This window comes from Martes martes, assembly GCF_963455335.1.
Source record: "Martes martes genome assembly, chromosome: 12".
Taxonomy (NCBI): Eukaryota; Metazoa; Chordata; class Mammalia; order Carnivora; family Mustelidae; genus Martes; species Martes martes.
In genome coordinates this window covers 6,309,577-6,886,292 of record NC_137900.1, presented here as the reverse complement: position 1 = coordinate 6,886,292, position 576,716 = coordinate 6,309,577, and the positions used below count along the sequence as shown (strand labels likewise).

Genomic DNA, 576,716 nt, shown 5'->3' with positions numbered 1-576,716 from the left:
ATAATTTTACTGGTAAAAGACTGTAATTTCTGTTTTTTTTCACGTTGTGCATAAATAACTGATTTACTATGTACTTCTGACTCTTCCATCTTTCATCCAACAGTTTGACTATGTTTTCATTTCTCTTGGGAATCAGGAGAATTATATATGTGTTTCTGAAGTTCTCTTTCACCCCAACCCATTCCCAAAGGTAGGTTTGGAGTCAGATGGGAAGCCGAATTGAAATATATGTGAAAATTGAGTAAGAAACTAGCAAGGAAGACAGTCTAGAATATCCATGGTTGTCTTTATGGTTCAACATGGATGTGTCTGCATGTCTTAAAAGGGACACAAGAAGTGTAGACACTCTGATGTGTAGCTCTTTGGAGGCTAAAGTAGGTTAATTAGCTCCTCAACCACTGCCTTTTGGGAGTTTACAGGCTATGGGAGTGCCTCTCAACTAGATAGATCTTAAAAAATGCAGGTAATAGCCAATATTCAACAAGTACAGAGGGGAACAGATACTTGATGAGATGAGGAGGGCTCACAATTCTGAATTCACTTGGTTGGAAAGTGATTCATTCATTTCTTTGGGACATGTTAATTGAGCATCTACTATATGGTGATGTTAAATGGAACACTATGGATTTAGGGATGAACAAGACACGCAAGATCTTTGTTCTTTTATCTGAACTTACATTATGATGGAGGGGAGAGAGAATAAGCACACCCAAGGGCACTACAATTTCGAGTAGTGATAACTGCTAGAAAGAAAAATGAAAACAGCATAAGGGAATGGAGAGTGATGGGGGTGCTACCTTAGTTAGGGGGTCAGACCTGATGAAGTAAGGGAGTAAAGCCATGAAAAAGCACAGAAGAAGAGCTTCCTAGGTAGGGGGGAACTACAAGGTCAAAGGTCCTGAGGCACATAATCACAGCACAGATGCCATTCTGGTAGACAGAACAGAGAAAGAAAGGGACGGAGTGCTAACAAATGAGCTCAAGGAAACAGAGGAAACCAGGACCTCCTAAGCAATGGACAGAAATCTAGATTTTTATCCTCATGGTCCCACAGAAATCCTATGGAGGATTTGATCTGAAGAGTAACATAATCTTATATCCTGTGGGCCTCCCTAGAGGTCCTGGTGAGGACAGAGGGTGACTCCGACTGTGAGGACAGTAAGATGGGTAGAGAGTGGTCAGCAAGATGGCAGGTTTTCAAAGAGTCCATAAAACTTGCTGAGGATTGGGTATGGGTTATGAAGAAGAGTAAGAAGAGGATGAAGCAAAGATTTTTTTTTACTGCAGCAGCTGAGACAACAGTGATGGGACTCACTGAGAGCCCGAAGGGAAGGACAGGTAAAGGGTGGGAGGGAATTAAAAGTTCTATTTGGGCTGTTATATCAAGCTGCCTATTAGACGTGCAGGTGGACCGCCATCTAGGCAGTAAAGGTGAATTTAGAGTTCAGCGAAGACTGTCCCAGACAGAGGTAAAAATTTGTGAGCCATCAAACTATACGTAGTGTCTAAAGCTAGGGGACCGTATGAGATGACTTATAGGGAGAATATGGGGCCAGAAGCAACAAGAGAGAAGCCAGGAGATTTGAAATCCTGGCAGTGTGCCAACATTCAGAGGTCAATGAGAAGCACTGCTGGGATGTTGAGGAATACCGCAGCGAGAAGTGACTGGGAAAGTTTGCAAATGGAGGTCACTAGTAGGATGATTTATAGCCTATGCAATTTATAGTCCAAACCATGACTTGTTAAAGTTATTAGTAATTCTTCCAACACCATACATGTAAACTGGTACTGTCCTGGGCAAACAAGAACATATGGTCACCTTCGCCACGGTGACCTTCATGAGACTGGTTTCAGTGGAGCTGCAGAGACGGCGGTCTGGTTGATGTGGGCTAAGAAGAGATCAAGGAAGAAAAAATGAAAACAGGAAGCACAGGTAACCTTTTTGAGAAGCCAGAAGAAAAATGGGGCATGGCTAGAGGGGATATGAAATCAAGGAAAGGGTTGATTTTTTTTAAAAAATGGAAGATGTTATAGCATCTATGCATGCTAATGTTGAAGGACCTAGGAGAGAGAGAAAGCTTGGCAATGAAGGGGGAAGGAATTGCAGCAGAAGCAGATTCTGCAAGTAGGAGAATAAGGACGGAGTCTGTGTACAAGGGGAGTGGCTGACGCTACACGTGCATTAATGCAACGGCGGCAACATACACTGTGTAGACCTAGGTACACACGGTGGTTAGATTTGGTGGTGGGAAAAGGAGTTAGCTTCTCAGACAAAGCAAGACAGATTCCACTTTTTCTCCTCCCACAAGAAGTCACAGTTTCCCATTCGGGGGCAATTTTCTTCATAGGTGTTAAGAAGAGATATGGGAGCTACTTTTTCTATCAGGAAAATGCTCCAGTACGGAGGCTTTCATAGTTTACCCGCAAATGTGGAAATTCTCTCAGGTCCAATTTAGATCTGGCAGAGAAGATGAATATTACAAGTCAGTCAGCAACTGGCTATAACAGATGTTTTTGTTGAACTGTGAACATTAGCAGTTCTATTTGGCCTTTTCAGAATTTGAATTAAGAAACTAAAGAAATAGCCAAGGAGACCCAGGTAGAAAAAAATCCTGTGGCCAAAGAGGTGAAATGTAACATCTCATGAAAGCTTTAGCACCCAGGAACTGTGTGACTCTGGGGAAATTACTGTGATTGATCTGTAAGAGGGAGAGGGGGAAAAAAAAACTTATGATTAGCAGAATTCAGGGGTTTGTGGATATGGATAGTCTCTGTCAACCATTAGTAGGAATTTTAGGGAAATGCAAGCTTTTTGCAGGGGCAGCATAAAATAAGCCCAGCAAATGAGCGTTTCCAGTGATCTAATGTCTAGGAATAACTCGGTTCAATTGATGAAGCAGAGAAAACCAGAATAAAATGGTGCAGATTCCAAATTATGTTCTCTCCAGACTCAAACACCCTTGAACCTGCTCCAAGGCAGGGATAAGAGCAAGGATCATTTTTTTTCTCTCAAATGAACTAAACTTCCATTTCCCTTTTTGGCCAGATAAAGTTACTGAAAGACAATTTGCTCATCTGGAAAATGGTGAGTAGTCATTTCCATATGTGCCTCCGGTTTCTATAGACATTGGTCCATGGCAATAGAATTATAATGCAAGTCACCTTTGGCCCTCTCTGTAACCATCACACCTGCTAAAGTAACTGCAGGCAGGACCCAGGCCTGTGCACCAGAAGACCCAGCTGCTTGTACTGTGACCCTACCACCTACGCATGCTACTGCCATCGTGAGAAATCGACTATACCTGGGCAAGATTGGTGCTTGGTAAATTAGTGCATTACATGGTGAGACATGGAGTCCCTAAGAAAAGGCCTTTGAGAATGGCACAAATTTAGCAGTTTATAGGTAGCTGAAAGAACCATGGTTGCAAGACAGCTGCAAGACAGTTGAAAGAACAGGCTCATGATGTTCTTGGTTATTGATCCCACAAACCGTTCTGTAGTTCAGCACCTAATTCAACCTTGGCGTACCTCCTATGCATTGCATCCAAAAGAACTTCCCTGTTCACAGTGGGGTAAAGGCGAAGTACATGTCATAATGTACTTTCATTATAGATATAATCAGGTTATCATCCCGTATGGATAACCACCACTTGTGGAGAAACATTTTCTTCGCTACTGTATGCCATCAGTAGTGTTGGTGTTCACTGAAACATGTTTTTTGAACTTCTTTTTTTTAAACGAACACAATGTTAACTGAAGGAAAAGATTAACTAAAGAATGTAGTACTTCATGGCCAGTTCTCATTTAAGGTACTGCTCAGATGCTTAGAAGCCACCGCAATTGTAGCCGTAGCCCAAGGACGTTGACCCACCCTTTAGAATTCACGTGTGAGGTGCAGGGGTAAAGCTCAGTCTGTTGTAAACTATGATCAAGTACATAGATGAGGTTGTTTCCATTGTTCCTAGGCTCTATGAACCCTTACTTTTGGTGGCCACCTGCCTTTTATCATGTATATTAAAATGCACTCACATTCCACATTAAATGTAATACATATATAAACGAAAGAGTTGAGTTGCCCTCAACTAGTTGACCTACTGCCACAATTTAGAGGTATTTAATTAATACTTATTCATTTCAATACTACATTCTTCCTTCTGTATTGTGGAGTCAATAAAATATTTTTTATATTTCCAAATATTTTTTCGGGGGTTTAGTGAAACATTTGCTGGTTTTTCTATTGTAATTTTCTTTTCTGGTTTCAGAGTGAAGAATTTTTGTGGGGGGAGGGTAACATCTCAAACATTTTTATAGGCCCTTGGAAAACTCATGGACCTTGGGTTTGGCACCCTCATGCTTAATGGATATAATGGACTTAGATGTTGACAAAGACCTTGGCCTTGAACAATATCTGAAACTTCAGCTCTACAGAGGTTCAGAAAAATTGGACTGGGGTATAAATTCTTCACCTGGCATCCCACCTTCTAGTTATCAGATGTAATGGAATATTCTTTATAACCACTCCAGCCAGACTCTGCTTTTCCTGTCTTCTTCCACCAGCTCTGAGAAGCCTCTGTCACTTCACAACAAACTATCACAATACATTTTTATTTTGTTTCCCTGCCTGAAGTTGTTCCTTCCTCAACAGAGGGCCAACAAGTTGGGCTTGCTAAAACGACAGTCCACCAAACAATTTTAAGTATAATACAACTAAACAACTAATTAATCCATTACACTGAATGACTTGGATGTTTTGTAAAAATGTACTATGTATTTTTTGCTGTGTAAACATAAATGTTTGGCTTTATCTGAAGTATCTTGTAACTTTCCACCAAAGCATTTTTACTGACTCTTCTTTGAATATGCTTAACACAGTTTTGCTGTTGTTTGTTCATTAATCCGCCCATTCAACTAACGTTATTAAGGACCTACAGAGTCCCAGACATTGTAGAGTAAGACCCTGAGAATTCAGGAATGAGTATGAGCAGTCCTTGCCCTACTCTAGTAGAAGACAAATAGTAAAATACATCTACCCAAAATGCTCCAAAATGTTTCGACAGAGGTTCTCACTGGCTACAGTGAAAAGCACAAGGGAAGCGGGGTCAGTTCTGTCTGAGGAGAGGGAAGAGGAGCGGGTGGTTCAGGAAAAGCTTATTTCTGGAAAATCTATAACCATTATCTGGCATACATTTGGACAAGGGCATTCCACACAGAAATAGTAATAGGAACAAAGGCACTGAAGCAAGAAATAGATCTTGAAAGTATTGTTGAATTGACGAGTTTGTATTTATCAGAGTCAAGATAATAAAATTACAATAAATTGTATCTGGCATATAATTAAAATATTTAAACTTAAAATAATGTAATGAGTTTTAATACACCTGCTATTCAACTTGTCAGTATTTTTTAAAGCTATCTTAATGGTCTAGAAAACAACGATTTAAAAATACATAAAAACCAAACAAAATGCATAAAAACATGGGTCTAGGGGCACACATTTTTATTTTTGTCTCAGACTCTAATACGAGTTAGCATTGGCACAGTCAGATACTGTTTTTATTTAAAATTTTGACACTTTGGGGGTGCCTGGGTGGCTTAGTCAGTTAGGCGTCTGCCTTCAGCTCAGGTCATGATCTCAGGGTCCTAGGATCGAGCCCTGCATTCAGGCTGCCTGCCCAGCAGGTAGTCTGCTTCTCCCACTCCTTCTCTTGTTCCCACTGCTTGTGCTCTCTCACTCTCTGTCAAATAAATAAATAAAAGCTTAAGAAAAAGGCTTCCATTTAAAAAATAAAATAAAAAAATAAAATTTTGACATTTTCTTTAACATGGGTTATTTGCATTACCTTTTACTTAAAATTTCTTTCCAGAGAGGAGGAAGATGGCGGAGGAGTAGGAGACCTAAATTCGTCTGGTCCCAGGAATTCAGCTAGATAGTTATCAAACCATTCTGAACCCCTCCAACTCAACAGGAGATAGGAGAGAAGAATAGCAGCAACTCTATGAACAGAAAAGTGACCATTTACTGCAAGGTAGGATGTCCAGAGAAGTGAATCCGAGGCAATATAAGGGATGATAGACTGCAGGGGGAGGGAGTCTCCATCAGCCATCTCACAGCAAGTGATGGAGCCGCAGAGCACAAAACTGGAACTTTTAGAAGTCTGCTCTATGGAGGGATGTCGCTCCAGAGGCTAAGCAGGGGTGGAGCCCTCACTGGGTCTGTGTAGTCTCAAGTCCCATGGGGTCACAGAAAGATCAGGGGTATCTGAGTGTGGCAGAGCTCCTAGGTATCAGAGCGGGGAAGCCAGCTGCAGAGACGGAGCCGAGGAGGGGCTCTCAACTGCGGGTTACAATAAACCATGATCCAAGGCACAGTTGGGTCACTGCTCTTCAAACAGGGACCCCACAAGTGGCAGATCTGGGGAGACACCCCTTCCTCCTCCGGGAGGAGCGGTGCAGGAGTGCGCTGCAGGAATCGGCTGCATTTGGAGACTCCAAATGGGGCCATGTGCCAGAGATAGAAATGCTCGGTCACAGGCTGGGTGAGCTTGGAGTGCGGTGGGAGACCAGGGAGACAAGAGGGATTCACTGCTTTTCTCCGAGGGTGCACTGAGGAGTGGGGCCACGAGCTCTCGGCTCCTCTGGGCTGGAGATTGGGAGGCCGCCATGTTCATTCTCCTCCTCCAAAACTGTACGGAAAGTATTCAGGAAACAAAAGTTCCCGAGAAGGAACCCCAGCAGATTATTTAGCCTGGCCCCTGGCAAGGGTGGTGCAATTCCACCTGGGGCAAAGACATTTGAGGATCACTGCAACAGGCCCCTCCCCCAGAAGATCAGCAAGAACATCCAGCCAAGACCAAGTCTACAGATCAATGAGAATTGTGGAACTACAGAGCTAGGGTAATACAGCACATGGAATTAACTCATGGCTTTTCCCCCATGATTCTTTAGTATTTTAAAGTTAAATTTTTAAAAACTTTCCTTATTCTTTTTCTTTCTTTTTTTTTTTTGAATTTTTCCTCTTTTCTATTTTATCCAACATCTTATCTTATCAATACCTTTAAAAAAATCTTTTTTAATTTTCATTTTTACAGTCATTTTCTATTCCTTCATTGTATTTAACTTTTATTTTTTGTATATATATGTTTTCTTTCTTTAAAATTTTGGGATACAGCTTTTGGGATACAGTTTCCTCTAACAGACCAAAATATACCCAAAGTCTAGCATATGGCTTTGTTCTAGTCTCCTGCCTCATCACATTATCATCTTTTTTAAGAAAATTTTTTCTTTCTTTTTTCAACCAGCTTATCAATTCTTTTTAAAAAATCTTTTAAAATTTTCATCATTACAGCCATATTCCATGGCTGTATCGTATTTTTCCTTATTTTTGTATATATATAAGTTTTCCTTTCTTTAAAATTTTGGGAGGCAGTTTCTTCTTATAGACCAAAAATACACCTGAAATCTAGTGTGTGGCTCTGTTCTATTCATGAGCCTGATCATATTTTTTTCTTTTCTTTTCTTTTTTTTTTTTTTTTCTATTTCTATCCCCCCCGGTTACATGTCTCTTCTGATTCGTTTAGTGTATGTTTTTCTGGGGTCGTTGTGACCCTTTTAGCATTTTGTTCTCTCATTCATCTATTCTTTTCTGAACAAAATGACAAAATGGAAAAACCTCAAAAAAAAAAAAAAGAACAAGAGGCAACTCAGGGACATAATCAATATGGACATTAGTAAGATGTTGGAAGTAGAGTACAGAATGACGATTGTAAAGATAATAGCTGGGCTTGAAAAAAAGCATAGAAGATACTATAGAATCCCTTTCTGGAGAAATAAAAGAACTAATATCTAACCAAGTTGAAATAAAAAAGACTATTAATGAGGTGCAGTCAAAAATGGATAACTCCTACTGCTAGGATAAATGAGGCAGAAGAGAAAATTAGTGATATAGAAAACCAAATGATGGAGAATAAAGAAGCTGAGAAAAAGAGAGTTAATCAACTACTGGATCACGAGGGGAGAATTCGAGAGATAAGTAATACCATAAGATGAAACAATATTAAAATAATTGGGATCCTAGAAGATGAAGAAAGAGATAGAGGGGCAGAAGGTATATTGGAGCAAATTATAGCAGAGAACTTCCCTAATTTGGGGACAGGAACAACCATCAAAATCCAGGAGGCACAGAGAATCCCCCTCAAAATCCATAAAAATAGGTCAACACCCCATCATCTAAAAGTAAAACTTACAAGTCTCAGAGACAAAGAGAAAATCCTGAAAGAAGTTTGGGACAAGAAGTCTGTAACCTACAACAGTAAAAATATTAGACTGGCAGCAGACCTATCTACAGAGACCTGGCAGGCCAGAAAGGACTGGCATGATATATTCAGAACACTAAACAAGAAAAATATGCAGCCAAGAATATTATATCCAGCTAGGTTGTCATTGAAAATAGGAGAGATAAAAAGCTTCCAGGACAAACAAAAAGTAAAAGAATTTGCAAACACCAAATCAGCCCTATGGGAAATATTGAAAGGGGTCCTCTAAGCAAAGAGAAAGCCTAAAAGTAACATAGACCAGAAAGGAACAGAGACAATATACAGTAACAGGCAACACAATGACACTAAATTTATATTTTTCAATAGTTACCCTGAATGTAAATGGGCTTAAATGCTTCAATCAAAAGACACAGGGTATCAGAATGGATAAAGCAAACAAACTAACTAACTAACAAGACCCTTTGATATGCTGTTTGCAAGAACCTCATTTTAGACTGAAAGACACCTCCAGATCTGAAGTGAGAGGGTGGAAAATCATTTGTCACGCTAATGGGCATCAAAAGAAAGCTGGGGTGGCAATCCTTGTATCAGAAAAATTAAATTTTAAACCAAAGACTATAATAAGAGATGAGGAAGGACACTATATCATACTTAAAGGGTCTGTCCAAAAAGAAGATCTAACAATTTTAAATATCTATACCCTTAACATGGGAGCAGCCAATTATATAAGTTAATTAGTAACAAAATCAAGGAAACACATCAACAATAATACAATAATAGTAGGGGACTTTAACACCCTCCTCATTGAAATGGACAGATCATCTAAACAAAAGATCAACAAGGAAATAAAGCTTTAAATGACACACTGGACCAGATGGACATCACTGTATATGCAGAACATTCCATCCCAAAGCAACAGAATACACATTCTTCTCTAGTGTGCGTGGAACATTCTCCAAAACAGATCACATCCTGGGTCACAAATCAGGACTCAACAGGTACCAAACGATTGGGTTGATTCCCTGCATATGTTCAGACCACAATGCTTTGAAACTAGAACTCAATCACAGGAGGAAAGTTGGAATGAACTCAAATACATGGAGGCTAAAGAGCATCTTACTAAAGAATGAATGGGTCAACCAGGAAATTAAAGAAGAATTAAAAAAAACTCATGGAAACAAATGAAAATGAAAACACAAGTGTTCAAAATCTTTGGGATGCAGCAAAGGCACTCTGAAGAGGAAAGTCTGTAGCAATACAAACTTTTCTCAAGAAACAAGAAAGGTCTCAAATACATAACCTAACCCTACACCTAAAGGAGCTGGAGAAAGAACAGCAAAGAAAGCCTAAACCCAGCAGGAGAAGAGAAATAATAAAGATCAGAGCAGAAATAATGAAATAGAAACCAAAAGAACAGTAGAACAGATCAACAAAACTAGGAGCTGGTTCTTTGAAAGAATTAATAAGATAAACCCCTGGCCAGACTTATCAAAAAGAAAAGAGAAAGCCCCAAATTAATAAAATCATGAATGAAAGAGGAGAGATCACAACCAACACCAAAGAAATACAAACAATTATAAGAACTTACTATGAGCAACTATATGCCAGAAAATTAGACAATCTGAAAGAAATGGATGCATTCCTAGAGATGTATAAACTACCCAAACTGAACCAGGAAGAAACAGAAAACCTGAACAGACCCATACCCAGTAAGGAGATTGAAGCAGTAATCAAAAATCTCCCAGCAAACAAGAGCCCAGAGCCAGATGGCTTTCCAGGGAAATTCTACAAAACATTTAAAGAAGAATTAATACCTATTCTCCTGAAACTTCCAAAAAATAGAAATGGAAGGAAAACTTCCAACTCATTTTTTAAAAAAGATTTTATTTGTTTATTTATTTCTCAGAGAAAGAGAGCACGCACAAGCAGGTAGAGTGGCAGGCAGAGGCAAAGAGAGAAGCAGGCTCCCTGCCGAGCAAGGAGCCCGATGCGCAACTCGATCCCAGGACCCTGGGATCACGACCTGAGCCGAAGTCAGTGGCTTAACCAACTGAGCCACCCAGGTGTCCCCCAACTCATTTTTTGAGGCCTGCATTACCTTGATCCCAAAACCAGACAAAGACCCCATATAAAAAGTGAATTAGAGACCAATATCCCTAATGAACATGGATGCAAAAATTCTCACCAAAATACTAGCCAATCGGATTCAACAGTATGTTAAAAGCATTATTCACCACGACCAACAGGGATTTATTCCTAGACTAAAAAGTTGTTTCAACATCTGCAAATCAACCAATGTGATACAATACATTAATAAAAGTAAGAACAGGAACCACATGATAGATGCAGAAAAAGCATTTGACAAAGCACAGCATCATTTCTTGATCAAAACTCTTTCATGTAGGGACAGAGGGTACATACCTCGGTATCATAAAAGCCGTCTATAGAAAAACCCACAATGAATATCATTCTCAATGGGGAAAAACTGAGAGCTTTTCCCTAAGATCAGGAACATGGCAGAGTCCACTATCACCACTGCCACTCTATATAGTACTAGAAGTCCTAGCTTCAGCAATCAGACAACAAAAAGAAAAAACAGGCATCTGAATCGACAAAGAAGTCAAACTCTCACTCTTTGCAGATGATATGATACTTTATGTGGAAAACCCAAAAGACTCCACTCCAAAACTGCTAGAACTCATACAGGAATTCAGTAAAGTGTCAGGATACAAAATCAATGCACAGAAATCAGTTGCATTTCTATACACCAACAAGACAGAAGAAAGAGAAATTAAGGAATAGATCCCATTTACAATTGTACCCAAAACTGTAAGATACCTAGGAATAAATCTAACCATAGAGACAAAGAATCTGTATTCAGAAAACTATAGAATACTCAGGAAAGAAATTGAGGAAGACACAAAGAAACAGAAAAACATTCCATGCTCATGGATTGGAAGAACAAATATTGTGAAAATGTCTATGCTGCCTAGAGCAATCTACACATTTAGTGCAATCCCTATCAAAATACCATCAATGTTTTTCAAAGAAATGGAACAAATAAACCTAAAACTTATATGGAACCAGAAAAGACCCCAAATAGCCAATGGAATGTAGAAAAAGTAAATCAAAGCTGGCAGCATCACAATTCCAGACTTCAAGCTCTATTACAAAGCTGTAATCATCAAGACAGTATGGTAATAGCACAAAAACAGACACATAGATCAATGGAACATAAAAGAGAGCCCAGAAATGGACCCTCAACTCTATGGTCAACTAATATTCAACAAAGCAGGAAAGAATGTCCAATGGAAAAAAAACAAACAAACAAGTCTCTTCAACAAATGATGTTGGGAAAATTAGACAGCCACATGCAGAAGAATGAAACTGGACCATTTTCTTACACCATGCACAAAAATAGACCAAAACTAGATGAAAGACTTCATTATGAAACAGGAATCCATCAAAATCCTGGGGGAGAACACAGGCAGCAACCTTTTTGACCTCAGCCGCAGCAACTTTTTCCTAGCAACGTCGCCAAAGGCAAGGGAAACAAGGGCAAAAATGAACTACTGGGACTTCGTCCAGATAAAAAGCTCTCGCACAGCAAAGGAAACAGTCAACAAAACCAAAGACAACTGACAGAATGGGAGAAGATATTTGCAGATGATACATCAGATAAAGATTTAGCATCCAAAATCTATAAAGAACTTATCAGACTCAACACCCAAAGGACAAATAATCTAATCAAGAAATGGGAGAAAGACATGAACCGACATTTCTCCAAAGAAGATGTCCAAATAGCCAACAGATACATGAAAAACTGCTCAACATCACTTGGCATCAGGGAAATACAAATCAAGACCACAGTGAGATACCACCTCACACCAGTCAGAATGGCTAAAATTAACAAGTCAGGAAATGACAGGTGTTGGTGAGGATGCAGAGAAAGGGGAAACTTCCTACACTATTGGTGGGAATGCAAGCTGGTGCAGCCGCTCTGGAAAACAGTATAGAGGTTCCTCCAAAAGTTGAAAATAGAGCTATCCTATGACCCAGCAATTGCACTACTGAGTATTTACCTCAAAGATACATAGGTAGTGATCCAAAGGGGCATGTGGACCCGAATGTTTATAGCAGCAATATCCACAATAGCCAAACTATGGAAAGAACCTAGATGTCCATCAACAGATGAATGAATAAAAAAGATGTGGTATATATATACAATGGAATATTATACACCCATCAAAACCTGAAATCTTGCCATTTGCAATGATGTGGACAGAACTAGAGGGTATTATGCTAAGCGAAATAAGTCAATCAGAGAAAGACAATTATCATATGATCTCACTTGATTCGAGGAATTTGAGAAACAAGATAGAGGATCATAGGGGAAGGAGGGAAAAATGAAACAAGATGAAACCAGAGGAGGAGACAAAACATAAGAGACTCTTAACAAACAGGGTTGCTGGAGGGGGGGGTGGGAGGATGGGGTGGCGAAGTAATGGGCATTGGGGAGGTTATGTGCCATAGTAAGTGCTATGAATTGTATAAGACTGACAAATCATAGACCTGTACCCCTGAAACTGATAATACATTATATGTTAATAAAAATTTTTCAAAAAAGAAATATATTCACTAATTAAAAAAAAAATTTTTCCCATTAAAACATCACTTATCTTGATTACTGAATTTTCTGGCAGCCCCTTAAATTCTGCACCCAAGGCAAGTGCTTCACTCAACTCACTGTAATGCCAGGCTGGAAAAAGCCCATAGATCTATCTTTTTAAAGGTCATTCTCTCACAGTGCCAAACAGGAATTGCTAAAGACCCTGGTGGTTAAGACTGGGGAAATGGGGGCAAATTCAAAGTCTCTTGTAAGAGCGTAGGTAGAAAATAATGAAAGCCTGAGCTATGGCAACAAAGAGGGTAGAGTGGAGGGAGGGGGAACAAGGTATCAGGAGTGAAGAACAGGAAGAAATGGATAAAAACTGGATATATAGTAATATTCCCTATTATCAAAGCCCAACAGAGTCGCCCCTCCTCCAGAAAATCTTTTAAAGCCATGGCAAATTCTTCTATCTCCTTATCTTTTTAAGTAGATTATAACCTCTTTGCTGCAAGAGACCATGTCTCCTATTTTTGTTTCTCCTACAGTGTTATGCATACAGTAGATGCTCAATAAATATCTGCTGGAAGAACTAGAATCACCAGGGCTTTTTAACGTGGCTCCAAGGCAGTGCCCATAATAATTAAACCAACAAAAGAAGAGTTTAAATCTTCTTCCTTGGGTATATTTTTAAGGTTAGGATGCTCATTTATCTGTCCAAGATGGCATAAATGATTTCTTAGGGCCCTTTCCAATTACATGATTAACAGTCCTTTTCTGAGAAGAGTTTTATATATGTTACTGCTAATAGCAAGAGAACTTCTCCTGGGGCCTTTTTCCCTTTCATGTGATTACACCGATATTTTAGAGAAAATGAAATTACTGTATCTCAGCTGAGAAGTCCTTTTGAATTCATAAAATGCAGAGATTGCTACAGAACTGTAAAGTTGAGGCAGATCTCTTATCCAATCATCAATAGATGATTTCATTTTTTTTTACCATCTTTCTTACAAAAGTTGTACCATGGTTACCAATGTCCAAATTTGACACTAGTGTTACCCTTGACAACTGAGTCCTAGAGTTTCTGGAAATTATTCCAGTTATAGTAAGAAGATGATTATAGCTGTAGAAAAATTTGAACTTCATACGTCTGAGTGTGGCTTTGTCCGATTTCCATTTGTGGTGATATCTTGATCCATTTTACCAGAAGTTGCTATTTGTCACTATTTATTATTAATACTATTATTTTGAACAAGGGACTTTTAGTAAAGCTCCTTAAAGGCGTTAGATCAATCCTTTGTCCTCTCTCCTCTCTGAGATGAACAAAATGCTGAATGTGGAGTGTCCAGCTGGCATGAAGGATGAAGCTGTCACATTAGCTCTGTATTACTTAAATCTAGGTTTCTCATTTCTTTCTTTCTTTTTTTTTAAGATTTCATTTATTTATTTGTCAGAAAGTTAGAGAACACAAGCAGGGGGCAGGTCAGGCAGAGGGAGAGGGAAAAGCAGGCTCCCTGCTGGGCAAAGAGCCCGATGCAAAACTCGATCTCAGGACTCTGGGATCATGACCTGACCCCAAGGCAGATGCTTAACCAACTGAGCCACCCAGGCATCCCAAGGATTCTCATTTCCTGGGAAAAACAAAATCACTAATAAGTTTATGCTGCTGTTTTCCAACTGTCTTATGATTCAGAGCTGAGTATAACTGATAACAGAATTTGGTATTTAGAAGTGGGGTGTTTTAAGCAAACCTAAAATGTGGGATTGACTTGGTGCAAGAAATGGGGCTTTAAGCAATAAGGACTTGGACACCTGAAACTGTAAAGTTGGTGATCCTTGTTTTGGAGTGGCAGAATAGTTGGTGAAATTGTTGCCTGCTCTAGTTGGAATGCAGGCAATGGCCTGGCTGAGGCCACATGATTAGGAGAAATGGTCGTGAACCTTTGATATATTGGCACGTGCTATTTCTACCACTTTCAGCAAAATCCAACAGAAGAGATAACCTCAGACTAGAGCTACTCAGGCTGCAGACAGAAGAGGAAGGAAACATTATTTTTCCAAGGGAATCTTTCCCTGCCTGTGGTCTATGAGTTATGGTGAAGGGAGTCCAAAAGTCAACTGTTTCTGTTATTTGAACTTGAAGCAGTTATAAACAGTGATGGACAAATGACAGTCTAAATATTGGTGCCCACAGGGAAAGGGAGCAAAGCCTACTGCCACCAGTGGGATCAAGGATGTTGCCCTCTTACAGGAACCTGTTGACTCTAACTGCCTCTTGGCAGTGGTCATGGAGTCTAAGAGGAGGGAGATGGGTAGAACATAGAGACCTGTAATTAAAAGAGATTTCTCAGGCTTAATATCTACATCTGGACAAGCTCTTTGGCTATTATTTCTTAAACTTGGACTTTACAAGAAGCAAACAGAGTAAAACTACACTACGTATAGAGGGAATTTGATATCCAAAGTACTTCCTTCCCTTCAAGACTGGCTTGAAACAGTCTATGGCTAGTAAATCCCTTATAGTCTCTGGCCAGGAAGGGAGCCTTAGTCCCTAAAATTACACCAAGAGGAGGACACCTGGCTGGCTCAGCTGGCAGAACATGTGACTCTTTCTCAGGGTCATGAGTTCAAGCCCCATGTTGGGTGTGGAGCCTACTTAAAATGAATGAATGAATGAATGAATGAATGAATAAATTACACCAAGAGGAGTTTGATTTGAGAGCTCTGTAGCCCCAGGAAGGGCATCTTTACCAAGCCACAGCAGAGGAAGGAAGCAGAGGAAGAGGAGGACGGAGATCCTCCTAGAGAGAATAACCAGGTTCAGCTAGATTGGCCAACTGAGGAACTCATTCCATCCCAAGACAGAGAGTCCTTGCTATTCCTGTCAAGTAGAATGGATTAATTGCTATGGACGACTGATGGTAGGTTTCCCGTCAGTTTGGGAACATCAGATGGATATTTCCCATCCTCTCCCTTCTGAATAAGAGGTCATTATGGTAGCTATCCTGTTCCTTCTTCACTATTGTATAAGGGACACCACTCGCCCTTTGGTTTATACAGTGGTCGACCTATAACAAACCAGACAGATGGACAGCTTTCCCTCTGTATCTGAGGGAAAGACCGCATCTCACCCAAAAAGCCTACACTTTGAGCTGGACTCAAGAAAAGCAAAAGACTTTATCTACTTCAGGTTGTTCTTTTTCTGGAAAGAAATTGATGTGTTGATAAATGTTTAACCACCAGCTGGGGTAGGGTTGAATATATTTACATATATACATAAGTTTATTATAAATTTTACTGATATAAAGGGTTTGGAGCACATAATTTACTACTACTACTAACACTTTACTGTAAATTCCTTACAGTTAATTAATTCTCACAGAATGCTTTTTATGACAAAGCAATTGACGAGTGCTGTTCCAGCATGAATGTTGGTTGAAGAGTTCATGTTAATGAGAAAAATGAAAGTGTAGTGAGGAAGACAAATGTCAGAATTCTACCAGTTCATCAACGAGGTGAGAAACTCTTAAATACTAGAAGAATATTTCCTCAGTATTTTATTTACAATGCAAGGGCTATGATCACAACATATTTTTAAGTTTAATTTGCATTAGTAACATTTTCTTCAGCATTCTTAAGATAGTCAACAAAACAATAAATCAAGCACTGACTTATGGTATATACTGATTTCCAGGGTGTAAATATTCCCACCGTGGCTGATTTTGAGAGAACATCGTGATGTTCCTAAGGGCAGAGTTGGGAACAGATGTGCTACCACGTACCATTTTAAAGTATCTCTACCATATAGATATGACAGATGTAAATGTCAAGAGCACAGATAATAGCAAAATGTAAAAAAAATTAGGAAGTGATCCGTTTTGAGTATATAATACCTTTGTTTTTAGTATAGTTTATTTAATTGCAAGTTCATATAATTCCATTCTTTTTCTTTCTTTTTATTTTTATTTATTTATTTTAAGTAGGCTCCATGCCCAGCACAGAGCCCAGTGTAGGGCTTGAACTCATGAGCCTAAGATCAAGACCTCAGCTGAGATCAAGAGTAAGCAGATGCTTAACTGACTGTGCCACCCAGGTGCCCCTATACTTTCCTTCTTAATAATGACTATCTAATCATGAACTCAGAAAACTGATGAAATGTAACAAGTGGTTTTTGTGAGCTGGTGTAAGTCTTACTTCCACACCACTGGAAATTTCCACACCATCTGAATGATGGGTAACCTGAGGGACAGACTGTGGTAGACAACTGCCTACCCAATAGCTCTCCTTCTAATTTCCCTTACTAACAAAATCTGATTTTATTAAATGAAGCATATGTCAAGTTAAGAAATGACATTTCTTTGTCTTCCATGGAGATGGGGTGGCCCTATCATTCTAGCTAATAACATATAAATGAATGACACTGAATGAGACTTCAAATCTCCTCACAAGTGGGCAGGAGGAAGCTGTGTTTCTTGTTCTTGGACCTTCCCATTGGTATGGGTCCAGTTAGGCTACATAATGCTCCAGTGACACTTTAGAGGCTAACACAATCAAAGTTAACTTCTCACTTCATGCCCCTTGTAGGTTTCTGGGGCAGCTCTGATCTCCGGATCACTCGGGGACCCAGATGTGGTCATTCTGCCATCTTGCAGCCCTGCGATCTAGAACACACAGGCTCTTCAGGGGATGTGACATTTCTGTGTTTCAGCCCAGAAATGAGATACTTCATTTCTGCATCCAGCCTATTGGTCAGAATTATTCTTTTGTTTCTAACTACAGGAGAGACGAGGAGCACACCTTCGTTAAGTAAAAAAAATAAAACACTGAATTCATTTAAGGCCATCATTTCTGGATTTCTGTTATAATCAAATGCGATTCCTGAACAATACCCTTGGTACCAATTTTTGTAAGTGGACTACAGGCCCAGTCAGTGGCATACAGAGAGTGTTCTATTTTAACCCGTTGGAAGCGTACACGATTTCAGCAAGTGAAACAAAGTGGAAGGGCAGGGACCCAACCCCAGCCTTCTTCTGCCAGGAAGAAGGACCCACGTTCTAACAGGAGACCGAGCTCTTGTACACTCCTCAACCAGAGGGAGTCGTAAGGAATGCGACTTCCACGAGAAGTCATTTTCAACATTCATGTGGTTTCCTCTTTTGCCTTTCTGAGAAGACCTTTGCCCTAATCTGCCCCGGGTACCCATCTGTCTGAGAAGAGATTAGAAATTAGAGCAGAAAGCATCCAAAGAGAAAAGGTAGGTAGTATTCAGCTCTTGACATTAGAAATGGGAGGGAGCAACAAGATAGTGTCCCTCGAGCCAGGTTTTTTTCTGGAGAAACAATGTTCCCAAATATCCGGATGCCCCATTTAGCATCTCAAGGCCAAGCCCATGCTTAGGTCTGATCTACAGTCAGAAAGAAAAATGATATGACATAACACTAATTGAAAAACCCCACCCTTGGGGCACCTGGGTGGCCCAGTGGGTTAAAGCCTCTGCCTTCGGCTCAGGTCATGATCTCAGGGTCCTGGGATCGAGCCCTGCATCGGGCTCTCTGCTTAGCAAGGAGCCTGCTTCCCTTCCTCTCTCTCTGCCTGCCTCTCTGCCCACTTGCAATCTCTGTCAAATAAATAAATAAATAAATCTTAAAAAAAACAACAACAAAAAACCCCCACCCTTCTGGTCCCCGAAGATCGTAGGAAGACAGGGAAGGAAAGGAGACGAGAGAGGGAGTGCTGTGACCAGACCTGAATACTTGGGTTTGTCCTCTCCTGGCTTTGGCTGAAAAGCTAGAACAGTGCAGGAACTCAGTGACAACAGATTTGAAGGTAAAGCTGAGAAACATGACAAACAGGCCAGAGAGCCGAGCCCCTGTGGTCTGCATTTCCGAGTCCTTCTTACTTCCTCTGTGGTATAGACAGCAAGCGGAAGCCAGCGGACATTCCAAAGGGTCTGCCGTGGCTGAGTGAGGGGCTGGGGGTGACCCGCCAAGTGAGGGGATGAGCCAGATGATGCAGCTTAAGGGCTCAGTGGGATCTGGAGCTGTACGACCCGACCGAGGGGGTGAGGAGTGCCGGATACCACAGAGCATCCCTTGAGTCAAAAGAATGCATCCCGAGTCACATCGGCCACAGAACGCAGCACTTACGACAGTGGGGCAAGGATCCCACACGTGGGCAAAGAACGCCCCCGCAGCCCCAGTGGATTCCACCCGGCACACGCCAAGGCAGCGAGTGCCTCTTCCCTCACCAGCCTCACATCTAGGAGGACCCGCCAGCTCCCCGGCCCCGAACCACGCGGATGTGATTTCAGAGAAGGGAACAAGAGAGAAGGTAGGCTCTTTGAGGACAACGATTTTGTTTTCCTAGTGAGACTAAATTTAACTGCAAGGGACCATCAAAATGATTGGATTGGACTAAACGGAATCTAGATCCGATTAATTACTAACCCTGCTCGCCAGTTAATTTATATTGATCGTCAGGAGGCGGCACAGATAACTACAGACAAAATAATGGAATGAGCCCGGCCTCCGCTGTGGGATGGGTTAAACGTGGTGACCTCACCACAGAGTGGTTTTGCCATCAGCGTCTCAGGAAGATATGTTTCTTTTAAAGATTTTATTTATTTATTTGTGTGAGAGAGAGAGAGAGAGAGAGCATGAGCAGGGGAGAGAGAAGCAGGCTCCCTGCTGAGCCGGGAGCCCGATGTGGGGCTCCATTCCAGGACCCTGGGATCATGACCTGAACCCAAGGCAGATGCTTCACTGATTAAGTGACCCGGGCGCCCAAGATACCATTTTTTGTTTTTTGTTTTTTTTAAAGATTTTATTTATTTATTTGATGGACAGAGATCACAAGTAGGCAGAGAGGCAGGCAGAGAGAGGAGGAAGCAGGCTCCCTGCTGAGCAGAGAGCCCGACGCGGGACTCAATCCCAGGACCCTGAGATCATGACCGGAGCCGAAGGCAGAGGCTCAACCCACTGAGCCACCCAGGCGTCCGATCTGTTTTTTTATTCTCCTGCCTCATTTTTGAGGGTTCAGACAGATCTGCATGACAGGGCTTTTTTTTGTTTTAAATAACAGATTTCAGTCTAAGATACTGGCAAAGAATCTGTGGACTCTGGTTCAAGTTTCCCTTCACTAGCCGCGGAGTCATGGGTGCATTACTGTTCCTGAGCCTCAGCTTCCCAATCTGCAAAATGGGGCTGTATACCTCACCAAGGAGTTCTTCGGGAGAGTAAAATAAATGAGTTAATCATTGGGGAGTGCCTGGAAGTGTTGCCAGAGGGTCAGCATTACATTTTTGTCAAAGTAAGTATTATGGAGGCTTTATTGTATGAGAACTTCAAGCTAGCTCCCCTCTCCTATTCAGGACTGTGGAGATAGTCATCTTCTCCAGAAGGAACCATTAATGTCCAGAGGCTATCAAGGTCAAGAAAAGCTTACTGATTTGGGGAGCTAATGGATGGGAACAAAGGACTTCCTTTAGGGGAAGCAAAAGATACCCTGGGACTGACCACTCCCCATCTCGCTGATGTTTCCTACTAGGTTTTTGTTTTTGGGTTTTTTTTTTTAAGATTTTATTTATTTATTTGAGAGAGAGAGAGAGAGAGCACAAGCAGGGAGGGGGCAGGGAGAGAAGCAGACTCCCCACTGAGCAGGGAGCCCAACCCTAGGGCTCAATCCCAGGACCCCGAGATCGGGACCCGAGCTGAAGGCAGACACTCAACATCAACCGCTCAACATCCTGGGCCACCCAGGTTGCCCTGCTTCCCACTTCCCACTGCTCCTACACAAAAGGGAAGTCATCAGTGACAACAACACAGCCATCCTAGGGGCCCTCCGGGAAGGACCACAGGGAGGACCCAGCCAGCGGACTCATAAACCCTGAAGTGATTCTGTTGCTGTCGAGGTGCAGGAGAAGGCTGCCGGCCCCCACCCTCCAGAATCTGGCTGAGTTATGTCTCAGCACGTCCAGATGGGGAAGAAGACAGAGAAAGTGAGAGAGGGAGACAGAGAGATTGAGAGAGAGAAGGCCTGAGACGGAGAGGGAGTCTTACAGTCACCGGTGACGGGTGCCTGTGGAGCCCAGACGACTGCCTTGGTCTTTCTTTCTTTAACCCACCAAGCACCCTTGGATCCCACACAGTCGGCCTCAGGTGGGCATCCAGTGTCCTCATTTCTTGTCTCCTCCCTTCGCCCTGGATCTGCAAAATCAACTTTAAAAGGACCCTGTTTCCCCTCAGCCTTCTTCACGGCAATAAAGAACCCATGAAACTACGGTTTGGATGAGTTCATTTTTTTTCTCTAAAAATTATATTAAGATACATACACAAATATTTAAACTTTTTTTTTAAGTGTGTCCATATGCCTCCTAAGATGCTCTCTTCCACGACGAGGATTCCGCTCTAAGAGCAGCTGGCGTCTATGGAGGTTATTACGGCTAGCTGGTACCCCGGAGCAAGGAGCAAGAAGCATCCTGAAGGCATTTAGGAAGGGGCCGCAGGACGACGTGTCAGGTGACAGCCACTGCCTAGCAGTGGGAGGCTGGGCAGGTCACGTCTCCCTCTTCTCCGAGAAGAAAGCAGATGGGCGAATGGCAGGGTGAGAGCTGACTCGGGGCTAAGAATCCGTGGCAGGTGCACTGGGTAGCGATGGCAAATACGTTACAACAACAAACACAGCTGGGCTATGTCCCATCGAACTACCGAGCTGAAAACCTCAGCAGCAGCAACGGGAAAACCTCATATAAATCCTGGCCTTCGGCATCCCTTGCTTGGGGTCCACACTGGACAAGAAGCCCCGGGGACGCACAGGGGGTTGATGGACTCAAGGAAGCTGGAGAGTGTCTGGGTCACCGGGGGTGTGGACAGCACTCAGGGAGAACACGCCGATGAGAATCAATGAAATAAAGTAACGCAGATGCCTTTCTTCTTTCTCAATAAGACAGTTTTTCCTCATGTCTACAGACCTTCCATTCGATTCTAAAATCCCCTCTTTAAAAAATAAAAGGACATCCCCACTTTTGACGTAGGCTCCGGAATGCCTAAGATCCTTGTAAAAATCTACAGTCCATTGTAAAAATTTACAGTCTGTTTGAATGGACGTTTTTAAATATTTTCAATTACAGATTTACGGCAGAATTTTTCATAGGCCTGAATTGTCTGATTAATATTAAAATGATTCTTGTAGGGAGCCATCTGTTATACGATCGGGCATGGAAATTCTTTACAGGGCTTTACATCAGCTCTCGCTCCGATGTTTGTCGTGCTTCAAATGTCCTCGGGCACTTGTGTTTCCGTTCAGAGGAGCGGGGTGAAGGACTTAGAGGCGGGACATCATGTCTTCCTGATTATTCAGTGGCTGTTACTGAAAACACTATGTTCAGCATATGGTTCGCTAAATTGTCTTTTTCCCTAAACTATCTTTTTGACGTTTTCCATTCCTCTGACAAAACGATGCTTTGAAAAAGAGGACCTTTTGATAATATTGGAATCTCCTGTCAGAACAAACTTGGCTCTTTGCATGGATCAACTCATTTTTTTCCTTCAAAACCACTGTTTTATCTTTTTAAACAATAATCCACTTCCGCTCACTTTTCCCCCCGGAGCTACTTCCTCTTTTAAGGAATAGGTTTCACGGCAAGGGCTCAGTCAGGTCCACTGGGTGGGGAGCTGCCCGGAACGGTGTGTTGGGAAAGATTCTGAAGCTGAGTTCTGGCCCATTGGGAAGGAGCACCACGACTGATTATTTACGTCCACCGCGGGTGTAGGAGAAATGGGCATAGGCTACATGAGCCATTTATTTGCCGTCTCTGCCCTAGTCGTCTTCTCTGTTCCCCTGCTACGGTGCGCATTAATAAGCATTGTGAAATGGCTGACCTTGGGCCAAGCGCACAGGGTAAAATTAACGCCTCCATCTGGGAGCCGAACTTGAACGTGACACCAAAGTAATAATGTTAACAACGGCAGTACCGGAAGCTCCATTTGGTGAGCGTTTTCTCCCTTCTAGGCATCTAGGTACTTTGCAATCATGAAATAATTCAGTCTTCACAAACATTCTGCAAGACAGACATCATTCCCCTATTTCAGAGGGGACGAAAGCTCCAAGCGGTTAATAATTTTACCGTGCTCATCCTTTTGCTTAAAACATCCTCATAAGAGGAGAGGCGCCCGGATGGCTCATTCTTGGTTTCTGCTCAGGTCATGATCTCGGGGTTGTGATATGAAACCAGGCCTCAGACGTGGCTCAGCTCGGAGCCTGCTTGAGATCTCTCTCCCTCTCGCCCTGCCCCTCCCCCAGCTCACACATGCTCATGCTCTCTCTCTCTCTCTCTAAACCTGATCCCCTATGGTTGCCTTGGGTTGGCTTTTCAGAAGAACAGACTCTGAAATGAAGATCTGCATGCAGGAGTCTTATCAGGGAGTATTCTAGAGACTCACGGGAGTCAGAGGGGTAGGAGGGGGAAGTGGACCTCTTCGGGAGTTGCAACAACGGCCTCACCCAACCCCACAGGGAGCTCCAGAATTGAAAGGGGCCTGTAGAGATGTCCCAACTTGACATGAGGGGGCAAGGCCTTTGTACCCCTGCATCAACCAGTCGTTGGCCCTGGGTTGTGTCTGAGGAAGGAGTTATCTCGGCTTAGGGCAAATCCCAGATGGCAATAATGCTGTAAGCCCTTGGCAGTTGGAGGAATGAAGGCTACAGTTCTGCAGGGGGAACTGAGAGCCACCCCCCCCCCACAGCACCCACCATACCTGTCTTCCCCATCTTAGTAAGTACTCTGATTCCCTGCTCAGAATCCTAGGAATTGTCCTTTACTTCCCATTCCCAAATACGTACAGAGTGAATGACTCAAACAACGTCCAGTCTTCCCTACCTCAGGCTCTTTATACTTCCTATTCCTGCATCTTGGAATCCTCCAGCCCACCCCTATACACCCTTTTCCTCTACCCAGCCCCCACCTGCCCACCCTCCTTTCCACATTCCAAGGGTCAGCTTCATTGGCAGATCCTTGGGAAGCCTATCCCGGCTCCCTCATCCAAAGTACATCATCACGGTTTGCAATGATTTTACTGTTTGCTCACTGTATCCTCTCTCCCACTAGAACGGTAAGCTTCATGAACATGGGTTTGTTTGTTCATGTAAGCCCGGCACCTAGAACCCTGCTTAAAGCCTATAGACTCACATTATAAGTTTATAGAGTGAATGGCCTGAAGAAACAATTTTGCAGAACAGGCAGAGAAGACAGACAATGGTCATAAATGAACATGACCTGGTGAGGGTGGGCCAAGGTGCTGTGAGACCACAGGGCTGGAACCTGGCACTTAAGGATCAGGAAGAATGTCCCGTAGAGGTACTGGATTAGAGGCAATGGTATACTGAGCAAGCAGTGGACAGAGAAGGGAAGGTGAAAAGATGGGAGGTGACAGAGGATGGCAGAAGCAAGCATCCGTGGCAGAGAAAACAACTGCCTCATTTCTTCCTGTCTCTCCCAGCCCAGTCCCTTTCCTGGGGTTCTGGACACCGAGAGCCCCGTCCCCGCCTCCCACACCTGCGGGGTCATTTTCCTCACTGCATTCAAATCCCAGCTCAGGGTCTCCCTGCCTGCGACTCCCATCACAGAACAAAGAGAAATCCCATCCTGGGCTTGGCTAAGTTGACCACTCCCGGAGTCGTAATAAGCTCCTCTCTGTGGCTAGGAGATATGACCCCATACGATCCATTCTTGGTTAAGTCGGCCAAACCAGCTGTCCATTCAATTCGGCTTAAATAATCCCTTTTTAATGGTCTGGTCAACTGTCTGTGTTTTGAATTTAATTAAATTGTTACATCTCAACTGAGTGGTCAATTCAGAAGAGTGAGGTAGATCCAATCTGAGCTTTTCAATACTTGGTCAAAGTAAATAATCAATGCCGTCTGCCTAATGGTCCTGCCATGAAAATCAGTAGTGATCTTAGTGGTGATAATTTAAAGTGAAATGGCCTGATGATCGTATCCCACTACATAAGAGGGAATTAATAATAATGTTATTGTTATGGTGAAGAGGGAAACAATAAGAATTTTTAAAAGGTGGTTTGCGTCCAGTTCCCTTGGGTAGGTCCTCCTGTCAGGAGAGCCAAAAGCGTGGTGCTGTTCACTGAGGGTTTCAAAATCCTCGAGTGCAGGTGTGAATCAATCATACAGTGATTTATAGACTTGAACATGGCCTCCATTTACGTCTGGTCAGGTGGCCAGTCAGAGTTCACGTCCTCTAGGAAAACATCACCCACAGAAATAGCACAAGGAAATAGTCTCTGCCGGTCAGAGAGGGATGGGATGAGTCGTGCACTACTGTTTATATACGAGTCAAGTAACAGGAGAGAAAAAAATAAGCCTCAGTTAATACTTCAGGTTCTGTTCCCATGTCTGTTTTCAAGGCTGTTCTTGCTATTTTGCCTAAGCAAAGCTTTTGTTTGCCTTTTTAAGGCTTGCTTTGTTTTCAGATGTTAGCACATGAAAGGGTTTGGCAAATGCGTCTCTCTGAGGCAAAACTGAAGAAGTGAGAAATTCAGACACTTGTAAAATGCAAAGATATTTGCCTTTGCTAAAGTCCACTTCCGGCTCTCCGGTCTGTCAGTTCACCCCCTTTTATCCAGCAGTTGCTTGGACAAAAGATGTGCGAACTGATCTAATTCACAACCTGACTCCTACATCCTCAGTATGGATATCTAATGCTTGAGCCTCGGTGCTGACCTACCATTAACCATCAAGGAGTCTCGTTTTTGCTCCTTGTGTGTGTGTGTGTGTGTGTGTGTGTGTGTGTGTGTAAGGAAATTAGTGTAAAGAGGTTTGCATCACTGCTTTTCTGTTCCTCTGCTTTTCTCAGGATAAAAATATCTGTTTTCGTCCACCCCTTTAATGGTGAGTTCAAGTTTGACCACCACAATGACTTTGGCTTGAATTCTCCAACTTACTGAGGGTCTGGCATCTTTTCATCATTTCCCGTTATCTAGCTTAATATAATTCCAAAGGCTTTCCTCTTTCTTCTCCTTTCAGTTCAAAGAGTATGTAATTCTCCTTCCAGGCACACATCAAAGATGCCTAACACGGTCTCTTACCCTTCTGTTGCTTACTTCATATACCTGGGTCCTTAGCAAGGCCAGGGGCTTATTTTCACGTCTAACCAGAGTACTTTTCCCCTTTCTCCTCTGCCCACAGACTCATTTTCCACTTATTCACAAGCACGTCAAGTTCAATCCTCTCTGCTCATGTTCTGCTTCTTCAGCCTATACAGTCAAAGCAGGTTGAAACAAGATTTCCCATCTTTCCTACCACTTGGACTGTGCCGTCATTTTGTAAAGATACCAGTGACCTCTCCAACGGTTTCCATGTGCAAGTCAAATTCTGTGTCTCAGAGTTCTCCCTACTGCCCCTGCCCCCACCACCTGACCCCCAGCGCCCTCTGCCTGCTTCATTTTCCCCTTGACATTTCCACAACCAGACTGTTCCCCTGGACTGGGGGTGGGGGGGGGGGGACATCATTCCCTCCAAATCACCTTGACCTCTCCCAGTATGCATTCTTGCTTACTCGCCAACTGGAATGCTATGAAAAAGATTTTACATGAATGGGGTCTCTCATTCTTTCCAAACTCTTCAAAGAACTACTTATGGTTAAATAAGTTTTGAATGAGTTTAGTGGCTGCCACCACTTAAAGATAGCCTTAGAATCTTTTAATCTATTTTTATCCCTCATTCTTTTCCATTAAAACCTTTGTACAATAGGTTAGCAGACGTTGTACATTTTCTTGACTTAGGAACTAATTATAAATGTTAGAAATCAATTTTGGGTTATGCTGCTCGGGGCTGGTGGCATGTTGTCACTTGATTTTCCACAGTACACGGTAGAATAGAGGCAGTTTCCCTGTCTTGGGAGGAAGGTGGAACACTGTGTCCCTGTCATTTGAGAGTTAAGGAAGAGTCTGCAAATTTCTTCATCCACTACATTATGTACCTGAAAAAAGCAAACATAACTCTCCTCCTTGTAGGTCCACAGAGGAATGTCCCCCCATGTAATTAGCTCACATTCATGGACATTAAGGAACCAACTCGTGCTCATTCTCCACTTTTTGTTTCCTCCCTGTTCCCTACAATTGAAAAAAGAAATTATTCCATAGCTTACAATTCAGTTCATACTCCATCTAACCTACTTGTTAACTCTCCCTGCTAATGCTGATAAACGGTCTTTCTTAACTCATCTTTGGTAACTCTTCCCGTGGGGAGATAGGGGCTAAGAGAGGGAATTAAAAAAACCTTTGAATGTTATCTTTTAGCAGTTTGGTGATCCCAGTTCGACTCAAAAAAAAAAAAAAAAATTAGGTGGGAAGCATTTCCCCATTGGCTGTTTTCAGCTAATCCTTTTAAGCTTTGTCAGGACATTTATCTATAGATTTCTTTCTTTATCTCTTATTTATCTCTCTTTTCAAAGACATTAGTTAGATAGTAAGATACCCTTTGATCTCAAGATAAGTCATCTTCTGAGAATAAAATTAGAGAAAATCAATAGTGTTGTGGGAGAATATTTTAAGACACAAACGCTGTTCATGTTATATTCAGTGGAAAATGTTATAAAGCAACATGTATTGTGCAATCTCATTTTTCCGTCTGTTTATCTATTTATCTAGCATGTATCTTACACACACACACACACACACACACACACACACACAGAGGTACAAAGAAAGCCAGATAAGGTAGTAAACAGAAGCTTAGGGGGAAACGGAATTATTAGTGCTCTTCTTTCTATCTTTTTCCCCCATTTTTTTTTTCCTGGAGATGATGCATTATTTGTATTAAAAGTATTTTTTAATAGCATTTTTAATATCTTAGCACATGTTGTGGACTGTTAGCAGCAGAAACTATATTAGAAAGCTTCTATTACTAAAGACTGAGTGTTAAAGACTGTCCTTTATTGTAGCCATCTCTGTAAAATTTTTTCAACTGGTTATTTACCAAAATCAACAGGAAAACAGGCTAACAGAAGGACAAGAGAGAGTCATTTCACTTTTCAGAAAGCACTAAACAATTAGAGAACACATAGCTCTCAGCCAGCTGTCTGCTCTAGCAAGAGCGGCAGAGACGTGGCGGTTCCGTTCCTGACATGAAGAGAAGGTACATCAGGGTTGGAGAGGATTAGAAGCCTCCTCCCCCATCGTTCTGGAGTCCCAGCCCCCGAAATGCGATAAAAAGCTAATATGTGTTGAGCTTACGGTGTGTATGCACTATTCCAAGAATTCTTTATGTGTTAACTCACTTAATCCTGTATGGTAAACTACTATTATCCTGCTTTTATAGATAAAGGCGCGAGGGCATAAAGACATCGATCTGAGTGGCGAATCGGAGGTTTGAATAAGGCAGGGTGGCTTCAGGGCTCCTGCTCTGCAGGGCTGCACCTTGCTGCTTCTCACTGGTTCCTACTGAATAGGGTCAGGGTCCTTTCATCATAAGAAACACTCCACTTGCAGTGATGGTTGATTCCACCATGAGACTCTATCTGAACTAGAGTTTTCCCAAGAGACATGGGTGCTCCGATAACAGGTAAGTAGAGAGAAGACTCTGGTTGGATCCCCCAATCATATCCTGGTTGGAGGACTTGGGTGCACATAGTTTCTCTGGAGGTGGTTTGGGAAGGGAGGAGTGAGGGAGCAGGGAATGTGAGGCCAGCAAGGAGGACAAGTCAATAAAAGGAGCGTTAAGTTTATTATGGGCAACTGAGTCTCGACTTCCCAGGATCCCCTGACACATTACTAAGAACCTGTCTCAGACTGTCCTGCCCAAGGCTGGGGGAGCATGGGTATCTATCCATCAACAGCATCCTTGGTTGGTCAAGGATTGCTACTGGGCTTGACTTGAGTGCCTCTGGGCTGCTCCACGGGCGGGCTGAGCACGATGCCCTGAGCTGGAGAAGGCCCCGGGGCAGACAAAGAGTGAGGAAGTCCGTGGGTATGAGTGTGAAGCCGTCAGTGTGCACAACAGCTGTGCCCCGGGGAACTCAGGCAGGCCATCGGTTATGGGGGAGGGCCTCGACAGTGCTTCAACGGTGCCCCGTCCAAGCAGTGTTGGCTCTAGATTTCTTCAAAATGTCATTAGAGGAAAGGCAGAGGAATGCTCAGTGAATTTCAGAGTGGTTCCCCAGACCAGCCACATCGGCATCCCTTGGGAGCTTGTTAGAAATGCAGATTCTTGAGTCCTCCCCAGGTGTCCTGAATCAGAAACTTGGGGAGTGTTGCCCAGCAAGCTGTGTTTGTAGAAGACCTCCAGATGATTCTGATGAACATGGAAACTCTGCAAACCACAGCTTTAAAGTGGACAGGGCCCCTGTCCATAAATCAATTTATCTTCTGAGAGGAGGTAGAGACTTGAACTTCTCCAAAATCCCAAACAGCCACGACGCAGGTTTCCAAGCCCTGAGAATCTCACAGATTCAGATACTCCCCAGACCCCCTGTAGTTTCATATTTTTCTTTGTTAGTTACAGCAGGTGTTAGGCTGCTATAACAAAAGAAACCAAAGACAATGGCCTAAACAAATAGAAATGTGTTTCTAATGGAACAGTCTAGCCCACAGAGGCTGGTGGGGATGGTTCTGTTCTAAGGAAATCATTCAGGGACCGGAGTTCCTGCCATCTTGGCACTCTGTCATCTCCTTGGGTGGTGTTGGCATATGGGTAGGCAAAGCCAGGTTCCTGTCTCATCCAAATTCTGCCCATCGGATACTGCAGACAGAGACAAAGCTCAGAGCCAGAAGCTTCTCTTAGTTTGCAAGTAACACAGTCGTTGAACATAACATCGCCTCAAATATTCTACTGTCCCAGCTGAGTCACATGACTGCGGGTGACCACACACAGGGCTGGGCAATGTTGTTGGTAGCTTAGCAGCTTTGATCCCAGGAAAAAGGGATCTGGAGGACAATCCACAGTCGGTCACAGCGTGTGCCACAGTGCAGAACTTCCGATACGAAAGGTGTCCCTGCTCCCGTTCTTTGTTTTGTTTTCTGTTGTATTTACTCATGTCCTGCCTTGTTCCTGGATGGTACTGAGGTGCCTTTAGTGTGTGAGTTAGAAGATCGCATTCGGGTGGCTTATTAAGACTCCGACACCATTTTCAAGCCAGAAAGCACCATCCACTACATCTTTTAAAGAAATCTATGCTCAGGTATATTGGACCAGACATCTGCCATCTGGTAAAGAGTATATTACTGACAAAGGGACTCAGATCAGAACGGTTCTGAGGAAAATAAAGGCACATGACAACATCAGCATTTTTAGATACAAGGGAGAGAGCAGAGAGCGGATGAACTCAGAGGAGGATGATAGTAATAGAAGGCAAGTCTGTTCCTACTGCTATTTAGCCCAGACCTGGCAGGGTCCAGGGATGGATTTCTCTCTCTCTCTCATCTGTGCATTCCAAACCCACCCCACCAGGGCACTTGACCAGCGGGTTAGTTCCCAGGTTTGGCTCACATGGGGCTAATACTGGGGGAGCAGGGAGTCTAATGCACGGCGAGACTGGGAGGCGCTGGGAGGCGCCAGGAGGCGAGGTCGAAGCCAACATTCTGTAGGACTCCAAGCATCCTTGGAAAGGAGCATAATGAACTACAGGTGTAAAAGGGAAAAGTTTGCATTTTTTTTTTTTTAAGAAAAGAGCAAAAAACCAAGTAAAAGAATCGGAGGAATAGAGCAGAATAAAATAAGGTGGAGAGCCAAGTGTGATGAGCCATTTCTGAGTATGGGGCCGGTTGGTGGCGTTTTATGACTGACGGCAAGGTCTGTGGGTGACGTGGGATATCAGAAAGAACCAGGGTTGGTGTGGGAAAGGAAAGTGCAAGAAAAATGGTGTTCTGAACAGCGCAATTCTCAGAGCTAAAGGCAAATCTCTATTATTTATAAAGGAATATGTCACCTCAGCACAATCTGAGAATGGATCTAAAATAACAATTTTAAATAAATCGTAATTAGAAGGTTAATTAACGGACGTGGAGCACAATAAAAGACACAGGCCTTGAACTGTGCCCCGAAGCCCGCTGACTTGTGCTTTTGTATCTTTCCCTCTAGGAGGAGGGCCTATAGATTATACCTGAATATATCTCAGTAAACCTAACAAGTAAGCACGAGCACAATTAAGCCACTCGGCATAAGGCAAAAAGCCTCACCCATGTCAACATGCTGTAGTGTCCTTTTAAATTTAAAGCTTCTGTGAAGCCTAAAAGGAAATACCAACCAGCAGCCCTTCATCCTCTTAATGAAGGCCAGCACCTTCATATTTTTATCTCTTTGCTTTATACTGCACAGAAATAGCCTGAGGATGTTGTCTTCTTCCTGCTCGCCACAGAATTAGCAGAGAATTGTACATGCCAAACTATGACCATTCCCTCATCGTGTCCTCTAACAGGCAAGAGATCTCCAGCACCATTTAATCGTGCTCACCTGCACGTCTAACGTGCGGAGTTTCAGCTACGTGAAAGCGACAGACTTCTCTGAATGGTTCCAAGGTCCTAGCACACCCTGGGGTTCCCTGACCACGCACAGCTTCGCCTCTGCCAAGACATCGAGATGGTCTCTGCACCTCTTTCCTCCTTTTCCCTCGACCTTGCCTCCTCTTCTGTCCTCTGCCCTGGGTCACGATGCTCTCTCAGGGTGAAAGGCACCCGGAGCCACCCCACCTGAGGTCATGTTACAATTCTTCTACCCACAAATTACTTGGGTGAGCTCCCGGAGCTCTCTGAAGTCCAGTTTCCTCATCTATCATCTGAGGACAAACCTAAGAGATGTGTTGGGAGGATGAAGTCACTTGGTAACAGAAAGCCCTTTAGAACAGTTCCTGGCACAGAGCAAGGACTCAGTGTGTTAGATGTTTCTCCATCTCTCTCTTTAAAGATTTTATTTATTTATTTATTTATTTGAGAGAGAGAAATAGCAAGAGAGAGTACAAACAGGGGGAGCTGGAGAAGCAGGCTTCCCGCTGAGCAGCAACCCTGATGTGCGCTCAATCCCAGGACCCCGGGATCATAACCCAAGCCGAAGGCAGACACTTAACTGACTGAGCCACTCAGGTGCCCTAGCCCCACTTCTTTCATTCCAGCTTGTAATACTAAGGAAGGAGATGACACGGTGTCCCCAACCCCTGGTATGGCTATGACCCACCTCCAGGCCAAGGGCAACAGTCCACGAGGCAAGCTCTGGAATTCCTAACTTGAGATTTCAGTTCTGTTATGCACACAGCACAGAATCTCTAACTCTTGACTCTCCTTTTGGCCAGCATTATGGACTTTTCCCACTTCAAAACTTCAAAACTTCTGCTTCTGGCCAAAATGGAGAGCCGTGGACAGTTATTTCCCACCAGAAATGGCCAAACACAGAGACAGACAAAATATATAAAGCGAAGGTATTCGAGATGCTAGAATCGGGCCCAGAGAGTGACGAATTCTTGAGGGAAGGGAAGTAATGAAGTGGCACCTGTGATTGCTACAGCTTAGTGACTTCCTTGAGAGATCGTCCAGGCCCCATGTACGGAGTGAGAACCGGATTGAGCCCAGGAGGCTCCCTCTTTCACCTGCAGAGATAGAGCTGAGAATCCAAGGAGAACTTGGTGGTCCCAGAAAGGAGAGAACTGCATAGAAAGATCTCAGAGCATCTGTTGATAATGCAGATCAGTCTATATGAGCTGGAATCAGATGAAGGACTAGAGGGAAAGAATGGATCACAAAGGAGCACGAGGGAACTTTGGGGGATGACAGATCTGTTCATTGTCTTGATCATGGTGTATACATAGGTCAAAGCTTTTCACTACATACACAATACATGTGGTTTACTGAATGTCAGTTATACCTGACAGTTACAAAACCGTCAAACAAGAAACTTTACCCACAGCCCCGGTTTCTCCTGGCTAACCTTGTAGTTTGGGGTGTTACAAAGATCATTCACAGTTCAGACAGGATTCATTCCATTCTCTTGGTTCTCTAAGCTCTGTTCCTGACGCACGTCTGGTCTCTGAATCTATCGCTTGAAAGCAACTCCAGACTTAACCATTTCACTTCGTTTCTTTGCCTTCAGCAACAGGAAGGATGCCTAGCATCTTTTAAGGAACTGTCATTAGGGAGCCCCATGGAACACCCCCAGAGAGTGAATCTGGTTCTGGCAAAAAACCAACAAAAACCATATTCTTTCTGGCACCCAGGCAAGAGTGGGCTGGTCTAAAAGGTTTGAAACAAAATTAGTGTTGACATACGATGCAGCAGGCCCTGGGCTTTCTTCTGCACGCTTGGGTCCCTGTTATATGTTCTTGCTACACCCCTGCTCCCTTGAGCCCTTAAAGACACTTCCCATTACCTAGTCCCATGAACCCCATGAACCCCGCAGAGAGACAGTGTTAATTCACTCCTAGAGTTTAAATACTGGAGAAAGTTTGTCTCTAGATGAGAAGTTAACAAAAATAAAGGTGTTATTTAATACTGAGAATTAGGGACCTAAACGTGATACCTTTTGCTTCCCTACACCATAAGCATCTGATTTAATTACATATACTGCTATATTCCACTGTTTTCACCTTGATCTGAGCAACCATAACCATCCACATGATTACCCAGCAGCTCCTTAACTAGTCTCTCTGCTTCGACTTTTGTCCCCCTCAGTCTGTTTGCAACACAGCTGCCAGAGCCATCCTTTAAAGATAAAAGCTAGATCATGTCACTCCTCTACTCAAAACCTTGCCTTGGCTCCCTTTCCACTTGGAGCAAAATCCCAAATCTCCCATGTATTCAGGGCCCTTTGTAACCTAGTCCATTGTTACCTGTGACCTCTTGTCCTGCCATTTACTTTATTCTCATTCTTTTCAGTGCCTCTAGCCTCTGTTTCATTTCTGGGACTTATTGGGTAACTTACTGCCACAGGGCCTTTGCATAGTCCTTTTGCCAGTAAAGTTCTTCCTACCATCAGTAGTGTATTTTATTCCTTCACCTACTCTAAGTCTTTGCTCAGATGGTTCAGTCCCAGTGAGACCCATCCTGACCTTCCTATTTTATTTTATTTGAGGGGGAGCAGAGGGAGAGAGAGAGAGAGAGAGGGAGGGAGAGAGAATCTTAAACAGGCGCCACACCCAGTGCAGAGCCCAATGCAGGGCTGGATCTCACAACCCTGAGATCATGACCTGAGCCAAAATCAAGAGTCAGACTGAGCTTAACAGACTGAGCTACCCAGGTGCCTCTGACCTTCCTATTTTAAATTGCAACCCATGCCTCATTTAGTTTATTTATTGTCATTTATTGTTTGTCCACAAGGGCATGGATTTTGGTGTGTTTCATTCTCTAATATATCCCAAGCTGCTAGAAAAGACCATAGCATGTGGAAGAAGCTTAATAAATATCTGTTGAATGAGTAACTGATTTTGTATTCCTTGACCTAGACACGAATTAATACTTGAGTGATCTTGACCTGCCTAAATGCACATATGCCAAGGTGGTCTTCCATTAGGAGAGAGACCCTAGTCTGAATAGAGGCTGGTTAGGGTGAGTACAGGTCACTTCTGGTTGTATTTGTAGCAAGTTGGGCAGTCAAGCTCTTAGTATTTTAACGATTCTCCTAGTATTTAAACGATTCTCCCGAATTGTGTTTACAGTTTTATTATTATGGCTACATGGCTTGTTCTGAGAGAGGCCCATCTGTCTCATACCTCCTCCCCATTCCATCTGTCTTCCCATAGCATGCTCTCTCTCCCACTTTCTTTCTTTCTGACCTTATGATTTAAATAAGTGCAAAAAATCTTTGGCACTATCCAGAGTGAATGAAAAGCTCAAGGCTCTCTCTGTTGATACAACAAAGGGAAGCCAACTAAATCAATTAGAGGAGTGGGGTGGCAGGGAGTGTGGGGTGAGAAGTTTGTTTGCTTGTTTGTTTATTTATTTATGTGTGTGTTTGTTTAAACTTCGCTTCATTCTAAAAAAAGAATTAAAGCTGAGCCAAGGAGAGGGCTGGTTTTTCTTTCTTTTTTTAGTCTAAGGAAGGGAACTAATATTTTTAAACATCTACAAATTGTGAAAGGTGCTGTGCACACATACACACACATACATTAAAATATATGTCATCTATAACATAAACTAAAAATATGTTTAAGTTCAAATTTTTTTACATTTAAAAAAACTCACATACACAGAAATTTAGAAAAATGAACATCCAGATACTCACTATCCATAATCACAATTTTAAACACTTGGGCATATTTGTTTTATCTACCTAGATGACTTTTGGCTGAGGAAATTAAAAAACTATTGACATCATAACACATCACCCATAAATATTTTAGCATCCATTTCTAAATTCCCTACATCACCCGAGACCATTATTCCACCTAAAAATATAATTCCTTAATATCTAATTCATATTTAAATATCTCTAATTGGCCACTGATAATTATGCTTTCTGATGTTCTAATTGTTCCCAATTAGGGCTATGGGAGCCCCTTAAATCTGACTCCTTTTGATGTGATTCCATTAATCTTTAAGTACTTCATAGCTTTGAGGCTCACCGTCTTTAATCCCTGCCACAGACCAGAAATCACATGGTTCTTAAAGGAGCTCTGATTCCTTTTGGGAGAAAAGAGTATTTAGAAACCAAAATCTGGTCACCAGGGTGCTTATTACTCCTGTGATGACATTGCTTCTAATCTAGGCACTTTCAGGGCTTGGACCTAGGAAATGTATTTTCAAAATAACATGGATTAATAATGATATTTTCAATTCTCACTTGAAAGTTCAGAGTTTTTGCTCAACTTACATGATTTTCTACCTGTTTTATTTAGAACATCTTGATTCTTAATATATTGTTTGCTTTATCCTATAATATTTATGAAATAGTTCCAAATCACAATACCAGTATTACCACAAATAACAAAATTATTGAATAAAGTGCAAGATCATTTAGCAGCTTTGTTTTTGTTTTGTTTTTTTGTCCTTAGATATGCGGACACTAATGAACTGGGAATTAAGTACCTTGCTCAGATTTTCATCAGTAAGGGGCAGAGCCAATGTTCTACATAGATTCATTTGACTCACTTCTTCTCAGTCCCCGTCACCAAACTACAGGAAGAACTAGAGGAGACAAACAGTTGAAGGAAATAGATTGACAACAGAGAAAGACAAAAAAAAAAAAAAAAAAGCCAGAAAGGTACTTGAAACAGAAGATGGGTGTGGGGCTGATGAAAAATCTGCCTGGGGGTGGGTATGGTGAAACCAGCCCCCTGATTACTGCCTTTGCCCTAGACTTTCCCTTTTCCCTGTAACTATGGTCCTAGGCCAGCAGTCTCAGGAGCACCTGGGAACTTGCTAGTAATGCAAACTATCAGGCTCCACCCCAGATGTCCTCAATCAGAAACTCTGGTGTGGGACCCAGTCATCTGTGTTTTCGCCAGCCCTCAGGAGACTCTGCTTCAGCCAAAGTCTGACAGCCACTGCTCTCTAAACCTCATGATTTCTGTTCTGGAAAGTAAAATTCCCAGAAGCTTCCTAGGAGAAAAAGGGTTTTTATATTTTTATCCTTCCCCACTCCCCCCACCCTAAATGCATATAAACTTATCCATAAATAATACATAGAATTTTTATGTGAGTATATTAAAAATGAATATATGTGCTATTACTCCATATATCTCATTCCATTTTTTTACTTTTTGAACACAGCATTATGTTCAATATACACAAGAATAGGTATTTTGTGATAATAAAAGGACCAGAAATGGAGGATGAGGAATGAAGAATAAAATAAAAGAGAAACCGACGTGGACCCCCAACAACCACATGCCCCAGACTGAGGCACATGACCACTCTGCAGCCCCCAGTCATGTTCCAGTTCGTAAAACCATGGGGATGCAAGTGTTTCCTCTCAATGCCATCAAGTCACAACACACCTAAAACTCAATCTTCCTATCTTTAAAATGGGAATAATTACAGCCTGCCCCATGAGGTTGCTGAGAGAATCCTGTGAGAGTTTTGTGAGCTGCAAAGAGCTACAGAATTGTGACTATTACCAGGTCCTTTTCCAGTAGACTGACTTGTAGTGAGAGCCATACGGCATGTACACAAAGGTGGTTCTCCACACCACATCAGATCCAAGGACAGCCAAAACTAAAGCATGTGTCTAATGAAGAAGTGTTTCCCTAACTGGAAGTACATCAATGATGACATCACTAATACACTAAGGAGCCTTAGTGTATTAGTGGTGGTGGGAACCTTCCACGCTTATTTTGCTCTTTTAAAGCACCTGCATTTGTGTGTGTGTGTGAGATAAGAAGTTTCTTTTGAGTTATGTTGTCTCAGTTTATCCATATTTATGTTGCCGTGCCCTATGTTCTGCTTTTCTCATACTCAACGACCATCAGCACTCAAAACAGCATGGCTGGGAAGGAAGGAATATGCACCGAAAGTCTCAAATTTATTAGGGATTAAGTGAACCCCCAAGAAAAATCAGCAATCACAAATATTCTGCCTTCACTATGCTTCTTTCTCTATACTTTCTTTTGGGGGGGGGGTCATTTACAATCATTTGCAGAGTGACAACCAACACATCATGTCTGTGCCGATGATCCATAAATTCATGTCTCTTGGCCACACATCCTTATTAGACCCCAGACCCACATAGCTCACAGGTTTGTGGACATCTTTGAGTCCCAGGGATCCACAAACTCAATATATACAACACACACCATCACCTGCCTTCTAGACGACCCCTCTCCCCTGATCCTCTGGTTTCATTATTTCTGCAACATTATTCTTCCCCTATCTGGCAAGGCTAGATGCTTCCGATTCCTCTTTGCTCACCAAACGGTGATGAAATTATTTCCATTTTACCTTTAAAATGTCATTTGAATCATTTTCATGCCTACAGTTTCTTTCTAAATTTAGCACTTGATTATCTTTTATCTAAACAATTGCTGTAGCTTGATTTTTGTCTTGATTTCAATCTCTTCCTACTTCATTTCTTCTTCCAGAAAATATCAAAACTTTAATTACGAACATTTACTGAGTTTTGATTGTTTACCAACACTGTTCAAAGCATTTTCTATATCTTATCTCATTTAATCCACACACAAGGCATGCATTAATATACCACCTCACTCCCCTGCTATGAAACCTTCAACTGCTACCCATTACTTCCTCCATAAAATCCAAGGCTTTCATTGCGTTCCGTCAGGCAGTTTCCTTACCACCCTTTCCTGGATTCACTATGTTCTAGCCAAACTGGACCACCTATCATTTCCCTAACGCACCATGTGCTCATGGCTCTGGTTTCACCCATGCCATCACTCAGCATTTTCCATCTCTACCACTGCTCACCTTTTAAACTCTAGCTTAAATACTATCTCCTTCACCAGACTTGCTCTAGCTCTTACAGTAACCCTCATCATTGCTTTCTTTCTTTTGTTAATTCATTCACTAAACATTTATTCCCTTCATTGTTCTTTCAACCAAAGTTTTATTTTACTGCTAGGCACCCATGCTGCCGTTGTACTTCACATCTCTGGTATGTTTCTTACAAATGGGTCTTAGACAACCGACAGAATGGGAGAAGGTATTTGCAAATGACATATCAGATAAAGGTTTAGCATCAAAATCTACACCCAAAGGACAAATAATCTAATCAAGAAATGGGCAAAAGACATGAACAGACATTTCTCCAAAGAAGACATATAAATGCCTAACAGACACATGAAAAAATGCTGCACATCACTTGGCATCAGGGAAATACAAATCAAGACCACAGTGAGATACCACCTCACACCAGTCAGAATGGCTAAAATTAACAAGTCAGGAAATGACAGATGTTCGTGAGGATGTGGAGAAAGGGTAACCTTCTCACACTGTTGGTGGGAATGCAAGCTGGTGCAGCCACTCTGGAAAACAGTATGGAGGTTCCTCAAGAACTTGAAAATAGAGCTACCCGATGGCCCAGCAATCACACTACTGCATATTTACCCCAAAGTTACAAATGTAGTAACCCAAAGGGGCACCTGGGCCCCAATGTTTATAGCAGCAATGTCCACAACAACCAAACTGGGAAGAGCCAAGACGTCCATCAAGAGATAAATGGATAAAGAAAATATGGTATATACATACACAATGGAATACTACTCAGCCATCAAAAAAATTAAATCTTGCCATTTGCAATGACGTGGATGGACTAGAGTATATTATGCTAAGCAAAGTAAGTCAGAGAAAGACAATTATCATGTGGTTTCATTCATATGTAGAATATATGAAAGAGCACAAAGGATCATAGGAGAAGGGAGAGAAAACTGAATGGGAAGTCATTAGAGAGGGAGAAACCAGGAGAGACTCTTAACCATAGGAAACAACCTGAGGGCTGCTAGAGGGGAGGTAGGTGGAGGGATGGGGTAACTGGGTGATGGACAATAAGGAAGGCACTGATGTAACGATTATTGGGTGTTATATAAGACTGATGAATCACTGACCTCTACCTCTGAAATGAGTAATACATTATATGTTCATTAATTGAATTTAAATTTAAAAAGTAGGAAAAAAAGAGAATCTGTCTTAGAGTAGAGATAAGGTTAACGCGTCTGTTTCATCCTCATGATTATGTTTGAGGATAAAGGCCATCTCTTCATTTTTGTAGCTCAGTCTACCACCTCTTTGACATGGTGCTTAGGATTCATACATGCAAATGTTCATTCATTCATTCACTCATTCATTCCAAAAAAAAAAAAAAAAAAAGGCTTACAAACCTCTTGTGTTCCCAGAACTGGTACAGAACAACAAATAACACAGTGACTGCCCTTTGGAGTTTATAGTCCGAACAGTTATAAAAGTCTGTTTGCAAATAATTAAAATGCAACACGGCATATGCAGGAAACACAGTAATTAATCATGCCTCCCCAGGGCAAAGACAGGTGACAAAGGGCATTTGAGCCAAGTCTTTAAGGATAAATAGAAGTTCACTAAGGGAGAAAGACAATCCAGAAAAAAACAAACTGTATGTCAATCAGCTTCTGGAAGTCCTTAGATACCATGCCAAGTGGACACGATTGTAGGAAACTTAAGGTAACTTTGAATAAATATTTGCTGGATACCCAATGAATGCTTTCTCCCATTTGTGTGGTTCTAGAATCTTATACCACATGGGGAATCACTTCCTTTTATCTACTTACATTTGGGGTAAAACCCAAATTTTGCAACCCCTTTTCTGGCTCCACAGTATTGACCTGCACAACCCACAGGCACTAGCAAAAACTCATGAAATGAAGTGGTCGTTCTGAGACAGGAAGAGACATGTGATGTGCACAGAATATGAAAAGGAGCACCGAACCCAGAAGATTCTGTGCAATGTAACTCGTGTCACCTTTCTATGTGTAAGGTTTGCTTGTCTGGGTGTCTGTTTTAATGTGGGAAGAGTTTGTTTTCAAATTTGTTGGGCTATCAGTACAATCATTAATTTTCATCAGCAGTACAATATGCAAGAAATCTAAGCCTCTGCTAATCTGCTGAGGTCAGCATTATTTTTTCACACCAATGCTTTGACCCCCAAACCTGCCCTTTTAAGAAGAAAATCTAGGATCAGTCATTTGACACGCGCCCATGCCGCTGGTCCCGCCACACACTCATACATAGTGTCCAAGTGCCTCAAAGGCTTTTTCTGACAAAGGAAAGACTTTTAAGTCTTTTACTTCCTAGGTCCCAGGCTTCAGCCAGGTCTACACAGTATGCCACTGAACCCCGGTCCCACCCCGTCCAGGGGATGCTTGGTCACCCCTGTGGAGATGCTCTTGCTTTGACATTTCAGTAGGCTCCACAGTGGGGTCTACTCCCATGTTTGAGCTGGGGCTCCCCACATCACACAGCCCTATAACCAGACCCAGAACAACTATCAGCTGTAGCCCCAAAATATGATGGAACCAATCTGCTTTGGCCCCCATGTTGAGCTCCTTGGGCTAAATAACCTACCCAAGTTTGCACAGCTAAAGAGAGAGCACGTGGTTTAGATGCAAAGTCAATTTTAGACGTAAAACCAAGACTTCTGGGAATGTCTTACTTTCCCCGGGAAGTTCCTCGCCCCAGGTGAGAAGTCTGTGTTGGTTCAAGGGCCTGACAAATGGGACACAGGTTTTATGAGATACTTGAAACTTTGGGATTATCAGCACTCAATGACTAAGAACCTCATCTCATGGCCAGCAGATCTCTCAAAGGAAGGATCCTTGAGTCTGGATGGCTAGACTCATGCTTCGTTTGGTGACTTGGAGCACATGACCTTTCATCTGAAGGTGTTCTGGACGTGTCTTCTCGTGCTTTACGCAAAGCTCCGTGTCTGACCCAGGGGGCTGCTGGCATTACGCAGGGAGCGCCTTTTTCATGCCACGTTTGGTCAGTCAAAATACGAACTCGATACAAACATGAGGGAGCAACAGACTTCAAATATGACCTCAAGATTTCAGAATGCATCACCTCAGGATAAAAAGACTCAGGAAACGGGGGCGCCCGGGTGGCTCAGTGGGTTAAGCCTCCGCCTTTAGCTCAGGTCATGATCTTAGGGTCCTGGGATCAAGCCCTGCATCGGGCTCTCTGCTCAGAAGGGAGCCTGCTTCCCCTCTCTCTCTACCTGCCTCTCTGTCTATCTAAAAAAAAAAAAAAAAAAAAAAAGGAAAAAAAAAGTCTAGAAATGCGTTAAACCATTGAGACATATAGCATATAAACCCACATTTTTGTCCTTCATCCATGCAGTATTAACACACACCATAATCATACCAATAACCCTAGTACGACGTACCCTTCAAACTATGTTATATATATAATAGAACTCTCCATCAAAACAGATAATGAAATAATAAACATACATTTTGACAGGAACACACTGTCTCTCATTCGAAAAAGATCTTTTAAGAATGATAAAAATAAATGTCTCTCCAAAGTGGGCTGCTGATCTCAAGTTCCTATCAACGTTTCATCGTATCCCCTCACCTCACTTTTAACTTGACCCTTTACCCTCTTTGCCCCCGGGGGGGGGGTGGTCCTCTCTGCAAAGATGGTGCACGTGCCCCAAAGAAGGCAAAGCGAATGCAAAGCGTGGAAGGCCGGGCTGGGGGGCACCAGTTCCCTGGGCTTGGCTCTGCCTCAGACATGTCACCCCCTTCCAGGTTTCAGTTCGCTCGCTGGCAAATGGAGCAGGTGGTGGAGGAAGGGCGTTAGGTGACTTCTGTGTCTTTCCGCCTCTGATTTTTTTAGAAGTCTGGCAAGCTGAGGAGAGTCTCAGCGCCAGCCTCCTCCCAACGGTGAGGACCACTCAGATGCCCGAACCCAAGGTCCCGCCGTTTTCTCACGGGATTGCTCACGTCCACAGAAGCCCCTCCAAGCCCAGCGAAGAGAGAAGCCCGGCCACCCACAGGGCTTGAAGTGAACATCTGAAATAGGTAATATTTTTCATTTCAAAATACTTATTCAGTTGTTGTTGTTGTTGTTGTTTTTAGAAATAAAGGCATTCTCTAGTCTGTGGTGATTCAAAAAGGGGGGGGGGTTGGAGGAAATACATTGAGCAATCCAACAGCCGAGTGTACCCATCTTAGAGATGTAAACACCACCTCCGGTTGGCGCCACAAAGACGTCAAAGCCAGCGCACAGCGTCCCCACGCGGCGGGCCACCCTGCGTCCACCGTTGACACTGTTGGATATGCGGCCTGGCGGCAACCGTCGCGCAGCTTCCCTTCTGGGCGTCACGGGGCGCCTGCGTGCACACCCGACACGCCTCCGCTCCCCACGGCCCTCGTCTCCCGCGGGAACACATGCCTCTCCTGCCCTGTCCCCGGGCCGCACGCAGCCCGCCGGCGGCTCTCGGGTGCCCCACGCGGGTCACCCGCAGCCGGTCACCCGCACGCGGACTTCGCGCTGCAGAGAACAGTGTCCCGGCGGGACTCGGGAGCTCCGAGTCTGTGACTACCTCAAGACCCTGATTTTCAAGGTGGGCTCCCGGAGAGGGCTGATCTAGTCTCCCCGACTGTCCCGTAGCAGGATGCTCACGACACGCGGAACCCGACAGGAAGGCGCAGACCTCGCGTGCCGACCGCCCCCGGCTCCCTACATCAGACCGCCGGCGTCTAAGGGGTGCGGTGTCACGGCCCAGATGGAGCGTGCACGGGCACCTATTTCTGAACCTTTCGCGAGGGATCCCCGAGGCCAGATCTGTTGGGAGGCGTGGAGATGTGTCCAGCCCCTGACGCGCGTGTAATGGACATGAAACGGGCACCTGGGGGCGGGGGGGGGGCCCTGCCTCACCCGGGACAGAGGAGTGATGGGGGCTCCCCAGCGAGGCAAGTCTGCGGCTCGAGCTGCATTTCAATGCAGTGCTTACTTTATTCACCAGGGGTCATCAAAGGTCTGGATTTTCTTTGTCTACTTGTTGATTCCTGTACGCACTCTGTACACTCAGGCACCCCTGAGGTCTTCAGCCTTGTCTCTCAGGAAATGCCACTTTGCTGCCCCCTCTCCCCTGCTCCCCACCCTCCCCCGACCGCTCAGCTCCCAGCCGCTCCTCCTTCTAGACCTCTACCAGCACACGACAGGGGGGGGACGTCCCTGGGAAGCAGGGCAGAGATGCCTTTCCTAACTAAACCAACTGATTTTAAAAGGAGAAAGAGGAAACCTGGTATCGGTATTTTTTTTTTTTTTTTTAAGTAATCACTGCTTTGCTTTCATTTTTCAAAGTCGGAAAGGAAAAGGTAAGGCTGACCCACCTACTCTTTTCTAGATGCATGAACTGAACCGTGTGCTTGGAAGGGGATGAATCACGACTCCCACCTGTTCAATTGTGTTCAGGAACTAGGTTCCTCCATGGCCAGAACGGGTCACCAGAAGAGCACGTCCACAGGATTCCCTGAGACCTTTTCAGCCCCCGTGAACACCTAACTAAGGGAAGGCTTCCAAGAAGATTCTGGCACCAGAACGGGGGACAAGGACTGCACAGGTCTTGGTGGGCCTGAGGATGGCTCGACTGAATGTGTCCTTTTGAGCGGCTCAAACTGTTTATCCTAGTTTTCCTGGGATGACACCCTTAAATGTCTTTAGCACGAAGCCTATTTGATTCTTTCTTACCCAGGCCTTCTGAATAAGCCAAATTGTGTCACTGAGAAGCTCTTAAGTGAGGCAGGCATCAGCCACAATGAGGTGTGGATCGGGCTGCTAGAACTCTCCTCCAGGGCTGCGCAGCTCCTACTTCAGAATCAAGCCCACTTGCCTTTCCTCCTGCTCCCAAACAGGCAGAAAACCAGTCTTGTTATTCAAGTGGGAATGTTTCATCTGTTTTCCTTTTATGCTCTATTTTAATGCAATAGTAGGGGGAACTCGGGTGCATTAAGCATCTGCCTTCAGCTCAGGTCACAACCCTAGAGTCCTGGGATCCAGCCCCACATCGGGCTCCCTACTCACTGGGAAGTCTGCTTCTCCCTCTGCCTGCTACTGCCCCGCTTGTGCTCTCTCTTTCTCCGACAAACAAATAAATAAAATCTTTTTAAAAAATGCAATATTACAGGATCAAAAGTTATATATATGAGTCCTAAATATATGAGGTAATAGTGTTGAAAGAGGCAATCAAGGGGCACCTGGGGGGCTCAGTCAGTTGAGCACCTGCTCTCTGCTCCAGTCATGATCTCAGGGTCGTGGGATTGAGTCGTGTTCCCTATGAGTCTGCTTGTCCCTCTCCCTCGGTACCTCACCCAATCCCTGCTCGAGTTCTCACCCTCTGTCTCTCTCTCAAATAAATAAAATCTTAAAAGAGAGAAAGAAAGAAAGGCACTCAAGACCATGGAACGAAGGAGGGGTCAAGTGTGGCAGAGCGCACGGTTGAGAACGTGAGCTCTGAGCAGTCTGAGGGGACCCAGACCACAAGGTCGCACTTGGGACCCTCAACGATCCGGGCTGCTGGCTGTCTTCTTATGGGCTTGTCAACATCGCAATAAGAAGACTATGGGAAACACGGGCATCACAGTGGTGTCAACTAAAGACAGTGACTTGCTAAGTCTTGTCAGAGAGAGAGTTGACAGCCGATTCAAGATGAGGGAACCTGGTTTGGCACAGCCCACCGAGAATCCAGGAGCTTTGGAAACCCTCACACCTGTCTGCAACACACGTTTTGCCAAAATGTCCGATGCCACTGTGCCTGGTTTTTAAGTTACAAAACCACCACCTATGACCTCTTAATTTTGTGACAGAATGTGGATTTACGATCATGAAGAAGGGGGATGGGGAGGGGGATAGAGGCCCAAGGCAAGGCCAGTTGCTGTGTATTTTCTCTTGACACAAAGTCTAGCTTAAGAGAGCAGGACTTGTGCGCTGGCCCCTCTGTTTTCTGTGGACTCCTACAACGCAACACCAACTCCTGCAAAAGTGCAGGTTTTCCCGGCGTCCTCCCAGTAAATAGCAGGGACAGTTATTTCAAAGTGACATTTATACTGCCGACAGGGCGCTGATGGCTGAAGGGGCAGATAGTGATCAAGGGATTTAATCCCAGGACCAAGGGGAGGCAGGTGTCTGTGAAAAAGATAAGAGAGCCCAGAGCTGCCCATGGCCTCTTATATTTAGACAAAGGAAAAATACCGTGAGCACAGAAGGCTTTACCAGCGTGTGTGTGTGTGTGTCAGAGGAATAAAAAACTAAAAACTACTGGCTTTGTCCAATACTTCTTATTTGTGCCTCCATCATGCCCTCCAATGACGGCTGATTTCCTTGTCCTGGGACACAGCAGTGATGCCCCAGTCTCTTCAGCCCCAGAAAATTATCAGTCGGTCAACAAGTATTTGCAGAGCCCCACAGGTCACAGACACTATGGGGCAAGCCCACAAAGTCTATCCCATTCCAGGGGTCTACCCTTTCTCGACCCAAGTGGCTGTTTACTTGCTTGTTTGCTTTTGTTCTCGAGCGTGCCTTCAGGCTCTCTTGCCGGAGAGCTCTAGCACAGGCTGGATGACCAGCTTTCGGGGACGCTGGAGAGGGGACTCCGGAAATAAATAGAGGCTGCACTGGATAATCACGAGGGCTCTTCCTGCTCAAACACCACAGACTCAACATAACAACATCAGATGTGAATCACCAACCCACAGCCTACGGAGTTCGTTCCTACTCCGCGGTAACTCCGACAGCAGACGACGGAATAGGACTGCCTTGCTTGATGTCATTTGACCTAACGTGGAAGCCGAGGCTGGCTTCCTCCCTGCCCCTCCACACATTGCTGATCCATGCCCCGCATCATCATAGTCCAAAGTGATGAGTAAAAATGCACTTCGGGAATCAATAATACATTTCCAGGAAACATCAGAGGGTATATTAGACAGAATTCTGAGGGATATACAGAAAACCCCCAGGTGAAATAGTTTTAATGGGATAATTAGGTATCCATTGTGTAAAGAAATTTGACAATAGACATTTTGAGACCGCTGTGGGAGATCTGTGATCATGTTAGGGACCAAGAGGTCTAACTTTCTATCCCATCACCCTCAGTATGTGCCTTCAACTCATGGCGCAAAATGGCTGCTGGAGCTCCTGCTCTCATCCCAGACAGCCGAATGGAAGAAAAAAAGAAAAAGCATACCTCTTGCCTTTTATGGAACTCCCAGAAAACGTTTTCACTATATCTCATCCACCAGATATAGATTCAAAGAAGGCAGGAAAACATAAGTATGTGGACTGCACTGGCCCAGGCTTCTGTAACTGTGGGAAGAGAAAAGAAGAGCTATCAGAAAGCAGTTGTCAGTTTGTCCTGAAAAGAATTCAGGTACTGTGCAAAACAATGTAATATTATTTATTGTCTTGGTTTCTGTTTTCCTCAAAATTTTAAAGTGAATTTACATATACCAGAGACCCAAGCTTCCAAAATGGTGGGGGGAGAAGTTTCAAGTGCCATCTTACCTTGAGAACTGAAACTAAAATTCTGAAACTATATTTATCTTTATACTTAACAAGATTTAGATTATAATATCAGTTGTTCCTTTCTTTTCCCCAAAGCAGAGCAAATGCTGATTATTTCATCTGATGTTATTAAAAAAAAATTTTTTTTTAAGATTTTCTTTATCTACTTGACAGTGACAGAGAGCACAAGCAGAGGGAGCAGCAGGCAGGCTCCCCACTGAGCGAGGAGCCTGACGCAGGACCCAGGGATCAAGACCTGAGCCAAAGGCAGACGCTCAACCCACTGAGCCACCCAGGTGCCCCTTATCTGATGTCATTTTAATGAGAAAATAATTTGATCTAACAATAGGGCATTATCCGTTTCCATGTCTTTTCTACATGATCGTGGAGAGAATCTCTATGTGAAAATATGTACGCCGCGTTTACCAAGAGTTTCTCTTCAGCTTTTGATATTCAAGCCATTCTCTGGAAGAGCCTATCTTAGCATCCAAATTCCAGATGTTCACTTTGAAATGTTCACTGGCGGCCTTCTGCCGGACCCTCGTCTGTCAGGGACTTGGAGTGACACGATTACTTTTTCAACCTCACTTTAATTAACTTCATGAGATCTTGCCCTGTTGCAAGGTCTCCAAGCTCTATTTACAATGCATGCTTATTACCAGAGACACTCACAGCGTACGACCTGGTAGAGAGTCAGTTACAGATATTTGGGGGCGGGGGGGGGGCAGAAATAGACCCTCCTCTTCAGTGGGGAGAGATGTCTGGGTGAGTGTTAAAATTCTAAGTGGAGGGTTCGTTGGTAAATATTTTTGCATTATGAAGACTTTTGTTTCCACTGAAAATCTGATGAAGACAGGAGTTTAGATAACAGAGCTGCGGATAATGAGGACTTTTTTTTTTTAACTCTGTGTTGTACTTCAGTTAGGAAGTCAGTTAGAAAACATTACATATATATACATACATATACATATATATACACATACATATATAGAAGCGTCTTGCATGTGATCTCATGTAGTGTTCACAGCCTATAGCATAAAGTCTTAATTCCCATTTACAAATCAGAAAACTTGGGGCGCCTGGGTGGCTCAGTTGGTTAACTGTCTGCCTTGGGCTCAGGTCATGATCCCAGGGTCCTGGGATCAAGCCCCGCATCGGGCTCCCTGCTCAGCTGGGAGTCTGCTTCTCCCTCTCCCTGCACCCCTCCACCTGACTTGTGCTTCTCTCTCTCTTTCAAATAAATAAAATCTTATAAAAAATTATAAAACTTAGCAAATCTAAGTAAATTCTAAGTCCAGGACTGTCTTCCTCCAAGGCCTATGCTCTTTAGTCTAGAAATACATTCTGCTTTGAGATTTTGATCACCTTGCTTTTGAAGATTCCCACTGTTGATGGAAAGGACAGGCAGGACAGAATGTTTCTTTCTGGGTAGCTTCACAGAAATCAGGCTTAGAACTTGGAAGGCAGGAGGCCTTTATATCTTTATGGGCTTCGCAGCCCCGTGCATATAAATTAGGGTGTTTTCAGCTGCAACTGAAAGTCTTGCTGAAATTGACTTTGAGAGCAGCGATGATCAAAGTAGGATCCCCGGGCCTGAAGAATCAGCAGAACCTGGGACCTTGTCAGAAATCAGAAATGCAGATTCTCACTTCTACCCCGGGATACCCCAAATCCAAAACCCTGGGGGTGGGCCCCAGTGATCCGTGTTTTAACAAACCCTCCGGGAGATTCCACTGAATGTTCACGTGGGAGGGCTATAGTTTTGGACAATAAAGACATGAATTTGCTCACTGAGCTGGCCGGATGTACACAGTTACCATCAGGAGCCACAAGATTGGCCGTTTCTAGTTCTCTGGGACACTCTCACTTCCCTCCTTCACCCGAGGGCCACACCATCCAGAGGCAGACAGTGAGCCACCTCCTCCTTTGTCTTTTTCCAAGAGTGCAAACGGAGAGCATTTCTAAAAGTCCTCCCGACGGGCTTGCCCTCATCTTTCAAAGGCTGGAATTAGGTCCCCTGACCAAATCTTCAGCCCATTATTGCTAAGTTGAATGGGGCCAACAGGACTGGATGAAACTAAGCCAGACCCACTCCCTGCCCCATGGCCATAACAAGCAGGAGGCATACTGGAATAAAAATGAGGTTCACAGGGCGCCTCAGTGGCGCATTGTGTTAAGCCTCCGACTCTTGGTTTCGGCTCAGGTCTGATCTCAGGGTTGTGAGATCGAGCCCCAAGTTGGGCTCTCCATGCTCAGCATGGCGTCCGCTTGGGCTTCTCTCTCCCTCTCCTTCTACCCCTCCCCCCATCTCTCTCCCAAATAAATAAACTTTTAAAGAAATGAAGATCTCATTGGTGAGGGAGAGCAGTGCAAGAAGGTGGCATGTGGGCGTACCATTCGGTTAACTCACCACAGCAAGTTCTTAGCTACATCACAACTTCAACCTGGAATCTGTAAATTTGTTTCAATAACCTGATCATTCTAAATCGTTAGACTTTTAAAATTTCAGGTCAAAAGCAGCCATCTAGAGATCACGTTTTTCAGTTCTGGTGACTAGAGGCTGACATTTAGAATCAGCTGGGCATCATAATCTACTAAACCAAACAGTCCTTTACTAATTCCAGTTCGAGATCTGTTTCACCCATGTTAGCGGAATGTTTTATAATTTTATACCGGAGCTCTGAGATCATTATAATTGAGAGGACACCAAATGATGATTAAAATAGGTATTTTCCTTCCACAGTCTTTGAACATCTTCAAATGACAGGTGTTTCTTAAGAAAGGAAATTCTACTCACTGCGCTCTTTTCTATAGCAAGAATAAATTTTAAGTAATGACTTTTTAAAAGCGGAAATCTGAAATGATGAGCAGCCTGCTTTGATCCCTGCGCTTTGCTGAACAACACACGTGGTTGTTGGAGGCAGGTAGGAGCCCCACAAACATTTCATTTCTGCTCGATTCACAGATGAAGCTATCGGTCGGGACGACGAGTAATTACCACATCCTCGACTCAGTCACACATGAGCCACGACGCCCTGCAGTCGTTTAGCTGGAACATGGAGGTGATCTCAGCAGACGTAGTGAACGAGCTCTCATACCCAGGACCGTCTGACAACAGGCACACAGCCTGCATTTCATTGTTGCTCTCAACCTCAGCCCTCCCCCGCCCTCCCATTGCTTGAGTTTTTCAATTAAGTGCTTTCCTCATTTATATTCCGCCTCTGATCACATACCAAAAAATGTGGATTAGTCACATTCCTACATAAATTTAAACATTATGTAACAAGTATCCCAGCAGCGTGGAAGGGACCCTCAATGGCGCAAAAAGCCCCGGGCTGGCCCTCAGTGGCTCCGAAGCCCCACCCCTGCCACCGACCTGCCTCGGGGTGATTCAGGGCACACTTCTGGGCCCTCGGTCTCAGCCGGGAAGTGGGAGATGGTCTCCAAATCTCCCGTCAGTTCTACCGTCCGTCTGGAGAAAGATCCGAGGAGAGGTCGCTTGGTGCGGTAGGAGAAAACCTTGGGTTCAAATCTCAGCTGGGCTACTTATTAACCGTGTGACCTTGGGCGAATTATTTAAAATCTCCGAGAGTGTTTTCTCATGGGTAGAACAGAGATAACATCAGCCCCCACGTCTCTGGCTGTTATGACACATTGAGAAAAATATGTTGGACGTGGCTGGCATTGTTGATGCTGTTGTGCTCGTCACTATTGTGATTTAAAGGGAAAGGTTCTCTCCCTACTCTTCCCTACTAAGATTCCTGCGCCCACATCCCCTACCCGCAAACAACAACAACAACAAACAAACAAAAAAACCCCACAAAAATCCCAACCAGAAAACAGGTGGAGCCAACAGGGCCCCTTTCTTCCCACCACACATTCGTTAACCCCTTCCTGTCCAAACACTGACACTTTGAGTTGATACAATGTTACATGTCCATTACATTGCCGCGAAACTGGAAAAAAGAAAAGTCTGGTTGTGTCAGAACATGCCTCGAAATGCTAGGCCTCCAAGAAAAATCTGGAAAGGGCACTATCTGCTCCATTTAGAAACAAACAAACAAAAACAACAGAAGAAAGAAATTGACGGCTGGGCGTTGTTCTTCTCCGCCCTCTACCTGAAGGTGCTTTAGCATCACCTGTGGGGGTTGTTACAGTTCAGACTGTCGGGGCCTTGGCTTCCGAGTCTCTGGCTCAGGAGGCCTGAGAACCTGCCTTTCTTACCCGGTCTCAGGGGCTGCTGGTCTGCGGACCACACTGAGAACCACGGAACTGGTCCGTGCCAGGCTGCTCCTCAGACTTTGACAAGTTCGTGAACCAATATAAGTTTCTAGCCCCACCCCGGAGGGTCTCACACAGTAGGGCTGGGCCAGGTCTTAGGAATCTTTTTTAAAGCCCCTCAGGTGATTCTCTCGTGCTAGCTGCTTTGAAGAAGCCGCTCTAGCGGGTTCCAGGTCTGCAAACACATTTCCCAAACTCGCCTGTGGCTTTGCTGGCGTGGCACTTCCTCCAAAGATCCTTCACCCTTCTGGGCCTCTGCTCCAGTTCCACTGTTCACTTGGCATCATTCACCCCAACTTTTTTTGATTTGTAGACGGGTGCGATTTCTCCTTGTTTTGATCTCTGCTGTTACCGGAAGCTGGAAGTCCCAACGCCTCCTAATATTGTGTTTCTGCCTTGCAAGACATTTATCTTTCTACTTCTCTACCAAAATTTCTTGGTCCTTCGGGGCAATGACTGTGTCCTACTCAAAGCACGCCCAGGCACAAAGCCTTGCACGTATGAGGGATCGAAACAAAGATGTTGAAACAAGCGGATCACCTAAGGCAGCCAGTTGCCGCCACCTCCGCTACCATTATCATGAACCCCTATTTCCCCCCAATGTTTCGGTAGTAATAGCTAACATTTATTAAGCTGATTTTATGGACGGTTCCAAGCACTCAGTCTGCATCAAATCATGTAATTCATTTGATTAGCTCAAGGCATCTTGCAATCATGGTCATGTTGTTCCCCTTTAAACACGCCTTGGAAGGTCTGAGAACCGCAGTCATCTCTAGCAGGTGAGCAAAACTGAAGGGACCGGATGAAAGACAAATGAGGCAAAGCCAGAAGTCCTAGTGCGACACAGAGGCTACGTCCCTCTGCTGTGTGGGAGGAAATCCTACCTTCCACAGTGCTGATTCCCCACCCCGAACACGGTCTGCACAGACGACCACGCTGATGGCCACGTGCCCTGATTTGGGTATAAAGAGGAGCATGGGGGCGAGATCCTACATCAAGTACAAGGATATAGGGGCCAACACCATTAATTATGATATATGTGAATCACGGAACATCGATGGGCCTTATTTTCTTAGGGGCAAAAATGAAAATAATAGGATCCCTTATTGTGATGATCCAGTGAAACAATATCACACTGGAAAGAGCCATTTTGTCACTTACTTCATGAAACTGGTAGAATTCAGGAGTTGAGGCCCCATGAAGGCTGGATTGGGACGTTCATAGGGGCTGTGTTTTATCACAATGATTTTGGACACCTGTGATCTGAGGGGCACCCACTGGCCTGAATCAGAGAGTCTGTACAGCCTGTGATGGGCTCAGACGGCCCCGTACAATCGTCTTGCCTCCACCAGATTTTCTCGTGGCAGACTTGTCAGTTCAAGAAGCCAGACATTTGTGTAAGTGAACAACTTTTTTATAATAATTGAAGGGTCGATCCTTACTCGGGTTAACATACAAACACCAACTAGTTTTGCATGGTTGGAATGTGTGTGGAGTTTTCCAGATGAAAATTACTGTGTACATTGAGGACATACAGAATTTAGTTTTGTTCGAAACGTCTCCGAGGATTGCTTGCCATTTTGAAATTCCTATCCCTGATGCCGGGGCTGTGGTTTGGGTCCCAAATACCACGTGTGTGTTTCAGTTTGTACTGGCAATCGTAGTATCTTGACATCACAAAGAGCGGAGAACCATCTACTACTCTCAGTTAATTCTAGTTCAGTCTCTTGTGCTTGTATTTACATAACCTTTATTTTAAAACGCGAAGTAACTGTGAGGAGGACAAGACTCATTGAATATTATTTCACTTTCAAACTTACGAATTTTAAGTAGGTGCCAGCATCTGGCTACTCCGTGATTCTCTAAAGTGCCCTTGTACCGAAGCATTTACATGTCAAAACACGTATTATTTCATTATCATTTCCTTCTCTCGTCATTGGCCTTTCTACGAAGTCAGAGCACTGTATTGATGTTTTTGAAACCGTGCTTGTAGACAAGCTATTTGAGCCACGAATTTAACTTCGGAAGAGCGAAAATGCAGCGGGGAAAATGTATGCTTTGTAAAGAGAGAGCGCGGACTGAGTAGGCAGAGGACTGGTGATTGCGATTCGTCCTTGGTTTTGCACAAGAGACCGACTGAAGTAGAATTAACTGGGGGTGGATGGTTCTCCGTTCTTTGGGATGTCAAGGCCGTTCTATTAGACATCTCCCTGCTTGCTTCGTTTGTCCTCTAGTGTGCGTCCCTTAGTTACGGTTTGCGAGAGTCATCGTGGGCAGATCAGAGTTTTCTGAGGGGTAAGTCAGCTGTGGGTGTGAGAGGTAATCCTAAGAACAATGGCCGCTGGCACAGCTGGACCCTTAATTTGATATCCACATGTGCATTTGTGCCGGGGGCTTAATGAGAATGCAGAGTGCCTTCTGACAGCGGCTCTGCTAAGTGCCAATTACGCCATTTAGTCTAACGCGGTTATCTCCTGGGCTGTGTTTAAAATATTATTCTCCTTCTGACCACTTACTGAGAAACCTTTTTCCCCTCACAGGTGTCAGTACGTCAAAATGCGCCTGAATATTTGAGGAGAGCTGAGAAGGCTTAACCAAAAGTCAAGAACGAGACTCAGTTTCCAACCTTCGCCTGTGGGCGAAGGCACTTCCACAAACAACACCTTGTTCCCTCTTGATCTATGGACTTTGAATTATCACGTCAATTTATACTTGAGGAAACAGAAATAAGCAGTAAAGGGCCCATGTGGGGCTCATGGATAAGTAGAAAATTGGGGAATCGAACGCGCATGGCCTGATCCCAAAGCTGGTGCAGTCTTCCCAAGATATTTTCCTCCTCTGTACCCGCTTTGCCTTCACAGATCTCCTCAGTTTATCCAGATTGTCTTTGAGGCCCGGTTGTGGGAAGAACACAACCGTGGGTTTGAGCTTGGCTTTGTCTTTTGGGATGCTCGGAGAATTACAGGTAGGCGGATCAATAATAGGAGGAAACCGGGACCAAGACTATGTAGCTGGAGATCTGTAAGGATGGCCGCCATCAGTCCCTTCTTCCCTTTCCGGTCGTGCCACCCCTTCCACCGAGAACGGAAGAGCATCTCCCCTCCCCCGGAATCTAGGCTCTGTTGTGGTCTAGAACGTACAGTGGAGTTCAGTATCTCGGATTTCGGGTCCCTGACAGCTTCCGTTTTCACTCTTCTGGAACCCTAAGCTGCTCTGAAAAGAGGTCCCACTGCCCTTCTGGAGAGTGAGACGGGGCCATCCTCCAGATCTCCCAGCCGCTTCCGCTGAGGTACCCGACATGGGATGAAGCCTCTGGGTCTTCCCTAGCTAATACCACACAGAGCAGAGCTGGGCCATCTCTGCTGGGCCCTGCTAGAATTCCAGACCGACAGAATAATGAGCCGTGAAAAGTTCTGGCTTTAAACCACCATCCTGCGGGTGGTCTATTACATGGAAATAGACATCCCGGGCGGAAACACCACAGAACAACCTGAAGAGAAGGAAGAGACGACGGGGGTGGCGGGGGAAGACTTTGAGCAGGATTCACAGATGTAGAATTTGAGTTGAACCCTGCAGGGATGAGTGGACCCTCGGGGAAAACGTTTTCTACCTTGACCCCGAGAGCACCGGTTCTATCTTGATATCAAAACACAACAAAATGACAAGTCAGCAATACAAGAAAAAGGCTCGAAAGACCAGAGTTTTTGCCTTTGAGATGAAGAAGACCTCCCTTGTGCAGCAATCAGAACAAGACCATCGAGGGGTAAAGACCTTATCGCACACACGTGTCGAGAGACACTTCTGCCACACGGCACTCCAGGCTCCACGTTCATTTTCGAGCCTTCCCCTGTGTTGAGATCCAGCCTCTCTTTCTCTCCAAAGATTGCCCCTCAACCTTACCAAGTGACTTTATTCGCAGCCGTAAAAACATGCCAAGATTTTTTCCTCCTAGTTTCTTAATTTTTATGACTTCCAAAGGAAGCACTTTCCAGTGACTTTTTCGCAGTAGGTGCTCTTGAAACGGGTGTGGAATTAAATGGTACTGAGTATGCAATTAATTGGTCATAAAGAAAAAATTTTTCTTTTTTTTTTTTTGCAAAGGAAGCTATAAAATCCAGTGACTTTTGCTAAACTTCTTCTCCCAATTTCTAATGAGTCAACATGTGTTGAGAAGAAGAAATTAGTCAGAGAAGAACGTCTTCACTTTTGCGAGGGTGACTCAGAGATTCCCCTGTTGTGGTGTTCTGGGCACCTGGCTGGGATGAGTAGGGTTAGGGGTGAAAGAGAAACTCGTTCTTCACAGACTTGAGAAGAGATGCCACCAGAGAATCTTTCATACAGAGTTCAGTTGAGTAAAAGCAAATTGTAGCCAGACTTTGGTTCTAGGACTCTGGAAAAATGGAGGACATTGTTTTCCCCTGGCCTGGAAATCACCTCAGCTTCTGATTGTGTTGGGCCAAGCCACTGCCCCACTACATGAGACAAACAGAAGCAAGATAAGCCTTCAGTGTGGCGATTTCACCGAAGACGTGACTGGATAAACACCTGCCTTTAACCAGAATATTCCACATGTGCTTTGTTTGAGAAATTATTACGGGCAAACGAACTGGGGTGAGGAAGGCCCAGATGAGCACAGCTCAGCCGGCTTCTGAGGCGTTGATACCTCAGTGGATGGGATAAACATGATGATAATATGATGGTGGGAGCGAGGGGGGCACGAGGGCATGAATTTGTGGAACACAGTCTGCGAATGGAATTCGCCAGCCTGTACTACCTCCAACTTGAAGTGAGAGAGTTTTTCACTGGAGATGCTTGTTCTCTTTTAATTGAAGTACAGTTGAGATAGAATGTTACATTAGTTTCAGGGGTACCACACGGTGACTGGACGGGTCTTATGTCGTGCGATGCTTACGCCATGTCACTGTACAACCCGATTATAATACCATTGACTGTATTCCCTACGCTGCGCCTTTCGTGCTATGACTTACTCATCCCTGAACCAGAAGCCTGTACCTCCCACTGGCTGGATATGCTTTTAGACCCCAGCCTGGGAATGGGAACTGAGGGCAAGAGAAAGGAATTCAGGCTACCTTCTCATACTTGGACAGCCCCACTTACATTAGCCATATTTGTGGAAAGCAAGATGGGAAACTATGATCTCATACATTCTGACAAGACAACATCTTTGAGGTATGTGTCATGGACTGAATACTTATGTCCCACCCCCCCCCCCCAAACTGGTATGTGGAAACCCTAATCCTCATGTGATGGTATTTGGAGGTGGGGCCTTGGGGGAGGTAAATAGGTCACGAGGGTGGAGCCCTCAGGAATGGGACAAAGCGTGCTTAGGAGAAGAGGCCGGAGAGCTGGCTCTCTTCCTGCCATGTGAGGGTCCAGGAAGTCTGCAACTCTGGAAAGTGTCCTCCCCAGACCCCCCCATGCTGGCATCCAGAACTGGAACTTGGAGAAGGAAATTTCTGTTGTTTATAGGCCACGAGGTCTAGAGTACTTTTTTCTTTTAAGCAGCCTAAACCAAGAGAGTAAAAGACCCAGGGTTAGAGAGTAGAGTAGCCATAGCACAATGAGGTAGAAACAAAGCCTTCACCCCAAGGCCAAGTTCAGGATCCTTGCCCATCTGTGTGTTACTGCCCACCGTTGAAAATGCTTTTTACAAACTGTTATCTCTCCAGGAATTAATAATATTAGGCAAGGATGTCAGTGTGTTTGAATGGTGCTTTCCCCGCACCCCCCAAATCTTAATTATTATTAATTGTACTAGTAACTGGAAGGAGCAACATATGGGAGGGCACGGAAGTGGTAAGCAATTATTTTTAAGTTGGATATATTCAAGCCTCACTTCGGCAAGGGCCCAACCAGTAAACAGCACTGTGGGAATGCTAACATGGAAACTGGTTTCAGCTTTGTTTATTTCGTATTTAATAAACATTGATGGGGAAGCTGTGTGCAGGGTATCGTGCCTCCTACAGACCTGCTCTCCCATCTGCCTGGTCAACCTTTCCTCAGAGAGAGCCTGCCGGGACAGCGAGCTCCGCAGGTCCCCAACGAAACTCATCTGGCCCCAAACCTGTTCCTCCTCCTGTGTTTCTTATCTCCGTAAATGACATCACCGTCCTCCCAAATGTTCAGGCCCCCACCTTCCCAATCGTCCCCACTGCCTCCTCCTCCTCCTCCTCCTCCCTCACCATTCCCCACATATCACGTCAACTGTCAAATCTGACCAGATTTCCCAGCCATCCCCTTCTGTCCATTTAATTCTTCTGCAACTTCTCATCTGATCTAAATGACCTGCCCATCGTGAATGGGCAGCTTGTCGTTCGTGCCATCCATCATCTCTTTTCTTTCCTTTTCCTTTTCCCCGTAGCGGTGTAGCTGGGGAAGACAGAAAACGCCGTTCTTGGGGATTTGAAGAAGGGAGGGCGAAAAATCAGAGCTGCTGCTGGGGCCTTAGACCACAGCAGAAGAGCTTCATCTGACCCGGGGCTCGCACAGACGAGGGGCACTTGGTCCCCATCCTCTGGTAAGGCTCCAATATCCTTGTGGACCTAATTCTTTCTCTTCCCCTTCCCAGCTGATCCCTATGTCACAGCCTATCAGTGACTCGATCATAAAAGTCACTCCTCTGATTAAAACCCAGGGGGACTCCCTAACAGCTGAAGATAAATTCTAAACTTTTGAGCATTACCGAAAAGCCCTTTACGATCCAGCCTTGATCGGATTTTCCGCCACTTTTTAATTGTCTTCAAAAATATTTGAGGTATCTTCCACCAACATCAGACCTTCAAATAGCTTCTTGACTCTCACACTTCTGTCTTCTCCTCCTCAGGCTTTCCTCTCTATTTGGAATGTCCTTTCTCCCCTATTTCTAGTTGCCAAACTCCTATTCAAGCTGTGAAGCCCATCTCTATTGCTCCTACCCATAAGAAGGCTGCTTTGCTCCCACCTGCCACTGGCAAGTCTAACGAAGAGTTTCCTCCTCTGTGTGTACCAGCCACAACAGCCCCAACCATGTGAGTTTGGTGTTTTGCTGATCTGCGTACCCACCTTCCCTTTAAAGTGAAGGGAGAAACCATGTCTCTCTCTCTCTCTCTCTCTCTATTTTTCAAAAGATTTTATTTACTTATTTATCAGGGATAGAGAAAGAGAGAGAGAGAGAGAGGAGGGAGAGCAGGAGAGGGAGAAGCAGGCTCCCTGCTGAGCAGGGAGCCCAATGCGGGGCTCAGTCCCAGGACCTTGAGACCATGACCTGAGCCAAAGGCAGACGCTCAACCAAGTGAGCCACCCAGGTGTCCCACTCTCTCTCTCTTTCTCTTTAAAAACAAAAACAAAAACCACTTGGTTTTATTAAATCCTTCTAAAAGCTCCAGTGTGTACTTTAAAAAACAACAAATCATATTTCATGTTTACAAAACATCTAATTAAGCGGCACAACTATAGTAAAGGTACAAATGCTGCAAACAATTTTGGAAATACACAAACTCAGCAAAAACACTCCACTGGGGAAAGACAGACATAGACCTCATAGAGAGTTGTGTAGCCCCAGCCCCGTGAGCCTTGGGCGCCCACAGAGCTCTCAGATGAACCGAAGAGTATTCGTGAGTTGGGGACATTAGTGAAGAGACTTGCTGATACATTTGCAAGGTAGCCCGGAGTTCTAACATGTAGTAATTTGGAGTTTTATTTCACACAGTTATTTGGATAAAGTGGCTATTAAAACTTCGTTTCTTTGTGGAAAAAGGGCCTTTGTGAGAGACACTGATGATCAAAGTCAGGTAATAGCTTCACAAATTACTTTAATATTAAATAACAGATCATAAGGGAAAGCATTTAAGTTCTTCTCAGTGTAATTTTATTGCATTTTATAGACAAAAATAATGCCATTATGATATCTGACAATCTAGCCACATGCCCCAAATTCCCAGTACCGAAGTTTTAATTGGTATATCCAATCTGTAGGCACACTTTCATCTATCTGAATAATATTCAATAACCAAGAAAGAACTGAGAGATTTCTTTTCTTTCTTTCTTTCTTTTTTTTTTTTTTGAGAGAGAGAGAGAATCTCCAGCTGACTCCCTGCTAAGTGGGGAGCTCAATGCGGGCCTTGATCTCACAACCCTGAGATCATGGCCTGAGCTGAACCAAGAGTCGCTTTACTGACCACACCATCGGAGCACCCCTCATATGTCTTAGTTTGTATTTTTCAAACACTCAGGAAAGCGTAAGGCCATCATAATCCTCTAAGAGTTACGTAGATTTCTTTATGAATGGAATCTATTTTTAGCAGTTTTAGCCATATATACTTTCAATAATAATATTGATGGAATTAAAAACGGTCAGACTATCCATTGAATTAAAAACGGTCAGACTATCCATTCTAAGTATCTTACAAGTATTAAGTATGAGCTCATTTAATGGGGATACAATGTACAGCATAAGGGATGTTGTTAATAATTGTAGCCACTTTGTACGGGGACCAATTCCTGATGTATATAAACGTGGAATCACTATGTTGTGCGCCTGTACATCACAATGGTCAGAGATCAGACCCCCGACCCCCTTCCTTATGGTGGGTGTAATCTACAAAATCTCGGGGCAAAAGGTCTTTGCTCCTTTCCAAGTGAGTAATACGCTCTTTTCCTTCAGCTTGAAAGGTATCAGATACCTGTTTCAAAAAAAGGCCTCCAGGGCACCTAGGTGGCTCGGTTGGTTAAGCGACTGCCTTCAGCTCAGGTCATGATCTTAGAGTCCCAGGATCGAGTCCCACGTGGGGCTCCCTGCTCAGTGGGGAGTCTGCTTCTCCCTCTGATCCTCTCCCCTCTCATGCTCTCTCTCTTTCTCTCTCAAGTAAATAAATAAAATATTAAAAAAATAAAGAAATAAAAATAAATAAAAAGGGCCTCAGGGCTTCTCTTCATTCTCTAGATAATCTCCAAAGAGTTACAATGTCCTAAGAAGAGAGAGGTGAGGTCTGCTGAAAACCTGGCTGAGCCCCATGGAAGACCGGGTCCGCTAAGGAGAACAGCAGCCCCCGGAAGTGAAGGACCCCACAGGGCAAGCCGGTGCCCAATCCCGTCCCAGCTGATCCCAGAGGTTTCACTCAACCCTGGGTGGCCTCTGTGTGCCCCTGTTTAAATTTGAGTACAGTCAGGGCCGCCTGGGAGGCTCAGTCAGTTAATTGTCTGCCCTCAGCTTAGGTCATGATCCCAGGGTCTTGGGATCGAGTCCTGCTTCAGGCTCCCCCCTCTGCCTGCCGTTCCCCTGTTTGGACGCTCTCTCTCTTTCAAGCTGAAAAATAAATAAATAAATAAATAAATAATCTTAAATAATTTTTAAAAAAGCAAAGAAAGGAGATAAATTGCGCATAGTTGACACAGGATGTTACGTTAGTTTCAGGTGTATAACATAGTGCTTTGACAAGTTTGTGGGTTACCCTGTGCTCACCACAACGTAGTTGCCACGTGTCACCATACAATGCCATTATTATAGGATCACCAACTATATTCCTTGTGCTGTGCCTTTTATCCCTGTGACTTACTCATTCCATAACTGGGTGCCTGTATCTCCCACTCCCTGGCCCCCATTTTGCCCACCCCCCCATCGCTCCACTGTGGCCACCATCCCTCTGTTCTCTGCATTTGTGGGTCTGACTCTGCACCTGATCCCAGACATTCTTTGGCTTTTCTCACCAAAGATGTGCTGCATTATATTTTATGGCAAGCCTTTGAGAGGGCTAATCCCATTTCTAGAAACAAGGGTGGGTTGTGGCCAAGTTGGATGAACACACTGACTGGAAATCAACTGTGAAAACAAGCAAGAAAATAAACACACACACACAAAATAAGACAAAGCTCATTTCATTCTTCCTGTTCCTCTTTAGCAGAGAACAATGAAGCCACAGGCTGGTGACTTCTGGCAACCCTGCCACAGACCAAACCACACGACACATCGCCCTGTAATGCCCACGATTATGGTGGTGGTTGTTTTGAAAGTTGAAACCTGCTGTAACTTTCATTTCAAAATGTTTTTAGGGCTTTTGCTTGTCTTGTCCTCCCTTTCAACAGGAGAATCAAGGAACAACAAAATTCCACAAATTCTTTCATATAAATTATTGACCAGCTTTTAGGGTAACCTTTGTTATGCCAGAGTTTTCTGGTAGAAATGTACTTCCTGGAAGCAAAGAAATCAAGCTCCCATAGTCACAACTTCGGGACAGGCACAGTCCCTGGTCCTTCAGGTGGCCGAGGAGCGGAACTTTCTTTTTCCATTTATTCTAGTAAAAGGGACATAATAACATTGATTCCTAGCACCCCCCTGCCTGCCCCACCCAACCCAAGGAGATCAAGATTGGCTTGTGAGTTTTTAAGAAGATTTTTTTAATTGCTTCACTTTTTCTTCATTTCCTCTTTACTCATTTTGTTCTCCTGTCTTGGGTAAATTCAGCAAGGCATGGCCATATCAAAGAATGAGCACCAAGACAAGGTCATTACTACTTAGAAGGAATGTGATGAGAGAGAATGTGTAAGAGTGGGAGTGTATGAGGCTTATGATTTTCAGATTGTACCACAGAACAGATACAATGATTTTCCAATAAAGATATCCCTCGTTGGACAAATAAGCACAGTTTAGACAGAATGGTGTAACAGTCTTTAAATGATGACAGGTATTATTATGGGAAGAATAGAGATGCATGTTAGCACTGTGGGTTAGTTGTATTTAAAAATGTTTTTTTGAATTGTTTGTATTATAAAAAATGTGTGCACCTTGAGGAATTAGAAAAATATAGAAAAAGAAAAAAGCACATATGAGAATTTTTAAAAATCACTTATTACCCTACTACCTAGATAAACACCTAATACTGTGATATACTTCTCCTCCACAGTATTTATTCTTTCATATTTCAAGTCACATTCATCTACTTTGTTGGTACCTCACCAGAAGTTTCAAAATATGCCTAAATAAAAACTGAAGAGTCCCAAATGTGAATACATTAACTCATCCCATCATAAACTTCACAGAGAGTTTCAGAAGCCTCCAGTCTAGTTTACATTGATAACATGTCAGTCAGACTCCCACAGTCCCACTCCTTAAGCTCTCATTCTGCTCTGCGTCAGCCAGTGAGTTCTCATTTGGGGGCCAGTACGATCGGAGCTCCACCGGACTCTATCCCGATCTATCTCCCACTGGAATGGGCTAAACTCTGCCAGCAGCTCCCAGTTGTCAACCCCCTGGATTCATGTGTTCATAAAGTACAGATTATCAGTAAGACACCCCCGCATACCAGTCAGAATGGCTAACATGAACAAGTCAGGAAACAACAGGTGCTGGCGAGGATGCGGAGAAAGGGGAGCCCTCCTGCGCTGTTGGTGGGAACGCAAGCTGGTGCAGCCATTCTGGAAAACAGTAGGGGAGTTCCTCAGAAAGTTTAAAATAGAAGAAGATCTATCTGTGGAAAGAGCCCAGATATCCATCGACAGATGAATGGATAAAGAAGATGTGGTACACACACACACACACACACACACACACACACAAATATTACTCAGCCAGCAAAAAGAATGAAATCTTGCCATTTGCAATGACATGGATGGAACTAAAGGGTATTACTTACACTAAGCGAAATTAGTCAGAGAAAGACAAGTACCATATGATTGCACTCATGTGGAATTTAAGAAAATAAATGAACATAGGAAAGGAAAAATAAAATAAGATAAAAACAGAGATGGAGGCAAACCGTAAGAGACTCTTAACTCTAGGAAACAAACTGAGGGTGGCTGGACCGGAAGGCAGTGGGGAGAAGGGGTAACTGGGGGTGGGCAGTAAGGAGGGCACATGATGTATGAGCCCTGGGTGTTATTATGTAACCGATGAATCGTTGAACTCCGCCCCTGAAACTAATAATATAATTTACTTAAATTGAATTTAAATAATTTTTTTTTAAATGCAGGTTAATCCTCAACCACTCTAGCAATTAACCTAAACAAAATGATCCCCACCCACATTGTGGGGTCGGTTTGGATCGCAGCAGAAACTGCTGCCATTTGGGGGGAAGGGACTTACAGTTGTGCAAATATTCCCCTCCTTATACTGCTTGCTTTTTCATCTGGCTTACACTGTTTTGGGAAGCATAACTTGTTTTGGTGGTGTTGTTTTAGGTCTATGTAATGAAATCTATAGATATTTTGCTCTGTGATTTTATGCCTTTGCTTCAGGCTTTTTGTACTTAATTTTTAGGCAAGTTGGAAAATGCTTATGTCAGGGGAGTTGTTAATCATGTCTCAGCCCAGGCATTTCCAACTATTCAGTTTGATGCCTTCATCACCCTCAATGTGGGGATCCGATTCAGTCTCACCTCCTATCCCCAGACACAATTTCTTGTGACACCATAAGGAGTGGATATCCACACCGAGCAGTGTGACGAGGACCAAGCCTAGGCTCAGGGACACAGACGGGCACAAGCCCTGATGCTCAGGCACCTGGTGAGCCCAGTGGGGACCAGTTTCCCACCTGCACCCACTGGGGAACTTACTGCCACGGGCCCCTCTTCTGGCAGTTGAGGATTCTTGCTCTTTGGGTCTGCACAGTTGGCAAGTGACCACGAGGCTCTCCTCAGCTTTTGAGCATTGTCCCTCCACGTGGCCCTTCTCCAAGTTGGCCAACTTCCTATCTTTTTATTTGTTCATATTTTTTTGGTTACCTTCCCACCATCAGCTCCTGGAATTATGGGACTCTGTCCGGTGACTCTCCTGCTTGCTCCTTCTGGCCCCAACGCCCCATGTCCCAATTCTCACCTCCCATTCAGAGCAGAGAAACAGATTATTGTACCATCGTGACATCTTCAATGGGAATTATGAGCAAAAGGGAAGCTGTGTCTCCTCTGCCCTCCTCATCTTTATGCCCCTCGGAGGAATATCTCTAGGCCTATTTACAAGGAGTGCCATCCCCTCCTAGAACTTAAAATGGGTTAGGGTCTCCTAACGTTGTAAACAAGAGAAAAAGAAAAGCAATGAAAGCTTATTTCAATATTGAAATTGGTTAAATAAAAATATAAACCTCACCCACACGGTGGAACTGCATGTAAACAGGACTCATTCCTAAAGTCAGCATTCAAAATCCTTAGTCACTCCAAGCAGAGTTTCCTTACATCGAACACACTGAAGTTTGAGGTTCATTTTGTAGACCACAGGAAGGAAGCAAAGGATGATCTCTCTGTGGTTGTAAGTCATTCAAAGTATTCTGCCTGTAAAATAATGATGAAATCCCTAACAAGAAACGGGGGAATGGGTAGGGAATTCCTAAGTATTCCCCTTTCTTTCCGAGTTCGTTCTACTCTATTTTGATACTAAACCTTGTAACCTTGATCCGTGTTAATAGATGTGTTTGTTACTCTGAAAATTGAATGAGAGAGCAGAGTGGTATTGGGAATAAAATTACCAAATAAATAAGCAAGTTATCTATCTATCATCTATCACAATAGAGAGATTAGGTAGATGTACCGACTCTACTGAAATCTTAATAACAATATATAACTACTGTTAACATATTAGTGGCTTTTTCCCCCAGACTTTTACTCAAACACACACACACACATACACACACACACACACACACACACACACACACAGAGCATACATTGTGATGAACCTCTTCAAGTTAAATATTTTCATACTCCCTAATTATTTCTCAGATTCTTTATCTTTGGAATTTTTGTATTTTTGGAATACAAATCTAAAGTTTTTTCTTAATCAAATTAAAAGTTTTAAGTTTGTTCCACTTCTCGTTGTACAATGTTTTTAAAAATGTCTTTGCACAGGAAAATTAAGTTAATATCAATGCATACTTTTTCCCCTTAATTTATTATATCATGTGTTTTTCCATTTATAACCCAGCTTTCTTTTGGTAGAAGATGTGCAACAGGGAATCAAGTCCTTCCCCTGCAAAATGTTAGCTGGTTTTATCACTATTTATTTATTAATCTATTCCTTCTCCACAAATATATTTGAAAGGCCCCCTATATCATAAAGTAAATTCTTTTTTTAAAGATTTATTTATTTATTTGAGAAAGAGTGAGTGGGGGAGGAGAATCTCAAGCACAGAGTCCACACTGGGCTCAATCCCAGGATTCTGAGATCGTGACCTGAGCTGAAATCAAGAGTCAGATGCGCAACCAACTGAGCCACCCAGGTGCCCCTATAAAGTAAATTTTTATTCTATTCTTAGAGTTTTATGACATTCTAGATTTCTCTCTATTCCTACACTGGATCACATTTTTTAAATGGAGTTTTATAATACATTTTATTATCTAGAAAATCTATTTGTCTTTCCTGTCTAAATATTTTCCCTTGGGTTGTAAACTCTTTAAAAACAAGGACTATGTCATTTAAGTACCATATTTATTGAAACTGTACATAGGCCCAACATAGTGTTAGGCAATAAAAATACTTTTTATATGTAGGTTATTTGATTTTCAAGGTTTTCTTCATATATTTTTCACGAGTTCTTCCATATCCCAATTCCCCTGCCAGTATGAAAAAAGTTAGACCAAATGGTCAGAAGCTCCTTTATGCCTCAAATACAGGCACACAGTAGGGTCTCGGAGAATTCTCCTTGATTTCCACACTGCCTTTTGTTCTATGCAACAAGGACAGGTTGGAGACAATGAGAACCATGATTAATGAGAAACAGTGATTAACAGTGACTTCACATTTTGGTGAGTGAAGTGTAAAAGAAGTTCCATCCTGAGCTGAAACAAAATCAGAAACCTTCCGAGATTCTGCTCGAATTGTTGTGCTGAACAGCAACTGCCCTGAGCCATCTGCATGGCAAGTACAATGTTCACAAAGCATCACAAAGACACCAGGATATGTGTATCAGTATCTTATGGCTGCTGTAACAAATTTCTCCCAATCTGGGAGCTCAAAGCAACACACAGTTCTTCTCTACGATTCTGGACATCAGAAGTCTGAAATCCGTTTCACTGGGCTGAAGTCAAGGGCCACTCTCCTGAGGCTCTAGGGGCGAATCCATTTCTTTCCCTTTGTTCCTGTCTCTACAGCTGCACGGTTTACTTTCTTAACTCCCAGCCTCTTCCCCCATCTCCAAAGCCAGCAGAGCAGGATCTCACTACCATCATTATATCGGCAGCTCCTTTTGTGGTTAAATTTCCCTCTGCCTCCTTCTTACAAGGACACCTGTGATTAAATTTAGGGCCTACTGGAGATAACCCAGGATAATCTCATTTTAAAAATCCTTAATTCGCTCACATCTGCACAGTCCCTTTTGCCATATGAGGTAACATTCACAGGTCCCAGAGATTTGGACCTGGATATCTTGTGGGACCATTATTCAGCCTACCACAGTGAGTGAGCCCAAGCTCTCTAGGTCACTGGTTTTAATTCATGGGTCAGGAGAATGCATTGTTCTCCCAGGGAGGCATCTCGATCCAGTAAGATATTTCTTCTTCTTTCACTCATAAAACAAGATACGAGCAGCTATGTAAGTTACAGAAAAGTGACTGCCTTCAAGGGGGATCTACAGGTTTGTTATTGTTGCTGCTGTGTTTTTAAAATGTAGACTATATATCCTGGACAGTAGCATCCATGGATGTTACCTATGTCACAGGGGAAGGAAAAACTTTTCCTCTACCCTCTTAGGTCTGTTGCTGGGGTGTGTAAATTAAACTGACAGAAGACTAACAGAAAAAGTTCATTTCATATGCACATGGAGAGCCTCACAGAAAAGAACTGAAAACCCGAAAAAGGAATTTACCTTTTTGGGAGCTTATATGCCATTTTAACAAAGGGTGCTAAATTTCAGATAAGTGGCAAGTGAAAGGAAAATGGATTTGGGTTTCTATGGGTGGTAAATTTGAGGAAAGCAAATATATGGTGAAAATTCATGGAAGATAAGGGTTACTTTAGTAAGGTTTGTTTGTGCAGTTTGTTTGTCCCTACTGATAGGATTGTTTTTCTTCTGGTACGGGAGAGGGGAGAAGGGAGACCTTCACAAGGGAAAGCTGTTCAACAGATAGGAGGAGGGCAAAGAGCCCTTCTTGCATGTGCTTCATTTTATTACTTTTATTTACTTATTTATTTTAGACAGAGAGAGAAAGAGAGAGGGAATACATGAGTGGGCGGGGCACAGAGGGAGAGAGAGAATCCCAAGCAGGCTCAACACCCAGCACAGAGCCCGATGCAGGGCTTGATCCCACAACCCTGAGATCATGACCTGATCTGAAATCAAAGGTTCAGACACCCAACCAACTGAGCCACCCAGGCACCCCACTCCTGCATTTGCTTCTTAATTGCCTCCAGCTCAAAATAATTCTTATGCAAAAGTGGTGTATCTTGGGGCGGCGTATTGTAATCAGCTTCGATGCGGATGTCTCCAAGTCTTCTAAGCCTTGAAGACTTGTTCTACTGTTGTTCTATTACTAGTCTATTATTTTTATCTGTCTGAGTCCCGTTCCCTTACAATTCTCATTCTATTTGCCAGAGAACACACACACAAACACACACACACACACACACACCCTTAACCAAATAAATACATGTATAAAATAATACTTATTAGAAAGAGCTTTTTAAACAATGTAAAGTAAGGGAGCTGAAAGTGACAGGGCAGAGCTGGTGGCATCATTTTTTGTAGGGTCGTTAGAGAAGAGCTCTCTGATGAGATTATAGTTTAGAAAAAGCCAAAAGGAAATATAAAGGAACAAGGCAGATGGTTAGTTGGGGAAAGAGTATTCCAGACCAGGGAACTAGCTCGTGCAAAGGCCCTGGTACTTTGCTATGTTGCTGTGCTTCAGGAGCAGTAAAGAGTATGACTTCACCCCTGCCACCCCCTTCTCCAGGCTCCTCACCTCCCTCTTCTTGTTCCAGCCAACTCAACCCTTTACACATCGTCAGTTTTGTTTTTCTGAGTTTTTTCCTACAGAGTGTGTTTGTGTTAAGTCATGTTCTAATCTCAGTGACCAATTTAATTCCCTTCAACTGAAGCAGGAAGAGGTTAAAATAAATTGCCCAAAGCCATCCAGCAACTGGGCTGGGATCTGAATCCCGGCGCTTTGGTTCCTAGAGCCGGACCTCCTACATCATTGCCTCTCAGCTCTGCAGATATGGAAACCTTTGCCTTTCCCTAGAATGGTCCCCTCTTCCAGAGTCTTTAGGACTCAGCTTTTGCTGTTTTTCTAACACATTCCTGATTTTCTCCCTAGTCACCTCTTCACGGCAGTTAGCCCTGTCCGTTATGCCCAGATGACTCCTTGTCTTGGTTCCACAGGGGATGGTCTTATCTCCCCCAAAGGAACCACGAGTTCCCTGATACCGGAGCCCATTCTGCACTTCAGCAGTAACGTCCAAAGAGGCTGGCACACAACGTGCTCGGAAAAAAAAAAAATAAATAAAAATTTGAACTATGACTATTTTTCATCAATTTGAAGATACATGCTTTTGTTACACTGAACATCTCTGAAATCAGTCATTCAATTCATGGTGTGTCAGAGTTAATTGGCAGGTTTCTTTTCTCTCCTGGCAGCCTTGTCGATTTGATAAAATACAGTAATTAAAAAGCTTGACCTTGACCCTTCATTTGGGACCTTCGTATTGTGAGGATTTACTCAGCCTGGTGGAAGGAAGAAGAAGCGGCTTCGCTCTTTCCTGACCACACAGTGCGGGAGTGGAAAGCTCTCTGATACTCTTCAGCATAGACTCAGTAAAATTCCACTTATTAGACTATTTATGTGACTCCTGAAATAAAGAAAAAAAAAATCTACAGGTAGAACATGATGGTGAGAGATTTGAGACCTTAAATATTCAAGGCCTGTGTTACAGATGATAAAAAGGGGAGCCCGCCCTCCGGCAGAGGAAGTTTCTGAAGTACGCAGATGAGGTCTTCTACGATTTATGGTCTCGGCTGAAAAATGTAGCTCGTGCAGGAAACGCGTTAAAACCAAATAACTACAAGAGAGATGCCCACACTTTCCTGTAAGTCTGATTATAAGTAGGAGCTCTGCGATCGTGAGAGCCACTCATCTGTCAGCAGCAAGGCCATACCTTGGGAAGCTACCATATCTGGAAGTTCCAGAAACCAGTGGAAGGCAGAGGTTCCTATCAGCCCTTTGAGGGTGGGAAAAAGGCTACGCCTCAGAGGCTCCTTGGGGGCAAATATAGGCTCCTCTGGGCAAAGACTCTGGGTAGAGGAGAGCTTCTTGATCAGAAAAGGTGGGCGTCAAAAAATTATTTGATTTCTCACCTTCTTCCTTCGCCACCCACGCTGGCTCTCCAGTTTTGCCCTATCTGTGTTCTCCAAAATGAGTTCTAATTCCCTGTGCCTAAGAGATAGACTGAAATCTCCCCTTATTGCCGAAAAAGGGCTGTAAACAAACATCAGACTTTTACTGTCCCCTCCTTTACTTTATCAAAAATATCACAAACCAATGCAGACGTTAGCTCTGTTACAAATATTTATGGCTGCCTTCTTCGTCGTCGTCTTTTTCTTCTTCTTTTCATGCCTGAATTATAGGAACATGGATTGGATCTTCAAAGCAATATACGGGGTTTAAGCCGAGCGATTCCCAGGCAAGTCTGTGGGAGGCACTCAGCGAGAATCCTGTAATATCTCAGAGGATTTATTCCTTTTTAAGGTCTTTTATAAGAAGCCTTTGCTAAGGGATTTGCAAGAACTCAAGATTGTTTAGTGATAATGGCTGAGAAACGTTGCTGGAAGTGTAAAAGGCAGTCACATTACCACCCAAAGAATTCCTTATAAATAATGTCACTATGGCACAAAGAATACCAAACGAATTTAATCATTACCTTCTAATTGAAGGGCTCTGCCAAATTTGCTGCTTGTGCTGCGTTCACTATTCTCTGTTCAGTGGGACTCTGTCAAATTAGACAAAGAGTAAGAGAAGGAGAAGGAGCCTGCTTCATCACAAAGCTGGGGAGACAAAGTCTGGACGAGAGGCTTGGTGGTGGGAATCGGATATTGCGTCTCCTATGTCCCAACACTTGCCCCGCTAACTCCCAGAGGGGCCCCGTAATCCACGGGTTTTGGCCAGTGGAAGCGAAATGGAGGCACATTCAGGGATGCAGGGCGAGATCCTCTTAAACAAAACAAGGGCCAAATAACGCTTCCAGACTGAAACAGAATACTCTCTTTGAATAGGTGTTTTCACCGAGAGGGAAAAAATAAAACAGAAAAAAGTAACTCAGTTACATGCCACAGTTTTAAAGAGAAGGACTTGAGTCAAATAAACTTTTCTAGAGTTCTTAAACAGGGCATGCGTATACACAACTTCATATATGAGTTCTCATAAAGTCCTCAATTACCCAGCAAGTCTGTGGCTCAGATCAACTAAATTGTGTAGTTTTTTAAAAAACTGCTGATATTTTACTTATTTATGTAAGTCATCTGTTCACCCAACGTGGATCTCCAGCTCATGACCCGGAGATCAAGACTCGCATGCCCAACCGACTGAGCCAGGCGGGTGCCCCAGGGAACTGAGTAACTAATTAAACAATGACTAAAATATTTTGCATTTAAAATTTTGTAAACATTCAGTGAAAAGTTTTTGTAAATGGTTTTTTCATCTTTCGTGGCTTATTCAGTACAGTAGTAGAAGGACCACTGTTGATTCTTTTGGTAACTGGGGATATTCTAGTTACTTAGAGTTATCGTCTTGACCATCAGTTCTATTTCTACAGAATTAGAGACCTGAAAAGCCAATTAATCCCAAGAAATGTCCTGGAAATTGTTTTAAGATTCTTGATATGAGTTCTTAAAGTATTATGGCCTCTCAAAAAAAGAAGAAAAAAAAAAAAGAAAGAAAAAAAGAAAAGAGAGAGAGAGAGAGAAGTTCCAGTTAATTAAAGACCCTGGTTAAATAGAAACTCAATGTTTTAAATTCGTCACTCTTCCATTCACCCAATTCTTGTCCATACAAAACTACAAATTTAGTTTTACCTCAAGATATTCAAAGGGATAACATCCCCTTAACTGTAAAAGGGAGATGTAAAAACAAAATCACTTAATCACTTAAATCACCCCATATGCAAATACAGCACCTCCTAGGAAATTGTTAGTGAGTGAAAGGGCACACGCCTTCACAGCTGAAGCCAATGCTGGATGAAGATGGTCTGTCGTTCCCCCATTTTGTGAGGCCTACGATGTTGTCTGTGGAAGGCAGACAAGATGGCTGGCTGACTGGCCTGTCAGGGGAGAGCGCTACATGCCAGAGCCCTCTGTTTTGTTACCTCGCCACAAGATAATGGGACCTTCTCATGAGAACACTCACAACTTGACAGACTCTGAGATGAACACAAATCTTTTAAGGGGCTTCATGTGGAGCTAGACAATAGACCTCACTGTGTTCTCAAAGGCAATGAAGTATTACTTACAGGGAGAATTCGCTCAGGCCTGGGCACCGATGGGCTTCTCAGGGAAGTGGCAACATCAAACAAGACAGGGAAGATTTAAACAAGCAATGTTTCTAAAGATTCTAAAGATATTATATATATATATATATATATATATATATATATATATATATCCCCTTTCTAGAAATTTCCATCTAAAGCCACTGCTCTGGGTTCTCTGCCACTCCTCCACAGTCTGGCTTTGCCAAAATAGGCTTAGTCTGTTGAGATGAGAAATAAGAAAAACAAACAAACAAAATACACACACACACACACACACACACACAGACAAACCTGAGAGAAATAAGCTGCCCTCTTATTTCTACTTTCCCTTTTTACTGAGAGCTCAGCAAGATTGAAAGCCGGGAGAGTTAAATATAGAGAGACTTCAGGGATTTCTCAGGCTGTCTTCCCTATACTACCTGTCTCATTTGGTTTCATTCTTCTATTTGACTTGAGCTTCACTAAGGATAGGAGGACCCCATGTAATCTTCATTCCTTCCCTCTTATATGGTGGCCATGATGGAAAGCCGCCTTTTGGGAGCCAAAAGAATTTGGAATCCAAATGGAGTGTTTTCAGAGAGAAAAGATAAGGGAGAAGATTGAAGAAGGTAGGCTGATCCTGGGAAATCATTCATATTTGTGTAGAACTTTCTGTTTTCAAAGCCCACAGGAGTTCAAATGTGGGAAGAGCACACGCAGAAGCCGGGGAGCCAATGGGGTCGACTGTGCCGCTGGCCAGTAAATAATCCCTTTCTTGTCCAGATCCAGCCTGTGTGGTCTGCTTTGTGCAAATGGAACTTGCCCTTTTAAATATTTTTCCTTTCCTTGATGTCGTCACGTCTCTGGTTTGTATGGAGGTTTGTTTAAATTTCAGTGTATGGAGCTGTTTATTTATTTATTTAGAGAGAGAGACAGAAAGAGTGTATGCCAGCGGCGGTGGGGGGGTGTGGGGGAGGGGCAGAGGGGGAGAGAGAATCTTAAGCAGACTCCACGCATGGAGCCAGATGTGGGGCTCCAACCTATGACCTTGAGATCATGACCTGAGCCAGAATCAAGAGTCCAAGGCTTAACCGACTGAGCCACCCAGGCGCCCTCAGTGTATGGAGGATCTTTGTGTGAAACTGTTCCATTCAATTGTTGTGTGGTTTTGTTTCTTGATGATACCCTGATACCTTTGCCATCTCTTGGATTTGCTCCCTTTTCGAGCCACTCAGAGCTGACTCCAGTCGTCTCAAGTCTAGATAAATGCAATACTCTTGTAACATCTCAAGATCTGCAAGTGTCTCATTATGGCTCCTAACCTGTCTTTTACGGGGACGTCAGTTTACTCTAGAATGTTATCCATCTACTCATGACATTGTCTAATTTTAAAGCCCTCAATGGGTAGACGACCCTGAACACGAAGTATAAACTCTGAGGCGTGGAACCCAAGGCTTTCTCTTCTCTAGCCCCTTCTCAACTCTGGTGAACCAAACCCTGCCTCTTGTCCATTTTCTTTCTCCCTTCCTTTTGCACTTCAGCCACAGTAGGCATTTTGGAGTTCCCTGAACAATTGGGTTATTTCTCTTTTTTCGACCATTGTTAAATTGCTCCCTCTGCATAGGCTTCTGTCTCTGACTCCTACCTGTTTGGTGAACGCATCCATTGCTCCTCAAGAAGCAATTCAAGGACTCATTGATTTAGTCTACCTTCATCTCCCAGAATGATAAATTCCCTCAAAGACAGGAGCCATGTCTCACTTGTCTTGAATTTCTAAGTTCTTCCCCAAAGTAGGCAATAAATACTCGTATATTGAATGTTGAATGAAACAAATGAATTTTTTTAAATGTAATTAGTCTTTGTACAACACTATAATGTTGACGTACTTTCTACAAAATAGCTAATGACACAAGAAGGCCTTTTTCTCTTCTCCATGAGGTGACGTGATGGGAGCACAGAGTTTCAAGTTTTGAGGCCAGTTCCTGGCTCCTCTATGTTGTACGTTGAGCATTCTTCTGAAAGCCACCCTGGGAATGATACTTTAATGTCGCAATTACCTGTATGGTGTGGGATCCAACAAGAAACAAAAGGTGTACTCAGTTTGGATTGCAAAGACAATGAATTACCAGAGTCTTTACAGTATGAGGAGGATTAAGGAAACCAACAGGGAGTGCTGGGACACGTTGTAATTAGCAATGGTAATAAGCCATTACCACCTGGTCCTAAAGGGACAAGTGGAGAAAACCATTCCTGGAGCCTGATGAGAACGGGAGCTATCGAGCTATAAAGCTTCCTGACAAGAGGGGGAGGTATAGCGATGCGGTTAGCACCAGAACAAAGCACACTTCAGAAATGAAGCAGGGAAGAATCCTCTTTCCTCTCTTTCCTCCCTCCAAGCTTTCCCTTGGTTGAAGCCAACCAGAAGCTAGATCCAAAGGCATCTGGTGACGCGGTCTGGAAAGTCAGACCCATCCTCGTCCAAGCACAGGGCAGGGTAGAGAAAGGCAGAGAACATCTGGGGGACAATACAAGGGAAGAAAACCCAATAAACCACTTCATTTCTTTGGGGGGGGGTGCACAAAATACATATGAAAGTGATGTATATCTTAGAAATTTAATGCAAAAAAGAATATTTCCCAAATTCAACATTGTCAGAAATACCAAATAATCAACAGTTACTTTTCTTCTCGAAAGGATGATTGGGACAAGTGTGGGAACGAAGGATGATCTGTGCCTAGTCTGTGGTTGGATAGCTCTCTTATGACGAGCCTGGTGTTGATAAAGTCAAATGAAGACACTCGGTCATGTGAGCACAGTGTTACATGGACACAGGGTGCAGCCCAGGCTTTAACCGGTGTCTGGCACCATGAGGAGGCCTGTGAGCATCCGTTACCACTACTCCCCCAGTAATTTGTAGCACTGTGTGTCCTACCATAGGTTTATGTCAGAGGTGAGATAATCAGGCATTAGAAACAATTTTTACACAAAGCTTTTAAAAGCAGATAAGACATTCCTAGTAATTATCCAAAAGTCACCCAACCACCCAATTCGATACTTCCTGTGATAAATACAAAGAACAAAGCCTCACAGAGGGTGTTAGAGTGCAATCCAGACGAGGATTTGAGAAACACTCCAAGGAACTCCCCCCAAAAAGGATTTACTCCGTTTACCATCCTCATATTCCAGTGTGAGAACCCCCATGACTCTTGCATTAATAATCCTCCTGTGGGGCATTTGCAATTGTTTCAGAAGTCCCCTTCTAAAGTAGTCACAAGGTATTTAGGATTGGTGACACATTGGTGTGTATCCCCATAATTTCATTTGTCAGATCGGTCAGATTGCTTGTTCACTCAGGTAGCAAGCGTTTGCTGAGAAGTTACTCTGTGCCAGTCACTATACCAGATGTGTTCATGCAAACCAAGAAAAGCGCAATGGGGTGAGAGATGGGTGGAAAGAGATCACAGAACGTTCAGAGCTGGAGGTCTTATCGGAGGAGACCCATGTGTGCCTCACCAGCCTAAATGAAAGGAGGAAGGGGAGTGAAAGGAGAAAGCTACAGGACTGGGGCACGGATGAATAATGTGGGCTCGCTTTGGCAAAGAGACACATCTGAGGATATCACGTACATTATGATACAATTATGTGAACACTTATTACGTGCCCAACAGAGTTTTCATATGCTAGTAATTTCTTTATCTTTCATTCTTCCCTTGCATGGTGGGCACTGTGATACCCATTCTTTTGATGGGAAAGTTGAGATTCAGAAAGACTATTGTTTCCCCCATAGCCAAGCACCCAGTACATGATAGAGTCAGGAATCGAATCTGATTCTGTCTCCAGAGTCCACGCTCTTTCCACTCTGGATGTCAGCCTCCTGTGGGGCTGAATTAGTAAAACGTCTTCTCCTTCCCCTAAAATTTGGCAATTCTAAAAAGCTGCTTTGACTTTAGTGGTCTCTGGAAAAGGGCAAACTGCTAAAGGGGACCTCGCATCCTTATAGAAAGCTCTTCGCAGCTTTGCCCTCACCGGTTTTGTCTTCTGAGGAAAACACACAGATTACTCAACAGGTCTGTGGTGAGGAAACAGCACCATAATGAAGCAGTTACAACAATAAAGCACAAGAAGACGTCTCAATTCCTTCAGAAGACTCGTTTCCCATCAAATCCCCATTTTCCACTTGAGGAACTGCGGACCCTCCCAGTATCAACAAGGATGAGGCGGTAGGTATTTCCCTGTCAGACTGACGCTGCAGAGAGGCAGACTGTGACAAATGGCGGCGGGACCAAAGAAAAGACCAATACATGAGGACCTCTGCTCAATGACCTTCTGGATTTCTTGGCTCAGCACCTCCCAAAGAGAAATAAAACATGGCAGAGAAGACGACCAAAGGGCTTCAGGAAGTTGTGTCCCCTTTTCTGGGATTCGTCAGTGGAGCTGGTTTCCACGATGACCTGTTCTTTCTCTTAATTGCACATCAGCAGGCTGAGAACCAGGCAGTTTCAAGGAATGGGCGGTCTGCCAGAGAATGTTTCTTCCTTCAATGGGCTCAGTGAAAACCAGCGGGACCCTGCCCACCCAGACCACAGCAGGAGATGAACAAAAGCCTAGGTCAGTTGTGTCTGAGATGTTTCTGTTTCTACACATGGCTGATGTGATTCAGTAGCAAGCGTCCACTCACCGTGAAAGTAATGGAAACAAAGAGAACACAATCCTCCCTCTCCCCACATTAGCAGAGCCTGAAGGATCCTCCAAATCATGTACTTCCCAGAATCAGCTAAAACCATTTCTCCTTCCGCCCGGTGGAAAGCAGCAAATAAATCTGGGGCTACCATCTTATCTCCGCCTGTGATTTCTACCTGTGATGCATCATGGTGAAACGTATTTTGGATCTTGCTTGATTGAAGGTGGGAAAAGAAAGAACCCAGGGCATTCCTACTCCCTGGCTTGCCTTCTGTCTACACCACCATGGCTTCCAGTGAGAGCCGAGTCTCGTCTTTATCTCTAGTTCCCACTGGACACACCCACTATGTCCGAGCTTCTATTAGGTAACCTTGGCTGCCGAGCCCCAAGGTCACTACCGTGGCTCCTGGTGTTGCTAATCTCTGGGTTCCCTCATCATCCCATTTGGGTCCTCCCCTGCTCCATTACCATAACCAATTCCCCAAATAAATCCACTCTTCGGTCAACGCTTGAAGATACTCCTGTTTTTCTCATGAGAACTTGATCCACACAGGCGTGTTCCTCCCTTTACTCTGAGGGTGGTACCCGAAGGCAAGACAGCAAACACAATCTCAAGTTCGGTACCTCCAAAGCCAAAATTGTCCTGTTCTACCTTCCTGCTGGCTAGACTGTGTGTTCGCATCAAGGGGGTGAGAAGTTGAACTTCACTTTGGGGGCTCTCAGAGAGTAACTGGTGAGCGTCTGAGTCTCTCTGACATGTTGTGACCTCCTGAGTTTCTCATGCCCAGGTGGTCAGCCTTTGGCCGGGAGGGAGGGGAGGCCATTCTGGAATGAGGATAGAGGGCTCCGTTCACCTCTGTGACCTGGAGTAATGGAAAAGGTTTGATACAGTGTCAGATGCTCTAGAAATAAAACTTACTCTCGAGCATGTGTCAGGACACTTCACTGCAACAAGAGCTAGAAACCTAATCAAATTAACTTTAACAATAACAAAAACTTAGTGGCTCCCATGACAGGAAGGCACAGAGGTCGCATGAGCTTCCGGGCTGGGCCTGAGGGTTCATATACGGCTTCAGGAATCTGCTCCCTCTCTCTTCACTGCTCGGATCTGCTTTGCTTTGCTTTGGTTTCTGTCTCCAGCAGCTCCTGGTTCCGTGGGATTTTAATGCCTCGATCTCAGGAGAGACATTTCCTCTCTCTCGTGTCACTCCCAGGGCTCAAGCGAGGACTCCGGTTGGTCCTGCTTGGATCTGTTCCCGCCCCCAGAACTATCTGTCACTCCATCCCTGGTGCCCAGAGGTCCTGGGAGCACGCCACTCTTCAGCCACCTGTACCTGGGGCGGCAGAGTCCCAGGCAAGTGACCGCAGCCCACGGGGTGCTGTGAGGCCGTTGGGCACCGAGGGAGACGTAGCTGAAGCAGAAGACGGGCGTGGGGGTCTGAGCCCAGCACCGACTCACTGAGAGCTCAGGCAGGCGTTCTAGCTTTCATCCTTGGTCTCCTCACTCGTAAGACGTGCAGATCAGGTTTAGAATGGTAATTTGTAAGCGCTCTGAGCCCGCAAACTCTCTATTTAAGCGTCACGCAAAACACACATGCAAAACCAGCGACGCTGGCTGGAGAGGTGACGGGGGCTGCGGCCCACCTGCTCTCCTCCGCCTCCTCCCTCCCTACGCGGGGCTCCTCGGAACCCCGCTTGAGAAACCTTGAGGGAGCTGCTCTCCAAGGCCTCTTCCAGCCTGAACTTTGGGGAATTCTACGTAGGTTGTCCAACCCTCTTTAATCTAATTTTTCTCACTTTCCCTCTGTTTATTTTTTGGCTAAAATCATGGACATTGGCTAGGTATGAGAGGCCACTTAGGAAAAATAATCATTTATTTAAATGCCCGGCCAATTTACTTTGGCCTATTTGGAGCTTGTTTTTCCTGACGGAGAGGGAATAAATTTCTCAAAGCCACTTTTAAGTCCGGGCTAGAAAAGGTGAGTGTACAAGTGAGGAAAAGCCGGGAACGGAAGTTGCCAAAGCTGAGCGGAGCCGGAAGCAGTAAATCCAAACCACCTGCCTCCCCTCAGATGTGCGCCCCGCCGCGCGTCCAGGGCCAAGAGCGCTCTCTGGAACGGATGGCAGGGGAGGATGTTGTGGGTGTTGGCTTCGCCGCTTGTGAAAACTTGCTTTCGGGGAGACCCCTTCAGCTCCAACCTGAGTGTCCCTTACTGCCACAGAGTATCAGGCGAGAGGAAGGAGAGAGGCCGGGTCGTGGCCTTCCTCCAGCCAGAGGCCAGGTCCGGGCGGGGTCCTTGGATCCAGGCAGCACCGAGGCTGGGACCTCTGCTTCCCTTTTCCCTGTGATCGTTAATTCAGAAAAGGTCTAAAGAGAGGCTAGAGGTCCGACACGCTTGGGGGGTGCCGAGGTCCATCAGCGGTGGTCTTCTTGCCTGGGGACCTCAGAATGAGCAGGCGAGGTGACGGGTGACACTAGAGGGGAAGGCCAGCCTCCAGCTGTGGTGCGCGGGCTGGTCCTGGCTGGGGTCTGGCGGGATGGGTCAGGCTCCGGGCCATACCAGCTGCTAACTAGTTTAGATAACCGTCCCCGCTTTGCGAGGTGCGGGGAGTCAAACCAGATAGACACGTCCACGCCCGGGGGGAGCGCAGTGCGGGAGGGATGACCCTGGCGGAGCTGAAGGGAGCTTTACGAGAGAAGGAAAGGGAACCTTCTAGAAGACGAGGGGAGTGTGACCACGGCCCGTGGCCTGATGCACCCGCAGAGGTTGGAAGGCTGAGCACACGGTTGCCGGGAGCCGGGCGCGGATGCCGGGGCTTGACTGCCGGACGAGGCCGGAGAGGACAGATGCTGCTTAAAGGTCTGGTCCTACTCGAGCTGCACTTGGGAGCCAGTGACTGGCAGCAGCGGAGGGACATGCGCAGGCCTGTGCTCAAGAAGATTCTCGAGGCTCCCCAGGGGGAAGACCAGCCCGAAGCCGTCCGGCCCAGCCCGCCGACAGCCTGCTCCGCTCTGCTGCATGAGAGCATCTACTCGGCTCCGAGCCCTTACACAGTGCTTGCTCCTGTGTGACCCTCCGCACGTGCCCGCCTCCGCCGAGCCCAAGTGAAAGGGGAGAAGCTGGAGACTTACCGAAGCGGCCACCAGCCGAGTGGGAGGCGGTGGGGGCAGAAGGAAGGAGCGGAGTGGCTCGGATGCTCTTAGCGAGCAAAGGGGCATTCGGGGAGAGCCTGCTGCGCTCCGGTCTCTGTGCGAGGTGCTCGGCACTAAGTCTCCCTGAACGGTCACGCCCCGGTGGACAGCCCCTGCCTCCTTCCCGTTGCTCAAGGCCATAAACCTGGGAGGCGTCCTCCTTCGCTCACACCGCGTGTCCAGGCCGTGAGGAAATCAGGTTAGGGCTCTTCCTTCAAAATCTATCAGGATTCAGCCCCTTGTCTTCCTTCACCGCAGCTAGCCTGGCCCAGCCCGTCGTCTCTCCCAGATCCCGCCCCCGGCACACTGTCCTCCGTCCAGCAGCCTGAGGGACTGACTGAGAATCCAAGCTGGATCACCTAAAGCCTTTGCTTAAAATCCTGCAGCGGCGCCCCACGTCACTAAGGTAAAGCCAACCCCCTACCCTCTGTCTCTAGCAACCACGCTGATTCCATCCTTCCATTACCCCCAACCTCCTGACTTCTGCCCTCATGGCTCACCCTTCCCATCCTGGCTTCCTTCCTCTTCCTCAAACTCATCGCGCATGTTCCTGCCTCAGGACCTTTGCTCTAGCTGTGCCCTCTGCCTGGAACACTCCTCTGGCAGGCATCCCCTCATCTGGGTCTCTCATCTTCAGGTCTTCCTTCTCGAACGTCGCACTCACTACCCTATTGAATTCTGTGACCTGATACTCCCTAGGGCAGTCAGTCAACTGGCCTCGGCCTATGCCTTTTCTCACAGCAATGACCGCTTTCGGTCACAGTACCTATTTCCTTATTCATTCTGTTGATTGTTCATGTTCTCTTGCTAGAAATAATCTCCATGAGGGCAGACAGCCTCCGATTCACTGACAGGTTCCAAGGAGTCAGACCAGTGCCTGACTTTCAGTAGGTGCTCAATAAATTTGCATCCAAGGGCCAGGAGCAGGGATTTGGCCGATGCTCTGAATCAGTGGTAGAGCCAGCAGGGGACTCAGGGCTGCTCAGGGGCAGGTCCTGGGTTCTCGCTGCCCCACATGAGTGGGAATGAGAAGCCAACGGAAGCCTTCGTGGAGGACGGTGTGGCCCTCGGCATTCGACACAGATTTTCCGCTAGTCCTGCCGATGCAGGGCCACACGGCAGATGCCGCTGCAGAGAAGAAAGTGAGCTTTTCTTGCCCCATTTTGTTGCTGCAGTTTTTAAAAATAAATGAATAAAACTGATGGCCCAGAAGACATCCTGCGTATGCTTGCACATGCGCGTGCACACGAGCGTGTGCATGTGTGTAGGCATTGGCCTTCATCCTAGAACCTTACCTCATTCAGCGGGCATTTAACAAAGGCAGCATTATTGAATACCAGCTAATTATCTGGCAACAGAGGAGAGACCGAGAGATGCATGGGGACAGCACACCTGACAGGATGAAACGTTAGTCATGCACAGATGTCTTTCAGAAGGGGGACTAGTCAACAAGTGCTGCTTTACGAGCTCCCCGTGGAAACCCTTTATTTCCTGCAAGGTTTCAGACCCAGAGGCAAGGCTGAATTTGCAAGAAGGAGCCTCAGAAGTCAGCAGTGCTGCCTGGAGGTCTCTGGAGTGGCCGCCCCAGACCTGCTCCTGCCACCACCACCTGCGCTCAGGGGCGGGGGGGGGGTGGCGCTGGGAGTGGGTTAGCTGTCTCCCCGTGCTCTGGGTTAACACTGGGCCCTCAGTGGCTAAACCTAAGGCCCGTTCCCAAGTAGGGAGGGAATGTCACCGCCACCACGATCCTATGGAGAAAGAAGTCTGGGTGGGGAGGAGGCAGGCACCGATACGGGGAAACTGAGGGCAGTCCTCACCCTGAGTTACATCACTCACTCAGCCAGATGCTCGCTCTCAATGTGCAGGCTTGGATATACGCCAGGGAGGGATGTTTTGCTAAAATACAGGGGCTCTACGGAATGCTTTGTTCAGGAGTAAGCCACACCTTCTAGTTGCCTCGATGTATGAGGTGAGCAAGACCACAAGCGCTCTCGGTGATCCAAAGAGGTAAGAGTTTGCTCCAGCTTTCTCCCAAATCACAGGCAGTGGCCTCTGGTAGGGTGCAGCTGGATAAGCTGCCGTTACAACAGAAACTAAATTTATTTTGCACAGAAATCGAATGATGTACCCCTCCCCACCCCCCAAAGAAAACCTTTCCGAACTACTGAAGACACCAGGGATGATATCAAAATGGGATCTTCAGAGAGATGTATTTTCTTATACGATAGCTGCGTTACAAAGTAGTTTCTTCCACAGAAGAAACATCCAAATCTCCCTGCTCCTGTCCCCCCCCCGCCCCCGCCCAAAACCCAGCTCACTTGCCTTGGTGTGCAAAAGAGCAAAGGGGTTCGCTCAGCCCTAACCCTGTTGTGGTCTCCACACTTGACAAATGCCATCTCTGACATGCTAGACACACTGCCCCACCTGAGATCTGTAGGCTCGGTGTCATAAAACACATCTAATAAGATACCCTCCTGGTCTCACCACTGCTTTTCCAAATCTCCTCATTGTAAATGCTGATCGCGTCCGCTCTCTGGTCTATGGTGACTTGGGACATCGTCTATGCCGACAGTTTGGAGGCTTCAGCTTGCACCCAGATCCCCCACGGGGCTGGTTACCATACAGTTCTCCCGGCCACCATCACCCACCCCCTTGACGTCCTGATTCCAGAGATCTGGGTAGGGCTCGGAAATCTGCATTTCCAACAAGGTCCCCGAGGGTGGTGGTGCTGCGTGCTCTGGGCTCACAGACGGACAGGCTCACTCTTTTCTCTGCTTTCTACGTTGATTGTACTTTGAGAAAGAAATAAACAACAATAGACTTGGAACTGAACCCACGTGGAGCTGGCAACGTTGGCCCAGCTCTGAGGCTAAAGAGCTGGAGGATTGGCTGGGAAGTGAGGGCTGGGCCTGAAAATGAAGGTAGGTGTAGTAGTTCATGTTCCTCACGGGTCCTTGAAAGACCCTTCTCCATAGAGGAAAAACCCAAACAGTGAAATGATCAGTATCAGTTTGGATTCCTTCAGTCATAAGGACCACCACCACCAACAACAACAACAAAATATAGGGGGCATTTACTGGCTGTTACAATCAAAAAGTCTAAAGATGGCTGATTTCAGGCATGGCTTGATCCAGAAGCTCAAATGAATTTTTCTCTATACTGCTGTCCTCGGCTTCCTCTCTGTGTGCTGCATTCTCAAACAGACTCTTCCATCCAGGTGATGAAATGAACTAGAGCCAGTCTCTCCCATTGGTCAAACTCTTGGGGAAGCTGTCACAGTGGCTTGGGAAATACCCCACAGGGTTCACACCCTCCCTGTGTTCCAGAATACAGAAGAAGATGGGCAAGGCACGGATGGATCCACAATGTGTGAACCATAATGGCCATTACCACTTGAACACTGAGGAAAGTTTGTGACAATTTAAAAATAGCCCAGTCCTATGTTTATTATCAAAGCTTCGTATTATGCAAACCTACCTCCATTCAACTGAGAAAATGACACCTTTTACCTTGGGAACTGTCACTCTACTTTCATCTCCTTTGCCACCATCAAGTGTGAAGTGGTGGGCTTGATGGTGGAAACCTGTCATTTTAATGGGAGAATTTGCCAGAGGGAGTGGCATAGGCAAAGCAAAATTGTAGCCATCATTCTCCCCTGGATCTACAATAACTTAAAAAAAAAAAAAGCCCACAAAACTTTCCTTCAGCTGAAAAGCACCTGCCTGGCTGCAGAGGCGAACAGGAGACTTTAAGGGGACATAATGGTATTCTACGTGCTATTTTCAGTCCCGTGGAGTTTTCATTTAGTTCTTCATGTAATAGGCACATGTACAAAAGCAATTAAACTAGAACAAAGCGGAAAATAACAGCAGGCAACTTGCTGCCTTCAGTTACAGTGCTCCCAATCTGGAACACTGTCAGTCACCGGTGGGGCCTGCAGAATTAAATTAGTTGAGGGGAAAAAAAAAAAAAATTTTTTTTTTTTTTTTTTGGCTGAGTCAGCATCCAAATATAGGCATCCTTCTGAAGGACTGCAGGTTTCTCAGAGGGCTATGCTGGAGGCAAGGAGTAGATTGATTTCTAAAAGTCTATCCAGGAACAAAGAATTATTACAAAATGTGCTAGTTTCCTGAGTCGGGGTCTGGAAAAACCATTTCTGGGCCCTGGAATCTTGCTTCCCTCTTGGAGACCCTGAACTTCATCTTTATTTCATTCTGCTACACTGTCACAATTATCATGTTCCCGGGACGATAGCTGCTAAGGATGGGCGGGGGTCGTGGTTTCGTTGAGTTAGGTTACAGCTAATGGGAACCCAAACTCACTCACGATTAAGGGGTTTCTCAGAAAGACACTGGAGGTTAATGGGACCAGAGGGTGACTTCAGACCCTGGCGACTATCAACACCCACTTGTAGGCCTTCTCTCCCACCAACTCTCTCCTCCGTCCCCACCTGTTGAAGACAGGTTCCCACAGATGGTGGATGATGGCCACCAAAGGCCTCTGATTCATGCCCTCCAATATCTATGACCTAAGAGGTGAGACACTCCCTCCTCTCTCTGCTTGAGAACAAATCGCGCAGAAAAAGGAGCCCACAGAGGAGGGGAGAGAGGAGCTGAATACCCCAGAAGTCCAGGTCGCAGAAAGCAGAGTGGGAGAGAGCCCCGAGGCGGCGGCAATTGTCCCAAAGGTCGAACGCCACAGAGCGATCAAATAGAAAGGGACAGAAGAGTTCCTGATGAAGTTTGTGACACACCGAAGTCAATGTCACATTCATCGGGGCACATACCTTGCGGAGGTGTACACATGAATCACAGTCCTTCTGACTTTCCGTGCCCTAGTGTTGTCATGGGACGCATTACTGTGGTGAGTGCCGATATATTTGTGGCTGTACGTGTCGGTGGGTCCTATGGTTAATGGTGTTCATCAACATAAGACAAAATTTGATACAGGACCCAGGAACAACAGTGAAATAAATCCCAGAAGCGAGCCATGATGGGCCTCCTTGAGTCATAGGCCCCACCCTCCCTTAACTCATCCCTGGAAAAGATGACAAAGTACAACAGTTGGCCAGGCTGAGCCACGTCACGGGGACTCCTGTGGGCTAGGGGCCAAGTGAGAGCCCCACTGGGGTTACATAGCCGGGTCCCAAGGAAGAGCACAAGAACGGTGTGTGGAGGACCAACAAGAATGGATCCGGGAGCACAGCGAAGATAGACACATTCCCAGTCACCCAATAACGACTACTAGTTGTTCACATCCACATTTCTGTCGCACCGACGACGCATCACGCCTGTGTTCAGTCGCGGGTGTGCAAAGATAAGTGGGACAAGGCCGGAACCCTTCCGAGTTCAGACTGCTGGGTTGACAGGTGAAAATAAATCGGGTACTATGGGATGAGTGCTAACGGGAAAGGATTTGCAAAGTGGTGGAAGAGAAGAAGGGAAAGGGATGAATTCGGCTGCAAAGGATGAATCGGGCTGAGCTTTATGGGGAGTCAAAGTTTCAAGGGGAGCTTTGAAGGAGTGTAAGAGGTTCCCAGCTGGGCAAGATGGATTTCCAAGGAAGTCTTCCCAACTCAACTGACCATTAAGCCCATTTTGTTGGAGAATATTACAGGTTTGCATGACGGAGGACAAGACTTGGGAAATACAGAGCTAGTCCTAATTTCAAACATGAAACTAAAGCTTCTAGAAATCAATTTGACCAAAGTAACCCCGCCAGAGGGGGCAGGACTAGGGCTAGAACCCAGGCTTCTGACTATCCTGAAGGCGCTTCTTCCATTCCCCCACATAAAATCCTGAGTATCAGGGGTCAAGAAGAAGGCTGGGCCCTGTCCTGGTTTGCAGTAGTCAGGTCTGGAGGACCAGCTCTGACCACAGCTGTCGTGTGCCCGGGCATTGCAGACTCAGTAGCCTCGAAGATGTCCGAGTAGCAAGTGCTCCCTGGGCCTTGTAAATTCATGAACACGTTGTCGGAACAAATCTGTTTCAGAAAAACACAACCGGCCCGCACAGACCCATGAATGCCCCTGCATGTTACATCCAACAACCGATGGGTGTTGAATCACTGTTTAATTAAATCGCCCAGGGCCGCGTTTTCACGGGGCCTATTTCCTTATCGGAGCGGTGCCCCACGGTGAAGGCTGGCCCTGTGGTTTCCAGCAGAAAACAAAACGCTGGGCCGAGAGGCCCTGTTTTACTCACATGAACCGGTGGGGCCCACAGCCCAGCGCTGGGGAGAGGCCTGCCTGGAAGCCGCGGGCCGAGTCCCCTGCTGCGGCGTGTTCCCCCTGGAAGGCTGGAGACCCTGTTTCCCGACCAGAGGCCCAGGGCCCCGGGCGAAGCCAGGGCGGGGGCTGGGCCTGGTGAGCCAGACGGGCAAGAGGTGCGGTCTGGAGGCAGGAACCAGAGAGAGCAGGAGCAGCGGCTCGAGCCACCCCAGAACAGGTGCGGGCGGGCTCCGTGTCCCTTCGCCCACGGGCTGCGTGCCGGCCGCCCGGGCTCCCCTAGCGCCCTGCCCCGCCAGCCCCGGGCAACGGGCAGCAGGTGGGCTGTGTTACTGAATATCCGCCTCACCTGTGGGAATGGGGCCCGAGGTGGGCGCAGAGACAAAGCATCCCGAGTCCCTGGATGGCTGGCCAGAGGGCACACGTGCCCCCCAAAGGCTCACTGGAATAGCCTGTCATTCCTGGGGACAGCTCAACACTGACAGTTGTCAACACCGGGGAAACACTGTCCAAGGCACAGTAACCAGCCGTGTTAAGATGTGAAATGAACCTCCACTCTCCGCAGCACAGTAAAGATTCCCAACTGTCACCGAGGGAGAAAGTAAACCACAAAACCTAGGGGTGCCATCTCCCCGAGGGACCTTCCCCACTCGAGCCCAGGCCTCTCGCTTCTGACAACCCGTTCGCTTTCGTGCTGCGCTCACGTCCTTGGTCTGCAGCAGGTCAGAGAACGGAGTCCCTGGCAGGGACCGGGCCCTCCAGTAAGACTCGCTTGGGTGTTTTTTGTGGTTTTAGAGAAAGACTCTCCGTGATAGGATTCCTGGCTCTGCCGTTAACTGGTTGTGTGACCCCGGGCACATTATTTAACCTCTGTGAAACAAAACTCGAGCATCTCAGAAAATGACTGCATGGGATACTGTCTGTGAAATGCTGAGCACAGCACTGGGACGCAGCAGGTGCTCCGAATGGAGGCTGTTAATGTCGTTTTTATTATTAAAACACAGTCCTTGGCTTTGAACAGCTCACAGCCTAATGGGAAAAGCAGACCTAGGTGTGACTCATGCAGGGTATAATAGAACAGTTGTGTAAGTGTAGGTTGTGATTATTTCTGGGTTTAGGATCACTTTTGTATAATCTGTTCGCTCTGGTGGTTTCCGTCCAGCTCGACAGTGACAGCATTTGGAAAAATTCCGGGGAAAAAGCACAGATTCTCATCAGGCTGGGAAGGTGTTCTGGATTTTAAAGCACATCAAGATCTTTGTCTAATAGGGAAGGGCAGGAGGGAACTGGTGATGCCAAGAAGCTTTAGGCAGCTTGGATCTCAACTTTGTACTAGGGGAGCTTTTAAGATTCCTGTGCCCATTCAACCAAGATGCCAAGACAATTCAAAGGAGAAAGGATAGTCTCTTCAACAAATGGGGCTGGAACAATTAGATATCCATAAGCAAAACCCCACATCTTACAGAAAAATGAACTCAAAATGGATCATAGACCTAAATGTAAGAGGTAAAACTGTAACGTTTCTAGGAGAAAACATTGGAGAAAACCTTCATGACTTGAGTTGGTCAAAAAAATGTTTAGATGTGACAAAAAAGCATATTGCATAAGATGAAAAATTGATATTTTGTTCTGCATCAACATTAAAATGTGAATGAAAAGACTTGGAGGCAATACTTTCCAATCATATACCTGATACAAGGCTTGTTTCTAGAATACATAAAGAACTCTTACAAGTCAACAGAAGAAGACAATCTGATGAAAAAAAGGGCAAAAAATTGAATAGATATTTCATGAAAGAAGATATACAAACGGCTAAGAAGCACTCGAAAAGATAGTCAATATTATTAGTCATCAGGGAAACACAAATTAACAATTAAAAACACTAACAGCACTATCTGATCACACGGATGTAGAGAAGACAGAACCCTCAGTCACTGGTATTGGGAATGTAGAATGGTACACACGGGAATGCAGTTTGGTAGTTTCTTAAAAAATTAAACATAAGCCTATCATATGATCCAACAATTATGCTCTGTATATTTATAGAAATACACCAAAGAGACATGTAAACATGTTTCTACACAGAGGCATGCAAACCAATGTCCACAGCAACATTATTTCTAATAGCCCCAAACTAGAAACCACCCAAATGTCTGTCAACTGCAGAAGAGATAAACTAACTGTGGTCTATCCATACAGTGGAATACTGTTCATCAATAAAAAAAGAACACACTGTAACATGAATGAGCCTCACCCTCTTAAGAGACCTAAAAGAAGCCAGATGCAGAAGACTACATATGGTCAGATTCTGTTTAGAGAGAAGATAAATTGATAGAGACAGAAAGTAGATTAGTGGCTATCTGGGCCCAGAGGTAGGAGCAAAGATTGACCGAAAATTTGTAGGAGGGAACTTCTGGGGATCATGGAAATGTTCTAAAACTGGATCATGGTGATGGCTGCACAATTCTATATTTTTTAAGTAACTGAATTTATAAACAATCAGAATGGGTAAATTTCATGCTATGTGAATTAGACCCCAATAAAGCTGGTTTAAAAATCCCAGTGTTTAAACTTCCCTCCAGATCCATTACATCAGAATTTTTGGGGCTGGGACCCAGGCACCAGTATTTTTTGAAACCTCCCCAGGGTGTTTCAATGGGCCGCGAATGAGAACCAACGAGGTAGAGGAAAAAGCACGGATTTGAATTGCTTCTCCATAATTCACCAGCTGTGTGACTTAGTGCATATTATTTAATCTCCTCAAACATTATCTTCCTTGTTTTTGCAATGGAGAAATAGCATTTACCTTGTCAAGTTTTTTTTGAGGCCAAGATGAGATGATGAATGTGAAAGATTGCAGAATGATGTCAAGAGGGACAACTGTTAATGTCTTGTGTGTTCTCTGGGATCAGCAGCCTAGAGATGACAGACATATATGATGTGAGCCGAAGACCTGGAAGTCAGCCACAGGCTTAGCAAGAGACTCTGAGTACCACACATCCTTGCATCAGGATGCCCTCGGAGGCTGGGCTCCAGGGTATAGATGGCCACTCTGTCTAGGCTAATTTGTGATAATTTAAGAATCTCCTAAAGAGCACGCCAATGGGAGGCACCTGGGTGGCTCAGTGGGTTAAGCCACTGCCTTTGGCTCAGGTCATGGTCTCAGGGTCTAGGGATCGAGCCCCGCTTTGGGCTCCATGCTTGGCGGGGAGCCTGCTTCCCCCTCTGTCTCTTGCCTGCCTCTCTGCCTACTTGTGATCTGTCTCTGCCAAATAAATAAATAAAATCTATTTTTTTAAAAAAGCACATCAATGAGACCAGGCTTCTAATACTAATAGACCAAACAATGCAAAAGGTTTTTTTAGATTAAAAATATCTAGGTGTCATCAATAATTCAGGATAGTTTTGCAACTGGAAATAGGGTCAGAGAGTTGAGCTTCTGATCCATCAAAATCCTCAGCCTAGCCTTTCATAGCTGCTATAAAGATATTCACGTTGTATCAATTTGGGTGTGTTCAGCTGTAAGAAACGGAATACTTGATTTGTAATGCCTTAAATCAGGTTTAATTTTTCATTTAGGAGATAGTCTGGAAGGAAGTAATCTGACTTTTCTCTGGAAAGTCAGTAGTGTCATGAAGGACCTAGGCTCTTTAAACTCTTGAGCGCTATCATTCCCCACTGTTGTGGCAACCTCTCTCCTCAGGGTCAGAAAATGGCAGCCAGATCCCCCAACCACTCATTCCCACGTCTCACGTATCAGCATCCCAAGGAGAAAACTGGGTAGGGGATGGGAGGGGGCCAGTGTCACAAAGGTTGTCTCTTCACATACTTCTTTCTGATTAGGAAGGAATGAACACTTTTTCCCAGAAGTCCAAAGATACCCACACTTTATGCTACCTTGGCTGAAACGGGGTCAAATGTCCACCCTGTTCGCAAGGAAGAAGGAGGAATGGTTGTTGGAGAGGCAACCGCGAACATCTGCTATGTCACTTATCTTCATATGGTGTTTTATAGCTATGCATATGTAGTAGACAATGTTCCTAATTACAGGCAACAGAAAATGTTACTGGCTAATTTAACCAGAAAATGACTTTATTCATAGGATTTTGAGTAATTCAGAGTTGTCGGGATGTCTGAAGAATGAAGCTTGAGGTTAAGCTGCCAGAAACAATGTCCAAATACACCCGAGCTATTCTGACGAAGAAGCCTCTGCTGTTCTCCGTCACCACACGCAGAAGCTCCAGCCTGCGCCACTGCTGTTTCCCTGATGAGAACTGCATCTCGCTTTCACTCTTACGGCCACCGCCATCGCAGACAGAGTGCACCCGCTCCCCGATCTTAGCTGTTGTGTCACTAGCTCTCAAGTCCAAGTATACTGTGGGGGCATCTGATTGCTGGAGCCCAGGTCATATGACTTTGCCTGGCTGCAAAGGGGGCTGGGAAGGTATCTGGCGTTTTGGGTACTTCTAATGGAAGCAGGTCTTTGTCCTCCACCAAGACTCCTAAAGTAGAGATCTGACAACTTAGAGCTTTAGACCACAGGCGCCTAGACCGAATTACACATGGCTGCCTCAATGTTAATAATCTCATCTAATTCACAACCCTCTGCAGTCACCCTCGGGTTATAAAAAAAAAAGGTTCAGAGGTCACCTGGCAGGTCCAAAAGTCTAAGCTCTACAGGAACACGCAAGTTAGGGAAGATTAGTGTCCAAAGATGGTCACTGTGCATTGTTACAACACATTAATTGAAGACAAACCAGATGCCCCTCACGGAGGTATCTGTTAATAAATTGTGGTATATTTCCAAAATGGAGTACGGTGTAGCCTTTTTTAAAACGAGGTAGATTTATATGAGCTGATTGAAGAAGATGTACAAGATGTTCCAGAATGAAACGTAGAACATAACTCCACTACTGTTTGGAGAAACTCAAATTATACACATACAGCTCTCCCCGATGCCAAACCCTTAACGGCGCTTGTCCCAAGGGGTGTGAAAAATGGCAGCCTGCACTTTTTCTGTCATATATTTTTGCAGTTTTTAAAACCACAAAACACCTGATACATGCCTTAATTGAACCAAACGGTTTGGCCCTCAGTCATCCACATTGCTCAGTGTCTCAGCTATTGTGAGGACGGCAGGTGGGGGCTTGTCCGTGCTGGAGGGCGGGTGTGCCTCTAAGGTTGAGATACTGAGGGGCGCCTGGGTGGCTCAGTGGGTTAAAGCCTCTGCCTTCGGCTCAGGTCATGATCCCGGGGTCCTGGGATGGAGCCCCGCATCGGGCTCTCCGCTCCGCGGGGAGCCTGCTTCCTCCTCTCTCTCTCTGCCTGCCTCTCTGCCTACTTGTGATCTCTCTCTCTCTCTTTCTGTCAAATAAAATAAAATCTTTAAAAAAAAAAAAAGGTTGAGATACTGAGGTGAAAATTGATGAGTCCCTCAAAAAGCATGGTCAGTGGGAGAGGAAAAAGGGCAGGGAGCTCAGTTTTCCGTGAGAGGCTGGGTCAGCAGCACCGAGGCAGGAGGGGTGGGTCACTGGCTAGAGCTGACGGAGGTCAGGGATCAAGAGTGGGTTCCGGGCAGCCAGGGAGTGGGGTACAAATCCTCAGTCACAGATCAGGATAGGATTCCGCAGGCCCAGGCATGGTCAAGCCTTATTCTTAGGCACAGACAGGCAGCTGCCGGTTACTTTGTGAAATGCTGGTTTTCTATTTAATGGTACTAACAATATTGATGAAAAATATTTCTGGCTATAGGAATCCTACATTCCAACACCATAAAGGGTACAAAGAGGGGGTACAGCTTCGTGGAGAGGAGCATGGACATGGACTTAGTGATTTCTCAGCCAGTGTAGACAGAGTTGTTCTTGGTGGATTCCAGGGGAGAATCTCTAGTTGCATGGCTGGGTTTTTGTCAAGTCCCCTTGAAAGAAGTGACTTCAGTATTGATGGGGACATCCCAACCTAGGCTTCTCCCTGATCTGCCTTTGTCCTGGACTTCAGCTGTGGGAATCATGGCGGGAACCCATCATGCTCCAACTCTGAATTTCTTAGAGGATGCGCAGGCTTTTCTCGTAGGAGAGCAAAGGAAGAACGTGTATGATGAACCAACAGCACTCCAGTGGGTGCTGTGAATCCTGCTGACGTGTCAAAGTGGGCAATATTGCTCGTTAGCAATCAGAATGCGTGACTCATACTGAAGACAGGAGGACAGCTGAGAAAGGAGACCCCGGCTGAAGGGTCCGCCATGTTGTCCTCTTTCCTTTTGTTGGAAGCTTGATGTTGGTAGCTCACACTCCCTAGCACTGTGTGGTGTCTGTCAGTCTGTCAGTGCAGGCATCACAAGTCACTGGTGGTAGGTGTGCGTGCAGAGGCGGGAGTCTAGAAAGATCACTTGAGCCAATTCGGGAGCGTTTCCCCTGGAATGATCCTTCAACCTCCATGTGGACTTCAAACTCAGTCTCCTTGGAAGTCCCCACGCCGAAGACACGACTTCGGGGCACTTTGCAGAACAATCTGGCATGTACCACACTGTTGGGTTTTTGCCCTTCCCCATTTAAAAAAATTACTGGGGCGCCTGGGTGGCTCAGTGGGTTAAGCCTCTGCCTTCGGCTCAGGTCATGATCTCAGGGTCCTGGGATCGAGCCCCACATCGGGCTCTCTGCTCAGCGGGGAGCCTGCTTCCCTCTCTCTCTCTGCCTGCCTCTCTGCCTACTTGTGCTCTCTCTCTCTCTGTGTGTCAAATAAATGAAAAAACAAAACTTTAAAAAATAAAAAATAAAAAAAATTAAAAAATTACTTACTTTTTTATTTTAATATTTTAAAAAATATTTTCTTTATTTGAGATAGAGAGAGAGCATGAGAGGGGAGAAGGTCAGAGGAAGAAACAGAGTCCCCATACGCGGGACTCAATCCCAGGACTCTGGGATCATGACCTGAGCCAAAGGCAGTTGCTTAACCAACGGAGCCACGCAGGCACCCTCGTTCCCTGTTTCTTGTTTTGCTTTGCTTTCCAGCATCAAGACACCCTAAGCCACTAGACAAAGCTTCTGTCCAATAGCTTCCTGTGAACAATCTCCAGGTGTGCTGTTCGGAATCTGTTCAAAATATAAAAGAAACGTCATCAGTCTTCGGAGGCACCACAGCAGAACACTGCAGAGGGCAAGCTCAGGAGCCAGACTGCCTGGGATTGAATCCTGCCTCTACCCTGTGGGCAGACTTAACTTCCTTGTGCCTCAGTTTTCCCATCTGTAAAATGGGATGTTGTGAGGATTAAATTAGTTGTTTTTTTTTTTTAACCAAAGGGTATGCAGTAATGCCTAGCATACAGTAAGTGCTGGACGAATGGTAAGTGTTGTCATCATTCAAAAGTCTTGTTGGCGACCTCTTTAGGACCTCACAGGATGGGAGGAAGGGGATGGATGGCCTCGAGCATCACGGTGGGATGCTCATCTTCATATACGGACAAATGGGCTTGGCTCAGTGCAATCCCAGGTAAGTGGGCCGAGAGGATTATCTCACATAGACTAAACAAGGAAACTCACAAAAGGGTTTATAGCCCCCACACCAGTGTGTTCATTTATAGCAAGATTTCGAATAGGCAAGGGGGGGCACCCAGATATTCATGTCGGCGGGTCAGCATATCCTTCCCTGATTTGAAAGTTCTACGTGGGAAACTGAGTGTTAACGTGAAGGTTAGTCAGTGAGCATGAAAGTGGAAATGATAACCTCAAGTTGTACAGATTTCGTGCTGCGATCCCTACTTGGGAAGAGAATATTGGGGATTTGCCCACAGAAGGGAGGGCATCTTCTAGTCCTCTGGTCGGGAAACTCTTGCTGGGAACAGGATGGACAAATTCGGACTTGTTTCCTTTTTCTCTGCTTGCACCGGGAATAGCCCATTGTGATGATACGTTCCCTCCAGACTGTGCAGGGTATCAAGCGGGCAGGGTCCAAAGCTTCCGCTAGGCCAATACAGCGCTCCAGAACTACCCTTGAGTCAGACCCGGGGTATGTCTGAGACTGTTTCGACACTGTGGATCCAGATGAGTCTCTCTCGGACTGAAGGGGTGCAGAGTGGCGTTTCCAGCCACTGAGGGAGGAGGGGATGCTCTGTGCGGTAAGACGGAGATGTGTATTAAGCTGAGTTCTTCTAAAGGCCTTTACGGAGTGGAAGAGTATTCTGTAAGCCACTTGGTGTCCTTGTGTAGGGTACGCTCAGGGGCAACAGAGGGTCAGTAAGCTGCCTCCTAAGCAGTGTGGTTCTACCCAGCAGAGCCCTCTGGGTTTACCAAGTTGGGAGCAGAGATTAGAAGGGAGCACTGCCCGGGGGGTCAGGAGGAGAAGGAGGAGAAGGTCTCAGACCGGTAGTCAGGAAAACCCGGAGGTGGATGCAGACACTGGCGGGGGTTGGGGATGTAAAGTGAGATCCTTCCATTTTGCTCCAGCGTTCTCCGGGGAAGCCTGCCCCGCAGAGGACGATGTGTGCGTGTGGCTGTGGGAGGGACCAAGGGCTCGCAGTCGGCTAGGACTCGCCCAAGCCTCTGAGACTGTCTTTGGGATAAGAGGATGCCCCACGGTTGGCTTTCCCACGGAGGAAGCAGTGGGGTTGAAAGTGCTGTTTCTTGAAGCTTGAGTAGAACTCTCTCTCTTTTGGACTGGTTCAGTCTGCTTCTGCTATGCTCTCTCCGTCTCTTCCCTTCCTTCCCTCTCCCTCCCTCCCTCCCTCTGCCCCCTCCCGTCCCCAGCAGCATCTTACCTGACTCTCCCCGAAGTGCCCTTAGCCCTTCTCCTCTGGGATTCTGCCTGTTTCCTGAGCCGTGTTCTCCGATCTCCCCAGTAACTGGGTGGGCTAGGCTGATGGCCTTCCCATGAATTCCTTATTTCATCCATGTATTTATGGTGAAGCTAATTAGAGTTGATTTCTGTTGTTTGCAGCCAAGATTTTGGAATGATAAATTCTCATTTTCAAATACCCTCCCTCCTCCTTGGTAATTTACACAAACACAACAGCCACAAGGAATAAGTGAGAAAATCCTGGCCAAGAGACAATTATGGTGAGCGTGCGACAAAGCCAGAGTGACTTGAATACACAAATTTTATGTTATATGTTTCCATGCCTTTGGTTACAGGTGGGTAGCAAATTTGGGTTCAAGCTTCCTAGCAGCCAAAGCAATGACAAGAACAATTTGTTACACAATTCTGTGCTCATAAGAAAACAAAAGCCAAAAACCCAGTAGCTCCAGGAAGGCGTAACTGATACTAACACCTGAGAACACTGTCTTCCACGGGTTCTCCGAAGGAGAGCACGGACTGAAGTCCATCCTGTATGCTACCCACGCAGTAAATAGAACACAGTTTCATAAAACCACAGGTGAGAAAAACAGAAGCCTTTTCACCAGAGAGGAATTCAGAGAAAGCACTTCTATGGAGAGTTAACACCATACAGTTATTGGGATGGGGTCTGGCTTAATTTAGGAACAGATCTTGTAAGAGCCAACTTTCAAGCAGCTCTCCTGTCGCGAGGTATGTTTCTCAACTGATCTTTTGAAGGGTGCCCAGCTGCATTAAATCTCGGATTATACTTTGACAATCACCTGGACTGCAGGTGTCCAGTGCTTTTTTGATTAATTGTAAATTCCTGTGTTTCCACAGTGGGCGGAACTGGGATTGCAGCGAATTACTACTTCTCCTCTTTCTCCCCTTTCTCTTTCTTCTCTTTGGGTGAGATGTTGAGAATCTGACCTGATTATGCTTGGAGGGAAAAGCAGCCTAGCTGTTATCAGAGGTGTTCAAAGAAGTACCCATGAACACAGTCAAATCTTTTTCTTAAAAAATAACTTAGGTACATACCCAGGTTCATAGCAGCGCTATTCACAACACCCAAAAGGGGAAGGCAGCCCAAGTGTCCAGGCACAGATGACTGGATAAGCGAAATGTGATCTGTCCTTACAACAGACTGAAAAGGAAGAAAATTCTGACTCTTGCTATGACATGGATGAACCGTGAAGACATTACGCTGAGTGAAATAAACCAGCCCCCGAAAGACAAGTGTTGTATGTCTCCTCTCCGGTGAGGTTCCCAGAGTAGTCAGTCATCGCATCAGAAAGTGGGAGGGTGATTGGCAGGGGCCTGGGGAGGGGCGAGGGGGAGTTAGTGTTGAATGGGGGGCAGTTTCAGTTTGGGGACAAGGTCTGGAGATGTATGTGGGGATGGCTGCATGACGCTTCATGCCACCAAGCTGCAAACTTTCATATGATTTAAGGGCTAAATTTTATGTCATATATGTTTTACTGTAATTAAGAAAAAAATGGGAAAAAAAACCCTAATTTGGAATACTCTAAAACAATAGGTAAATGGCCTCAAAGTTTCACACCATAGAGCCTAGCCACAGTAATTTCAACTTGAAAATCTTTAAAAGTAGGCATCGCCAAATGCCTACCTTGGCCATTAAAAAAAAAAAAATCCCCCCAACTCTCCTAAGTTTGAAACGTCCAATTTTGAGCAATTGAGTGCCATGGGGAGCCTCCCAAGATAAACTGATTCCAAAACATACACTGGGGTAGATGAATTTATCAGCTTGCTGCCTTAGGTTGTTGACTGTAGCCAGCTGAGGACGTGATCATATTAATTCCCACCAGCCTGTCTAAGCTAGGTTCATTTTGCAGACGAGAAAACCAAGACTCGGAAAAGACCAAATGGCTTTCTTCAGGTCACACGGAGAGTAAGGAGTGGATCTTGGACTTGAACCAACGTTCTCTCCCTGTCTTGTGCACAGAGACCGTAGGACCATCTTGTATTAACACCTAATGACTCCTCAAGCCGTGGCCATATCACCTGTTTCCCTTTGCTGGGTTCTCTGGGCTGCGTGGGGCTCGTACAGGACAACTAGCAAGGCCTCATTCGTGACCGAAGGTGGCCTGCCCTGCATCCGCCAACACCCTCACAACTGACGCAGGGGTTAGAGTGGACACGAAATGCGTGCATTTCCCTCACGAGTTCATTTCCCCTTATTTGCTCCTTGCAAATAAGTCAGTGTTGTGGAACAGCTACTGGGTGTCACACTGGTCCAAAACCAGGGGCAGGGGCTGGGGTTCAAACAGCACACGGAGAATAGACTTGGTGAGTAAGCAAATCTCTGCTTGCTCCGTGCCCCGTCCTCCAGCTTTGGGGCACAGAGCCCCAGGTGGGGAACCCGGTGCAGAAGAAGCGCTCCCTCCACCAGCTGCCTCCCACCGCTCCCGGGCTGGGGGGGGGGGCAGTGATTACCCAATGAAGCCCGTCCCTCGTTCTACCCCGCTCCCCTCCAGCCCTTGCTAATTGCTTCTAATTATACACCTCATGGATCCCTCTCCCCCTGGGGTGTGTGTCCGGAAAACACGCCGTGTTCTGTCTCCTCGTGGGCTAATTAGGATTTGCCGCAGGAAGCCGTGGAGCTCGGAGCCCTCTGATGTTCCAGAGACGCCGCCCGCATTTGTCTTTCTTGCTGGTTTTCCTTGACTCTGTTTGTCTTTCTCTGTTTGGACTCCTCGGCGTCATCAGCAGTCAGCTGCAGCTGGCCCGCGGCCGCATGAAAGGGGTCTCTCCTCTCTTTGTTCAGGTGCCTGGTTGGCTGGCAGCCCCCAAAGGGTGCTTTGCTGAGTGTGCAGAGAGCTCACCTGATGCCGCCCTCCCCCCTCTGCACTTCCTCAGCACAAGCTGCGTGCGAGGAGGGCTCGGGGGCATGTTCCGGAGTGGGAAGTCAGGGTTCTCTGTGGATTCTCCGACTGTGGAACACGAGCACCTCTGACTTTCTGACACTGTGTCTTTGGCCCCGTGGCTATGCGCAGTTGGTAGGAACTTCCGGCGAGTGTGTGTTTCAACCACGCAGTGACGGACCTCCTCGGGGTTCAAGCTAGGATCCCATCTTCAGTATCCTTGGGCAGGTTACTGCCCTGCTCGGCAGCCCCTTTGTGCCACTTCCAAAATGTTTTACTACTAATGATGGACTATATGCTGGCTAATTGAACGTGGTAATAATAAAAATAAGGTGTTTTACTAGGTGTCGGTCTTCATTTCACCAACCCTTTGTTCACTTGGAGTTGCAGAGATTTGATGAGTGTTGTGGGCATACAGATTGTGCAAAGCCCGAGCTGGTCTTTAGTTAACCTCATGCTACCCTCACCAAAGGGTTGCCTGGAATCACCCCCTTCAACGCCCCCGACTTTTAAAGAGCTGACCACAAATGAAATGTGCTCTCAACTGCACCTGGGTTTGCGAATTCCCTTCTCCATCCCCTGCCTCCAAGACTCTCTTGGCTGCCACCTCACTGCCCTTTCTCTTGGAAGGCATGTTCTCTGCTCTTCCTCCTGTGGGGGGTTCATCGTATGCCTTCTTCAATGCGAATATTACTCTCCTCAAGAGCAGAACGCTCAGCCGTGTTGCTTGGGCAGATCTTTAAAATCCAGAGTCGTATATGAAGGTAAAACTTAAATTCTTACAAGCATTTGATATTCATCCCAGGGATCCAGAAATAGACTCCCTTCTCAGAGAAGAGAGGTACCGGCTACCGTGGCACCCCTTGCCTTGGCTTGAAGGGTGCCATTTTGGACAGCAATGCGAGTTTCCTTTCTTCTTTTCTCTTGCCTCTGTGAAGAACGAAGTGCCAGGGACCTGCCCACCCCCTCAGCCAACCCAGTACTCCCTGTTCAGGTGCTTCTGCCAACTAATTAACACCTCCTTCACAAGCTGTAAATTGGACGGCAGATGCACACGAACGCAGAACCCAGTGGGGAGTCTCCTGCTTTCTCTCTACATAGATTTCATAAAAGGCAGGAAGTGAAGTCAAGCCGGCTGATGGGAAATTCATTTTGCCATCATGGCCACCCCCAGAATCTCAAATATATGGATGGGGTTCTAACACAAAATAAATCTCACGTATCTTTGGAGGAGAGGCCCATGTTGGTTGTTTTTCAGACGTAATCCAGTGGGTTCTTGACGTCCCGCAAAAATTACTGAACACCTTTGGGCAGCGCTCGGATGGTACCCGGGTGCAGGCACATTGGCGGACCTGCCCCGGGCCCGCTGAACGTCTTCGTCCCGACCCTCCAAGGACCAGGGTCTTGATCATTACATCCCTGCCTCTGGTCTCAATCTGCTCCAATCTGTCCTTTATTTCACTGCCAGGGTTCTGTCTATGAGCCAAAGAGGATCATGTCACTGGCTTAAAATAGTTTTTTGCCTCTCCAGATCCCAGAGGATGTATTCGAAACTATGGCGTGGGGGCCCACAGCCCTGAGGACGTCTCCTGCTTGCCTCCCCTTCTCTCCCGATGTGCCCTCATACTCCGCGCACCCAAGCCAGACTGAATGGTCTGTGGCCCCGGCCCCGGCAGTCCTTCCCCACAGCTCTGCCTTTTAGATCTCTGTTCCTGTCCCATTCTCGCTCCAGAAGCCATAATTCCTACTTTCTCCAAAGAACTCGGCAAGAACTTCTTCCCCATCCTTCCATTCAGTCCACGTTAACTGAATCCTATTCGGTCCGACAAAGTCTACTGAGTAACTAACTTTTCTGGGTCCAACACTCTGCCGTGCTCAGGAGACAGAAGGGTAAGTTAAGTCACGAGCTCTCTCTCCAAGGAGCTTACAGGATGGTGGAGTAGGGGAGACGTTCGTAAATAACTATAATAAACTCCGGCGGGTCCTCCTGGAGGGCATGCCTCCAGGCCTGGGGGGACACGGGATAATTAATTCTTCAGAAATGGCAGCAGGCATTGGGGAGGGCACACATGTTGGGGGAAAACTTCAGAGCAGAGGCTGACATGGGAATGGAGCAACCCTAGCTTTCTTATCCCTTCATTTGGTTCCATGTTTCCTGGTGCATAGAGGGCAGCGATTTGTGGAAAACGGGGAGAAAGAACACAGAGATGGGCACACCCAGTTACGTGGAATGGGTCCAGAGTGTTGAGAATATTAAGTATAATGGATATTGGGAGATATGAAGAACTAAGCTTTGCAGTATGTCAGAAATTGGCTACCTTCCCTTTAACTAGAGCTCGTCTGCCATTCGGAGGGGGAGACGGTTTTGTACAAACACACAAGAACATAGCTCTAGCGAGTGGCTAAACATAGTCTGTTGTGTGTGCAAGCAAAAATACAGAGGTTCGCAGTGTGTTGCTGGAAGTCTTAACCGAAACTTGAGAAAATTGTGAACGTGTAGGTAACGTGGGATGTAATGAAATAAGCGGGTGACCCAAAATGTAATGGGGAAATAGTCAAGTCTTCGCTTTCTCCTTCCTGAGAAGCAAGTGATGGCCTTGACCAGGATGTGCAAGGGAATAACCAGTGGGCGAGTGTGGCCGCTGCCTGCACGCCCACGCAGCTTGGTCTGTGGGGCCATGTCTGCTTCTCGATGTAGGTGTCTCTGTGTCTGCTTCTCAAAGTGTGGTCCCTGGTCAGCACTGGCAGCATCATCTAGGGGCTGGTTTGAAACGCAGAGACTCAGGTCCTGGCCCAGACCCACTGACTCAGAATGTGTGTTTTCCCAGGATCATCAAATAATTCAAATGCACATCAAAGTCTGCCAATCCCTGTGTCACCTCGTTCAACGTCACAGCAGCTCTGCGGGGTTCTCAACGCTCAGCCTCGGGATTTGGGCACATGGGAAAGGCCTGAGCTTATCTCCACGGGAGTGTGGGCATCATGCATGTAAGCGTCATCATGGAGAGAGGGACCTAGGTTGCATTTACCGCCTTCCCTCCCCAATCACCTATGTGCACCCCGCAGACTTGTGAAATCAATAAAAATAATGCTTTCTCCATGTAAACGTCTCCCCTGACTTCTTGCGCGTGCGCACACACACACTAAACAGCAATAGTAAAGCCAGTAGGCAGGGAGGGGGACATTTGTCCAAGTGGCACTGACTTGTCTGGGAGGAACAGAGAAAAGCTTCCATTGCCCTACGTACGGCAAGAGCGGCAAGAAGGGAAGTCTCATTACCCTGCCCCCTCTGCTGTTTGTTGTTGTTTCTGTTTCAAACATTCCCTCTCAGTGGAAGGGCGATGCCAAACCACTTTCTCGTGGCACTCCACGGACATAACCAGGGAGCACCAGCACCTTCCACTCCGTAGTCCGCAGACGCTTGTGCTCCGGACGCGGTTTAGATAGAAAATGCTAGAGAAGGTAGACAGCCCAATCGACCAGGAGTGAATTTCATGCCCTCTTTCTCCAAACCTTACCCCCTACCCTTTCTCTGAAAGCTGTTTTATTCATCTCCGAAGGGGAGAACTGGGTGTTGAGGAACACCCTGCCGTCGGTGAGGTCAGGGCTCCGAGAAGCACCCCGGTGGCTGCGGGCCAGCACCCACTCACTCGCGGCACAGGTAAGCCTGCAGCTAGGTTCCTCCTGAGGTGACGTCATGATGGTGGCTGTCAGAGCGGCCCCCTTGCTCGGCTTCTGTGGGCCTCTTAGAGCATCTGCCAAGATCAGAGAGGACCCCCCCCCGCCCCGATTGCCCTTCGCTCATCCGGGGAGCCCAGTTCCGGGATATATCAAGGGCCGGGAGTCAGCGATCTGACCCAGGTGGGAACCTGGGCCACGATGGGGATCTCAGAAGCTCTTCTTTGGGGATTTCAAGTCCAGATTGATAGGATGTATCTCCGTATGTCTGTATCTACACATACATGCCCATCTATATTTATCCACTTATCTGTATGTAGAGAGAGACGGGCTGGTGTGCTCTCTCGTCTTGAGGCTGGTGGAGCGCAAGCCTTGGAACGTGGGATGGGCATCATATGCTCCGTGCATGAGAGGAGCAGAGAGGCTGCTTAGACAGGACGGAACAGCCAGGCCAAGATGAGCAGAGATGAAAGGAGAGAGGGGCGAGCGAGAGAATGAACGCCAGAGCCGGGTCAGTGTCTCAGTTCACTCACGCATCTTCTCACACTGGAGCCTGTGTTTTTCCAATCACCTTCCCTTCACCACTTAAGCAAATCCTGGCCCAGCAGAGGTGCCCCTCCCCCTCTGAAGCGGCCCTTCCTGGCCTCCTCCCCCGACTCTGCAAGGGTCCTGAGATTGCAGCCCGGAGAGCGGAAGGCCCAGAGAGGGCGTCCTGGTATCGTGTGCTGGGGGCAGCGGCAGCCCCGTTGTGCCCGCGCGGTCCCCATGGCTCCCATGCTTCAGGGTGGCAGGCCCCCCTCCTGGAACCTGTCTCAGGCAGCACGGGAGGCGGTCCTGTCGCAGGTCCCTTCCTGGATCCGTCTTCTTGGTGAATCATTAACAGGTGGACAGACTCTGGATGCAAAGCCCTTCCTGGCCTGGGAAGGAGAGAGACAGCGGTTTCGTGGCGCGCTTTCCAATGGACCCAGCTGGGCTGAGGAGGGGAGCAACCCGAGAGGGATGCCCGTCATGGACCCTGGAGAAAATGCTGAGAGAGGAAGCCAAGTGAGCGTAGAAGCCCATCGGAGCCATTTGGGTCGTCTGCTTCGACTCTTAGAATTTTACAGGTGGGGAAGGGAAACAACATTTATGACAGGCCTGCCATGTGACAAGTGCCCGAGTTCCCCCAAACCCCGCCATTTCGGTAGGATCCTGATTGAATAGATGAAGAGACCGAGACCAGAGTGGTCAAGTGATTTGCCGAAGTGATGAAGACGGAGTGGATTCCCAGGTCACCTTTCTCCCAAGCTCGAGCTGTTGTTGGAGGGGACCTGGCCACAGTCACCCAGCAGGAGCCTGGTCTTGGACTGCCTGCCCAATGCCCTTCGCCTCCACCATGTGCCAGGCTGAATGGCTGACCCCAGGCAGTCAGAGTCCAGCCAGACAGGCGGACCCCAAAGAGAATGGAGCAAAGACCCATGATCTGTCCCCCACAACCTGCCCCCCGAAGCAGGGCTCTGCCAGGGTCCGTGGGCAGGCCTGTCCAGTGACAGCTCAACACAGATCAGTCAAGTCTCCATGAGGGATGAAGCCCTAGGAAGGGTCAGGGCGGAGGAAAAGTGATGTCAGAGCCAACAGAGGAGCCCAGGCTTCCTGTTCTTGGCCTGGGACAGGCCACCGACACTGTATCCCGGTGGCGCCAGGGCCGGACAGCATTCAGGGGCTGAGTCCTGGATGGTGTAGGCAGCCCCAGGGGCCTGGAGCCCAAAGAGGCTTCTTCCCTCACAGGCCCTTGACCTCGGACATGAGCTCTTTCTGGGGACAGGAATGTGGCCTTTTGAAAGTCGAAGCAGAAGCAAGCCCAGGGCGCCTGGCGGGGAGAAGAAAGATGACGGCGGGCAGCCGCTGGAGCGTCCGGAGAGACAGGAGAGGCTCCTGTTCTCTTTCAAAGATAACCCGTGTCTTTTCTCATGGCCCCAGGAGGATGCCAGGGAGGCATCTGGGAGCACTTCAGGGTACTTTGAGCTTCCGAGAAAGGCCGACCTTGGCAGTGGACGTGCCCAGTACCCTCTCTATGGCAAACTGGGAAATCTAACGACGGGGGACCCATGTTTCCCCCAGTGCCATGCGGCAGGCACGGGGTGTGTGCCGGGCTGACACCCTCGAGGCTCTCCGGAGGGATCTCAGCCAAGGAATGCCGGAGACAGTGGCCACCAAGACACAGTCTTGTCAGGAGGGTGGGGCTTCCGCAAGGGAGTGGTATGATGGCCTTGCTGATTCCCCCCCGACAAGGACCCCCTCTGCTGGGTAAGAGACGTCTTTGTGCCAGAGCACCTGCCGAGCCTCCATCTGGTTGGCATCTCAGGCTGATGGCGCCTTCGCCTGACCCTGCTTCCGGCCCTTTCCTTTCGCAGGTGGCATTCTCCGGGGAACGTGTTGCCCTCCCAGCTCTGTCTCAGCATCTGTGACCAGGAGCACCCGACCCTCGATACTCAGAGCCTCACCCTTCACAGACAACCAAGCTGAAACAGCAGCCTTGAGGACAAGGACGACTGTGTGTTTTTTGCATTATCCCTAGGGCCTCGAATGGTAGCTGGCACCCAGTTTTGGGTCTGGGGCTGAGTAAACACATGTTAAATGAATGAACGACGTCCGGATTTCGGACTTTGCTCACACTGGGTCAGCTAGGTCTGCGCCGGTACTGCTCGTTATCCAGCCTCTAGTTCCCTCGCTTCCTCCTCCTCCAGCTGCGCCAACACCCAGGCCGCTTCCTTCCTCTTCCCTTTCTCTCCCAGACTCCATCCCTGAGAATTAAGGGCAGCACAGTGCTCAGTGCTCAGGACCACCTTCCCCTCTTTCCTTCGGCTTCTCTTCCTTCTCTGTGTTCCCGACCAGCCAGGCGCCATGGCCACCCGTCGGGGGCTCCGCTCCGACCTGTCCCAGAGCCACCTTCCCAACACGTCCTGAAAAACGCTGACACCACAAGGTGCTCCCTTTTTAGATTGTCTTTTAGGTGTCAGGGACCCTCTTAGGTGCTCTGTTTACATCACTGTTTTTATTGTGCTAAAGTAGGCGTAACATAAAGTTTACCACCTTAAACCATTTTTAAGGGTACGGTCTGGTGACATCAAGTACATTCACTCTCTCACCGTATACAGAAAGAAATTCAAAATGGATTAAAGACCTAAATGTGAGACCTGAAACCATAAAACTCCTTAGAAGAAAACACAGGCAGTAACCTCTTTGACATCGACCACAGAAACTTTTTCTAGATACATCTGCTCACACAAAGGAAACGAAAGCAAAAATAAACTACTGGGATGGCACCAAAATAAAAAGCTCTTGTGCAGTGAAGGAAACCATCGACAAAATGAAGAGCCAACCTACTCAAATGGGAGAAGAGACTCAGAAATGATACCTCCAACCAAGAGTTAATATCCAAAATATATAAAGAATTTACACAGCTCAACACCAAAAGAATCATCTGAATAAAAAATGATCAGAGGACCTAAGTAGACTTTTTTTTTCCCCCAAAGAAGACACACAGATGGCCAACAGACACATGAAAAGATGCTCAGCGTCACTCAGCTTCAAGGAAATGCAAATCAAAACCACAATGAGCTATCACCTCACTCCTGTCAGAACGGCTAGTATCAAAAAGATAAGCAGTAACAAGGGTTGGCGAGGATGTTGGAGCAGAGGGAGCCCTCGTGCACTGTTGGGAATGTAAACTGGGGCAGCCCCTATGTAAAGAAGGGTGGAGGCTCCTCGAAAACATTAAAAATAGAAATACCATAGGATCCAGTAATGACACCACTGGGTATTCACCCAAAGAAAACAAAAACACGAATTGTAAAAGACACACGCATCCCTATAGTCACTGCAGCATTATTTCCAGTAGCCCAGATGTGGCAGCAACCCAAGTGTCCATCGACAGATCAATGGAGAAAGATGCGGTGTGCATGTGTGTGTACCACGGAGTATCACTCAGGCACCAGAAAGAGTGAGATCTTGCCATTGTGACCACGCGAACGGACCCAGAGGATATTATGCTAAGTGAAATCAGTTGGACAGAGAAAGACAAGTACTATTTGATTTCATTTATATATGGACTAAAAAATAAAACAAGGAAACAAACCAAAAAACAGAAACCGACTCATAAATACAGAGAACAGACTGGCGGTTGCTGGAGGGGAGAGGGTGGTGGGGAGGGGCAAATGGGGGAAAGCCAGCGGGAGACACGGGCTTCCAGGGACGGCGTGAATGGGTCAGGGGGATGAAGGCACAGCACAGGGAACACCGTCAGTGGTACTGTGGCCGCGTTGTATGGTGACAGATGGCGGTCACGCTGGTGGTGAGCGTCACGGGACCTACAGGCTTGTCAAGTCACTGTGTTGTCCGCCTGAAACTAAGGGGACATCGTGCGTCAACCGTGCTTCAGAGAAAAAGTGCCTTCCCAGAGGTGTGCAACCATCACCACCGCAGGATTTGCTTCATCTTCTCGAACAGGAACACCACACCCACTGAACAGTAAGTCCTCCTTCCCTCTTCCCCCAGCCTTTGGTAACCTCTATCCTACTCTGTCTCTGTGAATCGGCCTGTTCCAGGTACCTCCTACTCGTGGAACCGTACAGTATTTGTCCTTGTGTGTCTGGCTTGTTTTATATAAGGTCTTCAGGGTCCATCCACGCCATGGTACCTGTCAGTTTCCCTCCGAAGCCCGAAGAACCTTCCTTTGTAGGCACAGACCACACTTTGTTTATCCACTCATTAGCTGATGGATATTTGTGTTCTTTCTACATTTTGGCTACTATGAATAATGCTGCCAAGAACACTGGTGTATAAATACCCGTGTTTAGTCTGTTTTCAATTCTTTTGAGCAGATGAGTGGAATTTCTGGATCATATGGTAGTTGTATTTTTCAGTTTTTGAGGGCACACCAAAGTGTTTTCGGCAATGCTAGCGGGCACTTTTCAGAAAAAGGGTCCCATGGTCAATAGACTTCATCCTCAAACTCTGTTAAGACTCACAGTGCACTTAGCAGAGTAAAGGCTCTGACAGGTCCTGAAGTAAAGAATCTAAGTCACTTTGATCCACCATCCTCCTAGCATTTTGGCAGTGGAACTCTTTCTTTGCAGAGTAGCTGGTAGACACACCAGCTTGCTGGTTTGGGAAACAGTTCTCTGAGCTCAGCAGGCTGACACAGGAAGAGCTGGGGCTCCGAGCCAGTGCGGGGTCACACAGACAGGGCCCCCTCCAACTCTCCAGCTAGCCCACGGGGTCCTCTTTGCAAGTTACCTTCCTTCTCCTGAGGCTCTGCACCCACTCTGTGCCCTGCCGGCCCCACCTTTTCTCTGCTTCTTTGCTTCTTGACGGTTCGCTTGGCCTTTAGGACCAGCTCAGGGCACCTACCCCTTCTCTCTCGGGAAGCTCTGGCCCTGCTCTCCTATCTTCCCAAGTGGGATTAGAAGACCCTCTCCTCCTCCGCTCTTGTGCAACCATGTTGCCCTGTTAAATGGCTGCCACTCTATCAAAGGGTCAACACCATGATTCGCTTCCGTAGACCACCACGGGGGAGCTTATTAAAAATACAGATGCCTCCATCTTACTCTACAAATTCCAGCTCAGTAGCTCTGGGGTGTGCATTTTTAACAAGCCCCTCAGGCAATGTTCTTGGGCAGATGATTCTGGAACAGCCCTGGTTGTGAGCTCTGTGAGGAGAAGCACCACTTCCGCCTCTTGTGTCTGGCTCACGATAAATGATAAATACGGAGTCCACTGAATGAATGAATGAATGAATGGAGGAGGGCGTGCCCGCATTAAGGAATGAAACAGCTCCTGTTTCCTCTTCTGTAGAAGATGAGGTTGGAAGAGACGTTCTCTAGGTTTTCTCTTCATAAAGTTCAGGTTATTTTGCCCAAGAAACTTTATCAGAACCGTACACAACACACAAGCCCCGGTACCTGGGACCACTGGGCAGACCTGCCAAAGAGGGTTTAGTCCATGCCGAGATTTACCAAACAACCTGGGACTCATGAGTCACCGTATTTTTGACTCTGTCAATTTTACCGTAAGTTAGAGATGCAAAGGGTAGCAGACGCTTTTGTCTGGGCGAATTTGGTCTCATTCTCTCTTAGAGCAAGTAGCTGAGAGGCAGCACCGTGAGAGGCAAGAACCCTTAAGTCTGATGATTAGGGAGGGAGGCATAGGGGAACCAGGGGCTAGAGCTGGTGCAGCAGCCCTCCTTGCTGCTTGGAGGGGGCACAGACCTTTAGCAAGGGGAGGAGCTCCCACCATTTCCTGGCACAGTCTTTGAACATAAAACCCCAACTCCCCTCTCCCTGAGGACCCTGCAGGTTTTGAGAGACAGCACTGGCTTCTCATAAGAGCTACGGCCTGAGAAAAATGAAGTCTCCCATCGCTTATAAACTCTCACCATTGCAGAGGAAAAAGTTGGCTAGGACTGCCAAGAGCCAGCAAATATTTGGTTAGCCTGGAAAGAATGGGTGCTCATTTTCCAATTCCCACAGACGTCTGTATGCCCGGTTCCTTTTATTAAAAACTTCAAATCCAGAGATAAAGTCGAATGGCACTCCAGGCTCTGAGCCTTCATCTGTATCCCGGGGAGCAGGACCCAGAATCTAAACAAAGAAAAGCTTCATCAACAGAGCTCATGAATTTCCTCTAGGAACAGGAGCCGGTGTAATGCAAGGATCAGCGGAGGGTCTGAATTGCGGTTTTCTTTGCGAGGGTGTTTATGGAAAGTGCTGGAAGACACACCTCTGTCCGCGAGGGTCAGCAAACTACGGCCCACAGGATGAATCTTGCCTGCTGCCTTCCCTGTTTCTGCACAGCCTGGGAATTAAGAATGTTTTTGATTTTTACAGTTTTAAATAGTTGAAATAAATCAAAAGAAGACAAATATTTCATGACATCTGAAAGTTGTGTGAAATTCAAACTTGTGCCCACAAACACGGTTTTATGAGAGCACAGCCACACCCATTCGTTTGCATGTCATCTGTGGCTACTTTCGAGCGACAGGACGGAGCGGCTGAGACTGAGACCATATGGCCTGCAAAGCCTAAAGCAGGTCCTATCTGGCCGTTTGCAGAAAAAGTGTGCAGACCCCTGGAGTAGGGGATGGGAGGCCTGGCTCTCATTGGAATTTGAACTAAAAGCTAGCAAAAAGAAAAAAATATATATATGTATATATGTACACACACACATACATGCACAGTTAATTATAAAAGCAGATACCTTTTTAACCTAACAAGTGGGTCAACAAATAAAACAGTGCTGGTCAGCTCCCCAGAAGGTCTCATGTGTCCTTTCTTCCTGACCGCAGTTTATCAGTACCTGGACCTTTGTGATAATGTGTTCCTTGTTGTTTGTGATACTTCTACCAGCTAAGCCCTGTAAATGAGTCACGCTTGCTCTTGAACGAACCACACAGAAATAGAAGAACACTGTGCGTTTGCTTTGGTGTATTGCTTCTCTCAGCCTAGTCCGTGAGACTCAGCTCTGAGAGTGTGTGTAACCACCTTTGCTGCCTGGCCTGTTGCTCTATGGCTTTAGCGAAGTCCCTCTCTTAGTTTTACTGTTGCTGGTGGACAGGTGGGGTGTTTCCAGTTTGGGGCCAGTTGAGACGAGCCATGCGGCGAACACCTTGCGTCTGAACCATCGTTGACTTAAGCAGGAGTCTCTCTGGAGAGGGAGAGGAGTGGAATTGGTGGATTGTGGGCAACCTGTGTCTTCAGTTCTACCGGTTAATGCCAAACTGTTTTCCTAAGACGCTTGGCCAGATCGCACTCCCACCAGCGCCTCCTTGTTGAAGGAGCAGAGAAGCTCCCTGAGTCTGGCAGTCAGCTCTCTTTCCATCTTCAAACCCTGAACCACAGGGATCCGCTGCCTCTCAACCCCCCATCCTTGAAGGGCCAGACGAGGTGAGGGAGACTCGTCTCTACTGCTTCGTAGCTTAGGTCTTAAAAATGTAGCAAAAGACAGTCAATATCCCCAGAATGATCCTTGGGAGAATGTGATCTTTTCTAGGCTCATGGGCTTGGCTGTGGGTCAGCCAGGTGTGAGGATGCCCTGACCACCCTCTCCCTGGCTCCGGCACTGGCTCCGGTGACGGGAGCTGGGGAAGGAGGCTCCTGGCAGCCGGTGGGTCAGGAGGCCTTCCAGAGCCTGCGGAGTGCACGGTGGGGGCAACTGCCCCTTTCTCCTTCAGGCAATCAGAGGACTTCGAAGATCGGGTTATCAGCTCCCGGGAAGACGGGAAGACGTTTATGTCTTTTTCTGCAGGGTTTTGGGAAAGCAAGGCTGAGAAGGCCTAATCCCCCTTAGCCAGTGGGTCGTAACGCCCTCACCTGAGGGACCCAGCACTTAGCGACATTTCTGAGGCATGATGTAGCACGGCACTGAGAAGGCACGAATAAACCCCAAACCCTAGCACACATTTATCCAGTTTGTGAAGCGGATTAATAGAATAACCAATAAAACATGTATAAAAGCTTTAATTAAATCTGATGAAATAAAACTTCATGTTTTATTTATGGACACTCCCAACATGTAAAGGATTCGGGGACACATTCATTTTTACTGCCATTTTGTCCTCATATCTGTAATTAAATCCAGGCGGCAGTTCTGGCCCAAAGCAACGCGGCATTTTAAAGCTGGCCCTGGACGTGCCCTCCCCCCCAATCTGCTTTTCATTATAATTACCATCCCAACAGGAAGGAGGCTTATGGTAAAACAAAACACAATAATCAAACAAACAAACAAACAAACAAACCCCCCAGGGTGTTCCCATTGTGTTTCAGGAGGCCAGGCTGAAGGAGCATTTCAGGCAGGTGGGCGGTTTTCTCCAGTTCCAGTTTTATTCTGTACCAAGGGCACAATCCCTTCATTTTACTTTTGACATTAAAAAAAAAAAAAAAAAAAAAAAGGACTTCATGAAACAAGACAAAATAACTTATGATTATACGAAACATAACTGTGACAAATCACAAAACTATACATATTAATAGAAAAAAAGTGTACCTAATTCTTTAAAAGATTTATGACAATAAGCACCAGATGTGCCCCGAAAGAAAAATCGGCCCCATATCCAGTATGATATATGCAGTTCATTTCTCTACGTGAGTGTATAGCCATGTACAAGAGTCTGTGTGATTTATGGAAACCAGATTTCCACTTTTCCCCCCCAAAGTGCTTTATGTCAGCAACATTACACAGGATGGTCTTCTGTCTGTACACAATAAATCTCGTCTTTTTTACATTCGCCATTTCTCCAATGACTGGTTTTTGGTGTTTTTTTTTTCTTTTGCTTTATCCATTGCAAGAAAAAAAGAAAGAAAGGAAAAGAAAAAAAGTAACCGCAGAAATCCCGCACCACCAACAAAAAGTGCCATTCCAAAATGCTGCTAGAAGACATCACGGTCAAACAGTCAAATAAAATACCAAATAATTAGACTGGACATTTACAGTCACTATTCCCGGTACTTCAAGGCGACTTGATGATCAAGGTTCTTGGGCGGGGGAGCTGGCCCTTTACCTCTGCTCTAACCTAGTAACGTGCCTGACAGCGGGGAATTTAAAAACAACACAACACCACCAACACTCTGTTCTATCAGTGGGTCCTCTGAAGGCGTTCTGCTTTTGAATCACCTATGCAACCTGGGGGAGATGGGGTTTAGTAAAGGGAGACACCCCACAGGACCAGTACAATCCTTAATAATGTTTAGCAGCTGATGGGCGGCTAAATTACAGCTGACATTTTGAGGCGGTCCCTTTAGGGAATTAAGACGATGCCACAAACGAAATGTCTCTCGGCAGACTGTTTTTTTTTTTTTTTTTTTTTAACTGTAATAGGATAATTGGCTTTGGGCTGTGTGTATTTTCACAAGCACCAGTTTTGTTTTGTTTTTTTTTTTTTTTTTTTTTTCCAAAAAGGGGGAATGACAATCTCTGCTCGGATGTTTTTTGAAAATGGCTGGTTACATACCAAGTAGAAAAGGGCCAGGAAATGGAAGGGAATGAATTTTTTGAAGCTTCTACTTTCACCGCTGCACACACGATGATGAATGCATCTCTGAATCCTGTGCCATGTGAAAGCCAGCAAGGGACACATCGGAAGGTCAGGTGAGATTCTGGAAGCAAAGGACGGCCTGTGCCGTCTCCAAGGAACCTGAACATGTCAGGCCCTGAGAGCTGAGCTCAGAGCCGCAGCCACCAGGAAACACTGACAGCCACGTGAGGGGACACGAGCTTGCAGGCTGCACTGGGCCCTGCTTCTGGTGTGCTCCCTCTGCCCACGCCAGTGCCCTTCGGGGCTGGTCTCCATTCCTGCTGAGGAAGGAGGCCCTGCAGGTGCAGCTCCCCCCCCAACGCCCCCGGAAGCAGCAGTGAGGGGAGAGAGGGGCGGGGCCGCCACGAGGCCACGGTCAGACAGACACTGGGGCAGGACATCTCCTCCAGCCAGAGAGGGAGTGACATCCGGAATGCCTGAGGCTCCGCTTCTGTCTTTGTCCTCCGTCCCCCTGTCCACTTCACGCGATACAAAGCCACAAGGCAGCGCTCCCGCCACTGCAGTAAACCCCTGGCTTTTCATCTTTTTCCTCCCCGTCACCCAAAATACGAAGTACGTTCTGAGCTCCTCAGAAAGGCTTCCCTATTTAAGGACCGGCACGTTGTCTAAGGCTACCGGAACTCGCCTCCCTTTCGGGGGGGGGGGGGGACACAGGACACAAGAGGGATGGCAGCATTAGCATGCCGTGTCCTGGTTTAGACCAAGGGGCAGAACCGAGTCTGCAAGGACGCTGGCGGCCCCCCGCAGACTGGGAAGCCTGGGGAGCCTTCTCTCGCAAAGCGGAGCAGAGTTTTGTAAAGCGAGTGACCTCCCTCCTATGCAGCTCAGGACGCCTGCACGGTGGCCTTTCTCAGATCAGAGCTCACGAGTCCGAGGAGTGGACTGACGGCGGGTCCTGGAAAAGCGGCCCCCACGCGTGGCTCGTTAGTCCCCTCGCTCTATGGCACATGGGGATCAGGTCCAGCCGTGCAGCCCGACTGCAACGACTTGCCTGTCAGGAGACAAATGGTCCCCAGATCCCAAGTGTGACACCGCACCCGTGAACTCTCCCTGGAGACTGTAATGATCTCAGTGGGGCAAATAGCACTGTTTGATTTTACGAGAGGAAAGAAAATGAAACGTGACAGTCCTGGAATATCAGGCTTTACCCCGTGTCTTTGGGGTCTGGCTACTTTTTAGGGCCTACGTGTCAGACTTTAGATCTTTTTAACAGCTTTGTAAACACATCCCAGAAAGTGGCTTCCTATTCAGGGTTGCTATCAAACGACCAAGAGCTCTGTGAACATTCCAGGCCCTCAAATTAGAGTTTCAGGAAAAAAGTTAACTTCTGCTTACCTTCCCTGAACTCTCCCTCTACCTGCCTCAGGGCCGACCTTGCGAGGGCTGATCAGGCGAGGGCGGGTGGGCATGACTGAAGGCAGACGAGCAGGAGGTGAGAATAATGAGGAGGAGAGGACAGTACGGGGGAGGGACAGACAGACGGGTGAGCAGGTATCCGAAAGGAGGTGGGCAGAAGCTGTGCGAAATCACTGGACAGCGGGCACCTCTAGTTTGGTTTTCTGAGAGAACCCAAGATCTCAGCTCAGGGGGCCCCTGCTCTCACATCTTCTACAGAGGACGACTCGGCACAGTGCCGAGCGGAGGCAATGGGACAACCAGTCGAGCGATCTTTTCCGTGGAACGAGGTCTTCGAGGTGGAGTCCCTTTCTGCTACAGCCCTGGGGAGGGGGCTGGGCTCACCCCGTTTCCCTCAGGTGGCTTTTGTGAAATGTGAAACTACCGTCCCAGGGGGGCTCACAGGCACGGTGAGGCGGGGCCAGGACGAGCTACAGCGGTGGCAAAATGGACGTGACTGGGGTGATTACAAGAATTCTTTGCATCCAAAGAACAGACCACTATATATTCTTTTTTCCTTTAAGAGTAGACGTAAATAACAAGTCTTTAAAAATAAAAGAACGAAGATAAGTTGCTGGAATATAAAAAAGTTGTAGTGCCTTTCAAAGGACTGTGCTTCACAGAACCTTCTTATTTTGCTTTTGGAGAAATATTGCAAAGCAGTTGGTTAGCACGGGCATGGTGAGAGGAGAGGCACCCGCTCCTGGGGCTGCCAGGCTGGGGCCGGGGCCAGGAACCAGGGCTGCTCCGGGAGCTAAGCCCACGCTGTGCTTTGGTGGCAGGTTTCCCTTGTTGCCTGGTTTTGCAGGAGCCAGCAGGGATGGTGAGCGGTGGGGGAGGCCGTTCACTGTGCTTCTGGCAATTTGGCTTGTCCTTCCCTATCTGAAGTCTGTGCAAGGGTGGTCCCCAGACTGTATTTTCACACATGCATCATTTCACTGGTGTCCTTTGAGAGCTGACAGCCGGAAGTTACAGGTATCCGGGAGAGTGACTCTAAATTCCCTTTGAAAAGACAGTCCTGCTGGTCACCAGCAAGCCCAGAGAGAAGGGGCAGCGGCAGACATTCCTGCAACGCCCGGCTGCGACCAGCCCTGCCTTCCAGAGACACACCTGTGAGTCTGCAGCTTCCGCGAGGAGGAGGAGGACATCCTTCTCACGCAGTCTAGGACAACCGGAAAGTAAAAGGCGGCAAGCGACACAACGGTTCTGGATGCCAGCGCGAGCGGAGGCCAGGGGAGCGTTTAGCCTTCAGTATAGACAGAGGAGAGTTGACTAGGACAGCGGTCCACGGCGCTGATCTGCAGGAACGTGGCGTCTTCAGGCCCGCTGCGAAGGGACTCCCCGAAGAGGCTCGAGGACGCCGAGGGCAGGTCGTACACTGGAAGACAAGGAACAGGAAGTTCAGTGTCCCGCCCGGCCACGCCCACTGCGTGCGCACGCAGCACGCCGCGCACGCGCCCTCGCGTCCACAGGGACCGCCGCGGGGAGGGAGGCGGCCTTGCGGGCGGAGGGCCAGAACGAGTCTTGGCACAAAATACAGGCTGAGCAGAAGTAAAGTGTTCTAGGCAGGGGCGAGGAGGGCCTCAAAAAGATGATATTGAAGTTGAGTCATAAAGATGGGATTTTCACAGATGGAGAGGTAGGGAAAGAACATTCTAAAAGGAGGAAACAGTGCAAAGACGGGGACAGAGGGGCCTGGGCAAAGCTCAGGGGCAGCACGTGTAGGCAGATGTGTAGGGCGGGCCTGTGGGGTCAGGCCTCTCTCCTGGGGGCTGTGAACGCCGCGCCCAGAATAGCCTTTAGTGCTTAGGCAGCTGGAGACTATCTAAAGTGTTCAAGGACGGGGCGCCTGGGTGGCTCAGTGGGTCAAAGCCTCTGCCTTCGGCTCGGGTCCTGATCCCAGGGTCCTGGGATCGAGCCCCTCATCGGGCTCTCTGCTCGGCAGGGAGCCTGCTTCCCCCTCTCTCTGCCTGCCTCTCTGCCTCTTGTAATCTGCCTGACTTGTGATCTCTGTCTGTGAAATAAAATAAATTAAAAAAAAAAGTGTTCAAGGAGGAAGGGGGCTTAATTTATCGTTCACTTTTGGAAGGCCATGCTCGTCGTGGTCCAAGGGGGGCAGAACGATAGCAGAGCTGTCTCGGGGAACCTGCTGGAAGGCTATGGCTGTTGCCACGGTCTGGGGGAGACACTATGGCCCCCAGAGCCTGGGCGGTGGGCGTGGCGCTGGAGAGGAACCTGAAGAGGAGAGACATTTCAGGGGTAGAGTCAAGAGGACAGGATGGGGTCCTGTGCCGGGTTGAGCCGTTTCCAGGCCGGACACGGCAAACCCACCTGTCTCACCTGCGAGTCTGGTGGAGTTTCTAGTCTCAGACAGCAACCCACCTGCAATGCCCGAGTGAGCGGAGAAGGCTCTGTGGAACACATCAAAGCCAGCCTGCCCCATGGGCGTGGGGGCCAGGCAGTCCTCGAAGGAAGGCGCCCCACCGCAGGGGCTGCTGGGCAGGACGGTTCTCTGGGAGTCGGGGTACTGAGGGGGGCAGAATGTCTGCAGCTGCCCGTAAAATCCTGCAATGCAAGCACGGCCGTGAGTTCCCACAGATCCTAAGTCCCCAGTATCGCCCGGAGGTCGCCAGACCCCCACTCAGCCTGGCTTCAGGTGACAAGATGCCTTCCCCTCTTAAGCCCACCTGTAAAATCTTTGGAGCGAGCATCTGAAATGCACTATTTGAGGAGAAGCTCTTCTATCTTCAGGGGCAGGCAAAGCTTGTTGGCTTCTGACATTTTTATCTCCTGCTCCAGGAAGGGCAGCTGAAGGGCTTCTGACCTTCCCCACAAGCTCTCAAGAGTCCTGTCGACTGCAAACCTGACCTGCAGAGAACATGCTTGCCCCATCCCTCCCGCCAGGTTTTGAGGTCTATCTTAACTTCCTTTATATTCTGTTCTGCTTTTCACATTTGGTAAAACCTGAAATATGCTCTTAACAAGGCCCACCTGGAAAAAAAAAAAAAAGGCAACGTAGATCTATGTATCCCTCTGTCCTTCTAACAGATATGTTCATACATATTTATATCCTTCTGATCGTTTTGAATAGGTACACAAAGTCCCATAGAATGGGATGTGCTCTATTATTATTGCTGATCTTTGCAGTAATTGGGACAACTGGAGGTGAAGATATCATATAATGAAGAAATATGAGGAAAGACTGCTTAATATCTGAAAATAATCATCAATGTTCTACTGATTTTGTTTCATTGATCTCTTTCAATGTTTTTTCTTATGTGATAGAGGTTTCCTGGGGGGCTTTTGTGGTCCTTTTCCATACACCCTCTATACCCCCCAAGATACTTTACCTTTTCCTCCTTCTTCCTGGTCTCATAACACATTTAAGTCAATGGATTGTTTTCCTAGAGTATAATACGCTTTTACAAATCTAATAATGAAATCTTCACTTGATACTTTATGGAAGGGAGAGCTGCAGCTCACCATGTCTGTTTGCTCAACTGCAAAGCGTGACGGTCTGTTTCACTGGCTACTGTGAAGATTAAGGGATAAGAGAGACCATATATAACATTTTAAGATTCTTCAAAGCATCAGTTATTACTGATATCACTACTCCGGTAGAAAAAAAAAACGGCGGGATTAGTAGAGAATGTGACCCATGGTTCATATTGATGGTTCATAATGATGGAGAACATAAGACTAATTCATGGACTGTGGGTCCCTAGTCCTATGTGCCTTCCTCCACTAGAACTGCACCTTCTTCTTAACGATCGGTAGGTAGGGAAGGCGTTATCTGGGTTCTTTTTAGCTCTCTTGAAGTATAACCAGGGCACACCGACATATCCAGCCTACTATGCTCATCACCTTTCTCATTTCTGGCTAGTGTTCTCAAGATGGACTATATAAACGTTCACATCACCCTTGGCCAGGAAGCCTGTTCTGTGGCTGCTGGGGACATCACCAAAACATGTGTGCAGGAACTGCTCCAAAGGAGACAGTCTGCCTCTCTAGGAGCTTATGATCCAAGACGGAGGGACCCATGAGGAATTATGCATGGGGCACTCGCGCAGAAAATGAAATAATATCCTTTCAAAGCAGACCGTAGAATACTTTATAAAGAATCTGGAGAAAAGTGCACATAAGGTTTGGGGGGAAGATTAAAAGCATGCATAGCGGTATAGACTAGAAAAATACTTGGGGGAATACCATGTCACGGCAAGAGAAGAAAGAATGGGAAATCATTGGCCCTTCTCCCTTGGATCCCCAAAGGCTTCTGTGTGATCTTGACAGACAGATGGAAAAAGGACCCAACCAGACCACCTGAAGACACAGATAACTGATCAACCAATATGGACCAACTCGAGCCTGTAGCCAACAAAGAAATAAAATCAAGACAATAATAAAATACCACATTCTACCTATCACATTAGCAAAGATTTTGAGAAATCATTCTCGGTGCTGGTGTGAGAATGACACAGTCACTTCTGTCCAGTGTTGCAGACACTGTGAGAGGCAAGCTTCTTGGAAAACCACTGGACACCTGTATCTAGAGCCTGAAAAGTGTTCATATTCATACACCTGAACCTGGGGATTTTACTTCTGAGGAGGTATTCTCAGAGTCTATTCCAAAGAACAGAAGAAATTCTGCACCGACATAGTCATGACTGTGCTAGTTGTTAGAACAGAAAACCAAAGAGCTAAATGGGCAACCGTGAGGGAATGGTTCAGCAGAGTGGTACATTTACATGATGGGAATATTAAGTAGGCACTAAAACATCTACAAGGAGTTTTTAACAGCATGGAAAGACCATTATGTAAAGTTCAGAAGAAAACAGAAACAGATGCAAAACTGAATATGGAGACTGGGTGCAGACATGGGCCAGTCCATGCCTAGCATAGATGGCGGGGTAAACTTTCTTTTTTTAGAGAAGGGGAGAAAGAGAAAAAACACAGGAGTGGTGGGAAGGGGGAGAGGGAGGGAGAGAGAGTATGGAGGGACAGAAGGAGTGGGAGAGAGAGAATCTTAAGCAGGCTCCCAGCATGGAGCTTGTGTGGGGCTTGATCTCAAGACCCTGAGATCACCACCTGAGCCGAAACCAAGAGTCGGATGCCAGACTAATTGAGCTGCCCAGGCACCCTGGCAAGGCAACCTTTCTATGGTTGTCTTTAAGGCTGCTTTTTTTGGTTTTATATTTTTCTGAGTTTTAATAGGGGTGAAGATCAAGTATGCTGGAGCCAGACTTCCTAGGTTCAATCCTAGCTTAACCACTTACCCACTGTATAACCTTAGTGAATTACTTAGCCTCTTGGTGTCTGTTTTCTAATAGGTGAAATGGGGCTAAAAGTAGTTCCTATACTTCGTGGAGTTATTATGAAGATTAAATGAGTTAATATTTACATATTTTAGAATATAATTTGATAATATACTTATATAGTTAATACTTATCTATTTTATTTTAAATAATACAAGTGTTTGTTAAATAAATAAAATTAAAGTGACATTTTGTAACAACCTGTCCTCGAAAACTAAAAAACCTCTAGTTATTAAGAGAAATAAAATTTTCAAAAGGGCAATAAGTAAGTCCTTCCATCATAACCCAGTGTGAGGATGGACATAGCAGCAGACATGAGGCACATACCCACTTCCCTGGCAAAATTCTCTGGAACATTCTTGTCCCTGTGGGGACCTGAGCTGCATGTATCTTGCCCCTATTGGTTCCTAGATCCTGCACTAATCGATGCATACCTTGGTTTCTTCACTTACCTCGTGCAGCAACAATTCTGAGTGGTTTGAAGGAACCTGGGATGGGTGGTTTCGTGGTGTGGGAGGTTCCCTGGACTGATCTTGATTTTGGGTACCTGGTGGCCAGGCACAAATACCAGGAGGAACACATGACCATGAACCACCATGGTTGGTTTATTAGAACATAATGTCTCCTCACTGAGGAGAAGAGACGACATTTGCTATTTCTAGCACTCTGCTGGCTCAGCTCAGATTCGTCACCCATCAGTTCCCCGACAGCGTTCCTCAGTGTGCCGTTACCCTTCCAAGAAGAGAAGCCACTTCTCACTGAACTCCCACAGCTCCCCCAATAGGGACGTTAGTCATTCAGGTATGTCAGGTACACGCATAGAGACCTTCTTTGGTTTTCTGTGAAAACCATTTCTCTCTCTTCTCTCCTGCTTCCAAGAGGGCAGGAGTGTTATCTGGCTTCAACCTCCATCTGAGTGTTGTGATGTGTGAGTACGGAAGGTCTGTCGTGTGGAGAAACACACCAGGTTCCACCCCTAGACTTCCCCGGCCGCCTGGATCAGTGGCAGAAGGCAGAGTGGACTGTAATTCTAGCCTGCGGGTGTGTTGGCTGACACAAACAGCTGAAACCAGAAAGGGCCCGAACGTGTGTTGGATCACTCTCACAGCCAGCTCAGGGAAAGAAAATCCTCTTTATTAAATCCCTCCCTCCCAGAAGCCAGGCACTGGAGATGCCAAGTGCACTGGTGTGAATGGCTGTGGCCAAATCAAAGGGCTTTAAGAGACCCTCTTCCCAGTGCGATTTCCATAAAACTAAGGAAATTTTTAAAAATTCCATTAGGGTCTTGCCACACACACAACTCCCCAGAAAGCTTAACCCATTTTCCGATGAATGGCTCCTGTATTCCTGCTGTTGGATTTCGTGTAGTAAATCTGGATGGAACTCTACCTCTCGACCAAAAGCAAAATGAGGCAAGATGTTAGCACATTTTGTGGGCATAACGCGTTAAGAGTGATGGCAAGGTCAGCTCATCTGTCAGTCGGTCCGTCCGTCTGTCGATGATGATCAGGGGCTGACCAAGGTGCTGTTGGGGAAACCGAGAAACAACATAATACCTTGTCCTCGAGGACTGGCAATGCAGTTGTAGCAAGAGCACACAGTTCCAACAGCGCAAGGACACACACAGACCTCCACGTGGGCGATAATTCCGTTGGCTGTCACCTTCCATTATAAAATCACCCCTCCCCCATTTTACACGTTCTTCTGCCTCCAAAAATGGCAGGGGTGGGGGAGGGAAGAATCTACAGATACACTGGGTCTTCCCAGACTGCAGGGTCATTCCTCCTCTTGTCAATTTCGGGAAGTTTTTTTTCCCTTCTAAAACCACACCTGTTTTTCTAATTATATGTATATTTAAAAAAAAAGTTTGGAATTAATTGTACCAACCAGAACATGTAGGACAGTATAAACAAAGAAGGGGAAAAACTTTTTTTATCTCCACATTCATATAGGGCCAGATCCATCTACACAGAACTGGAATGTTCTATGTATTGCTAGATCTTCTGTTTTCCCCCGTAATATTTTCTATGCACTTCACGTGTCACTGACCTTCATTCTTAAAGAAACCTTCCTGTCTTGTCCCATGGGGTCACTGATCCTCTGTGACCACGGGTACGATCAGGAGTCCACAGTCACTCCTGCTGCTGCCCACCCCCCCCAAGCTGGTGTGGGTCTCCTTCCCGAAGTAGAAGGGGGTGGGGGACATCCGAGGAGAAAGGAACTTGACTGTGGTAGCAGAAGCATGTTCTCTAGGGTGGCACCACCCCACAGAACTCTCTTCAATGAGGGAGATGCTCGCTGTCTCTGTCTGTCTTGCTGTCGGTACAGGAGCTGCGTGTGTGGCTGAGCCCTCGAGGTGCAGCTGGTGCAGTGGAGGGATGGGTTTTTTCACTTTATTTCATTTTAATTAATTAAAACTTAAGTAGCCACGTGGGGCTCATGGCTCCTGTCCTGGACAGCGGGCTCTTGGGCCGTCCGCCTTCCCAGCGTTAGCAGACCTTGTTTCAGAAATGTTTCTGGCTAAATTCCTGAAGGAAAAACACATGACCCACCACCAAGGGCTTAAATAAAAGCAGACAATGATTCTTAGACTCACGGCCTCCAAGACAGGAAATATATTAGACTCTTGATTACATTTATCTTTTCCTTAAAAATCTACCACTCCGATCTTGGTGGAGAAAACCAGAATATACCTACATCAGTAAGCAAACAACAGTCACCCAGCTTGCAACCCTCCAGAGGGCTGATGAATGACCACTGGGAGCATTTCAGTGCTCCCGAAGGAGCGAGCCATGTTCCCTTCTGGAAGCAGGAGAAGGAAAAGGAAACAAGTCGCACACTTTCTGTGGACTGTGGGCCTAGCTTGCTGGGCTCCTGGGAGGGGGACAAGCCCCGTCCTGTCTCCAGCGGCCCTACCACACGATGGTGGAGTCAAGTCCAACACCGAGGCTCGACCCAACTGTTCGCCCCCATGGATGGGGAAGAAGCTGGCACCTCTCAAGGCTGCGTCAGGGGCTGTGTGCTCCCTGGGTCTGCTGAGGTAGCAGACGGCTTTGCAAAATGGGATTCTCATTTTCCTTCAACGTGAGGCTGGGAACCACCACGGAGCTCTGAGCACCAGGGAAAGTGCTGGATGGACAGTGTGGCAGAATCAAAGACTGACCTGTGTCTGTGGTGAGCTCTGCCCGGACCACGATGACAGCTTAGAGAGGCAGGCAGCCCGAAGGGGAGCCCTTCACAGGCAACAGCGTGCTCCCCCAGAACTACCTCCCCGACCACGCGTGGCCTGAGCAGGCTTGGCAGAGTCCTTTGTGAGTCTTCTCGAAAGCCATGCCAAAGGCCATCACTTCCCAAGCCTCCTTGATCCCTTCGGATGGGAAAACTCTTCCACTTCTGTGTGACCCGGGGAGAGCCTTTCGGCAGTCAGGCCAAGCAAGGCCAAGGTCAGCCACGGCCAGGCCTCAGGAGCCAGCTGCTTCCTTGACCTTCCAGAAGGAACATGGATTACTGTTGTGTTCTTGCCCCGTTGCTGTATTTTTGTAGAGTGAGGGGCTCACAGAATCTGCTTGATCAGCAGATGAAAGTAGTTAAGGGCGCAGGTTCAAGAGGAGACCTACAGGAAGCGCGGAGCGTCCGCCTGGTGCGCAGCTCGTGCTCTCCAAATGCTCCTTTTTCCTTTTCTTCTGTGAGCACAGGCATTTCCAGTTCTATACTTTTATTCACTCAATGACTATCTACTAATCACCCAGGTGCTGGAGACACACGGTGGATAAGACACACTGAGTGCCTTCTTGGAGCTGATGTTTTATTTTTTTATTTTTTTGTTTGAAATATTTAATTTATTTGTCAGGGAGAGAGAGAGCGAGTGAGCGAGCGCGTGCACAAGCAGGGGGAGTGGCAAGCAGAGGGAGAAGCAGGCTCCCCACTGAGCAGAGAGCCTGGTGCAGGACTCGATCCCAGGACCCTGGAATCATGACCTGAGCCGAAGTCAGCAGACGCTTAACCGACTGAGCCACCCAGGCATCCCTGGAGTTGATATTTTAGTGAAAAAGAAAGAGAAACATGTACACTAGAAACCTGGGAATACAGTTTTATACCCTATATGACATGTAAAGGACACTTTCTTTCAGGGACCTATCGCGTCCGACTCTGCTGCAGCACACGTTCAAGGCAGAAGGAGGGAAAGGCAACAGACGAGAGAGCAGTTTGCATGCTGACAGCAGTTCCCTTTGTTGGCCCTGGCTCGTGGTGGTGGGTACAACGGGGGGGGGGGGGGGCATCCGCCCCGCAGCTCTGCTGAGGACCAGCCCCGACAGAGTCTTTTCCCACCAGCCGCTCTGATCCCCTGGTGCCCGGGGGGACGCGCGGATATCAGAGGCGCAGGGAGAACTGGCCGCGCCCAGCTTTTCGGTGGTACAGTTGTTTGCTAGCCAAGTGGAAGGAAGGATATATGTTTATGAGCTTTATGACTCTAATTATTTTTCCCCAGAGACTATAATTTTGTGGGTTACTTTAGGAAATGTAGAGGGTTGGGGCTTTTTTTTTTTTTTTTTTTTTGGCCTCTGTCCTATAATTGCGGCACAAGCAGGGGCATGGGTGAACCTAGGTGATGAACAGGGCAGGGGGCAACCCATTCGGAGAGACCAGGGACAGACAGAGTAGACACATGACACCGCTCCCCTAATTTCTCCTTCTCCAACACTCTTACGGCTCTTTGCACCTATTCCGTCCTACTCTCTGGGGATCCTGGAGCTGCCAGGAGTGAACACCTTCTGCAAGCCCCGGCACAAGGCCACTAGGGGAAGAGAGGAAGACACAGGTTAGCCTCTGCTAACGCCCCCGAAGGACACCAGCATGTGGTCTTTGGCACTTGACTTCAGGGCAGACACTCCAGCCTTACTCAGAGGTGGGCCCAGTGAATCACACGCTTACTATCCACATGATGCCTTCGTACGAGAGAACTTGCAGGATTCCTTCTAAGGGGGCCGCCTAATTGTCCTGCCTCGCAAGCCGGCGATTCAAACACTATTCCCATTGCAGAAACAGAGAGGTGGAAGCAGAGGTCGGCTAGGTTCCCTGCCTCTGCAGCCAGCACTGGGCCTAGGCGACACCATACAAAGGAAAGGGGAAAACTCGCACAACCGTTTTAATATTGCCAAACGTCAGATTTTCGAAATTATTCAAGGACCTAGCCTTTATCTTAAAACAAACGGACAGAAGAACTCAAACAGTCACTACGTAAGTTCCTGCTGGTTCAGAGCATTCCCCTTCGCAGTCCCCTTGCTTGGGCTTTTTGTGGAACACTCTGGTTTGTGTTATGCTAACCGCTCAGGGAATTCTGTCAGAAGGAAAGAGAGGGACTAATATTTATTTGGTCCAAGTCAGGCACCGTCCTACCCGTGTTTCATACAGAAAATCTTTATCCTTACAACAGCTTTTCAGGTAAGCAGTGTTGTCCCCAGTTTATAGACAAAGAAGCAGAGAAGTTAAGATCACTTATCCAAATCCTCAGAGCTACCCAGGGTCAGAGCTAGGACTCAAACCTTGGTCTGTTTGGTGACGGGGTTCATACAGAGTCCTAGGGCTTGAGCTCATGGACCAAATCATTTTAAACAGAGTTTTCCATTTCTGTTGAGGTCCCTTACTGCCAAGATCAGAGGGAATTTACTGTCATTGGACCAATATTTCATAATGTACTAGCACTTTCATTAGGGAGAAAAGCATTGAATTAATGAATAGAAATCAATAAAATCACCTAACTGCTAAAAAATTCTAAAAACCCTCAAAAGTAGAAACAGAGGCCTTTCAGACATTTGCTTTGGCCAGTTTTCTGATTTATCCACTATTTTATTTCTGTCCCTTGCACGAACAACTTGGATCTGGGTTTGAATCCTGGATGACCCATTAAGCAATGGTATTAATTTATCCAGTTTGGACAAATTATTCTCCTGCTTGAGCCTCATTATCTTTTAAAATAACACCTTTTTTATAGGGTTGTGGAAAGCACTATCCATGCACGTGTTTAAAAAGCATATACTGTATTCCGTGGCAGGTAGGAGGCCCTGCGTAAACAGAACAATTACTATGGCCACGAAATGAGCTCAGAAGCATTTTTAGATTCTGTATAATGTACACGCAATTCCTGAGCAATGTTTTCGTCTCATAACCCACCACCCTCAAGTACAATATGATACTGCTTTTAAAAGTGCAATCTCCACAGTTCGCTTGTCCTTGTTTGGCTCCTGGCCACGGCCAGCAACACCCTCCAGGTCTTCATCTAGCAAGAACTCTCCTCAGTCTCCTCCCTAGAGGCCGTGGAGACACGGGCTCTTCATTTTGATACAGAGTCTATAAATGGGGAAGCTGCAGGGACGGCTCACAGACTGTGTGAGGAAGACAGATTTTTCTCTGGGCTGAGAACTGAACCAGCTTGCACAGCGCTCGAGCTATTTACGACTGACATTTAAGCATCTACTGTACTGAGAAAGAGGAAAATAATGGAAATAATAACCCTTACAATTCCACGTGGACCCATTCCTCTTGAAGGAGACCGGTGATGGTCGTTCAGAAATCGACCACCGGAGCAACTGCCCAGTCCCCTCGCCCTCGGGCAGAGGGGCTGCAGCACGAGCCCACCTGGACCCAAGAAGGGTGCCATTTTCATCTGCGGCCGGGTGGTGGGCCACAGTGAGACGCGAGCGACAGTCAGTGCTCTCCTCGGCTTGTGCCCCCCGGAGCCCCTCGGCGGGCTGCAGGAGCCGCTGAGGCGTTTGTTACCATGAGCCACACTCTTGCCCTTGGCGTGGTTTCCAGGGCCGGGTTGGGGGAGAGGGAGAGGGTCTGCTAGCCCGTCTGCAAAGGGCCCCACGAGGGGCTGGGAGTGGGCAGGGCCTGCTACGGACACGGACAAAAGGGAAACGCGGCACAGCAGAGCGAGAGGGAAGGCAGGCGTAAAACACTCCTGGTTCAGAGACGTAATCCGTTTTCATTTAAATATCCTCAACCCACCCAAACCCCGACCGTGTGGTGGCCTATGGCTTCCAAATTCTCAAAGCGATAAGCTGCCAAAGTAAACTAATTGCAATGTGTCTTAGTAATTGCCACGTGTGGGTATCGGCACTTATAGTAAAATGGTTCAGTCAATCCTGACGGTGATAATGAAACACTTGGAAATGACATAAAATAAAGACACTCAAAACCAGAAGACCCAAAGAGCCTGAAATGGGTCAGAAAGCCTGGCTTTGTCGCCTACCGGCTGTGTGGCCTTGAGGAAAGCACAGCCTCTCTGAGCCTCTGAGTCCCCACATCTAAAAGGGGGATGACTATACTCATGGGGCAGCATAATCTTCACGGTGGGAAGGGAAAGCAGCAGAGGGAGTGAACGGATGGGGTTCGCAGCCCCTTCGCTCACCCCAACACCCGTCTGTGACTCAAACATCCCGTTCACATGCAAGGCCCAGAACAGAGGGTTCGGGATCTGGCCATTCTGGGTCTGACGGTCGTGCGAGGTGACATCATACTGAAGTGGCCACGGCGTGGGGTTGGTAAGAAGGAGCTGGGAATTTCTCCCGGAGCAGGCTCCGCCTACTGAGTGGGATCACATGGAACAGTAAGTGTGCAAATACTTGGCAAATGGTAAAACCCACTGCAGATTCCAGCCCCCGCTGCCTGATTACAAGCCTGGTGCTACTCGTCCTCCTACCTTCCCTGAGTCCAGAGCTGTGCCTGCCCCGATTGAGGACGGCTCTCTGCCCCACAAAGCTCACACCAACTCACTCGGGGCTATTTGGGCCTGGAGCAGAACAAGGAAAGAGGGACAAAGAATGAAGATTTAATTCTGGGTACCCTTGGCCTTCCAAGCAAGCTCTGCTGTAAGAAAGGTCTGGCAGGGAAGAGGAGCCCAGACAGAGATGAAAAGAAGGGCTGTGCCCCGCCCCCCCCCCCCCCCCCACTGGGATCTAGGAGAGCCCAAATAGTTTTCAGGTTGTCCTATATTTACAGAACTTCCTCAGGAAGTAAAGGAAGAAGGAAGCTGGAAAGTATTTACTTTCTCCACCACTGGCCAATGGCTTCCTTTGGATTCTCTCTGATTGGAGCAGCATGGCAAGGGCACACTGAGTCCTACACTTGGGGTCTAGGCCAGTGGCTCTGAGAGTGGGAGCTACAGCATCAGCTCCCTCTCAGCTCTGGGCAGACTCAGCGAATCAGAATGTCTGGGTGAACAGCCTAGAAATCCTCATGTTGAACAAGGTATTTCTTACACTAAAGACTGAGAGGTTCCAAGGACATCTTCAGAGCATTTTTAATCTTTGGAAAGTTTTCCAAATGAAAGACCAACAGGAAAACACACAATAGCTCTGATTTCATTTGAAATGGAGGAAGAGAGCGCTTCTGATGGGTCTCTCTTCTCCTCTGCTGCTCCCCAGCCTTTCTGCTGGACTCTGAGGATCGCAGGGATAAAGAAATGATGACCGTCCTCAAGTGACTTTAGATTATATTCTCAGCAGATATGGATTAAGCTGGACTCCTTCCCCACCCCAGTACCCTTCCTGCCCATTTAAGTCTTGGTCAAGGTGAAATCATGGGACCTCATTTGTGTGACTCAGAAGGCTTGGTCATACTGTGGGCCTCATAGTGATCCTGTGACCTAGACTTCTGTTGTCCAGCTGTAACCAGAGTCCCAAATATATCTGGCCCACTAACTAGGTGACTTCTGGCTTGTTTGAAGCCAAGTCTGTGATTATACAATTTTCCAGCACTCAAATCTAAGAGTGGGCAAGTTCCCGGCAGTCAGATGGAAGGGGGTGACACAGATCCTGGAATCCAGTGATATTCTTTAGGTTTTGTAAATGGAACATCCACTGTGCCATCTCAAACCCAATGACATATATTTCTCTACTGTTTTCCTGCAAGCCCAGATTTCATCTCAACTTAACATTCTAGACAGTAGATTTGGGGGAGGCCTAATTGTACACAACGGGAACTTTACCATGAGGCCAAGATTCAGGAGATACACTCAAGCCAATGGCACCAGTGTGAGATGGGGCCCCCTTTTCGCCACTTGGGGGTGCTCTGATCGGTGTATATAGTCTGCAGGGTCCTTCCTTTCCTGATTCATCTCATCCTGCTGTACACTTAAGTCCTAAATTTTAAGAATGTATTAAGCATCTAAAAATTTGCCAGGTGCTACAGAGAATAAAGAGATGGGATGATTCCCCACCTACACATGGACCGTGAGGACTATTCTCTCACTGTTGAGTTCTAAGGTCTTGCTTACCAAAAATCACTGCTTAGGTATAAGCCCAGGACAGGTGGGACTTGTGTCTGTTTCCTCTCTGGTAGGGCCTTCGCACCCCAAACAGAACCTGGCATGTAACAGGAGACACGCACTGGAGAATGAATAAATGAATGAGTGAGTAACACCCACGGCTAAGGCCTTTGGTGAAAATGCTGATGGGGAGAGGGACTGCAACTAAGCTCAAAGATTCTGATCTATGAGCCTTCTATACCATAGCCTATCGGTGTGACTTCTTGCTCTAACATGGATTTTTTTTTTTTTTTAATGCAGGAGGAAACAAGGATGATCAAGATATGATCAGCCTGGTCCAGGCGACCTGGAGAGTTTTGCTGCTCCAAGCCACCCTTTTCTGTTGGGTGCCAGAGAGGCTACTGAACCTGAATGGGAAAAAGAGAGGGCAGAGAAATTAGGTAACTTGACCCAGTCACAGAATGCCCTGAGCTCTTTTAGGAAACCATTTCAAGGTCAAGGAATTTGATCAACTACACTGAGTTCCATCTCTAAATCAGGGCAGAAATATATTTCCAACTCTCTTCACAAAGTTATGATGAGAATTCAGGTATTCATCCTATAATATCTTGCTGATCAGTTCCATTATAGTTAACAGGTACTATAGTTAACAGGTTACTTAACAGTTAACAGGTTGTTAACTATAGTTAGCAGGTATACCTAGGAGTAATTTATAAAACCGACATTGCAATATAAATGTAGGTACTCTCATTGACCTCACCGGTATTGATAAAAACACTGCACCAGCCCAGATCGACAGGTACAAAAGACCCCGGGTAAGTACACGGCTAATTCAGATCTCTGGAATCGTTTTGCCATGATGATGAGAAAATTTAAGAACTTGAAGAAGAGGTTATGCTTTGGGATGTGTGATATGAGATTGGGTTTGGTGGAGGAATATAGTGGGGGAAGGGCTGGTTGTTACACTTAAATGATCTAGAAAAATGCCTGAGCGTTTTTACTTTGTGGCTGCATCTTATAAGGTCTAGTTCTTAAAGACCTTGCAAGAGAACGAAATGGAGAGTTTAGTCAGAACAATCTGGCTGGCGAGGGACATTTTCTATAATCAGAATCAGAAAGGGCACTCACATTGTAAGTTAACCAACTAGAAATTCTAAGGAACCGGGTTTGTTCTGCAACATGGTCTGAGCCCAGATGATCGGAATGAATGCAGATCAAGGCAGTTCTGTTGTTTCGTTGTTGTTGTTTTGTTTTGCTAACACAGTGGCCTCATTACCAGTCACCCATATGTTCCTGATGTTGGGTCCCCCCCCCCTTTATTTTAAGGAAACGCCACCCATAGCTATTCACATTTTTTCTTCTAAGCCATCAGCTGCTAATCACAACTACAAGGACAATTCCAACTAAAAATACAAGAATCACAAGACACAGATTGCCATTAATATGTTCAGCCCTGAAGAGTCCAACTAAGCAGCCTGTAAGATAGACTTACAAGAAAATATTTAACTTGATTTGAAGAGCTCCATTCATTAGAGGCTAAACTTCATGAGTTTCAGATAGAAGACTGAACATTTGCGTCTGGAAAAAAAAAATGTCATTAATTCCCCCCAAAGAATGAAAAAGCACTAAATCTGTAATAATGTTCATCAACCACTTTTCTATAAATGTTTTTAAGTTAGCTGACAGCGAAGTCACAATAGTCAATGAAACAGAAATTTTCTGGGTATTTCCCTTCTTTTCGATACATTTTTGGGTTCCAATTAGGAAAACAAAGTGTCACGCTGCAAGCAACACAGCCTGGCAAGGGGAATGAGCTAGCAAACTGCTCAGTAAGTATGAGACCCACCCGAGCAGCGGCTGCAGCACTGCATCCGTGTTAATATCAAACTACCTTTAGAGCTCGATACGAATATGGAAAGATGCTGAATGGCATTACTTGCCAAAGGGAGATGTGAAACAACCTTGCTGCACACACTGGCTGGAACGAAAATGATTGACCGTGCCTAGAGCGGGGTCATGGGCACTCGGCTCTGTTGCCGAGTCTACATTGGCACGGTCTTCCTAAGGGATCGATGGCAGGACCTACCCAACTTTAAAATGTGCATATCCAATAATCCGGCAATTTTTCTTCCAGAAATAATTCCTGAAGAAAGTACATGAAGAGATACAGATGTGTGTGAGGGTGTTCCTGTAAGCACTCATATGTGCATAAAGAGATTTAATATAGCATTATTAAAAAGATCAAAGAAGTATCTATGAGCAGGGGGATGCTTTTAAAAAATGACATATTTCTGGAGGTACTATACATTTTTTTTTAAAAGAGGCTGATCTACAGACTTTTACCTAGAAGCAGAAGCATATATAAATTAAAAAAAAAGAAAGGTAAGTCATAAAATAAAATGCAGAATGTGAGCCCATTTTTACAACAGGGCATGTGTGTATATATGTATATTCATGTAAGTATATGTAAGCACACACACACACACACACACACACACACACACATTTCATTTCTATAAACATCTAAAAAGTCACTAATAGTCTTGGGCACCTGGGTGGCTCAGGTGGTTGAGCATCTGCCTTTAGCTCAGGTCAAAATCCCAGGTCCCTCGGATTGAGCCCCGCATCGGGCTCTTTGCTTGTAGGGGAGCCTGCTTCTCCCTCTCCTGCTCCCTTTGTGTTCTGTCTCTCTCTCTCTCAAATAAATAAATAAAATCTTTTTTTAAAGTTATTAATAGTCTTAATAGTCATTACCTTTCATCAGTGCTGAAAACAACTTAAACTCTACATCAGTCTAAGTACACTAAGCATTAAAAAAAAAAAAGAACAGGTAAATTTTTCCTTTTCTAATTTAAAAAAATCAGTGAGAATTTTCAAACAGTGTTGTAAAGACTGTGCCACGAGTCCAATAGCCCAGATTTGATAGTAATCTGGCTTCCAACAGTTACTCTCACACGCGTGCGTCTGAGAGGCAAACATGGCGCACGTGAAGCTATCACACACACACACACACACACACACACACACACACACTGCAGTGGGGCAATCTCATTGGGGACAATGAGAGAGAGAGAGCGCCCCCTTCCCTAGAAAGGCATATCCAGTGGTTGAGAGCACAGACTCTTGTCAGATGGTCCTGCGTGTGCTTTCCAACTCCACCACCATTTGGAGCGTAAGAAATCTAGGGTAAGTTACTGAGCGTTTCAGTGATTCAGCTTCCTCATTCGTACCGTGGGAGTAAACGATGCCTTCTTGATAGCGTTATCATGTGATCAGTGAGAAAGGGCACCGGACGCATTCACCACCCTGCCTGACGCAGAAGACATGAGATCTAGTGGTCGGTGGGAAACCACAGTCTCATGGACCACAGTCCCTATACCACCTGCAGAATTTTAGCCCCGCAAAGGGACCTCATCTTTAAGAGTTCCACACTTCCACATCTCACAAACAGAATTCCCAAGCAACTAAACACTTCTACGGTCCTGGGTCTATAGGCATCATCACGAAGGAGAATGAGTGTGGGACTGGGGTCAGACTGTTCCTCAAACCAACTCAGACGTTTGCTAGGTGTGTGACCTGGGGCAGGGTGCTTCATCTCGCAGCCCTGCCTGGAGGCCGGGTATGCTGGCATTTTTACTAATATTATTTTGAGGATCTAACAACACCAGTGGGTGTATCCAGAGCACCCAGGATCTGGAACACGGAAGAAAAAATAACATCATCAACAACCAGCTCTAATTTACTGAGCATCTACTAGAGGCTATGCATTTTCTCTCGTTCTTATATCAACTCTGAAAGATAGGTGTTACTATCTCCCGAGTAAGAGCCAGGAAACTGTGATTCAGGGCGCCGCATGACTTGTCGATAGGATTCCAATTCAGATCTGCCTCACTCTAAATTCTTTTTATCTACTTTTTTCTTCTTTCTTTTTTTTTGGGGGGGGCACTGGGGGAGAGAGAAAGAATCTGAAACAGGCCCGTGCCCAGCACGGAGCTGGATATGGAGCTCGATCTCACAACCCTGGGATCACAACCCAAATCAAGAGTTAGACGTGTCACTGAGAGCTACTCAGGCACCCCTGCTTTTTCTTTCTTTCTTCTTCTTCTTCTTCTTTTTTTTTCCCCTATAGTTCATTATTTCTCTCCCTGTATCATTTGGGCAAATCACAATTTCCTCTTCTGGTAATCTCTTCTGAGATAATATGACCAATTTAGGGGTATGTAAGCTAGTGGCTGTGAAGCTTTGACAACAAAACAATGCTTTGAAAACGTTCAGAAACAAGGAACTTTTATCTACAGGAACGCCTCAAACACCTCTTCCCCTCACTGCCACCGCTACGTGTTTCACTGTTGGACACTTGGCCCCAGGTGTGCAAAGACTCAAGGGAAGGAATACTTGCTGGAATTTCCCTTACTGTGTAAAGGGGTCATTTATCATCCTCCTTCCTCTACGGAGAGGTCCCAGGCAAATGGAGCAAGTGCCCAGAGAACAGAGGGACCCGGGAAACTTGACTCCTAATCACAGTTTTGCCAAGGGCTGGCTCTACCGATCAGCCTAAGAGGCCATAAGCAAAAATCTCTCTTTCCTCCTCCCCAACCCCCCATCCTTTTATTCATTCATGTTTATTCAATAAACTTTCGTTAAGCAGTTACTACAGGAAAAACACTGTAGGAGCATACAGTTCCTATTCCGAAGAACTTACAGTTTAGCTATGGTTAGTTGATCCAGTCATCTTAATATCCTTAAGGTTATATGGGTTTTAGTGTGTGTGTGTGTGTGTGCGTGTGTGTGAGTAGATACTTAATTACATGTGTAGATTATTCACACTTCAGTCGTTTCCATAACCAATTGTTCAAACAGCTCTTCTGATGACAATGACCATCTCGCACCCCTCCCACAGACCCCAGCACACTGTGACGCCAACTACACCCCCTATACACACCTAAATTTAACTTTTGTTTAATAGAATTAGCACACTGTCAGAATTCATCAAGTACTAGTTATGTAAAACTGCTCTTGGGGTAATTTTGTAGTAATTAAGTATATAAGAGTAATTAGGAATTTCTCTGCATCTAATCATCAATCCCTAGTACTATATACGCATTAATAACATCATGGCTGATAACGAAAATTGGTCCTGATTAGGACAGCTGCTGCTAACACGGGGAAGACACGAAATGTGCTCGCTGGCTCATTCTCCTTGTGAGAATGTCACAACTTTCTCAGTGAAGACTATTATGCTCTGATTTACAACCAACCTTATTTGTCTCCCTGAGATTTCAAGGGGAAATTGTGACACACGCTTAAATTCTAAGCAATACAATTTCTAGACTTAACTACTTTATTATTTCACAACTTCACCTCTGCCGAAGTGACGACATTTCCTGTGGGACGGGTTTGTTTATTGTCTCTACAATTTGCCTTTAAAAAACAAAAAACCTTTAAACATTTAGCATAAACCCCCAGAAATGACATCAGTCATGTCTGTAACCCATAAGACACTTCTGGAAAGCACCCTTGCGCAATCCCTGTAAGTAAACAGAGGAACTCAGGAAGAAGCCGAGCTTGTAAGGGCCACCTCGTGCCATTTAAATATCAATGCTCCGAGATTCCTTCAGCTTGAAAGATGATTTGGCTGTTTGGTAGGACAAGGCCTTTCCAAAGCGTATTGCTCTTGGGGGCCTGCTGGCGGCTGAAACCTTTTGTTTCCTGGTGCGGTCAGTTTGCACTGGGCTGTCAAACTTCCTATGCCATCCCGAGGTGGGAAAATGCCACCCCTGTCTGTGAGCTGACTTGCCAGCCTCTACAGGGACGCGGGCAGGACAACTCTAAATCCTAAGACCCACAGGAGCCAGGACCCACTGGGAAGGCCCCCACTCCCCACGGCTGCTGTCTCGCTAGCAGATGGCCCAGGCTGGGGGGCAGCTCCCCGGGGTTCTCCTCAGGAAATCTGATGACTGGCTCACGCATGATGGAAATCTGTGTTGGCTACTGACATCTCCAGAGGGGAGAAATAAGAGCAAGCCGTGAAAGCACAGAAATCTGAGACTGGGGGGAGAGGGGCGTCAAGGGGCAGAACCCGCAGAAAGCCTCTACCACTGATTTCCAAGGGGTGATCAGGGTGAGGGAATCTGAGATAGCTCCCTTCTGCAGATCAGGAAACCAGCTCGGGGAATGTTTGGCCGGCCCCGCGGAGTGCCTAGCCAATAAACATTACGAACAGAACCGCAGCTTAGTTAAGCCTGGCAATGCACTGAAATATCCTTCTCCCTTGCAGGTGAAGGCAGCCACATGCCCACGTTCAGGGTTCGCTTGTACTTCCTTCTTCTCCCTCCCCACGTCTGACACCCGGACGAGATCCAGAGAATGCCAGCACCTATATTGTCAACGGGAGGATGGAAGCCACCCGTCACAGATGGCAAAGCAAAATGCCAGCAGGGGCCGGCCCATCGTGGGCTCCGCGGCTGCTCCCCCACCCAGCACCGTCCACCACTGGGTGTCTTGTCTCGGGAGAAGAGAGAGCCTGTATGCCAGGAGGGCTGCCCTAACACGAGAAACAAATCTGGAAAAGTCTTGTGCTCTGGACAACATGGATTGCAAATGACAGGCTCTTTGGGAAAACTTGGGATCTGGACAGACCACTCAAAATCTGAGAAACCTTCTAGCTCTAGCAGTAACAACATAATCAAGAGGGAATCTGGGCAGCCGGTTCTATGTGGCTAGAGGCTCCTTGGTGGTTTGGAAACGCACACAGGTGTTGGCTGGAAATGTTGGCTTGAGGGAACTGAGGCAACAGGTACTAGGACCAGCTCTTGGGAAAGATCGTAATCTGCCTGAAGCCAAGGGCGACCCAAGGCCAAGTGTGCACCTCTCTGGGGAAGGAGCCCTTAGGGTCCTGCTCATTCCCAATTGTATTAAAGAGGACCGAAGGTGCTCCTGCCTGTGTAGCAGCTAGGTTGAAGATTCTTTTCACTTCCTTCTCTTGCTATCCCAGCTCCTCTCGCCTAGAAAAGATTGTGGGTGAATGAACACAATTCCCCATTCTTCTGACATCATTCCTCTACTTAACCAGTGGCATCTGAGTGAACTAGACTGTTGGTTCAGTCACTGTTGTTTGGCATGGGTGTGGCACAGGTGTGGTCCAAAATAATCCCAGCAGCTGGGATGTAACGTTCCCACCTCTCCAATTCCATTCCTGGCAACAATGCCCTAGCCTACTTTCCGAAAATACCGGGCTGGCTTCACGGTTCAGTGGGATTCTACTTGGCATGGTCCCAACTCCCTCTACGAGCTGGTCTTGCTGGTTCCCAGCCTCCTCTATTTATCTTCAAGATCCTATTCAAGAGTCACCTCTAGAAATGCCTCTATGACACCTTCCTCTGAATAAACCAGGTACCTCTTGATAGAATTATTATTATCATCATTATTATTATTGCACATATCCCTGCGCTGATTAAATGACATTCATATTTCCTGACACCTTGTGGGAGACCAATAAACACTTGCTGAATTGAACTTGGCCTCTCCTTGATGGGTCCAGAAGGAGGAAGGTTGTGAAAATGCTGTTTTAGGAATTCCCATGGCATTCTAACAGCCTGGAATGAATAGGGCATTTAGAAAGAAATTTTCCATTAGTACCATAACAAAATGTACAAATATCAACTCTCAGGCAACTAATCCAGGCAAAATTCTGAAGCTTGCCCGGGCAAGAGAATGGTCCTAAAGAGAAAGAAAAGACTGAAGAACAGGCTTACATGATTGGAAAACGCGGTTCCTATGTTTACATCTAAAATAAAAGACTAAAATGTACTTAGAAGTTGCCTTGGAGATGCCATCCAAACAGAGACCCATAAATGCTATCAACATTCAAACACGGAGAGAGATGACACCTCACCCACCTCACTAATGAAGGCAGCACCAATGGATGAAGTCAATGCACAATCAACAAAACTGAGCTCTGGTCCTGGGTCACTCGCTAGGTGAGTGAACTCAAAAAAGCAGCACTAATAATCTTTTCAAAGTGTGCCTTTTCCAAAACACTCATTAATGTTGTAACAATGTATGGCGACAGATGGTGACTATAGTTAGCGCGGGGAGCACTGACGAAGGGTACAGAATTGTCAGATCACTATGGCATACACCTGAAACTAACACTGTCAAGCATACTTTGATAGCAGATAAACACACACACACACACAGACACAGCACACAAAGTCTAAGAGCTGTATCCATCAATACGGCAGGAGCAAAGCTCGGCAGGATGTCCGTCATTTTCTTCCTCATCTGGAAGACCAAGCCCTTTGAATTCGAACTTTCATGGCTCCGTGTAAGGCAACAGCATCTACATACCGGTATATTTCCCCACGGAAAGATGGAAATACACATTGACTTTGGTGTGCCTTTGACTCAGAAACACGTAGATAAAGAACATGGCTTGGAAACATGGACCTCTTGTTAAAGATGCCTGTGCCCTTTGGCAAGAAGCCAGCAATGCCTAGATATTTTGTATTCTTCTGTGTCTCAGCTCCCATCTCTAAAAATATACTGATGACATTTTTCTCTGACCTCTACCTACCGCAGGGAATACAGAAAGGATGGGGGTGATGGCGCTCATTAAAACCGTGAACTTCTTGGAAGACAGAACACTCCTTCATTGTGGCTATAGTGTTAGCAACCCCAACACAGTTCACAGAGCTTTAAAAATCTAGTTTTATTAGGGGATGAGGTTCTCCGTGACCAAGATGCTGGATGACGCCACCCAGCAAAATAGTCCAGCCAAAGCTGCCAAAAATTGCAACTCATTTAGAAGGTCTGTGTGCCTCCCCTTGCTCCCAGCACTGTATCACCCGCTTGACAAATATTAGATCAATTTGCTCTTTATTCTAAGGAGCTGTTGACGAGAAATGCTCGTGCCTAGCAAGTTCCAGGAAAACATTTTCAGACAAAATGCTTGGAGGATGAAGTAAGGCTGCATTTAGATGCCTACTCCTTCATTCTTAGCAGTGGCCCAGCAGTTAAAGAGTAGAAACTCCCTCTATGAGCCCGTCACAGCAGCCACTCACCCATCTTCTAGAACAAAGTTATGATTTCCCAATTTGCATAACTATATCCTGATCTCTTCCAGAAAGTCTTGTCATATGTATTTATTTTTAAACTGCTGCTAGCAGTTTCTTATTGGCCATGGGAATTTTTAACAATTGAAGTAAAAGTTAAAAAAAAAAAAAACAAAACTCAACAGTTTCAAGTTGACAATATATTCATTATTCAACTACAAAAGAGAAATATGGGAGAAGAGTCTTTTGCCAGGAGGTAGGGCGAAATGATAAGGTAGATCTCACTTTTTGTGTTGTCTTGTTTTGGTTTGCATTTGTTGGATGAGACAGTGTCAATCATTTATTCAGTAAATATTTAGTAAATGCCTACTTTGCACCAAGAATTATGTGTGCCCTAAGGCTAGAAACATCATCCCCACTCTCAAAGGGTCCAATAAAGAAAAGGGAGGGAGAAGAAGGAGAAGCATTAAATTAATTAAGCTCCTACTCTGTGCCATGTGCTTTTTTTGTGGACTCTTGTAACCACTGATGACAGAAGGTATGAGATCCCCAGAAATTATTCAGAGCCTCACAGTTGAGTGGATTGGTATTTGTAATCGAGTTGTTCTAATTCCAAAATCTCTTTTAAATTGTCCTCAGAAAGCAGAAAAAGAAGAAATTATCCATTATCCCTACCCTCAAGATTTAAAGACAAAACAAAACAAAATTGTTAATGTTTTAGAAAATTGCCTTCCTTTTTTTTTTTTTTTTTGGTCTACGTGTAGGGTAATTTTTGAATTTTTAAAATATGTTTCACAGTTGTCATCAAAGTGTTATACGGCCTTTCATTGGAACTATGACATGATTGCCTGAAATACTCTGTTATTTTTTAATAGCACTGGAGAGAAAAATCATTGCCAGTCATATGATGCCACTGACTGACACATGTCCAGATCTCGGCAAAGTTAAAATATAAAGGGTAAAAATGAGTTCGTTGTAGGGTCGGTGACTTCTTCTGCATTCCCGAAAGCCCACGCTCGTCTACCTCCTGCCTGCTGGTAACGGTGGCTTCCCAGCACAGGGGACCTGGCTCTCTCCCATATTACACAAGCCCCTCTCCTGGGTCAGGAGGGCTCTCTCAGCAGGAAGATGCTCTCTTTGTCTTCTCACACAGGCACTGCTTTACATACAGTAGGTACTCAAGAAATATTTCTTGGTTGGATAAATAAATAACTAAAGCTTAAGAAGAAGGTTACCAACAAAAGAGGGTAACCATGACCACAGGCCCAAACAGTGGTGGGAGCCCATGTTTCGTTGGGGAATGAGGGTTTGTGTGACTGCACCCAGGAAGAGAGAAGAGGTAGAAGGAACTTGGATGGAACTTGGGAGTCAGAGCCAGTGGCCGGCACTTCTCAAGGTCTTTCCCTTCCCATAGGCCACTACTCTGTCCACATGGTCTCCTCTTTGGCTGTCCAGACCCTTACTCCAATGTCCTCACCCAAGCCTAGTTCCACAGCACCGCCTGATTCCACCATCTTGGGAAGCCACTCACACTTACTCATACTCAGCTGGCATACTGATTAAGGTTTCCTTGGGGACACCACCCGATAACATCAAGTAATAACTCACATGGAGAAATTCAGGAATCGGCAAGAAGCGGATACGGCAGAGTCCCATTTTTCAGGAGCTGAAAATCTCTTTTCAATGGACAGTATCTCCTCTGCCCCCAGGAAGTAGAAGGCTACACATTCAGAGTCCAGATGATTCCACAACTCGACTTAAATTTCTATGGATGTTCACAAAGATATCTGCCTGAGTCAGCAAAATCGGTGTAAATAAAGAAAAATTCAGCCAAACTCAGTTCTCCATGAATGTTTGAAGTTCAACACCAGATCTCCACATTTTGAACACCATCATGATTTCTCCTGCCTTCCTTTCCTCCTTTTCTTCCTCTCCACACTTACCAGGTACCTTAGCACATAGAGAACTGTGCTAAGTTCTTCCAAGAAAAAGAACAACGGGTCAGAAAATTCTGACCTCAGAAACAAGCTTACACCTGAATAGAAAGGCAAGCGTTCCTCACAAAGGAGTAACTTAACAAGGTAGAGAAAGAGTCGGAGTCCAGAGCCAGGAGAGATGCAGTCCAGCTAAGACTCGCCAGGGAAGGCTGCAGAGAGGAGGTGTCCTTTCACCTGGGCCTTGAAGGTTGGAGAGGTTCTGGGGATATGGGACCTGTCCGTGGGGCGGGGGTGGCGGTATGCCTGGGCTAAAAGCCCTCCTGCTGTTCCCTTCTCAGTGACTGTTCATTGTTGAGGAAACAAGATGCTGTTGTTAGGGCCTCTCCATGAGGTGTTAAATCACTGCCCAGTAAACAGATCATCACCTTGGGCTGACTGCTCTGGGCTGTCATGAGTTCTACCAGTTTAGGGCCAACATGGGGAAAACACTATGCTATTTCATGCTGATGAGGTGTGACATTTTAGAGGAAAGTCCTAAAAGCCAAAGCCTGGCATGTGACAGAATTACCGCTGGTACTGAAGGCTCCCATCTGACAGCGATGGCCCGGTATCACTCTCCCAGACTCTAGGGGTGGTCAGCCCCCCACTTACCATGGACGTGGATTCCATTTGGTTGAAAGGAAGAGTTTGTTTCCGGCTGGTAAGACTTCAGGTGTGGCCCACCTGCTGGCTGCTGGGTGTGGGGAGGCTGCGTTCTCTGCATCACTGAAGAAGGAGCTGGAACTCTCCGGGGGCTGATGTGGTGAGGAGATGAGGCAGAAGGTGCAAACCTGGGGAAACGATTACAAAAGGAAGCATGAGGGGCATGAAAAAGCGGGAGCAGAGACAAACTCTTCAAAGCCAAATTCCAATTTCCACACTGGCTGGATAAGAGCGTGACAAAAAGCCATCAAAAGAAATTGATGACGACTTTCTCTCCCATTTTTAACCACTGACTTCTCAACTGAAGGGATAAAAGAGGTCAGTGAAGGGAAAATGTAGTCACAGTTTGGGTTTGTCAAGCCTCTTAAAATGCATTTCAAATACTCTGGGTTTGGTGCAATTCAAGGCACATCTTTTGCCAGGCTCCCTTTTCTGCTAATTTTTAAATTCGTCTGCATTTTAGGGGAAATTTGATCCTTATGTTTCTGATTCATTTACACTTAGCTCATAAACATTGTGTTCTGTGAGACATATCTGGGGTCCAAGAAGTATTAGAAGTCTTTGTTATAAGCCTCTATCATCCTGTTCTCTTTAAACAATACATTTACTTTTGCCAAGAATGAGGGAATTTAAACCTCAAAGATCAAGTGTGGTTTGAGACCCAGAACCTATCTGCATGGGTTCTGTGCTTGGCAAAGAATGCTCACTGCTTGGGGCACAACCACAATGCCACGTGGGACATCTCTGGTGGTCACATGTGCTAATCACAGTAGAGCTACTGCTTGTTTCTGAGGAGGGACAGACAGATACAAGGTGACGTGGTCAATGTACCTGAGACACAGCCTGATAACCGCCCACCAGTCTTCTAATTGCAAGGGGACATTGGCAGGGTCCGACTCCCTGGGTTTAAAGTGACTTTCTAGCACCAAAGGGAAGGTGTACTTGGCAGAGCAGCGTTCAAGTTTACCAGTGTCCACAGACCACCAAAGCAACCCTCAGTGCAGGTCACTAGGGGGCTGGCACAGGGAACCCGTCAGTGCTGTGAGATGAAGTGACAAAATAATCGGGGAGCCAAGTGTATGAGCAATGGGTAATTCCATTCTCCTCAGAAGAGTCCCACCAAGTTGAAAACTTCCAGTCGGCCAGCCTTTGCCCGACGCTAACACGCAGCAGGGGCCAGCAGTGCACGTGGCTAACTGCACAAGGACGAGTCCCCTCCCTTTGCTGGGCTTTTGCATTGGGCCATCGAGGGTCAGAAGGGAAACCCAACCAGGCAAGTTTGTAAAGCAATTTGCACCCTTCTGAATCAGAACATTTCAGAGGGCAGAGCCTCTACATTTGTGTGGCGTCAAGAAGGAACCACAGGATGGAAAGAAAAAAAAAGTACGGCATTCGTATTCTAGACGATCCCTAAATGAATTCCATCCGGTGAGGGCTACGGAGGAAGGGGATGCGGGAACTGAGGAAGGAGGATGGGGAGAAGAGAAGACTCCAGAGGAGGCCGACACGAACTGGCTGTGTTAGGAGGCCTAATTTCACTCTGCTGCAGGAGAAGAGTAAGCGAGTACCCTGGGCTGGGAAATATATGTTTTCCAAGCGTATCATCTTAATTGGAATTAGCCTGGAAGATGTGCCAAGCGGCCGCGAGAGAACACATCGCAGATGAACCCTGTCACTGCCCTGAGAACATCTAGTAAAAAACCCGTGTGCCAGGATTCCTCATATGGAGGCTATTTTCTTGGGGAACGAGTCCCTAATGCGTCTGGCAACTCTGTCGGAGGTCACGGGAGGGAGCCGGGGAATTGTGGGATCGCAGGCTTTAGGGCTAAAAGGAGCCCACACGACCACCCCACCCCGGAGCCCTGTGGGCAGGAGACCCCCAGGGAGAACGGGGAGGACTGGAACTGGAAGCCAACTCTGTCACTGGCATCGCGAAGCAGCAAGATCCACTGACTTGCTTCCTGACTGTATTTCTTCATCTGGGAATGAAAGACGCAGCCTGGTATTTTCTCTAGTACTTGTGCCACTCCTCCTTTCCACTGAGGACTGACGGGGCAGAGATGTGTGGTGGGGGCAAGTCACAGTGTGTGTAAGTCTGAGCCTGATGTTGTAGGCTTGATGGAGGAGAGGGATTCTCTTTCACAACCCCCCATGCTCCCGGCCAGGGAGTCCGACTCACAAACAAGGGTTTGATGAACAAAGAGAGAAAACGTAGATGGCGAGGGGGAAAGGAGGCAAAGGCTGTCAGCAATACAAGATCTTCTCTCTGTAATTTGGGGTGATCCGGCTACGGAGTGAACTATGATTATTAGCTATAAAGAAGGGAAGATGTCCACTCGCTGAAATGGCAGAATTCATTTAGGAGTCATCTAGAATGTAAATTCCATATAAGAGAATCTACATCTATATCTGGATTACAGAGCTACATATAAATTATATAGCTATGTATCTATCAAGAGAGCTTGTAATTATATGGTAATTATAAATCATTCTTATCTATATTCATTCATGCAAATTCCAAACCCTGGCCATGCCCTCTTGGCTACCACGTATTTCCATAATGTAGTAACGGTGAGCAGAGGAGAAAAAGTGCGGTGGTGTCACGTCAAGGTGTTAGCAATCCTTATTTCAGAGACCTGGGAGGAGTCAAATACATATGCTGACCCTTCGACTGACTCCACATTTCACTTTTTGCTAATTCAGACTGGATTGCTCTCCATGTTATTTGAATAAGTAAGATTATATGGTATAAAGTTAACGCAATTTTAAAGTATAGTGTGTCACTTCAAACAAAGTATTAATAAAAATTTAAAAGTAAACCGTTTGAGGTGAGATACATGTACACCTAAAGAACTCCCTGGTTTGGGAAGGAAAGGACTGATACAAAAATGTTAACTTGTACGCATACAGAGAAAAGATGAGAAGCGACAAGATGTGATTACAATTATCCACACAATTGCTAGGAACAAGGAAAGAAAGAAGAATTCAGGGCTAAAAAACCCAGCATAAGGAGTGAGTGTATAAATGTGATTGATTTTCAAGTGGAGTACTTAGATTCAATTTTGTTACTGCTCAAGCATGGTACATAGTATTTTATGGAAAAACCTCTCACACTCTCTCTACTAATTTAAATTTCACTTTTACGAACCTGCTTCCATGTCCACCCGCTCACAGTAGAGTAGAATTTGACAAATTAGAATCCGAGATGAGGGGGCAGGAGGGGAAGGCAGAAGTGGGCGAGCTCCTCTGTCAGTGGGAAGGCCCTGGGAGCATCCAAAACGGTCACTGACCGCTCGGAACAAGACTGATGCTAGAAATGCTTTAGAAAAAGCCAAGAGGACTTGAGAAACGAGTGGTTCGAGGCCAGGCACTCCAGAAGCAAGCAAAGAACCAAGAACATACACACTCACGCAGAAGCTCATTAAGCCGAACATGAGATGTTCTTACTGTTACTGAGGGTAGCGTGTGGGGGCTTAGAACCCCATTTTCTTAGGGCCCTCACTGATTTTCCAACCTCGTTTCTTTAACACGCCCGCATACACGTACCAAAATGAATATGGTCTGAATATTTTGCCCCAGATTTTTTTTTTAAAGTCCAAAGATGGTGAATTAAAATTTTTTGATGCTAAAATAAATAGTTTAGAGGCTGAGGTTAAGTTGCAGTGATTTACAATGTTCCTCCCAGGGACTAGCTCATCCCCCATTCTGTCAGGACAAGATGACGTCATTCTAATTCACTGGGAGTTGCACAGCGTCCGCGAGCCGGAAGGGAGAACGTCTGAACACTTTCTCAGTCCAGTCGTGTTCCCGGCTGCGGATCTGCACTTCACAGCTCAGAAACTACATTCAACATACCTTACCAGTCTCTTCTTTGAGACAATAGGAGGTTGTTAGTACAAATATGCACACAACAGACTAGAAATTTTTAAAAAAGTCACTGCTTACCAGAAACACTTCACACAAAATCAAACCAGAGAACTGAGTCAACCACTCGTTCTCCTTTAGTGGAGGAGTTTGGATAACCTCAGCGGTGAGCCACTGCGGGGTTCAATGGTTTGCACCCCTCCCCCCACCTCCTGCCCGAAAACCCAAAAAACACAAAAAATAGGGGCGCAAACAGATTTTAAAGGGCTCATAAAAATAATCTCTTGGGGAAAGAAAACAACCTAAAAAGGCTTCTGTAAATAAATATCTATACACACCTTAGAAAATGTCTGATCATTTGGGGGGATTTGGTTAGTTATGCTCCTTCCCTTCTGTCGCCCACTGCCACCCTCGACTCACACGGAGCTTTCCAACCTTGCAGTGAAGGGGGCCAGAAGCAAAGAGGTCACGTTTCCGATAACGCGGTACTAGAAAGAATCTTAGATTGTTTCACAGAACGGTAGATCCCAATTGAGATACACAGTACTGATGAGGTTCACAGGCGGACAAATTGCAAATGGCAGGAGATGGATATCACCGAGGACCTACTGGCCTTGGATTCTGGCTCTGTCCTTACCAGCTGGGTAATCCTGAATAAATGCCCTGACTTCTCCCAGCCTCTATTTCCAGTATAAAATAAAGATAATCTCAACACCTACGGGGGATCATAAAACCTGAGATAACATATTCATTTATTCATTCAAGAGATATTTATTGAGCACTGACCCAGTGTGTGGCCCTATTCTAATCACAAGGGACAGAGCAACACATGACATGTGTCCCTGCTTTGGCGCCACTTGTATTTCGGGGAGGCGAGGCAGGCGATGAGCAAAATTAAGTAAGCAAACCGTATATTGTATTGAGGAAATGAATACTCTGGAGAAAAATCAAGAATGGAAGGTGAGGGGTGGGGGTACATTATGAATAATTTTAAATTGGAGAGTCAGAGATCTTGAAGTACTTTAGACAATATCTGACACCTTCCAGAAGACCAACGCATGCTTATGGGATGACTGCTCTAAACGGAATGTACACTTAAGGTTGGCCTGACGTGAACACATACCCAGGGCTTGAGAGCTCTAGAAGACTGTGGTTCCAGCACTGCATCTGAATTTCTATGGAGTTCTTAAAGTAAAAAAAAAAAATCTTAGGACTCTTTTCTCTCTTGACTACTCATACACGGAAACTAAGGCTCGGAGAAAGCAAGGCATTTACTCATTTGGCTAATTTTCCACTTCTAAGAGCAAAGAGTCATGGTCTTTCTTGTGTAAGGTCTCATTTCTTGGCCTCGGGTTTCCCCACAGAGTATCGTGAGTTCACATATTCATCCAGTCATCTCATGTTCCAGATGGAAGGCAACGGAGTAGCCTTATTTGGATGAGATAAAATAGGCCCAGAGACATGAAGTGATTTTCCCAGTCACACAGCTAGTTCTCCAGATACCACTCTGTCCAAGTGAGGTCAGATGTGCCCTCGTGGAGACACACAAGGCAAGGTGGAGGGGCGGGGTGGGAAGGGTAGTGGAGGACTCCTGCGAGCACCTGAGATTTGGAAGCTTCTCACCAGCTGGCGGGGGGGACGGGCGTATCAACAACCCACGGCCTTGAAGAAACCTGGTGACCAGTTTCCCAGTTTGCTTTGGTGAACTTGTTCATTCTGCACTAGAGTTCTTCGTGCCCAAGCTGGGTTTACACTTTTGGTCTTTCCAGCTGGGCAACTCCTTTCAAATAATGCTCTGTCTCCTGTCTGTAAGTCCAAGGTATCTCTATGTCAACTAACAACTATATTTCTTCAAACAGTACCTGCTAATAGGCTGTGTTGCAGGCTAAGCACATGTCATAAATATGTCTTACTTTTCTTCATTTGTGCTGGATATTCAAGCAGTTCTAGCAAGCAGCGTGGGACTGTGTGGTTTAGCATTGTGTTGGGGGTTAATGCTTTGAAAAGAGGGGTTTCCATGATCAAGTGGATTAAATGCTGGTTGATATGTGCTTTGGACAGTACTTCCCCTCAACTCTCTTCCACAGGGGTAATAGACCTCCCAAAGAAGGAAGAATGTATCAGAATAGCTCGTTTCATTGTATTCACACGAAAAATATTATTGATTTGCTGTTAGGGAGTAGAAATAATGGATACAAACTGGTCTATGGTAGATTTGGGGAGGCATTTTTTATCCCCCAAAGAATTGTGGTGGTTTTTAAATTCATCTGTGAAAACTAATCAATAAAAAGTGGCTTTAGCCGTTGGCCAACTACAGAGGGGGAAAAAAGGAATCCTTTTCAAAACCTAAAAAGAAAAGCACAGTTTTAAGGATTTCACATCTGATTTAACATCTAAAAAAAACCCCCCAATGATAATACCCCACTTTGTATAGCCAGACAGCACTCCATTTTAGTAGACTTTAGTGGTCTTTATAACGATTTATGAATCACTTCATGAATTCCTGGCTGACTCATCTGGGTGACTATAGTATCTACTTATACTTCCCTTCTGTCTCACAAAAGAGACACTTGGACTCAGTTCAATCCAGATTTGTCCCCGAATGAATCACAGCACGTTACTGGGGGAACTGCAAATTGAATTCTGCTTCTGAGACAATCAAGACCAGCTTTTAGTAATGAAGAAACAGCCGCTGGGAAGTGTGGGTAATTGCAACACTGTCCATCTGGGCAGGACCGAGGCCCGCCAAGAGCTGCATGTCCGTCCGAGGGTTCTGTTCCAAACTAGTCAAAGAGCTGAATCCGTCTCCTGCGAGGGCTTAGTGCTGGGTCAATATTAACTGCGAATAATTTCTCACGTTCGGCAAGACCAAGACTCAAACGTGACTCCCCGAGCCTCCACAGACCACGACAAAATGAGGGCTGTGAACTGGCTGTAGGTGAAATGACCACCAAGGTTTTTCACAGAAGACTCACGTGTGTATTATGATGAGTGAGTGTTTGTGGGGAAGAGGTTAGCGCGTTCTGGAGGACACCTTCTGCACTTGGGTATAGGGGGTCGGTTCTAAGGCCAGAAAACAAAGTCACCAATGCCCCAAGGCAGAGTGGATTTTTTTCTGGGATAGACTGAAATAGGGCAGAGAGCATCACAATCTCTCCCTCCCTGTGGGAATGAAAAGGGAGGGGAGAGGACACCCAGGATATGTCAGAGAAATGAATTATGCAGGACACATTTAACCGAGAGCTGGGATTTTTTGGAATATCTTGACTGCAGAATTGGCTGTGACTCTGTTGTTTGTCTATTTCAGAATCTGATGTGATGGGGAGAAAGGGAAGGAAAGTCTGATTCTGCCAAATCCTCTTTACAAAAAAATCACCAACCAGAAGAGAATTTATCCAGAGTGGTCTTAGACATTTGATGTCAAAAATTCTGCTATAAAAAAGAAAACCTGCTGAATGAGATCATCCTTTGGGCAGCTCCGAGCAGGTCAGAGCAAGAGGATTAACTCACGGTCCTGTGGCAAAGAGAAGACTGTCTTGTTCAGGACGGTGTTAGGCAGAGAGTTCGGTCTGCTTTGCAACGGAGTGGATCAGATGAAAGCAAAACATTCAGAAGTGAGTGTAACGAGAAAGCCAGATGGGAAATGAGGGGGAAGAGTGTTGTTTTTGTCCAAACATGAGAAAGGAAGGCACAGGTATATAAAAAATGGCCCTTTCCATGTCTTTCTCATGGTCTCAAACTGTGAACATGAGCCTTTTGACAACATTGGGAGAACGCTTAGAATTAACTTTAGATGCAGGACTCCTGCCGAGTACGGCCAGGCACCTTTGGAAACCACTGCCAAATGAGAGCTTAAAAGTCAATATAATCCATGAATTTGAAAAAAAAACTAGCTGGTGCTGGTTTGATCAGTAATAACGTGCTGTTTGTGTGAATTTTTTTTTTTTTTTTCCATTTCAGGATGTCAGGTTACTATTGTAGTAACCACAAGGGAATTTTTTGTACCTTCCATTGAATACAAGGCTCAATCTTTGATTAGAGAAATGAACTGGAGGAAACCACATTTACTAAAAGGTTCACAATCAGAGAAGGGCTCTTGGCTCTTCTAGATGAAAAGAGCATCAAATCCTTGGATGTCTGCTACCATTTTGTATCTCCAGCTCCTTAGCCAGTGCTATGCAAACACGAGTATCTAATACATGTGGTCGTTGCTGTTGAGGAATTACTCTGTTCAACAGACCACAGGCTCCAAAGACTTCGCTCCCAACCTGGTGTCAGCATTTGTGTCCAGGTGGATGGTACCTTTGCCCAGTTAACGTCCAGCTAATTCAAGTCCACTTGGAGACTATATTTGTCCAGAGGCCACAGTTTCTGTTTCTGAGGGGAAAGCACCTTATTCAAGAGAATGATTCCAAGCACTGACTCTGGGGAAGATGATCACAACCTAGAAAACTGTTTCTCCTTGCAACTAAACAGAAAAGCAACCAGAGACTATATTTCAGAAAAAGGAGCAAAACCACTTTGTCTCGTGGTTTCTGCTCACTTAGGTGGTCTCCTTACCACCAGCAAGCAGACAGTTTTTTGCCTGTGAAAAGATATATAATTCCTTCACAGCCCTATCCCCCAAGCGCTTCCCACCCAAGAGGGCAAAGGATAAAGTTGATTTCCAGCTCACCCGAGAAAGGCTTACGGGCTTTCACTTTGGGAATTCCGTCTCCATTTGACCTGTTGTTTCAGAGAAAGCCTTAGGAGAGGAGTACACGGATACATCCGAATCACGTAATGGCTTAGTTTGAACTCCACGTTGCTACATGCTAACGCAGTAAAGTGGAAGCCGCAAGAAGAGGAATTCTATTTTACCTCAAGCCTTCCTTGTTATTGTCATGACTCACTTTCCTGACTGAAAGTCCAAGGGGACTAAAAAAACATCATCTTGGGCTTTGCATGAGGTAGATTTGTTTGGAATGTGGGAACAAAATAAAGATGGCTGATCTGGCATTCAGAGGTGAAATGAATGAGACCTCTTCAAAATGAAGAACCACCGTACTTCAAAATTAAATATACACGGAAAACAATCTGCTGTGAAGGGATATTTGGACCATGAGTCAAACTGTTTGTCTGGAGGGGTGACACACGTACGCTCACATCGGCGTCTCTTGCTTTGTCCTGAGGTGACACAGAGGACAACGTGCAGAGAAAAGAACAGCAATCCCCTGCTCAGGGTTACCGTTACTTTTCCCAGAAACCATAAAGGAATCATATTTGTATTCCTCCTTCTGTTCACATCTGCTCATTCCACACACTGCCCAAGCGCTGAGGGGGTCGGAGCCGTAAGCATGACGCAGCCTCTGCTCTGAGGGAGCTCCGGCTCTGGTGGATTGTGAGCAGGTCAGCGAGGACGCAGCGTAATCTCAGGGACTACTATATCTTCGAAGAGAAACAGAGTAGAGTTACGAAAGAGAGTGGGGTTCGGGGCCTAGGGAAGGGTTTAGGGGAAGTGGTCAAGAAAGGCCTTTCTGAAGAGGTAACATTGGAGCGGGGACACCAGAAATGAAGGCACAAGTCACGGAAAGTTCTGGTGAAGGTGCCTTTCAGGTTTCAGGAATAGCACGTACAAAGGGCCCAAGGCAAGATGAGTTGGTGTTTTCCAGGAATAGTAAGAAAACCAGTGTGGCCAGAGCAGAATAAGCAGGCGGAGTGGCGGTGAGGGTGTGACTATGGCCACACCATAGAGGGCTCCTACAAAAAGGAGTTTGGATTTGACTCCAAGCATGCTGGGGGAGGGGTGTGAGCAGGAAATCCTCAGAGACTCCATTTACATTTTAAAGGGCCCCTCTTGTGGTAGGAAGCCCTGGCCTTGTGTGTGCTAACTGGATGGGGGTCCACAGCTGGATGTGGGGGGGTAGTTAGGAGCCCACGTAGTTGAGATGGGAGGGGGGCACAGTGGTGAACTCTGCTTGGAGAAATGAAGCTGATTGTGTGTGAGGGTAGAGCTAACAGGACATACAGATATTAATGAGATGAGGGAATGCCTGAGAAGAGGAGGAATCAAAGTTGACTACGTTTTTTAAGTTCTTAGTAGTAAGTTAAGATAGCCATGTAGGCTTAGCTCTTTATTTTCCTCCATTATCAAGAAACAGGCTGGACTCTGAAAACTATGCTCATAAAAGTTTTGCAGACAACACAGACATTAAAATTAGAGACAGATCAGAGACAAAGTAGAGAAAACTAGAAAAGCCAGTTCAGCAATGTCTTCTTGCTGATATCTATTTTTTTTTCCCAATAGAGTTATTCACAATCACTAGGTAGATAAGAAGAAAGGAGCAAATATAATCAATTTCCCTGTATGTGTGCTAAGAGGACTAGATCAGGGGAGAATTTTTTTTTTTTTTTTAAGATTTTATTTATCTGAGAGACAATGAGCACAAGTGGGGGGAGCAGAGGAAGAAGCAAGCTCCCCGCTGAACAGGGAACCCCCTGTGGAGCTCGATTCCAGGACTCCAAGATCATGACCTGAGCTGAGGGCAGCTGCTTACCCGGCAGAGCCACCCAGAAGTCCCTAAGGGTGGCATATTTAAGAAGCTGTTAGTAAAGTGAGTATCTCTATGAGAACTTTCATTCCACAGGCCAATAACCCAACTGATTTATCCCCGGCCACAAGGGATAGAGCATGGCTGTGGTCACGGATCAGCACCGAAGAAGCTTAAAGACTTGTGGGCTCTTCTGCCCTGGGATAAACCTGGAGAAGCACCAGAAACTTTTCACAGATACAAAGAAAAAAAAAATAGAATAAGGACCCCCAGCTTTTCTAGTCTAAGACCCAATGTTGTAACCTCCATTTTAAAGGCTGGGACATTGCGATTTTCTGCCTCTTCTCTGCTCACAGCATTGACATTGGGAACAATGTTCATTACCTTCAGAGATTCTCATATAAAACCTGTGTGTGTGTGTGTGTGTGTGTGTGTGTTGCAGGCAGACTTTGAACACCACGTCTCTCAACCCTGAGTATCTGTGGAAGTCATTTTCCTACCGAGAAACTGCCCCTTCGTGGGAAGCTGAGTGATAACTGTTTTCCAGAGAGAAAGTGCTGCAGCCCCAAGAGAAAGGATGGTGCTCACAGTCACGTGGCCTGGGGTGAGGGTGACATCAATGGCCTGTCAGAGGACGATGCAGAGGTCAACAGGAAGGCTGAAGAAATGGCTATCTGAGCCTGTGTTAGTCGTTCAGCTCTGGCTTTTCTCAGGTATTTCGATGCTCAAGATCGATAAGCATTTTGGGGGGCCAGTGCTTAGCAGTTGTCCTGAAAGTCAGGTGTCTTCCTGTCTGTGTGGGAGAGTCTCTGGGACACATGTCAGGGAAGGGCTTAGAGCAGTGCTCACCAGGTGGGGCGTGACTACAGTACGACCCACAGCAACGTGGATACCTCTTAATGACACCATGTCTTCTCCCGCAGAACACGAGTGTGGCCAACTTCCCGATGATGATGTCAGAGCTCTCTAACACAGAGCTGATTTTTTTTTTTGGGGGGGGGGACACTTAGTGACTCTTCAAAATCCTCTAATATAGGTCATGACTACATAAAACACAAGCTTGGAATTGTAAGGGGCAAAACTGGCGTTTCCAATTGTATTAAAAAAGAAAATAATATAAAACCCACGCAGCCCGGCTGGTCTAGGGTATACAAAGGACAGCCTTTGTCTCTTGAGCACCACACAGCCCATTCGTCTATTCTTTGTCATTCCTTCTTCTGTTGGGCGTAGAATGTGTTCTCAACTCTTGCTGGGTGGATAACAAGGGGGGCCTTTGGAATGTATGCCAGAGCCCTCAGGGTGCCCTTCCTGGGCAAAGACACAAAACCCTGTGCTCAAGAGAAAGCCCGATTTCCTGAAGGCCGCTGATGAGGCCCCGCCCCCAGGCACACACGGAGCCCCGCCCCTGCTGGCTCCCCCTCCTCACAGCTCTTGGGTGCACCCATGGTGCTTGGCTGGGTCTGACAGACTTTCAGGGGGTTGCTTCTTCTTCTATTCCTCCCACCTCCCTGGTTTGGGGGTCATTTTCTGGGCCTTTCAGTGTATCCCACAGCCTCCTCTCCCATCCCGGCATAAGAGCCCAAGTTATGATGGTCTGTTGGCCACTGTCTCTCCTCAGCCCGCACACTTTGAGAGGACAGTTCTGTCAGCCTTGCTGACCACTGCGTGCTCAGGGTATCACCTGGCACCCAAACTCCAGCTGTCTAAGCAACTCAGTAAATGGATGTCGCCCGAGCTGGGGTATGTTTTGATAAACTTCACTATTTTATGTGATGCTTATGTTTTTAGCCATTAAGGCACATCTACTAGGAGATTAAGAAGGGAGAGGAGAGGAAGACTGTGTTATGTGCGCACACGCGTGTGTGTATGTGTGTGTGTGTAAGCCAAAAGCTGAGTGGGTGAAGAACATAATATCCCTGTTTGCTGAGAAAGTCCCAGGGAAGGAAGGACAGCGAAGCAGCTGGCCTAGTTTTGAGCTGTTCAGATGCTATCGATGCAAATGGAGAAGGACGAGGGAGTATTAGGTTTCTAGTTTTGACAATCACAGGAAAGCAACGTAGGGAACCCCCACAACAGATTGGGGGCGGGGTCCTGGTACTGTGAGTGTGTGTGTGCACGTGCACATGTATGTACGTATTAGAGCAATTATGTGTTGTAGCAAAGTACGCGGGTTACATAAGATGGCTCGAACTTCGAGAACTGGGTCTACCACTATCTAGACCAATGAATCGGGGGGACCACTCTCTTCTGGGAAGCTCCCACCTGGACAGGGGGAGCTGGCAATGGCCTCTGTTTCCTAGGCATTCCCGCACTGGTCCTTCTTCCTGTCAAGCCCTCCCTAGCACGCAGCACTGTGAAATACCACACAGGCATTCTGGAGGTTATAAGGCAAGTTTTAGGTTCCTGCCCTCAGAAAACTAGTGATGCAGTTAGCAAGATGATATCCGGGAAATGATAAATAAATAAAACAGATGATAAGAACCAAGAAACTAAACAGGGGCATTTGTCTCTGTGAGCTCTAAGATGCAAGACTGGCTTTCTGGGTTGAGATCTAATCCAAGCTCCAGCCTGGGCAATGTTTAGTCAAGAATAGGACAACAATGGAAGGTCCTGATGGTCTTTCTAGGTAGAAAAAGATCCCGAAATAAGAAATAAGATGCAGAAATAAACAAAGTCAGTGAGCAGGCTGGTTTGACAAGAGTTGGAGAACAGTGCAGAATTCCAAAGAAGTTAAATAGAAAACAGCTGCTATCCTTAACCCCTTAGCATCCAGAAAAGCTACAACATGTTTCCAGTGCTGAATGAGAAAATGCTCTCAGTATAGACCAGTCCTGGTTATCCAAAGGCCCAGAAAGACTGTGTGTGTGGGTATATATACCTATCTATCTAGAATCCTAGCAATGTCACATCTGATATGCATAAAAAACAGTACAGCTTCTCAATGCTTGATACAGACTCAAGAAACTGACATTCCTTTTTTGGTTAAGGTATTTTGTTTGACTACTTTCTCAAAAACAATTGTCCCTAACATTCTCTGCTGTTGATTCCTGTCCTAGATTGTGTACACCTCGAGGAGGCCACATCCGTTCCCCATTTTCAGTCTCTTCTGGCTCAGAGATGGGGCCCATCGGAGCCCTTCATGAGTCACCCCAAGTGGTCAATCCACAAGTCTCCTTGAGCTCTGCACCCCGTTCTGTGGCCACCTGTGGAACGGAGAGAGGTGACTGCCATGCTCTCGGGCAAACGGAGCGACGCAGATCCAGGGGACTTTTCTTGGGATTGTAAGATTTCTCCATCCCAAAAAGGGATTCACAGCAATATGTTCGTTTTCTCTGCTCTAACAGACATGCTATGAAACCCAGTTAACTGACATTTCCAAAGACTCTGGGTTCCTCTTATGGGAAGCCACTGTCATAAAGGATCCCTGGCTCGTTCCACATGACATCGTGAAACACCACTTCCCATAATAAGTTTAAATCAACATTAGGTGACATGGTGTGGTGCTGTGTGAATCACCGAAATGATGTGTCATTCAGGTAATATTTCCAAAATAAAAATGGAGCCTCATCAAATTCAGAGAACTTGCATTTACTTTAAGACGGCCAGGATCAAAGAACCTGATGCTAACTGGGTAGACGTAGTGGACCTTTCCTGACTTCTGACAGTGACTCAGCCCATTTTATTAACAAGCTAAAACTAAGTAAATGATGAATCAGTGCCCGCAAAGCAGGAAAAAGTGCATTTCCCACTAAAAATCGCGAAGTGTGATAAACCTATTTCCGTTAAGAAAACTGCTGGAGTTTTTACTGGGGGATTTCCCAGGCAAACAGAGGCAAAGATATATAAACCAAAAGCGGAAGGTAAGCACATTTCCTCTTAGTGTTTTTAATGCTGCACACTAATGCAAACACAGTGCATAATTCAGGGCTGTTTCATGTCACCTCCTCCCCAAACCTGATCGGAAGAGATAACCTTCCATCGACTTGCCCAGTCCAGTTGGGCTGGCAAAGGAATGGGCCACATGCCTGGTGGGGAGAGCACAGCCCAGGGCAAAGCCACAGGCATGAGCAGGTCCATTTCATCACCCGGCCATGTCAAGTACCGTTACCTTCCTCCCCTTCTCCTCCCCTTTTAACCTTCCATGACGACCTACATTATCAACCACTGTCATCATTTAACAACACCCTCTGGCTTCTCAACCTCAGTCTCCAGGCCTGGCCAGAGTTGCCTGCCTTCAGGCTATGCCACATGCGAGGCGTGTCGCCCGTGTGGCTCATCTACCCTTAACTCCCCACGGGGCGCAAGCAGAGGCTCAGAGGAGTAAAGGATCACCACATCCTCTGTGTGAGGCTCCTGATGAGAAGGAGATGTCTGTTGGAGAGGAAAAGAGCAGGCACGTCCCAACTCTGGAACACCCTGCAAAATAAATGTTCTGAGTCTTCAGAAATTGTCAATGTCATGAAAGATGATGATGATGATGATGATGGTGATGGCGGTGGTGGTGGTAACTTTTTAAAAACTGGGAAACTTCATCAGATTCAAGAAGACTACCAAGAAATGGGAACTGGTATCTTATTAAATCCTGGATCAAAAGAAAGGAAAGAAAAGAAAAGGAAAAAAAAAAAAAAAAAAGGAAACTAGCTATAAGGAGCATTAATTATACAATCGAGGAAATTTCAGTATTGACTGCGTGTTAGATAATGCTTTATTGATGTTAAATTTCCGGAGCGTGATAATTACATTGTGATTATGCAGGAGAATGTCCTTCTTAGGCGATCCTTCCCAAAGTAATTAGGGCTAAAGCTCAATGATATTCACAACAATCTCTGAGTGTTCAGAAACAACGGGAAACAAACAAAGGCTCTCTCAAGTCGGGGAGAGGGAGAAAGAGGAGGAAAAACAGCAACAGTGGGTGAACGCGGATGTGGGGTGTATGGGTGTTTCCTCTATTATTCTTGTAGTTTTTTTATACGTTACAAGCTTCCAAAGATGGAATTGAAAAAAATTAAAATTATAAGCTAAGATAAAATGTTAAAAACACACAAACCCAAGCAGCAAGAGCACATTCAGCAACCGCCGGAGCTGCGCTTTGAACGTGGGGCGTGTGGCGGGTAGTTCTTAACGCGGTCACAGCTAAAGTCTTTTTCTATCTTCATTCCTTTAACGGGTGAGTGCAAAAAGGAGACATGCAGATTGCTTTTCTGCGGTGTCCTTGTAAACAGAGTATTAATGAGTGTTAATAAGAAGATGGATGAAGGAGAGGCTCAAGTGAGAGCTTCTTAGCTTCTTGACCTTGTGGTGACCTTCACGACCTCGTGGAGTACGACTCTCAGCCAGGCAGAAGGAAACGAGAGGATGATTAGCCCATGGCTAATGCCACTTAAAACCCGGCTCCAAAGTTAATAAAACGCTAAAATGAATAAGCTCATCCCAACCTTAAGAAATACGTCAGATAATAGGCAGGACTGTCCGCCCCGAGTGTCTGTGAACTTAGGAGATGGTTACCACTTGCCCTGCTCTGCTGATGGAGCGTGGGGGAGGAGGCTAGGAGCTGGCGGCTTTTGGCCACGTAGGCAGAATGGTTGCGAGAGGTCTAACGTCTTCCGATCCACACTCTGATGGGCTGTTAGACACATCTACATGGATGGTTTATAGCCACCTACAACCCCAGCCCTGAAGTCCGTGTATTACCATTCTTTCTCTCCCGCTCTTCCTCCTCCTAAACTACTCCCTTTGCTTCTGTTAATGGCACACTTTCCCATCCAGTCTAGAGTTGTAACTCCCAAATAAATTTGGCCCTTCCCCTTCACTCCATAAATACATTAATAATTAGCAATTCTCCCGCACAACAACCCCTCACCTTAGTTCAGGTCCTCATACTACTCCCAAGGACTCCTACAATAACCTCTGTTTTGTTCTCTCTACCGTCTGTCCCTGCTCCCGGCCTCGATGACTCTGTCGTCTTGTCGCCTGAGTCCCTTCTCTATAATGACAATCTGACGTGTCTCTCTCCTCCCAAGTGGGGTATATGGTTCCACATATGGAATCACAAGTGTTTCTTCACTTTCGGTAAGAGGTAAATCCCTTGGGATAAAATACATGGTTCCACGCAAGCCAACCCGCTCTTACCCGACTTCCACTGTCGGGTCCACTGTCCCACTGTCCCACTGTCCACCCCTGTCCACCCTGAGTGATGGCACCTGAGCTTCTTGGAACCTCCTTCCATGCGTGTCCTTGTCCCTCTTATGTCTTGTATGTGTCCCTCTGGCTGCCTTGGATGCCGCTCCCCATTTATCCATCTGGGAAGTCTTAACCTTCCTTCCACGCCTAGATCACCCTTTCTTCCCCTCACTCCCTGAGGCAGAATTAGGGACGTCCTCCCCAGGCTCCTGTGGCATCTTGATTACATCATTTATCCAAACAGCATCACTACCCTTTTTTATACATCTGTCTGTCTTCATCCACTAAATCCTAAGGACAGCACCATGTTTTCATAATCTTGACATCTCTAGCACCTGGAGCAGCGTCTGACACATAGTACTCAAAAAATGTATTAAACAAACAGATGTATTAACAAGTAAAGAGGAGGCATAAGTTAAAAAATATATGGTTTATCAAACTTAAAAACCATATATATATTTTTTTTACTTATTTAAATACTCATAGATCAGACCAACACCAATGAAACCACAGATTGCTCGTTGAAATTCAAGATTGAAAACCTTCCTTCCTGCTGCCCACTCAACCCATTCTCATGTCCTAGGACTCTAGGATCGCACAGGGGTCCCCACAAGACCTTTTTTCCCTGTGGGCGTCTGGGACCTACATAGGTCAGTTCAAGCCTGCAACACGTGAGGAGGAGAAGAAAAGGAGCCACATGCTGTCCACACCACCGGACGATTGGGCAATCCAAAGACAGGCCGAAATGTCAAGATTTAAAACTTTTCTCCCAAAAACTCTCTATGAGGGTGGTTTCAATGTAGAATGGCTGGCGAACAGCCCCTGGCTGGTCACCCACACAAAATCCTGTGCCCTCTTAGAGTATACTCTCAAGCTGATATTGATCTTGGTGCCGAAGGTGCCATTTGCATCTGGAAAGCGTTTCCGCCTCTGCAGACACTGCCTTCCGGCTGAGTCACCAGAATAAACTGTGGGAAGGTGGGAAAGATGGGAATTTGGACAGGTTTTCCCAGCATCAGACACTTTGGCTGGTGACCACCAGTATCTTCTCAGCATTTCCCCGGGGAAAGTAAGACAGATAATGAAATATTTGAGCCACGTGCTTTGTCGTGTGCACTTTCAACATGTCACCTTTGGATAACTCAACCCAGCCGATGGATTATTAATCAAATTCAGCAACAGTCAAAAGACTTCCTCGCACCGGGAAGTTGAGTGGCGAACACCTATTAGAAGAGAGACAGATGGCCTTACCTCTCGGCCCCCGCATCCACAGCTGCGAGTGGAGGTAACTGGGAGGCGGGGTTGTGGGGGCTCCCCTGCACATTCTGTCCCGGAGAAGGGTGGCCGATGGCGTGTGGGGGAGGCACGGCCCCGGCAGCTGCTCCGCTTCGGCTTGAATGATTGCTGGAGAAGATGGAGGCTGCAATCGAGGGAGAACAGGCGTCAGACCGCACGGGCTTTACACCCTGGAGGCTGACAGCAAGGGTGCTTTAGGGGCTCGTTTGTGGTTCTCTTGGTGGCTTTGGGGGAACAGTGCTCCACTCAGTGGATATACACAGCTTTTGTTTTCAGGGTGGGACAGGTTCCTGGGCTCCTGTGCCTTTCGTGCTGCTCGCTGCCCCCCTCCCCACCAACACTCCTGGTCTGACTCGTCCCCTGCCTGCACACCATACAATCAGTTGATCGTGTCGTGTCTGCATCTGGGCGAGGGTCTCAGAGTTAGCATTGCTCAGTCGCAGAGACACTGCTGACCCCGAAGGGCATAACACGGGCTGTCTGCCTCTTCTCCTGGCTGCAGCGAGCCTCCGTGGGTCACGCTGCCTCTCTCTCTGTCGCGGCTAAATCAGAGTAATGAGAATATCGTCTCCTGGTCCTCGTACCAGTGTAGGAGCCGACACCCTCTGAACCTCAGGGTCTAACTGAGCCCGGCCGTTTCCCTGATGGTGTGATGGATGGACACACTCCGTCTCCATCAACGATGACCCCACGTCTGGCACCACAGAACATGAAAAGGGGCCCCAAACACAGCTCTGGACCCCCCACTCCTCCACCACACACACCCACACACACACACACACACACACTGTTGTCTACTACAACAGAGTGAGTTAGAGCCACACTCGTAGGGGCAGCCTAGCCTTTGAGAACTGTACGTGACCTCAAACTTAAATATGTGCCCATTTAGATCATCTAATTGGTACAATGTCACAAAAGAGACGGGGCTTGTCACTTTCCGAGTCTATCACTATCAGAGAGGCTCTCAGTGTCTGGGACCTACTCAGCACACGTCTCATTATGCTGCGATCACAGCAGCAGCGTTGCGCCGACTCTCTTCAACTTCCCTCCCTGTACGAACCGGTGCCGAGCTTTATACCCATCTCTGCTCTTTTTGAACTTACTCTACTGATGTCAAAGTATAAATGGATCTAAAAAAAATAAAATAAAAGGCATCAGGTTCAGGATTAAGAAGCAGCAGCCACATAATCAAAGAGATTGGAGGGTTTAAAAGTTCAGGGAGCGCTGCTTTTAGACCAGTCCCACTCTTTCCAACCTCTCCCGGAGAGCACGGATACCCCACATGACCCAGCCCCCCAAAGCTTCATCCGACCGAACAAGAGTTCAAGTACTTAAAGGAACACGTGAGGAAGCAGAATTACCATCTTCCCGCTCAAAATCTACTGACAAGGATGTGCTCCGATGTGAAGGGTTTATTTCGGGTAAGTTGGTGCAGTGTCAGGTTAACTCTTGTCCTCGGAAGCCCGTGTCCTCCATGGCCCTCCGAGACCTGCAGAGGCGGTGAGACTAGAAAGTGCTTACTCGCTCAGAAAGGCACCTCGGGCCGTCAGGGCGAGGGGGGTCAGGCTCCAGAAAAGTTGCACGTTTGCACACTGACTAGCGTCACCTTATGAATCACTACCCTCATTTGCGCTCAGCTCACTCAGGCAACCACAATTCTGCTTGTATTCCAGATAATAATTTTACCTCGGGGAGAGGGCTGTTTGGATTGACTGCGGTGGTAGTTTCAATGCTGGTGTTTGTCAGCGTGGAGCTGGCTGTTTTAGACCTGATTCCGGAAACTAATGGAATAATAAGAGGTCACAGAGACACTGTGGAAAAGTGGCTCTTTTTCTTTCTGCCTTAGTGCAGCAACGTGAGCTCTCCTTTTTATCCTGTTGTAGATGCCGAATGCACCCCTTGCTTGCTTTCCCCTGGAGGTATTTTTGCGTGCGTGTGTGTGTGTGTGTGTGTGTGTGTGTGTGTGTGTTCCTGACAAGGGAACCACTGCCTCTGTTGTGTCCATTCCCATGGGCAACAGGGACTCTCTGGTGTGTGTGCTCTGAGATCTACTCTATGGTTCAGTAGAAAATGGGGTGTTTCCAGAGGTCTCCATGAGCTGTACCGGCTACAATTTTGCATTAGCTGCGGGGAAATACTGGGGAGGGAAATCTGGCATTGTTTGCAGCCTGCCACGCCCTGCAAGGCTGAAAGGCCTGGTTAAGGGCCTCTCCTTCATCCTATTTAGTAGCCGGGACCAACCGTCTGCCATCCCTCCAGCCCTCCATCCGTCCGTCCATCCTCTAACCATTATTTTTTTAACCCAGTATTTATTAAGTGCTTACTACATGCTAGCCGCTCTAGTCCCCACCCTTGGGGAAGCTGCAGTCTAGTGGGCGACACAGACCTCTAGACACTCTTTCTATCAAATTCCGAATCTGCCAGGAGATACCATTCAGTGGTGACCTGAGTGCTTTAACACCCCGTCTCATCTGTGACCCCACACTGTGCCCTCAGCTCTGGTCAAGTCAGACAGCCGGGCACGCTGCCACCACAGCACAGCAGCGGACCCCGTGCTTCCGACAGTAACGTCCTCTACCTTCCTCTACTCGCTTGAATCATTCTGTTCTGTGTGGTCACCTATGTTCTCTGACTCCTCTCTCGGCAGCCAACTATTCTACAAGTATCTATGGAGGACGTACTATGTGGCAGATGCTGAGCGAGGTCCTAGGATAGACAAGGGAACAAGATTCCCCTGGTGCTTACTCTCTCCAACAGCATCATTCATGTTTGGTGAAGTAAAGAAGGACGGACACAATCTAAAAGCCAATGGAGACCGTCTTGGGCCCAATGAGTAGGAAAGGAACAGAAAGGAACATTTATCTACCAAATCCTCTTCCTTCTTGGTCAAAGGTGTCCCCATCTAGGGTGTTACTTCTCCCACACAAGTAGGTAGGTGTAGCTGAGTGGCTAAGGTTCCCACAGATGCCCAATACCTGGGAATCAAAGAAGCCCCAGGGTAGAAAGCCAGAGATCCATGGTACAGGGGAGGGGAAGGGCTTCTGAGTTATATTTGCTGCCATATATGATGGTTACCAGAGCAACGGCTGTTGGGAGGACTAGGCGGCAGAGAGGGTACGAGGTGGGCCATAAGAGGTGTATGATACAGGGAAGAAGTCTCCGGAACCTGCCCTCCAGTTGCACTGAGGTCAAGTGCTGCCTGCCCTACAGTCAAACCCACAACAGCAGCCCTATCTTCCACTGCTAAAGCTGGTGGATGGTATTGAAACCGGCAGTGACCCTGTGACTGGGGACCCCAAGAGGATAAGAAAGGATGGGTGTTAGGGTTCAATTCAAAGTCTGAATTTGTAAAATATACAGAACAGTTTCTTATGTTGGCTGAAAGAAATCACCTGTGTGCAAAATGGAACCCAGGACTTGCCCCTGTTTCCCAAGAGATGGGATGAGAAGCACAGGATGAAACCTCTCCTGGTGAGGTCACCTAGTAGAAACTCATAGTTCAGTGTCTACATAAAGGACTTTGCATGCAGTCCTGGGCAAGACTCCTGCTTGTGGGTATTGCCTGCAGCCCCTAAAACCACCAGAGACTTAGAGGAGATAAAAACAGAGCCTGGTGTCCCAACATTCATCCAACCCCATGTCACATACCCTTGTGCTATAATGGACAAAACTCAGGGATGAGAGAACTGGGGCTTGGAAGCATTGCCCTTAGCCTCAACCTGAGATCCACATTTCTCAGGGACTGTCCCTTTGGCACAGGAAAGGCGTCTCCTACCTACACTGACTTCTAAGAATTTCCAGCTGTATCATTCATACATCCAGGATTCCATCTTCGTGTAGTCTAAGAATATCCATTCACTCATCCATCCATCCATCCATCCATTCATTCATTCAAACAATTTTCCAGCCCCTACTCCCCATGGAGCAGGTTCTGGTCTCAATGTTTGAAGTCAAGTCTCTGCTGACTTCACCCAGAATGCCCAACACAACACATGCTTCCAGACAAATGCTCGAGCTCTGCCGAGTGATTTTTTTAACTTCCAGAAGAAAATCTCCACATCAGAGTGCAACGGTAAAGTCATTTACAAAAAGGAAACATTTCCTTCCATATACACTCAACCAAAGTGGCGTACAACGAGGCCTATCAATCAAAGCATAGGGAAAGAAACTGATCCCTCTAGAATCAGAGCAATATTGACAAAATATTTGTGATCAAATCACCCGGTGCACACAGGCTGCCCACAGGGGTGGCCTTCATTGTCTGGTGTCACCCCAGGGGTTCGTGCCGTTTTTGAGGCTGGACGAGAGCTTTTAGGTGAACCTCCAGACGGCGCTGATGACCGGCAGCTGGAACAACGGATTAGGCCGAGGAACATATTGGAAATTCTTATTGCTTTTGTGATTAAGAGATGGTGGGCTCCCCGGGGAAATAAAAGCCTGGTCTTGAGATGGATTCGTGAGCCCTGCTTTCAGCGGAGGACAGGGGGCTGGCCTCCCTGACACTTCGGGTTTCCTCTCTGGAGCACAGCTCACTGCGGTCCCCCACCCGTCTCCTGCAGGGGGAGGTGTGAGTAACTCAGCGCGGCTTTATAGTTTCAACAGAGCAGTACGGGCTGGTCTGTGTGGTCCCCGGAGGCCATCTCCCCAGCTCCCAGGACCAGGGCATTTGAGGCTTGAACCTTTAACTCGTTCAGGTTAATCTGGGTTAATAAACAGCTCTCTCTCTATCCAAATGAAGACAATCTATGTACCTTTCTAGGGGTGTAGACGAGATACCCGGGGACACGTCAGCTGTCGGGTACTCACTGTATGAATGGAGGCAGGCGAGGTGTGTTCCCCAGAAGAGCCTACCTGTTTCAAGCCCTCTCCCAAGGCCAGAGAAGGCTACCCTGGTCACTGCTTGGCGACTACTGTCTCATCACTCTAGAGGGCAGGGTGGAGGACCTCCCTCGTCAGGTGAGGGATATGGAAAAAGCCAACTAGAGGGCATACGCCGGTTGAAAGCAGGATGGACAGTTAGAGTCCTGCTTTCCAAGTTTTCCCTTGCAAACCGATCCCCAGGAACAGATACCGATTCTGAGTCACCAGGTCTTAGAGGCAGGGAGTGCTGAGCTTCTGAGCTCGTATCCAACTTCCCCAAGTCCCTGGGCTGCTGAGGCTGCCGATCTGGGGATCGCACCTGGAGCCGCAGGTGCTGGGCCATTTCGCAGGTGCATTTCATCTTCTTGCTGCCCTCTACCTCAGGACCAAGTGAACATTTATTGAGTAATTTGCAGACCTTTCCTCGTTTTACTGATGAGCAACCTGAAGCCTCACTGGGCTCCTGATGAGGGTACCTGGCCTGGGTCCCGTGGCTGGTAAGCTGTTGGGCTGGGACCCAAACCCAGGAAGACAAATAGCAGATCCCATGCCCCTAACCAGCCCACTATATTGCCTCTCGGACAAGGGCAGATTCAAGAGAAGGCCTGAGAGTGGACACTGCACACTCCATTTGCAAAGACTGGGGTCCTGAGGCATTCTTCCCTCACACACACGATGCACATGGCTAGCTTCAGCTACCCAAAGTCTGGTTAGAATGCCAAAAGCATATTCCCATGTCCATTCCTGCCCATCCTAGAAGCCCTGAGGTGACCTCAGCACGGCTGAGAGAAATTTTCCAGCTCTGAAAATTAACTCAGGCAACAAGTTAATGAAATTATTTGGTTTGGAAAACAAACAGCTGGGGGGAAATGTGCTTTTTCCCAAATAAAGATTTCAGATGCTTGTCAGAGACATATCGATCTACTGGTGGGAAGGAAGGAAAGCAGGGAGGGGGTATCCGTGAGCAAGCAGACATACACACCTGTTACTGCAAGTGACCACAGTGTGGCGGGCTAAAAAAGGCCACCACCTCCGTCAGTCATGCACTAGGCCGAGATTTGCTTGCAGATCGGGTGTGTCTGGGCATGGATGGCACATATGCGTTTGGCATCTTTCACAATTGCTTAAGAAGCCGTGGCCATTGTAGCGGGCCTGCTCTCTTAGGAGAAGGGGAATGAGTTTTCCCCGCGGACTGTGAACTCACTTACAGTGAGTGCTGGGGTAACGCCAGGACCCTGAGAAATGGTGGGGAGTGCTCGGCAGCTGGTAGGCGGGAGGAGGTGGGCATTCAGCTCTCATCCTTCCCGCAGTGTTTCCGGGTCTGGGCACAGAGGGCGCGGCTAAGCAGCGAAGCCAGGCTCCGCTGGCTTCCACAGAGATATTAAAAAGAATTAGCTTTCCGTGCGAATGGAAATGGTGAGGTTGACCTTGTGTCTGCCTCCCCTCTCCGTGCCCCTGCGCACCCCCTAGGAGGAATCTGAACCTGGGGAAGGAGTTAAGAAACAGCTGAATGGCAACGGGAACGTGAACTCCTCCGGCCTCCCTGGAAGTTGGGCACCCGAGAGAGACCGGCATCAGACCGGTTGTTTGGAGAACGAAGCACCTACAATGGGAATGAGATGGAACTCGGTGTGAGTCCGAGTTTTACCAACGCCCAGCAGTGTGTCTTGGGCAAGTCACTTAACCTAAGCGCAGTTTCTTCATCTTAAATAAGGAGACTACCTCGCAGTATGATGAGAAGATCGTATAATATATGCAAACACGCAGCACAGTGCCTGGACCACAATTTAGTGCTTGATAAACCACAGACACTGTTCTTTACCTATTTATAATTATTCTCACCAACAGGATATAAAACTCAGGCTTAATTTGCTCCCACCCGAGTCCGGCCTCCTACCTAGAGACGCACATACACGTAACCTGGGGATTGGGCTCGCTTTAAAATGCGGACCAGCATGTAGTCATGCTCTCTGATAGTAAGCACTGTTTGCTCGATCTTTCTAATGCAGGTTGCTGTAGAGTGTGGAGGGTCCGTGAAAGAATCCTCACAGGGTTAAAATGTCCTTTGTTTTACACGGGTAATATGCACCTCTGAGTTACAACCCACACCGCCTTTGCTTTTGATTTAAAAAACACCACCGTCGGGGCGCCAGGGTGGCTCAGTGGTTAGGCCACTGCCTTTGGCTCAGGTCATGATCTCAGGGTCCTGGGATTGAGTCCCGCATCGGGCTCTCTGCTTGGTGGGGAGCCTGCTTCCTCCTTTCTCTCTCTTTCTCTCTCTGCCTGCCTCTCTGCCTACTTGTGATCTCTCTCTGTCAAATAAATAAATAAAATCTTAAAAAAAAAAAAACACCACCGTCATTTTCATGCACGACTGCGCCTCGTTAAGGAGTGAAAATGGGCTGTTACTAGAATGTCAACACAATTGTCCCTCTTGAAGCTCAGTTTATCTTGCAGTATTTTTACATTTTCAGCCCTTTGTTTTATTTGTTTCTCCAAGAGCCTGAAGATGGGCCGCGGTTAGTTTTCAGAATTCAAAAAAAACCCCTTCCCTGCCGTCATTGTGAAGGACTCGGCCAGCGCTGTGGGGCGACGGGAGGTTTGCTCCCCAACAGTGGAAATCTGGGCCATGGTACTTTCTGCGGTTCTTTGCGTTTCACACACGGAGAACAATTAAATTGTGCTGCTGTTCAAGGGAAAATGCTCTCACGGCCCAAATGCACGAACCAGGGAGAAGTTTCCAGCGCGGGAAAGGCCCCATCCACTGGAGAAGGGCAGAGATGCGGCAGATACTCCTGGCCTGGTTGCTGGTGAGGGTGAGAAGAAGGGCTTGGTTCCCCGTCTCTCCCCTCCCAGGCTCCTGTGGGCATCCCCCCCCTCCCTGCCCCCCACTGGCGAGAGGCAGCATCCCACATTCCAGCCAGCATTAGGGAAGGGGGAGGCTTCTGAAGGGTTCCCAGAGTCATCTCTCTAATCTTTCTCTCCTCCTGGAGGCATGAATAATTTTAATATTGCCAATCCCTAAAATTCTATTCTTCCCGGCTGTCTTTTTTCCCTCCTCCCTCTTTGCGGTGTGGATTATCCAGCAGTACTGATAAGAGGATAATGAAACAATCCCTTCTCAACCGGCTCGGGTGGCTGTCAGAATAAAATGACACCATCCGTACATCCTTGACATGCTACCCCAAGCTAATTGATGGCAAACAATGGTAACTGTCACCTGTGCACTAAGACAAAGAAAACATACTCGTGTCACCTGATGGGAGAGCTACCTGGCAACCGATGAACAAATGTATTAGAAAGACGTTCTATTACGGTAAGAGAGGGTACATCTCCGAAGAACATGCCTATTAACTTTGAGCTTAAGAGCGTTGCTGTTCACTGGGGAACAGAAATAAATAAGGTAAAATGAGAATTTATTGATGTCTGGACAGTTACATGAATATTCAGGTTCCCTTACAAATAGATATTCCCACATGAGCTCCAGACTTCCATGTAGGCTGCCCAATTACACTTCCACATCATGCCGCTGGATTTACAGCCAGGGAAGAAGTTATTAGTATTTGGAAGAGGACTCATGCTTACATGGGATGCACTGTGATACAGCTAGCAGATGATGGCTGATGTCATCCACGTCGATGCCAAAGGTTACCGCCAGACATTCTGAAATACCAGGTGTAATTAACTGCATGGAGCGGAGGCTCCTGAAACAGCTGCATTTCAGGACAAAGACATTTTGTTACGAGTAGAATGGTGTCATCTGGCAGCTCGCTCCACTTCTCTGGGACCAACATTTCATGCAGCCCCTCTCGGGTCTTCCCAGACAATGCCTGACTTATCTAACCTCAGATCTCATACCTTATCTTTCTTCCTTCACCTCCCAACCCACTTACTCACAGAGAGTTCGTTACAAAGCCAGTCAGGAGGGTGACAGGAACAAACAGGACCCGCCAGAAACCCAGTACTGCCACCGTGTGTTATGTTATCCCGCATGTTGAGCAGGGCGGGAGGGCGGAAAGAGACATCAAAGATGGCGCAGGTGGGGACAACCTTTCCGGGAAGCTCTTGCGGGATGCTCCTCATCTCCACTTCTGGAATGAAGTCTGATTTGGCCACAAAAACCAGTTTTAGTAAAAAATACTGGTTCCTCCAAGTCCCCGTTTTCCAATCCTTAGATACCTCCTGCCTGTACCTTCGTGACCACAAAAGAGGTGTCCTCACTTTCAGATGCTACAGGACAACCCCACCTACTCAACTTCCATGTGATTATTTCTTCTTCCCCTTCCCCTATCTCCTCCTCCTCTTCCTCTTCTCCCCCTCCTCCTCTTCCTTCTCTTCTTCTCCTTCTCCTTTTCTTTTTTTTTTTTTTTTAAAGATTTTATTTATTTGACAGACTGAGATCACAAGTAGGCAGAGAGGCAGGCAGAGAGAGAAGAGGAAGCAGGCTCCCTGCTGAGTGGAGAGCCCGATGTGGGGCTCGATCCCAGGACCCTGAGATCATGACCTGAGCCGAAGGCAGAGACTTAACCCACTGAGCCACCCAGGCACCCCTCTCCTTCTCCTTTTAAAGTAGGCCCCATTGGACACCAGGGTGGCTCACTTGGTTAAGTGACTGCCTTGGGCTCAGGTCATGATCCTGGAGTCCTGGTTGAGTCCTGCACTGGGCTCCTCGCTGAGCATGGAGTCTGCTTCTCCCTCTAACCCTTCCCCTCCTCATGCTCTCTCTCTCTTGTCTCCCTCAAATAAATAAAATCTTAAAAAAAAAAAAAAAGCAGGCCCCTTGCCCAGCCTGGGGCTTGAACTCACCACTGAGGGATGGAGAGCTGCACGCTCTACCCACTGAGCCAACCAGGCGCCCTTCCATGCGATTTTTGAAATCATTTCACAGAGGAGACTTCTTGGAAACAAGCATGGAACACATACAGCCAATCCAATTTTTAATGCAATATTCTTCTGGCCAACCCAACAGTTGATTTATCAACTCTGAGCTCTCCCGAGAGACCTCTCTCCCTTTCCCCACTCAGTGAAACAGCCCCTTTGGGGAATTGTGCTATTAGCGGGGAACCAAAGTGCGCACTGACCCCTGGCTCTGGGCAAAGCTGCCCAGATGATGAAGGTGGACTTAATGGGACCCCAGAGGAGCCCTGACCTCTTTTTTCTGTACTTTGCCCACGTAGTGGAGGATTTTCTTACTTTGCCTTCAGCTGCCTAGGGTTGCCTCTTAGTTTACTCTCAGGAGAGATAGGCTCTGAGAAGTCCTTCACATGTTATCATGAATTATGCTCATTTACAACCTTTCTTAAGGAGTTTAAAAGCTTTCCTCCGCCTGTGGGATGGAAGGTTCAGTCTTCAGTTGCGTGAATTTCAAGCACCCTTATTGTTGGGTAGAAAGTACACTTTAGCATCCTCCCTATGCTCCATCTTTTACAATTTTGCTTTTCTCCTGGGCACTAGTGGGTATGTCGACAAATGGCCTGAATCTCAAAAAACAGAATCCTTGATAGTCAAGGGTTTGAGCCTCTTCTCTTTTTAGGTAAAACAGACATAAGCAGAATCAAACCGTGGTCGTTCTCTGTGCTGTCCCTGCCGGCCCTGGGCTCACCGTAACTAGAATGGAGTCGGCCTGACTTCTGGTAGCTTCGTCCCGAGAGGCAGCCACATCAGTGCGGGCTCGTCTCCCACCGCAGCACGAGGCCGCCTCTGCAGATATCTGCTGACAGCGTGAAGACTTTCATGGTAATAACTCCATCCGGGAGTCACTACATTTGGGCTTCCATAAACTACGGGAGGGAAGACGGGGTGCTGTGCAACAGGCAGTTTAGTAAGTGGTTTGGATCCCTTCTATAGAAACATCTCTGCTGGGACTTGTTTTAAATACTGGGCCTTATAAAACTCCTTGCAAACCCATGGGCTAGAAGTATTTGCTAAATCTAAATCTAAAATGAAATGGGGAGGGGCACCTGGGTGGCTCAGTTGGTTAGGCGACTGCCATCGGCTTGGCTCATGATCCTGGAGTCCCGGGATTGAGTCCTGCGTCGGGTTCCCTGCTCGGCGGGGAGTCTGCTTCTCCCACTGACCTTTCTCCACTCATGTTCTCTCTCTCATTTTCTCTCTCTCTCTCAAATAAATAAATAAAATCTTAAAAAAAAATGTTATGGGGATCAAAGAGCCTGTATGTATTGGTAGACCTTTATCTTATTTTTTAAAGATTTATTTATTATTGGGGGGGGGTAAAGAGTGGGGGGGAGGGTCTCAAACAGAGTCCCTGCCTGGCACTGAGTCTGACCTGGGGCTCCACCCCACAACCCCAAGATTGTGACTGGAGCCAAAACCAGGAATCGGATGTTCGGCTGACTGAGCCACCCAGGCGCCCCCGTATCGGCAGACTTTTGAAACACAATGTGAATTACAGAAACTAAATTTGAGGTAAGCAAATGGTCAAGAATACTTTTCTAGATGCCCAGGGATTATTTTGAGATCAAGTGCATGGCCTGGAGAGTCTATTTATGAAGTGACATCAGAAGGAACCAAGGCTTTGCCTCGGCAGGGCTGACCAGGGATGGTGTAAAACTGTGTAGGGTGAGGCCATTGGTCCTGCTTCTTCCTTCCTCCACCCAAGTCCCTGCTGATCAGACCCTCTTTTCACCCAGCCCCTGGGCACTCTGTATGAGCAGTCCGCGTGGATCCAAAATGTTGGGTTCACAGATCTGAAAATGGGTCTGAGAAGAGCGGAGTTCTGAGTTCACTTCCTGACTTGAATTCTTCTCAAAAGGATCACGTGATCTCAGGACAGTGACTTCTGAACCCCAAGTGGCAGCTCCCAGCACTAAAAGGAAGGCAGAGAAGGGGTTCCAGTCTCTGTCACAGACACAGACTGAGTCTGGGAGCGATTCTCTAAGTGTTTAAGCAAAGAGGAAGGAAAAGAGAAAGGAGCCCCTGCTGCAGGGAGTGCACCCAGCTCTCCCGCGCCGTCTCCCTTCATTCCCGAGTCGGTCCTCGGAGCCGCTCTTCTTACCACCGATTCATGGAAGAGAAATAAGCTCCCCAGGGCCGAGAGCCAGGACCGGAGCTCAGACCGAGCGCCGCATCTTTCCTGCCATTGCACACTACCTCTAAAATAAACATGAATAAACGGAAAAAAACTATCTTTGAATTAAAAAAAACAATTCTTCTCAAGACACAGTTTGACGTTGTGATTCTAGGGGCTTCTAATTTCAACTGCTCTTTCATTAGAGACCTCCAGGGCGTTTCCTTGACCTAGAAATGCTACGTGAACGACTAAATATGCTGATCAAACCGCCCGCTTGTTCAGGCTTCCGTGCGGTCCCCAGTTCTCGCAGGGGCGTGATGGCTGATTTCAGGCACCTGTTCCCTCTCTCCTTCACAAACTGCAGCAGACATTGTCCTGGCATTTGGATAAAAGCAACAAGAACAACTAACAGATGCTGAACACTTGCTGTGTGCTGAGGACGACTGCAAACGCTCGGGATGGCATTGAACCCGGCGACTGACCTCAGGGAGAGAGAAATGAATTTTAGTTGGAGAAGAAGGAACATTCCCACCTATTAATGTCCCATCTGAGCACACAGCGGCCACCCAGGCGGTCAGAGGTATTGTCTAAAACAGGGCCAACAACAGCACCTAAGAGAAGAGAGTACTAAACACGGGTTGGTGCAGCTCCCACCCCAAACGGCCTCAGAACTGCACACCTAGGGACCGTACATCATTACCGGCCGCACAACATCTTCAGGGGCGGCTGGCGCATTATAGCCTTTCATTTCTCAGAAAAGGTGACGCGCATCCCCGTGGGCCAGTGGGAGAAACAAGTTCCTCCACATGCCAAGGACAGTCATCCCCCTTTTCCTCTGAAGAGCGAACACACAGCCCGCTTTCTGCAGCGCCTCGGAGAAGGGGGAAGAGGACTCCCCCGGACTCCCCGGCGGAGGCTGCGGTGAAGACGGTGGGTCCACAGCCTCCTAGGGGCACGGGGCACATTCGCAGCGCTGCTGCCGGGGCAGACGCCGGACGCGAGCCGCGGAATTCACGGACAGACACCAGGGCTGGAGCTGAAGGGGGGGACCAGGCGGCTGTCAGGAACCTGTCAGGAAAGCCAGTGCAGCCGCCACACTTCCTAGGAAAAGGGGGTGACGATGCTGAGGGGGAAGCTGTACCTTCTGAGGCATCGGTGCCAGCCAGTAAGGAGGCCTTGCTGCCTCGAGCCGTGGCCAGGCCCCCGACAGGGACAGGCCACCCTCCGACGCTCCGCAAGATGCGCTAGACGCCGGCCCTCGGCCACCGGGAATGAAATCAGGTCCACGATGCCCTCTTCAGCCAGTGCCTGCGACATGCTTTCCTTTCCCCGTTAAGAGTGAAACACGACAAATACTATCCAAGCTAATTCAGTCACGTCCTTCCCTTCTGAGTTTTACGCTACTCACGTTTATTTTCAGGGTGAAGATAAGCGTCCAAAAAATGAACTTTCACCGTGTGAACGACAAGCACCCTGAAAACGCCCACTTCCCTTTTTCCTTCGTTCTTCACGGGAAAGACACATCTACCTCTTCCTCCCTTTCCTTGGAAGGTCAGTTCCGTGGAAGCAGAAGGTAAGGACTCTGGACCCAGAAGGCTGGCCCATAACCTCCTAATCGCAAAACAATTAGCTCCTCATTCCAGAAATTCTGTCCTGAATTCTCTGTCTTGCCACCTGTTTCCCAAGACCTGCTTGTGGCCTACTTCGAAGTACATGCAGCCCTTCTCGCTCCTGTCCGAATGCCGGCAAAATAACACAAAAGGAGAACAGAAGAAATAATAGTGCAAAGACAACCACGACTTTGCTCAACGGGTACAGAGCTACAGCCGGCCCAGCTTCACTACTTTCTTCTCCTCCACGAGGTGTGGAACTATTTTTGCTCATCCACAGAAAAATATTTTTACGGCAAAAACCTGTACATATTATAAAACTGAATAATGCAGCTTAATCTTGCGTGAAAAACTAACATGAATGCAAGGAAGTAAGTGGATATGGGAAATTGAAGCACCAAATTAAGCAGCTTGCAAACATAGAAAGTCATTAACATTAGCTGCCTACATATGAATGTGGCCTGTGCTGGCTGGGAATCACAATTTGAATTTTCTTCAGTTGGGTAGTTACAAGATCTCACTCTTAATCAAAATATGAGTAATGAGTAACGAGTGGGGGGAGTATTAATGAGTAATGGTCGGGGGAGATGAGCTTAATATCCATTGATAGGTTTTCTGTAATGAGAAACAGAAATATATACTACGGGGCAATTTTCCCCCACTATTTGATTGTTTTATTATCTTTGTAAGTATTTAATTATAAGTACCAGAGTAATATAATTCTATTTCTCATTGTAAATATAGGGCATATTAGCTATAACATTATGTTGTCTTCTGTGGACAGATTTCCATCATGTGGTTTTCACATATAGATTTTGCTCCAATTTTCCAATTATTATATGTTTAAACTTCACCTTCATTAAGGTATAGTTGACTGTAACATATTTTCAAGTGTACATCGTGGCGATTTGATATACTATCTAGATGTGAAAGGTCCCTCTCCCCCATCTAGTTAATTATGGGCAATTCTTATTGTAACTCCCACCTGTCACAACCAAGATCATGTTTTGCTGGAACATTCCCACATTTTATGATCCAGAGCAGTAGTTTTCAAAGTGTGTTTCCTGGGGCAGCAGCAACTAGTGTCACCTTAGAATTTATTAAAGATCCCTGGCAGAAATTCAAATTCTTAGGACTAGCCCAGATGTCCTGAATCAGAAATTCTGGGAGTGGGGCTCAGCAACCTGCATTTTCCCAGATTTTCCAGGTGATACGATGCACACGAATGGACTGGCTCAGAGCCATGAGGGCGAAATCTAGAGGTTAAGGCTATTGGTGTCTGCAACTGAGAAGAGCAGGGCTTGATGCTGCTCTTACTATTTTCTTTTTTTAAAAAGATTTTGTTTATTTATTTTTTAGAGAGAGAGTGCGAGCATGAGAAGGAGGAAAGCCAGAGGAAGAGGGAAAAGCTGACCTCTCGCTGAGAAGGGGCCAGACAACGGGGCTCGACCTCACGACCCTGAGATCATGACCTGAGCGGAACCCGAGAGTCAGATGCTTAACTGACTGAGCCACCCAACCCCCCCCCAACCCCCCGAATTCCCAATCCAACTTGATAGATGAACCACAGATGTAAGGGACGTGAAGAAAAATACGAGATTCTGACAAGCAGTTCAAAGCAATGTCAGAAGGAACATGGGAAATATATGGCCAAATGTTTCCCTTTAAATCACTTCTGCAAGCCCAGTGTCCACCTCCTTCTGGCCACCACCAGTTCCAAGTCCTTTTGTCCCTTTTTCACCTCTGGTGAATTCTTAGCAAATCACTGCTTTTGAAGATCATGCAAGTAATATCTGTTGCATTTTTTATAATGTTCTATGCCTGCTTTTATAGAGTTCATGTTATTAGATCTTCACAATTCTGTAAAGTTTAACCTACTGGGAAATTTCTGTGTCAATTTAGAACCTTCTAATAAAGTCCCTAAGTTAACAACCACTGTTTGCAAGTAGACTGTATGAGACACTTTTATATAACATTATTTCTAACCCCTACAACTCGGCAAGCTGCCCCAAGATAGCAAATGTATTCAACTTAAGAATATAGAAAATGTATTAAAACATAGACCATAAATTGCATTAAAATGCAACATTAACTATTTCATGAAGTATGTTAAATCTTGCATAGATTTAATATGGTGCTATTTATTATAAAATGTGATGATATTGTGAGAGAGAAGGCTTCATTCCCCAGTAATGAGGGTGAGTGGAAGGGAAGGACAATGTAAGACTTCAAAAATTCCTGCCCTAAAAAGGGTCTTTGTTGTTTTTCTACAATTCTCTGTAATATGAGCGTTACACTTATACTTTCTCCCGAAAAATCTAACGTTACATTCAAAATAAAAATAGTTCAATAGAACTCGCAAGTTCTAAAACATGATAATTATTTTATAACTGAAAACAAGTGGTACCAATAAAACCCCCCCATTCTTGTGCATTTCCTTGTTCCAGCTGCACGAGCTGCCCACTCGACAGGTGGTTTCTGTGGGACTCGAACATCTCAACCACACCGGCCTCTATGTTGTCTTCATGGCTAAGGCCACTTGCAGAGGTCATGGTTTACTGAATCCATAGATAGTTCTGTTTGGGGGGAGCCGTGAGTTTTGCGACCACCCGTGGGACAGATCCTCTCCCATACGGCATTCTTCGTTAGCGACACTCTCACGGTATTACAGACTCACTTGCTTATGCTCGTCTGCTCATTAGTTGACTGAGGAAGCTGACAAGACCTTCCTCACAGGCACTAAGCCTCCAAAGAGGCCATCTTGATCTATTGACTGTGAACTACTTCTCCCTCAGATGATCAGAGAAATCACCCAAATTTACAGGCTAGTTGGGGGCATTATCTAGATATCTAGGGTACAGAACTTCTGAACAAAAGGGCAGAAAGTGTAAGTGAGCCGTCCCTGAGAAGTGCTCCTCCTTGTCCCAGCCTTTCTATTAGGTCACCAAATTGCTCTCCAGGTAGCTCAGGATCGGGTCTGGGGAGCCCTGGGATTTTCAGAATAGTAGGCAAGTAAACGCCTCAATGTAAAGTAGCCCTCAGTGCGGCCTCAAGTGATGTTTTTAGCTGCTTGAACCCGGAGCCTTGTCTTCCTTCCACAGAAATACAGGTCTTTTCTGGCAACCCTTCCTAATCAAATTCTGTCTCATCAACTGAAAACGGTCTCCGTAAGGGAAGTCAGCATGGTAGGAGACTTGTAAGATTTGTGTGTGTCAGAAATGACACCTTCCCTCTTCTTCCTAGTGCTCTGCAAACCCTCCCTTTCTTGGAATCTCACAAACTGTTGTTTACTAACCCACTAAAAATGTCCATTTCAAAACCGTGACTTCTTCAAACTACGAGTCTTCAGTCGTGTGGTTTCTAAAATGTCTTAGTGCCCACTGTGAACCTGCTTCTGATCCTACAACCACACGGACTCAATGGGTTTCCGACCAAATATTTTTATGATAAATCAATTTACTAGCACTTAGAAGTATAAGTGCTTGACAATCATTAAACAAATATTTTCTTGACTTTGTGTCACAGAAGGTAAAAGGAATGGCTCCAAGCACTCCTACCATTCAGCCAACTCTTAATCTTTGTCAAATTGCCTTAACACCTCAGAGTTCACATTTAACTAATTGATGAACAGCTTCATTTCCTTTGGCATCTTTCACTGTCTGGCTTCTTTCCATAGGTCTCTGGTACAGGTCCGAAACCCGTAGAAACATGCACGTGCATTTCTAGAACTTTAGAAGGAAGGTTTAACATGTTTTTGTTTTATAGTTTTTCCTCCTGCTTGGTTCTGCTCTGGGTTTGCTGTGTACTCAGCAAAACAGAGGACTTAATCAATTTTTCAAAAAGGCAAGAACAAAGAAAGTGAAATAGGACCCGAGGGAGAGAGGAAAGAAGAGAGAAGAAGGCAAGATAAACTTTCAGCTACACACTGACTCGAGAAGTAAAATTCCAAGAACAGAGTTCAAGAGCATGGCCACCTGCCTGCTTCAAATGTTCCCAGAATCACAGAAAATTCCAGGCACTCTGAAGACGCTCTCTTGACACTGTGACAGCACAGGCTCCTCGCCCGTTGTGGCAGCTTGCCTGCTGCGGCTGGAGGTGCGAAGCTAAGAGCCCATCATCGTTTTGAAGACCCAATACAGAAAAAAAAGTGTCGTGAACAAAAAAAAGGAAATCTGTCCGGACTGACAAAGCTGGTTCAACCTAAAAAAGGGGGGGGGGGGGACAACACTGCCAGCCGTACGAAGCACGCACCAAGAGAAGCGTGACTCCTAAGTTCTGAAAGTCAGCTACACACACAGCGAAGGTACTAACGTTTTCCACAGATAGAGACAGCCATGCTTCCCAAACCCATTTCCAAGTGGGAGTGCGGCGAGCCTAGCCCATTACGAGACACCACCTACATTAGACGTCGGGCTGTTTTTTAATCAAGTCTGGTTAACTTGGACTCTTAACTGCCGGGTACCAGGTCATTAGGAAGATCACAGATTTCTGGACTGAAGTAACCAGGGAAATGCTGTATAGACTGCTGTAAACCGATTGTTAATTAAATGTGCGAGAATAAGTGTTCACATATCAAATATTTGGCAAATCAAACAGACATATGTGCAAACAAAAACGAGTCACGCTTTCTCATGTATATATCTAATACAAAATATTTACGTGAGTTGATAACATTGTGCTTTGGTCTATCTCATGTGTATGTACCTGCACCCCAAACCTCTGTAAGATGTGGTCTGCCCTTCTCCTAGGGTTTCAAAAGGCAGAGGCTTGCTTTTCTCTAAGAGAAAGTACCTGGAGCAACTCACCAGTGGGACAACATTAAGGATGTCTTGACAGACCCTCTCAAAATATTTGCCTACAGCCCTTTCCCCTGCTTTCAGATCAGCTGAGAACTGGAAAGTTAAAAAAGTTACAGAAGCACAGCTTTTTCTATTCCGGTGTTATGCATCAATAACTTCTTAATTCTCTATGGCTTATTAGTACCTTTAAAAAGAGGGAAAAAAACCCAGTTTGCTGCCAAAACGTGGCTCTGGGAATCAGATGGGGGTAGCAGGGGGACCTGCGATCCACAGACAATAGAAAATCCCCATCGTCTGGAGTGTGGAGCTGGTGGGACTTTTGCTTTCATATTCATAGCATGACAGTAAGAGCTTTCCATATGTGAGGATGACAACCAATTATGTTTGCACAAGTACAGAATCATTATAGAGAGTGGAAAATGGACAAAAATCTGGGCTAACAGAGTAAACGAAAAAAAAATAACTTCCTTATTGCATATTAATCCTTTCCTATTTTTCATTACATAGGTGAAATTTTCCAAATATAGAGTCACCTGTTCTTCAAACGTGGGCAGAAGGACACTGGTCTGGGAGTGCCTTCCCCTCCCCCCACCCAGTAGCTGACAAACCCTTCTTACAAGGTGGCTGACTGATGTGAGACTTTTCTTAGAGACCTGGGGCTTCCTTTTGAAATGCAAACATGACAATAACTGTTCCATTAAGAAATCCACATGCAGCCTGTTACTTGAGTAAGGGGGAAACATTTCCTTTGGGTCTCAATCAAGTTAATAAATTTAAGATACCTGGGAGAGCTGGGCACACTGGACTTTTGGCAGAAGCCCAGAACTACAAGAGCTAATGCATTATTTTACTGTGTCTCTTTAGGAGAAAAAACAGTCTTCTGCCAACTCAGCTCAGGAATCAGATGGGAAGTGGGGAGGGGGCAACTTGTAGCTCGTTGAGAAAGCAAACTACAGATGATCTTAGGAGGACTGTTCTCATGTGAGCATTCCCTTGAGCCAGAGCGAAGGGCCTGGGAGGGGACAGCTGATGCGGCCTCTGCTGTGGTTACCTGGATAGAGGTCAGGCCCCGGCCCGGGGGAGCATCCCACCGCCCCGTCAGCAGCAGCGTCGTGCGGGGAGGGGGCCGACTGCAGGGGCTGCACGGTGAGGCAGTCCGAGAGCAGGTCGGGGTGGAGTTCTGCGCTGGACCGCAACTAAGAGACGGAGAAAACAGAAGACATGTGAGAAAGGAAAGCTGTCCCTCGGAGGACTTCCGGGGACGGCGTCATGTGCTAAGGTTCAATGCAATGCAATTCACAAGTATTTATTAAGCAACAGTGGTGGGTCAGGCATTGGGCTTCACAGAGAGTCAATGATGGTGACTTCGCCAATCCTGATAACACCTGGCAGGGATTCCAGAAAACGCAGCTGGAGAAGGACTGGACTCCAGTCTTTGAAGTTTCTACTTCTGGGAACCCAGTTTCCTATTATGCTTCCTTTTATTTGCTCTGTATCTAATCGGAGCTTGTAGTGATAACAAAAACAAATTCAAGACTATTCGGTCCAGATTCGAAAGTGCTTTTTTTTTTTAAATATTTTATTTATTTATTTGACAGACAGAGATCACAAGTAGGTAGAGAGGCAGCCAGAGAGAGAGGGGGAAGGAGGCTCCCTGCTGAGCAGAGAGCCTGATGTGGGGCTTGATCCCAGGACCCTGAGATCATGACCTGAGCCGAAGGCAGAGGCTTAACCCACTGAGCCACGAGGGGCCCCCGAAGGAGCATTTAAAATACAGACATAGGACGAGGAAAATATCTTGGAGATAACTGAGAAATAACCATTGAGATCTGGTGCCTATAGATTGTACATGAGAGGAAAATACACAGGTTAAGTTTTTAAATACGACAGAGCATAATTAAAAGCAAAACTCATGTCATTAGCAGCAACAAAAACCCAACAGTAAGTTAGCTGAAAAAAAAAAGCCCGACCTAATTTAGATCTTCATTTTATCACAGTAACAAAATAATTCTTTATATATTAAAGAGTTTCATGTAAGAAAAAAAATCAAGCCGTAAAAATGTAAGAATAAAGAATAGACCAGATTTATCTGATTTCCTTATGAAAAAGAATTCTGAGTGTAATTTGAATGGGGAAAAATCGTAATGAGAGGTTTAGGTGTAGAAAAATATCAACCTTCTGCTTCCATAAAAACATAATACCTTAAAAATATAGAACAATACCTGTTACAGATACTGCAAATAGTTAGCGTCTCCAGCACTTCAAGAGAGCATATGAATTGATTTTGCTTTTACCCAGACAAACCTGAACCTTCAGCTGCATGGCTGGCGCACACTGGCTCACCCAACGAGGACTCATGGAGCGTCAGATGCTCCTCCAGGCTCTAGGACTACTGTGGTACAGAACGTCTACTCTGGAGGGGAGGCAGCCCGTGAGCACCTATAGTACCCCATGTCGGCGGCAGCTGACGCTGTGGGCAAGCACAGAGCAGGGCAGGGAGACGGGTGCAAGAGGAGGGAAAATGACCTTAGGCGGAGGGGCTGGAGGCCTCTTGGAGAGGACTCTTGTAAAGAGCTTGGAAAGGAGGGAGGGCAGGAGTCCTGCAGATTCGTGGGGGCAGGAGCCCACCAGTCCCACGGTGTACCTGGATGGTCAGAGAAGAAATAAGACCAGAGTGGGCCAAGCCTGGGGCCTGGAGAAGAGAAACAAGATGGAAGCAGTGATGTGGGGTGGGGGGGGTACGTTCCTTAGAACCAGGAAAGGGCGGACCAGATCACTGCAGGCTCTTAGAAGCCTGGAAATGACCTAGTGAGGGAGGTGGGACTGCCTCACTGTGCAGCCCTTGATACGAAGAAAAAGATTTTTAAAAGGAGCAATATAAATGAGCATAAAGGATGTTCAGCACACTTGCAAGGAAATGCAATGTCAAAACTTTAAAAAACCTTATCAGACTAACAAAACTTTTAAAAAAGAAGGAGTGGTAGTGAAGGTACAGTGAGAGAGGCATTCATAAATGTTGTTGGAAGGAGTATACTTTCCAGCACAAACTTTCTAGATGGTATCTGGGAATACTTATTCAAGAAGCATAACTGAGATCATTTTATCTTAGAATCTGTCTTAAGGAAATAGCCAGAGAGGTGAAGGAAGATTTATACCCGATTTTTTAATAATACGCAGCATTATTTGTAGCAATATTCATAATTAGGGAACATTATTTAAGGGTCCCCGACTAAGGCTAATAAATGATCTTACACCAATTTGATGGACTCTTAGTCAACCATTAAACTGAAGCCCATGGAGATAAAAGGAAAACACAAAATTTTATATATATATATATACATATATATATATATTTAATGATCATTACATAAAGCACAGAGACAAAATAAGGTAAGGAAGTATAAAATCCAATTTTAAAACTCATTTTTGTTCCCAGCAGCAATATTATCCCTTTTTTTAAATCCTTTCCTCTGCTTTCCATATTTTCTACATTCCAATGATGTGTTGGAGTTGGCTTGCACCCATCCAAGAGTGCCATCCGCGTGTATCTTTCCCAAATTCCCCATGCAACGATGTCAAACTGAGAGCCTGAAATTGGTCATGATGAGAATATTTCCACCTTAGAAACTGGCAAATGCTACAAATTGGGCTTTTTTCATCTGGAGAGTCAGTGGTTAACTACACCAGCACTGTACAGACAATGACTGTGAGTGACCCATACATACTATGATCACAGAGAAAACAAGACACACACACACAACATCAGTAAGTTACTACTCCATAACTTTAGCATTTCTTGGATCCCAACAAGCTCCGTAAAGAGACAAACACATGTCCAGGTCTTAGTCCAAGAATACGAAAATGGCATAGTGACCCCAAGCATTAGAGAAAGAGCATTTAACACATGTTCATGAACTAGCCATAATTACATTATAATTTCCTCAGCTTTGCCACATTGCGATCTCTGACCAAGACCATCTGAATTAATGGCTAACCCTCTCAGGGCTTTTGGAAGGTATGTTTGTTATTTTGGTACTAACCTAACACATGCCGCGTAAGAGAAACTGGAAAAAAATCAAGGCTTCGAATGAGTTCTGGTGATCACTTTTAATTTATATTTCGTTGTTACAATGTGATCTGGGGCCCATATGTTCTACTGAGCATAGACATGAATGTCTCTCTGCTTTCTATTACTCTAGGGTTTTATAGTTATCAGTACTGATGCTGTCTTTCCAAGGAATTTCATGGCCATGGACACTCTCAGAGTCAAAAGCAGACAACTTTTCCTTAGCTTCAACAACTATTCATGGTTCCTAAGAGGGTGATTCCATACGACTTTGTGGGGAGCGTTAATTTGGTTTTCTCTGGGATTAGGCATGGTTCTAGAAAGTGCTTCTTAAATCAAACAAGCCTTGGGAAACTTATGTATAATTTCCAAAGGCAGGCCATATGCATAAAAATGCAGTAATGATGTGTAAGTTCAGTATTATCCTCTCTGGCCCAGATTATTAGACTAGGAAAGGGCCTTCCAGAACATTTACGGCTCTTAAACATTCTCAAGTCCAGGAATTATCTAAAGGGCGAGGCAGGGAGATACAGAAGGATCTCCTGGGAGGGATGTCCTTCCATATAATAGTTTTATATCTGGAGTAAGAAACCCAACTATTTATATACAACAAATTACATAATGTATGTTTCACCATCTTCTTAGCTGCTAGGAATGTAAAGAAGATAGAATGAAATTTTCCCAATAGGGGATGATCTCTAACTATGGTTCTCCAGCCTGGGCATGCGGCAGAGTCACCTGGGGCCCTGCTGCAGGGCCTCTGACCCGATCCTCTGGGCTGCATATCTAATAAAGTCCCAGGTGAGGATGGTCTAGGGACAGCACTTTCAGAGCCACTGGTCTCTACGAATCCTGATGAGGAGAGTTGAAATGGTTCTGGTTTCGGGAACAGGAAACGCCTTGTAGAAATTCAGAATTACAAAAACCAAATTGTCTTTAAGACATGAACCTCATGTAACCACTTCTTATTATGTCTCCTTGCAGACCTCACCACAAGAAACAGTTATATGAGATTCATGTCTTAAAACAACTTGGATTTTTGTCTCCTTTCACAGGAATAAAAAGAGTTAAAATTTTTTCAATACCGTCTAATCACCTGCCCTTAGGAGATAGCAAAGAACTTGCCCTTTATGGAAAGAAACTTTACTGGTCTTTATAGAAAGAAGCGACATTTTAACCCACTAATCATCAATTCGTCTGTTTGAAAGGACTGGCTGCTGTGTCGCCCAGCACTAGGGATCCTGACTTACACCAATTCTGTGGCCCTAACCGAGCCCCATGAGCACCAGCGTAGCACTGCCTTCCTTTATCCTTCTCACCCAGTCACTGCAAAATGACTTCCTGGGCCCCAGCCATATGCCAGGCAGTGTTCTAGTGGCCCGACACACACCAGCGACTGGAGCAGACGAACATGCCCCCTGAGGAGCTCACACTCTAGAGGCAGTGAAACAAACTAGCTAGATAAGTAAATTTCCTAGAAGGTAGTGACTGCTATAGAAAAAAGAGAAGGGGTCGCCGGTCCAGGAACACAGGGGAGAACTGTGGCCTCATTGGAAAGATATACTTGAGCAAAGGAGTGGGGGAAATTAGCTAAGTGCCTATTGAGAGGAAGAGAGTTCTAGAAGGAGAGCTCCCCGAGCACAGCCTTGCTGTCCGCAAACATCCCATTTATCACGGCTGTGCACTCCTCCTGCCTGAGATGGCCCGTGTTCTCCCATTGTAGCTTCTCCAAGACCCCGTGTAGGGCCTGGATGAGTGGAACCTTTTCTGACGAGGCCGGCCCCCACCGGCCTCCATGGTACAGGGAGCCTTGTTTCCTGTTATGAGCCGAGTCTGCACAATTGTGTTGTAAAGCCCACGAGGACCTGTTTACTGACTGCCCTTCAAACTTCCAAAACTCTGTGGCCCCTGGCTGGGCGGGGCCGGCGAGGGGGTACAACATCCAGCATCCATGCGATCCATAAGAATGAGAACGATGCTCTATCTACAGGAGGTTCCAATCTCTAGTGGTGTGTGGCTGTGTCTAAAAAATACAATGTGGGCATGTCTTAAGGACTGCTACACAAGGAGATTTTAAGAAGGTACAGATCATTGGAACTAGGGCAGAAAGGCTGCTGCTATTCTGCCCAAATCCCCTCTGATCACTTCAATGAGCTCTGCGCTGACCCCCTCCCTAAGCCTTGGGGTTTCCATCCTTTGGCTTCTGTGTACTTGACGGCCAACAGCCAGCAGACCACTCCCCACCCTGAACACCCACAGGAACCAGTCTCTTATGCTCCTCTGCCTCTAAATGGGACAGACTCCGAGATGTGTTTCATGCTTCGGTGCCCCCCTACCCCCCACTGTGGGGTGTCTCCACCCAGCTTCTTCTTCCTCTTCCCTCCTTCCTCTCCCAGATTCTCCTGGGAACACTTCTTTCATAACTCACATGCACCCCAACCTTGGTTCACAGCCTGCTTCCAGGAGCACGCAACTGAGGAAACATCCCGCAGATGTGGCTCAGGAATGCACAGAGCCTGTCAACAGGGCTCACGAGATGCTCAGATGCACAGTTTCCTTCTCTTTGGGACCCACTCCTCCCCAACACCAGGGGCACGGTAAACATGATCATTGGAAGTGCAGTGGTCTGGGCCATTATGGATAAAGCTAAAAGCCTAACTGTGGAGTCCAAGTTAAACACAAAACCCAAATTTACAGGAATAATCAGCATTCGAAGGGGCCTCAGGTACCATTGGGGCCAAAGCTTCATCTTCCTCATGACTTCCCCACAGCAACCCCAGTAAGTGGCTCTCAGCCTGGGCTGGATTCCTTGTAGTCACGGGCCACTTGCTTCTTCACCTTGGCAGTAAGCTTCAAGTTCAGACAGACCCGATTGTCAGGAAGTATTACTGCACATGGAGCCCTGACCTAGCTCTTAGCAATTTTTAGGGCTGCATGTACCCTTGTGTTCACGACAATGCAGTAAGGCTCACGGACGAGCTAGGAGGAAATGAGACATCTCCGAGTCTCCAAAACCAATCCATGAGTCTTGGAGTGTTAATGATCCCGGGATTCAGTGACCCATTTTTGGGCTTAGTTTCTCAGCCCATCCAGGTGCAAGTAAACACGTTGTCTCCTCAGCTTCTGTACGCTCTCCCATTCTAAAATATTTGTTCCAAATGATAGTTTTTCAACGTTAATAATGAAATCACCCATCAAGGCTCGACAAGGTTCCTACATTGGGAAACTTGAGCTGCTTCCGCAACAATGCAGGGATTTTTCCTAATATATAAAAACAAGGCACCGTCAATTGCGATTTGTATTTGTTTTTTGTTCAAGACTATTCTGTTAATGTTTATAAGCTCTCGAAACAAGAGACGGAAATTCTATTCCCGTCATTTTCTCATTTCAGATATGATTGAATAATCGTCCAAGATTAAGTGAGTCAAGTGGAAATAATTAGGAAAGGGAAAAAGGCCCAGATTCTTCAATTCTCAGTTCCATTACATTTTCTTCCAAGAGCAAAGGCATTCTGTTAGTCTGAAGTGAGACATACTTCCAAAGAAAATGAGGCACAATCAAAAGCCTTTTGTTTTCCCTTTCTCCAATAAGCAGAGTCTATCTGGGCTGTGTGTGTTCATGCACCACCTTATAGGGATTCCTTTGTTCTCCAGAAATCAAATGCCACCAAAATATGTTTCTGAAGAAACTCAGCCAGAAGGAAAGACAAGTAGGATTTTATTATTTTTTTCCAGAGGGTTGAGGTTTGGTACCAGAACATTCTCATCAAGTGTTCTCTATGACACTTGGAGCAATGTGGATCTTGGGGAATTGACTCATTGCCGAAAGCCTTAAAAATAATTACAATGAATTAACCTATTCTATTAATTACAATTAATTTCCAGTTGGATCTAAAAATTCTCTCTCTGGGGGATTCCGCAGCACTGACATTTACGAAGTGGCTTTGGCACATCACAGGTAATTAATCTCCAACAATCTGCTATCAAATTCATTTCCTTTGGGAGTGACCAACTTACGAAAAGAAAAAGAAATGATAATGAAGACTTAGACAAACAGAACTGGGAGAAGCCTCTTTGGGAACATGAGGTACTGGCCAGTTGGGCACCTGAATTTCTATAATAGGGGATACTGATCTAGTTAGCAAGGATTCCAAAGGTCAAACATTTTTTCTGCCCATAGCTGATGAATGAACATGCCAAAACACTGGCACAGAAGCACAGGCTGGGGTGTATCTCAGTACGAGGTGTGAAACATCCATTCCAATATAACGGACACGACAAAAGTGCTGGTTATCCCGTCAAAAATGGTGACTGACGGGAACTGTTTGCAGAAACAGAATTTCAGAGTAAAAACGAACAAGGATCCAATCTTCCTATGGGCCCGCTCTATGGCAGTGCTGTCCAACAGAACCTTCTTCCGTTGCACAAGTTCTCCTCTGTACTAATCAGCAGCCACCAGTCACATGCGATTAATGAGCACTTGAAATGTGGCTAGTGCAACTGAGGAACCCACTTGTAATGTAACTTAATTGAATTTTAATTAATTTAAATTTAAATGGGTGCCGTTGAGCTGCCCCCCATTACTGCATATCCTGGTGGCAGCTTAGGCTTTGTCTAAACATCTTGGACGACTCACTTCCCTACAACGTGGTGTCCGCCGTCGTTCAACACGTCTGATCCTTAGAATGTTCTGCCTCAAGCTCAGCTGTAATCGGCCTCCCCGAGATTTCCATGCATGGGGGGTTTCTCTCTCCCCTCCTCCCACAGACCACACGGAGTAACTTTGCTCATAGTCGACATTATGGCTTTCTTTATATTTGAGAAGCCTCAAAATGCTGTATTACCAGCGAATTTCAGCCCTGAGGTGGGCCGTGCTTTAGTGTGTCAGCCCTCCTGTAGCAGTTTTCTGTCCAGACTGAACATCTACGGATTTTATGTAGATGACAGGATAGTGAAGCAGGAGGAGTGTGGGTGTTTTAGTTGAACAGACTGGTTCAGCGACTGTGTGGTCCTGGGCAGGTATATTCACTAGCCTGCCTGTAGTCTCCCCTCTATAAAATCAGGATAACAGCATGGAGCTATCCTTCTTGTTTTGAGAAATAATGTAGATTTAGAAAGCATTTACTAATGCCTGACACACAGAAGTCACGTACCTAAACTATCAGCCCCTGCTCTCCCATGTAAGCATACTATTCTAACTCACCCCTCCAACTCCTCTAGACACTGGACCTCACTGGGTGTGCAAATGTGGAAATATAACCCAGTGCTGATAGACTGAACTAGGGTCTGGCCAGGACAAACACATCACTTGTTCAAGACGCTCTACTTCTATCCATGCAGCCTAAAAGAATTAGTAGCATTTTAAAAATTCATGTTACATTTTCTTTCTGTTTTTCTCTTTCTTTCTTTTCTTTTTGTCCACTCATTCATTCATTCAATCTACTGCATTCATTCATTCATTCATTCCACTGCATTCATTCATTCATTCATTCATTCCATCTACTGAGCCCTTACCACGTGTCCAAAACTCTGTGAGGCCTAGGAGGTAGAGCAGTGTACAGGACACCTGAGTTCCGTGTCCCGTGGAGCTGAGAGAGTGGCTCAGATGAAACTCGCCAGTAAGGACACCCCGAGGTCTTCTTTCACAGGGGAAGCTCCGTCCTCCTGAAGGCCCTCTACCTTGGGAGGCGAACTCCTCCCGAAGGCTGCGCTGCTATTGGGCGGTACAGAATCTCTCGGCTGCATATCAGTTGACACTATCACTGGCTGGCTAAGACTTCATTTCCCACTTCAGTGCCGTAGGCAAACTTGACTAAAATATTCTCTGGCTCCCGAGGTGATGTTCCGTCCCTGCCGGCAAGTGTGTTCTCTCTACGTAGAGTTCTCTCTATACCCACTTAACGCTGCGCAATCTGACCGTAAGCCGTTCACAAGCACTTCAAGAGCATCTTAACTGTGGTCACGAAAGGTAAGAGGGTAGGCTCTGGACCCAAAACACCTGGATTGGAGCTTTCGTCTCCTTAACTTGCTGGAAATATTAGACAACGATAAACAACTTGTCAATATCTCCCTAGTTCAGTTTTCTCTGTACAATGTGGACAATGCCCCCTACTTTCCAAGGTGGTTGTTAGTGGTAGGGCCCTCATGCGTGGTATTCTGCATTCAGTCAATGCCAACTACCATTTCTATCCTTACTTTTTTTTTCATTACTATTCAGTGTGGAGGCACCATAACACTGTATAAGGTGTACTTGGATTTTCTTTTTCTCCTATCTATTATATCTCCTTTTGTATCAACCTCTTCCTTTTGCACACCACAGTGTGGCAATACGACAAAGAGACGAGAATGGAAACTTTGGGGTCAATGGATCAAATTCAAATTCAAATTCAAAAGTCCAAATTTCGGTTCTGCCACATACTAAGAAGTGGCCTTTGGCATGATGCTAACTTAGCCTTGAAAGGCTTCAGTAGTGTCCTCTGCAGAATGGGGGTGAAAATACCAACTCTATGGGGTTATTACAGTATCACATGACGGGACCCGAGGAGACTGGCTTGTGTGGTACAGAGTTAAATTCATTTGTCTCAGCAGAAACGATTACGGTTGTTAGGAGGGATACCAGTAAGAATCCCCTGGGGTCTTATTTATCCTCAGAAGATAGAGTCTAGGGCCAGATAATTGGTATCTGGATCGAGACGTTAGCGTAGTTTTCGCACATGACCATCACCATGAAATTATTCTCTCTCAGAAGAATGTAGCTAGCTTTCATTCTCTTAGAAAAGTCCAAAATAGATCAGAAATCAAAGCCAACCACAAAACCTTTTCAGAACACTTGTGGGATGTGAGTACTTCATCTCTATGCCCCACTTACCCAAGTCGGTACCACTATCTAGCCATCTTGGACAGACGTGGGGTTGAGTTTTGAAAGGATGTTGAAATCACAAAGCCATGCAGCTTGGTTTTTCTGTATTGCTATATCTGTAAAAACACCATTTTCTTTCTAAGTCAATAGTGTTCTAAAACTGACACCAAGAATCTTATAGGGTTTTTTTTTTTTCCTGAGTGAAAAACAATACTCAAACGGACAGTCAAAGGCAGATGCAGACTACATCTGGAGGAACATCACAAAAGCAGAACAGGAAACCGAAGGGTGGATTTTATGTTTAAGACAATTAGAGAAATATTAATAAGGCATTTCACATTGTCACAAAAAAACATCCTCCTTCAGCCTTTGGGGCTGGGTTACGAGGCTGTGAAGACTCCGTGCACGATAAGGGTTTCCTTCTCTCTCGGCTTCATAAATCCCTCCTGCCCACGGCTCAGCGCACTAATGTGACCACACGCACTCCAGCCCATCCAGTCAAGTGTAGCATTTTTCCTCCTATTCAAGTATTCTCAAAGTGTAATTAAACGAGCCAGCTATCTCGCAATTACTTCCCCCGTCCATCTTACCAGATCCTTATTGTCTCCCTTTGAATTGATCTCTGACTAGAGCCCCAGCCGGTGCTACAGTGTAACAAATGTGGGGAGAGACCAACAGCAGAACTCATTTTTTCTTTCCTTTCTTTTAATTAAAACGGATTGTCTGAAAAAGATTTAAGGCTGATTTTAACACGCACAAGTGTTTGGAAAATTTTTTAAAATGCCTCCTTGTAAAAGTTGAACGCCGTCATTTCAATGGAGAACCCTTGCTTTCTGCTCTCGCATCTATCCCATGCTCCCTGCTCAGTTTAATTTCCCCGACAGGCACCGCTGACAAGGCCACTTCCCCACCTGCAAAGCCCTCTAGTGACTCTCCAGCAAGCATCACCTGCAGCCCACCTTTACCAGGCTGGCTGTCTTCTAGCTGTGTGGCCACGTGTTCCATGCCTCGGAGCCACACAGAGCCCAGACAGTCCCCTCCATGCTGCTCATTCAGGTCTCCCGCTGCTCTTCTGGTCACAAGCCTCCTGTACCTGGGGGCCCCTTACGTCTAGTCCCTGCGTATTTACCACACACTCTGCACACTCTCCCAGGCCCTGTTCAGTGTCATCTCTTCCCTGAAGTTTTCAGGTCTTCCTATTCCAGAGTCATTCCTTCCTTTTTAAATAGCAATGGCAATTTCTTTTTCTTTTTTTTTTTTAAGCTTTTATTTATTTATTTTTATGTGAGATAGAGAGCACAAGCAGGGGGAGCAGCAGAGGCAGAAAGAGAAGCAGACTCCCCACTGTCAGAGAACCCGATGCAGGGCTTGAACCCAGGACCCCAAGATCATAACCTGAGCCAAAGGCAGATGCTTAACTGACTGAGCCACTCAGGCGCCAGCAATGGCAATTTTTATCACCCTGAGGGGACCTGTGGTTTTCTACACAGTATAGTACTTATTAGTAAAGTCTGTGTGTGTGTGTGTGTGTGTGTGAGTATGTGTGTGTGTGTGTCACAGAAGACAAAAAAGCTCCTTGTAAACAGAAACCATGTCTGTTTGATCATGTAAGCTAAAACAGTGCTTCTTTTTATATGAAAGGTCCTCCATAAATTTGGGGGGAAATTCATGAACAATGAATAAATAAAAAAATGAATCAATAGTTGCTAAGGACTCATTAATCCATGCTTATCCCTAAAAGCCGCCCCTAAAGACAGATAAAATCATGTCTTCCTGCACTACGCGGGGAAGAGGAGTGAAGCAAGGAGAGCGTGCCGAGATTATCCGCTAAGAATAAGATACGAACTAGCCAAGTGAAATCTTAACAGAAGTTAAAAAAAATAGACACTTGGGAAGTTTATTTCCTTATAATACTCAGTCCCTGTTCATGCCAAATCTCACTAGATAATACTATTCACATTTATATATTGCCTCTTGGAATGTGCAAATGAGCAATCCTTCCAATAGGAAATGCTAATTCGTTACATTTATACTTCCCATCTCTCATTCATCTGGAAGGGCTGGGAACACATCCAAATTTCTACCTTGCTTTTAAAGACTCAACATCTAACATATATTTGGTAAGGAGAACACAGAAATTTTGAGCCCAGTGGGCCTGAAGTGGCTCACTCTAGCCCCCTTTGAGACAACCTACACAGCCAAGACCAGGACTTCCATCTTCTGACACCTGGTGACCAGATGACCAGCCCCGGCCCTGGTTCCCCCACGACTGCTTCACATACCGTGGATATTGCTCCAGAGCCTTGTCCCCCTGGGGTGATGCCACCAACATAAGGGCTGGCCCATGGTGTTCTTTCCATCAGTGCAGAGAAGCATGTACCGAAAGTAATGTCCCCACTCCTGTCCGAGGACTGTGTGCCTCAGAGTGATGTATGAATCACAGGACCTCTGAGCCTCAGGGGAAATGAAGCTCTTCTCTTTGGTCATGAGAAGCATGTATGGCTCAGAAAGTTCTTTAGGGTCAGGCCCGGAACAGTGACTGGACTCCTCTGGAAGGTTCCTGTAGTCTCTACAGCCTCTGCCAAAGCGATTTCCATGTTCGGAATCTACCATTCCTCCTTGGGACATGGACAATCCTTTATCTTTCTTACCATCCACCCCCTGCAATGAACTCCAGGTCCTCTCAAAAACATAACCTGCCCCAGAAACCCAGACTGGAAAGCCAGAAGTCCAAGGGAAGCATGGGAGGACGATGAGGGCTGCCGGCAGCCACTCACGGTGCCCGGACCACGTCTCAGATGCTCTGTCCTAGACTACATCAGTCCTGCTGGTTCTGATCGCATGGGGAGAACGAACACCGGCCCGAGACGAGTAAGCGGAAACAGGTGTTGTCAATGTCGCACGCTGTCCTCTAAGCGGAGAGCCTGAAGTTCTTTCTCTTCCCCAGATGCCCTGCCATCTGCAGGCCTCCCCCTGGATACTGTCGTCCTCAAGGTCTGCAATGAACTTCAGACCCGGTGGTCCGCCACGTCTAGCTCCACGCACATTCTCTAGGCCTCGCGTTGCTCTCCTGTCTTCATGATTAGCGCCCCCTCGGGAAGACGCTGTTCTTGGAAGTAATTTCACATTCTGACACTACAGGAAGCTAGCCTGCAAAGGGCCTTGTGCACTGGTAACTTTTAGTCCACTAGAAATAAATTTATCAAAGATATACTCATATACATGCCCGGGGAAGGAAAAATGCCATTAAAAACATGTCTTCCCATCGTCCCCAATAATCCTCCCAAGTAGAACTAGGAAGGACAGATGTGTTGTAGAGTCAAACAACAAATATTTTTAGCCCATGTTGGGGGACATGGTTTTGGTCTGACTTTAAAGACAGAAAATTGGGAATTTTATTTTTAATCCAAAATTAACAAGTCTGCGGTAGTTCATATAAAAGAAAATCTTAGGAACATATGATTGAGAAATAATACTTGTCTACTCTTCTGAGAATTCTGTTTTACTGTCCATGGAAACTAAAGCCTGTGCTGTTCAGCAAAGACCCAAAAGTCTGTAGACCATGGAAGGCACACATCCTTGGTAAGACTCCCACAGTAATCAGACACCAAGCAAAAGCAGTATGCGCAATACCGGTGACTTCATTTTTCCCTAGTATTTCCAAGATCAAAAGAATATCTCTATTCGACCGACCTGACACAGTCCTCAAGCTCCCCACTGGGGGACTAAGCAAATTCCTTGGTTTCTCATGGCATGACTCTGGGCTAAAATGCTGTAACAGTAACAGCAAACAGGGCTGTCCCCCTGCGACAACCCTCTAATCAGTTTCAAAGTATGTTTTGTTGGTTCTCATTGACGCCACTCAAAGGAACTGGTCACTCGTGGTCTCAAAAGTTTGACAACAAATTGTGTGATTAAATTCCTTAAACACGTCTGTCCATTCCTAATCCTCTTTGGCCAACATCCCTTTCAGAGAAAAATCGCAGCACTCCATGGTGCCTGATTTATATTTCATTTTGAGAACAGGAAGTAAAGGGATTAAAGTTAAGGATTAAAACACTTACTCTTTACTGCATTTTTTCCTCCTCCCGAATGGCTTCTCGGTTGCTATGGCTACTGTTCACTGGTCCTTAGCCCTGAATGCGCACGTCTTTGCATTAATAAAATATTTTAAATGAGACTTCACAGAAAACAATAGAGAGAGTAGTTTAAGTTCAATTGCTCTTGGAAGAAGACGCTAACATTAAAAGAAAAAAAGTCTTTTCTTTGTCTTTGTATTGGTATCCTCAAGAGTGAAGCCTGAGCTGCAAAACAGCACAGGGACCACGTCAAGCCGCGCGGTGCGAAATCGGAATTACGCCGGCAGGGGCGCGGGAAGGCGACTCTGACATGGTGAGTCGGACCTGACTTTCCAAACCAGGGCGTGTAGGAAGTGGAAGGATCCCTGGGAATTTCTCAAATGTTGCAACACCATAGAACATTTAAAAGGCAAAAATGCACGTAGATGTGGTGTTGCAACTCCACATTGCAAACACCAGCCAGGAAATGAAAAAGCGGGGCTTTTAACTACCACGAAGTTCAGTTAGGCACAGCGGGAGTAAATATCCCTGCTCCGTAGCCAAATCACTGGTGGTCGCGGCGGCAGCATCTACAGAGGAGCGTGGCCACAGAGGCGACAGCCACGAGCAGCACGTGCCCCCAGGGCTGAAGGCGTTGGTGTGGACGGTGCACAGAGTGGAGGCTGAGCTGGGCGTCCAGGAGGGTGACAGTGACACGAGAGCAAACACAAGTGTGTGTGAGTTGCTCCTTTAAAAACACTCCCCTGACATTCATTTTGGAAGATACTGCCTATATTCCTTTACAAAGCCAAGGAAAATGAAGGGGATGGAAGAGTAAAACTCCACTTTAAGATTCTATTCTTCAAGTCCAATAGCAGGATGGGCTCCAGGATAAGCTACGGAATGACTTCGAATACACCACCCGTCCTCATCCTTTTTTTTTTTTTTTTTTTTTTTGATGCTTGGTTTTACTTGTCCCCGACATCCAGTAGTTTCAAACAGTTCCTTTTACCCCCCAGACAGCCTATGAAACTATCTCCCCAAGGTCCAGATATCCCTGTCATTTCTCACTTCCTCTGAGCCATGATCCACAGAGGACGGACAGAGATGCTACTTGAAATCCTGTCATTCGAGCCATCTGGACATATCAATGGGAATGAAGGGACTGCCGCATCGCCTTTGCCATTTAACAAAACAAAATCATACAGGGGTCTTCTGGAGACAATCCCCCGAGTAGAACCACGGCGATGGTGACGCTCTGAGGCCCGTAATACAGGCTAGAGCAAGGGGTACTGGAAGTACAGGTGAGCAGCTCCCATAGCAAACCATGAGACAAACGGTGCTGCCCGTGGATGGGACTGCAATTTCTGAAATGAGCTTGAATGGAAACGGAGAGAGTTACATGCAGACCCACAAGGTACAGAAGCGTGTCCTTCCCAACACCCATGTTCCTTCTTTCCTGGCTTCAGTCTTTTCTTTGAGAAGCCACTTGTGCTTGGGGACAGTCCTGATGATGCATGGCCACGCCAGGGTCCTGCCTTCTCGCCCGCCTGCAGTCACGAGGGGGCGAGTGGAGCTTACTGCCAAGAGGCATGGCCCCCTGAGGCTCTCAGGTCTCCATATCTTGGGACCAGAGGCACTGACTGCCTCTCCGGGCTCTCTTTCACAGGATGTTTCTACACTAAACAGCTTTAGAAAACTGACCGGGATCATCTTTCCCAAACCAAAGGTCAGACGTGCTTTCATTCATTATAGAGGATTTGGGTTCCCTGTGCTCAGAATTTCCCTCGTGTAACACAGTCCACTGAGCGCACAAATGCTGCCTGGCGCTCTCTGTGTCACTTAAAGAAACTCGCACAAGAAAATGAGAATATTCTGGCTACTGCTATTGCTATGAGTAATAAGTTCTCCTTTTGTCTTCCACCAGCATCCATTAAGCTGGAGTTGGCTAACTTACTAACGCCCATGCAGGGTCAAATCTCAGACCCCTTATGGTGCCTGCCACCTACAGAACCATCTCTAGCTGTGCAGGGCGCTGGACCAAATACGTCTGCAGGGTTCCTTCCTGGCTCTGTCATCAATTCGAGTCACTCCAAGTCAGCATGTCCACATCACACTAGAGGTCCAATCTCAAATGATTCACTTGAAGAGTGTACTAGCCATCTGCTCACCAGGGCACTCTCCTGGAATTAGGGCCTGCCTACAGGGCTCTAGAATGATCCCATAGCCATGTGTTCCATAGCTCATTAGGGCACATAGGTGATCCCACATATGGGGGACAGCATGAAAGGGAGCCCTGAAGGATAGAATGGAGGCTGGCACCAGTGTGGGTACCTGTGTGGGCTCAGGATTGCCCACCTGGATGGCCCTGTTAGCCCCAGCCACCGAAAGGAAGGTTTAGAGAATTTTGAGGCAGATACTGCCAAACATGGGGGCCCTCTAGGGGCAGGGTCTCTGTCAGGCGGCCAGGCTGCCATCTAACAGAGGGCGAGGGCCGGCCGGTCTAGAGCTTCTGAAGATGATCCTCCCACCAACAACTTGACGAGTTACAAAATTTCCCATGGTGGAAACTCAGAGAGCCCAGACTATAAACAGTAGCGTCAAAGGAGCACTGGAAGTAGAGTCAGAAAATCTCAGCTGGGGTGTAGTACTCCTGTCGCCTGAGTGTGCTTCGTAAAGTCATTCGGCTTCTTGCAACCTTAGGTCTTTCGTCTCTCAAATGGAGTTACAATAATAATTGTGGAGCTGCTTAAAAATTCCCAGGCGTGTTTTCAATGCTAGCGTGCTGCTTCTTGCTATCGCTGATGGTTGAAAAGCTAGAACTAGTACTGAGTTTGTGAGTGTTTGGCTGTGTTAAGGTCTCTGGTCAGTTTCAACCTTAACATCCTGATAGGGGCAGGGGCTCATAATCGGGGTGGATATGGCAGGTGGGGAAAACAGGAAGCACGGCCATGATTTAGAGCACCTTAGTATGTCTGAGTCTTTAAGACCTGGAAATTGGGGAACTTGTACATATCTTTTCATATAAAAGAACAAGATTACCTTAAAAAAGAAGCAACCCCTGATTGCTATTTTGAATACACAGAAATGAAATGATTTTTGTATTTGCTTATGTACAGATGAGGAAATGTCAGGGATGTCCTTTGCACTGCCATCTCAAAATAGAATTTATTCAAAGTCGACAGTGAGTAAATATTACCCAAATTCCTATAGCGAGCGATTGTGGGCTAGGTTAGCCCAAAGCTACTATGATACAGAGCTGCTCATCTGATGTGTTCTGCCACCTGTTGACCTGTTTTCCCTACTGACCTTCTTTTTTCAGAGCCCAGTGATGTCCCTGCAAATACTGTGTAAGGAAAACTCCTCATATCAATGGTTGTTACCATACGCCACTGAGTAAAAAGAATAAAAACAGAGGGGCCCCATGATATGCTTATATGTGATAGAAAACCATATGGAAAGATACACATTGGTGTTAGGCATGTCTATCACAACTCTGCTACTACCTGGCCTTTATGCTTCCCATAAGTAAGAATGCCAAATGGGAAATACTAGAAAAATAATTGCTGGAAGTAGGGTGGGAGAGGAGTAAAGCCTCACACAGGAGAGGAAGTAGCCAGAGAGTTCAGCTAGCTAGTCAGGGAATGCAAAGTTCTAAGGTTATTGGAAACTCTGCTACCCAAAACACTTGTCAATGTGGTTATAAAAGTAAGCTTTGAGAAGGTACCAAGAGATAAGGCCCCAAAAATGGAGAGAGAGGAATCTGTACCTCAAATTTCAACAGGGAAAAGAAAGAAAGAAAGAAAGAAAAGGAAAGGAAAGAAAGAAGAGAGAAAAAAGAGATTAGAAATACCACTGAGCATCAGAATCCTTAAAATCATGCTTGGAGAGATTCTAGAAAGAATTACAGGTTGGTGAGCAGTTCAGAAGGTGGAATGTCAGTAGGAGCCAGGATAGGAATATTGAGAACTACCAGAGAATCCTTATCTCCTTTTTTGATGCCATTATGTGAAAGCAGCAGGTATAAGGAAGCTAGCGTTCAAGAGGCTATTTAGCAAAGTCTCCCATGGTAGCATTTTGGACAAGACTGAGAATCCTGGAGCTGACGACAGCCCAGCGGGATGCAGTCGTCACTGGAGAAGCCAGTGTATCTAAAGAATATTGATGAATGGAAATACGCCAGCCTAACAGCCTTGTCTCCTTTCACCCTAAATCCCCAATTCATCCCCCACGTGACCACCATGGTTATCTTTCTAAATCATTGATCCGACCATGGTCTATGTTTAAACATCTTAGCGTGGCTTGGAAGGCCTGCTGAAGTCAGTTTCCTTGTCAACTTTCTCAACCTCAATGGCTTGCCTCAACAGCCAATAAAGGACATGTGGTTCTCACGTGACCCTCCCTGACACTATTCCGTGGCATGAACAAAATGGAATGAAGAGGGGAGAATGCAATCCATATGCTAAAATTCTGGAAGCTGGGTATTAAGAAAAAATTGTAGGGAACTAGAGATCTTAGCACAGAATCTCTCTAGACATCAGCGAGGTCAGGAATGGAAAAGAAGCCTCCTTGGAAGACAGATTAGGGCTTACATGTGGGTGTTCCAGGGCGAAGGTAAGTTTTTGAGCTACAGGGGGAAAAAAAAAATATATATATATATATATATACACATACACACACACACACACACACATATATATATATAGAGAGAGAGAGAGAGAGAGAATGCTCGGGCATATGAGGCTAATTAAATAACAAAAGAAGAGATTGTCTTCATCATCAGAAAGCTTAAGATTTCATGAAGAGGCTTTATGAATATCTTTTGGGACTTTCTAAATGTGATTCCCCATGCTGGAGGATGTGATTACATTTAAAGACACTTATAATTCTGATGGACTACAGCTGTGCCCACAGCTGGCCCCGGGGAGCGGCAGTGTAGCAAGCACCCGTCCCAAAAAGCCACTCAGGGAAAACATCTTTCTATTCCAGTTAAAAAAGGCAGCCGGACGGAGTGCAGCCTCCTAACAGTTAACTCCAGGGTTCGTCTGTACTCGACAAACAGAGGAAAGCGTGAGCATTTAAGATGTCACATAACACTTTGCTACAGTTTATAAAGAGGGCCCTGGATTGTTGGGTGGGAGAATAATCTTTTGCTAGAAGGTTCTGTGGAATGCCAAGATTGCAAACAGTATGTCAAGACTTATCAGACAGCTGGGCATTAGGTCATATTAACGAACCTGGGTGCACATTTCTGTAGGTCTTTGGGTTTGTAGAAAAACAGCATACCACCTTTTGGCATCATACTTGGCTCCCTCTCCACTTCTAAACTTTCTCATTTCTCAGAAACCAATGGAAGAAAGTACAAGTAGTAATAAAAAACGTATCCCGATTCTAAAGGCCAAAGAAATAAAATGGGGTAATGTATACAAAATGGCTCTGAAATGTCAAAGCACGAAAGGTGGCAAAATAAGACCCTTTCTTTCTTATCCCTACGAACACAGTCACCATTAAACCATCCAAATTACAGAGATTGGATTCCACCTGATGAACCCCTCATGTGGAGCCTCGTGGAAGGCTCACACATCGGCTTGCCAGGCTCCCTAACTTCTCGGGCCGGACGGCAACTGAAACCAGGAGGGGCAGGAAAAACCTCTGCTCCAGCCAGAGCATGCTTCCTACTTTCGGACTGTCGCGGCTTGACCCCACTCCTCAAAGCCAGGTTCCTCAGCAGCAATGAAGACAGCAGGCCAGTTTCCTCTGTACTGTAACACCTTTTACTATCACCTCCCACCCCTGTGGCCACAGCTCCCTCCTGCAGGGGCTGAGCTCTGTCTACGTTTAGGACTGCAACAAGCCCTGCGCTTACGTGCTCTCACGAATAACTCCGACAAACCTACGAGCTTGCTGCTACTGTCGCCACGTCGCAAAGGAGAGCGTGAAGCTCAGAGACGTTAAGGAACTCATTCATGAAACCTGGTGACGTCTGGCTTCGAATCCAGGTCCAGGACGCAGAAGTCCATGCATAGACAGGAGAAATGCACAGATAACTCACACAAGAGGAAATAGAACAGTAAATCATTATAAGAATAAGGAAATCATGAGGAGTCTTCTGTCAATCTAGAAAAGGCAGTCAGGAAACAACCAAGGTTGAAATGGGCATGAAAGCAAAACTCCTCGGCATGAAATCTCTAACCCTCTCTTTCTCACTCATGTAACAGTATCTGTGGGTGGGCTGACCAACAGGAGAGATTTCCAACCCAGAGATACGAATTCTCTGGATGAAAATAGACATCAGGTCAGTCAGCTTGTCTGGTCAAGATTTTAAAACGTGTACACCTGACTACAAATGTGTTTCTTTGTGAGGAAAAAGCAAGGTAGATAATATAAACAATTTACAGTTACATCATGACCTCAGTGTCTAGGTATCATTTTTAAAAGGCTAAAATCTCTTTGAGGGAAAAATAAATTAATGGAGGAGTCTGGAATAGAGAAAACTGACTTACTAAAACTTCATTAATCACCTGTCTTGTCTCTTAGACACTTTTTTTAGAAGATTTTCTTATTTGGGGAGGGGCTGAGAGGCGGAGATAGAGAAAAAGAGAGAGAGCGAGTGTCGGGGAGGGGACCGAGAATTCTCGAGCAGACTTCCTGCTGGATGCAGAGCTGGATTCCAGGACCCCGAGATCATGACCTGAGACAAAATTGAGAGTCGGCCGCTTAACCGACTGAGCCACCCAGGTGCCACTCTTACAAACTATGAATAGACAACATGATGTAAATCTTGTACTAATACGAATCTTTATTGGGCATGTATAATGTGGCAGGCAGCACGCTAAGTGCTTTTCAGTCATTATTTCATTTAGTATGACATAAACACTGTATTAACAAACGTTGCCTGATATAAAATTAGGACAATAATGATTGATTTAAAAGTTAACATATTATGATAAACCTTCACGGTCCTGTAAATTCTCTAATATGTAACGCAAACGTTTGTAAAAAGTATCTGCTTATTTGCTTGAAGTATAACCCTCTTTTACCCTCTTAGCAGTGTCTGTAAATTAGTTGGCACGAACATATTTGCTTTGAACAATCGAAGGTATAAATCCAAAGGTGTAGGACCAGGTATATCCAATAATTAACTTCCTTCTGTTTTCCTAGTGAGCCATCAATTTGCACTAACATAAACCACACTTTGAGGTGTGCCATACCCCGTTTTCATGTGGTTAGTGTCACCTTCAAATAAAGTAAGCTCAGCTGAACCTTAACATAAAGGACTCGAGTTTGTGGGTGTGATGGTTATTTTTCTGTGTCCACTTGGCTATCCTCTCATCCTATTGCACAGTAAGACACTGATGTAGGTGTTGCTGTAAAGGCATTTCTTAGACACGGTTAGTGCCTATGATCAGCTGATTTTTAAAGAAAGGAGATTATCCTTGATGATCTGACTGGGCCTGATCCAATCAATAAGAGCAGGACTGAGGTGTCCCTGAGGAAGAAGACACTCCACCTGGGGACTGTCCCCCAATCCCTAAGCTAGGAACTCTGGCACCATCTTGACTCTTCCCTTCCCCTAGGCCCTGTCGTTCAATCCACCATTGCTTCCTGTTCACTCATGTTCATCCCAACTACCCACTATCCCTCGTCTAGACCTCCGTTTTGTCTCGTCCAAGTACACTCCCCTCTGAACTGGTCCATGTGCTTCTAGTCTGTTCCTACTCCACATTTCTGCTTGCTCTCTGTCTGATCAGCCCAGCCCTCGTCAAAATCCAGCTTTGACATCTCTGGATGCCTCAAGGGAGAGGAGTGTGTCTTGCCATTTTTTTTTTTTCACTCCAGCACTTAGCAGAATATCAGATACATGGTGAATGTCAGGTAAGTAGAAGGCAATCGACCAGGGCACGTGAAGCCGTGATTCTTCTTAGTTGGGCAGAGTCTTTTTGGGTATTGTCATGAAAGCCATGTGAAATAGTCACTAGGGGTCCTGCATTTCTTTTGGCTCAGATAATCTCTCTTCTTTCCTTTCTTATATATTGATTTGTACTTGATATACAAAAACCTGCGTGTATTTAAAATATACAAATTGATTTGGACAGATGTACACACCCACGAGACGATTACCATAGTCAACATAACAGAAACGTACAGCACCTTCCAGAGTTTCCTTGGGTCCTGTTGTGGGGTTGTTTGGTTTTGGGTTTTGGGTTTTGGGTTTATTTTTTTTTTTACATTTTTTTTTTGTTGTTGTTATGGGAGGCTCTTAATTTTGGAGAGCCAGTGAAATCTCTAGAGCCTTTACCTAGACAATACATCTTGCACATAACTTCTGGTATTTCATGAGTTTCCTGAAATCCATTCAGCTGTGGAACCTCTCACCCCTTTATAGTCCATGGAGCCCAGGTTGATAACCCGTGAATAGAACCAAATATCACAAGTTCAAGTTTGTCTTTAATTCCCTCTGGTTTAGGTCTCAGCTTCCTTTTCCTTGTTTGGGTCTTTCTTGCACCATCATCCAAGCATCCACATGACCCAGAAGGACAGGCTATCGTAGTCACGGAACCGTGACTCCCCCTGCAAGAAGATTCAGTTCTCAGGGAAGGAAAAATATCTGCTAGGATGCTGTCGTCCCATTGTCATTTATAATATACTGCCCTGGATTGCAGGTGATGTGACAGAACGATGCCTTCTGCTGAAATAGGGCCCCCTTCACCTCTGAGGCCCGCATCTGCCTTTCAAGCTAGCTGTGAAGATGGCAAATGGAAGAACTAGGGGCATGTAACTTAAGCGAAGTCACAGAACAATTCATGGCTCTGCTTAAAAGAAGCCCATGCCACCTGACATCCAACCCGAACACCGCTCTGAGACACGCCACCTGCCCAGGACCCACCAGGAGAAGTTTTTACATTAGGCTTATCCAGGCCCCGCCGTGAAGTCACCCTGAAAATAAATCTTCACAGCTCAGAGAGCCAAGATACAAACAAAATGGGAAAATATTGCCCGCGGATTTCAAAGGCAAAGCTCAGCTGAAGCTGAACCGGGAAGACGAGAGCACGAGCGGAGGGAGTGGTGCCTGCTCAAGGATGCGAGGGCTTTAAGACCAGAGATGAAAACAGAGCCTGAGAAGATCTGTGGTGAGCTGTGCCACGATATTTTAGGACATATATTTAGGCAGCAGAGAGTCTGAGCTAAATGCTCTCATTCCAAAACCATTTTCATCAAGAATTCACAAAATCTAATAAGAGAAAGGGAATGAGAAGCTTAGAAAGCTTCTGTCAATCAATCAAAAAAGCAATTACCTAGGAACCATCTCCATCCGGTAGCTGTGCTGGGCACCGTACAGCCCAACTGCTTCCTACAGCACCTGCTGGAGGGTCCGTGTGCCTCACGTGGTTGGCCAGAAATGGACCAAACACCCCCATTTTTTGCCTTAAATCAGAATTTTCAGGGAGAAGTAAAACTACTTTGCCATATACGACAAAGTATTATAAAGTCATTGAGGACAATATAAAAACCCAGAAGACTTCACTCCTTAAGAATGTCTATCATTCCAAAGGAACTCTCGGATGCCACGTTCCAGAAGCATTCTCTGTGAGACTTGATCACGGCATTTCTCCAATTGTACTGAAAGTACATGAGTCCGTGTGTCTTGTTGGAATTTAATCTTTGGGAGGGCAAGTTCAGGTCTCATTTCCAAACTCAGAGCTGTGGCAGGGCCCCACAGGCTGATGGCTCAGTGAATCACAAATGCTGACCGTCGGGCGTCATTTTCGTGGGTGGGAGAGGAAAGCTATCCATTTCACTGTCTAGCTCCCAGTCCTTCTAATGCCACTGGGATTGAGGACATGCTGCCAAACAACTCAAGGACAACAAGCCCTTTCTGTAGCAGGTTCTTCTGAAAGAACTTCAAGTAGGAAGGCATAGTGTTTTTTTAAGTAGTCCTCATGCCCAGTGTGGGCTTTAACTCATGACCCTGAGATCAAGAGTCGCCTGCTCTACCGACTGAACCACTGAGGTACCTGGCCCCCACCCCAAGAAGGCACAGTATTTTGACTTACACGGTGCTTTTTCAAAAACTGTGCAGCTAATGCATTTTTCTCATTTCCAGTGTGGTTATTTAAATGTGCTCCTGACCATCTCCCTTCAGTAGGTCCTTCTCTGCGACCTCCGTATCAACCCCCACGCTGTGTCCTTGCCTGCATTTATGCTGCTCATTTTTTGTTAACCTTTTTATTGTCAGGTTTCCTCAAGACAACGGGGCTCTGTGGAGACAGAGAACACACATCTGTCTCATACCCACATGCACGTCTGAGTCTAAGGCAGCGCCTGGCACCCTGTGGGGTGCTTAATAAATAATTGTTAGATGAAAGAAATGAACTTATTTGAGATTATTTCTCTAGGAATTTACTAGAAGAGTAGTTTGATGAGATACTCTAGAGGAAAAAGATGATGTTGTTAGCTGAGTAATTCTGACCAAGGCTTCAAGTTCTCTTTCCGTTGGGGTATCATTCATCTCTGGCTCTGAGAATTCTTGCAAGAAGAAAACCTTGAATATTCTTTAGCTCTGTATTTCCCAAACATATATGACAACAACAAACTTGTTAAAAGGAGTATCTCATAACATTCTGTGGGATGTGTTCCAAAGAACACACTTCGGGCAACACTGCTTTAAGTCTTACAAAAAGACCCTGGCTGGGCCTCTAGGCCCACAGACGCTAGCTAGTAAGTCTTTTTCGGTATTTATGAGGCTGAAGACAGCTTTTCTGCTCTTTCTAGAAAGAAAGAGAAGCTTTTCCTCACTAACTGCTTCTTTCATGGACAGCTGACCAGCCTCTCCACTTCTCACACCCAACAGGGATCCTCAGGTCCCTCCTCACCCCACCAGCACCGCATGGTGACAACAGTGCTCTCCAAAGCAGAGCCAGAGTCACTTCCCTAAGCTGCAGGCTTCCATGCGGCTGGTCTCAACTTCAAATCAGTGCGATGAGTCGAATGTTAAACCAAGATGACTTCTTTTTATCACTTAAATTGAATTAATTAACATCACTACTTTGGGCCACAGTTATTTGTCTTATAAAGGCATATCCAGGGCCTTTCCCAGAATCAGTTACCCTCCACTGAGGCATCAGGACATTCCGGCCGGAGGGTAAGGCCCACCATTGTTCTGAGGAGAGAGAGAAGCAATTTACCACCAACAATCTTTAAGGTTAGTGAATGACTCACTTACCAAACACCAACAACAATAACAACAACAACAACAAAACATTTTAGTGACATTTCAACATCATAGAAGCATCACCCGTCCAATAGGATTTCCCATGTGATTTGCTACATGTGGGAGGAAGGGGGCAGCTAGTTCATCTTGAAATCCTACGTCCATGATCTGCGCCTATAACTGTCATTCCACTAAGAGAGTGAGAGAAGAGGAGGGGAGAGGAGAGGGAGGGAGGAAGAACCAAAGAGAAAAAGGAAAGTCGCCGTCGGGGAAGGCCTCTGATTAGGTGCCCTTGTGCACGCCCCTGCTGCACGGATGATACTAGAACAAACCGGGAGGAAAGCAAGAGCCTCACCAGCTCCTCTAACAGGTGCCTCCATGTAGGCAACTGGATGTTTTCACGCAGCTTTTGAAGATCCCAACAAGGGCACAAAGCAAGGTGAGCTCTGCGGCGCTTAATGAAGCTTAATGAAATTGTTTCACTAAGTGAAATGGTGGTGGCTCTGAGCAGAGCCCACAGAACCCCCAGATCTACCCGAAGAGGGGCGATGCGTACGTCGCTCCGTCTTAGCCAGACAGCGACCCGTGGCTTCCCCCTGAGCATGAAAGAGAAGTGCAGGCTGCATTCCTGCGGGTTGGGAATGCTGTGCTGGGTTTATCACAGCCTGCTTGAGGCTGCGAATGTCCCAGTCATCAAGCAGGGAGGGTCAGAGGTGAACGTTAACTAAACGTTTCGCAAATCATAGCCAGAGTGTGGCACCTTCGTGGAGCTGTGAAATGGACGAAAGATGCGTGTTGTCTCTAACTCTTGGCCCGGCATTCTTTTGCATCTGCTTTCAAAAGTCCATTTTGATAACAAGCCAGAGTTGAAAGGACCGCCCCCCCCCCGCCCCACCCCCCATCACCACCATCACCGCTTACGGGCACTTCCAAGGTACAAATGAAAATTTCTGATAAAGCTCACAGCCTTGAGGGAAATTTCAAGTAGCTCATTGCCTTAGCTTTCTCTTATTTCACCACTCATTATCAGGCGGAACTGAAGGACAGATTTTGCCTTCTGCTCTGCAGGCTACATTCTATTCTCCCCGGTGACCACAGCTGGTGACCTGAGTATCTCGAGACTCACTTATCTGTGTAGCCCCCTCTTTAAAGAGCTCAAGATCTATAAGGCGCATTCATGGAGGAAGTCTGTACATCAGCTGATGGAATGTGTGGGTGTGCACACATCAGGCAGAGAGAAAAGTTACTTTCTGCATGCAATGAGCCAAATTATCCCAGTTCCTTTGCAGAAGAGCTTCCCCCCTTCTTCTTTCTTTCTTTTTGTAGCTTGAATAGTAGTTAGCTAAGCTTTCAGGTCTTTGGTTTTTCATTAGGCTCCAACAGGTGTGGGGAGGGCCATGTGCACATGGCCAGGTCATCACTGGCGAGGACTCTGCCTCCCCCAGTGAACGTCTGTCTCACGGCTGGCTGACGGTGCCTTGTCACTGGCCTGGGTTTCAGAGTGGGGCCTCAGAAAGCCGGCAACGTTAAGACCAAAATAATGTCATTTAGTGTCCAGGGGGAGGTTAAAAAGAGGATTAGAGGAAAGCAGGCAGGCAGGGTATATTAAACAAGTCCATGACTAACAGGGTGTGACAGAAAAGGGTTTTATTCTTTTCAACAAAACAATTCCCTAGGGCTGGGACCATTACTCCACTGTGCCTTTATCACCTTGGAATTTTTATGGTTATTTTTGATGAATTCACATTTTTGTAAAGGCTTTTTTGAAATGATGCCAGTTTTCAATTTTTAATTAAAGTCATAAATAATCTTAATTCTGCCTTAAAAGGTTTATTGTTTCTTACTTCTTCTTCTTTTTCTTCTTCTTCTATTTTTTTTTTTATTATTGCTGCCAGGAAATATTTCAAATACCAAGCACTGAAGTGAGTTAGCAATTAGAATCTCTCCAAGGTCTAGTAACAACATCGTGCCGTGTAAATATTCCATGCCAGTACACCAGCACAAAGTCTGAAAATGTGGATTGCCTGATTTGGGGTTCATTTGCACAGCTTCTCTGGGGAGTAGCATTTCCTCTTTTTATTGGATGGAGCAACTTTCATCATTTTAATTTCCACAGATTAATTTATCACTGATTCGTAACAGATTTTTAAAATCTTCAGATTAAAAGAACAGGTTAAAATTTGGAGAGTAAACACGGTAAACCGGTCCCTAAATTCTGGGCACTAAACGGCAGCCACAGCCAGCTCACCCGTTTGCAAGGAACAGGGTGCACAGCATCAAAAGCTAATCACTGCAGACACAGTATCTCATTTTCTGAAAGACGAGATTGAAAAAATATTGAAATATTTGATATTAAGTAATAATATTGCTCCTCGAAAGTATATCCTTGTTACCTAACCGCCTGACTGTTGAAGGCTGTCTGTAAATTGTCTTCACATTTCTATTTTGTAGTCTCGGGGTCTGATTTTCTTTTTTTATATTAGTGCTTCAAGAATCTTTCACACAATCAGAACTATCCCTCCTTTATATAGAGGCTGAGACACACCACGTTTGAACAATGGAAACCAATTAATTAACAATTCCTGAAAATAGCTCATTCTGTTTCCATACCTACTGTCAACCCAGGTCACCTTCTTACGTGGACTATCGAATTGGGGCTTATTCGACTGGATGTGGGACCTGCATTCTTTCCTGTCCCAGGCAGCTGTTTTTCTCAGGGAAGGCGCTCTCCAATCTTATGATGGATTTGGTATTATGGTAAAACCTGATATATTTCAGACAACTTAGGGGTGAATGGTCAGACTTAGGAGAAAAAAATCTCTCAAGAGTTGTGATTCTGGTTTGCTTTGGTTTTGATTCTTCAACAAAGACAACTTACGTCAAGTTCACAAGACACACACACACAGATAATGACAAAAGCCAATAGGCAGTGGTCCTGCCGACATAGCGAACAGGATGGTGTTATTTAAAAAAGATGAAGTATCCTCCTTACAACTTTGTTTATATCATTAACTCACACAGCAGTTCCTTTGCACTTGTTCAATACAGGATATATTTAGTTCATCATCTGTTATCCTCTGTTGATAATGATCATCTGTTATCAGTTTACTGTGTTCCAATAAAAGAGACTTCATTGTATTTATAGAGGAAAAAATGATTTTAACAATTGACTTACAAGAGTGGGTTTATATGCAATTAAGATTTTCCAATCTTTCTGACTGGGCATTTTTCTCATTCACAAGGAAGAGGTCAAATTCTTTCCATATATGAGCCCTCAACTGGCATTGTGTTAACACCTCTCAAGGAAGAAAAAGCTCAAGTAAAAAAAAAAAAAAAAAAGACTACACAGCATTTCCCAACATAAAAGTGTTAAATCCCCATAAACCATGAAAGAATGCACGATTCTAGTTCAGCAGAAGCACTGATGACCTGAAACCACGGCCATAGGGTTTGATCACATCATGGGTTTAAATCACTTGACATAAGTTAAATCTTAAATCTCCCTTACATTTGTCACAAAGTGCCCTTACATGAATCAGTACTTGACACAAAGGAAACACTCAAAAACCTAAGGTCAGCTCAGTGTGTCTGTGTTTCTCTCCCATGGTCAAAAGGTACTTGTTGGCCCCAAAACTTACAAACTCAGTTACTGGGAAATGCGTTGAAAGGTAGTAAGCTCCTCAGATCTCAAGGTACGGAGCACAACATGACCAACCACCTGCTAGAGATTTTACGAGGGCAAGAGCGAGAGAGAGTCAGGTGGGTTGGCTCATTGATCTTTAGTATTTCTTCCAAATCCAAGATGCTATGCTTTCTGTGTACTCTGAAAGATGCATTAATTCCTCAGTAATGTCAAAGTAATTTTAGGTTCAATTCCTTTCTCGTATTTCCATACACAGTACGTATTAAGAAACGTGTTTTTTCCTAAGTTTAAAGGCAGGGATGCTCTGTACTTATCCTAGAGATACACCTACCTTCCCCCTCAGAGCTAAAATGGTTTCAGCCAATTGATATTTTATGAAAAAGCACTTATCTCCAGAAAGGGTTTTTGTTGTGCTGTTTTTCCCAATTCAATTTTCTTTAGCTATGTGGATGTAATTTCCATAAAAGCCTTTTGTCATTCTCTAGTTTAGGGGACTTTCACTAATTTTCTCTGATTCTTATTATACGAGCCCTCCCCAGAAATTCACATCTGGTTACATCAGCTGCGTAAACCACCACATTGCTATTACTTCATGAAGATGTCCCTCTCCCCAAAGCATCTAATGCATGGAACGACTGGAGAAGTGTAAGAATTCTATTGCCCCGCGCGCGGTCCCACTACTGCAAAAGTAATTTAAATGTGCCTTTCCTGGCTGGGTAAATGCTCTTTCAAAATTACCTTTTTCCTTGCTTGTTGATCTTTGGAAGAATGTGCCTTCACATGCTTTCGTAGGGAACTTGGGTCTGTGTAGCGTTTGGTGCATCCTGGAATTTGACAAGCATAAGGTTTCTAAATAAGAAAGAAAAAAAGAAACCAACTGTAGTTAAATCATAAAGGTGACTGGCGAAGATTGACTCAGACTACTGACTTCAGAGCGTGAACTGTCACCAAGTGACTGAGGTGAAATGCTGGGTAATATTTGTGCTTTTTAATTCGAAAGCCCAGTAAGTTCGCACGGAGGCCAAGAGGAGGGCAAACTTTCAAGAAACAAGGAGACATCTTTAGAGGTTCACTCTTCCCACAAAACCTCTTGCGGCATTTTTGGATGTGGAAATTATTAGTAAGCATCTCTAGTCATACTTACAGTTATGTTCCCCTGAAAACAATCTTTGGTACTGTCAGAAACTAGGAAACACACATTCTTTAAGAGTTCAGGTATAAGGAAGCTGCAGGAAAGTCCAGAAAAGACTGGGAATGTTTCAGAGGAAACCTGATTCAGAAAGAAAGAAGGAGAGAATTAAAAGGGGATATTAGTGGAAGGTGAGTGAGAGACAACAGGTCTTTCAAACAACAGATACATGAAAACTCAGCCAGAGGAAAATTAATATTATTATAGGGATTACAGGATTAGAGGAGTCCTGGTACTCAGCCTGGGTAATATGCCTGAGCCCTTGGCGGCGTGCATTGAAAACACTAGTTTTAGCTACTTCAAGTCCCCCATGCTCCTGAGAGATGTGAGGTGTGGAGCCTAAGGCTGAGTCTAGAATCTTATTAATTTATGGGTCCCTGGTGATTAGTCTATAATGATTAGGAATGAATGAATGGGAGCACTGCACATGGATTCAAAATATAGCAGCTATACCTATGGTAATAACTAAATACTCCAAGGGTTGGAGAGTATGGCTTTTAAATTATGAAATAAAGCAAATCTTTCTGTCTAATCTAAGAACTACACTAAAAAAAATCACAAGATAAACTGGGTTCGTAAGTCACAACTTACAGTCCCTCATCTACCCTGGACCTCCATTGGTGAGACTACTTAAGAGTTGTGCCGACATGATTTTATTTTATTTTATTTTTTAAAGATTTTATTTATTTATTTGACAGACAGAGATCACAAGTAGGCAGAGAGAGAGGAGGAAGCAGGCTCCCTGCTGAGCAGAGAGCCCGATGCGGGGTTCGATCCTAGGACCCTGAGGTCATGACCTGAGCCGAAGGCAGAGGCTTAACCCACTGAGACACCCAGGTGCCCCACCAACATGATTTTAAATGTAAGGAGGAAATATGGAAGCCTGTCTCTAAAAGAGGAGTCTCGCTTGAGGAACCTGCTATGTCATTAACAAAACAAACAAAAACGAAGACAAAAGCAGACCAAAAAAACCCATCAAATCAAAATTAAAAAAACAGGAAAAAAAATTCAGATTTTTTTCTCTTTATGTTTTGTTCCTGTTCTCTCGTGCATGCTTGTCATTTTGTGAGCCAAGACAGACATGGGTTACATTATTTCCCCTGCTGAAAGCCATCTTTATGATTCGCTTTTTTGTTTTTGCCATTTTTTATTCCAACCGCAAGGTGAAGTCATGAATATATAATTTATTTTGACACACCCAATATGAATTCTAAGTGCGATGTATCTGTTCCCTGACTGACTGATTGACTCAATCACTCAACAGGTCTCGTGGTTTTGTGGGGTGCTGGGCACCGTGTTACGTATGAGAAGTCTGACCATAAACAGTGGATGAATGAGGCTCTCGATTTCTCAGGTTTTCCAAACAGTCAGCCAATATGGCTGACTTGCCCCCTTGCCCATGAGTTTCCATTGGGTAAACAACAGTTTTCTTTCCCAAGTTCACACGGTGTTCTCACACCGGCCTTCCCTTCCCTACCCTGCCCTGGCTTTAGGGGAGAACTCGATGATATCTGTATCGGCAGTCAAGTTGTGACCACATAAACTCACATTTCGAGCCCTCCAGGAGATGTGGCATGTAAAAAAACTTTAGGAATATTAACATGTTATATAAATCAGTATCGTTATTATTACCACAGTCGCTACTATTTGGGTTGAAAAGACAAGAAATGGGTAATGTGATTTCTGTACTTGATTTTGAGATGTTCTTGTTCTTGGAGAAGGCGTGAATACTCACCATTCCTCCCAGGTGGCTTCCCTCTCTCCCCTGCTGTCGGCCCCCTGGGATTCATGTGCCAAGCGAGCAATGTCTGGTGCTGGTCCAAGGGCTACTGGTATACGGGTCATTTTACCTCAGGTTACCAAAGCTTTAAGTGGCATGCTACACTTTATCAAACTATAGTTTCTACATGTACTGTAAAATCATTCCCCCTGTTTTGATATTAAGATGCTGATAGAGAAATAAGTCAATAACACTTTCCAGGGTTAGAATTATGAACTCCGTAATCCTTGCGGAGCAAATAATTTTCCAATAAGTAAAGAATCCATTGAGTTGAAGAAAGATACTTCATCCAAAATTCTGACAGCATTAGCATAAGGAGTGCTTAATGAAAGGAAATGGGGGCCTGAATTTAAATAACACATTCTTCAAGCAGTTACAGTTTGCTTTTTAAGACAAATGTTTAATTTTTACGTGATTTTAAAAGAGCTTACCAATTCATCTAATGCAATAAAAATTTAAACAGGAGGGCAGGTCTGTACCTTAAAGGAAGGACGATGGTTTTAAAAGATTTAATAGAGCAGTGTTTAAAAAAAAAAAAAAAATAAAAGTAGCTGGCTTTAAAAGCTACTGCATTGAACCAAATCATGAAATTATTATCTGTGGTAGCTTTCCTCAAAAGTTTTAAAAAGTGCTTTTAAAAAAAAAATCCAAAATGATTTCAGAAAATGCTTGTAGTCTGATTAGCTAAAATTAGCTCCAAGCAAAGAAGGGTACTGTGGAGCCGTAACACTTCGGCTCACAATAGTTCTTTCAAACTACAGATAACTAGCTAGAGTAGAGGCAATTTCTCAAGACAATCTTGTCTCGTGAATGTTCATTCTTCCATGATAAAGTTTAATGACAAATTGGAAAATTTATTAGATTCTACCAAGACAGTTTTAGACATACAACATAGGGCATTTTAACATAATTTATTCTTTTTCCTATTTCTACCTTTTAAAAAATCCCGTTATTCACCAAATTTATTCATTTCATATTCTATTCTGTTGGTCCTAAAATCACTGAATTTAATTCAGTCAGAGCAGAAAGGGGCTCTCCTCTGCCCATAGTGCTCTAATTATATTCTAGCTATTTACGAGGCAAACCATCAGGTTTATGGATATTAGGAGATAATTCTGTTTAGAAAGGTTATGTGACATATAGCTAAAATGACTTCTATCAATATGACTAATAGAGACTAATATAAAATTTAATAAATATGTCAACTATAACATCAGAAGAATCTTAAATATGTATGAGAAGGTGTGTAGAAATAACGGTATCTTTTCAAAATTCAAATTCTGGTGTAGTTTAATAATAGACATCAGAATGTTAACACTGAAAAAGTACTGTCATGAATACATTATTTGCGAGAACGTGGGATAAGAGATCTGTGGTGTGTATAATACGTTGATCCTGATGGCTTTGTTAAGTGGAGAGAAAGTGCACACTGTCTACCGGGCATCGTGGAAGGAAAATGGCCTCAAAACTCTCGAAATGCAAAGAAGGATGATCAACAGGACAGAAAACAGAAGAGTCTCAGGAAAGGAACAAAATGGTACTGCACGAAGAGAGTTAAGGTGCAACGATGAAAACCAGTCGTTCTCACACGGGTTATGTCAGTGGACGTGCGGCTGTTAACGCACGGGAGGCATAATGAAGCTGAGTCCTGGGGAGAGATCTGCTGATTCTTTTCAGGTTGCCTGAAGGTGAAAATGCCAGGTGGTTTCTAAAGCAAAAGGCCAGGTTCATACTCGGTAACCATGCCAGCCTCAAAGCTCTTATGTCAGAAAGAAAAGAACCAGGGTAAGGGCTGGGGTGGCTGGGCGGTGGCAGGTAGCAAAACCAACAAAAACCAAACCACTTCTTATTTCAAGCAATAGCGTATGGTATCTATTCACGCATGTCTTGGTATTTAAATACTTATTTTCATGCCCAGTCCCTGCTGGTGGTTCTCTGTCCTCCAGTCTCCTATGTGCCCCTGACCCATCTCTGCTTTGTACACAGAGGTTCACCAAGGAGCCTCTTGATCTCAGGCAGGTGGGAGATTTCTAGTAACCTGTCACTACAGGCCCCTCTGGACCTTCCCCAAGTTTCCACTGCTGCCCTTGGCATTGTCCCTCTAAGCTGCAGACCATAAAGCAAGCCCCTCCACTAGCCCACCATCCAACGGGCACTCCCTCATCCCGGGACTTGGGGCTGGGAGCTGGAAAGCTCCTGCCCTTCTTACAGTGTCCAGATGCGTCCTCTGGTGCTTGGCACGGTCGCTGGAGTTACTGAAGGCCTTCTGACAGCCCGGGTGCTGGCAGAGATACGGCTTCTCGCCTGTGTGGCTCCGCAAGTGAATCTTGAGATTCTCAAGCCTGGAAAAGGCCTTTTTGCAACCTTCAAACTGCAAAAAAAAAAAAAAAAAAAAGAAAGAAAGAAAAGGAAATGAAAACAAGTTTTAGCTGTTAAGAAGGAACTCGAATGTTTGGGTCTGGGGGGCGGGAGGGGGGAAATGTCCTTAGCATGTATTTAGTCTAAAACGTAAAAGACAAAACAAAAAAATAAGATGAAATCCAAAATAGTAACAAATGTGACTTCTAAAAATACCAACGTATTGATGTGAACTGCATTTTTCCACTAATATACATGCCACTTTCCCTACCAGATCTGGGTCCCAAACTGATTTCTGTGATTACTTGTGTCAGAGAAAATTTGCTGTGAGCCATCTGGCTCAGTTAATAAAAATACAGTAATGCGTGTCTTAAAGATTTATTAAAAAATTAACACACTTTTCCAGTTCCAAATTGGACTAAATGGAAGGAACCAGGAAGGAAGAAACTTTTTACAACTCATAAACTAAGAACAACAACAATAACAAATCGAACTGATGGACGAGAGTGAAGGTGAGCTTCTGAAGACCAAGGGTCCAGAAAGGCTCGTGTCCGTGGGGTCGTCACGACCAGAAACTTCCTGAACTACCTCAAGGAGTTTTTCAGCTGCCAAAGAGTGACTCTGTTGGCGTACACACTGATGCCAAGTCTAATGAGATAAAAGTTTTTAACGTGCTCTTAAAAAAAGGAACTGGAACATAATTCATGTACTGCTGAGAATGTTTTCCAAATGAAGTGATAGTTTCACCTATTTTTGTTTTTCTGAGGAATGTTGTTACCTCGTTCATGAAAAGAGGAATTGAAAATGAGAGACCGAAGGTTTCAAGAAATGCTTTATTGGTTGGTCGATAATATTTATTGATGGGACTCTTTACTACATGTCTTGTGGGTAAAATACCAGCAACTATATTAGAGGCTCACAATGATTCCGATCCTGGAAGTGACAATCTAATAAAGAAAATGTGTTACAGAAAGCCTGTGCATGAGTTAAAATGTAAGATGGACATTTATCCTGGGACTCTCTCTTTTTGGTAGTAAGCCCCGGAATACTGATGTCACTTTGACAGTTTTCATCCCATTTGAGTTCCCACTGCAAAGGAAATTTGGGAATATGGAAACGGTGTTTAAAACAAGGTAAAAAAAACCAAAAACCCCACCTCATTTCTTAGGGAGGAATGTGGGGGACAGCGGGAAGAACAAAACAGAAGTAAAGAAGGTAAATTCAAGACGGTTTCCATTCAAAATCAACAATGTGATTCAACCTTACTACAAGACATTTTATAACATCCCTCGGTTCTCTCACTTATTACAATAGATGGTGGAGGACAGAGTGCGTCGTTGGTCCAGAGCTGGCCGGGTTTAGGGAACGGACGGACCGAGGAGAAAGAATAACCAACCGTGTCATAACGCCATCTATTTAAGTCATCCAGATTTCACATGCTGGAGTATTTTAAGAAATTTATGAAAGTTGCACTTATTTTTGATTGAGAGTTATACATGTTTTGCAGACATATGTTGGTTTATTTCAATTTTGATATTTTGCTTAAAATAATTTTGGTGTTTTCCTGATTTCTATTTCACATAAAAATAAATTTAGCCTGAACAGAAGATGATTGCTGACAAAGCCACTACTTTTTCAACCCAGTGAAAGGCATATAATGATACACCGCTCAAGGGAGAGGGGTTCAGTGGCTTGTTTCTGCAGGTTTTCTCAAATCTGAGAAGAAAGGGGCTCACTGTCAACCCTCAATTCATGACTAAAAAGCCTCTGCCAACCAAACCCCTGGTTTTAAGGTTCTCTCAAAGGACCACTGGGAGCGCACTGCTGGGGCTCAGCTGATTTGACCTAGAGTCTCCTGGTGGATCACCCTTAGGTCTGAAATGAGCTTGCAGTTTCGGCACCCTCGAGCCAGTAGTCTGGCACCTAGCAAGGCTCTTTGGTAGGACGGATGTCGTCCTAGGGCCAACTCTAGGGTACAGACCCAGACCTGGGGAAGCCCCAGCCTCCACTCTCGCGCACAAGTCATCCCAGGTGCTGGTCAGAGAGAAGGCTGCTTTGTCTAGGTACCAACACAGGGGAGGAGACCCACTTTAGAATAGACGAATGAGGTTTCTGTGAGCGCCACCCAACCGAGACCCCCAGATCTGCCACAGAGGGACTAGAGGGACACGCACATCCTCGAACTAATTGAACCCAGCCACTTGATCAGACATAAATTGGAAGGTAGACTGGCGTTTCCATGCTCTCTCCTGTTCAGCGACCATATAAATGTCCAGTAAAATGTCCAGTTCAAGTTAATTAATTGCTATTATTACTATTAGCAGAAACAGTGATCAAAGACCAAAAGGCTTGTGGCAACACTCAGAAATGAGTGAACGGTGAATTACATCTCAGAACATCCTGTTTTTAAAGAGCAAAGATGGGAGGAAAACATGAGCTCCCAGACTGAAAAAGACAATCAAAAGATTATCTGTAAAAATCACGAAAATCCAGCTGATGTCACAGGTCTCCTCTGCAGCGGGAAAGGCTGGAAGGTGACAGGGTCTGTAGGGCTCGCACTTGCCCAATTGTCAGGGGCAGAGGTGAAGGGGTTTGACCCCACTGGGTTGTACGAATAAAGGCAAGAGGCAATTTCTTGGACTCAGGAGCTCATAATATATACCACCCAGTCACTCTTGTTGGAGAAATTCACTTGAAACCAAGAACCCCAAACCAGGAAAGTCAGCCACTGAGGAACTGACACAGGGCTCCCTGGGGGGCCTTGTACCCAACACCTCTGGGCGGTCTGGAGAGCACCACACCTGACTGAACTCGCCACACTGACAATTCTGTGAGAAGAGGAAGGAGGTGCTATTCATTTTTCTAATGGTGTCTGGATGAAACTTGAAAGCAAACAATTGTGTAATGAATCATTATCATTCATTACGAGAATAACCCTGTAATTCAACACAAGAATTTCCTTTCCCTCAGGGCAATTTTACCCCTAGATTTATAAATTCAGTTAAATGCAAATGCATTAAAAATAAACTAACATTGAGATAGAAGTATAAAAGACTGTTACAAAATACTCCCAAACCGGCTGCTTTGGGCGTCTGGGCAAATGGATGCTTTTTTCTGTATTAATGTTTTTTTCATGTTTTCCAGATCTTTAATGAGTGAGTTCCGCCTTGCGAATGAACATCTAAAACCTAGGAAAACAAGAACCACAGAAAGAGCATTTCCTTGGGTTTAGCCAAAGGCTTTCTCAGGAGGTTCCTACCGCGCAAGGTCCATCCTGAGATCTAAAGTCCAAAGTGTCACCTGACTGCTTTGTGCCACAGTCACCAATCTGGCCTTAAGCAATACTGGACCAACAGGCTCCTCTCAGGTGCTCTCCTTCCCCGACTGTCTGTAGACCCACGCACCGAGGACCAGTAGAACTCGACCACCGGGTACCCAGGATGCCTGTGGTTCGAATACAGGTCGTATGGAAAGAGGCAAGAGAAAAACAAACTCTCAGAATCTAAGGGGACAGCAGAAGGAGGAAACACAGAATGCCAAAGAAAGACAAATACAGGACAGTAACGTGGGAGGGAGTGGTGGCAGAGAGAGGTGTCTGATGTAGACTAGTAACTTCATGTAAACAACATTGGTGTTTTCGGTGCCCAGCAAGTATGCGGTAAGCCCCTGAGCATGGCTACTATGTGTGTTAGGCACTGAGAGCAACACAATGAATGACACTCAAGCTTTTCTCAGGGCGAGACGGACGCGAGGTCAGGTGTATGGTGGGCCAGCGTCCATACTGATGCAGCGGGAGCAGGGCTTCTCAAAGAGGCACTGCACGAACCAGCAGCATCCCAGGGCCCTGGGCATCTGTCAGGTATACAAACCCCTGGTCCCTCCCAGAAGTACAGAGGGGAACCCTGGGGTGGTGACCCAGCGATCTGGGTGCCAACAAGCCCACCAGGAGATTCAGATGTTATATCTGTGAAAACCACTCATATTGTAGCCACTGTTGATGTACTTCGGAGAACTCTCCTGACATGGGTAAAGTGTCCTGTGGGATTCACCCACTTCTATTTGCCACAAGAGCTACGTGAACGAGCAGCAGCGCTGGCTCGAAAAGGAACCTGTCCCGATGCGGGCTGGGGGTGAGGGCAGGTCATCTCCATTCACGCGGCGAATGGCACAATGTTTCAGCCAGTCTTGCACTCGAGAGTGTGTAACATTCCTGACTTTGTAACTGGCCACCCGGCAAAGAGACAGTTCTGAAAGAGCCATTGCCCACAGGCTCCCCTCAGTGGCCTCCTGACCAGCAACACACCCCACGTTTCTAGCGCCCAGTACATTCCCCTGCAGAGAAAAAGCACAGAAGGGGGGCCCTAGCTTTTCATTTGCACATTTCAGCAACTTTACAGAACACACAAGAACAATGCATGAAATTGTAAGTGACGGAACTTTAAATCTCGGGGGGTTTGGAAATGCTGCATTACGCGAAGCCTCACTCTGAGAATGATCTCTAACTCCCAGGCTGTTTGCAAGTAACAAACTTTAATTAAAAAGTATAAATTGCCTCAAACCCAGAGAACCTTAGCTTACACCATTTTGCTAATTTAGGAGATTACTTCATATTTAAAGGATCACAACCGGACTGTAATCACCATGCATATATACTGGCTTGATTACAGATTGTTGACATTAAGTGGTATTAAGATGACCTTTGAAATATTACTTTCCCTTTCTATTAGAGGCTTTTGTGTAAGGATCTGAAAATGAAAGGCTCATTAGACACCATTAAAATAGGATTTATTCCATATGTGTAACCAATAATCAAGTAGAATATTACTTCCCTCCCCTAATCAGCTACTTAATGTACCGAAAAGCACACTTGGTGTTCAAAGCAGTAGTAACAGCAAACCTTTCCTGATCAGGTTTCTGTACCATCACTAATGTCAACAAAACCCAAACAGAAAGGACTCTAGGATGCCGGACAGGCTTTTTTAAAAATATACATTTGATTTCAATTAAGCCTCAGTGTTTATGACCCTTGGAGGTATACACTTTTACAATTTCATTGGTCAAGACCAATTAATCCCATTAGCGTGGCCACGGGTGCAGTTGGCCAGCCGCTTGGGGAATGGACTGGTGAATTATAGGGGGCTGATATCTTCTCTTATGGCTCAAAGACAACGGGAAATGCACACGAGTGGAAAGACTGGCAGATGTTTCCAAGGTGTGGATACAGTCAAGGTGACTTTCACAATAAGACCAAGAGTTCAGGCCCACTTGAATCACGGAAATACCTGTCAGAGGTGTAAATGAGGGAGAGGGCCAGGAGCTGAGGGCCGGGGCCACCTTGCACACCTCAGAGGAGGTGAGAAATCTGCCTCGAGGATTCAGCCGAGCTTTCCAAGCTTCCTTCTGAGACAGTGTTCCCAGGCTCGAGGTATCACGAAACCCCCCAAGTCACCCAGGCATCTTGTTAAAATGCAGATTCTGATTCAATAGGTGTGGAGGGAGGCCCGAGGTAGTGCATTCCTAACGGTCTCCTAGGTGACACTTCTAAAAATGTTGAGTGTTCAAAGATTATCCTTTGAGAAATAAAGTTCTAGGGATCATTAAACTACCCTGAGGTTGATAATACACAATTTAACGGGATTTTTTTTTTTAAAGAAGAGAGAGAAAATAAACAAAAGAACTAGAGCAAGAATACAAGAATAAAAGAAAGGGGTTGCATTTGATGAACCAAACTGTGGCAGCTTCATCCTTCAAAGTGTGGATGAGTAAAATCTAAATTTAAAATGTTGGCTGGGAACATAACAGAAAGTGTTGTCTGGGGGAAAAAAAAGCAGATGAAAAGTTAAAAAAAAAAAAAAAAAAGGACAAAGATGCAAAAGAGAAAGCCTGCGGACGCCCCTGGGGCCACCTGATTTCGCTTCTCCTCCTGTCTCCGCGCACATTGGGACATGTGGCCCGTCTCGTGCCGTCCCAGTGACTTCTTACTAGTACTGGATGTTCCCATAAGTTCTTAGTATTCACCACACCGGTTTGTAGGAAGTGTGACATAAAGGGAGAAAAAGAAAAGAATTCCAACGTTTTGAGGCTTTTCAAGAGTATCTGGTTCAGGAATTCATGACACTAAGTTAGGATGGAACGCGTTCCTCTCTGTCTCATTCCAACGCTGAATTCCATGGCGAGGGCCATGAAGAGGTTCCCGCGTGCTCTCACTCTGTGATATTCCTCATGTCTTCACACTAACCACCTTCTTATCTGAACAATGGACAGACAGAAAAGGGATTTCTATGTTTCCTTTGGGTTGCTAAAAGGTAATAATATCTGATAATAGTATTTCAAAGGTTCTACCCAGAGGAATAGTGGCCTCGCTGGGATATTATTTCATGTCTTGGTACAGTTACTCCTGCAAATTTTAGAATTCTTTTAACTTCAGAGAAATCAGTGCAACCACCCCCCCCACCCCCGCCACTGGGACTGATTTTCCAAAGATCACAAATATCTAAATAGATTTGCACTTGCATTTCCTATGCTAGCCCTCGGCGTTTCCCAGCCTGTTGGTCTGGCTGCCGCAGCTCAAGGGGAAAAGAGACTGAGACACTCAAGGCTCATGAGTCAGCCTGTCCGTGCACACCACTCATCTGGTGTTTTGAAGTGGGCGATCGTACTCATTTATCCAGATCTTCTGGAACCATTAACAATTTTGTAGAATTAATATAAAATCCTTTCCGTAATGTTTTCCTAACCCATAATAAAGAAATCCCAGTTACTATGTTTTTCCCTGTTATTCTAGTGTACACGATGAATCTATTAAACAGCTCATAAATGCAACTTCTTGGCTTGTTGTGCTTTTTGCTTTTGATTAAGAAATCTGTATAAAACAAAGTTTGCCTACATGGGCAGTATGTATGCATTTCTTACCGGCTTAAGGCCATTCGTTGCTTCTTAACATTGTGGGTTACAGGTAGTGGTTGATCCGTAAAAGGGTCCTTACTCTACATGAGGTGGCAAAGTAAATGAGGGTACCACTTAAGAAACAAAATGGAAAAGGGTGTTTTTGAGAAGCCACATGACAATGTAGAGAGAAATATGTTATTTCTGTGCCAACATTTGAACCATATTAAATTTTTATGGAAATTATCAAGTGTCTGGTTTATAACAACTGACACTTGCTGGGGACAAATGGAACCTCATTGTGGGCACTGTATGTACACCCGGAAAGTGCATACCCCACAGTGAAACACTGGTATTTCGGTCCAATCCTATGGCCCTCTCCAGCTAGTCCGCAAATATAAGGTATCATATATTATTCATGATGTGTCAATACAATGCCAGAAAACTGTAATCTCAAGCAAATAATTATTCTGTGAGTGGGCAAATAATGAAAAAGATTGTTTAAACATAACAATAAGTAAGTTGCCCAATTCTGCTCTTACTATTCACATCGGTTTCGCGCAACCTGCAAATACGTAACCACTCGAGCACGCATGGCCCAGCGGTTCACCGTTAGAGCTCAGCGGAGGCCGTCTGATTACACGTCACTAGAGCAAATGTATTTAAGTCCTGTAACTGGTTCCACATAAATACACCTAAAAGAAATCAAATTCCTTAATTTTCTTTGTATTTGTGTTTCTGATCACCACATGTTATCTATAACTCCGTATGAGCGTGCCTACGTAAGTGCCATACTTTTAGGAACTCTCTATAAAGGGTACACATAAAAGCGACTTGCAGATGTTTTGCTACTCTCTATTAAAGGAGACAACTGTTCTAATTCTTTCAGTCCTGGTCTATACACCAAGAGACCAAGTCCCTGATCCACAGAGGGACCAGGGAATATAGAGTTTCTTACACATTCAGCATTCGATTAGGCCCTGTGGACGATACAAAAGTAACATCAGGCCCCATCCCACTTTCTCTGCATTCACAGAACATCCCAGGAGATAGACACAGAGCACAATAAATCTGGAATCTGACCCAGCCCGCTTCAACACCCCTGAATTGTTTTTTATATACTCAAGAGAGAAAGCTGACAGCAGAGGGAGGAATCGGCCTTTGGATTTTAGGCACTATTTTTCACCTTTCTTTTTTTTTTTAAAGGTCAGAGACCTTCCCTACAACTCTAGCTTTTCTGAAAGATCTTTCCAGTTTCAGGTCTTTTGAGACAAAGAGGGATAGCTAAAGTAAAAGACAACGAAGTCCGCCAGAGGAAGCAGGGGAAACAGAAACAGAGAGAAGACTGCGGGCAGAAGAGAGGCTGAGCGCACCCGCGGTCAGCCTGCCCCACTCCGTCCTCCCCCCTCCTCCCCGCACCCCGGGCTGCAGGCCAGTTCAGCTGCAGTCCCCTAATGAAGCAGCAAACTCCTTTTTGCCTCTGCCTCTGCACGTGCTGTTCCCTGTGCCCGGTGACATACAACTGACCCCTCTACTTGGTGTCACCTCCTCTGTGACGCCTCCCTTTCTGCTTTCACAAGGCACAATAGGTCACTCCCCACATGCCCACCGTGCCTCGCCCACAGCCTTGCTAACACGCGGAGGTACACTAATTGGATTGTTTGTTTCCCCCACTAGGCTGTGAGCTTTATGAGGACAAGGGACTGAGTCTTATTAATCTTTTTATTACCGGCCCTGGGTACAGTCCTTGGCATGTACTCAAGTGACTGCAGATTATTTGCTAAATAAATGCTAAGCAAAACGGAGAGAATGAACTCTTTGTAAAAGAGCATATTGATTTCCTAGACTTCCTTGTGGAGTAAACTCATTAAGGCCTTTTAATTAGGTCGGGCGAGTTAGCACTCGTGATGACATCAAATGGTCAACATGGCAAAAGCTATAAAAATGTATTTATGGGCTTTGCCCGATTTGAATGTTCTATAGAACTACTGTAAGAGATATATTTAATTATTTTAACATCTAACCATGTGGGAAAACAATAGTAATACCAACATATGGCTGTGGGGGTTTTTTTGTTTGTTTGTTTTGTTTTGTTTTGTTTTTGGTGGACGCGATACATTGACCTCTTTATTGATGTTCTGCGAAAGATGTGCCAACCCTGGTGAAGGGAGCGGGTGGTTTTCCTAACATACCCTCTTCTAAACTTGAGCTAAACATACACAGACCCATTTGGAACGTGTTATTAGCAATAATTCAAGGCAAATAAATGTGTGCCTTCTTCATACATAAAGGAAAAGAAACTGTTTTAAATTGCCCTTTAAAAGCTGAGCTAATATTCTCTCCAGCATGCCAGGAAAGAGCCTCTCATCAGAGCTTCTCATGCAAAGAAAAAAGCTCGTTGGGACCCTGCCCTTCATCGCCCCGAGTCAAATATCCCCAAAGAGCAGATCAAGCAATTCTTACGATGCCACGCCTCTGCCCACATCCTATATCCAGACTCTTCGGATGGGAGCAGACATGAGCATCCCATATGATCCCACACTACAGCCATACCTAGTTCCAGAACTTTCTGTGCTCAGAGTACGGGGGCCGTAGCAAGACCTTGGCTCTGCCTTTCCCTTTGGCAGTGGACTGCTACCCAGTAACTGTCTCTGACTGCAAAGATGAGAAATGCCACCACTTGCCTTCGGTTTTATTAAGAATTGGCATGCTTGGTTTAACAGAGCTAAGCAATATATTTATTTACTATGGTGTTTCCCAAAATGATTGCTGAATTCTGTCATCTTTTGACTGAGAAACTGTTTGCGGGTTGCAACAGAATGTATGCTAACATACATACAGCAACACAAACCTCCAAGACAAACTGTTTAAGTCAATTTGCTATCATATAAGCACATAGGTGCAAATATGTGCATATGCACTTGTGGGTACAGCCATGGGCACACACTTTAACACTTACACACAGAACCCACACAGATTCTGTAATAAATGTGTGTGTTTAAGATCCGTGTGCAGGGGTGTAGAGGCAAGCATGAATTTGCCAAGAGAGAAAAGGAAATTCACACACGAAGAGAATAATTTACCATAAATTGGCCCACACTGAGTTTATTCCAAAAAACAGAGTGCAAGATGCCAAATTTTTAATGGCTCTTACTATTCTAGATCTGGCCCTGACAAGCTTTGGAAGAGATGCAAGTGGGCAGGAAAGATGGGATTAAAAAATTATATCTTAAGCCTTTTCACTTTCAAATGTAAAATTTCCACCACTGTGACAGGGGGAAAGAGAGTGATAGGGATATTTTCCTGACACTGTGCTTTTCTCAACAAAAAGCCGTCGATTTTCATTATGCGCTGCTTAAATATAAATTCTGTTCTTGCTAAAAGTCATCTGTGTCTGGCTGCTTAAAAAAAGAAGCAGATAGGAAAATCATGGAACTCAAACCTTGCATTAGGCCTGCAGACCTTATAGAGGCGTGAGCTCCACAGGACGCGCGTGGCCGCCCCACGGTTGAAGGACTGACAATCTTCTGTGACAGCCCACACTGCCTCATCAAAGCCACTCACTTGGTTGCTTCCAAAACACATCACCCCCAGTCTTCTGCCTTTCCCAGCTGAGCTTTCCCACATGGACTTTCCAGCGCACACCTGAACGGTACGCGGCAGGTGCTCAGAGGACCCTCTCTTTCCTCGGCTTCCTCTCCCCCTTCCTTGTTCTGACAGCCAACTACCTAGCCCAACTCGGAGCCTTCTTCCTTCTTGGTCGTTGAGAAAGCCACTGTCCCTTTTTGCCTCTTCTTCCTATGATCCTGTGGTTCCCTCACGGGCAAAAGACGAAATCCACGAACCCTTTCCAATTATGACTGTTTAGTTTTTGTGACCCACAGGATATTCAATCACTACAGGCACACACTGAGTTTTAAGATCCTTATAGTTCTTAAGAAAATACTTAGGCTAAGAATTATCATCTCAATTCCCTTGACTATTCTACTTTATGCAACTTCTACCTCCTCTCTTTGGAACTTGACTCCACCAATCACAAGAATGATAGGTCTACACAAAATTCTATACCTAAAACCATGAAGCTTGGGGGTAGATGTGGCTCATCTCAGATGTTTTAACTTGATGCGAATATTGGTCTGTTATGCAGAATAGTTAGCCTTTTCACTGAATTTAAACTTCTATTGTTTCTTATTCTCCAAGGAAATAAAAAGAAAAATGAGCAAAACATGTTGTTTCTAAGACACATTTCTTCCTTACGTTACCTCTTTGGTCATCTTATAAAGCCAATAATCCTGACCTGAAAGTACTTAGCATACAGGAATTCTCAAAAAAAAATTAGCCATTATTTATATCATCTTTTATGTGTTCAAATGTTTTCTTTTTGGAGGGGGGAGGGGCGGGGGGGAGAGAGAAAGAGAGAAAGAGAGAGAGAATCTTAAGCAGACTCGGCGCTGAGTGCTAAGCCCAATGTGGGGCTTGATCCTAAGACCCAAAGATCATGACCTCCGATCAAGAGTCGGAAGCTTAATCAACTAAGCCACCCAGGCACCCCAAATTTTCTAGTGTATTCTCCTTATTTTACAAGTGAAGGGACTTTAAGACCTAGAAAGGTTCAGGAACTGGCCAAAGTCACACAGTTGGTAAGGGGCAGAGCTGCAGTTAGAACACTGCCTTCTGGCTCAATTATTTAACCAAGTTTTCCCTCTGTGCAACTCCAAGGGAATGCTACTTCTCAGAAGGTCAAAGAGATAAAGAAAGAAACATGTCTTGTAAGGAATCCAAATACATTTTTTCTTTTGTTTCTTTACAAAGTGAAAAATATTAGTAGTTTAAATTTCCTGTCCTGAGTAGGGTCAACCATTCTAAATTATACCAATCATTCTCACAAACTCAAAGCATTGAATAAATTCATTAGTGATGACTAAAAAGTATTGTAAGCCTCATGTTCTTGGTTCTAATCTTCTTTTATGAGATCTGGCATGAAATAATCTACCTGAGCATTCTAGAGACCTCAAGGATGCCAACAATCAAATACCTCACAGCACAAATGCTGACTCATTTCATCAAATGAAGGGGCCCCTGTACTTACTATCGGTTTATCAATGGTGACAAACGTTTGTTGTAGCACTTCTAACTCCATCTGAAGCAAAATTCCTCAAGAAAGAGAAAACAGTTCACTCTGCTATTTTCCTTTGTGGGACGGAAGAATCCAACCTGTGTCACATTAGACAACACATGGCTATCAATGTTTAAACTTGGCCTCCACTCCTCCTCTGAGCTCAGGCCTACTGCCTATTCGGTATCTCTGCAATGATGGCTCTCAGATGCCTCCAGGTAAATACTCCAACACTTAACAATGACCTTTCCCCTAAAACAGAGTCTTCACTCCCTGCTCCCTTTTCAGCCAGCAGTGGATGTAACCCTTGACAGCTCCCTCTTCCCCATACCCATGTCCATCCACTCTTCAAGTCCTCAGAAGTGTCTCTCAAACATGCCTCTTTCTTTCCAGCAACATCTGACCTCCCTGCTCTAAGCCATCCCCTACCACCCGGGCTACACTTCAATAGACGCCCAGCAGGTCCCTTGGCCCACTCCTGTCCCCACCTGCCATCTAGTCTCTACAGTGCCACCAGAGCTATCGTTGGAAAACTGGAAATCTGATCCTATCATTCCCCGTTGGCACATTCTTCAAAGGTTTCCCACAGGTTTCAGAGAAGGACCAAAGCCTAGTCATGGCTTACAAGGTCTCACTTGCTCTGGCTCCCGCCCACCCTCCAACCTCATCTTCTTCGCCATGCCCTCCTTCCCTCTCACCCCTCTGCTTCAGCCACACTGGTCTTTCAGCTGCTCAAAGGTACCATGACCTTTCTCACCCCAGGGCATTTACACATGTTATTTCCTTTGCCCAGAAAATGTTTTCTTCCTATTTGCCCGGTTAAATCCTACTCATCATTTACAGCTTAGCTGAAATATCCCTTTTCCAGGAAAGCATTCTCTGTCCCCAAGCTTGGGTTTACTCTCCCCCTTATAGAACATTGTCATGGAATGTGAGCTCTTTCAGGACAGGGACGAGGCGGCCTCTTCACGATGTGTACTAGTGTGCACAATAAGCTCTCAATGCAAATTTGTTGAATAATGGGCAAACAAGTTATTCTATATTAAAATGCAAATTATTTACATTATAATGCTATCTTTCTCTCCCTCCCTCCCTTCCTTTCTCTTTTCACAATTATGTTTCTAGGGCTTAAAATCTACTCAGAAAAACTGTATACTCCTAAGACCAGTGCTTGTTCTAACCAACAATGGGGAATAATAAAAGATGAGTAGAACTTAACAGACCCTCAGGTCTGGAGAAAGAAAAAATATTTGTGAAGCCCTCTATAATTTCTAAGTGATATATGAAATGCAAATGTTTTCTAGATTCCAACTGCACACACAGAAATATCTCAACTCATTTTGACAAAGTTATTCACCAGGGAGATGAATAAATAGCTTCACTAAATACATATGGTGCAATTATACCCAGCAATAAGTGACAATAGGTCTTGCTTTACCATAATCTGAAAATTCAAAGCCCAATTATTTCAGCTGCTCAGTAAATAATACTGAAAAGACGTGGTGGTAAAGCAACTTAAGAACAGACTGTATTAGTAAACGCTAACGATCTCTTTATGATCCGCAGAGCCAACTTCTTTTTCTTCTGAAGGAAAGAAAGCATTTTGTAAATTAATAATAATAATAAGAAGAAGAACAAGACGAAGAAGAAGAAGAAAGAGAGAAAAAAAAAAAAAAGACATCCATGAGCTACAGCCAAGAACAAAATGAAAGCAGGGAGTACTCCTTTTGATTTTCCAAAGTAGTATTTAGTTAAAGAATGTATGCTGTACTACAGAAAAACACGACCAGAAACATGAGCGTTTGGGACCTGGAAAATACAGTCGTTGGCAGCTGGCCTTTAAAAAATATATTTATAAGATTAAAAAAAGAAGAAGAAGGAAAAAGGAAAAAAAAAAAGGATTTGTCTCCATAGTTCCTAATTTTGGGGCAAAATGATACTGACTTTAATGAAAGGGGTCAGTTTCAGACTTCTTTTTGGAACACAGAAGCCAAGTAATTGGTATAATTAGCAGTTTAGATATGCAAATCAAATTCCAACTTGAAATGACTGAGCTGGAAAAGCAACCTCAACAGGAAAGAAAAAAGGAGGGAGAGAAGGAGAGGAAGCAGCGTGAGGGCCGCACCTTCGTCCTTCTGGACAACGGGTCAGGCGAAGCCAGGGCGAAGCCAGGTGAGGACGCTGCTGAGCCCGTTCAGACAACCTCGAGGGCGAGAGGACAGGTCCGCCCGTGGGGAGAGAATTTGGAGAATGACAATCAACAAGGCAGATCTGTAACTCCGGCCCCATTTAGAGGCTCTTGCTTGCATGCTCTCTGAACTTGTGGTATTTATTATTTTTCTAATTTGAGCAAACCATGTAAGCTTTTGGCACCTCAAAAACTAAAATCATATGGCCAATAAAAATGTTTATTCAAGGGGAAAAAAGTTAGCTTAACAGCACTGGCTTCCTTTTCTTTACTAGCCACCTGACTGCGGGGACGTGGTGGCGGGCCTCGCTGCTCTTCTGCCGGTCTGGGGCCCACCGGGTCGAGACCCACTGGAACCAGAGCCTCCAACTGGCAGCAGCCTTTGGGGGATCCCAAAGTGCAGGGGGTCCCATGGCACTCTCTGATCTTCTGGACCCAAGCAGGCTTACCCAATTTGAGGTTTCTTTCCACACTGTGTATCTCCTTCGTATTATTTACTCACATGCCATCAAGTAAGAGTTTCAGGAATCATCTGTGCAACAGCTGTCTCCTGAGTTCTGCATCTATCTTGCCCACCCCTCTGCTCCCAGAGCCTAGCACAGTGCCTGGAACCTGCCAGGCCTTCAAAGAAGGAAAACGACAAAATTTGGGACTGATGTGTCATGTTAAGTCCCATTACCCAAATGTCAAAGCTACTCTCTACCATCATTTAGGGAACAATCAAAAACCAATTATCTGAAGTTATCACGTAATTATGTGGAGACAATGCATAGGACCTGAAGCGATCATATGCCAAGTGGTAGCTGGGACAAAGCCTCTCAGCCTTTAACGTGCACAGAAATCTCCTGAGGAATTCGTTATGACCCAGCTCTGACTGGAGAGGTCTGCACTGGGGCCTGAGAGTCCACTTTTCTAGAAAACTCCAAACCCACCCTGATGCTGCTCCTCAGGGCACGCTTTATATGGGAAGGTCCCAGGAGGCCCAATCGACAACCCAAACACAGCTCTTCCTCCATGGGAATCTTCCTTATTTTGCACCAAGAAAACCCCACAATGTGATCTTGTCTGGGTGGTTCCTGGTTTAGATACTCACACCGGTGTCTGCTTGGAAGGGGAAAAAGATCACCATTTCTTGGTTTTCTCTGGGACTTGGGACTCCTAGAATGTATATTCTCTGGTGGATTCTGCATCCCAGTAGAAAATTTAGCCAGTGAAAGTTTCACTTGTGTCAAGGGAATTTGGCCTGGGGGGTGGGGGATGAATGTGTATTTTCTACAGGGCATTCTTTATGATCAAATATTTCAAGAATATTTGTCTTTCTTCGGCTCTTCGAAGAAATTAGTGGATATGCAGCATGTAGGTGTTTATAAAACACAGAGGGTCCTCTTTATTAGGATTTCTTTCCATTTCTGTGATCAGTGTCACACAGATTTTTTTTTTCAAGTTTCCAAGCCATTGTGAAAACTTGAAATGGGCTGATGGTTACTGGTATTTTGATCTTTCACACCAGCTTCCACGTTGATTAACATTCAATGATTCCTTCATAGAGGGACAGAGTTTGAGGGGTTTTCTCAGTGACATAATAGCGTAGATGTGTTCTGCAGGCACTATCTCAACGTCTCTTTGTAAATGCAGGCTTGCCTCACACCACAAAGCAAAAAGCTGATCCATATTTAATTATTTTCCTATGGATTAAAGGTAAATAGTTTTAAATATTTTTTTAAAGATTTTATTTATTTATTTGACAGACAGAGATCACAAGTAGGCAGAGAGGCAGGCAGAGAGAGAGGAGGAAGCAGGCTCCCTGCTGAGCAGAGAGCCCGATGTGAGGCTCGATCCCAGGACCCTGGGATCATGACCTGAGCCGAAGGCAGAGGCTTTAACCCACTGAGCCACCCAGGCGCCCCTAAATATGTTTTTTTTAAGATTTTATTTATTTATTTGACAGACAGAGAGAGATCACAAGTAGGCAGAGAGGCAGGCAGAGAGAGGGGGGGAAGCAGACTCCCTGCTGAGCAGAGAGCCCGACGTGGGACTCGATCCCAGGACCCTGAGATCATGGCCTGAGCCGAAGGCAGAGGCTTAACCCACTGAGCCACCCAGGTGCCCTTGAATATGTTTTTGATAACAGTTCTACTAGTACTTGATGTGGCTCTCCTAGAAGAATACTGCCAATGTAATTAAATTTGTTATGTATCTGCCTCCTCCACCTCCAACACACACACACACACAGACACACATACACAAACATGCACACACACAGACACATATGCTCACAGGCGCGTGCACATGCACGCATGCACGCAATTGCTGAAAAAGTCAACATGTGGTTTTATGTCTGTAGTACACCAATCAACATATCAAAATCCAAATTTAGAATCCTAATTCACAATACCATTTTTTTCCTTTTTTCTCCTCCTCACTTGGAGTAAATTAAATTCAGTCTTTGTTGGAAGGAAATGTAAAATGTGTTTCACACATACATTTAACACTAATCTGTTCTCCCTACCTTAATTATGCTTTGAAATTCTGTGAGATCTGATATTCCAGGGACTCAATTTACTTTTATAAATATTCATTGATTCTCCCCCCCCAACCCTAACTCCATTAGTGCTGCCCTTACCCTCTGTTTTGCATTTGGAGAAACTGAGGCACCAAGGAGGAAGCCAAGGCTTGTTACTTAACACAACTATGGAGCTGAAAATGTGACTCAGAAGCCCCTTCCCCTGAAGCTTAGAAATAATGGTACAATGTTCCAGGATTAAACCAGAGGCGGCCTGCCCATATTCTAGGCACAGCTATGCTCCTTGGTTTTTCTTCTCCCTAGTACAAAGTGCAGTAACAGAATAGCAGCCCTGGGGCTAAAGAGAAATGATTACAGAAAAGAACAGTTGGAGAAAACAAGGCGAAAGTACTTGGATTTTAGTCAGTGGGAGTCCATCACAGTAACTAATGGGCTGAGAATGTTTCTATTTTTTCACCGAGTAATCCATATGCAAATTTCGTGCAGTATTCAATATGCACTTCCAAGCTCAGTAAATGTTTTCTATTCTTTTCTGCTTCGCTCTCTCAGCTTTTTCCAATTAGGCCCTGTTTATTTAGAAAAAAGAAAATGTCTAAAGAAAGGATTAAGCTCTGTATCTTATGGAGAAAGAATGAATATCAGAAATTCTTTCAGGATCTAGAGGACGCATTCTTTACTCATCCTCCCCACCGGGATGGGTAATGAGAATAAAGCAAAAGGAGGATGAAGCTTTTTACTCCATTTGGTTTGTTCAGCTGAAAACATGCCTTTGACTCTCTGGAATTAAATCCAAAATTCATGACAATTCAAACAATGGCACACATGGCATAAGCCTGTGGGTAAAAATAAATAAATAAAAGAGAGATGTGGAAGCTCAAAAGGACCCACCTGGGGAGCAGAAGTTCTACAAAAGCAAAAGAATTCCGGACACAGAGGGGACAAGGGGACAGGCTGGGGAGAGCGAGCACAAAGGGCCGAAACCAGCAGCTGTGTCAGATGAAGATGACCCAAGAAGCAGGACTGTACACACGGGAGGGCTGACTCAAGGGGTGACCCGCTCCCCCCAGCCAGGGGGGCAGGGAGGGAACATCGTGAGTGGAAGTCGGGTTCTTCCATCCCAGACCATGACACTCGGGGAGACACGTCGTGTTCTGTCTGTCTTTTTCAGGATTGAACAGGAAAGGCAAAGATCATTTTGTGCTTAAAAAAAAGAAAGAAAGAAAGAAAGCAAGAAAAGAAAAAAGCAGGGAGTTCAACCAAAGTTTGTCCGTAAAAGCCCAGCATTTGAATTCCACAGAAGACACAGAGATACGGGTGTCAGGGTGCCTGAGAAGCAGCTTTGCCACTGAGAAGGGCCTCAGAGAGAAAACATACATACGGGATTTTACAAAGTTAAAAGCATCGCAGCAATGGAAGAGGGCTCATGGGCAGGGGCTATGCTTGGCATTGAAGAACAGGAAATATCCAAGATGCTTCTGGGATCTCAGAACAGATTCTTGTCCAACACGGTTGTGAGGATTTGTACACTTAACTCCAATCATTTTAACTCTCAAAATTTAGGGATTCAAACGCCATTGGAAAAAATAATTGATAAATTATATTTCAGGACAAACTGGTCACCTGGGGACTGAATAATAGATCTGTTCTTCAAAAATCCCCATGTCGAGCTTGGTTGCTTAAGAGGTAGAGCAGGTAAAAAGCAAAATCCAGGGGCACCTGGCTGGCTCCGTGGGGGGAACTTATTATGACTCTTGATCTTGGGTTTGTGAGTTCAAGCCCCATGTTGGGTGTAAAGCTTACTTTAAAAAAAAAAAAAAAAAGGAAAATGTAGGAAAAGGAAAGGATCAATATAATCAGCAGAGAGAAGTTAATGTTTCCCTCTAATTGCAGCTATGGGAAAGAGGCAGAACTTGATTGGAGTAGAGCAAACACACAAGCCAGTGGTTAGGGCCACTCCATGGTCTGCTCCCCTCATGAATAGGTCCTGCTACAATCTATAGTCTCTGTGGTTTAGCCAAAAAAAAGAAAAGAAAAAAAAAATGAAGAAGAGGAAGATGAGGAAGAAGAAAGAGAAAGAAAAGACTTCTTCAACTCTGGTCAATCCACCTGCTTATACCATCCATCAGAAAAAAAAATATTGTGGTGACGTTACCTAATGGTCATTTATAAAAGTTAAATTCTATTCTTCAATGCAGCAGTCGAAAGAAAAAAAAATCACCTCCAATAGCTTTTTAAATTTTATTTTTTTAAGTTCTAAGACACAGCAAAGCTCTCAAAATTTAAATTCCTTAAGTCTTGAGCTTAGAGAAAAATAAACTAAACAAAAGCCTGCCAAAAATCCAGGCTAACTATTAAAATGTTACAAGCAAGTGCCCTGGGTTTGAGACTATAGTTGGTATCCACATCAACAGAAATGTCCTGGACAGAAGCCTTCAGATCACCATGGAACACGCTTTGATGCCCTTTGTCTAATTCTGTGGAGACCCAACCCTCAAGCGGAATATTTTTGGCCCATCAAATAAAGGCCTTTCCCAGAAAGCCAGAGGGCTTGGAGACATCATTCTGATTCTCAGCCCATTCTTAAGTAACTTAACACACAGGATCTAACTTCTATCTTTAGGGTGCACCAAAAAACATTGCATGGAGGTTTTCTGTTCTTTCTTTTCTTTTCTTTCTTTCCTTTTCTTTTCTTTTCTCTTTCTTTCTTCCTTCCCTCCCTCCCTCCTTTTCCTTCCTTTCTTTCTTCCTTCCTTCCTTTCTTTTTTCTTTTATCCCATGGATCAGTTATATTTTTTTTCTGCTTTCATTACCAAACTGGCTTCTTCCTTCGGCCAACTCCGAATAAACCCCAGAGTGTCATCCCATTACAGAAACAGTCTTGTGCACAAGGGGGCTGTCAGTGTGCTTTAACAACTCTGGATATTTCGACTCTGACTGGCTCTTTCTTCAGCAGCATCGCTGAAACCTCGAGAGCTCCCCACAAAGGGGACATTTCTGCCTCGCCTCTCGGGCACATCAATCTACACCGGGCAGGCACCGGCTGATTAAGTCCCTGCATCTTTCCTGGCAAAGCGTCTAAAAACGCCATCCCAAGAACTCTCCCTGGAACTCACAGCATGGCACACGCAGTTGGAGCTAAAACCTGCAAAATCTCCCCTAGGCCTCTAAGCCACCTGCCTCCCACCGGGCTCGGAATGGGAAGAAAATCTCAAAGTGGCTCCTTATCTCTGTATCTGTTCTTGCTTTGAAGGTGTGGCCTCCGGGCCTCAGACGGAAAAGCAAGCTCACACCGTTCTCCAGCCGTGGGTCTGGAGCGCCTGCCTGGGAGTCTGGGGCACTGCCTACGCAGCAAACTCCCCCTGTCTCTGCAGCCATCGGTGTATTTGGACGGAATCACACTTCTCCGCTTTGGCGGCCTCGCCCATTCATGTCTCTGCTTTCCCCTTCATAATGAGCACGTTGAAAAAGCCGACTATAACAATTGCTATTGTGGTGGTACCGGGTCTGTCCGCACGAGGAGCAAAGGCCCAGACCACAGGGAGCTCAAGATGAGCCTGGAGACGAAATCTGCGTACGCAGACTCGTCAACTGGGAGAGACGTCCAGCCGCCCTGGGGGTACCGCTAGGGTAGCACCCACAGAAAACCAGATCCTCACCCCAGAGGCAAAACAAGAGAACAGGGATTTTAAACAGAAGCCATATTTAAAATGTTGCTGTTAGGCACATGGACGTATGCGCCACCATTCTGGAAAACAGACCAAGAAATCTCAGCACCGACAGAACTCTTGGTGAAGTTTCTTTAATCCTCATCCCTAGTCTGGCTCACAGGCATAAAGGCAAGAGCTTCTCCGTGCATTGCCTTTTTGTCTTAAACACGAAGCACTCACGTCACCGGCGTGGGTCCACACGCAGACTCGCACTATGGGTGTCATAAGACGGTGCACGGTGTACTGCCTGAGACGTGCGCGTCGCAAAGGCCCCTATGGGGAAGCAGAAATGAAGCCCCAAAGGAGGCTACTGTCATGGTTACTGCGCCAGGCCTTCAGTGCTGGAATGTTCCGTGGCAGTAAATGTCATTCTCTGAAGTTCTTCATAAAGAGCTGATTGATAACGCAAAGCCGCGACGGCTCCGCTCCCCCAGATCCTGCTTTTCCACCAGGACGTTGTCACAACGCTCCCTTCCGCCCTCTCAGCCTCCAGAGAGAGCTTTTGTAGGTAAATATCTGCAACCACCAAGCTCTCAAGTGAACAAATGTCCAGTTCAGAGTTTTCACCAATCTCCACGTGCTTTTCCCCACAAGTAACACCATCAGAAGGCTTTTTGAAGATGCGGGGAAGAGAAAGAAAGTGCCATTTTATTGAGCAGCTGGTTGGTGCCAGGCCATGGGTCTGGTGCAGTCACAAAGGTTTCCTAAATTAATTCTATTTTTAAAAGGTCATGACCTGTTGGGCCCCTTTTACACGTGAATGAGTGGAGGCTCTAAGAAGTGAAGCAGCGATGCCCAGAAGTAACGCTGGTTGGGGTCACCATGAGTCTGACGCGGATGTGCCTACGGAGCCCCTCGTTCTTTCCATCCCTTGTCTTCTTCCGTGCAGGGCCCTGGGTTCTGTGTGATTCAGTCACTCATCCCACAAGCAGGGGGAGGCTCCGACTATGGGCTGGATGTTGTAGGCTCTCTGCTCAGGAAGGGGAATGGGGCTGGAGTCCTTGCCCTCAGAGAGCTCACCCAGCATTCGGTTAGGAGGCCACGTGAACAAACAGATGCAACAAAATGGCACAGAGTTAAAGACAAACACGGACTGTGTGCATCTGGGAGGATCCCACACAGGAAGGCACTTTGAGGTGGGTGCCAACGTATGACTGAGAGTTCAGCGTGCGCAGTAGGTACTTAGGGAGACCCAGGCAGAAGAAAGACCACCGACTAGAGCTGGGGAACAGCTAACGAGCTGTGGGAGCTGGGTGTGAGAGAGCAGCAGGAGGCCCGCGCAGGTTCAAGGCAGAGTAGGAGCCCCGGGACAGGCTGCGGTCAAGGCTGCAGGAAGCTCGAGCCCCACTCTGCACCGGGTACATTGCTTTGTTTTCAGTAGGCACTCTATAAATACTGGTTTGAAAATGAAAAGCAGAACACACATCTTCTCTGACTAAAATGCTCCACTGGCTTCCTACCGTCCTCACAATAAGAGCCAAGTCCTCTCTGCAGTCAGCCAGCCAGCGAGGCCGTGTGATCTGGTGGCTGACATGTCTCGGGCCTAACGTCCTCAGAAGCGTGGCAGCCGCTCTCCCAAAGACACAGAAGGCCCTTCCCACCTCACGGGCTCTCCATGCCATTTCTTCTGCCCAAACACTGGCCTCTACCTCTTCCCAGGGGTGGTTTCTTCTTCTCGGGTCTCGACTCCATGATTGCTCGTTCTAGGAGGCACTCCCTGACCACTTTCTCTTCAGTGGCTGAACAGCTGCAGTGAATTGAACTGCGCGCCCCTCAGACTTCCACATGGGAATCCTGAGCCCTCCATTCCACAGAACGCGACTTGATCTGAAGATGGGGTCTTTACCCAGGTAATCAAATCAGCACGAGGACACTGTGTGGGGGGCAGTAAGGGAGGAAGGCTGATCCAGTATGACTGATCTCCTCACAGAAAGGGGGGATGTGGACAGAGAGACTCACATGGAGGGAAGACAAAGTGAAAATACCGGGAGAGGACGGCTGTCTGTAAGTTAAGGCGGGAAGCCCGGAACGTTTTCTTCCCCCACAGCTCTCAAAAGCAATTAGCCCTGCTGACGCCTTCAGACTCCCACCCTCCAGAAACGGGAGACAACAAGTTTCTGTTATTTAAGCCATTCTGTTGGTGGCACTTTGCTATGCCAGTCCTCGCAAACGACCACATCTGCCCTGGTCCCTGCGAATCTCCTCCATAGCGCTTGCCGCCATCTTGTGGAATCCTATGGTTTATTTATTTTTTCCATCCCTGTGTCTATCTATTAAAATGTTGTCTCTGTGCAGGCGGGGGGGGGGGTCTTTTCTTGCTTTGCTCATCTTATTCCCGGAACACAGGAGGGTTCCGGGAGGGTAACAGAGGAGGGTAAATGACCAGTAAGTTAATGAAAAGATTGTGCTTGGGTAGGCTGTGACCGACAGTCTGTGCTATCACACACTGTACGGAACCTGTGCACATTTGCGGGGCGTCCCCACTCCGGGCAGATGCGGGAGGGCTAGCCTGCGGTGCCCCCGCAGAACCTGCCAATGGTGAGATCAGCATCACCCACTGGTGCCTGACAAAAATTCTCATTTTGCTCTTTGCCCAAGTTTTTTGTACGAACATAGTTTGAAAGATCCAGTTGTTTCTTTCAATGCCCTGATGTCCCGCCAAACCAAATTCAATTGATTGAAATATAGCCTGCTGATGCTTTTGTAAGGCTGGAGAAGTGGATGGCAACCTTCCACCCCTTTGCTGAATGGCGTAATTGGCCTGCCATAGAGAATTGGGGAATTTTAACACATTCCCCATTTGGCTGAGCTCACCAATTATTCCCCAGTTGCTATCAGAGCCACAGACTTTTCTTCTCTGGGGTCATTAAGCTTGTCAAAACTAATTTGTCACCACAACTGCTGACCCTCATTGCTCTGACAGCAGCACAAGGATCACCCTAAACAGGCTCTTGCATTACAAGAAAGTAAACGGTTCAGCAGAACTCGCTGTGTTCTTGCTGTATGGCTTTCATGGCCTTTTGACCCCGGAAGATGTGGAAACTACCCCATAACGGACCAGGTCTCAAAATCCGCGTAGTAGTCACTTTGGTGCTATAAAATCTGTATCTAGATCTATACATATAAATAAACAAGTAAAATGAATAAATGCTTGGAATACAGGCTCGAATCCGAGATGTGACCAAAACTATGCTATTCTTGGGCTTGAGCAAAACCCGAGCGCATTCCATGTTCTCTCCATGCAACCACCCGACGGAAGTCAGGTGGAATTAAACACGCCATAAATCACGGATCCCTAATAAGCCAGTCAGAATAACATTCTTTGAAAGTTTCTTGATTGTAAATGCAAAAATATTCCAAAATCAAGGTTGCCAACATTCAACAGAAAGAAGGAGACTCGCCGTGAGGAAATAGCGTTCTGTTCTGAAGCGGTACTTTGTGGGCTCACCCAGATTGAGACTAGTTACTAACCATTTGCCAGAGTTGGCAGGTTTCGTGGGTCTGCATGCAAATCTCTGCACAATCAGACAAAGGTAAGAACAAGTCTATTAATTTCAAAGCCACCCGAGGAGGTCTGCAGACTGCAAAGCGGGCAGTGTGAAGGCTGCCTTAACTCTTTCCAGCTCGAGTGCACCGTTTACTAAGGGAGCCCATGCAGCCTTCCTGGGCAGGTGAGCAATCTCAGCGCCTCTTGATGCAAACGTGCAACGGGAAAATGGCATTGTCTGAGAATCTCTGTCTTTTCTCCTTAAGGAGATTCAAGCCTCAGTACAACCAAGCTGAGAGTCACCGGCTGCCGCGAAGTTTTCTTGGTCGCGCTGTGAGTCAGACTTTTGTCAATAACAAAGGGGAGCTGCAAATACCTGGTCCTCCCGCTCATGCCTCATGGCTTCTTCCCCCAAAATATTAACTCCCTCCTTTTAAAACGGGCACCAGTTCCCTAATGAAAATTAACACTGCAAGTGTACAACTGGCGAAGGGATTAAAGGTCTTGAATAAAAGCCAAGACGTTGGCTGTTTATTTATATTTATTCAAACAAATTGGATAGACCCGTAGTTGGGTACTGATGTCACTGATGTCGAAACTGCCTCTGAGCAGTTTTTTGTTTGCTTTCAGGTTGAGAGCCGCCTGGAGGACCGGGTAAGGAGCACTGAAGGAGGAAGCGATGACAAAAACGAGGCGGCGGAGGGAGCCGTGAAGGCCAGAATCCCATGGGAGCCGCAGATTTAGCTGAGTTCTAATGATGTCATTCCGTTTTTACTCTAGCGACAGGGATCCCCCACCCCCAGACTCTGCATTTTCAGCGAGGAGTAAGCTAAAAACTTGGCAAATCTCAGAGTCACAAAGTCCTGAATTGGCAGCCAAGATCTGGATGTGAATTTTAAGTTGTTTTCTCCCCAAATGTCCAACAAGATCTGCTGTGATTGAAGAAAGGAGAAGAAAGAGAGATTTATTGATATATAAAAAGCCGTATTTCAGAGTTGCCAGGGCTAATCGATAACTGGAATTTCACAAGAGACCACGTTAGGGTCAATAATGCAAAGCACACACGTATAAAGGCAAGTATAATTACATGGCATAAATAAGGAGAGGTTACCAGAGTCTGCACATTGCCAAATGCCTCAAATATTCATGTTCTTTGAAAGACTTATTTTTGTGTCTATGGAGGATGAATAAACCTCACTAAAAAAAATTAGGCTCTTCCCAAATCTTTGCTCATTTCTGGGACTGAACCCTTTTGCAGGTTCTGAAATGTTTCACTTTGTTTTTCATTAATTTGACATGTTCACACGTCCCCTATGCTTCTGGAGCTCTGCACAACCCTGGCAGCCAGCACAGCCGCACAGCAGGGCAAGGACAGCTCCCACCGTCTTGCTGGCCCCGCTGGAGACGTGCCACTGGTTCTCAGAAGCCGTGAGGTCACGCTCCGCACCCCCCGTGAAGCCCAAGTTATCGCAGGAAACCAGAGACTTCTTGGTGGAGGGCCAAACCCAATCCCATCTCCAAGTCCGCGGTGACTCAGCCAGAGTTCAAGTCCACTCTGTGCTTGGGACTACCCTGTGATACAGACATCGAATGTGAAGAACCCCGGCTGCTTTAACTAAAGGGGGCTTTCTCCTTGGTCCTCGGCTCCACATCCCTACAGCAGAAGGGTCATTTAAGACCCAAGCTCTGTTTTGTGACCCAGCTCTCGAAATGCAGGGAAAGCAAAGGGTGTTATCTCTGCCAGCTCAGACTGATAATATCGTGGTAGGGCTTTGGCTGGGGGGGGGGGGTCTGGGGGGACAATGTTTGCAGTACAGAGAGTAGAAAATCACACGTCCTTTGGAGACTGTGCCTGGCAGGGCCTTCTGTATCCCTTAAGTCTGTTTTCGGTTTCATTGCTGAATCTGACTGCCATGAGGCTGCTATGAGCTGCACATGACATCCCACTGGTACACTGGGCACTCTTTTCAATCCGTGCAGGTGTATGGACTGCTCCAGGCCACCAGGCTCGTCTTAAGTCATCCACGGCATCAGTGCGCTAACTGGTAGAAGTTTCTGGTAGCCGGAGGTGTTTTCTAAGCAGAAGGCCCAGAGAGACTGCTGAGCTGTGAGGTATCGCTGCCGGCCCCAGCCATTAGCTCCAAGGAGAGGATGTATTGTGTTTACCACAGATTGATGGGACTAATTCACAGAATCATCAGTAAAAGCTGCGTACCTCCTCAGACTCTCACATAGCCTTTTGTAGACAGAAAGATAAATCTAAAGCTCAGAGTGAGCTCATTTAATTCTCACCTGACAGCCAGTAATAACAGAAGCATCATATAAAGGTTATGTTTCAATGAAAAAATCTATTACTGGGCATACAAAACACACTTGCATTAATTACATCTTCTTTGCACTGCATTTGACAAAAGGTCAGAAATTACAAAAGAAAAAAGAAGAAGAAGAAGAGGAAGAAGAAGAAGAAGAAAAAACCCCCCACAAACCCAGGGAGAACATAGGAAGAGAACTCTACTTATTATTTGAAATTCTCTTTTTCTAATCCCCAGGAATTCACTGACACTCTGTACATTAGTGACTATGTTTAATTAAATCTGATGTTCTGAAGATGACTGGCCAAAAATATTATCAGGCATATAACAAGGATCAATTATTCTCCAACAGATGATGTTTTTACATTTTTGAAGTTGCCCATGTCTAGAACATACCTTTCCTGTCAGGCTGAGATACTTGACAAGAACAAGAGAGAGGAACAGCATCTTTTCATATTTTGTCTTCACAAAAGGTTAACAGGTGAAATGATTTAAAACAGACAATGTCAAGGCCCTGGTATTTTCAGAGTTTCAGGGTGATCGTGGGTTAGGAGGGTGAAGTTACGTTTTTTTTTTTTTAAGGGGATTATAGTCCTTCAACTTCAAAAGTTGTAACAACTGAGGGAGATCTTAAGAGACAGGAAATTTTCCTCAATGAAGAACTCTCCAGGAGGGTAACAGGCTCAGGGTTTTGTTCTCATTTAGAAATCGGATACAAATAATTTTGTTCCCCTAATCTTAGTCCTGCTGTCTCTTGTGCGATCTTAAACAGACTTAAAAAAATCATCAAAATACTCTTGAAGGCAACAGTTTTCACACTTGAAAAGGAAAATAATAGTAATCCCTCCTAAGTTTTAAGCATCACAGAATGCTTAGTGGTATAGAGTAGACACTAAGAAAAGTTGGTTTCTTCACATATCAACACAATAAAGGTCATATATGAAAAACTCAGCTAACGCTATATTCAATGATGAAAAACTGGAAGCTTTTCCTCTAAGATCGGGAATAAGACAAGGACGTCCACTCTCGTCACTTCTATTCAACACATTACTAGAAGTCGTAGCTACAACAAGTAGATGAGAAAAAAAAAAAAAAGACATCCAAATTGGTAAGGAAGAAGTAAAACCTAGCAATATCTTTCTAGATATATCTTCTCAGGCAAGGGCAATAAAAGCAAAAATATACTATCAAGATGACACCAAAATAAAAAAGCTTTTGCACAGCAAAGGAACCTGTCAACAAAATGGAAAGACAACCTATGAATGGGAGAAGATATTTGCAAATGATAGAACTGGTAAGAGGTTAATATCTAAAATATATGAAGAACTTATACAACTCAACACCAGAAACCAAATAATCCAATTAAAAATGGGCAGAAGACCTGGACAGACATTTTTCCAAAGAAGACATACAGATGGCAACAAATACATGAAAAGATGCCCAACATCACTAATCATTAGGGAAATGTAAATCAAAACCACAATGAGAGATCACCTCCTACCTGTCAGAATGGCTAGTACCAAAAAGACAAGAAACAACAAGTGTTAGTCAGGATATGGAGAAAGGGACCCCTTGCGCGCTGGTGATGAGAACGCAAACTGATGCAGACACTGTGGAAAACAGTATGGAGGGTCCTCAAAAAATTAAAAACAGAAATACCATATGCTCCAGTAATTTCACTAGTGGGTATTTAACCAAAGGAAACAAAAACAGTAATTTAAAAAGATAAGGCCTTATGTTTATAGTAGCATTACTCATAGTAGCCAAGATATGGAAGCAACCCAAGAATCCCCTGAAAGATGAACGGATAGATAGCGGATATCTGTATATATGTATGTATGTGTGTGTATACACTACATACATACACATGTATGGACACACACACACACATGCAAGGGAATCTTACTCAGCTATAAAAAGGGATGAAATCTTGTGACAACATGGATGGACCTAGAGGGTATTCTGCTAAGTGAAATAAATAACTCAGACAGAGGAAGAAAAATACCAGGTAATTTCATTATTATGTAGATTCTAAAAACAAAATGAACAAATAAACAAACACCAGAAACAGAATCATAAACACAGAAAGCAAACTGGTAATTTGCCAGAGGCAAGGAGGTTAGGTAGCTGGGCGATACAGGTGAAGAGGGTTAAGAGGTACAAACTTCCAGTTATAAAATAAATAAGTCACAGGGATAAAAAGTACAGAATAGGGGACACAATCAATAACACGGTAATAATGTTCTATGGTAACAGAGGGCAACAACACTAATTGCGGTGATCATAACGTAACATACAGAATTCTCAAATCACTGTAACATATACCTGAAATTAATACAGCATTGTAGGTCAACTATTCTTCAATAAAAAACATGTAGATTAATTTCCTTTCTTAATTCAATCACCATAATCCATTAGTTCATAACTTTTGCTCACATGCTATGTTTTTAATCATCAAGAGTCTAGAGAAGAACTATAAAAATATGCAGAAAAAAGTCAAGCTTCCTAACCTCCAGACCAACACGTGGATGGGAAGCCCAGTGCAGTGGAAGGATAGCCAGAAGACACTACTTCCAAGACCACTGATGACCCTTCTCTTTGCAGTGGACAACACGGCTCTCCTCCAACAAAGGAAATGCTGAAGGGGTACCAGCTAATGACCAGGAGCTACTGGCCACCAACCCTCCCACTCCCATCTGTGCCGTTTATTTGGATCCAGAAAGTGGAGGGAATTGCGGAGAACACTGTCGGAAATACATCACAACCTCATATAACCATGACCATTGTGTGCGTATGTGTCATTGTATGTTCCAACCTTCCTCCTCAAAGTGTGGTCTTCAGACCAGCGGCATCAGCATTGCCTGACTGCTGGGTAAACATCCAGAATTCCCAATCCTATCTCTAAGGAACCAGAATCTGCAGGTTCGGAGAAATGCAGGGAATTGTTTGGGAAGCCCTGCTTCAAACATGCAACGGTGGTCTTCTCTCCTTCCTTAGACTTTAAGCTAGAGTATCAGCTCTAAGAGGGCAGGGAACTCTGACTTTTGTGGACACATATAGATTCTGAAGGACTCGAAGGACTCGAAGCAGCCCCTGGTGCGCACTGGGTGCTTAGTGTGTCACTGTTAAGTGACTGCCTTGTCAGGGCTGATAAAATTTACCAATGTCTACATAAGACCCTGACTTTCTTCAAGAACACCCTGGGAGACAGCTACTGCAACTGGTAGGAGCAAAAAAGTTTGCTCAATTTAATGCAGAAAAATATTTATTAAGTATATTCTAAAAATTCTGGGATTATAGTAAATTAAACAGTTGTAGTGGACTAAAATTGACTATTAAAGCAAAGGTTGTTTTTTTCCCCCTCAGATAATGCTTAATGATGATATAAGGGAAAAATGTCCTATGAACTACTTTAAAAATTTACCCCTTTAAACAACTTTATCGAGGTATAACTTACATACCATAAAATTCACCCATTTAAGAGGTTTCTGGTATACGAAATTTAATAAATCTACTGAGCTGTGCAACTTGCCATAACCCAGTTTTAGAAGACTGTTACTATCCCAGTGAGAATCTTTGTGCTCATGTGTGGGTACTCTTTGTACCTACCCCAGTCTCAGATAACCCCTAATCCACTTTCTGCAAAAAAGTGGCATCATCTTGAGGACTCTTCCATCGGGTACACATTTTTTTTTTTTTTTTGAAGATTTTCTTTATTTGACAGAGAGAGAGCGGGGAGAGGAGGAGAGGGAGAGAGAGAATCTCAAGCAGTCTCCACGCCGGGCATGGAGCCCCATGCCGAGCTCGATCTCAGAATCCTGAGATCCTAACCTGAGCCAAAATCAAGAGCTGAACGCTCAACCAACTGAGCCACCCAGGCGCCCCAGTACCTGGTTTATCCAGTACGTGCAATTCTTCGTGAGTATTTAGCAAAGAAGCTCGGTTAAGGATCGATCTCCGTCTGCCAGCCCTGGCTGAATTTCAGTTACTACAATGCACCTAAACATAGTTCTTTCAGTCCACTTTTCTCGTAAAAGTTCTCTAACCTACTAAAATATCAGTATTAGTATTTAAGAATAAATGTACCAGTGTGTTTATTCCTTCCTGGGCAGAAAAACAGGACACTGCCTGAATCCTTACTTACAATGCCTCAGTGCCAAGGCTGCGATGTGGCTAGTAAGAGACGTGTTAGGGTGACATGAACGGACTTGGAGACATGGCCATAACATCCTGCTAAAAGAGAAAAGCAGTGTGCTGAGAAATAAGTATGGTACGATCCTATCTTTATAATAAGAAAAAAAATCATATGTATGCACGTTTGTATGTTTCTATAACCATCAAGAATGTATAGACAGACAGGCACCAAACTGTTAACACTTATTACTTTAAGGGAGAGTGTTACTGGGGGCAGGAGGGGAGGAAAACTTTATCCATTGTTATGAGCAAACATTGTTTTGCCGTTTGAAAAGAAAAATCCCATAAACACTATCTTTGAAAGAAAGGTACGGTACTATTTTCCATTTTTCAGATTAGCTTCCTTCTCCTTCCTTCCCTCCCCACCATAAATCTAAATTAATATGGTTTTACCAAATGTGTGAGCTAAATTATTATGTGGACTGTGGAGACCTCTAGGTTATAACTTGGGTTTCAGAGCTGGATTTCGAATTCACCTCACTGGCTTAAGGGAATGAAGACGTCGGTAATGTGATTTGATCTGCAGCAAGGGTAGACCAACGTTTGGGACAAAACCTCACCTTCACTGGCTCTCCAAGTTTCCCTAAGTCAATGGAGCAGGGAAACAGGGCCAACACTTAGACTCACTCTGGCACGCACATGAAAGGACATACAGTCCAACAGCCCTGGTCTCAATACTCCTTGTTGTCCAATTCATTTAGACAGAAAACTTATCAGTAGAACAGCAAAGGAGAATTTTTTCAAAAAAGGAAATAGCATTTTCGGCATCACAAAATGAAACTGTGACTGTACACATATATGAAAAATACATGTCTGCGTGATAAAGTGACCTATAAAAATGCTTATTAAAGGTACATTTGCAAAGATGTTTGATTGAACGACACAAATGCACATGGACGCTCATGGCTAAGTTTTCCTCCCTTTTATAAGCTTTTGTTATTCTTGTAAATTTTATCATGACTCTTTTAAAAAATATTACATCCAGAATATTATATCCAGAAAGCCACACCAATGGTCTGTGTACAGCTCGATTAGTTATCGGACTTGAACACACTCATGTAACCACCACTTAGGTCAAGAAATAGAACCCTTCATTGTGATTTGTAAAAGAGACTGAATCTTTAATTTTGGGGAAGAAAGTCTGAATTACCAAATACCTTCAGCACATTTAAGCAGTTATTCCATCCGGTGGGATTCAGCCTGGGCTGTCTGGGTAAAATTTAAGTATGAGTGAGTGAGCAAATTTTAAAATGACTGCACAGAGTCTAGAGACAAAACATCCCTGGAAAATGAGTTAAGGCTCCATCAACGTGGCTCACCACCGGTCTTTTCCATTGTGTCACAGTACAGGCTGTCAAGACCGATGACTTGCTCAGGTTTGAGTCACACAATTCAAGCCAAACTTTTGACTCATCTCTAGGTTCATTTTTACCCCTAAGCTTCCTTTGTCACCAAGGTGTAGTGTGTGAAACGCATGTGACCCGGCACACTGAACAGAGCCTCACTGTTCAAAGGAGGTAAAACAGACGATTAATTTGTCAGCACAAAGTGAAGACTCAGAAGCCGGAATATCAATCTCTTGTTCAATCTGTTATTCTTTCTTTGAATAAAAGACTGCTTAGAATCCACATTCAGGTTAGAAATGCAGAAGTTCAAAAGTGAACAGACCCTGCCTACTTTCTAGACCTGACAAGAAATATCTCCACAGAACAGGTGTGGGGAAAGGATTCTTCCGTGGCCACAGGAGATCCTCTGTAGGTCTTGCTCCTACCAGATGCACAGGGATGTGCTGACTTGATCAGGATTGACATAAGGCAATCAGAATCAATGCCACGAAAGCAAAGATCTCAAGAGTTAGAGGGCATGTCTGTCATTGTGCTTTTAGCTGTGCTGAAGCTTCTGGAAGGCTTGGACTCTGGAGAGCTCCTCTTCCCCACCATACAGAATGACTATGAAAGACTCCTCTACTTGCTGTGTATGAATTAACCAAAATAACTTGGGCCCTTTGTTTTTAAGTTCCATGCCCGCTTTGTTAGAAGCCCGAATGGTCGCTTTCAGAGTCACTCCTCATGACTGGAAAGTCAGGCAATGAGCCCCTCTGTCCAGAAATTGAGTAAAATTCAAAAAGAGGCATTTTTCGAGTCCACTTTCGGGGAAGGAAGCTAGGCGAGGGGCTTAACATTGACTCTGTTATTTCCTGTGTCCAGACATGCCTGAGGACTTGGTGGGTAAAAGCTACCTAGGATGGAATATTTTAGTTAGACTTGTCGAGTGGGTCTGCATTCCCATGAATAACACGCACTGCTCGGATACACCCTTACTCCCAATCAGGAAGTCGGCAATTCGGGTTCAGTTTCCCTGTCCGTGTAAGTGCGGAAAGCTGGCACATCAGGCAGTTGAAAACAATTATTAAGGGTGGTTTTCAGAGCTGACACACATATTATCACCGCCAAGTACCTGGCCCAGATCCTTCTAGTAAGCTCAGAGATTTCCTAAAGCAGAGAGTAAATAAGACCTTTGCCATTTCACAGATGCTGGTAAGGATTTGGGACAAAAATGATCATAAATGAGACATTTTAATGGTGAAAAATACAAAAGTAATTTGATCTTCTAGTCCTTATATTATAAGCAGATAGTTTTGCTTCCTCTTTGACAGAAAATGCTGGTAATTTATGGAACATGGAGTCCAAAATGCAAATTTTTCTCTTTCTTAGTCAACTTGGGAAAACAAATGCATTATTTGGGGGAAAAAAATCACAATTTTATCAACCTTAAAGCCTGCCATAGCCATTTTCTTAAAAACTTCCAGCAGTAGGAGACCACCAATATATCCCAGAGCAATGATCCTTAACCAGAGACGATTTTACCTCTGAGGACACACATAGCACAACAGAGTGTGTGTGGATGTGGGAAGGAGTGGGGGCACAGCTCACACAAAGTGGGGAGAGGCTAGGGATGCGGTAATGCACAGGACAGTACCCCAACCTAAGAAGGAACCAGCCCAAAATGTCAGCGGTACTGGGGATAAGAAATCCCTGTCTCAGAGTGTGGTGATAGACTATTTGTAGGGGCACCCGGGTGGCTCAGTCATTGGGCGTCTGCCTTTAGCTCAGGTCGTGGGATCCCAGGGTCCTGGGATCGAGCCCTGCATTGGGGTCCCTGCTCCACATGGAGTCTGCCTCTCCCTCTCCACTCCCCCTGCTGGTATTCCCTCTCTCGTGCTCTCTCTCTGTCCAATAAATAAATAAAATCTTTAAAAAAAAAACAAAACTACTTGTAGGAGCAGAAAATGAGACTGCTTTTGTCACGGAAATGCACACACAAAAAAACCCCATCCCAGTCAACACAGTTTAATCCTTGTGAACTTCTGAGAAAACTTCTGGAGGAAACCCTCCTGCGCAGTGCTGGCAGCAAAAGAGGGGGCTGGGGGGAAGATGCACATGAATTCAAAGCAGGTTTAGGGGTTCAAAGTTGGATGTATTTGCCTTACTATCTGGCCTTGGTCTTTTGCAGTAAAATTTAAAAAAAAAAAAAAAAGGGAAAGAAGAGAAGAGGAGAGGGGAGGGAAGAAACTTTATGGTTTCCATCCTCACTGAAAAGTACCATGGCAAAGTAGCCATGTTACTCCTCTTAAAATGAGGTCATTTAGGGGCTCATTTCAGACTCTTCCGGTCCACACTAAGCACTTCCTGTCTGACATCACCTACCTCAGAAGGAGCTTGAGGCTGAATTCCATTTTGTATTTTAATGGTGCCACTGACACAGAGCAAGACTGGCTCATGATAAAATTGACCCAGCACTTAAAAAAGGAGTCATTATCCGATTTCTATGCAGTCATCATTTGCACCTAAAAATAGCATTCTTCCGAAATGAGACGACTCTAAATAAGACATTTGGGGAAACTAATAACAGGTTTGTTAGAAGAGGAGAGTAAGGGGAATGAAAAGAGATCTATCACACAATTAAGACGCAGACACAACCAACGCGCCTGGACCCTGCTGGCACCACGACAGCCAGGATGCAAAGCTGGGTCTGAACACAAGAAATTAATTCGCAGTACACACAGTAGCATGATCGGCATGCGGTTATCTGATGGGCGCATTCAACTTTCCTATGTGGTGTATGTACATTTCAGCCTGTAATAACAGTTCCAAAAGGACGGTCTTGTATTTAACTGACCATTTAGGTACAGCAGTTAAATCCCACTGCTGCCTTCCCAGAGTTGGAAAGAGACACGGTGACTCACACAGGTCTCACCCTTCTCTCTCAGGTCAGTGTTGGCCACTGGGGCAGCACTGGGGGGCTCCCGAAGCCTCTGTTTTGAGTGGCACCTGTTTGCGGACAGGAAGCCACTTGAGAGGCAGACCTCTTCCTGCTGTCTGTGGTACAGTAGAGGCTTTTGTTCACAGATGCGTGTTAGGACACTTAACTTTCACAGAATACAGTATAGTGGTGTAACATTTCCTATCTCTACTAGTGTTCCTATTTAGACTAGAGTGAGAGGGGTGCTCTCCTATGAACACTGAACGAGTCCATTAGTTATGAGAGGGGGAGAGAGAAGGAGGAAAGGGAGGAAGGAAGGGAGGGAGGGAGGAAATGACAAAGGAAAGGAGGGAGGAAGGAGGAAAGAAATGGGTTTTGAGGAGTAATGCCTGATCTGGGAAGGATGAAACTGGATACAGCTCCATTTTCTCTCCCCTCCCCAGTATGGCTTTGAGGGCTTAAGACTGTTCTTCTTTGTTTTAGGATGAAATCTGTGCATGTAACAAACTGCCCCAATTCTCCATTCCTCTAATGGAACTCTTAACTTCCCTTATTCTACACCCTCGTTACTGGTTATCTCTGGGCCCCGTGAACAAGTCGGGCAGAATAGAGTTCTCAGGTCTGGAGGACATGTCGGATTCTTCAGGCAGGGTTACAGATAATGACGGGGGCTCCCCAAGGAAGCATGAGCTTCTTCCTCAATATTTGGGGTCAGCAAACTTATACCTTATTTCTGATTTTTTAAAAATATTTGAAAAGAATTTATTATGAAAAACCATAAACATATATGAAAGTAGAAACAATAGTGAGATGAACTGCCCATCACTTTCACCAATAATTATTAAAATTTTCCCCATATGGGGCACCTGGGTGGCTCAGTGGGTTAAAGCCTCTGCCTTCGGCTCAGGTCATGATCTTGGGGTCCTGGGATCAAGCCCTGCATCGGGCTCTCTGCTCAGCAGAGAGCCTGCTTCCTCCTCTCTCTCTGCCTGCCTCTCTGCCTGCTTGTGATCTCTGTCAAATAAATAAATAAAATCTTTAAAAAAAATTTTTTTCCACATAAGCTTCACCTATCCCTTTGTATTTCTAATATATTTTAGTAAATCCCACATAACAAGTGTATTTGTATTTATTTATTCTTCAATTTGTTTCAAAAATTATTTAAGGGGTGCCTGGGGGCCTCAGTTCTTAAGCATCTGCCTTTAACTCAGGCCGTGATCCCAGTGTCCTGGGATCGAGCCCCTTGTTGCACTCCCTGCTCAGTGGGAGGGAGCCTGCTTGTCCCTCTCCCACTCCTTCTGCTTGTGTTCTCTCTCACTGTCTCGCTCTGTCAAATAAATAAATAGAAATCTTTAAAAAAAAAAATGAAAAAAAAAAAGACTTAAGAGAGGGGCACCTGGGTGGCTTAGTCAGTTAAGTGTCTGACTCTTGGTTTCAGCTCAGGTCATGATCTCAGGGTTGTGGGATGGAACCCCCATTGGGCTCCAGGCTCAGTGCAGAGACTGCTTGAGACTCTCTTTCCCTCTCCCTCTGTCCCTCCGTCCCCTCTCTAAAATAAATAAATAAGTATTTTTTAAAAAATTATTTAATAGAGACTTCACTTTTAGAAAAGCAGATTCTGATTTTTGTATTGTAATAATTCTTCCCAAGGCACATAGTTCAGTAAGTCAGATAGTTCTCGAGAATTCCCGTTTCTGATAGTAAATGAATGTTAACCAAACTGTAAAGTTTGAGGGCACAGTCCTCCACAGACGGTCCTCACTTCTGGTGTTACCTGCAAGTTTAGAGGGTTCTCAAGAACCATCCTCAGGTTTGATAATTTGCTAGATGGACCCAGAGAACTCAATGAAAGCTATGATACTCATGGTTATGGATCATTCAGAAAATAAATACAGGGATGCCTGGGTGGCTCAGTTGGTTAAGCTGCTGCCTTCGGCTCAGGTCATGATCCCAGCGTCCTGGGATCGAGTCCCACATCAGACTCCTTGCTCAGCAGGGAGCCTGCTTCTCTCTCTGTCTCTGCCTCCCACTGTGTCTGTCTGTGCTCGCTCACTCGCTCTCTCTGACAAATAAATAAATAAAATCTTTAAAAAAAAATACAGATGAAAATCATCCAAGGGAAAGACATATATAGGGAAGAGCCTGGGAGGGTTCCAAATATGACAACTTCTGCTGTCCTCAGAATACATTCACTACCCTCCCCGCATTGATACAAGACAGTCTGCCTTGGAGCACCACCATCTTGGTCTCCCGAGCTTTGGTGTCCAGAGCTCTTACTGGGGCTCCATTCTGTAGGCATGATTGACTGACAGCCCTCGGGGTTGATCTCCGTCACCAGGCTGACTGACATCACAAGACCCAAAGCCCTTACCCTAAACTGCATGGTTGGCCTTCTTGGCATGGCCAGTCCACCTTAAGGTCCAATGTGGCCACCTACCACTCTAAAAAAGACACTTCTATCAAGTATGACATATACTACCTCCCAGAACCCAAAGGCAAAGGAAATCTCTCACTGGGCAAGGCCAAGTTTTTTATGGCACAAATTAATTTCTTGTTCTTATTGACCATGCTAATCCTAACCTATTCCTCTTACTATACTTTACTATGAGAAAAGTTTTTACACAAAACTGTTGAGACATTTTAAAATGAGAAGTAAGTTAAATCCAGCAATAAGTATCTCTGATAATGCAAGAATATCAAAACAAAAAGCTGACCTCCACATAATAGTTAAAAATAAAATGAGAGTTACGGAAGAACAACTTGAAAAATATACACCCCTTCAACTATGTCCCAAAGAAGAGGAAACATCAAAAGTTTCCAATATTTTGTATTTTAATTTATTTTTTAATCTTTTACATGTTTACTTTTCTGTTGAAAGCTAACCAAGGTTTTGGTTGAAATCCGTCTCAAGCCTCATGGACCTCTAGGTAAGTTTTCTTTACAGAAAAGAAGCTTCTTATAAAACTCAACATTTTATGAACTCAGATCACTTGTGATTCCTTTAAGTGCGAAAAATAAGTGGACATATGGTACAAATTCTCACTCATTTCTACTTTATTTTGCAAGTGAGATGTGTAAAGCTCTTCAAGACCTTCCCTGCCATACATGAAAACAGACTAAAGAGTTCTGGATTTACACCTTTTTTTTCTTTCTCGATGTGAAATTTTATGAATTACATGCAGTGGCAGGTCAAGAACTGGGTTTGAATAAATTAATGAATGATTTCTACCACACTCACCAAATTGATGAATATGAAGGGACCATGGTTTAATTTCACGTTTTTTCTGCTTTACTAATCCATTTCTGGATCCAAACCCTCCCCTGATGTTTGGCCAACCACAGCCGGGTTCTGTTTCTATTCAATCGAAGCTTCTGGATTACCTTGTCTACACACATGAAGAAGTATTTACTTCCATAAAGAATCCCTGCTCCGTTTGAAACTTTTCTTTCTTTGTGATTTTAATGCAGTTAAGGCACTGAGTGGGGCTAGGAAAACTCCCTACGAACACATGTGGCCTCTCTCTTACTCACCAGAAGTCAGGCAGCTTCGTCTGTGTCTTTAGAGAAAGCACTGGCTCTCAGTTTCCAAGGGCAGAGGAAATTTACAATGAGACTATCACAAGTTTAAAAGAACAGTGTTTGTAGATTTCTTCCACCTCCAAGTGTTAAAGACTATAGGCTGCGGCTGAGGGGAAATTAAGGACCCTATTGACACATTTCACGGAGCCTGTGAAGCTGAAAAAGAAATGAACCCAGTTGCAAAAGTATACAGTTCGCTCAGGCAATTTCATTGCCTTCGTGTGGGGGAAAATGTCTTCGAATGTCATCAGCTAGAGAAAGGTGAATACTCAGGAATCAAAAAAGCAGCCAGAATGTTACCATGAAAAAGGAGAAGGGAAGGGAAAGAAGAGATGACAGGCTTGAAGAACATGAGGACGCCCATGGAGGGGGAGGAAGGAGGAGAAGCAAAAGGGGAGGGAAGCCTCCTGAATCAGGGATCCTCAGCTGTGGTAGGGGGGCGGAGGGGGAGGTGAGAATGTCCTGGGGTTACAGTATAGTTTGAAAAAGGGCATTAGAGGGGCACCTGGGTGGCTCAGTGGGTTAAAGGCTCTGCCTTTGTCTCAGGTCATAAATCCAGGGTCCTGGGATGAATCCAGGGTCCTGGGATCGAGCCCCGCATCCGCTCTCTGCTCAGCAGGGAGTCTGCTTCCCTTCCTCTCTCTCTGCCTACTTGTGATCTGTCTGTCAAATAAATAAAAAATAAAATCTTTTTAAAAAAGGCATTAGATATTATAAGCTTACATTCCGAATACAGAGAAATATCTTTCATTTTTATAACACAAACCTTGGTGAGTCCAGCTCTATAAAATCTTCTTGGCTGGTGGAGATAAGCCTGTTCTAACCCAGCAGCCAAGAAGATTCTCAACAGGAGAGGGAGTGAGTAGACAGAGGAGGAAATACAAAACAAGTGCACCCCAGAGTGCACGGGAAGGGAGGAGAGGGCTGGGATTGGATTTACGCTCTTCAAAAGAGGGCATTCAGCTTTTAAAGACTGAAAACCTGAAAAATATCACAAACACTTTTAGAACCCTGTCCCATAAAAGCACTTACTGCAATGTCAAGTTAACCTTAGGGGCACTTGACATTCTGGAATACAGTCAACCTGTGGTACTTTCTGGAACCTAGCTGACCCCTGGGTGGGACATACTGTTTTGTTTTTACATCTGCAGGGCTTCTCTTTTTTGAAAGGCTCAAAGCACTTTACAGGTGTTTACTTTATAAAATTCTCCAAGTGCCTAAAATAAACTAGAATCCATGTAACATTTCAGGTTTTGCCTACACTCTTCCAAATCAATGCATTTGGCTTCTCTTGTCCATCTTGACAAGCCTCATGGATTCGCCAGGAGACAAAACCATAATCACGGGATAACCCCACAAAAAACACCAAGACATTCCAAACCTCCACAAGCCTGTGTCAACAAATTACAGCTAGCAATGAGCACAGATAAATTAGGTGACTGTACGTGGAAACTGCTAAGGTAGATCAGAACAACAACAACAACAACAACAACAAAATGAAATCACATGTAGGTGAGCCACTGTAATTCTGTCTCTGGCTCAGCAGATCAGTAGCCAGTAGGGTCCTGGTGGGCCATATGTGTATTTATAAATATATCTGCTAATGTAAAGGTCGTGCTGCTCACTGCTCAGGGAAATGAGGCACATTTGGAACCATCCCTAGAAGATTTTGGTTTCTTAAAAAAAAATATTTTGACAATTTGTGACAAACGCAAGCCTGCCCCCATATGTTTTGCACTATTTAAAGGGAAATGACACCCAGTTGCCTTCACATCAACACGTGAAGTCTTCTCTTTTAATAATGAAATGAAGAGGTGAGAAGGGTGGATGCGGGTTACCTTGCACACATATTTTAGAAGATGTAAATATCTTTTCAAACTTCGTATTTCCACGCTTCAAGAGGACAGAGCTTCTAAAATCTGTGTTACTGTTCATAATACAGGAAATAACAGAAACTTTCAGATTTGAGGAGGAAATGGGAAAATAATGAATGACAAGAAAACAGTGGTAGATTCTTGCCAGAAACACAGTCTTCGGGCCCCTCGCTCATTTTTTCTGCCCAGTACTTGCTGCCTGCTTTTCTGGGCATGGGTGGTCGAGGGGAAGGGGCTCCACTTCCATGTTCCTCTCTGCCCTCCTCTGCAGAAACCTCTTACGGATTAAGTCAGAACACCCAGGAAGCTCAGTCAGGCCTGGGAATTGCTCTATGGCCACAGACCCAGAAGCCCAGAACCAACTTCACATCTGCTTGCACGCCACTCTGTTCTTTAATACCAACAGAATAACAAGGTTTCCCCATGGCATGGAAGACAGAAACTCAAAAAAAAAAAAAAAAAAAAAAAGACCTGCAAAAAAACAACAACACTTGGGTGACATCTTTGGTGAAGAAAAAAAAAAAAAAAAGCTTCTGACAAGAGGGAAAGGTATGAAAATATTTTGAGAGAACTTGTTTAATCACTCAGCAATGCCTTCCGTTCAATCTAGCCCTCGAATCTGAATAACCACGACAGATGGCTCCTGCTAGTTTAAAAAAAAAATTAGCTAAATTTTCAGATAACGCAGCCTTCTGTCATGTTCTCCTACTCCGAGGCGTCTGCGGTGTTTCGCAGGCTCTGAACCACGGGCTGCTCGCTGGTGACCAGCTTTCGCTCTATACCACAGAATTCACACCACTTGCTACCTCGTGCTCAGAACTCCAAGGGCGAGGGTTGGGGTGGGGAGACTGTCAGTTTGGATGACAAAGACCGTGATAGGCCATCCATCCCCAACCCAGATATAAGATCTGCGTTTTATGCACAAAACCGTGTTTGAAATGTAAGGGCCGAGAGGACAGCTTGGGGCTCTGTCAGCCCGGCCATCTCTTTGTAGCAGAATAAACTCATATCTGATGCTATAATTACAAGCCTAATGGACACACTTAATTTATTTTGGAGAACTGAAGTTGATATCCACTAGTGCTATTATTGAAAAGACTAATGAGAGCTGCTCGGTAAGAAAATAAAAGATTTATTGAATTCCTTTTGGCACCCGGCACAGCTTAGCAATTTTGAGAGCCCATCAAAACAGCAGATATATACCCCGCTCAGATGTGCTGTACGGGATGTGAGCTGGGTTTCAGATTTTCAATAACAAATCTGTCACTCCGATTTTAATTAGACGGCTTAAAGCAGCTACATCAATAATGGCAGAATGACGGCTCAGTTCAAAGATCATAGAGATGTTACTCTACTTTAATAGTTCTTTTATACAAGTACATTATTTCAGAAGTTTGTGAGGCATTCATCTAGACTATCCCTTTCACCAGAGAGGAGGAAAAAATATTCCTAATTGAACTGAACCACGAACACTAGCCGTCACCACCATTTCTGAACCAGGCTGTTGCATCCAGCTGGTTAGGAGGTCTAATTTCACACCGCACAGCAATGAAATGCTGCTAACTTTTATTTGTGAGTGTAAAACAGTAATATTTCACGACAGCCAAAGGCCAGTGGACGCTGCCGGGTGCACCCTCCACTGGTCTAACCCTGAGACAAATGGCAGTCTCGACAGCCGAGCCTTTCCCATGAGCAGCTCACAGGAGCGCCCCAGGAGGACCTGCCCTGGGAGGGGGTGGAAGCCTTCCTGAGAAGTGCCCCTGCAGCGGGGAGCGCCCCGCAGCCCCAGAGAAGGTGAAGGACGCCTCTGGGCCTCCTCACTTCTTCAATGGGTAGGAAGTGCGTTTAATTGCCATTGTATCTCCACTGATTCTTACTATAGGAATAACGATGTATCGATTGCATCAAGAAACACTGGGTATTAAGGAGGGCCCCTATTGCATGGAGCACTGGGTGTGGTGCATAAACAATGAATCTTTTAACAGTGAAAAAAAATAAAATTAAATTAAAAGAAACACTGTTAATACAGTGACATATCTCTTTCTGTATTTTATCCCATGGAAATACATACACATGTTGATGCAGATATATATACACAAACTCACTTTTCTTCAGAAAATAAAATGAGGCTACATACACTGTAAGGTTTTTTGCTTAACAGCTTACAGTAATTATCTTTCCATGTCAATAAGTGTACCTCCAAATCATCACTTTTAAAAAGTACATAATATTCCATTATGGATTGCCCATCTTATTTATTCAGTCCCCTCTTGTTGGACATTTAGGTAGTCTCCAATTATTTTGCAATGATATGAGAATATGTGTGTGTGTGTCTATATACTAATACTAATATAGAATACATGAACATGTTCTGTCTATATTATAAACATGTGCTATGCATATACATATAATTTAAGTATTATGTTAGAACAAGTTATTTTAGGATGAATTCTTAGAACTGGAATTTCGAGGTCAAAGTATCTACATTAATTTTTTTTTTTTTTGGATTTAGGATAGCCATTGTTTGTTTTATTTATTTATTTATTTATTTATTTATTTATTTATTTCTACGAACAGTTCTGTATCTATTTTAAGTTTTTATTTACAGTCCAGTTAGTTAACATACAGTTAATGTTAGTTTCAGGTGTGTAATTTAATGATTCGACACTTGCATGCAACATCTGGTGCTTCGGACAGGTGCACTTCTTCATCCCTGTCATGTTTCCCCCATCTCCCCGCCCTCCTTTCTGGTAACCCTCAATAGTTAAGACTATTTCTTGGTGTGCTTCTCCCTCTCTCTCTCTCTCTCTCTCTCTTTCTCTCTCCTTTTTCCCTTTGCTCTTTTGCTTTGTTTCTTAAAATCCTCATATGAGTGCAATCATATGGTATTTGTCTTTCGCTGACTGGCTGATTTCGCTTGGCATAATGCCCTCTAGCTCCATCCATGTTGTTGCAAATAAGACAGATACTGTTTTCATGCCTGGACCTGGAATGCTTGTTTCAGGAGCACCTTCTCCTGGACCAGATCCTGACAAAACTCCAGCCCTGCTACTATCACTGTCAGAGCATCACACACATCCCTAAGTTCATCTCCACTTCCTCAACAATGCTTTCTATTGCTCTCCAGAATGATGTGAGCATTCCCTGGACCTGCTTCCTGAAAGTCATTCTGTCTGATCAGTCCTCAGAGATGGAGGCACAGCTGTCCTGGACTCCCAGCATGACCAAAGTCCCGACACTGACTCTGCTATACCGAAATATCACATGTTTAGAAGGGACACCAAAGCCCCTGTGGCAGCACCGTTTCATTGCTCTGCATCAGCTCTGCTACTTTTTAGTCTCCCTGACCTGGGGGCAGTGGCTTATCCTTTATGTGCCTCCGTTTCTTAAGTGCTCATGCTTCCTCCTCCAAGAAGCCTTCCTGGACCTCGCATGTCTAAGTCAGAGGCCTTCCTTTGGGTTCTCACACCATTCCACACTTCACCGAGCACAAGACTTACCACGTACTTCATTGGTTACCTGTCCTTCCCCAAACCTAGAGTGGCAAAGCAGGAACCCTATGTGACAATATTGGCAACTACTCACGCACCATTCATTGTAAAAGGTAATCACTGCGGACCTACTTTGTTCTGGATACTAGGGCTACCCTGTTGCTACAGATACAGGAGAGACCACAGCTCTCATGCGACAGGTACTCAGGCTGGGGAGGGGCAGACCAGTAGCCAAATAGGTCAATATATACAGTATGGCAGATATGGTAACTCCTATGGAGAAAAAACAGGACAGAGTAAGGGGAAGGGAATACCAGAGGTTGGTGGCTTTGAGCTTAGGTAGGGTGAGGTCAGAGGAGGTCCCCCTGAGAAGGTGACATGTGATGTTATCTACCATTGGGAGAGGTCACTCTCATCCCTGGAGTAACCAACTCCTTCCTTTGGTTTCAGACATGAGTGCTCTGAATAATATTTTGTTTACTAAAAGGGATCAGCTGCTCAAAACAATACTAGTAATAAGTAAAAATATAAAAATGAAATTTAAGAGATTTTCGGATATTTCTCCTCCTGCAAAGAGCTCTGTGGTAGGCATTAAATAAAGTGACTTTCTGGCCAGCATTAAGTCCCCAAAGAACAAAAGCTTCTGAGAGGAAGCTTCAAGCATTTTAAGTTCTCAGTGTTGAGGGAACTTACACACACACACACACACACACACACACACATGTGTGGGTGCACACGGAGGCCCAAGTATACGCTGCCAGTGGCAGAACTGGTATTATTAGAATCCTGGTCTGCTACCTTGAGAGCCCACACCCCTCCACTTGGGCCAAGGTATTGGCCAGAGCAGCAGGCCGCCGAGCCACCTGAATCCCCATGTGATTCGGGCATTGCTCTGTCCGAGTGTCCTCCCCCCGGGCCGTGCCGGGGCGTTTAGAGACTGTGGGCAGCTCAGGCTGAACCTAACCTAGAGTGGTCTTCACTTTAAGAGTTCACTGGCAGTGCCTCTGTAGAGTGCAAGCAATGATTTTTTTAGAAATGAGAAGGCCTTTCAATTGAGATTTCTTCTCAAGAACTAGGTAATTCTAACAGTCAATACAAAGTGAGTGTTTTCTAAGGACGCACCGAGGAAGTGTTGCTCCCGGCCCAACTGTCTGCATCAGATCACTGTCCAGTTCTGCCTTCTGCTCCTCACTTGCCTTTTCTTCTTTTTTTTCCTGCTTGCTTCCCTGCTTCCAGCTGCCAGCAAGTCAGATAATTAAATGCCAAAGCAGTGACACTTGGCATTTCAATGAGCGCTCTGTATTTACTCCGCGATCCCTCTCGACAGCCCTGCTGCTCAGCGTGTGTGCGAGCTCTCGGCCGCTCTGCCCAGCTGAAGGCTCCTCTGTTGCAGAGCTGGACCAACTGAAGAAAGACGAGCTCGGGCAGCAGCCTGGGACCCAGCCCCAGAACTGGGGAGGAGGGGCACATTCCCGACCTTCTCTCCTGGTCACCTCTCAGAGTTTGTGTCCTTGATGCAATTAAACAAGCTTTTGTTAAGACCGGAGCCCTCCCTGTGCTCACCCTTTGCTGGGATACTTTTTAAGTGGATTCTGGATTAAAGAGAACGGAGCTGTAGGTCTTTTCATGGGAATCGGGCACTGCCGGGTTATTGCACGGTACATGCCTGTTAGGTGATGTCACCTCCACGGCCCACCCTATTTTATGAGGCTTACCAGTGAGTGAGAACACAAGTGGACATCGGCCATGAGAGTCTGACCCTAGCCTCCATGGTTGTTTGAGGCCTGGGAAGAATTGCATTCAAAATCTGCCTCGTCACCAAAGCTGTCACGTGCTCAGGCTGCAGCTTAGCCATCGCTTCCTCCTGGAAGCCCTGACCCAGAGAGTCTGGGGTCAGTGCCCTCCTAGGTGCCCTGACACAGCCGATACTTCACACAGCTCTCGCCCACAAGCTCGGAGGACAGGGACATTGTCTCACTCACCGCCATGGCCCCCGTGCCAAGAACAGGGCCCGGAGCAGATCGAAGGTACCAAATACATGATTCCAGTCAAACTCCCTGGCAAGTCAGACAGAAAGGTGTTTTCAAAGCCCTTCAAGTCTTATTGAGCTAAAAATTGTCCTAAGATCATCAACATGATTACTAATTCCCAGATAATTTTTATTCATTCATTCATCTATTCAAGGTAATACGTACATACTGAGCACCTACTATTTTCCATGAATTGTCCAAAAAACTTGCTATTCAAATATCCTTTTACTTCCTCCTTTAAGAGCCTTTGTTTTTCCTGCTCAGGGAGACAACTCGTGGGCTACATCCAAGAAACTGGCTCACAAGAGCTCTAGGGGAAATTTCTAATCGATGACCACATGGTGCTTCATCGGAGGTGGGCACCATCGCGAGGCTGTTTATACTGTGGGTGCCTTGCAGGGCAGAGGGCGTCTAGTAGATGCTCAACGAGTATCCGTGGGAAAGTGAATAAATGAGCAGCCCAGACATGCTGGCCACTCCTGCATTAAGTTACTAGGTGGATGCGGTCCCTGAGAAGCAAGGGGACAATAAAATCCATGAGTGGTGCTCCCTCTGCATCTGCCTCACTTCCCAGCACAGTCAAGATGGAGTAACAGGGACCAGATTTACCCCCGACCTAAAACACATTACCCCCCCCACCCCAGACAAAATATATAAAACAACACTGATATTGGACATCAGGCAATGAAAGACAGAGGTCCCCAAGATGAAGAACAGTGAGGTGAGGCCTACTGCTGGCCCAGCTTTACTGCCTTGAGACTATTTCCAGGTGGCAGCCCAGGGAAGAAGGACCCAGGAAGAAGGCAGTAGTCTCCCTAAATTGAGAAAATAAAGGGGATACCAGGGCAGCTAGAGTTTATGGGACAGAGTAGAGAAACCTACAGAGAAGAAAACAACCCAGAAAGAGAGGATCTGCAGAGGGGCCCCCCAAGGATTCTGGAGAGAACTAATAAGGAAGCCCATGCATGTAAGTAACTCCCTGAGTGTCAGGAAAATGCCAAAGGACTAGAGGGAACAGTGCTGGGCAAATCAGCAAATCAGCATGGAAACCTCAGCGCTCACGGGGCATGGGGCAGACCACTCAGGATGGGCGTAGGGAACAGTCAACCATGAGACTGCTCCAGCTGCCTAACAAAGTGAGACCCGGAGGGCCAAACTATATCAGGTAACTTAACTATATCTCAGAGCAAAGCTCAAGAATATTCACAGGAATGCAAAAATATCAACCACCTAACAAGGCAAAATTGACATTGTCCGGCATCCAATGACTATCAGGCATGCAAAAAAAAAAAAAATCAATCTGGTTATGATGGTTATGATGGACTGATAACCAACACGGATGTTGGAGTGAGCAGGCAAAACCATTAAAATAGTTGTTCTCACTACAGTAGTGAGTAGTCCTTATATTGAAAGAGCAAGAAGGGACATGGCAGGCATTTTAGAAATCAAACTTCTGAGGATGAAAACTGCAGTGTCTGGTAAGAAAGTCACTGGAAGGGATTAATAATGGATCTGACATCGCAGAAGCAAAGATTAGTGAGGCTGAACACAGAGCCAGAGAGGACACCCAAAGTGAAACACAGAAAGAAGAATTTTTTGAAAGGAAGAGAACTTCTGATTGCACGACAGTATGTCTGGCTTCAGAACCCATGTTCCTGCCACCCTGTCACACCACTTCCAGCTCCATGTGACCAGTGACACCGTCACTACTGCAATCTGCCTAGTGGACGTGGTGACGCGGACTGATGTTCGTCGTGAAGTCCTAAACGTGGGGGAAGCCTGTGGGAGAGTGTGTATGCGGGGGGCAGTCTGTATGCATGAGCTTCCCGTACAAATCTGGGTCTGGACAGAAGTTCGTGAATGGGGGGTAAAGCACACCCAGGCCTACGCGCGCTGGTTCCGGCTAACGTCATCACGCACGAGGAAAGACGCCACTGGAGCAGAGAGCAGCTTTTACACAATGAATTCCTGTAAAACCCAACAAGTTCCGAATTTACTCCTCACACAGGAGTATGGCCCAGAGGCATCTGAAAAACCAGCATCTAATTAAAAATAAAATAAAGTTTTTACTATGGCCGACTACCTCACTCATAAAATTCTTTTCCCATGAAAATAGCTTACAGTAATGTGGTGGTTAGCTCAACTACTTTTTTTTTTTTTTTTTTTTAAAGGAAAACAGGTTTTGATTCCTGTCTCCTCTCATGCGTTGGGCTCTCAGGGCCCAGGGTGTAGACCTAGCATCTGCGCCATCCCAGGTGCTGACACTGGACATTTGGCATGAACTCCATCACCATTAACTCCTCTAATTGCTCAACCAAAAGAAGGCACAGAATCACCAAGTCACAACAGCCCCAGGTTGAAAGGGCTAGTAAGAGATCATCAGTGCATTTATCAGTTTTAGTTGTCCAATATTTATGCTCCCTTCCTAATTCACCCACTGTCCTTTGGGAGAGTTAGGTCTTCGTGAGCATGAGATATTGAAGGAAGACAAGAGTAAATCCAACATCGGGCCGTTCTCCATCCCAACCATGGGGACCAGGTCAACCTGGGTCTGCACATGTTACCTACGACAAGCTGGGCCAACACTGGGCCACTGAACTATGAATGAGCAATGCAACTGTTAAAGAATCCGTTGGTGACTGTCACAGAGAAAGTGTGCTGACCAGAATTAGGACTCATTCACAAACTCTGAAAGATGCCTTGGGTGCCACGGAATGCCACACATGGTCCTCAAGCCTCCCATCGATCCTGTGAGAACCCCACCTTCTGCCTGTGTTTGCTGGCCTTCAAACTAGGGATAATAATAGTTGCTTCCTCAAAATTGCTTAGAGCAGTAGCTGACACAGAGTGGACAATAAATGCAGCAATAATAAGTCATGCTTTACTATTATGATTATCGATTATTTGACAGCTATTGAATGGGAGAGGTATGCCAACCACATGAGTTTATTTGGGGTCAAATGCTATACTAGCATTTATACTAGCTATACTAGCATATATAACCATTTGGTGCTATACAAATTTATGATGTACTCATCGTAAGTCTGAACTCTCTAGGTTAAGGAGACCGTTGAACGTCCACTCATGGGATTCAGAGCTTCCACAGATCCCCTGAAACAGCACGTGGAGTTGTGTGTGTGTGTGTGTGTATGTATGAGTGTGAGTGTATGTGTGTGTGAGTGTGTGTGTGTGTGTGCACACATGCACCTCTGTGTTTTGAGCTGGGCTGGGAGGAGTGCTCTGTCACCTTCGTGAGTCTCAAAGCCATCGATACCCCTAAAGGATGCACACCACTGTCTTAGAGCTTCTAGAGACAGATGCAAGGTCCCCTGACCTCACCCAGTGCTCTTACACGTTTCTGGGCTGGTTTACCACGGAAACAGCCTCCAGAGCAGCAGCTGCCCACAGCCAGTTCTTCGAGAGCTTGCAAGGCCCTCCACCTGGGCACTAGCCTAAAGGCTGGTGGCTCGATGAAGGGCCTGCTGGCAGAGGGAGGGAGCCAGCTCTGTTCCAGGCCACAGCATCAGCTGGGAAGGGGAGGGGACCGCACAGGTTTCTCCACTTTGGGGTTGTCTTTGGAGAAAAGCAGGGTATGAGAGCCACATTTCTGGTACAGTAAAGGCTCCAAAATTATTTCTGGATTGATTAAAGCCCCGCTGGCATATAAGGGTATGAAGATAACTTCCCTGTTAGAATAATGTGAGATGGGGTAGGGAGGAGAAGGCAGTGGCTCAGGAAGCCTGGCTTGCATCACGATAGGGTTCAAAGGGCGGGCTATTTAGGAAGTTTTTAAAAGATATCTTTCTTGTACATGATACCATGGTCATTTGAAGGAGAGGATCAAGGCTTTGCTGCTCTCAGCTGTTCTTCCCTTTTCTGTACCTTGGTTTCCTCACCAGTTAAGTGAGGTACCTGTGACAAGTTCTTGTGGTTCCTATAGCTCTATCATTTTGAAAGTTAATGGAAAAAAGAGCAATTTTATACATAAAAAGGCTGAACATTTTCCTTAATGCCAATTGCACTGGCCAGGCTTAAACCATCACAAGTCTAAAGCAAAAGAATCCAAATTCATGAGGTTTTACACCATGAAAAGTCTTCAGCATAAGCCAGTGCCTTGGCCACTGTTCTAATGATGGAGAAAGCTGGACTCCCTCCCTCTAAAGGGCACCAAAGGGGGAGTTTTCAAATATGACAGGGAAGGCAAAAATGGAGGTCAGACGAATCCACATCTAAAATGATCACTAAATCAGGAGAGAAAAAGCTGAGAAAATTAAAATTTCACTTGTAAATAAAACGAGCCTATTTCATTATGAGAATAATGTCTGCAAATTTTCAAGTAATTTAACTTGAAATTCATTTCCCTTCTTAATTAAAAACCCAGACTATGTCACATGTAATTTTAAAATGCAAAGTGGATGAAGAATGGAAGTGGCTGTCGGGTGGGAGAGGAGAGCAGATTCTCTTTTGAGGAATGTCTGATAATCCAACTTACATGCCCTTAAGCTGGTCCTCCGCACTCTTGTCTACGGGGGAAGGCTGGCTTTGGAGGTTTGCACAATGATATACTCCATATTGGGCCTTGAAACTGCCTAAGGCCTGAGCCACATATGAAGCCCAAATGTTTCTTCCAAGACCTTCCTATAGAAATCAGTCCTTGTGAAAAGGTCTAGAAACCAATCCTTGACTCTCTGCCCAACCCATTGATTTCCTCTACTGTTTCCTACTAAGAACTCATACAAAACCTGCAGGCCATTCCGGAGCAACCCCCCACCCCACCCCATACACCATACAATTACACACCCAGTTTGGGCTACCTAAAAAATAAATGAAAAGTAAAATACGATTAAAGCCTCATGAAATAGTTACAGGACCTCTGAACTAAATCAATCAGTAAGTGATTTTGTTTCTACTGTTGCTAAGACACAGTGACTGTAGAGGCCATAAAGGTGTACAGAAACGCATACAACACAGCCCCTGCCTTGAAGGAGTTTACAATGCAGGAGAGAAGGTAAGAGGGACAAGTAACTCAGACACGGTGCGCCGCTCTTGTGAGGGACAGACGGGCTGAGGGGACCAGGTCTCAGCGTAGAAATACCTCAGTAGTGGGAGATTTCGGTTGATGACTAACTAGTGATTCACAAAAGTAAGAAAGAGAAGGAAGACGACTCAGGGACTCTCATAGTCTCCTGTTCTATGAATGAGGTCAGGGAATAAAGGGGGAAGGGAGAGACGCAACCAGGAGACAAGTGGCCCTGCCCAGGACTCTCTGTTCTATTTGCCTCCGAGAAAACCAAGAACTGTGTCCATGGGCCAGCGGGTGTAGGGGTGAAGATGGTGGGCTCTAGAGTCCCCGGCACATGGCCTAGCTCCTTAGGCCACAGTTTCTTCATCTGCAAAATGGAGATGATGCTAATACATAACACAGGGGCTCTAAAGCAAGGGGCTGGGAAAGAACCAGCAGGAGGGTGAGCGTCGGGCCACTCGCACAATAAACTTGAAATACGTTCTCTCCTCATCAGCCCTGGAGCTCAGGAGGAAAGTCTCCAGATTGCAGGCCCCAAGGGTGTGTGGGTCACAGCCGGTGGCCTCTCCTGCAGTGGTTCTGGGTACCCGGCCTCCTGCAACAGGTGCACTGCGTCTCCCGGCTCCCGGGAGGGTCTGCTTCCCTTGCTCATGAGGGTCCTGACCAGGGCCTCCCCCAGCCCCTCTCGCTCTGTTCCCACCTCCCGTTCCCACTGCCGTAGGAGGCCTGAGGTTTCCAACATCTCCCACGCCAGCTTCACCGTAGCCCTTACCGACTTGGGCTTCTCACTTGCCACCAGAATTCTCCCGATGCGCTTCTATCATTTTCCTACTTAAAAAGCCCGCAGGTATCCACATGGCTTCCAGGGGCCAGTGTTCAGGTCGCCCGCCCTCCCTGCCGAGACCTCATCCGGCAGATGGCCCGAACTAGGAGGAGTTTGCCTCCAACGCCGCTCCTCTGGGCCACAGCGCTGCCGCCGTCCCGGCCCCCAGAGGAGACTCCCGTGTCCACCTCTGCGCGCTGGGCCCGACCTGACACCCGGGAAGATCCGGCTCCAGTGTCCCGCGGCGCTGCAAAGCCTTCCCTGTTCTCTTCACCGGGGCAGCCACTGCTTCCTGACTGCGGGCCTCAGGTGGCTTACGGTGGGGAGGGCTGCGCCCCTGAGAAGCCACTGTGCTGACCCAGTCTCCGAAACTCCCTGAGAGAAGCCCAGAGAAAGCCCTGCTTTTTGGAATGGAAGGTCTGAGGCCACCCAGACGCTGCCGCGTGAAGACAGCTCCCTGTCCGCACCGAGGGAGCCGGGCTCAGCCTGCGGACCAGCACGGGGCTGTCTGTGCTTGTTCGCACAGAGCCGGGCTTCGAGTCTCACCCAGAGCCGCCCGCGCGGAATGGGGCAGGAGAGCCCATGGCCTTGCTTGCCACGGGGAGCTCACTCCCGTCAGCTGCTGGCGCAACCTCCTTGGCCGGACATCTCGGCCCGTCAGCCGCCCACCCGGCCTGCCGCGTCTCAGGATCGCATCTGAGGTCCCGCTGGCGAGCGGCGCCGCCCCTCCGCAGCGGAACACGCCTCGTGTCCTCCCGCGCGCGCGTGGCCGCACCACGCAACAGCCCAACCGCGCGGGCCTCCGGCGCGGCTGAGGCTTACCGCGGACACGCGGGCCCGAGAACAGTGCCTACAGCCGACGGGGCAGGTGGACCGAGCCGGGAACGCCGCGTGTCCTCGCCCCCATCGAACCCACACGCGAGACCACGGGCGCCCGCAGCAGCGCCGAGGTCTAGAGGTTCACCCGCGGCGCCAGTCGGCCAGAGAAGAGCCGCGGGGCTGCGGGGAGCCGGCGGGACGGGCGGCCCGAGCCCCGCTCCGCGTCTGGCGCCCGTGCCGGCCTGCGGGAGCGGGAGGCTCCTACGGAGCAGGCTGTGCTAAGGCGGCTGCTTGACAAGTTGACAAAAGCCTACAAAGAAGCCATTGGTTCCCGGTGCTGGAAGGTTCTTCCTGACGCGAGGAGGGCGCCTCTCACGGAAGCCGAGGAAAAGCACTTCCCGTTAGTTTCGGGCCGCTGAATCCTGATGCATCTCTCAGAGAGACTCCTGGGAGAAGCCCCCTCCTCTCCAATTGCCGCAAAGCACCGGGTTCCTCTTCTTTTGTGATCCTTAACCCATTTAGGCCAAGCACGGCATCGCGTCCGCTCGTGTCCCGGGGCCGCGAGCTCCGCGGGGCAGAGATCCGGTGTGTGCGGGCTCCGGCTCCAGCGGCTCGGGGACTGGGAGGCCCCGACACACCGCGGGCCTTCAGGGACGAGACAGTCTGCAAAACAGCCTTGCTTTCCTTGCCTCGGCCTCCCGCTACCACCTCTGTCCGCATCTCGCGTCCGTCCTGCCCCACCGATGGAGTGTCCTTAGCTCGGGGCAAGGCCCCCGCGGCTGGCCCCAGGCCGAGGAGTCCCGCCCGCACACTGCCCTGGCCGGCGCGGTGACTCGGACGTCGGCAGAGCTCGCGACACCAGACACCACCCTCTAGTATCCCTGCCTCCACGGGCAGAGCAGCGGTTGGCATCAGGGGCAGTGTCTGATGGGAGGCCCTGACGGAACTGACGGTTTAGCAGGGCAGATGAATCGGAAACACATGGAATGAGTGCCTACGGCCACACAGAGAAAGTGTCTGAACGGTACAGACAGAAGGAACATCTCAAGGAAACGGAGCTGCAAGAGAGAGGACAAATTACTGGTCCCGGTGTAGCTTATTAAAAGTTACCTGGCTTAAGGCTATTTCACATGAGGAATTTTCATGCTTTAAAGGGAATAAAATTGGTTCTGGTGAGTCAGGTGCAATCCCATTACTGATCCTAAATCTCTTGAATTTCAAGCGGGTGCAAGAATTTCTTCCTTCATTATCACCTAAAAGCAACTCTCCTCATTGTCTTGAGGGCCCCCAGAGAGATGAGGGAGAAGGGGCCGCCTTAGCATGTTGGTTCCTCTTCCGCATCAACAAGAGGTCCTGGGGAGACATGAACTGGGTCCCACAGCCAGGGAGCCAGCACTCAATCAGTCAGGACCGGAGGGGCCTGTCCAGGCACAGTGGGGCCACCGCCTGTGCCATCTTAAGAAGAACAACCTCCTTCTTATCCTCTACCCTCTAACGATGCTGTTAAGGAGACAGAATTCCAGCATATAAAACATGGAGAGAATAACGAAATGTTAAGAATGTGGGGATTTTTAAGTCAGTAAGACACTGAGAGAAGGAAGATGACAGGAAATCACAAGGGTCATAGAGGAATGAGGATGGACGCGGCTAGAACAACATGTTAGGACTGTTAGGACAGGGGACGGAGGAGAGAGTTCACTTCCCCTGGGAAGGAGACCCCTGGGAAAGGGCAGGGGGCTGGGCAGGCACTGGGAGTGAGGACGTAGGTGAGAAGTGTGACGTAGCCGCAGGAGAGGATGAGGGTGCACGACCTAACGTACAACATAGGAAGTTGAATCCCTAGACCACAGGAAACTTGCGGGAAGTTGAATCCCTAGACCATAGGAAACTTGCGGGATCATCTACAGCGGAAAGAGGCCTCCTGTGGAGTTATTTCTGTGGAATTATTATGTCCCCCAGGCCTTGACTTTTATCCCCCCTGGAAAGAAGAAGATTAAAATGCAAGCCGCTGAAGACAACACGTGGAAAACCATGCACAGTCAATGTGTGTCTGTCAAGGAGGCCAGTGGCCGGGGTCAGAGTCATTTGTTGGGGGGCTGAAAAAGGGCAGATGAGAGGAATGGCACCAGTTAACTGCAGACGGGAAGGGGCAGCGGCGGGCTCAGAGTCCAACCCCAGAGCTAAAACTGCAGTGACACGAGGGGCAAGGAAACAACATGTCAAACTCTGACGACCTGATGGTTTGCCCAGGCTCTCCTTCAAGTGGCAGAGTCAGAGCAGAGGGACGCCGGGGCCGGGGGGGGGGGGGGGGGGGGGACATTGGTCCTGGGGCCTATGTGCAGCTCTGTTTCCCGAGATGCGGGAAGGGCCGTTTGCAAATGTGCTGCTTTGGCGTCACACCACTTATGGTCAGTCTGTGAGACTGTCTACTACCCCGAAAATCAAGATGTAGAAACTGATCTCGCAGGCTCTTCTGCAAACGCATCTTATCAGCAGTTACGTGTAGTCGTTATGTGGGGCACTTCTGCGGGGAGGGCCTGACCTGCTGCTACAGGGGAGACGCAGCACTAACATTCAAGGCTGCTGCAGCTCCATTTGATGGCGTAATACAGGTGGCGCATCTCCCCAACACTAGGAACAAATAAGGAGTTCTAGACTCATGGAATGGACGGTTGAGCGGACAGAGAGAGGGATGGACGCTGTACATCCCTCATTTTTGCTAGCATCGTCACATTCCTTGAAGGTTTTCTAAGAGACGCCGCAGAGAATCTTGCTCTTCACCGTTTACAACAAGCTCAGGTCCAACCCAAGAACACTGACTGGTGTGGGGCTGTGACAGGCCCAGCTGGTTTTCTGGGGCTGTGGAAGGCATCAAGCACAAGTTAATCCTTGTCGTGTACCATCTTCTCTCATACCACCTACCAGGTGGGTCCAGAAGACGGCAACATGTCTGGGTGGACGCCTGGCCACTTGCCAGCTAGTTTCTTTCACAGAAGGACATTTGAAGCCCCTAGAGAGATCTCAGAAGTTTCTAGAGGGCTCTGGCAGGCTCTGAGCTCTGCGTGTCTACCACAGAGGGAAGGAATCATGGGATAGCTTTAATCTTATTCCACCTGCACAGTAATTGCTTACACTTAAAAAAAAAAAAAAAATCCTGGATTGGCCTGTCTGATTTTATTATGCCTTTCAGAATGGCACATTTTAATTCTTTTGTTGTTTCCACGGAGTGCTATTGTATTTACTTGCTAATGCAGAGAACAGAAAAGAACATGACATTCCAAAATGTACTCTTTCCCATGATTTGCCCTTCCTCTACCAGCATGGGGTACCTTGACTTCATTTTTCTCCCCTACACAGCTGCATAAATTAAAAAAGAAATCATCTGACTACAGTGCCTCTTTTTGTCTCTTTTTTTCCTCCTTCCTATTAAATACAGCCCCTGTCCATGGTGATCTTGGCATGGAGACTCCATCCCCCCTAAGGTTCCCCGACCCTAGTAAAGTCACGCTTACTTGTGCCGGGCTCCAACGGCTTGTTAGAGCTCCAACCATTCCCGACTGTAAAGATCAGATGTTTTGCTCCGCACTACAATGTTTATACGTCTGACTGCATTCCTCTTTAACAAGTGGCCCATGACAGAAAACAAGTTTCTTTTTTTCTGTTTTTCTTCCTGATAAAAGCTGGGGCCCTCTACGAACACAGAAAAAGACGATCCATAAATGTAATATCTAAGTAAGTGCAAACTAGTGAACACAGATGACTCTGGGTTTCCGGCCAGTCAGAAAAATCAAGCCTGGCAACGAGAATCTATATCCACGGGCATATTTAGCCAATGGACAGTTTCAAACTCTTTTCTTTACCAAGACTTTTCTCGGAAACAGGGAAAAAAAAAATTGGCTCGGATCTTACCTTCCTTTATTTCCCCAGTCACTTGTAGAAGAGTTCAGGCAGCTAGCCAGAAGGGAGGTAGGGCAATCGAGGCCTAAGTCACCACAGGGTCACTGGCTCTTTTTTTTTTTTTCCCTAAAGATTGTATTTATTCATTTGACAGACAGAGATCACAAGTAGGCAGAGAGACAGGCAGAGAGAGAGGAAGGGAAGCAGCCTCCCTGCTGAGCAGAGAGCCCGACACAGGGCTCGATCCCAGGACCCTGGGATCATGACCTGAGCCGAAGGCAGAGGCTTTAACCTACTGAGCCACCCAGGTGCCCCAGGGTCACTGGCTCTTAATTATCAGCAGGAGTGACATAGAATCCAAACGTGCCTGAATTGGAAGAAATGAGAGTCAAAGTCAAGGTGAAGGGCCATGACTGAGACTCTCCTGCCCAGTAAACAATGTTCTCCTGTCCTCAGTACAGTCCTTGTCCCTGTACACAGACCCTAATTCACAAAGAAAATTTTAGACCATCTCAGTCAAAATTAGATATGATTTTTCTGGGGCTCCTGGGTGGCTCAGTCGGGTAAGCGTCCGACTCTCAACTTCAGCTCAGGTCACGATCTCAGGGTCATGAGAACAAGCCCCACGTCGGGCTCTGCACTGGATGGAGAGTCTACTCGACACTCTCTCTCCCTTAGCCTCACCCCCTCTCTCTACCTCTCTTAAAAAAAGAAAAAAAAGGTATGATTTTTCTGTCAGGAAATTCTACAATTTTAAGATTTGTTAATTGCAAAGCACTGGTTCCTGGTAGGTATTTGAGGCCAGAAGGGAGACGTATGTTCCTCTCTAGAATACCATCTTCTACCACAGATTGTGTGGACATACAGCAGCTACTATTAGGTCCATTATTATTACTATTTTTTTTAATGAAATGTGTCACCTAGCAATAGCTAGAGATTTTTCAAGTAATAAAACATTTTTGCTTTCTTCTAAGAAGTCTAAAATTACTCTGGCAAAGAGAGGGATTATTGTTATGCTACACCCCACAGAAGCAGAGGTCATCTGCGTTAGGGGTAGGAGGCACAGACCCAAATTACAGAGTGACGCAGCAATCTAGTCCCACAAAAATTATTTCTTAATGTCTCCTGGTGGTTTTTGCCATTCCCAATGGCAATGCAAGCTCTGCAGTGTTACTAAACTATAAACTGCCTCGCTTGTTCTACCCACATCAGTTAGAAATTCATTTGCAGAGAAAAAGAAGAGAAATAAGCCAGTCAGGATAATTAAAATAAATTAAGTGAGGGACTGTCAAGAATGACTTCCCTGAAGGAAAACAGAGTCTTCTTTAGGCAAATGAAATAATAATTCACAGAAAATGAAAACTATCAAACAGATTCTCAATACCTCGGAGTCCAGGGAGTGAGGCGTTTTGCACCTTGACAGTGTAGGCTGAGCTTGACCCGACAGGAGACCCCGCCCCTCACCAGCACCTCCTGTGAGCAGATGGGGATACCTGTGCTGGGTCTGCAGCTGTGCAGCCCAGGAGCCAGGAAGCCTGGGAAAGAAATCAGGCTTTGGGCATTTGCTGCAGATGATCTGCTCTGGGGTTTTGGTGGTTATCCAAATTCAACTTTTTTTTTTTTTAAGATTTTATTTATTTTTGCAAGAGACACAGAGATCCTGAGCATGAGAGGTGGAGGAGGGGCCGAGGGAGAAGCAGACTCCCCACTGAGCAGGAAGACTGATGTGGGGCTCAATCCCAAGACCCCGAGATCATGATCTAAGCTGAAGGCAGATGCTTAACTGACTTAGCCACCCAGGTGCCCTGAATCAAGCTTTTTTTTTTTTTTTTTTGTAAGATTTTATTTATTTATTTGAGAGAGAGAGAGAGAGCACAAGTGGGGCAAGAGGTAGGAGGAGATTCAGACTCCCCTCTGAGCAGGGAGCCCAATGTGGGGCTCGATCCCAGGACCCTGAGATCATGACCTGAGCCAAAGGCAGATGCTCAACTGACTGAGCCACCCAGGTACCCCCTCCGAATCAAACTTTAAATAGGGGTTGAAACTTGCTTGTGTGATAAGAAACTGTTCACAGAATTCCACCACCATCTCCTTTCCCCAACCCCATTCTGATCTCTCAGATTTACCGGAAACTTGTTTATAATTAGGAATATCTTGCTATTATTCTACCATCTGATTTTTCATCCCCAGTGCCATATATACCACTGAGTTCCCAATTAACAGAGGCTATTCCTCAAAGCTAGCTATAGTTTGAGGCTCAGGACTGGTCTCCCAAAAAAATATTGAGTAAGTCTGGAGATCAGGCCCAACATTGAATAGAATGTGGTAACTGGCAAACAAGACAACACCACTTGCATAGACCAGGAAGGAGCTTCAAATTGGCAGGTCACTTGTTCGTGTGAGGTCATCCAAGGGGACAGACCATGCAACTCCCTCCACCTGCACTATGGCCTGGGAGAGAGGTAGAACAGAGAAGACAGAGAGCATGGGGGTCCAACAGCATGCACACAATCAAAATCACAGGGGGCTGAGTTAGCAGATTGTTACAAACCCTATGGGTCTAATGCCCCTTATTGAACTCAGCATACCACTGACTTCAATGGAACTTTTGCCTCAGTAAGGGAGGACAGCATGAGGCCCAGAAATGCATAGAATTTGAAACTATCCATTTATAAAAAGGGACCCAAAAAATCTTTAAGAAAGAGACTGTTTATATAGTTTAAACTAGATAATCCTGTGGGCAAGTGGAACCAGTAAGAGGGATCCAGATACAATCTGTAACACACTCTGGGAATCCTTTTTGTCCCCATGAGCCTGACAGACTTCTCCTGAACCTAGGAAAACTAACAGAGGAAAGCCCCTACATCCTCCCCCACTGAGAGACATCCGGGGGTGAAACCTCTTCTGCCCCCTCAGGAGACCCCAGCAGGGAGCAGTAGGATCCCCAGGGGCACCAGACAAACCAAGTCAATCAAAATAGCACTACAGGGGCTCCTGGGTGGCTCAGTGGGTTAAGCCTCTGCCTTTGGCTTCTGCCTTCATTATCTCAGGGTCCTGAGATCGAGCCCTGTATCGGGCTCTCTGCTCAGCGGGGAGTCTGCTTCCCCCCCACCTCTCTGCCTGCCTCTTGCCTACTTGTGATCTCTCTCTGTGTCAAATAAGTTAATAAAATCTCTCTCTCTCTCTCTATATATATATATATATATAAAATTATTTTTTAAAAAATAGCACTACAAACGCTTTGAAGATTAAACTGCCACTGGAACCATGGCCACTGCAGTAGTCAGAGACCCCCATGCTAAACCTAAACAGGGTGACTGCCTACTAAAATGAAAAATGGAAATAGAATCTGGAGTTTCCAAACATAAAAGACAACATATCAAGGATACAATAAAAATCACCCATCAACCATGAAACCAAGAAAATCACAACCTGAACGAAAAAGATGATCAACAAATGCCAATACTAAAACGAATCAGATAAATCAGATGCTGGAATTCTCTGAAAAGGATTTTAAAGCAACTTTTGTAAAAACACTTGAGTCAATTATAAATTTTCTTGAAATAAGTGAAAAAAAAAAAAGAGAAAAATCTCAGGAAAGAAATAGAAACTAGATTCAAGTGGAAATTATAGAACTGAAGCACAAAATAATAGGAATTTTAAAACTCACCAAAAAGAATCAATTGTAGGACAAGAGGGGACAGAATCAGTGAACTTGAGGACAGAACAAAAGAATTCACCCAATTTCAACGAAGAGAGAAAACATACTGAAAAAATAGGCAACAGAGCCTTTGGGGCCTGTGAGGCAATAACAAAAGGCTAGTATTCCATCATCAGACTCACAGAAGAAGACAAGAAAGAGAGTAGGTCTGGAAGACTGTATGAAGAAATAATGGCCCCAAACTTCCCAAATTTAGCAAAAGACACAAACCCACAGCTCCAAAGAACCTAGTGGGTCCAAACAAGATGAACCCAGAAAAATCCACACTCAGAAAAATCATGATTACAATTTTAAAAATAAAGGAGAGAGGCGCCTGGGTGGCTCAGGGGGTTAAGCCTCTGCCTTCGGCTCAGGTCATGGTCTCAGAGTCCTGGGATTGAGCCCCGCATCGGGCTCTCTGCTCAGCAGGGAGCCTGCTTCCTCCTCTTTCTCTACCTGCCTCTCTGCCTACTTGTGATCTCTGTCAAATAAATAAATAAAATCTTTAAAAATAATAATAAACAATAAAAATAAAGGAGAAAAATCTTAAAAGCAGCCGGAGAGAAAGGATACACTAGTTATGCATGAACATCAATTCAAATGACAGTGGAATTTTCATCTGGAACCATGGAGGACAGAACAAAGTGGTTTCACATGCTAAAGGGAAAGAACTGTCAACTGAGAATTGTATATCCAGAGAAACTATCTTTCAGGAGTGCAGGAAAAACAAAAATATTCTCAGATGAAGAAAAACACAGAATTTGATGTTAGCAAAGCTACCCATAGAGATTAGCTAAAGATAGTTCTTCAAACTGAAAGGAGATGAAAAAAGAATCCTGGGACATCAGGAAGAAAGAAAATAAAAAGGGAAAAGATAGAAATAGTGGTACTTACAATAGATGATCACTTGTTCATGAATTTTATAAACAACATTTGATGACTGAGACCAAAATTACAACATAATGTGATCCTCAAGACAATGATGTTTAAAAGTTGGGAAGGTAAGAAGATTTAAATGGAAGTGAGGTTTCCATACTTCACACAAAATCTGTAGGGAAGGCACAGGCCCTACCACAGCTACCATGGTCTTAACAAAGAAGAACTGAGGGATAAGAGTCACCCTCTCTGCTAGGAAGGCTTACTGAGGACAGTGTCCTAGTGATAGAAACACAGACATACTGATCAACTGTGGAGAACAGAGAACCCAGCAGCTGGCCCACACAAACGTGTTCAACGGGTATATGACAAAGGTGCAAATGAAGGAAGGGTAGCCTTTTCAACAAATGGTATTAGAACACCATAGATAAATGGATGTCTACAGACAAAAATGAGTCTTGACCTAAGCCTCATACTTTATGCAAAAATGAAGTAAAAATGGATTACAGGTGTGAACATAAAACTATACAAGTTTTAGAAAGAAATAGGTAAAAATCTTTGGTGTCTAGAATTAGGTCAACCAGGCCAAGAGTTCTTAGACTTAACACCAAAAGCACTATCCATAAGAAGAAAGAGTGATAAATTTGTCCTCATCAAAATTAGAAGTTTTTGCTCTGTGGAAGTCCACAGGAAGATGGGAAAAACAAGCTATGCTTGGAGAATATGTTTGCAAACACACATGCAACAAAGGACCAGTGTATAGATTATTCATATAGATAGATAGGTATTTTTAAAAACTCGAAATTCAAGGTAATAAAACAATCCAACTAGAAAGTGGGAAGAAATGTGTACAGACATGTCACAGAAGAGGATATACAGATGACAAGGGAATACATGAGAAGATTTCAACATCATTAGCCACTAGGAAAATGCAAATTAAAACCAGGAGATATCACCACTTGCCTCTTAGAATGGCTAAGAATAAAAAATAGTGACAACACCAAGTGCTGACATGGATGCGGGGAAACCGGCTCACTCATACACTGCTTGGAGGAATGTCAAGTGGTATGGACACTACGGCAAAGAGTTTAATAGTTTCCTATAAAACTAAGCATAAGGGGCACCTGGCTGGCTCAGTAAGTAGAAGTATCTGATTCTTGAATCTCAGGGTTATGGGTTTGAGCCCCACATTGTGTATAGAGATTACTTTAAAAAATTTCTTTAAAAATTATCAGACAACCCAGAAACTGCAACAGTGGGCATTTATCCAGAGAAACGAGAACTTATATCCACACAAAAACCTGCGCGCAAAATATTCATAGCAGTTTCATTTGTAAAACGCCTCAAATGGGACTCAACCTAGATGTCCTTCACCAGGTAAATGGTTAAACCAAGTGTGGAACACTGTGAAATAAACATACCCTGCAATATTACTCAGCAATAAACAGGAATAAAATACTGATACAACAAACTGAACGAATTTTGAATTGAATTTTCAGTGAATTAGGTTGAATGTAAAAGGCCAATCCAAAGAAGTTACATATGTGTGGTTCCACTTATGTAACACTTCTGAACTGAAGAAAAAAAAAGCAGTAGGGGGCGGATTAATGGTTGTCAGAAAAGTCAGGGATCGGGGATGGGAGGGCGGGAGGCAAGTAGGGATGATTATGAAAAGGAAACAGAAGAGGTCCTTGTGGTGTGGTTTCAAATGGTCAGTATCTTGATTGTGATGGTGGATATGAGAACCCAAATTGTATAGAATTACACATGTACACATGAGTCCATTTCTGTATCATTTCCTACTAGTGCCTGTAAACTACAATTATCTCAAAAAACATTTCAATGTCAGAAGGGGCACCTGGATGGCTCAGTGGGTTAAAGCCTCTGCCTTCGGCTCAGGTCATGATCCAGGGTCCTGGGATCGAGCCCCACATCGGGCTCTCTGCTCAGCGGGGAGCCTGCTTCCCCCCTCTCTCTCTGCCTGCCTCTCTGCCTACTTGTGATTTCTGTCTGTTGAATAAATAAAGAAAAATCTTTAAAAAAAAAAAACATTTCAATGTCAGAAACCTTAAGAGTGTCACAATTTGAACGATGAAACCAGGTAATATTTCCAGTATGAAGTTAATTCTCAAACGTGGCGTGTGGCACCCTCAGCCAGATGCACAGCATGGAGAGGGCCCCGGGCAAACTGCTTTTGTAGGGAGTTTTTCATCACTCAATTAATCACCACTGAAAAGCCACTGCTTTATGAGAGAAAGGGGAAGGGGACGTTATGTTCAGACAGTAGTAGAATCCTTCCGAATGAAGACAGATGCTAGTAAACACCTTATCCGTCAATTAGCAATTACTGACACCAACAGGTCATTAGCTCCAAAGGCCAGTGACACATCTGTTTCCTTCACCAAAGGCTGATCAGCACCTGGCACAGTCCCTGATTCATGAGAGGCACTCAGTAGAGTTGATTGGTAAAGAACAAATTCACACCTCTCACAGTGTGGCTAAAGAAAGAAATTCCTGCCCACTAGGACTTGACCATGCTCTAGCTCTGTAGGTCAAGTAGGGACTTCCTGATGTGCTAACCATCCCCTAAGCTTGTGCCTTCTACACAGAAGAGTGAAGAATACCTTTTTAAAAAAATTTTATTTAAATTCAATTTAGTTAACATACAGTGTATTATTAGTTTCAGGGGTAGAATTTAGTGATTCCTCAGTTGCATATAACACCCAGTGCTCATTACATTAAGTGTCCTCCTTCATGCCCATCCCCCAGTTACCCCATCCCCTACCCTCCTCCCCTCGAGCAGCCCTCAGTTTTTTTCCTGTGGTTACGAGTCTTTTATGGTTTGCCTCCCTCTCTGTTTTTATTTTATTTTTCCTTCCCTTCCTCTAGCTCCTCTTTTTTGCTACTTAAATTCCACGAGTGAAATTATATGGTATTTGTCTTTCTCTGACTTATTTCGCTTAGTGTAATGCCCTCTAGTTCCATTCATGTTATTGCAAATGGCAAGATTTCATTCTCTTTGATGGCCAATAACACTCCGTTGTGTGTGTATGTGTGTGTGTGTGTAGACTACATCTTCATCCATTCATCCGTCAATGGGCATCTGGTCTCTTTCCCATAGTTTGGTCATTGAGGACGTTAGTGCTATAAACATTGGGGTCCATGTGCCCTTTTGAATCACTACTGTTTTTTTTTTATCCTTTGGATAAATACCTAGTAGTGTAATTGCTGGGTCATAGGACAGTTCTATTTTTAACTTTTTGAGACACCTCCATACTATTTTCCAGAGTGGCTGCCTCAGTTTGCATTCCTATCAACAGCGTAGGAGGGCTCCCCTTTCTCCACATCCCTGTCAAATCTATTGTTTCCTGAGTTGTTAATTTTAGCCATTTTGACAGTGTGAGGTGATACCTCATTGTGGTTTTGATTTGTATTTCCTTGATGCCAAGTGATATTGAACGTTTTTTCATGTGTCTGTTGGCCATCTGTGTATCTACTTTGGAGAAGTGTCTGTTCATGTCTTCTGCCTATTCCTTGACTGGATTTTTTGTTTTTGGGGTGTTGAGTTTGGATACCAGCCCTTTATCTGATATGTCATTGTGAATACCTTCTCCCATTCTGTAGATTGCGTTTTAGTTTTGTTGATGGTTTCCTTTGCTGAGCAAAAAGGCTTTTTATCTTGATGAAGTCCCAATAGCTCATATTTTGCCTTTGTTTCCCTTGCCTTTGGAGACATGTCTAGAAAGAAGTTGCTGTGGCTGAGATCACAGAGGTTGCTGCCTGCTTTCTCCTCTAGGATTTTGATGGATTCCTGTCTCACATTTAGGTCTTTCATCCATTTTGAGTCTATTTTTGCATCTGGTGTAAGAAAATGGTGCAGTTTCATTCTTTGGCATGTGGCTGTCCAATTTTCCCAGAATCATTTGTGGAAGAGATGGTCTTTCTTCCATTAGATATTCTTTCCTGATTTGTCGAGGATTACTTGACCATAGAGTTGAGGGTCTATTTCTGAGTTCTCTATTCTGTTCCATTGATCGATGTGTCTGTTTTTGTGCCAGTACCATACTGTCTTGATGACTACAGGTTTATAATAAGGCTCGAAGACTGGAATTGTGATGCCTCCAGCTTTGATTTTTCTTTTAGAACATTATTTTGGCTATTCAGGGTCTTTTCTGGTTCCATACAAATTTTAGAACTCTTTGTTCCAGCTCTGTGAAAAATGCTGGTGGTATTTTGATAGGGATAGCACTCAATGTGTAGATTGCTTCGAGTAGCTTAGACATCTTAACAATACTTGTTATGAGTAAAGGAATACTTGATGTAATGACCTAAAGCTGTCCTAAAGTCAAAATTAATTTTCAAATACCCAACCATATCCATGATTAATATTTAAACATATATTAAATTTTATACAAGCTTAATTTCATACAAATCCAAGAACTGAGCACACCTCCATCCCTTCCTCACTCACTCACACACACACACACACACACACACACCAAAGTTCATCCCTTATAGTATGCAAGCCCTAGAATTTGAAAAACGAAAAGACCTAACTGACAAAGGGGTTCTTAGAAGTATGGAATGTCAAAGTGAAACCGTTTCATCAGGCAGGGAACCACACTGTTGTTTCTGATGTGGAAAGTGAAGGCTCTGGAACTTGACAAGAGTTTCACAGTATCTGTACCCTGGCTAGCTCTCACGCAGAAGTAGCTCCCTGCACACGAGAGAAGTGCCCAGCTCCTGCCACCACTTGTGTGGAGAGGGTGTTAAGAGAGAGGAACGGTGTGTCAGACATCTTGCAGCAGGGAGCTGTGTCAGCTCTTAAAACCTGGAAAGCGTTTTACTGAGATGCCCTGGAGGCCAGTGTACAAACTGGTAGGTCAATAGCCACCATTATAACGGGTGTCCCTTTTACTCTTACTTTTACCTTCCCCTCCCTGCCCCCAAAGTCTCTTACAGGAGACGTCACAGGGCTCAAATCTTCAGGCAGCTCAATCAACGCAAAGGATACCAGAAGTAAAACACAAAGAATCACGTAATTAGAAAACCTGGATGTACCAGCTGTAGTTATAATTTCGTTTGAAGGGTTACTACATTGGGAACACTCAGGAAAATCACACAAGTCCTGGAGTCTCATCACTCCGCTTGCTATATCTTCATTTGTCATACTTCACATGGTGATAGATGCACTTATCAGTACTTTCATTTTTGTTTTAATTTAATTATAGTTTTGTATTTTAACTGTGGCTTAACATGGGAGTGGACAATATTTTCTTATTATACGGTTTGTCATGACTTTAAGTGGGTTTGAAATTTTAATTGAAATTTATTGTACCTTAAGGCCAAATACTTTTAGAGGAACTGAAGTCAGATTTTATAGTGCAAAGTCAATGAGACAACAGGACTCCCCGCTGGAAACTTCGCTTTAGGGCAGCTTTGTCTGTTCATATCATAGCCACAACAAAGTGGTGTTAGAGTGTGGACACTCAGAGGACAAGAATAGTGGTATTCACTTTATTCTTATTTGGTGCCTACAGTAATGCTTAGTGTTAATCACACACACACACACACACACACACACACACGTTTTCCAGAAGTAGTTTTGGGGAGGGGGGGAAGTGACTTTTGTTTTCAGCTATCAAAATGTAAAAGCACAGAACCAAAGAAAAGGGATTAGTGAAAAATTAGTTGTTTGTATATCTTAATGTTAGGTGCTTCTTTGAGAAAGGGAAATCCTTCTGAAAGGTTCTGCTGAAATATGTTCATGGAAACTGCCCTGCTCCCTTTACCCATGGGATACACAATGAATACAAAGAGGTTCTAAACCAAACCCCTCTCAAAGTAAAGGAAGACATGCTCATTTATGGGACAGAGTTGGTAAGATTCTTAACCCAGAAGCTCAATATTTCTTTTCCATTATTAAGGAGAAAGTGGTATTAAACCTGGCTGATGGGCGTGTTTATTATAACGATTCTTTCTACTTTTGACAATTTTTGTGAATTTCCATAATAAAGTAAAAAAAAAAAAGTTAACAGTGGATTTGCTGTCTTTGTAAAAGTATTCTCGTTCTCTAAATATTATTCTAGTTTTAATTTAGCCAGTGTAAAACAAAAGACCAGAGTGTGTGATATCTAATAATCTCTACTTTGACCAATTCTGATAAGGTCAAACACTTTTATCCCCTAGGAGGTGCCATACAAAATTGTCTTTAGTTTAATTGGATGTGTGTGAAGATTTTCCACTTGGGAATAAAATCCTCAGCAAATCCTTGCGGACTGTTTTCCCTGTGCGATGTGGAGCCAACAGGCCAAGGCTCTCAGTAAGGCTGGCTGCCAGGGTAAATCGTGGCTTTCCTGGCTTCACACGTGAGCCAGATGTTGGGGATTTTCTGAGCTATAGAATCGTGGGGAAGAAGGTTTTTGCATTTCCTGTGTTCTCATTCCAGCTCTCAAACTTTCTGGATTTATGGCCAGTCAACAGTGTCACGAACTGGCCTGGAAATATCCCCGGAGTAAAGCCCATTGACAATGTACCTGACTCTGTCACGGCCTCATACCATCTGTCAGATCAGGGTCTCTTTGTACTGCTTCTTCCCCCAACTGTTCTGCAGAAAGTCAGGGAGGAAGGTGTCATCTTTAATTTGCTGAAACCTGCAACTCAGTGCAATTCTATTATGACTCGAAAACATAGTTTATTGCCTTTACGATTTTATGATATTCATATTTGTCTATCATAGACAATCAAGACATTCATGAAGGTACAAATGTATATGTGTTATCATGGGTATATGTAAAAATTTCCAATAATCTCACTGTCCTTGGAGAACCAACATCGTTTTCATTTATTTCCAAAGATAACCAAGGGATTCCTGGGATCACAATGAATGTCTATACTTGCCATCGTTAGAATGTATGCTTGCATATGCATGCAAACATACATTTAAACATCGTATTACAAGCACTTTCCTTATTATTAAATATTTTTAAATGACTTTGATGGCTGCATACTTTCAATGAGGTTATACCATAATTCATTTTCCTAATCCCATACCACCGGATATTTAGTTTGTTCTCAAATTTCTTTGTCTATGTAAACAATCTGCTTTGCCAAATTTTGACACTAGAGAATCCAATGGACAATGATCTGTTTTCTGAATAATCACTTCCTTTCTATTTCAACCAGCCTTCTTAGGAACAGCACTTCTCAGACTCTGGTATGCATCAGAATCGTCCAGAAGGTTTTGTTAAAACACCAATTTCTGGGCCCCACTCCCAGGACTTCTGACTGAGAAGGTCTTGAGGTGGGTCTGAGAATTTGCATTTCTGACAAGTTCCGTGGTCTGGACCACGCCTTGAGAAATGCTGTTCTGGAGAAGCACCTGCTGGATTGATGAAACAGACACAGACAGAGGCTTCTCGTCGTGGGCTCCTCGCTTTTTCACCCTCCCATCGAGAAGTAAAAAGCTGCTTCAGTTGATAATTCACAGCGCAGTCCGTGGCCTGGCATGTGCTCAGGTGCCCTCCTTATGTTGAAAAATGTTTGGCAAATAAGTAATGTTGGCAGGAGAGACTGCAGTTTTGACACCTACACCTCGATTTGGGATTCATTTTTCTCACTCAAGATTTGGCAAGTGCATCTCTTCCTTAAGGTTAGGCTGTGAAAATATACTCTGACTCACAAACCTACTTTAAAATACCACCAAAAGTAATCAACTATTTCCACAACTAATGAGAATTCAACATCTTCGTTTTGAGTTGTTTTACATGTTTTGCCTGTACAGAGAGATCTACGTACTTACACTGGAACTGTGCATTATTGTGTGACTAAATCATCAGGACGAGAACGGTCTCTCTGCGCCTAGCCTCTCCCTGATGTTGCCCGTGCTCAGCCCTGCCACCTACGCTGTCCTCCTCAAATTCATTCCTTATCTACTGTTTATTATTTGTTGCCAGCAATATGGCAAATGAGATGTTCAGAAATATTACTTCTGATGCAGCACATCTAAAAACGCTGGTTAAAAGCTTTTAAAGAATACCTTTTTAGGGGCACCTGGGTGGCTCAGTGGGTTAAAGCCTCTGCCTTCGGCTCAGGTCATGATCCCAGGGTCCTGGAATCGAGCCCTGTGTTGGGCTCTCTGCTCGGCCGGGAGCCTGCTTCCTCCTCTCTCTCTGCCTGCCTCTCTGCCTACTTGTGATCTCTGTCTGTCAAGTAAATAGATAAAATTAAAAAAAAAAAAAAAAAAGAATACCTTTTTAAATGCATGGCTGACCTGGCAACCGAGCAAGGGAATGTTTTAAAGGCCAGAAAACAAACACATACACAAAGAAAAAATGCCTGTAATCAAGGGTAAGCGAGAACTGGGGATATTCTACTAATTCCAGGCACCTTAGAGCTTGGCTCCTAAAGGGGCAGGTGGGAAAAACAAAGCACGGATCCAGATTTGGGTTTAAGTTCAGAGAGAGACTCACTCATAATGGCAACAAGGTCAGCAAATGAATGAGGAAAAAAAATATGTATAAACAAATCTGCCCTACAGAGTGGGACATTGGACAAAAATGTCTTATCACTTGATAAAGAAGGGAAAGGGGGGAAAAAAAAAAAAGGCTGCCCGAAGAATTGCTAACCCCAAACCCTGGATTTGGATCCTATATTCGTATTACTTGTAGGGGCCAAAACACCCCAAAACTGCTATTTTCAGTTACAGTGACAGAGAGCTGAGAGAGTCCCTGAGATTTTAGAAGCAACAAAGGCAAGCCCTCTCTGGAAGGATGCGTTTTCAGTCGAGGCCTGAGAGAACTCCCAGAGATGAAGTTTCTCAAGAGTGTGGGCTCACAGTAAAACGTTACCACTGAGTGATCCTCAGGAGACTCTACTCACTACAGAGTAAGACCTGAAAAGATTGTCAGCTTTGTAAGCATTGAAATATCATGTCTATTTGTATTATTTAAATAGCCTAAGAAATAAGAGAGAAAAATAGCCTATGTCAAGTAAGCAAAAACTTTTAAAAATTGAGCAGGCAGTTTTGAAAAATAAAAACTACTTTTGAAAATGGCATGTGCAATGAATAAAAATAAAAATTTAGTGTATGAGTTAAACAGCAGAGACATGGCTGAAGAAAGACTTAGTAACCCGGGAAGTGGATGTGTGTACATTAGGTGGGATAGGCAGAGAGCCAATGTGATTTAAAAAAAAAAAAATTATGGAAGTTTAAAAGATATAGAAGGTAAACAGAAAACATATAATAAATCAACTTCTAATCAGAGTTCCAGGAAGTGATAGCACAGTGATGGAGGGAAGGCAGTATTTTAAAAAAGAATGGTCCTGAATTGAAAAAGACAAAATGCTAAGTCTTGGGAACGACGATGATTTCTAAGTGACACAAATGAAAAATTCATCCCTAGGCACATTACAGCAAAAACATCAAAGACAAGGAGGAGACCTTAAAAGCAGCTGAAAGAAAACTCAGATCACATACAGGGAAATGGCAGTTAGACGCAAGAGCGACAGCGGTAGCCAGGCAGAGAACGGGACCTCCAAAGTGCTATCTATCTAAAACCATACACACGGTGTGAAGGTTTTTCAAAAACAAAGACAAAATAAAAATGTTTTCAAAAAGGGGTACCTGGGTGGCTCAGTTGTTTAAGCATCTGCCTTCGGCTCAAGTCATGATCTCAGGGTTCTGGGATCAAGACCCTCATTAGTGTCCTTCTACCTGCCCCCGTCTCCCCATCAGCTTGTGCTCTCTTTCTTTTTCAAATAAATAAATAAAATCTTTAAAAAAATGTTCCCAGAAAGACAACAAACAGAGATTCTCACTAAAGGAACTTCTAAATAATGTCCTTCAGAAAAAGTAAAATATCATCTCAGATTGAGTTCCTTTTTTTAATAAAGATTTTATTTGTGTATTTATTTATTTATAGAGCACCAAGCAGGGGGAGGGGCAGAGGGACAGAGAGAGAGAATCTCAGGGAGACTCTGCACTGAGTACAGAGCCCCACATGGGGTTTGATCCCAGGACCCTGAGACCATGACCTCCACCAATACCAAGAGTCAGATGCTTAACCAACTGGGCCACTCAGTGTTCTAATCTCAAATCAAGTTCCGAAAACAAGAAAGACTGGGGACCAAAGAAAATAGGGAAAATGTGGGTAAATACAAGTATTTACCATTAATATCACACTAAGATTTAATTTAGGAATTAAAATTATTTTTCTTTTTTTTTTTTAAGATTATTTATTTATTTATTTGACAGACAGAGATCACAAGTAGGCAGAGAGGCAGGCAGAGAGAGAGGGGGAAGCAGGCTCCCTGCTGAGCAGAGAGCCTGATGTGGGGCTTGATCCCAGGATCTTGGGACCATGACCTGAGCCGAAGGCAGAGGCTTTAACCCATTGAGCCACTCAGGAGCCCCTAGGGATTAAAAATTTTTTTAAATCAATAAATTCTGGAGGATGGCATAAAAAACCTGGTGGGGAGTGAGTGGAATAAAAATACTATTTGGAGAAAAGGTACAGATATTGAATGGCCTTACTTTCTGTTGAGGTAAATATGTACATTATAATGTCAAAATCTGTGGGATATACTTATAGCAGATCTTCAAAGAACATTCATAATCTGCTATGCTTATGCTAGCAAGTAAGAAATTACTAAGAGTTAGGAAAAAAATCCACCCTGCAGAATTAGCTCAAAGCAATAGAAGGAAAAAATAATATGGATAAGAAGATAAATTAATAAAATAGAAAACAAAGACACAAAATAGAGGATAAATGAATCAAAACCTAGTTATTTTAGGTGAATAATAAAATAGACAAATCTCTGACAAGATTAATGGGGGATGGAGAAAGATGACATAAATTAATAATAACAGGAATGAAAAGGGGACATAATTATAGAACAGCAGAGCTTAAAAAGGTGATAATAGTTAATGTCAATAAATTTATAAATAAAGATGAAAAAGACAAGTGTCTAGAATAACATAAATTGCCAAAACAAACTTAAGAAGAAATAGAAATCCTAAACAATACTACAGCCATTAAATAATCGAATCAGAAATTTAACATCTTCCTGCTTGGTCTAGATGACTTAACAGTTGAGGTCTACTAACATTCAAGAACCAGAAAAGTTCCAATTTCCACAAAATCTATCAGAGAATGGAAATGGGACAGGACTAGCACAAAAAATAAAAGCTATAAGTGATCCTCATTAACATAAATGCCAAAACCTTGAAATACTGATTGGCAAACTAACTCAATTCAATATCTAAAGGATAGTACACATCATGATCAAGCCCAACATTTCTCTCTAGGAATGTAAGTTTTGTTGATCATGTCACTGAGAGATTAAGGAGAAAATCATATGACTAGCTCTACAGAAAAAAAAAGTTGAATAAAATGCAGTAACCATTCAGGATAAAATTCTTTGCAAACTGAGCAGGTAAAAGTACTTGGCAACCTGTTTAAAAAATATCATACTCAGTTGGGAAACATTGCCAAACGGGAGCTTAATGGAAACGGAGGAGTGCATGTGCTATCGGCATTTCTACTTCGCATCGCATGGAAGGTTCTGGTCTGAACAATCAGACAAGGGAAAGAAATAAAACGTATCAGGACTAGAAAAGAAGACGTAATAATCACCATGTGTAGATTATGTAATCTTACATAGAAAACCCCCAAAGAATCTACAAATTACTAGAACTACTAAGAGTTTAGAGATGCTTCATTTATTCTCTTTTTATAATTACTCAATAATCCATTGCTGTCATTGTACCTTTCGGTGCTTAAATTGGCCCAAATGCCTGTGGAAATTCCTGTAGGCCAGCGCCTGTGTTCTTGTAACATGATCCCCATGACTCTTTGAGCAGATCCTTACTTTTCGGCCCAAAAAAGATCCATCTTTTGTAGCCCAAAAAAGATGATCACTTTGGTCTTTCTGTACTCCAGATCTGGAATTAGCTACTCCTATAAGGAGCCCTATTTCCTTTTAGTGAAGAATGATACTAGAAACTGTTTGCTGAATGTGTTTACTACTAATGGGCTAACAGGTCCTTTCAATGCACAGGACTAGGCAATATATTATTGTAAATTATGAATTCATTTGATAGAACCCATTCAAATTTACTATCGCAGAGGTTTTTTTTTTTTTCTTACCTTCTTTTATCATGTAATTTTATCTCTCTTCTCTTACAGGAAAAATAGTGTGTGGTTTATAATTATATATAAAATATATATTTTGCTTATATATAATATACATAATATGTATCAATATATTAGTATAATATAAATATAAAATATTATATTTGCTTTATATTTTTAAGATATATTTACTTACACTTATTATTTATCTACTTAATCCTATGATGTTTATATTTTCATACTTACAATACAAATATTAACACTAACAATAAACCTACTAGGTAGGGTTTAAGATTTCTTTGCAGTTCTTTTTGCCCTTAGTAAATATTTCATAAGAATACATATATGAGTACTGTTAAAAGAATATGAATTAATTATTTGGTTATGTTATCTATTTGATACGCAGTTAGGATTGTTTTATTTTTGTTTCTATTCAATTTTAAGGTTTGGTACTTTTTCATCCTTTATGGTTTTAATTTTTTACTCTTATTAGGTAAAACAGGCATATAGTTTCTAAAGCCAAAACTATATAAATAAGTGTACTCCAATCCTGATCACCAGCAACTCAATAATTCCCTAGCCCATCTAGTCAACCATTGTCATTAGTTTTTTGTTTACCCTTCCTATATTTCATTTTATAAAATTAAGTATATACACAAACCATACCAACACACATTGTTGTAAACCTGTTTCCCCTTCTTTGTGAAACAAAGGGTGACATACAATACATATTCTTTTGTATCTTGTTTTTTCCATTTATAAGCTATCCTGGCTATCACACCTTATAGTTTATAGGAATATTCCTTATGCTTTTAGAGCTTTATGGGATTCAATTGTGTGCATGAGCCATTCTCTATAGTTAAACTTTTGAGTTTCTGGTATTTTGCCATTGTAAAGAATACTACAACAAATAACTATATTTATGCTGCTGCCTATTTATGGAGGTATTTCTGAAGGTAAATTTTGAGCAGTGGGATTGTTAGGCCAAGGGTAGATATATATGTAGGTCTGTTAGACACCATGAAGTACCCCATCATGGAGGCTGCGATCACTCTGCATTCTCACCAATAATGAGTGAGAATCCTTGTTCTTCTAGACTATCCACTAGAATGCTTTCTTAAGAAAGGATGCCTTTCTATGCACCCAAGAATTGAAAATGTAAATTTGTTGAAGTAATCATTTATAAAAGCAGCAACAAAAATATATATTATGCCATGGGGGAAACATACTAACAACAGCTGCCTGAGATTTTTAGGTTAAAAGAAAAAATATAAAACTTAGAGAAGGACCTTAACGAAGATACAAAGAAATGGAGAGATGAGGAGGAGTATCCAGGAAGAAGACTCACCTCTGCCAACATCTCAATGATTCTCTAATTGAGTTACGTATTCAGTGAGATTTTAATCAAAATCTAAATAGGGTTTTCCAAGGATGCTGATGAGCTTATTCTAAAATGTATACAGAAGAGCCAACAGCCCAGAAAGAGAGGCCAAGACAGGCTTAAAGGAAAACTAGGCTGGGGACTTGTTCTATCAAATCACAAGACTTAGTTGTTGTAATTGAGTATTTAAGCATGGGCACAGAAAAAGAGACCATTGGAAAAGAATACAAATCCCATAAACAAACCCATTCATATATGGAAACCTGACACACTACAGAGTAGGGAAAACACAGACTGTTAAAAAATGCCACCAGAACAACAGACTGTCTTGGTGGAGCGGAGGGAGGGAGGGCGGAGATTCCCCACTGTTAAATTTTTTTTTTTTTCCAAATAAATCAAGAACTTAAAAGTGCAAAACAACAGGTTGACACATTTAGGCCAAAATATAGGACATTATTTTGAAGATCATAAGGTAGGAAAGGTGCCTTACAGAAAACATAAAAAACATAAGCCATAATGAAAAAATTGATGTTTCACTTAAAATTAAGAATGCTCATCAAAAGATGTTAAAGTGAATAAAAGTCCAAGTCACAAACTGGCAGAAGATAATCACCAAAGAATAGTATTCAGAATAAATGGAAGACTCCTATAAATCAGGGAGTAAAGGACAAACAATCCTATTTAAAATCAGCAGAAGAAATACAAACAGCCAATGAACATAGGAAAAGGGGCTCAGCTTCACTAGCATGTAGAAAAATGCAAATTACAGCTCTAGTGAGAGAATATTTTATACCCAACAAATAGGCAAAGATCAAAAAGGTAATTAAAATCCTGAACACACACATCCACTAGGACTCCATGATCTCTCTCCCAGCAAAACTCTCATGCACATGCCTCCAGTATACAAGTATAAGAATAATTAAAACAGTGCCGCCCAAATAATAAAAAACTTGATATAACCCAAATAACCATGATGGTAAGCAGGATAATTGACACTGGTATAATTATCTAATAAGTACTGCATAGAAGATTAATGATCCCTCGGTCCACAGATCGACGTGGATAACTACTGAAAACAGCATGGGGCCATAAAGAAAGTCATAAAAGAAAGGCCTTCGGTGTGATTCTGTTATACACACTTCAAAGGCAGACAAAACCAAACTGTGTATTTTAGGGATACATATACATGTGATAAAACTTTAAGGAAAAGCAAGATAAATATTAATATAATATTAAAGTGGTAATTTCCCCTGATGGGGAGAGAGAATGAAGGAGACATGGGAAGATTCTAAGACTTAGATAATCATCTGTCTCATAAGCTGCGTGTTAGATTAATCCGTCATTTCGTTATCTTTTTAACTAAAAATATACACATATGTTATATTCACTCTCTGATAGATAAGATATAATTCGCAATTACAAAACGTTTAATAAAAAGAAAGAAAAGATGATTTTCTTAGTCATTTACCTAAAAGCTTCTAGTGGCTTTCTGTTGCCTATAGGATGACACCCAATTTCCTAGTGAGGAAAACTTGATGCTCTTCTCACCAGGCCTCCAGTCACCCCTGCAGCCTCGTCCCTCACCACCTCTGCCGCTGGCCCTCATCTTGACTTGCCTATAGTCTAGTGACACCCTGTGTGATCAGCGCCCCAAGAGCACACCTAAGCTATGCACCTGCCATGCCCATGTACTCCTCCTGTGTCATCGTCACCAACGCCTGTGCTTTCAAATCCAGCAAATGCCAGATACTTCGAAGAGTCTTCTCTGAAAATTCTTTTTTTAAAAGATATTACTTATTTGACAGAGAGAGGAGAGAGCACAAGCAAGTGGAGAATCAGAGGGACAGGGAGAAGCCAGTCCCCCGCTGAGCAAGGAGGTGGGGCTCGATCCCGGGACCCTGAGATCATGACCTGAGCCAAAGGCAGACGCTTAACTGACTGAGCCCCCCAGGTGCCCCTTCTCGGAAAATCCTGATGGATGTTTTTTTTCTGTGTTTTCAGAAAGCTGTATTTTAATCAATCTGTTTATATGTCCCATCTCATATACTTTTGAGATCTTTGTAGGTAGGGGCTCTATTTTCAAAGCAGTTCAGCCAACATTTCCTGAGTATTAATTTTATGTCATGATTGTGCTAGACACTGAATTTCTCAGGAGAAGTCCTTATTTCCTACCATCAGAGAGCTTGCAATTTAGTCATACTCACGTCTGTACTCTATGCTCACTGGAGTGCCCAGCGTACTGTAGGATATTCAATTGATGTCTGACAAAATCAATGAGGGAATCACTCAGTAAATGAACAAACTAAGGGAAAAATAAGAACTAAGGGAAAAATAAGAACTGTTCTCTTCCAACAAACAAAGCCTTTTGGCTTTCTGGTTTTTATTTATGACTTTTTAAGGCTGTAAATTTAAGCTGTCAAAAACTAAGGTTTTTCTAAAAAAAAAAACAAACTTACCAAATAGGTTTCTAAATGGAGATATTTTAATTATTCTTATGAAACTTTTACAAAAGATTAAATTCAACCAACCAATTAACACCCAGATTCATTATACAACACAACACCAAGCAATAGTACAAGCTGTCTGGGGAAGTAGAAAGTATTAGTGAAAATATCTCTTTTTGATCCTCCCATGCGGAGCTCTGTTTGTAAACATGTTTATTTGCTGTTCACTTTCTTTAAAATGAAAAAATTCCCAAGAAAGAGTTCAAATCAAGCATTCTTTTAAATTTCTCAATAGCTTCAGGCATCCAAGTAAGCAGTCTTCAGATCTGCCATTTACGAATATTATATGCCAAGAAATACTTAAAATGATGCATTTCTCAGATACTAGCTTTCAACATACCACGTGGGAAAGCAAGTTTAGATCATCTGTGTAACACAGCTATGCCATTCAGATGCAACTTCATTCTCCTTCATTCTTCTGGACTATTTATTATTCTCCCCCCAGACACCTCTTTGTGGCCTTCCTGGGTAGTTCCTGCTAGTCCCGTGGTGGTAGGCTGAATACTGGCCCTTCTAACCATGTCTGTATTCTAGCCCCAGAACCTGTGACACATGACATTACATGGTCAAAGGAACTTGGCAGGTTGATTGAATGAAGGGTCTTGAGATGGAGAGAGGATCTCGGATTCTGCAGGCAGGCCCAGTGTAACCACAAGCGTTCTTCTAACAGAAAGGCAGGAGGATCTGAGTCAGGAGTAGGAGACGCTATGACAGCAGAGCAATGCCCCACAAGCGGAGGAACACTGGTGGTCTCCATAAAGCTGAAAAGGGCAAGGAAATGTTCTTTCTTCAGGGGCCCCAGAAGAAACAGGCCCTGCTGACTTTCACCCAGTAGGCCCACTAAAACTTTGGGATTTCTGATCTCCAGAAATGTAACATGATAAATCTGTACTGTTTGAAGTGACTACATTTATGATAAATGTTACAGCAGTAACAGAAAACGAATCTCCTCATTTCAGACTTTATTCCCGTATGCATTATCTGGCTTCAGCATCGTTCTGGGCCCTGCAAATACTCAATGCTCTCATCTCTGAAACGATCTTCATGCCTCACTGGGCATCCTTTTGTACTCCGGTGTGATGTGGATTAATGTGGTCTTTGCTGGCTGCGACACACTGCTGATTCGTTACCCCAAAGCCCTTTGCAACTCACTCCCTCGCCGCCTCATGATGGCAACATGACCCAGTTCTGGAAAACGAGTCCGCTATGGATGTTTGCTGGGTAAAAGAGAAAGTATGAGGAAAATCTGCTTTCCTACAAAGGGGGACGGTGTGACCACTGTGACCATTTCCCTCTTCCTTCCCTGAAAAGGAGTGGTGGTGGTTAGACCTGCAGTCGCCATCTTACTGTCATGAGCAAAAGGCCAAGAGAATGACGAAGACAGGCTCTGACATTGCTGAGTCATGGAGCCAAAGCCAATAACTGCCTACCCCGGAAGCTTCTGGTCTCATGAGCACCATGGCTCTTGTTTGTTGAAGCCACTGCAGTGTGGTCTGGTGTTACTTGCAGCTGAAAGCACACCCAAACGAACACACGACCTCTCTCTCTGGTAGCCCCTGGAAGCACAAGCAGCCAGACCACTGAGGCTTCGGAAAAGATAACAGAACGCTCCTTGGCACACATGTTCATGCATTGCCAAGTATGAAAAGAAGGAGACAGAGAGAGGGAATGGGAGGGAGGGAGAAGGGAAGAGAGAGCAGGAGAAAACAGGAGAAAGGGGGCAAGGAGGGAGACGGAGGAGGGAAGGAGAGAAGGAAAAAACTCAAAGCCAGATTTCAGTCACTGCTGCACAACTGCACACTGAGAAAGACATGCTGGAGAGAAGAACCACCCACCTTCATCACCCGGGTCTCACCGAGTCCCATGCTATTTACTACACATTGAGGAACCCGCAGTGATAGTCAAGTTGAGTCTTTCAAGCACGCAGTCACTCCTTTTGACATGAGTGTAACATCTCCAAGTACTCCCACTGCCATTCTACAAACCTGAACACCAAATCAACCCAAAGTATTCCAAAGGAGATTACAACTAAAATTTTCTGGACATGACACATAACATGAAATTCCCAGAGCAATAATCTGAATCACTGTGAACCATCTAGAGGAAATCAATGTCAAAGGAGATCAAAACTTGTTCTGGGAATAAAACTCCTCTAGCAGATTTCTGAAATTGTCTCTTCAGTGCTCATATCACAGAATATCTCAGAAGATTTGAGATCTTTTAAGGTTCTTTGGTAAATCTTTGGTGGCTAGGGCAGAGATCTAAAATGAACCTGGTCATTAGGACACTCCATTTATAATGACTATTACTATGGTGGTGCTTGAGTGTACCAAAACGTTTAGAGGCTGAAGTCACAACATATATGGACAGCCTGCCCAAAGACAGGCCCAGTACTAGGATCAGAGACACAGAGAAATACTGGTCTTGTCCTTGTGAAGCTCAGATTCTTGCTGACTAACAGACATGAACAAATAAATACATGTTATGGGATGTAAAAGGGGAATTACAAGTTTTTTGGGGGGAATGAGAGTATAGATAAAAAAGAAAATGAGCAAGAACACCCCTCCATTTTCCATGCTCACAGACTGAAAAAATTATTGTTGTGAAAATGTCTGTATTACCCAAATTAATCTATAGATTCAGTGCAATTTCTCCCAAAATACCAGTAGTATTTTTCAGAGAACTCGAATAATCCTAAAATTCACATGGCCCCAAATAACCAAAGCAATCTTGAGAAAGAAGAACAAAGCTGGAGGCATCACAATCCCAGATTTCAAACTATATTACAGAGCTATAGTCATCAAAACAGGCGGGTACCAGCACAAAAACAGCACATAGATCAAGAGAATGGGAAAAAATGCCCAGAAATAAACCCATGATTATATGGTCAATTAATCTATGACAAAGGAAGCAAGAATACACAAAGAGGAAAATTCAGTCTCTTCAACAAATAGTGTTGGGAAAATTGGACAGCTACCTGCAAAAGAATGAAATTGGATCACTCTCTTACATCACACACAAAAATGAACTCAAGATGGATTAAAGACCTCAATGTGCGACCCAACACCATTAAACTAAAAGAAAACATAGGTAGTAAACTCTCAGACATCAGCTTTAGCAACATTTTTCTGGATATGTTTCCACAGACAGGCAAGGGAAACATAAATAAATAAATAAATAAATAAACTACTGGGACTCCATAAAATTAACTGTTGCACAGCAAAGGGAACCATCAAAACCAAAGAGACAACCTACTGAATGGAAGAAAATATTTACAAACAATAAATCCAATAAAAGGTTAATATCCAGAATATTTACAAACAATGTATCCAATAAAAGGTTAATATCCAGAATATATAAAGAACTCACACAACACCAAAACAACAACAATAATAACAACACAACAAAACCCTCACAAATAATCCACTTAAAAATGGGCAGAAGACCTGAATAGACATTTTTCCTAAGGATACACAGATGGCCAACAGTCACATGAGAAGATGTTCAATGTCACTAATCATCAGGGAAAGGCATATCAAAACCACGAGATACTACCTCATACCAGTCAGAATGGCCAGTATCAAAAAGACAAGAAATAAGTGTTGGTGAGGATGTACAGAAAAGAGAACCCTCCCACACTGCTGCTAAGAATGTAAACTGGTGAAGTCACAATGGAAAACGGTACGGCGGTTCCTCAAACAATTAAAAATAAAAATACCATCCGGGGCGCCCATGTGGCCGGGTGGCTCAGTGGGTTGAAGCCTCTGCCTTTGGCTCAGGTCATGATCCTGGGATCCTGGGATCGAGCCCTGCTTCGGGCTCTCTGCTCAGCGGGGAGCCTGCTCCCTCCCCTCTCTCTGCCTGCCTCTCTGCCTACTTGTGATCTCTGTCTGTCAAGTAAATAAATAAAAATCTTTGAAAAAAAAACCAAAACCATCCAACCCAGTAATTCTACTGCTGGGTATTTACCCAAAGGAAATGAAAGAACTCATTTGAAAAGATATCTTCACGCCTGTGTTTCTTGCAGCATCATGTACAATAGCCAAGATATGAAAGCCACCCCAGTCTCCACCGGTAAATGAATGGCTAAAGAAGATGTGGTGTGTATATACAGTAGAGTGTTACTCACCCATAAAAAGAACGAGGTCTTGCCATTTGCAACAACATGGATAGACCTAGAGGGTATAATGCTAAGTGAAATAAGCCAGTTAGAGTAAGACAAAAGCGATATGATTCACTTATATGGAATCTAAAAAATAAAACAAATGAACAAACAAACAATAAAACAGAAAACAGACTTGCAGATACACAGAACAGGTGGTCACCAGAGGTGAGGGCATGGGAGGATGAGCAAAATAGGTGAAGGGGATTAAGAGGTACAAACTTCCCGGTGTAAGATAAATAAGTCACGGGGATGAAAATTACAGCACAGGGAACAGATTCAATAATATTGTAATAACTCTGTATGGTGACAGATGGTGACTACATTTCTCATAGTGAGCATTGTATGATATACAGAATTGTTGAATCACTATGTTGTATACTTAAAACTAATACAACACTGCTATTAGTATACTGAATAAGCTTTAATTTAAAAAAAAAAGGCAAAAACAAAACAAAAAACCTTCCTTTTTATTGATGGGTTGAAGACCAGACCAACGTGTGAAACAAGAAAAGAGTCCTTGACATTTTGATAGGTCGGTGGAGCAGGGCTGTTTCAAGTGAAGAAATAACAGACAAGATAGAAGTGATGGAGTAGTGGCAGGACTTTAATACCTGGATTACTCAAATTCTTCCAAAAGCATCAAAAATGTCTTTGGAGACAAGGCTGGAGAATGAGTTAATAGCTAGTGACAAAGTCACCCGGTAGACGAAGGACTAGAGGAGTGCTTGGACAAATACCGTAGCTTGGGGAAGTTCTGTGTCCCCAAGCAAGTCTACAGCCCGCCCAGGGGCAGCAGTCTGTCGTGCAGGTCTCTTGGTTCAGGGATGGGGGCGGTGACGCCGGAGAAACAGACACCGCTAATGGGCTGTGGGCTTCCAGAGAGCACTTGAAAGACATAGAGACTATCATATCGAGCAGAGGCTGTGTGATCCCTGCATGTTAACCCCTTCCATCCTTGCCGTGACCCCATGAGACACCCATCAGTAACCTCACTCTAGCACGCTTAGAATATGGATTTTTTGAATACACTTAGATTTGAGTCCTGGCTCTCTAACGCATCGTATCTCTGATGACGTAAATTTAAAATGAGACTGAATCAATCAATGAAGTAAAGTTAACCTCCCAAAGAATCACAGCAAAGTCAAAGTAAAATTGAAATTCACAGGCCCTCCACTTACAGGCTGTGGACCAGCCCCCTGAAATCTCCACGCTCTCCATGGTGAATCCTCCCGTCTTCTCCAAACTGTCATCAGAAACATTCAAACTCCAGCTCCCACCTTCACACATTTTGTGTCACTTCTGCATTCAGTATTCTCTGTGGCACCTAGCACTGCAAAATATGTCTTGAAACAACTGTTGTAAGAGAGTAAATTGGTGCATTCTATTTTGGGGGGTTGGAGTGGGGCAGGCAATTTGGCAATAATGATCAAAATTTCAAATGCACCCACCCTTTACCTAACAATATCACCACTAGGAATTTAAGCTGCTGCTATACAACGGAAGTATGTCTTGCCCTTCGTACATAAATAAATCCACAAACACATCCTCACACACACAAGAGGCTAATAAGAGACAGAGCAGCCCAGTGGATCAGAGCCTGGCCTCGGAAGCAAAACCGCCTGAGTCCAAATTCTGCCTCTTCCTGCTTCCACCCTCCTGGGCTTCTTGGATCTCTACTCCTCAGTGTGCTCATCCACAAAGTGGGGCGAAGCACAGTCCCCACCTCACAGACTTATTGAGAGAATTAATTATACTTGCAAAGGCCTTGGGCCAGCAAGTACTAAGTACCGGATAAATGTTAGCTGTTCTTATTATGACTTTCAGTCCAACAACCTGAAAATAAGCTTAGCATGTGGCAGAGGTAGAATGGCAAATTCACAGTGGTACATCGCATAAAAGGGAATGGTACCGTCACGCAAGATACTGAAATTTATCTGTATGAGCTTCTCATGTGTGTCGGGCAACCAGTTCTGTCTGGGGCTTCTGTCCGGGGTTTTTCTCCCATGCGGGTGTCTGTGAGCCGTCTGCTGAATGAGTACAGCACTACTGTGGTCTGAGGACGTTCAGGATGAGCGGACACAGGAGACGGGACAAGGGTTCAAGTGGGCAGTGTGCACGCACGGGTGTATCATCTTCACAGACCCACACGGGTCCTTCCTGCCCGCTGCTTCACTGCTCCGTTCCCAGCTACTACGGGAAGAAAACACGTCTTCCTCTCTTCCCTGCTTCCTAAAGACTTGCCACAAAAGCTGCCAAAATGATTTGGGAGAATGGGTCTACTCCGGCCTGGATCTATACCATCAGGCATTTTGCTGTGATTTCTCTCTCACCCTCCTCGCCTGACAGGTGAGCTGCATGAAAGCTCCTTGTACAGATTATACTGAGCACTGGTTTGTAACTCAAATTAGTTACATGATTCAAGAAAACAGGAGTATTTCTAAATCACATTTAACCATCCATATGGAAATTTTGGAGAGAGAGCAAAGGGCCAAACCAGCCAATGAGAATATAACTGAGCTGTAGTCCAGGACATTAAAAAAAATGTGTCATTTCTGAATTCAGGTCATGCCCCGAGCATATTTCTGAGACGAGGAACAGGTGATGACCAAGGGCAGACTGAGGGTGAGGGGTGGGGAAAGGAGGGAGAATCAGCATGTGCCCCTTGCACGCCATAGTCACTGGGGACTCTGACCAATCCTGCATACCAAGAGTTGCTAAGTCCGTGCTGCCCGTGAATCCATGGAGGGCGGCAAAGACTTAGCTGTGTTTATTGAGCAGGAAAGTGAGAGAACTGGGGTCTAAAACCCAGGTGGGCTGGTTGGAAAACCCCTGTGGTTTCCTCCAAAGCTCGATGTTTCTGGGCACAGTCTGACTTCAGTAACGGTAAAGGCTAAAGGAAAGGGTATTGGAAAAAACAGAAGTTCTATCAAAAACTCCCAATGGTGCTCCTTGACCCAGGGAATCACTGGGAGGTGACAGATGGTTCAGAAAGTCCTTCGGGATCTAAGTTGCCCGGCGAAGAGGAGAAGGTTACAGCTGAGGCCCAACATCAGGTAGGTACCCTGTTGTTGGCCAGAATGAACTGATGAACCCTGGTAACCCGATGCATTCCTGGGACTCGCGTGGAAGTTTTTGTTTATGCAGAACAAGCCTCGTGGCCAAGAGCCTGATTCATCTTCCCGGAGGAAACCACTACCGGAAGAAAAGCTCAGGAGACCAGCTGTCCATCCGAGCACCCGACAGTCTTGCGGTGCTAGATTCAGCGCTGCATGAGCCTGACGGGTGCCACCCTGCCTCAGGGGACCCTAAAAGAGAGGGGACATCTGGGACTAGGGGATTAAGGGGACTAGGTAGTAGCAAAAAGCCCAGACTAGACAGCAAAACAGCCAAGATCTGAGCTTTGGATGGTGCAACCCCTGCCCCCCAACCCCCAGGCTAATGTGGGAGATAAGGTCCACTGCTACCTGCGTCCCTTTCCCTCCTCCAGTTCAAGGGCCCTTCCTTCACCCTGGTGCTAGCTACAACCATCTCTGGTTGCCATCCTCTCAGTCCTCGGCCACTGCTAAGAGAGGTTTCGATCCCTGCTTGGTTAGCAGTTAAAAAACAAGTATGATGCTAACAGTCCCAGGGATGGTTGGGATTTTGATGGGGATTCACTGACAACTGAAAAAAAAAAAAAAAAAGCCTAAAGAACGAATATCTAGTAGTGGAATTTCAGATCCTATGAAAAATTGGTAATATATTCAAATTTTACATGCACACAGGGGCCTGCAGGCACACATAAGACAGAAAGATAACACACACATGTGTAATTAAAAGGAAAGTCTATCTGTTGCATATAAATCAGGAGGTATCTAAGTTCTAAGTGTACTCTTGCTTTGGAGGAGCGAGGCGTGGTGTATACTCCTGGGCTGCACGTCCATGCTCTCTCTGCCTATAGGCTTCCATTTGCCCAAAGAAAGCCCCTAGCTTCACAGTTGCTTAAATTCTACTTAAACTTAACTCTAACAAACTCTCCCAGTCTCTAGCAAGTGCACTGACAATAAAGGCCCGCGAGTGCCCTGGCCAGGTTTGTCCGTGGCTCAGCAGGGCATGCCGTAGATCCCTTGGGGTCATTTCATAGGCTAGCACAAAGCATGGCGCTTGGCCCACAGTAGGCCCCACACATGTGTTTGTTTGGGGTCTGTGCACTGCTGGGCCAGGACAAGCTCAGCACTTAGGCAGGGTTAGAAATTGCCACCAGCCTCGGACATGAGCAGTGGTCCTGAGCGCAGTGGGCAGTATTCTAGTCCTAGGTGAAGAGGAGGATGGAAGCTGTCCAGAATGCTCCCAGGGTATGTTCAAAACCCAGCCCCCAGCCCTCCCGATAAAAGGAACAGGGCCTGTAGAAGTCTGTGTGGGTCTCTCCGCCTTCACGAGCTCCCCCATCCTTAACTTGGCGTCTTTTGTCACGGGGGTAAAAGCTGCTTTCTGTGGCCGGAGCAACTCTCAGAACACTCCATGTTCATCTGTCCATCTGGACCATGAGCTGGTCACAGAGCACGTGCCCCACAGGTTTGCTTATGCAAACTCTGGGACAGAGTCAACAGGGTCACGGGCTGGTGATCTGGAAGCTTCCGGCCCCGAGCTCAATGCTATGAACTGAACTCTAAAACCACTGACATTTAGAGCTGGAAGAAGGTTTCCAGATGATGGTATCTACATTTTGAAGATGGGGAAGTGCTGGTAGGAAGGGTGGTGATGCCGCCATGATCATGCACTTGATCCCACAGAGTCAGGACCCACCACCCAGTGCGCTCACCGCCACGGCATGGTCGTCTCCGTGGCTCAGCGTTCTGCGATCACAGGCGGCATTCCTGCTACTCACAAGACAATGGAGGAATCCAAAGAAGAATCTCCCAGCATCTAAGTTAAAACCCTGAGTCAGTCCGTCTCTGCCTCTCCCTCTCTCTCCTCCACCCCACTCCCTCCAGAGCCGTTCCGAACACCATGTGTGAAAGAAAACAACAGAATGGAAATTGCTCATATGGAGCAGGAGGAGGCTGCCCACCTCCCTCGCACAGCCCGTGCGCAAAGACAGCCCCTCAGCTGTGCCGCAGACACAAGGTGGCTCGTGCTCATTGTTTATTGTGACAGCTGACAAGCCAGCTGGCACAGATCACTCCTCACTGCCAACAGAGATGCCACCAGGACACGTGTGACAGGTGCCAGCTGCCACTCAAGAAGATGGGTGGTGTCCTTGCCAGTCGGCAAGGTGCAGCCTGCGGTCCAGGCCCTGGGGTCCCCGCCCTCCTGGGGGCTTCCCAGAGCAGCGGGACCGGCCCCACGCCGGCCGTTGGTGGGAAGGGGCGGCAGCGCACTCCGCTAGCCAGGTTGTCGGAGCCAGGGGTGGAGCCCAAGTCTGTTCAGATGCTCCCCGCGGGGATTATGTTATATTTGGCAAAGGACCTGCAGCTCTGTACAGAGCAAGGAGGACAAGGAAGAGGCAGAGTGTTGCGTGGGAAAAGCACGCTGGGCACCGCCAGAAGTATGGGCCGGCTGCTAAGGGATCGGGCAGTCTCCGGAGCAGGAGAGGCCTCCTCTCCCCCAGACTTGGCCAGGGCCACCTAGAGTGACTGCAAAGGCAAAAGCGGTTCCTTGGGAGAGCTGGGGGAGGGGTGAAGGAGAGGGGGCTGGTGTTGAGATAGGGCATGGGACACAAGGGCACAGGACACAAAGAAGGCTCTCAAGGGGCAGGTCTTAAGGAATACAAGAAACCCCTTCTGCTCTCAAGCTTCCCCTACCAGCCTGCTCCGCACTGGCTAGAGCACTGCTGTCTACCCCAGCACCGCCACTCTGTCGGGCCAGATAACCCTTCCTTGCGGGGGGCTGTCCTGGGCCCTGCAGGAGGCTCCACAGCCTCCTGGAACTTTTCCGACTGGACTCCAGGAGCAACTCCTCCCTCCCCCCAGCTGTGGCAGTCAAAACTATCTCCAGACATGGCCCCTGTACCCCAGCATATCTCCCAATGATGAAACCACCGCTATCAAGGTCAAGAGCACAGAGTCAGGCCCCAGGCCCCTGGGTTAGCTGAGTCCCAAATCCGTCACTTACTAGACAGATAATTTTGGCTATGTCACTCCATCTTTGTACTTGTGTCCTCAGCTGTCAAAGAAGAGGGTAATTAGAGAACCCACCTCTAAAAGGTGATCCCAAACATTTATACAGGGAAAACTCTCAGAGTCGTGTCTGGCCCACAGGAGACATTCCTCTACCACAGAGAAACCCAGGAAATACTCCATTCTTCCAGAATCCCTACTGGCGGGGCTCCGGCTTAGAGTCTGCCTATGAGAGGCTTCTGTGTGCAACTTGGAAAACAGAAGAGAAGGAGAAGCCACCTTTCCCCACTAGGCTAGGCCCATGGAGCCATGTGCAGGAATCGGTGGGAGGTTAGCCTCAGCTTCCAGAACTCCTGCAAATACCCTGCTTTGGTGCCATGATGACTGAGGTCATCTTGGCGGTTTCTTTTGATTTCTGCAGGCTCCTAATCTTTGAAAGCCAGGTGCATTTCCTGAGTCGTCCTCCACCAGCCTATCAATGGGTGTGTAAGACATAACTTCCTGTATGAAATCCCTTTTGCGTAAAATATCTAGAGACGGTCCTTTTTTCCAGACCAAATTCTTACTTATGAACCCACCAAATTGACCAAGAAACTAAAATCCTGGGGCACCTGGTGGCTCAGTTGGTTTAAGTGTCTGACTCTTGATACCAGCTTGGGTCTTGATCGCAGGGTTGTGAGTTCAAGCCCTGCTTTGGGCCCCACACTGGGCATGGAACCTACTTAAAAAAGAAAAATAAAGATACTAAGATCCTAGCATCAGGAATAATTGGGTATATATGTATCTATCTACAATGGAACCTTTATTTCCAAAGAAAATTCCAAAATATAAAATAGGTTAGTAACAGCAGTGCTTTTCAAGATGTCCAGGTGTGTGGAGAAGGGGTGTACCTTCCCACACCTGCAAAATGTAAGGCTCTGAAAGACCTTGTTCGCAAACCTCTGTGGTAAGAGGAGAAGCCTGAAGTATACAGCAGGCCCATGTTCAGAAAGTACTCCAGCAGAAGCCTGCGGGAAGCTGCCCCCGGGCCAGAGAAGGAAGCAAGCGATCGCTGGCTTGATCCTTTTGTAAGATGCACTGTGCCCGGCCCTGGCAGAGAAGGGACTCATTAAGAAGCAGGTTCCCTGTCCTTAAGGATTTCAGAGTCAAATGGCAGATGAAAATAGAAGCAAGGTCCAGGGGTGCCTGGGGGGCTCAGTGGGTTAAGCCTCTGCCTTCAGCTCAGGTCATGATCTCAGGGTCCTGGGATAGAGCCCCATATCGGGTTTTCTGCTCAGCAGGGAGCCTGCTTCCGCACGCCCGCCTGCCTCTCTGCCTCCTTGTGATCTCTCTCTCTGTCAAATAAATAAAATTAAAAAAAAAAAAAAAAGAAGAAGAAGCAGCAAGGTCCAAAGACCAGGAAAAAATGGGTGACCTGTCTTGGTGAGAGGCCCGGGGCATTTGGTGGCTCATGAGGACCTGTGGTCGTCTGAACAGGGCCTCGGGGAGCAGGGGCTGGGCTGTGCAGCACGTAGGGCTCCCTGACTCCCAGGTGTGACAGGAAGCCCACTCACAACGCATCTAGAATAGGCAGCTTCCCAGGCAGGGGAGGGAGCCAAAAATCTGGTGTCCCATCTCCCTGGTGAATCACACGCAGAGCTGTGCTCCCGGTCCGCGTCTCCTGTCCAGGCGGTCCCACCGATTAGGAGGGAGTTGCCATATGGTCATTATTTTCTAATTGATTTTTAGCAAATTGCTTTCATCTGGTGAACTCTGTTTGGGTGGGCCAGACACCTTGTTCCCTGTATTTCACTTTTCATCTGCTAGGACTTTCAGAAGACTCAAGGTACTCATGGGAAACTGGGCATATCTACTCTGAACACTTTTTTTATTGTTTTGACACACCCGCCAAGAGATTGGTCTCTCTTTCCAGCACCGCTTTCAAAAGTCAGATTTTTATGGTTGAGAATTCTCATTAAAAATGATTACTTTTGGCAGCAGAAGTCGGAAAGGTGACAGGAGAGAGGGAAGTATTAGAGGCACTGAGGTTTTTTTTTTTCTTCATTTGCAGAAAGCCTGCTTATAAAATAAACATCATGGGGAAAATGAAAAAATATATATGTCTGAAACACAAAACAAAACCCCTCCTAACCTTTATATGTGTTATTGGAAGCGATTTCCTAAGCACAGGGGCTAAACCGCTCCCCGTGCCCGGTTCCCCTGTTCCTACCTCCGCAGCTGGCAGCAACCCCGCTGAGTGCCAGGCAGAGCCCCCACTGGGCTCTGCAGCAGCCCCAGCAATGCCTGGGCCGGGCATGCGGGACCACCGACAGAGATGCCTCGCGAGCAAACACAGCCTCGGCTAACAGTTACTCTAACACAGGAGAAAGAAGAAGCCAATGCACGCCATGGGCACCAAACGTAGAGACTAGAAATCTAGGCAGACCAAACTCTTTGGTAACACTGTATTTCTTTTTCCACCTGTGTCATGGGCAAAAATAAAATACATTCATTCCTAAGTCTGCAATAATTCTCTAAAGGAACTGAACATACAAACTTTTCTTGATATTCTATTTAGATATATAATTTCTTAAGGACATTGAGATTCATGTTTATCATGCAAAAATATTCCTCCTTACATTTGTGTGTGTGTGAGAGAGAGAGAGAGAGAGAGAATGGCTGTGTTCCCTTATGTGCCATCAGGAAATGTGGGAACCTGGTGGGTCCCAGCCTGAACTTTGTTTTCTTCCCCTACTTGCTCAGGTGTTGGATCTTGTCCCTGGTTTCCTATCTAGGAACAGAGGGAAAACGTGGCTGTGCTTTGGGAACCTTCAGCTCTCTGTGTCAGCTTGGCCCACAGTGTGGTGAGGCCTGTCAACTATTCCGGGTTCCTTGGTGGCCCACGACGTCCCATGTCCTCAACCATCCAAACACCAGAGCCTGTCCTTCAGAGATGAGCCAGTAGAAGCTCACGGTGACAGACTTTAAGAGCCTACAGGTTTAGAAAACACTTCTACAGCAGACTACTTTTTTCCTTCTATATTTCCTGATTTGAGGAGTGTTGCGACTTTTATTCGCAATATCCCAGGAAGCAGTAACAATTATGTTAAAATTCAAAATACACTTTCTCATGATATAATCAATTTCCTGCCCTTGGAGAGTCACTATTACTTTCTGTATGATTCCTGTACTTATATATGTTAATAGGAATAAGAAACCCACTCCGTGTCCACATTTATATATTTATAATTTGTCTACGGGGTCCGGCACACCCCAGGCCCTCAATAAATGTTATTTGGCTTCCCTATCAAACATGGAACACAGATAGGTCTGAGATCTGCGATTCCTAGCTTATTATTTTGTGGATATAAAGTATTAGGTCATCTTCCCCTTCACTTTTCTCATTGGTATGTGATCTCTTGATGGCAAATGGGAAGTCTGGAGGATAAAGAGTCTGCATCCAGAATTACCCCAAAGTTCAGTATGGTCACAGGAAGGCAGTTGTAAGCCTGCATGACCCAACTGTGAAGGGACAAGGCAAGACAGATGACCAGAAGTCCAGGTAGGCACTGATCAGGAACTGGAAGAGGTCAGGGCCCCAGCAAATGGTTGGGCAGGTGTTCTCAGCCCAGACACCCAGTAAAAGGATGATGGGAGCTGAAATCCCAAACATAGGGGACACCTTTTACTTCTTCATGCAAAAGTACCTTATGGGCTCCCTGTGATTCTCAGAGAGCCAAGGGCAATGAAAGGCAGGGAAATTTGAGGAAATAATTGACATGGGGCCCAAGAACCGAGAAGACTTCCATTCAGACTCAACACTTTCTCCCAGCCAGCAAGCTCTGATATGTACTCAGCTAGTGGCAACTTGAACTCCTGGATTTGGCCTCCATGGAACCTACTACATTTCTCAGACCTGCATGGGGACACTGGGCTGTGAATATAGGAGAAGAGGATCATAGGGTAAGTCTCAGAAGCAGGAAACTGAGAGGGAGAACAGAAATTGTACTGGGCTAAAGAGTGTCCCCAAAATTCAAGTCCACCCGGAACCTCAAGATGTGACCTTATTTGGAAATTGGATCTTGACAGATGTAATTAGTGAAGATGAGGTCATACTGGAGTGGGATGGGACCTAAATCCAATCTGCCTTGTGTCCTTGGAGGAAGAGGAGAGACGCGGACACACACACACAGACGAGGAAGGCCATGTGAAAACAGGAGTCAGGGAGCCACAAGCCAGAGGACGCCAAGAACTGCCTTCGACCACTAGGCAGTTTGGAAGAGACAAGGAGGGATTTTCCGTACAACTCTCAGAGAGATCACGGCCCTGTGAACACCTTGATTTTCGACTTCAAGCCTCCAGAACTGGGAGAGGGTCGTGCTCTGTTGTTCTAAGCATGGGTTAAGACAAAGTTGGGTCACTTCGTTACGGCCCACAGAAAACAAGTACAGAATCAGCCACTCCGGAGCCTTCAAAGTCCCAGGATGCACCGAGACCCAGGAAGACGTGGAGACTGACCTAACAGGACAGGGCAGAGTCCCGGCAGAGCTGGGACCACCGAGCCTTTCACTCATTTGTTCATTCATTCTGTCAACAAACATTCATCGGGCACTTTCTTGCTCGGAAGACGTCACTGCCTACTGGATGACACCAAAACAGATCTCTCCCTCATGGAGCTTTCCTTTTAGTAGAGCTGGGGGTCAATAAACAACTGTCTACACAAGAAATTATTTAATTACAGATAATGGAACATCCACAGAGAGAAACAGCCTCTAGTATGAGATCACAGGATGAAGATTCTGGAAATTAGACAAAGGTCCCCTGGAAGTGCACTGGAGAGGAAATCTGAAGGACAAATTAGGGTTAGCTCACCACGTTATAGAAACATTAGATGTTAGCTCACCACGTTATAGAAACATTAGATGTTAGCTCACCACGCTATAGAAACGTTAGATGTCAGCTCACCACGCTATAGAAACGTGTGTGTGGCATGTGATGAAAGGAGCTTTTGGTGGGGGAGGAGGTAGAGTGAGAGGAGAATATTCCAGATAAAGATTGAGACCTTTTCATCAATCTTCTGTCCATCATACTACCTTTCCTAGAAACTGATACAAAAGCAAGAGAATGTCATTGTCCTACCAAGTTGTGTTAAACAGATGCTAACCACAAAATACGTACAGCCTAAAAAAGACAAAGGAAACTCTCCTTCCTGGGATGCACTGAACTATACATGTCCACCCTAGAAATACAATGTTCTATCTGAAACATTTCACCTTCTCTGAAGCCAAAAACATCCTCTCTCTCCATTTCCCCCCACCCTCTAGATAAAGTTACATTGTTGTTGGATTTTTTTTTTCCTTCTTGTCCACAAAGAAGTTCAACTACAGTAACAAAGACTTCTCTCCACAAGAACTGGCATAACCAATCTGGCCTTGATAAATAGGAATTTGGTAAATACTGCACAGCTGATAAATTCTGCCCCAATTATACATGCCTATCAAATTCAAAGGTGGTTCTGTGGCAGGCCATTAAATGCATGGTTCAGTTACAATCTTCCTGCACATAACATTTCTCTCCTGGTTAAGGCACCAAAAGCTAATTCAGAGATTGGTCATATTTTCCACTTGAAGTTCATTACATTCAAATTAAGTTGAGTGCCGTGAATGACTGGCTGACCCCAACCAGCCCTCACCCAAAAAGTCAACGGCCATATAGCAACGTGGTCCAACAAAAAGCTTCGCGCATCTGAAGCTAGTTTATATGGAGTCAACCATGAAGTCAGGAAGAATCAGAAACTACTGGAATTCCCATTGTTTCTGAAAAAGAAAGAGCTCCTGGCCAAACTGTCTCCTTTTCTTTCAACAGCAGGACCTTAAGTTCTGTGATTCCTTTGCTTTCCCATTTCCACTTCACACTAAATAAGTAAGAAGAACTATATCCTCCTCAACAGAACAAAGGACCTGAACGAGCTTCAGCATAATACATTGGGCCAGAAACGCTGTGGGGGTGTTTTACGAGACTTCATGTGAAGTGACAGTGGGGCTTCCCGACACTGGAAAACAACGAAACTCCCCCGCCTCGAGATTTCCAAGCTTGTTCTCAGTAATTGCCTTTGCCCACCCATCCCATCTCAGTCGGAGAAGGCTCTGACGTGTTCCTACAATGGCTCGGCTCTGATGCCGGCTTGGAAAACCTCCTCCACATGGACGCACTCCATCACCCAGCATTAAATGAGACATCTAAGGATTCTGCCACTCACCATCTCTGTCATGTTTCCTCAGCCCTTAGAGGACTCCATTGTTGTGCGAAGCCACTACAATCCCATTACCAGCTGGCATGCGATCAAATGATAACCAAAGTGAACACAAATACTTAAACAGCACAAGGAACTGCGGAGGCCTCCCTCTTGGGCAAAGCAGCCCAGGAGATTTTCTGACACCCGATCCACAGACCGAACAATCACATTGCAAAACGCTTTCAATGTCGAGGAACAAGCATTCAATCAGCCCTCATGTGCCTGTCATCTGGTCCTGGGTGCTTATGAAACAGGCAGCTTGGCCTTTATTCTTCTCTAAAAACTTTTTCAGAAACCACTAAGTTGTTCCAGCCTTCTTCCCACCGCACCAACACTCAGATGTTTGCGAAGGCTGGTTCTTGGTGCCTGGCCTCCTGCTCGGCTCTGTACGGCGCCTGGAAGTTTGCTCAGAGAGACTGAAGAAAGATGCCCGTTTGGTTCTAGGGGAGTGACTGGAACCACTTCAAACCATTGTTTAACTATGCCTTGACCAGTTTTCCCACTTCCTCCACCGACCGATGATGGGGTCTGAGGGCCGGACACCGTGAGACAGACAGAAGATGCACTGTCCTTGCCTTCCGGAAGTCGGCAGTCTGCTGGTGGGCACGAGCACATGCACGCATGCATGTACACACACTAGCACTACAAGGTGAAACGTAAGCGTCATATGAGGGATAGAAACAGAGTAAGGACGAGCACTCAGAGAAGAGAGACATCTCCTTGGGCAGAGGTGGTCCCCAAAGTCTTCCCAGAGTGCAGATGATCAGAGAGAGTCTATGAAGCGAGCTAGGGTTTAGATCCCCGGCCCTGAAATTTGTGGAGATTCCCAGGAGGGCAGTGTCACAAGCAAAGACAGAACCCTTAGAATGAACAGCCTGACCGAGTGAGTCAGGGGAGAAGCTGGGAAGGAGCAGGAGGAGCAGCCCCTCCTTAAAGTACGTGCTCACCAAGTAGTGTCCTTTCATCCATATTTAAGGGTGGCTGCTAAGCCTGACGGAGAAAATTCGGCAGAACCTGTGGCTGTGAAGGTCAGTTGGTTCCATGTGTGACAGTGACATCAGCAGTCACACTGAGCTGTGCTGACCAAACTGATGGCAAGCAGGATCTTTTCTAATGCGGCTGCTTCCCCACCAGCTGCGGGGACGGACCTCATCACAGGCCAGCCCCGTGGAACCTGCTTCCAATAATAAAACACGGTGACACTGCAGTGCTGCGGGCTTCTTCACAAACACGTGACTTCTGGGTGTTTGGATTGAGAGAGAAGCTCTTAGGGGGAGGGAGGGATGAAGGGAGGCCTGGAGCTGAAACGAGCGAGGCTACTTGAGAGTGGCCTCTGGGCAGGTCTGGCTGGGAGGGAAGGGGAACAGAGCGAGCGCAAGCTGGGGATGAGGTGCGGAGACTCGGCCGCGCTCTTAGTCCTCCCTCCTCGGTCCCAGGGGGCACGCAACCCTGTCCCCGGAGCCCACAACTGAAGGAGAAGTCGCTGAGGACAGAAATAAGGTCAATCACCGCCTACGGGTTGTTTTTCATGAATTAAAAGAACACCTGCGATGTTCTTTCTCAGTAATGGTTGATCATCTTTGAATTAAATTACAACAGACTAAAAGGAAAGGGGCTTCACAGGCTCCGAGCTGTAACTGGGCTCCTGCCTGGGACTCGGGGCTTGAAGAAGCGGATGAGGACGGCATAAAGAGCGGTTCTCAAACCATCTCCGACCTCAGCTCTGGGAGCTGACAGTCCCCTTGGTGGCAGCTGTGGCAGTGAGGCCGGGTCCCCGGGGAGGCAGGTGTGCACACTTAGAAAGAGCCCCCCCCACCCCGCTTCGCCGCCCTCCCCGCCAAGACTGAACATGCCCCTGGGGGATCCCTGTGACAAAAGGACAGACTACACGTGGCGACAAGCCAATGAGACAGTGTTCCCTGAAGATAAAGGAAAGATCAGGCCTTCTCGCTTAGAGGAACGAGCGTGAAGAACTCTTGAGTGACACAGGCTGGGGTTCACATACTGGCTGTCCTACTTCCTGTGTGTGCCCCTCGGGGTCTCGAGGTCTAAATACAGAGCGAGGCAAGAGCAGTTTCTTCCCGCGCTGGAGGGTAAAGGCCCCAGCCCAGTGTCCTTTAGCCGGCGGCGAGTAAGTGCTGGTTCGGTTCCTGTAATGCAGCACAAAGGACAGAGTCGAAGAATCAGGTGAAGATGTAAATAATCTGGGCTCTGGAGGGTGCTAAAACTCATTAACAAAGGACTGAAGTTTACGTGGGATATTTAAACAGTGCTTTCAACTTTGTGACTTTTTTGTCTCTCAGAAGCACCCTCAGGGGTAACCCTGGCCCAGAAGGTTCCATCATTTGCCTGACATCACACATCTCACAAAAAATGAGACCAAACGGGACATGTGTGCAGATCTCTTGGATTAAACCACACAGCGTCAGAGTCTGGCAAGCTGACCACTCCACATATTTTCTTCTCATAACACGAATTTGCTCACTTAGCAAACATTTACTGAGTGCCCGTTAGATGCCACTTGGCCCCATCATGACCAGCGCAGCAAAGAACTCTGTCCTCGGAGAGGGACGTGGGGAGGGAAGGCCAACACGGCGCAGGAGACGTAATAATAAAGAAGGAAGGAGCGCACGCTACAGCACGCCGCGGAAGACCGAGCAGAGCAGGGTAACGGGCGGACAGGGTCGGGGCAGGGAAGGGTGCGTGGGCTGCCGCTGGAAAGAAGGCGAGAGGAAGAGATTTTGTAAAGACAGTGACTACTGAGCAGAGCCTTGGAGGAGGTGAGAGTCAGCAGATGGCGGGACAAGAACGCTCCAGACGGACGGAATGGCCAGCGTGAGGATGCTGAGTCGGGGCGAGTCTTGCGTGCGAGAGGAAGAGTTAGGGGCGTCGTGGCCACAGTGGGCTGGGAGGGGGAGGCGCGTTTGCCTGTTGTTCAGAGGCTTGCATGGTGGGAGGACGCTCTAGTTCTTCCTTGCAAGGCCTGGCACCGGCAAGGCCCTCGCGATCTGAGGGTGCCATTGTCTGTGTACACGGACACCGCACCCAGACAACTGGGTCGAGGGAAACGTCACCCACCCTTGGTCTCCTAGAAGAGAAGCCTGAATTTTAAAAAGCTGTACTTAGTAACATGGATTCTGCCACCTTGGCTTTTTTTTTTTTTTTTTTAAGATTTAATTTTTTGACAGATTGAGAGAGAGCACGAGCAGGGGGAGCAGCAGACAGAGGGAGAGGGAGAAGCAGGCTCCCTGCTCAGCAGGGAGCCTGAGCAGGACTTGATCCCAGGACCCCGGGGTATGAAGTGAGCCGAAGGCAGATGCTTAACCCACTGAGCCACCGGGTGCCCCCTACCCTGGCTTTAATTTTGAAACTAAGTAACTTTTCCAGGAAGCCTGGGCTTCCAGCTATGAGACAGGTTTTAGCCTTCTCCCCAGTCATTTACATGGCGTCAGCCTACAAATGTCTGATATCCTGAGAATTAGTGCCGAGCCGCACTAAACAGAATGAGTAATTAGCAGCAGCACACGCGGTGGATTCATTTCAAATTCTCTCTTGCTGTCACCCTGATGGAAGCAAATGATAGTGGTCACGCATCTCCTTGATCACAGCCGCAGTAACACGCACCACAAATCAACCTCCACCTGCTTGCTGGGCCAAAAATAGAGCAGCTCAGAGATTTCTGTGCACCAGAGAAAGCAGAGGTCTCGGGGACTGACAAAGACACAGCTCTCATGCAGAGCTTGTTCAAGAGTAAAAGGCATCTGCAACCCTCGGACAAGTCCCTGAGAGGATGCAGAAGTTTCTGAGACTATTACCTAAGCATACGCTATTATTGCTATCCTCTACGTAATAAGTGAACGCCACGCTCGGCTACACTAGAACACATGCCCTAGCCTTTACTATGTTAGCAATCAGGATCAAGTTGGAATAATGGTTCAAAACAGATAGTGCAGACCATCAAGGAACAAGCCAGAATTACTAGTCCACGTTTGTTTGTTTGTTTGTTTTTATAAAGATTTTATTCATTTATTTGACAGAGGGAAACACAGTGAGAGAGGGAACACAAGCAGGGGAGCAGCAGAGGGAGAGGGAGAAGCAGGCTTCCCACCAAGCAGGGAGCCCAACGTGGGGCTCAATCCCAGGACTCTAGGATCATGACCTGAGCCAAAGGCAGACACTTAATGACTGAGCCACCCAGGCACCCTTCCATGTTTGTTTTTAAGTGACTATAACATTTTGTATAGTTTAGATGCAACTGGGTAAGAAATTTCTGTTCTCTGCAAAAGCTCTCCTAGCCACACTTACCTGCCTAATGCTTAATGAGTTAATATCACCAACAGATAGATGCAAGATTCTGACCTCTACACGAAACTGTGGCAACTACAGTGGCTATCACAATCCATTAGCCCCAAATCTGCCTGCGATGAGGTAACTTCCAGCCTTGGGTAACTTCCCATTGTTCATCTTGTGCTTTGCAAATGCAAGCATCCACAGTGTCTTAGTCAGACTTCGTGTCCAACAATTTAAGTTAGAATCTCATTTTTTTAGAGATTTATTTATTTATTTGAGAGAGAGAGCATGAGTGGGAGGGGCAGAGAAAGGGGGAGAGAGAATCTCAGGCAGATCCCCCACTGAGCTTGGAGCCCAACACGGGGCTCGATCTCATAACCCTGAGATGGTGACCTGAGCTGAAATCCATAGTCGGACCCTCAACTGACTGCGCCACCCAGGCGCCCCTGGAATCCCATCTTTAATTAAGATGATGTAACACTGCATTTAATACAGAGAGGTGGGTTCCTTGTTTCTAGCAACTACTCAAGGACCTAGAGACCTTCCCTGAGCTGGCTCTAAGCTGCCTCCGGTTTTCTGTCAGAAACAGCCCGCTGAAGCACGTGTCAAACTGCACATTTACCTGACCTAAGCACGTGACCAGCTGGCCTTCGCTTGGGTAATTCACAAAGCATCACTCAATTCTTTTCGGTTCATCTGGAACAACCTGTCTCTACAGTTTGAAGCTCCCGAAAGCACTGGCTTTGGTGCACTGCTTGGCCAAAGGGCAGCCGTCGGATACATCCAGTCACAAACAAAACATGTTGAACAGCGGTTCAGTTTTTTGGTCTCCCATGCGGCTTAGGCACTTCTCAGAGGGTTTGCTTAAGGGACCTGCATAAATACGGCAGAGATAGTGCCAAGTGCAGGTCTGATGACTTGCTGTGGCGAGGCACCGTGCTCAGACCATCACAAGGTCTTGCTCGTTCCACTCCGACAGCAACCCTCTAAAAGGCCACCCAGGGGTGCCTGGGTGGTAAAGCCTCTGCCTTCAGCTCAGGTCATGATCTCAGGGTCCTGGGATCAGGCCCTGCATGGGGCTCTCTGCTCAGTGGGGAGCCTGCTTCCCTTCCTCTCTCTCTCTGTCTGCCTCCTTGGCTACTTGTGATCTCTGTCAAATAAATAAATAAAATCTTCAAAATAAAATAAAATCAAAGGCCACCCACCACTATCACCCTCATTGCAAAGATAAGCAAGTGGAGGGCTCTGAAAGGGTGAGTGCCTGGCCCAAGTCGCAGGGTCAGGAAATGGTTGTCCTCCAGGCCCAGACCCTGCACTTGGCTTGATGTCTCTATGACTAGAATTTACTCCATTCATCTCTCAAATTTTTCCCTGTCCTGAGAGTCTATTTTATGAAAGCACATTTTAGCATGCATTTGTAAAGGATATCTTTACCTTTTCCCCAACCTAGTTCTATGCATTTATGTAGAAAAATTAAACTTTCCAAAATGCAAATATGTATGCATTCCCTGGTGGCTAAATTTAGCAAATATGCCCTGTCTTAATTTCTTAAAAAATTAGACCTATACCTACCAAATGACCCACACATTTTACTCCCAATAAAGTAAATAAACATATGTCCACACTGACACTTGTGCACAAAGATTTATGGCTGTTTTATTCCCAATCGTCAGTAACTGGTAACAGTCCAGCAGGAGAGGAGATAAATAAAACGGGTTGTATCCACAGAATGAAATACTATTTGACGCTGTAAAGGAATGAGCTCCTCAGATACACACAACACCATGGATAGATCGCAAGGTAATCACAACAGTGAAAGAAGCCAGGCACAAAAGAGTATATGCCACAAGATACCATTTGCTTAAAATTCTAGAAAATGTAAACTAATCTGCAGTGAGAAAATCCACATCAGTGGTTGCCTAGGATCCCCCACTGAATAAAGAATGGATCACGAAGGGGCCCCAGGGAAACTTTTGGGCGTGATGAGAGTGCTCTCTGTATCTTGCTTGGCCCAATGATGTCATGAGTGTATACAGCCTGGGTTCTCTCTTTAAAAGGATAGATCTTATTATCATATATAGAATATACCTCAATAAATCTGAATAAAAGTACACAGGTTTATAAAAGTAACCATTTATATATTGAACTCCAGTTGATGAAATCTTTTTTAAAAACAAACTCAGAAGTGTTTGAAAGTGCCCAAGTCCTTATCTGGTACAACACTCAGTTTCAGCTAGCTACACTGTTTATTTTAGATTCTAAAGCTCCCGGTAGTCAAGAACCAGTGATCATTTTTAGCTTGAGTTCTATGCAGTTCCCAACACAGCATTAGGCATTGCAACTGTTCAGAACATTGAATCTAAACATATCTCCATTCTATTTTTCCTTGCTTTCCAAAGAGATCCTGGGAGCAGAACCTGCAGTGAGCCTGCTAGCCTGGTCATCAGATCCTGAAAGCATATCACCAAGGAAATGTTTGCATCTGTCCCTAAACACACAAAGGCTGCCAGCGACTCAAGATTTGGGGTGAAGTATTATCCTTAAGTAACCCTCACAACTTCTCCAAAACCCTCTTTATGTTCAGACACGTGTTAAGTGGTATGAACCATACAGGTAGCGTCGCCTCTGAGAGCTCTGTGCAATTCGGAGCTTGAACTCTAGGTTTTTTGTAAGACGAGGGATAAGGGGAAGGAAGGTGCTGAGACAGGGTATAGCCTCCAAGAGGTTAGAGACTCATAGCACCTCAGCCCTAAATGTGCTCCGACCCCTTCCTGTCTCAAGAAAACTAAAGCCTATTAGACTACTCGTGCCAGTACACAAACGAGGTGCTACTGACCCTCAAGGAGATGGGTACAGAAATTACAGAGACTCAGACTGTTTAGAAGCTCACGTGGCAGCTGGACATTGCTGTGATCCGTGGAGTCAAGTCTCACTGAACAGGGTTTACACCGGGTCTGATATTATCAAAAACTTCGGGTGAAACCAGTCATGGACAGTTTCATGTAGAGTGGCTTAAAATGTAAAAAGAAAAGCAAACACCTCGTCTTCCCCAGCACCTGGCTTGAGAAGCACAGGTTTATGGCGTGGCTTACTCAGTGAGGGTTCATTTTTCCCCAAGTGACAATGGGAGCCAGAAAAAAGGCCACCGTCCGATCAAATCCAAGTCACCCCAGCCTGTCTGTAGGTGTTTGGACTGAGACTATAACGGGAAATTAAATAAACCTTCTCAGAAAGGAAGTTTATCAAAAGTGCTGGGTTTTCATTCTAATTAGCATCATGGCTGTACCAGTTGCAAATATGGCTGTCATCACGTCAAGAATCAAAATGAAGGTCACGATAACGGCTGTGTGGATAGAACTGATTCTTTTTCTTTCCCTTTCCCCCTTTCCTTTATTCTCCCTTGTTGTCTCTCTTCTTCCTCTTCCGTCCTTCTTAGGGGAACACACTTCCTTCTGAATCAGCCCCACCTGCGTTTGGAGCAGCAGAGAGAGGTACTGACGCAGATGGGGCTGCTCCTTGTGGCCTCTGCTCACCCTGAATTAGGCTGGAATTCTGGCTCCTCACTTCTAATGTTTTTCACAAAGATTAGTTGGTGGAAAACTCGGAGAGTCTGATGGACAGGCTGCCGCCCACGACACAGAGAGTGCCTGAGAGGAGGTGTGCCCCTTGGAACCGCCACTGAAACTGCACAGAAAGACACGAGCAAGAACAGAGGCAGCGTTTTCTTCATGTTTATTCTCCCTTCCTATCTCAGCTCAGTGACCAGTTTCCCAGACAGCCGTCCCCACTTTCCCGATTAGACTGCTTCTTCCTGCTCGTTACACAGCCCACACATTCAGTCCTGTGACTCCCTGGCCGCTGCCCATCTCCTCTCGTGCTCGGTGAGTTCCACCGGCAATGGCCATGTCCGTCCCGTCCTGTCAAGCACTAGTCCCCAGCACTTAATTTGTTTAGCACAGTGATGAGCAAGAGAACACACTCAGCCAATGTCTGCTGGAAGAAGGGATGAAGGAATAAATAAATAACGACAGGGATGAACAAACCAAGTCTCCGTAAGGTAGGTACCAGCATCTGTGCACAACGCGTTTCTAGATAAAAAGATGAGGTTAATCATGAGTTTCACATAATTACTGCAATTTTTAAGAAGACTGGGTAACCCATGGAAGCCTTATTACCAACTCGAAAGGAAATAAAGATTCTTAAGAATTCAGGAGTGAGAGATACACAGAAGTACATAAATCATGATTCTTATGCACAGGGGGTTTTAGAGATAGAAGAGCTCTTTTTGGGAAAAAATCAGTAGAGAAAAAGACTTGGGTTATTCTGTATTTCAATTAGGAAAAATGTTGCAAATAATTTCTGGAAACAAGTCACAGCAGAGAAGAATGAATTTTATAATGTACCTTTATTTCTGCTTTGGGTCAAATCATGATCCCAAGAACATTATCGACTACACCTAGTAAAAAGCTGAGAGAACATGGTTAACCGATGCTGTAGACTGAATGTGTCCTCCTAAAGTTCGTAGAGTGAAAGCTAATCCCCAGTAAAACAGCCTTTGGAGGTGGGGCTCCTGGGAAGTGATCAGGTCATCCCAGCAAAGCCTTCAGGAATAGGATCAGTGCCCTGCTAGGAGACCCCAGAGAGTTCCCTTGCCCCTTCTGCTGGGTGAGGACACAGCAAGACAACTACTGTTTGTGACCCAACCATCAGGCTCTCATCAGACACCAAATCTTTATTTCAGACTTCCCAGCCTTCAGAAGTATGAGGAATAAATTTCTTTTGTTTCTAAACTACCCAGCCTCTGGCATTTTTCTATAGCAGCCCAACTGCCTAAGACAACCTACAAAGGCTTTCTTCCAACATCAACATTATACAGGCAATAGCACTTTACCAAATGGGCCCTAAACATCCCTAGAGCTGGGAGAGAGTGGGGTTTACCCAGATAGTATTTACGAAAAGAGAAACAGTAAGCCACTCAATTATCAAGCCCCCTAAACACGGGCCAATTGTTATTATCATTATTATTATTTTGCTGGCAAATACACAATTACTGTTACTGTTTTCTATCTGAAAATAATGTTCTTCTGTTAACACAAAGCAACAATGATATGGTCAGTTTTATTAATATGCATTTAAGTATGAAAGCTCAATGAAAGTATCAAAATGGATGTATTTTAAATTTCTTCATTGCCTTCTATTTTCCAAAGAAAATGTTTGGAAAGGTAGCCCCCCCAAAAGTACACACACATATACACACACTGAGAGAAAAAAACATCTATTTATCCAATGTTGTTCAACTAAAATAATACAATAATACAAATCACTTTTTAATGAATAATATATTTCCAAACCTAAGAGCCATTCCCCCCAAACTGGGAGATATTTTAACATTTATTTTCCTTAAGCATACTTATTAGACCTTATTTTAAATATATGTTAAAGACCCTTTTACCAATATTATTTCATCCATTTAAATTAGCAGGTGAGACAGAAGTAATGTTTATTGATCAGGTACTATAAGTAGTATCTTATTTAATTCTCGTAATGTCCCCTGAAGATAGATAGGTCTTGGCACTCTCTAACAGATGAGCAGAGAGAAGCAGAGAAGGGGTGAAAGTCACATAGCTGGTTAAAAAGTGGGGCTGGATTCACAGCCAGGTCTGACTCCCAAGTTCCACGGGTTTCCAGGCTCTGAGGACACCTGCTAGGGCGTGCCCTGCCCCCTGCCCCCCCACCCCACCCCCACCTGGCACCTGCAAGGCAGGAGGAGGGGTCAGCCCAGAGGCTCCTTCCAGTCTCCAGCCTGCCCCATCTTTCAACAAAAACCATGGCTAAACCTTTGGACACAAACACAGCCTGAATCCACTACACTGTAATTAGTTCTGTGGCTAGGGTAGTTAACAATCCACCAGACTACAGTTTTTAGTAACCCTGCTAGCTAAAAGGACACATCTATTTAACTGAACAAGCCTTAGTCCTTTCAGAGTAGCTAAAATGATTTTAGAAGATTTTGAAAGATCTATCCAAACAGGTCTCTAAGCCACAAGAAAACAAGGTAATTCAGCAGTGGTTCACAGCAAGAGCTTTGCTCAAATAGCTCACAAATGGATACACTAGAATGCCTTGCCCATTCCCACAGTTGGTAAAGAACAACCAGTTCATTCGAGGATTGAAACCTTTTCAAACTGCGCTGGAAAATCAAACATATTTCTCTCGCGCACTCCTTCCTCTAAATGCGAGGCTCTTTCTTGTCTTTCGAATCTATTGTTCAGTTAATCTGTGCACGCCAGAATATTCTAATTTAAATCTGAGCCCGGGACATGCTATATTTTGTTTCTAGCTGCAAGAGTGTGAATGCCATAAATAACATGCACTGTGCTTGTTCTCTGTTCCTAAACAGTCTGATAAGCTCGTATTGAAACCATCTCAGCAACCACATTTGACAGCTCACTAGGAACCTGTTCAATCCAGCCTCCCAACCAGTCCGTCACTGCTGCCAGTTTCCAGGCGGACGAAGCATTCAGAAACCAGGCTCTACATGAGAACAGCCCTGGCAGAACCCTCGGAGGAGAGGTGCGCTCCGGCTAACAGGCCGTCAATCTGTCAGTAGCTCTTAAGATTCCTCAGCCTTCTCTAGCTGAAGGCCAGCTCAGTGCTGGGAGGAAGGGAGAACACAGCACGGGTAGGGGGCCTGTCAGCTCCATTTCCAGGGACCCATCTGCAAACCTGGGCTGGTATGCCAGACCAAACCAGCACAAACCAGAACACCGGTGTGGCTGCAGAGCACTTTCCTTCCCCAAAGAAACTCATTCATCCGTTAAATAAATAGTAATCCAACATCAGCCAGGTAACAAAGACACCATGTTCCCAGCGACCCTTGAAACCAGAGCTCCACAGGGCCAGTCCCTGAGTCGGTCACACACACAGCAATACAAGCTTCTCTACATTTCTGAACATTTTCTGGGCCTCAGTTTCTCCATTTATAAGATGGGGATAAGTTAATACATCATTTCACAGCCCTGCTGACAAGACCAGATGAGGTAAGGCACAATGTAACACAATGCTTGACTTCAGGGGAAATATTCAACCAAAAAATCTATCCCATTCCTTCTCCTCCTTTTGCTGGAACTGAAGATTTTCCCCATTAGCTCAAATCATGCAGCCTTTGTCTTAAATCAAGAACATAAAAGATGTGGAAGAAAAAGCAGGGTTTTTTCCCTTCTTTTTGTTTTTCAGTAAAATCTTTACTGAAGTGTAACATACCAAAGAGTGTAAGTCATCAGGTTCTGGGTCCCTGAATATTCACGGTGACACACCCGTGCACTATGCCCGGATCAAGGAACAACCAGGCCTCCAAGAGCCACTTCATGCCCACTTCCAGCCACTTCTCCCCCAACGACACCCTCTTTCCTCAGTCCCAGTCCCATAGGCTACTTTTGCTTGATGTTGAATTAAGTAACATCTTAATCATGTTGACACACATAAATTGCAAATGGAAGTGCAGGGTGTTTTATGGATTTGCAGCCGAAGAGCCTCGCTAAAGGGACAGGATGTTATAAAAAGAAAGAAATACATTGACAGCAATGAAATTATCGTAAAAAAGGTAACATGTTGTTAAGGTGCTGGGCTCTCCTCTCTGTTTCTTATTTTTATCCAAACACTATAGAACAAAAATAAGAAAATCTTATCCATTACCAGTGGTAGGACTAATTCTACCTGCTATCTAGCATGGTACTAGCTTGAGAAGGCATAACACTACAAAACAATGGAGAAGAAGGAAATATACTTTGCAGATGGAAGAATTAACTAATTCTGACAGTAACTGCCATCAGCCAAACTTAAAATATAAATCAGTAATTTCCCCAAAACACATCTGAAACTTAAACCTCATTGATCTCCTCCTTAATACTAAAAAACTACCTTCAAGGGTGCCTGGGTGGCTCAGTTGTTGGGCATCTGCCTTCGGCTCAGGTAATGATCCCAGGGTCCTGGGATCAAGCCCCACATCGGGCTCCCTACTTGGCAGGAAGCCTGCTTCTACCTCCCCTAATCCCCCTGCTTATGTTCCCGCTCTTGCTGTGTCTCTCTCTGTCAAATAAATAAATAAAATCTTTGAAAAATAATAATAAAAATTTTTTTAAAAACTACCTTTGAAACCCTTGGGATCCTTGGAAAATAAATTTTTAAAACTATCATCTAGTCAACTATAACACTCTTTGCCCCTTGGGATTAGAAATTAGTAATGACCAACAACTCTTTTCTTCCTGTTAGACCAAAATGGGTGCCCCCTTCCATTCTTTTTTTTTTTTTTTAATATTTTATTTATTTATTTGAGAGAGTGAGTAGGAGCAGAGGGGGAGACGGTGAGAGATAATCTCAAGCAGACTCTGTGCTGAGCATCGAGCCTGACGTGGGGCTCGATCTCACAACTCTGAGATCATGACCTGAACCAAAACCAAGAGTCAGGCGCTGAAGTGACTGAGCCACCCAGGCTCCCCCTGCCCCACCCCACCCCCCGACTCTTGATGGCACGACAGTGAAAGTCTGCAAAGCTCACACTCACCCAGAGGTCAGCAGTGCTTGCAGGAGGCTATGACGAGGAGAGGCAAGCCAAGCCGCCTGTTTCATTCCAGTACCCATTACAAAATGCGCCTTAGGCCCGGATGGCGTAGCGTCATGTGCTGACTTGCCAAGACACTGCTCACAAAGGGGTGCAACATCACGTAAGGAAATGCAAATCAAAACCCTGAGACACCACATCAGACCTGCTAGAATGGCTACAAGCCAGTGAGAACCCACAGGCGCTGGAGAGGATGTGGGGCCGCTGGGACACCTGTGCATCGCTGCTGGGCAACTGCTAGGGAAGACGGTTGCTCAGAAAGTTAAACCAAGAATTACCAAGTGCCCCAGCAATGCCGCTCCTAGGTTTATGATCGAGAGAACTGAAGACGGGAACTCCAACACACACTCATAGACATGAGCTCACGGCAGCCCTGCCAGAACGGCCGAAAGACCCAAACGCCCGTCGACAGATGAGTGGCTGAACAAAGTGCATATATACAAAATGGGATATTCCTCAGCCATAAAACGGAACGCGGTACAGAGGCACGCTAAGTGTGGGCAGACCTCAAATACATGTTAGGTGAAGGACGCTGGGAACAGCAGACCCCATGTTGTAGGATTTCATTTATAGGAAATGCCCAGGACAACTAAATGTACTGCATGTCACTGAATGATTAATGTCGCATTATGTGAATTTCACATCAATTTTTTTTAACTGTGGAGAAAAAAAAAAGGGAGAGAAAATAAAGGCAAAAAGGGGGAAAATGGGGTTGGGTGTGAGAGGGAGAAACTGCTCATAGGCACCGAAGAAAGAAATAGCCCCAGCGGTATAAAGGTTATGAGGTAACAACTGGGAGATGAGGCAGAAATCGCTCCAGCAGGTCTGGTCCCTTTCCCTTTGACAATGCCATAAAGGCTTGAAATCCTTTTTAAGCCCTATTCTTCCTTCCAGTATATGGGTGGCAAGGCACCTAGACTGCGGCTGGCCAAGAAAGTCCTGGCCAACAGGGAGAATCCAGACAACCAGAGGGTTTGGTTCAGCAAAAATCCGAAGAATGCCGTAGACCGTCTTGAGCCGTGGCAGGAGGGGCAGGTGGCAGGCGAGAATTCTACCACGGAACCACCCAAGACCCCGGAGGGGCAGGTGTCCAGCAGGTGGGACAGGGGCAGCACAGCAGCTCTGAGAGCGAGAACAGCCTGGGAGAGTGCCCCATCCCGAGGGCCTTCCAGCCTGCTGACACTGCCTGTTTTGGGGGCGTGAGGGCCCCAAAGCCCTGCGTTCAGAAGAGGGTTTCAACAGTTCAGGTGAGAGTGCAGGATGGAGCGAGAGGCGCTGGTTTGTGAGGGCCACGCAGGCCTGTCACCGAGGGTCAGCCCTCCAGCTGGCGTCCTGTATCCCAGCTGGGAAATCCAGTCCCCGCCAGCCTAACCACCAAGAACCAGCTTGCAGTGAAATCTACCAAAACTATAAAATGTAAAAGTGTATCTTTTCTTTCTCAAGAATACTTTTTAAAATTTTACATTAACCTTTACAGGTTTCTTTAAAAATCTTATTCTTTTTTTTTTTTAAGATTTTATTTATTTGAGTGAGAGAGAGAGAGAGAGCAAGAGAGAGCATGGGCGGGGTGAGGGGCAGTGGGAGAGGGAGAAGCAGGCTTCCCGCTGAGCAGGGAGCCCTGTGGGGGGCTCAATTCAGGACTCCAGGATCAAGACCGGAGCCAAAGGCACGCGCTTAACTGAATGAGCCACCCAAGTGCCCTAAATTCTTATTCTCAAAAGAACTTCTCAGTGATAAATACATTTAAAGATGACAGAATGGCCCATAAAACAAACCACAGGTGTAGAACTGTGCACCATGTAGCAGCCTAACAAATCTGAGTAACTCTAATGCACATCAAGGGAAACAAATATATGAAAAATATCAAATGATGAAGGGATAGATGATCTCACCCTTTTGAGGTCATGATGCATCTTCCCTGAGACGTACCCCAACATTTATAGGACAGGGGCAAGAGGATGAATGGAAAGCCATATAGATCATAGGCCACGAGGCACCTGCTCACCCAACTCAAGTCCAAATAGGCAACTTCTGCCCAAGAGATGCCCCGTCTCTACTGACAGTGGCATCTACCTTTTAAGTTCCTCAAAGACTCTGAGGCTGGAATCTAGGCTGAATCTTGTATTCTCGAATTTCCCAGGGTTCTACACCAGAATGGAGCAGTATCAGGAGAGCTGCCTATACCCCGAGTTGGCTCCTTTTCTCCATCTCAGTTCTATCTTACACCACCGTGGGCCTCTAACACACTCCCACAACAGCTGTCCCTTAGCCACACTGTAGACCGGGGGTACACCCACCTCAAGTGAATGGACCAGAGGAAGAGTCCAGAGAAGATCCTAGAAGAAGGCATGAGGCCATTTGAGTAGAGAACTCTTATCCTAGAGTTCTAGGAGTTGTTGTAGTCTCCTCCTACGACAGGGTCTAAGAGGAGGGGGCACAGATTGTGGGTCAGCACATACCCTTGGTCCTATAGATTTTTTGCCCCACAGGGAAGGAAGAAGATGGGGGAGGGCCCAAGTGGGGCCCATCAGAGTTGGGCTCCTCAAACTGTGTTCCATAAACAAGAGTGTGGACACCACCTAGGACCCTGCTAGAAATGGGGAATCCCAGGACTCACTCTGGGCCTCCTCAATCCAAATCTCTTGGTGATTCCTACGCACGTTCAAGTTCAAGCATGGGTGCTGGCTGGGGACCCCTTTGTCCCAACCGAAGCATGGTGCTGTACCTGGCGACTGTCAATTCCGTGAATGTGCTACCTGACCAACTATGAAAATGAAAGCCAGCTATGCAGATGAAATGACATTCCCTTCATGTGCATGACAACACAAGGGCCTGTTTTATTCCCTAACAATGCAGGCAAAGATTCTAAGAAAACTGGGATGCCGTGGGTCCTATCTGCCTTTCTGGGTTCAGAATGAGTCATGGAGTTTAAAAAAAAAAAATCATCAGGGGAGGAGTCAAGATGGCGGAGAAGTAGCAGGCTGAGACGACATCGGGTAGCAGGAGATCAGCTAGATAGCTTATCTAACCATTGTGAACACCTATAAATCCAACGGGAAATCGAAGAGAAGAAGAGCAACAATCCCAGAAACAGAAAATCGATCACTTTCTGAAAGGTAGGACCTGCGGAGAAGTGAATCCAAAGCGACGGGAAGATAGACCCCGGGGGGAGGGGCCGGCACCCGGCAAGCGGCGGAGCGACGGAGCACAAAATCGGGACTTTTAAAAGTCGGCTCCACTGGGAGACATCGCTCCAGAGGCTAAACTGGGGGGAAACCCAGGCGGGGTCAGCATAACCCCAGGACCCGCGGGGTCACAGAAGGACTGGGGGTGTCTGAGTGCCGCAGAGCTCGCAGGTATTAGAGCGGGGAAGCCGGCTATAGCGACAAAGCCGAGGAGTGAGCTCTAAGCCCGGGGTTACCTTGTGCCGGTCGCAGGCTGGGTGGGCTCGGAGCGCGGCCGGAGGCCACGGAGACAAAAGCGACCCGGCGCTTTTCTCCAGCTCCAACAATTGACTGCTTTCCTCGAGGCGCGACCGCAGGCCAGGGAGGCGGGGCTATTGGGCGCTTTGCTCTGAGAGCGCACTGAGGAGCGGAACCCCAAGCTCTCGGCTCCTCCGGGCCGGAGACTGGGAGGCCGCCATCTTCATTCCCGTCCTCCGGAACTCTACGGAAAGCGCTTAGGGAACAAAAGCTCCCGAAAGCGAACCCGAGCGGATTACTTAGCCCGGCCCCTGGCAAGGGCGGTGCAATTCCGCCTGCGGCAAAGACACTTGAGAATCACTACAACAGGCCCCTCCCCCAGAAGATCAACAAGAAACCATCCAAAACCAACTTCAGTCACCAAGAACAGCGGAATTCCACAGCAGGAGAAAGCAAATCCAACCTGGACAAAATGACAAGGCGGAAAAACTCACCTCAAAAAAAAGAACAAGAGGCCGTACCGAAGGCTGGAGACCTAATCAATACAGACATAGGTAGCATGACAGATCTAGAGTTCAGAATGACAATTCTCAAGGTTCTAGCCAGGCTCGAAAAAGGCATAGAAGATATTAGAGAAACCCTCTCCGGAGAGATAAAAGCCCTTTCTGGAGAAATAAAAGAACTAAAATCTAACCAAGTTGAAATCAAAAAAGCTATTCATGAGGTGCAATCAAAAATGGAAGCTCTCACTGCCAGGATAAATGAGGCAGAAGAAAGAATTAGTGACATAGAAGACCAAATGACAGAGAATAAAGAAGCTGAGCAAAAGAGAGACAAACAACTACTGGAACACGAGGAGAGGATTCGAGAGATAAGTGACACCATAAGACGACACAACATTAGAATAATTGGGATTCCAGAAGAAGAAGAAAGAGAGAGGGGAGCAGAAGGTATATTGGAGACAATTATTGGAGAGAATTTCCCTAATATGGCAAAGGGAACAAACATCAAAATCCAGGAGATGCTAAGAACGCCCCTCAAAATCAATAAAAATAGGTCCACACCTCGTCACCTGATAGTAAAATTTACAAGTCTTAGCGACAAAGAGAAAATCCTGAAAGCAGCCCGGGAAAAGAAGTCTGTAACATACAAGGGTAAAAACATTAGATTGGCAGCGGACCTATCCACAGAGACCTGGCAGGCCAGAAAGAACTGGCATGATATATTCAGAGCACTAAATGAGAAAAACATGCAGCCAAGAATACTATATCCGGCTAGGCTATCATTGAAAATAGAAGGAGAGATAAAGAGCTTCCAGGACAAACAAAAGCTGAAAGAATTTGCAAACACCAAACCAGCTCTACAGGAAATATTGAAAGGGGTCCTCTAAGCAAAGAGAGACCCTAAAAGTAGTAGATCAGAAAGAAACAGAAACAATATACAGTAACAATCATCTTACAGGCAATACAATGGCACTAAATTCATATCTCTCAATAGTTACCCTGAATGTTAATGGGCTAAATGCCCCAATCAAAAGACACAGGGTATCAGAATGGATAAAAAAACAAAACCCATCCATATGCTGCCTACAAGAAACTCATTTTAGACCCGAAGACACCTCCAGATTTAAAGTGAGGGGGTGGAAAACAATGTACCATGCTAATGGACATCAGAAGAAAGCTGGGGTGGCAATCCTTATATCAGATCAATTAGATTTTAAGCCAAAGACTATAATAAGAGATGAGGAAGGACACTATATCATACTCAAAGGGTCTGTCCAACAAGAAGATCTAACAATCTTAAATATCTATGCCCCTAACATGGGAGCAGCCAACTATATAAACCAATTAATAACAAAATCAAAGAAATACATCGACAGTAATACAATAATAGCAGGGGACTTTAACACTCCCCTCACTGAAATGGACAGATCATCTAAGCAAAAGATCAACAAGGAAATAAAGGCCTTAAATGACACACTGGACCAGATGGACATCACAGATATATTCAGAACATTCCATCCCAAAGCAACAGAATATACATTCTTCTCTAGTGCACATGGAACATTCTCCAGAATAGACCACATCCTGGGTCATAAATCAGGTCTCAATCGGTACCAAAAGATCGAGATCATTCCCTGCATATTTTCAGACCACAATGCTCTGAAGCTCGAACTCAATCACAAGAGGAAATTTGGAAAGAACGCAAATACATGGAGACTAAACAGCATCCTTCTAAAAATGAATGGGTCAACCAGGAAATTAAAGAAGAATTGAAAAAATTCATGGAAACAAATGATAATGAAAACACAACAGTTCAAAATCTGTGGGACACAACAAAGGCAGTCCTGAGAGGAAAATATATAGCAGTGCAAGCCTTTCTCAAGAAACAAGAAAGGTCTCAAATACACAACCTAACCCTACACCTAAAGGAGCTGGAGAGAGAACAACAAAGAAAGCCTAAACCCAGCAGGAGAAGAGAAATCATAAAGATCAGAGCAGAAATCAATGAAATAGAAACTAAAAAAACAATAGAACAAATCAACAAAACTAGGAGCTGGTTCTTTGAAAGAATTAATAAGATTGATAAGCCCCTGGCCAGACTTATCAAAAAGAAAAGAGAAAGGACGCAAATAAATAAAATCATGAATGAAAGAGGAGAGATCACAACCAACACCAAAGAAATACAAACAATTATAAGAACATACTACGAGCAACTCTATGGCAACAAATTTGACAACCTGGAAGAAATGGATACATTTCTAGAGATGTATAAACTACCACAACTGAACCAGGAAGAAATAGATAACCTGAACAGACCCATAACCAGTAAGGAGATTGAAACAGTCATCAAAAATCTCCAAACAAACAAAAGTCCAGGACCAGACGGCTTCCCAGGGGAATTCTACCAAACATTTAAAGAAGAATTAATTCCTATTCTCCTGAAACTGTTCCAAAAAATAGAAATGGAAGGAAAACTTCCAAACTCATTCTATGAGGCCAGCATCACCTTGATCCCAAAACCAGACAAGGATCCCACCAAAAAAGAGAATTACAGACCAATATCCTTGATGAACACAGATGCGAAAATTCTCACCAAAATACTGGCCAATAGGATCCAACAGTACATTAAAAGGATTATTCACCACGACCAAGTGGGATTTATTCCAGGGCTGCAAGGTTGGTTCAACATCCGCAGATCCATCAATGTGATACAATACATTAATAAAAGAAAGAGTAAGAACCATATGATACTCTCAATAGATGCTGAAAAAGCGTTTGACAAAGTGCAGCATCCCTTCCTGATTAAAACTCTTCAAAGTGTAGGGATAGAAGGCACATACCTCAACATTATCAAAGCCATCTATGAAAAACCCACCGCAAATATCATTCTCAATGGAGAAAAACTGAAAGCTTTTCCGCTAAGGTCAGGAACACGGCAGGGATGTCCGTTATCACCACTGCTGTTCAATATAATACTAGAAGTCCTAGCCTCAGCAATCAGACAACAAAAAGAAATTAAAGGCATCCAAATCGGCAAAGAAGAAGTCAAACTATCACTCTTTGCAGATGATATGATACTATATGTGGAAAACCCAAAAGGCTCCACTCCAAAACTGCTAGAACTTATACAGGAATTCAGTAAAGTGTCAGGATATAAAGTCAATGCACAGAAATCAGTCACATTTCTTTACACTAACAACAAGACAGAAGAAAGAGAAATTGAGGAGTCAGTCCCATTTACAATCGTACCCAAAACCATAAGATACCTAGGAATAAATCTAACCAAAGAGGCAAAGAATCTATACTCAGAAAACTATAAAGTACTCATGAAAGAAATTGAGGAAGACACAAAGAAATGGAAAAATATTCCATGCTCATGGATTGGAAGAACAAATATTGTGAAAATGTCTATTCTACCTAAAGCAATCTACACATTTAATGCAATCCCTATCAAAATCCCATCCATTTTTTTTAAAGAAATAGAACAAATAATCCTAAAATTTATATGGAACCAGAAAAGACCTCGAATAGCCAAAGGAATATTGAAAAAGAAAGCCAAAGTCGGTGGTATCACAATTCCAGACTTCAAGCTCTATTACAAAGCTGTCATCATCAAGACAGTATGGTACTGGCACAAAAACAGACATATAGACCAATGGAACAGAATAGAGAGCCCAGAAATAGACCCTCAACTCTATGGTCAACTAATCTTCGACAAAGCAGGAAAGAATATCCAATGGAAAAAAGACAGCCTCTTCAACAAATGGTGCTGGGAAAATTGGACAGCCACATGCAGAAAAATGAAATTGGACTATTTCCTTACACCACACACGAAAATAGACTCAAAGTGGATGAAGGACCTCAATGTGCGAAAGGAATCTATCAAAATCCTTGAGGACAATGCAGGCAGCAACCTCTTTGACCTCCACCGCAGCAACTTCTTCCTAGGAACATCGCCAAAGGCAACAGAAGCAAGGGCAAAAATGAACTATTGGGATTTCATCAAGATCAAAAGCTTTTGCACAGCAAAGGAAACAGTTAACAAAACCAAAAGACAACTGACAGAATGGGAGAAGATATTTGCAAACGACATGTCAGATAAAGGGCTCGTATCCAAAATCTATAAAGAGCTTATCAAACTCAATACCCAAAGAACAAATAATCCAGTCAAGAAATGGGCAGAGGACATGAACAGACATTTCTGCAAGGAAGACATCCAGATGGCCAACAGACACATGAAAAAATGCTCCACATCACTCGGCATCAGGGAAATACAAATCAAAACCACAATGAGATACCACCTCACACCAGTCAGAATGGCTAAAATTAACAAGTCAAGAAATGACAGATGCTGGCGAGGATGCGGAGAGAGGGGAACCCTCCTACACTGTTGGTGGGAATGCAAGCTGGTGCAACCACTCTGGAAAACAGTGTGGAGGTTCCTCAAAAAACTGAAAATAGAGCTACCCTACGACCCAGCAATTGCACTCCTGGGTATATATCCTAAAGATACAAACGTGGTGCTCCGAAGGGGCACGTGCACCCGAATGTTTATAGCAGCAATGTCCACAATAGCCAAACTGTGGAAAGCGCCTAGATGTCCATCAACAGATGAATGGATAAAGAAGATGTGGTATATATACACAATGGAATACTATGCAGCCATCAAAAGACATGAAATCTTGCCATTTGCGACGACGTGGATGGAACTAGAGGGTATCATGCTTAGCGAAATAAGTCAATCGGAGAAATATAACTATCATATGATCTCTTTGATATGAGGAAGTGGAGATGCAAGGTGGGGGGGTTTGGGGGGAGGTAGGAAAAGAAAAAATGAAAAGATGGGATTGGGAGGGAGACAAACCATAAAAGACTCAATCTCAAGAAACAGACTGAGGGTTGCGGGGGGGAAGGGGGATGGGAGAGGGTGGTGGGGAAATGGACATTGGGGAGGGTATGTGCTATGATGAGTGCTGTGAAATGTGTAAACCAGACGATTCACAGACCTGTACCCCTGGGGATAAAAATACATTATATGTTTATTAAAATAAAAAAAATTAAAAAAAAAATCATAAGACATCCCCAGAAACTTTATTAATTCTGTCAGGGCATAATATCATCAGAAAGTAAGTAGACCCTGAGAAAAATCTGACTCTATAATTAAGAGTAGGATTCCACAACCTAATTATTGTATTTTCAATTAAAGCTGAGCTCTCGGTGTGTTTTTCCACTCTTTCTTGAATTAGCAGAGACCTGTGAGCACATTCAGAGCAAGGATATGTTAATTAGGGAGAGAATTTCCCAATAAGAAGCTGGGCCCATGACGCCTGGTAATTAGGAATATTCTAACAATCCCCTGACCCTTCAGAGACCCCTTTCCTACTGTTAGCTGCCCTCGGGGACTCACAGAAGCCGAGTAGCAATTTCAGCTCCTTGTCACTTTGGCTGCTGTCTTTGCAGACTGTCACCTTTCCAGGTCTTCAAGTACTAGTCTGGGGAGCCCAGCGCCACTGCACTCTCTGGCACTCCCTTTTTCAATAACGTCTGCACTTCCGTCCTCAGGGAAACGTGAACTTGAACCAGAAGTTCACGTTGGGGAGTTCAACACCCTTCTTGGCTGGGGAGTCGAGCAGTGCAAGTTCCTCACACCCAGGGTTCTGAATCTTGTCTTCAGAACTCAAACGTCGCTTGGCACCCAAGAGCATCCCTCTTCACCTAGTGGTGACTGGGGCCAAAACACAAATGTGGGGGCGGGGTGGGGGCCCTTCGTTACTTCAGATACTCCAGCAGCAGCAAGACGGTGCCTGACTTCCCCGTGGGGCTGTGGGAACAAGCACTGGTGGGCGAGCCAGGGCGCTGAGGCTCTGGAGATACGTGGCAAGAGCGCGTCTCCGCTGGAACAGCAGATGAGACGATAAAGCAGAAGCACAGAGCGAAGAAGGACCAAGGCCAGCCTTAAAGTACCAGGAGCAGAAGTAATCCCAGGGAGACCGCTTCCTAGGGCTTCGCAGTGTGCAAAAGCACTTTCCAAAGGTGCCTGTTTTCCTTCGATCTTTACCACAACCGTTCATGGTTGATGTGATCCCCACTTTACAGATGGAAAGTGAGGCTTGGGCTGCTCGTGGGAGATCACACAGCTAGCGAGTCAGGGGTCCACAGGAATTGAGGCAACATTAGTCAAAGTTCTTGACCAGTCTTCGACTGCAGCAAAACCAGAAAAGACTCTAGAAGGTCCGGTCGGAGCCTCATGAATTGGAAAACCTCAGGATATCCCAAACCTACCTCCTGACGGCCTCCTGTTCCACTTCCTATCTGTCTCCTAGTTAAACCTCCACATCTGGCCAAATCTGTTTACATTTATCTCCCACAGACTCCCTACTTTCTACTTTTCATCTCCAGTGCCCCTGGCCTAGCGGGGAGCCTGTCCACTTCTCTGTTATTGCACGTGTGCCCTAACTGACGTCCCTCCACCAGCCCCTCACTTCTGTCACACAGCGGCCAGCAGGTGACAGAATGAGCCTCCTCAAGCAAGATCAGCACACAGTCCCTCTGCAGAAGTCACCCAGCTTCCCAGAAGGCACAGCGTCCTCCCGATCTCCCTTCCTGTCTTGCCTTCCACATCAGTCTCCTCCAAATGACTAGCTCCCCACCACTCCGCGCCCCCCCACCCAGGCCACCCATATACAAGCCCTCTAACCTTGACCACAGCTCCTGACACTGCCCGGGGTGGGATGCTCATCTCTTCATTCTTCTCCAATCAGAATCAACCCCTTCCAAGGCTCACCTGGGTGGGGTTTCCTGTGCCTTCCCAAACTCCTCTGTCAGAGTTTCTCTTCCATAGATGCAAGGGTGGGGGGGGGCTTACCCTTGAGCTTCTTTATCTGTAGGTTTTGATTTGCTAGATGGAAAGAGCCAGGGTCACCTTTATTACCACAGTGCCTGTAACCCTTTTCATGGGGAATTACCATCTGAAAGGAACCTCAAGTGAGAATTTCCTTTAAAGGCTATTTTTCTCCTCCTCCTCAAGAATTCGGAATTAACTGCATTTTGCATTTGTTTTTGTTTGTTTCTGGCTGGGAAGCTGGAAGTCAAATCTCTCTATCCTCAGGCCTTGCCCTATTCTAATTTCTATCTTCTCTCACCCTTATTTTCTACTTGAGTTTACTGTTCCCCTTCATTTACCTCAACCTCTGTGGGACAAGATGAAATATAAACAAATAGGTATAGACATAAAGATCAGGTTTTTGAGAAATGACTGACACCTTGACCTGAAAGTAAGATTACCCTTGGGAAAGAAGTAGAGAAATAAGCCCAAATTCATTACAGTTTCTGTCAATAGTCAGTAGAGGCCCCAAAACAAGCAAGTGGTTTGCTCCCTGAAACGCGAAGGGTGCCGAGGTGGAAAATAGGGGTGGCTGCTGCTTTGCAGACCCCACAGCCTGGGACACTGAGGTCCAGACAGTAAACAGGTACCCAGTAAATAGAGCAGCACCCGGGAATGTGTCCCTTCCCCGGGACTTCCCAGATGCACCCCCACCACACTAAGTGGTTGCTAGCTGTTCATGGGGCAGGGCTTGGAGAAAAACTAGGGTGATGCACCAGGAAGAATGACAGAAAGGCTGGTATTTGGAGGAATCTCCTTGAAGCAAACATCCCTCCAGCCTCCTTATATGTGAGTTCACTTCCAACTCAGGAGAAGGGGAAGCCAGGAGGAGGTGGGCTGGCAGGAAAAGGAGCGGGCTGAAGTAGATTCCTGTACCCCGCGCCCACCCCCCCCCCGCCCCCAGCGAAGGCAGAAGGAAAGCAAGAGCCCCAGCCAGGGGCATCCACGTTCCCACCTTTTGTCTCCGTAACTCCCAAGCCCAGGGGACTTTGGGAAAATCATCCACCTGTCTGGGCCCCAATTTTGTCCACCCTAAAGTGGAAAGAGCTATGGTTTCCACACTGGTAGGGGGATCACATGAAATGGCACGGGAATTTGCTTTATAAACTCTTCATAGATAGGACTTATTTTCATTTCAACAAACACTTATTGAGAGAAGCCACACAGGAGCGCAGATCACAGACTCCCAAGTCACAAGGCCTGGGGGTTAAAGTCCAGTCTGTCACTTCCTAGTTTTGTGACCTTGGACAAGTTATGAACCTCTCCAACCCTCAATTTTCTCATTTGGAAAACGGGATAAAAGTACCTGCCTCTCCAACAGGGTTACGTGAGGATTAAGTGGTTCGTTTTTTATCTAAAAAAGTAACTGGCATCTAACACACGTTACACACGTGTTTCATGAATGCCTCATAAGCCAGGCACCAGGTCAAGTGCTGTAGGCAACCACACACTCACACAGAGTAACAGTGGACCCTGGTAGAGTTTGCAGGCCCAGGGATTACCTTTACCTATGACTCAAGCAATAGGAGACAAACAATAAACTTCTCTGGAACAGAAAAAGAGAGGACCACCTTGACCAGGGGATCAGAGCTGGAATTCTCTTGAATTTCTAATTTCAGATTTTCATCCTGCCCTGTGGTCACTTGATTAATCTGCAGTATCTTTCTAAGAGTTGCCGTGATTCATTTATGCTCATGAAACATTCAAGCAGTTCAAAAAAAAAAAAAAACCCATTTATTTAATGAACTATTATTATGACAGCTGTAGAGAAATTTCGCTTTGGTGTTCGGGAATATCTTATACACAACTTCCAGCTGCCCACATTCAAGGAAGACACAAAACCCAGGAAGGACAAAATAAAAATCACTTCACTGGATAAAACTTTTACAAGATATCCCACCCATCGTTTGGAGCTCTGTGGCTTTTTGGTTTTGTTTGTGTGTTTGTTTTAAGTGGCACATTAATGAAGGAGAACATCGTTTCACTCTTCCTGCTCACCTGGCCTTGAGGAGGTGACCTGGTAGAACTTCAATGAGGCCCAAGTAAATTTTGTCACCCTTGGATAATTCATTCTGTAATTAATCAAGGGTTTTATTTGAGGAAGATTAGCAGCCAGCCATATTCCAGTTCTGACGTTCTAAAAATATTATCCCATGATTGACTACTTCTTTTGAAGTGTGGCAGAAAAGTTGTCCAACTTGTTACCAAGTTCCAAAAATCCTCTCTGTTGACACAGAAGGAAACCTCTAATTACATGAGTCACTGTAGTTTTACAACCGAATAAACTGTTAACTAAATTGGAAAAGTTGTCATCAAGATGATAAAGGCCGTTCTGGAACTCCACGTGGGCCAAAGCACTCCTGACTCGTACCTTTCAGAGAATGACCCCTTGTAAAAGAGATTGATGTGTGGGAGATTAGAGGTGAAATCCAATACACTTGTCCAGGTCTCAGTAGACTGCTTTATCCTGATTAAATGGAAAAAGAATTTCCTGGGCATGTTCCTTTAATATTTTTATCTTAGGAGTGGGCACTGGAATCCACTCCGTAAAGCACTGCTATGGGCATGTTACAAGATAACCGGCCCTCTCTGGCTTGTGCCAGCGTTTAGCCACACATATTCAACTCCCGAGGGCCCTTCTGTTCATTCTTTTTCTTCAAAGTCTACATTTGCACAGATTCCTTAATCCTTATTTCTTAAAGGCGTAGGCCCAGCCTTTGCCTGCATTAAACGTGATGCAGACTCTTGTCCTGGCTGTAGAAACATCAGGAAGATGACACCCTGGGCTCCCTCCTAGCTTTGCTCACCTGCTTCCCCGCCCATGACCTCCAGGGCAGCCTCCTGCACAGCTGACAATCTGCCCGATAACCGCCCCCCCCCCACCCTGCCACGTCTTCTCTTGCTATGAGCCGCTGGGTAAAGCCGGACAGCCCACCACACATCAGGGGCTATGACTCTCCCACAAATTTGGGTACAACAGAAAAAGGAAAAGCAGTTTCACTTGGACTGGGCACCAGACCTGACTCTCATCCTGCCTTTTTTGGGGGAGATTTTAAGGAAAAACACCCAGTTGCTTCCACACACTACCTGCTTAATATGGAATTTGACCGGCCACCTAGTTCTCCGTGTGGGACCGTCCAGCACACTCACGCAGCAAGATGTATTTGTACATATAAAAACTGGCTGTGAGGAACAGTATTCGAGGGCTTGACTGAAAGAGGAAGATTTTTCCTAGCTGCCCACTGCAGTGTTATTTCGTTGCTGAAGGGCAAAACAGAGAGGTGTCCAGACACTCTCTACTCTCACTCCGAACACCTGTCTTTCCCTCCTCCAACCAATGTATCACCCCGACTTACTAACTACGAGCTCCTTTCCCTGCAGCAGCTGGGCTCCCACAGGTCTGTCGCCTACAGAATACAGCACTCCTCAGAGTAACAGGACAGCGACACTGGAGGGAGGCTTACAACCTGTGGGGTTTAACTCCCCCAAACCAGAGAGATGAAGGCAGAGTAAGCGTAGTGACCTGTCCAAGGTCCCACCACCAGGTCGTGCCGCAGCCTGGACAAGAGCCCACTTCTGGCTTCCCAGTCCGATGTTCACTCCCACTATCTCTCCCAAGTCATAACTGTTTTCTTCCAAAATCTATCCAGACCACTTCTGCGAGGATCATAGGAATGTCTATGAGAAGTTGACTCTGCAAAGCCTGTGGGCAGACAGCAAATGCAGGGACAGTCCACCTCAAACTGGGAAGACCTGTATGTCAAGAGGCAAGACAAGGGCAGGAAGCCCTGCTTTAAAGGGACAAAGATGCTGGGGGAGTACCTCTCGGTCTGTCATGGCTGTGTGGAGCCACTGCTCCCCAGGGAAGACACTGAGGGGAGGGTCATTAGCAAGGGCTCTCAAAGGAGCTCCATGGTCCTGGGGCATCAGCCCCACGTGGGAACTTGTGAGACAGGCAAACATCAGGCCCCAAGCCAGCCCTCATGAAACAGAAAGATGTCTTAGTGTCTAGCCCTCCAGGTGATTCTGCTGCTTGCTGAGGTCTGAAAACTGCTGGTCTGGTCAGCTCTGCGGCACGAATGACAGCAAGAAGCTGTTCAGGGACCAGGGGTATCTGCCAGCCAGGCAATTTGGCCACGTCCTACTAGAGACTGTGCTTTTTAAAGCACAGCTTCTCAAATGTGGGTGCACGATGGAATCCCTGCGAAGCTTTAAAAGACCCTGGTGGTGTGGGTTCCCTTCTCCCCAAGACTCTGACTTAATTGACATTGGGGTGTGGCCAGGGCATCAGGATTTTTAAGAGCCCCGAGATGATTCTAATATGTAACATTTGGAAACCCATGTCTGAAAGAGCTTCAATCACATTCTGCACTCAATTTAAAAAGACTTCTTCTAGATTCTCTCCTCATGGGTCCACGACTCAGCTTCTGCTTCAAAACCCTGGTTACCATTGGGAAACCCAGACCAGTTGGGGTCTGTTTCCCGTAGGCCAGTAACTCTCAACTGCAGGCAATCCACCCCCCACACCCCAGGAGGAGGTTTGGCAATGCCTGGGGCCATTTCTGGTTGTCAAAAGATGAGTAGATGAATTTCCCTACTGAAATCCAGTGAGGAGAGGCCAGAAAGACTGCCTGACGTCGTATACTGGACAGAACAGCCCCACAGCAGAGAACCGCCTGGCCCAGAATGTCATTAGTGCTGCTTTTGAAGAGTCCCACTGTAGACAAATAACGGTTCTTCTCAATCCGCTTCCACTCACGCACCCACCTTCAGCCGAGGGGAAGGAAGGACGGGTCCGTTCTACAGGCGCATCCGTGCTGACTCACTGCGGTCCCACCAACGCCCCCTTTCCTGTGCGGGAACTTGTGTGAGGTTATCGATTGCTAATTAAACCGTTCTGCATTTTCTATTTGAATATGTTTCTTTTTGTATATGCGCTGTTGGTCAGGGTCCCTAGAGGGAAGAAAGGACAAGTGGGAGGATGTGGGTCCCGAAATCGTACCTTATATATACCCTAGCAGTTCCCACGACCAGCCTTGGCTCCTCAATTGCAACTACCCAAGCTTTAAAATGCACCAAGCCTAAGGGCAGGCAGGATAGAGATGTGAGATGGAAGCAGGGCCAAACGTGGCCCAAACCCTGCTAGCTACGTGCAGACAGACACCAGGAGCCACAGCGGGTTACCCTCTGAGTCTGTGACATGCGGGCTGCAGGCAAGGAACTCGGGAAGGAGCCCGCCACTCGCTCATCTGCTTTTATTTTGCCAAAAAAATTGAGTAGAGCACAAAACCTCTCACCATCTACTCTCCGTTTCATCCCCAAATCTTCAGCATCCACCGTTCCAAGATTTCCGCACTGATTCAGAGCCATTTACGTCGGCCCAGGTGTTTAAAGCTCCAGGTTGAAACATTTGGTTAATTAACATCGTGCCGCAAACACTCAGAATCACTTCAGCTGCCACTAGAACAGAACAAAACTACCAAAGACAAAAACTGTAGGGAAAATACAAACAAATGGTGGTATTCCGTGAAAAACAATATATGATTTTAGCGACAATAAAAGCTGCGAGAGCTTTCTTGAATTAATACGATGTTCGTAAAAAAATGCTTCTCTAAAAAACATTCTCTGGACTTGCAGTAAAGACTTGAAAGTCTGCATTTATAAAGAGGATGCAACTATGAGCCAGGATGCCGAATCACTGGCACCTTCTTGAAAAGAAAAATGGTGCGTGGAAAAGCAGTGCAAACCCCAAGAGTGGCAATTCGGGAACTCTCAAAAGAAATGGCCATTCTTCTATCGAGAACCAAAAGTCGTTTTTCTCCCCCAGTTTGGGGGGGGCACGACACTCTCAGCTGCGGTTCTCCACGCCTACAGCCCACCAAGCCCCCCCCCCCCCCCGCAACCCCCGTCCCACGCCAGGCCCAGGTTAACTCTTGCATCTTAATTCTTGTAAACACTCATTTGTGCCTTTTTTTCCCAATCACTTTCAGTAAAACATCACTTCTTTGGAAAGGGGCCTGAGGTGGTTCTGTCAGAATTAATTTTTTTAAAGTATGACCTGTAGACAGTTGGGAAAGAAAGGCAGCTTTCTTCATTTTGAGGCAGGGGTCAGGGTGAGGCACACTGAGTTTTCCCCGCCTTTTCTTCTTTTCCAAGTATGAGGAGGGTGGGGAGGGTGGGGAGCAGGTCTGGCTCACGCCTTGGGTGGACTCCCAGGTGGCGTCCAGGTGTGGCTGGTCCGCGGCCAGCGGCAGGCTGAGGCTCCGCAGGTCAGTCTGCAGGAAGGGCTGGGGAGGGCTAGCACCCCACAACTCAAGGAAAGAGCCTGGCAGGCCCACAGGTTGGTCCCGGGAACAATGTCTTAGTCACTAGAGGGCCGGGAAGGTGCCGTTTTGAGCACTGTGTTTTGTTACTCAGACTGCTCCCAGGAAAACCTTCTCACCCCACCCTCCCATGTCCCGGCCCCTGCTACAGACTTGTGCGTGAAGCCCAAAAGAATAATCAGAAAGATGCTTTCCCTCTACGTTTGAGCTTCCGGGAACCCACACAGCGCCTCTTTAGGAGAGTGTAACCGACTCACAGCAAAGGGAGAGAAGAGCCTCATTTAAGACAAGAAAAAGATGCAGCTCCGACTCATCTGTGGTTCCAGAAACACAATACAGAATGGGTGGGCTAGGGACGGACAAGGACTCTTCTGGAGCAAACTTCACGCAGGCTCCTCCAAGCTCTCTTCCCAGCAAGGCCTCCTGCTGGGCTCCATCCCTGGCTTCTCGAGTCCACCACAGTAAGAATCCCTCCATCCTCGATGCCTCCTCTTGGTAATTTTCCAACTATGGACCCCGCATGCTGCTCCTTGGCCATGAATCCCTACACGTCCTTACATTTAGAATTGAGCCTATCTCTACACTGGCGTCTCTTTTCCTCAGTTGCGGTAGTTACCGACTCGAATCCAGCTCTGGTGCTCCACCCCCAGGTGCAGCAGCTGCAGGAGCGTGGAACCCCGGCCAGCTGGGGTCCCCAACACTGGGGGGCGGCCTGCAGGAGACGGTTGAGAGCACAGGTAAGGGCCAAGAGGCAGGAGCTGGCCGGCATCACTAACAGGGGCCAGCCCAGAAGACAACGGCAACACCCTTCCAGAGCCCAGAGAAGCTGCGACACTGCCAGGGGATGCCCAGCAGCAAGGACGGGAGGGAGGGGTCTCCTCTAGAGGGAAACAGAGCTCCTACAGTAGAAGAAAGAGCAAAGTCTTTGAAACCTCGTGTAGCTCCCAATGCTCCTGCAAAACGTCCCACTTGAGGAGGCATCGCCTCGTGCCAAGTACTATGAAACAGGCATACGGTATTGATGCGTATGGATCCGTCCAGAGACTGTGAGAGACATGCCACAAACCCTGCTCCTTTCCCTTAAGAAAACAGCACCTAGTCCTTCCCTGGTCTTTCAGAGCTTCTGAGTTTTTATCTCCTGCTCCTGTTTGCCTGGCCCTAGTCCCATTTTCCGTTAAGATCCTTCAGTGAGAAAGAATCTAATTTTGAATCTGATGGAGAGCAGTTATCCTCAGAAAGAAACTGTGGGCATGATTTTTATGCTGTGATTGCTCACAACACTGTCAAAGAGTTAGAGACATTAGCTAGTTTTCCCATGTCCCTTTGAAAAGAAGAGCATTACCCTGAAAAAACGTTCAGTTCTAGGACAAATACAGGTGATTTAATTTCTCAAAGACTTTGGGCAGATCCCTCCCTAAATTATTGCAGACACCATCTTAAAAGCACCCCCTCCACCCCCCGACAAGAGAATGGGTCAGAAACAGACCACAAAATGCCATCGGTGAGGTAGAGTATCGGCTGAGTCAGAAAGATGAGTAAATGAGAATGCTGAAGGAGAGAAGACTGACTCCATTGTTTGGTATCACAGCACTAAGAGTCAACGCAAAGAAGGGACTGGAGCAGAACTGATTAATTAATTAATTAAGCCTGATGCTGGCTCCAGGGACAGGGGGAAAAAAGAAAGGGAAAAGAAAGGAGTGGGGTCTGTTCTTGGCATAGAGCAGCTAACCATAGTAGCCAGAAGCCCAGTGCCCAGAGCTGCCATAGATTTTCCGATTCCAAGTCCTGGCCATTTCTTGATTCAGTTCTGTGTTTCCGAGGAACGATTTTTGCTAGTCTTGCCCCCACATCCTTATAAGAAGCTCTATTACTTGAAGAAACAAACTTTTTGCTATAAAATTGAGTTTTTTTTCTTCTGCACATGCAGAAGAGAAAGTAGTAAGTTCTTGGAAAAAGAAGTAAGTTCTGGTCCCAATAGGCAAGGCCTGGAAGACAATCAAACAGCAGGCTTAAGGTGAACTTAAACACAGACCCAGACTCACAGCCTAGCCACAGAGATCACTAGTGCCCCAGCGCCATCAGACACTTTTGAGTAATCATGGAAAACGGAAGACGTGTCAAAGGCCGGGGGACGGGCAAATGTCATTCATGTTTCCAAAATGAAGAAGGTAGATTCAAAATTTGTACTGAGGTCACCTTGGGAGATCTTGGGAAAAATCATAAATGGTTTATTAAAAGGATTTTTCACAGGAAGCCAGAAAAACCAGCTGCAGTCACCGAGAGGCAGCAAAGCTGGACTCAGAACTGGCCGTACCCACCTAAGATCATTTCCCCTTTGATTACACCCAAGTACAGATTTCAACAATGCATTTTACAAGGTCTCTTACGATAGTCTTAGAAATTACGGGGTAGGGATGTAAAACTTGTCATAAACCATTCTCAAAGTTGGTGACCACCTCAAGGGAGGTTACCAGCAGCATGCCAAAGGATTCTGTCCTTGGCCTGCCCAGCTCAACACTTTTTGATGAACTTGGGTAAAGACAGTAACAGTAAGGTGCACCCTTATCAAATCTTTAGAGGTCACAGCACTGAGAAAGGTAACAAATACACAGAATGGCATGATATGGAGCCAGAGAAGAGGAGTCTGGTCTTGTGGGATATGGTGTTCCCTACTTAGGTCCAAAGGAGCAAGTACACCAGTGTAGGCCGGTTGATCCTGGCTTAAGCTGCAGTACAGGAAAATATTACGTTTTCATCAACAGGAAGTTAAATATGATTCTGAGATGGGTCAAGGTCATCAAACAGAGCTAATAAGGGAAGCTGCATTTAATGTGCATATGGATTCCGGAATTAGAGAGGTAATAAACCCTTTCTACGCTGGGCCACTCCTGGAACATCCCTTTCAATTCTAGTGATGTATTTTTTGAGGAATGTGCACTCACCTGAACGTACTCAGAGGATAGCTCCCGGGATTGGGCAGGAACTCGAAATCGTGAACACACAGAATGGTTGAATGAACTAGGTATGTTCACGTGGTAAGTGTGAGTGGAGAGACGTGGCCATTTGTCTGGAAATTAATGAAAGGTGGTCATGTGGAAAAGAAGCAATACTCTGTCTAGGTATCTCCAAGGGACAAAATTAGGGATTAAGCTATAGAGGGTATTTTAGTTTAGTGTGAAAATAAAATAGGCTGCCTGGGCAGGTGTTCAAAGGCCCAGTAATACCTACTAGGAAAGTTACAGAAGAGGGTCAGCCGTAGAACGGGTAGATGGGTCAGGTAATCATTTAAAGTCCTTTTAAATCTCAGAAGTCTATGCCTTTATGAAACGGTATTTTTTTTAGTCTTCTATTCCCGTTCTGGTCATGTCATTCTCCAAAAGCCTGCTGCTGCTCCCAGCCACAAGCAGCCTCAACTCCACACCCTCCGGCCTGCCACTGTCAAGCCCTCTGGCGGCCGGCTTCCTTTCCCTTCTTTTTCGTTTCACCCATATTTACTGAAGCCCAGCTCTATGTTCAGCATGAGACAGAGGGAGACAGAGATAGAAAAATGATGAACACGCAGTCCCTGGCTTCAAGGAGCTCACAGTCAGGGGGAGAAGGAACTCGAACAGAATGTGGTCAGTGCATAGAGGAGCTGGCTCTGTGGTCTACCCCGCAGGAGCACAGGACAGGGGCCCAGCTCAGCCCAGGAAGGCCTCGGGAACAGTTCGAACCTGGCCCTCTGGCTCCAGCCGCGTCCTGGTCCTCTCTGTACGTTCTTGTTCTTACGTGGCCCCAGTAACCCCACGTACTTGAGACAAGGCCAGTGGACTTTTTTGAGGTGAATTCTGCTGGGACAGAAAGGGTACAAGCAGAACCCCACTTTCCCACCCTCATGCATTCAAGAAGGGATTCCCAGGGCCCTCCGAAGGACAGAGATTTTCCATGGAAACCTCCTGGGCCTCCTGGCCATTCCTTGGGGAAGAAGAGGGGCTGACACTAGGGACCAGGGACGGCCCCTGAAGCTGGATGCGCCGGGAGGCAGCACCCGCTCCACAAGCAGAGCCGGGAAGGTCTCTATTCCCTACTCCCAGCTTTTCCATCCATCTGCAGGAGGGAGGTCTGATGAAGACTCAAGATTCGGGCAGTGAGGAAAGGGGCCCCACTGCGCTCTCCAGTCTCACCTAGGACCATGGAACCCTCAGGAAATCTGATGCTTTGTCCCATTTACCGCAGGTCTGTGTGCCCACTGAATTCAGCCAAACCCTGAAAATGCAGGGTGAGCGGTGACACTGGAACTTCCAACCCTACTCTGACCCTCTAGCAAATTCTATCGTGAAGGGCACGTCAGAGTTAAACCCAATGGAACATTTAAGCTAGCCACAGAAAGCAAACACCATTTTTTAGTTCAGAATGACATTCATGAAGATCAAGAGAAGGAAATGTATTTAGAAGAAGATGTCAAGGTCCAAGTCCAGCTGTGAGACGGCTCCTGCCCCGTGAGGGATCCTGCTGAAAACCTGTTTCCCTGTGGATCCACTTAACAGTCCACCGTAAACGCTGATATTACATGGGGCTGTCCTGTAGTCACGCCGAGGCCCAGTGCGTGCATGAGATAATGTGAGCCACGCTCACAAACAGAAGAAAGGTTAGCCTGCACCTTCAGAAACAGCTTGCTTAACCACAATATGCTATTCAACCGTGTGCTTATTTTTTAATTCTATTAAGTTGCTCTGAAGGCAATGACCTGATAGAAGGAGAAGCATCTCTCCACGGAGCCCATGAAAGCTTCCTTTAAGATGAGAATGGAAAGGTGGCAGCATCTCCTCCAGCTCTGAGGTCCTGACCTGAAGACGGAGACCAGACGTCCCGGCTGCGACTTTCTCAACCATTCCACCCCGCTCCAATGCTGTCCTTCCGGCCACCCATGACACCACAGACCCGGCCTGTACCCCTCTCCCGACCCCTGCACACACATCTCACCAACAACTTTTTTTTTGCTACTTGCAACACTTTTGCCCTTTTCTAGAACTATCCTAACAAACCAACTTTGGTTTGTTTGTTTTTTTAAAGATTTTAGTCATTTGACAGAGAGAGACTCCGTGAGTGAGGGAACACAAGTGGGGGGAGTGGGAGAGGGAGAAGCAGGCTTTCCGCGGAGCAGGGAGCCCAATGCAGGGCTTGATCCCAGGACCCTGGGATCATGACCTGAGCAGAAGGCAGACGCTTAACTGACTGAGCCACCCAGTGCCCCCAACAAACCAGCTCTGGGATGCCAGTGACTTTACTGCGTTCTTGCACTCTGGAGTAGTCACCAGCACATGGTAAGATGCGCTTAGAGCACGGGGGGACTCAAACAGTATGGGGTTCCCGGGGCGGTCAGCCGGCCTCTAGCTGTACTGAACGTCACAGGCAGAGAGATTATGCCTGAGGACAAATGGCAGGTGCTAACCAGTTCAGATGAGCACCAGGAATGTCTGAGCAAATTCCCACACAGGCATACCAGTCAGGAAAAAACATCAACCACCACCACCACCAGCAGCCGCCCGAGGTACCACTAGGCTCCATCTAGATAGGGACTGCTTCAGAAGTCTGGGGTGCAGAGATTCCCAGAGCTGCAGCTCACATACTGGTGGTCGCAGTCTTCTCGTGCCCCCCACGCTGGTTGGCAAACAGCCACTGTCCCGATACCGAAGTCCCCCCGTACTAGCCCGGCCTGCTCCTGTGGGACCCAGCCACCACTTTGTCCACAAGACGACTGCTGAAGAATGAAAGCCTGGCACAAAATGGGTTGTCCAGGACCCTGCTCCAGCAATGTACTTGGCATTCCGACCGGCCAGTGCTCAGGCCAGCTCTTAACAGCGTGACTGCCGCCAGGGCTCAGAGCCCAGGGACGCCCAAAGGAGTGTCCTGTGCTGAGCCTGTTTTCATAATCTGATTCTTTCCTTCATTTTCATACACATCTCTCCACTTCAAACACACACATACACACTTAGGAAGAGGCTCTCTGCACAGGGGACCCGCTGAGGAAAGTCTTCAGATCACAGAGTGGATGTCTCTATCTAGAAAAAGCTGTGCTGGGTCAGGCACTTCTCTTATTTTCAAACTTTCTTGAGAGATGCAAATGGTGACTTTAGTGGTCACTCTTTTCAATCTTCAAATACTGCTGTCCACAGAAAGTCACAAACATCCCTTCTATTAGGTTGGTGAGCTCTTCCCTCTACACCCAATCAGAGACGGGTCTCCTTGTAAGACGGGATAAACAGAATAAGCCTTCACACCTGCAGATGAAACCCTAAACCTACCATCGGGGTCCTTGGAGCTGGGGGAAGCTGAAAGTTTCACAATAAACTACAAGGATTTATTTTTCCTCCTGTTTGAGAACAATAAACTCCTTCTGGTGAATGCAAGGTCCGAGGCAAGTAATTACTACTCCGGCACACGTTTCGGAGAGCTGCCTAAAAGCATCCACTGATAATCTCCAGTGAGGCCTACTCCCTATTCTCTCTCTCCTCCCGGTCCCAAAAGAAACTGGGTCACAACGGAAACAGACAATGGGCCTCAAACACACAGAACTCACTCCTCTTCTCTCACGTGTTTATGAGGGAAATCAAACATTACTTAAGCAAGACACAGCACTGCTCATTTCTAACATTGTGTGTGGTAGGAAAAGCCTGGAAGCTAAAGGCCACCTTGCTTGAGAATGCTTGGATCAACCAGGAGATCAAAGAAGAACTTAAACAATTTATGGAAACCAATGAGAACGAAGACACTTCACTCCAAAACCTATGGGATACAGCAAAGGCGGTCCTAAGGGGGAAATTCATAGCCATCCAAGCCTCCCTCAAAAAAATTGAAAAATCCAGAATACACCAGCTGTCTCTACACCTTAAAGAACTGGAGAATCAACAACAAATCAAACCAACTCCACACGTAAGAAGGGAAATAATCAAGATTAGAGCAGAGATCAACGAGGTAGAAACCAGAGATACAGTAGAACGTATCAACGAAACTAGAAGCTGGTTTTTTGAAAGAATCAATAAGATCGATAAACCATTGGCCACACTAATCCAAAAGAAAAGAGAGAAAGCCCAAATTAATAAAATTAAGAATGAAAAGGGAGAGATCACAACTAACACCAAGGAAGTAGAAACAATCATCAGAAGCTATTATCAACAGTTATATGCCAATAAGCTAAGCAACCTAGATGAAATGGATGCATTCCTGGAAAACTATAAACTCCCAAAATTGAACCAGGAAGAAATTGACAACCTGAATAGACCGGTACCTAGTAACGAGATTGAAGCAGTGATCAAAAACCTCCCAAAAAACAAGAGCCCAGGACCTGACGGATTCCCTGGGGAATTCTACCAAACTTTCAAAGAAGAAATAATGCCTATTCTCCTGAAGCTGTTTCAAAAAACTAAAGCAGAAGGAAAACTTCCAGACTCTTTTTATGAAGCCAGCATTACCCTGATCCCCAAACCAGGCAAAGACCCTACCAAAAAGGAGAATTTCACACCAATATCACTGATGAATATGGATGCTAAGATTCTCAACAAGATCCTAGCAAACAGGATCCAACAGCACATTCAAAAGATTATCCACCATGACCAGGTGGGATTCATCCCTGGGTTACAAGGATGGTTCAACATTTGCAAATCAATCAGTGTGATAGAACAAATCAATAAGAGAAGAGAGAAGAACCACATGGTCCTCTCCAATTGATGCAGAAAAAGCATTTGAGAAAATCCAGCATCCGTTCCTGATTAAAATGCTTCAAAGTATAGGGATAGACGGGACATTCATGAACTTCATAAAATCCGTCTATGAAAGACCCACAGCAAATATCATCCTCAATGGGAAAAAGCTCACAGCTTTCCCGTTGAGATCAGGAACACGACAAGGATGCCCACTCTCACCACTCTTATTCAACATAGTACTAGAAGTCCTAGCAACAGCAATCAGACAACAAAGAGAAATAAAAGGTATCCAAATTGGCAAGGAAGAAGTCAAACTCTCTCTCTTCGCAGATGACATGGTTCTTTATATGGAAAACCCAAAAGACTCCGCCCCAAACTACCAGAACTCATACAGATAAGGAAGAAGGAAAAGTGTCTGCAAGAAAGGTGAGCATGGGCGATTGACACTCACAAGTGGTTGGGTAGCGAGAACATATATGGAACATTCTAGATTGTTGGAGATTGTGAGCGTCCCAACATTTTCTAACCCAGTCTCATGGAGAACTTTATACCTAAGCCAAAATATATCAAAACCTTCCTCTTCAAAGATATAACGAGAAATACATCCACTTCCTAATAACTGCAGATCAGAGGAATTCACAGAAGAAACAAAGAGGCCTGGCAAACATTTTTTTTTTCATGTCACTCAAAGAAAGAATAGAGTCATATTGACTCGAGACACTAAATAAATACTACTTGAGAAATAACTTAAAAAAAAAATAAAAGAGCACAGCAATCATTCTTACCAGAGGTTTAAAAACCCTTCAGACGTCATCAGTAATTTTTCTGGGCTACAGAATATTTCTCCCATGTTGAGAAATGTCAGATGGATGACACACCAGACTCAATGAAGAAATATGGGACTACTGCTGTGGCTAATATTTTAAAGTCTGACCAAAGGGGTTTCTTTTCCCCCATGTGTATTTACTTTAGGTAACAGGCCTGATGAAGGTGCTTATTGTTTAGATAACATATATGTGAGCTGAAATCACATGCTAGGGGCACAGGTTAGCACTAAAACCCAGCCTTCTGAATGCCAGCCTAGTGTTCTCACCCTGACCCTGTGCCACTTCTAGTTATTGGCACATCTTCAACTTCATCTTGTGGGACCCGTCCAAACCCTCTCCACCTATTTTCTTGTTTAAGTAGGCTCTACACCCAACAAGGTGTAGAGGCTCCTTGTGGAGCCCAACAAGGGGCTTGAACTCACCACCCTGAGATCAAGACCTGAGCTGAGATCAAGAGTTGGAGGCTTAACCGACTGAGCCACCAGGCACCCCATCTCCACCTGTTTTAATTCCAAGGTGGGAGCTCTGGATAAGGAATCCCACCCCCTACCCACTCATCCCCAGAGTCTTCTCTTTTCACTAAGACCCCAGGAACAGTCAACGAGTTCACAGGACAGAAGTTTCCTCACATAAAAACAATCAGAGATGAGAGTCCGGGGGGGAGGCCCATGTATAAAACACAACCTGTTCACTTCTAAATAATTTAGAGCTTTAAAGAATGGATTCATTGGAGAGATGTGCACACCTGCATATTTGCACACCTGTATTTGTATTCAGTTCTATTTTGATAAGTCCCTGAAAGCCCTATTTCAGAGGGTGCGGGCCTAAATAAATACCAAATAAAACCTTTCCTCCCTGAAGTAAGGGGCTAAGCTAGACAGTATACAATTAGTTATCTATATTTAAATGTCTCTCAGTCTGGACTGATGGCAAACACCACACTTGGGTTTCATTTTTTTTTTTTCACTGTGGCAAAATGCTCATAACATTTTAACCATTTTAAAGTGTACAATTCACTGGTATTAAGTACATTCACTGTGTTGTGCAACCATTTCCACTATCTAGTTCTGGAACATTTTCATTCGCCTGAAAAGAAACCCCACAGCCATTAGCAGGCACTCCCATCCCCCCTCCCCTCAGCCCCTAGTCAACCACTAATCTGCTATCTGCCGCGGTGGACTGACCTTTTCTGGACATACCAGATAAGCTGAATCAGACAATGACTTAAAAGATTTAAAGATTTAAAAATCCTAAGAATAATATTCCAGTTTGGTTTATTACCACATTTGGTTTATCTATTCATCTACTGATAGACATTTGGGTTTCTTTCTTTTTAAGATTTTATTTATTTGTTTGAGAGAGAGAGAGATCTTTTTAAGATTTTATTTATTTGTTTGAGAGAGAAAGAAAGAGAGCGCAAGAGGCGGGGAGAGGCCGAGGGAGAGGAAGAAGCAGACTCCCTTCTGAGCAGGGAGCCTGATATGAGACTCGATCCCAGAACCCGAGGATCACAACCTGAGCCGAAGGCAGATGCTTAACCGACTGAGCCACCCAGGCACCCAGGCGCTCCACATTTGCATTTTGTCCACCCTTTGGCTCTTGTGGGTAGTGCTGCTAATGAACATTCATATAAAAGCTTTTGTTTGACCATCTGTTTCCAGTTCTTTGGGGTATAGACCTAGGAGTGGAACTGCTGGCTCATAGGATAATTCTGTGTCTACCTTATTGAGAAATGACCCAACTGTATTTCTCAAGGGCTTCTCCATCTTACGCTCGTGTTTATTTTGTAACTATTATTACACACCATGAGTGGCCAGGGCAGGAACAAGCAGTCACGGCTGGTTCCTCGGTACCATCCTGGTTCGGCTCCCCGCACCCCCCTTAGACAGAACCGCGTGGCCGCCCAAACTGAAACAGCCCCTCCCCTGCCAACCCTGAGAATTTCTGGGCCATCACCCTGTTTCACTCTCCTTCACTGCACTTTCAGAGTCTCTGAAATGATTAATCTCTTCATTTGCTTGTTAACTCCTACCTCTCTTTTCTAGAATATAAATTCCGTGAGAGCAGGAGGCTTCTTGTTCACCATTCCATGCCCAGTGCCTAGAACAGTGCCCGGGCACAGAACACACATTTCTTGAGAGGGTGAATGTCTGAACAGTGCTCAAAGCTAAAAAGAATTCCTGCAACAGAGCCAGATTCCGCACCTATTAATTTTCTCTCTTCACAAAGAAGACAAAAGTCTGGATGACAACAAGCTCTAAAGCCCAAAGAAGAGAAAGGAATATGGCCCCAAAGGGCACCCAGTTAACAACAACAGTGACCAACTGTGGTCTGCTTAAATTTTAATTGCACTAAATGTAAGGCTCTGCCTTTCTTTCACAGACCAGTCAACACTGCACTTGGTTGTTTTTGTTCCTGAGGTAAAGCGAAAGGAGCTTACTAGAGGTCCTTAAGGTAAGTTTGCTTCAGGCTTTCATTTTGTTTTGTTCTTTCTGTTTATCAGATAGAAGCTTCTGAGCACTTTTAAGGTCAAAGCAAAAAGTCAAGTTATCTACAGGATCCTTCAACTTGTACATGTTCACTCTTAACCAGCTTGGGTCTTTTTTACCAGATTCTTGCCTCTTGAATGAGAGAGAAAGAGGAACAAAGAAAATGTTTGCTTTGAGCACAGTCTTCCAAAGATCTGAGTCTTGCCTCTAGGAGATGAAAACACCATGGCTCAGAGAGGCTAAACTGCTTACTCCCAGTCACAGAGCTCCCCAGTGGCAGAGTAAGGAGCCTGTCTACACTGGCTAGCAGAACCTCAGTTCCACGGGGCAGAGCCCACGCCTTCCGTGGTCACTGCTCGATTTCAGAACAGACCAGTGGTGGCAGGGGACTCAGGAGGTGTCCCCCAACTCCGCAGCACTGCCACGTTTCCGAGCTCTCCAAGGCACAGAACAAATAAAACTATTTTCCCATCCTCTGAGGAACCACCTGAGTTTAAGGGTTGACAATAAACACCTCGGTTGGAGTGACCTGGGCATGTGCTCCGGAGGGAAGTTAACAGTCAGAGCCCATAGGTTAAACGCAGGTGCAGAAACGGCCATACGGAAGGAGGCAAGCACAGGCCTCACCAAGAGCTCAGGTGAATCGGATCACACGGCACGTTGGCCACAGAGCTGCGTCTACGGCAGTTCAAGGTCTGAAGACGGAATCTTCTCTGCTCCTGGACCCGGCTCCTTTAGTCATTTCCTCTACAGACCTGTGCTGCTTCTCAGCGAGAGTAAATAAATAAATAGCACACCACAGAGAGCCAAACTAGGACATTCTGAAACCACAGTAAAAATTTTTTTTAAAATTACGTTGTGTGTGTGTGTGTGTGTTTTCTTGACCAAATCACCTGAAAAACCAGCAGTTCTCGACATCTAGCTCCTGGCACACCTGACCACTACGGGCTTTTAGGGCTTAGAAGATTCCATTTTTAAAATGAAGATACATATTGGTCCAAATGATGGGCTCTCAAGGCTTTTTCCATAGTTGCTACTAATTAACCTTCCCAGGATTTATAAAGGATCATCCTAACATTGATATCTAGGGCTTTTTTTTCCTTAAGATTTTATTCATCTATTTAGAGAGAGAGCACACACGTACAAGCAGGGGGAGGGCCAGAGTGAGAGGGAGAGAGAGAATCCCAAGCAGACTCCACGCCCAGCTCAGAGCCGGACTCAGGGCCTGATCTCAGGACCCCGAGACCATGACCTGAGCTGAAGTCAATAGACACTCAAGCAACTGAGCTACCCAGGCGCCCTGATACCTAGGGCTTTTAGAAAATTATTATGATGCTACCTTGATTTTTTTAAATTGTTTTCCTCTCTCCCTGGTCTGGAGGGGAAGGGGAAAAAGAAGGTGATGTCAGACAGGCTTCAGCTTTCTCCCTCCATTCCTTCTGTGTCCCGAACCAAGAACGAACAGTACAACTGGGGCTTCCTACTTCTTAGCATATGGAGTTGTCAGCCTTGACATCAACAGACTTGGCAGGAGTCTCCGTGTTCTCTTTGCTGGGCTATTCTGAGAAATGTAGCTACAGATGTCGCGTTTGACTAAGCAGAATTTGGCCTCCCATTATTCTAAGTTCCAGGTAAAACTTAACCCAGGCGCCTCTGTGCACCCCTGTTCCTGATCTGAGAGCTGAATGTCTTAGCATCACCAATAAGCTTCTGTCCTGGGCACCTTCCACCTACCAAATTCGGGGGCAGACAGTGAGGGTTTCAACACGATCAAGACAGAGGAGCTGCCTCTCTGGGCTTACAATCTTGAGCTACACAAATGTTTAAAATATGTCATTACAAGACCAGGAATATGCATTGCTAAACTTTACAGGAAGCCTTGCGGAACCCTCCCACGAAGTTCGCCACGGACTTGCAAGCAGGCAGGCTGCTGTGAGGATGTCTGGAGGCCTGCTGAAGATGCTGGGAAGGGCAGTGCTGTCATTTCCATGGACAGGCCCTAGTGATCGGGTGGGAAGCAGAATGCAGGGAAGTTTTCGTTTTCCCCGGAGCCACAACAGTAAGCCAGCTTGTGTTCAAGCACAGAGTGATTTCAAACAGCAGCCAGCCTGCAGCTTGGTTGGGGGGAAGTAAAAGGGGCCCCACAGATGGTCTGGGTTTCATAACCGGACTCCTCTTCCTTCTTGAGAACATTTCTTTTGCAGGTAAATTTGGGTGAAAATGAACATCAAGGGCAGTGCCAAGGAAGAGAAGTCTGCAATCTGGAGAGAGCAGGTAGGCAAAGGAAACCCTCCTTCCCCTGATGCAGGGAGAACGGGATGACCGATGACCGGGTGCGGCAGCTATGTCCGCCTCTGTCACAGTCCCCATCCAGCCCCTGGGTCGGCCCTGACTGGTTCAGGAGGGAGACCTGGAGCACTGGATGGGCTGCCAGTGAGGCTGACAGCAGCAGCGCTAACAGCACGGGGCCCTGCAAAGTCAAATCTCTGTCTCCAAGACCCCATCCAGCTCAGAGAACCTGTGCTGGAGGTCTAACCTTGAAGGCTTGGGAATCAGACCATCCTCCTGGGGACTTCATTCTTATTTTGTTGTCATAGACTAAATTCCCCAGAGAAGCAGCTTCAAATACATCAGTCCTTTTTCAGCTACTAGCTCTAAGGGCGGCTGAGATGGGTACCATCTGCTCTGAGGATTTCGTTTAAATGGTGAAAGATCCCCCCCGCCTTCCCATTTAAAATTGAGGATTTGAGAAAGGACAAACTGAATAAAATTCAACCCAAGATTCAAGTGTAGTGTCTCAGGAGACTTTCTATAGATCTGGGTTTCTGGGAGCAAAAATAAAGGCTGGAGAAAGAAGGGGGTGGGGAGGGGGGAGGAATAAAACAGAGGGAAGAGAAGAGACAAAGGAGAAAAGACAGAGGGATACAGGTCTATGAGGTCAAGTGGGCACTTACACACACAAAAACAAATTAGATCTATGTAGGAATGAGAAAATCTTAATGGATAGTTTGGAAAGGGAAGTTGGTGAAAGCAGCTACTGCTTGCCCAAATAGCATCTTGAGCAGAAGAAAGCCATTCTTCTTCCTTGAGTCGTTTTTATGCCACGTGCCAGGAAAAAAAAAAGAAATGCCACAATAATCCTCTATATCTATGATGACTCAGAATGTGAATGTTTCTCCTTGAATTGTGCAGTGTACAACCTGCACAGCCTCACATCCTGGCTATACATGGTTCATTAACAACTAGGCTCCTTAATTTCAGATGAATACCAGATGAGCAGTTTTAGGAAAGATCAATGATGTCCTAAAGAACGAAAGCGGAGATCATCCTAATTGCAGGGCTGGCTTCATGAGCATATGCAAGCTGTGTGGTCACCCGGGGCTCACCTTAGAAAGTTCCACACTTGGTTTCACCTTCTGCTGCTACCATCTTAATATTCTGAAATCATTTTTAAACAAGGGACCCCATACTTTCATTCTTTACTGGGCCCTGTAAACTACAGAGCTGGCCCTACTTTCAAACTGAATTTTCTCGGGTTGGGTCTACCCCCAAGAAAAACATCTAAAGATACAATGTTTTTATTCTAAAAAACTGAATAGGAAAGCACAAAAATGGGTTACAAAGACCAATGTTAAACCAGATGATCCCAGAAAAATGAAGAGAAGCACTTTTTCCATTTCCCGGAAAAGGCTCAAGTTCAGCAGGCATTTGGGGTCTGTTTCAGACTCATTATTTGTCCTTCACTGAAAGGCACAACATAAAGTCACATCTTGTGTGAACCAGTTCACTCCTCTTCAAATGAAAGGAAATTGAAAAAGAAATAAAAAAGAAAGAAAGGTCAAACTGACTTCCTAGGGAAGAAAAGAATGCAGCTTGGGAAAAAAATAGTTTACTCAACTTTTTCAATGATACCAAAAGGACCCTTTGACACTGCTTGGCAAAGACATGACAGTACTTCTAATGCTATAAAAAAAAGAGCGGGGGGGGGGGGAGGTCTTCATTGAGAAAACTTCAGAAAAGAGGCCCAGATGATGGACTTATACAAAAAGCACATGCCCCTGGCTATGAACCTTAATCTCTGTTACATGTTTGGGGAAAAAAAAGTAAAGAAAAAATAATATTCTCAAAATATCTATAGATGTTTATCTCTATTCTGGGCTTTGGAACTCAGACATTTTCTTGTGGTGCATCTGCCCTTTTGAATGAGTGACTTCTCCAAAGCTGAGGGGGAAAAAAAAAAGAAACATAGACTATCACCTGATGTGTGGATCACTCAGAACCACAGACGTACCTACTCCCGGGGAAGAGGAAGTGAATCCAGGATTTTGTTGTGAACCTATCTTCTTGGACCACTGATTTCTCCAGCCCAGAAATTGTTTTGCTTTCTTTTCCTTTGTTGTTTTTTATTTCTGTGTTTTCATAACTGACAAGGAGGAATCCCACATTACAACTGGGGGCATAAAATCATGGCACAGAGTAAGTAGACTCTGCTCTCAGGTTAAGAAATCACACCCCTACAAATAGAGTCTTTCTTTTCCTGTTGACATTTGACTTTCTAGACTCTTCTGCCCTGACATTAAAAAAAAAAAAAAATTCCCATCTCTGCTGAAATTCCATACCTGTTTCCCCATGTCATCCACTGGCCCTTGAATATGCTTAGCATAATCATTTAAATCCTGCCTGATAAATTCCAAAATTGGACCCTCTCTGTGTCTACTTCTGTCATCGACAATTTCCTGTCATGGGCAAGAATCACATTCTCTTGTTTCTTCATACAACTTACAACTTGTTTTGTGGTGGACATTTTGGATCAAAGAACAGAGACTGAGTTACTAATATTTAGGCACAGAAAAGGCATTGCCCCTTCTTTGGTAAGGTCACTGTTGAGGAGGGGGGAATGGAGTCAGCTCCCCACAGCTGATCTGGGCATGGATTTACTGCAGCTTTAATTAGATTCAAATTCATCACTGGCTTTGACAGTTTGAGGGTGGGATTGGGCCTCTCTTTTAGCAGGACTGGAGATCTGAGCACTGATGAGATTCCAGAGAACTCTCTGCTTTACATCTAAACCATCAGTTTTCAAAACTGGGGTATGTCTATCTCCACTTTAAAGCCCGCCGAGCATCCTTCTGGGTCATTAAGAAATTCTCTTCTTGGGGCACTTGGGTGGCACAGTCATTAAGCGTCTGCCTTTGGCTCAGGTATGATCCCAGGGTCCTGGGATCGAGCCCCCCACTGGGCTCCCTGCTTGTCAGGAAGCCTGCTTCCCCCTCTCCCACTCCCCCTGCTCTTGCTGTCTCTCTCTGACAAATAAGTAAATGAAATCTTTAAAAAAAAAAAAAAAGAAAGAAAGAAAGAAAAGAAAAGAAAGGAATTCTCTTCTTACTCCATGACAGCTCCTGGCTTTTTGCACCCCTGTAAATCTTCCTGCCCCGCTCTGGACGCCCTCAACCTTTGGATGGTGATTCTGGAATGTCATGACTGGATTCCTGTCCACTCTCCCACCTGGTGCCCAGTGAACCTTCACCAGGCATTACTTTACCCTGGGAAAGGCCACACTTGCCTTAAAAGGAAATTCTATGGGCTTCTCTGCTTTCCTCTCAACCTTCTGCCTACATCTCCCTTTGCTTGATGAAAAGGCCCACGGGCAAGACCCAGAGAGTGGTGCAGGCTTGCCTTGTGGCTGGGGATCCTTGGCTTTCTAAACACAGCCAAATGCAGCCACCCAAAGATAGTTAAAAGTTGGGCTCATTTCTTCTCACTCTGCCTATGATGGATTCCTCCTCTTCCTCCCAATCTGCCAGGAATGAAAGCAGCTCTGAGTTCTTATCTCCTAGGAAGGGCCTGTCATTTTCTGAAATTTAATTTATGTATATTTCTTTGTGTCCTTGGCTCTCTCGCTGGTTTAAAAACATCTGTGATTGTGTTGCTTGTTCTCATTGTTAGAGGAGGTGTGAAGGCCTCTTGCAATTTTCTACATATAAACCAGAACCTTCCTCTTACTTTTAAGGTCATGTTGAATTCTAGATGCATCCTTCCTCCTGGGCACTTAGGCACCTGGCCAACATGGCCAGCTCCTCTGGGCCCATTTGCCAGCCTCCCCCAACCTCCAACAGCACACACCAGACACTTTGCTGAAGATATGCCAGCCAAGTCCCCAGCGTGGAAATTCCAGCCTACCCGAACCCCTCCGTTAATGCAACTTCCACACCTCACTCATTCATTCTGTTCTCAGCTCTCCAGGACTAAATGACTATATTCAGTCTCTCATTTCTGTCTTCACTCCAACTTACCAGCTTAACGAGCCTTGTCTTTTCAACCGTGAACCTGGTTCCTGATTCTCTTCCCAGCCAACCTCCTTCTTACCACCTTGGGTAATTGTCCCTCTCAGTGCGATCTAATGCTTGGCCCTTCTAGCTGGGGGTGCTCCCCCCAGCTCACTGATAAGTGGCATTCAGACAGTATTCCCTTTCTTCTCTGTAAGTCAGCCAGCCTCTGCCCTGAAATCAAGCCAACCTGCCAACAAATGCCACTCGTACACCCTATCCCATCCCTGCCTATGGCCTTTCTCCACTCAGACCCTGCCTGACAGTCCCCACTCTCTGGCCTATCCCATGTAGGTTTCTGTCTTCTGGTTCAGTTAGAAGTTCGCACCCCCCTCTATTGCCTGCTTTATCATGGGGGTCACTCAGCTGTGAGCATCACATTGCAATGTAAGAAGAGTTTGGAAAATAAGGACAACTCTCCATTCTAGACTTGGAAACTCATATAAATTGCCACAGAACCGTTTCATCGGACCCTTTAATGTCTTATGTTTAATTGTAGTAAAGACTGAACTACACGGCATATACAGCTGCATAGTTTAGTGTCAAATTGAGACGCCAGCAATGCTTTTAGGAGCCTCATCTATGCCTGACAGTAGGCAAAATAACTGAATTATCAAAAGCCAACATCGTGATATCCTTGAACAGTTTTCTAGAGGAAGAAAGCAACATGCTATTCTTTCTATAAACTTCTCTGTTCAATTCTATGAAGAATTATGTGCAATTCTAAGAAGAATTATACTAGAAAGCCACAAGCGAGAGCTAATTATGCTAGAAATCTGCCACCGCACATTCCACTTGGGTTTATCGGAGATGGGGGTGCCCCGAGACAGACGCCTCTGCTGGGCAGAGCTGAGCTGCTTGCGTGCAGGCAGGAATGCAAAGGACATACAAAGCGGAGAAGACGCCGGGTCCTCCCAGTCCTCGCATCACGGGCTCCGAGGCTGGCCCAGCCTCTGTCCCTGACAGGACTCGTGGCCGCAACACGCAGGCGGAGTTCCCTCCCTGCCTTCGCACACTAAGTAGCCAGGCTCGGGAAGTTGCTGTCTACGCAGACCGTGTGCTTTTTGAGCCAAATGAGCTCAACAAATGCAGTCCCAGGAAAAGGACAGTGGCCCAATGGCTTAGAGAACACCTTAACTCAGAAGACAAAGAAAAGGCCATTCAAAACGAAAATATTCATGATGCTGGAGGCAGGCGGCCTTGAGGGGGCCTTGCAGGCTTCCTCATACTGGAGCCCCCGCCGGAGTGGGAGAGCCGTGAGAGGACAAGGATGTGTTTCCAACTTGTTTTGCTTCTGCATCCATTTCTGCCACAGAGAGGGCTTACTTCTCACCCTTAAAAATTCCAAGGCAGAGATGGAATGAATCCTGGCTTAAGGTTAAGAAGACTTGGGGTCTAGTCTTAACTAGTTCACTTATTTGCCGTGTGACCTTGGTTGTGCCATTTATCTAATCCGAACCGGTTGCACTCCCGTAAAATAAGGTAATAACAACTCCTCTCCCTGCCCCCATCCCTGCTGGGAAGATTAATTTAGCTGGCGTATGTTAAGAAAGCTACAGTGTACAAGTGACACAAATTCTTATTGTTGTTATGCTGACTAAGCACTTGGAATAAACTCATTTACGTCACTTGAATCCTTATCTCACCAGATTAATAAACTGATGATTAATAAACTGAGCTGCATTTCTGCAAAAAACAACGCACAAAGAAAAAAATCATTTCTGAGCCTACACCATCTTGGGTCTGTCTAGGAATGTGATATGTGTATTTTACAACATTCCCAGGAGCAAAATATATGAGCCCGGTCATTTCTTATTCTAACTTATACTTCTTTTTTATTCCCTACTTAGTGAAATTCTAAACACTTACAAAACATGTAATACAATGGATAATTCAGAGAGTGTGGAAGAGACTTTTAGAAGTATGTAACAGATTATAGTAGAAAGAGGGGGGCTATATTTGACCTGTTCATGCAGGAAAGCATAATATTATTGAAAACCAAATCCTACCACCACAAATGGTTTACTCCAGGAATGAATGATGATTAAACATCTGGAAATCTAGTCGTGTAATTCAGTACATTAACAGAGTCAGAAATCCAACCAGATGATTGTCTCAATAGAGGTTAAAAAAGCTCTTAGTAAGATTCAACCCCAGTTCATGAGTTTAAAAAAAAAAAAAATTCTAAAAATGGCACTGTATCAAAAGCATATTCAATGAAATCAGAAGCAAGACAAGCATATTTGCTATTACCTCACCACTAAGAACTCAACCATGTATCAAAGATCTTGAATCAGGCAACTAAACAAGAAAACAAAGGAGGTGCAAACATGAAAAAAGGAATACCTAGGGAAATCAACTGAAAAGAAGTATTAAGGCAATTAAGGCAATAGGTTGGTCAGACACCAGGTGATCATAGAAAAACTTTTCTACTCACAACCAACCAATTAGAAGGTGAAAGTATTCAGAATGTGGTGTGTGTGTGTGTGTGTGTCTGTGTGTGGTGTATGTGTCCAATTTCCAGTAATAAACCTACTGATAGAAGTGAAGCAGATATGTAAAAAAAAGTCATAAAAATTTAATAGAGGACATGAAGGAAGTCATAAACAGGTAAAATATCAGAAACTGGATGGTGAGACTCAATATTATTCTGTGAAATGAATGAGTTTCCTATCAAAATCACAAGATTTTTTACAGAACTTTTCAAACTGACTCTACAGCCCATTAAAACTAAAAAAAAAAAAAAAAAAATGTGTAAGATCAACAAAATTTAGAAAAGACTAATAAGGAGAAAAAACATCTTGTCCAAATGTCAAAACATATTTGGAAGCTATAAGACATTTCTTATAAACTCTGAAATGTAGAGACTCGATAAATGACAAAAAAAGCCAATGAAACAGAAGAGAAAACTAAATAATAGAATAAAGCAAAAATCAGAATACAGTTTATGCTAAAGGTAGCATATTATCTCAGTAGGAAAAGAACAGACTTTATTTAATGATGCCAAGTCAACTGACATTTATTGAAGAAAAAATAGATCTGTACCTTGCATGATACATAGAAATAAATTCTACAGAAAATAAAGAGATAGAACTGAGGAGAAAAATTAAACAAGTATTAGAAGAAGACACCAGAGAATTCTTTTAATATTAGGATAAGGAAGGCCTTCTTAAATAAGATAAAAATCCACAAATAGTATAAGTGATTGAAAGATATGACTATCAAACATTTAAAGCTCTTATTCAACAAAGCATAGAGATATTACTTACATAAAATGTATACATTAGTTCAAGGTTTTCCTTGACTGTCACATTTTCTGCACTATTAATTTTTATTTCAGAAAATATATCTATTGGATTTATAATGTGGGTGATGCAAGATACACATCCATATAGCTCACCCCATTCCCATCAGTCCTCAGTTCTAGACCCTCTGCTCAGAGATGTATAAGAATTAACCGAAGTCAGAAATGCAACTACTTAATTCCCATTTCATTCCCATTTCATCATAGAGGGAAATGGGCTTCAAACTATGAAACTTAAGACTAATTTAGAACAAGAAAAAAAAAAAGTAGCAAGAGAGCATTCAGTCCCGTTAACGGGGTCCCAGTATCCCGGTGCGGCTGGGTCCTAATCCCCCTGGGAGCTGTATTTGTGGAAGTGGCTGGTGGTGTATCCCTAACCATTGTCTGGGAGCAGAGAGGATTAACCTGAGGATTAACACTGGTATGGTGCCCAATTTTTTTAGTAAAGGAAAAAGTTTGATTCTGGGAATTATAAAAAGGCAATGGATTTAATTTCAACAAAACGTAGGGCTGGCTCTTCTTCCTTTTGTAGGTCTGGATTTCTGTTTTCTCCCCAGAAGTCCCTAGCTTTGGAGTTTGCAAACCAGACCTTCCCGGAGACAAAGGTTTTTTTCTGACCCGCAGCCATCCCTGCACAGGGTCCAGCCAGTCAAGCAACACAGCCCAGACAGAAAATGAAACTTCGGGAGACACAGGACAAACGATGGGTCAAGGGCAAGTGGAATGGCTTATTTTTCTAAAGTACCATAATGTTTATTTTATTTCCAAATGCTATATAAAGCCCTTCACTTCTTACTTACTGCTTTTGAATCTTTTCATACCAATACTGTACAAGAGCCAAAGTGAGAAATTTTCTGTCATTTTTCAAAATTTAATATCAAATTTGTTTGTTTTATACAAATTCCCAACTCCTCTGCTTTAATGTATTAAGTAACACAAATGTCATGTTCTACCAATTAGCAAACGGGCTTACTAAAATAGAAAACTCTCTGTATTAACCTTATACGTTTCCTGCAGGCCAGAAAAAGATGAAGTAGTAGAATCCAAATGTTTCTAAATCCACAAGTCAGTGTGATGCTAATTAACTAAACTGACAAGCACAGAATATTCCAGGTGAAGAGTTCTATTTAAGATGCTAGATTGGCTACACTATCTGTATAGATGGTACTCATAAAAATTAAACAGTTAAAGCATGCAGTTTATTTTTAGCCCTGAGATGGCATCAAACAGTTCTAAATTCAGTTGGAAAGGGCACGGAAAATACAGACTAAGAAGACTGGACTTTTTAATATAAAGTTAAAACAAGTATAGGAAAAGAGAATAGTGGTACATTTAGAAGGAGACTTGCTGGTGTATTAAGTACGCACGTCTAACTCTGCCTCCTTCCATAATCTCGTTGAAGTAACCCGAAGAATATAAAAAACAGGAAAAGTTAAATCTTTTTTTTAAAAGATTTTATTTATTTTTATTGGACAGAGAGAGAAAGAGACCACAAGTGGGCAGAGAGGCAGGCAGAGAGAGAGGGGGAAGCAGGCTCCCCGCTGAGTAGAGAGCCCGATGCAGGGCTCGATCCCAGGACCCTGAGATCATGACCTGGGCCGAAGGCAGAGGCTTAACCCACTGAGCCACCCAGGCGCCCCGTAAAGTTAAATCTTTTAAGGAAGTTAGAAGGGGTCATATTTATACACCAGAACTCTCAAGGCCTTTCTATTTAATAAAAGAGCAAATAGTACCTATCTGTGGCGAAGGCTGACCGTACAGGAAGATTCCAGGTACAGGAGAGTAAAGGGCTCCAACAGGAGCTCATTAACACCCAGAACTGTAGGGCAGCCCCCAGCAGGGTTTCTAGAAGCATCCAAGCAGGGAGGCCCCCTGGCCAGGAAACCCTCTAGTGTGCGCTCCCAGTGCGCCCTTGATCCTGACCGTCTGTGCCACTTGCCAAGCACGGGCCCCTGTCCCAGGCACCCCAGGGTAGTCAGGCAGAATGAAAAGGAAACTCATCAGCACAAAGCTGAGCCTCCTTGCAACCAATGCTATGGCTCTTGCTCACTCTCTGCTACTCCAGGCTGCTGGACTTCTGAGCAGGTGATAGAAGACAAGACTAAAACGATGCCTTCCTTCTTTTATCTGATCCTCAGAGAGCTCATCTGTGTCAGTTATCAATTTATTGTCAACTCTAAACCTACCTTTCTCCTTTCTGCTCTGTGATACCAGAGCTGGACCCTGTAAATATCTCCTTTGCCAGCTGGTATAATATTAGGCTTTGCCAATAGAAAAAGCTAGGGGGAAGCATAGTGGCAAGAAGGGCTTCCCTTCCTAGTTCCAGTGTGCTGTTCTAGCTTCTAACGCACCGCTGCCCGGTGTGGGAGGCCCAGTGGTACAGATTTTCCAGGAAGTTTCTCCAGGACTCCAGTGCATATCATCCCTATGGACCAGCTCCCCGCCCTCTGCCACCGTGGTGGGGGACTTCCTGTTTAACAGCTGGGACCCGCAGGCTTTCCAGCAGGGGCTTCGTGTGGAATAGGTCTGGTTGGCCCGCAACCCAGGGAGCTCGTCCACTGCAGGCAGCAGCAAGCCCAGCCTTCCCCATGGGCCAAGAGGGGATCCATCTTCTGAATTCTTAGTTCCGTGCTCACCCAGGTCCTCAGCCCTAGAGAACACCATTCCCTGCATTTGCCATTCACCTGTTCCTCAGAATCCTGCTTTACCTTTTTAGTACTTAACACTTTCAACCAGTTAATAATATTTTACATTAAATTGTCTCCGTTCAAATTCCCACAGAGGTCTGTCTCCTGGTGAGCCCTGTCTGATGCACTGTCCCAACACTTTATTTTGCATAAACACAGCAGCTCCTTTCTAGGACTGAACAATGAGGGAAAGACCAGAGAACACAGGAAAAGATGGTTTTTTAAAAAAGGCTTTTAAGAAGTTGTCAAAAGAAGGAAGTAGCCATGAAGGATCAGAGTCAAAGCATGCCTATGAAATAGTTTTACTTCAAGAGCCAGGAGAATATTTTTGAGAATTTGCAATGTGTCTTTTCAACGAGATTTAAGTAGGCACTTCACATATGACACTGTAGAGCAAAGGCTCATGAAGAGAGCAGCTAAGAACAGTACAGGGATGGAGGGGAGCCTGGGTGGCTCAGTCGGTTGAATGTCTGACTTTGGCTCAGGTCATGATCTCAGGGTTCTGAGATCGAGCCCTGCGTCGTTGGGCGCCACACTCAGTGGAGAGTCTTGCCCCTCCCCCTCTCCCTCTGCCCCTCCCCCTGCTCATGCTCGCTCTCTCTCAAATAAATAAATAAAATCTTTTTTAAAAAGGAGAGACTAGTACAGAGATGGAAAACAGACTTGCCAAACTTAAAGACACAATTGAGACAAAGAGTAGCAGACTGGATTCCAGGAGAGAACACATACTAATAATGCCTGGTTTTGAGGGAAAAACAACCCCAACAACATAAGCATCGAAGCAAGAAAAAAAAAAAAACAGTACTTGCAAAGATAGTTTGATCCCAGACTTCTCCTCCACAATACTAATAACTAGAAATAAAATGAAGCAACAACCACTGAGCTTTGAAAGTAAAAGATAATGATGTATCATTCAACATCCTATAAAGTCATCACTCCTGAGTAAAAGTAACAGGAAAAATCCTCAGAGTGTTTGAAGTCAGAAAGCATTATGCTACATATTCTTCCTGAAAACAGTTCTCAAAATACCACCAGCTGGTAAAGAAAGGACTGGAAACAAAAAGCTCAAAAATGGAGAAGCCTTATTAGCATAAAAGGGCTGGTTGTAAGGAAGAGCTCAGAAACTAAATGTTCCATAATTAAAATTAAATGTCATTTATAAGATTATATAAATGTAAAGCCAATTCTTAAAATTGCTTTTGAATTAAAAATGCAAACTATAACAAAAACAATAATTTCCAAATTATCATAATGGTCTCATTCTAAATTTCCAGTTGCAGGGAAGTAGATCAAAAGATGCTATATTTCTTACCTTACACAAGTGGAGAAAATCAACAGAGTATTTCGCTCATGATTTTGATAACTGGAGAAAAATCTGTACAGTATTTAATTATAAATTAATCTTAACCTAAAAACAGGATTTATAACTTCCAAATCACAAAAGAAAGAAAGGCAAAGAAATGTGTGTGTGTGTGTGTGTGTGTGTGTGTGTGTGTGTGTGTGAAATAAAAAAGACTAATATGATATCCAAAAAATGTTAAGTGTTTGAGTGGTGGATTTACAATTTTTTTCCTCCTTCATATTTTTCTGAACTTTCCAATTTGTTTACAATGACCAAGTCTAATCTGCATAATCAGAAACAAAATAATAAATATTAGAAAAAATCCTGGGCCTCAAAGAGCAAAAATTTCAAAAGAGACATTCCCATCTGTCATTAATTGCACAGTCAAGCTATGTGCTCTATAGCTGCTGCCATGAGACCCAGAAGGAGACAGAACAGTCATACGGAGGAGTCTTGAAAGAAAGTGCTGTCAAAGGAGCGTTTTCTTTCTTGACTACAGGGTTTCGGGGTTTTTCTGCTGTGTGTGTGTGCATGTGCGAGTGCGTGTGTGAGAAATATGTCTGTTCCACTTCTCTCCTCCATGCAGATTTGACCAATTAAATCAGGTCTGACCATTGATTAAAGAATATCAGAATAAGGGATTTTAGAAATCATCTATAATCCGACCCCCTCCGTCTCACTCAGAGAGAACTAAGGCCCAGAAAAATAAATGGCTTGTTCAGGTCCAGCCAATGAGTTAGTTCCAACAAATGTATGGGATTAGCAGAAATACTATAAAACTCATAGTTTTATGAAGCCTTGAGGGCCTCGGATAAGGCTCAATAAAAATGCCTTGTTGAATATGTAGGAACTTGCCGAGCAGAGGAGATCTCTAAGATACCAGCCAGCTCTAAAACTTTATGATGGAGGAATTAATTGGCTACTTTGTCTTCCAGATTTTGAGACTTGCAGGTTGCTCCTCAGGGTCCCCTTTCAGCCTCTGGACCTAAAACCATTGGAGAGGCTCCCCGGCTGGTAGCTAAGCTTTTGGATCAGCTCCTTGGCCATTCAAAACCCCAGGCTCATAAACCTTCCAGCTGTGATCCCCAGGGGAGAGCAGGGTTGCAGATAAGATATCTCCATATAAAAATCATTAATACATTGAAATGCACATGGATCTACAAGCACGCTGAAGTCCCAGTCCCCGAGCGCGTAACAGCCCATGATGGCGCTCACAGATTCTTACTGTCTGAAAAACCAGTTTCTTGCGCACCTATCTGTCAAATACTAAGTTATTTTTTCCCCCAGAAGATCAAAACGTTTTTGTTTGTTTGTTTTTAACTGAATGCCTACTTGAGATCGAGACAGAAAGTACCCTGCAATAAAATCACGTGTGAGGGGTGCTTTTTGGTCTATGATGCATACTTACAGGGAAATTAAGCCATTAAATTTACTCGAGAGCCTTTTATAGCTGTTTTGCTATTTTGCCAAAGGTCTTTTATGAAAGATTTGGGAATCGTTCTAAAATACCACAGTGGATTTTAAAAGACAAGCCAACCCCAAGGACACTATGCCTTTTCCAGTGAGCAGTGGAACTCTGAAAGTTTCCATCTGGGAGGGGAAGCCGGTAGGTGACAGGACATGCTCCAGCCATGTGTGACAACATCACTGTCGAATCCAGGCAGGGTCCCAGGGAACACGGAACCAAGGCTCCCAGCAGCCATTTCAGTCACCATCCCACTGGTCCAGGCTGAATTTATCTGTAATCAGGACTCTAAATGTTATATACACACACACACACCAGTACACACCACAGTACTGCGTATGTACATGCAGTTTACATATTGGGCCTGAATCCTGTCCTTACTATCTCTGCCAAGTTGAGATTTCATCGCTGAGACAGCTTTAGAGAAAAGTGTTTCAGATTCTTCAGTTAGCTAACCCCCTCATTATAGGAAGATTCTATACAGATCCGTTCTGTGCTGAATTCCTCTCTCTTGAGTATAACAATTTAATGGATAATGACTCAGGATAAGTTCAGATTTGCTCCAGGGAAGAATAATGAACAAACTGAAAAATAAGGACTATTTCTTGGGAAATTCTGTTTGTTAAATAAGATCTCTCAGATACCAAGGACTATATCCCCAGACACAAGGCTGTCTCTCTAAACCCTCTGGGACCAAAAAGACCCCAGAGGAGATGGTGGTAACTCCGTGTGTGTGTGTGTGTGTGTGTGTGTGTGTGCATACACGTACTTACCCACTCAGGTGAGAGTTTGGGTGGAGTTTTTACTCTTGCCACAAATACTCAAATTCTCATAACCCAAAGCAAGGAATCAGCGCTCACATATTTAAACAATGAAGTAATCAACTAATTAATCTGGTGCCAGTAAGTCTCCAATTATTTACTAGGAAGCTTTCTGCAGCCAGAGAAGCCCTGCTAAGACACGAAGAGCCTCACAACATGGCGGCAAGGTTACCCCTCCCCCCAGCTTTATGGATGTGGACTTCAGCACTCAGGGATATGCACATGTACACTCACAGAAAACAGCGATCTTTGCCATTATTTTTTCTTTTCACCACTGGGATCTTTTTTCTTCCCTTAAAACTGGCTTGTGATGCTTTGACCAATATTATGCAAAGAGATCTGTGAGGCCTTTCAATTTCAAAGCATGCTAATACACCAAAAGCTCCCACTCAGGAATTAACAATTGTCACAAAGCATTCCCTTGAATTTCAATCAGGAGACAATGCATTACAGGGAGGCAAGGGCTTCAAATGCCTATGGGTACATTTCAAAGGTACAATGTGATGGGAAATATTCATGGCAGATTTCTTTGTAACCACTGGGCCAATGTGAATAAGGAAATAAAGTCATAAGTACTCATCTTTAATCAAAATCTTGCCGTTTTTCTTGCTTCAAGGTACAGAAGAACCCTTTAAACAGTCTAGAAATGGTCTGAGGGAAACAGCAGTATCAGTAAACTGTCCTCAAATCAAACCATACTAGCTTTGCCAACACCGAGTGCTGGGGTTGGATTAGAATAATGGTTTGAAATGAGCTATTCCTCATTTACCCATGACCCTGAAGTCTCTATCAGAGTTTGCTTCCTATCTTGGACCTTACGTTGTCATTTTTAAGAGGAGTACACGGGAGACGCCTGGGTGGCTCAGTTGGTTAAGCGGCCGCCTTCGGCTCAGGTCATAATCCTAGAGTCCCACATCGGGCTCCTTGCTCGGCGGGGAGCCTGCTTCTCCCTCTGCCTCTGCCTACCACTCTGTCTGCCTGTGCTCGCTCGCTCTCTCTCTAACAAATAAATAAATTAAAAAAAAAAAAAAAAAAGAGGAGTACACGGCTATCTGCAAAGTGTGAAGGAACAGAGGACTGTGCAAAAAGTCTAAGAGAAACCTGCCAATGCGGCTACCTTTTAGGAACTCTTACTACATGTCTGCTCCCGGGATAGCTGGAGCCGATAAAATTCACTTCCCTTTGTCATACTCCTTGGAACCCAGAATTTCCAACCTGGCATTTTTACTCCTTGGCAAAATTACTAAGGTGGCTTTATAATTCCTAAAGTTCTCTCTTAAACATATCTTTTTAAAAGTCATCCTGAGAGTTTCATAAAAGCCACGTGAACTCATCCATCACAGACAAAGAGATAATACAAGATCAAGAAACACACCTGAAGAGGAAAAGCATAGACAACATTCACCTGCCTTGGTAACATCCCTGCAGCCAGGGAATGAAGCCAAGAGCTCTTGCAACATAAAGGATGGAGCTCAATACATACCACCTGCAAGGTCAACAGATCGTCCAAGATGCTAGAGAAGGCCAGGCAGGGCTGGGCTGGGCTGCCTTCTCTGATCGTGGGTATAGTCCCCTCATCCTTTACTTCCTGTTCTGAGCCTCTCTTCCTGTTCTGAGTTCTTTACTCCATGGACTGTGTCAAGCTACTCATCTTCTCTATTAGAGTTCACCTTGATCATAATATACAACCTTGACTATTTTCTGAACATGGGCTCACACACAACTCAGAGCGATCAAAGATGGACCCTCTTCTATTCACGACCACTGCAAGGTTTGGGCAGTTATGAAAAGAGCCAGGTTATGAAGTCTTTAGTTGGTAATCGCACAAGGACCAACATAAAACGCTCCCATATGGAGAGCAGGTATGGTTCCATGGCAGGTCCGTTCTTCCACGACAGTGCAGTCAGTGTCTTCAATCCACCAGTAAAGTTTGGGCAATAATGGGTTAACTTTCAGGCAGCAGAAAGAGTTTTCTATAAAACTTAGAGGGATATTTTAAATAGCCTTTACTGAGCTATCAAGATTTAGTTCCTATGTATGAAATACATTCACTGTAAATAATACATGACATTTTTTTCTCTTTACAATTTACTGAGAAGTCTAGCCAAGCATGAACTTTTTTTTTTTTATGACATCCTGCTTATTACAGAGATTTCTACACATTACAGAGAACTGGTTTTCTAGACAGGACGGTGCCCTCTTGTTGTCACATCACTGTGATGTTGTTGTGATTGTTTAGTTTCTTTCTTCTAGAAAAGTGAATTCAAAGAGAGGACCTTGTGATGTACGCTAGCAGCCTAACGAAGCCACGCTCGTCATCTCACAGTTCACGCAGAGCCCCAAATAGAACTGAGAGCCCAAATTAGTAGTAAAATAACTTAAATAAAAGCATATGCTTTAGCCATAGAGCATGATGTATGTGGTTACGATCCTTTTTCACTTGGGTTTATTGCTTTGTTTTTTCAAATATCGGCCCCTTAAGGAAGTACCCCTCTCTCTCTCTTTTAAATGGCTGCCAATCTCCAATTTGGGAACCAGCTTTATAAGCTTGCAACCACTATGTTTGTGCTGCACACCTGTTCCTCTAATACCCACCACCTGACGTCTATAGCACAGCAGAGACAGAGATACATCTGTCTGCAAAGATTTACAAGAAGGATCACTAGAGTTGGCCTTGCGTGAGAGCAGAGATGGGGAACATTCATCTAAATACAGGATGCTTAAATCGGTGGTTCTCAAGCTTCAGCATACTTTCAGATCACCTGGGGATTTGTTACACCTTCTGACTGTCAGGTCTTAGCTCACGAGTTTCAGAGTCAGAAGATCTTGGAGGGGGCCCAGAATTTTTGAGTAAGCACCCCGACTGGTCATTCTAAAACATTCGTGGGCAGCCATACTTTGGGGCTCACCGGGAAAAGGAGTCTGCACGTCCAGTCCCCGGCTTAAAGAGCTGATAGACAGACTCTCACGGTATGACCACAAGGGCAAACTCACTGGCAAATACAATACACAGCCGCTAAGGGGAAACTCGGGGTGGTCGTAAGACAGCACTCTTCCCCAACCATGACAAAGGCAGACCTGCTACAGGGTAACGTAACATGGTGGCTGGCTGAGAGTGTAAATCATGGAGCCAGACTGCCTGGGTTCAAGTCCTTGCTTCACCAAGGACTTAACTTCTCTCTGCTTCCGTTTCCTATTCTCTGATACGGGAAAAAGGTCAAGCATTGGCCTTACAGAATTAATGGGGAGTGTCAAGAAATGAAAATAAGCAGAAGACAGAGAGCAGCACCTGACATCCAGGGGTGCTTAATGGTTGGGGTGTGGTTAGGGATGGAAACCCCTGCTCAAAACAGTCACTGAAAAAATAACACGTAGAATCCCATGATACAAATCGAGAGCCAAGGTACAGGTTTCCAGTTTTATTTACTTAAATCTGCACGTGGAGTGTGCTGCAGTCCCTTCCCCCTGCTCTCTGGCATTTCTGTTTCCACCTCTCCTCTAGCCAGCTGGTTCCTTCTCCCTCCTCAACCCCGGGGATTAGAATCTTCCTGCTAGTTCACCTGTCAGGCTACACCCAGGCAGGTGATGGGCAATGTTGTGAGCTAGGAAGTCTCCAGAGGAGCAGGGTCACTTCAAAGTGGGTCCCCAAACCCTGCTTAGCTTCCAGAAGCCATGACTTGGTATCCTCATTATTGGGGCTTTGTCTCAGAAATTCTAGGAATTTGGTTATCTTTTCTGAACACTTATTTTCTTAGCCTTTTGCAGCTCATATACATCTGAACATACTCATGTACTCCTCCGGATAGGGCTTTCCAGAAGGCTGATGTTGCCAAACCGTGCAAACTTTAGAGACTCAGTCATATCCCTGCTCTCCATCGTTCTCCAGTTGTCACTCCCTGAACTCTTTCCCTCCTTTGTCAGATTTGAAGGTTCTATCCAACTGGACTATATTCTCTCGTGGCTCTGTATTTTAGAAAGTGATCCCTGAACACAGCGTAGATTGGTTGTTTTCCCTAGTCCATTAATTTGGAAATGCCATCACCGTGAAGAGCCATGTTTGGGGCTCTACCCCTGTACCAAGACCTCTTCCTAGACGGCATTTCTTTAAATCATCAACATAGGACCCAGTGTTGTGTTTCAGGCACCTGATCTCAGTCCCCTGTGTCACCTACAAAGCAACCATGACCTCAGTAAATGGGATTTTGCCTCCATCTGGCCATGGCATTTTCAGCAAACCACAGAATCTACAGCTAAAGCCAGCCTAAGAGGATCATCTACTACAATCTTCTGGATTTTCCGCAGAGAGAAACATAGGTTCTTGTTTAAGAGACTTGCTCAAAGTCACACAGCTGGGGGGCAGTTTCCAGTTTTCTGGTTGCTCCAGCAATCTTTCCACCAACACTGATTTCCCAGTGAAGATAAAGAAGACATACTTATGAAAAAATATATTTGACACGCCAGGAGGATGACAGATGATACATCAGAACCATTCTCAGGAGGGTCCATTCTCAGCACTACATTAATTTTTGCCTTAGTACAAAAGGAAATATACTTTAATTGTAAAATATGTTTAAAATACAAATAAACAGAAAGAAAAAAATGGAAATAGTCCGCTGTATCTCCACCTAAAAATAGCCAATCATACCCTGGACATTTAGTATATACTGTCCCAATGTTGTTTTTCTAACGTGGACATGTGTACAACAATGAAATGATGCCATGTGTGCCATTTTTATGACCTGCCTCTTTTGCCTAAAAATATAACGTGCCTTTCTTATCATACTGTCAAACTTCCTTCTTCATCGTCATCTGTACCACCTGCCAAGTCCTCCACAGTACAATGAATCTCCTTTTCTTGAACATTTCTGGTTTCTCCGGAATTTTTAAAAATTATCAGCAACGTTGAAATTAATACCTTTCTAGCTAAATTTCTATGCAGACCATGCAAAACTCATAAGGATGAATTCCTAAAGTTGGAACTGCTGAGACTAAAGTATGCACAGTAGTGAGGCTTTCGGTAGGTGCCGACAAATTGAGAACTATATTTAAAGGAGACACTGACAAACTGGAAAGTGTCCAGAGGATGACAACCCAAATGTCTATTCAACATGTCCTCGAGGCAGGCTGAAGGGTCTGGGTGTGCCTGGCAAACTCAGGCAGGAAGATAAATTCCCTCCAAAGGGAAAGGACTTTTGTTTTCCTGTCTGCTTCCTTGTTTCTCGTTTAAAGCTGATTTAACAATGTCAGGGGACACCATGGGGGAACGAGAGTCCCTGTGTTGTGTATAGGTGGCTGCTTCCCCGCCTCTGTGCTGCACTTCGTGATGCTGGGGCTGGGCTGTGCCGTCACACTCTTCCTTGCCAGACCGTGCCAGGGGGCTCCCTGTCGGCTTCCGCCTGCAGGGAGCACGAGAGGAAAAGCCACAGGAGGGGCAAGGCTGGCTCCTTCCACGATCTTCTGTTCCTTTCAGCATCACCCCAGGGACGGTTCTCCAACTCGGCAGCAGCAAGTCATCTCACTTCATTGTCCTTCCATCACTCTCGGACCCAGCCTCGTCCGCACAGCTCCCTCCTCAGAGATCTGGTTCCTAGCTCCTGCAACCCTTTTCCGAGCTCCTAAGTTGTCATAATTCTAACCTCTTCCCCTTGTTCCCATCCCAAGGGCTGACAGCTGCCCCCTCCCCTTCTTTACCTTTCCATTTTTCTAATATCTAGTTAATAGTTCTTTATACTGGATTCTCTCTATTAAAACGACTGGTGGGATTCTAGTGTCTTTAGTGGACCCTGACTGATACAGTTCCCTATCACTGGAGCTGGCAAACTGAGAAGGAATAACCTCATGTCCAGGGTCTTATAAAGGCAATTCCTGAACTGAGAGAAAGCTAAGCCAGATCAGTAGTCTTAAAAGTACCTTTGTCAGTGCAATCCTTTTCACAAATATAATCTCATGCCCGACTCAATGTGTACCATGTAACGGCAGAGGTGCTTCGGCTGAAACGGGAGTACGGAGGATCCTGCCCCTTACTTGCCTGGCCCTACTCCACCAGCAGATTTGCAGAGCCCTGTTTCCTCCTGCCTGGCCCCAACATTCCGTGGAACTCGGGTTTGGTAGAGCCCAGTCTGGCAACCACTAATCCACACAACTTGAGTCCCTTTCCAAATCTCATGATTCTGGAACTATGCAATTCTTCTTGCATGGTCCAGGGCTCCCTGGACATCTACATGGCCCCAAGAACAGTTCAAGCAAAATAGAAGATCCGGGCCACGGGGTGCCTAGTAAGCACCTGGCTGCCCCATCTAGAGCCCCCTCTTTCGACCACAACCAAGAGATCCCTTCCAGCCAGGCTGGGGTAACACGGTACAGGAACTATTATTACTGAGTCACTGCCATGCCTGCTGTTAACAATAGGTCAGCGTTTTTCATTATGAGCCTCCTTCTTTCAGAGGTTTCTAACATGATTTTAAAAATCTGCTCTAGCTTAAAGTTTGGCATGAAAGTTCTTGGCTCCAGGCTGTACTTTCTTTCAGTGAAGCTACTAAAAGTGTGTTTAGCTACTTTAGAGCTCAGAGAGAGCACTGAAAAGTCCTGAATAAGAGAAATCTGCAGTCTGAAATGCCCCCCTTCCCCCCTCAAAATCTATTAAGCTTCCATTTCTTTTAAAAAAAAAAATCCAGGTGATTTGCTCAAAATGTAGGCTTTCATTTTCCATTATTAAATTGAACCAGGCCTTTGTGATACTCCAACTATTTAAAGATAAAAGAGTTTGATGCAAACAAGATACTTCATATTAAAGGTGTCTTCCCACATCCATCTTCCATTATAGTTTGGTTTTAGCTTACATCTTTACCTTCTTTGATTCCCCCCGAAAAGAGGGTCACATGGCTTTTGAAACACATCCCAAACTGTCCATTTTGCCATAGGTGATATTTATAACCTGCAGATACTTTTCCTTTATATTTTCTCTACTACTCTCAAGAGAGGTGGTGAGTGGTAAGTATCAGAATTACTCCCTCTTCGCAGAAGAAAAGATTGAAGCTAGAGAACTTGACTTGCTTAAAATCCTGGTCAAAGCCAGACTAGGAAGCAGATCGCCTTGATGCCCGCCCTGTGCTTGCTCAGAAAGGGACGCTGCCTTCCTGAAGGCCTGCTGCACAAGCAAACCATAGCGAAGACAGAGAAAAGGGGAGGCCACCAGTCCAGGAATGTCTGCAAACTGGAGCAACTTGTCCTGATGGGGTTTCCCTCTCTGAGGAAGTTCCTCCAACCAGGGGAGGCTCAGGCAGTTCCAGAGTCTTCCCTCTGCTCCCCTGCTTTCCAGACACAGCTCAGGTCATGACCAGGAAAACACCTCTATCCCCACATTTGTCCTCAGTGCTAGGAAGGGCCTGTGCTCTGAAGAAATCCAGAGAATTGTGACCTGAAATCCTAGCTTTACCACCCACAGCCAGGGGCAGCCACCAGTTCTACCTCTGATAGACAAAACAAAAGCAAGAAACAAAACAAAAACAAAAAGCAAAAAACAAACAAACAAAAAACCAACCCAGTACCTCAAAAGGTTTCTATGATCAGTAAAAACACCCAGCACACTGAGGTGCCTGGACAGCTCAGTCGGTTAGGTGCCCGATCCTTGATTTTGGCTCAGGTCATCATACCAGGGTCATGAGATCGAGCCTCACATAGGGCTCTGTGCTGAGTGTGGAGCCTACTTGAGACGCTCTCTCTTCTGCTCCTTTTGTCCCCCTCCCTCCACTCATTTGCTTGCTCTCTCTAAATTAATTAATTAATTAATTAAATAAAAACACCCAACACACACGAGAAATTCAATAAACTATAGCTGTGATAAGCAAACATAAACACTGCCACCCAAAAACAAAACAAAACAAAAACTTAAAAAGGAAAGAAAAGAGAAGAAAAAAGAAAAAGGTAGGTATTCAACAGATATGAAGATTCTCCTCCCTAAAAGATGAGAAATACGCAGGGTCACTTAAGACTACAAACAAGGGCCGTGTGGGAAATCCCGTTGGAAAAGTGTGCAGGAATCTGCTGGCTTGTAAGACCCAACGACTCTGGATATGCGGGCCACCGAGCAACCGGGCTTTATGGTTCAGCCAGTGACTGTGGGCTGTGATTGCCGGACCACCCCATCCTTTCTTCCGATTCCAAGATGTGTCACCTGTCAGTTTGCCCATTTTCTTTCCAACAACCTTGCGTTCTTGAGCATCTCCTGGGCATCCACTGCATCTCAGCATGGTGCTAGGCACCGGGGATACAGAAGAAAGTAAACTAGGGCTCGGTCCAGGGTAATACACAGTCTAAGGGGCCTCCAACTCAGTAATCAGAATAAATAACATTTTGATGTAATACTTTCATTAATCAACATCAATATAAAAAATATCGAAACTTTAAATAAAGACAAGATCATGAACAGGGCTGTGTTGAGCCATACTAGAGCTGAAGCAAAAAGGAAAACCAGTAATACTGACCTGGTCCCATTTTAAATTTTTATATGTTATCCATCATGGGGTGTTTTTTGGGGGGGTATTAAGATTGATCATTTCAAATATTACACTAAAATACTATTTATCTGGATTAATGGGCTTCTTTTTTTTAAAGATTTTATTTATTTGACAGATAGAGTGAGCACAAGCAGGGGGAGTGGCTGGCAGAGGGAGAAGCAGGTATCCCGCAGAGCAGGGAGCCTGATGCGGGACTCAATCCCAGGACCCCAGGATCATGACCTGAGCCAAAGGCAAAGGCTTTACTAACTGAGCCACCCAGGTGCCCCTAATAAGCTTTGGCAGCCCCTCAGATCACTGGCTCTAATCTTGGCCCTAAATGGGACAGGTCTAATAGTCAGCTGAAACCTGAAATCCCCCGGAGTCACCGTGGGAAGCAATCCGAGGCATGAGAGATCTGTTATGGCTGAGAAAGATCAAGGGAGGAGCAGGCAGCACAAGGCTGGTCAGGAGGGATGCCCCAAACTGGGCCTGCTGCGGGCTCTTCTTCACGCCTCACCCACGCAACCTTCACGCCTCTTTCACCCCTTGACAGTGGGAGGTGGTTCTGTTTACCATTCACGGCCCTTGGCCACACACAGTTCCACGGACCAACCAGGCTTCCGCAGGCAGGCTTCCCACTCTGTGGCACGTTGTCCCAGTCTTGCCCCAGCTGGCTCTTGGTCGTGATGGTTGAGTCTGTTCCAAGACCATGTGACCACAGAGGTTCCCTGAGCTGTGCCCGGGTTACACGATGGGCTTCATACTTACTGCGGTGCAAACGCTCAAATCCCAACATAACACTGAGGACTACCATGCTGTGTGGGGACATGAGTGCCAGACATAACTGGAATAAACATGACCCACTTGATTTCTTCTCAAAATACTCTAAAGCATCCGGTTCCTCTCTCCCAGGCTTACCCAGGCAGGGCTCTGCCCCGTCGACCCTTTCTACTCTGCCGCATGTTAGTGCTGTAAGCAAATAAGTGAGCCCTTGACGGCAGAGGCTATAAGCTGTTAATTCATCAGACTACATTCCCCAGCCCCCCTTGCACCTACATTGGGCCATGCGCCTCCTTTGTACCCAATGAGGGTGAACAGTAGGGACTTGCCCATTTTCAGACTTCCATGTGTAATCCTCTCTTCCTTCCCCATCTGGCTAAATGGAGAGAGAACACCGTAGATTTCCAGAATACTGGGGCCAGGGTGGATAGAGCATGGGGCCTGGATGAACCCAAGGAGAGCCCCCAACTAGATGGAAATAAACTTTGATTAGAAACTTAAAAATAAGCTCACTGACATCTGGGGTCTGTTACAGCAACTAGCCTATTCTGACTAATATCTTCCCCAGCTAGACTACAAACTCCTCACTGGATGGCTCTGTATCTGATGCATCCCCGTATTCTCAACAGAGGGAGAGCACACAGTAAGGCGTGCGATATAATCCTCTGGTAATTAGGCACCTCCATTTCCCTCTTGAAGCTATCATAAAAAAAGTACGTCCACCACCATTACCAGTAGAATGACTTATCATGAATCGCTCTCTTTTTATACTGAAAATGAAGGCAAAATATTCCTAGAAACCCCTCTTAATTGTGATCACGAAATAGAGTGATTTCTGCTTCTTAAATGCCACTTTATAATCAGCTAACAATCTAAATATAAACAAACACACAAAGGCAAAGGGTGGAGTCAGAATGGGAGCCCCAGACACATCCTTGAGTTTTCCTCTGGAAAGATTTCTAACGCGCCATAGCGTCTTAGGATATGTTTCTGCTCTGTGCATATCACAGTTGACATCTTGTCAAAACCAGGGGAAATAATTGCATCCCCGAGTAAGAGGATCATGCAAGCAGCAATTTCAATGTGGCACTGCTCATCAGCACCGATTTACTAACATCTTACTGTATATAGCCGTGCGTGGCAGGAGGAAAACGTAGACATCCTCACCAAGGGTTAGGCATAAAAACAAAATCTTATGCTTCCAATTCAAAAGAAGAAAGAACAAAGGAAAAGAGAATAACATAAGAATTGGGGTTTCTTCCCTTAGAAATAAACTTTTAAAGAAATCTGAATCCTAGTCTGCTCACCTCCATTTGAGATGGGTGGACGAGGCATAAGCCAGACCGCTTAGGTCTTGAGGGAGAAGAAAAACAACCTATCTTATGAGGTTATTAAGCTAACACCTCAGCAAGCCGCAGGCATGCTACTCATTTATTACACAAAACCGAAATCTTCTGACAGTCCATAATTATGTGCTGAGAACTCTAATGAGTAGCTCTGCACCAGAAGGATTCACAAAACTTTGATCAGTGTCCCGAGAGACAGCAGGTCAAGATAAGCCTTGAAATCTGATTAACATCACCCATTCCCATCTAGCATTCTAAAAACAGTTTTCAAGCTCTCCATTCTTCACCTGGATATTTTGAAAACATAATTTTGTCAAACATCCTAGAGCAATTATAAAAAAAAATTATAAAAAGTCACTTCTGGAACAGACTTAAGATAAAGTTTATATAATTTCCCATGTACAATTCTCCATACCCTTTTGATCCTAAGGCCATGATCATGAAAAAGTTACACTGTAGGGCTCAATGCTATATACTATATTAGATGGAAACTTGTTATCATTTTTTATCTTGTCTTCTGTAAGTGAGCAAGATTTTAGAAGACCTGGGCTTGAAGTGGTGATGTGTTTATTTTTATTTATTTATTATTTTAAGTAGAATCCTCAGTGAGTGTGGAGTGTGCAGGGCCCGAACCCCGACCCCAAGATCAAGACCTGAGCTGAGCTCAAGAGTCCAACCCCCAAACTGACTGAGCCACTCAGATGCTCATGAAGTGGTGACGTGTTTAAATTGGCCATCCTGGGGCGCCTGGGTGGCTCACTGGGTTAAAGCCTCTGCCTTCAGCTTGGGTCATGATCTCAGGATCCTGGTATCGAGCCCTTCATCGGGCTCTCTGCTCATCGGGGAGTCTGCTTCCCCCTCTCTCTGCCTGCCTCTTTGCCTACTTGTGATCTCTGTCAAATAAATAAACAAAATCTTTAAAAAAAATTTAAAAAATAAAAAAATAAAACAGCCATCCTCACACGCTTTTCTCTCTTCCCTTTGGTTTTAAGACACATGAAGCAGGGAAGAAAAATGTGATTTAACTGAAGCTAAATCATCTGGAGAAGGAATAGAACCCATGTTGATGGTTTCATCAGTTTGGTTCAAATGAGAGGGGGGTGTGTGTATATGTGTGTGCATGCATGCATGCACACCTGTGTGCAAAATGAAAACACAACTGCCCTCTGGTCCCTCTTAGTAGGGTTAGAGAAGGAAGGGCAAAACCAAAATGAAACAAGCCAGATACTACATGCCACCACCCCAAATGCCTGCATGCAAGGCAGACATCACTAATCAATACCCTACTCTCTCCCACTGAGCCCCGCAGTCTGTGATCCTGACCACAGCCCTCTCCGCACCGGCTACCTGGCACATGGAATTGAGACGCTAAAGTGAAATCCAGTTTCCATCTCTGAGTCTGTCCGATTGCTAATGAATGTTTGAAACGGAAAATACATCAGAGTTGCTCAACTCCCCTGTTTACAGGCAAAGAAAATGAGCAAAGGAGATGTTAATTGACTTTTCAAAAGCAAAACAGCCAATCCAAAGGGATTTTTTAATTGAAATCTTCAGATTTTTAAAATATTCTTTCTTGGTATGATTTATGCCATTGAAGGCATGTACGACAAGGTTCAAGAATGAAGGGATGTCAGCAGACTATCAGGTCTGTTCTACAAACCGAGACAAACAAACAAACAAAAATCCACGGCAGGAAGTGTAAGGAGAGCTGGAAAATCACTCTCAACCTTGAAATGCGTGCAAGGCAATCGGCCAAGCTTCCTATAGACCCTGTCTCCTGAATCATTTGCCTGCATCAACACTGTCTGGTATCACTTGCTACTTCAGGCCAGAAATAAAAGACGATCCACGTAGAAATTACCTCTAGAGAAAGAAACTGCTTCTGCTGGGCTGTTCTGCGCTCACAGCACTTACGCCCCGGTCCCATCTGACGGCCCACTCTTCTTCAGGGGGTCGAGACGGAGCCACTCAGGGCTCAAAAACTATTCAAAGTCTGAGGTCAGGTTTTTCAGAACAAAACAAAACTTTTCTAGTCCCAGTTTAATAATGATTATTCTGTGTTTTTGGCTTAGTAGCATTAAACACCCAGGAAGGAGTCCTCTGGGAGGGAGAAAATGACTATGAAGCCCTTCATAGCTCTGACCTATCATCTTCCTTCTCCCTCTCTCTCTCTGACACACACACACACACGCACACACACTTTCTCCCCCCTTCCGGGAGGAGCCCCTCCATCCTCACACTGAGAGGAGCCCCTGGAACACGCTCTGTCTTGGGGTTCCCTAAGCATGAAGAACCCTTGGGAGCAACGTATGTGCAGGAAGAGGGAAAAGAGTGGCAAACGGCTCGCGCTGCGAAGCCAAAGCCTCCAGCAGGTTCTCCGCGGTGGAGGAGAAGCAGCCACGGGGAAGGACTTCACACAAGGAGACGAGGAGGAGCAGCTGGGGAGGAGGTGGAAGTGGGTGACAAAGACGTGAAGCCAGAAACGGAGCTGTGAGGAGGAAGGGGGAAAAAAGGCTGAGCAGCCGAAAGCTGGTGGTTAAAATAACTCGTGGTAACAGAGTGTTCTTTGTTACCACACACTGCTCTTTGTTACCACACATTACAGAAAGTTATAAACAACAGAAGCATGCCGTACACTAAAGCTGCTTTTCAGGCTCCGGGCTCCGGTGACCTCACAAACTCCCTGGCTTCCCCCTTGTGTAGACGGATGCCGTTCCCAGGACCCCAGGTCGGGACTGTGGCCGTTAATCTCGGCATCTCCACCGACACACGGGCATCTTCTCTACTATCTGGCATCGTGCTCGTTGCAGAGACGCCTTGCGCATTCACACGGATGCGGGTCAGAAAGATGCAGACAGGGCTGGTCCCATCTGGGAGGAAAAGGGACTGTCGAGGTCTACAAGCGAAGGGATGCAAAACTTTTCAGAGGGAATTAAAAAAGCCCAGAGAAAATGATCTCATTTGGGTCTATACATAAAATTAGACACTCAACAGCAACAAGAAAACAGCTTGCCTGGGAAGACAGTGGACGGCGGACATAGCCCGGGCCTCGGTGCTAGGAACGGATGCCCCGTGGTGGCTCTGGGAACCTTCTCCCTCCCCCTGCCCTGATCACCATCTCTCCTGACTGCCACCCCTCCCTCCCACATGTGGCCTCTCATCTACCAACCACGGGTCGCAGGGTGCACTGAGGAACATTCTGGTGGGAGGAGAGACAGTACGCCCAGCCCTACTTCTTCCCATGACGCCACGTGACAGCCAATGAAGCCCATCAGGTCACCTCTGCCCCCTCCGAGGCCTTCCCCTCTGACCTTTCCTCCTCACCACGTCATTCATCTCTGCCCTCTGGAGCCAACACGGACACTCTCACTGGCCGAGCTCTCTTGCAGCCTCCACTCCCCTTGACTTCTCAGTCACGGTGGTTAGACGCTAAGGGGCACTTCCTCCTTACTCAGACTCCCCCTGCTGTGCGGCTCTAGACCGCATAATCAATCACTTCTCCTCTATCACTGAGGGCTTTTTAAAGGCCCACTGTTGCAGAGCTGGTGTTGTCTCAGGGCTGCTTTTTCTCCTTGTTTCTTACTCTGCATCCTGAGAGCGCCCGGTTTCTCACTAGACTGCTGGCGAAGACTATGGACAAAGGCTACGTCTAACTCATCTTCACGTGCCCCTTAGCAGGAGCCCAGATCCCGAGCGGGGAATGTGCCTGAGCCGTTCCTGTTATCCTCAGAGCCTGTCGCTTGTTCTTCTGGGCGATCTCTCCGATCTGTTTTCTCATCATTCCCACTGCCGCCTTCTCATTTCATCCTGGCCCAGGTTACAGCCCAAGTCACAACCTAACTAACCCCACACTTCTACCTCCTCCCCGTCCGTTCCACCCCTCAGAGAACCGCCAAAATTATCCTTCTGGAAGACAGTTACGCCTCATCTCCCTACCATGACCATACTCTTTGAACTATTTCCCTTCGCCCTTCGTGGGATGGTGTCCAAATTGTGCAGGATGAGAAATTCAGTGCCCCTGATGATTTGGCCTCAACCTCCAGGCGTATCTACCACTGCCCATATCCTACGCCCTCGCCCTGCTGACCAACATACATTTTCAAGCTTCTCTTTCTCTGAGTACGTGGTTCTGCGGGCCAAGGATTCACTTGCCTCTCCTTCAGCCCAGTGAAACCCGCACCCCCAAGTGCCAGCTGGAAGATCACGGTCTCCGTGAAGCAGCCCCAGCACCACTCTAGGGTGTGAGTCATGACTCCCTCCCCGAGTTATCAGAACACTTAGCCCATGTCTCCATCCTATCACTGAACATGTTCCAGCCCAAGTCCTACCTGTAGGCATCCCACACTGTGGACGCTCGGAGACCAGAGTCCTGGTCTTGGTACTCCCAGGACTTAACACAGAACCTGGCATGTTCGTGGAATGTTCACTGCACTTGGTTGAAGGCAATGAAATTTCAAAAGAACCGATCAGCAACAAATCTTTCACAATTAATCACACAAGGGAAATTGTGAAAAGTGGGTGTCTCTGGAGAGAAAAAGTGATGGAATTTGTCAAGAGACAGACCTACTTTCCACGGCATATCCTTTTAATGAGCTTGAGGTATTTTACCACCTACGAGCACTATTTTTTAACACAGTCTGAGGAGGTGCCTGGCACTGTGCACAGTGGGGATTTTAGGCATCGTGGAAACAACTTCACTAGCCAAAGAAATCCATGAACCTGGGATAACTTCTGTGTAGATTATCCTACTTTCCCCTCAGCTCCCACAGAGCCGTGCTGTGCTTCCATTGTTACACGCTGTACAGCCTGCGAACAGAATGATTTATGGACATGTCCTCCCTGCTGGGTCGTGAGCCCCGAGAAGGCAGCGACTCTCCACTCCTCACCTTCATGGCCTCTACGAGCGTCTAGTGCAGTGCTCTGCACACCCTTGGCCATCACTTGTAACTGTTTAATGGAATTGGACTGACCATGAAAATATGGCAAAGTTTCAAATTAAAAAAAAAAGTAATAATTATACTAGTTCGCTGCTAATAATCCATGTTAAGTGGAGGTAAGGAAGAGGAAACCTAAAATATTGCTAAGAGATAACAGTGAAAATATGAGGTTTATTACGGTCAGACTGAGTACAGAGCTAGAATAGCCGTAAAAACATAACGTACTTTGATATTTTGCCATTCCTAATTTAGGTGGTAGATTCACATATATTATTCCTTCTGTACTTATCTTGGCAAAATGAGCACTGTCCTTTCACGTGAGAGCCCTGAATATATATGCAGAGCCCCCACTCTACGGAACGACTGTCGGCAGAAGATGAGAAAAAGTTCTGAGATCAAAGGAGGAAAAGGAAAAATGGATTCTGAGATGATATCCTTATAGACAAAATAGGACAACCATCAGCAATTTCCAGGTAGATCTAAAACCTCACTCCCCTGGTGGAAACACTCCAGCCAGATCCTTTGGTGCTGGGAAGCAGTTTGCGAGCCCCCTGCCGTGGAGAACAGAGTGCAGGATGTGGACTCCGTCCTCACAACGCTGAGCAGACAGCTCTCCTGACAATCACATTCACAGTTAGAAAACAGTGCTCGCTTCGGCAGCACACACACTAAAACTGGAACAGTAGAGAGATTAGCCCTCGTGCAAGGCCCTCGTGCAAGGATGACACATAAAAAAAGAAAACAACAGGAAATTAAAAAAAAAAAACCTACAACAACACAGGATTCATACATATGAGATGAATATTCACTGAGCACCAAATACAGAAATAAGCAGTATCCACATGTCTACGTGACATGACAGATACGGGTCCCAAGGGCCCCCAATCTCGTCACACAGTCCAAGCCTCACCATTTCCTCCAGGAAGTCCTCCCTCTCCTCTTGTCTCTCCGACACACACACACACACACACACACACACTGTGGCTTCCGAACACTCCAGAGATTCACTCAGCCCTGCTTGTCCCATGTCACCACTGTCCACTTTGCATCATGGTTAGTGGGCGTGTAGTCAGCCCTGTGAACTTTACATCACTTGCACAGAGACTCCACAGCTCATTCACTCACCAGTAAACTCTACTGGTTCGTGACCCATGGAATGCAGCTCACTAGCAAGACAAGGTCTGATCACAGCCTGGCAGACCTGGATTTGTCCTCTCTCCCCACAGGCCCTATGAGAATTCTGTTTCTTGAAGGGAGTAAGAAGAATGAATATGGGACACAGAAAATAATAAAAGCGAAGTTAGGGGCATATAGATAAGTCCTTCCTCTCAGGCCACTTGCAATAATTAACTGACTTGCCTCCTTTTGGAAACAAGTATTAGGTTTTGTTTTCTTTTGTAGTCCCATTGCTCAGCCCAATTATTCACACATAACATAAGATTAATAAATAGTTGGTGGTTCAGTTAGTTAACTAAAGGGGAGAGTGAAGTAAGAAAAAGAAATGTTCTCAATTAGTGCTCACTGAAATGAGAAATAAGTGAGTCAACAGACGAAAAGTACAATTCTCCCTCACTTTGCCCATCCTAAGTGTGTCCTAAGTGATTTAATAAGGTGTCTATCCCTTACCCCAAATTTGAAAGGATATTAAAAGTTCGCAGCAAAGGAAACAATCAACAAAACAAAAAGACAACCTACTGAATGGGAGAAGATATTTGCAAATGACATATCCAATAAGGGGTTAATATCAAAACTATATAAAGAACTTATATACCCCAACCCCCCCCCCCAATAATCCAATTTAAAAATAGACAGAGGACATGAACAGACATGTTTGTGATGGTTCTGCAAAGGAGACATCCAGATAGCCAACAGACACATAAAAAGATGCTTAATATCATCAATGATCAATTATGGGGTGTGTGTGTGTGTGTATGTGTGTGTGTGTGTGTAACACAATATTACTCAGCCATCAAAAAGAATGAAATCCTGCCATTTGCAATGACATGGATGGAGCTACAGTGTATAATGCTAAGGGAAATAAATCAGTGAAAGACAAATACCATATGATTTCACTCTTATGTGGAATTTAAGAAACAAAACAAATGAACAAAGAAAAACAGAGACAAACAAAACACGGACTTAACTACAGAGAACCACCTGGTGGTCACCGGAGGGGAGGGGAGTGGTGGTAGCAGATGGTGAATGCATTTAGAATTGAATTTGCCTCTGTAAATATTTACTAAGACCGACTCTATATAGGGTGTGTTTCCGATGCAGAGAGGAAAGAGATAGATAAGAACTGTTCTTTCCCTCAAGGATCTTACGATCTAGCATCACGTTCCTTGAAAATTGCAGTGCCTTTTACTATGATGCAAAAGCAAAAACAAAAACCCTCAAAAAAACCCCACAATGAAATTTCACAATATTTATAAAGTCGTATGTTTTTTAAGCCATTGCCAAAAGAAATACATTAGCATTCCTTTTCAAAAAGTACAAGTACTCCACCGCCAAATCCCACACAGCAGCCTGCCGATCCAAAGGACCTCACCCCAAAAGCCTGTCTTTAGTCCCCAGAAAGAAAATGAAATAGGCAAGTCTTCAGGAGTTACCCATGCCTTGACTGTGACAAAAACATCTATCTCCGTATGTCCATGTTAAAAAAAAAAGCTGGTGGGAAGGCTTATCCCCCACAACTTCCTTTAAACAAAATGTAAATGTTTGCTTTACTTTCATTTTTATGGACTGCTCCCAAAGATTTTGGTCTGGACTAGTTTTTCATGTCTCTTAATAACCTGAATATTCATGTCTCTCACAACTGCAGTGTGATAGTTAAAACTCGGTTCTGGGGGGATACGTCACTCTATTATATAAAGGGGACAGATATCACCTACGAAACAGCTCAGTTTAATATATTTACCTCAAAATTAAAAATGAAAGTGCCTGAAAAGTCTAATCTTGAATAGTGTATATTTTTCCCCTCACAAAATTTTAAGAGGGAGCAAACATATGTACACCTGTGTGTCGGTGTGTCTGTTTGTATATTCAAGATAATACAAAACTGTGTATTCACATGCATAGCTTTAAGAATTCAAGCCACACATGGCTAAAGGGGAAAGGAAAACAGATCACTATTTCAAAATTGCTGGGGAATTACTGAAGAAGAACATTGCTGAAACATAAAAATGTTAAAAATGCAAAATTAAATGTCGGGTGTCTTCACTAATAAGGTAGTGAAGAGGGAAAAATTCACACCTCGTTGTGATCGAAAAGAAGAGCACTTCTTAGTCAGACAAAGTGACACGTCCCCTTATGCGTCATGTTCTTGGCTTAAGGGGTGTTAGGTCCAAGAACGTTGTTCTTCGTTTGGTCCCGTGTGTCCTGTGTCAGTGAGAGCTGTCCTGTCTGGGCTCCCAGGGGCCAAAGGATATCTCCTTCCCATTCCCACCCCATCGTGGTCAGTGTGCTTCTTCCAGAAACACCTATGGGGCAAAGCCGTGGTACGGATGATCTGCACTGCCTTCTCCCTCCTACAGAGGCCCAGCACCCTCACCCTCTCCTAGAAAACACTACACTTCTTATTGCTGGTTTCTTGCCTACAACCCCTACCAGACCCAAAACTGTGGTCCTGGCTTACTCAGTATCTGAGTTTAAGAAAACCCCTCACGTTCATTCATACTGAGGATTACAAGGACTCACACTCAATGGAAACAAAGAAAACAAGACTTTATTACAGCTCCTATGGTGTGTCCCAGAGAATTTGTATTTCAGCCTTTTTTGGGACTTAAAAAAAAAAAATTTGGTACACTCGAGTGAGGAGACCTAAGAGCAGAAGAAAAGGAGACAGCTTCCAAGTCCACTGAAGCCACACTGCCAACCTCTCTGACACCCCCTGGTCCATGGACCTCAGGCAGGAGGCACTCGGAATGGTTTTAAGGCCAAGGACGCTGGAGTCAGGCCCCTTCAGGCTCAGACTATGGCTCAGTCACGTGACAGCTGCCGCAGCCGCTGCAGGATCGGGGGAGCACCTCCCTGGTAAGGCACCGGAAGCGGTGGGCGTGACACCTGCCCTCACACCGCTCAGCCGGGGGTCCGGCCGGAACTGCTGGGGCTGGGGCCGCCATTGCTACTCCTGCCGCAAGTGAGAGCCGCTGGGCTGTACTTTCTGCCAAGAGAAGGTTCACGCACAGCGCGGTGGGTCTCACTGCCGGCTCTGGAGGCTGACTTCAAATCCCAACCTGGCCATTTTCGGACGCAGCTAAGTTCCTTGAACAGTGTATTTAACCTCTCTGCGCCTCCGCTCCCAGTCAGGAAAAGGGGATGATAGTATCTATGGAGTTACAGGGTGTGAAGGGGATATGCGTGAAATGTTTGCAAGAATTGCACACAGTAAGCATTTTTTCTACTTAGAGTGTCTGAAATTTTTAAAAATGTATTATTAACGGTAATAGGCATACAGGCAGCTTCCTAAAAGATAGGCATTTGGTTAAGCTACACACACCCACTCCCACATATGTATGTATGTACTTATGTATATTTAATTATCCTCAGTTACAGGTGACAAAACTGCGCCACGGAGTATGTGAGCAAGTGCTGAGTGGCAGAATCACGATTTAAGCCCAGGCAGTGTGGTTCCAGAGCCCATGCACTTAATCACTAGGCTGTGCTGCCGAAGAAAAGTGTTAAAACAATGAATAAATGTTCCTGCTGGAAAAATACAGAAGAGAGTCAATGACCTTGACCCTCCTGTTTTCAATGAGCAGGGACAGTTCTTGCAAAGTGCGCACAAAGGGAGGACAAAGGCATGTGGAGGGCGGGGGAGGGCCTACTCAGTGTTCCCTCTGCAGGCCAGGCAGGGGTTTTCCAGGCCCAGTCAGAACACAAGAGCAGCCCAAAGATACAAATAAGAATTCAGGGCTTTGGCCCTAAATCCAAAGTCACTTAGTTTACAGCAGGTTTTAAACGGACAAAGAACCAATGCTTATCATGGGCTTGGCCTTCTGTGGTACCAAGAGGGATTGTAAATAATCAGGATATTGGTCTTGAGGAAGCTTACAGAAGGCCAAGGTAACTTCCACTTCCCTCTGAACCCAGTGGTGAGGCTGACCCCTCCACCTACAACTTCTCTGGACTGCAGCGGGTATAGTGGCCTTGGTAGTGCTCAACAGCCTGCAGCTGAGCTTTAGGCCATTTGAGGTCAAAGACATATTCATTGGTCATAACAGGATGAGTTGACCAGAGGCCTTATCAATTCATCAATATCCCTAAGGCCTTACCTCATAAAATTCCCATTCCAAAAACCTAGCAATTTTAGGTCAACTGTGTGTTGAATCAGTGTTTTGCTATTGACTAATTCTTGGGAGTGATTCATTGCTTTTCTCATCCTGTTTGAGTTGAATTTCCTGTCAATGTCTCAACTTTTGGTCCTTCCAGATCACCTTTGGAGGGGATGCTCCCTAATAAAAGACTTTAAGCAATGTAAAATCTCAACCCAAAACACCAGACAATGGACAGGAAGAGATGGGGAAGAAACACAGAGAAGCTGAGGAACAAGGGAGAAAATCAAAATGAGTCACTGGGTTCCTAAAAAGATGAACATTTTTCATCTACCAGATTAGCAAATACTGTGTTCCTGAGGTATGGAAGCAACTGGCACTCCCACAGATGTCAGTGAGAATGCAGACAAGTACCCATGGAGGTGAACTCTGCCAGTATTTGTCCAAGTTTAAATGCACACACCCTCTAGACAAGCTATTCCCTGGACACAAACCTTATAACCGGTGCCATCTCATAACACCAAAAAGACACCTAAACTCTGAGTACTTCTAACTTTCAGGAGAGACATTCAGGAGAGGGTTTTATGATAACCACAGGACATACAAATTACACACAGTGTAACCCTACTTAATTAACCAGTTATGGTATAACAAAGATGATGTCCAAGTACATAGAGATCATACTTGCTGCTATCCCTTTGGTGACTAGACTGGGGGTGTTGCTGAGGTGGCCGCTGTGTTTTACAGAATCCAAGAGTAAGTCTTACTGGATCACAGGACAAGCCACAATGTAAGAGGAAAGGTCTGGGTTTGAGGAAGGGGTTCCAGCCTAATCTCTCTTCTGCCTCACAATCTATCCTCTTGAATAAGACACTTCCCTCCTCCAATTTCCTTCACCCGTGAGTGACAAACATGAACTAGCTGTAAATTTGCTTCACTTTTAATGATCCATTTATACTGCAGCTAAACAGAGCTGAATCTCCATCCGCCCACACAGAAGAGAAAAGGAACTCATGCTTAAGATACGGATTTCTATGGACTGCCTGGCATTGGAGTTGTCCATTATCGTTGACTCTTGAGCAACCTGGGAGCTAGAGGCACCAGCCCCACATGGTTGAATGTCCATGTATCATTTCTGATTCCCCTACAACTTTACCAATAGCCTACTGTTATTCCGAAGCCATACCAATAACATAATACAGATTGTATCAATATTGTACTTATGTTATATTGTATTTATTATGTATTCTTACAATAAGGTGAGCTCGGGAAAGGAAATGGTGTTAAGAAGATCATAAGACAAAACACATTTGCGGTGCTGGACTCTCAACTGGGCACATAGGTGGCGCCGTCCAGTTCAAACCCAAGTTGTTCAAGGGCCAAGTGGACTTCTCTTGACCCTGCCAACAACCTTGTAAGGTACATATTATTATCTTACTTTTTATAGATTAGGAAACTGAAGCTCAGAAGAGTTAAGTCATTTTCCGGATTCCAGAGCCAGCATGAGATAGGGCAAGGGATCAAAACCACCTGGATTTTACCCCAAATCTGGGTTTTTTGCCCTTTGCTGTATTTTCTATATACCTGATAACCCAAACTTAAAGAAAAAAAAAAGTCCTCATTGCTGATTTTTGTCAAATCAATGCAGCATCTGAATGCAAACCAAAAAGAGAAATATATTTTTAAGGGAAAATAAGGAAAAAGAGTAAAGATAAGTTTGTTCACCAAAGTATTAAATAGACAATTAAAAATAAAAACTTCTCTGAATCACCATAAATGACTTAAAATCTATGTTTCTACCTAGTGCTAAAATAACCAGATGACTTGTCGTTAATTGACACTATTTAGACTAAGGTAAATATAGGTGTTTGGTTCTTTTTTGCTCACCGGTTGTGTTACAAAGACATAGACTGAATCACTCCTACACCTAGTCCAGGAATAGTTCCAACTCAAAGGTCATTTGTATTGTTAACTCATACCAAAAACAAAAATCGCACATTCCTCCTATGAATAACTCCAGAACTCTAAGTCCTTAATGGCCCTTTCTTTAATTTGATCACCATTTATAATTTTTAAAAAGCAGGGTTGGGGGCATGGGGCAGGGCGAGAGCCCTTACTTAACGTACTTAAATCCATCTAGTGGCTGAAGGACTAAATCAAAAACTAAAGATGAACATAAAACCTGAAACTATAATTCCCCTGGAAGATAACTTACATAAGCTTCCTGACACAGGTCTTGTACATGATTTTTTTTCAATCTGACATCAAAAGCAAAAGCAACAGAACCAAAAATAAACAAGCAGACTGTATCAAACTAGAGAGAGAGAGGGAGAGAGAGAAGAAGCTTTTGCACAACAAAGGAAACCATTGACAAGACAAAAAAGCAACCTACTGAATGGGAGAAGACATCTGCAAATGATCCCTTCAATAAGGAGTTAATATCCAAAATATACAAGGAATGTACACAACTCAACAGCAGAAAAAGCTCCACAACAATCCAATTAAACAATAGGCAGAAGATCTGAATAGATGTTTCTCCAAAGAAGACACATGAATGGCCAACAGGCACATGACAAGATGCTCAACATCACTCATCATCAGGGAAATGCAGTCAAAACCACAGTGACATGTGACCTCACACCTGTTAGAATGGCTAGAATCAAAAAGACAAGAAATACCAAATCTTGGTGAGGATGTGGAGAAAAGGGAATCCTTGTGCAGTGTTGGCAAGAGTGTAAACTATGCATCCACTGTGGAGAACAGTATAGAAGTTCCACAAAAAAATTAAAAACAGAATTACCAGATAATCCAGTAATTCTGCTTCTTGGTATTTTCCTGAAGAAAATGAAAACCCTAACTCAAAAAAAACACATGCGCCCCCATGTTCGTTGCGACATTATTTATAATAACCAAGACATGGAAACAACCTAAATGCTCATCAGTGGATGAAAGGCTAAGAAATACACACATGCACACACACGCACACATGCATGTGTTGGACTATTAGCCATAAAAGAAGTATGAAAAATTCCCATTTACAACAACATGGATGGACCTTGAGGGCATTACACTGAGTGAAATAAGTCAGACAGAGAAAGACAAATCCTATATGATCTCTCTCATGTGTACAATCTTTAAAAACAGAAAGAACAACAACGAAACAAGTTCTTGGGCTCCTGGATACAGAGAATAGTCTTGTGACAGCCAGTGGCTAGAGGTGGGGTGGAAAAAATGGGTGAAGGGGCTCAAAAAGTTAAAAAAAAAAAAAAGAAGAAGAAAATATTGCCTAGATATTATAAATTGGCCAAAGCTGAGGGGAAAAATGCCTGCTGCGGGCTGTAGAAAAATTCAAGCATTACTCAGGTGGGAGAAATCCATTGTTCATAGAGTCTGTATTAAGTGCTGGGGGCTTTACACGTATTATCTCTTTTAGATCTCACAGGACCATATTCATTTTACACATGAATATAATGAGTCATCCTGCTAGCACGTGGCATAACTGAGATTTATACCCAAGTGTATGTAGATACAAAGGCCACTTGTCCCTGTAGGAATAACACAGAGGTTAAACTGTAGCCACTAGAAAAAGCAGAAGGGTAGATACTGAGGCACAATGCCCAACCTAGCAGAAATGTGTTTTGTTTTGTACTGAATTACCCAAGTATTAATTCTGACCTCCCTCCATCCCAGTCCTCCTCTCTCATGCTTCCACTGGTTTAAGAACAGTATTGCTTTTAAGATCTTCAAAGGAAAAAAAATAATAAAAAAAGATCTTCAAAGAAAAGGAAAAGGAGGAGAGGAAGGAAGGAAGGAGGGAAGCAGGGAAGGAGGGAAGCAGGGAAGGAGGGAGCACGGAGGAAGCTATCGTAGAGGGACCTCAGCTGCGTATTACTAAATGAAAGAAGCCAGTCTGAAGGGGCTGTGTTCTGGATGATTCCACCTCTACGGCCCTCTCGAAAAGGCAAAACTACTGAGACGAGAGCATGAGTACTTGCCAGGGGTTTGGAGGAGGGAGGGATGAAGACAGCACGGGCTGCTTAGGGCAGTGAAACTACACCGGATGACACTGTACGGGTAGAAACATGTCATTATACATGCGTCCAAATCCACAGCGTGCCCAACACCAGGAGGGTACCCTAATGCACACTATGAATTTAGGGGATTACAATGTGTCCGCGTAGGCTCACCTCTTCTAACAAATGCACTACTCCTGGTGCTGGGTGTTGATAAGGCGGCAGATTGTGTGTGTGGAGAACTGGGGGTTTGTAAGAACTCTTTGTACTTTGCATTCCATTTTTCTGTGGACCTAAAATTGCTCTAAAAAATAAAATCTGTTTTTTACGGTAATTATGAACTCGGCAGAAAACAAAATTTGCTTAGAAAAGGGCACTCCCAGTTCACTCTATAACTCAGCCAGGGTCACGTCCAGGTTTTGTGGGGCCTGAAGCTTAAATAATTGGGGTGGGAGGAAGGTGAGAAGGGGCTCCTAAGAAAAGAAAAATACTAAACCAGAAAAAAACCTGATTAAATGTCAGAGAATTTCTAGCACTTTTGTAAAAAATAAAAATAAATAAATGATCAAAATCACAGAGTAGGGTCTGTACTCCGCGGCTGCCTGCGGCAGGGACTACTCCCTCCCCGGTTTAGGAGTCAGCAGAGCCACGCTCGGCCCTCTCCACAAGGCGGGGGTGCGGGGGGAGGCGAGATGCAGTGATGACAAGGCAGGTTATAAACTGACCGAGGAGAGGAGACAAAGGGTGGCATCAGCTAGAAAGAAGTCACTCATCGCTCCCCAGAGGGGGTTTGGTTTGCAGAAATCTTTCTTCCCAGAGGGACCCACAGGTCTGGAGAAGAGCTCATCTCCAATGTGCCGGGGCAGCAGCATCGCTCTTACAATTTCCTGCCACTGAGAGCCACTAGGGACCAGGGTTCCCCCTACTATAAATTAAGAGACAAAAGGGGGGCGCCTCGGTGGCTCAGTCAGTTAAGTGTCCAACTTTTGATCTCAGTTCCGGTCTTGGTCTCAGGGTCGTGAGTTCAAGCAGTGCAGGGCTTCATACTGGGTGTCAAGCCTACTTAAAAAGAGAGAGAGAGTAAGAGGGAAGGAGAAGCGTCTTCTCGGGTTAAGAGTGAAAAGGTACGAGTGAGCCTCTGCTTGCGTCAAGACTTGTAAGACCAACAGGACGTCAACCTTGTAAGAAGAATGAGACAGAAACATGGGCCTATGTGAAATTCTGGGCTTCGGGGCTCAGCTGACGGCAGAAGCATGGGCTCACATGATGCTTCCGTTACTTACTCTTGGAGGTCACCTGGGTGCCCTTCAGTGAGAAGGCAGGCAGGTGGAGGAAGGTGGCTTCTCCCAGGACCACCTCCACCTCCTTCTTCTTCTCGTACTTATGATGGAAAACTTCAGAAATTAGTGTATAGCCCAAAGCAAGATTAACAGACTCTACCAGCATCACACACTGAGCAAATATTTTTCCAGGATAAAATATTTTAGAAGAGAAACAACCATGGATGTGTGATATCCTGTTGTACTATGTGAAGCATTTTGCTCAATTTTAATGATATTCTCTTCATTCTATCCTGACTGTGATCGACATGGACAGTTTATTGGGATCATGTCCTAGGAACCCAGTGGTGATGGATTTGCATCAGCCCCCGAAGTAGCGAGAAGGCCCATCACTCAGTGAAGGTGCGAGCGCATGCACGCACATGGCACCCCCCCCACACACACACACAAATAAAAGTCTGAAAAATTAAATTTCCGTATATTTGTGGGTCATTCCTGGGCTCTATTCTGTTCCACTGATCTACCTGGATGTTTGCTATATTATTCTTACAATTTTATGCATATAAGAAAAAGTTCATAACTTTTTAAAACAGGGTCTCAGTGTCACACTGAGAAGCCCACACATTCTACTACACAGCAGGGCACGGGATGATTAAAGAAGGAAGAGCCCATGTGGTGGAGAGATATGAAAATAAAAACAAATTTCGGTCTCTCAGAATTTGATTTCTCACTGAAGCTAAGGAAGCAGGATCCATTTTTAAGACTTTGTAACACTTTCTTACTTAAATGCTAATTCCTTCTGGCAATTTTGAGTAATGACTGCCTTTTAAAAATCCTGCAGCACCACACAGAGCCATGCCATTCACTGACCTTGGAATATTCCTAATGAGATGTCCCTCTGTGATACAAGAATTACTAATGGGGGATGGGAATAATGAATGGGGGCGGTGGAAGATGAATGATATACCAGGGACACCGTTAACATTTTCCGTGAGCAAGATCGATATGCTGTGTAACAGAAACATAATAAATCGCTTCATCAACTAACCCTCACCCCTGAAGAAAGCAACTCATAGGTTTGGCAGCAGAAGCCAGTAAACAAATTACCCCGAGAGATTAATTGGATGTGAACTAAGGTCTCTGCAGCATTTCTTTCGTCCAACTGTATATAGTATAACTTTGCCTTAAAACTATCAGGATGGCTTTAAACTTAATCTAATTTCTAACTTATTGAAATATTCCGTCCTATCCCTTGCTGCAACATCATACTTCTTCACCTTTTTACTTTTTCTTTATAGTAAGAGACAATGATAAGAGTTGAGACATAAAATTACAGGGATCTTAATTCAAGTACAGAGAGTGATTCAATTTCCCTTCGAAGCTTACTCATTGGTCTTTCCGAGTTCGCGCTCACATACTGTCGGGAGACGGGTCACGAACGTGCGTGCTGAGCACAAAGTGAGGGATGTCTCTGTCTGGGGCAGAGTGTGATAATCCCCAAGCTCCCATGAGATGGGCTCAGATACACAGTCCAAGTTGTTGGACCCCTGACACATGACAGACCAGGATGTGTCCCCAGGAGACATCTGCTCTACCGTGCTCCGGCCCACAGGCTAAGAGAGACATGTAGAGCAGAGGCCAGACTGATGAACATTCCAGAAACCTTAGGAATGAGGGATGAACTCAGCACCTTCTCATTTAGGCTGTGACCTCACTGTCTCTCTAGTATAAAACCGGACCAGTATAAAGCCCTCCTTACTGGTCCATGGTCTTGCTCCCACCATGCTTCCTAAATCCATTCTCCACATAGCAACAAAAGTGAGGATTTAAAACACAGGTGTGGTCAGCTCCTTCCCCTCTTAACATAATCCCAAGGCTCCCCAGTGCTTCGAGATCAAGTGCAGAATCCCACCGCAGGGCTCACTGTCATCAGGATGCCAAGAAGGCAAAGCCGCAGCTAGAGCGCTCCTATCCTCCCTGCTGGAGGCAGGCACCGGGCAGTAGGGGTGGGGTTGAGGGGTGGTCTGTTTTCGTTCCTCTGCCTGCTGGAACAAAGTCCTACTAACTGTGTGGCTTCAAATGACCAAAATTCAGTATCCTACAGTTCTACAGGCTGAAAGTACGAAATCAGGACGTGGGCAGGCTTGGTTCCTTCCAGGACCTGCGAGGGGGTTCAGTTTGGGGCTCTGTCTGGGCTCCCAGCGCTCACTGGCACTCCACTCTCTGCCTCGGACTCCACACAGCCTTCTTCCTCTCTCTTCATCTCTTCTTCTTCCTGCACGTCTGCCTTTGTGTCTGACTTTCCCCTTTTTACAAGGATCCCAGTCGCACTAGGTTAGGGCCCACCCTGATGACCTCATTTTAACCGGATGACCTATAGGAAGACCCCATTTCCAAACGAGGTGATGTTCTGAGCACTGGGGATGACAGAGGCCAATCGTTTTGGGGGGACACGATTCAAGCTGTAACAAAGCCCTACTCTGAGAGGAGGCCTGTCTCTCCAGAGGCCTGCGCCCCTTCCAGACCTAATTTCTATCGCTTTCTGTTTTGCAGGACACGTGTTACCTATTCAGTATAATCAGAAATATGTGACTTTGTGTTTTAAAAAATGTTGTTTGCATTTCATCTCACCTCATCCCACAAAGAATTTAAATTGCTTAAAATGTGTTCTCACCCTCTAAGCCCTAATACCATTCTGGGTTAAAAATGGTAAGATTTACAGCAAATTGAAAGAAGACTCTGTTGTGTAATTGATTAACTTGGGCAATTCTCTCCTCTAATTGCTCTGAGCCTCAGTTTCCTAGCCTGTAAAGTGGAAACAACAGACCTGCCCATTCTGCCTTCCATACTGAATTTTGTAACACAGACCACAGAGGAATATTTTTAAAAGGTGTAAAATGGTATAGAAAGGGAAGATTGTGGCATTCTCACTCTTACTTAGTCATCCCTCTGTTATACATCAGTAACAGACATCAGCACCCTTACAAGAGAAACCAAAACAAGTGACGTAGGGTAAGCGTATGAGGTTTACCCTGGCAAGCCATTTCCCCCATCTTAACTGGCCTCGCCCCTGCCAGGACTGACCTGCGAGACCACACCTTCTCCCACTCACACACTTATCCTCCTGCCTGCATTATGGTCCCTCAAAACTGATTATTCATGAAATGGGGACAAAAAGCTTCCAGAAAATGGGAGACTGTATCAGTATATGTATTTTAAAGGATGTCTACAATGAAATGGGATAAAAGGCATCTGACTAATTAGGAAAAACAAGTTTTTTTAAAAGCTCACTTCCAATACCTCTTGATAATATGGACCAGAGATACGTAGTTTTGTATTAAGTGAAAACATGCTTTTTCCAGAATAACCAAATTCAAAAGACAAAATTAGATCATCTTAACTAAAAGATGAAATGATCCTGTGTCTAATTAGCTGATTTTAACCAAAGGAATAGAATCAATGGTGTGTCTTTCTTCTAATTTTGCAGGATTCTCGTGGCCATTTTCACAAGTAGAATTACAGAGTTTCGTGGTGCTTGAATGTTGTGATACTGCGGGGGCAGGGACGCAAGACTCTGATTCCCGAGAAGCTCCCGCTTTACTCACTCAGGGTATCACTGCACAGCTTTTGCTCACGCAAACAGAAACTGCCCACTGGATGGCATTCTCTACGGCCTATGTGCCTGCTGCCCTCCAGGGACCTCGAGCTGTGCAAGACCCAGGGCAGGCAGAATGAATGGTGCCCCTGGACTTGTGCAATGTGGCAGCCCTATGAGACAGAACTAAGATTTGGGGCCCTAAGAAATAGCGGAGTATGGAATGGAGCAGACGTAACTCACAGCAACATCGTGGAAGGCTATGGTGGAATGGAAAAAAGCTCTGGCCTGGGGGCCAACAGACTTGGGTCCTCCCCATCTAGTACTTACTGGCCGTGTAACCTTACATAAAGTCAGGTGAGCTGTTCCCTCCTTTTTAAATGGAAATGGATACCACAATTGCCTTTTCTACCTCCAAGGATCACAATGAGAATCCAGTGAGATTATGCATGGAACAGGGCTTTGTAAATAGCCCTGACTTAGCAAACAGAAGACACGATCTTCTGGGATAGAGTTCAGCTTCCCTACCGTCCGTCTCAAACAACGAAAACTCTCTTTCTCTTAGGGTCCAAAAGTAAAATATTCAAATACAGCTGTTCCTACTTAATTTTATTGTCATGAACATAGTGGGCTTTTTCTTATTCTGCACAAACCACATAAGGCTGCTTTCATTTGTCATCATCCTATTATCACTGCCACTAGTCCTTCTGTATAAAATATCACCAAACCAAGTGTTGACTCAAAAATTGTCTCCTGAGTGGAACAATTGGTTAAGCAACTGGTGTCTTGTGTTCATATTCTTCCAGGGTAATACTGGAACTACTGATAATTACACCTACTGTCTTCCTGATGAAGATCCAGAAAGCTGTTTATTTTTAAACTGCTTCTAATTAGCTGATTTCAAAAAAAGTTTAATCATATAAGCACTGTTGGCTTGACACGGATCTACAAATCCCAAGCTTCTTTTGGCTTTTCTTATCAAAGCTCAGTCCTGATGGGAAGATAACTCCCTTTCCTGTTGATGAGTCATCGTAGCTAGTGCCATCTTGGGCACCAAAGGTGCACCCATTCTATGATTTATTCTAAATAGAAGAGTGACATGACTTTCCTTCCTAAAATCAAGAGGTAGAGCATCCAAGGGCATACATAGTGACCCTGCAAATGTGAACCTCTGTATTTCCATCTATTTCAGCACAGTGTGGTTTCACTAGGAGTACTGAAGTTGGTGAGAAGTTAAACATTGAAGGGATTATTTTCACCTAAGGCTTAGAAGATCACACCCTATCCACTTTAGATGCTTTCCCATCAGAAGAGGATAAATTCTAGATACAACCATTCTTCTAGGACCAAGAACCAACCCTCCATTTATATCACAATTTCTATAAGAAAAGGAAATCCCAGTATCAGCAGGGGACCTGGAGACATTTACAGCCCTTCCTACTATAATTTTGGACACATAAACGATTGCTTCTTCTTCATCAACCAGTCACCCGGAGTTGCCCAGGTCATGGCCAGGGTCCTTGATGAGGCCAGGGAAAAGGAAGAGGCCCGTACAAGCTCTCACTTGGCAATGCCAAGTGACATGCTTTTGTTTTTGTCTTGTTTTGGTGTGTGTGTGTGTGTGTGTGTGTGTGTGTGTGTGTGTGTGTGTGTGTGTTTAAAGCCGAGTAATTATGTTTCAGGCACCGGCTGTAATCTCAAAATAACTCTCCTGTCTCTGCACAGATAAGGCTGAGAAATCCAGTTTCCCCTAAACCCAGTGGTTCTCTTTGCCCTCCCAAGAGACACAGAGCAAATGCCTGGAGACATGCTGTCACCCTTAGGAGTGGAGGGAGGATGCTACTGGCATCTGGTGGGTAGAGGCCCCAGAGAGCCCCTCAGCCCCAAAGAATCCCCCACTCCCAAGTGTCCACAGTGCGAAGATGTAAGGCCCTGTGCTGACTAGCAGGACGGGACGGTTGGCTACAACCCCTCTAGTAGACAGAAGCTCCATAAGGCACAGACTCCAATATTCAAGCACTGAACATGCTTTTCTTTCACAGTCACTGGATGGAAACACACACACACACACACACACACACACACACACACACACACACAGAGCTTTCAAGCACTGCTACGAGTTCCATTTGCTCTTTGCAGTTACCATCGACAGCTCTGCAGAGAAAGAAAAAATGAAGGAAGTGAGTGTGTGCCAGAAAGATGGAGGGGAGATGGGAGGTAACAAGACACCAAATTAAATGTAAAGATAGGGAAAAATCCCTACCCCTTCTCTGGATGTAGACGTGACCAAACAGTTCAGTAAAATAAAAGAGGCATCCCGCTGGAGCCAGTGAAGTTTTATTGCCATCAACATGGACGTCATAAAATTTTCCAGAAGCTAAAGTATAAGATTTTGTTTCCTAGCTATCATAATTCACAGTAAACAAGCCCAATACATGGTACACAAAAGGTTTCTCATGAAGCTGCTTCTATAGTAAGAAGAAATGTAATTGTGTCATCTTAAAATGAAAATTATTTTCACCAGCTCACGGGGCTTCAGTGGCCAAGAGGAGAGTCCGTGAGCCTTTCACACAACTTACACATTTAGGATGTGAACTTGAGTCAAACCCCTGAGCCTCCAGCCGGTAGTCATTTCCTACTCCTCCTCCTCAACACTGACAGAGACATTCAAGGAGCAGGCTCCCGAAGTGGAGGTCAGCCAAGCAACCGAGGAGATGCATCCAGGAGCACAAGATACCATCAATTCACGGAGAAATTAATTTAGTAAAGGACAGAGCATCAGCACCTCACTGTCGGGAAGGTAAAAAACTCACTACCAATTGCTTCAGTACACACTGACCAAGAAGTCATCTGGGCTGTTCCCGGACTCCTGGTCACCCCAACGGCACCCCAGTGGCAGAACTGACTTAATACTATAACTCAGGGTGTCTCTGCTCACAGGCTCTTACGTTCTATATGAACTAAAATACACACATCCCGTCATGAACGCCAATTCAAAAGCATAAAACCATGATGGCAGAAACCTGCTTACTGTCTTGAAACATAACCTCCAGTTTTTCTGTCTGCCCCTCTTCTGGTCTAGAGACATAGACACAGCTGTGCCAATGGCAGGCCCACTTGGAACAAACTCTTCAACCCTGTCTTTTTCAGCGGCTCCTTAAAATTCTTGTAGGTACACGGGAGGTGGATAGGGCAACATAACAAAGGAGAGGAAAGGAGATACAAGGTATTTGGTAGAGAAGAGTTCACCACTCTTTTTACCTACTCCTCATGGAACCCAGAAATGCAAACATCAATTTTTCTATGACTCTACTTCTCATTTTACTTTAAATCTGGTCACCCCATCTCATAACCTTAAGTGCTATCAGTACATAGGTGACCCCAAAGTTGTACCAGTCTAGACTTTTCTTATCTCCAGACTTGTCCTTTGGGACTCATCACAGGTTCCTTAAAATGAACAACTTGGAAACCAAACTTTCTGCTTCCTCCCCAAACCTCCCCAAATCACCTCAATCTCAGTTAAAGGCAATTCTCAACCTTCCAGATATGCAAGCCAAGCCTTGGAGTCACCCCAACCCTTCTGCCTCCCACGCTCCATTTCCAGCCTCTTGGGAAAGCCTATCAGGTCTGGCTGTTTCTTGGTAGCCAGAACACCAGCCCCCACCACTGGACACAAGCAGGAAAACCAGAGAGAGTGCTACTGCAGTGACCCTCCTCACACAAGTCTGGTCTACTTCTTCTACTTCTTGTTCCACTTCACTTAAGCTCCCCACACAGTACCCAGTAACCATATTAAACATAAGTCAGGACATCTGCATGCTCAGTCAGCGAAGTGTCTGCCTTCGGCTCAAGTCATGGTCCCAGGATCCTGGGATCGAAGTCCCACATCAGGCTCCCTGCTCACAAGGCCCTAAACAATTCAGTCTCCATTTTTTCCTCTCACCTTCTCTTCTGCCTCCAAATTGTTTACTCCACTCCAGTCACCCTTGATTCCTTGATGTTTCCAGAATGTATCAGGCTAAACCTCCTGCCTCAGGGCCTTTGCACTTGCTATTCTCTCTGCTTGAAATGTTCTTCTCCCAGATATCTGCATTACTTATTATCTCCCCCTCTAGAGCATAAGCCTGAAGAGGACAGAGAGTCTGAGGTCTAATTTGTTTACTGTTATGTCCCCAGGGCCTAAAAGAGTGACTAGCATGAAACAGTTGCTCAGTAAATAGTTGAATGAGTGAAAGAGAGAAAGTCATCAGCGATCTTTCTTTCTCTTTGAGACCTAAGGATTACTTTTAGAGACCATAGAGAACATGAACACCTATAGGCAGAGGAACAACCCTGCATTAAAATGTAAATATAAACTAAACACTTAAATATCTAACAGATCTTTAAGTGAAACAATTATAAAAATAACATTATTTTTTCCATATGAACACAGTTTTCCTTTATCAAGCCAATGGCACACAGAACCGAGATTCAAATGTTGGATTTTATATAATAACTCTCTGAATAAAAAATGAGGGACAGAACAAAAGTAAAGTGTCTTAGAGATGGTCAGTATAAGGTTTTTAGAAATGCATGAATTCTGTATCTAAAGAATTTTTTACTGTCCCCTCATTGTAGACACATTCAATTAAGCCTGTTCTAATCTTGGCTAAGTGAGAATCCAGCTTCAAAATTTCATTCCCAGGCACAGCTGTTTGACAAGTGCAGCAGGAGCCTGTCAAGACAATTGGCAGCATCATTCCTGTAGAACACAATGGGCTTTTTTTTTTTTTGTCATCCCCTATTAGTCGCTGATGGTAATTAGCAAGCCAATCTTTGAAGGAAAAGTGCAATCAGGCAACTAAAAATGCCTTTTATGAAACTCCTCCCTGGAAATAAATCACTGACACTGCACATGGTCAATATGGACTCTTAATTTTAAACTAAATGCCCATTTATTTACCAAGATCTATGTTCCTGACCCTGTGGTCTAGTGAAATTCATTTTTTTCCCTGAAATTCTGAGTTCAGGGAAAGTGACAGTGACACAGCTGTTGATTTTGATTTACTACCTCAATGGAGTAGGCAATTAGAGTGATTTCTCCATGATTTGCTCAAATTATACAGCTCCCTCCCAGACCGATGCCATCAAAGGCGCCATTCCCCGGACCGAGCATCACACCGGGGTGACCACCGAGAGCGTGCCTTCCAGGAGCCCACGGAGGAGCAGGCTCAGGCTGACGCAGACAGCATGAGCGGCCTAGAGTCTTCACCAGAGGGGGCTGAACGCGCAGGGCTGGCGGATGGCTGGGGATGATGACAAAAACTCACTCCTCGCCCCAAGAACCTGACCACTCCCCACCTCCGTTTATGCTGCGGTTTGGGGTTTTCAGAGAAAAACAGCGCCTGTCTCCCTGTCACAGCTTTGTAACAACTTGCATCCCGGCACACCTCCCACCAACACCTTCGACAAGTTTCGACAAGTGCAGCTGAATCACTTGAGATGGGCCAAAAGGTCAGGGCCCTGAAACGTTGCCAGCCTGATTATCTAAAGCCACTGGAAAGCACTCCATGTGTTTCAGAGAACAGGTAGGCTTTCTACCACACAAAAGCAGCTTTGTTTCTGTATAGGTGACGCCTCCTAATTAGAATCAATGATTTTTTTTTATGGTCGCTCCCGATAAGCTTGTTTACCTAGCTTCATTTTCCTAAGACACTTTAAACGTTTCTAGGAAGGGTGAATGTCGGCAGAACACTGAGACAGGCCTTGAACCTGGGCTGTGGTATTGCATGATGTTTATAATTTGTCATCCTTGGGGGTAATTCTGCAAGCTTAAACACACTAAAGGACATGTTATAAAGAGCCAGGCAATTTCATTTTGCTTGAATATCTTTATGGAAATGGACCAAAGGCGTCCACAGAGGCACACTGTCATTTTTTCCTTGACTGTGGGCCAGTTCATGACCAAAAGCAAGCATTCAGAGAAAAGAAGAGCATTTATGACCACACTGTGTGTACCAAATAAGCTACTTTATGAACAGATGGGGAATATTGTGTTTCAGGGTCTTAGGAAAATAGCCCTTCACACCAAATTTCTGTTCACAATGGTGGATCTCTGGGTGATTCATTTATGACCTTGCCCTTGATAATGAGCCGATCTCCCTCAAGGGTGAGTGCCTGTGGGACATGAAGACATCACATCCTCATGACTTAGAAAGATGATGAGAAGTAGGGAATTATGCACCAAGAACATGTAATTTGGACAAGGTGGGAAAAACTGAGTAATTCACTCGAGATAACAAGAGTTTTCCCAGCAGTGGTGACTGTATGGCAATGGAATCCTTGGAGAGTAAATTAAAAAATGGTTGGGCTGAGAAAGACTTACTGAGCTGAAAAGCAAGTTACAGGAGCCAGCGCTGATAAGAAAAAAGAAATGGTCTTTAAGAAAACCACTTTGATGACACAGGATCGCCCCTCACGGAAAGCTCAAAGATCAAAACTGAAATGCATCTTCTTTTCAAGGGGACACAGAGAACCGGAACAAGTCAGCAGTGAGCAGGAGGGGCACTTCCGGTCCCCCCCTCCCCCGCAGGTACATAATCTATGTTTAACTTCCTCCTACGCAACACAGAAAGACCACAATTCCCAGGCTCCCTTGCACTTAGCTGTTGTCATGTGACTGAGTGCTGGCCAACAGGATGCAGGCAAGAGTAAAATGTGTCCCTTTCAGACCCGGCTCCTGAAACTTTCTGCACAATCCTCAACATCCTACTTTTCACCCTGGACTCCAACGGCAGAGCCATCAGGTTGACAGATCCTGAGTCACTGTGTGATCACAAGCTGTATTAGAACATGAGTAAGAAAGAAACTTTTATCATACCAAGATACTGAGATTTGAGACTGTCTGTTACAGAAGTTAGGTTATCTTCACATATTATAATCACGCTTCCTTGTAGCGTTTGCCTTTTTATGAGGCTGATGCGCTGCCTACTGCGCTAAGGAGGCAGGTAGCGTTTGCCTTTTTAAATATCATGTTATTGCCTAGGAGTTATCTCTCCATCTTATTCTCAAGCAGAGTGATTTCAGAGCCCTCAAGAGCAATGGAAAAAAAAATGAATTTGTTTTTAGGTCAGTGGAACATGGGCCACCCATAGGGCAAAAAACGGTTGGCACCATTCCCTGAGATGTTAGAGGGGGAAAAAAACCACCCTTCCTCTGTTTCTTATAAATCAAAAAATAGTTTATTTATTTTTAGCTTTTTATTTTGAGGAATTTCAAATCATCACGTAAGTAGTAACAACAGAATAATGAATCTCCATGTATTCATCACCTAACTTCAAGTACACGGATATACAGATACTATCTACATACCCACATATACATATCTACACACACACACACACACACACAGATGACAGACAAGTATGTATGCATACAATTTGAGGTCTAATATCTGTTCATCTAATCGCTGAGCTGGGCACTGCGGGCAAGACTCAAAGGGGAATAATGCCCTTTGAGTGTGTAGTAGAAAGAACAGAATATGAACCTCAAACTCCATAAATCATATTGCTCTGAGGGCTACAATGTGGATTAAAGTAGTCCAGTGGCTCTGAGTTGGTAACATACTTATTTTCTTGCCCCTCCCATTCCCTGAAGGAGATTTCCTTTAAGAGAGAGGTTGACTGCCTCCTTCCCAGTAAAAATGTACCTACCCCTGGGAGGGCCAGCGCACTGAGGCTTTTCTCAACCATTCGCCATTTATATGTATGAATTTTATCTTTCGTGAAGTTCTTTCCTCAAAGCAAGACTTGAAAAGATGGAGAGAAGAATAAGGAGCAAAGCAAGGGGCCTTGAGGCAACGTGGAAATTATGAGGGAAGAAGAGAAAACAGTAGAGTCTTGAGACACAAGACAAATTTCCATGTTTGCTTAAGGTGAAGATCCCCATTTTTCCTTCACTGAAACTCATCCCCCACTCCCAAGTCTATTCTCTTGGTTAACAAAGTGCCATTTGATCTTTTCATTCTAGAAGCTGTGACTGGGAGTGGGAGAAAGGAATAGAAAGAGAAAGAGTTGAGAAGTAGCTGCATTTCTCATTAAAGGGCAGAGACTGCCAGGCCCATGAGCCACACCCCAACTTAAACATTAAAGTGCTTTCAAGTAACACAGAAAAGAAATTATTCTGGAGAGAGACTCCTGAGACCCTGCCTGGTAAGTTTTGAGAGCAAGAACAATCAGATGCCCCACCGGGAACCCTCTAGACGCCTGAATCCACTAGTGGTTGGCTCTAGGTTGCGCTCTCTGGTCACACAAGCAAATGCCCAACCTTGAAAGGCTCAATCCCCAAAGTAGGTGGGTGCTGCTAGAGCAGGAAGCTCAAGTAAACAAAAGATGAGTCTCTCCTTGCACTGTCTTCCCCACCCTGTAGAGGCTCTTGGCTCCACAGCGTTCCAGCTACCACCTCTGGGAATGGACGCCATTTTGGTGACAACTGATTTAATTTGTACTGCTCTAACCATACCAAACATTTAGATCTGCTCTGCATTAATTCAGTCTGAACAGAAAACAATTCCAAAGTAAATCGTAGCGTGGGGGCAACGTCTTGAAAGGGCTGACAGTCCCAGCATAATGAACACCCATCCAGAGTTCTGTTTAACAGTACTCCACTCTCTTTACAGATTATAAAAAGGCAATATTTAACTAATGGAAGGCTACTCATACACAGGACAATGTATGCAGCCTCTGTCCACATCTTAATCATTCGACACAACTGATCCAAGAGCTTTGGTCTAGATGCAGGCTCTCCCAGATTTAGAATTTTTTTTCCCTTAAAGTTCTCCACAGAAAATGTTTTCATGCTTGTCTTCACTTATGTGTTTCCCTGGCTGATCACCTGGCCTCAGAAGACTCTGTGTTTCATGTGGTAGAGGCTGAGAGATACAGTCTGATGAGGTATGAAACTCTCAACTTGAAGAGACAATGAGGTGGTTCAGGGGAAGGCACCGTTTCATTTCACAAGCATGAAAGCACAGCGCTTGCTACCTCACTGACGCTGCCTCCTGGGATTCTGTCTCTGTATTAACTTGATTTGCCTTGAAATTAGCTACGTTTGGGATCCTAATTCTCTAAACACTATCCTTATTTGATAGTAAAGGTCCTCTGCTGTTGGTCCAAGGTAGATTGGCAGCCTCCCTTCCCTCTTCTGCCTAGCGTTGGACCATGTACCTACTTGGGAGCTGTTTCTTCCCCTCGGCTCTTTTCACACCACTGTGTCAGCACATACTGTGGTCCTCCACTTGAACGGCCTCCTTCCCTTTCTCTGTAAGAACTGCTGTCTTCTTTCAAGACGCAGTCACCTCACCAAGAAGCCTGCCCAGACGCTACACAGTTGGAAGCTTCTTCTCCTGTTTCAGCATGAAAACAATTTGTACAGACCTCTTACAAAGCCCTTGTTTCACTCTTGTGTAAATTAACTATTTACACATCAACTCCAGAAGACTGTAAGCTCCTCAAGGAAATGTCTCATTTATTTCTGTAACCCCCAGCTCCCAGGACAGGGCACGGCACATGGCTAATACTAAGGGACCAAATAAATGAATGAACATGCGTTGACCGGGTGGACACATCAGTGCATACACTCTTTGGGGAGGACAAGCTATACCCCTTGGCCTTCCCAGGACCAGCCTGGTAAACACGGATAGCCCGGTGACACAGAACCCCTTTCAAAAGTCTCAAAAGTGTCCCTACTTAAATAATAAATTAATTATACCATCACCCCAAGTTTGGAGCATGGTGTAATGACTCATACCCACTGCCCCTGTCTACCCACAGCCAGTCATCTCATTTTCTGATTTTTCAACTAGGTAGCAAATTAACTTTTTTTAATTTTTATTTTTTAAAGATTTTATTTGAGAAAGAGAAAGAGAGCATGGGGTGGGGGGAGAAGCAGAAGGAGATGGAGAAGCAGACTCCCCACTGAGCAGGGAGCTGATGTGGGGCTCGATCCCAGGACCCCGGGATCATGACCTGAACCAAAGGCAGTGGCTTAACCGACTGATCCACCCAGGATCCCCTTAACTGTTTTTTTTTTTTTTAATTTTTTTCTTTAAAATTATCCCTCAAAAGGATTAGTCATTCTCCCTACTCAAGTCCAGTATCTGTGGCCCAAGAAAATAAAAGGAAATACTGTCAAGTTAGAACACGCAGGGTCTCATTCGTTTTCTCACCAAATTCCTATGCACACCAACCTCCCCGATGAGTGATGACACCTATTAACCCAGCCCAACTCTCCCCTGGATAAGGCTGCCCGCAGTCTGAGCAGATAGGAAGCCCAGCCTCCCCACCCAGGCCCTGTGATCGCCAGCCGCACATCCGCTGCCTGGGGTGGGGACATTCATTGTCTTATTGATAGTCTAGAAGCCCCAACTCCGTAATTATAGTAAAAACTAATAAATCTGCATGGAAAGAAAAATAAACATCTCTCTTCCACATCATTCTCCCCAGAGCTTGAAGAAAACACTTCTGCAAGATCAAAGAGAATCAGACTACCTCTTTTTTGGAAAAATAAATGTGTTTGGTCTTTCACTCCACACACTCAGATTCTGTCTGGACTCAAAGATGTCAACACAACCAAAGGTAATCAAGAAATATTCCAAAGGTCACAAAAGACGTTTCTAATAAATTGCCAAAGTAATTTTATACTGATGCGATCTGAATAAACGAAGAAAAACACACTTTAAAATCTATATGTGAGCAAATCTCAAAAGGTTGGAAACCCATTCCCCTAATCAGCTCATTCATGCAAAGATTTACATGACTCTTTCTAATTTTAAAAACATTATTTCGGGGTATGGAATTAGAGAAAAACCACAAAACAAATATGAACTAAAAGGAACATTAACCGTCATGTAGTTAATGATTTTGCTGAACGAGGATAAATTAGCCTCCAAATGCTTAACCTCTTAGGATTCCCCTCATTATCTATTGTTTTTCATTAATCCTGGAATCACAGGGCAAAGAAATAGAAACCACGATTTGCTTTGAAACGTCTGCCCAAATCTGCTATAAATTTATTTTCAGGACAAAGTTCGTGAAAGGCCAGCTCTCCAGGTAAAATGGATTAAATGCCTTCTAAAGGGAAATAAAATTAAACCACTACCAAATGGAAGGCTTCTAACCTGTGTTTTGGGATGTGAAATTCGATTTGACAGACGCCTTACAGACTGTGGTCAATGCCCCATCTGATGAGAATTTCTGTAGTTTGCATTTACCTGTACTGAAGGCTTTGTAATTTATGGTGACATATATACGTCTACAGTATGTTGAACATGTATATACACAGATAAATATGCCAGTATCTCTTCCTTATGTAAAATCATTGGGGGAAAAAAAAACTTGCAATTTAGTTGTATTTTTATTTTTAAATTATTGAGCTTGCATTAACTATTTGACAGAATGATGCCTCATGGGATCGGACTTGGAAGCTACACTCTCTCTGATCTTTACCAGATGTTTTGCTGGTGGTGTTTCAGCCTCAAGAGACAAAGAGGATATTAATGTTAATTTTATTTATTTAATCACATCAGGCAGATTTGATAAAAGGGAAAATTCAATATTTTGGTAATTTACCAACTCTTCAGAAATATCCCTGGTAGCAAAAATGTTTTGAAGATCATTTTATATTAAAAGCAGAAAGGCTGCATTGTATTTGGAAGACAGAACACTCTATGTTACCTTGAAAAATGGGAACAACGTGACAGATTTGTCAGTTCCACTTTTAACTCGGGGTGGTGAGGAGGTGGCGACGACATACGTTGCTCAGCACAGCCCCGTCCCAACCTTTGACTATTGACTGTAGAGAAAGAGGACCCTTGGCTGAAAGCCTTCCGCCACCACCAGAGTTGCTCAATTATCTTCTTTCTTGTTTTTGAATTTTATTCCAAGGGAACACGAAATTACCCTAATCATTGTCAGGACATTGGAGATAATGAAGATGTACTCACTACAAAACACTGACTCCCCACACCTTAACTGAAAGGACAGAGGAGACTTTCACTTACTTAGGGTTCAAGGTCAGCACACGGAAGCTTTTAAAGTGCCGGTTCTAACCCTTGGCTTCGCATTAAAATCACCCAGGAAGCTGCACCCCAGACCTCTTACATCACAGACTTGGGGTGAGATGCAGGTATGGGTCCTTTATGGAGCTTTTCAGGCAATTCCAATGTCAGCCAAGGTTGAGAAGCGCAGCCTTGCATGTGCTCAGTAGGCGACAACCCAACAACTTACTAGTCTAAGAAAAATCACTTAATTTCTCCAGGCTTTGTTCTCTCTCGCTCTCGAAAAAAAAGTTATGTATAAGAGGGAGGGGGAGTGTTACACTCATTGATTTTCTTTTATTTTTAGGTAAAAATCTATACTTACAGTTATAAAATATCTCAAACTGGCAGCACCACACAGAAAATATTTTAAGATTCCTATGACACCTCTATTACCACCATCAAGCTAAAAAGAAATTAATATTTTGCCATATTTGTTTCAGTTTTCTCACTCTTGGAAAAAAGATTAGGCAAAATAACCCTCCCATTTCTTCTTACTTCTGTCCTCTCTAATAAGTATCTACTATTCAAAGGTTACTGATTATCCTGCCCACAGTTTACTGTTTAACCAAGTAATTATGTATCTGTAACAACTATATAATATTGCTTAGCGTGTGTGTGTGTGTGTGTGTGTGTGTGAATATATATAAATTGTACTATACTGTATATATTCTTTTTGAATTTAATTTTTTCATTCGTTTTTTCAGTTGTTTTCATTTGTTTTTTGAGTTGTAGCCACGTTGATATTTATCTATCCATCTGTCCAACTATAGAGATAGAGATTTATAGTTCACTAATTTTAATCTCCTTTATAATATTTCATTATGGATAAACCATGGTTTATTAATTTACCTCATCTATGGGCAGTTATTTACCTTTTTTTTTTTTTTTTAAGAAACAGAGGTACAATAAACATCTTTTTGCATGTGGCCCCACTACTATAAACAAGAATTTCCCTAGTGTAGACACATGGACAGGGTTTTGTTGGATATGCTCATTTTCATCTTTACTAGATGTTCCCAAATTGTTTTCCAAAGTGGTTACACCAATTTACTTTCACCAGCAATGTTAAACCATTCCTCACTCTCTATATCCTCACCAATACTTGACATTATGAGAATTTATTAATTGTTGCCAATTTGAAGGTTGTGAAGTGGTAACTAATAGTTATACTTAGATAATATTTTCTTAAGGTCTCTTCTGGTCATATAATTGTGGTCACCACATCAAGGCCAAGTCTTATCAAAATAACAAAATGAAGGATGTGATTTTAAAAACTTCTTCCACAGTTGACAATGAATTTACTTTTCCTTAAGAAATGTCTTACATGGTTAACGCTGGCCCATGAACCCATAAATCAGGCCATAAAAGAGGAATGGGGACATGGCCCCAGCTCTGTATTTATTTTCTTGTATTCCATAATCCAATGTTACTTAAAAAGCAAACTGCCCAATCTTCTAGCCAAAGCAAATACTCTGGATTTTGCCAGGCAAAATGCCTGTGGAGAAATGAGTCAATTCATACAAAATTCAAAGCTGTCTTTGGTCAGTGACATTTTCGTGAAAATCTGTGGGTGGGTAAAAGTCTTGCAAAATTCCTTTTTGCTATTGGATAAAATTCATCCAGGAAAAATAAGCAAAATTTAAGTGGTGACCCGCATTCCCCCTAATTCCCTTATTAACACTCCCTAACCTCCCAACACAACTGCTTTCTATTGTGCACGAAGGCAAGCCATCCGTGTTTCTGATGCTGGCAATGGAACCCTGTCCCTCTGCTCAGTCTGCTCCCATCAGATAGGCTCTCTCAGGAGAAGTACTGGCAGACACAGTGGGCCTGATCTCATGCAGAACACACCTTCTGGGAATGCTACCCAGGCGTTACACACTCTTCAACTTGATGGCTAAAGAGACCTACGGTAAAAACACTCTCTGTGTGTGCTCTACTGGGACCATTACTACGGATACTGCTCGGGATGGTTAGTATGTAGCAATAATTTGGGGTTATACTTGATGCTACCCTTTTAGGACCACGGAACCGGAGTTTGAGAATCAAAATCTGAGGTTCCACGACTTGTTCTGACTTGAGTATTTGAACCCTTATCATCTCAGAAAAACGTAATAGAATTTAGCATAGCTGTACGCAAAAGTTTTGGTTAATTCTGAGACTCATCAGTGTTGGGGTTGGTCTACGCTCAGGAAGGACTAAACAGAATGATTCGGCAGCTCGAAATTGCTTTAGTTCGTAGACGGCCGTGAGTGGACGTGGGTATTTTGAACAGAATACTGCTGTATCCCAGTTTCTGATTTAACTGAGTTCTGTCTGCCTGCCTGCCGAGGCTTTTACTTCTCCAGGCCCTTGCCACTGGCTGGGAATATCTCTGTCATCGGGGCCAGGCCTGGAAAGAGAGCAGCTGGTTTGGCTCTCTGCAGAAGAGTAAGAATGAGATGTACAGAAGGGTGGGGTTGTTTGGGTGGGAAAGAGAAAAGAAACCATGCTCTTCTTCCAGTAAGTGAACCAAATAATAAATTAGCAATCCTCCCCCAGTTCTGACACCCAGGATCCTGAGCGATCCGAATCCCAGCGTCCTGGGTGAGGCCGAAGCGTCACCGGCACAGCTGATGAGAAGGCGCTCTCCCTGCATGAGACGGAACAGCGCATCGAGGGAGCAGACGCTGGTGTGAGACGGAACAGCGCTGGTCTTGTACCGTAAGCAGGCTGTGGCTGAGCGGCCCTCTCACACACCCTTCTTCCACCAGGACTTCCAGAAGCACATTGTGCTGCCTGTAGTCATGGTCACCAAACACAACAGGGTCATCACATCTTTCTTGGGCCAATAAGCTAAGTGAGTGAAAATGGAGGCTAACTCTAACGAGGGCTCACAGAAAATTAATAGCAGTGAAACACACGTGAAACAAAAGCATACGGGGTCCTATAATCTGAATGCCCTGAGCCTCTGCTGCGTGTGACACAGCCACAGAAACCAAAGATCACTTCGTGTCTCCAAGAGATGAACGTGGGCATTTCACTCGGCAGTGATCCTGAGCTTTGCATCAACTACCATCAGATTTCAAAGCAGCGGGAGATGAAATATTTCCGTTTTAACAACGCTTTGTGTCTGGAATCCAAGAGTGTAAAGATTGGTTTTGCAAAAGGCAGAAAGTGCGTCTTTTCAGATAGGCATCTACACCAAGTACAGAGTCTTCTTCCCGGGGACTACACGTGGGGGCTGCTAACCCCTCACAGCATAATTGCGCATCGCCTCTTAGCTCTAACCCTACAAACCAAGCAGACACCATGTGGCAACACAACAGTTTTAGAAGACATAATGCTCCCACTATGTAGGCTTTTTATGAAAATGGGTGTCTTCCTGTGAAAAACATTCAGTCCCAAGACTAGAACTGCAGCATTAGTCAGCTCCTAAGAAACCCTGTTTTGTATAAATACATTTGCACTCTAACATGTATCACTTAACGCCTTGCAGGTCTAGATTTGATATGCTGTTATATCCAGCAATCTGAATTTTACAGGTTCCATCCAGAAGTGGGAAGGAGGCAGACTAAGAAAGAAAGAAATCACCTCCCATACCCATTCTGGATAATGCAATGAAAAGCCAAGCAGAGCCCTGCAAATAATCACCTCTCGGCTTATTCTTTCACTGAAATATTTCTATTTTTAATAGTCCTCCTGCACTTTAGCAAAAGTCAACTTTATAAAGTTATATGCCATTGCAAAGTCTGGGAACAGTGGGAAAATGGGGAAATCCTATTGCACAAAAATTAATTTTGCAATGCCAAAAATATGTTTTGGATAATTCAGGCCTTTATGTTTATTTCAGTAAAGCCAAATCCAGCAAACTATTTTCAGCCAGGATTAGTCAGAACTAAAAGGTTGGACTGTTTTCCCTCAGAGACTGAACGTCTTTCCTGCCTGCAATGGGCCGGTGTGTTCCAAAATGGAATTGCCTTCTATTGCTTGTCTCTTTCTGGCATTGTTAATGCAGAACCTTACTGACAGAGGAAGGTTTTGCCATCTGAAATGTAATTATTCTCTTCAGTCATACAACCTGGCATCCTCACAATGTATCAGCTTCTGCTTTCCCTTAAGAAAAATCACAACATGGGGCACAAGGTAACGGCAAGAAATGCAATTTCGTTCCACCAAAATTCTGAAAAGTCTTTCAGAAATACCTACTGGATAGTGAAAAAGTGCTTCCAATACCCACATTATAGCTATCAACCTGTTTGTTCTGCTTTTACATAAATCAGACAACTTGGCCGATCTACAGTCAAACATAAACATGGCCCAGATTCTTTGTCAAGACATACTAGAGTAAGAAGGGACTCTGGCCGGGGGACCACCTCCTGAATAAGTCCCTTTGCAAAATGATTTATATGTTTCACACATTCAGTGATCTGTAGCATATTCAATATCCAGGGAGTACCTACAATTCTCAGATTTTAACTCTGAAAGCAATGTTCCTGTCCATCTAAAGTAATATAAAACACATGCTCGTCTTCTTCCCAGAGCTAAGCGAGCTGTCAGATTGTGCAAAGCTGCCCTGTGATCCCAAGGGTGATGTCCTGCTTGTAAACCCTGAGGGTTTCTGTTAGGTGTGAAACGATTGCAAAATCATTTAGCAGCCCTATTATTCAGAAATAGCAAATTTTGCCAAGAAACAGAGGCAAGTTCCAGGATCGATGTTGTGAAAAGGGGAGCCAGGGGAGAAAGGGACACCATGCCCACTTCCTTCAACACCCAAGGCACAGTTCCCTCTTGGTTCATTCTCCTTAAACTTTCCCACCAAATTTTCTCTCCTTAAAATTCGGTGAGATCCTGTGAGATCCTGCCCCTGTGGGATCCCCTGGGTGTTTTTATGCTGCCTATAAATCATTAACTAGTCTCACAACCCCAGAGTGTGCGGTGTACAGGCGTGTGGGTGTATGCAGCAACATATCTACCAGCCAAGTTTCTAAGTGTGAGTTCCTTTCTAAATATCAGAACTACCCCTCCTCCAAACCCAATACTCGCCCAGTTATTGGAGGGAAGGAAAAATCCCTGAATATTTGCTTTGGAAAAAAGCTCATGCTTGCTGTGAGTGCAGTGTGTCCCTCGGCCCTGCGCCTTTCAGCAACTTCAAGTTGGTGCCTGGCACACATGGATTTTCCAAGATTCTGGACAGTTTGGCAAATCAGCCTCCCCTGACAGTATGGATCATGTACATTTGCAAAAGGGAATCTAGAAGTGGAGCGGGACCCTGCTGCCAAAAATTAAAGAAATCTCTCCTATCCTGCGGCTAAAAAGAAGCCAAATTTCAGGGATACCTAGAACCCCTAGTATCCAAATCCCATTAAAGAAGAAAATGTCCTCTGATTCGTGGCCAAGTCTGGAAGATGCCACGCACCCTTGCCGGAGCCTGTGAATGTTAACGGGAGACTCACCGTGCACTTGTTGGGCTTCTCCCCGGAGTGGACTCGCATGTGGATGAGCAGTTTATACCGGGCATTGAATGGCTTGTACCTTCGAGGACAGCCCGCCCAGAAGCAAGTGAAGTCTTCACCTTTGCGCTGGTCTATGTGAACCTTCTCGATGTGCCGCACCAGTTCCTCCTGCTGGTCGTACAAGGCGCTGCAATCGATCCAGCGACAGCAGTGTTTGCCCCCAATGTCCTCCATCTCCCCGTCTTCCTCCAAGGCAGCCTGGGGAAGGGCCAGCGGCTGGGCACGGGCGACCAGCTCCTGGTGGTGCAGATGGGGGTGAGAGTGGTAGGGGGGTGGCGGGCCCTGGGGTGGTGGGGGCAGAGGAGGCAGAGGGGGTTCGTGGGGCAGATCCAGGGCGCCACCCGGGAAATCATCCAGGCGCTCCGTCTTCAGCAGGCCCCCTGGCTGGCTGTCGGGGTTGGGCAGGCCGTGCTGCACCACCATGTTGTTGACCAACCCTGGCTGGAGGCCTCCGTGCTCCAGCTGCTGCATGCGCTCGTACTCCAGCACGCTGTCCTCATCGTAGGCCGGGAGAGCCAGGCCGCCGCTGGCCACCCGCACGCCCTTCTGGCTGCTTGGCACCGAGCACGGCTGGGGGATGCAGCTACCACGCACCCCCAGGAAGTGCCCATAGACCTCGGGCTGGGGGGACATGTTGGCCGGGGAGGCCCTTGACCCGTTGATGTAGGCGACCAACGACGTGGGCGACGTGCGGATGATGGTATTGAAGTCTATCCCAATGCCATCGGACAGCGGGGACAAAGACAGCGCTCTCTTCTTGGAGCGGGCTGAGTGGGACCTGGCCGATGAGTGCCGGGGACTAGGGTAAGGAGAATGGCTGGTTTCCATGCTGAAAAGGTAGGACGGCAATGAGTTAGAGACGCTATTGCTGGACATGGCCGTCCCAGGAGGAAGGCTAATGAGGTCCCCTAGATCAATGCCGTTCTGGGAGCTGTGGCTGGAGGACAGCGACGGGAGAGCCCTGTAGCCATGAGACCACTCTTGCTTCACACTCAAGGCTGAATGACTTTCTGTCAGACTCAAAGTCGTGGACGCTAAAGACTCACGAGAAATAAGGGACCTGGAACAGCAGCCAGAGGGGGGAAAAAAAAAGAAAGAAAAAAAGACAAACATTTTAGCAGGATATGGATTGCTTAAGAGCTAAAAGAACACTGCATTGACAATCCCTTAAGTATTTCCCCTAATTACATTCTCGGCTAAACACACATTCTTTGGCTAAGATAAAACCCAAGGCTTTTAGTTCCAGGTAAATAACATTTTACCAAGAGGGACAATAGGGCTAATGCTCACTGGAATAATAAAACAAAAGATCTATTGTTATAAATAGTCTTAATACTTTAATGATAATAAATAGTCCTTGCTTTATTTTTAAATATCTTTTTTTAATGTTGGGGGGGAAGAATTAGAGACCAGGGAGTAATTATTGATGCCCGTCATGGCAAAGTGAATAAGCAAGTACTTAGTAAGTGCTTATGGTATACAGCGTATTACGAATAGGCATTGCAGGGACTACAAGTCTAAGCAGAGCCTCAGTCTTTGAGCAAAATCTATTCAGTTAAGTAAAACGTAAACCAATGCTTAATTTGAAAAAAAGTATATCCTCCAAGTCAAAGGGTCATCCAGGGGATCCAATAATAAATTCACAACTTCATGTCACTGATGATAAGGAATTCTAAAGATTTCCTTAAAAGATAGTAACTCAGTCAGCACTCAGTCATAGCATCAAATCACCCCAGGAAATGAAGAAATACATACGAAATAGAGCTATGATACAGAAGAGAATGACAGCCTGAGATCAAGGCATATGGGGCATAATACATTTGGGCCTTGCAGGGTTTAATTACACTTGCTAGTCTGGGGTTTTCCACGTGCTCTTGCACTGAATCAGAGCAGCTTTGGGCCAAGAAGAGATCTTTCCCTTTCAGGAGTTGACTTTTGCAGTGATTCGTCTCCTGCTCTCCATACCCTGTACAAAGCATGTCCCACATTTACCTGCATACCCAAGACTGACCTGCACATCAAAATGGCCTGTGATGTAGTCTGAACACTTTAAAACTCACCTTGCTTTACTACGACATCATTGCCTTAAAAATCATTGAAAGGAAAAGCTACATCCCTTGGATGTAAATCTGTCACAAAGAGGCTAGATTTCATTCGCTCCCTTTCCCGACTCAGACATGGTGTGGATCAGAAAAACCCAGCTTACGCATATGTACCTTCACTGGCTTTCTACAGAGATCTTTTTTTCCAACCAAAAAATAAATTAATGAGTTAACCAAAACAAAAGATTAAACAGAATGTCTGTCTTCCCGGGAATGAACTCATTCACTCCCTCCAGCTGTTACTCAGAAACCTGTTGCAAGGGAGCGGAGGGAAAAGGGAACCTTTCGTGTCCCATCTGTTCCTCTTACTGCCTCTCACAAAATGGAAGCCGGGAACACTGCTTCCTACAAGCACGAGGTTTCAGCAAGAAAACATCTCAACTCTCAAATGCACAGTATAAGGGGATAGATAACACCGTTACCAATGTGATGTTGCTACCGAGTGAAGTAATGTTTACCAATGACAAACACAGCAGGAATTTACGTCCAGTTGCCCTTGACACAGATTTGTCACCGTCCCCATTCTTATATTAGGGCTGAGGTCGTTTTGCAAGCCCCAAAGTGGTTTCTGAACCATCTGTTTTTTTAATTCCCTGTGGATCCTTCCAATTATTTTCCCAGCACACCCACAGCAGGCAGCCGTCCCTGCAGAGCTCAGCTGAAGGCTCCTGGTGATTGGATGTCAAGGGCCTTTTGGTCTCTTCCCCAGGGAGATTTAGGAATTGCTTTCTGACCCAAGCCAAATCAGTAGTCGTGTCATATATGAGGCAAAGACAACTGACTTTGCTTTACACCTTGAGGTTGAGAAGGTTTATAGAACATTCCCAAATGGTACATTTGCCTGGCCACTGCCCTACTGGAGCATTTCATATTTTTGAGTGGTGAATTTCAGGCAGAAAGTATTCTACCCACCTGCATATACTCTGCATGTGAAATTATATTATTTAGTTTGAGGGCAGCCTACAGTGCAACATGTTCATCTGTTCTATTATTGAAAGATATTTCTTATTTTTCCCAATTACACCTAACTATGGCTTGATTTAAATCTGATCATACCTCCAACACTGACACGTCCCTGTAACTCCTCAGACACCTGTCTTCTAAGACAGTTACCATATACTCTCAGAAAGCAAATCCTATCTTCTCTTCATGATGGCAATCATATGAACAGAGAACTCTCAAACATCTAACACGACCATAACTTCCAACAAATGGCCTTTGCCCAGCCGCGATCTCCCTCGTGTACTGACCCACAACTTCCCATCTTTCAAAGTTCTAATCACTGAAACCTCCCCCACATACACCAGGTCTCAGAAGCGTCCTCTTTCCAAAGCAAGTGTATACTGTCAATACTGTGCCTCAAATGCAATGCACTGCTGGCATCTGTGGGTGTGATCTTCCTGAGGGAAATTCAAAGCCCTTCAACAGAAGGGATTGTTTTTATCTCCATGGTACCCACCAGAGTATGAGATATATAATAAGTTTCCAAAAATTGTTTATTAAGTGAAGGTGAATAATCAATATAATGACAAACAGCCATCATTTGTAGCTTACAAGGCATTTTCCATACACGTGATCGCATTTGACACAGCGATACACACAAAGTGGATTTTTAAAATAACCTCTACTTTACAGAAAACAGAACTGAGGTTCTGTGACATCCCCCCACTGACACCACCCCCACACACATACCCTGGATAGGCCGTCACCTCGCTAGATCCCATAGGTCCTGTGTTGTTCTCCCTGCATCACACCCCAAATGTGATCCATAATGCTCCGCCTGATTAACGGATTGAAGTCACACAAGCTGTGCTTAGAACCCATGTCTTCTACTCTCTCTCTGTGACAATGTGCTGAATAACTTAAAAGTTTCCAGGGACTCTCTCCTACCACCCCTGCTGCTGCACATGCCAGGTCTCTGGGAAAGAGACAAACAGACAAGACTATCTCCATTTCCGTATGTTCATCTGCTCCCAAGGATGTTATTTCTAGTGACTGGTTAATTTGGATCTACAGCAAAGGAAAGAGATATAGCTCAAACCAAACACAACCAATATGAAAAACTCCTACACCGTCCAGGAAACAGGGTAAGGTGACTGGTGAGGCAAGATCTCAGTGACTCTCATGGCGCCATGAGGGACATGATGACCAAGCCGGATTGCTTGGTTCAATGCCAAGTTCAAAAGAAATACTCACTTATGGATCACATGGAATTCCTCAAACTGATCCTCAAGAGAATATGTATTATCTATACCACAGGAAAGACTAGTCCTAGGCTATCTGTAAGTTCTCATCTCTGTGCGGGGGCAAATCCCCCAGAGGTAGCACTGCATCTGAAGACAGTCTGGCTCTGTAAAGCATTAGAACTTCCAGAGGGTCCAGAGTCCATTCTCAGCCCCCTTGGCCTCCTCTGAGCTTTGCGGGCCTACTCCAACCCAAAAGGAAACCCTAAGAAAGTCTACCACCAGAAATAACCTCCAAGAATGTCTGGTTTAGGAGAGAAAAATGTGGTGTCTTTTGAGATCCAGAATGACATTATTAGATTGATGGCTGCACTTTGTAAATGACAAACTAAATGACACTAGGCAAACCATTTGCCTTGGTCCATCGTCTATAAAACAGAGGTAATATCTGCAGCTGGTTTATGAATATTAGATCCTAAGAGGTAGAATCACAATGTATGTGAAAGCACCAGGACGGCCAAACCTACAAAACCCATGCCAGTGGCGTCCAATCTCTTCTGTTGTCCGACTTCTACTGTATGGTACGTGAAACCACTGTGAGATGGTATCGTATCAGTATTTGTCATTTGAGGGTACATACATACCATGGCCTCTGTATTACAGAGTTTTGGCAATGCCTAAATCAAGAATGGCTTCTGGATCTTTAAGAAGGTAAGGTGTAGTCTGCATGTGTCATCAAATGGGGCTAGTCAGAAATGGCTGGGAAGGTAATAAGGGCAAACTTACAGCATCAGGGCACAATGTGCATCACTCATTAAACAGGACCCAATGAAGCTACAGAAGAGTGCTTCTTCCAAAGTGAGCACTCTAGGAGACAGTCAAGGGACATCAAAAGAAGAAATACAAACAGTAAATCTATGGAGACTACTCAATATTATCAATAATTAAGAAAACTCAAATTAAGATAAAGTAACAATTTGTACATCCAATTGCCAAAAGGTATCATAATAGTTCCCAATATTTAGTAAGGAAGCAGGAACTGTCAGATGACTGGTGAGTGTATCAGTGGGTAGATCTCTGCTACAGTGCAATTTGGGAATTCAGAGCAAAAGCCACGAAACTGGACATCTCCAAATGCAATTTTTAAAATTAAATTTTTAAAATAAAAATTAGAGGTGTTTTTTTTTTTTTAAATAAAATGGAATCTGGGGCAGGAAGAAGCCATTATACTATACTGAAGAAGGTTTTCACTACAGAAGAAGGTGTTTTTATGAACTAAAAAAAAATGGTAATTATAACACGATGTCAGTAATTATAGGTCAATTTGGTGGAAAGGAAAACCTGTGCTTATTGTGAATTCATTTGTGTGTAACGCGAAGGGAATGTATCCAAATCGGTCACACAGTTGCCTGTGGGTGCTAGGGTTCAGGATGACGACCATCCACTACCGCGTGCTCTTCCATACTTTCCATATTTTCTACAATGAATAACAAGTACATAGATAACCAGGAAAAAACAATAAATCTTACAGCTTTCTAGAGGACAGCCATCACTCACAGCGTACAGCGCATGCCCCCTCCCAAGCCACTTCCTCTGGCGTGTCTCCAGTGGAAAACACGTAGAGATGATTCCTCTCTCCATCTTCTCTTTATCTTTAGGCAGCAAAATGCCCTCAAGCTGAACTGTTGCCTCCTACCCTTCTTTTCCCTGATGGAACACACAAACCAATTTAAGGATCACAAATAAATGCAACCTTCCCAGATTGCTAAAAGTAATTTCCATACTTCGCCAAGCCACTGGACCTCCTAGCTCCTGTTCCTTTGCTCATCCTGCCGAAGAATTATTTCCATAGGAGGACTCACGGAATACACAGTCAAAACACATGTCAATGCATCTTTAAGATGCTGTCCTTGAAGGATATAAAATTATGCTAAGGAATCAAATATGCCAGAAAACACTGAGATAATGACCCTTCTCTGGCCGATTCATGAAAGGAATTGCATAAGGCACGTGGCTGGGGCAGCGCCCGCCCTGCCTACCGCCACTTTCTCCGTTAATTATGACTCTCTGCCTTCAAGGCATGGGCTGGACTTGCCACAGACAGGAAGCTGAAGGCTTTCCAATGACACCTACCACCTGAGTACAGTTCATTTTACATGCAACACTCAGCAAGTCTGAGGAGTCCCTCAAGGCATAATCATCAATGGGAAAAGGACAGCAGCAGCTTCTATCCCAAAAATTCTTAGGTGAAAAACAAGTCTCCATCTCATGAAAAAACTGGCATTGAAAAAAAAAAAAAAAAAAGATCCAGGAACTATGATTTCTGAGTCTCAAGTAGTGGTTGGGAGGACAGGGCAGAGATACAAGGAGGAAAAGGATACAGGAGGAAGAGGAGAAAGGCTGGGAGAAGACATAGGACCCCACAACTGTGAGACACCTCAACAGATTCCAGCCTCCGAGAAGAGGAAGCAGAGGCCCACAAAGCCCGATTCCTTTGCAAATGCACAGCTAGAGCAGAGGCAGGAAGAAGAGGTAAAAACTCTTTCCCCAAGAAGGCTACATATAAGATGAAATAATTCATTTCAAACATGGAAATGGACCTTACACATTACACAGTGTTTTGGTTTTATGTCCCCTATAATATCAACCTTGAGAGACATAAAAATGTGTCTGAAAGGGTGATTTCCCTTTCCTATTCAATGCTCTCCCGTACGGAATGACACACGGCATTTATTGGATCCCCTTATTCTAGCACCTAATCAGACATCATGTCGAAATGCTATGTAATTCATGCATGAAAGTGTGTCTTCCAGACACATCATGAAGTCTCGAAATTCATGACTTCTCTCTTTACTTTTTCTACCATCTCCCTAAACTTCAACTATTGTATTGTGCAGACAGTAGGTACTTAAAAGATATCCGGGTGGATAGATGGACAGACAAAACAGATGGTAAAGCGGCCTGGGGACACTGCAACCCATACCCTAGAAAATGAGCAGGTAAGAGATGTACGTGGCCCATCACAATTCTCTACCCTCACCAAACTGCCACGTTTACACACTGGGCTTTTGTGACGAAGGCCCAAAAGTCTCACACTGGGCATTGACTACACTCACACTACAAGACAGCTGGGAGGAAGCCATTCTTCCCAATTAAGAGGATATAATGACACATACTTTGTTTTTATACCCTTTCCCCTACAAATTTCAAATTGTGTGTGTGTGTACGTGTGTGTGGTGTGTGTGGTGTATGCATGTGTTCAGGAAGGGAAGGGAAAACACACGTGGGGTGTGATTATACCACAGAAAGGGAGAAAAAAAAAGTAACATGAGACCTGGTATCTGAAGGAGGTATATGCAGGCTGGCAGCATTCATTGCCCTCTGTAAGCTAGGACTGATCTGGTTGCATGCTGTAGAGACCTGGCTTGCTGGAGGTGAATTGGGTCCCAGTCGCTGAACCATCATGGGACTGCTGGTGACCACTAGATTGTTGCAGCTGCCTTTTCCAATGGACTTGCACTGAGGCCCAAAGCCAAGAGCCCCTAAAAACAAATGAATCAGGTTAGCTTTCATGTCCCTTACATCAGAAATCAGTAAATACACACATGTGCCCAATTCTATCAGGACTCCTCTTTCAAGACAGTCCTTGGATCACCTTTTTGTTCATTTTTAGTATTAGTGATACCCAAAGCTTTCTGTATTTCCAATGAAAAAGCCATTGCTACAATAAAAACCCTTCGATAATCACCATTCATATAAAATGTGCTTACATTTTGCTCCTTCTATGTATAAGTATCCAGTTATGAAGAATCATATTTTATCATCTCCCTACCTAAAGAGTCAAGGTGGTAAGTAGATGGGCTTACTTATATCTAGAAGTTTCTCTAGAATAGCTAATATCTTGAATTGCCCATCAAGGAAAGTTGACATGGCCAAATAACACTTATTTAACTGGCTTACTTCCTTCCAATTCTGGCCTTCCAAAAAGTCTCTTTAAAGGGATAAAGTCTGGCTGAGTATCTTCAATCTTGATTTCTTCTCTTCATCCCAGTACACTGTCATTGGACATAGATCCAATTAAAAGAAAAAAAAAAAAAAACCCAGGATGAAAGAGCCATAAATAAAACACTTATTCTAAAAGCAGCATGGTAACCAAATTCAACACAGATTTATCATTTCATTAGTAACAATCTTCAAATGTAGTAAAATGTGGTATATTCTCAAAGAAGGAAGAAAATAAAAAAGAAACCCACAAAAATCTGTGTCATTACGGAGAAGTGAAAAGCATAGAAGAGAAAGTCAAACACAGCCATGACTCATTTATAAAAAAATAATAATAATAATACCGGTTGAATCATTCTAGACATTTTTTTCACATGGATGTCCTTTCTCAAACATTTTTTGCAAACTACCTGGTCAAGTCTCAGTGACTGTACACTGTGTTCCCATTTCAAACAAAAATAAATATGATGTCAGATTTTAACAAATTAGACTCTAAAATTTTCTCACCAAATTCCCCATATTTCTCATTGATATATTTGGGATCAAAGTAAGTGGAAAATCATCACAGTAACTTTCCTTAGCCCTAGGGGACATAAGTTCCTATTTTGTTTTTCCAGAAATTAAATCAATAACCAAAAAAATGACTTTGTCATCTTTTGTAACACTCTCTTCCAAGAGCCCACAGAACTAAAGGATAAACAAGACCTTAGAGCAATCACCATGCTCTCATCAATGAAACCACATCTCAAAAATGCTGAGAGAGTTGCAGTTTTTAGCTGGCAGGAACCTGCTTTTTTAGTCCAGTCCTCTGGGAAATCCCAGTGGTAATTCACTTGCCCAAGGCCACACAGGGATTCAATGACAGCGCAGAAATGGATTCTACTAGGGTGTATTTTCATGGTGCCTGTGTGTTTAAGTTTAGGTACTGGATGCTTGGTTTCTTCCTTGGGTACTTGCCAAGATCATTAGTTCCAACAGAAATTTCTCTCCGATTTTTTTTCAGACATTTTTTTTTTTTTCCAGAACCTGCCCCTCGCTCCCTCTCTCTGCCCCTGCAATCTGATGCATCTTCTTGTGCCTTGAGAGACTGATCATAGATAGTCTGTCTGCTTTCATAACTCACAGAACACTGTACCTTCAGGTCTCCATCCTGACACCAAAAGTAGTGGGCACGTTTTTACACAATGATCCTAAGTTTAGTTTCTTTGTAAGTTCCAACAAGCTACCTGCCATTTGCCTTTCAAACTCCCTTTTCTACCTCGGAAAGAGGTGACGTGATAGCTTGGAGTCTAGTCCAATATGTGAGACACTTGAATCGCCTCCCCACATTCCATCACTACCAGCCACACTATGAAAAGCAACATCAGATGTCGGGTAGTTTGTCAAACTCAATATCATCTACTCATCTGTCATTTAATGCCCGATTCCTTCCCAATAAAAAGGCACTAATATCTACCATTAAAACAAATACAGCTAACAGCTGGAAATGCCACTTGATGACAAAGCACACTGATACTTTCTTCCCTCGAAGCTAAGGTGCCATATATTGTAAGGCCTGATATTATTTTATGTGCCGGTAAGAACATGCACGGCTGATGAACCTAGCGCATGGTATCAAGATTTCAGAGACATTCTGATGTGGAAATATGCACACCTTAGAATCATTAAATACAAGTATGATTGTTGAAACTTTTCACTTAACCCTCATCTTGTTCATGCTCTCCTCTCTGCCTGGAACACCCTTCCCCTCACTTGTCCAACTACTGAGCCCCTCTTCACCTTCACACTCTCAACTCAAAGGTCACCTCCTCTCTGGCTGCCCCTCCCCCGCTGCCAGCTGGGCAGATGTGACCAAGTCTTCCTTTTGTCCCCCCCCCCATCTCTCATAACACATCTGCCTCAGCACCTTTAGGGAACTCTCACGTTGACATGCCTGCCACGTTCTCCTCTTATATTTTATCACATTTGAAGACAAAGACCTTGTCTGAGGCAGCTCTGCTTCCTCGGCACCTAGCCCAGGGCTTGTACCACGTACACACAAATGTCTGCCGATGAAGTTCAGAATGAGTGAATGTGGATACAGAGAACAGATTAGTGGCTCCAGGGAGAGGGGCGGTCAAGGCGACCTACAGTTCCCAGTTATAAAATACATAAGTCCTGGGCATGTAATGGACAGCACGGTGACTGTAGTTAGTAGTACAGTATTGCATACTGCAGGTTATTAAGGAAGTAAATCTGAAAAGTCCTCATCACGAGAAAGAGAAGGAAAACAATGTGTGGAGACCAGTGGCCCGTGGCCTTCCTGTGCTGATCATTTCACAGTGCCTGTAAAGAGTGAATCACTATGTCGCACACCTGAAACTATTAGAATGTTACATGTCAATGATACCTCAATGAACAAAAATTTTAATGAATGAATGAAAATAAAAGACAGTTGTACATGAATATTAAATACTCACACATTATTTCCACTGAAACCCTCCTGGTTTGTTTTTTTATTTAAAACGGCACTGGTTTTCAAAAACAAACTCCAACTAAGCCAGTCCCTTGATGCTCCCCCACAGTACCTGGAAGTCGGTCAGAACTGAAGATGAAGCCCCACGGGGAACATCACTACAAACCCATCTTCCTGGGTGAGAACTGAATGCTGGTCAAGGCTGCCTTTGTAACTCTCTAGCCCGGATCCACACATTCTGATGATCTTCCCACTCTGTAATACGGAGACCCTGATCCTCCCTTGCCCAGTATCCCCGTCGCTTTGGCTCCTCCACCTCCTCTCCCAAATCCACTGGCCACCGTGAACCTCCTGTAATGACAGCTTCTGAAAGATATCATAAATGGCACCCTTGAAGCACGAGGGTGAACATAAGTTTATGGGAAACAAGTAATGTTTGTGGCATAGCTGTGAGAATGTTCTGGAAAATGGCATCATCTGTCTCACAAGTGGAGGCAAAGAATAGCTTGACCAAGACCCAGTGGTGCCGAATGCAACCATCCAACTCCAATGTTGTTTTCATAGTGCCAAATGCAACGACCACCACCAGACTGCTTGGAACCACGCTGTGCTCTGGGCTCTGGGCTCTGGGCCCTGGAGATGGCCTGCCTTGGGGCCGCCCCCCTGCACCTGTGCTGGTCCTGTGACCCCCGGCAATTACTGAAGCATCCGTATGCCTTCCCACCTGTAAAGTAGGAGTAAAAATAACATTGCCTCTTAAAATTGCTGTGCATCTCGTATTCATTGGACACACGAAGGACTCTAGAGCACACCTTCTATCATGTACTAGGTACTCAACGGACATCAGATGTTATTATCGGGATTCTTACTATCACTGCTCATGCCCTCGCTGCTTTTTTGTTCCACTCTCTTCCCTGAAGAAGAAAACAGTTCCTTATAATTCTTTGCACAAAACAAGACAGTAAATGATGCTATTTAATTCTCTACACGCTTCCAATATTCTCTCTGCTTCAAGGCTCAAGCCAACTTTTTTAAAACCAGGTGTCACCACAGATAGAAGAAAAGTTTTCAACTGGCCAAGTTTGAATGTTCCTTGGCTTGTCATTCCCTGAAAACAAACCATACAGCTTTTCTGTCTACCAGATGTGCCAACTACTTGTGTGCCGTTTTCGTTTTGAAATACCGCTTATTTTTAGAGGCTGCATGATGTTTTTTAAAAATGTGTTTACTGCTCAAACCAGGATCCGAGTAGATGGCCTTCTGAGTACTACGTACATTCAAGCCAAGATCACTGCGTGCTGGTGGGGAGTACAAATGGAGTGCCTTTCTGAGTTTCTGAACTGAGAGGTCATCCTAGCAGGGGCATGTTTTTAATTAACATCTTCATTAGTTAAAAGTGTTCTCTTGAAGTCAAACAGTTGTTTGTGTCGCAGTTACCCCTGCTGAGGCTACATCCTTCAGAAGGATTTGTGGTTATCCACTGGTTCCTCTAAAAATGACACGGATATGGGGAGCGGGAACAGAAATGGCATATACATGGGAGGGAGTCTGGGAGAACTAATCAAAGTTTCTTTGGCTGTTACTGTTCATTCAACTGATACTTACCAAAGGCCAGCCATAAGCCAAGGAGTTCCTAGAGACAGATGGACAGAGTTTCGGGCCCCATGGGGCCCTTATTCTGGCTAAAAAGATGGACATCAAACCAACTGTTCCTTAAAGAAGAGGTGATCCCTGCTTCTAGAGTGGATCACAGGAGGTGGCTTTCCTTGTAGTTCAAACATGACCAAATAAAAACAATTTCTCTATGGTTCAACCTAACACAAATCCAGGATGTTATGGAGACAGAAATAATAATACACATCAGGATCTAGGTCCTGCCTCCCCAACTCACTGGCTGTGTGACAATGGGCAAAGTCTTTAAAGTCTATGTGCCTCAGTGTCCTATCCCTAAAATGGGGACAGTAGTAGTACCTAACTCATAGGGTTGTTAATGAGGATTAGAAGAGTAAGTATGTATTAGTATGTGCCTCACCACCATATACTACCAATATGACACGCACCACCATTAACTACCAATGCACCATATACCAACTGTATAATGTCTTACCACCTCTAAGGACCTGGGTTTCCTTCCCAGCCTTTCACTTTAAAACATTGCAAAACTATAGGGGGACCTGGGTGGCTCAGTCAGTTAAGCATCTGCCTTCGGCTCAGGTCATGATCTCTGGTTCCTGGAATTGAGTCCTGAGTCAGGCTCCCGGCTTAGCAGGGAGTCTACGTCTCCCTCTGCCCCTCCCCGCAGCTTGTATTCTCTCTCACCACCTCTCTCTCTCTCTAATAAATATATAAAATTTTAAATTTCTTTTTTTTCTTCTTCTTCTTCTTTTTTTTTTTTAGAATGAGAGAGAGAGCATGAGAGGAGAGAGGTCAGCGGGAGAAACAGACTCCCCATGGAGCTGGGAGCCTGATGCGGGACTCGATCCCGGGACTCCAGGATCATGACCTGAGCCGAAGGCAGTTGCTTAAACAACTGAGCCACCCAGGTGCCCTAAATATATAAAATTTTAAAAAAATTTTCAAAACTATAGAAAAGTTGCAAGAAAAGGACAATAAACTGTTTTATCTATTAATAAATTGTATTTACCTCTTTATCTGTCCATATCCCTTCTATATAAGCTTACTGTATTATTACTAATTTGTTGAACCATTTAAGAATAAGTCACAGATTTCTGTCCTTCACTGCTAAATACATAAAACCATAGCAAAATCGTCAAATTCAAGACATTTAGCAAGGACATAATAATGGCATGTAATATACCATTGCTATTCAAATATTCAAATATTACCAATTATCCCAAGAACAGCCTGTAGAGCAAGTATTTTCCAGTCCAGGATCATGCATTTCAAGGAAAGGTTTTAAGACTCATGCTGAGGTAGGTTAGTAAGTCACCACACATCAGGGCACTGAATGCAAATGGAAAAGTAGAAAAACAGAAAAGGAAAAAAAAACCAAGTGCAAATAGGCACAACAGTTATGAGCACAGGCGAGCTCCCCAGCTCCACCATGGACTGACCATGTGACCTTAGACAAGTTACTTAACCGCTCTGTGCCTCACTGTCTTGATCTCTAAAATGGGATTAATACTAATGCACACTTCATGAGTTGTTTTGAGGGTTAAAAGATCTAACATAAGTCATATGTTTAGTGGTTTGGCACTTAATAAATACACTGTAAGTTTTAATTATATTTTATTTTAAGCACTTATTTCTGGTACTTTCTGATATTGTCTATAGCACCTCTTTTCTCCAGAGTGACCAGGGACTAAAGGCTGATACTTCCCTTTCTAAGACCTTCTCCTCAACACACAGTAGACTTGTCCTTCTCTAGATAGGCCCCAGGCTTCAGGCCTCCCTTTTTCCTCATTGCCATTCTACCTTATTCTTAGCTGCTCTCCAGCCTTCATTCATATGCCTCCCTAAAACTAGAAATAAGAAATTCTTGCATACTAAACATACTCAGCTTGCTATGTCGTGTTTTGTCAAATTGGTAACGTTTCACTGCTGAGATACAGTAGTGACAACTTAATGACTATATGTGAGTGTGTAGAGTGTTACTCTGAAATACATCAAGGCATGGGTAAATGGCTAAGAACACCAAATGGTGAGAATCAGAATGACATGACTGGTTTTCTATTCAGGGGTAAAGCATTTCAATTCAGCAAATGTTACAAATGCTCAAAACTGCACAAGATCTGTGGGAGGTTAGGAATACTGGATAGAGCGTCCTGCCTCCATGGAACTTACAATCTGTAGCGACAAAGCACGCTCACCTAGGAACAATCAGATAATGACAAGGGCCGGTGTAGGATTAAGCACGAAACTGAATCCTAGAAACAGGCATTCAGAGACGGGAGAAAAATCCAAGTACCAGACAGTTCTGCGAAGAATAATAATTTTAACCACAAAGGCATTTCCCAAAGTTCTTCAGGAAGTCCAAGGGTATTCAATGGAAACATAAGGCAAGGTCATGGAGAGATCCACAGTCAAACAGCTTTAGGAAACCCTAACACAGTGAAGATAAACTACATCTTTATATTACAGAGCCTTTACTTTCAGAGCCTTTAAAAATGCAAACGCATGTAACTCCTAGAGGAGCAAATAATATGCAATATGTTTTTTTTTTCCTTTCCCTGTGAGCTCACCCAAGACTGATATTCAAAAATAGTCTTCGGAAAACAATGAGCTAGAAATGAAGGAAGAATGAGCACATGAACAGGAAGGAGATGGTAGTCATGGAAACAGAAGGGCACAGGCATGGCTGTACCAGGGCGAAAGGAAGGGAAGTCAGGGCTGCCTGCAGGAGGCGGCTCTGTCTGGCCATGAGAAAGAAGCAGACGGACGGTGGGCCACCTGGACGGTATGTGTTCCCCAACACTGGAGACCCTGGAGGACCACCTGGATGGTATGTGTTCCCCAACAGCTCCACACCTCGTTGCCTATCAGTGCTACGAGGGAAGCTTTTCAAAACTACAAATTCACAGGCTCCATCTCAAACCAACAAAGCCCGATGACGTTGGTGCCCCCGGCCCGCCGCCACGCACCTGGACCCTGGGCCGGGGTAGTGTTGTGGCCTGCCGGAAGCCTCGCTGTCCCGAGACTCATTTGGAGGACTCAGGGACAAAACTGCAGGAGCACATGAACCAGACGCAAGCCACGTGCTGGCAAACGACAGAATGCAGAAGGCGGCAGTTATGGGAGCGAGCTAGAGTAAGGCTGGAGATTTCATAATTGGGAGATAAGGATTCAGGAGATCACATTTTAAAAGGAGGGGGGAATCCCCTAAAGCCTATTTTCATGACTCCGTTCCAAAGTGAGTAACCCTGTCCCAGCCAATGAACAGGCCAAAGCTGAATCCAGATTAATGAAGATTCCCACGAGTTGTGCATTTCTCCTACCACTCTGCCCTTCGGAGTGCAGCTGGCACCGACCAAGCTTACCCCACAAAGGATCTAACTTTCACACCAACACTCTGCTAACCTTAGTCAGCATTCAGGAATGTTGTCCCCCAAGTATGGAATTGCTAGCATTACTCATTTCATTTGATCCCTGCATTAAATGGAATCGTATTTATACCCCAAGAGATTAAAAAATATCATATTCCCTTCTGTACCACTTAGTGCCCTGGATTCCTGGACATGAAGCCTCAATCCATCTCCCCACCGCCGGGCACTCCTGATAAGATGTTATTAATACACCGCTCCGAACCACCTCATAAAGATGTAAAGATATATTAAACAACATTCCCCAAGTTTATATGCTAAAGTCCCATCAGTCAGCTATTGTACATCAATTATCAACTAATTAGTACAGAGTGCTTATGCTGACCCTTCTGATCTCCCTTGTAATGATTTGCCAAGTTAACTGAAAGCTGCTCGGCTCCTCAGAGACTCTCAGTTTAGCAAGAGTGTTAAATAAAGTTCACCAACAATTAGCCTAGAAAACCAAAGAGGAAATGTAAGCACATTTTACTGCTTTTCCCTGGACAAATTTTCGAACAATCCCACGGGAAGAGAGTAGATCTATTGTTTCAATAAGCAAATCAGGGCTCACAAAGGCGGAAGCAGCAGCAGAGGCGCCGAGCAGGCCTGAAGGTGCTGCTCGCTGGTGGGTATTTGTGTACCGCGGCTCTGCTCCGAGAGAGAGTGTGCGCTCCGAGGCGTGCGGGCCCACCGACCAGCCAGATGATGCTTGCTTACCATCTGAATTCACAGGTTTAAAGCAGGGGAGTGATCTGCGAACGTGAAGGAGTTCAAGATGCAATTCTTACATGGGCTCTATAAAGACAGGACTTCCATAAACAGTAAGAAAGGCTGGGAGCAGAGGAGGGGGGTGCACACTTTAATGGGAGGAAACTGCCTCTGTCCCCCTTGGTCAGGTCGCATTGATGGAGCACGCTCTGTGGGCTTGGTGCCGTGCTGCCAGCGGAGCCTCAGGCTGTTGGGTTTGCCCACAAAAAGCTTCTGACCAGCTGGAAAGAATTTCAAGCAACACCCGATCTTAAACTCAGTCGCCACGATGCTGAGCACACACAGAGTCCAGATAAGAACAAGATCCGTGCGCACCAGAGGGAGTGCGGCGGAGGAGTAGACCCGATCTGAGCCCCTTGACACTGCACGGGAGAGGGCGGCCAAAGGGTGGGCTGGCCAGAGTGAAGGAGAGCAAGTGGCGTGCAAGCAGCATGGGCGAGCAGCGAGAATGGAAATGCGAGGGCCAGAAGGGCTTCCCTCACCAGCCGTGTGACCTTGGGCAAGTTCCTTAAACTCTCTGTGCCTCTGTTTCCTAATCTGGAAAATAGAGATGGGACTTGCACCTATCTCCCTGATGCTGTCTGGAGAATTAGCAACTCAATGTGTATAAAACACATAGAATAGTGCCCAGCACACAGGCTGTACTCTGAGAGCCCTGGGTATTCCCATTCTTATTGAAGGATTACCAGATTATATAGGACCTCCAAGGCCAACCTCCTCACCCCCCACCAAAAATGCTATAGGAGGTGTTTAGGCATGGCTGTGGTGAAGAACTATGAGGGGGATAGTCCAACTACTTCCCGCACATATGGAAACAGAGCAAAGACTAGAGGCAGGAAACCAACCTAGGAAAATATTGCTATGATCTCAGGTGCAGGGCTGAGGCCCTGGGACAGGTCGGGCAGAAGCAGAGGCAGAGTAACCCCAAATGACCTTATAAAGGAAACAAAAAAGAAGGTTGTTAAAGGGCCTGTCAGAATTCCAAACTCCAATTCCAGGGCCTGTACTAGATTCCAAACCCTTCTCCAGAAATCAAGATCACGTCTTCCCTAAACTCTTCCCCCCTCCAAGTTAACCAAAAGATGGGATGAGAAAAGGCAAAGCTGCCCAATGGTGAAACCCCTCACTTGTATGGACCAGTGGTGACTACACTTGTTGATAGGTCTTTGTCCATGCACTACTGAATGGCTGGAAATATTAGTCTGTCTTCCTCTCTCTCTCCACACACACACACACACACACACACACACACACTCAACATAAGTGAGTGTAGTCTAAACTACTCAATATAAACCAATGAACTTTTTTTTCCAGCATCTAAGAGCTGGTTCAGAGGCAAATCCCATTTACTCCTTCATATTAGAGATAACTTCTTAGTTCTCAAAGTCAAGGCTATACAGTTATCATTAAAAGCTGCTAGGCTAACTTTTGTTTTCCTTCAAGCAATAATTCCTCAAAACTGTCCAAAGGGACACATACTCTATGACAAATATTTTCTGTTACATATGCTACATGGGCCTGCAAGTCCAGATGGGATGCCCAGAAGCATCAGACCCAGAGAAAAGGCAGATGATTATGGAGATTACACTTTCTTACAATAAAAATTCAGTCACCCATCTTCTAAGAACGAGATAGTACCCAGCTTCCTACACCCAGAAGTCCCCCAGGGCTGCTCATTGTGCCTCTAGGCTGTAGATTCTGGACTCTATGCTCTAAAGCCCATTGGCAGTCCAGGAATATGGCAAGAAAATTTGTTGAGCTAGGATTTGTAATTTGTGCTCCTTTGTCTGAGAGAAGTTATTCTAAGAGACCTAAAAAGTAGATACTGTTTGATGGTATCCTCCTTCCTAGTCCTGTGCAGAACCCTAAATCCATTGAGATTATCCAGGTGCTAAGAAAGCTATGGGGACAGAGAGGATTGCCCCTGAGGAGGAAGCCAGGAGAAGGGGAGAGAGCCCAAAGTCAAGGAAGGCAGTGTGTGCGTGGAGGGGAGAGGGGGCTCATGGCTGCATGACAAATGTACAAAGGGCAGACTCCAGGTCTGCCCTCCCAGCTGCAGCAGGTCCCTGTGCCCAAGCAATGCACAGAGCAGCAACTTCTGGCCTTGGCCAGTGGGTACATCAGCAAGAACCCGTGGACCATGAATCAGGAAAGCTCTTGGCATGTTCTGCTCTGTACAAGGATGCTGGGATCTTGTCTCACCCTGGCAAGGCATTAGGTACCCCAGACAAAAATGACTGAGATTAGATTTCTTGCTCATCAACAAGATGGGGTCTTGGAAGCTCATTTGTTTTGATTTAAAAGAAATAATTAAAAAACAACATTTCTTGTACATGCATTGGTGAAGTAAATTACGAAGGTATCTCTAAAATATTTTCACTGAGGGGGAGCCTAGGTGGCTCAATCAGGTAAGCATCCAACTCTTGGTTGCAGCTCAGGTCATGCTCTCAGGGTCGTGAGATTGAGCCCCATATCAGGCTCTACACTCAGCATGGAATCTGCTTGAGATTCTCTCTCTCCCTCTCCCTCTCCTCCTCTACCCCCAAATGAGTGTGCATGCACGTGCTCTCTCGCTGTCTCTAAAAAAAAAATAAAAATAAAATATTTTCATGAGGATGACTGTTTAGACATAAATCTTAGCAAGATCACTCTAAATTCTCAAAATATAGTCCATATGATCTGCATCCAAATAAACCTACCCCACCTAGTATATAAAACCAGTCAGTGCTTAGAGATATGCATGTTTCAGAGTCACAGACTTTGAGAAATCAAATTACATTTTAAGGCTGAGGAATTAGTGAGAAAATAGATCACTTTTGCAGAATTTCACGGGTATCCCATTCCCTTTCTTCTCTCTCATAGCTGTTAAATACTAGTTAGCTAAACCTACTCTTTTAGGTACTCATCTTGTGAAATATCTAGAAAAAAATAGTAATAAAAGGGGGGTATATCTTTTCTTTGGTCGTCTTCTATCAAGCACACCACGCTTACCTGTGGGGAAACCATCTCTAGGTTCAAAAGAGATTTTGCTCCTTGTTCAGAACTCTAGGACCAAGGGAATGGACAGCTTTTTCCTTCACTGTTTAAACACAGTGAGCACCTTTGTTTGGAAAGATTTTCCCACTACCTTCTTTCAAAAATGTGTCAGAGCGGCTTGGGGGAGGGTGGGAAAATATGGCAGCTGAGATGGTTGTTATTGTACCTCAGGTGAGCCGGCGGAGGGATGAAGGTTGAGAAATTCTGCTCCATGAAGACTGGCTGCTCTGTCATCTGACACCAGCAGCACAAGGAACTGAGGTAACACCTCCGTCCAGAGGAGGAAAGAATAGAGTCCGAAAGAAATTTGTAAAGAAGACATATAATTCAGCTCGACTCATTTGTTTTTTCGACACGTAGCCTTGAAAAGAACAATTTTGCCACAGAGTCTTGGCAAATGCAAAGTGATTTTCTGATAAGTTTTAACATGCATTTTACTAAATGCGTGAAGAGAGAGTGAGGGAGAGAAAGGCCAGGTATCCAAAGACGGGGAGGCTGTCAGGTCTCTCTTTTCTGTGTCATTTTTGTTTAGTCGGTCAAATGAAAATTCAAAACCATATAATTAGACGGTTGTTTATACATGATTAAGCATGAGCTCATTGGACTTTACACGCCAAAAAGTCAGAGATGTGGTTAAGGGCAAGAAGGAACTATTAATAAAAGGAAATAAAGCTGTAATACATTTTTCACTTATGAATAAAAATAATTCAAAGGTCTCTAGATGGAAAAAGAAAGAAAAAAAATCAACCATGAGTAGGGGCAAGAAACCAGATAATTTTATAAATGGTTAGAATTCATGTGATATAAAACATAAACCACTGGTACAAAAAAGCTTTTCTTCCTCCTCTGTGATTCTAATCCTATTTCTGTTTCTCGTAAACATAACTCACAATGAGAACATAACAAAACTTACCTGTATTATATTTCTCTAGAATTGTTCTGGGAAATATTTAAGCAAGAACATGTTGTGCATTCAAAAGAGTTACTTGTTCTCTTCATAACTGTCTTCACCAGTAATCCTCTCTGGAGAAACCAAGAGCTGGCAGCTTCCTTGAAAAAGGCAAGTGTCCTTCATTTTCCACAAATGCAGAATTTTTCTTTCCCAAATGAAGTGAGCCCATTGAAAGCAAGGTTTAACAGGCCATAAACTTCATATAGGTAAAGAGACCTTCCCAGATCCCTCAGAGAATCTGAGATCAGACCTCGGGGCTTTCAAAAGTAGTGAATCAACTGCTCACAGAGATCAAACACTGAGCTCTGGATGAGGTCAGTGGGCAAGTCTTTCAGATCAGAAAGAGAATGAACTGATCCAGGATCGGCCTACTTACTCCACCTTAGGTAAGGTCTTTGAGCCACTACTACAACCTCCCCCTACTGCGAATATATACCAATCTGGGTCACCCCCAGAGGCCACCCAGACAAACACTAAACAAACCCCAGAGACCGTGTGACTGTGTGTCCTATATTTTACAACCAAACAACTCCTTGGGTAGCCAAGGACTGGTACCTTCGCACACGACTACTGTAATATTCAGTAGAGCCTACTGATCAGAATGGGTAAAGCCCATGGGAAACCCAACAGACAGGTCTTAAGACTCAGGGGGAAATGAATCTACTAACACTCAAAAAGCCCACAATTCCTAAGAAGTATAAATATTGACTTTTCCAGCCTCTGAGAGCAATGTCTCCAAGCCCTATCAGTTCCCAATCGATCAGAGAGACCTTCCATGTCTACCACCCACGCCCTCAGCCCTCTCCTCCCCTCCCCTCCCCTCTCCTGCCCCCACACTTCACACCCACAATATGAACATCTACCAGCTCTGACTCCCAGAGTTATCATCAGTCCTGTACCTACATACCTGCCCACTGAAATTTGAACACAATACTTCATTTAAAGCTATACGATAAACCGCAAAGCACGAAAACTCCCTAGAAGTTCATTTCCAAGAAACTAGGATGATCACAGACTACATCTCTAAAAAGGCACCAATATTTGAGCCAAAGCACAATACTCACAATTAATTTGGCAGTGTTAACTTGCAAAGCTTTGTGTGTTACCTATGTGTTTTACATGACATATATATTTTTTCTAAAGATACTCTTTAATTATTGACCTGATTTGGTCAAATAAAGTTCTTAACATACTCACTTAGTTTTAAAATCCACCCAAAGCTGAAGGAAAAGTACATTTTCACAAAACAAATTCTTTATGAACCAGAAATTCATGGCTTCTTGTTTGTAACGCTGAAGAAGAAGGATCTTGCTAAATTAATATATATTGATTATTTGAAATAGTTTAATATCTACTATAGTTCCAGATAAGAAATGTGATAATTTATTTCTAAACAATGTGTGGCATGTAACTTAAAACCGCTTTTCATCAATAATTAATATTAATAATTAACAAGTATAAACAACAAAAATACCTCTTGGAAATGTTTCAACCCGGCCTTTTCCTCATTCCACAGCCTGCCTGTTGCCCCCCTTTACCCTCTATGTGGGGTTAATAACTAAACTTCCCTCCTCTCTGACATGCAACACTACCCCGCAGCAATCTTCCCAAGAATGTGTGCACAAATGCATAAGACGGAAAAGAATAAAAGTCTTACAAAGTCACCTGAATCTGGCAAACAGATTTCTAAATTAGCATCTGCGGTTACAATCCCCTCCACAGTGAATTAGATTTTGCTCAGTACAGAAATTCACCCCAAACACCTACGCTCCTACTTACAGATGGAATGTCTTATGTCTTTAATCCCGGGATTAGCCTCGTAATAAAAATTAAACAGCCCTCTAGATAAACACAGCGGAAGGGGAGGATAATGCAAAAACTGCTCATTTAAAGAGAGGCCGGAGCCAGTGTGCCAGGATTTTATTTGGCAGCGGCTGTGAAGAGCAGTCAGTTTGACTTTTAGAAACGACATTGTTTTCCTTTCTACATGCTGGCTGACTGCGGAACAGCATCTTCAGCGTCAAACACACCCTTACACCGACGGTGCTCCACCAGCTGTCTCTTACACTTCTCTGGCCACCTGCCCTAGCACTCGGTGTTCACATTTGTAAGTCCGCTGCAAGTCCCCGCTTCTGGCCGCTCGTTCCTTCACCAAACTGAACACGATGCAGGTTGGACCCTAAGTTCCTGACGTTCAGCGTCATGCTGCCCCGTGACTCCTTACAGCAGACACGAGCTCCACCATCCCTGATCCCTTCCTCCACGTACCTTCGACCTCCTCTCTCCACGTGGTACGTTACCATTGTTCCTCCTGAAAACTGATCAGAAGCCTCAGCAAATCACCAAGTGCTTAAGGAGTTCATGTTCCCGGGCTGTCTGGTCACTGACATTTAGACGGGCTGAAGTCGGAGGCCCTCCCCCGGGGGAGCTTCCGCACCAGAGCCAGTGTCTGCTTGTGTAAAGGTGCGGGGGGGAGAGGTGTTGCCACCTTTTTCTTGGCTGGGGGCCTCGGGCAGCTGTGCACAGTATTTTGCTTAGATTTCCAGGGCTACCTTGCTTTTCGGCTTCACAATGTCCCGGCGGGCACATTCAGGGACAGCTAGGACGTTTAGCAAAGGCTGGTGTGCCTAAGAGAAAAGCATCTGACAAATGCAGCCAAGGAAACAATGTCTCCCTTCAAGTGGAAACGCGGGTGAAGTCAGCCAGCCAGCGCTGGCCGCTGGCCGCACAAACAATGCTGGGCAGGTCATTAACTTGCCTGGTTCAGACGGCGGCGATGAGCTCACCCACCTTTCTGGAAGTGCTGTTTTAGCCGCTGAGTTTATACAAATAAAACCCATAATTTTCTAATGGCTAAACTAGGAATGTGTTCGAAAATAGCTAAGGCTCTGAGAACCCTGCCGAAGCCACACTGGGAGCACACGAAGGTGAGTCTGCAGTCCGCTGTTGAAGTTTGCAGACATCTTTCTAATTGCTGCATACGTATTACCTCGAAAACAAGCAACCACAAAAGCAAATGGGATTTTTTTTTTTAAGTTAGGTGATTCCCGCTGCATTGTGTTTTCTCCTTCTCTTTTCACCTTTTGCAAAAGAAAAAGGTAAGTTAGTTGTTAACTACACAAAGGAGTTAACATTTAACTTGAACACTGAGAGCGCTTTAGCTCTCACTCCCTCCCCCTTCTTTCTTATTATAGTGAAAAGAGGTTCAGGAAAACTCTTACTAATTATCGCAGATCCTGGATGGGATCTGACTATATCATTTTGCTCGAAGCACTCATAGGAGGCCCCAGGTCCTTGGCAGTCCAGAATCCCTGACCACCCCTGCTCCCACTCCCCACCAGACAGACTACACCTCCCAGCACACACAGTTCCGCCCTATGGATGCAGTGAACTGTTGGCCTGGTCACCTTTTCTGTGAAGCCCTCTATGGAAACAGGAGTCTAATACACTCCTCTTTCTCCCCCTTCCCCTTAGCCACTCAGAAGCACCAGGACGGAGGTGCGGGGTTACTTAGATATCGACATGGTGATCATATTTCCACACCAAGAACTTGCACTCTTATTTGCTGCTGCTATTATTACTACTATTAGTGATAATACATCTATACACTAAAAACACAGGAGAGCTAACAGTAATAGAAGGCTTACTTGGCACCGGGGAGGATATGTGGTGCCATATCTGATCATTAGCACCCCATCTCACAGAGGAGGCAATCTAAGGTTCAAAGAAACACAGTAACTTGAGAAAAGTGAGGAATCAAACCCAGCTAGCTCCACTCCAAAATCACATAAGGATGCCTAAGAGCACATCCCTTCTAAGCCATCACCCTCCACACAACGGGACAAATACTACTAAACTGGGGAGGAGACAGGACAACTGGACGCTGAGTCTTCTCCCAACTCTTGAACACTCAGCGCCCACAGCCTCTCACACCCCGGTTTCCACATGTAAGCAACAGTCAGGAATGGTACCTTAATTTGCACTGTCCGGGTGCCACAAATGGGGTCCTGAGTGTGTGCAGAAACAGGGGACACCCTTCTAACTTCCACAGTAGTGGTTAAATGTCTTCTGTGTGACCCTTCTTACTTTCAGGAATTTTGGGTGGATAACATCTACTTCATTTGTTCACTCATTCATCCTGTGGTTAAACAGTATGGTAAGAGCAGCTAAAACACAGAGGAAGACAATTACAGCACACACGCTGTGTCTGGTGAAATAAGGTGAGACCACAAGGCTACTGGGACATTGAGGAGGACGTGATGGTGACAATGACCGTGATCTTCAGGAACACGATACGAAAATACTCACCTGCATACATCTCACTACAGAAGGGATTGACTAATTTTCTCTTCATTTAACAGTCTTGAATGCACACATTCATCGAGATATATACCAGGGAAATAAGAACATGAGAGGCATGTGTGCACACACGCAGACATATACACACAGAGAGAGAGACACAAGCACAATTACACAATGTGTCAGGTGCAACAAGAAATAAATATGGGGTACCCTGAAGGGGCAATCTCCCACCCAGCCCAACATTTCATAGGGACCCTTTCTACTAGAAACCAGCCTATCCTTAGGAATACAAATAACTTTAAAGGGTTTTTTTTTTTTTTTTTTTTTTTTTTTTCTAAAAAAAAGTCGTGCCTCAGTCGGGTGCCTGGGGGATTCGGCCAAGTAAGTGTCTGCCTTCAGCTCAGGTCATGGTTCCAAGGTCCTGGGCTCGAGACCCACATCGAGCTCCACATTGGGCTCCCTGCTCAGAGGGGAGTCTGCTTCTTCCTCTCCCTCTGCCCCCGCCCCCCACTCATGTGCATGCTCTCTCTCTCTCTTTCATTCTATGTCAAATAAATAAATAAAATCTTTAAAATTCTGCCTCAGTAACACAAGATTTTATCTTTCAAAACTGCACTGACATGAAAGCAGAGTCTTATCAGCTATCACCTGTCCCTAGGCATGCAGCTGCTCTCAGCTTACAATCCACAGTAAAAATAGTAATAGAAGGAGGAGAGAGATGTGGAGGTACAGGGTGGGTGTGGTCCGTGGTATGGAGACAAGCGGGGATAGGCCAGAGGCAAGTCACAAGGCCAGGAAGCCAAGTTTGGTCTGTGACTATGCAACTGTGTGAACTTGACCAAACCACTTAGACTAAACCTCCCTGTCAAGCCTAGCGTGGTGAGATCATATAATAAATAATCTAGCCCCTAGCTGGGCAAAAACCAGATGCTTAGCAAGGGTTAATTTCCTTTCCTACTTGCAGATCACAATGAGAGCCTTTCATCTCTCATAATCTAAAAGACTAACTTTAAACCAGAATAAATAATGAAATCATTTCAAGGACTTCCTTCATGAGAAAAGATGCATCCTTGCTCCCACCCTGCTTTGAATTCATAGATTTACATGCCAAGAAGGAATAGTTTCCAACCTCCTTATTACACAGGTAGTAAAAATTCAAGTCCAGAGAGGGGAAGTGACTATCCCCAGGACACACAGCTAGTTAGTGGCAGAGTCAGGACAAAAATTCCAGTAGTCAGGTGCCTAACTAATCTCCTTTTCTACTGTATCCTACTATTTTCATGGGACTGTCAGTTATAAATGATGTTTAATGGTGCAAATACCTCTGAGGCAGTTTAAAATGTCTTTCGCCTTCAAAATAGAATGACGATGGCAGATGGCAGGGCTCCTCCTACACAATGAGAATTGAATTTGGGACAGAGCAATCATGAAGAGATGAACAGTCGGAGGAGAAAAGGAGTAAGCCCAGAGGAGGGGATCAGGAGTGAAGAGGGACACAGAGACCCCCCACCTTACAACTGTGCCTAAAGAGAAATCCCATTTCCGTCCAAAAACTGAGTCTTTAAACGCTCCCAGATTTTTCCTTCCCTTTGTCTACAAGCCTAGAGGATTCAAAAGACACCACTCTCCCAGATCAGACAAAATCTATGAATTTTCAGGAGCGAAGAGAAATGAGATTGTTTATCTTCAATAGTTTAAAAAAAAAAAAAAAAAAAAAAAAGGAGGTCCAGTTTGAGTTTGCTTCAATCTCTTAAACCTTGGGTTTTAGCCGAACCACAGATGAGCCCCAGGTTCTAGTAGGACCAGCGCCTGACTCTCTATCTGCCCCAGGTAAACGTGCCCTGGGACCAATAATCGGCTGCTCCGGGATAGCAAGCATTTAGTTAAGGAATGGGTGGGAAATCTAATTTCAACATACCAAACTTGACAGCATAAGTTTTTTTTTTTTTTTTTTTAAAGATTTTATTTATTCACTTGACAGACAGAGATCACAAGTAGACGGAGAGGCAGGCAGAGAGAGAGGAGAAAGCAGGCTCTCCACGGAGCGGAGAGCCCGATGTGGGGCTCGATCCCAGGACCCTGGGATCATGACCCGAGCTGAAGGCAGAGGCTTTAACCCACTGAGCCACCCAGGTGCCCCGACAGCATAAGTTTTTAAAAGATTCCCATCTCAGAGAAAGTTTATAAGCCATGCGCGAGGCTATAAGGCAAAGATTATGTTCTGGAATAATAGTAATTGCAGAACAATTGTCCAGTTAGCAATCATGCACTGAGGGGGTTCCTTTACATTGTGGCCTTACTATCTTTGTCTTTGCTCTGAGGCAAAATTCTGCCTTCAGGAGTCCGAAATAACGAAAGGGCTCTTCATTATGTCCATGAGTTTGGATGGAGTCCCCGTGGCACACAACCCTGCCTGGTAATGAATCACAAGAATCTTCTGTTCCTAGTTAGACCCGCTCATAGCCTCCCCAGCCGGAGAGAGCCTCAGCTGAAGTCCCCAAGGAAAGGAGAACCTCTGGAAGGTGGCAGGACCAGGGGCATTTGGGGTTAAGATGCTCAGTCCTCCTTGGGCTGAACTCTTACCTAAGGCCTCTCAAAAAAAAAAAGAAAAAGATCAAAAAGCTTCATATAAAATTCTATAAAACTCTATCTGACAAGTATTTATGGGACGCCCAGTTCACATGGGTCTTGTCCACTTGGAAACCAGAACTTCGAACCCTCCCAACCCTGTATCTCAACTAGTCAGCCGACCAGTACGGTTTTCCCAGTGGCCTCCAAACCTCTGTCAGCGCCACCTCAGCAGCTGTGAAAACGCTGCTTCCTCCAACACCACTCACCCACGAAGAGTGCGTTGGCCTCAAGAAGGCAGAGCGCGGCTCACCCAAAGGAAAAGCTTTCTAGCAAGCAGAAGTGACTTGGGGACGCTTTGTGAGGCAGAGTTCTTGCCCCGGGAAGAACACATAGACGGGTCGCCAGGACACTGCAGACGAGGCCGGGAAGAGGCTGGGAGGCAGGGCTCCTGAACTCATTGCCAATGCTCTGCGACATCCCCAAAGGCTTTAAAACCCAGTGTGGAGTTCTCAATTTTTATGTAAACCATGAGAATTTTCACTACTCTCATCCAAAGGCTATTTTTGTGTGTGCTTCTTTCCTCTCTAGGCTGCTACGCTATGTGACATGAGGCAGGTAAACTAACTTTTCTAGGTCTCAGATCTATCATCATTTACAGGAAGGCAAGGGATTAAGGAACCTCCCAAGTCCCTTCTAGCGCAAACATTTTCTGAGTAAATACCGAGTTTACTCTCCACACCTTCTACCAAATTAAATTTCAGGAATTCCATCTACCTATAAAATGCAACAGAATGTATTAAAAATCACTATATATAAAAAGGAAATTCGATCAGGTGACAAGTCACAATGTAAATAGGGCAAAAGCGATAGATTTCTTATATATTCTCAATTATGAGTTTTAAAGTGTAAAGGGAAATTATTTTAGGGTAAAAATACCTAGGAATGCAGGTAATATGAAGAAAACTCCTTTTTTTTTCTGAAGACATGAATAAATATAGACATATACATGTTCCGAGGTGCAAAAACTAATAGAGTGTGTTGACTTTTCTAAACTGTTTCATAACCTTAATGCACGGTTTCTCAGCCTCTTGCTACTATTTTGTGCCAGATAATTCGCATGTGTGCGCGTCTGTGAGAGTGTGTGTGTGTGTGTGTGTGTGTGTGTGTGTATGTTGGGGAGAGGGTGCCCTGGACATTGCAGGGTGTCGAGCGGCATCTCTAGCCTCTACCCACTAGATGCCACTAGCACTCCCCTAGTCGTGACATCCAAAACTAAAGTCTGTCCAGACATTGCCAAACATCTCCCGCGGACAACATCATTCAAGTCAGGAACCATGATTGATTGCGAAGTGCTAATGTCCCCTTCCTTATTCACTACCTTGACAACGGATTCTAAAATTCTTCTGAAAGAATGAACTCTGCTAACCGTCCAAGAGGCTTTGAAGAAGAAAATAAATACATTATAGAGCTACGAAAGTAAAAATTGTGAACACTGAAAGAAGGCTACAGAACGGGAGAGAAACACAAGAGAAGCAAAAAGTCATGACCTCAGATACCTAATAACAATCAGCACACAATGGCGCATTACAAATGAGCAGAGGGAAGGAGGCTGTTCGGTTTACCACAGTAGAGCAACTCCCCGTTGTCTGGGGGGATAAAAGCTGAATCCTTATCACACTATGATCTGATTATGTATTGCTACATAACAACCCACCCCCAAATGTACGGCCTTTAAAGCAACAATTTATTAGGACCTTGTATGATTTGGCCAGGGTTGGTTGACTGAGCTCAGCAGCGTGCTTCTCACTCTGGGTCTCACGCGCTGTGGCCGGAGGTCAGCTAGAGCTGAAGGGGGGGACTGCATAGACTTCTCACGTGCTGGCTGTCAGCGGCAAGGCCTCCACGTGGCCGCTGCAGAACACGTGGGCTCCTAACAGCACGGCAGCTGACTTCGAAGAGGCCGCGCTCAGGCCGCTAAGGACTACTCCTGCAACAGGCACGGCATGACTTCGGCCATATATGATTGGCCAGAGTAATCTGGGATTCATCCAAATTCAAAGGCGGAAGAGGAATGAAGGCTGCCGGGCAAACTCACACCACAGAAGAACACATGGAATGCGAGAGACAGTTCTAGCCATTGGTGGAAAAATCTCAGCAGTTGTAACACAATATCAAAATAAGTTCCTAGGAAAACTCAGAGCTGAATATTAAAAATAAAACATAAAACAACTAAAAGAAAATACATGAGTTCTTCTTAAATATTAGGATCCAGAAGGCGAAGACGGAACTGCAGAAAAGAGTTTAGCTCAAAATGCACCAAAAGCAAAAAGAAAATGCAAACAAAAGACTAATAATCTGCCAGCGTTCCATGGAACAAAGGGTTAAGGGCTTAACATATAAAGAGGCCTTAGGAATCAATAATAAAGACAAACACTCCTATGGGGGGAAAAGGCAAAGGTCATAAACAGGTCACAAAAGAAAACCCGGTAGACAAGACATAAAGTGGACCCTCTCGACTCGACTCCTAGATTGAGTGGGGTATGAAGTGTGATCTGACCCATGTGGGAAGTAACTTGGTAATACGATCAAGAGTATTTGAAATGTTCATCTGACTCAATCATCTACCAACATTGTAAAGATATTTGTGATAATAAAAAGAACGCAAACTTGATTAAATAGAGTACACTTCCCACATATATAAAAAACGTCTGTTGTACTTAAAAACTGTATCTTCAAAGAATCCTGAAGCACATGAGGGAATGTTCCCAACAATGTGGGGTAAGAGAACGCAACACTTTACTTAGATATTAATCATCACTATTATCTATTACAAAACAGTCATACATGTTTATCTCCTAAAATATTAACAATGGACAACCCTGTGTCTGGGGAATACTGGAAGGTAATTTTATTGTATTCTTTGTTTTTTTTTCCCTCAGTATTTAAAAATTTTCTAGATAAACCTGTTATTTTTATACTTAGAAACAACAACAACAACAACAACAGAAAAACACTACTTAAAAAAATACCCATACTGGTGGGTAAAAAATAAAAAGGTCACATTACAAAGTTACTGCTGAGAGACTAGAAAGCCATAGTAGAAGAATAATGACTGTGACATCAGTGGTGATTACACCTGGAGCCACCGACCAGCCACAGAGTCCATTTCGTCCACAACCAAGTCACTTTCCCAGACTTGTGACCTGGCCATGGTGTAGATTCTCACGTCTGGTTCAGTGTGACTGCTGTAGAAATTTTTCTCTTTCCCCTTTTAATATTCAACCCATTTGTTTTCTTTGCTAAGCTCAAAATGTTTCTGTTTCTGTCTTCAGAAGCCTTTCAAATGATGACATATTTAGGAAAAATTTATTGTCACACATAAGAAAACAATGGCCAACAATAGCCCCTGCCACTTTTTAGCCAAATCCTCCTGAATTTCAGAGGGTCCTGGTCAGCTACAGCCTCTACTGTTCCTGCAACTCCAGGAGCCATTAGGGTAGCAACTCCCTAGTCCCCCGGTTTGCCAACTTGAGTGTGTGATCAGAACCCCCCAGAGGGCCTGTGCAAGCACAGAATACTGGCCCCACCCCAGAGTTTCTAGGTCCGCAGGCATGGGGTAGAGCCTGAGAAGCTGCAGTTCTAGCAACTTCCCAGGTGATGCTGCTGCTGCTGGTCTGGGGACGCCCACTTTGAGAACCACAGGTGAAGATCAAAGGACCAACCAAGCATCTCCCCACCATGAGCTACAGCTGTTCATCTATCCCTATTAATTCCCATTAACATATATTATTTGGTGTTTGCTGATACATTGAAGGATTCACAACCCAAGTAAATCCCAGGACCCCTCACCCCAGTTTCAGATGGAGTAATCCCTTCAAAGACACAAACCCTGGCAATGCATGTAAACATCGCTTTTGCTGCCATGGCTCTCTGTCATCCCCCTCCACTGACAATCCTTACGCCCTTTGGCAGCCCAAAGCCTTCCTTCACTCTTGTACTCTCCCACAGAACAGAACAAACTCTCCCCAGGGTTCCCACAAAAATAATGTTCTTCTTGGGGAACCTGGCTGGTGCAGTCAGTTAAGGGCCTGACTCTTGGTTTCAGCTCAGGTCACGATCTCAGGGTCATGAGATCCAGCCCTGCATGGGGCTCTATGCTCAGCACGGAGTCTCCTTAAGGGCCTCTCTCCCTCTCCCTCTGCCCCTCCCTCTGTATGCTCTCACTCTCTCTCTCAAATAAATAAATCTTAAAAAAATAAAAAATAGGGTCTTCCCTCCCTTTTCTCCTTCTTCCGCTGTTCTCTCCCGACCATATTCACCTACACCCACTCTTGTTCATTTCCCCTTGCTATTTGCTGGTAAAAATCGCAAAATAGGTAGAGCTGGCTGGGGATATACCTTGGGAAACCATGGGATTTCTTTATTTTCAAGCAACACTAGGTTTTCCCTACAGAGGAGAGGAGAGAGAAGCACTCAACACACAGGCAGTTGATTCCTTTTGTCCCTGTTGCACAGCCGTCCCTCCATCCGTTCGGTGTACATGGGCCAGGTGTCCAAGGTGTAACGGGCCCTGTGTTAGGGATAGAGAATGTGCAAGCAAAGGGGGGGGCTCATTCAAGAGGGCACAGGGGCAGGACGATGCTCTGTGGACACATGGAGTGGTTGGCCTGAAAGATGCGAGTTCAAACCTGAATTTTACCCCTTAAAACCCACTGGCAGATACCAAAAATACCTTCCCCAGAGCTTAAGTCCTTTGATTTTGCCCCCTTAAAATGCACACGTCCTTGGTAAGGGTAGCTCTTTAAGTTGCCAAGGGCCACGCCTACATATGAGTGAAGTTTCGAGTCCTTACCAGGTAAGAAGATCCCTGGATATCTTAGGGAAAGAACAGAAACGTGTGTGTGTGTGCACGCACGCGCATGTGTATGTGTGTTTTAAGGAAGAAAGGGGTACAGGATGGGAGTCTAAACGGTACCTGAGGCAAACCACATCCCTCCCTGGTTGTGACCTCTCAGAAGGGTGTCCCTGACAGGCCTCTCCCCACCCCAGTCGGCATCTCGTCCGCAGTGGTTCTCCAGCTGTGCTGTCTGAACCAACAGTGTCGGCATCACCTGTTAGAAATGCAAGTCCTCAGGCCACACCCCAGACCCACAGGATCAGAAACGCTAGGGGTGGGGCCACCCACTCGTACTTTCACAGGCCCTTCGGGGACTGCTGACCCGGCCTGGAGTTGGAGAACTACCGCCTTCACACCCACCACGGTGCCTGCCTCTCCACCACCATTAGGACGTACTGTTCCTGTGGGTCTTAATGGTTAGCCAGGCTCCTTTGTTAGCGTAAGAATGTCATTTTCAGAAATGCAATTATAAACTACTCATTAAGAGCTAAGTTCTGTGATAACGGGGCAGAGAGGAGGTGCCCGTGCCTGAGGAGAGAGCCAGTGGCTTCGGAGGAAGATGGTCATTGATCAAAGTCAATACTAAGAGCCTTGTTCAGGTAGGTCGTTGGCCTCCCCAGCCGGTAGGACCTATAATGGCCTCCAAAGCAGGGGCAGTTTTGCCTTCTTTTGTACATTCTCGGAGCCCTCAACGGGGCATGTCTTCACACGCAGTTGAAAAGGCCCACAAGATTCCCCGTTGCACAATGAAACGCTCAACTCGAGTTATTTAGCATCCTTGGTCTCTCTGAGGAGGGGAGAAGGGAGGGAGGGAGATGCATATTTTTAGAACCAGGGAACGATTTATCATTCAATGAAACAGCATAGACAGAGGCTCAAATCAAGTGTGTGGAAATAATATGTTGTTATTACTAGTCTTAACTCTGCTAAATTATAACCTATAAACCCTGCAACGCTCGACTTAAACATCCCAGGAAATCTAAATGGTTATTTCCTCCTTTACTGCGCGCATTCCAGGAGGATGTACTGTGCCTTCCACAAAGGGTGTGTGAGGAGCGTGCCGCCCGGGCAAGATGGGTAAGCACACAGCCCACATCACGTATGTGTTCTGGGAGCCTTTATGTGCACTTAATTAGTTCAGCTATTGCTTTCATGGTTCATTTGGAAGCTTCATGCTTCATTAAATATCAATAAATTTTATCCTCAAAAAACCTTTTCAGTAAAAATACGATTGTCTCTTCCAGTGATAATCTTGTTAATGGAGGTATATATTGCTAGCATGTCTGTCAGCAGCGACAAAGCTCTGCATTGCCATGGTTGCGGGACCCTGAAGTAAAATGCAAATCCTCTTCCATAGTTTAGAACACATGCCTCATCCACACATATTTTCTTACAGTAGGGGAAAAAAGTCTTTTTTAACTTTCCCAAAACGATGCGTCTTTTAAGCTTCTATTTTTATTTTGTCAAGAATGCCTACTTCTGTTTCATAAGCTCCTTTTATCCATTACATCAATTCCAAGTTCTCTTTATTGGAAAGACAGCTTTTAGCAACTTTTCACCACATGAAAGAGAAGTTTTCAGGAAACAGGTGTTCCTCCCTTCCCTGAAACATGTGTCCGAAGAGGGCAGGGGTCACAATGAAGGCGGTACCCCTGCCAGGTATTAGAGTCGGCTCTCCCAGGGAACCATCCGGGCTGTTCACTGCAAGCCAGGAGCAAGTGCGTCCAGCTGGGGAGGGTCAGGATGACCAAGGAAGAGCTTCGTGTGCCCAGGCAGAAACGGCACCCGCCGACAGGCCTCCCCCGCCTGCCAGGTTCAGCTCGCGTGGACGTAGCCCCAACCTGCTCAGTCAGGGAAGTGGTCGCTCGCTTCCTCCTTTTCCCAGAGCACTTTGTTAACGTGCCCGTTATAGAATGGATTATCATGTAGTACGGTGATCCATCCATTCATTCAACAAAAACGTATTCCTACGGATACAGCGGTAAACAAGAAAAGTAAGATCTGCTTTTCCATAAAATGCACGTTCTAGTGGTGAGGAGATGCACGAGGAAACGAGGGAATGAATACACGAACGAGCTCATTTCAAACAAGAAGTGCCACGAAAGAAAGCAGGTGGAGGGGATTCTGAATCATGGAGGGCTGGCGGGGACTCTGGACTGAGTGGCAGGAAGGCCCGTGGAAGACACAGCTCATAACCTGAGACCTGAGGGTGTGAAGAAAGCAGCCACCAGGAGGCGGATCCAGCCCGGTGTGTTGGACGAAGGGAAAGAAAACCAAGCTGGCTGCAGTGTGCTCAGCAAAGGGGTGCATGGTACCGGATAAATTTGGGGATGACGTGCCAATCTTTTGACTTGAGACTATGAGCTCCCAAAAAACAGGGCCTGTGTCTTTCCTGAGCCTGCACCTCCAGTCCTTACTCTCCTATCTGACTCATGGCCAAGAAGCAATGTGTTGAATGAATGAACTGAGTGAGCCCCTACCCAAGGTCACAGGCAAAAACCACTGAAGACATTTTTCTATTGCTTTGCACCTTCTGCCTTCTCTCAGCCCTCTCTTTCAAGACAGACGATCACATTCTACCTTTTCTACGCAAAGATAGCATACCATGTACTCTTATGGCTGGGGAAGCTTCTTTTAGTTATTTTTCCATGAGAGATGATAAATGTGTGCCTAGATGTCCATGTGGTTTCCCTGGTGGCTCTTGTAACCAAGAGTGAAATACATTCAGGAGGGAAGAACCAGGAGTTTTAAAAGGGCAGCCCAACAGGGTTTCAAAAAGCAGCTCTGAAGGGTTCAGACTCATGCCCTAGGATCAGTGTATCTATGTGGGGCTTTGGTTCAGCCAGTAACAGCCAACCAAGAGTGAACATTAATATTAATGTCATCACTGTCATCATCATCATCATCTCTTTGAACACAGAATAATATAAATGAACTTTCACAGTGGGCTTTATTATCATGATGGATGAAAAGAAAGAGAAGAAGGAAACAGCCTGCTAGAAATACTTCCATTTCCACCCTACAAAATATTTTCAGTCCTTCCAAAATTGGTTTCTGTTGCCTCCTCTGTTTCTTCCTCATAATAGGCATGGTCGATGGGAGACAATTTCTGAAAAGTGGATGAATGAATTCTTGGTTTCATTTCTTCCCAACAACTCCCAGTGGTGATAAGGAATGGACCACGTTGGCAGTGACAGGCTTCAAGACCACCACAAATCCAGAAAGCCAAGTGTGACCACATTGGATATGTGTGGGAAATGCAAAACTCGCTGGATTTATGCACACCAGTAAAAATTCCAAAGGGGCCTGATGCCAGGAAAATGCCTTATTTTGTCAGAAAGTACATCTCCCACACAGCAGCAGGTCTGGTGTAGCTGGAGCCACATGTTAAAAACAAAGCAAAGTGACATGTGATACGGGCCTCACCGCCTGATGACAGAATTCACGAGCTGTCTTCACTCTGAGCTTTTCTGGAACAAACTGAGTCCACATAGCCTAAGCCTGTTTGACGGCTTTGTCTTATGATCATGCTGTTTTCTGCAAAGTTCTTGCCTTTTAGGTAACGAAGACTTACTTTTCTTATTACAATTTCAAGACTTATCCCCAAATTACCAATTGGTAAATGATAATCTCATTCTAAGGAACTCTGTACCTTCCAATCTATTCTATAACCAAGTTAGAGTTTTAGACATACCAACCCTTTTCAACTTCTGGAAGCATGTATGTGACTTCAAAAAACACTCAAGTTGGCTGGTAAAGCAACAGTGGCACCCATCCTCATACTCATTACCCATGGTGTGGGCTACACCATGGGTAATCATCGGAGTCTACAGTATGCTGATTTTTTGAAAGCCATATTTTTTTAAATGTCGGCCTAAAAATCTCCTTTTTCGGTCATATTTTTTGCTTTGTCACTTCCATGACACCTGCTCTGACCTGGAGCATAAGAGTAAGGAGCTTTACTTACTCCGGGCAGAGGAACCTCGATGGCAATACATGGCTTCCAAACACCCCTTTATGGGTTCTCTGTATTTTCTTTTCTCCCTTAGTATCTACCTGTCCATCTCCCTCTCATCTAGCCCCGATTATTATGGTTTAGAACAGGTGCCTTTCGTGCCGCATTGGTTTCCTAGGGCTGCCACAAGAGAAGTACCACAGACTGGGTGGCTTTCAACAACGGAAGTGTATTCTTTCACAGTTCTGGCTAAAAGTCCTAGCCAAGGTGCTGGCAGAGCCTGTGCTCTCTGAAGGCTCCCAGGGAGGATCTCTCCCTGCCTCTTTCCAGCTTCTGGGGATTTCCAGCATTCCCTGGCATTCCTTGGCTTGTAGACACATCACTAGGATCTCTACATCTGTCATCACTTGGTGCTTTCCCCATGTGTCTTCTGTGTTCAATGCATTCTCATTTCCATGTCCATGTCCAGATTAAGCCCTGCCCTAATTCAATGTGGCCACACCTTTTAAGTTGATTACCTCTATGAAACCCTATTTCCAAATCAGGTGACATTCTGGGATTCTAGGTAAGCATGAATTTAGGGGAGACACTATTCAACCCTATATAATCGCTAAGCCAGCATCCTCTCAATTATCACCACTTGTTCCACAGAGAATGAAGGACATTGGTATCTGAAGAACATTACAGACAAAATAATTACTCATAGAGGGACAGTGACAGGAGGTGACACAGTTCAATGAAGAAGTTTTGTAGGAAAAATGCCAGCAGCTTGGTGGTTTCAGGAATGAGGCGTTCTCACCTCTGAGTCAATTACCAACAGATCCATCATGCACAAATACGTACCAAGCGACTCTTCAGGAAATTATCCCTTCCGGCGGAACCGGCCTCTCCTCTGGACCCCGCTACCTAAGGGAGGGTTTCTTCTGCCCACCTCGCACACCAGCTACATGGGGACAGACAGGAGAAATGCCAGTGATATTCAGATACCACACTCTGCACTCTAGGCACATGGTATCATCGCCTCCATCAGAGTAGAAAGAAACTAAAATTCACAGAGATGACGCAATCAGCCAAGTCATACAGGAGAGATGGGATCTGAACAGAGACCTGCCTCACCTTTGACATCTGAATGGCAGTGACGTATGCGTGCATACACACCCCCCTCAGAAACCACCATTTCATTTACCCTGTATCTGAAATATATCATTTTCTTAATCCATAAAATATTAGAACCAGAAGACACCTTAGACATCACCTAATACCGTAATTTCATTTTACAGATGAACACACTGAAGATCAGAAATGATAACTAAACGACTTACCTAAGATCATGGGAACAACTAGGGACCACACTCGGACCAGAGCCTCCAACTCCCGGCCCCCATCCAGCCTGGCCACATTGAGCCTCTCCGGCAGCAGGCAGGAGTCTGCAGTAAGGCCATATCTCACAGACAGGTCAACGTGGTGGTCTGGAGTATGGATGCGGGAATGAGACTGCACGGACTCAGATCTTGGCTTGTCATGTAGATATGTGGGCCAGCCACTTCCCTTCTTAGCCTCAATATTCTGAACTGCAAAATGGAGGTAATGAAGACACAAGTAGCATGGGATGCAGTATCTAATGGGACTGCTGAGAGGATGAAATGGGCTTAGAATGGTGCCAAGCGTGCAGTAAAGGCTCAGGAAGGGTAGCTGTTGGTGGCAGCTCTGTTGTGGGTCTATCGCTACACAATTCTCCTTGCTATGTTACCGCGGTCATCATCATCCGATAAAAAGCTACAGATGAGTGACTGCAGTGTTTTCATCACCATACGATTCTAGTAGCCACAACGATTCCAAGTCCTCATTCAAGGACACAGTGGTACAGGGATTTCTGGTCCCTCCTAATAATTAACTTCAACTGTACTTCATAATCTACTGAATGCTGATCCAACTGCCCTGTTTTCCTCTAAACACAAAATGTGCGAGAGGTCTATTTCCTGGTTTTAATTTCCCTGATTGTGTGAGTCCACATTTAACTGCCTTCTTCAAATGACGGTGGCTCACTTAGAGTCCTGACAAGCCAACAATGTTATTACATCCTGACTCCGACAAATCCTTCCTCTTGTCTCTCTCTGGTCTTATCTCTTTGAGTCTCAGGAAGGCAAAGCCTGGGAAAATTATACAAACAGCCCCAAATATTTGAAATCAGCATTGTCTTCACATGCGCATGCCTCTCCGAAAGCTTAGAGCGTTTCTCTTTCAGTTTTATTCTTTCATTAGCCCAAGGCTTGCTAATTAATTGGAATTTTCCAGGGCTTTTGTTGCCGTGACAAAGGCGAACAATGTGAAAGCTCATTCCTTCTTGTTAAAGAGGTCTATCCACCCTCCAAAGTGTAGCATGAAGAGGGAGGGGTGAGAGGGAGGATTAAGTCGACTTTGAAAGGGTTAGACTTTGTGGGTTGCTGCCCCCCTCCCCCACAGCTGCCTTCATCCTCACCAAACCTGATTTATGGGAAGTGACATCTTAACCATGGCTTTCATCCCTCTAAAGGAGAGGCTGCTTGGAGGGCATTATGTTGGATCTAAAATTAGATGGCAAAGAACATCCTATAAGCATGGAACAAACAATATTGGGAAGCAAAAGATACTGTAATAGTTGAGAGGGCTCTTTGAGAACAAAAATTCATGGATCAGGAAGGAAGGGAGTAAAACCTAAATGAACACTCCCAAGCGAGGCACAGACCAGACCTAAAGGAAATAAAAAGATGCTTAATCTTGGCAAAAATAGCACCGCTTAAACCAAAGATAGCAGAGCAGCTGGAGGCTAGGAGTAGAGAAGGGGAGTGAGGAGAGATTAACTCTGAATTTTGTTCCTGGTTTCCCTTTCAAAGTGTCACGTTATGGCTTGATACACTGGGTTACTGGAACTCACGGGTCCCCCATGATCTGGGTTTCATCCGCACTGTGAGAAGGTCTATGGACGAAAGGGCAGGGAAGCTAGAGGGGCCCACGAACATGGTGACAAAGCCATTTCCAACATCGCCCCTGTCAAGTTCCTTTTGATATAAACACCTACTTGAATACCCAAGACCACATATATATATAAAAAGTACACACACACACACACACACACACACACATAAAATATACATATATATCTCTTCTTATGTTTCTTAAAACCGTATTATTTTCCATAGAGAAAAAGGGTTCCCAATTTACTTGTCCATAGATAAAAGTTTATCAAAAGCTTCTTGTAACACTGTATCCGTACATTGTGACCCCTGGAGTTTTGTGCAGCAGAACCTCGAAGGCCTTCAAAACGTCTCCCCCTCCAGGGCGGTCACTCCAGTCACCCAAGGGGCCCCGCGGTTTGGAACAAGCTGCAGGTGGGGTGCCCATGCAGGCATCTAGGCAGTGGAAGCGAGGTGTGGAAATAGGGCTAGAGCCAGGCTCTGGGAGGTCAGTAAGCACGGAGTTTTCAAAGCAGTTGGGATTGCTCAAGGGTCACATATCCAGGGGACACAGGATAAGAACAGGGATGGAGCTCTGAGAGTCTCCTGTTCAGCAGTGCAGGCAAAAAGGAATTAGCAAAAGAAGAGAAAGTGGGTTTGGCACGGTGTGGGGTGAGCAGGACGGAGCAGGTTGGGAGGGGAATATGCCACAGTATTTAAAGGCCCAGACTCTCAGATGAGACCACTTGGCTTCAAATCGTGGAAGCACCGCTTACAGGACCCGGAACCCCAAAGCACAGAACTTCTCTCTGCTGGAAACCAGCGAAAACAGTACATCCCATAGTTGTTCTGATGCAAAAGCCCCCAGCAAGGCGCTTGCTCACCTGAAGTGTCCAAAAACTGTTTGCTTCTCAATAAACATTAGTCACGGCTAGCAGGAATAGATACATAAAGTCATGGGCAGCTCAGGGCACGTCAGATCCTTCCCTGGAACCGCTCAGAATACGCTGAAGGATAGAAAGGAAAGTCTCGGCCCAGGAGACATCGGGGGGGGGGGCGCCAAAGGCAAAGGGAGGCCACCAGCTGCGGAAGATGGGGGCCCCCAGTCAATCTTTACCAGAAAGGAGGCGAGTGGTGTTTGGTGGCTGAGAGGTGATGCGGACAGAGACTGGCAGCGGCAGAGTGAAAGACTGCCGTGCGGGAGACAGAGTTCCAGCTCCGGACTACCCTCGCCTGCTGCTCCCCCTTGGGGAGGTTCCTTCCCCTTCCACAGGTTCAGTTTTACACACGCATAAGGGCCCCTTGGGCCGCTCTGTGTCCTCACCACGGTTCCCTGAGTCCACAGCTGCGCTCAGCACAGTGACCCTGGTGAAGACGTTTGGGATCCCTGCAAGAAACGGAAGCAGGAGTCACCTGCAGCTCGGCCACGGGGAACGGCACGCCGTGCAGACGGCCCCGCTCTTCACTTCCCCCAAATTCAGAGGGAGGAAGGAAAAGGAGAAAATCAACTGAATCAAAGTTGAAACCAAAGCCAACAGAGCTCCGAGGGTGCAGCGGGGAAGGCGCCCGTGAGAAGACGCCAGGCAGCTCGCACCGATCCAAGTGCACGACAGGCAGTGAGCTCAACCCACACCAACCCCACGGAAAAGAGCAGGCCTGCCGAGCCCACAGGCCTCCTTCTCGCAGGGAAAGGAACGACTCCCAAGGTGCAGCGACTCGCAGGGGACGCGAGGCTGCACCAGGAGCTCCTGCTTGCTGACTCAGTTTAGCAACGATTCCATAGAAGTATGAGACTAACTGGTCAAAATCCAAATCCTGACATTTTCTCACAAGAGATTTTGTGTGGGATGTAATAGGAATGACTGACTACAGTTGCTAAATTCTTGGGAAAGCTTGGATTTCCCCATTTTCAAGGAAAGCTGAGAACACAACCAGGAAAAGAAAACAAAACAAATGAGCTCTCTATATGCTGGAAATCCTGCCATGTGATGTCACGTATGTTCCCACATAAGCCGCACCACTCTGGGCCTTAGAGGTTCTGAGCTCTCCAAGGAGGAGGGCATCGTACTCATCCATAAGTCCTCAGTGCTCAACAGAGTGCTGGTACACAGTAGGCGCCCAATGTATGCTTGCAGCACAGAGTGTAAGATTTTGCTGGTGCACAAAGTGAGGATCAGAGAGATTAAGAAGTATATCCAAGAGGGTCACCTCGCTGGTAAAAGTGGCAGCCCTGGAACTTGGACTTGGGGTTATCCGGCCCCCGGGGCACATTCATGTCGCTCTTCTTACACGGCCTGACCTCCAGATGCTTCTCTGCAACCCCAACAAAGACACTTCTTTTCTAACAAATAGACTGGCTGATGTAGATCACACTTGGGGCTACCGCATCCTCTTCCTTACATCCTAGCTTGCTTTCAAAGTGGTTCTTTCGAGATACGATCCTTGGTCTGGGGCTCCTCTCCAGTGACCGAGCGTGGTCAGGATCTCCGAGGGCCCTGAGGAGAACACATGATCTCAGGGGCCCGCAGCAAGGAGGCACAGAATCATGGGAGGAGCTCACTGGGCTCCCGAGAGCTGTTCCTACCCGGTAAAAATATCGTAACTGGCCTGGTCATTACATTCTTTCCTTCCCTTCTTAATAGCAAAGGTTTCAACTTGCAACAAGCAAGTCAGACCAACTCTTGTCTTTCTCCTCTCTCCCCATCTCTCTGCCTCCTCTCATTTGCCAAAGCTTCAAACTAGCTCTCTGTTGTAAATGATTCTCTAAAGTGTATCCAAAAATGAAGGGTTTTTTCCCTAATTTTATATGTACACACATACATACATACATATCAGGTCTTTCAGAAACTTTTTACTTGAAGCTATTCATTGGACTCTGTTTTTCCACCCAGGGAAGCCCAAAGCAATGAACAATGAATGATCCAAACCAGACTCCACTGGAGCAGTTCTGTATATTACATGCAAAGAAATGTTCCCACAACAAAGTCACTAAATGAATGTCACTATGCTTGAATAGAGGAATAAAATTAAATTGTGATAAAAGCAAGTTGTTTAAAGGATCTTTAGTTCATGTCTACCAAATTACCCTGAACATTATGTGCTGAACAAAGGCTCTGATACTCCTGGTATTAAGTAATAGAAACATTTTGAGAAATAAGACAATATTTTTACTCGAAAAAGATTTATGTATCATATTCTGGTTTTATGGGTATTGTGATTGTCCTCCAAACCTTTGAATAGTGTCAAATTCTTTTCCAGCTGAATATTCTGCTCTACTATGTTCTCTTTAATGCTGGAGGCCCTGTTGGGATGTCTAACAGAAAATTAAACAAGGCACTCCATGGAAATCGACATAAGTCTTTCTTTGTCCCTGGCTAGGCCTAATCACTGAAACAGTGCTATGCTTAATACAGATTCCCTACCTGGCATGTAAGCAGAATATCTGGCTAATGAAAATCATGGTATCCAGGTAGGAAAACATTTAATTTATAAGTGATGAGCTATTTAAAAACCAAATCTCGGCACTTGGATATTTTTTCCCCTGGAGTCAAAGATCATCACCACCATCTTTGATGAGGAAGATGGAGAGAGCAGACTGGTCCGCCTCCACATTCCAGGCATCTCTAACCCTTAGTTAATTCTTGGCCAAGGTTCTGCTGCTGTTGACATTGTCTACTTTCTGTTCTCTGGACTTTAACCTCATAAGTGAGACCTTTACTCCTTGGCCTACGGAAGGAAAGCCAGAAGAACGACATTAAGAGTTCTACTTTGCATTCACTGATCTTTAAAAAAAATAATAGCATTACTAGCCCCAGATTCTGGAAGTTATTAAAACCACTTTGAAAGTCCTGAGTTTACCAAGGCTTTGAGATAACTCCAGAAGTTGTCAGAAGAGAGGTATCAAGATGTTGCTTAGTGAAAAGAGGCAGAAAACACTGAAAGATCTGGCTGCTAGTCTCACAGCTCCCACTTACATGTGATCCCGGATTTTCCTTCACTCCAACGGACCCTGGGACAATTGGTGAAATCACTAAATCTATATATTAGATAATAGTATAGACCAATATTAATTTTCTGATTTTGATACTGTTCTATGGTTACATAGAGAAATTTCTTGTTTTTAGGAACTATACACTAAGGGTTTTAGGACAAAAAAGTGCCATGTTACTTACTCTAAATGGTTCAGGAAAAAAAAAAAGAGAGAGGGAATAATGGAGAGAAGTTAACATCTGAGAAATCTGAGTAAAGAGTACAAAGGAATTCTTTATACTGTCCTTGAGATCTCTGTTCTGTCTGAAATTATATCAAAATAAAACTTAAAATAGGGCACCCAGGTGGCTCAGTCAGTTAAGTGTCTGACTCTTAATCTCAGCTCGAGTCAGGATCTCATGGTTGTGAGACTCAGCCCTGCATTGGGCTCCATGCTGGATGTGAGTCTGCTTTGAGTCTCTTCCTCTCCCTCTCCCGCTATACCCACGTGCCTGCACTTGCTCTCTCTCTAAAAAATAAATAAATAAATTATAAATTTGGGGGCACCTGGGTGGCTCAGTCAGTTAAGCATCTGACTTTGGCTCAAGTCATGATCTCAGGGTCCTGGGATCCTGAGCTCAGTGTCAGGCTCCATGCTCAACAGGGAGTCTTCTCTGCTTTCCCCTCTCTCTCTGCTCCTCCCTGTTTACGCACACACTCTCTCTCTCAAATAAATAAAACCTTAAAAAATAAAAGAAAAAATAAAAATAAAACTTAAAGTAAATGCTGGCTATATAATTGGCACTCAGTAAATATTCACAGAATGCCACTTTAATTACCCTTTGGATCCAACGTGGGCATGTGAGCTGGTGTCAGGTTACCGGACTGGCCTGATAGGAAGCCTCTAGCCCACTCTGCCATGAACAGGGAATCAAAGTCTCTGAGACAGTTATCCAGGAGCAGACACCGATCTAGCTCTCCGGGCACACACCCAACACAACATCCCAGAGATCAAGCATTGGGTACAGTCAACACGCCGCTCTCAACCCAAACAGGCAAGTCTCCTTCAGGACTGAAATATAGAGTGGAAGTCCTTTCCCGACTCTGCAGAGTCTTCAGGAAAGTATCCGTGTTCTGTCCAACATGGCTATGTTCAGGGCGTGTGTTTTAGCAGCAGCTACCTAAATCACATTCCAAAGCTTCCACTATCAACACTAAGCAAGAAACTTCCAGGACTCCTAACTGAGGGTCACACACAGAGTCAGGCAGGGAACACAAGGAGATAGAAAAATGAATTGGTTAATTAGCAATTATTTAATTAAGAAATCAAGTACCTAAGAACTGTACTCATGATACTTAGCACATACAGATCACACAAAGGGAGTCACAGCAGAGAGATTGAGTTTCTATCTAAAGATGAGATTTATCACCCCCCAAGCACACGGTGAATGCACTTTTATTGGAATCACCTGTAAGTCATACCTAGAATATCAGGCACTCACCCCTCAAAAGCTATATCTTTCTATCATGGAAGGGATATTTATTAAATTCAATTCTGCAGGGATGGACATGACAATATACATAAAGCACAGTATTCACCCAAACCGTATGGAGATAAAAGGCTGTGTTTTGTTTTGTTTTGTTTTGGGTTTTGGTTGGTTGGTTGGTTTGTTTTATTCACTAGAAGAGAGTCAGGGGAACAGCTTAAGTTAAGCCTTCAAAAATGAAATGTGTTATATCCAAGCCACATCATAATGATCCCAGAGAAGGTGCTTAGAGAAAGACTAGATTACAATTTAACCTATCCCGGCCTGTTCTTCACCTTAAAAGAAATGATGAGCTCTCTCTTTTGGCTTCCATTTTTATGAGGAAGGAAGGAAAGAAGGAAGGCAGGCAAATAGATGGAATAAACTTCATTCACTTATTTTGAAAATCAGATGCAGACTTCAAAATCTGGAATAAAGCAAGATCCTTGTTTGCTGAATTATTTAAAGAATTCATCTTTAGCTGAAAGGGGAACTCCTGACATCATCCAGTGCGACCTGTAATGGATTGGTAAGTTATCACATGATATAGAGCTTTATGACAAAAGCAGTCATATGGAAGAAATCTGCCCAAGACGGTTTAAACTCCTCGTCTTTTAATGTAGATTAAGTTTAAAATTGGGCCTTGAGGGTGTGGACTTTGCAGGTTTTTGATGGGTGGAAACAGAACAATAGTACCACACACACCACAAATGCCCCAGTGTCAGCTGGCTGAGGAGGGCTGGCTCCTAAGGAATAAAAATTTGAAAAGTCATTTGAAAAGAAACTACAACCATTGAGAAATCCATGTATTTTGCTTGTATTTGAGGTCAGAATGACCAAAAGAATTTTTGTGGATGTTGTTAATTTCAACAATTAATAGATTTGCTGAACATCTCTTTTTTGTAAAACGTTTCCTTTATACTAAGTATGTTGTATTTAAGGGTTTGTGAAAAGTGAAGTTTAGCTCTGCTTCCAAATGCTAGGATCTAAGAAAAAGAAAGGAAAAAAAAAAAAAAAAAAACATGTCCCCAAATGAATCACATTCAGGCTTGGAATAAATCCACATAATTCTCTTATTTACTTAAAAAGTCTTGTATTTGCATCTGTCTTTTTTACTATATCGATGAGCTTTCTTCTCTGGAGTATGGCTCAGCTCCAACCCTCAGTATCTACAGACTCTTCGCTCTTTCGTGCCTAACGGTAATGAGTTGGGAGCTGACAGGACCTTCTAGCCCACCGAGGCCATCAGGTGCCCATATCAAGGAGCCGACACAAGCAGTTTCTCCCACTGAGAATTCAGAGCGAACTCTATGTGTCTTAGATTATCCCAAATCCTGCTGTACAGTAATTCTAAAGCACTTTCTAAAACTTCAACAACAGACAGCTCTCTCTGGACCCAAGTTTCGGTAGGGTACACGATAGAAAAGTTTTTATAACAAGCAATGCAAGAAGGAGTGAGTGAGGGACTGACGAGTGAAGGAGGATGTGTCGTCTGTCACGGATTATGGCACAAAGGGCATCGTGTGTGCTCCGCACAGGGAGGGGTGGGGGAAGTCTCTACGAGGCAAACGCGGTACTTCTCTGGGCAGCACGCTCAGGCTATGCAATACTGACCCCCACTCTCTGTTAGAAGGACTGTTAGCTCTCTGCAAGCAGGGCTGTCGGAGTCAGGGGTCTTACTCCCCCATGCCCGCCCAGGCCAGGCAGAGGGGAGGAGCGCAAACCCATCTGGAGCACAAGGGCTGATGGCCGTAGTGCAGGACGGGGAGGGCTGGATGGCTCGTCGCTCTTTCAGCTTCCCGCAAGAAGTTGAAAGTCTGAATTCTGATATGCAATCCTCTCACTTCTAAATGTTAGCTCTGTTATTTTTTTTCTTAATACTACATAGAATTAACAAAACACAGCTGCTGCACTCCACATTCTGCCATGGACTCTCCCTTCCTAACCTCCAACCTAAACCTGTCTACGTATCAGTAAGAGCTCACTGCCCGGGTTTTTTGCCTGAGCTTCAAGTCTGGCAAAGGACGGGAGGAGGGAACAGCAAATCAGTGTCACTGAAGAATTCACCCACGACGGAAGGGGCAAACCAAGCATGGCTTTCAAGGGCTGAAATTCCAGAAAGGGCTCATGGAATACAAGTCCTAAATGCCCTGCACAAGTCTGCTCCCACCTCACCCCGCACTGTTTCCTCCTATTTTATCGCCCGTATTCTCAAGCCCCCACCAATGTGCCCCTAACTGTTCTTATTTATTAATCATGCCAGATAGGTCTTCTTTTCTTTTTGTAAATAGTTTCAAATCCTTTTTGAAAAGAGGTGGTAAGTTTCAAATAAATAAATAAAGGCTTTCATATGTTCATGATATTATAATTATAGACAAGTGTATTACTATATTTAGGATCTATAGAGTTTTAACACAAGGAATGATTCCTGAAGGGTGAGATTTTCAATAAATGTTACTGAAAAATTCTATACCTAAAATTCATTATTGGAAAATACTGAAATAGCCTTATTTCAATGATTTATATTCTTAAACCTTTAGCAAGAGACAGAAATCTTAGTCTGAGCCCCTAATTAAAACACACACATACACACACACATTCCTATAGAAAAATAAACTAAACATTCCTATAAATTAAAAAAACGAACATTTAGATTTCCACATTTATATCTTAGTTATAACCCTCATATTTTTATACATTTGGACCTCTGCAGGAAATGCTACATAAGTAGGTGAGACCATGAAAAACTTTTGGAGCAAGGATATCTCTCCAGAAGAAAAATCAATTAAATAATAGTTGGTCCTTGTAAAATAAAGATAAATACAAATATGCAAAATATAAAGGAATAACATGTGAATTTCTTCATATTACAATAAGAAGCATTTGAGTTCTTATTACCAGGAAATGAAACAGCCCTCCCGTATCGCATCTACTTAGAAAACACAACCTGGGAACTTCAGCACAAATGTACTGCTTGGACAGCCCCAGGAGAATACACAAATAGATAATTTTCAATTCACTGATTTAAATTTTTAAAAAATGAGTTCCAGAAATTCTGATGACAAAATGGCGTGCAAAAATATATATATAAATTCTTTCAGCTTAGAATATTTAATTCCTAAAAGACATAGGGTGAAAGCACACATTCTGTTCTGAAACAATACCTCAGTAAGGATCAAGAGAGAGAGAAAAAAAGAACTGGATTATAAAAAAAAAGATTAGTACCTATATCATAAATTATCTGATATTTTTATATTCTTTTAATGCATATGCTAAACAAGCAGATGCTAAGTCTGTAAACTGTGAATTAAGCTCCCTTTTAAATTAATTGTTCCTTTGGAATTAATAGCATTTAAATCTTGTGCTGTGGTTCCTTCGTCCGAGATGCGTGTGCCAATCTCTTGTCCAGGTTCCCCGGCTAGGTTCCAGGAGGCAGTAAACATTAATTTCATTTCTGATTATTTAAGGAGTCATTTGCATCCTATTTATACACTGGCATCTGACCTAACTTCATATTAGGTTCTTCCAGCATGAGCCCTCAGGCCTGCAAGGATCTCTACCTGATCATCTTTGCAGCAAATGTGGCCAGTGATGTTTGGAGAGGTGAGATAACTCAGGCCGAGGGGACAAAGGAATGAGAGCCAGAGAAGAACCCACCAACACCGATGGCTCTCCCTACGTACCTGGGACTTGTGAGACCAGCATTCCTTCCTCCTTTCAAAAAAGCCAACAGTCCAAACAGGAAGCTTCCTCAGAAGTTATTTCAAGGCCTTTCTAAATAGACTCCCTCTGTTCCAAATCTTCTCCTGTTAAATGGACCTCAGAATTCTTCCATCAGAACCCATATTCTTAGCTATAAGCCTTCTAACTAAAGGAAAATGCAGCTAAGAAAGAGAGTATCAAAATCTGTTAAGGGAGTCACTCTTTCCAACACAGAGGATGAGGATTTGACAGCAGCTTTCTAGAAGGGCAAAGAGGGAGACAGATTTAGGGCACTGGGCAGGGGAGTGAGGAGATGCAGGAGAAACAGCTTCTCGGCAGCTCTGAAGTTCACTAGACACCGTCTCCAAGTCACAAATAACATAGTAGAAAGTTGGACCTCCAGCTACTGAAGACAGTTGGCTGTGGTTTTTATATATCACTGGAGACACACACATGAACATACACCAAGTTCTTAACCATGACAGTCTCCAGCCCTGAAAAACAGCAATGGCCATTTGTTGTTCTCTGGAATGGCTAGAAGGATCTACTCATCTAGGACTATGCTTCTGACTCTTGGGGTTCTACCCAAGTGTGCACTCTACATTGTCGAAGCCCAAGCACGTTTCCCCTTAAACAACTCCCACGATATGGGGAGAAGCCCCGGAGGAAATGAAGGAATGTAGCAAACACACACTGAAGTTTTTACATCAAAACCATGCATTGTGTTATCCACATTACCTGTCTTTTCTTGCATTAATAACACCATAAAGGAGGTATCATTGTTCTCATTTGGGGGACGAAAAAACCTGAGCCACAGGGAGTTTCAAAATTTGGTCACAGTTGCAGATAGGAAATGAGGTAGCAGGGCTGAAACCCAGGGCTTCTCCTTTTTGTGAGCTAGAAGAGTCTTTACATTGAGGTATCCTCTCTGAGGTCTAACACCGCCAATATACTCTCCCTAACATAAAGCCAGAGTTCCTTGGTGCTAACTTGAAAGACTCAGGGAGCTATCGTTGCCGGCAGACAACTACGGGTGTACTGAACGACAAACGACCTGTAGAAATCTCTGCTCACAGAACCAAAACAGCGCAGTGGAAAGCAGACTCTGGCCCTTTCTTTATGCCTGGGTTATCTCAGAAAATGACCCAGGACCCGAATTTGGGTGGTACCTTTAGTGGACTTGTCAAAAAGAGAAAGTCTTAAGAAAGTAACACATACACAATGTGGAAAACTGTGGAAATACTTTAAAAGTCAAAGAAGAAATTAATAATTACTCATAATCTCACTGCCCAGAAACAATCATAGCATTTTAGGTTATTCTCTCTTTAGACTTCTCTGTATCTATTCATATTTTATAAAGATTTGTTTTCTTTCTTTGAGAGAGAGAGAGAGCACGAGTATGGGGCAAAGGGGTAAAGGGAGAGGGAGAGAGAGTCTTAAGCAGATTCCATGCTGAAAGGAGTAAGATGGAGGACATTAGGAGAAGGAAAGGAAAAGTGAATTGGGGGAAATCAGAGGGGGAGACAAACCATGAGAGACTGTGGACTCAGAAACAAACTGAGGGTTTTGGAGTGGTGGGGGGCTGGTGGTGGTATTAAGGAGGTATTATGGAGGGCACGGATTGCACGGAGCCCTGGTTGTGGTGCATAAACAATGAATATTGGAACGCTGAAAAAATAAAATTAAATTAAAAAAAAAAAGATAATTAAAAAAAAAAGACACCATGCTGAGCATGGAGCCTGAAGCGGGGCTCAATCCCACGACCCTGAGATCATGACCAGAGCTGAAACCAAGAGTCAACTGACTGCACTACCCAGGTGCCCCATGTATCTATTCATATTTCGAAAGCATTCCAGCCTACACCTTATATGAAGTTCTGTTCACTTAATGTATATTAAAATTATTTTAACACTTCTGAAAGAACTACTTGTACACTTAATTTTAATATTTCACCACAGAGACATCACCAGTTTGCTTAACTTTTCCTTTATTGTTGTGCATTTAAGGTAGAGATGATTTTTCACTAAAATATATATATATATATATACTGCAAAAAATATTATATTCACATTTATTTTACTGTATTTCAAATTATTTTCTTAGCATCGATTTCTAGAAGAGGTGTTGTTGGGCTATATGAGGGAATGAGAGGCAACACACCGAATCCTTGACAGCATGAACACCCCCTAGTCAGCAAGCACACAGGGACTGGTCAGAAAAGATGTGGCTTATAAACATTTGCTAGGCTGTACCAGACTTTACCAGTGGATAGCGTAAATGTATCTTAAGTATTTTGCCAGCCTTCTACATAAATATGGTCCCCAAAGCACACGATGAGAACTCCAACCTCAATGTATTCTGCTTATCCACTGAGTATTATTTTCTTTGCCAATTTGATAGGCTTATGCAAAAAAAAACAAAAAAAAATCACCAGTGTTTTCATTTATATTCCCAAATTCAATGAAGTCAAGTATTCTCTAAAAAGGCTTATTTCAGGGCACTTGGGTGGCTCAGTGGGCTAAGCCACTGCCTTCGGCTCAGGTCATGATCTCAAGGTCCTGGGATCGAGCCCCGCATCACGCTTTCTGCTCGGCAGGGAGCCTGCCCCCCCCCCCCAACACTGCTCTCTCTTCCTGCCTCTCTGCCTACTTCTGATCTCTCTTTCTGGCAAATAAAAAATAAAATCTTTTAAAAAAAGGTTTAAAAATATAAAAAATGAAAAGGCTTATTTCCAGTTTATTCTTTGTATTTGAGTCTACTTCTGTTTTTCTTTCATTTGTTCATTTGTCTTTTAGATTCCACATATAAGTGAAATCAGGTGGTATCTGTCTTTCCCTGTCCGACTTACCTCACTTAGCATAATACCCCCTAGGTCCACCCACACTGCTACAAATGGCAAGATCTCATTCTTTTTTACGGCACCATGGCGTTCCATTGTATATATATACACCACATCTTCTTTATCCATTCAACTATGGATGAATCCTTGGGTTTTTCTATATCTTGGCTATTGTAAATAATTCTGCAATAAACATAGGGATGCACGTTATCTTTTTAAATTAGTGGTTTTTAGGGGTTTTTTTTCCAGGTGGTTGCCCCAGGAGAGGAGTGAAGGGATGGGCAAAATAGGTGAAGGAGATGAAGAAATACAAACTTCCAGTTATCAAATAAGTTATGGGGATGAAAAGTACAGCACAGGCAACAGGGTCAACAAAACTGTAACAACCTTGTATGGTGCCAGATGGCAACTACACTTCTCATGGTGAGCATTTCATAATGCATAATGTATATATAAATTGTCGAATCACTATGCCGTACACCTAAAGATAATATATGTCAACCACACTTCAATCAAAAAAAATTTAAAGGTTTATCTCTTCACTGTGAATGTTCGCTTCATGATTCTATTTATCTGTTTGTTGGCAGCTGATGCCTTCGTTTCCTTTTCATAAGTTGTAACAATAAAATAAGATAGGAGAGCCAGAGGATCCAGGCACATTCCAGACCTAGTCCCTACCACTTACTAGTTGGACCATTTGGGGCTCATCACTTCTCATAGACTAAAAACTCTCCATTTTTGGTTGACATAGTCAAGAGAAATTTTACACAGCCAAGTGTAGAAAACAGATCAAAGCAATGGGGTTGGGGCCAAAGTGAGGGGCAGTTCCTTCTTTTTTTTAAAAAAAAAAAAGATTTTATTTATTTATTTCACAGACAGAGATCACAAGTAGGCAGAGAGGCAGGCAGAGAGAGAGGAAGGGAAGCAGGCTCCCTGCTGAGCAGAAAGCCCTATGCGGGGCGCGATCCCAGGACCCTGGGATCATAACCTGAGCTGAAGGCAGAGGCTTTAACCCACTGAGCCACCCAGGCGCCCGGGCAGTTCCTTCTTAATGCACCCAACCCACCTTCCCCCCTTAGCTTCCTGACCACCCTGGAGAACCCTAGTGTCCTGAAGAATAAAATAAAACATCACTGAGCATGCTTGTTCTTAACCTCTCTTTCAGCTTCTATGAAACCAGCCTTTCCCAGGTTGCAAAAGGAAAACACCACCAAGCCTTGGTGAGTTCAGGAACCAGCAATCTCAGAGACATAGTAAGAAGCCTTCACATGGAAAATATTCCTGGTAAGTCTGAAGGTTTTGGGTCCCCCCCACCTCTTTCTCTTGCTCGAAGTGCAGTTGGTACAGAGATTTTAAAAAAAGGCAATACTGAATAAACTATGTGACAGAAAGACAGGTCTTTTCCAAATGCTGAATGTTTCCAGCAGATGTATCAGCCATTCAGAATTCACAAATTCCCATCACAGCTTGGGTCCTGGATGAGACAAATCAAGGTGAAATATTTCCTCCTCCATTCTTCCCGCTCAAGCAGAGTCAAAGCACATTGATTATCACTACCTTCAGGGAAATATAGTGATTTATGGAGTGAAGCCAGCAATCAGTATGTTCTTCCTCAAAAGCCCCACATTTCAGTAAATCTTTTCATGGGACTGTTTCTTAAAGATACGTTCCTATGTCCAAGTGAACTAGAATGACCCTGGTCAGTTGCATCATGAAGATGAGTAGGGTGGCCTAGACATTCACACAAGGGGATCTGAGGGGTGGTGGCGAAAGACATCCCTGGCCCCCCAAATTCCTGTCTCATAACTGATTTTGCCACAGTTAGAATAACTAGTCATTCTAAGTCACTTCTCTAAAAGATATCCTACAAAGTTTAAAAAAAAAAAAAAGTGGCATAGCAGAGATAATGTGAATGAGTGTCACTTATTAACAACCTCTAGGTTGAGTAGAGATCAGAATCCTAAGGCAAAGAGATGGGATAAAGAAAAGCTGGGGAGGAGATGGAGAGGCATAGAAAAATCTGGAGCTAGGAGCATCCAGTGCTGAGATTGCGGAAAACAGGTAACTGTCGAGTGTTGTTGAATTTTACGTGTCTCAGGGTTTTGCCTAGAGTCTGTGCTACATATACCTTAGGTATTCCAAAACGGTAAGTGCAAGTAGCTCATGTCAAAGGTATCCCAGTGTAACTACGATCAAAAACAGGAAAATATAAACCCAAACTTTCTAAAGAAACCCAGAAGGTCTGACACATCATTTTCTGGGGTACAGAGTTCTTCTTGACATATACTGATCTATCAGAAGTCTTTCACTAAAGACATTTTTCAGTTATATAACCTCCCTCCATTATCCATTAATAATATTTCTTAAAAATCACTAAGAAAAGAAACAAACATCTTTCAGCCTATCTAGCATAAACACTAGTTATTAAAATAAACTTAAGAATCTGAAGATGAGGTCTTACTATTTGGGTTTTTATTTTACAGTTTCTACCAACTTAAAAATAGACATTTAAAGACAATATGAATTCTTTAGGGCTGTAATTACCAGGGCTTTTTGTTCTACAACTTGGCAAATAGCCATTCTCGCAATCACAAAAAGTCACACTTCAGTCTTAGTTATGGATGGTGCAATAATTCACACCTTGGACATTGTTTCGCCTCAGTATCTTACTGCTTCATTAAAGATGTTTATATTTGGATAGTTTGCAAATGTTTAGTATGAAAGACAGAATCCAAATGTGCGAACCAGACAAGAGAAACTTACTGGCAATTTGAAAGCATGGAGGCTATTAATAACAAGCAAGCCAAAAAGTTACTTCTTTCACTGTTTAGAAGTTTGCCCTGGAGACATGCATGGATTGTCTTTAAAATTATTAAGGTACTACCTAAAACAATTTGTCATCAAATTATAAAATACACGCAAGTAGTCCCCAGCTTTCAAAGGTGTTCTGTCCGAAAATTCCCTTATGTAGGGTGGCTATACACCCCTGTTTATCCGGGATAGTTCTGGAGTATTATTAATACACCCTCTTCCACTCTCAAAAGCACTCAGTTTGGATGATAAATTATTTGGAAACCCTATTTATTACATCTCTCTAGTTTTTAACCTAGAATACAACCTCCCATAGAGAGAGAAGAAATGTAAGCCTTTTTAAAAACCATCATTTAAAATTAATTTCTAGCAACAGAAATGAACTACTCATGTCACAGCATTTCTATGAGAAAGTAGGCTTGAAATTTAAACTTGACATTTCTCCATGAGCTCGCGTCATTTTCTTGGACCTGTAACAGCATTCTTTTTGCCACTTGACAGATACCTGATTTAGAGATTCCTTTGGCTCCAAGTTACCGATGGTTACCTGTTCAAGCCGAGCTGCGGGGTCAATGCGGAACAGAGACAGAAATCCAGGGAGAAGGGCCAAGATGGGGCAGCCTAGAGGGCCACGCATAAGGAGAGGGTGCGGATGGAGGAGAATGAAGGGCAAATAGTTATGGGGTGGAGTGCCCTACGAGCATGATCCCCAAAGCTACTTCAGTCCTTGGTCAGCAATAACCCCAGCCCACCCAGACGCCTCCTCCCCTCCTGCCTGTAGAGTCACAGAGGAAAACAAGGTCCGTCTTCACCCTAGGTCAGTGGGTATGCGTAGGGTGTTTAGCTGCTCTGGGCCTCGGTTTCCTCACCCCAACAAGGAAACCCTTACATAAATTTTTGGGGAAAAGACCCCTCTCGTGTAATTTTTCCTACTCTCCCTGCCTGAGGCACATTAGTAGCCTTAAACACAACAGCCATACCCTCCCCCTACCTTATATGCAAGGCCTTAGTGTGCTAGGGTGGCAGGAGGCCAAGAGCCAGTGAATGAAATCTCAAAGTGACATGTTTAGATTTACCTGAGGACAGACGCCGGGTGGGCTCTTCTACCCCAGGACTGCCACCATTGCCCCGGCTGTCCAGAATGTCACTCTCTATTCTTGAGGGAGGGAATAAGGGGACTTAGAGTGTCCTTGGATGTTGCAACAGAGTGTCCACGCCCTGTAGAGAAGAAGCAGGTCAAGTCTGCGACTACAGGGTGGTGGCAGTCTGTTGCAGGATGAGTACACGCCTGGCCATGAGCCATCCTGCAGGTGCCTTTGCCTGACAGGAATGAGCAGGGTTTCGGGCACGGCTCCTCTCCCAGGCATCATTCAAACATGCTCCCTTAAGGATCGATGGGGACTGTTCTGGCCCCGTCCGTCTCCCAGACACCGGGGCAGACCATGGACAGCCCTCGTGCCATGAGGACACCTGTTTTTCCTCTGGTCCTCCTTGGTCCATGAGGCCCGCAGTCACTACCTGAGGTTCCCTGCAGCCGTCTGGATACTCTGCCTGTTCCTCCCAGTCCCTCTGAGCTCTGGTAACAGCAGGGGTTCCAGTCTAACGGTGCTCCATGGCATCTAGGCTGATCCAAACACTATAATGAACGTCTGTCCTTTTTGCCTGGCCGCCACCTGAATCTCCTTCCTGGCTGGAGAAAATTTCCCACCAAGCAGAGTCCTCTCTCCCTCTGTAAACGGAAAGCACCATATTGCATGCCCGGCACGTGCGGTGATCTTGCCATTCTTCCCACGAGGCGTGGAGTCCATGTACTCCTTGAATCTGTGCTGGGCCATGCAACGCCCTTTGGCCAATGAGACATTCGCAAAAGTGACCGAGCAGGGGCTACAAAAGTGGTTAGGCACTGGGGCTTATTGCCACTGGGAACCCTGTGATTCCCACATGAAGAAGTCTGGGCTAGCAGCCTTGAGATCAAGAGGCCACAGGGAGAGGGGTTCTGTCCCAATTATCCCAGGGAAGGACTCGGAAGGACACCCTAGGCCATCCAGCTCCAGCTGAGCCAATCCAGATGAGAAAAATCTCTCAGCCAAACAAGAGAACTCTGAGAAATAATGAACATGCATTGTTTTTAAGTGACCCAGTTTTGGAAACTGTTATGTGGTGACAGCAACTGATAAAGCAAGTTTAGCTTTGTGAAGATGCAAATGCATCCACTTTTAAGTGTATGTATGGTGAGCTCTCACGTGCCAATGGGAAGAGAGGGAGGAATAAAAAGGTTCGAGTAAGGACTGGGGCATGGTGGTATGGTTGTTGGTTTTGATCCGAGTTGTCGAATTGGTGCCACAATTTTAAAAATTTGAATTCAACATGGAGCTTTAAAGAGAAATTCAGTGAGTGTTGGGGTTATTTCAACCATGACAGTCCAGGGTTCCATGAAAGCAACACGAACCATATCGCTCAGAACTTCTGCCAGGAACCCCCTTTCTACACCCAGATGTTTCCATGCCACTCACTGTTGGTTTGATAGATTTCCCAAGCAAAGACTCCATGTCTTTTTCATTAACTTAATTAGCTTCATTTTCATTAACTTAATTTAGCTTCATTTACATGGTCTAGCACACTACCGGAGGAAGCAGCAGTCCCAAATCAATCCATGAATTTTCATCTGAGTCCTGGCTCCTTTATTCCAATCTGTGTGACCTCATAAAGTTCCTCTATCAGTTTACACCTCAGTTTCTCCATTTATAAAATAATGGCCTAATTAGATTTATTTCAAAGGTCTCTTTTGGACCCAACTTTTTTTATTATGTTAATTTATCTTTTTTTTTAAAAGATTTTATTTATTTATTTGACAGAGATCACAAGTAGGCAGAGAGGCAGGCAGAGAGAGGGGGGAAGCAGGCTCCCCAGTGAGCAGGGAGCCCGATGTGGGGCTCGATCCCAGGACCCTGAGATCATGACCTGAGCTGAAGGCAGAGGCTTTAACCCACTGAGCTACCCAGGGGCCCCTATGTTAATTTATCTTAAAAAATTTTTTTAAATAATACTTCCCAAATCACTTTCAACTAGACCAGCTTTACATGCCAACTGATTAGGGAGTTCCTTCTATTTCTTCCTGCCTTGTCAGGCTCCTGACATTTACTTTGGATCATTTATAGGTTAGTTTTTTACATGTCTGACTTTCTGTTAGTCCTTGAGGGCAGAGAACTCTGAAGGATTCTTCTAATACACTGCTGCTGCCCATCATAGTAGGCACTTTAATTAAACTACAATTACATTAAAACCAACTGTAGTTCAGATTCGAATGACAAATTTCAATACCTTTTATTTTTATTGCCATAGGAAATCAATGGAGAAAATGAAAAGTTTACCTTCTGGTTATAAAGTAAGCCCTGGAAAAATTTTTAACTCAGGTCATTTATACTGAAAACACCAGTTAACAGGAAATAGTATTTATATATAATTAACCACACATTTCAAATCAAAGTATAAGTTATTACAGCCAACTCTTGATTATCCTTGGCAATGTGGGAGGGCATGGGGTAGGCACACTTGTAGATAAATAGTATCCAATTTACATCTAATCTTAATTCAACAATAGGGACCCCTTACATTCTTATGTGAAGATGCAGGACTGCACAAGGAACTTGTTCAGAAGAAAACTGAATACAAAGCTTATTTCATCCATAAAATGAAATACCATGCAGCAATTACACAGAAGAAAAAATGTAATAATATAAAGATGATCCTATTTTTCTTAGCAACTACATTAGAATACCCTGAGCCGGGGCGCCTGGGTGGCTCAGTGGGTTAAGCCTCTGCCTTCGGCTCAGGTCATGATCTCAGGGTCCTGGGATCAAGCCCCGCATTGGTCTCCCTGCTCAGCAGGGAGCCTGCTTCCCCCTTTCTCTCTCTGCCTGCCTCTCTGCCTACTTGTGATCTCTCTCTGTCAAATAAGTAAATTAAATCTTTGGAAAAAAAAAAAAAAGAATATCCTGAGCCCAAAGAGAGAACTGTTCTGCAGTAAGCATGATCTATAATGCATTTGCCTGAGAGAGTGAGGGAAGCAAAGGGCGAAGGAGGGAGGGAGATGAAGCAGAGCAGGAGGGGAAGGGAGAGAGAAAAGAAAGGACAGAGCACCCCAGGTTGGCACTGCACAGAGGGCAAAATATCCATGGATGCAGGAGCCCCTAGTTGGAGGTAAGGTCTGGAGAGACTTGGGACCACAGACCTCTCTCCTATGGATACTAACTCTTCCCTGCAGAATCTTTGATAGGGTTTATAGCACTCTGAGTGCTTCTATGCAAATAGATTATTTGGAGGTGAGGCAGGGAATGTGGAAAGGGACTGAGGTTGAGCACTGTATTGCATGGTAGAAAAACAAAATTATATTCAAAAACATTAAACATATGGGTTACAGTTATAGTCACTGACATAAAAAGATTTCCAACATGTATTTTTACAAAAACAACTTTATAGAAGTATAATCCACATACTATAAAATTCACGCATTTTAAGTATACAACTCAATAAATTTTAGTAAGTTTACCAAGTTGTGTAACAATCACCATTATCTAGTATTAGAACATTGCCATTACCCCAGTAGTACCCATGGTGCCATATAGCTAATCCCTGTTCCCAACATCAACCCTGGGCAAATACTAATCAACTTTCTGCTCCACTGATTTGACTTTTTGCACATTTCACACAATTGGAATCACACTGTGTGATCTTCTGTGCCTGGATTCTTTCACTTATTATAATTAATTTTTGAGGTTTAACTACAATAAAGCATGTTTCAGAATCCATTCCTTTTTACTGTTGAATAGTATTCCATTACATGGATATACCACACTTGCTGTTTATTCTCCAGCTGATGAACATCTGGGCTGTTTCTACTTTCCAGCTATTATGAATAATGCTACCATGAACACTCATATGCAATTCTTTATGCTAAAATACCAACATGGATGTGAAGATGAGGGGAAAAGGTTGTAGACAAGCATCAATTCCAAGAGCTTCATCTTAGAAATTAGGATGCATCATACTATCAATCATTTATATATCAGTCAAAGTCCCAAAAGGAAACAGATGACATATTCAAATTGGGATAATTCGAAGAAGTTTTAATAAGGGAATTAAATATAAAGGTAACAATGGAACCAAATAAGGAAAGAGTCAAGAGATAAGAGTCTGCCACCTTGAATGCACACTGGTGCGGCCCCTGTAGAAAACAGCATGGATATTCCTCAAGAAAATTAAAAATAGAATCACCATATGATCCAGTAATTCCACTCCTGGGTATTTACCAAAAAAAATATGAAAACTGTAATTCAAAAAGATATTTGTACCCTTATGTTTATTGCATTATTTACAATAACCAAAATATGGAAGCAACCCAAGTGTCCATCAATAGACAAATGGACAAAGAAGATGTGTTGTGTGTGTGTGTGCGCACATATGTGTCCACATATGTCCACATGTGTGGACACATATGTGCGCGCGCGCACACACACACACACACACACACACACACATACATATAATACAATGCTATACAGCCATAAAAAAGAATGAAATCTTGCCACTTGCAACAGCATGGATGGATCCAGAGAGTATAATGTAGAGACAAACACAAAAAAGACTCTTAACTCTGGAAAAGAAACTGGTCATTACCAGAAGGGAGGTGGGTGGGGGGAAGAGGTGAAGTAGGTGAATAGGATTAAGAGTACGACGGTGGTGAGTACCAAGTAATGTGTAGGATTGTTGAATCACTATATTGTACAATGATGTAACTAATATAACACTGTGTGCTAATTACATTGGAACTTTTAAAAAAGAGCTTGCCATCTTGAGAAGAAAGCGCCCTTCCGTCAAGAAGAACATTCAGAACAAGGTACACAGGGACAGAGCTATGTGAATAAATCCTCCTTCCTCACTCCTCTCCTTCCCTCTGATCTCCCACAGGGCTTCTCCACTGGCCACGTCCAGCTGGAAGACAGAGACGGAGAGGCCATTGACATGGTCCATACAGACCAGCCTTCCTGGGCAGAGAGCAGGTAGAGAAGGGTGGAGAATGCATAGGGAAGAATAATCAGTGTACATACGTGGTGCAGTGTGTCAAAGTTAAATTGGCAAAGTTTTCTTCTTTCTTTAATAATACGTAAGATAATGGTGTATCTTCATTTGTGAATATTTGATTTGATGAAGATATGATCCCAATTTGGTAGGAATCATTATTAATAATAAATGTTCATATACACATGAAAAAAATCTGGATGTATATATCATGTTAATGGGGGAGTTTAAAAGGAAACCTTCTTAGCAATGTTAAAATTTTCTGTAATGTTAGAATTTTTTACAGTGAGTATATCCGATTACCAAGACTTAGATCTTCCTGGTTTCTGAACACCGAGCCTTGTTTTTATTCTTCAAACTTCCTTTCCTTCCTACTAACTCCCCTTCGCCCACAGTGTTTTCTCTAACTGATACAGAATATGGACTTCTTAGATTTAGAATGTGTTTTATTAAACACATGTCATACAGAGGAAAGACTTAATAAACAATTCAATTAATAAATGAAAGTGACTTGAAGCTAGTTGTGTAATCACTGATCACACTGGTGATCTCATAGCCAAGTTACAAGGAAATTAAATACCACAAGAGAAAATCCTGATGAATCAGAGAGAAAAATGAGGAGGAAAAAAGGAGAATAATAATTCTAAAGCAAAAGAAAAGGTTAAGATGAGATAAAATGCAATTTTTCTAAAGAAGGTAGAAGTAAATAGTTAAGATTTTTTTTCCTCTAAAATATGTATTATTTACATCCAAGTCAAAAATGGACACAATCTTCTTTTTCTTTTTAGAGATTTTATTTATTTGAGAGAAAGAAAGAGATAGCAACGGAAAGCATGAGTGAACACAAACCAGCCATGAGGAGAGGGAGAAGCAGACTTCCACTGAGCAGGGAGACCAACGCAGGGCTCGATCCCAGGACCTAGGATGACCCGAGCCTAAGGCAGATGCTTAACCAACTGAACCACCCAGGCGCCCTGACATAATATTTTCTGATGAGCCAAAAAGAAGTTCCAATAATAAACATTTACAATGACAAAGGAAACTAAGTTTTGAAGTGATAACGAAAAGAGTCCAGAAATGATGCTCTTGAAATCAGTTTCCCATAGAACGCTCCAGAACCTGTCTGCCTTCTCTATCCACACTAAACCTTCACCATCATTCAGTGCTATTTTTTTTAAGATTGATTTACTTATTTTAGAGAGACTGTGGGGGGAGGGGCATAAGGAGAGAATCTTCAAACAGACTCCCCACAGCAGAGAGCCTAGAGCCCGGACACTCGGGCTTGACCTCACAACCCTGAAATCATGACCTGGCTGAAATCACAACCTCAACGAACTGAGCCACCCAGCTCCCCAGCATTCAGTATTGTTTTATTTAGAATATTATAAAATGCCAAGAAACACCTTTCAAAGTTTATTGAGACGAGCCATGGGTTGATAATATTTTAATAACATGTAAAAGGTGATACCTCAGTTTTTATTTTCTAATTTATAAAAATTCTAATTAAAAAAAATTTTCAATTCCATAGTATTTCAGGGACAGGATGCATCAAATAAATCTTTTGTGAACAAGGGTGAAGAGTTAGCATAATTTATAACATCATTTATATGGGAAAATGCATTCCAAGTTCTGAACAACCAATGTACAAACAAACTTTTGGAACCTGACCCATTCCTATCTTAAAAACTGCCTGTACTGGTTTCAACCTGTGAACTTACCAACACTTTGGTCAGGGTTGTTAGCAAAATAGCTCAGTTGGCTCATTTAACTATTCCATTCCACTTACTCATTTGTCCATTCATTCACGCGTGCATGCGTGCATGCGTTCAGCAAATATTTATTGATTGCCTACTTTAGCAGGGCACTGGGCTAGAAGTGAGATGATAGGGACACAGAGTAGAATAACACAGGGTCCTGCCAGCAGGAAACAAACTTCTTAGCAGAGCGAGCAAACCAGCAACTCAACTCGAATGCACTGTGAAAAAAGTAAAAGAAATATAAAGGGGAAGACGTTCCAAGAGAGGTCAGTGCCCCGGAAAGCAGCAGCTCGGTGTGGGCAGAGAACGCAGGAGACCAGTATTCGGAAGAGTGCAGGGCAAGACCTGCGCTGGTGGAGAATGAGGCTGGACCTGTGATCACGAAGGAATTAACAGACCATTTCAAGGAAGAAAACCCATATTTTTTGGCCCCTGTCAGCCAACCTCTGATGATGGGTTTCAGCATGCAAATGAGATGTTTAGGTTTATATTTTGGTTAGCTCATTCTGGTAACCCTGCAGAACTTGGGTCAGCAAACTACAGCCTGTAGAATTTTGTGGCCTTCAAGCTAAGAATAGCTCTTACATTTTTTAATGGCCTTTTTAAAAAAGATTTATTTATTTATTTATTTATTTATTTATTTATTTATTTGACAGAGAGACAGAGATCACAAGTAGGCAGAGAGGCAGGCAGAGAGAGGGGGAGGCAGGCTCCCCGCTGAGCAGAGAGCCCAATGCCGGGCTCGATCCCAGGACCCTGAGACCATGACCTGAGCCGAAGGCAGAGGCCTAACCCGCGGAGCCACCCAGATGCCCTTTTTAATGGCTTTTTAAAAATCAAACAAGAGTAGTATTCTGTAGCACATGAAAATTCAACGAAATTCAAATTTTGTTGTCCATAAGGTTTTAAGGGAACACAGTCACATCCATCTGTCTACACAGCATCAGTAACTGTTATTGCAAAGGCAGAGTAAGGATGGAGACTGTGTTTACTACCTGCCCCTTTACAGCTTGCTGACCTCTGATACAGAAGATGGATGAAAGAAGAAAGACCTGTGCCAGGGCTTCTGGGACTGAACAGACCAGCTGAAAAATGACCCAGGGCTGAACTAGGGTTAAGTGGTAAGCGGGACGGAGTGAGTAGGGCAGTTTCAGGACACAGGGTGTCAAATCAGCAAGGTGCATGGATGAAATCAATGGTCGTGTCAGGAATAATTTCAGGTTTCAGTTTTGAAGAACTAGGGGGCGGGGGGTTATCTATATCTGAGTGAGTAAGAAGACGCAGGACAGATGGATGGATGAGGTGCCCTTGAAGATATTTCTGTGGAGATGTCCTGGAAGTAACCGGATGCAGTTGGAGGCCGGCAATGTAGGCTGCAATAAACCCTCACCCATTTCACCTCTGTACACTAAAATCCACAAATCACTTTCCACATGCCAAATATTGACTTTGTTTCCTCGGCAGATGAATGAATATTCTGAGTAATCATGTGGTGACAGTGCTTATCAGCCAGATGTTCAGTTCTGGCTATAACAGCAGCATATTCTCACAATGCGTACGTGATTGTTTGATTACTGGGGTATATTACACTTTGGGTTGACTATTTTATTAACCAAAAGAAAAAAGGCAAAAAGAAAATGAAAATTAAGGTGTTGACACTAATGCTAAGAAATATAAGTATCATTAAAGTCAGAAATTAGTAAGCATGTCCAGATAGTCACTGGATTTAAGTTGATGAATACAAAATCCATTAGGAAGGAAAAGCAGCAAATTAAGGAAAACAGGTATACATTGGGGAAATACCTTCTGGTTGAAGATAATATCTAAAAAGAGAGGTGTCATTAGGGGTTCTATAACCATTTTCTCATACACATATCCCAATGCTTCTAGAGTATATTTGACTTCTGTATGTGTACAACACATTTTCGCAAACTCATTTTTCTAAGAGTAGGAGACTCCCTGCATTCATCTGGGAGCAGAAGCAGAGAAGATAGAGATGATAAAAGTAACCAAAGAGAATAAAAGGAACAAGAAGAAAGGGTTGCATTCTGAGGAAATCAGTGCTTACTGGTTAGGCCAGGTTAAGGAGAGCCCCCAAAAGAAACTGAAGTAAGATGCCCTGGGAGATGTGCAGAGAACCAGGGAAGTTAGAGATACCACAACAGAAGGGAGCTGATACCCAAGGAGTCAAGTTTTGAGAAGGAGTAAGTTATGACTACTGCAAAGACAGCAGCCACCACTGTCTCTGCCTAAGATGCTCTACTCTTCCATCCTCTACTCTACCCCACCTCTGCCTTGGGAACCTCTTTTCCCACTCCTCATCATGTCATCTAAATGTACTGATCCCACCCATTGCTCCAAAGATGGACCATGACCAGCTTCAGTCAATCGTCAACTGGGCCAGAGTGACTGATGGGTTTGGGGATGAGCAGACACACAGCAGAGACAATGGGAAGCAGAGAGGTATTTGCTGGGGCTTCTGAGAAAAACACATTTGCTCCGTCTTCCCTGGAAGGTTTAATGGTTTAACGTGAGGATGTGAAGTCTGGAATGGCTTGCAGACACTGCCGTGAGAGGGGAAAGTCTAGAGCTGGGGGTGGAAAGATTTGATGCTTTCTGGTCACTACAGCTAAGGCAATCTATAACAGAACCATCTGGAAAGGGGATCTTAAATGTGTTCAGGAAAATCTGCAACTTAGTTTTATTTCCTATACTGTTACTGAAGACATTTTTTGAAATGATCAAGGTCTTCATTCTGGAAAGAAGAAAGCTTAAGGAGGCTATAAATGAGGGTCTCCCCAAAATTTACAAGACTGGCCAAAAACAAGATCTCATTCACCAAATTTCACTATACAAAGACCAGTTGGCATCCGCTAACGTTAAAAGAGATTTACTTTCTATGAATAAAAATGATTGTTTCCAGTAGAAAGTTATGATCACATAGTGGACGTTTAAAGAAACCACCATATTTCCAGACCTTTGAGGTCTATGAAATAAGAAAGTACTTGATCATCTCTCTCACAGCATGTCGCTGGGATACCAGAACCATGGGCCTCACACCTCAAATTCTCAGGTCTAATGAGGAGTTCGTACCATCCATAAACGAAATGATATATCTGTGAAAAATGTAGAACTGTGGTAACTGCCTGAATAAAGATCTTTGATAGATATGAACTCTGGGTCAATTTACACCAAAGCTGAACAGTTTAACTGTCTATTGAAATGTGACCTGTCAAATCTGAGTACAATTGAGAGATTAACCCAGTTTTCACATTTCAGTGTAGATACGTGGCATGTCGTGCTGGGAGGAGAGTGGGAGGGGCTAAATCCTTGATACTGACAAAGGACAAGTATTTGACACCCCCATTTGGACATTCACGTCCATGGAAACAAAATACATTTTTTGTGGATCCAGAGGAGCTGGAAACAGATGAAGACAACTTGCCTTTTGAAAATTAAAGAACTGTAGACCAGAGGGCATCTAAATGTCATCATATTCCTTCCCTACCTCCCGGTCACACTTCCTAATTCATAATGATAGAACCCAGTTCAATTCTGTGATCTAATCCCAAACCACTCCTCATGCAGAGCCCTGCATGCTCCAGCCATACCCTCCGTCTTCCCTCCCCCCACCTCACCATGGGGAGGAGAAGCAGCCTCTGCCAGCCTTGCCTAAACTCTCAGAATGCAAAGGATATATTTGCAAGAATTAAAATGTACATTTTCCCCCAATATGCTCTTACCTCAAAACAGTGCTTTCAAGTGATTTAGAAGACAGGTGACAAATCTGGGAGGATCCATGATTTTTTTTTCCCTGTTTAAAGTTAATAGTAATAGCTAACATATTACAATGTGCCTTACACAGAGCAAAGTCCTTATGAATATCGTTCCATTCAATCATTGCAGCAAATACCATGACAGAACCATTCTTTTTCTCATCACACCTGCATTGTAGGTGAGGAAATGGCAGCACGGAAGGGATACACAGGTTGCCCAAGACTACAGGGTCCCAAGGGGCAGAGGCGGCCTTCTGCGGCCCATGGCTGTGCCCTTCACCGTCACGCTCCACTGTCTCTGAGCAGGGTAGGAGACGAGGAAGCACAGAATGATCATTTAAGATCACTTTTAGGTCAGTGATTCTAGGACTCTAACTTTGATTTATCTGGCTGAGGTGAAGTACTTTCACCTCTACGGCCACAGAAATACAATATGTACCTTGAGCAAAGCCGGCGGCAATGACAAGGCGCTCAAAACAGCGTTTAGAGTGTGGGACTCAACAGCCATCCCGCTCGCCAATAGCAAAGTGACTTCTACTCCACCAACGTCATGTTACCCTCTTTGCCTGCCAAGTGCAGGCCCAACCAGGCCTACAGTCTTCATTTCAGCCCAGTCCCCGGGGAGAAAAGCTTCCATTTGTGAAAGCAGATTCTTGGCCCACAAAAGGAATCTAAGAATCTAGCTGATTTCTAAAATATAGCTTCTTTATATGACTAGCAGCACGCGTTCCCCCGAGTGAATGACAAAAGGAGGTATGGCTCATGATGGGGCGGAGATGGAGGGGTGGCGAGCATTTTTTTTAAAATTTCGAGACTGCAATGACCGTGGACAACTTCTGTCTTCGAGACGCCCGGCTCCCTGCTCCTCAACCTGACGTCAATGGAAAGGAGAGTGCGTGAGAGCCGTGTCTCTGAGCAGCTTCCAAGAGTGGTCTTAAGAACATAAAGTCTACTAAGTTGCTCAACATGGTGTAGACTGAGTGTCTGAGAACGAGTACGCTCTTCTGCTTGCGCTGGAGTGGGCAGGATGGGAAGAGGCCGTTTCTACTCACGGCTCTTTTGTGAGTGGCGATTATGCAATCCAACCATGTCCCCATGCTCCTTGTAAAGTGTGAATCAAATTTTCTGTCAGGGAATAGTATTTTCCACAGTCATGTAGAGAATCATTTGAAAAACCCTGGTTGCTTGCCAGTTTTTTTAAAATTCTGATTCTATGTGACAAGAGAATGTGTCATTTTTTGCCCAAAGCTCTCTGTCAATCTCCACATGCCGAGAGACAGACCTGTGGGTGGCTGCTTCTTGGTGACACCAATGTCCATGTGAATCCAGGGCTAGAAAGCCTCCAGCTTCTATGATAGTCCTTCCCGTAACTTAGGCTGTCAGAATAGGAAGAGATCTGGTTCCCCAGCTTCTCTGATGGTACACCCCTTCAGGTAAAATACTACTGGGCATGCCCTTCATAAATGTACATTCATTTTTATTTAGGTTATGTACCTATGTTACTGGTCCCTGCTAGTTACGTTATAAAACATACACAAAAGTGCCACTTCTAAAAGAGGAAAATAGGTAAAACTGAAATTGGTTGAAAAATAGGTAAAATTATAGAAGTTCTAAGAGCTTTTTCTAGACTAAAATGGATGCCCATGCTCCATGCTGGAGACCCTGATCTAACTCTATCTCCCCATTTTATAGATGATGACACTCAACCCAAAGAGGTAAAATTAATTCCAACAGGAGTCACTGAGTTCACTGAGAACCCACATACCCGGACCTTAGACTGGTGTCCTTCTTGAAGGTTGTCGCCGTTAGTTTGTGTGACCTCCTTTGGGGCATCTATAAGCATAGGATGTGTCTGGGTTTTTCGTAATGGCTGGGAATACTCCTGGCATTAATGGTGTGGGCTGGGGACACCAAATATCCCAGAATCTACCGAAGAGTTACCCACACGAGGACTCCCCTACTCTAAGTGTCAATAGAGGCCCTTTGGGGAGCAACCCGCTCAAGACAGGCATGCTTTTCACAGCAGACACATCATCAGTAACAAGTCTGTGTTATGCTCACTGCACCAGCCGTGCTCTCGAATCCTGAAGTCCAAGTCTTGGATCCCTGATTCCATTTCACTTTTCTCCACAATATTAATCACAACATTTGTCAAAGAGAGACTCACGGCTAGAGCCTTTGTACAATTCCTATCATTTTATGTTCTGCTTTTCTGGAGATTCTTAACCTTGGTATGGCTGATGTTTGGTGCAAGATAATTCTTTGCTGGGAGCGGGGGGGTGGGGGGGGTGGGCAGACCTATGCGGCACAGATGTTTGAGAGCGTCCCTGATCTCTATCCACCAGAATCCCCTAGCATCCCTCCATGACAATCACAATGTCTCTAGCCACTGCCAAAATCACCCACGACTGAGAACCACTGCTCTAAGACTAAGGCTGCCAATAAGAAATCGCATAACAGAAAAGCATAACAGACATGAGACATCCCATCACCACACCTTTAATTTTTCTATCACTGTCAGTCTACAGCATGGCGTGAAGACGGGAGACATAGTTCACACAACATAGGGAAGATGATCTGTTTGGCTTGGTATCTCCAATCCAGTAACAATGCCTGGCACGTAGCAGGCACACCTTAAGTATTTACTGACTGAAAAGAGCCTTCGTTAGAGCAATACATACCTTAGTTAACTCAAGCCTTAATAAATGAGCCTAATTCCAGTAACACAAGCCCCAAAGACCTTCTTGAGAAAACATCAGAAAGTACCCATTATGACAGCTTTGTAATATATAAAGGATTTGTGGTGTGGTTAATCATTCCATCTTTGAACAACCCAACCAGAAAGTAACCATCAGATTATCATGCCTCTTGTTATCAGTGAGGTTCGGCATCCAATTGCCTTCCCTATTTTGCAGTGGCCTTAGTTTATCTTAACGTCCTTCTGTATTATCTGGGAAACCATTTGAATTGCCAATCTGAAAACAGGGCTGTGCAACATGCTTTGAATTAGAATAGAATTTCAAATTTGGCCTGCTTAAATTCATATCCAGCAAGCTATTTATGACTGCTAAGCAGGGATTTTTTTTTTTTTTTTAAAGCAAACTTCAGTGAGCTGCCCTGGGGATTTTTTTTTCTTATGTTGGGATTCTATAATCCAGAAAACCTAAGTCTTTAGTTTAAAAATAAGCAAGCCTCCCTGGAAAATAAAAGAACCTCCAAACACAGAAAGAAATGCACCCCTTATCCTGCTAGTCCCACGAGGGAGGATACCTGCAGGCCCCGAGCACTCTCATCTTGATGTAGCCTCACTTCCCAGCCCTGTTGCCCTTGGCTCTGACCAAGGCAGCCTCCTCAAGGTGTCATCAACAAGCTACAGGCCATCTTGCCTTTGGACATTCTCTCGCATTGGCCCCCCGCCTGGAACAGTACCCCAGTTCCCTCTTCCAAGGTGAATCCCAGCAGTTACATTCCTTCACTCAGGAAGCCTTCTCTGATACCTCCAGCTCTCCTAAAAAGACCATCCTCTCTTCAGAGTTGCTACCACACCCTTCCCCACTTAGCCAAACCTTGTCTTCTAGGTTTGGCTATGGCTTCCTATAGGCCAAACTGGTCCCCCCAGTCAAGACTCAATTCCCTGAACATCCATGCCATCCACGCCCCGCCAGCATCTAGCTCGATTCTGGTCCTGTGGCCAGTGCTCAAGGAAAACTTGTTCACCGTGCTATTTTAGATTGTCCTAAATATATGAATCTGTGCCTGTTCTTTCTGGACATTTCTTTTGTACTCCTTGTGATTTATATAAATGCAAGGTCCACTTTGGCCCTACTCTTAACAAAACCCACAAAACAGATTCTCATTGGGATGGCTGTGGGCAGTGGGTTTACCAGCAGGCTCCTAAGACAGAGCATCCCTAAGGAGGTTTCATTCACACTCAATGCAGAAAGAGACCCACCACCCCCTGCCACCATCCCCACTCATCCCTTGATCTCTATGGAGAGAGACACTATGTTACTAACTGTCTGCTCACAACACCAGGTGGTGGGATAAAGGAGTATGCAGCCTTGGTTAAAGTTAGCTCTTAGGAACAAAGGTCACTCATGGTAGGAATATAAAATGGTGTAGCAACTTTGGAAAACAGTTTGACAATTTCTTAAAACATTAAACATCACACTCATTAGGATGGTTCTATTTTTTTAAAAAAAATTTTAACAGAAAATAATAAGCATTGGCAAGGCTATGGAAAAACTGGACCCTGGTGTACCCACTCTGGAAAACAGTGTGGAGGTTCCTCAAAAAACTAAACACAGAACTACCCTATGATCCAGCAACTCCATTTCTAGGTAGATACATAGAACAGCTCAAGGCAGGATCTCAAAGAGTTAACGTGCACACCCACATTCATAACACCATTATTCACAATAGACAAAATGTGGAGGTAACCCCTGTCGATTTGCAGATGAACAGATACAAAAAAATGGGTCATATATATATCATGTATATATGTGTGTCATATATATGACATATATGTTGTATATTTATGACAACACTGTAGAAGTCCACTTATATGGGTACCAAGATTAGTCAAACTCACTGAGCCAGAAGACAGAATGATGGTTTTCCAAGGCTGGGAGGAAAAAAGAATGGGAGTTTCTTAACAGGTATAGAGTTTTCGTTTTGTAAGATGAAGAAGAGTTCTGGATATTGGCTGCATAACAAATATGAAGGTATCTAATACTACAGAACTTTCCACTTAAAAATAATTAAGATGAAGGGTGCCTGGGTGGTTTAGTCAGTTGAGCACCTGACCCTTAACCTCAGTTTAGGTCTTGATCTCAGGGTTCTGAGTTCAAGCCCCACACTGGGCTCCACAGCAGGTATGGAGCCTAGTTAAAAATAAAAAAATAAATAGAAATAATAATAAAGATGATAAATTAAATGTCCTGTGAATTTTAACACGATTAACATTTTTTTAAAAATTTGATTCAACAATCCCACTCCAACGTATCTTCCCAAGAGAAATGAAAGCATACAGCCACAGAAAGATCTGAACACAAATGTCCACAGCAGCATTATTCATAAGAGCCAAAAAGTAGGAACAACTCAAATGTCTACAACCTGATAAAGAGATAAATAAAATGTGGTACATCCACACAATGCAATACCATCAAATATAAAAAGAATTCAATACTGGTACTTGCTACAACATGGATGACATTTGCTAAGTGAAGGGCACCTCGGTGGCTCAGTCGCTTAAGCATCTGACTCTTGGGTTAGGCTCAGGTCATGATCTCAGGGTCATGGGATTGAGCCTCACATGGGGCTCTGCCCTCAGCAGGGAGTCTGCTTGGGGTCCTCTCCCTCTCCTTCTGCCCCTCCCCACCCCATGCTCTCTCTCTAAAATAAATAAATATCTTTAAAAAAAAATTGCTCTGTGAAAGAAGTCAGACACAAAAGACCACATTTATGTGATCCCGTTTGTAAGAAACAGCCAGAAGAGGCAAATCCAGAGACAGAAGTAGACTCAAGACCGCATGGAACTGGGAGCGGGGCTAGGAAGCAGCTATAAAGGCACACGAGGACTCTCACTGGGGTGACAGACATGTCTCAAACTGGATTATGGTTGCACAATTCTTTAAACTTACCAGAAGTCACTGCAAGTGAGCGAGCTATATATGAAATTACACCTCAATAAAAAAATTAAGTATAAAAACAAACAACAAGGGTCACTGATGTGCTTTCTTCATGGACTGACATCCATCTCTTTTCCCACCATGTTTGAGCTTGAGGAGTTTCCTCTAATGGGCCACAGCTTTGCTTCAAAACCATACGTGGGGCTGACTACACCTTGGAAACAGACGGATCATCGGATCCATTCATTCATTCAGAAGGCAAATATTTACCGAGGCACGATGCTGGGTACTTGGGGGCAAAACCAGAAACGAGGCAGATGTGGTGCCTTGCAGTCCCAGGGCTAAGAGTTACAGACATATGAGCAGGCAAAACAGAACAGTGTGACGTGGTCTACAACACAGAGATGTGCAGGTGGGACCGGACACGCCGGTGGGGCACCTTAGCTTGAGGTCAGTATCAGGGAGTCCTGAAGAAACTCACTCTCAGCTGAGGTCTGAAAGGCAAGTATGGAAACAAAGGGGAGGCAGGGGAAGGGAACAGTTTTCTGTGCGGAGGGAACAGCAGGTGCAAAGGCCCAAAGGCAGGAGAGACGGAACACTTGGCGAAGGGGCACTCTCCGTCATAGTGTGACAGGTGAAGAGAAGGAAGAGAAATTCTAGAAAAGCAAACGGGTCAGACCATAAAGAGCCTCACAAGCATATTCAAAATGTGCCCTTTATCCTTAGTGGTATAGGGACATGATGAAGTGCCTTTAGCCAGTGAATAAGAGGATCAGACTCAGAGTCTGGTGGACACAACATGCAGAGGAGTCAAAACCAGAAGCAGGAAGGTTCAAGAGGAAGGGGTTACAGACTGGTGGCAGGCTGGGCCCAAGGAGAGATAGAAGCTGCCATGACAAATGTTATCTGCCTCCCAGGAAGTGACTTATCCTCACGCACCTTCCCCTCATTCCTGTGTAGACCTCAGAATAAGATCTCAAGTCCTCCTGGAACTAATCAGGTTAAGGCATTTACTCTAGCCCTCTTCCTCCAGCTGCTTCTGTTGACTCTGACACTGGCTGTGCTGTGCCCCCCTTAGCCTGCCTCATTCCTATTTGTTCTCAATGTCTCAGTTTAGAAACCCTTCCTCCAGAAAGCCATCTCCGACAACCCAGCCACACCCTAGGCTAGAGCCTTCCTCTACGTGTTCTGTTTGAAACGTGCTTACTCCCTACACAACATTTATTGTGTATTTCGGGAGTGCGAGTTCCTATAGACTGACCTGTCTGATCACGAAGTGCATGCTAGCTAACAGAACTTTCTATGATAACGGAGATATTCTGTATTTGTGCGGTCCAATACGGAAGCCGCTCGCTATGTGTAAGCACATGAAACGTGGTTAGTGGGACTAAGAAACTGAGGGGTTTGTTTTATTTTATCTTATTTTATTTAGATTTACAAAACCACATGTAGCTGCCGTATTGGTCAGCACAGCACTAAGAGCTTTCATCTGCAAACACAGGCACTGCGCATGGTGCCCTCCCGAAACCGGCATCCGCAGAAGCACTGGGAACACAACCGGAACTTGATTAACATTTGTGAATGAATGGATAGTATTCACAGGCTCTGCGCACCAATAATTCTATGCATTCATTCCATTCACTCATTCAACAAGCACGCTTATCAAACATCGACAAGGTGCTCCGTACTGCTCTAGACATGAGGGTCACACATCATATCCTCTGCTTTCGTGACATTTATACTATCGTGGGGAAGGCAAAAAATAAACATGTAAGCAAAACGAACAACTTCAGTGAGACAGATTCTATTTAAAAAAAAAAAGAAAAAAAGCCAAGAGTAGGGGATGGAGGGTGACGGTGGGAGTGTGGGCTTTAATGACACTATCTCACTGAGACGATCTGCAGAGCCTCTGCTGCCCCAGCACATATCAAACAAAACTCATGATGAAAGTTAATGGAACAAACTTTAACAGAAAGTAAGATAATTGCTTAGAAATAAATTCTGCTCTCTGATCATCTTGTCATAAAAGCTTTCAAGTATGCATTTTTGTGGAAAGGAGGCAGTGGCAAAATTGACCCATATTCTGTTTCAAAGCTATTAATGTGTCAAATGGTTAGCCCCAGCAGGCAGAGAATTTCTGCAAACTTGGGGAGAAAAACATCTTCTGAATTACTTAGTGTCACAACATGTGTCAGAACCAGCGGCCAATCAAAATCTCCATCTGCAGCATGTACCTTCTGTTTTGCAATTCAATGCACCCCACATCTTCTCAGCATCTCCCTAAGCGAGGGGGCTGTGCGAAGCTTCCGGATAGAAAGCCATGGATGCCTCCCCTCCGAAAGCCCCCAAACTGGGAAGAACAAGAGGGATCACACATTAAAATTAATTAATTAATTTAAAATAAAAAAGACAATATAGGCAGGGCATGTCACACACCATTTTCTTTCTTTTTGATGAAAGAAAGAAAGCTCCTTTCTGAAAGCTCTTTATCCCTGGTCATAAAGTCTCCAAGGATGCTGTTTTCTCTCCCAAGGCCAAGGTTATTTCATAATTCCACATTGTGCACAAAATGAAATCTCCCTTCACTACCGCAGTACCTAACACCACTGAGATTACAAATCATGTTGCCGGGAAACATGTCGGAATATAAAGTGTATTTGGTAGGCTGGAAAAAAATTATAAGGCTGGACAATGGCATGTAACACATATTAGTCAGTTATCCAAGAGGAGATTCCCCTGTAAGATTATCTGGGTTTTAAAAATACTCGCCCACCTCTCCGGGTTGTGAAAGTTAAGAGAAACTGGGCAGGACAGCACTCTGTAGTTTAAAAAGCCTTGTATAAATGGTCATTAGGATAAAAATGGGAACTCTGCCCTCAGAGCACGAGCTGACTGGTGCACAGATGAGCCAAGATTCAGGAACAGAGAAGAGAGAATGAAAACTTAGCCTCGTGAACAAAGCAGCAAAACTTCGCCAAGCTCACCGCCCGCCCCGCCCCCACTGCCTCCTCCTTGGAGGAGAGGACGAATATACAAGCAAATCATCAATGTGCAAAGCGTCCCACATCCCCTTTGAAAGTCTCCAAGTAGAACCCGTCTGAACCACACCCCTAAGTCACTGATCACAGGTTTGCCTGTGAGGAGCAGGTGAGAGACAGGCATATACACACACAAGAATGTGTGTGCACATGTGACTACCTGTGCAGATGGCACAGACACCCTCACTTTCAGGTGGGAAAGGACTTCGCCTCGCTTGTTAATTATAATAGTCAGCTTTTGTGGAGGCTGACACAAGGCTTATCACTGATGGTGAGGAAAAAATCTGTTTGGCCTTATTGTGACTCTACTGAAAAAAAGATTCCTGGATTTTCCCAGGTTCCACTTTCATCTTCCAAGCGTCAAAAAACCCTGGAGCTTCACTATAATGCCATCGCCTGGGTTGATGCCATGGAATCATTTTTCTATGATTCAGTTTCGATGCAGTGAATATTCCCGTCATCAGCTTCCCTTTCCAATACCTACCGAAAGCTCTAGACTCTGAAAACATGTCTGTGCAATTGAACCATTTCAAAGTTCCTTCATGACACTGTGTTACCACGGAGTCAGGTTCCAGCTTTCAGTGTTTGTTTTCATCAACAGCACCCACAATACTTGGTTGGTATTTGCTTGCCTTTAAAAGAAAGGCAAACTCCGTCGTTTTCAAAATCCTGTTCTTAAAATGGTTCTGCAGTATTGGGATAGATAGAGGAGAGTGTGAAAATAAAAAATCTGGTTCTCAGGCAATTCTAAATCCAAAGAGAACTCTCATCTTGATGCTGGACTCCATGTTCTTTGGTGCGATGGTCCTGCTGTGGACTCCCCAATGTTTGAGAAAAATCATGTCCATATAAATTTATCACATATGCTTAAAGAAGCTTGGGGGTTTTGTTTTGTTTTGTTTTGTTTGAGTCTTTGACTTTCCTTTCTATTTGAATAGACAGATGCCAGGGTACTTCTTTTTCCGTTCCAAATTAATTCCACGTAGGGAGAAAATGTGGATTGACTTGGCAATCCCGTTGGACTCGGAGAACCCATCAGGGTTCTGAAGGAAGGTGGGGGAGAGCCAGTGTCCAGCGGCCACATGGCAGTTCACCACGACGCACACCTGGCTCTCCGGTTTTAGTCCTCTCTCACGTCCCTGTGGTTTCCAGCCCACCCAAAGGCCAATGAGGCCTAGGACTCAGGTTTCAGAACACCTCACGCTTGCCTGTAAGTTTATTCCTCCGACAGCTATGGATCTGTAAATATTCATTCTCTATCTGATGAGCGGGATGTGGGGGAGGGGGCTGTCACAACAGAAAGAGATGAAGCAGACAAGGAATGTCACATGCATTATATTAAAAATCAAAACTCCTCCTCTCCTGAATAGCAAATTGGAATCAATCTGATTTGCCCAACAGCATAAGAATGGAGACCTCAGTCCTTGAAAGAGCAAGCATTCAAAGGGGAACGGAGCCATGCTATGGGGCCGGGGACGGCTGCTGCCAGGAGCCATGGTGCTGGAAAATGCGTGAGGGAAGCAAACAAAGGAAACGGAACCTTTCCAAAGTCAACTCCAGTTTGCTTGTGTCAGCCCCTCTGTGATAGCCCCCACTGCCACAGCACAATTGAACAGGGTCTGGAAACGTGAAGCAGGGCACCAGGGGGACCAGCTTATGAGCACAGAAGTGGGCAGCCCAAAACCCCCCAGCCAAAGAAGAATGTGTGCAGGGACATGTGCAGAGCGTGCCTGTGACTCGTGCACTTGGCCCAGAGGCCATACCTGTGCGCAGGCCACCAGCCAAGAGAGCGCTGCAACATTTAAAAAAACAGCCTTCCCCACCCTTGACAACCGTCAGTATAGGGCCCCCTCTTTAAATGTGGGCAGGCAAGGGACTCCCTCTTCAAAGAGGGGAAACACCAGCAGAGATCTCTGAGAATGAAAAACTGCAGGTGTACGCGTCCACACCCTGAATGTCCCGGGATCTGAATTGTATCACCTTCTGGAAAGGACTGAGATGTGTCATTTGGTTCTAAAGGAGGCCACTGTCAGTACCCTAATCCCCCAGTGGTTCCTCTTTTAGAAGACATGCCTTGCTTATAGATTTTAAAGTGTTAAGCTCCCAAAAAAGGTAAGACTAGTATAGTTTAATTTACCTATCATAAGACTGGGCCGGGGTCCTAGACCTCTGGTCCCTTAATAAGTAACTATAGCAAATAAGCAGGAACAAACTCCCCATTTTCTGGTCACTTTCAGTTGGCATCTCAAATCACAATTCAAACAAAATTAAAATAAACAAAGGGATTTCTGTGGAATTAAATTTTGCAGCAGCATGAAATAGTATTTAATAAAACAACCAACAGACAATAATGGCCTCTTTAAAATTAAAGCAAGATGAGGACTTACAAACATATGGGACTTATTTAGCATCTTTTATGAGATTGAAAAGCTCATCAAAATGGACTTTTCCTTCTCCCTCTACCTCCATTAAGATTTATTTAGATTCTGCACTACAAGAGACCATGCAATATGCCTACAGCAGAACTCTCTTGATTGGTATGCTCAACTCTGCTCTCTCCAGGCTGATCTAGTCTACCCCAGCTGCTCAGGCAGAAAAGCCGGACATGACCCTGAATTTGGTCACTTCCCTTCCTCTACCATACTCTATCAGTCAACAAGTCCTATTGGTGATGTTCCCCGAATCCATCCCCGATCCGTCCACTTCTCCCCACCGCCATAGCAGTCACGAGGTCTACACCAGAGATGTCCAACAGAATTTTTTGTGTTGCCAGAATTGTTCCAACATGGTAGACACCAGCCACAGATTTCTACTGGGCACTTGAAGTGTATCCAATGCAACTGAGGAAAACAATGAGTTTTATGTTTAATGGGGGGCGTAGAAATAAATGTTTTTAATTCCCTTCTCATATGCTATTTCTTGGCACAGGCTGGGTTAGATCTCTCTCCTCCTCTTTCAACCCTGGCCTCACACCCTCTGGCTCCTCTTTTCACCCCTTTTTCTCCTCTTATCCTTCTCTTACTCCACAAATTTCTTATCCCTCACGTTGTCACATAGAAAATGTTGGCTAGCTCCCTTTTTTTTTAATTGCGGTAAAATATACTTATAAAATTTATCATTCTAATCATTTTTAAGTGTACAGTTGAGAATGGTTAAACATACTCACATCCTTGTACGTCAAACTCCAGAACTCTGTTCATCTCATAAAACTAAAACACTACCCACGAAACCACATTCCCTTCCCACCTAGCCCCTGGCGATCACTGTTCTACTTTCTGTCTCTATAAATCTGACTACTCTAGGGCCCTCATGGAAATGGAATCAAATAGTATTTATCTCTGTGTGGCTCATTCCTAATATAATATTCCTAGGTTCATCTATGTTGTAGCATTTGTCAGATATGTTCATTTATTTGGAATTAAGTTTAAGCTACCACACATGGCTAATGGCTACCATATTGGAGAGCCAAGTCTAAATCATCATCATTTTTCTCCTGTGGTCCCACACCCACTCCTGCCCTTTAAAATCCATGCCCTGCATTATCAGCCAAACTGATCTTTTAAAAAAAACAAATCACAACATACCCAAACAGCCTATGCCCCCTGACCACCAACTTTAAACACTCCTATGACTTTATTTTCTTCAGAACTATCTGAAGTAATTCTTCCTTATTATTTATTTCTTTATTACCTGCTTCTTCCTCTAAAATAGGAGTGCCACAAGAGCTAAAATTGGTTATCATCAAACACTGGCACATAAGTAGAGCTCAGCAAATAATTGCTGAATAATAAATAAATGAATTTGGGATAGACATTGTTTTAATTTAATTTTATATTCCTTTTCTTCTTTTTCTTTCCAACAACCCTCCACTATTGGAGGTGATTAGTGAATCCTCCTATGATGGGGCCAAAGTGCTCCGAGCTTCTGCATCTACCATGACAAAGCTTGTTATGAGATGCCCACTTCCTCTTACATGGTCCCTTGGAACCTCTGGTGCAAACCCGACAAACTAGCCAACTACCAGTCCACAGGCTGCAGACAGCAGCCTTAGGTCCTCAAGGAATCTCAGCAGCTTAGGAGTGCCATGCTCTAAGCCAGGGCTTTCAAAGCTGTATCCCTGCGGGATAATGGGTATACAGAGACAAGTTTCACCTGAGCACCCACAGCCCCCAGGCCTGCTGAATGCATGCCCTATGAATCTTAAACATTTAACTTTGTGTGCTGTACAAATATCACCATTTTCCATGTGTCTCAAGATACAAAAAGGATTCTGAAGCACTGTTAACCCACTAAGCCCACCCCTCAAGAAATGAGATCAAATCTAAAACACTCAAAATATCATTCAAATATCTAGAAATCAGTTACTTCTCTCCTCCCCATATTTAACAGAGAGAAAGATGAAAAAAGATCACTTATGAATTTTACCTTCGTTAAAGCAATCCTTATTCTAAGCATCTTTCAATGAAAAAAAATGTTAAGATTTTTCTTTTTTTTTTTTCTTTTAGAGAGAGAGAGAACGGGAGCCTGAGAAGGGCAGAGGGAGGGAGACGGAGAATCTTTAGCAGACTCCAGACCCAGTGCAGAGCCAGAAGTGGGGCTCAATCCCACAACCCTCAGATCACAACCTGAGCCGAAATCAACAATGGGACGCTTAACTGACTGAGCCACCCAGGACATCCACAATTTTTTTAAAAGCTGGCAAGTCATACTGCTGAGCCAAGGGAAGGGAGAGTCGTTGGTCAGTAGAGTCAGCATGTGTGTTAGGCCCACGGGAGGCAGGGCAGGGATGAGGGCCTGCCCCGCATGACTGCTATTTAAAGAGGTTAGGCCCCAGGAGGCAACCCACAAGGCCAGGAGATTGAGGGAAAAAGTCAATATACTAAAGACACTAGAAGCCGGGTTCTCACTGTTGGAGTAGGGAGATATAGATACACTAAAGGATAAAACTAGAATAAGCCCTGTGCTGTTAGACTAGAACTGAAGGTCGTGATATGGACTCAAGTTTTTTAACATCTACAGGTAGCTATAGAAAGACAGACAAATATGTGTGTGTATGTGTGTGTGTGTGTGTGTGTGTGTGTGTGTGTGTGTGTGTGTGTATTTCCTAGTTCTCTCTGCTGAAAGAGCCTAGAAACAATGATACTTCAGTAGCAGTAAGCACACCCACCACCCAGACCCTGTTTCCAAATACCACTCTCCACTGAAAGGAACAAGGGCTCTTTGGAGAAATGACTGATTCCTGGGCTGGGTCGAGAAAGTCCTAGATGAGCCCAGAACATCTAATTATAGCATAAAGTTAAAAAATCGCTTAAAGAATGGTAGGGACATTTCAGAAGGACTCAGGAGACAGTTTGAAGGGCTCCCACAGGCCAAATCTGGAACATTTTGAACATCAAAATAAATGTTGAGAGCAAGGGATTAAAACATATTGGAAGAAATAAAAATCCATGATACACTATATGTATAAATATATCCCTTTTTTTTAAACTGTTGAGTTACATTAATAAATTTAGAAGGAACGACGGGCCTACAAAATAATTGGTATAACTAAAAGCAGAGGGTAAAAATCTGATGAGGAATAGAATATTTAAATAATCTCCAAGTATCTCCTTATCAAAAGCTTATCAGTTACTTTCAAATCCCTGGATACAAAATATTTACTACTTAACCTTACAGCAGAGAACCTGGCACACAGTACTTGACCAGGGTGACAGAAGTTAACATCGCCAGCACTGGGCACACTGATGTTCCTCATCTGACGCCCTGAGAATACAGCATCACAGCTGAGGTCCTCCAGCCCGAAACACACCACCTCACGGCAAGCAACGTGGACAGCCTAAGAGGCAGGTCCTCTTCAAAAATGTCAGCTCACCAAAGTAAGAAGAGAAGACTAAGAGACCAGACCTCAGTGAAGAAAACGAAAACGACACAACAAAAATAACATGTGACTCTAGGCTGGATCCTAGAGCAAAAAGGGGGAAATGGAAAAGAAGGATTTTTCTTTTGTTTTTCTTTTCTAAGAAATATATTCTGAAATATTTCAGGGTATTGGAACACGCCTGTAACCACTTTCAAATGATTCAGAAAAACAAACAAACAAACAAAAAAAACACATACCTATATTGAAAGATATATATCAAAACCCAACATTTCTGAAGAGCAGAGGGATGATGATAAAGTAAAAATGAGGTAAAATGTTAACATCTGGGGCATCCAGGTGAAGGGCTTATGGGGATTCTTTGCATTAATCCTGTAACTTTCCTGGAAGTTCCAAAGTGTTTAAAATTTTAAAAGTTAACCAAAAATGTATAGGTAACAAATGAAAAATAAAATATATTCATTTTTATTTGGCATTTTCTTGGAACCCTAAAACACATGCAAAATACATGTTATATACAGGGTCCATGAATTAGCTGGAAAAAAAATGTTCTCCTGTTCTGTTCAGATGAATGGAAATATAAAGATCAATTAATGAGTAAGAAAGAGGCTTTGAAATTTCTCTAGATTTAATTCAGGTCCCTGACCTGATTTTTTTTTCTCACAACTCTCCTTTGATATCAAAAAATGTCTGAAGACAAAGAACTACCAATGCACAGAATGGAAAATCTAATTTTGCCTTTGGCTAACATGTGACCATAACATGAGAGGAAGGGGCAAAGATAACATATGGAAATACCAAGGGGCAGAAACAGTTGAGAAAAGCACGGCATGAACTGAGGACGATGGCAGGAATCCGACAATGTGAAAAGGCAGCATCATTTGTCCTTAAGCAAGAAGTAGTCCCAGGGCTGAGAACCATCTCTAAGAGCTCTTGGAAGAGACCCGAGGTCATCCAGGCAAACTCCCGCCGTAAGAAGAAGGAAATTGACAACTAGAGATGGGCCGTGGCTTGTCTTCCGTCTGACAAAACCAGACAAAAACCCAGAGCCTCTGAGGTCACCACATCCCCCTCTTCTATGCAAAAAAGTTCTTTTAAGACACAGGGGAGCCATCTGCATGGCAAGCCCAAGAGGACTTTCTGCCGCATATGCAGGAGTCCAGGCTCTATCCTGCATGTGGCTCTGTGGGAAACATGAGGACCAGAGCAGCTGCGCATGGACAGAATCGCAAAGGGAATGAGGAAGAAGCTACTTCGGCTCTTGGGAGGATGGAATCGGGGCTTTGCCACAGGCCCCAAGGACCCTCTAGGTGTCTTTGGCTCATGCTGCCAGGGACCCCTCCGGGCCTCCTCTTTCACCGCCCCCAACCCCCACCCGGAGTCAGTGAGACAGTATGTGTAATAACCGCTTTACAAGCTCTAAGCTTTCTGCCCACATAACCTGTGATGGACCAAACTTCTCTAGACCCTGTAGCCGAAGTGGATCTGCCTTCTCTCTCTTCTCCTGTTGCCACTCCCACATCATCCTGTTCCATCTACCCAGCTTCTCCCACCACCCATGGATCCAGAGATGACCTCCCTCTGCCTCAGACTCCTCATGACTGACTCACTCCTTCTGGAAAGCCATATACTGACTCACCTTGGGACCTAGCAAATAGACACACAGAGATGAGCTGCTGAGGATGGGGCCTGTCTTTCCCCTTGTGCTCAACCTTTTCTTTTGTGAACCACCTCACACTCACCCCCTACAGCAAACAGAAAGAGCCCCAGCCGAGACTTTGCTTGACCCATGGTACTGCAGCTTTGCCCAATGTCTCAAGTCACAGTGTCACTCTAATGTCAAGTGCTTGCCCAGACCACAAATTCAGTTGGCAAGTTCTAAGATATAAGGGTCAAAGAACAGCAGTACTTGAGAAGGGGCAGGATAAAAGGCATCATCCAAACCACGTCTGGGCAGCACCAAGTCCAGGGGAATGTGTTAAACTTTAACTACGTGCTCGCAATTTAAGTTAAAAAAGAAAAAAAAATGCAGTATATGTTTTGTATCTTAACACATTGGCTTAGCAAGTGCATATGTTTGAGATAAAAGACATCAAATTTATTTTGCTGTCAGTAAGATGGAAAAGAGGCAGCGTTCCATTTCTTGGGCCAACATGTTCATTCACAAGGGTACACCGAGCAGAAGCGGGATAATAGACTGTGCCTCCGCTCTGCTTATCTCAGTAGCCTTCAGGTTTTTACTCCTTTAACTGCCGTTCCTTAGAAAATTAGAGGAAAAACACTTTTTAGGTAGGCTGGGTTTTTTTTTTTTTTTTAAAGACAGAACGATTACTTTTAAAGTACTTACATCTCCCACACCTACACTTTGTAAGAGGAATTCTTTTTAGATTCATGAAGTTGCTTTGAGATAATCTGGCCCCAATTTTTAATTCTACAAATGAGGAAGCAAAAAGACAGATGGAGAAGAGACTTAACATCTGCACTGCCTCTTCTTCCTCTCCACCCCTGCATATCCCCACACATCTTCAAGCTGGAGAAAACTCAAGTCTTAGGCTCCTAGTTTGCGACTTTGGTAAAGCCATTCAATCTTACGCGGGAGACAAACAGGACAGACGGCTTCTTCGCATCACTGCTTCCGGTGTTTACTGCCCATGATTCACTACCCCCAGGTCAAAAGGTTATAAGTGCGCCTCTCTCAGTAACACAAGCAAATTGCCTCACAAACTGACCATAAACAGTCATATTTCTCTAAAATCCTCAAGCCCACTGACTGATCCTCTTGGAGACCCACCTTTATTTTCTCTAGAGCCTGGGCCCCCTGTATTCCCGTGGTTGATCTCGAGGTTCCTTGATAAAAGAAGTTTGTTTTAATCGGCCTCTAAGACACCCACAGGAACCTCTTGAACAATTGCTACTTACATCAGAACTTGCCATGAATACGAGCAAATAAGTTCACTGAAGAAGCCAACCTAAAATTCCTTAGGCTTTTAGCCAATATTTTTAAGCGCCATCTATGTTCGAAATTAAGATCTGGGGTTTTATTTTAACTTTCTTAAAATATCAATGTCTTTCTGCATTTTCCGATTATGTCTCTGACAACAGTGCTAAGGGTGCTTTATGAGGATGGGCATTCCAGGCAATAAATTTCCAAATTTCCAAAATTTTACATATCGAGACATGTTCTCTATAAATTTCTGATCAGTTTGTCAGGCTTTTCAGTAACTTCCACGGTGGAAACGAAACAGAACAAAACAAGAAATATAGGGAGATGCCATCAAATCCAATAGCTTCTACACTTTTACAACCAACAGCCAGAAAAAAACCCACCACAGTAAACTGCTAAACTCACAATTAGAAACATGTTGAAAGTGCCAAATGGTATTTATATTGAGACAAGGAAAGCTCCCACAGCCACACGGAATGGGCTTGGAGCAAAGTATTTTCACTGACAGCTGCTCGTGCTGACACAAAGCACAGGTAACCAAGCTGACACTCAGCCCCGGCAGGTCACGGTTCCCCAGCCTGTAAGACAGGAGGGGCAGCAAGGTGTTCTCAGAGGTTATTTCTAGGCCTGACACACATTCCATCATGATTACAACTGAGTAACTAAAAGCTTGCTAACAATGAACTTGTCAATTTCTCATCTGACAGTCACACTGATAAGAATTTCAAAAAAGGTACAGAGATGCTTAATCATCAGCGTGTTTTGTAGGATGTTGGTCATCACGCACCGTCTCTTTAGGAGGGCCCTGGGACAATCACTGTCTCGTGTCTCATTATCAGAAATAGCCCTGCTTCGCTATTTGGCCTCGCGGGCACCATGATTCACACAGCTGCTTATGGTTCCCTCATCGCACTGGCTGCAGGAAATCTCCGAACCAAATCTCTGACTCACCTCTCACAAATAGTACAGAGCCTCACAAGACTCATTTGGGGTCCTAACTTAACCCTTTGCTTCATCCCACATCCCATTTCCTCACTTAACTTTGTTTTCTTCTTTTTCCATTGTTCACATCTTCGAAAGCTGCCTTTAACCATTTTTGAAACAAAGGAGGTACTTCAAGCTATTTTCATTTACTGATGTCGATGTTGAACGGCAAAATCATTCCTTCGGTGACTTGCATTTTTCAACACTGAACACTGTCACTACACCAACACATGAAGGCATCCAAGCACCCATTTAATGTTCTCTTACACATAATGGTATGCCAAGATTTAGATCACAATTGTCACTCTGAGTTTCATTATCATTACTACAACATTTTTAAACCCTCACATTTACATAGATCTGCACAGCATTTTGCTAGTGAGCGTTCACATTCAGCTCATGAGATTTTCTGAATAACCACACGAGGTAGTTACAGCCGACAGGACCGGGACTATCTTCGTGTTTACAGATGAGGAAGACAGACTCAGAGAGGTTAAAGCAGCATGCCCACACGGACAAAGTTAATCAGTTAATAAAGCAAGACCACAAGGGTTTTTTCTTCCACGTCTAGCATTTTCCCCCGTAACTACAAAATTCTGTCTCTTATATAGTTGACTGTGAAATTTTGTCCTGGGATATATGAGTCAGATGTTTTACTTAGTTGCTTTTCTAAGCAGTATCAGCCTGCTAGTCAAAATCACATCAATTACTCTTTGGTAATGGAACCTGGGCATGATGAAAACGAGGCAGCCAAGACTCTGGAAAATTTCTTAACCATTAGAAAATGCATGAGTAATTTATTTCCTCCATTGGAATTCAGTGATGGCATTAAGAAAACTCATTCCTGCAACCTAGCAGGGAACATGAATGCTTTAATGTGGTCTGCTAAGGCGGTCACACCGAGTAAAACCGCCTCTTGTATCACTAGAGCGAGTAGAGCCGTTCGTTCAATAGTAGAAGATGAGATTCAGACGGGGCCGGCTGGAGAGAAGAGCTAACTGCCTGCTTCTTGATGATGAGCTCACACTACTTCAACCACATCTAAGGGAAAGAATCATGAAGTTCAAATCATATTAATTTCCAAGTCATTGACATTGCTAATGTATGAGAGGGTGAAATGTTGACAACTTGAACTCCGGGGACCTTGAATAAACCAGTCTATTCATCCTACGAGTCATCAATTTGGGAAGTATGGGAACACTGCATATGCAATTTCTCTGAGTTTTAATTTCTGCAGGGGAAATGAAGGAGAAGGTCACACATTTTTAAATTCAACATTCTATGACTGCATGAATACCTCTTAGCGCCACCTACCTGAAATCCTATCATTTTAACAATCAGCCAGGATTTTAAAAAATATTTATATAATGTGTGGGTAATGGGTAATGTTCCAGCACATTTAAATCATTATTCAGGAATCTGACTATTTTCCTTTAATCAACTTCAAACATATACTGGTTTGAATTACTAATTCCTGCCTATGAGACAGTGTACCCATGTACGTGTCTTTTCTCAAGCGATCATGCATTAGGCGCTCAAGTTAATTCTGCTTTCCAACATCTCGACAGTAAGAAGGAACAAAAGTAAGTTGGTCTCTTACTTGTTTTTTATTTACATAAAGCATGAACTGTCCCCAACTAATCTATACAATTCTATGGAGACAAGACCCTGTATGTGTTTTTAACAACTGCATGCTCGGTGGTCTGCACGGGGTCATTAGAATAAGCATTTGTTGAATACATTTTAAAATGACCAACGGAGACAACTTATGAAACTCGAACAGTGATAGTAGCTCCTCCCTAGAGCAGGTTAAAGGGTGGTGTGCCTAGGTTGAAATGCTATTGGAACCAGCCTGTGGCCAAGGGCAAGTGACTGGTGAGCCAGAGCTAGGCAAGGAGAGGAGAACTCCATGGCTTCCTGCTTCTTTCTGAAACAGAACTTCATAGCAGGACTTCAAAGTGTGCAGTGAGCAAGGTGTGAAGGAGAAAGCCAAGTCAAATTCAGGCTATTCCTTATCTGTATAACCTTAGGCAAGTTACTTAAGTTTCCTGAACCTTGATTTCCTCCACCACAAAATGGGGCATGAGCAATAGTATTGACCTCATAGAGTTGTTGTTAAGGACTAAAAAGATAATGGGTGTTACGCTGACAAGAAATTAAAAAAAAAAAAAAAGATAATGGGTGTAGAGTGTCTCGCTTACTGTAAGACATCAGTAAGTGGTGGCTATTATTACTAGTTTGAAGTAAATTCCTAGAATATTAACCCACCCAGTTTTAAAGGGAATCAGAATTATTCATCTCTAAGAGGAACACAGCTGATCTTGGGACGGATACATGCACACACACACACACACACACACCCCACGCATCTAGTGAGAATAAGTATTAGGAGCCTCCTTAGAAGAAAAACAAAAGTCCTACTACAGAAGTAAGAAGCCTGGTGCCAGAAGCAGTCTGCAGGGGACAACACAGCAGCCCGTCCCCCTGCTCTGCTGATGGGGAGAGGTGCGGAAGGAAGCCGTGAGCCGGGCAAACACCAGCAAGCTCACCAAGCACTTTGGCTTTTCTCCTCCTTCCTTTTCTTGAGTATTCCTCTCCAGGCAGGTGATCCTTCCTGCTCCCCAAAAGACAGAGCTGAGTTTGCCAGACTCCCAAAGATGGTTCTGGGTCATGGTATGTGTTACGAAGAAAAAAAGCAGTAAGTTAGGCCCACATAATGAGAGTCTTGAATGGAAAGACCGCAGGAACTACCGAAGGTTTTCAAACGGGACTTGGGGAGGAGGCAGCCACTCCGGTATTGAACTGGCCTCCTTGGGATGGATCCCTGTCCCAACACCATGACAAAACGGGTGGCATCTCCGTCCAAAGCTCTGGGCATGGACGACATTCATGATTCTGAATGCGTGCTCTGCCGTCTCCCTGAGAATACCCCACTAGGGGCTGAAAGCCGACCTGAACAAGGCACTGAGAAACCAGAGCACGGTCCGAAAGAGCCGGTATCTCTAGGAGTCCATACTGATTTGCAGAAGACAAAGGGAGATTCGGGAACTCTGGGATTTCTAAAGTCTGAGCATAACGTCACCCAGCAAGCCTATCTAAGGCTTCTACAATATCGAAAGGTTCTAAGAAGACAGAAACCCACAGGTGTCACCGTGGGATAAAACCAAAGCCTGATCCCAAGTGAAGGCTAAGCAGTTCTGAATTCCCTTCAGGAAGGAGAAAAAAAGAAGAGACCGTGCTGGTCCAACCGAAGGCCACGTGGTTAGGGATACCAGAGCCTCCTTTCATTTCTGCAAGGGCTGCCCATGGACCCCAAGGATACATGCAAAGGGACGGTGATGCCAGAACGGGTGTGGGTTAGATCACAGAGCTTGTTGTGATCAGTACATGCTTAATTTGGAAAACCTTCTAGGACCCCTCTATCAATTTTCCATCCTCAAGCCAGGAGGATTATTCTTCCTATTCTTAACTAGAACAGAAGGGGAGTGGACAGGAGGGTCACACAGTTCCAAAGGAACCAAAGCCCTGTATCCCCAGGGAACAGAACTAAAGAACATTTTCGAAAGACAAAAGGCTGAATCAGAAATCAGCTGAGAAAAGTTTAAGGGGACAATGAAAAGGGGAAAAAAAGGTGGGGAGGGGGCTGCTCCCTGGGGAATTATGATAGAAATTTAATTTTTAAGTGCTGTATTTTAAATGCTGATGGGACATTCTAGGCGTGGCTGACAGGGCACACAGGGGAGTAGGAGGGGCTAGACAGTCAGGAAAACAGACGGGCCACGGTCAGTGGTGAGCACACAGGACTCCTCGGCGCGATGATGAACTCTTGGGTGTGGGGCCAAATTTCCATCAAAGTAAACCTGAAAAAAATCCACCTACAAAGATGTATTTTGCATACAGAAACTCACATTCATAATTAGTGAAATTCAAACGAGTTAATGAAAACGCGTGCTCTCACTAGATGACTGCCACAGACAGGGGCAAGGAGCAGGGAGCCCCATGACAACCCAGGTACCTTTCTGCAAAGTGCTGCTGAATTCCCCGTGTACCTATGCCTGCTTGCACAAGCCTCTCAGCCTTCAGGTAAACACATCTTTGTTCTTAATAATCTGTGAACACAATGATATGAAATGAAAAATGGTCAAAATAATGATGCTTCCCATCTACATACAGCCCAAATACAGAAATTGCTGGTGCCACCTATTGTTGAAAACACAGAACTGAAAGGCTCCTTGAAAACTGCCAGACACAGAAGCTCAGCTCTGTTATCGACTCCAGTATGAAGTTCAAAATCCACCTGCCCAGAGAGCCAAATAAAGTAAGTCCAAGCTACTTGAAAATAAAACAAACCCGTGGTGGACATTAACAGCTCCTACGTAATGCCTTGTTCAGGACAAGACGATCTGAGCAACAGTTAACAGTTTTAAAGTAAAAAAAAGAAAAGAAAATCCTCCGAAGGCTCTCTGTATACTGACAGAGGATGAGCTCCAGGTGTGAAGCCCGTCGGGTGTAACACCAAGGTTCAGCACGGTGTGTGTGTCCTGCGACCGTTTATTCTTGCAGAAAGGGAACACGCATGTGCACGCCTGGGTCACGGGAGCACGGCTGCGCAGGAGGGCAGCAGCGCTCTTGGGGGGGCCTGCGGGAGGGAGGCCGGGCTGGGGAAAGAGGCGTGCTTTCACTGAACGAGCCTTGTGTGGAAATTTGACCTCCTATACATATTAACTTTTCAAGGGATTTTTTTATAAAAAACAACTGAGAAGAGGTAAATGCTAATCGTGAAAACAACAACAGCTGATATTAAGCTACTGGATGTTTAAGAAGGCATTTTAAGAGATCTAACCTGGGGAGGTTACGGCAACCAGTCCCCAGACTCAAGGATCTGAGTAGAAGAGCATGAGCTGCTCGCGGGACAGCCAAGTTACCGCAGGCTTCAGAAGCCTTTCCCGGGGGCTGAAAATTTGTCTGAGGTGCACAGCAGCACCTTCACACCCTGAAGAAGTGCCCCGAAGTGGGGATAGTTTCTGGTTCTTTGAATTTATTAACATGTGAAAACAACAAATTATTTTGCAGGTTTATTAACGTTTGCTTTTGTAGAAGCAAAGTCTATTCTACCATAGTATTTCTGATTTCAACGATAAGGGAAACCCTAACAACTTGGGAAGCTTTGTCAGCTATTTCAACACACGAGAGCTAAGTGGAAGTTTATACTTGGGTACACATCATATCAAATGTCACATCTCCTGAAAATTGGTTCTGGAGAATAATTTCTGTAAACTGACTTATTTCTTAATACAATTCTCCTTAACCTGGGATAATACTGACATTTACACTGAAGGTGGAGTCTTGAAATTTATTCTGAACATTGCCCAATCAAAGTAATACCAGGAAGAAAGAAAACCCCTTAGTTTCTGAAGCAGTTCTGCAAGAGCAGGAAGAAGGGACAGGCAAAGCACAATACAATAGTACCTGGGCATTACTGAGAAAACTACTGGAAGACCGGCCAACTGCGCAAAGTGAATGTGATACAGGTCAGCTTAGCTCAGCCCTGCAGGTCCCAGCTCTGAAGCAGTGTCTCTGATCCAAATACATACTTTACATTTTGAAATTTAATTTTTAAAGAAGAAAATCAGTAAGATATTAGCAGACAACTCTACTAACTGGAATAGAAACAGAAAGAAAGAGGAGGGGGACAGGAAGGCAGGCAAAAGGGAGGGAGGGTGGGAGGGAGAAAAGCAGGCAGGCTGGGATCAAAGAAATGCCGGACTCCCAAATCAGAAGCAGACAGCACAGAGAGAACTGGACTTCTGAGGGGCAGGGAGACCCGGCTGCCACATGCTAGCTGGAGATGCGGCCCAGCTCACTGTCTGAAGCCCTCCTTGGCAAGTATTCAAGAACCCACAGATTTGTGAAAGCTAGCTAAACAAAACAACAGAGCTCCTAGTACCTGTGGCTCCAGTTTTATTGGCAGGCATGGGCACAGGCAAGGAAGGAAGCCTTAGGAGAGAAAGGGAGTTATATTGCCTGCTTGCTGTATGAATCTGTGATACTCCTCAAACCATCCCAGAGAAAGCATAAACACCATATAATACTCAGTTATGGACGGAGCCTGAAGCACCAAGTGGAGGCAACTGCAAAACCACAAAGCCATTAGTCGAGGAAAGAGAATGAGAGACAGAAACAATGCAAAAAAGCAAAAATCCTTCACATTTGAAAGGAATCCACAAACTAGAATTCCAAACGTATAAAAAGATCTAGTTCTGAGAAAGTCGAATCAACCATCCAGTTATGAATTCAACCCAAACGAAAGTAATCTCATAGGACAGTCCGACAAAGTTTAAAACAAATAGGTTTAGGATGATTTCAAAGATAAATAAAAACACAATATCCATCAAAAATACACAAGAATTTATGGGGAAAAAATAAGAACACACAGATTTTTTAAATTTTATTTGTTTATTTATTTGAGAGAGAGAGAGAGAGCATGAGCAAGGAGGAACAGAGGGGGAGGGAGAGGGAGAAAGAATCTGAAGCGGACTCAGCACTAAGCCTGGAGCCTGACTCGGGGCTCGATCCCATGACCTGGAAGATCACAACCTGAGCCAAAACCAAGAGTCATACACTTAACCGATTGAGCCACCCAGGTACCCCAGAACAGATAGATATTTTAAAAAAACAATCAAAAGTCTTAGATAGTGAAAGCAGCCTCACTGAGCTAGAAAAATCCAACATATGAGGTAAAATCTATATCTGACACATCCATAAAGTACAGTGAATTAGAAGACAATACTAAAAGGTATAATTTTATTTTACCTAGAAGGTAGAACAGAAAAAAAAAATATTTTTCTTTAAAATATTAAGATGCAATTAGGGGATTCAGAAGATAGATGAAGAGGCTCTGTTACATGTCTAGTAACAATTCTAGAACAAAAGAATGGAGAGAATTACAAAGATGGAATATTTGGAGAGATCTCTCCCACAATTTAGGAAACAAGTCCTTAGAGTGAATGAGCAGGACAAAGAAAGATAAGTCCACACCTTTTTACCCTGTTATAAAATTTTTTTAAAAATCAGAATAAAATAAAATAAAAATAAGTTAGATGGTTAGCAAGCCTAAAAAGCAAAATTGAGGCCAAAACAATGCTAAAAATCTTCAAAATACTGAGTACAATTGCTGACAATCTAGAATTTTATGCCCAAATAAACTATCATTCGATCAATCAGGCAAAATAAGACATTTTCAGACATTCAAAGGTCAAGATTTGACCACTCAGAGACACTCACAGGAAATACTATTAAAAGATATTCCTACTCACAGACCATCGTGGGAAATACTATTGAAGTACATACTGCAAATGAACCTAAGGGAAGGCATGGGATTTAAAACACTGACATCTACAAAGCTGATGAAGGCCTTATGGTTGTCCTCATGCTCCTGTTAAAGCCCTTCATTCTGGTCTATAAAAGTTAATTTGCCCAAACGATGCTTTTTTTCTTTTTTTTTTTTTTAGTTACCAGAAATCAAGATAAACAATTTCTTTAAATCTTCAGCTTTTTAAAAAGTAATATTTATATCAGTTTTTTAATTCAGTTTTGTGTTTCAAAAAATTGTTTAAAAAATTAAACAAAGGAGTCTAACTTTAGCACTACATTTTCTGAGATTCCTACCCTCACTATGCCACTAGCTGTATGACTTTAAGCATTCAGATAACTTCTCTGGATCTCAATGTGTTAACTAAAATATAGATAATAATCTCTAACTTATTTGCTTTGTTCAGAAGTTAAAATACAAGAAAATTTCTAAACATGACATAAAAGTGAACAACAGGTAGAACAGTATAAAACTATAGCTACTATCATCATCATCATCATCATCAATAGAGGCTTCTGGAAGTAGCAATAATAAAGTTGCAGAAGTTAAAAGAGCTAGAAAAGTCATCTAAAATTAGGAAACCACCTGCTATTCCTATTCTCTTCTTTTCCTCCTACAATTTCCATATACTAAGTCATGTTTAAACATCTGGCACTGAGATGTAAGTAAGTGACAGGTTAAAATTACCCAGGGCACTGTAACCATACCAAAGAGAAGACTGTTAATCCTAACATACCTCAGTGGAATCAATGTGCAGGCAAAATGTTTTTGTGTTTGGGATAATTTCTTTTCTACTCTAATAATCAAAACTCTGCTCTCAAGATCACCACATGGCAGTAATGCCTATATTAACAAAAAGGATGAGCCCAAACAACCAGTTACATCATTTTGATATCAATGATATAAATATACTGGTGACACCCGTTTTCAATGAGAGTGTTCCCAAATTATCTTCAGTCTTTTCGACTGGCAGACGAGAGGGAGTCCTTGATCCTCCTGGTAAACTACTGCTTCTTTTGTGACAATCTCCAGCCAAACACCCACAAGGTACAGCTGGCCTCCATTACTACAGAAACCCCTGATCAGGCACTTGCCAGGTCTCCTTCAAAAAGGCTTGTCTTTATATAGCAGGACTGATCTCTCCTGCTCAGTTAACAGGAGGGGTCCTAACCTTGCCAATCTTGAAGGATCCAGAACCTCCAACTCACTCCAGCTTTGACTAAGGGAAGTTTTGCTCAAGGACAATGAAGCCCACAGGGCTTAGGGTATGCTCCAAGGGACCTTTCCAAAGACTCCCACTTCAAGACTTGGTGTGACTGCCATAGTCCCGTTGCACAAAGAGTGTGATTCCCTCTATTTCTGAGCTCAAAGACCTCTGACTAAAGTGATTCCCTAGACCCTCACCTGGGTTTTCCTGCATTATCACTGCTATTATTACTTCACAGACCCTTCTGAAGAGAAGTCTCTCTGTGGAATGCCTCAGCCTTTGTAACCCTTTATTTCTCACTACCTCTAAACCCCTTGCCAGAAACCACTTTGACCAGGGATGAGTTAGAATGCCAATTCTCATAGCTCTATCCCCCCCTCCCCTACTCCCCAACCACTAGAGGTTAAAATCAAGCATAAGTTTAAAATCTGGGGAGCTCCTTGGTCAACTTTTTCAATCTCATCTATTCAATCTTTCAGAAGCAGAAACCCTGGTATATAAGAAGTCACACCAGGGAGTTTCAAGAGAAGCAGCATGGTGTAGTGGGATAATCAAGGCTCTAGATATACAGTTGTTTGCTACATGCCACTATGTCACCAACAACAAGCTCTTTAACCTCTCCGGGTCTTGGTTTCCTCATTTGTAAAATCAAGATATAATAGGATGTACTCCAATGCACTGTTATGAGGATTACAGGAAACAGCATATGTAACATGCCTAAGCATAGTACTCAGTATACAGTGAGGGTTCAATTAGTGTTAAGCTATATTACGTTAGCTCATTATCTATATACTCATTCTTAACACTGAGAGGTTAATGACTTGCTCAAGGTCATACAGCTATAAAAGAGACGGTGTCAACGTGAGAACACCAGTCTCTCTGACTTTACACCTCCTGGTCCAAGCTCTTAGGCATTACACTGTTTGCCCCTCACAGCACTGTCTCAAGTTGGAAGGACTAGAAACCATGCCACTCCATACCCTCCCTGGTGTCAGTCTGGTCTGCCTCAGGTACGGGAAACTGCACCCCACTTAATAAAAATGTGATGGGGGAGGTCAGTGGGTGGGCAGAGCTGGGGAGGGGCTTCTAAAATGTGCACGCAGGGAGGAGGCTCACGTGTGTGCTCTACTTAGGACTCAAATCGAAACTTTCATCAAGCTCTGTGTCTAACAACTTGATCTCAGTGATTCAGCCATGCTGGGAGTAAGCTCAGAAAGTTTCTTGTAGTGATTCGGTCCTTTTGGTAAATGCCAAACAGAGCGGAAGAATTCATTCACCCCAGTCACTCCTACTGGCTCTAGGCGAGCACCCTTCCTAATGGCCCACAGTCATCCTTTCTGTACTTCTTGGAATCAAGGTCCTCTGTGAGTGTGCAGAGTGTGTGAATGCATGTGTGAGTGTGTGAAAAACACACTCCATCCCGGGGCACTCAAGTGTCCCCAAAGCTGGAGAAATCTGTCATCTCAGAAGCAAACCAAGATCATTATCGCTTAATCACTTCGCTGTACTTAAACATCAATAGTGGCAGGGCTGTGCGCTGGCGAAAACTGATGAAAGAGAACCAAAGAAAGGAACAGAGGACTGAGTGAAGCCTTCTCGGCAGAGAGCATCTCGGCATACTGATGAACTTCTTTTTCAGATGGTGCCAATTGACAGAGACCACAATCACCGCCGAAGTGCAAAATAACTATGTAAAAGAGATTCTGAGTGTGGCCCAAGCTGCTTACTGATGAACGCTTTCGCACACAACACAACCTGCGCCGTCATTGTTCCTAGTAAAACAAACCTTTGTTGACAACTGGAGACAAATGATCCTTGCTGACCAAGTTCACTGTTCTCACACAGCTTAATAGTTGGAGTGCTGCTCCCTGGCCGCGGCCAGGAAAACTTGACGTGGTTGTCAAAAAAAATAAAAGAGAGAGAGAGGGAAGAGAAAGGTGGGGGGGAGCAAAAAACTAGAGAGAAAGGAAAACCTTTTGTTTTGAAGGTGAGAAGGAGGCTGAATGATCTCATGTGCTAAACATGTTTGTGGTTTACATCGGCGTGTCTCCTTCACTTATTAAAGCTGTGAGTTTTTAAATAGTTCCTGCTCCAACCGAACAATTTATAATATTAAGAATTCCCACTTTTAAAAAGTATTTCCCTTTCCACATGGGTTGGGATGTGTCAGACTGAATATTTGTTTTTGTGTTTAAACAGTTTTTTGTTACAGTATTTGCAAATATTGGCTGTAGCATTGAACTGTAGAAGCATACCTCATTTTAAGAAAACCTGGGTGGAAAAACATCTAAAATTTCAAGCAGAACAGTCTAATTTCCACCACATGATCAAAAAGAAAAAAAAAATTCCCTTCAGGGTTACTTTCAATGACAAGTTTCCCACGGCATTTCATTTACTCACAAATAATATTGAGCCCCACTATGGGGGAGGCATTTTTAGGTGCTTTTAGAAAACAAAATTCAATTTATTTAAATTTTATTCACTCCCTAGTTTGGGGGCCCCAGTTCAAGCTCTTACATAAGACAGTGTAAACCTAAGAAAATAAATCCTACCATCAGAGGCTATCTAAAGTTCTGACTGGTGGTTGCATTTCGTTCTTTTTTCATAGCAATTCATTAAAAATATTTCTTGAGACCAGGATTCCCTTGGGAGATGACTCAGCATCACCTCTGGTGAGAATCATTTCCAGTTGCATTAAATCTGGGGGATCCTTCATACAGTATAACCCCATTAGGCACAAGTAGCCACATGCACGCCTACTACGCCATGTGAAAATCGTGGTAATGTTTTAGAAAGCAGTTTGATAATAAGGATAAAGAGTCAGCAAGACGCTCATTTCTTTTACTCGTCCTGTTTAAAAACAATCTTAAGGAAGTAGTTCAAACTAAGGGGAAAAGGTATATTATGCAAAGATGTCTGCAGCGGACTATCTGTAGTAGTGAGCATGCTCTTTTGAAGTAACCTGAGTATCTGCCACTAGGCATGGGGAGGCAAAGAGCCTCTGGGTGGAATATTATGCGGCCATAAAAATTATGCCAACAGGAAAAATGACAAACCGCTCATGGCAACTTTGTATTAACTGACAAAAAATCAGAACATAGCATTAAGTCTATACCATGACTATAGATATTTTAAAAAGTAAATATTCAAAACAAAACAAAACAAAAGTAGTTTCAAGTTAGAGCCAGAAGATATCTCTACATCAGGCCATTAGTGAGCCTTGAGGCATGGCTGAAAACCTGTAAGTGGGATCTTTATCGGCCCAGAATAATGATTTTTTTTAGACCACAAGTACAGCTATTTTAATATAGAACTTTCATTATCAAATTCTATTACCTTTCTTACCCCCAGTTTCATAAGGCTAAGTTTTCAAACGTGGTTTATCAAGCTCTTGATTCTCAGAACTTGATTAACCCTCTTATAAGACATGTCTTTTGTTTTTCAATATTTTTTCCACTGCTTCCCTTGAGATTAAATTCAGATAATTACAACCGACAGGTTCATTTCTCTCTTCCTGTTTTTGGAAACACTGGAAGCATATTTTCTCTTTTCTAGTCCTCCGCTTTCCAGCGCTTCATGGAGCGTGGTGTGGTTTTGAATAACTCTCCCTTCCTTAGTTAATGGCCTAGCCCTGTGGGTTTCACCGGGCAGGCTGAGTCTCTCACATGCTCCTTTTATTCTACATCTGACCACTGACTGTCCGGATCTCCTTTCTCAGAATTTCTACCTAAGAATGCTCTAGAAAAATTTTCGCCAGAAATGTCCTGCTGCCGCCCTGTCTTACTTCTGTAGCAACAAGCACACTGTCAGGGCTAGGCCTTAAGGGCCACACTCTCTGTGAAAGGAACCAGGACTTCTCAGCCGGCTTGGTGTGAAGCTGAACTTCGTGAGAGGCAGTCTGAAACAGCGTGGCCATGAGAAGACGACAGGCTGGGACGTGATCTCTTCCCAGACACTCTGTGTTTATCCCTCCCCCATTCCCAGCCTCTGCCCAGAATAGAACTGACACAGGAGGAGAGGGAAGTGTTACTTTGCTAGCAAAAAGAGTAAGCATGTGAATATACTGCTTTTGCGTTGAGAATGAGAGCGCCCACTCACATGAAAGAAAGTGTTAATCATCCCCCAACATTCTCACTTCCTTCCTGAAATACACCTACATCTACCAGTTTATGATAAAAAAAAAATTTTTTTAATTTTAAAAGCACCAAATCTCCCCCCACCCCACCGTGCTAAAATCACTGTGGCTACCTCAGATCGGAAGGCCTGGATGAGGCAGCCAAAGAAACCTTAACCGTTGGGGGACAGCGTGATGAAAGAGCCACCAGCGTTCTCAGTCCCTGATAACAGGACAAACAAGTTTCTCAATGAGTGTTCGCCCCGCGTGCCATTCCTCGTGAGTCAGCACCTCCTGCCCACCGCATCGTGTGCCCACTTGGCGGCCTTCTTCCAGAGGTGGCTTTCTTTAATCAAACCCTTCAGCACTGATGCCCCAGAGCATTCTGTGAGTCAGGCTTTCCTGGGGTTCAGAGGTTTGAAATGCCCAGCAGAGAGATGCACTTTGTAATGACTGCGGCTGGTGTGGCCATGAATTCTCCGCCATGAGGAAGCGGTTCAAAACAAATTATTAGACAGTTGTTTTCTCTGACTACGGAGTTGCAGCTTCTTTTCCTCTGCGACTGGGGAAGATGAAGTTCTCGTACTTCTGCATTCCCATGAGCAGACCTAGCTTATGAGCTCTGTACCATTCCTAGCGACCTGGGAATCAACTCTAGTACTCTAGTCATTAAGGAGAAAACATCTAGGACAGTCATCCCAACAAATGACAATCATGGAGACCCCGGCATCAAAGTTGAAGAAGATTCCACTTGTGCTATCTGTCCTGAAATTCAATAGAACAGAAGGCCTGGACTTTGGAAGCTGTGGGGATCTGATCATCATTGGGTTCTATCCTTCCTTTTCAGAGAGCATTACCAAAAAAATGATCTAAAGGATTTTTTATGGTTTTCTATTACCTATTTCCCTCCTCTTATTACATTATGTCTAGAATGTTAAATAGGTTTCCACTTGACTTAGCAATAGCTGATTAAAAAGTATTGTGACACTATGCCTAGGTGCACTGAAAAAGAAGACCATGGCCAACGAGTGCTCTCCACCATGATCACTAGATTTCACAAGGGCCTGCAAAGGGTGTCACGCACATCCTAACTCCGAATCATTAGAACTTTACCAGAATAAAGTGTGATAGCCCCATCTCACCCACCTGCATTAGATCATTCTCTAGGTTCCTTTTTTTAACTTTAGCTTTTCTCATGCTGAATTATTTCTGTAACTTGACCTTTTTTGCAAATGATAGATAAAATGATAATATGTTAGTGGTGGGCATATATTTAACCTTTTTACGGTTATTTCATCATCTGGAGCCTCGCACTGACCCTCTATTCCTAAGGTTTTCCCTCCAGAAAAGAACAATTTAAATAGCAATATTCAGGAGCACCCGGCTAGTTCAGTTGGTAGAGTGCACAGCTTTTGATCTTGGGGTTGTGAGTTCGAGCCTCATGTTGGGTGAGTGATTATTTTAAACTGAAATCTTTAAAAAAATTAGCATTAATCATAAACAAGATTCTAAGATGGCACTAATATCACAACACTAACAGATAACTGTATCTTCTTCACACAACCAGGATACATTAGTCTTGTAATCAGAGTAAAGCAAAAATGTTTGAAAAGATCTAAAACATAAGCTGGAATCCTAAAGGGAATAAAATAATCATCTAAATAATATAGTCCTGGCTCATCAAATTTCACAACAGGAAATATTCAAATAAAAATAATGACATGGGGGAACAAGAACTTTGGCTACTCTCAAGTAAAGAATGTGTATGTGTGTGAATGTTTATGTGTATGTGTATTTTTTTAAACTGAATTTTACTGAAATTAATCTTAACAGGAATTTGTTGTCCTTTTCTTTCAAATTACTGATTTCAGATGAACCTCTCCACCACCGGAAAATCTCCCTTTATAACTGTGGCTTCACAAGCATTTCCTTGCCTTTCGTGCTCACTCCAGAACCTGCAGGTGCACTAAACTCCATACTGGAGGAGGTATGCTGGGATCAGGAGGAAAGGCGGTGCTGATAAAAAGTATTCCTAATGAAGGGAAATCAGTGTTTTCTTTTTCTTTTTTTTTTTTATTTATTTATTTGACAGACAGAGATCACAAGTAGGCAGAGAGGCAGACAGAGAGAGAAGGGGAAGCAGGCTCCCCGCTGAGCAGAGGGCCCAATGCGGGGCTTGATCCCAGGACCCTGGGATCATGACCTGAGCCGAAGGCAGAGGTTTTAACCCACTGAGCCACCCAGGTGCCCCGGGAAATCAGTTTTTTCTAAGGAAGAAGTTGGTGTGTCCTGAAGCAATTCACTGTCATTTTTTTTTTACAGGACTTATGTTTTATGTTTTAAAATGCAAGGCAATTTTGCATTTTACTCCTAATACAGCCACCTTTGTTTTAATGTAAAAATATTCTGTTCTTTTCCAAAGTCCTAAAGTATACCATATTTACCTGTGGCTTTGGGCCCTCAGCAAAGCAAAGGAACTGACAGGGCTACCCCAGGGGTCTGGGCGGTAGGGGAAAGCCACTTGGCTGCTCTGGACAACACATCCCAATCCTCCCTGGACCTCTGCAGATAACTTCTAACACGGTCAATTTCAGGAACACAGAGTCGCTTCCAGTCCTCCACTGAAACACATGCTGTTTCTTTACCATCTCATTCTAGGGCATCTCCAGGAAGTAAAAAAAGTGTGCCAGCCAATCTACAGAAAACCTGCTCAGGCTTGGCCATTATCCAGGAAATCCTATACCTGTTGCTCAACACGTCTCTTTCTAAAGAACCATTCTTTTTATTTAGAGCTCTATAGGAATCCATCTGCTCCCTTTGAGGTGAAATCAAACACACAGTGGCATTCCAAAGCCCCAGGCTCGACAAAACGTTCTGATTTACCAGCTACATACTGGGCATGACCAACGCATACCGTGGAACTGCCTGGCTGATGGCAGTCATCTAAGAGGCTCCCTGTATCCCGTGGGATCTAGCGCTTAGAGAGGACACGCTCCCTGTCCTCACAGTGGGGCACTCTCCAAACCGGTACCGTCCAAAAGAGTAGCCACCAGACCCGTGCAGCTACGGAGCCCTGACTACAGGTGCACTGAATAAAATACATGTCAATACTGAAGACAGAGCACACAAAAAAAGCAAAGTAGCTCTGTAATTTTTGTACATTATTTGTTCAAATAGCATTTTAGATATGATGTGTTAAATAAAATATATGATTAAAATTAACCTCACTTCTTTCTTTTTATTTTTTTTAATATGCCTACGAAAACATTTCAATTGCATATGCTGCTCCTATGTGTGGCTTATGTTCTATTACTACTAGAGAGCACAGATAAGCCACACCTACAGGAAAACCCACTTTGCATGGACACCAACAAGATTTCAGTATCGCAAACTACCACGACTGGCCCGCAGCCACTTGGGCCCACATTAGAAATTCTAGGCCTTCGGTCTCTAAGACCTTCTGTCTTCAAGGCCTTCCATCTCTAGGAATCCTCTCTTAAAAACAGCCCAAAGAGACCAATACCTGAATCCATGTGTAGCAGCAAACCCATGTAAGAATCAGAAGGAGCTCAGCAAACTGATAAAAGGCTGCGATGTTGTTTAATCTGTGAAGCAGTACGGAGCACAGGAAGGAGCAGGAAATGGCCAGAAAGGATCAGCCCAGGAGTGCGTGAGGGAGAAGGGTATCAAACGATCAACCTTCCTTCCTGTCAGGTGATCTCAACAGACAGAACCTTGGCATTCTGACTTTCAAGTTATAGCTGAGAGCCTGCCCTTGGCACTTGATCCAATCAAATGTCTCTCGAAAGCTACGCTGTCCATGGATGACTGTGAGTGCATTTATGTGTATATACTTACACACACTGTTTTAGACCTATGTTTATGTCATACATGCATTCACACACACAGCACTAACATACATCCACATATAGTACTCACACCCTTCATGGCTGATTTGAACCTGTACGTGGAACATGAATGCTCTGTATTTTTTTCTTTCCACTTTATAAATTTAGAATACAGAACGTATGACATGATGATCCTAGCACTTTGGGATAATCCAACCCAGACACTGGAAGATGGATTTGGTCATCATTTTTAAATATGTGCAGAGCTATGACAGGAGGCCGGAACATCAGAGGGGATCACTAGGGGCAATCGTAAATGCGTCCCTGCTGGGTTTCTTAAAATAGGGATGGATCTGCCTGGAGGAGTTAAATGTGGTCCACACCGAATGTGGGAGACTGAATAACCATCTAAGTTTCTAACTACCACGATGATTTTACCTGCATTACAAAGTGAATCCAAATCTTCACCAAACCTACCTGATAAGAGGAGACTTCCTACATGAGACAAAATTCAGAAAAGGATTATGTTTAGATGAAGTTGGTCTCTCCTAGAAGTGGGCTTCTTCCCTTTGCTGAGAACACCTGGTCATTCCCCACTTACTCTCTGTCTCTCTCTGTCTCTGTCTCTGTCTCTGTCTCTCTCTCTCTCTCTCTCACACACACACACACACACACACACACACATGCACACACACACGAGAACTCCTCTCCTAAATCCCACCCATCTCTCTAGCCCCAGCTAGCACTCCAAGCCACACATCAGTTTTTGGGGACCATCTCAACACACCTGCTCTGTGAACTTCTATAATGGTACAAACTGTTCTAGGTTACAGAGCAGCTAAATCTCTCTTAACCAGCTCGTTGGCACAACTGGTGTCCCCCACTCCCTCTGTGAAGTACACAGACTGTTCCCCATAGGACAGAGAGTGCTCTGGCTAGGAGGCTACCTTCTAATATGCTGGTCTACTTCCATTCCCACCAACTGAGCTGGATATTTACCAAGAGTCATTATGTTTATTCTCAAGCCCATGTATGACAGACATGTTTATGACTTACATGCTATTATATTTACATCATTTGCTTAAAGCTTACATAAAACCAGTAGAAAGAGAAGGCAGCTTGTTTTTCTATGAAACTACACTGGAAAGAGTAAAAAAAAAAAAAAAAGGTGACTGCTTTTAAAAACTGAATTAGGCATGGGGTGAGTATCTGTAAAAGAGCTTAGGTGGGGGCTTGAAGATCTAAAATGGTTCTACACTCAAGATTGCTTCACAAATGTTTTTAAGTTCTCCCTGCACATTAAAGAAATCAATAATTTTAAATTATAGAAGAATTATGCAAGAAAAATGATTGAAGTGGACTCCCAAGAAAAAGACCCCTTAACCACAGAAAAGACCTTGGTCCTACATCAAAAGACTGGCAAATAAATACGCATTTAAATCCTCTAAGTTGCTATAATTTGTGGAAGGTATGTATATAAAGCAACTTCAGGATTTCCCACTTGAACCAATTTTTTTTTTAATTATCTGAACAATTACCAGTCCATACCATGCTGGTTGAGGGGAATTCTGCTATTTGGAAGGTATGTGACCTCAGACCCCACAGAGACTGTCATCACCTCTCTCCAAGAATAGATAATTGTGGCCCGCAACCTCAGCATTCCACACAGTATTAAGTGTTGTACAAAAGCAAGAAATTTGTTTAAGAAATTAAAAGACCAAAATTCTGGTCTGAATTCACCACTTTCCAGCTTTCGACTGGGACAATTTTTAGGTTCTCTATCTGTAAAAGAAGAACCATAAAATCAGTCCTACTAACTTCATAGTATATTTACAGGAAATAAGACAATTTTGTAAAGGCATTTTGAAAAGTACACAGAGCTTTATACATGCAAGGATATGATGGAGGATGCTGGGCATTTTTTCATAAGTGAATGAACAAAGAGGAGAATACATAGGGGAAGAAGGATGGAAGTAAAAGAGGGAATCTCTAAGACCCTAATGACATGGAGAAAGGGGTGTTTTGGAAATCGATGTAATGTCTAAATGCAACCCAAATGCATTGTTGGTCTTTCCCCAAACGCATGGTCATTTGCTGCCCAAGTGGCCTTTAAAGAGTTCCAATCACGGCATTTCTTTACCCGACATCCTTCAATGACTTCTATCTGCCAAGACAGTCAAGACTGCTTGGAAGGACTTTCTAGCCTCCAGCCCCAACCCTTCCACACCCCCAGGCTATGCCCCTGTTTTTTTTACCCTGTCCTGGCAGGGACTTCGTCCACAAATCCATCTCTGGATTGAAAAGCTCAAAAACCCTCCACCTCTTCCATTCGTCCAGGTCCTTTGGACTCCCACAATACTTCATATTTTCATCATAAACTGAATTCTGCCTTACGCTGGAGTTAAGCAGACCCTGCTTGTTAACTGTCTCTGGGGTGGATACCTCCCTTTTCATCTCTAAGTCACCTGAGAGTATCCATTCAAGTGCCCTACCCTGGGCAGAGTGGGCCTGAATGCAGAATTCCGACTATCGAAGTAGTTAAAGCTCACAGGTTCTGTTCATTCTCCTATCTTCTATTCCTTATTCTGGCATTTATTTTTCCTTTTCCAGTTTGATTAGCAAACTACATAAAGAATAATCAGGGACAAGTAATTCTTGGCTGTGTTTCTTCCTCCCTTATCTGTTAGGAAAAGGAAACACCACTGCAAGTAGGGGCCCAGTTAACATAGGGGTTCAATAAGTAATAACCCCTCTTAAGATATTTTTTCCATTTTAAGTGGTTAATAATGCTTTTGCTGATCAGCCTTTGAAGAGTTTTTTTTTTTTTAAGATTTATTTATTTGACACAGAGAGAGAGAGATCACAAGTAGGCAGAGCAGCAAGTAGAGAGAGGGGGGGAAACAGGCTCCCCACTGAGCAGAGAGCCTGATGCGGGGCTCGATCCCAGCACTCTGAGATCATGACCTGAGCTGAAGGCAGAGGCCTAACCACTGAGCCACCCAGGCGCCCTTGAAGAGCTTTTGCACACATAAACTAATTTATATAAAGTCAGTCTCCACCTACAGCAAGAAATAGGCCGCAAAGTGTTCCCATGTATGCAGATAGGAAGAGCACCTCTCAAGATCTTGTTTAAGGTAAAATGATTCCACAATTCCACACGGGATCCTGTGTGGCTACCATTTACATGCATTTTTCTCTAAGTGCCCCTTTTGGTTGTTGCAGGATTTCTAATGGCTCCCGCTAAAACACCAGTTGTAAGTACTTGCTGAGGAAGCCACAGCCACCATCGTAGTCATGGTGTCTTTTCCAAACTGAGACTGGACTTAGGGATCCCCACTAACAGCTGCTGGCTCAATGCAGCTACCTGATGAGAAATGTGCTAAGGTAAGAACTGGTGTCACCCTTTTCCTCCTGTCATTTCCTGAAACAAAAGTGCACGCGGTCCATTGTAAAACCTATCTGGAGTTCGTAAGCAGGCTCGTCGAGTGCCATCCCTGTAACTCCTGACACGGACTGTGAATTCCATTTCATTTGTTTTCATCAATACTGTCCAATGAAACAGTCTCTGTCATTTTCCTCAGGTTTTCTTTTTACATCCTTTACTTACACACTGACACCAAAAAGAAAAGAAAAGAAAAAGGCAGCTTTACCCTAAATAAACCAGCTCACAGTTTGGCTTAAGCATAAAACAATACATTTGTGAGAAGTGGTGACATTCTCCATTCAGAATCTTTCATGTGTCACCTTCTCAGTACTCCCTGCCTTGGTCTTCATGAGTTCAACATGTACCAAAATGCCATTCAAATAGCTTCCCTCCACCATTTTCTAAGTATCTCCAGCCTGAATCGAGCAAAGTTTAAATCGCACCACTCCCTGGGTTCTCCCACTGGCTGGTTTCCCCGCAGAACACAGTATCGTCAGTCCAACCAGCTATTTCAAGGGACATATCCTTCAAGCTTAAAGGGAAGCTGTTTTAAAACAAATTCAAGGAAAGATGAACTCAAAAAAAGGATAATAATCTCATGATAAAAAAAGAGAAGAACAAAGGGACATATTATGTACATGATTAAAATTATACATCTAAATATAATATAAAATTTATTAAAATATATGTTATAATATATAAGAATAAATATATAAATATAAATACTTCCACACACAAAATCTCTCACATCAAATCAAATCTGCCTACATATTCTAAGGGTTAACAGCATTATTTGGGGGAATACAGACATCTCAATAAGATACGGAAAAAAAAACATTTCAATACCAAAAGAAGTAGCAGAGCAGTCATTACTTATAGAACATGACAGAATACAGAGAAAGTCCAAGATTATGAACTAAAAGGCTAACTGGATTAAGCATAAGAATTCAACAGTGGCTGGATAACAGAGTAAACTGATGAAAATCAATTATTCATTTCACGAAACATTTATTTAACATTTATTGCGTGTCAGGTAATATGCTAGACGCAAAGGGCACAAAGAAAGATAAGGTTCAAGCACTATGTAAGAACCTCCACCAAAAACACAATCAAAAGACATGTAGAAATGAAGATTCCGTTCATAGTAGCAACAACATCAGCAACAACAAAGCGTAAAGTAACTTTAACAAGAAATGTGTTGGATCTATCTGAAAAAAATTATAAATCACCTTGAAAAATACAGAATTTTTTTTAAAAGACTGAATAAAGAAACATGTCATGTTACTGATTGAGAAGACTACCAATTATAAAGCAACCACAGTGAAACTGGACAGTGTATATCCCTCTCTGGAAACCGGAAATAAATGTTCCAAAGTTCATCTGCAATGGCTGGAAAAGCTAAAACATTTTTGGAATAAAAAGATAAGGAATTTTCCCAAGCTCTTAATAAGAGTTCTAAAGGTAAAATAATAATGGCATTGGCCAAAGATACAGAGAAGTCACTGGAACAGATGAGTTGCCCCAGATAGAGACACTCCTATAAAAAAAGAACATCACAGTTCAGTGAAAACAAGACAGGCCATATTCAATTACAGTCTTGGGGAACACTGACTATGTAAAAAAAAAGTCTTTCTAGGTCATTACACCTTACTATTCAGTAAATGTAAATTTAATTAGTGATACCTCAAATTTTAAAGTATAAAATGTTAATTTATATAAGCAGAGAAAATATAGGTGAATATTTATCGGGTAAACTTTTGTAACAGAGAAATGCAAATTAAAATTATTAAGATATCCAAATTTTCATCTATCAAATTGTGGAAGATTAAAAATTATGATGCTCAGGGCACCTGGGTGGCTCAGTGGGTTAAAGCCTCTGCCTTTGGCTCAGGTCATGATCCCAGGGTCCTGGGATCGAGCCCCACATCAGGCTCTCTGCTCAGCAGGGAGCCTGCTTCCTTCTCTCTCTCTCTCTCCCTCTGCCTACCTGTGATCTCTGTCAAATAAATAAACAAAGTCTTTAAAAAAAAAATTATGATGCTCAATGCTAATAAAAATGAAGTAAGGTGAGTATCTCAAAGAATATTTTGGGAATATAAATGGGAACCATGTTTCTGGATGGTAACTTGGCATACATCAATGGAGGCCCACTGATCCAGCAACTCCAATTCTAGAAATTAACCTGAGAACATCATCAGAGAAGTGGTAAAAGATCTATGTTATACACTTCACATCAAATGTAATTTATAGCCAAAATTAGAAAGAGCTAAGGGCTGTTTACCAAGAGATGAATGAGTAATTATACATTTGATGTCAAGATTTTTAATTAAATAAATTTCTCCTAAGGTAATGTCATGAAAAATATGCAATTTAAAACCATACTGCGGACATAATAAACTTCATTTGTTAATGCATATATAAACACACAACACAAAATTGGGTCAGGCATGGGGCTACAATTAATTTTATTTTATTCTTTATGTTTTTCAGTATTCTCAATTTTTACAATGAAATAATATATTTTTTGTTTTCAGAAGGGGAAAAGCATTATTTAAATAAACAAAGTAGTATTACAGACAGTATCAAACTTTAAAAAATAACTTCAATAAATTCATAGATAAATGATCCACAACAAACTTGTGAAATCTGAATAAAGTCTGGAGTTTAGTTTATAGTAATATACCAGTACCGATTTCTTGGTTTTGACAAATGTAATATAAGGTAATTTAGGTAAATATTGGCCAGTACAAAGCAACTGGGAAATATCTTAACGTTCGTTATGAGTCCTTGAATAACCTTGGTCAGCCAGCTGGCCTGCTGGGGGGTGAGGGAGGCCTGTCTTTGGGGCTTTGTCTCTGACTCTCTTTGCAACTTTTCTGTAAATCTAAAATTATTCCAAAATAAAAGGTTTACTTAAAAAAAAAAAAAAAGAAGAAGAAAAGAAAGGAAGATTCATGGTGCTTCAAGAATTTCTTTCTTTGGAAGATGATTTTGTTTCTAAGGACCTCATCACCAAGGGACCATGTTCATTCATAAATCACCTCTTAGAACTCTCAGAAACTACATAAAATCAGACCAGTTGATTTTTAAGTGGCAGGATTGGGGGTGATTTTATGTTTTCATTTGTTCATTTTTTAAAATCGCTACAATGCTAAATGTAAATATACTAAAAAATTTGAAGCCACTTGAAGACAAAATACTGGGCTACCCTAATATAACATTTCTGGGATTCTTTTCTTTCTTTTCTCTGTTATCCAAGCAATCTTCCACATTCCCAACATGCAGTAATAATTCAACCTCTGTACCTCCCCAATCCTATCACTAAATGTAGTTCTTCAACTTACCATCACAAAGCCCCAGATGTCATCCGGAAAGCAAACTTACTCTGGCAAAAACCAATGGACCTTTGTGAGCTTGCCATCTCCTACTTTTCCCCTGCTTCGTCTCATACCCTCTCCCCACACATTCTACTACTTCTTCCCCTATCATCAGTGGACACCCCACCACCTCTTTGTTACAAGAACACAGATGAGCAACACCTCAAGTAAGGTCCAAAACTCAGAAACCTAGTAACGGGAACTACCATAAGACATTCGACTTCATAAGATCCAAGGGTCTCTGGATGCACATTTCTAAGAGAAGCCAGATAATCGACTGCAGAACCAGCAGTCCCCAATTCACCACTAGCACCGTCAACATCCCTCCACCTTCCCCACTGCACACAGAGGATGGAAAAGAGACCTTCTTTCGGAAAAACACTGGAGATTCCTCATCTAATCAAACTCCCCATTTCACAGGAAAGAAAACAGATGGAAATTAGGAGTAGGAGGATTAGGTGGGGGTAATTAAAACTGACCGTATTTCCATTTTATTTACCTGGTTATTGACAACTTACCAACTCCCTACCCCCACAGCCCCAGCCCTTCGTCCTCAGGGCAGACTCAGACCAAAGTTAAATGGGGGCGCTTTCAGTTTATGCTTGTGTTGGTGTTATGCAAGAGCAACCCAAAGAACACAAGATAATGCTTAACCAAGGAGAAAGAAGCGGGGCCTGTTCAAACTTGTCTCTCTATTCACAGATGGGGGCTGGGGGTGGGCAGCACCTTCCTGTCACTGTGACATGCAAACCCTGAAAATACATTACTTAGACTTGCTGGCATTTCAGTCTTCCTAGAGTAGTTTCACTGGGCAATTTCAAGGCAACAGGTAGATCTCCTCCTTCTCCATGTGACCCAAGGTATAAAAAGGAAGAGAATATGTTTTGCAATTTAAAGGACCCACCCAAACTCTTAACTACTAATTTCGCCAATAAGACTAGTCTGTCTCTGTTTAAGTTCTGGACTTCCAAGAATTAGGGAAATTTAAGTATGGCAGGTGGAAACAGGGAGCAAAAGTGTAACTGGGTGGTTATATAAAAGACTGCTGGTGACTCTTGGATTTCTATCACTTCAGGTCAAGTCCCTGTGCCCCCAGCACACGAACTATCTGATTAAAGTAATTAAAAGACTGACATTGAACTTGAAGGTCCTTCCCAAGACCATCTTATTAGTCAAGCACCAGTTCCATTCACTCAGCATTCTGGAAGCATAAAGCTAAAGAAATACTTTTGGTTCATTGATTGTCTGAAGCCTCTCTTTCTCTCCATGCCTTACTACCTGGAGCCACACTAATACGGTAGCCAGTATCACAAGTGGCTCTTGAGCAATGGAAATGTGGCTTATCCAAATTAAGATGTGCCTTAAGCACAAAATACACACTGGATTTCAAAGACTCGGCAGGGAAAATGTCTCATTAATAATCTTTTTATGTTGATTACATGTTGGGATAATAGTTTGAGGATATTTGGTTTAATTGAATATATTATTAAAATTAATTTAACTATTCGATGTTTTATTTTTTTAACATGTCTACAAAAAAAATTAAAATGAAGTCTTTGGCTCACATTTGTGGCTACCATGATATTTCTCCAGGGCTGCATTGCTCGGGAGATAATGTGGTCCCACAACTAGAGATGTTTAACCAAGCAGCAAGTACAGGCTAAGCTTTCTGAATTTTATGGAATTCTGGAAAACCAGTGGGGGAACTGAGACCTCAGTAACTCATCCCAAGGTAAAAACTCATTCATAGAGAGCATCTGTGTCCCACCCACGAGTTCAATACAGAAAGTGTCACAAAGGTCTGGTGCGCCATCCAGATCTGGGGGGATGCTCACAGTCCAACACGAGCACCTCTTTCCCTTGAGGTTCCGTAGAGTGAGACGTGACTTGAGGAGTCTGCTGTAATGGAAGCAATGAAAGGGGATTACAGGTGGAGGAAGAGGGGAGAAGTGAGGGGAGGAAGAGAGGCGGAAGGGACAGATTGAGATAGAGAGCAAAGGGGACAGTGAAAGTATGGATGGGAAAATGGGAGATTAGGAAGCAACAGACAGAGGCAGGGAAGAATCTCTCTGTGGCGGACAAAAACAGCCTCCCTTCCCACTGCTCCGGGACTGTGAAGGCAAAGACTGAGAAGGCCAGGATCAAGAAGGAAGTGGCAATGCCCAGGGAGGCAACTCAAGAAGTTCACTCCACTCAGCAAAGAAAGACTTTATAAAACTAAAGAGAAAGGAAACACCTCTGGGCACACCGAAGCCTTCAAACACCCCTAAGCAAAACGGACAAAGCCACATCATGTCACTCACTCACTGCCTTTCATCTCTCTCAATGGTCACAAACGTGCAGTTTTGCTAAGTGTAATTCCCCTTCCAGAATCTTAAAGCACACAGCACTGCCTCATGACTCCATGAAGTGGGATCTCTTTCACTTTCTTCTCTTAAATCTTAAAATAAATAAGTAAATAAAAACAAAAAAGCATATTTCTGTGAGAAAATACAGATTTCTCTGAGTCTTTAAGGGCCAAATATAGTGCATCAGAACTAGACTGTCCTCTAATAACATCTCCAGAGATGGCTGTCCACAGATCCATCCAGCTGGTTCCCAAGTTGCAAAGGGCTGTGTTCTGAAAGTTCACTAGGTGTCTTGTGCTCAGAACACACTGTCATGGAAAGGGAAATTTTAAAAAGCGAATGGCTAGAGAAACTACATGAGAGAAGAGTCCCGGCTTTAGGAGCCACCGTGCAGGGCCCAAGGGGAAGAAAGAGGAAAAGGGGACAGATGTGCTTTCACTCTTTCATGGGTGGGAAGCAACAGGGGCCCTTTGCAAGTAGGAGCCAAAGGCTCAGCATCACAGGCGGATGCTCTTGGGCACCCGTTACTTGGGTGTGGAAGAGTGCTAAATGGCCTGTGGTGTGTGATGGTGTGGTGGGCAGGAGGCCCAGCTGGAGACGGCCTCAGGACCGCTCCCTCCCCTCCTGCCTTCTGCTCCCTAGATGCCCCAGAGCCTAGACCACTGGACTTTCTCAGGTGCTGACACCTTGTTGTCGAATACTACTCTCACGGTGCCCCGAGGCCCAGAGAAGTAAATACCCAACCCTTCTGTCTGTGAAACAGGTAGGTTCAGACAACTTAAGTGTCTTTCCTAACAACTTAGTAGCCACTCGAAGAAACAATAGACATAAATTGATGGGAAAGCGATGTTTTTATTTCACTCGTAACTAACCACAGCCGCTCGTGGGATGTGACTATGGCTGGCGCCGCACAGCAGCTCAAACTTCGGAGTCCGTTTGAACTCTGCCATCCTATTTCCTGCTCCACTTAATTTTTACACAGGACTGGCTTTTTAAGGATAGTAAACCCCAAAAGCCCAGCTTTGCAAAGATATGACATCATTTGAAAGTCATGCAGTGAGTTAATACTGAAACTAGGAACCACCTGGAGCCAGGAGTTCACAGGGTAGCCGACAAATGCTGAGTATTTGTTTTCCTCCAAAAAATTAAAATATCCCACAGCCTCTCTGTGAATCACTGTGGCGCCCCAGGGTACCTCAGAGAACAGTTTGGGAAACCTCGAGCTGAGACTCATTCCCCTGCAACCAGTCAAGAGCGTCCTTGCTGGGTTTCATCTAAAACAAACGAGAAAAGATCTATGCGGCCCAGACTGACATGGCCTGTGGTAACCTCTGATCTGTTCTACGGAAAGGACTCTACATTCGAGCCCCAGCAGCCACTGGGTAACAGATAAGCCCCCGGGTGACTCACGCAGGTTCTGCAGACCCGACGCAGGGAGGGCAGGGGGTGCTGTGTTAATGGAGCAATCAATCACTTCTCTTTAACTACTTCACCCCGCCGGTAAATGGGGGACATTGTCTAGAAAAGTGGTAGTCCGCATGTTTTTCGTTAATTAACGCGAGAGATGAATGCTCGGTCAATATTACGGACTGCTGACAGAAGGCTGGTGCCTTGTGTACGTGTTGTAATAATCACGTGGTTTTTCTCCTGCTAAGACTAAAATCTAAACTCTAAAATACGCAAAGATTAGGACACCTGGGTGGCTCAGTTAAGCGTCCAACTCTTGATTGTTGCTCAGGTCATGATCTCGGGGTCATGGGAGCGAGCCCCATGTGTTGTCTGCTTCTCCCTCTCTCTGTCCCTTCCCCCTGCTTGCTCGCATTTTTTCTCTCAAATAAATAAATCTTTAAAATAAATAAAATTTATTTTATAGATCATACTGAGAGTAAATCTCATACTGAGATTAAACTAAAGGAGGAAAGCAAATTCATTCATCCATCCATCCAGCATTCTATAGATGTTTTTCATGTTTTTGTCATGCTCCAGGCACGGCCCGTATGTCACAGGGAGCACAGCAGTGAACAAGCCAGATACGGTGTGGCCTCTGTCCTCCTGTCAGGGGCAACAGTGGCCTCTGCCTTCCCCAAATCAATAGAGAATTTTCAGGCATCGTCTCAGCTGACCTCCTTGCACCATGTGGCTGAGAGCACCACTTCCTCTTTGCTGGAACACCTGGTTCACCTGGGTTCCCAGGCCTCTTCCGCCCTGGCCTCCCCATGCCTCTCCGGCTGCATCTTCTGTTTCTCCCTCTTCTCGGCCTCCAATGCTGACTGCCCTACGGCTCGGCTCTGGGTCAGTGTCTCCATCCTCACTCCCTCCCTGGGTGTTTCCTTGTAGTCCCATGACATTGACAGCATCTCTGTATGGTGAACTCACACATTTCTAACTCTAGCCCCCACTTTAGCCCGGAGCTCCAGGCTGTATATCCAACGATGGACTTGACACCTCACTCTGAGGACAAAGAGGTATCCCACATACCACATGTGCAAAACAAAATCCTCATCTCCTACCCCTAAACCCTGATTTCTCCGCCCCCGGAAACGGTACTGCCGTTCAGTACATGCTCAGGCCACACACCTAGACCTCTTATACTTCTCTTCCTTATCACTGCACCTAATTCTTTAGCAAGTGCTGTCAGCTCTAACCTTCAGATCCTATCCTGAATCTAAACGCTCCAGACCATCTATCTCGCTCACTGCAACACACTAATGTTTTCCTGTTTCCACTCTGGTCCTCCCACTCAGTCTATTCTCAACACAGTAACCAGAACTTCCTTCTTAAAATGTAAGCTAGACAGTATCAGTCCTTTACCCAAAACCCTTCAAGAAGTCCTATCACACTTGCAATCTCTGGACGCCCGCCTTCAGGCTGAAGGACCTAGCTGCACGGGAATCACATTAGGACTAATACTGCTTCTCCCTCCTCCAAGAACGCTTCTCCTTAGATGTTCAGATGACTCACTCCTCACTCGAATCAGAGAAGCCTTCTCTGGACACCCTTTCTAAAACATTCTTCCTCTCCTTCGAACCCCATTATCTGTTTGATTTCTCTCGATAGCACTTAGTAGCCCGTGTAAATACATCTCAGGTGTGAATTAGGGACTGCTCCTCCCACTGGAGCATAAGCTGAGTGCAGTTACGCCGTCTTGTTCACGCAGGCACTCGGTGCGCTCCTGAATACTTCGTGAAATAACCATCTCCTGCCTTCGCGGAGTTGACATACGGTGGAAGACGACAGGGAAAAGACCTGGGTGCCCAGTTTAAAGTCTGTTGTTTACTTGCTTCACCTCCCGATATATTACCTAGTATGTGAGCGTTTCGTGTGTACTAAATATCATCCTCCTAATTCCGGATATATGTTATCCCATTTGTTTTATACTTTTGTCAGGTGGGTAAAAACACCAACCCTCAGAGAGGGTAAGGCACTTGCTCAAGATCCCAGAGGTGGTCAGAGGGAGAGTTTGCATTTGCCACTGACCCACCGTGCTCCTGGGCTGCACACGCTCACCCACGACGCCATGCTATGCACAGCCCCTGGATATCGCCCTCTGGGAAGGGACGGGCTGCGCCACAATGACCTCCAATGCCTCCATTCTACCTCCTATCAAAGAAAAAGATGTTGTCACTTGTGCTGCTTGAAATTTAATTTCTAGATTAAATCACAAGAACTCTTTGACCCAAGGACAGTTCCGTGATGACAACCGACCACCGACCAAGCCCGAATAAGTGCATCCAGAGAGCGGAGGTGGGGGGAGGTGGTGAGGCATCAGGTGAGACATTCGTCCTGCTATTTCATTACCCATATTACCCACACTAAGAATTCTCCCCTTCTAAAGGTCACACATTAAACAAGAGCTGCCAGAGGTGACAAGCTCACAAGTTTGGCTGGATTCAACCAAAGCAGAAGACTTCAGCAAAACATATTCACCCCGGTTCTTTATCCGTCACCAGGAGAATTAGCTGCCTGGCTTGTGCAGAAAGATCCAAACCAATTCCTCGCCTTAAACTCTCCATATCTGGCTGTGCAAGATAGAGTGCCTCAGATGTGACCATCTTACAGCTTGATACAACTCTAAGCTCCATTCTGGGACGCCCTCCAGCTCAATTCTAGAACAGCATGAGACCTGAGAACAGGCACCACAAGCTCAAAGATACATTAAGGTGACTTTGCTTCTTTCTTCTACTGTCATAAAATTAGGAACAGGCCATCTGTGTGATAAGATACCACTGGTTCTCACGCTCATGTTAGCTAGCACATACACCGACAGGTCCACATTTTATACACACAGACACACGCCTGTGCACACACTCACACACACCCTCATTATTCAACCCCGTGGTTCTTGATTGCATATGGGATAAACATCACAAAGTATGATAATGATGGATGGTTATTTCACTGCAAATATTACAAATGCTAAAAAATACCCAGACTCATTTCAAAGATTATAAGGAATTATTTTGAAAACAAAGTATCTTATTCAACTTTACTACTGAACCTGAGCCAAAATTACTCTTCTGTCCTAGATTTACCAACTATAACATCGATTGTGACATTTGGCAACACCTAGTACCTAATTTAAAATCACTTTTGCCTCTAAACCCATAAATTTTGTAGAACTGCTAATAAGTGCTTCATGCTGTAAGATGACCCATTTATGTAATGGCTTCGAGGGCTTAATCCTTTGGTAAAAATCAAGACTTGGGAAATGTGGGTGGGAGAAGAGGGACAGGAAGGAAAACAGGAGAGTGTCCAAGCATAAAAGAGAGTATCACTGCTTAGAGAGTAAGAGAAAAGATGTACCCCCAAGTGACACCCACCCCCTACATACCCATGTTCCCTCCTTAACCTCAGGAGAAAGTTTTTTAAGCCAATACAGCTCATCACCCCTCTTCTAAGCTCAGAGTATTTTTGCTAGACTTTTCTAGCTCCTGGGCATTTTCTCCATCTCTGGACTACAGGTCTCCAGTCCTCAGATCAAAGATGAGACTACAGATGGGCTCTCTATAAACTGAGAAAGCAGACAGCCCTTAAGAGCATGAAAAGCTTGAAGAAGGGGCCTCCTCTCTTGGCTAAATCCCCAGAGATGAAATGACTCCTAAGTAGTGCTTCGCAAATTCCTGGCAAGATTGATTTCTGGATGCAGGAAAATGAAAATTAAGGGGGGAAAGAGGGGTATTCAAACAACAGCCAGCACCACAGGGCTCAAATGTCTGAAGAAAATACGTCCTTAATCTCTTTGTCCTTGATACTCCCTGGCTAGTTAGCATCAACAGAACTTCCACTTCCAAGTCTGTGTCTGACACTTGGTAGGAAACTGACGGCTACCTCACCCTGAAGGTCAGGCGTCAGCTCTAGCTCCCAGTTCCTGGAAAGTGATCAGGCTCCTTACAAACCAGAAAACAATGAGAGTTAGAAAGGAGTCTCCAAAAAATTTCACTCAACTTCTTCATTTTACTAAGAGTCCAGACTGCTAAGGTGTCCTCTTTTAAATCTCTAAGAAAGTTGTGAAAGACCCAGGTTTCGAGCCTCCTTCTCCTAATTCCCAATCTCTTACACTACAAGAAACAAATGGATTTGTTATCCATGCATCCATGCATCCATCTGTCCAACCATAAATAAATAAGGACATAGGTTTAAAGAATAGACACACAGCCAATATGCCTTAGTGGTTAAGACCATGTACTCTGGAGCCAAACTGGCTGGCTTACATCCTGCCTCTGCCACTTATTAGTTATGTGATCTTGGGGAAGTTATTCAACTATACCTCAGTTTCCTCATCCAAAAAACAAGAAGAGGAAGAATAGTAACAACTAGCATGATGGTATCCGAGACCTCCTTAGGTTTTTGGGGCAACTCAAATGAGTTAATATGTCTTTTTAAAATGGGAACTCAAGCACCTAAAATAGTATCTACCACATCATAAGTGCTATGTGAATACCAGTTATCATTACTCGTTCAAATTTGAGTAAGACTTTAAAGAAATATGAGAAGGAGGTTATGGTCTCACTTTGCTTTATTTCTCCAGGCCTGTTCTAAATACTTTTCAAATATACAAGCTTCATTTGATACAAGCATTTTGCAAGGAATTCAACAGGATGGTTTCGTGTTCTGTCTAGCTCTAGTGCAATCATTCTAGGCAATTTAAGAACAAGAATAAAAGGGGGGGTGACCCTACTGGTATTTAGATCTAATCCATGACTTCTGTTTTGAGAATTGCTATTGATTTGACACCCGTATACCGTACTCCAGGATCCTCAGTGACGCTTCCCAGAGAGTAAGGGCCCGTACTTGTTGGTTTGATTCTGGAAGAACCACTGGGAGGGCAGTGGGTCCTAGCGCTCCGCGTACCAGCACCAGCCGGCGATACCTCCTCAGAGCTCTAGGCCCCAGCTCCACCAGCTCCTCCGCCCAGTTTCCAATTCTGGTAGCTTCTTCCTTTTGACCCTCCAGCCCCAGGGCTGTCGCTGCTTCTGGCAATTACTATCTTTATGACATCAAAGTTCCCCTTGCCTTTTTAGTCTTTCAACACCTGCTTAACAACTTTCTGCTACCGGAATCTCTCTGTGACAGTCACGAAAGCGGCTTCTCTTTTCCCGACTGGTCCCTGGCTGGTGCGGGACCCCCTGGATGAGGAGTCAGTCCCAGCTTTCTCACTCCACACAAAATCACCCCTTACCATTAAAATCAACAGAGAAGGCAACTCCAGTCCTTCACGTGGAGTACGTTAAAATGCCCTTGAACCCCTTACAGTGGCCTCTTCTTAACGTCTAATTTCAACTTACAAACTTGAGATTACGGAATCATCTCCAATTAGTGTGTTGTCAATGAAACCAATAGTGAACTGTATGGCAACTAACTAGAATTTAAATAAATAAATGATTTTTAAAAAGACATACTCCGGGGGCGCCTGGGTGGCTCAGTGGGTTAAAGCCTCTGCCTTCGGCTCGGGTCATGATCCCAGGGTCTTGGGATCGAGCCCCACACCGGGCTCTCTGCTCAGCAGGGAGCCTGCTTCCCTTCCTCTCTCTGCCTGCCTCTCTGCCTACTTGTGATTTCTGTCTGTCAAATAAATAAATAAAATCTTTAAAAAAAAAAAAAAAAGACATACTCCGTACTGTCCAGACATACTCTGTCATCCACACCCACTGTGTGACAAGACTTGCCCCACCAATCTGGATATGAACTTTCTTAGAGTACCTACTACTTTTCCAAATTTCTCTCTTTTCTTTGGGTATGGAAAATGAGCTTCCAACTCTAAAAGACACCATGGAAGAGCATATATGAAGCCATATTTCTAATGTGTAAGAATGGAGGAAAACTCACCACTGGGCACTATTGTTTATCAATTTAATAAAACCTTTTACATATAAACCTCAGTATATTATAGATAATAATATATAATTGTGCATGATATATATATATAGGCATAGTACCTCAAATAGCATATATAATTTGTATTATTTTATGGGCTTAATGTATTTATATTACTAGTTACAGATTATATATAAGTACGTAAAGTCTATGAAATTCATTTATTATTTTAATGGACCGCTATTTATACAACTTATTGGGGTTTTATTTTAATTTGAGAGAGAGACAGAGGGAGGGGGGAGGGGGAAGGGGCAGAGGGAGAGGGAGAAGCAGACTCCCTGCTGAGCAGGGAGCCCAACACAGGGCTCCATCCCAGGACCCTGAGATCATGACCTGAGCTGAAGGCAGACACTTAACCGACAGAGCCACCCCCTACAACATGTTGCTTTTTAAGGTTTCTTCTTTTCTCTCATTTGATCATGAGCTCCCTGAAAGCATAGGCTTATGTGTGTGCACGTGTTTATGTGTACACATGCCTGGCGCAGTGCCTTGCCCTGTAAATGTGTGCTGGATTGAGTTACAATCCCAAACCTACGGAGATTTCAGGCTACATCTCAGTGGCCTTTGATCCCCGCAGCTAAGTACAACAACATCTTGGTTAAAGTCAACACTCAGAAAATATCAAGTGATTGACAGAGAAGCTCTTAAAATACAACCAGATTTGAAAAAAAAAAAAAAAAAAGAAAGAAAAGAAAAGAAAAGAATTTGACTTAGAAAGACATCTAATTTGTCATGTAAAATGTACGCGGAGCCTAAAGAAAAAGGATATAGGAAGAAAGGTTAGAATCAGAAACAGAAAGAGGACATTAGGCCATGTAGTTTAAGGATTGCAAAAGGGATCCTCCTCGCCCCTCAACCTGCCACCTTCCTATCCCCTACTAATTCTACCATGAACACTGCCGTTCTTTGTCTTAAGGTTTTAGGCCGGTTAAAAGACAAACACCTCTGGAAATGGCCATACTTTAGTCAGTTGATCAGCTCTTTTACTGAAAGCAGATCTAGATTTAGATCGGTGGGTTCAAAGGGTACTGCCCCGGGGAGACAACTGCAAATTCCAGGGCATTCTGGGTTATCACCGTTATAGGCATTCAGTGGTAAAGGCAGGGATCCTGCATCACCCTGCACACAATGAATGACCCACATTCCACATGATTTTCAAGGATCTCACCAGACAATCATGTCTGCAAAAACCTGCTTGTAATTATCAGTGTTTACATCAGAAGTCTATTTTATTTTCATGATGCCTACTGATGCTAAATTATCTAAAATGAACTTAACAGTACAAATCAAAGGAAGACAGATCATTGTTTGGATAGACATATTGTAAAGTATTGCCCACCATTTCGTAAAATCATATCACTGAAAGCAAAGCAACTAGATACCTGAGCCACCACAAATACAATTCTGAATCATCAGAGTTTGAGCTAAATCCACATTTAGGTGCAAACTTTTTTTTTTTTTTAAGATTTTATTTATTTATTTGACAGACAGAGATTACAGGTAGGCAGAGAGGCAGGCAGAGAGAGAGAGGAGGAAGCAGGCTCCCCATGGAGCAGAGAGCCTGATGTGGGGCTCGATCCCAGGACCCTGGGATCACGACCTGAGCCGAAGGTAGAGGCTTTAACCCAATGAACCACCCAGGCGCCCCTTTAGGTGCAAACTTACCTGACTCCTTCCTTATGTCTTCTGGCATAGTTATCCTGAAACACTGTCATATTTAAATCCATATTTATTATAAATCATGTTCCTTTTTTTCCTTGTATCTCAGTTATGAAATTATATTGACTTTTTAAAATTACATGCATAGGTAGACAATATTATCTACAAATTTTGTTTGAGAATAATAGAGAGGGCAATAAAGAAACAGGACTGTTGGGGCACCTGTGTGGCTCAGTTGCTTAAGCGTCCGACTCATGATTTTGGCTCAGGTCATGATCTCAGGGTCGTGAGATCAAGCCCTGTGTCAGGCTCTGCGCTCAAAGGGGGGTCTGCCTGAGATTCTCTCCCTCTGCCCCCTCCCTACAAGTGCTCACGCACTCCCTCTCTGTCTCTCTAAAATAAATAAATAAATCTTAAAAAAAAAAACAAAAACAAAAACAGGGCTGTAAAACATTCGTTTAGATGGAGAGAAGGATGAAAACAGCAAAAGGGAACACACCACTGAGAAGGAAGAGAGAGTGAGGCCTGGCACGAAGCCCACAGAAGGTGTTTGATGAATGCCTGAAGATGAATGGGCTTTATGTACACCTTTTTCTAGGCAAAACTGCCACATCCATGTTTGTAATGGCTTACAGGAGTTGATCAGATGCATGGAAGGAACAGGAGCACCATAGGAAGGTAGACCAGCATTCAAACCCTGATTCTGCCTCTCTTATGAGTCATGTCAACTTGGACAAGTAACTTCACTTCTTTGAGTGTGGATGCTCACATTTGCAAAATGGAAGCAACAAAAAGGGCTTTACAAGTTGGCCTTCCTGAATCTTAAAGTCTATCACCATGTCTGGCATACCATAGGGCTTTGACATAAGCTGTTCCTAGATGTTGCCTCATTTCCTAGTATGCCTAGAAAGAGAGAAAAGCCAAGATGATAACTGCATTAGATACCTACTGCTACATAACAAACTACCACCAAATTAGTGGCTTAAAACAACATATGTACAGTTGACTCCTGAGCAATGCAAAGGTTAGGGGTCCTGACACCTTGCACAGTCAAAAATCTGCATATTTAACTACTGACTTCCCCAAAACGTAACCACTAATCAGCCTACTGTGGACCTGAAAAAGCCTTACCAATAACAAAAGTTGATGAACATATATTTTTATGTTATATATATTGTATACTGTGTCCTCACAATAAAGTAAACTAGAGGAAAGAATATGCCATTAAGAAACTCATAAGGAAGAGAAAATACATTTATAATACTGTAATGTAAAAACCTTTGTTTAAGTGGACCTGCACAGCTCAAACCCGTGTTGTTCGAGGGCCAACGGTATTATCTCCGTCTCTGTGGTTCAGGAATCTGGACATGGCTGAGTGGGTCCTCTGAGCAGAGTCCCTCACAGGGCTGCCATCAAGGTGTCAGCTACAGCAATAGGTAAAGGCTCAACTGGGGAAGATCTGCTTTAACACCCATGTGGTTGTTGCCAGAATTCAGTTTCTAGAAGTTGTCTGTTGGTCAGCTGCCTCCCTCAGTCACTTGCTACGTGGGCCTTCCCAACATGGCAGGATGCTTTATCAAAGCATAAAACCAAGGAGAGAGCGAGTCTCACAGCAAGACAGAAGTCACATCTTTTGTAATCTAATAACGGAAGTGACATTTCATCATCTTTGTCATACTTATGAGCAAGTCACTATATTCAGCCCACACTCAAGGGGTGGCTGTTACAGAAAGTATGAATCTGGGGAGACAAGAATGGTAGTAGACAGGGAGGTATCTTGGAATCTACCTGTTACAAAATAAAATAGATAATTGTACAGGTTTTCTTTTAGGTAAGTGGGGAAATTAGCTGAACCAAATATGTAAAAAAAAAAAAAAAAAAAAAAAGTTTTCAACACCCAATCTATGTACCTTAACTTTTAAAAATTTAACCTATTAATTAATTTTGAAAGTGTTTTGTGTCTGACAGATTCCTGTTAAAATCTGGCATAAAAGCCAGGAATATTCAAATCACAATGCTCTTTGGAATGCCTGGGTGGCTCAGTTGGTTGAGCATCTGACTTTTGACTTCAGTTCATGTCATGATCTCAGGGTCATAAGATCAAGTCCCACGTCAGGCTCTGTGCTGAGCATGTAGCCTGCTTGGGATTCTCCCTGTCCCTCTCCCTTTGCCCACACCCCACTTTCATACTCTCTTTCTCTAAAACAAAACAAAACAAAACAAAACAAAACAAAAAACCAAATAACCATGTTCTTTGATTATATAACCCAACCAGGAAAAAAAAAATGCTGAAAATTTTCTAATCTGACAGCCAAACCTCATCTAATTGCTATGTTGTTCAATGTGGTTTCAAACAGAAATCATGGTTCTGTGTACCTGAACCCTGGCAATCCTTCCCTTCACTGAACTCTAAACAAAAATAAACCTAAAGGCTTAATGGATCATCCATTAAATGCTCTTTCTTAATTCCCACATCCCAAAATGAAAATCTACATTACCTTAAAAATGAATTTCCTTATAAAATGTGGTGGTCTCCACTGAAATCTGATGCAAAGCACCACAATCTATACAGTTCAGTGGTTCAGTGGTTCATCTTATAAGAAGAAGAAATTTTAAAAAACAACTTCCTAGAGCAATCTGTAGGGAGAAAAAAATGAAGGGATGTGTACAGAAAAGCAGAAATAGAAGATCATGTTGTCTATGGAGAAAAAGTATGGGGAAGTATCCTGTTCTTATAGTCCTTCAAAAGATCTGGTTGTCCCCTCTGTCCTTGGGTAACCATGATTCTTTATAACAAATCCCCTTTCACATAAACTAGCACAGTGGGTCACAGGCACCCGCAACCCAGAGTCTTGAACAAGGTACTTGGTGAACCACCGCTCTTACAGGACAAAGTCCCCATCTCTAGCCTGGCTCCCTGCCTCATCCTGATAGAACACAGTGAACAGCCTGCATTCAACTCCCAGCTCGGCCACATACTAGCCATGCGACTGCTGCTAAGCGACCTCACCCCTCCAAGCCTTGGTTTCATGATTGAAAGACACGTGAGATTGTTATGAGAATTAAGGGAATTCTGAGCTCCAGGCCATTGTGGAAGGCCTTCTAGATAGCACTCCAGTTGTGTGGCCCAGGTAGCTGTGTTTAATGCCACAGCTGGCCCAGAGGAAGGGCTCAAAAGTTAGCCATTATTTTATCTTTTTTACGTCACATCCCCTACCCGACTGCCACCAAAGCCACTGTCTTACGCATGTGAGGAGGGGCACTTTTTTCTTTTTTTAAGATTTGTTTATTTGACAGAGAGAGAGAGATCACAAGTAGGCAGAGAGAGAGGAGGAAGCAGGCTCCCCGCTGAGCAGAAAGCCCGATGTGGGGCTCTATCCCAGGACCCTGAGATCATGACCTGAGCCGAAGGCAGAGGCTTAACTGACTGAGCCACCCAGGTGCCCAAGGAGGGGCACTTTTAACACAAATTGACACAAACATCTGCAACAATGTGTCAGTGGTTTTTCTGCTTCAGCTCACTGTATTTTTCAAAATAAATATATACCAGACACTACACCACCACACCTAGTAAAAATTATGGTAGACAAACTGTCTTTCAGCAAATCATTCTCAATTGCCAAGACCTTGCTTTTGCTGCAAACCCTGAACCAAAACACAAAACAACATCCTACAGAAGTATAGGGCTCTGAAGTCAGCGAGACACAGGTTAAAATCCCCACATATTCTTGGTCACGTTTCTTATTTTTTCTAAGCCTTTCTTTTCTTGTGTTTTCAAGAGGATATTTCATAAGATTGGGAAGGATTAAATAAGTTATGTAAAGCTAAGAACAGTAATAAAAGGAAAGTGCTAAATAATTATTAGCCTCTTTATTTCCAACCCCAGAATAACCAGGAATGAATGCATTCTACTTAATAATATACTAATAATCACTCAATGGCTCCAAGAAATAATTTTGCTATTAACTTCTCTGGGTCTAATCTTGTCAAGGAGGTTGGACTACTTCACCTTAAAGAAGTTGGGTAAGATTCTGAATCTAAATGCAATTAAACTTCGCCCTAAATGTAGGGGGGTCCTGGACTCCAGCTCATCCGGGATAGCTCTGGGCATAATTATTAATAGGGCCCCATTTCACTCTTGAAAGTGTCCTGGTCTGGATAATGAATTCTTGGATCACCTTAAAGTAAAATCTTTAGGTGAAAGATATACTTTTAAAATGTGTTGTTTCATATCAATGTCTGTTTACAGCAGTTTGTTAGGATTTAAGTGTTTTCTGTCTCTCCTCTGAAGCAAACTGAAACTAGAGCACACTCAGGTCTCCGTGTCTACACGGCAAGTAGCTTTTCATACCCCTCAGCCTTGGGAGCTATGACTAAGCTGTAAGCCTGTATTTCACAGGACACGTGGCACGGGCAAGCAGAGGTGCAGGACCAGCCGTCCCGCCCAGCACCAGCTGCTGTGGTTTATGGAGACCCACACTGCCCAACGTGGACTTACAATGAAGGAACAACCCGACTCAACGTGCCTCTGGCACCAGACAGTACAAAATGCACTCCCCCATTTACCATCGAATTTAACTCTCCAAAGCAAACACCATTTTCTGCTTCACCATGTCCTGTGCCCCTGCTGCTGTCACACGACCTAGTGATCACCTGGAAAGCCAATGCATTAGCTCCCCCAGTTCTCTGAAGCTCACCTTGTAGCCACCCAAGCCCCAGAACTTGCCTGCCTCAGTGGCTTGACCCTTACTTTCCACCCACTAACATGGATGTGAAGACCAGTTCTGGGTCTTCTTTCCCACTTGGGGCCCTGCCCAGAATGTCTAGCTTTGCTCATCAGCATCATGAAACCAAAGCCAAAGATGAGAGGTGGCCTGGACACGCTGCTACTCAAGGACATGCAGCCAGGTCTGCCCTTCACCTAGACCCTGCCCAATTGGGAAGAGGGATAAAACATTACCCCCTCCCCATTTTACACATGAAGAAACCAAGACAGGTAAGGTCACACACCGGGAGTGCTTGAACTGGGTGTGAGTCTTCTGAATCCAGTGGCCACCTTCTCCCTCCCGTACCAGTGTTTCTCAGATTTCAGCAGGTACTTACAAGGTCAGCTACATAATTTGCAAGGACCAATGAAAATGACAATGTTGGGTCCCTTGTTCAAAAAGCAGAAGAAAATCATTTTTCATTCTTCTCTGGTCTTCCTCGTGATGGGTTGCGGTGTTTTTTGTAATTTGCTATTTACCACTGGGCTTCTTCCATATGGGGATACTTACAAGGTAAGTGCAGACTCTCAAAGGCACTGTGAGCCTCACGTGGGACTGGACACACAGAGCACACGCACCCTACCCTGACCTCCCCACACTCATGCCCAAGTCCCTAGTGGAGGAGGCAGAAGGCAGCAGGAGATACTGGGCAGGGACAGAAGAGCCAGTAGCTATTGCAGCAGGATGGGGGACACGAACGGAGACTCCAAGCGCTCCACACGTGCTCCGGTGGCCCATCAGATTTCCTTTACAATACACAGGTCCGAAGACAAAATCAGTAAGAATGTCAAGACAGCAATTCCAGAGCATGACACCCCAAGCACAGAGCACTGCTTCCGAGCACGGGACCCCGTACAGTCACTGCTCACATAGCCATGAAGCTGGCCTTGTGCCGGGGATCTTGTTAAAAGACACAATCTGAATAAGTCGGTCTGGGATGGCCCTGAGACCGTGCATCTCTAACCAGCTCCTCAAGGACGTCACAGCTGCTGGCCTCAGCCTATCCCTGACTAACAAGCTCCTACACAGGTCTCATTTTTTAACTTGTTTATTATGTCAGAGCCAATTATAGGCCTTCTATTTCATTATTCAAATAAGGCAGCCATTAAAATAGGTATTAAATACAAGTCACCATCCATTGTTTCCTTAAAATTTGATGGGTCAGAAGTACCAAATCTATTCATATTCATGACACCCTCTTGCCCAGGTCTAAAGACATCATAAACAGAGGTGTGCAAAGCTACTTCTGCACACACTCGTGTCACACGGGGGGGGGGGGGGGGCTCATTCCTGCCCAGGCAGACACTGCTCTCTCTGCTCAGAAGGGCCTGTTGCTAGAAATTGTCAAGTCCAATTTTCCAAAACAGAAGCAAGGGCTCATTTCCTCAGCTCACGGATGGACACAGCAGCTGAACAGTACGCATCCTCATTCTGGAATGGCAGCAACTGTGACCTCTAAGGGAAAAAGGGGACAAGGCTTCTCAGAACTCCCACAGCAGGAGCTCTCAGACTGGAGTCCCACTCTGAGTCAACCCACGTGCCATACGGAGAATGAGATCTTCAGCAAACTGAGCCTCAGTCTCTCAGTCCCTAAAATAGGGCCAATCACACTTGCCCGGCCTCCTCGGATGGAACCTTTGATCCAGTCACAGAAGACAATATGCAAGTTTGTGAACTACAGAGCTCTGTGCAAGTCCGAAGCTGCTGCTCTTTAACAGTCTAAGAAAATGCTACAGGGGACGAGTGGATGGTACCTTCCAGCCTGGTGTCCTACAGTACGTGAGGCGTGTCTAGGGGGCGGGGAGCGCTAAAGGAATATGTTCTTTTACAGGTGGACAGTCACCCTACACGCCGCATCCGTGCATCGCACAAAGGGTTGCCTGTGGAGCCCAAAGAGTAAACAAAAGCAAACACCGTGTTTCACCTGCTTTGTTGGAGAGACCAAATGAGAACTCCGGCTACCTCAACTGGAATAATGCCTTCGGTCTCTGACCGGTTATTTTTGGAACCCTTTATGGAATATTAACTTTATTTGCTCTAATTCTGCAGGAAGCCACATTGGAAGTGCAAGGAAATAAAAATGATTAAAAAGCTGAAGTGAAAAAAAAAAAGGTAACCAAATATTTTGCCCCAACTTTCATTAGCTAATACAGTCACTGTGTCTCTTCAAAAACGTGAGATCCCAGTCGCTATTCCTGCCCCAGTGCTAACACAACAACATTCAACACAGTTCACTGACTGGTGTTAGCCAATTTTTTTTCTCATTATCTGTTTGTCCAGAAATAAGCTTAAGTAAAGGAACGATTATAGGAAAGTAACATTCTAAATCAGTGACAGTGTTTTAAAATTTAGAATGTGGCAGTGGGTGGGGGGGGATTTGAAGCTAGCTGACCCACAAGGGAATCGAGCTCTAGCCTAAGCTCCAGGTTATAACCCACTGAATTAGCAAACCAGAAACAGTAAAAAATCAAAACAAAACTTGATGTATTATTTAAAGTACACTTAGTTTCTAGACCTCCCAGGTTCACACAACACATTGTTTTTTTTAAAACCAGGTCTTTACAAGAGACACCAGCCTTAAGTTATACAAAAGAGTTTTTTAATCCCAATTAGTTAGTGTCCTTTGTTGATATTATTCTGCTTTTTCTGACCAACAATAATGAATAACCCACAAGCGCTAATGAATAACTAACTCCCTTTGTCTCCAAGGACAGCAGAGCCCAACAAAAAATGTCAGAGGCCCTAAAGTAAAATAAAAAACCTTTACAATGAAAATCTTCCCAATTAGACAGTCCTACGGGTACCGCAAATGTGGAATTGTCTTAAATATTTAAATAGCTGTGTCAAATGTGCTTAAAGTGGGGATCATAAAACTGATTTCCCAGATGCTTTGAAAAATGCATCTCTGCCAGTCTAATTACAATTCATAACTGCTGAACAGGAAGTAGAGAGAAATGCCATTCTTGGTACAATATAACTGAGGGCCTCGCAGGGCCTGGAAGTTGCCCACGGTGGAGCACGGCCCATGCTTACTCGGTGACTCAGATAAACACAAACATTCTCATCTCGGTACATGAAAAATTTACATGTAGTAAAAAATCATTTCTAAAACTAATTTCTGCTATCTTAGAAACATAAAGCTATAAGTAACTCCTCATTGTAGGACAGAGCCCATAAACAAATACACTGACGTTGCTGAGAACCAAGCATCCCACTACCACGTGTGCAATGAGGAAGTGTGAGGAAGAACTCTGTAATGCCGTGTTTCAACGGGAACACATCACCTTCTGATAGATTTCCTAACTCTGTCCACACACAGGACCTAAAGGCAAAGATACCCCAGAGTCAATACAAACATGCTTTCATCCGGTTTTCCAAATATTTCCCACCAGAAGGGAACCAAGTGTTTTTGAAAAATGGCTGATTCCAGGTCCGGGGCAGGGAAGTACTAGTGGGCCTGGAATATCTTGTTCTGTGTGAAAGCAAGGAAGTGCTTCACGGGAACATGGTGAAAGGGCATCGGGGCTGGCTTGAAGGGGCTCCCACCTGCCAAATCTGGGACAATGTCAGCGTCGAAAAGATCAGTGATGGTAATGAATTTTGGCACAGGGACTTTTTTAAAAGAATACCTGAGGTCTGTAGTGAGTCTCAAAAAAAAAAAAAAGGAGAAAAAGAAGTTCCTCTTTCCAGAACAATACAGACTAATAAACACAGAAGGAATACTGGAATGAGAAAACCACCATTATGCAGTTAATAAGGTAGTAACTGATTCACACAGGCATCATTGATGGAGAACAATACATCTGCATAAGATTATGTATGAATTTTGAAAGGGAAAGTGTCCACAGTGCAGAGATCCTGGGGACACCACCTTTGCCAGATGATCAAAAGCAGCACCACAAACACCGCGACAAATGCGCATTCAGTGCTCCCAGTTCTTATAATCCACAAATAACCTACGCAGTACTCCTGTCAAAAACATTTCACCCAAACCAAATCAGGAGGAAGTGATCAGATGAACCCAGTTGTGAGACAAGACAACTAACCTGAACTCCAAAATATCAACGTATTTTGTCAAGAAACACGAAGAAACGACAGGGGTAGAGGGCCACTCTAGAAAAAAGCAGACTAAAGAGACATGACAACCAAACATAAGGCAGGGTTCTTTAGTTCTTTTTTTCCTTTTTTTTTTTTTTAAGTAAAGGTTCCATGCGCAGTGTGGAGCCCATCATGGTGCTCAAACCCACAACGGTGAGATCAAGACCTGAGCTGAGATCAAGAATTGGGCACTTAACCCACTGAGCTACCCAGCTGCCCTGTAATGCAGAGTTCTTGACTGGATACTGAATCAAAAGAAAAGAATAGCTACAGAGGACATGTGGGCTATGAGTGGGGGGAAAACAGTATGATAAGTAAAATAAAATATAAAATAATAATATCAGGGTGCCAGAGTGGCTCAGTGGGTCAAAGCCTCTGCCTTTGGCTCAGGTCATGATCCCGGGGTCCTGGGATGGAGCTCCGTTATCGGGCTCTCTGCTCAGCAGGGAGCCTGCTTCCCCCTCTCCCTCTGCCTGCCTCTCTGTCTACTTGTGATCTCTATCAGTCAAATAAATAAATAAAATCTTAAAAAAAAAAGAAAAACGTATAAAATAATATAAAAAATAATTTGATTATGAATTTAAATATGTATTATATTTTAAGATATAACTCTATATAAGCAATACGGTTGTATCACAGGTAAATTCCTCGGTTATGATTCATGCATCCCAGTTGTACAACATGAAAGACACCTGCTTAGCAATTTGGGGGTGAAGAGTCAGAATGTCTGCAACTTACTTACACGTGGTTCGACTTCCTTGAGAGAGAAAAAGGTAGCAAATGCTAAAAAGTGAAATAAAATATAATAGAACATAATACAAAATAAGATAAAATCCAGCTTTTTTTATAAAGATAAATTCAGGAACGAAGAATGAGTTTTATTTATAAGTAAGTTCTGTACGACTGACTAAGTAGGGATAGTTGGGTGGGGCTCCTGGGAAAGCCAATTAAAGAGGGTTGATCTGGAGGGAGGTGGCCATTTCATCCTTCTGCCTTTTGTCCTTCCTCCTTCACTCGTCTCAGAAGACAGACACCACAGCAGGAGCAGGAGCTGTGGAAATGCAAAGGGAAGCTCCATGCCCGTGGACCTGACATCCCTGAGCTTCTAACCATTAGCAGCATCACCAACCCTGGGCTGCTCTATGTGGAAGAAAAATTAACTCCTGTGACACAGCTTCCCAAACATTCTCAGTTCATGGCATTCTTAGCGTCTCGGTAATTTTTTCATGGTGCCCCTAGGCCAAAAGAAACAACTAACATTACCCTTTATTAAGTACTTCAGTGCCAACAAGTTAATAGTATTTATGTACCAACAACCTATTAGCTGTTTGAAAAAAAAATAATATACATAAATTAAGAATAGAAGTATTTTTATTTCATTCTTAAATAACCAGTCTTCCTGGTGGGATATGCATTCTAACTGTGCCCTCTACTACTTCAGTTCTTGGAATCAGATTGAATACCGCCACCTCAGCTCCCATTCCATGCTGATTTTCACTTAGAACTTGCTTGCCTTTATTATTGTGATAAAATACACATAACATAAAATTTAGCATCTTATCCAATTTTTTTATCTTAGTTTATTTATTGAAGTAATTTCTATACCCCATGTGGGGCTTGAACTCAGAACCCCGAGATCAAGAGTCACACTCTCCGCCAACTGAGCCAGCCAGGCACCCCCAATCTTAACTATGTTTCAGTGTCTATTAAGTACATTCACACTGCTGCGCAACCATCACCACCATGCATCTCCAGAACTCTTTCAGCTTCCCAAACTGAAACCACCCCCATTCAACTCTAACTTACCATGTTCCCCTTCCGCCCGTCCACAGCAAACACCATTCAACTTTTTGTCTTTATGATTTCACTCTTCTAGGAACCTTGTATAAGAGGAATCATACAATATTTGTCCTTTTGTGCCAGGCATAATTGACTCAGCATAATGTCTTCCAGGTTCATCCATATTGTAGCATATGTCAGAATTTCCTTCAAGGCTGCCTACTATTCCACTATAGGTATAAGACATACGTATTCTTTATCCACTCATCTGCCTACACTTGGGTTGCTTCCACCTTTTGGCCTACAGAGTACTAGCTTTTTTTTTTATCACAGCTACTGAGAGCGGATATGACATCACTAAAAGGATATAGTACAATTTCATGTTGAAACTGTGAACCTCCTCAAGCTAATAGTTTGCCCAAAGGATGCCACAAATACTTCTGTGGCCTTCAAAATTAAAATTATCCCATGGTTCCCCCTGAGTTTTCTGTGGTACTCCAGCGTCCTCAGCACACTATTTGAGAACCATGCTCCACAATGTGAAAGTCACTGTTTTTTGAGTTTTTACTTGAGTAGGACTCAATCCTTAATTAAGTAACATAAACACTGCAATTACATTTCTATTTCTCATGAGGCTCCCACTGGAGATTTGTCCAGTTCTCCAGTCTTTAAGTCAGATATCTGACTGTGTGGCAGTCCTTCAGTGATGTATTTCCTGTACACAATTCGTCTGGATTCCTGAGAGATGGTATAATGACTCTCAAGGCTTAGAAAATGTATTTTGTTCACCACCACTGTAAACTGTGCTTGGCCCCAAAGCAATGGCACCCCTCCCCCACTGCGATGGTTGGTTTTCTACATCAAATTGAGTGGCTCATGAGGTGCCCAGATATTTGACTCAATACCTTTCCGCGTGTTTCTGTGAGGGTTTTCAGATGAGATTTACATTTAATCAGTAGACCGAGTAAAACAGATTACTCTTCCTAACGTGGCTAGGCCTCACCCCAACAGCTGAAGGCCTGAAGGGAACAAAAGGCTGACCTTCCAGCAAGTAAGAAAGACTCTCTCCCTGCATGACTGCTTACAAACTGGGATACCAGCTTTTTTCCTGCCTCTGGACTCAAACTGAAGCATCATTTCGTCCTGGGTCTCAATGCCGCTGTCCTTCATAAGGGAACTACAAACCACTGCCTCTCCTCATTCCAGGCCTTCAGACTCAGACTAGACCTACACCCTCAGCAAGCCTGGGTCTTGAGCTTGCTGACTCGTGTCCTGTGTCTCGGGAACCGTCAGCCTCTGTAATCTATGCAGACACAGGTTATGGACACAGGGATGGGTCACGTTCAGGCACAGATACATTCTTTGTTGGTTCTGTTTCTCCAGAGAGCCCTAACTAATAACACCCACAGTCACAGGTCGTTTGGTACCTATCCCGGGCTCAGGGCACTGTCAGTAATTCATGACAAAAGCCTCAGAGAGAGGTCACCCTCAAGTTTATCATAACATCGAATCACATGATCCCCAAGGTCAAACCCTTGCACAGCTCACCAATGTACCAATGTGCTCAAGATAGGTCCAAACTCCTTGTCACCTCCTCCATAACCTTTATCTGGCCTCCATGTATTCTTCCCCAGTCTTGTCTCTAACCATAGTCTCTACACCCCCAGTGCGGAATCAGTAGAAATTAATGAAACACACCATGATCTCTCCCCCTCAGGTTTTGAGGGTGATTTTCTGTCTATCCAGAACAAGTTTGAGACAGCCTCCTCTCTCCCCTCCAACACACACAGACATACAATTTGCATGATTGCAAGGCTAGCTCCTTATCCTTCAGGTGTCTGCCCAGATATCCTACTCTCCTCATGGATCCATTTATCAAGCATGGGCTGGGAACCCTCCAAATGTTGCCCTACTGTTGTCAGTGTATCCCTATCAGAGCTTTAACTGTGCTTTATTTTAACTGCCCGTTTATTTGTCTGAATTCTCCTAACTCCTTGAGGGCCAGGACTATGTTTTATTAGCTACTGTATCCCCAGAACAGTGGCTCACCTTTAATACATCCTCAATAATTATCTGTTGAGTAAATGATTAGATGAAGTTCAAACAGTCCTAGATCACCATTCTCAACCAGTTATTGGCTTATCTTAGGAACTGTCAACCAAGACCTGAAAGGGGCACATTCAGCCACTGCTGGCACCATCTAGAGTGGTAGTCAAGCTCCAAGGCTAGAGGGGATAATAATACGGTTATCCTCAACCCCCAATCCATGCTCAAGCATACCCCAACCCTGCAGATCCAGAACAGGCACCATAAACTTGGAAGCTGAGCAAGGAGCCAGAAAGTCAAAAAAAGAAGAACCAGGGGACAGCACTAATTTTTACAAGAGTTCCAAGATGTATTAACCCTGACAGTTCACTATCCCTGAATTACTGGAAACAATTTTTTTTTAGCTATGAATATAATTATAACCACTTCTGGTCACCATCCAAGTAATATCCCCAACCTCCTTACCGATGGCAATGCTGAAGTTATTTATTCTTTCTAGACCTTAGCTCCTTTATCAGTTAATCAACACTAGCAAACAACTCGGGGCCGCCGTGAGGGATAACTGAGATTTTACATCGGAAGCACTCAATACAGTAGCTGACGCATGCCCAGTTATGACATAATAAAGAGAAGTTGTTATATTATCAGCATTAATAATGCCAGCCAGGATTCAACACAAGTATATGTGATGAAAGCAAGCTACATACAGTTCATTAGACAAGCAAGAGCTGCAAGACTTTACTGGGCCTCCGCCCCTGAAAATCCAAACACACGAGCTTGACATCACAGTTTGCCTTACCATGGACGCAGCAACCTGACAATGACGCAGCCGTCCTGGATGCGCCCCCAAGGAAAGTGTTTTCTATATGTACACTAAATATCAGTAGGTGTAGGAAATAAGACAATCTAAAACCAAACCTAAACCAAGATAAATAAATAAGAAAAGAAAAAAGCTACATATATAGTTTCTTATACTTTAAGGTTTTATAGTTTAGGGTTTTTTCTTAATCTGCCCATTTACACTATGCAGAGGAATACAAAGACACTAAAACGACTTTAAGGATACAAATAATTATTCACCTGAACTGGGTGGGTGTGTTATGAGTTAACTGGGTGAATGGCTATTCAAGGTGCTAATAATCTTATTTAGTAGTGTATACACTTAATATAAACATTTAAAACCAGATGCTAAAAATACCTAAGGGCATATAGAATTGTTCTATTTTACATAACAAAGCTATTATTTCACATGAGGTACATACTCTCCCTTTTTCTAGCCCAAATATACATTGCATGTGCAATATCACCTATTAAGTCAACATCAGTTTCTACAGAGTGTGCCGTTCAAATAATTTGCTATTCTCCAACAATTATTCCATGATTTAAAATTTACATTATTCAAACACTACTGAATTAAAAGCACACTCTCTCTCTGCATTTCAAATTAACCAAGTGTCTAGTTCTCTACAAACCCCAAAATACATCCTTTCATTATTCTCTTCTAGCTTCCTTCCCTCTTGCCACCAGCTGTATTACAAAACTTAAGGGCTCTGCTCTTAGAATAATTTTTTATCATTTCTATGTACTAAGTCCTCACTTTACTGGCTGTTAAGCTTTCTCCCTTTTTATCCTTTTCTTTCCAAACCTTTCTTCCGGCATCAACATGCATGCTGATGGCTCTGGCCACCCCTCTCCACCGTGGCCCAGGGAATCCGTTCATCTTGAGGGTGGAGACTTGCTGCACCAGCTCTTCCCTGCCTCCACCACCACGCACCCTCACTCCCTGTTTCTGAGCTCCCTGTCTCGCCTTCCACCCTGCTTCACAGTTCCACGAGGTATCACGTTGACCACTGTGGCCTCCTCCCCTTCCCATGCACCTACACATCCACCCCTCAGCAGGGAAGCTACAGATCATCGTGACACCATCAGCTTTGACCCTGACATTCAATCCTGTAGTTTTCCATAAGATTTGCTGGCAGAGAAAAATCTGGAAAGGAGAAAAAAATCGTTTCCACTTTTAAAAGATCCCAGAAAGACAATCCTACCTTTCCCAGGATTTGGAGGAAAAGGACTTCCAAACTCCTGCTGCTTTGGCTTTAAAGTGTGTGGCCCTGACATGCCTCCAGCCTGGGTGACCTGGAATCGTGGCTTCCCATTGGTGAGCACTTGTCTCCTGGGGCTCAAGGCAGGCAGATGGAGGGGGCTCTCGGCCATGTTGCTCTGAGGAGCCATCCCTCCTCCTGAGGGCATCTTGAGATGGAGGCTGTTAGCAAGGCTTCCGAGGGCAGGGCTCGCTGTGCTGCCACAGGACGAGGGGCCAGGAGTCCCAGAGTGGGCTCGGATGGGAGGAATGTGTTGGCCACTGACCATCCCAGGCCCCTGTGGGGTTCCTGACGTCCGGTGGAGACTCATGCTGCATGACCTTCCATTCATTCTGAAAAAACCTGTGGTCAGGATGGTCAAATATCCAATGGCACTAATGACTCCTTTCAGGCAAAGTCCAATAAGTTATCCATGGTGTGGGATATTAGCCTGTTTAAAAAAATAAATGCAGGCATTTTTAAAAGTAAAAATGAAAATAGGTCACAGTGAGTTTTCAACCTGTGTAGCATTCATAGGAAGAAAAGAAGCACTCTTAGCAAAACGGCCTTTTATGTAAAGCGGGGTCATCAAACACATGGATCACTGGCAGCCCTCTCCCCTTCTGCATTCATGGTAGACGTGGATTATGGATCACTGTATTGTTTTGTTTGCCACTGAGCCCTTCTCAATACAGTGCTCTTGGCAACCACAACCAATCAACTGGTGCCAGCTTGCAAAATGAAACTTACTTTGCTCCGTAGAGGATCTGTCCATACTAGTTCACTTTTGCTACAGTGAGTCTTGGGAAACCCAAAGCATTACCTCCGTGATCTCTGAGACCAGTGCTCCAAAATTTTCAGTAAACAAGCAAAAGGCTGATATGGCCTCTAAATGAGATTATGAGGATATTAAACCACGTCTGATTTTTACCATAAGAGCAAAGTTTTCAGTCCCTAGGCTTACAAAAGATAAAAACAGGAGTCTGGGACACTCGCAAAGACATCATGTACCCACATATCCAAACACTCACAGCAGCATCGGAGTCTTGGTTCCCTAACGATTCTGAGTTATGGGGATGGAAACAGAATCAACATTGACAATACTCTCACCTTCTACCAAGATCCTAGAAAAGGAAAAGTCTGTGCAAAACACTTTATGGGAAGCACCCTGCAAGAAGAGCCCTTCTAAAGGTAAGTGTGTTCACCATACACCACACCCAGTAAATCCACCGTGGTTCCACAAACGTAGCTCCGTCTGCCGTCCCAGCACCCCGTTCCTCAAGTGGCGAAGAGAGAACCAACAGCACTGATAAACGACCACAGGACATCATGTCAGCACTCCCTGGTTACAAATCTTCAGGAAAGGTTCTTCCCTTCCTTAACCAACAGCTCCCCAAAACATACACAGACTCGAGGTGACTAAGCATCACTATTCCAAATGACTGACAAACAAAGTCACATTTTGTATTCTTTTGCACAGATATGATCATCACGAAAAGAAGCCAAAGCTGAACAAATACAGGAGAGATGACTGAGTGCAAAGCAGCAAGTGGTCAGATATTCTCAGCTGGATGATTCCTACTTTGGCTGTAGGATCCACTCCGTGTCTTAGACAATTATTTCCAGCCAGCTCCAAAGCAAATGGCTCCATTCAACATTAGGGACAGAACAGCACAGAGGGAAAACTCTCTGTGAAGAGGATTTTTTTTTCTTCTTCTTCTTCTTTATCCTTTTAGAAAATCAAAAATCAAGCACTCACTCTGCCCTCTGCAAAGTTTACTCCGTGTGCCCGAATGTTGAGAAACTTCAAAAATTACTAACAATATAACATTTGGAATGTTTTCCTCAGCTTTGCCAATTCTCTACTTTATTAAGAATTCTATCGGTCTGTTACATTTCATACCGCCATGCCATCCAGTCCTAAGAAATGCTCTGAGGTCTGGCTCCTGCCCTTCTCCCCACTACCATCACCAAGAATGGACAAGGAAACCCAGCTCAGCCAAGCCTGATAAGGTTTGTTTTTATGTTTAAAGCTTTCTCATGTTTTAAGCTTTTTTTTTTTTTTAAGATTTTATTTATTTATTTGAGAGAGAGAGCACGAGAGGGGGAGGGTCAGGAGAAGGCAACTCCCCACTGAGCAAAGAGCCAGATGTGGGACCCGATCCTGGGATTCTAGGGTCATGACCTGAGCCAAAGGCAGTTCCCTAACCAACCGAACCACCCAGGTGCCCTATGTTTTAAGCTTAAGTTGTTTCATGGAACATTAAGAAGTGAACCCTAGTATCAAAAATCCCAATGCCTTCGCTGCTATGTCCATTTAAGAACTCCAGTGTAAAAAAGAAAAAGAAAGAAAAAGGAACTCTGGTGTATTATCAGCCAGTCTGCTGAGTTGTGGGCTGACTATGAACAACAATCATTTCATGTCTCTGTGCTTTGCCAGAGGATGTTTCCCATCTATTCTCCACGCATTCATAAAACTGTGTTTTCCGAGTACTCTGAACCTTGCAGAAGAGACCACTTATTCAGCACCAACCAAAATAAATAAATAAGTATATGTGCTGTATTGGCAATTTGCTGAAAATGAGGAATCATCCAACATGACTGGCACTATGAGTCACCCTGAGTCCATGAGACAAGTGTCTGTAGATTTGTAGACTATGCCCACTTACAGGTTTTTTAAAACAAAGAGTCCTCTTTGGCAGCAAGATCACATACAAGCAAAAATCTGGATAAAAAGACGTAAGTAGGTACTTAGCATTAGGTGAGATCATTAAGAGGGTGAGTCTGCAAGAAAAATAATTAACATGCAGAGAAGTTAATTAAGTATCAGACACTCATACCAGCCTGTCAAACTGGACTTTCATTTTATTTTATTTTATTTATAAACTGCACTCCTGTTTTAAATAGCTTTAGTTTGAATGTAACAACAATAACAAAAATGCACTTAAATTTTATCACTAAAAAGGCAAAACCAGAAAGTAAAGTGATTAATGCCGTAAAGAAACACCAGTAAGGCAATGGCATACAAGCTAAGAACACCAGCCTCAAGACAAAAATAAAATAAACCCTATGCGAAAATATGCCTAATAACCCTGTTTTCACATTAATTATGCCAACAGATATTTCAAGCATTAGAAACTAGAATTTAAAAATCAATTTTATCTGTCAGTATTAGAGTACTTTTATACTTTTTAAGCAAGGCCCTGTGATCATTTATAATCCTAAATCCACTTGTAACAAAAAAAGGAATAAACTGCTAACTTTTAAGGAAGACTCATCCTTACTGAGTCAGAGTGCAAGGACACCTGAGTTCTTCTTCTAGCAAATCATTTATAACTTCCCTGGCCTTACAGATTTCATCCATAAAACGAGGAAGTTGACAATAAGCACTACAGTCTCTTGAAATTCTGATCCCCCAGATAATCAAGATAAGGAAGATTATCAAAAATACCCACTTAAAATGATCAAAGATAAATCTGTAGATTTTATATCTATGGCACTTAAATCAAGAGGACAGAGCAGACATGGAAGCAAAAATAGTAATCTTCATCCACTCCATCAAAGCAAGAGCTGATAGGAGGGTCTCACCTCAGCAGTGTGTTGTAAGACAATACTTACCTTAATAAACGGACCTCGGGATAAAATTTTCCTACTCTTTGCCAAAAAACAAAATCACAACTAATCAATATCAAAACCTAACTGATAGGATTCTACTGGCAGATCATTTTTCTATTTAAAAACCTATTCAAGGGGCGCCTGGGTAGTGTAATCAGTTGAGCACCCGACCCTTGATTTTGGCTCAGGTCATGATCTCAGGGTCATGAGATCAAGCCCCACATCTGGCTCCACACTCCATGGGGAGTCTGCTTGAGATTCTCCCTCTCCCTCTGCCCCTCCCTCCTCCGCCTGCACACTATCTTTCTTTAAAAAAAAAAAAAAAATTGTTCTAGTTCTCCAGAATTACTTTCTCCCCCACCCTCCACCCACTGCCTACCCCAAGCTGTCAACAGGAACAAAAAAAAGAAAGAAACAAAGAAAAAAGAAAAAAAAGAAAGAAAAAGAAAATGCAAGGAACATCCAGAAGTACAAATTTAGGGTACTTTGGATCCGACATAGTGATACATTTAGAGTTTCAACGCTCTGTCTGTTCAAACAATGAAAATGCTCATTCTGTTAAATGAGTCAGCATAAGTTAATAAATCTTTCCTGTTGACCACTTTCAAACTTCTAAAACATGCTCCTGTAAGTCAGGTCAGAAAGGAAATTACTTAACTCTTAAGGAAACTAAGGCACGAAACCATTTAATAATTTCACTGTTTTGAAAAAGCTACGACTTTGATCAAAATACAAAATCATGACTCTACCTTCTACCCAAGGCTCCAGGCGCTATGTCTCAAATTTTAAAAAGATCCAACAAGTGAAAACCAATGTTAACTCAGCCATTCAAGAAAATTCCAAAAACACAAGTTCCATAATGCCTATTTACAGCCAGAAGCCCTTTCTTAGTAAATATCATTAATAAACTCATCTAGAGTCATAATTCATCTGATGAGCCAGTTAATTATTAATTTTCATACATCATTTCATTTCCTTAGGCTACATTTAGCCTTTGTTACATTTTCCATTCCTTATGCCACAAGCGTTTCTTACCCTGCATAGAAAATCTGATAATGAGACACAAAATACTGGTCAGCAAACAAAAATGCTCCTGAACTGCTTCTTCTATATACGTCTAAGCCATCTAAAATCGGGTTTTTATTGATTCTTTTTATTTTTTTCCCTTCGGGTTAATGATTCTATAATTTCATTAACTGCCTTTTCAACATCACTGCCTTCATCATTAATAGGCCCAAGCTATTCCCCTGCGCTTCTCTTGGTTACGGCTTTTGTAGCCAGAAGAATATAGAAATGAAAAGCCTATTGACAGATAATATAAGTTATTCTCATGCACGGCTGCAGTGTGAAGCACATTTTGCAATTCAATCAAGGACAGATAGAGCTGAATGTTCTTAGATCCCCGGAGTTCATTTTAATCAGCAGAATGTACCTTGTCCTAACACAGGTGACTGACTCCTCAGAAAAGATTGTATAAACAAAAACCAATCGTGTAAGTCATTTTATTGGCAACAATATAAACACGGCTATATTAGATGAAACCAATAAATCAAATTATTCGTCTGCAATTTTAACAAGAGGAAAGTGCAAACATGCGCCTGTGAAACAGGAGGGTATTATAGAGGAAATGCATTGGAAGTGTACAGTATCATGTCTCTAAGTTGAAAGGGAGTGTGCTATGTTATGGTAAAGTAATCCACAACAAAGTGGAGCTGATCATTTCCGTGGTTTCATAACTTTATTCAGTGAGACTGACAGATTCACAGACGTTACAACAGAAGTTACATGGAAACAGGGCTGGGTGGGATACTTCCACAGGAGTGGGACATCGAGCACAAACTACAGAGGCTACACCTGGTAGTTACCATGTATGGATTAAACAGTCATGTAGGTACTACCCAGGTCTGATGTCAGAAATGCTAAGAACGTTAACATACTTATTCTGAACACTAAAATGTGCACACATTATTCAAGCAATATAATCACCAATAAAATACAATCTTACAAATCAAAGAGGTTTAGGGCTGAGTTATATAAATTACAAATATGAAGACAAATCACTATTCCCTCCAGGGATTCAAGACCATTCTTTTAAAGACCACTCAGAAAAGATAATATAACGCACACTATGGATCCCATCAAATAGACTTCCTGATTGTCTTAGCTGTGGATTTCAACCCTTAGCTATCTAGAGATATATGCATTTTATTTTTTTTATTTTTATATTTTATAAAATTTTCTCAAAGAAAATAATCTTCCCTAAGTAGGGAGTAAAACATCTGGCAAGTGCCCTTTTAAATTTAAGTTAATGGCTATGATATGCCAAATGCTGCAGGTAGTAAATATGGACAAAGGAAAGAAAGGCAAGAGGAAAGGGGAAGAGGGACAGAAGTAGGAGAAAAAGAAGATCAAGTCCAGTTCAGGAATCTAGTCTCTAAGTCAGCCAATCCTAACTCAAAAATCAAAGCAGAATCGACGACCTGCCACACAAAGGCTGTGATTTCAGAATGCTAAAAGAAATTCCGTATCTTCAGGAAAATACTACCAGAGGGCAATATTAAAAATTCAGTAACCTCTCTTAGAATCTGTTCGCCATACTTTAATCCATCTATACACCTCTCAGACTACCCTCCAGCTTACCGAATGTCACTAATTTTAGTAGTAATTACCTACAAATGTTTCATTTACTTTGCCTCAATCATTAACTCATCAATGAGTACAGAAAGTTCTAGAAATCTGTGACCCTATCACAAATGGCAGGGAGAGGGGAATAATTAGGACTGTAAGAAATCACACAAAATGAGAATGTACTTGGAACCAAAAAGATTTTTAAGACATAGGTATGTTCAGAAAAGTAACCATGCATGGCCCTAAGTTCCTAGATCTACGTTTAACAAAGGGCTCTTTTTAAAGCAATGTTTCTCACACTGGTGCAATCTGTTGGTGGGCACTGAAATCAATTATTCAATGGAAAACATGTTTTTTAATGAAATAGAACTGCCTAGAACAAAATAGAAACTGCCAGAGTACATCAACTGTATTAATGGGTAAGTACTATTTTGTTTCAGTTACTTGTGAGTGTACACGTCTGTATATCTTCAATGCATATAGTGTATATTGGGTAAGATGAAAAATAGGTTTTATGGTGAGTTACAGTCAAAAAGGTATAAAAATCACTGTTACAAAAGCATGCCCAGGTACCTAACAAAAAGAAAAGGTGCAGGTATAGACAGAGTTGAACCAAAGTAAAACAAGTATCAAAATACAGCTGTAATGAGCAAAGGATCTAAAAGCTCATCATTTTTATCTTTATAAAACATAAGCATTCACCAGTACAAAGCTATCATTCTACCACTGCTATCTTTTCACTGTGCATTAGACTCAATGAATATCACTAATCACTTGTGCTCTATAAACATCAAAAATCAACCAACTAACAGAATTAGGATCAAAACGACCCACGATTGTAGTGATTCCTCATTGCAGAAGGTAGAGGACCTTCCCTGAAAGAGAATCTCCTTCTTACAATGCTAAGGGGGGACAAGTTTCAATTAACACATAACTGCCTCTGAGAACTGAGTTTTTCAAAATGTGTTCTTAATATGAGTTAACCATCAGATCCAATGAAGAGGAATTTGAAATGGAAAAATGAACACATTCCTTATGATGTCACCACTGAATTAATTACCTGAATTGCAAAGAGGGAACTCCACACGGCCATGGTTTGAGACACAAAGGCCTCTTCAGAAATATAAAAGAAGAGTAACTGGCTTTTCTTTCAAAAACAAGACAAAACGTCCAGCCTCATATGAGGAGATACATATGTAGCAAAATACGGCAAATGCCAAGTGCATTCTTTGTCATTTTTCATTTACAGATGACTACTTGGTCCATATGAATAACTATTTACAAAGGTAAAGATCACAATCCTTTCAAACAGGTAATAAATAACTACTTACAGGAGATTCTAGAAACAAAATTGAATTCATCACTCATTAAACCAAATATTCAAGCATATTAAAGTGTCCCGCATCACATGTATAACTGAGTGATTTCTTTCCTTCAGTGTAGTTATTACTTAAAAGTGACCAACAAAACTATTTTTAGTGTTAATAGACAAAAGTTTTACACAAGTTAAATTATGTTCACTGACATCACTGCAGAAGTATGAACATTCACAACAATGACTAGGCTTCAAGCAACATGACAACATATTTATAGGAAGGAAGAAAGAAAGAAAAGAAAGAGAGAGAGAGAAAGAGAGAGAGAAAGAAAGAGAGAGAGAAAGAAAGAAAGAGAGGAAAGAAGGAAGGAAAAGAGAGGAAAGAAAGGAAGAAAGGGAAAAAAAGGAAACATCAACATGAATGACTCAGTCAAGTTACAGAAAGAAGTGGAATCCACTGGTCATGCTGGAAAGGTCGGGAAAACATTAATCCATTTCTTCACACACAAGAATAACAAGAATTCATACATAGCCCTGGCATCTGATTAGTTTTCTGCATACAGTATTCAGCAGTCCTAGAAATGAAACTTCGGGAATAACTGATATTTAGAAAAACTGATCTTGAAGAAGAAAAAGAAAGGAAGAAAGTCTGATCTCTTTACCAAGGCCCCCGGGACAGGGTCCGGTCTGGCGCTGTAACCCTATCTCCCCATCTGCAGTTCAGCAAGGCCTGCTGCACCTGAAGGAATGTGCAGTTGTTCCCATGCTTCGCCTGGAGGAGATCACATCAGACGAGAATGGCCCCATCAGCTTTCTTCATTTCAAGTCTGCTCTCAACCACTTACAGCTCTCATGATTCCAGTTTTAGAGACAAATCCCCTGATTTTGTTCCCATAGTGGAACTTAATTAGATCCTTGTTTCTGCTCATCCTATAATATTGTCTTAGAGTCTACATGGGTGGTCTTTCCCCTTCTTCCTTGTTTTGTCCCCCTTTTCCCCAAATCCAAATCCTACTTACCCTCCAGGTCTATCCCCAGATACCCACTTTAGGCCTTCCCTGATCCTCTCTTAACATTTGTATCTATTTGCAAAATGGTTAGAATTACACTATTATACATAGTTCATGGAATTATAAAATATTAAATGAGATCAAGTATGTTACTTGCTTAACATAGCACCTGGCACATGGAAGGACCCAATAAATGTTAACTATTTTATTCGAAATCCCTCTCTTGTAGCATTCATAACTTTCTACATTGCCTTATAGTTCTATCTGTGTTTCATCTCCCTGACTAAATTCTAATGACAACATGATTAGGGGCCCTAATTTACCTTTGAACTGTCACCGGTCCTTATATGTACATAGATGGTTTTATATTATAGCTATATACTTACATTTTCATACTACATGGATTTTTATATTACATTTGTATATTATGTGCACTTATTGTACTCATACTGTACTACTCATTTATACTGAAAAATGTGGGATCAATGAAATATGTAATTATGTATTTATATCCTATTTTATCATTTATTGCCCAAATAAATCCAGTATAATAAGGTGTAACTGTATGATCACAAATCCCCCACTCTGTGTCTTGCAGAGCCAATTAAATCACAGGTGCATGTTCCCCAGTTCATTCCTTTCTCTGACAGGAGAAAGTAGCACAGACACTACAGCATTCTTCTAAGCCTTCTGGCCTTTATCGTGATATACTCATGAACAATGAAAAATCGTAGCTCAAAGCTGGAAAACCAACACAGTCACTTCAGTATGGAGACCAGGCACTTCTTTTGATTGGGGGTTGGTGGCCCTAGCAGAGGGGCCGTCAAATGCACTTAGAACAGTCATGGAGGAAGGAGCCCCTTGGTATTCTCCTTCCTCATCCCACACTAGCTTCATGCTGGACGTTTTACTCTTGTCTGCTATCCCCCTATCACGCCATCATTAGCAGAGAAAGTATAGCTTGTTTTGTCAGTGTTCTCTTTAATTCTATCGTATTAAATAATGCCTGATGAACTAACTTCTGCAAGCTAAACTATTCCCACCATGTTTAAAGGGAAATCCAAATTATTTGGCCTATTAGAAGGCTGTTACATCAGTGAAAGAAGCCAGACCCAAGACTATATATTGAATTATTCCACTCACATTAGGTATTTTTTAAAACAAGCAAAACTAATATATCTGTTAGAAGTCAAGGCAATTTTTATTGTGGGGGTGGGGGGAACATAGTGAGTAGAAGGGTGTATGTGAGAGGTATGTGGAGTGTTGGTAATGTTCTATTTCTTGATCTGGATGCCAGTTAATCAGTTGCATTTAGCTTGTGAAAATTCATCAAACTTAAGATATGTGTACTTTTCTGTATGGATATTTTATTTCGGCTCAATAAAAAAATTGGGTTTTGTGTTAAGTCTGCCTGAAGTAAATGGAAAACTTGGAAAACTTGGAACATGGGCATCTTCTTATCAAACTACATATTAGAGTCATTTCAAGATTTTCTCGCGTGTCTCATCCTCCAGGAATGAGTAAGGCAGTATAATTTCCTATGCTCCATTTATTTATCTTCTAATTTTATTTTCAATCCTAATTAAGTCTATGAAGCAACCAAACCTAGTGGAAAGTCCTGTATTTCCACCTTCTTTACAATATCCTCTACAGAAGATAATTATAAAAACATAGAAAATGACTTCTCCAGGGAAGAGAATGTGCACAGGATGCCACTTCCTGAATTATCTCCTTCAAGAAGTACTTCATCTCTATTCGAGAAGAATTACAAATTAACATTTCAAATCCAGAGATCAATACCTACAATATAAGAGGGACAAAAGTAAAAAGAATGTCCTCGGGCTTAATTTAGTAGCAAGAAAGAACACGCAGAGAAAAAAAGAACACTCAGCTCTCTTTTGAAACAATGGAAGACCACTTTCTGCCATATGAATGAAGACAGGACTGGTACCAAATACTAGTTAGCTATTGTTTCACCTCCCCCATCCTGCCTATTTGGGGCCAAGAGGAATTTCACCCACTCGCTGAACCTCAGGGTCCACCCCACCACCCAAAATTCGCTTTTCCTATTTGGAATGATGATCACTTCCAAGCAAACCAACAGACCCGAGGTATTCCATCTCTGACAAACTAACTACTATTAAGGAACTTGGGTAGGATCAGGGATCTGAGAAAAGATGTCCTCTCACAGCTGGCCTAAGGTGAACCAGGAAGAGAGGAAGTTACAGTAGCACTTAGACTGAACTACTCATACTCAAGAACCGTTGAGTCCTCTCAGCAACAAAAGAAAAGAATCCAACTACCAATAAGGAAAAGTGTTTTGAGAGGAACTAGAAAAGAAATGTCCCCTAGTCTTCCTTTCAAAGGCAGTGGCTGGTCTAGTGGGGCTGCCATAGACAACTAGTGAAAACATCCGAAAATTGGAGCGCACGTACATGCGATCCGTAACCTTCGGCATGTTCCCAGTTGCAACAATAACATGTAATACCACACACTCCTGTCTCTACATGGAGGCAAGCTGTCCCCCAACCTTCATGTGGGCAGATCCTTTTTCTGCAAAACTTCACAGGTTGCGCTTACTTAACATTTCACCAAGGAAGCAAAATTAGAGGAGGGAGAAGAGGAGGAATGAGAGAATTAAAACCAAACAAATCAATTTTATATTAAAAAAAATAGGCTTCCCAGTTTAGTGTAAAAGGGTAGTCTAATGGAGAACGGGACCCAGGGGAAAACGGATGTCTGGCTAACTCCCAAGGCAGAAATCATGACTCATCAAAGCTTTCAGTGGGGACATAAGGAGACTTCACATTTGTCTTGAGTTCACCTTCACGCCAAGAAATGCTCTCTGCACTGGAAACTGGGAAACTTGAGTGTGTGCCTGGCATCTGTGACAACTGGCTATGAAGGCTTGGACAAAGCCCTAAAAGTCTCTGGGTCTGGGTTTCCTCGTCCACAGGTGATCTCCAAGGTCCCTGCTAGCTTTAACAGCCTAAACTTGGCATTTCCAGCTCCCATATCCTAAAGGGAGCTGCTCCGCTGGGGGGAGCTGCTCCGCTGGGGGGAGCTGCAGTACGTCCCTCTCCTCACAAACTCCAGCACTCCACCCCCCATCCCGGCCCAAACTCTGGGGAGATACTGATGTTCTGGAAGTAGGTGGGGAGAGGGTGCAAAGCCCATTTCCCCCTTAAAAGGGGGTGGCAGTTGCAAGAGTCCAGTCCCAACAGACGCTGCTCCCTGCCATTCCGGAAGTACCCTCCACCCGCAGCCCCTGCCCAGGGTTTAGATGCTCCAGAGATGAGGGCCTCGCAGAACCCCGGGAAGCCTAGCAGAATACAGAGCAGCAGGGCGGGGGGCTTTCCAGACCGGGGGAGGGCTTGAGAGATCCGGAGAGGTGCTGGGGACTCGCCGGGCGGAGAGACACGCCTGGGGCAGGGCAGGAGAAGGGCAGCCCTTATCAGTTCCCGACCCCCCTGGCTGGGCCGGCAGAGGTCCCGGCGGGGGGCATTAATCTCCACTGCGCGGAGCGAGGGGCGGGTCTGAGGGCGGAGGCGACAGGGCCCGGCTAGGGCGCGCTGCTGCGACCCTGTCACTCGCCGGCCGCCTCTGACCCTAACCCTCCGCCCGGTCCCCGAGCTAGCGCAGCAAAACAAAACAAACTCGTGCCGGTTTCCTGTTGTGCAACCCAGTCCTGAGTAAGTCGGGCCGAAAGGGCGCCGCCGCTAGCCCATGGCTGGAAAACTCAAGCGGCGGGGACCAGCGCACTGCCCTTCCCGGCCCGAGCTGGGGTTCCAGGGTAGCCTCGGCTCGTCGGAGCTCCCATCAAGCTCGTGTCTGAACCCTCGGGTCTCTTTTTGCTTCTTGCCTCCCAAACACCCCCAACAAGTCCAGGGCGCGACCCAGGAAGCCAGAAACAACCTTTCCCAAAGCTTCTCCCTCCAGGTACCTAATTGAATCATCCATAGCATGACAAATCCATCAGGGCCAAGTTTTCCAGACACTTGGGTAACTTCCTCGTCCCCGAGGTGACTTGTCAGCTCCAGTGAGTAACTTGGAAGTGTCGCTTGGGGCAAGGTGTGTGTCTAGGCGAGAGCCGGCTGCTCACTCACGCTTTCCAGAGAGCAGCCCGGACTGACTTCAAAATACACACGGGGTCATTTACAGGGACTGCAGCCGCGAGGAGGACAGAGCACCCGAGACTGAGACATTTTCCAAACAGTGCTGACATTTTGTCGGGCCCCATAAAAATGTAAACGCAAAGTGACGAACCCAGTGGGGAGTGTGAGCGTCTGGGTATGTCTGAGCATTCCGCGGCGTGGGAGGTTATAGTTATAGACCTAGCGGCTGCGGGTCACAGAACCTCTCCCAGCGACAAGCCAACGTACCCCCAACCCAAGGACCTTCCGGAGCAATGGGGACATTGTCTTTGGCGAGATGGCAGGCATGCAAAACACCCTTAGTGGAGCTCCACAAACACGTGTAATTGGAAAACGCAACTACAGCCCCGTGTGCGCGCGGGACCTCACGTCACCCCATCAATTCCCACTGCTCCCAAGTTTCCCTTCAGTTGGGACTCCTGGGTGGCGTGCAGGACATGCCCCTGAGTCCTGCAACTTGCCTTGATTGTGTGGCCCTCTAGCCCCTGTTGTTTAAAAGAAAAACCAATAACAAAAACTCTTCCTAATTAAAGAAACTTTAATACCTTGTTGATTTCCTTTCCTTCTTCTACACTCGGTGCTCTGAGGCAACTGACAACAGGGCTTGATTCCTAACCCAGGGTTGCTATCTCAACAAACAGAGCTTTTAGAAAATCTGGGGCTGGGGGTGCGCTTAGCCTTAAACCCGCGCAAATGCCACTGGCTCAGCGTGGAAAACTATTTCTAATCCCTAGTTTGTGTCTCGGAGCGTTAACTCCCCCACTCTCTCAAGCACCGGTTTCTCCCGTCTCGCCTGCGAGCAAAGTTCCTATGGTATCCACTTACCAGGTAACCCGGATTTCCACAACAAAGCCAGGCGTGCGGGTCCCTTCCCCGGCCCGCCTGCGAGTGACAGCGGCGGCCAGCGCTGGCGAGGAGTAACTTGGGGCTCCAGCCCTTCAGAGCGCTCCGCGGGTTCTGCCTCCTTCGGAAATGAAAACTCCCATCCAAGCCGGGGGACGGAGCGCGGAAACCCGGCCCAAGTGCCGTGTGTGTGTGCGCGCGCCTGTGCGAGGGCAGCGGCGGCAGGGGGAGGAGGAGGCAGAAGTGGGGGTGGCTGGACCCTCGGCATCAGCTCATTCTCCCCCCACACATACACATACACACGCAAATGTTTTTAAAAAGTTGAGTTTCGACTTTGTGCCTCGCCTGTCCTGCTCATCCTCGCCCTGGGCCGGGATGCGTCTGGGGGCCGGTGCGGGATGCTGGCTAATTGCTTTCCGCGGGTTCCGTAGGGGGAGCGCTGGTGCGAGCCTGGACGGCTGCGGCGGGCGGGGGGGGGGGGTGGGGGGGGGCGGTGCGGGGAGGGGCAACAGTATCTGCCCAGGCGCTGGTGCCCTTGCGCGCCACGCTCTGGGCTGCATGGGCGGCGCAGTGTGGACGCGGCTGCAGGGGGAGGGAGGAGGGAGGGGTGAGGGAGAGAAAGGAGGGAGGGAGGGAGGCGGCCCCGAGAGGAGTGTGGATGTGAGATCGGCCGCGAGGGCCGGCCTGTAGCCAGCTGCTTCCTGACTGTGAGCGCTGGAGGGGGAGGGGGAAGAGGGTGGGGGCGGGCTCGCCGGTCACCGGGCTGGCCAATTCGATGGCTGCGCTCATGCCTCCTGTCCACACATTGACACACACACTCGTACCCGTGTGCCAGGGAGGTTAGGAACTCCAGCACAGGGTAACGGCAGGGAGACACTCTGCCTTCTTTCTCGGGCCCTATTTGTTGAACTTTTTTTTTTCTTTTTTCACTTGAAGAAGTATCCACATTTCGACAGGATCTGATGTCAAATAGTTAAGAACAAGTGGGGAAAAAAATACCTAATCGTAAAATTCAGAAAGAAAAACTTTTTAGAAGTGGGAAATGACAAAAGAGTCTTTCCGATCTACAGGGTTATAGGAACTTTACTTCTGAAAATGGCTAGGTGAAGCTCAGAAGTTGCCTTTGGCATCTCTTCTAAGTACAAGCAGAGAAGAAATGAAAACGTTACCTGAATAGAAACTCTAAAAACAGACTGTTAGGGAACAGAGGAAAACGGCCTGCAGGGGGGGTATCCATACAGTGACACAGTGGCGCTTGCTCCTTAAGAAGTCAACATCCTGACCTTTGCACCCCACTTCACTGTGACCCCAGCCCTTCTGCTTGGGTTGGTCAGAGCCCTCCCATGGCCGTCCCCAGAAGGCCAGCTCTTAGTGGTTCCCCACACGCACGGCTGCAGATGCACAGACTTCCATCCTGGGAATCGATGCACAGGAAACACAAATACCCTCCAGTTAGGCCTTTCTATAGGGACACGTAGACTTCACCTCTCCTGGTGGCTCAGTCAGTTAAGCATCCGACTCTTGATTTCTGCTCAGGTCATGATCTCAGGCGAGTGAGATCAAGCGAACCACCTCTTCACGCTGGGCCTAGAGTCTACTTAAGATTCTCTCACTCTCTTTCACTCACTCTCTCTTCCCATCTCTTAAAAAAAAAAAAAAAAAAGAATTCTACCAGTCCTTATATTCTATTCTAAGGGCTTTCACGCAAATATAAATTAGCATTCTGTGAGCAAAACAGAAGCCCTCAAGTACACAAATGACTCCCCTGCAAAAAAAAAAAAAAAAAAAGTTTGCTAATAATTTTCATTTATCTTACTTCAGAAAGAATATTACTAGAGTGGGTCTGTATCCAAAATATTGACATCACAGACAAAAGCCCATTTTCACAATACTTCTTATGTCTTGTTCTGGTCTGCTTTTCAAGACTGCCTTTGGGAAAGGCATATTTTCCCTCCCTCAAAGACACAAACTCATCAGAATATTTATCATCAGAATATCTGTCAGCAGAAGTAGAGGGAGGGAAATAAATTTATAAGTGCTTAGGATATGTCATTCTGTCAATTTTCCAGTTTCTCTCTCTGTTCTTCATCTCCTTTTAAATACAAGTATCCAAGCCCAAGATGGCAATAGATGGGTTCAACCACACACAAGAAAAGACTCATAAAATGAAGCATGCAGCAACATCACAAAAACAAAGAAACCAAGTGGTGGAAGTTGCTATGACTATTCCGCTGTGGCTGGTTATTGCAACATGCCTGACATTCACAGAAAAACTCTTCCTCATTAACTCCAGCCTTCAGGAACAGAGCAAGTCGGGAACACTGACTCTTTAATGTGTCTCGGGAAATTCTCTTCATCCAGACTCTTGTGCCGTACCCAAGAATCCCCAGGAACAAGACAAGCCTGAGTGGAAGCTGCAAAAAACCGATCTACCGTCTCTCAAATATCATTTTAAATCCGATGGTTTTCATGCATGAAGTGATATCCTAGGGGCTTGAAGACGCTTCCAGAGCTTCCCACTTGATAGGAAAAGCTTAGCTGGAAGAGAAAAATATTATGCTACACCCTACTTTAATCAATGGCTCATGGAAATAAAACACTGGGAAAACTATGAGTCATCAACCTGGAGATCCCCAAAATTCTCTTCACTTAGAGGAGCCCTAGGGTGGGAATGTCATTCTTTATTTAGGTGGGATTTGCATGAGCCTCTAACATTCCTAAGACCTTTACCACTAACTAGGTACAGTACTTCACTTGATTTTTTGTGTGTGTGTCCAGGAATGTAGATCTGCAATGTCCTTACATTCCATGGGCTATAGTAAAAATGCAACATTCCCAATAAAACCCTGGAGTGACTCAGAATGAGATCTGCACCTCTTCTAGACTAAATTGGTCAGCGGGGGTGGGGGAAGGGAAACTAAGAAATGGTGGGAAAGGAAACAGTGTAGTTCAGAAATGACATTCTCCCTTCCCCATAAGCTCTCCATCATGCTTAGGACTCACGCCCTGGCAGCCTTGTAGCCAGAGGTGGGAAGTGCAGTCTCCTTGCTATCTTCCCTCTCTGGAGCTGTCGGCTGTGTGTATCTCAACCGCTGACTCAGGGCAGCTGACTCAGCAGACAGAGCCCTCCTGCCAGCTCAAGTCCAGTTCTCATTCACTGGAGAAATATTCAGTGAGGACCGACTCTGTCCCAGGACGGGGGGTGAAGGAATTAGCACTTGTAGGCACTGCGCAAGGGAAGAGGTCACAGAAAGCATTCTGCCCAGGGCCAGGAATGTAGCAAACCCTCAAGAATGATGGCTCTGCGTATAGCACGTTATCTCAGCAAGCGTATGAATAGCGTGGAGGGTCTCCTCCATGGAAGCAAGGAAGCTGACGCTCAGTGAAGAGTTAAAGAGAGGGACAGGCAGAGCTAGGTTTGCCAGTCTTGAAGCCCCAAGTCCTTGCAACGTTGCTATTCTACAAAGTAATACCGCGTGTTCTCTGAATGTTCGCAAAGTACACTGCAAGTGTATGAAGGCATCTTGTGCAAGGCATCTTGTGATCAGTGTCAGATAAGCACTGCAGAGTGTGGAGGAGGCGGGCATCATTTCCCACTACACACCACATGCAGAGGCTTGCCTGTTTCAGCCGGACTTTATAGAAGGGGTAGAGAACTGATAAGCGAAGAAGACGACAGCAGGTGGAAGGAGCAGCCACAGAAAGGCACCAAGGCCGAGATCCCGTGTACCTGCTCACACCAAGCAAGAGCACAAAACAGTACTCCCACAGCAACAGCCGCAGAACACAGTGGACTCCGGGAGGGAACATCCTAACTATTGTTTGTGTCCATCTGAGTGATCTGACAGTAAACCTTTACAAACTTGCCAAAAAAGAACCACGATCAGATTCCTACTCCTGTAAAATGCCTATACAGAAAAACAAGTTTTAACCCCCAAGTGCAGATAAGTTGAACTAACAGCACCAGTGATAGCATGCCTAGCAATCTCTCTCACACACACATGCACGCGTGCGCGTGCGCGCGCGCGCACACACACACACACACACACACACACGGGGATTGGCAAGAGTCCAGTTATGTAGAAATGCAGTGGAAAAAGTCAGTGTTTGCCAACTTAAAGAGGGGAAATAAATGTGTCAGATGGAAAATTTCCATTTTACCTTCCTAAGCGAATAGTACAGATAGTGGAATGTTATCAGTGCTTGATACCCTAATAAAACATTTAAGTTGATCTTTCAACTAATTTTGCCACAAGTGTGGTCAGCCCAGACTCTCCTAGTTCCACAGCACTGATGCAATTTTTAAAAATTATTATTTACACCCATTACATTCATAGCATCATACCTCTTTTCCTTTCTGAGGCTGAAACTATAAATCAAAGTCTAAAATGTATCACTCCTTCTGCAACTGACCAAAATCTGAAATATTTTACTCAATACAATGCCTCATCTTTTTTTGCGGGGTGGATAAAATTTTTCTTCCTATTTTATACAAACCCAATTGAGATGCATCTTGTGTTCTGCAAAGGTTGGCAAGGTATTTCTTGACGTACTACTAATGTATATCTACAAAGAGTTTACCAAAATAAAAAAAATAAATAAGTTCATGGACATACACAACATCCCACGGGAAGCTAGTCTCTTACTCTTTTACCACTCAGCATCCACACTGGTCACTTCTATATGGTACAGAATATAAAATTAATTACCCCTTCATAACGCTATCTGTCCCTAACTTGCCTTCTTGAAGTCCCTTCTCATAGGGAGAACTGACACTTCTTCACAAGTCCTTTGTGGCCTAGCAATATAGCTGGGCCTAGTAAGTAATTAATGCTAAGTGAGTGAATGAATGAATGAGGAAAGGACATTTTTTTTCTGCTTTGAGAGGTGGTGAAGAGCACTAAGGATTGTCTTTACCTGTGGATGTGATCATTCCAATACTCCAAAAGCGTCCAAACACCTGACATTCTCTTTCTGGGCCCCAAGGCTCATCGTTGTAAACAGAAGGTTCTTACTTCTTGGGGAAGAAAACTGTCTAAGCAATGTTTATCATCAGGAGGGGAAGCCTCCTCCTTCTCTTTCTCCTCCACTGCCCCAACGATCTTCCCCCAACTGACACCCCACTCCTCTCCTGCCACACCACACTAGGTCATTTGCATCACATCCTGAATTCTACCAACAGGAAAAAATATGAACTACATTATGGGAAGAAAAAAGAAGGAAAATATAGAATGAGGGTGCAAGGCGGAAGGTGAATTTTTAAAAAATAAGAGGAAGCTGGGGTGCCTGGCCGGTTCAGTTGGCTGTGTGTCAGACTCTTGATTTTGGCTCAGGTCGTGATCTCAGGGTCGTGGGATCGAGCCCCACATCAGGTTCCGTGCTCAGTGTGGCATCTGCTTGTCCCTCTCTCTCCTCCTCTGCCCCTCCCTGCATGTGCATGCTTTCTCTCTTTCTCTCTCTCAAATAAATAAATAAAAACCTTATTTAAAAAAGTAAGTAAAAAATAAAAACAGGAAGCGAGGAAGGGAAGACATTAGGACATCATCAGGATAAGTGAGAACAGTGAGTAAGGTGTGGATAGAATTAGGTTCTGGAAAAAAAAAAAAAAAAGTGACCCAGTGGCTTTTTGGACTCTTCCCCAGTCACCTCAAGTTCTAAATACACCTGTCTGCAAGGGCGTTTGAACGCATTTGGAAATTGTCTACAAATTCTAAGGCCCCGTGATGCTGAAATACTCGGGAGGTTTCCATAAACACTCCTATCCTCCTTTTAATCATGTAGAGGATGGGGGAGGACAGTTTTATTGTCCATCAGACGAACGACCAACTAACTGCCCCTATAAGAGACACGCCCTGGGCAAAGCATTGATGCCCTTCAGGGTGGAACACTGTTCCAAGTTCATTGCCTGCATTGGTTCCCTTAATTCTCACGACATCCCAATGAGGTGAGATTTAGCACAAGTTCTATTTTACAAAGGAAGAAACAGAGGCAGAGAGAAGTAGGTTATATTTGCAGCGTTACCCAGCTTGTGGGGGAATGGCCAGGCTTCCAGGAGAAATGTTCTCCCACATTAACCATTCCTCTACTAGTCTTTCCATGCAGGGAGCCCTGCTTCCCCCAGACATTTGTTTGTCCCTTCACTCAGGCAGGATGGTGCGTTAGAAGGAGGTTGGACTCTGGAATCAGAAAACCTAGAAATCCTAACTTTACCACTTCTGGGATACCTTGGGCTGGTTCCTGAACCACTCAGGACCTCAGTTCTGTTATCTGAGTTATTGTAAAGATTAAGTGGAAAGTACAAAACTGGCCAGCACACGTACACCCAGGGGCTTTGTCTACTGATGAAGGACACAGCATAAGAATGACAGGGGAAATTAACCCCTGCCCCCAGCTCCAGGAATGGGTGTGATGTCTCTGAAAGCAATCTCTCTCCCCTGATCAAAGTGAATGGCTCACAAATTCAGACCTAAGCCAATCAGGCCTTCCCCAGGCCAGAGAGATTAGTTCATTGATGGGCATGGCACCTAATTTGGGCCAATATGATGTGAAGAAAAAGCTCTGGCTACAGCTATTGGTTCAATGATGGGAATATGACCCAATTTGGGCCAGTGAGATGTTCTCATGAGAGGAAAGCTCTTTGATAGCTTCTGAATATAGCATCTCTTCTCTCTTGGGAGCCACTAGAAAGGTGGCTTTTCCTCTTCTGTGTGTTGTGAAGAGAAAAAAATGAAGCTGCCTTCCTCTCAGGCTGCCAAGGAAGGTGACACTTTGTGAAGAGCAAGGTGGAGAAGGTAGCAGAAAACGGACCCAGAGCCCTGATGGAACCATACTTGATCTCCATCCAATTTCTGAACTGTTTCATCTATTTGGGAGCTAAAAGATCCCTCTCATAGAAGTACCTAAGGTGTTCAGTATATCATGGAGGGTACAAAGAAAAGCAATACTTAATAACTTACAGGAGCTCACACCCAATAATAAATATTTAGTTTTTATGCTATCATTTTAGCCTGGTTATTTTAAAAAAATAAGTTGTGGCTCATGTTCTTTTTGAGATCCTCCTACCATTTGGTCATATATTAAACAAGAGACATTCTACTTCCCCAGTAATTACACAATGCCCCTTTCAGACCAGCTGGTCAATCTTTGGGAGTCAGATAGAGTAGCTTATCCATTTGGTTGTCAGACAAGTGCCTCGAAAAGGCAGGCCATTTCTCCGTGTTCTCAGTTACTGGTTAACAAACATAGCCTCAGAACTCAGCACCTAATAGGAAGCAGGTGCATTCCCAAATTCCTATTGAAACTGGACTTTATCTCACTCCCAGATAAAACAGAGTCAAGATTTTCCTGGAATGACATTTGGAAGTAAAAAGGTAGAAAAGATCTGTCCGGGCATCTCTGAGTCCTACTCATTTCTGCAGTTGCTGTCATTTATCCTACCTGAGAAAGTTTCAGGTCAGCCCAGAATATTGCTGTCCCCTTCCCCAGGCTCTTCTGTCTTGTGTTTTGCAACCGAATGTTATTTAAAAGTCAGCTATAGATACCATTTGGGGCTACTGGCATAAGCAGCAGTAAGCAGGGTCCTTAGATTCTAGATTGAACTTAGGGGCCAGCAGTTAGAACGTCTGAGCCTGCTAATAATGATGTTATCTCACCTGGTTGTATAGGTCAGAAACAGTCTCCCTGTCACTGCTTTCATTTTCCTTCCAGCAAGAAGGGGACATTAGGGAGAAAGTGTGAGTGGCAGGTTATAAGCCACAAGCTTAAGACACAGCTTAGTTATGGCAATAATAAAAGCTCGCATTTATTAGGGGTTTATTGTGCGCCGGGGCTGAGGCAAAGTACTTGAGATTCTTGATTCTTGATCTCATTCAGCCCTCACAGAGCTCAGTCTACTACATGGGGGAGGCAGGACGAGACCCCAGCTATGGCTAGGGCACAGGCCCTCAGCCACATCACCCCACTGCCCCCACACAGGACTGCTTACTGGAAGACATTCTGATGAGATATGTGCTAACAACAACATGTAAACTTTATAAATAAAATACATCGTATAGATGGTATATGTTGTGACCAGTTACAGAACACTACCAAGTGACACTACACTACCATGTTCCTCAAAACCTACCTTGAACACTCTTCAGATTCCCCAAACCTTTGCATCTGCTCTCCTGTCACACTGAACGACCCTTACTGTCTGCTTCTCCTGCTCTATAAGGCTGTTTATTATAGGGAGAATAATGTCCCCCACAAAATGCCTATATCCTCATCCCTGGAATCTGTGAATATGTTGGGTTAAATGGCTAAACGGAATTAAGGTGCAGATGGAATTAAAGTTGCTAACAAAATGACCTTAAAATGGAAAGATGATTCTGGATTATCCAAGCGGGTCCAATGTAATCACAGGAGTCCTTAAAAGTGGAAGAGGGAGGCAGAAGAGGAGCTTCAGAGACAGTGATCCAGAACCACAAAAGGGCCAGAGAGGCGCCACGTTACTACTGACCGTGCAGATGGAGGAAGGAGCCGCGAGCCAAGGGACGCAGGCAGCCACTAGAAGCTGGACAACACAATGAAGCAGTCTGCCCCAAAACCCCCAGAAAGGAAGCGGCCCTCCCAACACTGGACCTTAACTTAGTGACACCCACATCAGACTTCTCTCTTACAGAACCGTGAGATGTGAATTGGGTTCTTTAAGTCACTAAGTGGAGGCCGGTCTGCCCCAGCAGCAACAGGAAACAAAACACACCTTCCGAGCTCTCCTCTCTCCCCTCTGCTCCAGAGCCAGGTGCCACCGTGCTATGTCCCCAGGGAATAGGGCCCTCGCTAGCATTCAACATGAATTATACTATTGGAGAACCGGATCTACACATCCCAGGCCTTCCCTTGACTCCAGATTCCCTCGGGAGCACTGTGAATGAGCTTCAAGATTCATCCAAAGCCGCAACTCTGCCTCTGCCCACCTTCTGCCGAGACGAGGGATGAGGTCAAGCGAAATGACCACGAGGCCATGAACTGGAAGGAAGCGGTGGGCAGGGGAAGGAGAAAATAAGAGAAGAGCAGGAGGGAAGAAGATAAAGGGGCTGACAGGAGAGGAGGAAAAGGGAACAAAAGATAAAGGAGGACCATGCGGTCAGAGGAGAGGAGGAGGACCCAGAGCCTAGTGGTGGGAGAGAAGAGGGAAAGACAGAAGACGAAGCGGGGGCCTTGCTCTCTGCCCTCACCCCCAGGCAACTGACCTCCCCCTCCTCCCACCTTCCCGAGCTGCTGCCCTCTCAGGCTGCAGGTCCGGTGACTGGTGCCCCCAGCAGCTTCTCAGGCCGGCTGCCCTTCAGAATGCTTGACTGCTGGGCCTCCCCACTGAAATTCTGATTGAGTGGCCTGGATGAGATCTGGTCATCGGGACTTTCTCGAACTTCCCAGGGACTGTAATGGGTAGCCAGGGGGAAGAAGCACGGTCCCACAGGCCTCCCTGCCCTCTTCAGCTCACTGGAATGGACCATGCACTCCCATCAGAGCCCTCGTCTGTGTCCTGCACTTGGCACTCATCCTAAAGCCAGAGACGCCGCGTCGAGCTGGCTCTGACCGCTGGGATTCAGTTCCGGCCCCACACTTACTGGCCAAGGAACCCTGCGGGGGTCACTCTCTGTGCCTGTCTCTCCGGCTGCAGAACAGGACCGAGCACTGTCACAGACACTCAAGGAGTTAATATTTGAGAGGCCCTTAGAATGGTGTCTGCCACACCGAGCGTAGGGAATGAGCACTGGTTAGATCACGCCAAATCAGCCCGCTTCACCTCTGCTTGCTGCTGTGTCTTGCCATGCTCTCTAACCTTTTGTGTAAATGACCCCTCAACGAACTGGGCTCCCTATGCTATATCCAAAGCCACTGCACTCTGCACAAAAGACACTCAATAAAGTCAGTTACGTGAACAACAACGGAAACAACAAAAACAGAAAATAATTTTTAAAACGTAATCTGTTCATTAAAATCAAGAACTGGCTATGAAAGAACAATCATTTAGGGGCACGTGGGTGGTTCAGTCGGTTGAGCATCCAACTCTGATTTCGGCTCAAGTCACCTCAGGGTTGTGAGGTTGAGCCCCACATCAGGCTCCATGCTCAGCAGGGAGTCTGCTTGAGATTCTCATTCCTTCTCCCTCTGCCCCTCCCCACCCCACTCCTGTGTGTGTGTGTGTGTTACCCCGGAGCTCCTCCCTGATGAGCAATGCCCTCAGGAGGAAAGCAGTGCAGGACACACGAGTCCACAGGGAGAGCAGAAGCAAAAGGAAACGCGAGGCAGGAGGAGTCCCGAAGTCCTGAGCGATACCGATTCTCTAGCAGGTTCAGAAGGACAGAAAGGAAGACTAAGAAAGAACAGGGGCGGAGGTGCTGGAGAAATACCCAGGTGAAGGGCATGAAAGGCGCAGAGAGCAAACTTTGTTCCTCGTGATTGTGCCTATGGCTGCCCAGCCTAGATTTCTATCTGGACGGCTGATTTGCATACACACGCATATACATTTTAACTCTGAAAGTAGACCTTCCATATGTGTTTTATTTACTCTCATTTCTTTTTTATCTTTACCAGTTGGCCTATTTTTTTCTTCTTCACGTTACATCAGGAGACCTTCATTGCAACCAGCCACTCAGCTTGCGGATGGCGGAATAACTCCGAAAAAGACATTTGAGACGAGATGTAGAACTTTGTATTAGGGTACAATAACATTTACAAGGCACAAATTTGGCGGCCAAAAGATTTTTCTCAAAGGTATGAAAAAATGTCTGTGCTCTATTTTCAAAGAAACCAAATAAGACATGGTCCCTGAATCACTGTCTGAATGCAAACAGCATTTGGCTTTGATCTGAGTTGTTGAAAACTATGACCAATTTATCCCACGGATGCCAAACCATCAGAGAATGTTTTTAAGTCTGGATTTCCATATCGGGATTCAACTACACACTTTTTCTCTTCATTTCACATTACACAGGGCCAACCCAAAATAGTACTTCCAACAATGGATGTAGTTGGGATGATGATTTCATATCTAGGGGCACAAAAGCTCCTAGTAGCAGGGAGTAGAAAACCTCTTTTCCTATAGACACACTCCTGTGTCCTGAGAAAAAAAATACAGAATCATAAGTGAACAGTAAATGAGATTATTGGATGTAAAAATCCTCCTCTGCTATATTAATGATGATTTCATAGGAAGGCTCGGCCAGTTTCTGAGTAAATGGTTCATAATGAAAATCTCCAAAACTCATTTTTCTAGTGTATCTGTCCCAACAAATCTGCCCTGGGCCGTGCCTGCTGTCAGCCTTCTTCATGCTTTCCACCTCGTCCAAGAAGAGTCACTGGTGATATTCTGAATTTTATTTGTAAACTTAAACAAATATAAACTTAATTTCAACAAGTATATATATATTAACAAATATCAAATTTGTAAACTTAAACTTAAATATGCTCACATGCAGCGGGGGCCGTGAGGGGAACGGATCCAGCCCCAAAGGAAAGTGCAGCAGCCATCTTGCAAACATGTGGAGCATACCAAGACCCTCCTGCAATGAGTCAATAACCACTCCTGGGATCTCAGTGGATTCGGAGGGGGGGGGGCGCACTATGAGGACTTGATCAGTGCTTAAGTCTCCAAAGTACTCCTCACTCTGCCAACACCTTTCTGAAATAAGTAACTGGGGTGATGATATTGATGTTTTGCATAACTTCTCTAGGTTCCAGGGTTCCAAAGTACCTGAAGGCAGGCCCTTATCTAAAATCACAGTCTGAAGCTAGAGATCAGACTCATTCAGAATTCCGGGTATATCTATGGCTTTCTATACACACAAGGTTGGGAGGATTTAGATGGCCCCTAAGGATAGAGTCTTCACAGAAGGGCCACGTCTGAAAGCTGGAGGTGTCTTTACAGGAGTTCCGAATTCCAAAGGGTCTGTGGATAGGAGTGTCTACCTGCTATAATCCCGCATCTTTTATTTTAGGTCCCTTATTCTGAGAAGTGGTCCCTAAGCTCATCAGATTTCCAAAGAGGTCCACACACAACAAAGTTTCCCAGGCCCACAACTCTCCGCTGCAGCCCCATCATTCTGGAGCTGTCTGTGTCCGATCCTCCTCCCTCCCATACCAGACTCACTCCAAACCTAACTAGTGCACTCCCACCCGGACCTAGCCCTGCCCTCCCCGGCACCAGGCCTCAGGGACCTGACCCTCCTGCCTCTGGCCTTATCAACCACCTCTGCTCTTTGAGGTCCTCTCCCCCACTTCCTACAATACCATAATTTCCTGCTTGCTTTTGCTTTTCCAAAGTCTGCTAGCAATGGTTGGCTGACAAGGAGCAGGGAGATGGCTAGACCACAGATCATAGGAATTTAGTTCTAGGGTGTTTTATTTTTCAGAGTGAGGCTGTTTTACTTTAACAATCAGAAAAACAGGTAAGATTCTTTTTTTTCAAGTTCTCTATTGCTGTTCTTCCTCCATATTTCTCCTGGTTGCTTCTCATATTTCTCTTCCTCCTCTGCCACCTGGATGTGCTGTCCCACAACGCCTTTCACTCCATGCTCACCTCCGTGAGGGCCCCGCTCGCATTCCGACACCACGCTGCAGAACGTCCAGAAGCGCTGAAGCCGGCTCTGCTAGCTGTGCGTCCTCGGCCCTCGGCCCATCGCTCCACCTCGCTGCCACTCAGGTTACTCATCAATAGGAAGAGCCCACGGTTCTAGGCGCCTGCTCAGGCCACCAACTTTATCTGTATGAACTCATTTAATCCCCACAACAGCCCTATGACGGGAGCCATGTTATCCCCATTTAACACATGCACACACTGAGGTACAGAAAGATTACATTTCTGGCCCAGTAAGCAGATCCTCTATATAAACTAGTCTTCTGGCTTTAGAGTTGGTCCTGTCAGCACTCTGCTATGTTGCCTCTTAGGGGAAGGAAAAAGAACCTCTAAAATGAAAGTCGCACACCTGTAGAGTAGTACTCTTCTGCTGATTAGCGATAACAGGGGTGGGGGGAAATGCCTAGCACATCGCTGTCATTATCATCTTCCTCTAAAGATCATTACTCTGACCTTCAACCATAAAAATCCACTAACTCTGGCCAAACTCGTCTGCCTACAGAATCCACAGGACCCTTAGCTGGAAGAAGTCAGCAATTCAACTGTCTTCCCCTGCAAGCCACTGTCACCCTCTCACTTAGTCTTTCTGCCCACCGTACCCCTCCTCTACCCATTTCACCTTCACCATTCTGCTTGCCCCAAGTTGCTGGTATCTGGCCATTGTTCAGTCCCTGTCACAACTTAAGACTCTCATTTCTCACTGGTCTCCCTGCCTCCACCCTGGCCCTCCACAAATGTGACGTTCACACTACTTCAAATATGAATGGCCCTGGACCTGACTCCTTAACCTTGGGCCTCGCACCCTCCCTCTGGCAGTGCCCCTGCCCAACAGCCCATTCTTCACCCAAATGCTATAAGCATCCCCAAACTCACCTTTAGCTTTACTTCTGCCTGTGACCCCTTCTCTGGACCAGGATCCAGCCTTAGGATCAAGTTCCAAAGCCAGCTTCTCCTGCAGCCTCATGTGGACCCTCTCTCCTTTGCATTTTGCACTCTGTGTGTGTGTGTTTGTGTTGCGAGGGATTTGGGAGGAAGTGAGGAAGGTGTCTGTGCACACAGTCCTTCCCAACTCTCCTGACCTATAATGTCTTACACAAGCTTGGAACTCAGTATTTGTTAAAAACATGAATTTATAAATGGGGAAAAGTGAAGCCTGGAAAGGTTAACTGATACAACTCGCAGATCAGTTAGTTGAATAACAATATTACATAGGAGTTAACATAGTAAGCCAGAGTGCCTGAGTTTCAGCCAACTTTCTATCATTTATTAGCTGGTGTGAGCTGGGAAAAGTCACTTAACCACCACTATGTGCCTCAATTTTCTTATCAGTAAAATGGGAATAATAGTACTCATCCATAGAATGGTCACGAGGATTAAGTGAATTAATACACAGAAAATGTTAGGAATAGTCCCTGGCACATTGTGAGCCCTCAACTGTTAGGGGCCGCTGCTGTTGTTGTAAACGGCAAAGCCAGAACTAGAGCTGAGGACCCCTGACTCCCAGTCCAGTGCTCCTCACACTGGCTCCATCTTTTGGCACCATGCCCCGACTCTTGGTTCAATGTCCCTGCTCCATGTAGAAGAGACACATACACCTGCATATGTGTACACACACACACACACACACACACGTTCAAGTCAACAGGTGGGTAAATATTGTTTTTCCATTTAAGGAAGTCTAGAACTTGAAGCTGCAATATCTTTAGTCAGAAAGAAAAGGAAGGAAGTGAAGGAGGGCGGGAGGGAAGAAGGAAAGAAGGGAATCCTCTGTCCATCACAGTGCAGGACAGCCTCTTATATCGAAGAAAGACGCGAGCCATGGGGTCCTTTGTAGCTTCTCCAGCTCCAAGATAATCCCACTAACAATATACGAAATGGCATCATTACAGGTTTAGAATGTCATACGGAGAAGACCACTGTCTGTGGGTCCAGGCAGCACTGGATTCAGATCTCGTCCTTTCACTACTAGCTCTGGGACAGCAGGCAAACCCCTAACCCTCCATCCCTGAGCCCATGCTGTTCTCCCTCCACTGGGCTCTCGGGAGCATCCAAGAACTGATCTGTGGAAGGCAATCAGGCCCGTGCCTGGCACCCAGTGCTGGCCGTGAGTACCAGTCCTTCGGGCTAAGTAGCCCTCCCTTTCTCTCATTCCAGGTTAGGTGAAACCCTCCTGAAAGTGCACCTTAATGGAAAGCTAAGTTTCATGTGACTTTATCAGGATCCAGAGGGCTGGAATTCCCCAGGGATTGAGTGCTGCTAGGATAAAAGCGGGAAGCCCGGAAAAGCCAATCTACCAACACAGCTTGTCAAGTCCTTCCCTGGCTGCCTTCTCCTCCTTCACGGTCCTTTCATTCTTCCCCATTCCTTGGTACACTCACTCAGTGCAAGTGTCTTTTCTCCCTGATACCGCTTCCACCAAAGAAGTCCAAGGCTCTAATTTTGGATCTCACTTGATTTAGGAAGTGGCCTTTCTCATGCCTCCCACCATGTCCTGGATGCATCTTCCCGGAAGAGGAAACAAATCCTATGCATCCTTGTTATCACCTCTCGTGCACTCTTCGAACAGACTGGCAGAGTATTGAGAGGATAAGCCATCAGGACCATCTCCTCGATGAGGAGCTGGAAGCTGAATGGTTTATCAAACAACACCAGTACCATGCTGTCTTGGTGATCACAGCTTTGTAGTAAACCTTGAAATCAGGCAACGTGATGCCCCCAGTTTTGTTTTTCTTTTTCAACATTTCCTTAGCAATTCGGGGTCTCTTCTGATTCCACACAAATTTTAGGATTGTTTGCTCCAGCTCTTTGAAAAATGCCAGTGGAATTTTGATTGGAATGGCATTGAAAGTATAGATTGCTCTAGGCAGTATAGACATTTAAACAATGTTTATTCTTCCGATCCAAGAGCATGGAATGGTCTTCCATCTTTTTGTGTCTTCTTCAATTTCTTTCATGAGTGTTCTGTAGTTCCTTGAGTACAGATAGATCCTTTACCTCTTTGGTTAGGTTTATTCCCAGGTATCTTATGGTTCTTGGTGCTATAGTAAATGGGATCAATTCTCTCGTTTCCCTTTTTGTATTTTCATTGTTAGTGTATAAGAAAGCAACTGATTTCTGTGCATTGATTTTGTATCCTGCTACATTACTGAATTGCTGTATGAGTTCTAGTAGTTTGGGGGTGGAGTCTTTTGGGTTTTCCATATAAAGTATCATGTCATCTGCAAAGAGAGAGAGTTTGACTTCTTCATTTCCAATCTGAATACATTTTATTTTTCTTTGTTGTCTGATTGCTGTTGCTAGGACTTCTAATACCATGTTGAACAAGAGTGGTGAGAGTGGGCATCCTTGTCGTGTTCCTGATCCTAAAGGGAAGACTGTCAGCTTTTTCCCATTTTTCCCATTGAGGATAATATTCACTGTGGGTTTTTCATAGATAGATTTTATGAAGTTGAGGAATGTTCCCTCTATCCCCATACTTTGAAGAGTTTTAATCAGTAGAGAGCCCAGATATGGACCCTCAACTTTATGGTCAACTAATCTTTGACGAAGCAGGAAAAAATATACAGTGGAAAAAAGACAGTATCTTCAATAAATGGTGCTGGGGAAAATTGGACAGCTATGTGTAGAAGAATGAAACTCGACCATTCTCTTACACCACACACAAAGATAAACTCGAAATGGATAAAAGACCTCAATGTGAGGTAGGAATCCATCAGAATCCTAGAGGAGAACATAGGCAGTAACCTCTTCGACATCGGCCACAACAACTTCTTTCAAGATATGTCTCCAAAGGCAAAGGAAACAAAAGCAAAAATGAACTTTCAGGACTTCATCAAGATCAAAAGGTTCTGCACAGCAAAGAAAACAGTCAACAAAACAAAAAAGCAACCCACGGAATGAGAGAAGATATTTGCAAATATCTTCTTCAAATATCTATCTTCAAATATATTACAGACAAAGGACTGATATCTAAGATCTATAAAGAACTCCCCAAACTCAACATATACAAAACAGATAATCATGTCAAAAAATGGGCAGAAGACATGAACAGACACTTCTCTAATGAAGACATACAAATGGCTAACAGACACGTGGAAAAAATGTTCATCATCACTAGCCATTAGGGAGAACAAATCAAAACCACATTGAGATACCACCTTACATGAGTGAGAATGGCCAAAATTAACAAGATAGTAAATAACATGTGTTGGAGAGGATATGGAGAAAGGGGAACCCTCTTACATTGTTGGTGGGAATGCAAGTTGGTGCAGCCACTTTGGAAAACAGTGTGGAGGTTCCTTAAGAAATTAAAAATGGAGCTACCCTATGACCCTGCAATTGCACTACTGGGTATTTACCCCAAAGATACAGACATAGTGAAAAGAAGGGTCACCTGTACACCAATGTTCATAGCAGCAATGGCCACGGTCGCCAAACTGTGGAAAGAACCAAGATGCCCTTCAACGGACAAATAGATAAGGAAGATGTGGTCCATATACACTATGGAGTATTATGCCTCCATCAGAAAGGATGAATACCCAACTTTTGTAGCAACATGGACGGGACTGGAAGAGATTATGCTAAATGAAATAAATCAAGCAGAGAGAGTCAATTATCATATGGTTTCACTTATTTGTGGAGCATAAGGAGTAACACGGACGACATGGGGAGCTGGAGAGGAAAAGGGTGTTGGGGGAAATTGGAGGGGGAGACAAACTATGAGAGACTGTGGACTCTGAGAAACAGAGGGTTTTGGAGGGGAGGCGGGTAGGAGGTTGGATGAGTCTGGTGGTGAGTATTAAGGAGGGCACGTATTGCATGGAGCACTGGGTGTGGTGTAAAAACAATGAATTCTGGAACACTGGAAAGAAATTTTTAAAATAAATAAATAAATTTAAAAAACAAAAAGCAAAAAAACAATACTAGTGCCCGTCCTGTCAGTGTCCCTCACTTCAGTCAACATTCCAGAACTCTACCGTCTATGTAATGACATTTTCTGATGTAAATTTCCATTCACTAATGTGTCTCAGAACAAAGCTTTATTTTTAAATGAAATGAATTTCTATTTTTAAAATCTTTAAACAAATTCTAACCCTTCTAAAACAGAATTAAGTTCTAGCTTCCCCCCCGAACCCCTTAACAGCAGAGTCATCTTTGAAATCTATGTGTTGGAACCATAACTTACATAACAGCATTCAACCAAATACTAGTTCTATCATTTTCCACCCAAGGCTGCTGATATGTTTCCTCAAGGGAGAACTCTTCTCATGAGAGAGACTCTTACAGAAGGCATAAACTTGGAATACCATACTTTGTGCAGCTATGTCCTCATGAACTTCCCCGTGAAACGTGGTGGGTGCTGGCAGAGAACTTTCCTAGGCCTCAGGGTCCAGCCTCTTAGGACACCTCCTCTGAGCCAAAACAAACAGGAGGTTCCTGGTAGGAAAAAGGTGTACCTACGGCAGGTCAGTAGGTGGCGCCCTTTCCACAGCGTTAGTCCTGACCCTAGCTCAGTGGTACCTGGCTGTGTTCCCCAGGTCTAGGCTCCAGAACACAGGATGCTGTTGTCCCAAAACACTACGCCACCCTATCTGGAAGGGAACCAGACAGGCACTACCTATTACCTTTTAAAGGATGATCATCATCCGGAATGATGATCATTTTTACAAAATCTATTCCCTTTTATGAAGCATACACTACACTTCCACCCGCTCCCCCAAGGCCACTGTCATTCCATCCCCACCAAAAAAGATTCCCCTGGATTTTTCTGGGTTTGGAAGAGAGGGGAGGAGCCCCATAAACTAAGTTCTAAGGGATAATCATTAAATTCATCTACCCTTGCCAAGCCGGGATTGCTCATGTGATAGTCAACGTAAGTGTGTCACAGATTCTCCCAGAAAGTCCCACAACCTATCTTTCTTGCTTTTAAAATCCATCTTCATTTTCTGTGGATCTTTAGCTGGATTGATTTTATTACAGGTCAACAAGATATTTTAGCAGTTCCTACTATTTAGCCAGAAACAGAGGAGCACCTTCAAGTTGCTTAATGTAGATGAAAGATGAAGATACACACACAGAAAGAAAGAAAGAAAGAAAGAAAGAAAGAAAGAAAGAAAGAAAGAAAGAAAGAAAGAAAGAAAGACGAAGACACTTGAGACATTTGCGCAGGGCACTCCATGTTGGAGACAAATGGGTGCGTGCCAAGACCACCATGGAGGTCCCAGAGCAGAGGGCTTACCGAGGCCTGCGGGACAGGGAGGCTCCTCGGAGGATGCTAGACTAAGAGTCTTGAGGCACAGCTGAGCTTTGGACTGTTACAAAGAGGAAGAGAGTCCTTCTGAGGGAAGAGGGAAGGGGAGAGTAAGTAAGAGGCCCGGAGAAGATGATGGAGAGATCCCATCAGTGAAAGTGCAATGAGTGCAACAGCAGAGGCAGGAGGGAGCAAAGGCAGGTCAAGGGTGAGGAGTACAATGGCCCTGTTCACGTTGAGAAGCAGTGGGGAAGAAAGTCTGCAAAGCAGGCTGGGATTACAGCTGGCAGTTCTGAACTACGGAACCAAGGAAGGGCTCTGGACAAGCGTCTGTCTCCAAGGTTGCACTCTCCATCACAATAGTGATGAGGATTTGCACGCAGCTACCGTAGACAGTTTAAAAACAAAGGCATTGGTGTCAGAAAGCTCCTGGCTTGAGTCCCAGCTCTCTGGTTCACTATCGCTATGACCCTAGATGTGTTAAGTTCTCCAAACATCAGATTTTTCATCGGTAAAATGGTTTTAAAAATAGTAACCACTTCATGAGGCTGTTACAAAATTTAAATCTGGTAATGAACACCAAACCCAACGACACCCCTAAGTAGGACGTGTAAGACTGTGAACCGGCACATAGCTGGCTTCGTCTTCTTACTATTTCCCAAATTTGTCTAGAGATAGGAATCATCTCAGATGCCTGTTAATAACACAGATTATCCACCTGTGCCCTTGGAATTATTTTCCCCCTTGAAACTGAAATTCGACAGAGTTGGGGTAGAGCCCAGTTTCTGTGTTTGAAAGTATGCAGGGTGAATCTTATCATCAAGGAAGTATGGGAACACTGGCAGCATTTCTGAGAACAGTGGTTCTTAAACTTCGTTCTGCATCAGAATTTCTGGGTGCCAGTGAAAATACAGATTACTGGTCCCTACTTCCAGAGTTTCTGATTCAGTAGGTGTGGGGGAGAGCTTGAGAACAAATATTTCTAAGAAGTTCCTAGGTAACACTGACATTGCTGTGGAGGGAGTGGAGGGTGGCTCTTTGAAAATGGCTGCTCAGAACAAAGTCCAAGGGCCTGGTGGATCGGAAGCACTTGAGGGGCTGACTGTACAGGTGCTTCCAGAAGGTCCAAAACTGGCCTACAATTCCACACTTGTAACCACAATTCCTGACGAACGCTGAGTTTTAAGAGCCCTGCTCTAGGTACAGCTGTAGAACGTGACAATGTACGTGTATATGCACACATGTGCATGTGCACACACACACACCTTAATTTTAGGTCATAATTTCAGAAATATTAAAATGTGAAAATCATGTAATTCTTAGAATAAAGAGAATATGGCTGGCTAATAAAAAAATAAAAGAATACTTTCAGTGCTTTTAACTGCTAGGTGAAGCTTAAAATATACCCTTGCATACTTTTAAGCAACAGTATTTGAATCAGAAATCAGGCCCAAATCAAGGTCCCTTGTATTTAGCTGTGACTGAAGCCAATCTCTCCAAAACAGCACAGATTTTCCTCAGCCATATAGTGGCTGCTTACTAAAATCTGGAAAGCTTTAGAAAACGACTGATGTCTACCCTAAAGATTCTGATTTAATCAGTAAGAGGTGCGGCCCTACTCACACCTCTCCGTTAGATTCCACACAGTCACGTTCCAGAATCACCCCTTTGAAAGCATTTGTAAATCAGGGTATGTTTAGAAAGCAGATATCCTTTAAAAATATCAATCTGAAGTGCCCAGGTGGGTCAGTCGGGTGAGCATCCGACTCTTAATTTAGGTTTAGGTCATGATCTCAGTGTCACGAGATCGAGCCCCGTGTAGGGCTCCATACTAGACATAGAGTCTCTCTTAAGATTCTCTCTCTCCCTCTCCCTTTGCCCCTCCCCCTGCACTCACGCACAAGCTCTGTCTCTCCCTCTCAAAAAAAAAAAAAAAAAAATCAATCTGAGGAAGATATGAAAAGTCTTACAAAAATTAACAATAGCAAACAATGCCTACATGAATATAAAAAATTTTTAGATTATTTACCGCTGAGTATTATCCATGCTTTTAAATGATACCTGTGTTCATCAGCCATCAATTCTAAATGCGTCTTTTTAGAAATCGGGAGGTATTACTTGAGTCCTACTATGTGAAACATTCATGAAGCTCTAGGTTTATTTATCTACTGTCCATTTTGTCGGGGACCTAAGGAATTCGAAGCATGATGAATAAAGTAGCACATGTAAAGAAGTACTTGGTAAACCGTAAACTGCCAAGCAGATGGAAGTTATTAGCAACATCCGCCAATCCAGCCTCGCGCAAAGCAAGGGGCTTGTTCTTTGTTTGATTTATGATAAGTAATATTAATACAGTACTTCTACACAGTGAAATCTCTGCAAAGATATGCTTAGAGAAACCTGGACATGCTTGCAAGTGAGAAAATTAATAAGAAGAAACTCTTGAAACTGAAGAATGCCAAAATAAATGATCTCAGCAGTCAGAAAAGAATGGAGGCAAAGAGGAACACTCTACTGCTTTAAAATTCATGCTTTAAATGAGCAAATATGTTGACTTTGTTAGGGGCCAGGTACTGAGTGTGGGAGAAGGAAGACAGACCAATGGACGCAGTGAGGGCAAGTAAGGAAGGCCCTCTAGTATTTGACTAGATTTCAAGCATTAGGATGAACCTCTAAATGTTTAAAAATATATGCCTCCGACTCCGTTCCCCGGAAAGACCTAGAATCAATGACATTTTAATAATGGTGAGCACACCTAGTTTTAGTTTCTAAAATATTTTAGTATCTAAATACATTCCTTCCCCACTAAAAGGAAGTGGGGCCCTTGAATAAATGGCTGATTCCAGGGCTGGGGCAGGGAAAGGACTAAGTAAGCCATAAGCATCCTGTGGCAGAAAGTAAATCCTTAGAAACTAATGAGGACCTGACAAGGAACACAGGAGAGGCTTTGAAGGGCTCCTACAAGCCAACGTGGGCAACTATGGCATCACAGCAGTAACAG

General features: G+C 44.6%; 1 protein-coding gene across 1 annotated transcript; it reads right to left on the bottom strand.

Moving 5' to 3' along the window:
- Positions 1–113,670: 113,670 nt before the first annotated feature.
- On the bottom strand, positions 113,671–541,630 carry GLIS3 (GLIS family zinc finger 3; the record flags this gene model as incomplete). Its single annotated transcript, XM_080820268.1, has 10 exons — positions 113,671–113,807; positions 114,812–114,994; positions 138,651–138,829; positions 156,527–156,695; positions 175,922–176,066; positions 205,446–205,556; positions 209,886–210,047; positions 407,599–408,718; positions 415,278–415,485; positions 541,243–541,630. The coding sequence occupies 10 exons, from the start codon at positions 541,628–541,630 to the stop codon at positions 113,671–113,673; spliced, it is 2,802 nt and encodes a 933-aa protein (XP_080676394.1).
- Positions 541,631–576,716: the final 35,086 nt, after the last annotated feature.